At 43.6% G+C, this 494,646-nt stretch overlaps 1 protein-coding gene, 2 long non-coding RNA genes, 2 other non-coding genes and 1 pseudogene across 5 annotated transcripts; 5 read left to right on the top strand and 1 right to left on the bottom strand.

Moving 5' to 3' along the window:
- Nucleotides 1–1,721: 1,721 nt before the first annotated feature.
- LOC114491929 lies at nucleotides 1,722–3,115 on the bottom strand (annotated as a pseudogene).
- A 25,201-nt stretch (nucleotides 3,116–28,316) lies between these two features.
- CAMK1D (calcium/calmodulin dependent protein kinase ID) lies at nucleotides 28,317–428,037 on the top strand. The gene is made up of 11 exons (XM_028506742.2): nucleotides 28,317–28,828; nucleotides 183,026–183,157; nucleotides 271,835–271,909; nucleotides 367,805–367,943; nucleotides 374,684–374,810; nucleotides 392,367–392,442; nucleotides 410,773–410,885; nucleotides 412,151–412,229; nucleotides 418,491–418,578; nucleotides 419,511–419,628; nucleotides 421,852–428,037. The coding sequence occupies exons 1-11, from the start codon at nucleotides 28,737–28,739 to the stop codon at nucleotides 421,968–421,970; spliced, it is 1,158 nt and encodes a 385-aa protein (XP_028362543.1). The 5' UTR covers nucleotides 28,317–28,736; the 3' UTR covers nucleotides 421,971–428,037.
- Nucleotides 112,604–112,728, top strand: LOC114493732. The gene has a single exon (XR_003684333.1). It is a non-coding gene; the product is annotated as a U6atac minor spliceosomal RNA (small nuclear RNA).
- On the top strand, nucleotides 206,952–215,087 carry LOC118500244. The gene is made up of 3 exons (XR_004902797.1): nucleotides 206,952–211,548; nucleotides 213,913–213,916; nucleotides 215,077–215,087. It is a non-coding gene; the product is annotated as an uncharacterized LOC118500244 (long non-coding RNA).
- Nucleotides 313,700–319,552, top strand: LOC118500241. Its single transcript, XR_004902796.1, has 2 exons — nucleotides 313,700–319,099; nucleotides 319,305–319,552. It is a non-coding gene; the product is annotated as an uncharacterized LOC118500241 (long non-coding RNA).
- Nucleotides 428,038–465,902: 37,865 nt separating the features above from the next.
- Nucleotides 465,903–466,066, top strand: LOC114493752. The gene has a single exon (XR_003684350.1). It is a non-coding gene; the product is annotated as a U1 spliceosomal RNA (small nuclear RNA).
- The last annotated feature ends 28,580 nt before the right edge of the window (nucleotides 466,067–494,646 follow it).

Consider the following 494,646-nt stretch of genomic DNA (forward strand, 5'->3'; position numbering starts at 1 on the left):
GTCATGTGACTTGTGATGACAGCAGAGGCTGCACGTCAAGGTGATCTGCAATGTTTTATATGCAGCGGAAGAACCAAACCTCCTTAAATCCTTGATGATTTAAGGTGATTCCACACTGAGGATGCTGCATAGGTGGTAGGCATTACAGTCCCATGCTGGAGGAGAATTTGAGCCCTATGACACCAAGTTCAATATAAAGCCAGTGATTTGCTCATTATTTATTAAGATTAGAATATAGAATAAGTGAACTCACTTCTGCTTTTACAGATTCACCACTCACCACAAAAGGTTTCAGTTCAAGAATGTAAAGCTCCAAATATCATAACTTTCTATTTCTAGGTCTCAGCTTTGTTTATAGATTCAGGTTTCCTTGAGGTTAACACACATTGCCATAAAAAAAATTAAAGCAAGCTCATGTTAAGATTTCACTTCCATATAGTTTCTATTTCTTCCAATTCAATGGGTGGTCTGCTGTAATAACCAGACCACACTCTTATTTTTAATATTTTTCTCCAAAAATGGCACAAAAATCCCAGGGTCCTTTTTTAGGCTTAGTCCTGACAGCTTCCTCAGCACAGCTGTCTTTCCCATGACTGGCTGTCTTCTGTGTGAATGATAACTAGGAAAAAGGAGAGGAGAGAAATAGATTGTCTTTATTTTCACAGAGAATTACTTATTAAAGACATGCACAAAAGATCTCTGAAAACATGACAAGTTCTCATATGTGTCTTGTAAAATTTCAGCAGTAGAGGCATAAATAGTAAAACACAGATAAATAGAACCGAAAAGCCAGCCATGAAGCTGACCTCAGAACATACAACAAGGGTACCTGACAAAGGAACTTTACAAACCATTGCTGCAGGGATCAATTTATTCAGTGCATTGCTCGATGAATGAGGGTGGGAAAATAGGCTACCTGGGAGAAGTCTCATATTATATCTACTTTCACCATCAAAGGTAAATAAATACATGTCAAAATGAATTCCAGATAGATTAGGGGCAAATATAAAAATGAAACCATAAAAAATTCAAAAGAAAATATAAGGGATCTCAGAGTAGAAAAAACACAAAACACAAAACACTGTGATTTAAAAATAATCAGTGGAAGAAATTAAAAGGGAAAGATCGATACATTGGGTTATATAAAATATAAAGCATTTTTTGGTCAAAATATCACACAAAATTAAAACATTTAAAAAAGCAGTGGTAAAATATATTAAGAGCTTTTAAAATATATAATGATAAGTGCTTTGCATCAATAAAAGTGAGCAAAAGATAATTCATAGGAGTACACATTAATAAGAAATACATGTAAAAAATTACAAATACATAAGTGACAAAAATGATTATTTAAATGTGACTTCATTTTTTATCAAGTTAGTAAAGATTTAAAAAATAATAGTTAACTCTAGGGTACATCTGCAGAAAAACAAGCCCTTTCATGTACTCCTGAGTAATGTGTTAATTGGTAAAATCCTTTTTAAAAAATCAATTTGTCAGTATATATCAAGAGTCCTAAAAATACTCATACCCTTTGCTCTAATCATTTTTTATCTCAAAATAACTGAAGAGGCACAGACTGGTCTATATAGACTGGGATGTTCACTGCAGTATTATTTATAATAATGAAAATTGGAGGCAACTTAAATGTCCAACAGACAACAATCATTAATAACATTATGATACATCAAGTAAATGAAATATTATGCAGCCAGTGAACATTGTGTTTTCTTTTCCTTTTTTTTTTTTTTTGGTAAAGAAAAATGTAGGGATTAACATGCTCCTTTAATTTGTTTTAAAATATTTTTAAGGTTTAAAAGTGTTCGAAGTTTGTAATTCCTAGCAACAAAACATTTTCTGGATGAACACCATCCATTGGGTAATTTCAGCTGCTTTACCTTCAGCAAGGGCTTCATTTGTCAAAAGGGAACATGCCTGACCTCCAGATTTGGCTGACAATTTACTGGTGAGATTCATAACCTTTGGGTTGCTCTGATATTTTCACATTTTTTGTGGGATCTGGGCCACCTTCTGGAAGACTGCTGTAACTTCTGGATCCTGCATGGCTGTGACAACCTCTGGACCACCAAGAATTTCATTGAGCTCAGGCATTCCTGCCATTCCAGCGTTCCTGCCATTCTGGCGCGCCTGCCGTTCTGGCGTGCCTGTTCCATTCCAGGAATGCTCCCAGGAACGCCACCTGGAAACAAGACAAGCTCAGCCTCTGATTGTCTTCTGGCTTCTCCCTCCCTCTGGGTTTTCTCAGGTTCTTCCGGAGCCTGCTTAAGCCTCTCCATTCTTCAATCGCTCGATGCTCACATTTTTGCTTATATTTTCTCTGACATTCTGCAATTTTCTGAGCCTTTGGTTGAATTTCCTTCAGCGTTGCAGTAGCATCTTTATCATGATCCAGTTCACATGCAATGGCAAGACCATGGGCCGCTTCTTCATGGCCCAGAAATCTGTGAGCTTCCCCTCGCCACTTGTCAGGCCAAGCTGAGTCAGGATTTATTTCAACAGCTCTGTCACAGTCTCAGATGGCAGCATTTGGCTTCTATAATTTGATGAAGACACTGGCTGTCTTGTCATACAGAATGGCCAAGTGAGGATTTGGCTCCATGGCGTCTGTGAGCAAGTCAGGGGCTTTCTGCAGTTCGCCACCATTTAGGGCATCCACGGCCGCTGTTTTTTATCATTTGCCTGACCCATCATCTCCTCGGTTATCTCCCCAGGTTCCTCTCGCATTTCCTGAAGGGCACCAGTGTCTGATTTAAGCACACCCTCATTGTCAGTTTCTAGACGGCTTTCCTTCCATGATCATTTCCCTGTTATTTTCCTCCACCTTCCTACTATCTCTTTTTCTCTTCTTTGATATTTTCTTTGGATTCAGTTTTATGAGTAGCAGGTGGCATTTTACCCCCCACCCCTCCCCCTCACCCATGCTCTCCACCCACTCCCTCAGGAAGCACGTTTCCTCACGGTGCAGAGCATTCGGATCCTGCTGACACCCTTCCACGAAGGCCTGAAGCTCGCTCACTTTGCAGGGGCCTGGGGTCTGGTGGCAGAGGGCCTGGCTGGGGCTTAATTCCAGCCCAGGCACTAGGAGGAGGGAACATCATGTTTTCAAAGAATATTCCTTGACATGGGGAAAGTCTCATAATATGATTAGTAAAAATAGATGCACTTGCCATTTAAGAAAATTATGTTTAGAAATAAAACAGGAAGAAAACATACTAATATGTTAACAGTGGTTGTAGCTGGTTGATGACTTACAGCTTTTAGATTTTGCTATCTGTTAGGGAAAAGCCCCCAAGTCTAAATTCAGGATGTATTCTGAAGAACCCACACGTGGCCTTATTCAAATTCATAAGAGCTTTAATAAGAGAAATGTGCACACGCAGGCAAGGCAGCTGCTCCCAGTGGTGGTGGGGTAGGAAGAATCCACACCCCTCCCAGCACAGGGTCCCCTTTTAAAGGGGGCGAAGAGCTAGAGGTTAATAGCAAAACCAGACAGCAGGTAGTTGTGTTCTGAAAGGACAATATATCACTAAGTTAAAAGAAAAGTTAAAAGGTAACATTACCTTTTACTATACTCCATATATTCATTAACCTCCTCCCTGGGGGAAGGACATTCAACGTTGGGTGGCATTTCGGTTTTGGAGGTGGTCAGCCACGTGTGAGGTTACAGAGAGTTAAACAGCCACGGAGAGTCCAACGTCTCCCAGGTGCCGATGTGGCAGGAGCCATGTTGCGTCTCAGTGAGTTCCCTACACCGTCTTCCAGATTTCGTAGACTAAACCTGTCTTGTGTAATGCAGAGGACTGGGCTGGCCAAACAGTTTGGCTTTAAAGTAAAAATAAAAGACACATTTTTCATTTTCACCGATAACTTTAGTAAACAACATATTCACCATTTTGTTCCACTACCTTCTGCCATCTTTCAGGCAACTTCATAATTCCATCTTGCCAAAACGTTTTTATCTTGTGAGCAAAGAACTACTCCAGGTGCCTTTTGCAGTCTTCCAGGGAATTGAATTTTTTCCATTAAGAGAATTGTGTAAAGACCAAAATAAATGGAAATTTGAAGGTACAATGTCTGGTGAGTACGGCGGGTGAATCAGGACTTCCCAGTCAAGCTGTAACAATTTTTGCCTGGTCATCAGAGAAACATGTGGTCTCACATTATGCTGATGGAAGGTTATGCATTTTCTGTTGACTAATTCCAGACGCTTTTTGTTGGAGTGCTGCCTTCACTTGGTCTAACTGGGAGCAGTACTTGTTGGAGTTAATCATTTAGTTTTCTGGAAGGAGCTCATCATAGACCCTTCCTTCCGATCCCAGTACATGATGACACCACCTTCTTCAGATGAAGACCGGCCTTTGGTGTGGTTGGTGGTGGTTCATTTCACTTGCCCCATGGTCTCTTCCATTTCACATCATTGTAAAGTATCCACTTTTCATCACCTGTCACAATTTGTTCTAAAACGAATGTCTTCATTACATTTAAGTAAAGAATCACATGCAGAAATATGGTCAAGAAGGTTTTTTTCACTTAACATACAGGAACCCAAACATCAAAGTGATTAACATAACCAAGCTGATGCAAATAATTTGCAATGCTTGATTTGGATATTTTGAATATATTAGCTATCGCCACATGGTATAATGTTGATGGTTCTCAGTTAATGTCTCCATTTGGTCACTATCAACTCCAACTGGTCTATCCGACCATGGAGTGTTGACCAGTGAGAAATCTCCAGCATGAAACTTCGCAAACCACTTCTGACACATTTGATCAGTCATAGCACCTTCTCCATATACCGTACAAGTTTATTTTTGCATTTCAGTTACTTATTTACCTTTCATGATACAATAAAGCATAGTATTCTGAAAGTGTTGTGTATTTTCTTTCATTTTTAATATTAAAATGGCTGCATAAAAATTCACCAATTTTGATGAGTTTTTAAAAAATGCATGCTGATATGACAGCTGTCACAATACAACCTAACAAAATTGTTTTGAGTGAAGTTAAAGACAACTAAGCGCTACAAGAGCCATCATACAGAAAAAAAAATGTACTTGCTTTCTGGACAACCTAATACAAACAAGAATGAAATGGAACTGAGTTATAATGCTTACTTTCAGTAAGCTGAAAAGCACTGCCGACATGCATTTTTATTGTATTTTTGGTCCTCTATCACTGAGTCAGACAATCCAATAATGAGGATTCAATCAAGTTCCTTCCTGATGGGGTGCCCTGCCTACCTTCCTTTTTATTTCTCTTTGCTCACAGCTCCTCCTCGGGCCCTCCAGACTCACTCCACCGGGTCCCCCAAACCCTCCTGCCACCTGCAACCTCCTCAGGGCTGCTCCTGCACGTCCAGGGCCCCTGTGGTCACCTCTACTCCAGAAGCAGCTTCCCAATTTGGCTTCTGGGTTCCTACAAGGCTTTATGACATTTCCCTGTCATTGAACTGTCTTCCGTGGGTGCCTGTTTCTGAAACGAGGCCACAGGCACCCACAGAGTGCTGTCTGGTACAGTCCTGGGTGTACAGGAGGTAGTCTTAATATGCAGTAGATGCTCAATAAGTATTGATGATCATCTCATTTCTAATCTGACTGTGGCAATACAGTTTGCCACTATCTGAAAAACATTTTTTTACCATGTCTCCCTTCTACCCCACCCCGCAGAATAAAGCCATTGAGAGACCAGTGGACAATCAGTGAGCCAATGAGCATCCTGATGGAGTGGAGATCAGGCTGTGGATCTCAGGTTTCTGCCGTCCCTGCCACAGGCTTTTGGTGCAGTTCCTAGATCTCTGTGATGGCTAGAAGTTACTTTCCATATTAACTCTCAGTAGAGGCTTAAACTTTCCTCTCCTTTTAATCTGGCAGATGAGAGGGAATTGTGAAGCACAAAGACCTCTTTTCCACTACCTTTTAAAGTTAATGAAGTCACCCTTCATTTTAGTTACCAGAGTTCCAGGGAGGGTGGAGCCTGCCTCACAGGGCTGGTGCCCAGCTGTGTTTGTCCTGGAAGTCAGGGCTGGAATGAGGAGGCCTGGTGGCGGGAACTGTTGGCCGCCAGGTGTAGAAAAGAGGTCACAGACTCAGTTCTCAGCCTCCGCAGGCAGCACACACAGGTACTGGGCTGGGGGTGAAGCCAGAGGCGGGGGTGGGGGTCTGAGGTGGATTGACTGTGGAAGGTCATGGCAGATAAGCTTCGAGACCTTGGAGGAGTCCTGGCAACTTTATACTTACAATTTTGAGTTTTTTTCAAGAAGTCACCCCCAAGTTACATAAGCTTTAGGCTCCACAAAAACCTGGCTTCACGTCTCGTGGGACGCTGGTGATTGGAGTGCTCTGTCTCAGCAAGCAGGACTGTTCAGCTCCAAGCGCCAACAGCTCATCAGGAGTGTTGCTACAGCTTCTGATTTTTGAAGAGCAGCAAAGAATCCATATGTTTGCATGAAATCACCTACATTTTAAATGTTGGCAACTTAAAAATAATCACTGGCCAAGACAAATCTTATCTACAGGCTCAACTGAGGTCCATAGGGCTGCGAAACTGTGATTTCTGGTTATTTGAGCTTGTAGAAATTACAGAATTGCCAAATGCTAAGGACACCAGTATGGCTGGTACATCTGCCCTCCTTGTCTTCTGCACCTTAAGAACAGGTTTGGCCTGGTCTAAAACAGTGAGATTTGCTCTTTTCCGTGGCTACAGCCAACAGCCAGACATTCTCTAAGTGCCTGCCGCTGGCCGCAGGGCAGGGAGCTAACCAGGGACATAGATGAAGGGACAGTGATGGAGCAGCAATGTCACCTTGTGCACACCTGAGGACAATGAAGGTGGGCATTATTCTTCCCAGGCAGAGACTAGTCTGGGAGGTGGTTGTTTTGTGGCCCCCAGTAGGGCTGCAGCCAATGATTATAGGAAAGATTTATACAACTGCTTGAAGGAACAGCAGGTCTGTAATCCCTAAGCCATCCTGAGGCCATGCAATCCACCATTTCATACCTGAGGCTTCCCACACTATGAACACTCCCAAGAAACTATAAAGGGTCCCCAGAATGAAGGGGATTACTTCTGGGTACCATTTTATATGCAGAGTGTGAGCTCTCTAACAAAAGCTCCTGGTATAACAGGAGACATCAGGTGGGGCCACAGGCTGGAATCTGGGGCAGAACATGGCGGGAAGACCACGGGGAAGAGGGAGAGAGGGAGAGGCCAAGGGGAATGCAGGGTGGCCAGTGACACAGTCTTGTGGGTGTCCCTCTGCTGTCAGCTCAGACTGGTGATAAAGCTGCTTGGAGCAGCTGCATTTCGATTGATAATTAGCTTGTTCTGGGATCTGCTTTGTGGCTTTGGGGCTGAAGCTTGGCTTGCAACCCACCTGCTGTGGTGACTAAACGTGTCAAGCAGGAGGCCAGAGCCTGAGGGGCCTGTTGTCTAAACTCTACTTCTCAGGCTCTGACAGAGGCAGAAACAGAAGCAGGGGAGGGGGGAATATTGCAGGTGGAGGGGACAGTGCAGAACGTCTCCTTCTACTGGGACAGAGGGAGCCATCCCTGGTGCTCCAGCCGCTTCGGGATTGGACCTGCCAGAATTGCCTGGGGCTGTTTTGAACTGTGTGGCTCACCACCACCCAGAGATTTAGCAGAACAAGTCCACACCTCCCCCCAACCCTGCACAGCCCTGCACCCCTACCCATGGTCTGTTCCATTTTAATCTCTTTATCTTGCTGCTGAGGGCCTGGGGGAGTGAGTGCACCTCAAAAGGAGGCAAGGCTGAATCTGGACCATCTAGGTCAGAATCTCATATCCTGACTTCTGGTCCAGTGACCTTTCAACTTTGTCCTACCCTTCCCTGAGCAGGATGGTAGGGTTCCTATAAGTTAGGGACAAAGCCACAGACCCCAGGAGGGCTGTTTATGTGTAGAATGGGGGATGTGCCACAGCACTGTGACCATTTCAGGGTCATGGTCATCTTTTCTTTGCTCTGTAGAACTGGTGTTTAGTACCAAGCACAGGGTTTTAATTCTTGAAAGGACTCAATACACTGCAAATTCATCTAAGTCCATCTGCATCCTAAATTTAAATAATTTTTATATTGTTAGAACCTGTAGCAGATATATAAAATGGGAGATTCAAGAAGTGAGATGAAGTTTTTCTGAATTAAGACTGTCTGAAACCTTCCTGCTAGTCAATAGTCCCTTTTAAAAGTATATTTTATTGATTATGCTATTACAGTTGTCCCAATATTTTTCTCCCATTTAACCCTCTCCTCCCTGTACTGCCCCCTTCACCCTCCAGCTTTCCCTCCCAACAGTTCATGTCCCTGGGTCGTACATATAAGTTCTTTGGCTTCCCCATTTCCTATACTTTTCTTAACCTTCCCTTGTCTTTTTGTACCTACCATTTATGCTTCTTATTCTCTGTACCTTTTCCCCCCTTCTCCCCCCTTCACCTTCCCACTGATAACCCTCCATGTGATCTCCATTTCTGTGATTCTGTTCCTGTTCCAGTTGTTTGCTTAGATTTTTTTTTAAGGTTTGGTTGTTAATAGCTGTGAGTTTATTGTCATTTTACTGTTCATATTTTTTACCTTCTTTTTCTTAGGTAAGCCCCTTTAACACTTCATATAATAAAGGCTGGGTGATGATGAACTCCTTTAACTTGACCTTATCTGGGAAGCACTTTATCTGCTCTTTTATTATAAATGAAAGCTTTGCTGGATAGAGTAATCTTGGATGTAGGTCCTTGCCTTTCATGACTTGGAATACCTCTTTCCGGCCCTTTCTTGCCTATAAGGTTTCTTTTGAGAAATCAGAGGATAGTCTAATGGGAACCCCTTTGCAGGTAATTGTTTCCTTTTCTCTTGCTGCTTTTAAGATCCTCTCCTTATCTTTAATCTTGAGTAACTTAATTATGATGTGTCTTGGTGTATGCTTCCTTGGGTCCAATTTCTTTGGGTCTTTCTGGGATTCCTGGCCTTCCTGGAAGTTTATTTCCTTTGCCAGATTGGGGAAGTTTTCCTTCATCGTTTGTTCAAATAAGTTTTCAATTTCTTGCTCTTTCTCTTCTGTCACTCCCATGATTTGGATGTTGGAATGCTTAAAGTTGTCCCATAGATTTCTAAGCCACTCCTCATTTTTTTTTTTTTTTACAAATCATTGATTTGAGTCCCAGTTTCCTTCCCTTCACTGTTAGTTTCTTGTATATTTTCCTTTATTTTCCTTGTGTAGCAAAGTAAAATAATTTCATTTCCTCCTTCATTTTGCAACCCTACTCAACCATTTCTGTGAGCATCCTGATTACCAGTGTTTCGAACTCTGCATCTGATAGGTTGTCTATCTCCTCATTGCTTAGTTCTTTTTCCAGAGTTCTGATCAGTTCTTTCATTTGAGCCGTATTTCTTTGTCTTGGTGGGCCGTCTGAATGAATGTTTCTTTAACTCCTTGGTTGTTGGATTTCCATGCAAATGTTTTTCTGGCAGTTCTGGTTGTTCTTTGTTTTTAAATTGGTTGTTATCCCTCTTTTGGTTGTGTGAGGAAGTGGAGTGTTTCTGCCTATGCCCCCATCTTGGCTGGAACTGACCCAATATTCCTGACACGTGCTTGGCAGAATTACCTCATGATGTGAGAAATCAGTCACAAATTAATGTACGACTTACTGACACAGTTTGTATTGTCCTCACCTTATTTTCACCTGGCCCCTGCTGATTTGTTTGCTTTTATGTTTTAAAATTTTACTGTTCCTGGTCTGTTGGCTTCAATAGCATGTTTCATTCTTCTGATCACTATTAACTTGTTGTAGCATTTAGAAGTGTTCTAGAAACAAGCGGGTGTTTCTGCTTCCATAACAAGAGGGCCACCTGGAACTTGATGTAGGCTGTCACTCACCGAGGGAGAGTGGGGCAGGTGGAAAAGCAGGGAGCCCCAGGCTCAGGCCTTGAGGACGTGGGAAGAAAGCCAGACCCAGCTGCAGATGGCTCGGGCTGAAGACTGCATTTTGTTTTTCAGTGTTTATAGTTCCTCTGCACTGTGATTATGTGGAATTTTTCAAAAATTCATGTTTCTTGGAATTTATTGGGCTCTTAAAACTGTGAGTTGATGTCAGTCATCAGTTCTAGAAAATTCTTGGCTATTATCTCTTCAAATGTTGCCTTTGTTCCAATATATGTTTCTGCTCTGGATGCCAAGTTAAATGTACGTTAGATGTTTAAAATGTATCCTCTTTTTAATATTTTTCTTTTTTCCTCTTTTCAAGCTGAACTCTAGGTTTTTTTTCCTGACACATCTTCCAGTTCACTAATTCTCACTTTAGCTGCGATAATCTGCTGTTGACCCAGCCATTCGCTGGGCTCTTTAACTTCAATGATTGTATTTCCCAGTTTGAGAATTTCCATTTGGCCCTTAAAATTTTTGTGTGTGTCATTTTCTATAGTCTCCAGTTCCCTGTCAAGCTTACAAGTGTGACATTTATGTTTCTGAATATAGCAAGTAGAGTTGTTTTATAGTCATATCTAAGAATTCCCATTTCTAAAGTTTTTGTGGGCCTGTTGTCACTTTTGGCTGTTTCTGCTCTTCTTGCTCATAATGTCCTATTTTCTTGGGTGCTTCAATTCTCTTAGTAAGCATTAGACATTTAAGTATACACTTACATTCATATACTGCATGAAAATGTTTCAGTCAATGAGAGACCGACCACACATGTAGGGGAACCCAGAAAAACACCCCTGGAATTTATTTATAAAATTTTGTATGTATATTTTTACATGTTTAAGCTTCAGCCACCTTCCAAGTGCTCTCCACTTGATGCAATACATGTGTTGAGATGTTTTGCCACTGCTCAACACAGTGTTTGAAATCTTTGATTTTGATGCCTTTTAGTGTTTCTGCCATTTTTTGTTTCACCTCTTCCATGTTGGCAAAACATTTCCCTCTGAGGACTTTTTTCATACAGGGAAACAAAAAAAAGTTGCTTGGGGTGAGATTGGGTAAATAGGGAGGGTGGGGTACAGGGGTCATGCTGTTTTGGCCAAAAAATGCTGAACACTCAGCACGGTGTGGGAAGGTGTGCTTGTAAATTACCCCATTGTGAAATGGGCAAATGTGTTGGGTCTTCAAAAAAAATTCACTGAAGCCAAATGCAGCCTCTCACAATAACACCAGCTAGTACACTGGTACAGATGGGTTCCTAGAACACTCACCTAGTAGGAGAAGCCTGTACTACAAGAGGCCCACCCTCCAGAAGATAATCCCATCTTTTGGGGGTCCTCCTTCATATACATGACAGCAGGACAATGTGATTATAATGATGCTGAAATGTTCCTATTCTCTGGCAGTGGATTAGCCATTGTGCAACGCGCTGCTCACATGTTCGTGGTGATGCTGGGGTCAACGAACCTGCTGCCAGTTGTATGAAAGTATAGCACACACAATCATGTGCAGTACGTAATACTTGGTAATGCTATTAAACAACTATGCTACTAGTTTATGTATTTACTATACTATACTTTTTATCATTATTTTAGAGTGTGTTCTTTCTACTTACATATAGAAAAATTTGCCCTGGCTGGGTGGCTCAGTTGGTTGGAGTGTCATCTCACACCACACCACAAAATGTTGTGGGTTTGATTCTGGTTGGGACACATATGGGAGAAGAGTGATCGATGTATCTCTTTCACATTCATGCTTCTCTCTCTCCTTTCCCCTCTCTCTAAAATCAATAAAAACATATCCTCGGGTAAGCATTTAAAAAAAATTTGCTGTAAAACAGTATGCCGTGTTATGCTGTCAGCAGCCTCATAATTTTCCTTTTACTATGTCTCTTGATTGCATCATTTCCTCCTGTGCTTGGTTTAATCTCTTGTTTTTTGTACAGTAACACGCTGCACAGGCCTGTAGCCCAGGAGCCATAGGCTGAACCATACAGCCAGCCCACGTGTGCGGGAGGCTACACCATCCAGGTTTGCACAAGTGCACTCTGTGACGTTGATGCATTGATGAAATTGTCTAATGACACACTGCTTAGAGTGCATCCGCACTGTTAAGTGGTACAAGTGGTGCAAGACATACGTATATGTCATGTTTGTGTGTATGAACATATGACTAATGGTGGCATGTCCTTGTAGAGAGGCTTTCCACTCCCAGCTGCCAGGTGTTCAGGGCAGTTCCCATCTGGAGCCACCTTAATGCAAGTGTAAAACTTAAGATTCCCTGGACTCAGGGATGAAGTGGACCTGTCGGTAAGCCTAAGTGATACATATTTCCCTTCTCCCCGACCCTGGCCCTAAAATGGAGAGTGGTTTGTCTGAATCCTTAACTTTGGCAGGCTCTGAGCTTTGGCCTTCTTTGTGAGGTGATCAAAACAAGATCTTATTTTCAAAGTCTTTTCTCCCCAGGTTGACAAAGGCTTTGGAGAAGCGTTTTGTGGGCTGGCTAACCTCTCCTGGGTTTGTCCTCTTCTAGATCTGGCAGGTGTCTCTTCACTACCTTTGTGTTGCTTTGATGCTTTTGAGAAAATTGAACAAACACTTCGCATGGCTTTATCAGGTATCTTTGGTTGGAGGGTTGATCCGAATTACTCAGTCTGCCATCGCCAGAAATGGAAGTACCAGATGACCTAGTAATCCTACGTCTGTCACTTACTATTCAAGTTTGTTCCCTTATTTACCAGATGTGTTCGTTAAATCCTAGCTACCTGAAAGTGTGGCTGTAAAATTTAAATGTGACTTTTTTTTGTAAAGTGGTGCAGTAACATGTTTGTTTATTATCTTTGTCTCACACTAGAAGGTAAGTTCCATGAGGATGGCACATTTATTTTTTTCACTATTGCTTCCCCAACAATGCCTGGTGCATAGTAGATGCTCAATAAACATTGAATAGCAGAAAAAGTTACTTTCTAAAGACAACCAAAGACCCAATCCAAGTACAACATATTAGAAAAGTGTACTCTTGGGGATCAGGCTTGAATCTTTGTAACAGCTTCTATCATTTAGAAGATCCTATTCTCTTTCATTATTTTATAAACCTGGTTGTTAGATCCATATCATCATTGTTATTTTGTGTTAGTTCTCCGCTTGGTATTATTTTGACTAGAATCTTTGCCCTAAGTGAAAGTATCATATTTCATTGTTTTATGAAAACCTGGTCTAGGCCAGTTGGACGCTTGGGCTGGTCCCAGGTTGGGGCTGTTACAGATAATGCTGACTGCTTTGTTTGCTGAGGACAGTGAAAAGGATAAAAGGTGTTTACTGCCAATCCTCTTTTCAGGATTACTTCAGAAAGAACAGGTGTTTTTAAAATTTTATTTAAGATTTGATTTATTTATTTTTAGAGAGAGGGGAAGGGAGGGAGAAAGAGGGAGAGAAACATTGATCGGTTGCCTCTTGTATGCACCCCAACTGGGGCTGAACTTGCAACCCAGGTATGTGCCCCAACTGGGGATTTAATTCCGGTGACCTTGTGCTTTGTGAGATGCTGTCCAACCAACTCAACCAACTGAGCCACACTGGTCAGGGCTCTTTTTCTTTTTAAATTGATTTGAGAGTGAGAGAGGAAAGGAGGGACAGAGAGGGAGATGGGAGGGAGGGAGACTGGTTACTTGGCTGTTTCACCTATTTCTGCACTCACTGGTCGATTCTTGTACGTGCTCTGACAGGGCATCTCCTGACCTTGGTGCATCAGGACGATGCTGTAACCAGCTGAGCTCCCCAGCCAGGGCAGAAGTCTTTCAGTGCTTGAAGTCTGGCATTTTCTATAATATTAACAAAATCAACAAAAACTAATCCCTGAGAAAAGTCTCCCAGAGAAAAGCTCAAAGAAAGAGGTCATGTGATATGGAGTTCAGGGTCACTGTTAAATTCTAATCATTAACTTTTGTATTTCCTTGGACAAAAGTTATTTTAATAAATGTTCTGTCAGTCACTGTGGCCACAGATACTTATTTGTTCAAACCAAGGGGTGACTTAAAAATGATAATGTGATTTAACTTAAGCCATAGGAACTGGAGTGCTTGATGACCTCATACCACACTCTTCTGCAGCTTTTAATAGAAATACTTAAATAATTTTGTGATCAGAACAATTAAGTAACCCCAATATGCTTTTATTTAAAGATCGAATGGGTGAAAAGGTCACTACGACAGTAAGATCAACCATTTATTGACTGCCTTTGTGTTAGATGCTTTACAGTTACAGTTAAATTTTTTTGAAGAATCTAGCCAAATGAATAACATTGCACTTCCATTTTCCAGATGGAGGTGGAGACCGAGACAGGTTCTGTAGCTCTCCCACAGCTGGAGTGCGGCTGAGGCAAACCAGCGGTGCTGACCCCAGAGCCCAGGTGCTTTGCCCTGCTCATGCTCTCTGACTTCCCATTCCCACGGAAAGAAAAGACTTTTCCTATTGGCAGGAGCTCCTCGAGCTGCCTTGTTTGAGCGTCCTCCGGCCCAGGAGGCTTGGGTGTTCATTAAATTCCATGTGTTTCTTTAGGACCGAACACTAGTTGCCCCCGGGGCTGTGTGTTAGGTAACTTAAAAGGCACAAGAGATATGTGAAATGACATCTGCCTTCTGGTGCTCAATGAAGAGCTTAGACGTCTATGCAAATAGAAATAAGCCACTGGAGTGGCCAGTGGGGTAGCATGATCGATAATTACGATGGACACCCAGGGACAGAAGGGGTGGTCCTGCTGGCTGAGGGAGGGGAGCCCTGACCAGTCCCCCTCTCAGGAGGTCCTCTTGGGAGACTAGGATTTAAAAGCTCCATCTTACGGATATAAAAGCTGAGGTAAAGCCTCCCGGTCCGTGAGGATATCACTTTGAATTAGCATCCAAAGCCAAGTTTGTTGTAGTTAGTCTTTCCTGAGTGTACTGTGGTCGCATAAACCTGGGACTCAGGGCTGGAAAGTGAAAGATGGGAAACTCTCTTAGCTGGCACCCATGTGCCCCCTTCTCCCTCCCATTTGCCATTTATCATTTGCAGGGAAGGTTGGGCTGAGGAGGAGATGGCAGATGGAGGAGGAGAGCGCCCCCAAACCCTCCTTCCTCCTGGTTCACTTCTGACCTGAACTGGAGCTCCTGCTCTCTGCGAGTCTGTAACACGTGGATTTCTGGTGAAGAGGCTGCCTGCAGAGGGTCAGATCAAAATTTTGGGCTTTATGTGGACACAGCGACAAGGAACTTCCAGAGTCTTGTCCAAGGACACATGCCAAGCCAGGATTAGAAGTCGGATCTCTGGCCTGCCCATCTGGGCTGCCTCTCAGTGAACGTTCTGCGTGAGTCACAGATTCTTCCAGGACAGGGAGGTAACCAAGGGGCTCAGCATGTCTTCGTAGCCCTCAGTAGCTGGGTTGAGGTAAAGAGAAGTTTTTGTTCATGAGCTCATTCCAATCAGAATGTGTCCAGACGCCCAAATATTTGATTTGAGCCTGGTTGCTAAGAGACCTCCCACGGGGGACCCAGCTGCCTGCGGGCAGGAGGGCGGTATTGGCATGGCTTCAGCTTTCTGCCAATTTATTTTGAAACCAGAAAACCTGGAACCTCGGCCTCCTCAAGGCAGCCACAGGAAGAGGAGAGATCTGAGTCAGCCAAGCGCCAGAGAAAACCCCCACTGACCTTCTGCCAGGGATCTGTAGGAGGGTGTAGGATAGAATTCTTACACTGTGGTTGTTTACTGGGTGTGAAATATGCTGGTGTGGTAATGAAGAATAAACTGGAGGGATAGCGCTGGATTTCTGACTTACAACTGGGCATTGGAAAGGCTGCCTTGATTCAAAATCGGAGCCGTACACCCAGAGTCTTGGGATTTCATTGCCTGGTGATTTGAACCCCCTAAGGGAATGCCGTAAGCAAAAGTGTCCTTGATTAGTGTATGTGTGTGGGGGGGGGGCAGTTAGGGCATGGGGTGATAGTTGGGGAAACCCCAATTTCTCAACAGAAGGCAGGCAACTGAGCATGACAGGTTTACCACTGCTGTTGTTCCCAGTGGGTCGCTCTCACTGCTTCCCCAAGCTACAGCAGGATGGAATCCACCGTTGGGACCCCGGCCCAGGGCCATTCTCAGGACCAGAGAGTGCAGGCCTCACACTATTTTGTTTCTGAAATTTGGCTTCAGTACTTACATACAAATAAATGTTTTTTATGTGAGAAACATAGGTTTTGCTGTCAGGATATTTGGATAAGAATTGTAATTTGATGTGTAAAGGTCATGAACCCAAAGCCCTCATTTTTATTAATTATTTTCTCAGAAGAAGCACAGCCCATTAGGTTTTGCTCTCGGCTGGAACTGTACTGTGGGCTCCCTTTTCCTCTGTGCAGACTCATGCCCTTGGGGCAGTTCTGATGCCTCAGTTTCCTCAGCTGTCAAAAGTCATCCGGAAGGAAGTGCTTGTCAGGTGTGAGAAGAGCAGTCGGCAGTCATTTGGTGCCTGGGGGAAAACCAACTGGGAAGAGGGAGGAGCTTGAAATTAAATCTGGAAACAGCAGAGGGGTGAGATCAAGGCTGAGCGTGGTGTTAAGAACATGATAACCAATTTCTGAAGCCTTTCTGGATTTGCTCTGAGACACTGTGATCAAGTGTGCTTGACTAAAGAGAAAGATGAGAAAGGACGTATATGCCCAGTTCCATGAACTGAACAGAGGACTTGCACAAATAGTTTGAATTAATGTAGAAGATAACGGGGAGTTACAAATGCATCCCACAGCTGTGGCCCAGCCTGTGGTTCAAGAAGGCATCAAATCAGCAGGTGGTAGAAGTTCCATCTTACAGGCCAGGATAAAGATACACTTCAGAACTGATGTATACCTGAATCCAGAGATAAGACCCTTTAGCAAAGCAAGTTTTTGCTGTTAAGTCTGTCAGCTGAAGAAATTTGCAAGAGATATTAAATGTATCCCCCCTTCAACCCCAATGGCTAATTAAAGATACCACATCACTGGAGGCATCAATGATTTGTTTACATAAAAGAAGCTATGATGTCATAAGAGTTGCATTATGATGTCATCAAAGTATCCCTTAGGTGCTTCACCTAGAGAGACAGAACCTCTCCTTTTGGATACAAATATCCTTGCTAATGAGGAACACTGGCAGGGAGGAGAAGGCCAATCCAAAAAAGATAAATGCAGCAGACAGAGGGCAAAATCCTACATGGAGATCTTGAATATTCCACGAGGTATTCAGCCAAAAGCTGTCTCTTAGTTTTTCAGTAATAATAAATGTCAAAGCCTGGGGTAAAAATAAACCCACTTCCAGTGTGGTTTCTGGCGGGTTCAGCAGGAAATAGCATTGCTAACCGTGAGGGGCCTGCGGAGTTGGCTGAGTTTTGGAAGCTGGACTCTCCAGGGAGGAGAGCGACTGGGGGAGTCCGAGGAGCTCCACAGCCATGCAGACCCCAGGTCCTCAGGCCGCCCTTTGCTCAGTTCCTGTGTCAATTTAATTAGGAGAAAGGCTCTTCTTGAGGCTGGTAAACATCTTTCCTCATGGGTCAGCTTACAGCCAGAGTTCGCATTAGGTGGAGCACCTACATTTTGTCATGGGTGTCGTGAGTATTCCTGTTATCCCACAGAAGTCCGTTCATCTGGGTACAAAGCCCACAGACACCTCCATCTGTGGGCCCTGGAAAGAGCAGCTGGGGCAGGGATGCTGAGAAGCACTTGACTGAGTGTTCTGCCTGGTCACTTGTGAGCGGACACTTTTCCTGCACCCCGCCTCTGTTTTTGGAAACACTTGGAGAAACAGAAGAATCTCGGAGGCTTACAGGGACACGTTGTCAACTTGAAGGAGCATATTCTTTAAAAAAAAATTAAGCTACAAGCCATTTGCTTTTATAAAAATGTTAGTGTCCACTTGTGGGTCTATGACAAATATAAAAACTACGTGTTCCTGGTTACAGATCTTTAGTGTTGGTTGGGAAGAGGTAATGCTCTCAGTGCCGAGGCACTGCCGGGTGGGGTGGGAGGTCACGCATTAGCAGGATCTGGCTCATTGATAGGTTTCCTTCAGCCTGGGAACCCTTGCCAGGAACCCTGGGACCGTCCAAGATTATTTACATCTAATATAAAATGCAACAATCTAGAGGAAGTCTCATGGGTGGGTGTGTTTTGAGTAAGATTTTTTATTTTTATTTTTAAATCCTTCAATTTAGAATCCAAGCCAAAAACCAAAATGAAACAAACAACAAAAAAAGAGCCAGATGTGACAACTATTAAAAAAAAGAGGCATACTATTAATACCTTCTGTTATTGACTGCTTTTCTTCTGAGAAGTCCACAGTGCTTTGCGCATGATATCTCATTCATCCCCATTTATTATGCTCGTTTGAAGAAAGGACTGGGAAAGGCCTGAAGTCAGGGAGCACGTGAGACCTCAGATGAGATCTGGATTCTTCTGTATTGAACAGCACCTTGCTCTGGTTCCAGCACCCATACTGGGACACAGAGAGGTGACTTTCTCCCAAGGTGTGTTGTACAAAAACTCTCTCTTTCACCCACTTTCACTGTGGCCCTAAGGCAAAAACTTGGACATGCAAACAGCTCTCACCAGACCCCCCCTGACAAACCCAATTGCTTGTTGGCTTGTTTCCTGTGCCAGGCTGTTTGCCAAGTCACTTTTCCATGATGAACCCACCTACTGGCCAATACGTGATTCCAGGGCCACAGCTCTACTGGACGGGAGTTAATATTCAGGGAACTAACTGTCCCTGACGCGATCTGAGACTGACGCCTGCAGGATACCCCAGAGGCAGATGCATTTCAGAGTGCTGGTCAGCTGGTCGGCCCATGTCACATCCTTTGGACTTTGCCCCACTTCAAGATTCCTTACTGGCTAGAAATTGAAATCTCTTGCTAATTCAAAAGTAGAAATGTTGGGAGCGATACTGCAAGTCTCTCAGGAGCTCCTGGTCCGAATCCATTCACAGGTATAGACTGTTCTCCTGTGGTGAAGGCTGTGCTCCGCCAGCCTGAGAAAAGCAACCAGGAGCCTTACAATTTCTGTGGGGGACAGCCATTCGGATATTCTGGGGTGCAAGGGAAGTGCTGCAATGTTTTTAACCCTGATTTCACACTTCTTGAAGCACTTAAAATTTCTATTTTGGAGCTCAAAGGATGGACAGTCAAGGCCTTTCAAAAGCAGATCCCTCAAGGTCCGCCAGCCTGTCTGTGTTCCCCTCTTTGCTCACTGTGCTCTCACCCACATGCACAACACCACCTCTGGACATGCCGCCTTCTGTGGTGCCTCTGTGGTGGTCATTCGTGCTCTTTGCTAAATAGACATGGCTCCCTGCTTCTGCGTACATATGATTGCACTTCCTGCCCCCCTTGTGGCTGGGTCAGGCTGTCACTCGCTCTGGCCCATAACTTGTGAGTAGACGTAATGTGTGTTACGTCCAGGGCAGAATCATTAAGTGCATGTGCAACACCTGGCTGGTGTGCCCTCCCCAAAGTGACCAGCAAAGTTCAAGATGGCAGCTGCTCTGCCAGCAGGTGAGCATGAGAAATAAACCTTGGTTGTTATAAGCTACTGAGATCTGGGGCCTCCCACTTTGTGCTATTCCGATGGATGCTCCTTTCTTCAATATTGTTGTACCTGCACCCATGCTTTTCCTTCTTGAAACCTGTACCCTCCCTCTTTGCTTGGCGAATTCTTACAGGTCATTCCAAATCCAGTTCAAACATCCTCTTTTCTGTGAAGCCTCTTCTGACACCTCCAGGAAATTGGGCCCCCTCTGGCTTGTGTTTCCCCATCACCCTCCGCACAAAACTCCACTGCAGCCTTCATCGTCACATTTTATTCTTGCTATCTGTTCACACGCCTGTATTCATCTCTTAGACTTTGAACATTGTGAGAGCAGGCATTGCACTTTGCTCATTTTCCTGTCCAAAGTGTCCATTTCAAAGTAAGAGCTTGACAGAGATGCTCGGGCACTCAGGATGGTTGATGAACGTGATCACGGCCAGCCCACCGGTGTTAACGGTTCATCGTTGCAGTGGCCTCACGTATACCAAGACGACTAAGTTGACAAATACTGGGAGAAATTTCTTAAAATTGATTTCTCTCCTTGATTCAACATTATTTAAGTAGCTGTTATGTTTCAAAAATGTTTGTGGTTTAATTAGCTAAAAATGAAAAAAGCATTTTATAAGCAGGCTACTATCTTTTGATAATTATCCACCTTTACAGGAAAAGATTTTTTAAAGATATGGGATTTTGGAGAAAATAAGTCTTCATGGGCAATTTTTGAGGCCACTGTGGTTGGCTGCTTGGGCTTGGCTCTGCCTGTGTGATGTGACACAGGGTATTTTATTGACTCGGTGCCCTCAGTTTTTATGAATGCATTTATGGACATCATGAAATGTACCTCCCCCAGCTGTTTGAAATACACTGTTGAGTTAAAATATTGGTTAGATTCTATTTGAATGTCTGTTGTAGATCCTGTTCTGGGTAAACAAATCAAGGGAGATGCCATTTTGATTTAGGCCTAGTTCCCCATATAAAAGTCAGCATATTTACTTTCATGATTTTGGCATCCTTAATTTTATGAATGCACCTGTGCACCTTGCCAAATGCACTTCCTTGAGTCAAGAATAACCTCTTTAATTCTAACATGAACTGACAGAGTTGTGTTTCAATGTCAGTTGTAGAGGGAGCACAATCTGGGTCTGGGAGCATGTCCAGAAAGGCCGCACACATTTCAGGTCTATGGTAGAAAGATGAAGGCTAATGTCACTGGGTGATACACAATAAGGTGTGTTCACTTGAGGTTTGAAAAAAACAAAATTAACCTCCCTTCACCCCACCCCAAGATACACCTGTGGATTTAGCAGTCGTTTGATTCTCCTGTTTGGGTTTTGAACAACTGTCAGTTCTCTCTCTCTTTTTTTTATAGTTTTTTTTTTTAAGATTTTCATTTATTTATTTTTAGAGAGGGAGGGGAGGGAGATGAGAGAGAGAGAGAGAGAAACATCAATGTGCGGTTGCTGGGGGTCATGGCCTGCAACCCAGGCACGTGCCCTGACTGGGAATTGAACCTGTGACACTTTGGTTCCCAGCCCACACTCAATCCACTGAGCTATGCCAGACAGGGCTCTTTTTTTTTTTTTACTCACCTGCTCAGAATCTATTCCTCCTCCTTCTCATAACGGCTGCTCAGCATGTCTGTGATGACTTCCTCTGAGGACCACTCTGACAGAGGATTGCAGTGCAACATTCAGAGCAGGGCTCTGGAGCCAGGCTGTTTGGTTTCATTCACTCATGCTGTGTGACCAGGAGTGTGTAACTTAAGTTTTCCTCTATACAATGGGAATAATGATATTACCTACTTCTTAGAATTGATGTGCAGACTAATAAATAAATACACTAAAGCACTTAGAACAAGGCCTAGTGTTAGTTATTATTAAAAAAATTGATGACAATTTGATTTCCTTAGGGACTTTATAAACATATCTTCTCTCATTGTCTGTGGCTATAGAAACCTGTAACAGGCTGATCTATTTTTTGTCTCAATACAAGTGACTTGATTCTTTTTCTGAGAAAACCAAAGGATTCTTTCTTTCTTTTTAAAAATTTCATTTATGTATTTTAGATGGGGGAAGGGAGGAAGAAAGAGAGGGAGAGAAACATCAATGTGCGAGAGAAACATCGATTGGCTGCTTCTCAGTGCCTCTTGCGCCATCGCCCCTCAGGGGACCAAACCGGCAACCCAGGCATGTGCGCTGACTGGGAGTTGAGCTGGCGACCCTTCGCTTCGTGGGATGACACCCAGACAACATTGTCACACTGGTCAAGGCCAAAGGATTATTTCTTAGAAGATAAGTAGTTTTACCAGAACGTGTCTTGATAATGATTATCCATATATTTTCTGATATGTGATGTTACCCTTCAATTTGTAGATTAGTTTTTCTTCACTTCTGGAAAGCTTTCTTGATTAACTAACATCTTTCAGTATTTTTTGTTCCATTGTTTCAGTCTCTTCAGAGACTATAAATATATCGAACTCCCTTTGTGTTTCATATAATTTTATAGCTAATCTTTGTTTCCATTTTATTTCCCAGTACAGTTGTCCCTTGGTATATGTGGGGGATTAGTTCTAGGAACCCGCCAGTTACCAAGGTCTGAAGATGCTCAAGTCCCTCATATAAATCGGTACAGTATTTGCCTCTAACCTACGCACTTTCTCTCGTATCCTCTAAATCATCTCTAGATTACTTGCAATACCTAATACAATGTAAGTGCTATGTGAGTAGTTATACTGTATTGTTTAGGGAATTGTGACAGGAAAACTCTGTACATTATCGTACAGATGCAGCCATCAGGCCTGACTACATAGTAGATGTCAGCAACAAGGTAACTTAAAAAAAATATATTTTTTTAAAGATTTATTTATTTATTTTTAGAGAGGGAAAGGAGGGAGAAAGAGAGAGAGAGAGAGAAACATCAATGTGCGGTTGCTGGGGGCTGTGGCCTGTAACCCAGGCATGTGCCCTGGCTGGGAATGGAACCTGCGATACTTTGGTTCGCAGACTGCGCTCAATCCACTGAGCTATGCCAGCCAGGGCCAAAAAAAAAATAATTTTTGATACAAGGTTCATTGAATCTGAGCATGTGGAACCCATGGAAACAAAGTTCATTTTCTTGCTTTTGTCCTCTGTATCTCTTAACGAGTAGTCCTTAGACTTTTCCAGGTTCTTAGCGGTTCTCCGTGTGCTATTTCCAATGCAGTCTTGGTATCTGTGGATGTTTTGTTCCTGCTTGTTCTCTGAGCACCTCCAACTCATGCTTTAATTTCTTCTGTTGTCTTGCCCTATATTTCATGAGCAAATGCATCTATGCTTTAAGTTCTTGTTTTACACAAGTTATTTTTTTGGTAAATTATATATTTGAATATGAATTTTACCTGTTCTCTAGCATTTTTTTCTTGTGTTGGTTCTTCACTGCTATTTGTTTTTCCTAATTCTTCACAGTTTTTTTTGAATTGGAGGAATTTTGTAAAGATTTTGTTCTAGTCCTACCTCAGTTTTTCATCAGTGAACTAGATGGGTTCTTCTGGGAAGAGCTCTTTGTAAGAGGCTCACGTCAACAAAGGGGACATTGTCCAGGCTAGTCAGAACTCTGCTTGGATCAAGCTCAGGTTCTTTATGACCCAAGTGTGTGACTGAAGCTCTTCTAGTCTTCACTTCTTTGAGTGGAGATCTGAAACAGCCATGCTGCATTCCTCTTCTCTGCCTCGCTTCCTTGACAGCTTGCTTTTTGCAAAGGTAGCAGTTCTGTGTAATTCCTCATCCAGCCATGCTTTTCTTAGGCATCATTGTAGTGTACACTGTCAATGACTTACGTTAATCATTAGTATGTAGGACATATGCTCAAGTAACTCTCTTTTAACTATTTCTAAGAAATAGGTACACGATTTAAGATGCCAAAAATTTTGCAGCATTTGTGAGAAGAGGCCTCTAACATCAAAGTGTTGTCAAACACTCTGTTTGATGGGAAACTTTTAATAAGGGAATGTTCTCTAGGCAATAATTCTTGTTGAGATTTAAACATGTTTTTCATGTAGGGCACAGGTGGCAAACAGAAGGCCTATGTGCCGAATCCAGCCCTCCACCTTCTTTTATCCAGCCTTGTTTCTACCCAGCAGCAGCGCCAAGCTCTTGCTTAACAGTTAAGGAGTAGTTACATTTACACAGTCCTAAAATTACATTCGGGCCTTTGGAGGCAACCATGAGGCTGATGTGGCCCCTGGTGAAAATGAGTTTGACACCCCTGATGTAGGGTGTATCTATATGAAGCCATCTAATAAAATATTTTTGACCAATGTTTTTGGACCAAAGATTATAAAGTTTTCAAAGATTAATGATATTCTGGATAAGCTGTTCATCATGTTAAAAACAACACTGATTTACAAGTCCTAAAAATCACTGATTCTTAGGTAGGAAGCAAGGGGAGGAAGATGGCAGTGTAGGCAGACATAGCTCACCTCTTTGCACAACCACATCAAAATTACAACTAAAATATAGACTAACCATCACTCAGAAATGTCAGAAACCGAGTTGAATGGAAGTCTGACAACTATGGAATTGAAGAAACCACATCCACCCAGACTGGTAGGAGGGGTGCAGATGCGGAATGGGCTGGTAGCTCACCCATGTGTGGTGGGTGTAAATTCAGGAGGGATATCTTGGGACCAAGGAGTCCCAGCCCCACACCAGCCCCCAGAATCCAGGGTTCCAGGGGCAGGAGGACAAACCCCTACAATTTCTGGCTGCAAAAACCAGCAGGGACTGAGTCGGTGGAAGAAATTTCTGGAGCCCCAAGCAGTTCCTCTTAAAGAACCCACACTCGGACTCACCTACCCAGACTCATTCCCTCTGAGCTTCAGTGCCAGAGTGACAGCTTGAAGGGCACCAGCGGCATACTGGGAGAGGCTGAAGTGTCTGCCATCAGGGCAAGCAGGGGACATCCTTCTTTTTCTGAGCCCTCCTGCCACAGAGCTTTGGAGCTGGCAGGCTAGTGCCATATTTGAGACTCCATCAACCAGCAAACAGTTTGTGATCTGCCTTGGAGGTCCTCAGAGACTTTGCCCCACCCAACTTATGGGCCCACTCAAGCTGCTTTTCTATATGAATAACTGGTCTTGGCTCATGCTTCACAACTTCTTAAATCCCATCAAACAAGCTACTGCTGGTCTCAGTGCTCCCGGCACAGCACCAGCAGCAGCCAGATTAGTTTCACAGCTTGGCTTTGCCTGGGATCTCCAAGCCCAGCACAAGTAGCAGCCTTGTGCTGCTCAGGAAGGGTGGCCCCAGGGAAAACACAGGTGGGGGCCGACCATGGTCTGTACCACCTGAGAGACCCCAGGGCCAGTGGACAGCTACAGACCACTTTGGAGAGCCACCACCCTGCCCCCACACAGCTGAGAGCATGAAGGTTGATAGTGTGTGATCACAACCAGTCCTTACAGCTAAACGGCCTGGGTAAATCCCTCCCATTGATCTGCCAACAGCAACCAAGTCTCAACTATAAGAGGGGGGTGTACTCAGCCCACATGAAGGATATACCTTGAGTACCCACCTTGTGTGATAGGGGAGGCTGTGCCACTAGATCCTACAGGACACCTACTACATTAGGCCACACTAATGGAGGCCACACTACCAAGACACAGAATCAAAGTGGCTCTACCTAATACATAGAAACACACACAGAGAGGCTTCCAAAATGAGGAGAAAAAGAAACATGGCACAAATGAAAGAACAGATCAAAACTGCAGAAGGAGGTAAGCAATCTATCAGATGCAGAGTTCAAAACACTGGTTGTAACGATGCTCAAGGAACTTAGTGAGGACCTCAGCAGCATGAAAAAGACCCAGTCAGAAACAGAGGGTACATTAATTGAAATAAAGAACAATTTACAGGGAAACAACAGTGGAGTGGATGAAGCTGAGAATCAAATCCATGATTTGGAACATAAGGAAGCAAAAAACAACCAATCAGAACAACAAGAAGAAAAAAGAATTAAAAAAAAGAGAGTTGTATAAGCAGCCTCTAGGACAACTTCAAGAGTCCAACATTCACATTATAGGAATGCCAGAAGGGAAAAAGCAAGAAATTGGATATCTATTTTAAAAAATAATGAAAGAAAACTTCCCTAATTTGGTGAAGGAAATAGAAACCCAAGTCCAGGAAGCACAGAGAACCCATATCAAGTTGGACCCAAAGAGGACTACACACACCAAGGTACATCATAATTAAATCACCAAGGGTTAAAGATAAAGAGAGAATCTTAAAAGCAGAGAGTTACCTACAGAGGAGTTCCCATAAAACTGTCAGCTGATTTTTCAAAAGAAATCTTGCAGGCAAGAAGGGGCTGGCAAGAAGTATTGAAAGTGATGAAAAGCAAGGACCTACATCTGAGATTACTCTATCCAGTAAAGTTCTCATTTAGAATGCAAGGGCAGATAAAGTGCTTCCCAGATGAGGTAAAACTAAAGGAGTTCATCATCACCAAGCCATTATTACATGAAATGTTAAAGGAATTTATTTAAGGAAAAAGAAAATAAAAACTATGAACGTTAAAATGACAACACACACAACTATCAACAAGTGAATCTAAAAAATAAAAACAAAAACTAAGCAAACAACCAGACCAGGAACAGAATCATTGATATGTAGATCATTTGGAGGGTTATCAGCTAGGAGTGGAAGTGGGGAGGAAGGGAGAACTGGTGAAGGGATCAAGAAGCAAAACTGGTGGGAACAGAATAGACAGGGGGAGATTAAGAACAGTATAAGAAAGGGAGAAGCCAAAGAACTTACACACACGACACATGGACATGGACTAAGGGGGAATTGCTGGAGGGAAGGGGGGTACTGGGTGGAGGGAGCAAAGGGAAAAATATTGGGACAGTTGTAAAAGCATAATCAATAACATATATTTGAAACAAAAGAGGCAAAGGGGAAGTAAAGAGGAAAGAACTGAATAAGAAGGAAGAGAAGTGGGGGGAAGGGAAGGAGGAAAAAATACAAGATGCTTATGGGGGGGCATAGGCGGGTGCCACCTGGGACCTCAGTTATGCCTTGTTCCTACTCTTCACACCTAACCCCCAATGCAAATGAAAGATATTGTAGTTCTTCACATCTATTTCTTATCGAGGGAGGTGCTGTGAGCCTTGGATTTGGGTGATGTGTCCTAAGTTTGAGAGAGGTTCCTCAGTGTCGTCTGGGAAGTTGGATTTGCCAGTTCAGTCTGAGTTTCCAACAGTCAAGTAATCCCCTATTTGCTTTCCTCAGCCTGAAGAGCCTTAAGCTAACAGCCTCTGAAAGACAAACCAGCATGGAGGTGTGGGAGGATGGGGTGGCCAGGTTATCCTCTGACCTCCCTGGGGTCGGGGAAGGGGTTGGGGGACCGCTGCGGGCCCAGACTGCTTCCCGGAGAGCAGTTAGCCTGCAGGCAGCTTGTCAGAACGAGGCAGAAGGTGCTGGATGTAGTTTCCTTTTCAGGAAGTAGATTTCCCCCTCCCCCTTTTACAGCGAAATTGGAACAGTACTGGGAAAATGGGACAGGTGCCTACAATGAAGAGCCAGGGCTGTTTACCCAACCCAGCCTAGGGCCCTAAGGGAGTGACAGTCTTGTAAAAAGGAAAACTATAATTTCCCGAAACGGGAGGCAGTCCCTGCAGGTTGGGGCCAGGGGATCCACACGTGGGTGGCCTCTGACAGGTGGACAAGGGAGGAAGGTGGGCAAAGTGCACCTCTGAGGAGGAGGCCAGAGGGAACTCTGGGTTTGTTTCCCTAGACCGTAAGAAAGGATGTTTGCAGCTACATGTCCTGCCACCTGGGTACCCCACCAAGCCGGGTGGGGTTAAGGAGGGGGCGGACATTCGTTTCCACTAAGTCTGGGTTTGCGAGGCTACAGAGGAGAGAGGGAGAAACCGGGAGGGACCAAGCAGGAACGAGAGCCAGGGCAGTCCGAGAGGCCCACGAAGCCAGCGCCGGGCCCACACCGAATCCACCCGCCGCCCAGCAGCCAAATAATCCTGGGAGCTTTTCTCTCAAAGGGAAAATCAGGCAGCTCCCTGCACGTCCTGCGCGTCCCCGGTCCCGAGACTCCCACGCTTTGTCTTCGCCACCAGGGCCCCCTCCCCCGGCCACAATAGGACGCCGGAGCCGATTTTGGTGCAATGCGAATTAGCTCCAGTCGCCGAGCCGGGAGGGTCTGACGGGCTCTGAGAGCTGCAGTGGCGGCCGGCGCCACGGAGCCCAGTCAACGCCCACCTCCGCTCGCAGCCGGCAGCCACCTCGGTCCCCATAACAACCGGCCCTGGCCCCCCGGGTCGGCGCCGCTTTGGATCCGTGGGGCGGCTATCGCATCCGCCAGTGCTCGGGACGCAGAGAGGGAGTCTAGCATCCTGGCGGCCTCGCGCCGGGGTTCCCTCCTGGTTCGGCCCTGCTGCCCCGGAGCGCGACGCAGAGGCGCCCCCGTCCGCCGCTGGGGAGGAAAACCCTCGCGCCCCTGAGACTTGACTTTGCAGAATTAATAAAGCACCCCAGGGACTGGGCTCCTCCCGCACGCGCCCCGGCGCACGGCACCTGCTCGGGTCCCACACTTGTCCGCTCTCTCGCTCCGAGGCGCACGCGGCGGCCAGGAGGGTGGCGGCGCGGCTGAGGACAGTGCCTCGGCGCTCCGGGCTCAGGACATCCCCGAAGGCGGCAGCGCGCGGGAGGCGGGGAGGCGTGTGTGTGTGTGTGTGTGTGTGTGCGCGCGTGTGTGTGCGCGCGGCGGGGGGGTAGCCTGGGCAAACGGAGAGGCGGAGAGCCCGCAGGAGGAGGAGGAGGAGGAGGACGGAGCAGGCGGGTGGCGGGGAGGCGGAGAAGGGAGGCAAGAAAGTAGCAGAAAGTGAGGCTGGCAACCCGCGGCAAAGAAGCCGGGCGAGCGGCGGCGGCAGGAAGTCTGTGTCACAGGCGAGCAGAAATACGAGCCAGGGAGGGACCGCGGCGGCGGCGAGAGTGAAAGAGGAAACTGCAGAAGAGGAAGCTCTGCCGCTGCAGCTAGTCTCCTCCGGCTCCAGCGCCGAGCATCCCCGCGCCGCCGGCCCCGGCCCTCGGGGACACCCTGCGCCCGCGCCGCCGCCCCTGCGCCCCCGCCGCCCGGCGCCCCCTCCTCAGCGTGTCCGCCCCGGCCCCACGAGCCCGGCCGCGCCGCCTCGCCACTCGCCGTGCTCGCCGCCTCTCGTCTGCCATGGCCCGGGAGAATTGCGAGAGCAGCTCCTCCTGGAAGAAGCAAGCGGAGGACATCAAGAAAATTTTCGAGTTCAAGGAGACCCTCGGAACGTAAGTGGGGACCAGGGAAAAGAGGGTGGAGGGGGCCGCGGCCACTGGTGCTTAGGCGGCTCCGCTGTCACCAACGCCGCCGCCACCGCCGCAGGAACCGCTGGTCGACACGTTCTCATTGTGGTTCTCAGCTCTGCGGAGCACCCCGAGCGCCCAACGCGTGGGTCTGCGCCCCGGGCGCGGGTGGGCACGGGTCCTGGGACGGGGAGCTCTGGGCGTTGGGAGGACAGTCCCTGCTGGCAGGCGACTTAACACTTCCCCTGATACCACCACCCTCTCGACTTATTTCTACCCACGCGTGACTGTGACTGTGGGGTGTATTTTCTGTTTACTGGCTGTGCGTGTTTACTCACGGTGCATGTGTAGGGGCGCACCGTGTCAACCAGAGACGTGGTCATGAGAAAATCGGGCTTCAGTCATTCCCATTTCTGTCTTCCCATCATGTATTCTTAGAGAATTGACATCTGTACGTACTAGGTGTAGGCAAGACTTTGGATGGCCACGCGCTTGTGGAAGGGAAGCATTTTGCAGTGTCCAGGGTCACATGTGGGCAGCGTCTCACCTGAGCGTGTGTCCGTTTCACAGAGGCTCAGCTGCTCACTCCGGGGTGCACGTCTCCGAGGGAAGGTCTGTGAGTGTCGCTGTGCAGGCGGTTTCCTCCCAGGGCTGTATTTAGTCCGATGCTGGTGGCTGCGTCTCAAGAAAGGAATAATCGGAAGTCGATGGCATGAATGCAGCAAGCATGTGCCGCTCTGATCAGCTGCTGTTCCCTTTCTGCCCTGGAGTTGGTTTTTGTTTTGTTTTGAGGGCAGGAGGATAGTTGGGGAGGCTCATAGTGGAAGAAAATCAGGCACTGTTGGGTGAATCTGAAGTTCAAGTGTTTTCTCCCCTCATGTGATCAATGTCTGCTGCTGATCAGCATCTGTCAGTGTATATTCACACGCACATGCTATAGGAGCTGGACATTTTGCAGGGGTTCTGGGAGGTGTTGATTAGGCTGGAAAGAGAAGAAGGAGGTGTTTTGTAGGATAAATTAATCTGCTCTTCCATCTTTCCTTCCTTTTCCCCTTTTACTTGTCTTTTTTTGTTTGCTTTTCCAGAACCTATTTCCAAACCCAGTTTGTCTTCTGCCCCACACCCAAGGTCCACTGCAGTCGTTTGGTCATTTTCCCCACACCCCCACCCCATGTCTGCAGTGGGTCCCCCACAGCAAAGTTGTGCAGGTGGCCTTCTCGGCCATGCTTCTGATTCCTGGGAAGGCACACTGGCTGAGGTGGAGAATGGGGTCTCCTAGCATTCGTGCGTTTTTGCTTCAGGGAGGGCACCTGTGGGTCCACACGGTCATTTTTATTGCAGTGAAAACGGGGAAGACAGCCTGTTCACGTGCAGGGTCTGAGGCTGCCTCTCAGCATGGCCAGTTAAGGAGTCAATTTTGGAGAAAACTTTTAAAAATTACTGTTGAGGTTTATTTGGGTTTGGGGTCATGATTCTGAGATCTCAGGTTACTGAGAAACTAAAAGCATGCCCGTACTCGTGGTCCCTACACCCATTATGTGACAGTGGATCAGGGGACTGGAGAAAGGAGAGTCCCCTCATGTGAGAGTCCCCTGCATCCCTTTGCATGGTGTGTCCCCACCTGAGCCCCTCACACTGGTCCCTCTGCCTGTAGCCTCCAGGCAGACTGATACAGTGTCCCCTAAGTGACTGCTGCTCCCCAGAAAAGCCCTGAAGCTGCACCTCTGCAGTGGCAGGCTGCCGAGGCTCAGTGAGCTGTGGCTTCATTGAGTGGCTTCTGCTATTGCAGGAGCTGCTTGGGAATGACTGCGGTGGTTTCCACTGCTGGGAAGGATGGGATTTGTCTCCTGGAGCTGGAGAGACTGTAGCACTCTTGCAGAACAACTTCTTGGACTCGGGCCACGTTTCCCATGAACTTGGGTATGGGTCTCTGTTGGGGTCCCAAAGATTTGCCTTCTGCCTTAAAAGAATTCTTTGAAAAGGAGCTTCCCACTGAGGTCTTGTAGTGCTGGCAGAAGTTGTAGAAGAATGAAACTCACAATAAAAATGATAAAAATGTTTTTATTCAATGACATAATGATAATAGTAATTATGGGTGACTTTATTAAATGAATACTAAGTGGCAGGCGTCATTCTAAGTGCTTGCATGTATTAACTCATTTTACTCTCATATGAACCTTACAAGTATTTACTATCACCCCCAGTTGGCAGATGGGAAAACTAGGCAAGAGAAAGTGAGCTGCCAAACTGGGCTAGTTATTAAGTGGTGGAACTGACACTGGAATCTCAGCAGAACAAGTCACGATGATCCGTGTGGGATTGAGCCACTTTGTGGATTATGTAATGGCAAATGTTTGATAACAATGTGACTTAATTTTAGTCTTTGGAAAGCTAATCTTAATATTAATGTAAAGAAAACATGATTGTGTGGTAACCTGTTACCTAAATCTGTAACATGTCAAAGCTTTTGGGTTATCACCACTGTCTCCTCAGACCTTCTGGAAGTGGTCTGAAGTTCAGGATGCCTGTTTCACCCTGGGCCATGTCCTGAGTCTAAATAGAGAGGTCACTTCCAGTGCCATCAGTGTGGATATGGAGTAATGAAACCGGCATGACTCAGAGGCATCAACGATTGACAACTGGGGTTCATTTCCAAGGCACTCTGCCGGCCCAGTCACTTTTACACCTTCCCCATGTGCCTTTAACAAACTACAGAAATAATCCCTGAAAGTATAGCCTTACCATATGCCTTTAAGATTCAAAGGCAGGAAAGCCCTGCCAGGACCCAGACCATCAGCTTGCAATGTTGAAATGCTTTTCAAATAAAGCATCGTAAAGGCCTGGTGAGCACTCTGCCAAGCTTCGTCATTTGATATTGGCTGCCTGATCCAGGTACCTTTCCTTGCAGAGCAGAACACTTATTATTGAATCTTAAGGGTCTAGCTGTCTAGTCCGTGTGGTCAGAGGGGCCTTGCTGGAGGGTGGTGACAAATGGGAGTGAAGGCTGGCCCAAGAGGGAGGAAAAATAGGCAGAGGAAGCAAAGGACAGCAAGGGGGAAAGCCGTCTTTGTGATTTGGGCCTGGGTTAGCAGATACATCTCTGAGTCAGGTTCAGGACAAACCTCATACTTAACCTGTGGGCTGCAGTGTGGCTTCCTTTGAGAGGGAATCCTGGAACCTATCCTTATCTCTTAATAAGGTGGTAAGACTTAATTACTATTTATTAATCAGTGACATGTTGTTAGATCCTTGGCACACTGTGAAAGCAGATAAATACTGTGTAACAGCAAATTAGGAGTGGTAAACATTTCTGTTGGCCTATTTGCTGAGGCCCTTCAGGCCACCTGTACTGTGGGTATCTTTTAACACCTTCTGAATCAAACAAACAAAAACAAAAAAAGCGTTTTGGGGAAGTATACTGATAGGAAGAAAGGCTTGGTGTGGTGTCCAGGAAGTACTCCAGGCCCATGCAGGTCACTTCTGTAATTTCCACGCCTCGAGCGGCATCTGAGTAGAGAAGGCCTCCAGACTTGGCATGACACAGGATTCTCCCAGTAGACCTCGTTTCCCCCGGAGTATAGGAACTGGCAGGTCCTAGAAAACAGATCTTCATCTCTGCGGGGTCTGAATACATGCTTTTCTTATAGACAGAACATTTTACGTGGAAGTAATTGCTGTCTGTGGGGGCTGAAGCAGGCGTGGTGGAGGATGCGAGCCTTGGTTCCTGGTCTGGCTCAGCCACTAATGGGGCATGTGGCCTGTAGGTTGATGGGCCATTTGCCAAGCCTCCTCATCCCTAAAATCATGGGGGCAGGGAAGATGAGATGGCTTTAAAGTGCCCTGACAACCCTGAGATTTTAAGATTCACCTGTACAAGGAAGGCACTTGCTGCTGCTCTTCGGGAGCTTGCTATGCGTGGCCAGGTGCAGCTGATTCTGTTTGGAGAGAGAGTTTTCTGTGCAAGCTAGTGGCCAGGTGAGACAGCTTCGGAAGGGAAGTCTTATCCCACTTAATGTCAGTTACAGAGTATGTTCTCCTTTTCATTAAGTGAGAGCCTGCTGGGTGCTGCTTTAGGAATGGTATAAATAGAAGTTTCTGTGGGGCAAGCACTAGCTTTTTCCACTAGTATAATACTTTGACTCCTTATTCTGAAATTGCTCATTCAATACACCTGTTGAGCACACAGATGATTGATTTATTTGAAGGCCCAAATGGAAAATAGACTCAGCTGTTCTTTCTTGGGGTCTAGGTAGGGGGAGAGAGGGAGAATAAAAAGCTATTTGAGGTGGTTTGTATGTTTGCCTGATTTTTTAAAATAGTATTTACTTTGGGGTTACTCTGAATTTTAGAGTTTGGGAGAAGTATTTTAACCATATTGTCAAGAGGAAAATGGGTGGAAAGTCCCTAGATTTCTACCCAAGAGTATCCCAGCTGCAATATTTGTTAGAAGTTTGCATTTCTCAGTCGTCATTGCTTTTTTATCTTCTCTTTTCTCTCCTCTTCCTTCTCCCCTCCCCCTCCCCCTTCTTCTCCTTCTGCTTTTCCTTCTTCTTCTCTTCCTCCTCCTCCTCCTTATGGCATGATATCAGTTCAGCCTCTTACACATTTAGAAGTATCTATTGAACACCTGCTATATTCTAGGCACCGCGTGGGGGTATTTAGTAGTAAACAAACAGATGCCTGCTCTCCTGGAGCTTACATTCTGGTGAGGGAGTCTGAAAATAAAAAATATGAATAATTAAAACATGGAGTGTGTTATATACTATACATTTTAGGGAGAAAAATAAATCAGGGAAAGGGATTTTTTGGAATGGAGTTATTATACCTTGAGGAAGGATAACCAGGGATGGCCTTGGTGAGGAGCTGATATTTGAATAAGCAGCTGAAGGAGCCATGCGGATAGCCGAAGATAGAATATTCCAGTTGGAGGGAACAGCAAGGGCTGAGGGCCTGAGAGGGGAGTGTGCCTGTGTTTCTGAGGCCTGGTGTTCCTGGAGGCTGGTGTGGCTGGAACTGAGTGACTGGGAGGAGAGCGGGAGGGAGCTGAGGTGAGAGAGGCATGGCAGGGGTCGGTGGGTGCTCACTAAGGCCCTTATGGACCATAATAAAGATTATCTTTGTTCTAAAGAATTGGGAACTTTGGAGGGTTTTGAGCAGTAACTTGACGTGACTTAGGTGTGTCCCTCATGGCTGTGGTTGCTGTGTTGAGGAACTCGTTGTCTGAAGGGCAGAAGAGGGGAGACTAGCTGGTGGGCCATTGCAACGCTGCAGAGGAGAGATGGTGGGTTACAACTGGGGAATGGAGATAGAAGTGATGGGAAGTGGTTGGATTCTGGATCCATTGGAGTGGTTGGATGTGGGGCGTGAGATTCTCCACGGATTTTGCGTCGAAAGAGTGGTATTGTTGGTGACTTGGGTCAGTTTTTCCAAGAATTTCTGAGCACCTGTCCATGTTCTGAGAAGCTCTTGAGGACAGTTTAGAGCAGGGGTGTCCAACCTGTGGCCTGCACATGTGGCCCAGGATGGCTATGAATGTGGTCCAACACAAAATTGTAAATTTACTTAAAACACTACGAGGGTTTTTTTTTTTTGTGATTACATGCCACAATGTATTTAACGTGTGGCCCAGAGATGCCAAAAGGTTGGACACCCCTAGCTCAGAGGGTAAGCTCATTCCTTTAGAGTTCTGGACTCTCTTTGTGAAGGACTGCTACATTTTAAGGTGAATTTCCTTCCTTCTAAGAACTTGCATCTGGAAAGGGCTTTTGAAGTATCTCCTCTTCTGCCACAGAGGGAAAGCCAAGATAGGCTGGACATTTTAGCAGCTGGAAGAACTGCTTCATTTTCTGTGAAAATGCAGGATTTTGCCTCTGGAATTATCAATCTAGATCACTTTGATGGTGGGCCTAGAACCTGTAACTTCTCACTTGATTGAGGAATTTACAGCCCAGAGTTCGGTGAAAAATAAGCATGAGAACTCCAGCTGGTCTTTTCTTTGATAGGATGTATTACACTCTACTTGGAGAACACAAACCGAAGTTTTTCTTGATTGAAAAGAGATAAACTCTAGTGCCCTTATTGACGAGTAGGGTAGAGTTTGGGAAGTTGAATTTTTGGATAGGCTTGTCCCCAGAGGGGCTCATGAAGACTGTGTCTCAGGTAGGAATTTCTGGCTCAAATTTGTCAACTGAATGGACAATAATCAGGCTGGGCCAGTGGACATTAGTGTCCTCTCAGGGGAGGACTTGAGGGGTTAATTTGTTGAGTTTGTCTTTGGCTGGGTCTCTGTAAATCCCTTTAATCTTTCTTTTCTCCCAGGTAAATCTCCTGAAATCCCCTCCAATCTCTCTCCTCCTCTCTCCTCTGGGAGGGTGTAGGCATTGGTCCAGTAGGAGATTGTCGCATCACTGGTCAGCTGGCACTCAGAGCAGCAGACCTCAGGACCGCAAGCCTCCGATCCTTACCAGACTTCATGGGGTCAGCAGGGAGCCCACAGGCCGCTGGGGGGACACAGTCGTTGGGAAAGGAGCTGTTGATGGGTGGCCAGCATGAAGCCTGGTGCCATTGTCAGCTGACCCAAGGTTCTTTTCTGCCTCACGATGGCCCATCCAGTGTTTGTGTGGGTAAACAGGGGGACATGTGAACCCTGGGAGAGGTGCCATCCTGATCTTCTCTGTCAGTTCATGTTGGTTATGCCCCTTGGACTTTCTTTTTTTTAAACTGAATTCATTGGGGTTACATGGTTTAATAAAATTATATAGGTTTAGGGGGTACAATTCTATAGTACATCATCTGCATATTGTGTGTGCACCACCCCACGTCATGTCCCTTTTTGTCATCATTTATGCTCCCTTTACTCTCTGCTACCTCTCCTCCAACCCCATTTCTCTCTGGTAACAACCACACTGTTCTCTATGAGGGGTGTGTGTGCATGCACTTAATCCCTTCACTTTTCACCTAGCCCCACTACCCCTCTCCCCTGACAGCTGTCAGTTTCTTCTCTATATCTGTGAGTCTGTTTCTATTCTGTTTATTAGTTCCTTTTGTTCATTAGACTCCACATATAAGTGAAATCATATGGTATTTGTCATTCTCTGACTGGCTTATTTCACTTAGCATAATGTTCTCAGGTCCATCCATGCTGTCGCAAAGGGTAAGATTTCCTTCCCTTTTCTATGGCCGAGTGGTATTCTATTGTGTAAATGTACCACAGCTTTTTCTTTTCTATCTATTATTGGGCACTTGGGCTGCTTTCAAATCTTAGCTACTGTACAATAATTAATGCTGCAATGAACGTAGGGGCACATAGGGGTTCACTAATTCTTTTGAATTAGTATTTTGGGTTTCTTTGGATAAATTCCCAAAAGTGGAATCATTGGGTTGTAAGGCAGTTCCATTTTTAATTTTTTGAGGTATCTCCATACTGCTTTCCACAGTGGCTGTACCAGTCTGCCTTCCCACCAACAATGCACTAGAGATCCCTTTTCTCCACATCCTCGCCAGCACTTTTTGTTTGTTAATTTAGTGATGATGGCCATTCTGACAGGAGTGAGGTAATATCTCATTGTGGATTTTTTTCTTTATTTTATATCCTCACCTGAGGATATGTTCACTGATTTTACAGAAAGGTTGGGGAGGGAGAGAAAGAGAGAAGCACATTGATGTGAGAGAAACATTGATTGGTTGCTTCCCATACGTGCCCCAACAGGAGATCCAACTGGCAACCTAGGTATGTGCCCTGACTGGGGATTGACCCTGCAACCTTTTTGGCATACGGGATGATGCTCCAACCAAGCCACCCCTGTCAGGGCTCTCATTGTAGTTTTAATTTGTATTTCTTTAATGATTAGTGATCTTGAGAATCTTTTCATAGTCTATTGGCCATCTGTATGTTCCTGTTGTAGAAGTGTCTATGCAGGTCCTTTGTCCGTTTTTAATTGGATTGTTTGTGTTTTTTTTTTGGCGTTGAGTTTTATAAGTTCTTTATAAATTTTGGATATTAACCCCTTATCAGATATCATTGGCAAATATGTTGTCACATTCAGTGGTTTGTCTTTTCATTTTGTTGATGCTTTTCTTTTCTGTGCAAAACCTTTTTAGTTTGATGTAGTCCCATTTGTTTATTTTTTTTCTTTTGTTTCTCTTGCCTGGGGAGATATTTCAGAAAACATATTGCTATGAGAAGTGCCCAAGATTTTACTGCCTATGGTTTCTTCTACAATTTGTATGGTTTCCAGTCTAATTTTTAAGTCTTTAGTCCATTTTGAGTTTATTCTTGTGTGTAGTGTAAGAAGATGGTCTAGTTTCATTTTCTTGCATGTGTCTGTCCAATTTTCCCAACACCATTTGTTGAATAGATTGTCTTTACCCCATTGTATGTTCTTGTCTCTATTGTCAAATATTTATTGACCATGAAGTCGTGGGTTTATTTCTGGTCTCTCTATTCTCTTCCACTGATATGTCTGTTTTTATGGCAATACCATGCTGTTCTTTTTTTTTAATTTTTAATTTTCATTTGAGGACATGCGTATTGATTTTAGAGAGAAGGGAAAGGAGGGAGGGAGAGAGGGAGAAAAACATTGATTGGTTGCCTCTTTGTACATGCCCTGACTGGGGACTGAACCTGCAACCTAGGCATGTGCCCTGACTTGGAATCGAACCCATGACCTTTCTCTTTACAGGACAACACTCCAATCAACTGAACCACACTGGCCAGGGCTACCATGCTGTTTTGATTACTATGGTCTTGTGATACAGTTTGATATAAGGTAGCATGATTCCTCCAACTTTGTTCTTTCTGAAGATTGTTGTGGCTATTTGGCATCTTTTATAGTTGTGCATAAATTTTTGGAATATTTGTCCTACTCTTGTGAAATATGCCATGAGTATCTTGATAGGATGCCCCTTTGACTTTTTATGATGCGGGATATCACTTTCTCCTTGGGCTCATGTCCTATTAGACCCATCTCCATTTTTAAACATGTTTATTATGAATGTATGAATTACTCAGGCTCCAATGAGACCAATGGTAACCTTCAAATGAATGCCACAGACCAAGTTCCATGGCAGACCAAGTTTGTTCCATGTCTCCAGTGATCCACTGTCTGCCTTGTGTTGTTTTTCCCACTATTTCATCAGGACTCAGAACCAGAGGGATTCTGTGTCTTGGATAATCCAGTCTTGAGGGTAAGGCTTTAAGACAGCATGTTGGCTGAGGCCAGGTAGGGAGGCATCAGAAGGCAATGAATAAAAGTGATAGAAAGGTAATTGTAACACAGCCATTCATAGCTGTATGTATCTGGAGAGGCTCCTTGATCTTTCCCAATTAAGATGGGAAATGGAAGTTGCTGCCTTGTGGGGTTCTTATAAGGATCCAGTGAAGTTTAGAGTTGCCTAGGATATAGTTGGGATTGAGTAAACAGTAACTTTAGCTGCCTTCAGCAGCTGTGGTTGAGGCTGACTACCTGTGGATATTCAGGGCCAGTACTGTTGGAAGAACATGTCAGTATCTGTTGGAAATTGATTGTGGAAGCTCTTGTTGCAAGCATGTGGGATGGTGCATATTTAACCTCCCCCCAGGCGGAGGAGAGAAACTGTCACAGGTCATCAGGGAGCCAGGGAAGGATGGTTGCTGGTTATTCTCCAGAGCACAGAAGTGAGCAGCTAAGAGTGTAGACTCTGAGGTCACCAGGGCATGGATGCAAATCCTGGGTCCACTTCCTCCTAACTATAAGGTTTTGGGCCAATCATTTTGCCATTCTCAGCTTCATGTCCTCATCTGTAGAACAGGGTAAGACTAGCACTTAATCTAAGGGTGGAGTGAGGATTCAGTGAGGGTGCACGGGAACTATTTAGTACAGTGCAGTACATGGTCCATGACTGTGTCCTCAGTAAATGCTAGTTTCTCTCTCATTAGTCCCTGTGGTGCTGGAACACTGCTCCTCAGAGGCCATTTGCACGTATTTGGATGGCCCATTGAGCCATTCAACATTTGTTTCCCAAAGGAGAGTGATTAGCTCAATACGGTGCTAGCATTAACCAAGCACTTGGTCTGAAGCATCCTCGGAGCCAGCTTGTGTGGTGGAGTGACCTAGTTTGCCATATATCACAGGCTTGTTCTTTCCTCCAGTTACCTCACCAGTTTTATCTGTTTTGTCTCTCTGCACCTCTCCTGCACCCTGAACTGGCTTGCTTATGTGCATGTGTGTGTCTTAATCTGTCCCCATCTACCTCAGCCTGTGCTGGAGTCTTTTCTCACCACGTTGTCTTCTCACATGGGACAGAGGTCTCGGTGCAGCTGTGTCCCTTCTTTACTTTCACCACGCTTTTTGCTTAAACAGGCAGTTCGCTGAGAACTGCTTCAGTGTTTTTGCTTTGTTTCTTACTGAAAATAATGTTTTGATATGTTAAAAGGACTTAAGTAACTTCTTATTACATTACAGTGTCTTTACATCATGGAATTTTATAGTTTAAAATCTAGACATGCTGAATCTGTTTTAATATTAGAGCATTTAAAAATGGCAGCAAGTATATTCATATACCAACACGAACATACATAACAGTTTATTTAAAAATGTCCTTATAGGGGCCTGTTGGATGGGGGGTGGGGGAAGATCTCAGAAGAATTTCCCAGGTCCTAGGATGTAGACATGATGCTTGGGGAGCTAATGTCTGAACCGAGAGGTAGCCCTCATCTTGACCTGTCCACTTTCACCCTTGTGGTGGCCAAACAAGGCCTTTGGGTCACGGTTTATTAGGGCCTCCATGTGATGGGGTGAGCAGGGCAAGAAGAGGCTCCCAAACTGAAAGTAGCTGATGTTACTGCTTGTCGAGGGGACCTCTCTCTGTCTTTCATGACCACGACACACATCACTGAGACTGTTTACACCAAACTGGAGTTGGTGCTGGAAATGGATACCTAAAGGTATCATGGTCAACCACACCTCAACCTCAACAGTCCCCAACCCTCCTGCCCACCTCCTGCACAGCTCTGTCCCCTCCCTCCATGGCCCACAGTGTTGTGGGGAAAAAACCCAACAACAAAACAAACCCCTCCCTGCAAACCTTTGTAGCTTTAGAAAACTTGTGGGTGGAGGGAAGATGAGCTGCGCACAGTGGGAGGTCTGGTGGCCTGAGGCCCCAGACACCCAGGCAGGGCCAGTGCCCCCGGGCCCTGCGTATCTTCCCACATACAGGGAGGGGCAAAAGCAGGTTTGCAGTCGTGAGGATGTGAAACAGTTTATTCTTGTACAATTATGTATTAATTATGGTATTATTTTTCCACGTGAACAACTGTAAACCTCCTTTTGCCCCACCCAGTGTGGGCTGACGCTTCTTTAACCATGATAAAAATGACTGCTTGAAATTTGTCTTAAAACTTTGGAAGATACAAATACCTTCGGAGAGGTCAAGGGATCAGTCATGTATGATGCAAAGGATTTTAAACAAAGTACATTGTCTTCCACACTTAACCAGAGAGAATTAGTGTTTGAATGATAGACAGGAGGGAAACTAGATAATTCTGGTGTTGAGGCATTTTGGGGAGAGGAGGCCCACTGACCCCAACCATCACAACATGGGTCCGAGTCGGCCCTGGTCCTGTAAGGGCAGGTCCCCGTGGTGCTGCCTGTGTGTCCCCTCCTGCCTCCTTCACCTCCCCCAGCACAGGCCCTGCCCTGGGACCTGGCCCGGGCTGTTAACACTGCAATTCAGCCACAGCAGGAGGGACTCAAGGCTTCTCTGGGCCTCAGTAGGGTCCCAACTGCCATGAAATATTTCACTTCTCTACAAAAACATGGCTCGCACAACGGGCTCATGGTGAGCTTTGGAGCAGACCTTGTGTACATGTTGGGGACGGCCCGTTTCTGGCAGCGATGTGCAAACGTGGCACCGCTTCGATTCCTCCTACCTGTGTTAGCTTGGTCAGTGAAAGTGGAGTTTGTGGCCCTAGAAATGATTGAAAAACACTGTTAGCTTTTTTGCAGTACTTTTTCAGCTCCTTTGACAGTGGAATATAATATCAAGACCTCATATTTGTGCGCATGTTTGTTTTAAGTTATGGTAAAAAATGCCTAAGCTTCGTCATTGGAACCGTTTTTAGGTGCATACTGCAGCCTCATTAAGCACACTCACACTGTAGTGCGACCGACCGTGGCCACCGTCCATCTGCAGAACCTTGTCGTCTTCCCAAAGGGAGACTCTGACCCCACTCAGCACTCCCTCCCCGTGTCCGCTCCCCCTGCCCCTGGCAAAAGCCATGCTGCTTTCTTTGGCTGTGAATTTGACTACTCTGTGCACCTTATGTAAGTGGAATCATGCAGTATTTATCCTTTTGTATCTGACTTATTTTACTTAGCGTAATGTCCCCAAGGTTTATTCACATAATAACACATGTCAGCACTCCCTTCCTTTTTAAGGCAAAATAATATTCCATTTTGTGGACGGACCACACTGTGTTTGTCCATTCGTCTGTCTGTGGATGCTTGGAGTTGCTTCTCCCTTTTGGCTCTAGTGAATAATGCTTCTGTGCATGTGGGTGTGCGCGTATCTTGTTGAACCTCTATCTTCAATTCTTTGGGCATATACCCAGAAGTGGAATTGCTGGATCACATGGTAACTCTAGGCTTAAGTTTTGAGGTACTGCTGTACTGTTTTCCACAGCTGTGTGGTGTTATGCAGTTTGCAAGTGTTTTCACGGTACGTGCATGATTCCTCGTGTGTCTTAGAGCAACCCCGTGAGTGGGCAGCAGTCATTGCCCTCATTTTAGAGATAAGGAAATGGAGGTTCAGGGAAATTAAATGACTCAGATGAAAAGGTTGCTAAGCGGCAGGTGGAGATTGAAGAGGCTCTGACTCCTAATCCAGTGCTCTTTCTCCCATGTCATGCTGCTCCAATCTGGTTGGTGGAGCTGACAGGATCAGAGAACACCGATGGACTGAAAAACCACACCTCCCCCTTCTGTGGATGCGTCGTGGCACAATAGGAGACTACTGGAAATCAGTTGTGTGCCGGTAAACCAGCTCTGATTTGTAATTATTGCTGATTTCCGTGGTGTAAATGCTCTTGTTTGGAACAATTCCAAGCTACCCATGGTTTAAAAACCTGCTGCAAAATTCTTGAATTGGGTTCTTGTGAGAGGGTATGAGGTGACATGGACATACCTCTGAAGGAAGGAGAGCCAGGAGATCTGAGTTTAGTCCCCACTCTGTCACTGAGGATCTCTGAAATCCTGGTCTTCTCTACGTCTTGACTACCCTGTTTGTTGTATGGGGGTAATTGCACCTGAATTATACCTGCTTACATTACGGACCTGTTTTGAGTCCTGAACAAGATAAGTGTGTGTAGTAAGGCCTCATTCAAATAGAAAGTATTACTGTGTTATGAAGACTGTAGCTTTAACACTATTTCTTTCTTATAAATGTTAGTATCACTCACCCTTTGGAACCTGGCTGTCATCTCTGGAGCAGGGTTTCCCACAGAAGTTGGGTCATCGTCAGCTTTGAAAGCATCAGCACAAAACCCAGTGTTTCATAGTGTATATTTGCTGGCTGTATTCGTGTGTATGTTGTTTCCATTCTTGGTGTTTAAGTGATTAGTGCCTTAAGAAAAACTTGAAAAAATTATAAAAGCAACATGTCTTCCTAGTAGAGAAGCTGAAAAATGTGAATGAGCAGAAACCAGAAAGTAAATACTGATTAGTTGGCTGCAAGGGTGCTGGGTAACAGCCCCTCTAGGAGGCAGGGAGATCTTAGGACAGGCCTCAGAGGCCAGCTGCGGGAGGACCTAGGGGATTAGGATGGGCTGTAGTTATGTGCTCCTCAGTACGAAGAGTTTTTGCCAGCTTGTTTGATTAAATTGGTGTGCATGGATTGAATGTCAGCTCCGGATATAGGGCTGGTAGTCTTTGTTGAGTGCTGTGGGTGTCTGATTTTCTTCACGGTGTCAGCATTTTGCGTTAGCTTGGTGGTGGTGATGGTGTTGTTGGGATTCTTGTCATGATCTCTACCCTTGTTGCTACATCTACGTCTGCACAGTTGGCAGTGGGCAGAACCTGCTGCCAGCAGGAGACCCTGCTCAGCTGACTTTCAGTGGGCTGACAACACCTGTGGGGAGAAGGGGGTGAAACTTACTCATATCCAAGGGTGGCCAACTCTGCCAGACTGGGGCAGGGCAGAGAGCTGAACTTCTCACTTTGTTTTCTGTGGACTGAGTGTTTGTCTTCCTAGAATTCCTGTGTTGAAACCTAACCCCCAAGGCGATGATATTAGGAGGTGGGGCCTTTAGGACCTAATTAAGTTATGAGGTTGGAGCCTTCATGAATGAGATTAGTCCCTTATAAAAGAGACCCCACAGAGTTCCCTCACTCTTTCCACGCTGTGAGGACACAGTGAGAATGATGGTTCTCTGTGAAGCAGGAAGGGAGCCCTCACCAGACACCAAATCTGCCAGCACCTTGATCTTGGACTTTGCAGCTTCCAGAACTGTGAGAAATGTCTATTTTTTAAAAGCCACCCAGTCTGTGGTATTCTTTCATGGCAGCTTGAACAGACAACAAGACTTACAGGCACAGTCCTGCCTTCTGCCAAACTGCTCACACCAGAAACCTTCAAGCTAACTTATCTTTAGAACACTGTGTTTGCATTCAACTCATTCTTGGGATCAGAAGGTGAAGTCTTTCTAACTGAAATGAAGATCGTGTAGACCAACTCCTTTATCTTGTGGGCCATGAAACTGAGGCACTTTGAGGTTAAGTGGCCTGCCCGAGTCCCACAGTTACTTTTGGCCACATTCAGAACTCTGGTGCTTTGGCTGGGCTGCTTCTTGTTGTGTTTTTCCGACTGATGGCTGGAGCAAAGGTCTGAGTCATTGTTCCATCACCATTAGCATTGATGATGGTTTCCAGAGAAGGAACTGGGCCTGCTAGAGGTTTCCTGCTGTAGTCATTGTCTCTACATTCCTATATGCTCTGTGGGTGCTGTAAAATGAGCTCCCAAGGGTGCATTTGGTTCCACAGGGGATTTTTAACCATGAACAGGGGAGCCTTTGTTCCCTCTTTGTGTCCTGGCTTCCAGGCCATGTGTCCTGAAGTTGGTGAGAGGGAACCACAGTCAGAGACCTGAGGGCACAATGCAGGCTCCCATGATCTCTGCAGGGTCCCAGACCTGAGTGAGGAAGACCCGGGGCAAGGGCCTGCGTCCAGGCTCTCCCACATGCCAGTGGAGCAGGTCTCACACACAGGTGGTGCCTAGCTCATATGTAACACCTACGTGTCTCATCGTGTGTGTTGAGTAAATGAATGGGTAAGCGGAATAAAAGAAGGAGCACTGGCTTTGATTATAATACCCAAGTACAAATCCTAACCGTACCATTTCTGAGCTGTGAGGCCCTGAACAAATTATATAACTTTGAGTTTGTTTTCTTGTGTTGAAGTGGAGATAACAGTACCCACCTTTCCAGCTTGTTGTGAGGTTTTGCTTCAAAAACAATAAGAGATATAATGCATGCTACATATTATAGATGCTAAATAAAGGGGCATTGACTTGATGTTTGAAGCAAATAGGTGTTAGAACTCATGGTGCGATTTTTAGCTTCATTGAAAATCTACCTGATGCCTTGAGGAATAACATTAGAGAGTCATTCCTTTGGCTCACAACATTTTCTCAAGTGTAAGAAATTAAGCACTGATAGCCATTTATAGGTCAGTGTTAAAGAGTTTATATCTTATTTGAATGAGCTTAGAGAAAGAGATGGGAAAGAATTTTTGAAAACCGCAGGGGTTGGATTAGTATTAAGGAATGGTAGTAGTGTCCATTACGCAAGAGGAGGTCGGAGGCAGGAACGTCAGCCAGAGCCACAGCGTGCATATTCATGCATAGAATGCATATTCATGCATTCATTCAACAAAGAGTTTTTGAAATCTTACTATGTGAGGAATACTGTGAAGGCCTGGTATGTTCTATCTCTGGCCACTGATGACCATACTCACTGTGGTTCTGATGGTCCTTGTGGACCTTGTGGAGCCCCAATTAAGAAGAATGTGATTTTCCTTCTAGTTGGGGCATCATTCTTGCAGCTGCTCCTCTGCTGCTCAGATGGTTCAGGCAAGGGAGGGGCTATGCCTGCTGTCCGTGGGAGGTCCTTCCTTGGTTGGTTCAGTTCTTAAGCCCAGTCCTAATGGGGGCATGGGCGTGCAGCCTCTGAGTCTTCTCCCCAGTCCCAGGCTGTTCTTGGTGGCTGTCCTCTCTTGTAGAAATTCTTGTCCCCCAGGTGTAACCTCATCCTGGGATTGTAGGAAAGGATCATGAACATGCAGGGGCCTCCAGAAACCTCAGTTAACTTTTCGGTCCTATGATTTGGTCACTTACAGAAGCTCTCCAGGAAGTTGGAGTTTGGGGTTGCTGTGTATGCTCCCAGCATGGCTAGGAGGGAGGGTTTTATTCCAGACAGATCCTAACCTTGTGGAAAGCTCCTGGGTTTATTGAACACCAAGCAGATCAGGCCGCTCTTGACAAGCCCCATCTGCCCCATGGTAATGAGAGAAACTTGAACTTGTCCTGGTGCTAGAAATTTGAATGAGTTAGTCTGGTCAAAGCCATCTGGAGATGTGCCTTTGTTTATTCCCCTCAGGCAGACTTCAGCTAAGACTTGAGAATTGTGAACCTAAATCTAAGGATTTTTTTCTTAAAAAATAATTAGATGGATAGTATAGATTGAGAGTCTTCTCCAGGCCAGGCTCTAAGTAAGTGTTGGTTAAAAAACAAAGAAAAATAAAAAGAAAAAACTTCATTCCTGTCTCTAGGGAACTTTCTGGGCAGAGAGACAAATAAATGTGTAATTACAGTTCATTGTGATTGTGCTCCATGGGGGTGTATGATGTGGGAGCCGAGAAGAGGGCCCCTCGCCAGAATTGGGGCTCAGGTGAGCTGAGGTGGAACTTTCTCCTAGGAGAGTTCCAGAGGTCATAAGGGAAGAAGAGCTAGCATTCCTTAGTATTTAATGAGTTCCTGCTGTGGGCCAAAGAGAATGGTGGCTTCTCTTTGACAACAGAATATAGTTGTAGTGATAGTAATAATAATAATAACAAACATTCATTGAGCACCTACCAGGTTCTAGACCCTGTGCCAAGTACAATATTTTACATGCACTTTCACATTAAATCCACATGGCAGACCAATAAAATAGTGTTATCACTACTTTAGAGATAAGGAGACTAAGGCCCAGAGAGGTTAAGTAACTTGGTCAAGGTCACACAGAACTGGGATTTGAATCTGGGTTACCTGTCTGGAGCCAAAGTAAGCTCTCTTAACCATCCCCTTAAAGAATCATTTTTGTCCAGGTTGATAAATTTTGCCCTCTGAACTCTTAGACAAAATTGGATGTGTACCCGTGTACCACACAGTGATAAAGACATGGTGCCAAGTCTTTAGGGTTCTCAGGAAGGGGAATAATTTTTAAGAGATGTAATGAGATAAATCATAAGAGCTGGTAACTGAGATTTTTTCCCCAGTGTAGCTTCTCTAATGAACCACTTCCCAGTGGATGGTGATCCTGTATTCATTTAACACAGGGATTTTCTTCTTTTAAAAAACATTTAAAAATTTTTTATTTTCACCTGAGGACATGATTTTAGAGAGAGTAGGAGAGAGGAAGGGAGAGAACATTGATGTGAGAGAGAAACATGAATCGGTTGCCTCTTGTACCCCAGCCTGGGACCAAACCTGTACCCCAGGCATGGGCCTTGATGGGGAATCAAACCCATGACCTTTTGGTTTGTGGGACAATGCTCCAACCAACTGAGCCACACTAGCCAGGGCAATGCAGTGATTTTCAACCTTTTCATCTCATGGCCCACATAAACTAATTAATAAAATTCTGTGGCACACCAAAAAATAAGTTTACCAATCTGACCAAAAACCAAAAAGGTATAATTTTGATTCATTCACACCTGATAGCTGTTATTGTGTTGGCTGTTGTCATTTTTTATTTGACAATCTAAGGGAAAAGAGGCCAGTGCCCCTGAATGAATAGTCAGGTACTGTGTGTTTTAAAAATTCTTGTGGCACACTGGTCGAAAATCACTGATTTAATGAATGTTGTTATACTCTGAGGTATGGCTGATGCTGTAGCTGGGGCTTCAGTGGCAAATGAGAGATGGAGCCCCCGCACTGTGCCCTACAGTGGTGCTGGACTCCCATTCCATCCTCTGTGTCCTGCTCCTGCAGCATCTCCTGCTGCCATCACCTACCCAGCAGGCCCCAGGGCTCTGTTCACTCTGATCGCTCCCATCAGGTCTCCCCAGACCCACGTGGACCACTTAGGGCTTCTTGGCCTCTGCTCTTCCAGTCTTAGAATCACGCCGTTGAGGGTCCCTTGTTCCAAGCTTTTTCCTTTGTGACAGTGTATCTGATACAGCTGAAAGCTCCTTTAGAGTGGGAGGCACTGGTGCAGAGGCGGTTTCCCCTGTGTCTTACACAGTACCTTCCGTGCTCAGTAATAATAGGTGGAGAGTTTGTCTGGTTCAGTTACAAAAATCCTAGGCAATGAAATTGCCTCATGGTCTCTTAGGAAGCTTGTTTTTCTAAATGTTTTCAGAACTGACAAGCAGTTCAGAAAATGTTCCTCCTATATTGTCTTAGTCTGGATTTTGTCTAAGTCGTCACCACTTCTCCGTGTGTGGATTGCTCACTCCGTGGATTAGCTGGGCTGGATTTTTAACCTGTGGGGCTTCTCCGTGTTTCCCTCCTTAGCCTGTCAGCAGGCTCTTGCTCTTGCCCGCCACTGGGCCTGTGCTCAGAGAAAGCCAACTTGTTGTCAGGCTTTTAAAAAGGGTCCTCCTCAGCGGGATGGTCCAAAGCTAAATATAAACAATATTGGATTACCACGCCCTTCTATAAATTGGGTAGCCACGGTGCGCTCTGTCCTGTGGTATCCTGTGAAATATCATTATTTTCTATCATTTTTCCTTCTTGAATTTTCCCTCTCAAATGTGGCTTGTTGCAGTCTTGAGATTACTCATGGAAACAGTGTCTAGTTGGCTTTTTTCAGCTTTTCTCTTGCAAATCAGGTCTTTAGTGGTTTCATTAACTTTTTTCCTGCATGCCAATATATTTAAAGCCCAAGGGGGTCCCTAGGCTGTAGTTATCAACTGCATTATTTTTGCTTCAGGAGATGTGTTATCTGCACAACTGAAGACAGGATGAGAAATTCCTCAGCGTGTCCAGTAGCATTTCCTGATGTTCTTTCCCTCAGAATTTTACAAATTCTTTGTCTTGGTGTCCCAGATTCATTGACTCTGAGGTGAAAGTTTTCCTTGCTCTAAACTTCTGAGGGAAAAAATGTGCAGTTTCCCCTTTGTCAGCACCTATGTGCTGGATGTACTGGAATTTCCGAGGAGGTCGCCAGGGCTGGCGTTAGTGGGAAGGTGTGGAGGTCGTTCGACAAAGAATAACAGTGGGTACCCATATTTGGATATCTGCTTGTCGCTAGACACTTGACTGTGTGGTGGGTCATTTAATCCATTGATAACCTGTGAATTAAGTACTGCTTGACATTTGTGGAGTACTGACTGGTCCGAGGTCACATAAGTCACAGGACAGAAGTTTGAACCTAGATCTGTTTGAAGAAGATTCTGGAAGGCTGTGTGCAGCTCACAGCTGTGCTGTCTGAGGTGGAACTGGCTTTTCCGGCGTGTGCCCTGGGAATCCGCACCACTGGCCTGGTCCTGGGGGTGTCGGCAGAAAGATGTGTGTATGTGTGTGTTGTGACCGTTATTATTGAGTCTCCAGAACTCCATCCTGCCACCCTTCCCTTCAGGCAGCTCAGAGGGGTTGCCCTTGAACCTGAAGTTGCATTATACTCAATCCAACCGGGAGGATGCTGGTGCCTGGAGCCTGTGACCTGGCTCACCTCATCAGAAACCCCTGTGCCAAGAGAGGGATGGGCCTAATAACTGTTTTTGCAGGTCAGGGACACATTTTGCTATTTATCTAGTGGCAAAATGAAGGGAATAATTTTTAAAACAGCAAGAGAACCCTGAGATTTTGAATCAAACTGTTTGCAAAAACAAAAGGCAACAAAAAACTAGAGTACTCACCCCAGGGTTCGGGCAAACATAATGAAGTGTTTTCTGAAACTTAAAAAAATATGCATCATTTACAGCTTAGGTATCCATTAGTAAAAGGTCGTGGAGAATTCAGGAAGATATCTAGAAATTCAGACAAAGTCTGGTATATTTTCTCAAATGGCTAAAACAGGTACAAGAACATGATTTCTGCCCCTGTCCCTCCTGTACAAATGGGCCGAGCTGGTTATGGTGGCAGTTGAATGACTAGGGGACAGATAGTTTCTCATTCCCGTCTCAGTCCTCTTTACTCAAGTTTTTTTTTTAAATTTTTGAAAAAAATTTATTATTCTGTTCACACTAAAATGATTCTTTTTCTTGTTATAATGTATTGTGCTTTTCAAAAATTTATTGGATCAGATTTACTTTTTCTCAGGGCTTGTAATAAAAAACCATTATTAGGTGTGCAATAAAGGCCTCATTACATATTAGGTACCTCAAATGGTTTCTTTATATTTTCATTAATTAGAAAACACCAGGAGATAACCAGAAGGAATATTAAAAATTTTGAACACCTGCTCTATTGAGAAAGCTATACCAATTTGGTGTGTGGCAGTACTCATTGTTTCTCTTCAGGATATGTTTTGAAATCTGTTTCTTTAATGAGATCTATGCCAGATGACCTTTGCCTGCTGTCACAGGCAACTTCTTAGCATAAGAAGCAGTTAAAAGTGTATCTTGTATTGAGCTCACATTCAGAGGTATCAGGAACCAAGCTGTTTAACATTCCAGTTAGAGATTTCGATTTTGCATGTGGTTTAATCTGGAGAAAGCCTCCGACACCTGCAGCTGAGCTCACAAGCCATTTCACAGCCTGTTTTGTAAGCCTCTTTCCTAGAGTCCAGAGTGACCTTGGGGTCCTGGACACCAATCCTGTCTGTGGCCAGCTTCCTGAACTTGCACAGAGGCCTGTGTTCAGAGGCCCCCTTGCTTCAGGTAATATGTTTCTCTCTCTACCTGGAAATTCTTAATATGTTTTGAATAAGAAGCCACTCCCCCTGCCCCCCACCAATTTTCATTTCACTGGGTTTTGCAAGTTACATAGGTATCTGACACTTTTAATTATAAAACCTTCCTTTCTACTCCTTTGTATCTAATATCAAAGATGTGTTACTGATTAATTAACATTTTCATAGGGTTAGTGGTTAAAAAAGTTTGTTGACTTAGCACAATATTTTCCAGTTCCATCCATGCTGTCACAAAGGGTAGGAGAGTTCTTTCTTTCTGCTGTGTAGTATTCCTTTGTGTAAATGTACCATAGTTTTTTGATCCACTCATTTACTGATGGTGCTTAGGCTGTTTCCAACATTTGGCTGTTGTAAATTGTACTGCTATGAACATCGGGGTGCATAGGTTCTTTTGGATTGGTGTTTCAGGACTAAAGACAAATGCCATAGGATCTCACCTATAAGAGGAACCTAATGAACAAAACAAATGGGCAAAATAGAACCAGAGACGTGGAAACAAGGAACAGACTGACAGTGACCAGAGGGGCGGGGGGAAGAGGATAAGGGGAGAAAGAAGGGGGCGGGCCTAGTTAAGGAACATGTATGAATGACCCATGGGCATGGAAAAGAGGGTGGAGAATGACTGTGGGGGTGAGCAGGACAGGGGAGAACAACAGGGGAAAATTGGGACAACTGTAATAGAACAACAATAAAAAATATGTAAAGAAAAAGTGTGTTGACTACTAAGGTTTATTGTATGTTTGGAAAAGTCTTGTATTGTGATATCCTGGCTGGTAAATGCTACCCAGGTATGGGCATACACTTTTAAGTATATAAAAGAGAAATCTCTAAGGCTCTGTTTCATAAAAGTTTGAGGTGGTCCTAGAATGCTGTGGCCTGCAGGCTTTCTCAGCATTACATGGACCTTATAAGCAGGGGGTGGTCTGTGGGTGTGGAGCAGTCCCAGGCCTGAGTTCCAGTTTTCCAACTCACCAGTCATATGTCTGCATAATGCTGGCCTCTATTTATAATTCATAAAATAGGGATAGTAATGGTACACATGGTATAGGATTGCCGTGAGGTTTTGGTGAGATGAATCAGGTAAGTTATTATTATTAGTTTGCATAATGCATGGTATGATATTAAGTGCTCAATAAATGTTAGCTGAAATCATTTCATTTTGGGCCCGTTTTTGCCACTCTGATTCATGGCCAAATGTGATACCTCTAATGACCATCTAGATATCTTTAAAAAATGTGTCATATGGATGTGAGGATGATCTGGCTGTGACATCTGTCACCCCCTTGATGACCAGGGTTGATTCGGCTGATCTGGCTGGCTAGGGGGTGTCCCCTTCCTCCCTCACCCAGCCATGTGCATCCTTCCCGAAGCTGCGTGCTTGGTTGAATAGGATGACCTTCCCAACTAGAGGACAGGACCGTCTTCAGTCAAGGGTGTATGGGTAGCTGCACTCCCCTGCTAGAACCTCCAAACAAGCTCTCAAAAATGTGTCATAAAGTAGATAAATCAGTATAATGCTTTAGGAGAACTTTAGAGAAGGGGTATTATTTAGAAATGCTGCCCTTGCATATGAAGGGGTAGGCATTGCCAAGTATCCTGGTAACTGATGAATGAAAGGGTAGCCAGAGATAATATTTGGTGTGTCAGATTGGAAAGAGGGAAGGATGCAGCTCAATACACAGGCATACACACAGAGTGGTACTATGGCACAGGCCCTGTGGATACAAAAGTGAAAGTCACAACCACTTCTCTCCTCAAGGAGCTATCGGCTACATGTTGGGCAGAGCTGGGAATAGGCAGGCATTCGCTCATGTGTTTTCTTCTCCGATGTCACAGTTCCTGGGCTATGTATCCACTGTAAGGCTCTGGTTGCAAGGAATGATGGGAGAGGGGTATAAGTGAGAAGGAATATGTATTTGGCTTGGGTAATAATTGGGGACAGGATGGGAAGAACGTGAAGAGGAGGCAGCTCTGGTTTTGTATCCAGTGAAACCCTTTCTTCCTCAGGCCTGTCTCCAGCAGAGTGTATATTGTGATACTGTTTCAGCTTCCAAATACGAGATAAAGGTTGAGAATATTGCAAGGTTTCAGTCACACTTATAGTGTAGTTTATGTAATAACTCTTCAGTTTGACAACAGAAACCAGGCCCTCGAATCCTCTTTTTTATGAAGTAGATAGCATAATAGCATTCGGCTTTTCATGGGATTGCTGCCCTTATAAAATGGATGATTGATTTTTATCATGGTGCACTCAAATCAACATATTATTAAAGAGCACTTACCAACTAATTTAAGGCTCACATGTTTAGTAATGATATAATGGCTAGGTGGTCACTTATCCATCTCTGGGTTAAAATGAATGGTTTGAGGTTCAGATGGAAACGAAAGTATGTACCTGTGTGAAGTAGCTAATGCATTTTATGAATTTCTTCCCATTTTGATTTAGTCAAAAGCCTTCCTTTTTCCTTAGACTTAGAGAAATAAAAAGGAGATGGGAATGAAAAGAACTGGCTGTGTCTTCAAAGTGACTGTAAGAGAAGGCCAGTTTTGTACACATGTTGAGCACTAACAATGGGCCAGGTACCTTGCAAAGCTGCAGAATGAAAGTGACGCCCTTCCTGATGTGCTCACAGCTTGGCTTGGGCAAATGTGATGAAAATCTGAATCCTTCCAAGAGAGATCTTGAATGGGAGGGAGGAAGAACTAGAAAAACACAGCATTTTATTGTGAAACGTCTTCTATCACGTACCTCTGGTAACCAGGCCCAGCACAAGGCTGGTGTCATGCGGGCCTCATGTGACCTTGAGCAGATGTAGGGACCTGTTAGATCTCAGGCTTTAGAATGTTGACTCTGGAGAGGGGGCTTGTGAACATCTTGTTCTTTGCTCAGGTTGAGAAAACAGAGGCCACACAGCCAAAGGTAGCAGATTCAGTGCAAACTTCCAGAGCTTCGGTGTGCAGGGCTCTTTCCATTAGCGCATTGGGATTCCAGATGCCAATCTTCTTTGAAATGAGTAAAAACAACTTTGTCTTCCTTCTTCTTGTCCTACTCCTGATTCTTTATCAAAATCTCGGGATGGCTGAGGAGTGTAGTAGTTGGGAGCTCCTGTCTCAGGCTGTTGTGGCAATGAAATGAGCTAATTAACAGTCAGCTCTTGGAGTGGCCATTGCTTTTGGTGCTTTATTACTAGGTGGTCTTCGCCCCTCAGTGGCAGGAGCCTGGCTCTCTTGCCTGAGGGGATTGCTTTCATTCCAGAAGACCCTGTGTAGGAGGAGCCCCTCTCTGCCATATTATTGTGGGATTTTTTTTTCTGTTGTTGCTTGATGATTTTTAGTTGTCAATGAATGGTTTTCTGTGGCTGACATTGTTAATTATGAGACAGCCTGGTGTGTGTGTGTGTGTGTGTATGAGCCAGTTATATGTGATAGATATTTCATAACAGTTTAATTAAATTTTGTGTTGTGTTCTGGAAAGTTTGTGACTCAGCTAAGCCCCACACCTGGACCATGACCATGGAATGAGAGCAAGTTGTGGGTCCACGTTTCGTCCTCTTAGCGACTGCTGCAGAGTGCCCAGAGCCTGTTCCCTTGCTGTTTTCTGGCGCACCTTGAGGTGCTAACCCTTTTGAGACAGGAACTCTTGTCAGGTGTGTACAGTTTCCACAGCTATGAAAATAGTATTGTCTTGAGACTCATTCTCAAGCTTCCCTAAGTAGACGGGAGCAAGCCACTCAGAGTGGATTAGAATCACAGCTGGCATTTTGTGAAGGCCGTGGTGTACCCACAGCATAGAAGCAGCCTGAGCAGAGCCAGTCAGTCTTGATTAGTTTGCTAATCAGACAGTTTCAGATATGCTAATTAGCCTCTTCCAGGAGCATGCTCAAATAGGAGAAATGAGGAGTTCGGCAGTGCCATTGCTAATTGGTGTTCAGGGTGTAGACATGACCTTTCAGGAGGCACAGGGATATGAGGTCAGAATAAAATTTTCAGTTTACTGGCTTTTTCCCTATGGTACCCTTTTAAGGAAAGCAGGTAAACAACAATTGTATAAGCTTATGTTCAAAATGTATTAATGAAAACCATGTTTAGACTTTGTATCAAGTCACTCATTGTACAGCCTGCTCTATCTCCTGCACCTTCTCTCTCTGCAAGATTGTGTAATTATAATGCATGCAAAATCCTTATGGTGTGTATCATGTTCATTTATACTAGATTATAAACTACTTATGGATGAGCCTGGCTCACCTTTTGGTAGCTTACAAGGATCTTGCTGATGAAATACTTAGAAATGAAACAGAAGCTGTAACTGTCTATCATAATACAGAGACACAAAAAATACTTGGATTGTTTAGAAGGAGTTTCAGCCATAAAAGTCAGAAAACCAGAAATTATAATGGACCAGACTAATCTATTTCCTGAGTGGTTTAGTTAGGAAGTACTACTACTAGTAATAACAGCACCTACTGTGTTCCAGGCACTCCATGAGTAATGCGTCATGCAATCTTCACAGCTTCCCTGCAGGATAAGTCACTTGCTCAAGGATGCACAACTAGGATTGGGAAGATCAGGATTGGAAGGCAGGCTTTCTAAAGTCCAGATGGTTTCTTCTGTCCCTCCTCATGTGCATCCCAGCTAACCAAGATGTTGCTCTAATATAATTTTTGAGAGGGTCAAACTGGATAATCCAGGGTTCAGAGTGTACGTTTTGGTTTGCAGTATCTAGTATGATTAAATAATCAAATTAAGTAACTGTCAAATCTCTCTTTGTTCTAGAATTTACAGGTTTCAATACAATTAGAATAGATTTTGCCATTTGTTTTAGGCACCTTAAAGAGACTTAGAGTTGATTTGGGTGAGCAATGGGATAAGAACTTAGGGAACTGAAGCAGGAAAATCAACACAGAATTTCAGGACATGCTCAGAATAAAGTCTTCCTTTCAACAGTGAATTGAGAGGCTGAATTCAGTGAACTCAAGGAAATGTCAAATTAACTTTAACTTAATGCCCATTGTTCAGGCTTTATGTGAGCAGATGTTTATTTTTCCAGACATAGGGATTTGATTTCCTTAAATCTGTCCATTTCAAGTCTTCTTGGACTTCAGGATTACTTGAGATTTCCTTTAAACTGTCACTGTCCCTTTCTTACCTATTATAAGTGCAAAGAATGCTGAAATTCTGTTAGAGAATTAAATATTGTGGGAGTTGCACATTGGGAAATAGACATATTTAGGATTTCTTATGAATAGATATAACACTGATGCAACCTTTTTAACCCTCCCGCAACAAAAACATTTAAGAATTCCTCTCCCAGAGCTAACATCAAATTTAATGGTAAAAGAATAAATTCTTCCCCATGAGATCAGGAACAAGACAAAAATGTCTGCTTCTGTCCTTTCTACTCAGCATAGTATGGAGGCTCTAGCCAGGACAACTAGTCAAGAAAAAGAAATAAAAGGCATGCAGATTTTTGCATTGCCTTTTATTGTAAAGGAAAAAGTCAAACAATCTCCATTTGTAGAACTTGATTTTGTAGAGAAAAAAATCCTAAGCAATCCATTAAAAATTTATCAGAACTAATATGTGAGTTAGTTTATCAAGGCTGTAGATACATCAATGTACAAAGATCAGTTGTATTTCCAAAATGTTTTATGTTTCAAAGGATATCATTAAGACAGTGAAAAGATAACTCACAGGATGGGAACATTTCTTTGCAAATCTGATAAGGGACTTGTATTTAAAATAAAATGCTTACAACTCAGTAATTAAAAGATAACCCAATTAAAAATGAACAAGGGATCTGAATAGACATTTCTCTAAAGAAGATATACAAATGTAAGCACATGAAAAGGCGCTGAACATCATTAGCCATCAGAGTAATGCAAATCAAAACCACGATGAGATATTACTTCACACTTACTACATTAACCTAAATGTTCATCAACTGTGAACAGGTAAACAGAATGTAGTACATCCATACAATGGTGATTTGACCATAAAAAGTAATGAAGTGCTGATATATGCTGCCATATAGTTGAACCTCAGAAACAGTAGTCTAAATGAAAAACAGCCAGTCACACAGAACTGCACACTATATAATTCTGTTTATGTCAGATGTCTAGAATAGACATATTTATAGAGACAGAGAGCAGATTAATGGTTGCTGAGGACTAAAGGTAAAAGGGCTTGAGGAGAAATAATACCCCATAGAATGACCTATAAAGAGTATGAGGTTTTTTCTGAGTGTGATGAAAATGTTCTAAAATTGATTGTGATGATGACTGTACAATTCTATGAATATACTAAAAATATTTAATTGTCTGTTTTAAGTTGGTAAGTTATAGCTCAATAAAGATTTTATAAAAATACATTTATCTGTGCACTAGTGTTTCTGTACTAATTGACAGATGGAAGCAGCTCATTTAATAAAACAAGGTTGATAAACTGTGGCACATCGACAGAATGTGACACTCTGCAAACTTGAACTCATGATGAAGAATGTTATTTAAGGGCGTGAGTATGTTTAATATACTGTCTAATGTGAAAAATAAGTTATCAAATAACACAATCCCAGCTTCGTGGAAGAGCATTTGTAATTATAGGCATAGGGAGAGGGCTGGAAGTGTGTACATCAATTTTAGTGCTAGTGGTCATCTCTGGGCGCTAAAATGACAGATTGCTTTAATTTTCTCCTTCTTGCCTTGCTTTGTTTCTTAGATTTTCTATGCTAATTATGGACTCATTATTAGAAAAATAAATTTTACGTACAACTTACATATAATATACTGGTTTAATACTTTAATAAAATAGTAAGGAGCTAAGAAGATAACCTTACCTTCACATATTTCATTTTCCAACTATTACTGTTCTCAGAATAATCACACACACACACACACCATATGCATAATATAATAGCTAACATTTATTGAGAGTTGAAATGGGTGTAATATATAGAGACTGTAAGCTCTTACTAAATGTTGTGTGTATGTATTTTACCATGTCATAGCAACTGCTTAAAAAAATGCTAGTTCTGTCTATTGGAATCTAAGTTCTGGAATATTTTGTTCATTTAAAAAAAGAAAACCATCATTCCCTCACACCTGTTTCTCTGTCTTTTGCTTTCATGAGTGAGCGAGGAAATGGAGCCTCTTGTGGGAGAGGAAACCTCAGCAATTTCTTCCCCGAGCTCCCTCCTGTCTGGAGGCATCTGCCACTCAGCATCTCGTATGCGGCTGGTGTTTCCTGTGTGGCTCTCGGCTGTTCCTGGAGCCCGCATTCCCGGGAGATGTCCACACTTCAGTGATGTCTGTGTCAGTGGCTCCTTCTCTGATATTTTGGGAGACCCTTTGGGGGCACTGGGTTGTTTTTCTGTCTGCTTTGGGAGGAGGAGGCTTTGAGGTCCTTGTCATTGTAGAATTTTACCCGAGTTACCCTGGAACCTTGTGACTTTTCTCATGTTCAGCTTTGTCCCCCAGCCTCCAGCTACTATCTAGATCCTCTGTCTTCAAATAAATGGTGTCAAGTAAAGCTGGTTAAAAGCAGAAGAGAAGAGAGCCCTGAAATAATCTGGTGTGCCTTCTTTTTCCAGGAAATGTTTTTGTCATATCTCAGTGTTTGTGTCCCTGTTGTGTGCCTCCGTGTGGCACAGGAAGAGCTTCTGACCTGCTAATTGCAGGGGTTTAAATGCATCTCACCTAGTGTGCCTCTTGAATTAATAAATTGTGAAAAATCCACACTTGTGAGGCTTCGAAGGGCTCACAAGCAGCTCTTTGATTGCCTAGGTTCCAACATTTTAGAAAAACTCTGCCAATGTGAACGTTTGTCTGCTGTGGAAAGAAAAACATCATACTCTGAGACGTCATGAGCTGTGGCATTAATGGGTGTGAGCCTGCTTCCGAGTCACGTTAACGCTCTGCTCAAAGACTCTTGTTGGAGGAAAATGCTTTATGAGCCTTGGATCCAGACAAGGCTTGCAGTTTCCATTGTGAGGAGTATTATCATTCAACCTGTATGACTTACATCCCAGGGAGCTGCTGGAGACACAACCACACTTCATGGAAGGTGCTTCCAGTTCATGGGGTTTCATTCTGCAGAACCTGGAAGAGGAGGCAAGATCGCCTGGTTAGAGAAGGGCCTGATTATTCACTGTTTCAGCTCTGGTGGGAAGAACTGTGTCGAACAGTATGAGGTGGTGAAGTGAGCTGAGGGGTTTACGTGAGGGTCATTGGCTGTCAGGTGTATGTAGGTCGTGTGTGTATCTTTCATGTCATGCAAGCCCTGGGTGTGAACTTCGACCTAGGGCTATGTTCTGCCCATGACTCTTCAGGATATCAGCAAGCACCCTGCTCCCCTTGGAGTTATATGGCCAGAGGTGCCTTCCTCAGGCCTCACAGAGAGATGTTGATCAGAGAGCCAGACTAGGCTTTGCACAGTGCCTCCCCGATGCTGGCCTGGTGCAGCTGAGTGGCCCTATCCAGGCCGAAGCGGGAACATGACCTAATTATTGTGCCATTGGTTCAATTGCTAGACCTTCTTCCCTCCTCTCCTCACAGCAAGAAGAATTCTGCTGAGCCTCTCAGGGGCTGGAAGGCCAGTTTTAGTAACGTGCCCTTTCCTGGCTGGCCATCGTCCAGTTACTTCCAGTGAGTGTTAATGGCCATAAGTTTGAAAGTTTTATTTAAAAGAAAACTCTTGGTACCCTTGTCAACTGTTACCTGTCTGAAACTTCTTCAGGGAGAGGCTGACAAAGTGGTCATAAAATCTGTGGCTTTCGATTGCCACCTGTGATCTTTTAATTTTTTTTAAACCTTACCCAAGGATATATTTGTTGATTTGGGGGAGGGGAAGAGAGAGAGACATAGATGGGTTGTCTCCCATATGCACCCTGACCGGGGATTGAACCCACAAGCTTTTGGTGCACAAGACAATGCTCCAACCAAGTGAGCCAGCTGTCGAGGGAGATCTTCTGATGTTTTTGACACCTTCCATGTGGATTAAGGTCAAGGGAGGGTGTAAAATCAGCATACCCTCTTGTAGCACAGCTGTGGAAGCACAGTGAGAAGGCTACTCTTTTCATAGGTCATTTTAGGACTGACCATGGCATGCCCTACCTCGAGGCACAAGGTGACTTTAACTCTGAGAGATAGCATTTCAGTGTTTTGACCATAAAAAGTATAGGGGGAAGATTTAACTTCTGTTTTAAGTCAGACTTCTGCTTGGGTTCTTGTTATTCTCGATGCAAAATCAACTACTTTAATTTAGAGCCTGTTGGGGGCCCTGGGGACAAGCCGTAGGTGTACTCTCCCCTGGTTCAATCAGAACCACTAGGTAAATGAACTTCCCAGAGGATTGTCTCTGGGAATTCCTAAAGCAGCCTTAGGGTTGATATTGTGCATGAAGAAAACATCAAGCAGTCAATCTTAGAAGCTTATCTTTTATTCAGGGTTTGCTCACGAAGGAAATTTCACCCCAGCTGGGATCACCGGTTGCTTTGCACATTCTTAATTCTTTTGCCAATTTTCCAGATGCCTTTGGAAATTCATGCTGACCATTTTTTTTTTCATTCCATTTTGAGTACTGAATATTTTCCTGTCATTAGTTAAACTGGCATGAATAAAATATTCCTTTTCAGGATGATGATTTTCAAGTGTTTTTTAAGAGAAAAACAAAACACCCAGTTGGTTAAATTTATGAGGCCTGCTCAAAGCCGCTACAGTGCCAGTGGGCGACTGTGGGACTGGGAGCCTGTCTGGCCGTGGGCCACCCTGTGTCAGTCACAGTGGTTTCTGATAGTAGATGCGTGACGGAAATAAGTAGAAAGTAAATAAATTTGAATGGATAGGATCGAATCATTCAAGACTCAAAGTAGAATTTTTCCCTCAGAGCCATTTGGCTGTCTATACTAAATTTATGGGCTAGTGACTATCATTGACAGTAATATAGGTTACAATGAGGAATGATTAAAAATAATATAAGGACTAAGTGTAAGTTGTTCCATTTATTCATACATTTAATGAATTTTCTTTTAGCTCTTACTAAATGTAAGGCCTTGGCTAGGTTCTTAGAGAAAGACAAAAATCCTGCACTCACAAACTTGCAGTAACAGTAGGAAGAAAACATAAGCTTAAATAACTATGTTAAAGTTTGAGAAGTAATACATTCTACAAGAGAGGAAAGGTAAAGAGAAACTAAGCTGACCATTTTCCCATATATTATCCCCATGATCCTTATAACCTCAGTGAGACAGGTTCAGAGATTTTCATTTCTCACTGTGGGACATTCAGATAGCAAGTGGCAGAGCTGGGATTCAAATCAGGTCAAATCTGACAAGACACTTGCCTGCTTTCCCTAAGCAGAGATAAATGCCACATGAGTTCAGAAATGGACACATTAAGTCCATCTGTGAGAGACGTCGGGGGACTGTTAGAATGTGAGCCCAACATTGAAGCGTGGTCGGTTGGGTGTGGGGATGTCCAGCTGCGGTGATGGAGCACGGGCAGGATGAAGGAGCTGGGCTCGAAGCGCGCTGTGGGAGATGGTGGGGTTGGCACGAAGGGGGAGAGGTGGGCCAGTTAGCTGGGCATGGAGAACACCTGAAGAACCAGTAAGGTTAGAAAGGTAGGTAAGGGGTCAGATCACGATGAGTTTAGGTTCCAGGTTAAAATATTTATAATTTACCTGGTGATACAAACTAGTAGACTATCCAGATGATGAAACTATTAGAATGTAATGTTAGAGACTGACCTCAGTCTCTGGGGTAGGGGGTCCTGCAGAGAGAGTCGGAAGGCTGGCACAGTGGTCCCAGGGACGGGGGCCCGAACTGGCATGGCAGGGGGAGCACAGGAGAGGCGACAGGTGTGAGAGCTGCAGGATAGGCGTGAGGCCTTGCTGGGGCCTAATGTGGTTAGCCCAGGAGCTGGGAGGAGCAGGGCTGTGTATTGTTGTTGCCCCAGGTGAGCTCCCCGCTGTAGCATGGTGCCCCTCCAATTTGACTGGGGTGTAGTTGATTTGTAGTTGCTTTTGATGGAAAATGGAACAGTTATATACTTAAACATACAGTGCTTTGGGTCAGATTTTGTTCTAAGTGGGTCATTTGCTCTTCGTGACTACTCTGTGAGGTAGGCTGTTGTTATTCCCACGTTACAGATGAGAAAATGGAGGCCTGCTCTAGGATTTGTACTTTTTAACTGTTAAACCTAACCCTACCTTTGGTGTTAATAATGCATTTGAGATTCAAATTTTAGTGTGTTTTCCTGAATTCTGATTTCTGATTCCCTCCCGCCCCCACCTCGCACCTTTTTTTGATTCCAGAGAGAGAAAGGGGGAGAGCAAGAGAAACATCGATTGGTTGCCCCCAACTGGGGGCCAAACCTGCAACCTAGGCATGTGCCCTGACCAGGAATTGAACCTGTGACCTTTTGATTTATGGACACTGCTCCAACCAACTGAGCCACACAGGCCAGGGCTCTCTTACCTTCTTAAAGTAAAATGGCTGTAGTGCCCACTGGATACATAATGTTCATGGTGGAAATATCTAAAATGAGATTTATCATGGGGGTTTTATACAGAATTGGATTGAAGTTGCTGAACCAGGAGAATGAGGGAATATTGGAGTGAGAAGGACCGAAGAGATTGATTGCTAACTAACTTCAGTCCAGCCCCCTTGTACGCATCTGGGGAAGAGATGCCCCATAGCAGGTGGTTTACAAGGGCCATCAGGATAGGACTGGAGTTCAGGGCTTCTGATAACAAGCACAGTGAAGCATGTGCTGTTTAGTCAGGGGAAAATTTACTGAAAAAAAGTAGGTTTTCCAGTATTTGATAGCCCACGTCCAGGGCTCCTTAAACTGGATTCCGTAGTGGACTTGCGCTGGGGAGGGGATGTGTGGCCTGGGAGGGTGACCCTCTCCTCACACTGCTGCCGCCCTCTTGCCTCCCTCCATTCCTCTCGTGGAGTTAAGAGCTTTGGGAACTGTTGCCAAAATTGTTATTTTTCTGGTGAGTGCTATGGAGCATGTTTCAACTTAGGGCTTATGTCCAGTGACAATGTGTTCAAATTTTGGGTCTCTCAACCAGAATTTCCACATGGGTCTCCGGTTCAGTTTCCTCTTTGCTGCCCGTTGAAAGCCTGCAGCCCTCCATCAGAGAAAACTCGATTTCTTGGAGGCCTCCTGTGGAGAAGGGGCCGTCCTGACAGTGTTTTCTTTCTTATTATCTGTACTTCTGCTCTAGGCCTGAGCTGAGCAGATCCTTGAAATCGTCTTAAACAAGTTCTTAAAATCTTGTTGGAGTTGAGAGCAACAGTTGTGCTCCTTGCTGCCTTTGCTGGTTTCTCCGGGCTCAGTCTGTCCTTGTCCTCCTGCAGTTCAAGGCTACACAAGCGCCCTGCTGCACTGCCCACTGCCCACTGCAGGCTGTTCCTGAGGTTCAGGTTTTCACTCACCCCCCAGGAACTGAATCACGGGCCTAGGAAGAAGCAGGTTGTATGCAGCACCTCTGTGTGTGGCCTCCAGCTGTGTTTCTGTGATCTTAAAACAACGTGTCTCATCTCAACCATGTCCCATTGGCTGGCCCCCCACCCCCACCTCATCTGCAGCCGTTGGTAATCTCAGTTTTAATTAATCTTTCAAAGAAACAGATTAAGATGATTGCTTCCAAGCTGAGTTTTGCTGTACACCTTTCAGCTGCCTCCCAGAAGTGATTAAAAGAAGAATTTTTATAGAATTTTTAACTGGGCTTTTATGCCCAGTTAAGATTATTTTTGGATCTTGTCTCAATGGTTTATTTCTATCATGTGCCTGCATTTAACACAATAACTGAAAATGAGGAGCAGAGCTGGTTTTTGTCTCCCTGTGGGTGTTCTTTGCTTCTGAACGTCCTGCCATGGTCTTTGCTCCTGTCTCCCTAGTTGGCCCATCTGCCAAGGAGCCTCACTGGGGTAGCCATGCCAAGCCACCAAAATGGACATGACAGCTCGTCTTGGTTATCTAGGATGCTTCTGGTCCTGCCTTCTCTTCAATCCCCAGCCTTCACAAGTACAATAAAACCATTTATTCCCAACCCACCCAGGCCAAGGACCTGGGGCCACTGCACCCAGGATCTAACTCTAGCACTAAATTTAACAGATGATATTGCAAAAGGTTGTCTACTGGTCAGTGACACCCTGGCTGTCCTCCTTGAGGGCAGGGTTGTGTTTCTGTCATCTCTGTGTCACCAGAACACACCAGGAGGTGTTCGGTGAGGGTTCTCCTTAACAGTGTGTGGAAAACTTGACAGAGGGTGGTAAGTATTGCTCCGAGTCAAGGCAGGGAAAATGTTGGCTGGTATGTGTGTTTTATTTGGCTTGCATGCTGTTTAAAAATTTTTGAACCAGCGTATCAGAGAAAGGTAAATTGTACATAGAAAATCCAGATTTCTAGCTTTTGTAAAATGGTAAGGCCCTGACTATGCTGGAACTGAAAGGTGGGCTTCCCTTTGAGGGGCCTGCACTCTGCCTCTTGCTCACCTGACCCTAAGGTTTCTTAGAGCCATCTACCCTTCACACACATCGAGTTGATAGCTCAGATTTTTCATCATAATCTAAGTGCTGTGGAGTATGTGATTTCTAGCTTATTGTAAATATTGACATATTTAAATAAAGCTGTTACATTATTCTTTCTGATACAATCAATGTAATCTAAATATCACAGAGACCTGATATATACCATCTTCCATTAAAAAGAATTCAATAGACTCTCTTTCTCTCTGTTTTTTTTTAATATGTAGCTTCACTCTCGAGTAAGGCCCAGTTTTGTTAGATGTCAATAGCAAAAGGGCCTGGAGGCAGAAAAGAAAGACTGGCCTTCAAACTTAAATAACCGTTCTTTATACTTCTTTTCCATTACGTGTGTGACTAGAACTTGATTAATGCAGCTTCCCAATATGGCAACATGATTCTTTTTTTTTTAAATTGCATCTTTTGTATTTTTTCCATTACCATGTAGTCCCCTTATACCTCCCCCACACAGCGATCACCACACTTGTCCATGTCCATGAGTCCTTTTTCCTTTCTGCTCAATCCCTCCTCCCCCCAGTCTCCCACCCACCTCACTAGCTGTCACCTCTGTCCATCTATGAGTCCGTCTCTGTTTTGCTTGTTAGTTCAGTTTGTTCGTTAGATGCCATATTTGAGTGAAATCATATGGTTTGTCTTTCTCTGACTAACGTATTTCACTGTTGCAAAGGGTAGATTTTCTATTTTACAGCCAAGTAGTATTCTATTGTGTAAACATCCATAGTTGTTTTATCCACTCATCTACTGAAGGACACTTGGGCTGCTTCTATATCTTGGTGATTATAAATGATTCTGCAATGAATATAGGGTGCTTATGTTCTTTTGAGTTAGTGTTTTGGGTCCTTTGGATATATTTCCAGAAGTAGAATCACTGGGATAAGGCAGATCCATTTTAAACTTTTTGAGGTATCTCCATACTGCTTTCCACAGTGTCTGCACCAGTCGGCATTCCCACCAACAGTGCAAAAGGCTCCCCCTTTTTCCACATCCCTGCCAGCACTTGTTGTTTGTTGATTTATTGATGATGAATTTAATTTAATTCTATTCTAGAAAATGTTCCATGTGCACTGGAAAAGCATACATATTCTTTGCTTTGGGGTGAAATGCTCTGAAGATATCAATTCAATCCATTTGATCTAGTGTGTCCTTTAAGGCCACTGTTTCCTTGTTGATTTTCTTCCTGGAAGATCTCTCCATTGAAGTCAATGAGGTGTTAAAATCCGCAACTATAACTGTATTTCTGTCAGTCTCTTTGTTTATGTCCAAGATTTGCTTTACATATTTAAGTGCTCCTGTGTTGGGTGATAAATGTTACTAGGGTTATAGCCTCTTGTTGGATTGTTCCCTTTATCATTATGTAGTGTCCTTCATTGTCTCTTACTATAGCCTTGGTTTTAAAGTCTATTTTGTTGGATATAAGTACTATTAGCACAGTTTTTTTTTTCCCTTTCCATTCACATGAAATATCTTTTTCTATCTCTTTTACCTTTAGTCTGTGTATCTTCTGATATGAGATGGGTCTCTTGGAGGCAGCATATATGGGTTGTGCATTCTTATCCATTCAGCTGCTCTGTCTTTTGGTTGGAGCATTTAAGCCATTTTCATTGAAGGTGATTATTGACAGATTTGTATTTAGTGCCATTTTATTGGTAGACTGTTATCCTCCTTTTTTACTTCTTTCTCTTTTTCTTCTTCTTATAGCAAGCCCTTTAACTCCTGTTGCAGTACTGGTTTGGTGTTAACAAATTCCTTTAGCTTTTTCTTGTGTGGGAAGTTCCTTATTTCTCCTTTGATTTTAAATGATAGCCTTGCTGGGTAAAGTAACCTTGGTTGTGGGTCCTTGTTTTTCATCACTATGAATATTTCACACCACTCTTTTCTGGCCTGAAAGGATTCTGTTGAGTAATCAGATGACAGTCTAATGGGTGCTCCCTTGTAGGTAACTACCTGCTTTTCTCTCCCAGCTTTTAGGATTTTCTCTTTGTCTTTAAGCCTTGTCATTTTAAGTATGATGTGTCTTGGTGTAGGCCTTTTTGGGTCTGACTTGTTTGAGATTCTCTGAGCTTCCTGGACTTGTGTGTCTTTTTCCTTCAGCATATTAAGGAAGTTTTCAGTGATTATTTCTTCAAATATGTTGTCAGTCCTTTGCTTGCTCTCTTCTCCTTCTGATAGCCCCATGATGCAGATGTTGTTATGCTTTATTTTATCCCAAATGTTTCTTAAGCTCTCCTCTTTTTCTTTTAAAATTCTTTTTTCTTTTTGCTGCTTTGGCTGGTGTTTTTGTCTATCTTTTCTTCCAAAACACTGATTTGATCCTCTGTTTCATCTAACTTACTGTTTGTTCCTTCCAGTGTATTATTCATCTCAGATATTGCATTCTTTATTTCTGACTGGTCCTTTTTTATGGTTTCTATGTCTTTTTTCATGCTGTTGAGTGTCCTTATAATCATTACTCTAAACTCTGTATGTGATAAATTGCTTGCCTCCATTTCATCTAGCTCTTCTTCTGGAGAATTCTCTTATACTTTCATTTGGGGCCTGTTTCTTTGTCTTCCCATTTTGGCTGCTTCTTTGTATTTTCCATCTTAGCTGTTATACTAGTCAGCCATTTAAATTGATCAGTTTTTAATCTAATTAAGTACCACCTAGTGGGGCAGAGTAATTCCTTTGGGCAGGACTATTACTTCCCCTCAGGCTGATGCCTCTTGGAGAGGAGAGCTCTGCCTGAGAGAGATGGCCTCTGCAGAATGGGGGATGACTCAGCACAGGGATCTTGGTAACTCTTCCTTCATTTCTCTTCTCAGAGCCCCCAGCCCCAGGCTCTCCTCAAGCATCTCTATTCCACTCTGCCCTCCCTTTGCCAGAGCCCAGGGTAAATGGATGCAAATGAAATATTGTGTGTTGACCCTTTAGTAGGCTTTCTGTGTCTCCACCCATCTCTCCCTGGAAGACAGAAACCCTTCTGCTTTTCACAGCTGGATGTTATCTGGGTTCCTTTCTAGCTCTGGTGCTGTAGGCTGGGGAGCACAGGGGTTTAGATCTGACACTTCTCAGGGAAACCCACCTGGCCACTGAAATATCCCTTCAGAACTTCAGCTACTGCCGTTGGGGCCCAGCCAGCTCTCTCACATCTCCTCCACACTCCCTACCAGTCTTACTTTAGTGAAGTGGTTTCTTCTGTCTGTCTGTGGTTATAAAGCTTCTCTCAAGCTAGTGTTCAGTCGGTTATTCTGGATGATTTCTCTTCAGTTTAGTTGTAATTCCAGATTTGTCCTGGGAGGAGATTAGTGTAGCTTCCATGTACTCCTCTGCTCACAACATGATTCTTAATATAGTAGTGGATTTCATCATCACTTCTTCCCGTATTGAATGTACTTCCTAAGTAACATCTACAAAACAGCAAGTATTTTTAAGCACAACCATGAAAATTAACTAAAAAGTTGTGAACACACTTAGGGAGTGATGTTGGTGAGTCCATTTCTTTATGTAGTGAAACATAACCTTGGGCAGCATGTGCTGTTCAAGGGTAAGAAAAACTATGCTAAACTAAGCCACAGTTGTAGGTAATTGCAGGTACCCTTGGGAACAGTGGGTGTAGAGAGCTGCACATCTTAATTGATTTAGACTATAAAGACATGTGGTTATTGGACTTTCTAGTGAAATCTACCTCTGCTGTGGCTCCCAGTCTAGGGAACATGGCCAGGAACCCCCAAGGGCATTGCAAATGGCTGGGGTCCATGTGGTGCCCTTCTGTGCACCCCACTGAGACCCACCTTCTCAAAGCTCTGCAAATGTGCAAGCTGGTGTACCAGATGCCCAGCTGCTCTTCTTGAGTAGACTCTTCTTTAACCATTGGAATTCCTACCTCCTTCTCTTTTTTCCTCTGAATTTATTTATTTATTTTTAAAACATTTTATTTATTTATTTTCAGAGAGAAGGGAAGGGAGGGAGAAACATCGATGTGTGAGAGAAACATCAACTGGCTGCCTCTCACCTGCCACCAACCAGGGTCCAGGCCTGCAACTCAGGCACATGCCCTGATTAAGAATCAAACCAGTGACCTTTCTCTTTGTGGGATGATGCCCGACCAACTGAGTCATCCCAGTCAGGGCTGAATTTCTATTCTATTCTCACAGAATGTTATTCTAGGATAATATATTTGTCCTTACAAAAAATATGTCTATACATTTAAGTTAAACTTCCTGTGGCTTTAAGGATCTAAATATAAAAAGTTCCTGTATAATTGATTACTATTATACTGTGGAAGGAAACACAAATATATTACAAAGTTTGATAAATGTCTTAAAAGGAGAATGTAAAATTTACTTGGAAATACATTCCTTAATGAAATGCATGGAGCTCTGTTGTTTTGCAATTGTTTTCTGTGTCTGTGGATGGGTAGTACTCATTCCTGGGATAAGAAGGTTCAGCATTAGTCCATGCCTGTTTTTGTGTTTTAATAGTTGGAAGCTCAAAGAAACTGTATATGATTAACATAGAGGTACTAGGAGTTACATTATAATGGTACCATGTTTCTTTGAATGTTTTTCTGAGTTACATGCCAAGTTGTTTATCCAGCCTGCATCCATAGTTAGCTGCTACCATTAGTTTCTTCTTTCTCAGCAGGTTGTTCTTAAGCAAAGGGAGCTTGCCCCCTGGGTGGTGTTTTGGAACCACATGAGGGTGGGTGGGGGACTGTCCAACTATACATGTATGCCACTGAAGCTCAGCAGCAAGAGGGGGTGGGTATCTCCGAGTACACTGAGGAGGACAAAAGGTGAGAGTCAGTGCTGGACTGTAGCTCCCTCGGTTGGGGACCACATTGTGGCTTGGTTCTGTTGGACCCTCCCACAGCACCTAATCTCGTCTGAGTAATGTTGTAAATTGAACATAAACTAAAGTCAGCCCTCATTATTCATGGATTCTGTGTTTGCAAATTCACCTGCTTGTGAAAAAAAGTGTTTGTCATCCTCCTCTGATGGCACTCACGATGCTTTTGCAGTCATTCATGGACATGAGCAGAGCAGGGAAATATTTGAGTCTCTTCACTTGCAAGTTCACAGCTTAGGCTTGAACAAGGCTGAGCTCCACTGTCCTGTTTCAGCTCTCATGATGCAAACAAGTGGTCTGTTTAGTGCTGTATATTTTGCATTTCTTTTTTTCTCTTTGTTGATGATTTTGCTGTTTAAAACTGCCCTCAAGTATAGTGCTGAAGTGTTGTCCAGTGTTCCAAAGTGCACGAAGGCTGGGATGTGCCCTATGGAGAACATACCTGCTCTAGATATGCTTGTTTAGGGAGAAGTTATAGTGCTGTTCACTGTCAGTTCAATGTTCAGGAACCAGCAATATCGATTAAATGAGGCATCTTTGAAAAGAATCACACACAAGGCAAGGTTATGTATTGGTTGGTTGACAAGACGCTGGGACCAGAGGCTCTCAGGCACCTAACGCTGCCTTTCCCTTAGGAGCAGTGGTTAGTATTGGTGAGTTCAGTGTTCACAGCGACTTTACAGGACATGGCTTCTGTGAATGAGAATTGGCTGTATGTACATTGCACATGGATGTTGTGACTTTAGAAACTTAAGACAAAATTTCAGGGTAATGGACTGGGTAGGCAGGTTTTTCACTCAGAATATGAAGTATGTGGCAAGTATTTTATTTCTACAAGATAATCTTTTTTTTAATGTTTAAGTAAATGTGTATTCTTCAAGCATGTCACATTCTACAAGATGATCTTAATTTTTGTAATTTATTGATTTGAGAGAGAGAGAGAAAAACATTGATTTGTTGTTCTACTTGTTTATGGATTCATTGGTCAACTCTTGTACATGCGCTGGCTGGGGATCAAACCTGTAACCTTGGCCTATTGGGATGGCACTTTAACCAACTGAGCAACCTGGCCAGGGTTACAAGATAGTCTTTTAAAGTGGTTCCCTAACAGGTGTGGCTTTCATTAGTGAGTCTTTAGAGTGGGAAATGCCTTTGCTATTTAAACTTTTTAACTGTGAACTTAGTTCTTACTGCATACTCAAATTCCAAGAGTCAGAGGGAGGGCTGAGTGAGGAGAGCAGCATCTGTGTTGCTACTTTATCATCCACTACAGCTCCTGTCACTGGAAGATAAAACAGTGCAGAAAAGAAGCCCGGGGTTTGGAAACTGCACCAACCTCCTAATTTGCATTTGGAACCATTCTTTATTCTCTGATTTCACTTGGCTTAAACTACACATGACCCTGAACAACAGAGGTTTGAACTGCATGGGTCCACTTATTTCAATAAATACTATAAATGTGTTTTTTCTTATTTATGATTTTCTTAGTAACATTTTCTCTATTCTGGCCTACATTGTTGTAAGAATATAGTGTGTAGGACAAAGGACATACAAAATATATGTTAATCAACTATTTACATTACCTGTAAAGCTTTATTTTTTTAGGTCAATAATATTTTATTTTCTATCAATTTTTAGGTCAATAACAGTTAAGTTTTGGGGGAGTCAAAATTTACAAGTGGATTTTCACATGCGTGGGAGTTCAACACCCCAACCCCCATTTGTTCAAGGGTCAACTGTATTTTTTAAAATAGCCACTAGTCCTACAACCACTAATCCCTACTAAATTGTACATAAAATGCAATTGTTTTATGGTTTGAGACATTTATATTCTGAGGCACAGAGTATATTTTAGGATGTGACTTGATCCTTCTGGAATCCCCACTTGAGTGAGGGCTTGCGTTGTAGTGGGCAGGGCCTCACAGCCTGTGCCAAGCGTGTGACGTAGCCCTTTAGAAAGGAAGTACTTTTAACTTAATTCTCTCCTCCTTCTGGTATAAATCTCTGGTCCTAGAATAGCTTGTCTCTCCTTACCTCTTCCTTTACAGAATGTTCAATCAGCTCAAATCAGATTCCAAGTAAGGAATCTTCCCCCAGTAAGTTGTAAAGCCAATGGTTTTCTTTCCTTCCCGTGTATGTTGTCTTTATTCATATTTATTTAATCAGGAGACATTACTGAGCCCTGCTTGGTGCCGGGGCCAGTGGTAGACGGTGAGGGTGCAAGGACAGCCAGCCCCCAGCCCTAAGGGATGGAGCCCACTTTCTGCTGGGGAGAAGGAGCCATGTCACAGTGCAGGGAGGCTGGTAGGGGAGGGTCTCCAGGCAGGGCATCCAGGCAAATGGCTCTGCTCTGGTCCTAAGACCCAAAGGATGAAAGCAGGGGTCTTTGGGGGGGTGGTTCAGGCAAGAACAGGGGAGTGGTGAGAGAAGAAGCTGGAAAGGGTGTGAAGGGCTGTGGTCTCAGGGACTTTTTATGCCATGCTTAATAGTTGGAAATTTACCCTGCGGGTGGGGGAATGGAAGGGAAAACACGATCAGCCTTTCTGTGCAGTTGAGAGATCAGTTTGGAGTTATATTTGGGAAGTTCAAGACAGGTGTCCAGAAAACCAATTAAATTGCTTTGGATTCATGGAATTGGGTGTTGGGGAGGAGGTGAGTGCCCAACTGGTAGGGGCCTTGGAGAGATGGACAGATAGAAGATATGCTGAGGCAGTCAAGTCTAGTTCCTTGGGATGGTTTTGGATTTGAGAGAGAAGGGCTAAGAGGTTTCATGCTTGGACAGCTGGGTGAAAGATGATGCACTGTGCTTTGAACACACATAGGAGCAGGTGTATGGGAGAAGTAACATGTTCTGTATGCACAGAATTGTATGGACCCTTGTGACCTCAGAGTGGAGAGACCCTGTGCATAGATGAATAGATTCATCATTATGTCATAAATTCAGTTCCAGGTTATATCCTAGAGGCAAGTTTTTCTTTTCTTACTTTTTTTTTTGTCTTGATTGCTTGTTTTTGCCTGCATTATCTGCTTACATATTTTTTTGTTGGTCTGTTGGTTGATTGAATAAGAACATGGAGCAAAATGTGTGAAAGTAACTGGGAGGAAAAAAATCTGTAGTGATATGGTCTGAAGGTGAATGTAGGCACGTAAAACCAGGTGCAAGGAAAGGCTGTGGGCTGTTTTTCAAAAGTATCTTATGACAAGCTATCACCTGCTGGCCATCCTGTGTCCACATTTGCCTGGCAGAACTGCTTAGTGGCTAAGGACATGGGTTCTGGTTTGAGGTGGGTCAAGTCCATCCTTTGGTTGAGTTTCTGCTCTGTGCCTAGATATCTTTCTTATATCATAGTGATAACAGAACTCACTTTAGTTGTGAGGATTAAACCAGATAATTGATGGTGTTTCTTAGCCTCATTTCTGGCATAGCGAGCACTCAAAAAAATTGTATCTCAAAATAATTACATGAAAAGATCTTATGTAATGACTCTAAAATCACAACCAAATGTAAAGCTGGGATTCAGGATTGGTTTTCTAAGACAGATTTTTTTTTCATGCAGGAAAGGATGCATTATAGAATTCCTGCAGAAAACCTGCTTATTAGTGCAGTCATAAATATTTGATTTACAAAAATCCACATACTTTAGAATCACAGTCCATTATTAATAATCTCAATTGTAATGAACTGCATTAAATAATGCATTGAACTTCTAATGGTTTTTTACCCTTTGTCATCTGAACTGCTTCTCTATCATGGGCCTTGCAGTGGGCTGCCCTCGTGGCCCTGATCCTACTGATGAGAACAATGAGGCCAGGGAGCTCCAGACGTGTTCCTCAGCCCACAGCATTGAGGCTGGTTGAAACCTTTATGTTGCTTTTTGAAAGAAAAGGATCAAAGAAGAAAAATGAGCATCTAGTTACCTGAGCTTTTAAAAGAGTAAGAACTTGAGGAACAAACTGCTAATCGAGCAAATCCAGACCTTTCCTTAATAGCTTCAAAGAATATATAGTTGCATCTAATTATTTTTGGAACTATTGCACCCCTTATAAGCAGATATGCTCTTAATTAGTTGAAAAGATAGACACAAGTGTAGAGAAGCTAAGAGGGAAAGCTATTTGTTATTATTCCTTATGTATTAAGGCTACACTAAGAATGGGTTACTCTTGGTATGAATAATTTCCTGTGAAGATTAGAATCGGAATTGCAGAGAAGAAGCAATCTTAAAGATCAACTTTTAACCACAAGGAAGCTGAACCTTTGAAGACCTAATTCATTTGCCTTTTATTTTTATTAACAAAAGGACAGACCCAGCTGCCAGCAGGGCTTCTCCTCCCTCTTGTCCATGGTCAATGCACATTGAGTTGACATAGTTCTGGTTCAAAGCAAATACGTTTTAGCCCGTGCCATCATACTGTGAATACATGGTTTCTGCTGGGCCTTTTGAAGTATTGAAAATGGTCCTGGTGCTCCCCTTGGGGATAGCCACAGCTGTTTCCAGTTTAGTCAGTTCATTTTGCAGACCTTAAGAGTTTAAAGCACTTGCTCATGATCAGAATCATAGGGACTTTTTAAGGTCCCAGTGCAGATATGGTGCCAAGAAAACTTTGGGGCTAATGCCTGATGTTCTTTGTAGAAAACATGATGCTAGAGCTGTAATACACACCATTTCTATGTTTGGTAGAAAAGCAGGCAATGAATTGGCAAACCACCTCCACTGTTTGCTTAGTATGTCTGTGTATTGACTCACCTGCCCACAGTCCTAAGCAGCTATCTTAAAAAAATTAGTCACAATGTGTCAGATCAAAATTAACATCTGTAATTGTCTTGCTCTACAAGTACCACATGCCAAGTCCCCCAGTCAAAACTCACCTGTTGAGACCCCCATACATGTGGAATGCCAAGTGATGACCAACAGGGGTAAGCCAGAGTTTGAGCCATTATCTGTGAAAAAGGAGTTGAATTTGCTCAGCAAACGCTTGGTATCAACAAGAACGTAGGCATATTGTTTAAACACTTAGCTTTAGTATTTGCACATGTAGTTAAGTGTTTATTACAAGTGATTTTTACCAGGACCAACAAGACTCCTGTTTAGCAATACTTGATGAGCCCTTTAAAGTTGTTTATGAATTTCAAATCATTTAAATTGCATTTCTCTACGAATGTTTGAAGATCTGCGGTGAAAGGGCAAGTGATAGTGTATGACTTGTTTGCACCAGTGTCCACAAGAGTTCCTGGCACAGGGAGATGTTCAGTGCTTTTTGTTGCAAGTGCAATTGAACGTGTGAATAGAGACAAGGACACTGGGGTTGTGGGCTAACTAGCTGGAAAAAAAAGCATTGTGTTTCTCAGTGGGAACCTGTAGGCACTATGGCCAACATGGTTCTTCCTTGCTGTGCACCGCCCAGGCATATCTGGACCTTCAGGACCTGCAACCATCTGCTAAGCAGCAGTATTGCCCACCCCACTGTGACCAACCACAGACCCATTTGTTTCTAGATATCTTTGGGGGACCAGTGCCATCCCTAGTTAGGGGCTACCACTGCTCCCCAGACACCAAGGACTTGGAGCAGTTCACCAGACCCACCTGCTCCAAAGGTGTTTAAGGGAAAAGCCAGTTTCTTTGGAGCTTAATATTGTCCTTTTTTATTCTTTTTTTTTTAACCTGGGCATTGGCCTTGTAGGAAGCATGCATTTTTTAAAATTGTCACTCAAAGATGTGTTTATTTATTTTATTTTTTAAATTATATATTATTGATTATGCTATTACAGTTATCCCAGTTTTTCTCCCTTTGCCCCCTTCCACCTAAGCATCCCCCACTCCTTCAGGCAACCCCCACACCACTGTTCATGTCCATAGGTCATGCGTCTCAGTTTTAAGACAACTCTATTTCCTGTACTTTACACCCCCATGGCTAGTCTGTTACTACCTATTTGTACTTCTTAATCCCCTCACCTCTTCACCCTTTCGCCCACATCGCCCTCTCATCTGGTAACCATCAAAAAACTCTCTGTATCCATGATTCTGTCTCTGTTCTTCTTGTTCATTTAGTTTGTTTTTTTAGATTCAATTGCTGATAGCTATGCATTTATTGCCATTTAATTGTTTATAGTTTTGATCTTCTTTTTCTTAAATAAGTACCTTTAACATTTCATATAATAATGGTTTGGTGATGATGAACTCCTTCAAGTTTTTTCTTGTCTGGGAAGCTCTTTACTTGCCCTTTGATTCTAAGTGATATCTTTGCTGGGTAGAACAATCTTAACTGTAGATCTCCACTTTTCATGACTTTGAATATTTCTTGCTAATCTCTTGTAGCCTGCAGTTTCTTTTGAGAAATCAGCTGACAGTCTTATGGGAACTCCCCTGTAGGTAACTAACTGCTTTTTTTTTTTTGCTACTTTTAAGATTCTCTCTTTATCTTTAAACTTTGGCATTTTAATTATGCTGTGTCTTGGAGTGGGCCTCTTTGCATCCATCTTGTGTGGGACTCTCTGTGCTTCCTGGACTTGCATGTCTATGTCCTTCACCAAATTAGGCAACTTTTCTTTCTAAATTTTGTCAGTAGATTTCCAATTTCTTGCTCTTTCTCTTTTCCTTCCGCCACCCCGATGATGGAATGTTGGACCTCTTAAAATTATCCTAGAAGCTATTTATACTGTCCTCATTTTTTTGGATTCTTTTTTCTTCTTGTTCTGATTGTTGTTGTTTTTTTTTTGTTTCCTCAGGTTCCAAATCATTGATTTGATTCTCATCTTCATCTACTGTACTGTTGTTTCCCTGTAAATTGTTCTTTATTTTAGTGTGTCCTTCAATTCTGACTGGATCTTTTTCATGCTGCTGAGGTCCTCACTAAGTTCCTTGAACATCCTTATAACCAGTGTTTATAACTCTGCATCTGATAGATTGTTCCTGCATCTGATAGATTGCTCCTGTCTATTTTGTTTAGCTTTTTTTCTGGAGTTTTGATCTGTTCTTTCATTTGTGCCATGTTTCTTTGTCTCCTCATTTTGGAAGCTTCCTTGTGTTTGTTTCTGTGTATTAGGTAGAGCTGCTTTGACTCTGTGTCTTGGTAGAGTGACCTAATGTAGTAGGTGTCATGTAGGGTGCAGTGACACAGTCTCCTCTATCACTGAAGCTGGTACTCAAGTTACACCCTTCATGTGGGCTGAGTACACCCTCCTCTTGTAGTTGAGCCTTGGTTACTGTTGGTAGATCAATGGGAGGAATTTACCCAGGCCAGTTAGCTGTAAGGATTGGCTCTGACTACTGACCAACCTTTAATCTCTGTGGAGGATCAGCTGTGCAGGGGCAGGGTGATGGTGCTCCAGTGTGGTCTGTAGCTGTCTACTGGGTACATTGACCCTGGGATTTCTTGGGTGGTGCAGGCCAAGGTCAGCCCCCATCTGTGTTTGGCCTGGAGCCACCCTGCCTGAGCTATAAAACAATCTGAGAAGGCTGCTACTTGTGCTGTCATTTGCAGATTCCTAGAAGAAGCCAAGCTGTGAACCTAGGCTGGCTGCTGCTAGTGCTTGGCCTGGGGCTCACTGAGGCCAGCTGTTGCTTATTTGATAGGATTTAGGAAGTTGTGATGCATGAGCCAAGACAAGCAATTCATATGGAAAAGCAGCTTGGATGGGTCTCTAAGTTGGGTGGGGTGGATTCTCTGGGGATCTCGAAGATGGGTCAAATAGTGTCCAGGGTGATAGAGTCTCATATGACACCAGCCTGCTGGTTCTGTAGGGGAGGGTTCAGAAAAGGGACAATGGCCTCTGTTTGCTTTGATGCCAGACACCAGTTTCTCCCTCTATGCCACTGGTACCTTTCAAGCTGCTCCTCTGGTGCTGAAGCTCAGAGGGGGTAAGTCTGAGTAGGTGAGCCCATGCGTGTGTTCTGTAAGAACTGCTTGGGGCTCCAGGAATTTCTTCCACTAACTCAATCCTCACTGGTTTTTGCAGCCAGATATTGTGGGAACTTATCTTCCTGGTAGTGGAACCCTGGGCTGGGGCACCTGGTGTGGGGCTGGGGCACTTGGTATGGGGCCGGGACTACTCACTCCTGAGGTATCCCTCTCGAGTTTTAATTCACTACGCATAAGTGAAGGACCAGCCTGTTCTGCATCTGCACCTCTTTTACCTATATGGTTGGATGTAGTTTCTTTAATTCCATAGTTGTCAGATTTCCATTCAACTTGATTTCTGATGGTTCTGAGTGATGGTTGTTCTATATATTAGTTGTAATTTTGATGTGGTTGTGTGAAGAGGCAAGCCATGTCTGTTTATTGATTTTAGAGAGAAGGGAGAGAGAGAGAGGGAGAAAGAGAAACATTGATCAGTTGGCTCCCATATGTGCCACACTGGGGATTAAACATGCAACCTAGTAATGTGCCCTGATCAGGAATCGAACCCACACTCCTTTGGTGTACAGGATGACTCTCCAATCAACTCAGCCACCCAGCCAGCTCTGTTCTGATTTATTCTTTATGTTTGGTCAGAACAGACTGGTATGTGTTTTCTTGTAATAAATGTGTCTCGCAGGGCTGAAGATGCATAGAATGAAGGGCTTTTCTGCAGGGCTGCTCCCCAGGGAAAGTGAAATGATAAATCTTTTGTTGTTAGTTCCATACATCAAAGAGAACATATGCAGCACATCTGATATGATAAGGCAGTGGGACAAATATATAATGTACTTGGCAACAGATACTAGTTTTCTCTTAGCTGGAATGACACATGTTTAATAGGTGGCCAGAGGCAAAGCAATTCTAGGCCTTCAGGTCAGCCTGGGATCTAGCCTTTATTGAACCTGGGGCTTATCTTGTTAGTCTTTCCTCTGTCCTCATTTATTATTTTGAACTCATCTCTGGGAGATTTTGCTTTTCTTGGGTTTGTCCTAATTGCCAAAGACATCAGAATGTAATGATTTGCTATAGTGGCCACTGTGTCTGTGGCATTTCTGGAATGCTCATAGTGAGCCTATGCCATTCCCTTCCTCATAGACCTCATCTCACATTGAAATATGCTCTGAAATCCAGTGCACTCATTCATCTAGTAAGTTTTTAGCCCCCTTCCTGGGTTGCTTCCTTGACACCACTGCATTCAACATTGACTCATGGACTATTTACTTGGGCCAGTCTGGGTGCTGAGCAACCATCTTGCATGAGATGACTTCGGCTAGTTCTCTGTGTCTTGTTTTCTTATCTCATGGACATATCCACACCTTGGCAGATTTTTTATTTTGAGCGTAGGCACATGTGGGAAGAATGCTAAGAACCTGAGCTCAGAATTTTCTGACTTTAATTAAAAAAGAGATTTTTAAATTTTAATCATTGTTCAAGTACAGTTTTCTCCCTTTTACTCCCAATCCAGCCCACCCACCCACCCGACCCTCCCACTTCCTTCCCATTACCACCCTCCCCCTAGTTTTTGTCCATGTGTCCTTTAAATTTGTTCCTGTAAACCCTTCCCATTCTCCCCTGAAATTCCCTCTTCTCTCCCCTGTGGTTACTGTCAGCCTGTCCTCTATTTCAGCGTCTTTGGTTATATTTTGCTTGTTTCTTTGTTTTGTTGTTTAGGTTCCTGTTAAAGGTGATATCATATGGTATTTGTCTTTCACTGCCTGGCTTGTTTCACTTAGCATAATGTTTTCCAGCTCCATCCATGCTGTTGCAAAGGGTAGGAGCTCCTTCTTTCTTTCTGCTGCATAGAATTCCATTGTGTAAATGTACCATAGTTTTTTGATCCATTCATTTACTGATGGGCATCTAGGTTGCTTCCAGCACCTAGCTATTGTAAATTGTGCTGCTATGAACATTGGGGTGCATAGGTTCTTTTGGATTGGTGTTTTAGTGTTCTTAGGATACAATCCTAGCAATGGAATTGCTGGGTCAAAGGGCAGATCCATTGTTAGTTTTCTGAGGAAGTTCCATACTGCTTTCCATAGTGGTTGTACCAGTCTGCAGTCCCACCAACAGTGCACTAGGGACCCCTTTTCTCCACAACCTCTCTAACACTTGTTGTTTGTTGCTTTGTTTATGATGGCCATTCTGACTGGTGTGAAGTGGTATCTCATTGTGGTTTTAATTTGCATCTCTCTGATAGCTAGTGATATTGAACATCGTTTCATGTGTCTTTGGATTTTCTGTATGTCCTCCTTGGAGAAGTGTCTGTTCAAGTCCGTTGCCCATTTTCCTTGTCTTCTTAGAGTGTAGTTGTGTAAGTTCTTTATATATTTTGGAGATTAAATCCTTGTCTGAGGTATCATTGGCAAATGTTTTCCTATACAGTTGGTTCTGTTTTTATTTTGATACTGTTTTCTTTAGCTGTGCAGAAGCTTTTAATTTTGATGAGGTCCCATTTGTTTATTCTTTCCTTTATGTCCCTTGCTCTAGGGGACATGTCAGTAAAAAAGTTTCTGTGTGAAATATCTGATATTTTCCTACCTACGTTTTCCTCTAGGACTTTAATGGTGTCACGTTTTATATTTAAGTGTTTTATCCACCTTGAATTTATTTTTGTATACGGTGTAAGTTGGTGCTTGAGTTTCATTTTTTTGCATGTAGCTGTCCAGTTCTCCCAACACCATTTGTTGAAGAGGCTATTTTTACTCCATTTTATGTTGCTGCCTCCTTTGTCAAAGATTAATTGACCGTAGAGACTTGGGTTTATTTCTGGGCTCTCTGTTCTGTTCCATTGGTCTATGTGCCTGTTTTTATGCCAGTACCAGGCTGTTTTGATTACAGTGGCCTTGTAGTATAGTTTAATGTCAGGTATTGTGATCCCTCCTACTTTACTCTTCTTTCTCAAAATTGCAGCAGCTGTTTGGGGTCATTTATGATTCCATATAAATTTTTGAAGTGTTTGTTCTATGTCTGTAAAATAAGCCATTGGTACTTTAATAGGAATTGCATTGAATATGTAAATTGCTTTGGGTAGTATGGACATTTTGATGATACTAATTCTTCCAATCCATGAACACGGTATATGTTTCCATTTGTTTGTGCCTTCCTTGATTTCTATCCTGGGTGTTATGTAGTTTTCTAAATACAGGTCTTTTACCTCTTTGGTTAGGTTTATCCCTAGATATTTTATTTTTCTTTTTGCTATTTCAAATGGGATTTTTTTCTTGATTTCTGCTTCTGCTGTTTCATTGTTGGTGTACAGAAATGCCTTTGATTTCTGGATATTGACTTTGTATCCCGCTGTTTTGCCAAATTCATTTATTAGGTCAAGCGGTTTTTTGGTGGAGTCTATAGGATTTTCTATGTATACTATCATGTCATCTGCAAACAGTGACAGTTTTGTTTCCTCCTTTCCGATTTGGATGCCTTTTATTTCTTTTTCTTGTCTGATCGCTGTGGCTAAAACTTCCAGTACTATATTGAATAGAAGTGGTGAAAGTGGACAGCCTTGTCTTGTTCCTGATCTTAGTGGAAAAGATTTTAATTTTTGCCCATTGAGTATGATGTTGGCTGTAGGTCTCTCATATATGGCCTTTATTATGTTGAGGAATGCTCCCTCTATTCCCACTTTGCCAAGTGTTTTTATCATAAATGGGTGCTGTACCTTATCAAATGCTTTTTCTGCATCTATTGATATGGTCATGTGTTTTTCGTCTTTGCTTTTGTTTATGTGATGTATTACATTTACTGATTTGTGAATATTGTACCATCCTTGCATCCCTGAAATGAATCCCACTTGGTCATGGTGTATGATCTTCATAATGTATTGTTGGATGTGGCTTGCCAGTATTTTGTTGAGGATTTTAGCGTCAATGTTCATCAGTGATATTGGCCTGAAGTTTTCTTTCTTTGTTGTGTCTTTATCTGGTTTTGGAATTAGGATGATGTTGGCCTCATAAAAAGAGTTTGGGAAAAAATAATTTTAACTTTACCTTCAGACTTTGGGCTCTGCTTCCAAGATGTGAATTCATACTGAAATTCCCATCTTGTGCCATCTTGTAGAAGCAGCCACCTGGTCGCTGTGCAGGTTCCTGCAGCCAAGGCTGTCACAGGTGCTGCACCATGTGAGGCAAGGGGACATTGCTGCGGAGGTGCCCTTCCAACACTTTTAGGAGGTGCTGCCACACTCACCTTTCATTTGCCCTGCCCTTACACACTGAGGGTTTTTGAGTAGAAATATATGGTATGTGCATTTTGATTTACAGTGAAACTCTACCCAGCCTCTTAGACCCATTGTCGATAATAATTACAAAACCAGGAATCAAAATCATGACTCTAAAACAAATCCTAGAATATCTGTTGATGTCTTTTGATCAGTCTTGCTTGAGATTTGAGAGTCTCCAAGTGGGCTGGTATCTCATTTGGTGAGAGAAACAGAGTAGGAGTCTGCAGGCCAGGCCTCTAGTAATCCAGATAGGTCCCTTTCCCACCCATTTACAGCAAAAGGGGCTTTTCTTTTATGACCCTCACTTTCTGGTATTTGCTAGGACTCCATCTGTGGGGTGAGTTTGTGGCATTGGTGGTTCTGGGTGGGAAGCAGGCAATTGTCTGCTCCCCCCTCTGCCCCAGCCCCTTCCCCTGGCCAGCTGCTGCATGTTCATTGTTCTTCTTCATAGACACTGAAGAAAGAAAAGTGGAACTGGTGTCTATTAAAAATGAAACCAGTTGTAAGTTGTAGCAGATGCCTGGGTTGAATATAACAGGAACAGGAGGGGTAAATGGGGGTGTTCAGCATTGAATTTTCCAGTCAATTTGTTTTTCTTTTGGTCTTTTCCTTAGATGAATCACTTACTCATCTGTGTTTAGGCCTCCGGGGTTCCTTCTGTCCCTGGAAAGAGTTAACGAACATCTTCTTACCGTCTTTTTTGGTTTGACTCACAATGGGCCTTGCCTGATCTGGGCTGTGTCACACGGGTGGGTTCTGGGTGACTGCAGAGGTGGTGCTGAGCCATTCCCCTGAGTGCAGCTTCTGACACAGAAGTCAGGCCCCTTGCTGTTCTCTGAGGGGACACACTGTCTTGAGGCTCCATAAGTAATGCCTGCCTCTCTTGGTTGGTAGGGGGATTTATTCAAGGTTTGGGAGGAAGGGACTTCCGGCCAAGATGGAAGTATAGGTAGATACAATTTGCCTCCTCGCACAACCAAAAGGACAACAGCAAATTTAAAAACAAAAGATAGCCAGAACTGCCAGAAAAATCAAACTGTATGGAAGTCTGACAACCAAGGAGTTAAAGAAAAAACATTCATTTAGACTGGTAGGAGCGGTGGAGATAGGCAGCCAGGGCAGGGAGGCTGCATGGCAAGGCAGTGACTGGAGAACCAAGTAGGTGAGGTGGTGGTTGGTGGACCAGGTGGTCCCACATTTGCTTGTGGATGGCTGGGAAGAACAACTGGGGAGTGAGATAGACCGTACAACCCAGGGTTCCTGCAGGGGGAAATAAAGCCTCAAAACCTCTGGTGGTGAAAATCTGTGGGGTTGTGGCAGCGGGAGAAACTTCCAGCCTCACATGAGAGTTTGTTGGAGAGACCCACAGGGTCTTACAATGTACACAAGCCCACCTACCCGGGGAATCAGCACAAGAAGGGCATAATTTGCTTGGGTAGTGACTGGCAGAGAGCCTAGCAAATGGCATTGCTTCCTGTCTGACTCCTACTCCACATACAGCACCACAACCCAGCTGTGTGGGTTGCCCTGCCCTGGAGAATACCAAAGGTTCTGCCCCTTACAATGTAACTGGTGCACTGAGACCCCCCTGCAAAAAAAAAATGGCCCCAATGAAACAAAAGATCAAAGCTCCAAAAATAGAACTAAGCAATGAAGAGATAGCCAACCTATCAATGCAGAGTTCAAAACACTGGTAATCAGGATACTCACAGAAATGGTTGAGTATGGTCACAAAATGAAGGAAAAGGTGAAGGCTATGCAAAGTGAAATAAAGAGAAATGTACAGGGAACCAACAGTGAAGGGAAAGAACCTGGGACTCAATTCAAGGACTTGGACAAGAAGGAAGAAATAAACATTCAACCAGAACAGAATGAAGAAATAAGAATTCAGAAAAATGAGGAGAGGCTTTGGAACCTCTGGGACAACTTTAAGCATTCCAACATCCAAATCATAGGGGTGCCAGCAGGAGAAGAGGAAGAACAAGAAATGGAAAACTTATTTGAAAAAATAATGGAGAACTTCCTCAATCTGGCAAAGGAAATAGACTTTCAGGGAGTCCAAGAAGCTCAGAGAGTCCCAAGGAAGTTGGACCCAACGAGGAACACACCAAGGCACATCATAATTACATTACCCACATTTAAAGACAAAGAGAGAATCTTAAAAGTAGCAAGGGAAAAGGAGACAGTTACCTACAAAAGAGTTCCCATAAGACTATCAGCTGGTTTCTCAAAAGAAATCTTACAGGCAAGAAGGGGCTGGAAAGAGGTATTCAAAGTCATGAAAGGTTAAGGGCCTACATCTAAGATGGCTCTATCCAGCAAAGCTATCATTTAGAATGGAAGGGCAGATAAAGTGCTTCCCAGGTAAGGTCAAGTTAAAAGAGTTCACCACCAAGCCCTTATTATATGAAATGTTAAAGAGATTTATCTAAGAAAAAGAAGATGATAAAAACTATGAATAGTAAAAGGACAACAAACTCACAAATACCAACAACTGAACCTAATAAAAAACAAACAAACAGAAACTAAGCAAACAACTAGAACAGGAACAGAGTCACAGAAATGGAGACCACGTGGAGGGTTATCAGTGGGGAGAAGGAGGGGGGAGAATGGGGGAAAAGGTGCAGGAAATAAGAAGCATATACGCTAGGTAAAAATAGACGGGGGAAGGTTAAGAACAGTATAGGAAATGGAGAAGCCAGAAAACTTATATGCGTGACCCATGGACCTGAACTAAGGAGGGGTAATGCAGGTGGGAGTTGGGGTGCAGGGCAGAAGGGATTAAAGGGGGAAAATGGGACAACTGTAATAGCATAATCAATAAAATATATTTTAGAAAAGGAAACAAAATCTAAAAAAATAGGGTTGGGAGTAAGGGCCCATCTTCTTTGGTTGAGGTGAAGGCTGGCCTTACTGAGGTGCAGGGGAAACGAGGAAAATCCAAGGAAGCTCATGATGGTCCCCAGGGACCCTGAGGGTAGGTCCACAGGGGACAGACATTGGATTACCTGGTTGGAGGCTCTGAGTGGAGCTCACGGCCTACCTGTGTGGGCTGAGGCTGGGGTCGCTCAGGAGGCTTCTTGGGGAAGCACCAAGAATCCTGCAGTGTTTTGTGTGCTGTATATCATCACAACAGACTGTCAACCTGCTTGGGAAATTGTAAATCTGGGGATTGCACTGTGGGAAGGAATCTAATTGTGCCATATTCCAAGGGACAGAATTCACACCGCTACTTTAAATACAAAACCTTCTATTAAGAGCACATACACGATCAAGGTAGCTGCCCTTACCAAGCCTCAGACTCCACACCGTCCAAATGGGGTGAGAGTATCTGTTATGGCATCTACTTCCCAGGGTTGCTGAGTTGATAAAAATAAAAACAAAATCACTGAATTTGACAGTAATCTCAACATATCATGTGGTACAGTGTTTTATATGATGTGGTGGTAACGGTGATGGTGGTTGAGATGATGGTGGTGATGGTGGTGATGGTGGTGGTAATGGTAGTTGTGGTGATGGTGGTGGTGGTGATAGTAGTGGTGGTGGTGATGGTGGTGGTGGTGGTGGTGGTGGTGGTGAGTGAGTCCCAGTGCAGAAGGACGTAGAACTGTGTGCTGGAAGAAGTAAGCTGGTCATTGATTGGTATTTATGGGTCCTAAATTCCTAGATATGGGAGAGTGTTGATTGCAAATATTCTGTCCCATTTTCAGACCATGTATTTCATTGCAAAATTGTGCCATGGTTTCATGGGAAAAATATGTTATTTTCACAGAGTTTGCTGGTAGGGGACCTGGGCCTGCAGAATTGAATCAGGCTCTCTGAACTTGTTTCTCAATTCTTAAATCTGTGTGCTTTGTCCCAGTGACCTTCAAACTTCCGCCTGCGCCAGAATCACCTGGGGAACTGGTAAAACACAGATTCTAGGCTTTAGCCCAGAAGTTGCGAGGAACCTGAGAATTTAACTTTTTGACAAGTTTTCTGGTGATGCTGATGCTGTTAGTCTGAGGCCCCCACTTTGAGAAGCACTGTGCTCTACCCTCTGGACCACATTTTCTTGGTGTTGGTTCATGAGAAAGCTTTTATTGGTGTGTTAGAAAATGAGGAAAATAATTTTCCTACGGTTTTCAGAAATCCAAATGGATTAAAAGGAAAGGATTATCATTTTTTTCCCCTGAATTTTGTCTTTCCTATCTTCTGGTGATGAAATCCTATCTTTCATGGAATGATGGTAGTAATATCAGTAGTTTGGATGTACTGATTGACTTTCCTTGAAAAATTAAGCGTTGGCAACTCAAATCCAGTTCTTGATTTCTGGGAGAATTCTACAGCTCTCTGAAACTGGGAAGTCTGATAAGTATTACCTAATCAATATGTGGGTTAGTCCCTTAACTTTTAATTTTTTTTTTCTTTTTAAATGGATGGTAGGGGTAGGGAAGGTGGTGAAGTAAGAGGCATGTGTTCATTTGGCCAAGCCTGGCTGTTTTACTTTCTGATGACAATTGTGGTGAACATTTTCTGTTTTGCTAAAATCCTGTCTCTCATAGCAAACTCATTGTACAAGGCAGAAAGTGGTCTGTGTCGAGGAATGTGCATTGGTTATGACGTTTTGTGTCTTTGAAATCTTTTCCCTCTGTGGTTTTGGAAAGAGGTGAGGAGAGTGGTCAGCCACAGTATCTCATATTTGGTGGGCAATATTAAGTTTTGAACAAACATCTTGCATTTTTCAAACTTTTTTACAGCTTCCCCAAGCTTGGGTATTCAAATGTGTTTAACACTAATGCTCAGTTTGTAGGCCTCTTTCTGGAAGTGTTCTCATAAGGTGTCACCATTGTTTCGGAATATTCTAGGATAAGCATTGAAGAGCATTTTGCAATGATTCCTCATTAATTTGTATTTGGATAGTATCCTTGGAAAAAAGTCTTCTTTCTTAGTCACAGTGTCCCAGCTTTTTGCTTCATATTGTTGGGTGATTGATGGCCTTAATTCTCCACTTGGCTTTGCCTGTAGAGAACAGTCTTAGTTGAGGGTTTTCAGATTTTGCTTGATGGTCAAATTCAGTTCAAATTCAGGAAGTAATTTATGGAGTTTGTTTCTCTTCTGTGCTCAAAAGGTTTATTTAATGTTCACTTAATTTCTACTGAAAAAAATCTAGTTAACCCTCTTTGATTTCCCTGGTAAGTCAGTCTCATTCCCGTCTTTCATCGTTGTTACCTTCCCGTGTGCACGGGTTTCCTCTGCTGCGTTCCTGCCCCAGCTCACAGCCCGGCCACCCTTTGTAGCTCACTGACTTCCCCAGGTTTTCTGGTCTGTTCATATCATTGGAAATGCGTGTGGTTTTCTTTTAAAAAACACAGTGATGAAGTCACCTAGCCATTCCTTTCTATACCTTGGAGTGTGTGTTGGTGGTACATGTATTCTGTAAGTGTTTATATTTTTTAAAAATTATTTCTTCCAAGTGTCGTATGTACATGACTATTTCTCAGGGTCTTCTGCACACTGTGCTTCATTATTCCGAACTCGGTGCTAAAAAAATCACTTCTTTGGTTGTAACAGATTGAAATCAGTTATTTTGTCTTCTTTAAAAAAGATAGGCATTTGGCTGGGAGGCAAAGTATTTATAAATAGATGGTTGTGCAGCATAGCAGAGTAAAAGACAGTATTTACAGTTAAAAAATACTTTATTGTTTTTTTGTGTCTACATAATTTTTTCCTTAGGAAATATAGGATACTTCCTTTTAAAAAAAATCAGTGTTAAGTATGTTAGTGGAGAGATCTCTGCAAATATCACTTAAAATGGAAACATGTAGTTTGGATTTAACTTTTTATGGAATTATGCATGTAATTCCATTTGCATTTGCCGAGATTTTGTGTTATTAATAGGATAGACAAATCAGCATTTTGTTGGTGTGTGTAAGACTTTCTTGTTTTTCCTGTCTTGATTGCTGGTTGCACATAAAACTCAGAGAAGGAAAAAGAGTGTAGCACAGGGAGGAAGGGAGGTGGCAGAGTGACTCAACAGGTCCCAAGGCCCTGTTTCCTCTGCTGACAGCCCTCTGGCTGGAAGCCTTGATTTCTAAACTGCCCGATAGGGCGAGATAATCCCGATGCAGCACTCGGGGTGTCGGTGCTGAGTAATCTCGCAGATGGTGTGTTTGGGGAGATGCTGGAGGTGAAATGGCTCCCTTTGCAGAGTGGAGTTGCTGTGGGGCAGGGATTTCATTGGCCCCAGAGGGGAGGCTGACTAGCCAGCCCTTGGCAGTGGAGACAACCAGAAACCACTTGCCACACTGTGTGTCCCAGTTTTCCCGGGAGGAGTGAAATGCTGTCTGCCTGTGATTCTGCTGCCCTTGCAGTCCTGTTCCGTCCCTCTCTTCTTCCCTTATGTGTTCGGCCCACCCTGTGCCAGCGCCTCTCCACACTCCCAGCTGTCCGGGGTGCTCTGCCAGAGAGGAGACTCATTATGGGTGTGTCTGAGTGGCTTGTTGGTGGGCTCCCTAAAAACCTTCCAGATGCCAAAAGCTGCTGGGGCCGTGGTCTTCCTGTTGGTATAATGTTGGGTCTCTGGGGTCAGGCAGCTTGGGTCTGAGCCCAGTTTAGTCCTGAGACTTTGGACCAGTTGTGCAAACTCTTGAAGCTTCTGTTTCTTAATCTGTGAAATGGGGATGGAAACAGTATCTGTCTCATCAGACAGTTGTGGAAAGAATTTAGCCCAGTGCCTGGTATATTGTGTTTTCAAAAAATAGTAACTATTTTATTACCTAAACACAGGGTGATAGGCCATGACCTTCTGAGTTTTCTTCCATTGTGTGTGTGTATGTGTGTGTGAGAGAGAGAGAGAGAGAGAGAGAGAGAGAGAAATTGGAGTTACGTTATGGACTGTGGGAGATGTTTGAACAGAGTTTCAATGTCATGTCTTTGAAGAGAGCCAGGAATTCGGGGGTGCCACTGTGCCAGAGAAAACAGTTTCCAGAGAAAGAAAACAGAGACGAGACCCCTTGCAGAGCAGGAGGTGGCAACAGGTTGTTTGGGATGGTGTTCAGCCAGGGGGATTGCTGAGTGGTTCCACAGGAGGCAGTCCTGGGGTGAGGGAGCACAGGGAAGGAGGCAGATGCCTGGCTGTGGGCTGGGGAAGGTGGGCAGGGATGTTGGCCTGGGAACCCGGGTGAACTACAAGCCTCCTTTTGAAATGAGGTCTGGGCAGGCCTACAGCTGGCTGCTCCTGGTGTGTGAGTGACGGGTGTGGGGCACTCAGAGGTCTCTGATGTAGTGGCTCCACTCTAACATTGGAATCAAATGGACACTGGGTGTATTTTCTTTCAAAGAGAGCCTCTTGCTGTCAACTGAGCACTCCATGCTCACTGACAGATAGCCAGCTGAGCAAGAATGAATAACCTTCCCCAGGGTGTCAGAGTAGAGTAAATTGCTTGGTAACCAAAGTAATGTTTAGACCAGTCCTTGTCCAGAGGGAGCTGCCAGTTCAGGAGGTCAGATGAGGCAGATGTTGTGTCATCAGAAGAAACCTCTGATTACAGCGTTGGAATGCTGCAGGGAGGATGGAAGGTGGGCCAGCCGTTGACAGATTAGAGATGATGGACTTGCCTCATTACTGACTCATTGTAATTATTATCGTTTTCATTGGCGAAATTGCATTTCTCTAAGTTGGTGTCATAGTTACTGTATGTAACTTTGCATTGAGTTTTTTTCTCAACATTATGTCTAGAGTGACTTACCATGAATTAGATAATTGTTTGTAAAAATGCTTTTTAATGACATCCGAATATCTCACTGAAGGGGTATACCTTAATTTACTCACCCCCCTGTTGTTCAACATTGGGCTTATTTCCTTTTTTTAAAAACTATTATAAATAACATGTGCAAGGAACATTTTTGCGCATTAATCTCTATTCACAATCCTGATTATTTTCTTTATCCTCCTGGTTTTGATAGTTTTTCAGTTTTCTGAGGTATAAGTGGTAACATTTTCAGATAAAGTGTACATACACATTGTGGTGATTTGATATATGCATGCAGTATATTTCAGAAGGATTCCCTCCATCTAGTTAATGAACATGACCATCACCTCACATATTTATCTTCCTCTTTTTTTGGTGAGAACGTTCAAGTTTTACTGTTTTAGCAAATTTCAACTATACAATACAGTATTGTCAACTACTTACCAAGTTTTCATGAGACCCTCAGAACTTACTCATCTCATAGCTGAGAGTCTGTCCCCCTTCACCATCCTCTCCTCATTTCCCCAACCCCTGGAGACTGCTTTCCTACTGTTTCTGAGTTTGCCTCTTTTTAGATTCCACATCAGTGATACCATGCAGTATTTGTCATTTTCTGAGTTATTTCACTTAACATAAGGCCCTTAAGGTCTATCTGTGTTGTCGCAAATGGCAGGATTTCCTTCTTTCTTATGGCGGAATGATGTGACATTGTGTGTACATACATGTATGTATGTGTATGTTATATATATAGTGTGTGTGTACTATATATGTCACCTATATATGTGTGTATATATATGTATAGTATATGCACACTACACACACACACACACACACACACCACCTATTCTTTATCCTTTCATGTGTTGACGGACACTTAGGTTGTTCCCAGGTCTTGGCTGTTGTGAATAATAATGCTGCAGTGAACAAGGGTGGTGTGATAGAGTCTGAGAAGGGGAATTAAACTAAATAGAATATGTCGTTTTAAGGGCTTACCTTATGTTTTTTATAAAAGTAAGTGTGAGGCAAAATTGAGAAACCTAAGCACGGTAAGGTGAGGTTGCTAGCCTGGGGCCACTTGCTGGAGGTTCCAAAACAGACCAGGGTCTCCTGACGCCTGCTGACTTTGGGCAGGAACATTTTCCAAACTGCTATGAAAAACGGGAAACTCTCCTAGATAACCAGAGCCAAGTCCTGTTTCCTGACTTTTCCACAGCTTTTACTAACCACACACAGGGCACACATTAGAAATGAATCAGATCCCTGGTTTTCCTAAGGCATAAAGCACTCTGTGCGAGTAGCCGGCTCCCCGCTGGGCCTCAGCAGATTCTGCATGCAGCCAGAAAGTGATTCAGCCTTACCTTAAAAGTAAACTCACACACACACCTAAAAGCAAAAAGAGTTCCCATTATTTCCAGGTTGCAGAAAATAGTAATATTGAAAAGCTGCCTTTTCAGCTTTTTAGGGTTTCATTTTATGTACTGGATTTTTAAAAGGAAGGTTTTCTTTGGTAAACAAGCAGTTGCCACCAGCGTGCTTTCATTGGGAGCATGGCTCTGGGTAGATCCTGTTTTCATGGTGACGTCAGTAACTAAATTGAGTTTTAAAATTTTTTAATAAGCAACGAAGAATTGGATATCCCTTTTTTCCAGCTTTCATGAAAAATCACATCTACACAGCTTTTAAAACTATGACACTTTTGTGATAGAGGTAGTAGAAGCATGATATATTTTAAATATTTTACGTTGGTAGCCCATTTCAAATGAATAATTCTTTTTGTCATTTTAAGAATGATAACATTGGTTTTCGTAACTCCAACAAGGCTTTATGGGCAATGGGTTTTCTGGATCAGTATGATTTTGAGGTAACTGAGGCTTACTTATTTAATTAATCCTTAGTTTGTTTGGGACTTTTTGATGGAAATTTTAGTCAAATAGATTCCCTTCTTGAGTTGTCTAGGAAAATACAATGTCCCAGACTGCTTGGAGTTCATGGCTATTTCTAACAGCCTCTCTCTCACCAAGCGCTCGCATGTAACCTGAAAGACGGAAGGTAGGAGAAAACCAGTGCGTGACAGCAGGACTGTGACAACCAATGCCGAGTCACTGACCTGCCTGAGAGGGACTCTGCCGTCTTCCCGTAGAACACAGCGTCTGGTGCATTTTCCTCCCATTCCCATGGGGCTGTCATCTTTACCCTGGGCTCACGTTGGTGTCTGCAGCAACTGAGGAGTCCGGCTGCTCTGGATGTTGGACAAGAAGGAGGTGCAGACAGGCTCCTTAAACGTCACTGCAGTGTCTGCTCTATGAATTTGCCTCTTGCCGTCACCTGAAAAAAAGAAATATAGTGCTTTCCCTCAGGCCTAGAGAAGTTCCTCTTACTGGTTTGAACTGTCCACTCAGGGCCCTGTAGACTTTATTATAGAATCTCCAGCCTTGTACCTCTTAGGAGGCAGGAAGCCCTGAACAGCATTGCGGTTTCCCGTGGACCCAAGCCGGACTACCTGCCTTTCTGGGTAAGGAATTCTAGTAAGTCGAGGCAGGTGTGGGCTGTAGCTGTTTGTACCTGGTCTCCTTCCCACTTTCACATCCAAGTGTAGGAAGAACTTTCAAGCTTGAATCACCCTGGGCTTTGCTCTGTGAGCTTAGGGAGAGGAGTAAAATCCAATTAATAAAGCACCAAGTTTATACTACTCATTCTGAAGGTCAAAGCTTTGTGGGCAGAGCAGTGTCCACTGTACTTTTCATCAGGATCACAGGGAGCTTAAAACCTGGTGTTCCCGGCTCACAGTATAACCCAGTAGAATCAGTACGACCAAACCCTTGCCTTGGGTTTCAGTTTCATTTGTGTTGTGTTTCTCCGTCCATTGTTTACACTGGGCTACTTTGCCTGGGTTCTTTTTGATGGTTCCCAGTCATATCCTGGTGGTTTTATTTTATGCCCTTGAGACCAGCCATTCAGGAATGATTTTTCATGAATATTTGGTAGTTACACCATGTAGAAATTTTCTCCTTGGTTCACCTACTAACAGATACCAAGGGGCAAATAAATCTGTTGATGATGAATCTTTAGTCAGGATGTTTTAGTTGTGTATAAAAGGAGGAGAGGATGGAATCTTTTCTTTCTGTAGTTTTTCTTGATTTTCAGCATGTGCTGGTGATGACATAATTATACAATGATCAAAAATAACTCCCCAGCTCTTCTTGGAGGGGCCCCGCATCTACGAGCACTACCACATCATAACAGGTATGACGAGGAGATGCAATTGCCTGGATGAAAATAATTGCTGCCATTCAAGCTCCAGCATGCCATTGGAGCACTCAGCCTACATGGAAGAGAAGCTGAGAGCTTCCACCGCCCACCCACCAAACAAAAAACCTTACAGACAAATAGAAATCGAATATAGCATTCTGACATATTTTATCAATCTGAGCTTTCATTAGGAATATATGGGTAGTGATTTTTGTAGAAATGTTTACAATATTACTTTTTCTTTCAGGGGGTTGCTTATGTCCATGGAGCCCATTTTTATATCTAGAAAGCTAGGGTGCAGAGTGATGGAGGAAGGAGGGAGATATTTATCTTCCCTCCCTGTACTTCTAGACGCTTGAGAGCTTCCTCTTGGACTGTCCATGGACGTCATCCGGTGTTAACAGAGTGACCACTTTACTGTATCAGTAAGAGAGGGCCCTTCAGTCCTACTCTGTGACAAATAAATTCTGTTATCTCTGGCGACTGAGTGAAACACAGAGAAGTACCCCGTACAGGACACCTCTGTTTGTCTGGAAGTGTCGGTGGCAGAAATTCAGTCTTGCTCTATCCAGTCAGATGGAAGCCAGCTTGAAATGATGGCTGGGATGTCTCAGATTCCAATGCAAGAAATGTTTCCCTTCAGGTTTGTTCAGATGGCCAGGAATGTTTTATACTGGCTAACTTGGTTAATCTAGGGTTTGGTTTCTGTGGAACTAAAATCAATAAAAAGGCCCTGAATGGTGTGTATTTGAATTTAGGTAGGCCATTTGCTCATGCTTGTTATTACGATATATGCATCTGCTCAGGTGCATCCTGTACCTTCCTGCTCAAAGTCTCAATGAGCCTTGTTCAGTGTCCCCAGCCCCCATCAGAGAGCACCTGCCAAGGCCAAATGTCTCGCCTGATTTGTTTCTTTGTCCCCTCACTTCTCCACTCCCTGTAGCCTCTACACCTCATCCCTCCTTGGAGACTTCTTTCTCTCTTCAAGGTCACAGCCACCTGTTCCAAGGGCACTTTCATTATCACATGTGTGCTGCCAAGTCCTGAGTCCCCATTTCCAGGCCAGGCTTCCTTCCCAAGCTCCTATGTTCAGAAGTCCCTGGATGTCCTAACAATCAAGCCCAGTGAGTGAACTCTCCCTCACCACCCCCACCCCAACATGAGTCCTCCATCTACTTGCCTCTACTAGCCTCTTCTACTTGCCCATCCGGATGTTCAGTTAAGATCTGGGCTCCTTCCTCAATGTCTAATCTCTCCCCCACATCTGAAATTTTAATTTCAGTCTCTTGAATTTATCTGTGAACAGTTACCCCCCACTCCAATAACATGAGCCTGGGCTGTGTCTTTCCTAAATGTCCCTAACATCTTTTCTGCTCTCTCGTTCAGTTTTGACCTCTCTCCAGCTTTATTGTCTAGGAAGGGGCCAAGGTGACTGTCCTGAAACCCAGATCTGAGCATGTTACCACTCTGCTCAAACCCCAGCAGGGACTTCTCACTGCCCATGCCGTGTGAACTGGCTCACGTGTCAGATAAGTGGAGCGACATGTCTGGCATAGTCCCAGTTTATGTTTTTTTCCCAGTGCAAAGTGTCACTCTGAACATGTCCAGGTTTGGATGATAAACTGCGTGATTCCTTTACTTAAAAGGCCCTTCATGAGATGTCACCCACACCCCACCTCCTCCCCTCCACTGTCCCTGTCATGTGCTGCTTTTCTCAGGGCTGCGTTGTGTTTTCTCTGCCACCTCCAGGCTTTACACACGTGGGTCCCTCTGCCTTGCCTCTGACCCATTGTCTTGTCTCTTGGGCTGGCTCCTGCATGTCCCCTCAGCCTGTGCTTAGATTTCATTTCATCTGGGAAACCTTCTCTGCTCTCTCCTCTGCACTAGACAAGACTGCCCCTCCTGATGCTCCCCAGCACCTGCACCAAGTTCCGAGCCCCACCAACTGCCTTGGATGTAATTGCATGTGCTTATCTCACTTCTCAAAACTAGATTCTCATCTCTCGGGGGCAGGACTGTATCTTGGTGACTGCCCAGTACCTGTTAACATCAGCAAATATTGACCCACATATATTAAATAAATGAATAAATGAGCAATATAAAAGTAGAATTACTCCCAAGGAGGAAAAGATGTCAGTCATTTTAATTCATATATGATTACAGGAAGACTTTAAAGTTCTGCACTAGGAACACTTTTGAATGTGTTGTTGGAAGAATGGGGAATGGAGACTGAAAATCCTCACCCTGCTATTAAATAATTCAGGCTCACTGATTGTGCTGGAGAGTGGGCTGTGCCAGGTATATGTCACCTCACCTCTCTAGCTAACTTTAGCTGATCCTGGCATTATTTTACAATTTCCTCTTTAGCACACTGCTCATACTAAGCCATTATTTTGAGCACTGCAATGATTCCTCTTTAATGAGACTTCTTTGAGCTTTGGAATAGTCGGGCCAGATGTGGAGTCAGCCCTGTAATGCCAGGAAGGCACATCCTCCTGCCTGTTCGGCTGCTGTGTTTTTCCTGTAGAGGGTTTTGAAGGCAACTGGGTGTGTCAGGGCACCTATAGTGTTTCAGATGGGGTCCCAGCAGGAAAGGGAACTCATTGTAGATGGTTCTGATGAAGAGACTTTAATGAAGGGGCTCATGACAAAAGTATGTGTAGGGCAAATGGAATCAACAATAGCTATTAGGCAGCCCAAAGACTAATGCTGCTCCTTGGCAAAGAGACAATGGGAGGGGCCCCATGCTCCCTGGAGAATGGGTGCCAGCGTGAATGGTGATGGTGGGATACGGCCATTGCTGGAACCCTGAAATAAAGCATGGAGGGACAGGTTGCGCTCCTCTTGCCCTCTGTTCTTTTGGTGGTGCCCCTCCCCCCACCCTCACTGGCCGGCCTGAAGCCAGAGGGCCAGGGAGCTGGGTTGGCTTCCAGGAGAGAGAGCGGACACAGGAGGGTGGGAGATGGATCTGGGAGGGCAAGGAGTAAACAGTCCCTGGCCCGTCTTTCCCCTGGCCGTCTTGAGGCAGAAATGATGTTTCCCTTCATTTGGTTTCATGCATTTTACTCCAGGAAATGTCACAGGGCCAGACATGCTTTTCTAGCTTTACCAAACTTACTGTTTCTTGACAGAAAAGTGCTGATTGTCTCTGGCCTGCTCATCCTTGCTGGCTCCTTAAGCCTGCTCACCTAGGCTGTCAATTTGTGAATTAGACTGAGAGATCTTAGACGACTACATAGAAATGCTTGTTAAAGACTCCTACCTCCAATTCTTTCTCATCAGTTTCTTTTCTTATCCCACTTTCCAAACTCTGCCTCATCTCATTTCTCAAAGGTGTGCACTTCTCTCACACTCTGTTACCACCACCCTAGCCCAGGACCCCAGCTCCCTCTCCTGGGCAGGTACAGAAGCTTTCCAGTGTTTCCTCCTTTCATTTTGTCCTCCTTCAATTTAGCTGCTCAAGGGTGCCAGTGCAGTCATGGGAAGCAGTGGTCAGATCAAGGCATAGCCTGTTCCCATCATGTGCAGAACATAACCCAGTTTCCTTACCTTGGTGGAGAGGCCGGATATGGTGTGGCCTCTGTCTGCTTCTCCAAACTCACTCTCATCCTCGCAGTCCTGCGTCCTCACTGCCCCTTTAACCACACTGGCATCTGCTGGACTCTTCCAGCTCTCAAGCCCTGTCCCATCTCAGGGCCTTGTGCCTCTTCTTTTCTCTTTTCTGACTCTTCTTCCTCCTCCCCCTGTCCTTTGCCCTTTGCCTAACTGGCTTCTTCTCATACTTCAGCCCACACTTTGAATGTTGCCTCAGAGCATCCTTTCCTGCATGTCAGAGTTCCCAGCCCCATTGTCTCCCCCATGTCACCTGTGACTCTACATGTCTACCTTGCTGTGCCTTGCACTTAGCACAGGGGTTGGTAAACAGTCAGCAGAAAGCTCGGGTCTGAGGAGGGTGTGATGGAGACCACAGGTGCATCTAGAAGACAAGAGCAGAGGAACCTGCACCTGCAGCTGGGTTGCCCCTCAGGTGTCACTTTCAGCATGTCCCTGGACTGTGCACGCACGACTGTGTGCCTTCATGTCATTTCGTTTATTGGTTTTGTATCCAGTGGGTCATGTGGGCCCAGGGAACGCAGCTCTTAGAAAAACAGTTTACCTCCCCCAGTGTGGGGGGCACTTAGGTGGCCATCAGCCACCCATTCCTTTTATCTCCCACATTCTCTCCTGCTTGCATTCTCCCCTGCTTGCATTCTCCCTCATTTTTTTTCAGCCTTCTGACTTCCTTGCCTCATATTAATTGCCACACATAACGATGGAGACACACACACACCGCTGCTCTCTTGCTATTCTCTCCTGAACAGAAGCTAACAGCCAGGATAATCACCAAAAACCCTTATCACTTCAGATCCTGCTCTTTGGGCATTTGCAAGCATGTGGATGGGATTAAGTTGATGTTGACCTTTGTTCTTGCCGTGAAGAGAGGGATTGCTCAGCAAAGCTGTGTGATAAAGATGTACCTGAGGGAAGCCATTGGCTCTCTGAGAACAGACTGTTGGGGGCATGTACCCCTGTTCACAGGTGGGCCCATATCAGTGTTACAGTGAAAAGGGATCAATGTATTTGGGAATGTCTAGAACTTACACTTATGAAAGCTGCCTTTACCCGAAGTTCTTTGAATTAATTGCACGATTTTCTGCTTGTCCCACTGGGACCACTTGCTGCCTGTTATCCGAGCATGAGTCAGTACGTTGTTGATGTTGCAAATGAAGAAACCGAAGCCCAAGAGCTGCCCAGACTGTGAGGACCACATACCTCCTTAGGGGCGGAGCTGAGCCGGAATCCATGTGTCTTCAAGGTTGGATGCTCCGTTGCTTCTCTTTCAGTTTTGGAGCTTTTCTGCCTAAATGTGATTAAGAGTTTTTAAATGCTTTCATTGGGCTTTGAATGACAAATCAGGAGATTTGTCTCATTTTCTTATTTTTCAAAACTTATGCTTCTTCCACTTTGTTCTTACTGCCTTGTTATCATAGCAGAGAAAGGAAAACAAATCAAAACAATAAATCAAAAATGTTATAAGCAGTTTTGTGGGAAGGTTAATCATTAACATGCATCTCATCTCTATGTGTGCTGCTTGGAGCTGAGAGCTGTCTTTCCCTGGTTACTGAGGGTACAAGTGGAAGCCAGTTCTTAGTTTGTTCTTCCCAAAGGTGAAGCAGGGGTCAGTGGCTCCAGGGAGCCAGGACATGTGGCTATGTCTGGAAGAATCTGGGACTATGACCGTCTGGTCACTGAGATGAGAGGAGATAGAAATGGGGACCAAGAGATGGAATGGGGTGTGGGACCCTAAGGGAATTGGTTAATCACATACACATAGTCACATACCAAGAGGTGATAAATGACCCCCACTTTCCCAAGGAATACTTTGCTTAAAAGATTCACCAATCCTCAAGAAAAACCATTGTGATTCTTCAGAACACCAGCCTGAGTTAGGAGGCGGGTGGAATGAGTGTATCTGACTCCAGGGGCAGATGTGGCGGCACCTGCATGCTTCGTGGTCCTTTCACCTTGCCCATGCGACTGTGTCTGACTTTCCTCCTTTTCTATTTCCATGAAGAGATTACCTAGAAAAGCTGGGAGTGGTAGCTATTACCTATTCCTTCTATATTGCATTTTAGGTTTACAACTTCCTCCTTTCCACTGAGGATTTGAAGCAGTTCTATGCCACCTCTTTCTGTTCCTGATTTTTTTTTCTGACCTTAACCATGGTTTTCCTTTCAGCCATATGTTGGTGTCTTGAGAGTCAGGTCACACCCGGGAAGCCTCAGCTGCATCTTCTTGAGCAGAGCAAGCTATGTTGACTCTTATGGTCTGGCACTAGTCATCAGGAAGGAGAATTTGAGGTAAATCTGAGGGATGGTGGTTTCCAGATTCTGAAGGCTTTTGGGAATAGTGGGAAGTGCTTCTTCCAGAGACAGAGCAATTTTTCACTTTTGGTGATGGTGAGAGAGGGTGAGCAGGGGTTATGTGGCTCCCAGAGATGGACTGGAACTTGTCCATGTTGGTAGAGAGACAGCCCCAGGGAGTTTTCACAGTCCCATGAGGCTGTGACTCTGAAGTTCTCTTCCATCCACCCTCCCTGACTGCAGGCAGTTCTGTGGGTGAGTCCAGGCTCTGTCATCTGCTGTCTGTGTTTGTGCATCTCTAGCAGGTCCAACTAGGGGCTGCGATCAGGTCTGAAGCCTTTACTTTTCCTCCAAAATGGAAAGGAATGAATGAGTGAGTGAGTGAATGAATGAGTGAATGAACGAATGGGTGAATGGTTTCAGAACACCAGTACCATCTCTGCTGCTGGAGATATCAGAGTTGGTCACTCCCTGAGGCTCCCCATTGTCTATCTTCACGGCTTCCTTGTTTCTCATGTGCTGCTCTTGTTGGGGCCATGCTTAGCACCCGTTGAAGTCCAGATCTCAGCTGGCTGCTCCCGAGATAGAGACACCTTAGTGAGAGGAACTTCTGCACAGCAAGGGAAGACCCTTGGGGAGAGTCTTGTACAAAGTCCACAGAATTGACGTAACTACAAGTGTGCTATAGTGATGTCATTATACCTGAACTGTCTACCTAGGTACCTGAAAAGAACCAAGGCTGTGCCCAGATACATTCGGGGAATGGGGGCAAGTGGGACATGGGCTATGTTGTATTGCCGTGGAAAAACTGACAGACCACTCACCAGGTACCAGATCAGGTTTCATTTCAACCAGCCTCAGAATTACCCTTTTAATGCCACTCTTCTCTTAGAGACTAGAGGGCACAGAGATCCCTGGTCTCCAGCTGAACCATTTTCTTCAGCTCAGCTACTTTTGTGCCTCACACCTTCCTGGAGGTTTGTGGGTCATTCCTGTCACTGCCCAGTGCCCTCGTGCAGACCACAGGATTTAATTACTGGTGATTAATATTTTTCCTTCTGCCCTCATTTCCTGCTTAAGGTGCATGGTATTTTTTTTCCTTTTCCAGACTGAAGGGTTTGATTTTTTAAAAAAGATTTTTATTTATTTACTTTTAGAGAGAGGGGAAGGAAGGGAGATAGAGAAGGAGGGAAACATCAATGTGTGAGAGATACATTGATTCGTTGCCTCTCACATGCCCTCAGCTGGAGACCTAGCCCACAACCCAGGCATGTGCCCTAACTGGGAATCGAACCTGCAGCCTTTTGGTTTACAGGCTGGCGCTCAATCCACTGAGCCATACCAGCCAGGGCTGATTTTTTTTTAATATTTGCTTTTTCAAACAAAATAGTCTAGACTTTCTTACAGTCCTCTTCCCTCAGTTTTGCTTAGTCATTTAGTCAACAAAAGAAGGATGGACTAGGGCCAAGGAAGGCAAAACTTGACAGTTGCAATATATGGAATGCTTGTTTAGGATTCATTTGAATTGAATGGGACTGGGACCATACTGTTGGTATCTCCCCCAAATAGCTTACATGTGGTCATTGACAAAGCTGGCACTTGGTATATATTTGTTCAATGAAAAGAAGTAAAAAAAAAAAATACCAGAAAAGAAGGGAACATAAGGTCATGGGTTCACAGGACTTTTCTTTAAAGATTTTATTTATTTATTTTTAGAGATAGGGAGAGGGAACTAGAAAGAGAGGGAGAGAAACATCAGTGTGTGGTTGTCTCTCACATGTCCCCAACTGGGGACCTGGCCCACAACCCAGGCATGTGCCCTGACTGGTAATTGAACCAGTGACTGTTTGGTTCATAGGCTGGTACTCATCCACTGAGCCATATCAGCCAGGGCAGATTCAGAGGATTTTTATGTGTCAACATGGTTGGGCTACGAGGTGTCCAGATCACTGGTAAAATGTTATTTCTAGGTGCACCTGTGAGGGTGTTTCTGGAAGAGATTAGATTTGACTGGTAGACTGAGTAAAGCAGATTGTCCTCCCCAGTATTGGTGGACATCATGCAATCTGCTGAGGATCTGGGTAGAACAGAAAGCATAAGGAAGGTGGATTCATTATCTCTTGAGCGGGACATCCATCTTCTCCAGTCATCTGACATTGCAGATCCTGATTCTTGGGCCTTCAGATTCTTGGTCTTACATCATCAGCGCCCCAGGTTCCCAGGCCTTTGCACTGTGACAGAGTCACACTGTGGACTTTCCTGATTCCCCAGTTTGCAGACAGCAAATTGTGGGGCTTCTTTGCCTCCTTTAGCACATGAGCCAATTCCTATGACAAATCTCCTCTTATATATGTCTCTACATAGCTCCTGTTGGTTCTGCGTCTCTGGAGAGCCCAGAACACCTATGTGCTTGTAGCTCTCCTCCTTGACATTGTTCAGCTCCGTGTCTTTGGGATGCTATTACAGCGTAAATGGGAAAGGACTAACTGTGATATTAGGCAAGGATTTCAGGCTCTCATGCTGCCTCTTTTCCAAACTTAGTTGGCTCTATAAATGCCTCTTCTGAAGTGTAAATGGTCCCTCTGATTTTGAAGTGTCATCACTGACTTAGTCCAGTGGGATGAGAAAATTATACCATTCCTGGTCTATAAGGTGAAGGGTTGGCTCATGAGGATCTATGTATGCTATCATAGCTTAGATGGTCAGCCACAAAATAAGTATGAAACCTCCCTCCGTATGTATGAGAAATCCCCAAGAACACCAGCAGGTTCGATGATCTGCTAGGAAGACTCACAGGGCTGGCATATAGTCATACTCATGGCTAAAATTTATTACAGTGAGAGGGTACAGAGCAAAATCAGCAAAAGGAAGAGGTGCATGGGGCAAAGTCCAGGGGAGACCAGGCACAAGCTTCTAAGAGTTCTGCCCTGATGGAGTCACTTAATTCCCCCAGCAACAAGTTGAGATATGTGTGAAATGGTGTCTACCAGAAAAGCTTGTTAGACACTCAGCAGCCAGGGTTTTTATTGGGACTGACCATGTAGATACCCGCTGCTTGGCATGAACCAAAATTTAGGAAGGAGAGCAGAACCTTTTGCCCATTGTGGAAGCCTTCCTATGCATGGTATATTTTCCCCTCCTCAGCTCAAGCAGAACAAATGAAACACTTATGGTTGTCCACTACAGGGCAGCAGGCACCATGAATTTTAGTGACTTTCCTTAAGTCTTTGGGGTCTGACCTGGGCTTGGACCATTTTTCTCATGGTATACTTCCAAAGGCCTAGGGTAATATTGAGTGTTTTTGTATGTGCCAATAGAGAAAAGCTTTCGCACTTCTCTCTTGCTTTCTTTCCTTATATAACCAGTCCTGAAATTGTTTTCTTCCAAACACACACACACACACACACACACACACACCACAGAGTCTGCTGGAGTATTTCTCAATTTGTAGTTGTCTGTGTCATGCTCTACACTCTAGAGAGTATGGCATTTGGACTCAGACACACTTCTTGACTTCTGACTTCTGACAAATTGCACTACCTTTCTGAACCTCATCTGCAAAGCAGGAGTGTCCTTCAGGATTTGGGATTTTGTGATGATGTGTGCGAAGGGTCTGGCCCTGAGCCCAGGTTGAGAGTGCCCAGTGCGTGGCCACTGTGGTAATGATCAGGGGCTGGGGCAGGCTGGAACCAGTCAAGACTGTGATGTAGGCTGGAGTCCTGACTTACATATTCCAGGCTGTTCTTCTCATGAGTTGTGAGCCCCCCTTACTGGGACAACAGCATCTAATAGGTGATTACTTGAAAATTCCAAAAATTTATAGACCTACATGATCAAAATCTCCATCTATTATGGAAAAGTTTAAAAATTTCTTGTGATATTTTCAAACCTATAGTCAGGGTTCTCCAAAGAGACAAAATCAACTGCAAATAGATAGATAGATAGATAGATAGATAGATAGATAGACAGAGATTTATTATAAGGAACTGGCTCATGTCATTGTGGAGGCTGAGAAGTCCCATGATCTGCAGTCAGCAAGGTGGAGACTCAGGAGAGCCAGTGACATGATTCTCCAGTCTGAGGGCAGGAGAAGCTCATATCCCAGCACGGTAGTCAAGCAGAGAGGGCGGATTCTCCTTTATCTTGATTTTTGTTCTGTTTAGGCAGAAACTACATTGATTGCATAAACACTGAGCCACTCTTTTTCAGTTAGGTCGTGGGAACTCTCCCAAAATCCACACTGTCAGTTGCCAGCCAAGGGCCAGCCTTGTCAGCACGCCTTGGAAGGCTAGGAGTCAGGCCTGCTGTGATAGCTTTACTGCAGACCCTGCTCTGTGCCAAGCTTATCATAAAGTGATTCTGGGGCTGAAGTCATTCGCTCTTTACCCTGAGCATCTGTCTCCCTCCTCTTCATCTTGGACCAGTGATCACAGATGTGCCTTGGAAAAGAACCCTAATTCTGCATAGCTTTTGGGGTCTTTTGTCCACCTCTGTTACTCTCCTTCACATTAGGTAAATGACTTCGTTTGTCCTCTGCCTGATGGAATTATGTGCATGGCTGTCATCTTCTCTGAATTGGAAGGATGAAAAGGCACAGCTCCCAGGACACTAATGTCTTGGTTCTTTTTAAAAATTCTTATCTTCTAAGAAAACCCAGTTTTTAAGCATGGATTATTGTATCAGTCAAGGTTGCTGGACATGTCTTCTTTGAGTGGTCACCTTCCTGTCTGCAGAGACCCATTTTCTATTTGTTTCACTGTTTTGGACATTAAGCAGTGTAATAAAATTTGCTTACTACACCTGACCTCTCTCAGAGGGGTAGCGAGTCTACATTTTGGGTGTTGTGCTAGGGATCGTTAACTTTGAGATTGAAAATTCTCACCATAGCTTCTGAGGTTTGAGACATCGTGGTAGAGATGCGATAGGTTTGTTCTCTGCGGCATAGCAGGAGCCCACCTCGTTCCTTCCTGCTTTGTCCCAATGTACCACGCAGTTTTGACTTTAGTTAAAAAATAAAATAGGGAAATTTGCCATTGGACACTGAATGTGAACCACAACCTTGAACAGCACTGTATTACTTTCATTTTTTAGAAAGACATTTGGATTTTGATTTTCCATGGAATTTTCCCAAGAACTCAGCCTTCTGGTGCAGGATTCTTTCTCATATCTTTCTCTAGTTATTGAAATGGAGCCGTGCTTCGTTCATGTGTGAGAGACTGTGGTCTGCTCAGGACAGACGTCAGCCACTCTTGTCTGTGTCTATCATGGGCTATTGTGCCGTGTCCCAGTGCCTGGCTGTCTGGGGACTATTGTTCTGTATACCACAGGGGGGAATTATTTTTCTTCTCCACATCTCATTTTTGTAGTTATTATGACAGGTGCTTTCTGTGGGTAAAAAGACTGCATGTGTCTCAGACACCAGAACGGTTGTTTGTTGTGGTTTAATATTTATTGAAAGCACTCATCTCGGGGGGGACATTTATTGAATGGAGACCAGGCAGCGAGAACCACATGTTTTCAAAGTTATTCTGTGAATGTCCATCCCTTTAAATTTATAGCAAGTTTTATCACCATTCAGTGAGTTGAAGAGACTAAATTGATAAAGTTGAAATGGTGTGCATTTTGCTTGCCTGCATTTGAGGGCTTGGTTATGATGACAACTGTGGCTTTTCTCTAAATCTTCATCCCTCCCCTTCCATTACCGTCCCTGTGGTGAACATCTGTTACACGAACAGGCTGCACACCTGCACTACTGAATAGTTGACACTTGAACGTGAGGGCCCCAGAGTCCTGAGAGGGGTGAGGACTTCCTTGGTTGCCTCTGCTGTGTCTTTGATACCAGACAGGCTGAAGAGGTTTTTGTTTCTCTCAAGAAAATAAGAAAGCACTTGGTGGCCTGACTTGTCTTCCTATCTAGCAGAAACTTCTCTTTAAATATGGCGGAAACCAGAGACCAGGCACCCCTGGCCTGGGGTTCATTCCTCCCAACTGCTTATAAAAGAGGCTTTAAATTATGTAGTAATTATGAAATAGTAGATCTGTTGCTCATTTTTATTTTTCTGCCATTCTTGTTATATTTTAGTCCTCTGGATACATTTTTTTGTTGTTGTTTAATTTGCTGTAACAAAAGCCAAGCTCCTTTTTTGCCCCTCAGTCTAAACTTAACTTGTCTTTATGTATTTTACTCAAAGATGGCAACTAAATCCGCAACCCCCCCAACAAACCCAGGAAGCCCTTGATAATAGTCAGTTTCAGTAGAATCTCCAGAATATAGAATGATTGGAAATTGTATAAAATGAGTTTTCTTGCACAAAAAAGTGGAAAAAAAGGAAATTTGCAATTTATCTTTGAAGCTATAAAAGAGAATTGTTTGATGATAAAAAAAAAAAAGGCATCAGTAGCCCTGGCTGCTGTGGCTCGGTGGATTGAGTGCTGGCCTGGGAACCAAAGGGTTGCCAGTTCGATTCCTAGTCCAGGGCACATGCCTGGAGTGCATGCCAGGTCCTTGGTGGGGGATGTGCGAGAGGCAGCCACACACTGATGTTTCTCTCCCTTTCTTTCTCCCTCCCATCCCCTCTCTCTAAAAATAAATAAATAAAATCTTTTAAAAAATGCATCAGTAATAATTGTTCAGGTCTTTTTAATGAATTAGAATGCACAAAACTCAATAAAATTTAATCAAGCCTCAAAGAACTATTAAAGTAGTCTTTACTAGTACTTCGCTTTTCTTAAAACTTTGATTTCTCTTACAAAATGCTCTACAAAAATGGAATGTCATTCTACTAATGTCTTCTTTCAGATAGATCTGCAAAGCCCTTCCATTCACATTCAGTGTTTCCAGGTTCATCCCAAACCTTGAACATTTATCTTTGCAGTTCGCATAGGTCTAAAGTCTTCAGAATAGGGCTCTTTTAGTTGGTGAAAGGTTGTATGTGGCATGGCTTTCAGCCACCATAGAGCATTTTGGTAAAAGTGAAAACCTGCTTCCTCCATTTCATTTGTAAGGACGAGCACGTGAGCAGGGCCCACTCCTGGAAATGTCCGGTGGTGGCAGAGGCCAGGCAAGATTCCAGGACAGCAGGCATTTCTTGGCCTGCTTCCCATCTTATCTTTTCTTCTTATCTCCCTTGCTCTTTCTACTTCTCCTCCCTCGCTATTTCTTTCCTTTTCAGTATTTCCCTTAGGTTTTGGGCCTTTTTCTTTTACTCTCTTTATATATTAGCTCACAGCAGTTGAGAAAACAGTGACACCCCTCTCAGACAGGTCTGTTTTGTTAAGGGCTCTAGAAGACAGATCCAAAGAAATGAACCTTTAATAGTGAAAATTTTGGCTTGAGTAGGAAAGATGTTTATGAGCAGAAAGTGTTCTCAGAGACCGTCTGTTTCTGACACTTATAGAACAGAGATAGCAGATGCCCACTGTACATTGGACACTGTGGTCAAATGTACAAGTGGATACATGATGTCGCTTGCATTTCGGGGACACTTCCATGGCAGAGGAGGGGACAAACAAGCGTAGAAATTAGCAGTCACCATGTAATACTGTAGTTGCCTTCCTGAGGCCTGGACTGCTTGTTGTGCTCATGTGTCAGGCGTGAGAACAGCCAGGGAAGCCTCCATTCCTCTGGTCTCTAGGACTTTGAAGAGGAGAAAATGCTAATTGAGTTAATGTCAGAGTTCTGTGTGAAACCACCTTGGAACTGTTGAAATATTGCAAGCTAGAGTTTAGTTAGCCTTAGCTTTGGTTCTGCTGTGTTTGTTTTGGTGTCTTTGGCAGGAAGGATGTGTGTTGGACTCTTGTTACTTGCCTGGCTTCCATGTTAGCTTTGCCATTACTGACTATGAGATGTGTGGCACCAAAATATGGGCAAGAAAGGGAGGTCACGATTGGGTGGCAGAGCAAACAGACTTTCCTTTAGGTGTTCAAAATGTCATCATCTAGTAACGTTAACACATTTTTAGACAGGAGTCTGTCTCCTGGTCTTTTCAGGACTTGACTTTAGCCATTATAATCATTGCATGTGCACTGTTTGCAGTCATAAAAAAGGAAAAAAAAAGTCTTCACTTTTTAATGTAAAAGCCACAAACCATGCCTTTACAACTGCAGAAAATTATATCACTAATTTATTTTTGTTCTTAGTGTAACTTTTAATTGCCTGCCTTATTTTTGGCCTGACTATTGTTTTCTGGGACAAAGTTTTGAAAGGCAGTTCAGAGGTGAACGAATAATACAGTCATAATAGCAGATATAGGCATGTTGTTGGCATTTGGTGAATGTCAAATGCTAATTTTAACAATAATAAAATTTTAGGAGGAACGAGCAGTTCCCAGCTAGTAGAAGGAAGATATTCTGTGTGAGAGACTCCTATTCCTTATAGATTCCACTGTTAATTTCTGTTGAGCTAGAACGGGACATGCGGCCTCTTTGCTTTAATGATTATTGTCACCATTCAGCCTCCTAATATTTGAGAAAGCTCAGATTTTTCAAGTAGAAAAGCCATGATATATACCTTCTCTCTTGCAATCTAGGCCCTTTGTAGCCACCTCCATGCCAGTGATAACCGAACCCTTAGGGGTTAGAACTGGTTGTTCTAGTCGTTGATTTGATGTTAGTCTCCCCTTTCCCTTATGCCTTCAGATGCTGTATGTGCTGTACCTTGGCATGGCTTTGACTTCCTTTGAGAATTCTGTGACATCTTCTAAGATTACATGAGACATGGTTAACTTATTTGTGTTGGGAATAATTGGGCTCAGTGGAGGGAAGGGATTCTGGAACAGGATTGGAGATCATTCCAACAGGCAGTTTCCCCAATTTATCCTAAGATACTTCCTCACCTCTTTCAGGATCAGTTGTTTTGATCTAATCTTTTTGGTCTTAGATAGATCTTATTTTAGCATTGAAGGTACAACTTTAAAGAAGTAATTTAACGATAAAGGTTCATGCAAAGTCATCATCAGTATCGACGGAAGTATTGTGAGATTGGTTACATCCTCCTTTATTTCTCGTGTGTGTGTTTGTGTGTGTGAAGACTTCCCCTGTAGAAAGTTGACTTTCCTTAAGAGTCCTTAGAGGGAAAGGTTGGCAGCATTCCATCCCATCAGGACAAGAGGCTCAATGGGCAGCCTCTAGAGGAGGGTTTGCAGAACTGCCTGGACATCTCACCAGGTTTATTTAGAGAATAGCATTAAGCAGCACTTGAATGATTTGAATTTTTCATGCGAAAAACAAAGTGAAAGATTTTTCTGATGTCAGACATCTTGTTTTGGCCTATGGGACAGAAGTTATTTTCTCTTAACCTTATTTAAAAAAAATTTTTTTTCAATTACAGTTGATGCACAATATTATTAGTTTCAAGTGACTAGACACAGTGATTAGACATTTGTGTACCTTTACATCATTTATGTACACTCTAAGTCAAGGACCCATCTGACACCACACATAGTTATTACAATGTTATTGACTGTATTTCCTATGCTGCATTGTACATCCCCATGACTATTTGGGGATAACTGAAAACTTGTCCTTTTTAATTTCTTTCACCTTACTTTTTTTTTTGCACTGCTTTTAAAGAGAGCAATGAGAAGCAATTACTTCTAGAATATTTCTCCCAGTGAAAAACATTAGGTGTGACCATGTGGAAATGGGGTGTGGTCCTAAGGAGAACGAATGGCAGGATCATCCAAAATGCTGACTCTGTCCTGCAGGGCTCTGTGGTCCTGGCATGTTTCTTAAGCTCTCAGTGCCCTGGTTACTTCATCTATTTGATGGACACAATAATCTCACTGGATGTGTTGATGATTAATTGAGATCATTTTTGTGAAACATTGGAATAATCCCTAGTACATGGTAAGCAGTTCATGGTTATTATTGTATGATTCTGTTAAGTCATTTTATTATGTAATGAAAGATTCTAGTTTCTTAGTGCACTGATGAGGTCTTAGGAAATCTTAGGAACTTGGAACAAATGTCTACTCAGGCCATTGCTGAGTAAGTGTTTGGCCATTACTTGGTCATTTGGATTAGAGAAGAAGGGCTGTCTAGCAATCTGTTTTTTCATTAAAGTCCAGTTCGTCACACTCACTTGGAGCATGCAGAGCCCCTTTGATGCAGAGCAGACAGGGCCCAAATGGTCCTCCCATCACTAATCAGCTGTGTATGCCTTGGCCAGGCCTGCCATTCACTCATTCATTTACCTCTCTCTATTTGTAAAATAGTGTTAAAATATTTTAAAGTAAATTAGTGTTATTCACAATAGCCAAGATATGGAAACACCTAAGTGTCCATTAATAGATGAATGGATAAAGAAGATACAGTCTATATCCACAATGGAATCTTAGTCAACCATGGGAAAGAAGGAAGTCCTGCCATTTGTGACAATATGGGTGAACCTTGAGGGCATTATGCTAAGCAAGGTAAGTTAGTTTGAGAAAGACAAATACCGTATGATATCACTTATATGTAGAATCTAAAAACCCTAAACTTGTAGAAACAGAGAGTAGAATGGTGGTTCCCAAGAACTGGGGGAATTGGAGAGATGTTTCTCAAAGGGTACAAACTTCCAATGATAAGATGAATAAGTTCGGGGGATCTAATGCATAGTGTGGTAATTATAGTTAACAATACTGTATTAGATTCTTGAAAGTTGCTAAGAGAGTATATTTTATATGTTCTCATCACAAAAAAGAAGTGGTAATTTTGTGGTATGACGGAGGTATTAGCTAATACTATGGTAGTAATTATATAACTATTAACACATTGTACACCTTCAACTTAAATAAATGTTATATGTCAATTATTTCTTATTTTTAAAAAAGATTGGCATTCTACCCTTAATAGTACTTAGTATAGATATCTACTCCCCTTATCCCTCTAAGAAAGGAAAGAAAGAAGGAAAGGAAGAAAGAAGTTTCCCTATGTAACCATAATAACATTATCACAACTGACACAATTAATAATAAATTTTAATTTCCTCTAATACCCTGTTCATATTCAGGTTTCCAGGGACTGGCCAGGTCATGCACTGAACTTACTTTATGTTGCTGTAGTCGTTTCATATGCAGAAATAACTAAATGACCTCTGAGACTCATGGAAGCATGAAAGTTTTATGTCTACAACCTGTAGGAAGTGCTGCTCTGATTGTGTTCATTTATCTCTTGTTCTTGGAGAAAGAGAATTCAAAGGTTGTAGACATAAACTATGGCTCTATAGCAAGATGAAATGGAAATTCTTGCTTTGGTTCATGGAACCAATCCAGACAGGTTGGAGGTGCCTCCCAGTGGGCTTGTCTTGTGGTTGGTCAGCCCTGGCATCAGCACTGGTGAGATAAACCATATACTCTCTCCAGAGAGACAGAGACAGTGAATGAGTTTTAGGCCCAATGGGTTTTGGGCTCGCATTTCATATGCTCCACAAATTTCATAATATTAGTTAGAGTTAAACACAAGGACTTTGAGAGTCCATTTATTTATTTATTTATTTATTTCGTTAGTTAGTTGAGACTCTGTTTTTTTTTATTCAAAGATACTAAATGCTGGATCTCCAATTACCCATCTAAGAAAACTTCCATTGTTCCAGAATGAAGGAATGAAAAGGTTGTGCACTGACTGCTCAGTGCCCCCAGCACCAGAGGGCACGGTGACTGGCACATTCTCTGCATGAAGCAGGTGCCCCATGAAGTCTCTTGCCAGCTTCTCGGCTTCCCAACCTGTCACCTCATTGTGTGTGTGAAGAATGAGGCCCTTTCCCACCTGATCTCTGAACCAGTTGGGAAGCAGGGCTGAGGGTTCAGATAGGTGGAGACCAAAATATGAACTTTATTTCTGATAAAAGCTAAATCAGAGGACTCTGGTATTTGAGGGAGGCAAAGACTCAAGGATGGGGGTATGTAAGGGTTCCTGGAAGATTTATTACCTAGAGGAATTCCAGTTTCTCTGAAGGGGTGTTCATAACCTGAGGTTCCTGGAAGTCAGATCCTCTGGCTGACAGACCTTTTGCCCTGTGTCCTGGGAACCAGCGTAGAGATGCTGGGGACCTGAGGCAGTACTTGTTTTGGGAGCCTCCTTTTTTTCCCCCAAGTGGCCAATAATAGTTCCCTCATTGAAGGAGGAGAGGCTTGGAATGAGCCATCCAGGTCCCATAAAGAAGTTGGTGAGATAGGGAAGGAGGCACCTGAGGCTGGTAGAGCAGGTGGGTTGGGTAGGCAGTGTTTGCTGATCCCTTACAAAGTGTAGAAACCATACTTTGTTTTCAGGCATGGTCTCAAAGTAGAGCTTGGAGCAGAACAATGACTTTTGTTCAGATTAATAGAGCAGAAGATTGTATTACATTTTTTGACAGTTAAAATAATTGTAAAATATACATACCCAAATTTTCCAGTTTAGCTACTTTTAGGTGTACCTTCAATAGCATTAAGTACATTCACATTGCACCAGCACCCATTTCCCGGAACATTTTCACTTCCCCCAGTTGGAACTCTGTACCCATTAACTGCTCATGGTAACTAACCCCTGGTAACCACCATTCTGCTTTCTGTTTGTAAATTTTTACTAACTCTGGTTACCGCATATAAGTAGAATCATACAGTATTTGTCTTTTTGTGACTGGCTCATTTCACTTAACACAATGTCTTCAAAGTTCATCCACATTGTGGCATGTGTCAGAACTTCCTTCCTTTTTGACACTAAATAATATTCCATTGTATGGATATACCACATTTTTTGGAATCCATTTGTCTGTCACTGAGCATTTGGGTGGCGTCCACTTTTCCCTATTGTGAATAATACCAATATGAACATGGGTGTACGCATATCTGTTCATAGTACATCTTTTTAAAGTGACCTTTTAATTGAAGTACAATATATGCATTGCATTTTTAGTGAGCACAATACTTCACCTCATTGTGGTGACTCACATTGAATCTGAATTTATTACCTGAGTCCCCTGAAGTTTAAATGCAGCCACTGTAACACATTTTATTGTTGGCCTTAACTCTTTTGTCCTGAGTAGTTGCTTTGTGTGCACTGACTATACATTTAATTTTGCTAGATCCTGTCCACTAAACCAGCCTTATCAAGATATTTTGGAAATCTGAGTCTTTCATCTGCTTTAATTTTGGGTTGTCTACAAACATGATGATTTTATCCTGTCTATCTCTATGTAAGTCTCTAAGGCTCGCTTCCCCTGGTTGGCTTATTTCTTTGGGTCATTCACCTATCTATCCAACTTTTCTCACTTCTAGCCCCATTTTTCATTTCAGTCCAAAGGACATCATGTGGGAATTTGTCACCTTATGGTACATATGTCTACATATTTCCATGCTATGACAGTCTACAAACCTGTTTGGAACCAAACTAAGCCAGAGGAGTCATACACACTCTTAGTTTTTATGATCAGTAATGGTAGCCACTGAAAGGTTGTAGGTGAGTGAGGGTTAGCTATTCCCTCACAGCCTCACTCCCAGGTTAAGATGAGGACAGGCTGCAGAGAAAATTCAGCAGCTGAGTAATCAGGCAGAGTCCAGGCCTTGTTCTGTTCTGACACCTGAAGCCCCGGCTCTGTGCCTCTTTGGTGCTCTGACTACCACTTGGGATGAATGCTTTGCTCGAGGCAAATTTGCCAGTATTCCAAAAGCCGAATTCCATCAGCCTCATGATAGGCGTCAGACAGCCAGAACTGCAAACCAATAGCTGGATATTTTTCAGAATCCAGTCTCAGGTACAGGCCTTACTGGATGGGTTCTTAGACCCGTCTGTTCAAGGATAGGGAGTATCTAAAATGCTTTACCACATTCTTAACACTTGTCAGGCTAATTATTAACAAGTCCGTAATTTCACCAAGGGAGGGAAAACATTTCTGACAATCATTTCTGATAGTGGAGTATCTGGCATTACTCAAATATAGATAAACATATTTCTAGTTCCTACTGCTGACATAAGGACTTCTTGGTTAGGCTGCTAGCTGACCAGCTCAGGATGTTGAGATGTAACTTACATAGGGTAAAATTCATAGGGTAAAACTCAGCATTTTTTAACTCATGGAATGACTATGTAGATCAAGATGTGCAACCTTCCCAGTGCCCTAGAACAGCAGTCCCTAACCATTTTGGCACAGAAGACGGGGGTTGGGGGCAGTGGGCAGGAGGTGGTGCTTAGGCAAGCTTTGCTTGCAGCCCAGTTTCTAACGGGTCATGGACTGGTCTGGATCTGCAGCCCAGGGATTGGGGACCCCTGCCCTAGAAGGTTCCCTGCTACTCTTTCCTGGTCAAAACACTGCCTACCAAAGGTAATCACTATTCTGGCCTTACTAATGACCATAGATTAGTTGTCCTTGGTTTGAATTCAGTTAAATGCAATCATACATTTTGTGAGATTCTTTCATGTTATTGCATATAGAAGTTGTTCATTTTTTTCACATTGCTTTGTAGTATTTTTTATATGAAATTTAGATATCCATTCTATATGTGATGGACTTTTGATTGTTTCCAGTTTGGGGCTATTGTGAATGAAGCAGCTAGAAACATTCCTGTCCGAGGCTTTGGTGGATGGAGTATGTTACTCAGTAGGATAACTAACTGTTCCTAGAACCGAAGTTTGTGTTCCCCATCACATGGAGAATACCACACTGTCTGTGTGAAATGGTTTTTAAAGTAAGTTGAAGGTGTTACGTAAAACTATATTAAACAAAGGAATGAATTCAGTTTAGTTTGACTTATATTTAGCAAATCTGTGCTGGCACAAAGGCAGATTATTGCTTTTGTGCTACTTGACTATAATAAATATTCTAAGCCAGAGGGCCAATTTTCTGAAAGTGAAGATTCCCATGTGAAAGTATGTTTTTTCTTCATGCCTTCTCCAGAAGGGGTAGGAAAATAACGTTTTTATTAATTCTGAAAATAGACATCATTTTGTAATTTTGGATTCTCACTGTGAAAAAAGTCATGAATTAATAAAAGCTCTGAGAATATAAACTAGTTTTGTGGGAGGGGCCCCTTAATTAGAATGAGTAAGATTTTAAAATATTCATTTATATATTTCTTTCATGCTATTTTGGGGATTCTGACTAAAAAAATATATTTGCTGCTGATTTAGAATCCCTGAATACTCTTATAAAAATGTCATTCCACCCATATGAACCAGGCAGTCAGGGCTTTTTTCAAGGGCCTGTTTCCCTGTCACAGGCTGCTCCCAGGAAAATCGGTCAGCCACGAGCATTGATGGATAGAAGTAGATTAGGGAGGCTGAACTCTGACTGCCACTGGGGATGTTGTGTTGATGTAGATTTTAAAGAGTCTGTGTTTTATGAAAGTGAAGAATTAGGTTAGCACTGATCTTGACAAGAAGGGAAAGAATTCCAGTGACACCAGACACATACATTTAAGGTATCACCGCCTCTTTAGAGCACCTACCAGAACTTTTTAACAACCTTACAGGAGGGCAATCTGGCAGAGTGAAGCAACATTACAGGTTCAGCAGTCCTGCTCTGGGGGATTGTTCCTGCACATGTGGTGCGGTGACATTCGTTCGAAGTTATCACTGAAGCTTTGTGTGCAGCACCGGAACATCCAAGCCACCAAGTATCCCTCTGTTAGTGAGGGAGTTGCTGAATGGTGGTGTGTCCAGTGGGGTGCTGTGGCATGGTTAGCACAGAATGACAAAGATCTGTGTTCTGATAGGGAACGATGTCCATTGTCAAGTGAAAGAAGCAAGGTGGAGAATAGTGTATAGAGTATGTTACCCTTTGCATGGGAAAGGTGAGGATGTGAAAATATGTAGATGAACTTGCTATATTTGCATAAAGAAACACTTGAAGGGTAAACAAGAAACTGATAAAAGTGCATCTCTGTAGTGGGCAGAGGGGGATGGAGTGATTTCGGTGGATACCGGAATGACTACTCTGCATGTATTTTTTACTAGTGTTGACTTTTTGAATCATGCTGAAAAAAAAAAACAACCAAGAAAAGTGGATCTGTGTGGGCATGCTCTTTGACATTGAAGCAGACCAAGAGTAGTAGGTGGTGGAAAGTAAAGCTAGTCGAATGTATCATGAAAGAGTCAGGCCATCTACACCACCTCTTTTCTCAGGACCTAAGACAGTGTGTTCAGCCATTCAGTCGGCGAATGCTTATTGAGCTAGTGTGCCCCTCTGACGCATTGTCAGTGGGAGCCTGAAGGCCCAGGCTTTCTTGGAGCTTCTTGAAGGGGGAAACTGACAACAAACAGGTGGGGAGCGAGTGAGAGAAGGCTCATGCCATGGGACCATCACAGGAGGCGAGAAGAGACAGTGCTGAAGCCAGTGGGGGTAGGGATCAATTGCTGATTTATATTCCCGTGTATTAGTGGTGGGTTTGTGAGCAGTGCCATTGCACACAGGATTATACAGTGGAATAAATTGTCACCTTTAATTTTTTATTACACTTTTTATTACACTTTATTACACTCAGGATTTCATTTTACTATAATATTACTATTTCAGTTAAGTTTCAAATAAAGATAAAAGCACATTTTGGCAGGTTATTGTACCCCAATCCACTACTGTGTCAGCAGGAGACTAAAATTTAGTTGAATAAACAAGAAGTTGATTTGATCATCATCGATTTGTTTTTGCAACAGAGGGCTACATTGGGGATAATGTTAGCTATATGATTTGTGATTATAATCATAGTTGTTAAATGGACAAGAATTACTATGATAAATCTATTTTTTTCCATTCAGGGAGGGATTAAAGGTAAATCGTCCATTTAAGATGATATATTAGAAACTGGAAAAACACACATACACACACACCACAGAGCTCTCATGTGCTGTCTATCTTTATGATGGTCATTGTCTGAAAACGCTGTACTGGCATTTACACAGGAGGTAAGTATTTGAAACACGTTTCTCCTATATTTATTTTTTTTCTTAGTTTGGTCCTTCACTGGCAGATTTCTCTTTCATACTTTCTGAATCAATTGAAGGATGAATATGTTTTTTTTAAGTTGCTACAATTTAATGAGTTTTAAAGAGAGATTCTTCTCTGTTTCTTTGGGTTCCATTAAATTTGGGTGAAATTTAAGAAACATAGATCAGAGCCATAGGAAGATGTGGTGGTCAAAGTGGTTCATGCATCTCCAAGCCTAGAACACCTTTTTGTTTTAATTTAATCTTTATTGTACTTTTTTCCCATTACCACTTAGTCCCCTTATACCAATCCCAACTCTGGCCCCAGCAATCACCTTGTAACATCTTAAGTCTTGACTAGATAAGAAGGAATAACAATCCAGACTAGTACTGGACCAGGGAGTCTGGAATTTTCCTGGCAACCAAAGTCCAAAATATAGGTTTATATGGAGCCGGCATATTTGCAAGCAACCCTAAATTCGTGTTTTAGTTGAAAAAGCACCAAAGATTAGATTTTTTTTAAGGGTTAAAAAAGTGCATAATAATGCAGATCGTTATGTCTTAATCATAATAAGGTCCACTCTATAGAATAGTAAGGAAATGCCCAGGGGCTGCCAGAATCTATTGTCATCCTAGGAAATACACAGAAAGGTGATGAGGGACCCTTGCCATTGTATTGCCCTGTTCTCTGTTGCGTAAGAGTCGTGGGCTGTCTTTGAAGACCAGCTGTTATAGGAGTTTGTCCATCTGTTCTCTTGGAATCCCAGGTGAACTCAGGAGGATGTGCTGTTCACTTCCCAGTAGATGAAGGAAAGGGAAGGCTGTGACTGCATGAGCTCTCCCCCTCTGCCACCTGTGGTAGCCTTGCAGGGATGTTTGACCACATTGCTGGGCCTGGCCGGGAGTCACCTGTGCTAATCTGAGATGGTGTGACCGTCCCATTCTCCAGCGTTATTAACAGAGTGAGGCAATCTTGGAAAAGTGTTTGATGTGCATTAAGCAACTATGCTCAAGGGTAATATAAGGAATCTGGGAGCTATGAGATCATAAGGCCCCTGTTTTCTAAGCTGCATTTTCTTTCTTTTTTAAAAATATTTTTTAAAGATTTTATTTATTTATTTTTAGAGAGGGAAGGGAGGGAGAAAGAGAGAGAGAAACATCAATGTGTGGTTGCTGGGGGTCATGGCCTGCAACCCAGGCATGTACCCTGACTGGGAATCAAACCTGCGACACTTTGGTTCGCAGCCTGTGCTCAATCCACTGAGCTACGCCAGCCAGGGCTGCTAAACTGCATTTTCTTCCTGAATTTAATTTCCAGATAGGAAATAAGAACAACAGAGATATGAAGGGAAGAAAGGATATTGGAAAAATGCAGCAGAGGTGGACTGGTTCTCTAATGCCTTTTGCTGCTTGGGGGTAGCAGTTTAACAAGAGATGTTTTTAAAATAAGCGTACATCCATATGTTCATTGCAGCATTATGTACAATAGCCAAGGTATGGAAGCAACCTCAGTGTCCATCAATAGAGGAATGGATAAAGAAGAAGTAGTGCCTATGTACAATGGAATATGACTCAGCCATAAAAAAAGAATGAACTCTTTAGCATGGTCAGTATGTATTCACCTAAAATAAATTTTGTCATATTTCATATCCTTTGAAATTTGGCCAGTTATATATGATTCATCAGGCAATTAATTCTCTAAGTAGAAGATTAGATTAAATAGCACACTCATTCCCTTGCCATTCTGGATGTGAGGCAGGGAATAATCATCCCTAAACCCTGTAATTGCATATACCTGAGTAATGTGGAAATCTGGTGAAAATAGACCTATAAAGTCCTAGAGCTCTGTGGGCTTTAGTGACATGCAGAGCTTCTAATGGTAGGTTTGTAATTAAAGGATAACAGGGCAACTTTTCTTCACCAACTCAGATAAATGAAAATAAAAAAGAAATCCTCTTGCTCATCTGGACATTTCTTTAGCAGCCACTGAGTATGGATAATCTTCAATTGCCCATGAATTCACAAGTTTTTGCAGATAATGAAAATTCTCTGATAATTCCAAAATTTTACTTTGGTGGTGATTTCTTGTTTCTATTGAGCCAATATTATTTTAAAAACCACTTTTAACAACAGAGGTAACCTTCTGAGCAGCCACCACTAGTCCCATCTAGGTTGTGGCATTTAATCATCCCTTGGGCCCTGTGATGAGGGTGTGTTGCCCTCATGTTACAGAGGAAGAGACAGGCTCAGGGAGGTTACAAGGAAGGTCACCCATTGAGTCATGGGGTTGGGCTTCAACTTCACCTCTCCGATGAAGACCCATCCTTTCTCTCTCTCTCTGTCTCTCTGAAACGATTGCCTGCCCGCTGGTGCAGATGTGGTAAAATGTCCTGAAAGACAGGAGGAGGCCAGAAAAAGGCCAAACAAAAGGCTTGAATTCTCAATCCTTAGTCACCAACAATTGACAAATATTTGAGAGACTTAGCTTGAGTTTCTTCATGGAAAAGGATTGTAAGGAGCAAATGAGGTAATAGCTTACAAATACTTTGGTGAGTACAGTCAGCAATAAATGTGCCAGGAACACTGTCAGTCCTGTAACCCTCTGCCCCTTGAGAAGACTCCGAGCCTGGGACCAGGTCTTCAGAAGACCGTGTGTGCCGTTTGAGAGCTGCAACTGGTCTAGACAGGCGAAGGCTGACGAACAAAGCAGTGCGTTAAGTGAGGGTTGTTGTGGCCAGGAGCACATTTGATTAAGATCTCTAGAACTTTCTGGCTAAAAGGCACACAGGTTTGATAACTCATTTTGAAGCATACCAAGTATGTTCTGTCCCTCGGCTTCTTGCACATCTTGCTCCTGAGTAGGTGGAGAGCGGAAGAAATGGAAGGATGCTCCTGCATTTAAGCGTGTAATAACAGTAAGAGTTCATGGTTGGGAATCCACCCTTATGTTTTCTTGGTAGGTGGAAGTCTGGAAACTGATGAACTATTAATTGAGCAATGTCCTAACCTAAATAGTTCAAGTATTTAATGAATCTAAACAATTCCATCCCTGTTAAAAAAAAAAGTGAAAATGAGTGACGGGTGGGCTACCTCAGCTTTCCGCTCATCACTCACTGTTCATTTTCTGAGAACAGCCGCTGACACAGACTTTGTGGTGCCTGGCCTAGTAACTGAGGAATGACATACGTGTTTGTTGAGTAAAGGGACTCCAGAAGCATCCAGAGAAGCTGGGCTCTTTTGTAAGAAGGGTGATTTCTTGTTTGGTCTTTATTCACTTGGAGCTTATAAAATATGTTCTTTGTTTTTTTCTAATTGAAATTTTCATTGAGATAATTGTAGATTTACCTGAAGTTGTAAGAAATAATACAGAGAGATCCTGTGTACCCTCTGACCAGTGTTCCCCAATGGTAACATTTTAGAAAACTAGCAAAACACCACAGCCAGGATGTTGACGTTGATACAGTCCACCCATGTCATTTGTGTAATCTGCTGGTTTTATTTAAATATTTTTTTAAAGTGACTTTAAAATGGTGACATGTGATTGGGGAAAATAAAAGCCAGGTTGTAATCTCCCATGGCAGAGGTGGATCCAGGACTTTCTGAACATCTGTTGGGATGATGCTGGTTCCAGCTGCAGAGGAGAGCTGAGTGTGGGGTCACTTGGGGAAGTAGGGGGTCCCTGTGGGGGAGGGGAGGTTCCCCCCTGGAGTCAAGGGGCTGAGAACACTAAAGAACTGTATTGCAGCCCAAGAGGCAAGAAAGAGCATTACCCTGCATTTCCCAGGGCCCCCTGTTGGGTGCCCTTCCTGCTTGAGAACCCCCTAATCCCCCAGCCTCCAGCCCATGTGGCAGGAACATGTGCAGTGAGTAGTTTAGGCTTGCAAGGCCCCTAAATCTGGTCTACACCCAAATTCCAGACCACACCCTCCCCCTCCTGAACCAGAATTTCCAGAAGGTTTGAAAAGACTTAGCCGCTGTCTTTGTTCTCCTTTTCTTTCATGTGGTTGTTTTTCTTATTGAATTCAGGCAAGCAAATAATTAGACATTGGAGGGCTGAGGGTGTCTCTTTCTAATCATGATTTGGCAGCCTCTTTCCAGTCCCAAATCTCATCTGCCCTCAGCAGCGCACACAGCGTCACACCCCAGCAAGGTGGGTCATTAAAGCCCATGGAAATTAAGTCAACTCCTCCATCGGGAGAGATTCCTAGGGCATGCAAACCTGCAGCTCCCCTGATCCAAAGGAAATGGGGTGAGGAGAGGAGGGTAGTAGTGACTGTGGGCAAGAAGCTTTTCCCATTCCTGGGATCCCTGCAAGCCAGTGCCCCACTGAGCCTAGGGGGTTTCCTCAGCAGTGGGAACTTGGTCTCTTCCTACTTAGAGAGGGAAGAGCCGGCCAGTCCAGCATCATTACAGTCCTGGATTAAATCCAGCATTCCAGGTGAGGAGATAGAGGTTCCACCCACCCTCCCCTTTTCACGTGTAGACTTAGAAATGTCTGGATTTCAGCCTGTACCAGTGACTCAAGGGGTTAGCTCTTCCCTCTGAGCCAGGCCTTCCCTGTGGGATGTGAGGCAGCCAGCAGTACCTTTATTGCCTCATTTAGGCAAAGCCAGGAAAGGCACCGTTTACATATTACCCCTTACTTGATTTGCTACTCTCTGCCATAGATTTGGAAAAGAAGACACACCTCTCACAAGAATTACTAGCCCTTAAACAAGTAACTGCAAAACAATAGCCTCCTATCTGGGAATGCTGGTAACTTTTTCCTCAGGAAAAGTTAATATAATTAAATGCTTTAGCCAAGCACTTATAGTATAATATTGTTTAATAGGGGTTTAAGAATCTGGACTTTAAATTTGAAGCTTCTGGAGAAAATAATAATATATTTTACACAAAGAAATATGACTCAAGGGATTTGAAAACTCACGTTAAGTTATTCTTTCATTCTTTTTAATAAATCCTGACCTGTGGATATGTTTATTGATTTTAGAGCTTTGATTTTAGAGTGGTGGGAGGAGGGAGGGAGAGAAAGAAATAGCGACGTGGGAGAGAACTGTCGATTTGTTGCCTCCTTTTCAAGGCTAACTGGGGATGGAAGCCACAACCTAAGTATGTGCCCTGACCGGGATGGAACCTTTTGGGGTATGAGACGACACCCCAACTCACCCAGCCAGGGCAGATTGTTTTTCTGAGGCTTTGTGTGTAATTGTTTCTCAGATAAGCTGGTTGTTCCTGGCAGAATTTTTTCTTTGTCCTCACTTGGTTTTCTAGGCTATTTTTAAATATTGAACGTTTTCTTTAGGGCATAGCCTGATATTAAGTAAATGGATGGATATTGAAAAAAAAGATAGTGAATTTTCTGCTTGATTGCTTTGAATTTTTCTGTGATCTAAAGCTTTGTCTGCATGATTCCAATCAAATCTTCACATATTAGTAAGCAACCAGATAATTAGGTTTTTCAGATTGCTTCAAAATGTCCATTATTATATAAACACAGCAAGCCATGAGGGCTGCATTTGCCTCCCAGATTTCTTAATGATTTTCTCTGATGCTTTTAAAGACTTTGACTTCCTATGTTGTACATATAGGCTTGCTTTTGTAAATTAAGGAAAGTGTGTACCACATCACCCCCAATGTATAACGATTTAACAAAGAATATAAATGTTGGCTCTAATCTTGCCATTCAGAAATAACCAGTGTTAATTTTTAAATGCATTCTTAGGCTTTTTCTGTGCACAAATAGTTAAAGCAGTTACTTTCATATTCTATATTGTTTCTTCCATTTCTCATTAAATGATGTATCTTGGGCATTTTCTCATATTGTTAAGTCTTTCTTCCAAATACTCTATATACCTTTTGAATCCCAATAAACCCAAGCCTAGCTTGAAGTGGGCCTCATGGCCCAGTGTGCTGCCACCTCTATGTTAAACAGGGCCCCAGTGCGTGTGTGTGTGTGTGTGTGTGTGTGTGTGTTGGACTGTTAGTGTCTTCTCATCTTCCTCCTTTCTCCGCATGTATGCTTTTCTACATGTTTATTTCTAGTTCCACTTTATTGTTTGCCAGTGTCGACCAGAAGCTGGAGGCTGAGTGGCCACTCATTGCTCACCGGTTCTCTGCCCATGCACATGCCCGCCGCAGGCTGTGGGGAGCAGGCTCACTCCTCCTGGACAGTGGGCGTTAGCCCTGGTCTGCATCAGTGTATTCAGGTACAAATGGGGCCAGCTGTCTTTATGACTCTTTTTCATGTTTACTTTTGGGCGAGATTACATATTCTCTATGTTGACTTCTAACTGGAAAGAGTGTCTTGTTCAAAAGGGCAAACCCATTTTGTAGTGGCCAGTATGGGCCTGGCTTGGTCTAACACGTGACCATGTGAAATGGGTTTTGGGTCTTTGACTAGAGCTCAGCAACCCAAACCTGAGTGTTAAAGGTCAGGAGCTATCCTGGCTGTGAAGGTGCTGGCTGAGGGCCTTCAGCCCCTGTGAGTTCGTGAGAATCAAGGAGGGCAGGATTTGAGCAAAACCGGCCTTCCTTGCAACCTCCCTCCTGGGTTCTCCACCCATCCTTCCACCTGCTGAGTGGGTTTCAGATTTTTTCCTTATTAGTGCAATAATGAGAGACACATTGAACCAGTTGTTTCTGAGCTTGTCCCCGAGTCCCCATTTAATCTCCTGATTTAATCTAAGTGTAGACTGTCTCTACACTTCTTGTCCTGCTCTGTTGTTCATGCTCACTTTGCCAAAGTGTGAGGGCATTGGGAGAGACAGATGACATGCTATCCACGCAGTTCCCCACCACTTGTCTCTGTTTATTCATGTCTAAGTTACCGTAGGCTTTAATGGTTAAGGCCCTGGTGAGAACCACGAGCCTTCGAGGGTCTGTGTACCACATCACGGATTGCTCAGCCCAGTGTGGCCTTTCATTCTTTCCTTCCTGTGATGATAAACCTTGCTTCTCTTCCTCTTATGTGAGCACATCCTTTCTTTCTAGTTGGAGGTCTCATACAACTGTATTCCAGCCTGTCTCATTTTCCTCTCCCCACATTCCTGGTTTCAGTCTCACTCTTTTTATGTTCAGCATCCATCCATTCATTCTTTCTTTCATTCAGCTTTTATTGGCTATCTTGTATGTGGCAGGCCCTCTGATTGAGGCCAAGTGTAGAGTGTGCAGGGATGAGCAGCACAGTGTCTGCCTTCCAGGAGCCCACTCTTCCTTCCCCGGGGAACTAAGGGAGCAGCTGAATGTCCAAGGTGGGCAAAGGCCTAAGGAAACACAGACTTATGTGGGCATAAGTCTGTCCAGGGGTCAAGAAAGCCACCAGTGGTCAAGTGACACCCGCTTAAAGAGTTTTCTAGGCCAATGTGGGCAGAGGGAAGAGGGCAAGTATGAAGAAGGAGCAGCACATGCAGAATTGGAGGCATAAACAGTATGCTTGTTGATGAAGATCAGCTAGTAAGGTGATCTGTGCAGAAATCAAGGGCAGAAGTTACACTTGGAAAAAGTAGCTTGTGGCCACATGATGAAGATCCTTGTATACCAAAATGATGACAGCAGCTGACAGTTCTATGGTCCTTAATATGTATAAGACACCATCTGAGCATTTTATAGATGTTAATTCACTTAATTCTCATAATAATGCTAAGAGGTAGGAACTGTTAATGTCTCCATTTTACAGCTGCACCAACTGAGGCCAAAGGGGCTGTGATTTGCAAGAGGTCATTTGAACAGCAGGGGGTGGAGCCAGGGAGTTCCCTCTGGGTGACTAGATGGCCCAGAGTCAGCTCTCCTGAATGCCCAGCTTGCTGCCCCTCACACTGCAGAGTGATACGTTATAATGCTGGCTGGAGGAGCCCCGGGCAGGTGCTAAGCAGTGGGAAAAAGGTTCTGAAATCTTTACAAGAAATTCTTTACATTTAGAGACAGGAAGAATGATGCAGGAAGAATGCTTTGAAGTCCCTGTAGTTTTCATTCGGGAGTGTGGTGGAACAGAGTCGTAGATCACTTTCTTGGGATGATACACACTGATACATCAGTTTGTAACAAAACATGCCCTACTGCTTATGGAATTTAATGTTTGAATTAAATAAGAAATGTGTTTATGCGATTTGAAATATTTTGCTGTTAAGAAAAGAAATTGTTTTTTTTAAAGATACTTTTCTTAAATCCCTGAGACTTCTTCCACTTCTGAGTTGATGGAAGGCTGGCAGTTTCACTAGCAGAGCCTCGGGGGACTCCCTGGAAGAAAGGGAGGAGAGGGAAGCAGCCAGTCTGGACAGTGTCCCTAACTGGTACCTCTTCCATGGGGATTTGTTTGCCCTTTTTTAATTGTAATGAAATGTATACAATGTAACTGTTACCATTTTAACCAATTTTAAGTATACAGTCCTGTGGCCTTAAAAGTATATCACGTTGTCGTGCAACCACCACTATCTTCCATCCCCAGAACTCTTCATCTTACAAAACTGCAACTGCATTCCCCCATTAAACACTAACTCCCCATCTCCACTTCCTCAGCCTCTAAGCAACCATCATCCATCATTCTACTTTCTGTCACTGTGAATCTGATTACTGTGGGGACCTCATAGAAGTGGAATCACACAGTATTTGTGTTGTTGTGTCTGGTGTATTTCACTTACCATAATGTTCTCAAGGTATGTTCATGTTGTAGCACGTGACAGAATTTCATTCTTGTACAAGGCTGACTGATGTTCCACTGTGTGTAGACTGCATTTGGCTTATCTGTTCACCTCTCAGTGGGCACTTAGGTTGCCTTTATCTGTGGGCTTTTGTGAATAATGCTTCTGTGAACATATATTGACTATCTATCTGTTTAAGTCCTTGCTATTTTTAAATTTTATTTTATTGATTATGCTATTACAGTTGTCCCAGTTTTTCCCCCTTTGCCCTTGTCCACCCAGCACCCTCCACTCCCTCAAGCAATCCCCACACCATTGTTCATGTCCATGGGTCATGTGTAGGTTCTTTGGCTACTCCATTTCCTATACTGTACTTTATATCCCCACGACTCTTCTGTAACTACCTATTTGTACTTCTTAATCCCCTTACCTCCTCACCCATTCCCCCAGATCTCCTCCCATCTGGCAACCATCAAAATGCTCTCCATATCCATGATTCTGTCTCTTGTTTGCTTAGTTTGTTTTTTAAATTCAATTGTTGATAGATATGTATTTATTGCCATTTAATTGTTCATAGTTTTGATCTTCTTTTTCTTAGATAAGTCCCTTTTATATTTTATATAATAATGGTTTGTGATGATGAACTCCTTTAGCTTTACCTTGTCTGGGAAGCTCTACATCTGCCCTTTGATTCTAAATAATATCTTTGCTGGGTAGAACAATCTTGACTATAGGTCCCTGCTTTTCATGACTTTGAATATTTCTTGCTAATCTCTTCTAGCCTGCAAAATTTCTTTTGAGAAATCCACTGACAGTCTTATGGGAACTCCCCTGTAGGTAACTAACTTCTTTTCTCTTGCTGCTTTAAAGATGCTCTCTTTATGCTTAACCTTTGGCATGTAATTATGATGTGTCTTGGACTGGGCCTCTTTGCATTCCTCTTGTTTGGGACTCTGTGCTTCCTGGACTTGCATGTCTTCACCACATTACCAAGTTTTATTTCATTATTTCTCAAATAAATTTCCAGTTTCTTGCTCTTTCTCTTCTCCTTCCACCATCCCTATGATGTGAATGTTGGACCTCTTAAAATTATCCTAGAAGCTATTTATACTATCCTCATTTTTTGGATTCTTTTTTCTTCTTGTTTGTTCTGATTGTTGTGTTTTTGCTTCCTCAGGTTCCAAATCATTAATTTGATTCTCAGGTTCATCCACTCTACTGTTGTTTCCCTGTAAATTATTCTTTATTTCATTTAGTGTGTCCTTCGACTCTGGCTGGATCTTTTTTTATTCTGTGAGGTCCTCACTAAGTTGCTTGAGCATCCTTATAACCAGTGTTTTGAACTCTGCATCTGCTAGGTTGTTTATCTCCATTTTGTTTAGTTGTTTTTCTGGAGTTTTGATCTGTTCTTTCATTTGTGCCATGTTTCTTTGTCTCCTCATTTTGTCAGCTTCCCTGTGTTTGTTTCTATGTAGTAGGTAGAGCTGTTATGACTCCCTGTCTTGGTAGTGTAGCCTAATGTAATAGGTGTCCTGTGGGGTGCAGTGACACAGATCTCCCCTATCACCCAAGCTGGGTGCTTGAGCTGTGCCCTTCATTGGGCTGAGTCCACCCTCCTCTTGTAGTTGAGCCTTGGGTGGTGTTGGCAGGTCAATGGGAGGGATTTACCCAGGCTAGTCAGCTGTAGTGACTGGCTGTGATCACTGACCACCAGCCTCTGCCCTCCATGGAGTATTAACTGTGTAGGGGCAAGGTGGTGGTGCTCCAATGCGGTCTGTAGCTGTCCACTGGGTGCAAAGGCACTGGGGTTTCCCAGGTGATGCAGGCCAAGGTCAGCCCCCACCTGTGTTTTTCTAGGGGCTACCCTGCCTGAGCTATAAAGCAATCTGAGATGCCTGCTACTTGTGCTGGGCTTGGAGATTCCCAGGCAAAGCCAAGCTGTGAATCTAGGCTGGTTGCTGCTCGTGTCAGGCCTGAGGTCCCCTAGCAAGTCGTATGGGGGCTGGTGGCTCACTGAGGCTGTCTGTTGCTTGTTTGAGAGGATTTAGAAAGTTGTGAAGCATAAGCCAAGATCAGCCATTCACACAGAAAAACAGCTCGGGTGGGCCCATAAGTTGGGTATCTCTGGGGATCTCCTGGGTGGGACAAACAGTGTTAGTCAGGTTGATAGAATCTCAGATATGGCACCAGAGTACCAGCTCTGTGGCTATGTTGGGGAAGGGTTCAGAGAAGGGACAATGTCCTCTGCCTGACTTTCTGTCTGTAAAAAAGCTGTCCCCCATCTCTCACCTTGATGCTAGACTCTTCAGTTTCTTCCTACATGCCATTGGTACCTTTCAGGTTGCTACCTTAGTGCTGGAGCTCAGAGGGAGTGAGTCTGAGTAAGTCTGTGTGTGGGTTCTTTAAGAGGAACTGCTTGGGACTCCAGAAGTTTCTTCCACCACCTTAATCTCTGCTATTTTTTTTCAGCCAGAAGTTATAGGAACTTATTTCCTGGCACTGGTACCCTGGGCTGGGGGCCCCGGTGTGGGGCTGGGACTCCTCACTCCCAAGATATCCCTCCTGAATTTTTATTCACCACATGTGAATGTGGGACCAGCCTGTTTCACTTCTCTGCCCCTCCTTCCAGTCTGGATGGATGTGGTTTCTTTAATTCCATAGTTGTCAGACTTCCATTCAACTTGATTTTTGATGGTTCTGAGTGATTGTTGTTCTATATTTTAGTTGTCATTTTGATGTGGTTGTGCCAGAAGGCAAGCCATGTATACCTGTGCTGCCATCTTGTCTAGAAGTCCTGAAGTCTTTGCTTTTAGTTCTTTTGAGTATACCATGAGGTTTTAACACCTCCTAGATCCAGTTTGGGAAATATAATATATTTATGTTCATGGGCATGGAAGTCGCCTCCTCCTCTCTTCATTCCAACCATGTCAAAGGAATCATATTTAATATATTAGAGGTGAGTTTCAGAAGGAGTGTGTTTTTGAATGGGTGCTTCTCCCCACTTTTATGCAATAGGAAGCATAGTGGAAGCATTTACTGACAAATTCCAAGCAGGAGGTTCTCTGAGCTATGGAAGTGCCAGTGGGAGTAGGAGGGGGGCTTGAGGTAGGGGCAGGGACAGCAGTGGTCATTTGAGTACAGTCCAGAAAGTATAAATTATGATAATTCATTAGCGTGGACTTAATGGTAGTTAATGAAGAAGAGAGAAAAATCTAGAGTGAATCCCAGGTTTGTAGCTTGGGCAACTAGATGGGAGGTACCATTAGCATGACTGGCAAATGGGGAGGGTGTTGAGAGATCACAGAGGATGCATCTATTTTGGGCCTCTCCAAAGTAGGGGAAGAAGCTTCATGGGCCTGCCGAGGATGTGCAGGGCAGGGATAATTACAACGTGACTGTATAATGGAACTGGAAAATGAAATAAAGATACTGTATAATTAGTGTGAATTTAGGTTCTTATTCAGAGAAGATGGTTATATTTCTTTATAGAAATTTCTCATATTGTGTCAGGATTTTTATTTTGGGAATTTTCAGTGAAGGTTAATATTTTCTTGGTTTGTCTCAAAGGTGACAAATGAAACTGGGAGGACAATTTGATATTAAATGTTGTAAATATCTCCACTTAAATTTTTGTAGTCTACTTTGAACTTGAATTTTGGCTGAGTCACTCCTTTACTCTCACTAGCACCTGCATTGTCTGGCTCTGTAAATCCTTATCAGTAGGCCTGCCAGTCCTCATTCCTAGCAAACTCAGCTCTTTATTTTTCTGCTCCAAGTCTCATTGTTATGAAACTGGAATGAAGTATACAGTAAGAATAACAGATGTTATGGGGAGGATAATGGGTTCACTTTCAGATATCTTGATCTTGAGATTCAGGTGGAAGTAAATAGGTGGCTGATATAAAGGTCTAGTGCTTGGGGTTGACCTAAGGTTGGAGGCACCTATGAAAGTCATCCCAGTGCCCAGAGGGATGAGATTTCCAGAGAGAGAAAAACATACAAGAAGAGAAAAAGACTAAAGACAGAAGACTGTCTTTTCCTGTATTCCTTTTAGCTGACAGAGTAAGTGATAGGGCCAAAATTAAGAGACAGCACCTAACCTGGACCTTTGTCCCATTCCACTGTCTTCATATGCTTGGTGCAGACTCCAGAGCAAGAAGAATGGGATTTCAGTAGACAGGCTGGAGGAGACAGTCAGGGGAGAGGAGCCCTCAGATAACCCTGAGGAGGTCAGGGTGACACCAGGAGAGCACAGACAGGTGTTGTGAGTTGATGGTAGGAAGTTGAGGGAGGTAGGAGCTGTCTACTATCAGATGCCAGAGGGGACAAGATGATTGACAGGTGTCCACTGCATTTGACAGCCAGGAGGTCCTCATGACTTCTGCCAGAGTTGTTTCAGGTAATGGTGGCATGTAATCCAAGCTGGGGTTCTTCCAGTGTGCTCACTCCTCAGGTCTAGAATTCCAGCCACTGTCATTCTGGACATGATGCTTCTCATCACCATTCCTTACTGCAAACGCTCTTTAGAAATACGGGACATGTTCTGAGGCTTTTATTATGCATTTTAAGTACCAGTATTTGAACTCAGACACCTCTAGTTCTCTCTCTGTTGGTATCTTCTCAAAACTCATGTTACCCCTATTTTAACAATAAAATGGGGGACACTTTTATTTTCTGGATTCCCAACCCCTAAGATACTTGAGGAGCGAGAGTTTGTGAGAATCTCCATAGATCACAGTGGACTCTGTGATCCCGGGGGGACCTTAGGCAGGGTATAGCCTCACCTGCTAGTTCCACTTAGCTTTTCTCCTTGGACTGCGCTTTAAACTGCTCTTTTTGAAAATGAGGGCTGTAGCCCTGGCTGGTGTAGCTCAGTGGATTGAGCGTGGGCTGCGAACCAAAGTGTCACAGGTTCGATTCCCAGCCAGGGTACATGCCTGGGTTGTAGGCCATAACCCCCAGCAATCACACATTGATGTTTCTCTCTCTCTCTCAAAATAAATAAATAAAATCTTAAAAAAAAAAGAAAATGAGGGCTGTCATGGATTCCAAGCCTACTCTTGATTTGTCTGCTGTTTTGTGAAGCTCTTCCATTGACAGTGGTACAGTAGGTACAGTGTGTTGAGTGCTCACCCTGTACCAAATACTTGACTTTATTATCACATTTAATTCTTATGTTACAGCCTTATGAGGTGAGTGACATTAACTCCCTTTGCTGAATGGGGAAGCTATGACTCAGAAAAGTTTAAGTGACTTTCTTGGAGCTGGCAGTTCTCAAACTTGAGCGGGCATCAGAATCCCCTGGAGGGTTTGTGAAAACACAGATGGCCGGGCCCTACCCCCAGCGCTTCCAATGCAGTGGGCGACAGATGGGCCCAAGAACCTGCACTTCTGACAAGTTCCAGGTGCTGCTGCTGCTGCTGCAGGGACTGCACTTTGGGAACCATTGTTCTTAACCATTCAGCTCAGCTGCGAGTCAGGGATTCCCTCCTGGACCTAGCTGACAGGAGGCACCCTCCTTGCCTAATGGGAAGGACACTTCAGGAACACACAATGGACAAAAGGCAGCTCACTGCCCAGGATGGACTAAGGGCTTCCTCCTAGAAGATTTGGGTGAGTGGCTCTTTCTCTTTTAGGTGAGATCCTGGCATGCACGGGTGCACTGAGGCATAGGGAAGGGTTAGCAGCAGGTGCTAAGAGAAGGCATTGCCTATATAGAACTTAAAATAATAACATGGACTAAAAGTCAGTCTGCTTTATTATCACTATGTGCCAGCAATTCTAAACAATGTCTGTGATAAATATTCTTCTCCCCACTCTTTCTGCCACTGCCTGGCAGATAAAGAGAAGAATGCTTTAACACCTTCATTGTTGGAGCTCCAAGTTCAGGGGCTTCATCTTCTATTTCTTTGTTTTCCCTACATGGTAAGGGCTCAGTCACACCTAAATGATAGCTCTCTCCTCCTTCACTTCAATTTTAATGCTAAAATAACCAAATCTAAAATACTTAAGGAATAAATAAAGTAGATACCTGTGTATCAGACAGCGGTCTTACCACTGGACACAGATGAGCCCATTGAATCCGCAGAGCGATCTTGTGAGGTGAGTTCTGTTGTCACCGCTGTATTCCAAGTGAGGGCAGGGAGGTGCACTGAGGTGCAGTGACTTCCCAAGGTCAGACAGCTAGGTGAGTGGGCAGAGCCAGGATTGCCACCAGGCAGCCTTGCTCCAGTGCCTACGTACTGAACCACTATTCTGTACTGCCCCTCAGGCAGACAGTTGGTGCCTGATATGTGCACATTGGATGGGCGCATGGAAGTCGGTAGACATATTAGATGCTACTGCCCAGGGCCTCCTGTCCCAATTGGAGTGGGATGCTGTGTGGGTCACCCTACTCGGTCTTTCCTCTAGGCTCACGTGGGATAGCAGAAGCTCCCTTGTGATCATGCCTTTGTTGCAGGCTGCTGCAGCACTTACCTCCGCTGTAATGAAATGTGGTTTCCCAAGAGGGGGTGGTTATTGGTATTTATAGAGCATCTTATAGCTGAAGAGCTCCAGAAGCAACAATTACCTCTTTAATCCTCTTAGCATCTCTCTGAAGAGGGGAGTGAAGGGCTGTAGGCTGCTCCAGCTCCCTCTCCTTGCATCTCTGCCCCCGCCCCCTTACAGAATGCACACAGCAGCAAGGTGGGAGGAGGAGTAAGTCTTTTCTTACAAGTTACATTCAGAGCAAGGTGGGAGTATAGGGCCTCTTGTAGGGGGTTCAAGGTCACCCACCTGCATGCCACCTTATCCTACCTGGTAACTCAATGGAGAAATAACCTGATTCCTCCTAAAGAAATCTCACCAGCCACTTTCAACTGTTCTTATGCTCAAGGGATGAAAGTTTGAATCATAGATATTTTTTTTCTTCTCAAGCAATGAATTCTGTCTTGGCAGCTACAGTGTTCAAGACAAGCTATTTAGAGAACTAGAGAAAAGGGAAAGGGATGCAGTCTGGGAAACCTTGGTGTTGTTTTCCAAATGCGTATGTTACATACACATTTGCATCTGTGGAGCAGCCTACTGGGTGTGCATGATATACAGCCTGGGGCTGTGCGATCTTTTGTTATGTGGATGTAATTGAATTCAGTGATAGCACTTAAAGATATACTGCAAGGATACTAGGCTCATTTTGGTCACCTGAACTCACCAGTGGGATGCCGCGATGACGGTGCTGGAGGGTTCCTTGTTTACACTAATGCTTTCTGTTACTAAGAGTTGCAGAGAGCCTAGATAAATAAGACCTGCTATTGCTGGGATTCAGGACGTTTTCAGATGTTAGGAGCTCTTATTTCAGAGTTGTTAATAATAATTTCCCTGGCCATGTCACAGTGCTAGCTAAGTGTGCAAAAGAGGTAATGGAATTAGAGGAAAACTCTTAGATTCCTGTTCCCTTTTTTACCTTCATGATTCTTTTTTTTAAAATATATTTTATTGATTATGCTATTACAGTTGTCCCATTTTCCCCCCTTTACTCCCCTCCACCCTGTACACCCTCTCCCACCCATATCCCCCTCTTTAGTTCATGTCCATGTGTCACGCTTATGAGTTCTTTAGCTTCTACATTTCCCATACTATTCTTACCTCCCCCTATCTATTTTCAGCCTACATTCTATGCTACTTATTCTCTGTACCTTTTCCCCCTCTCTCCTCCTCCCACTCCCCTGTTGCTAACCCTCCATGTGATCTCCATTTCTGTGGATCTGTTCCTGTTCTAGTTGTTTGCTTAGTTTCTTTTGGTTTTGCTTTAGGTGTGGTTGTTAATAATTGTGAGTTTGCTGTCCTTTTACTATACATGTTTTTTCTTTATCTTCTTTTCTTAGATAAGTCCCTTTAACATTTCATAAAATAAGGGCTTGGTGGTGATGAACTCCTTTAACTTGACCTTATCTGAGAAGCACTTTATCTGCCCTTCCATTCTAAATGAGAGCTTTGCTGGATAGAGCAATCTGGGGTGTAGGTCCTTGTCTTTCATGACTTGGAATACTTCTTTCCAGCCCCTTCTTGCCTGTAAGGTCTCTTTGGAGAAATCAGCTGACAGTCTGATGGGAACTCCTTTGTAGGTTACTGTCCCCTTATCTCTTGCTGCTTTTAGGATTCTCTCCTTAATTTTTACCTTGGCTAATGTAATTATGATGTGCCTTGGTGTGTTTCTTCTTGGGTCCAACTTCTTTGGGGCTCTCTGAGCTTCCTGGATTTCTTGGAAGACTATTTCCTTTGCCAGATTGGGGAAGTTCTCCTTTATTATTTGTTCAAATATGTGCTCAATCTGTTGCTCTTCCTCTTCCCCCTTCTGGTACCCCTATAATTCAGATGTTGGAATGTTTAAAGATGTCCTTGAGGTTCCTAAGCTTCTCCTCATTTTCTTCATGCTTTCCTGCTTGGTTGTTTCTATCTTCCTTCTGGTTCACTGTATTGTTTTGAGATCCAGTTTCCTTTTTTTCACTATTGGCTCTCCTCCATATATCTTCCTTCATCTCTTTTATGGTAACCTGCATCTTTTCATCTAATTTGCACCTAAAATCAACCAATTCCATGAGCTTTCTGATCACCAGTGTTTTGAACTGTGCATCTGATAGATTGGCTATTTCTTGGTCGCTCAAAAGGATGAGTCCTGGGGGACTGATCTGTTCTTCTGTTGGAAACATATCTCTCCCTGTCTCTCCTTTTTTTTCCTTTTTTTTCTGGTCTGGTCGCTCTTGTTACGGTGAGGGGTGGAGCCTTAGGTGTTCACCTGGGCTGGGCACCCCAGTCGCTAGATTGTGACGTTGTATGTGGGGATGGGTGCGGGGGCTGGAGGGAACAATGGCAGTAGCTCCGTTCTCCTGGGAACACAGTCCCTTCTCTGGGATCCTGGGTTGCGTGCTTTGCCCTGGTCCACAATCGCTGCTTCACTGGGTCCGCCAGCCACCTCTTGTGCACTCACACGCTGCGATCTTGCATGCCCCGGATGGCCTACACTCCGAATTCGCGCCCAGTTCTCGCCGAGTTCTCCCTGATCACCTCGTGCACCGCTGCCTACCCGCGCCTGCCTGGCTCCGCCCTGCCTACCTGTCTGGGTGAACGGGCCTACTTCAACTTCTTGGCTGTCCGACTTCCATTCAGATAAATTCTCTGTCAGTTCTGGGTGTTATTCTGCCTCTAAATTGTTGTTGTTCTAATCTTGGTTGTGTGTGGAGGTACGGTGTGTCCACCTATGCCTCCATCTTGCCAGAAGTCTTACCTTCAGGATTCTTCATGAAAAGTTCTGGCTGGATTAACTTCCTTCTTTCTGACACTGACCACCTCTGCCTGGCCACTTCCCAATGGTGTGTTGTTTGCCAAGCCTTGAATTCCAGACTTTGGGAGACCCCAGTCTATCTTTGTTGAGAGACAATCATTTAGTCTCATGATTTTGTTTTAAGATTAAAACAAAAATGTTTTTAATGAGCTTGTGTCATACTGGGGAATCAAGTTCAGGCTGGTGCACTAGCTGAGGTCCGGAGATCTGAAAAAGACAGGGCAGGTAGGGTTGGCGTTCTGTCACCCATGAGCTTTGCAATTAGAAAGCACCAGTTGGGTTCTGAGCTCTGGCCTCCCCAGGCACCCGCTTTCTGTTCCAGTCCCAGCACTGAGGTCCCTTCTTCTCCACCCTCCCAGAGGGCCTTCTCCACAGCCAGCAACCCTATTCACCGTTTCCCTCCAGACAAAGGAAAATGTATTCAGTATGTGTTGGGAGAAAAGAAGGCCAATCAAGGTGATTGTGGGATAAAACAGGAAGAGGGAAGGCACAGATTTCTCTTCCAGGAAGGCAATGATCAGAGGAGAGCTGTCAGTATCCTCCACCTAATTATAGAAGAGAGCTGAAGTTCTTGGAAACGCCAGGAAAGTCAGGAAGCTCTTCCAAGACAGCCATGGAAAACCAGCAGGGACATTAGCTCTGGGGAAAATGAGCTTATAGGAAGGGACGCTGTGCAGTGGAAACAATGATTCCCAGCTGCAGACTTGGAAAACCGCTTCTAAGGGACGGCTCATGGACCTAAGCCAGGTCTGTGGCTTTTTTAGATGTTCTCCACGTTTCTGACATGTGTGGTGTAGCTGTAGTGGAGAGGCCATTCTGCAGCTTCTGTGGTGACAGTGACGCTGGGGGCTGAGGCCGGGCGTGTGCCGTGGAGGAGGGCAGGTGTGAGAAGAAGGAGGTGTGGAGTTCCACTGTGTGCCCAAGTAAATCTGTTTCCTGGTGGCTTTTTCTTTGTCCTCCAACCCCAGCCTTTTTCTTTTCTATCATCAAGTACCATCCAGTGTGGAAAGGTTTTATACACAAGCGCCACCCTGCAGGGAAGGGTTTGCTTTTCAGATATACCTGCTGAACACAGCAGTGAGGAACCTCCCTGAAAGAAATGATGTAACATTCTGCATATTTTCATTGCTGCCCATGTAGGTATTTCTATGTGTGAATGCAAACAGGCCTGGAATAGAATGTATTACTGCGTATTACAGAGAAGTGAATTTGTCACAAATATGGCTAAAGCAGATTATTGCGGTTAGTGAGTGAGCCAGGAGAAGGTGACAGAAGGGTGGAATGCTGAGGATGAGGGTTGTGGTGGCCTCTGGTTGTCCCCTGACCTGCAAGACTGGTGGAGGCTGAGAATGCCTGGGCTGGGGTGGCTCCCAGAAGACTGAAGGTTTCTTGAGGCAATTGCACTGGTTTTATAGCTCCTTGTGCTCCTGCTTCTGCATGTTGTGGAGGAAATCAGGAAAGACATGCAGTAGTGAACCCACCAGGTTCTGTGGAGAGGCTTCCCCACCTCAAACATAGCTGCCACCAGCCACCTCTCCTGGCAGATGCCAGGGGAAGCTGGGTCAGAGGGAGCTGTGTGAGCCCGAGGGCAGGCGGCGCTGTGAGCACTGCAGCAATCCTGGGAGGGAAGGATTCTTGAATCGTGATGGCCAGATTGTGGATCCTCGGCCACATCCTCCCAAACTCTCTACAATTCAGTTTATCTGTGGATAGAGTGTGAATACTTTCTCAGGGAGTCATAAGTCCAAACAAAGTCACAGATAAGGGAAGTTTGAAACTTTCAGGAGAAAATTACCCAAAATTCTAAGATGTAATATTATTCTTCCCCCCTGCAGATTAGCTAGGGTTTAACGCCTGGTGACAGTAGGAGTGTGTGACTGCCTCTTGTGCTATCACTGTGCACAGGGAAACAGAGTTCAACCCCAGGCAGGTTCTTCTGTTGTCAACCTGCAGCTCCGGCAAGCACGTGGCTCAGGGGGCCTGATGCTCTGGCAGTTCCCCATGTAGGGGTGCCCTAGCTGGGCTCCAGTATGGCAGTCTGGTCTCTGTGTTGGTCAAGTTAACACTGTGCTCCTCCGCTTCAGGTAGGTTCTAGATACCATATTCTTGCTTGCAGAAAAAGGTCATCATCATTGTAGTGGGTACTTTTCATGTCAACTTGACTGGAACATTGGGTGCCCAGACATTTGGTCAACCATTATTCTGGGTGCTTCTGTGAGGGTGTTTTTGGATGAGATTAACATTTAAATCAGTAGACTAAGTAAAACAGATTGTTTCCCCAAAAGTAGGTGGGCCTTATCCAATCAGGTGAAGGCCTGGATAGAACAAAAGGTTCACCCACCTCCCAAATAAGGGGGAATTCATGCCTCCTGATGGCCTTTGAACTGGGACATTGACTTTTTCCTGCCCTTTGATTCACTTTGAAACATGGGCTCTTCCTGGGTCTGGAGCCTGACGGCCTTCAGACTGGAACTTACTCCTGGGCCTCCAGCTTGCTGACTCACTCTGCAGATCTTGGGACTTGTCAGCCTCCGTAATCATTTGCACCAGTTCCTGGTAATAATTCTCTTTGATTTGTTGATTCTGTTTTTCTGGAGAACCCTTACTAATAATCATCTGCCAAGTAAAATCGCACTTTGTGGCCCACCCAAAATGCCCCTTTCTCTATTAACAGCATTTCACGAGAAGGCAGTGAGTGGGCAGAGCATAGAAGGTGGGTCTCTCATTGTCTAGTCCTTGCGTAATAGGCAGTGGGTCATAGACTTACAGCCACGGAGGCCTTGCTTTGAGAAAATTCCGTGCATAGAAATTTAAACCTATGTGAAAGGAGAAGTTAGGAGCTGATTTTTCACATTAAAATAGGATTCTTTACAAGGTTCTTTTAATTAACAAGTCCCTTTTTATGCAGACAATTTTAATTTACACTAACCCTTTCAGGATCACATGGATTACCTCAAATGAACTGCCCCTCTCCTACCAGCCTCTATGGCATGTAGAGCAATGTGATCGATCATCTCACGAGGCTGGTAATTTGAGGACCGATTTCACAGACTGTTCTCTGATAACTGCCATGGATCTGGGAGTTGCCCTGTGGCAGAGGGGGCTCTGGTTGATTTGTACCTTTTTTGTTTATTTGAGTTTGATTTTATTGGGTTGGCCCTGAGTCAATCCTCTAGTCCTTTTCTGATCATTCAGTGCCTATAGACAGCCTCAGCTCACGTTGTAACGACACATATCCCAGAAGGAGGTGCCAGGAAATGGGAATTATCTGTGATGGACCCTCTGAGGGATGCCTGCTGTCAGGAAGGGGGTGACAGGCTCAGAAGAGTTCTGAAGAGTCAACGAGACTGAGATTTTCTCTGACAGCAGAGCACCGTGCCCTACACAGACCCTTGGCAGTATTCATCAAAAGTCAATGCTATCTGAAAGGACAGTGTAAAATCATCTTTTAACATAGGCTTATTCAATACTAAGCAAAGCTTGTGGGTTCATGGTCCTTTCATTTTTGTTTTAATAATCTGGGCATTACAAAATCTCAAAAGGGTGACCTTTACTGATGGGCATAGCCTCGAAACACTCACTCCTTGGCCTCAGGAATGTCTTTCCCAAGCTCCCCTCCCTTCACAGACATCATCTGCTCGAATTCTCATGATGCCATTTGCTCTAAGGTAGAAGGGGCTGATGACCACTTAGTTTTATGCAGGAGTTGCAAGTCCGAGGTCAACTTTCCCATGTTAACTATTTAAAGGATGCAGATATTCCCCCCCCCCACCCCCCCGAGGATGGAGGCCTCCCAAGCTCCTTGAAATCACAGAGCTGGGTGCCCACATAACTTATGTGATGGTGGTTAAATACATCTGGTGATTCTTCCACATGCCCTGGTGAATGTACTGTGAGAAAGGTGACTTTATCTTTAGAGTCTTCCACTGAGCCCAAAATGAAGGGTTGGCTTGACTTGTCAGACTGCAGTAGAAGCGGTGACTCTATATCCTGTAAGGGCTGGAGTAGATTTTTTTAGTATAGACTGTCCACATGACCTAAATGAATAGAATGCTTTCCCATGCTTCCTTTCATGGTATTACTGGGGTGTCTGACTGCTCATGCTCTTTACACCCCTCTATTTAATCTCTACCACTCTCATTTCGGAGCCTTTATCTCAAGCTCACACGTACATTAGCCTGAGCTTGACCATCTGCATGGGCAGCTGTTCACACACTAAGGCTAGCTCTGCAGAGAGCCGTGTGCTGCCAGGAGCTCAGACACACTGGAAGCTGCATTCCAGCCTTCAGCACCAGGGGGACGTGCTGCTGGACATGACATTCCCCGCCCTGGATAGCATGGGATCGCTGTGAATGGGGCACCCACAGTTGCAAGGCCAGGCACTGAGGGTGTTGGTTACACCTAGCCAGGGCATGAGGGGGAGTAGGCCAGCGCCATGCTGGAGTGTCTCCAAGTTGTTCTGGGTGCAACCTTTCACAGCCCCTGTGTGAGCACTCCCCTTATACCACAGCCCTCGCCTTTGCTGTTAAGCCTTAATTGGGCCTGGGAAACCACTCAAGGGTTGTCCTAGTCCTGCCTAAGGACTCAAGAGACATTGTTCTGAAATTAATTATAGTGTGATAAGTATTGTGAAACAGCAACACTGCCCTTGGAACTGTCATCAAAGCCAGCTGCTGCAGGGCACTGGGACACTCTGACTTGCTAGATTCTTCCGCCACCCAGGCCGTTAGGTTTCCATGGTGTGGAGAGGGAACTTGGGGGTCTTCCCCAGCTTTATTGGAAGATAGGGAAGTGATAGGGGAGGAGGAAGAGATTTTAAGACAGAAGGATGAAACGGGAAAGATGTTGAAGAAAAATATCAGGATGTCAGCCCTGCTGTCCCTCAGTTGTTACTTTCTTAGTTCAAGGGAGTTAGCCAGGGTCACCTACTTTCTTCACTGTGTATTCAAAAGGAGAAAAGTGTTGTTCAGGCACTGGGGATTGGATAGCTTATTGGGTTGGACACATTTGGATTTCCACGGCCCATTTCCATGCCTGTCACAGAATCGTCCTATGCCACGTACATTTGGCTGTAACTCTGAGGTCAATGGAGGGTGTGTGTTTCTGTGTATTATCCACAGAGCATGCTCACGCCCCCCCAATTCATAGGTTGACACCTAACGCACAATGCAATGGCATTAGGAGGTGGGGCCTTTAGTAGATGATTACATCATGACGGTGGAGCTTTCATGAATGAGATTAGTGCCCTCACCCCTTCTGCCATGTGAGGACACCGTGAGAAGACACCTTTATGAACCAGGAAACAGGCTCTCACCAGTCACTGAGTCTGCTGGTGCCTTGATCCTGGACTTCCAGCCTCGAGAACTGTGAGAAACAACTATCTGTTGTTTATAAGACACCCAGCCTATGATATTCTGCTATGGCAGCCCAAACGGACTAAGAGAGTGAGCCAGCTATCTGAAGACAGAATCTCAAGTTTTGATCGAATGTGTCTGGGAACGGCTGGTCGGTGCTGTTCTGGTCTGTAACAGATGGCGGTTGCTTGAGCTCAGCAAGTTGGACAAAATAGTCATGAAACTAAGGGCAAGGGTTAAATCAGGCACTATAGCTTCTGTCAGGAACACTTTTATTTCTTTTATTAACTTGTGTTTTATTATAAAATGCATACAGCCTCATGGGAAAAGATTGCTTTAAATTTACTCTTTAAAGTGATGCAAAGATAAGGTGATGTATGTTTTTTTCTGTGTCTGGAGGGGAAGTTCTTTTGTCTAAAAGAAAATTCCACCATAGTCTGAGTAGCAGATGGGCCGTGACTCCTGAGTGAGGCCGTTCTGACTCTGAGCCACTCCTGCCACTCACTGGCCACGAGAACTGGGCAAGGCATGCTCGCTTTCTCGGCCACAGAGCACTGGGAGAGGCCTCCCTGAGATGACACATGACATGTCACACAGAGCCAGGACCAGAGAGGACACCCACTTGTCATTAACTGTTAAAAATCATTGAGAGCCCTGTGGCGTTGATTCTCAATCATCTTCTGTTTAGTACGTTTCTCATTGGAGGCTTTCTTTTTTAAAACGTGTCCTCTTTGGGGAGGATGTTTACAGACAACATTGACTTTGGATTTCATGCCTGCAGGCCCCGGGGCCATGTCCCCTGCTTGGGGGCTGGCCTCCAAGGGGGGAGGTTCATAGCCAACAGCCTAGACCACCATCATGGTGGGTGTCCCCTCTAGGAAACTGGAGTCAAAAAAGCATACATGTAGCTGCCATGTTTTACAACCATGACCGGTCATGCAAGGGCCACATGGAGAAAGGGCATCTTTCTGATGCAGGGAGCTGGCTGTCTCTGCCCCCACGGTCACTGTGGGCTCCTAGCCTACCCACCTGGCATATTGAGACTCTATTAGATACATTTCTTGTAAAAAGTGACAAGACAAATCTTTGGAATGTTGGAGGAAAGTCTTGATTTTACTGGAACACTTGGTGCATTTGATGAGCACCCACCTGAGCCAATACAACTTGCTTGAGGTTGGTTTGAGGGATGTAAACACATTTATTAGGTGGTTATGATTTACATGCTCAAGTCGGTGAAGTGGCCTAAAAGGTTCCCAGATGCAAATATTTATTTCTTCTAACTGGCATATGTACACATGACCTTACAATAATGCAGGGCATAGCAATGACAGTTTTAGTGACTGCTTAGAGTGAACTAAATATTAAACATCATCAAGGAATATTTCCAAGTAGTTTAAATAGTGATATGCCTTCTCCAATTATCCAAAGTATTTTTCTTTCCAGTTTTTAAAATTTATCTTAATTTTTAAAATCAAAGACTTTTTTTCTAGTTAAGGAAGTAAAATGTTTAGTTTGCCAACACATGAAGAATGCCAGAATGGTTCACTTGGGTTTATTGCTCATTTAAGGTTTGTGTACTTGGGAGAGTTAAGAAATATATATTTAGGCAACTTTGAAAGGATGAGAACACTCCAAAATGGTACACTAGTTGAAAGCAGAAAGAATGTACAGGATGATTTATTGTTGTCTGTGAAGGCCTTAATGGTGTGAGAGAATAAAAACCTGGAAATATATATTCACCTCCTGTAGTAAAAGCTTTTCTCTTGAAACAATGTTCTTTTACATGTATATGTTTTCTCACATGTTTCTTTGTTCTCCAAAGGATATGAACAAGTGTCTTAGTAAATTACCTTGGTTGTTAATGTCTTTATGGAGCTCATGTGCAGTTTGGAAACTTCAGACTCTTTAGTGACTGTACTAGTTAGGGTGCAGATTGACCGAAAGTCCTAGAAAACTACAGAGACTTAGTGAAACAGGGCGGGGGCTGACTGTATAGTCCCGGAGCTGGGAGGGCTGGTGAGGCTCTTGGGTGGTGGCAGGGACCCAGGCCCCTTCCTGCTTGCTTTCCTGCCTTGTGTGGCCTTGATTTCAGGGTGCAGAATGGGGGCATCCATGTCCCAGGCAAAGAAAAAGGGGCAAAGGGCACACGTGAACTGGCCGGAGCAGAGAACCAGGCCTCACTGCAGGGAGGATGGGAAGCAGTCTCCGTTCTAAGGTGTGCGGGCCCACTCGAAGTCAGGGGCTTTCTCCTCAGGGAAGAAAGAGCAAACAGCAAGCAGTGAACAGGCAGCAGTCTCTGCTGTCCTAACAGTCTTTAAATATAAATACAATAGAAAGAGTCCATTAATAACATGTAAAAAACAACTTGACTTTCTTTTTATGGTTGTTATGGACTTAAATTCTATTTGCTTTAAGATTTGGAAAGCCCTATGTACACATCCAGACCTGAAGTACACATTGTTTGATTAAAATTATGAAATGCAGTCATTCAAACTCTAATAAACTTTGTTTAAATTTTCATACCTATTCCCCAAATGACTGGGGTTGAAAAGTACATAGTAATTTCACAAAAGTCTGGTTTATGAAAACTGACTAAACCTAAGCCTAGGAAGTGGCAAGAAAGTACAAATTAGGTGGTTAGACTGGAAGGCACCTGGGCTGGAACAAGAGATGAAGGATGGTGCAGGAATATATTTATCTGAGGGGCGGGGAAGGGTAGGAGAAAAGGGGAAACAGGGATAAGGGAAGAATACGAGGGTGGTTACAAGTCAAAGCAATGGTGACCTTTGTGATGACTGGGAGCCCTAGATCTGAGTTCCAAAATTGTAACCGGAGCCAGACTGAAGGAACTGATTTGCCCTGTGGCCAAGGTCTTAGAGTGAACATGTGGTACCGACAGAACAGCGGAGAGCACAGCTTCCGCGTTATGCAGGGAGAGAAGGCCTTAGGCCGGGGTAGGTAAATGTTGGCAACAGACAGATACTTAGGAACTCTTTGGCTGAGATCAGCCTGAACTCCATATCCACAATGAGCCCAATTTCCAACGTGTGTAAAACCTGGACAGTGTTCATTCTCATTGCCGATGTCTTCAGAGAGAGGCTGGGAGGCAGCTGCTAGGTGGGTAGAGATGAAGCAGAATAGATCCGGGCTTCCGGACTGGAGATGGGTACTAGGGAGTGGTGGGGAGGATGAGCTCTGGGACTGAGAGGGGATGGGCATCTGCTCATCTTAAGATTCTAGACTGATCTTGGGCCCCAAGGAAACACCAAAGTCATCGTTGCCATTGACCACCACACTTGATTGCGTTAAAGTTCGTTGGGGTTCCGTTAAGGTCTCTGCAATGCAGTGATTAAAAAGTAGAAAAGAGAAACAGGAATCGTATTGCCTTGCTTTGTATGGTGGAATCTTTTCCTTCTGTGGGGTGTTATCTAAATTAAGGATTTCTGTCAATTTTCACAATAGAATTTATGTAGTCATGCACAATTTTATTGTTTTATCTTATCTTTTTTAGTTAAAATATAGTTCATATACAGTATTATTTCAGGCATATAAAATAGTTATTCAACATTTATATACCTAATGAAGTGATCACCATTATAAGTGTAGTAACCATCTGACACCGTACAATGTTATTATTGGGTTGGCCAAAAAGTTCATTTGTTTTTTTCCATAATATGCTCTAGTATGCTTAATTGTCTTTAACTTCACTTGGAACAACTATGTTAGATTGCATTGTGACAGCTGTCACATCAGCATGCCTTTGAAAAAAGCTCATCAAAATTGGTGAATTTTTGTGTAGCCATTCTAATACTGAAGATGGAAGAAAATAAGTAACATTTTTGGTACATTATGCTTTATTATTTCATGAAAGGTAAAAATGTAACTAAAACGCAAAAAAAAAAAAGATGTGTGCAGTTGCTGTGACTGAGCAAATGTGATGTGGCTAAAGTGGTTTGTGAAGTTTTGTGCTGGAGATTTCTCACTGGACAATGCTCCACAGTCGAGTGACAAGTTGAGGTTGATAGTGATCGAATCAAGACATTTATTGAGAACAATCAGAGTTATACCATGTGGGAGATAGCTGACATACTCAAAATTCAGATTAATAAAGTTATTGGTGAGAATGAAAAATGTGTTTTTTATTTTACGGAAAGAAAACTAAATAGTCTTTTTGGCCAGCCTAATACAATATTATTGTCATAACTGGAAATTGTACTTCTTAATCCCTTCACCTTTTTTTACCTCTCCTTCTGCTCCATTTCCCACCAGGAAATATCACTTTGTTCTCTATGTCTAGGAGTCTGTTTCTGTTTTGTTTGTTCTTTTGTTTTAGAGTTCACATTTAAGTGAGATCATGATACTTGTCATTTTCTGAGTTATTTTATTTGGAATAATACCCTTTATATCCATCCATGCTGTCACAGATGGCAAGATTTCATTCTTTTTTTATGGCCGAGCAATATTCCATTGTATATATGTACACGTGTTCTTTATCCATCCATGTGTCAATGCACGCTTAAGTTACTTCCATGCCTTGGCTATTGTCAGTAATGCTGCAGTGAGCAATGGGTTCAGGTATCTATTCAAGTTAGTGCTTTCATTTTCTTTGAGTAGATACCCAGCAGTGGAATTGCTGGGCCATCCCACACCATTCACAGTGGGTAAATGAAGACATCGTTTCTGAATAACTTGCCTTGGCTCATTCCTGAAATCTACTTTCTTGGCTTCTAGATTAGTGCCTTCATTTTTGCATTCACATGAGACATCGTGCTTTATTATCATTCATGTTATCTGTTGATTAATAGGCTAACTGCAAGAAAGATGGAAAGGGAATTGGATAAATAAAACCTTCTCAGGCAGCTGTCCCACATATTGTCTTTTTATCAATCTCAGTATTTAGAGCTGAACTGATTGAGGTCATTTAGGGTGACCAGTAATCTTGGCTAAGATGCAAATGGATGATTCTGGGCCTCACTTCACTGCCAGGAGCCTACATCTCTTTCCTCATTCTGATTAAAACAGTTCTGCTTTATCTTTGCCACCCACGATCCATACCTGCATGCATATTTCGTGATTTTCTTACCTTCCAGGTGCTTCTGGAAAAAAAAAGATGAAAAAAAGAAAGAAAAACATGTCCGAGCTAAAAGCAGGAACCACAGTTTCACATAGCTGGCTCTCAGGCATTAACATTGACACCCCACCCACCCTAAATCTCTCCCCAGGTGACTCTGTGCCGGTGGAGACACACATGGGGTTTATGGTAGGGTTTGGCTGGAACAACATGAAGGGCCATTTTCCCACTCTACACCAGATGGCTTTGAAATTGGGATTGGGGTGCACCTTGGAGCAGACTCGGGAGAGCCGAACACAGCCTCGTGGGCAGGCTGTCTGCCCATCAACTGTTGGGTTTGGAGGTCACTTGGGGGATGCTGGTGGGTGTTAGCAGCCCCATTACACAATAGGGTGTGTCTGTGAGACCTCGGGTACAGTTCCAGAACCCTTACCAGACACTCTGGGATAGACCGACACTGTCCATGGTCTACCTGAAGAGAAGGAATCACAGGAAGAAGAACCCTGTATGGGTCATTTAGTGAAACCATGGCAAAGCCAGGATTGCCCAGAGAGGGTGTGGTGTTGGCTGCATAGAGGGTCAAGATGGGGAGCAAAGCTGGGTAACTTCCTGCTTTCTCTCCTGGAGCAGAATCATTCACTGTGTGCACCTGCTGAGACTGGGCTAACCTGCTTTTCCATCTCACTGAGGACAGAATGGGAAGCTCAGAAGCCCAGGAGCACCCAGTATGAATCCACTTTGGTGGGGACAGGCCACCAGAAGCAGGAGCCTTATCCTTGTGGGATTGGAGGAGTCCTTGCTGTCACTGCTAGTACTAGTGACCTGCCTTTCTAGTGACTGACAGTATATTTAGTACATAGCAGAAAAGACAAGGCTTTGAGGAGTGGCAGCTGCTCTTTGCCTTGTGACTTTGGGCAAGTTACTTTACCTTCAGGACCTCCATATAGAGAGGCTTATCTATCATAGTGGCTTTGGATATTCTGTCAATTTGTCATCTAGCCAGTCTTTCCTTTAGAAGACACAAGGTAGGGATCTTTGTGAGTAACTTAGTGATGGAGTACAGTAGTTCCCTTTTATCCACAGGGGATACATTCCAAGACTCCTGGTGGATGCTGGGGCAGCATCAGGAGTAGACCAAGGCTTAGGGGAAGGGGTGAGTGCGGAGTCAGCAGGGTGGTGGGAGGACCAGCCAATGCAGAGCAGCGGCTTTGTGGGGAGTGTGGACCATCAGGTAAGGAGATGCAGGGTAGACTTTGGGGTAGAGTAATGCTGTGGTGGGCACAGGACTTTAGGAAGGTTGTTCTGACAGTGGTGGGAGAGACTGGTGGGAGAAAGTCTGGTCTGAAGTGAGGAGACTCTAAAACAGAGAAGGTGGGGGTGTGGCCACCAATGGAGAATAGAGGGAAACACATTGTAAAAGCTGGAGGGAGCTGTGGCGATCGCTGCCCTGGTCTCACTTTGCCCGTAAGAGAATTTGGGTGCAGGCTGTGTGGTGCTGTGTTCACTGGCTTAGTGAAGGTGGGGCACATCTGAGTAACAGAACCCAACCTTTACTGGGTGGGTCTTGTCCTCAGCAAACATGGGGGATTGCATGTTGTCCTCTTCGTACCTCTTCGTGCTGTCGTTGCTTGCATTTTACAGAGGAAGAAATGGAAACAGAAGTTTCTGCCCAAGGTCCCATCAAAGCACTGGCAGAGCAGGCTTTGATCTGAGCAGGTTGACATCAAGATGCTTGTTCTTCAGCGATGGACTTGGCCTTCCTCCCAGGCGATGGCAACTCATGTTCCATGAGGCTGTCCAGCTTGCCCCTGGTGCTGGCAGAAGGAACGGAGAGGGGTGATTTGGAGGGCAGCGTGAAGGAGGATGCAGAGGACTCGATGTCTGGCAGCCACCTGGAGATCTCGGTGTGCCTGAGGCCCTGTGAGGGCTGCTCATTTGCCATTTTCATCCTTTCCCCTTGGAGGCTGTCTGTACTGCAAGAGGGAATTGGCTTTGCTGGTTCAATGTGTTTTCACACTTCAGAGTGCAGAGAGTGGCATCTCTGCACTCTCCCCCTTGGCGCGGCTGCAGCAGGGCTGAGCTGTAACCCATTCAGTGTATTTGTATGTGTTTGTGCATGCATGCAAGTGTATATGTGCATGTGTAGGTATGTCTCTGTATAAGCGTGTATGTGTATATATATGCATGCATGTGTTTGTGCATATATGTATATATGTATGTGGCTGTGTACCTGTATATGTGTGCACAGATGCATATGTGTGGGTGCGCATGTAGGTATGTATGGGTCTGCACATGTGTGTATGAGTTGCATGTGTGTATATTTTTCTTAAAAATTTTAAATTGATTTAGAGAGAGAGAGAAAGAGGAAAGGAGTGAGAGGAAAGAGAGAGAGAGATCGAGATCGATTTGTTGTTCCATTTATTTATGCATTCATTGGTTGATTCTTGTATGTGCCCTTACTGGGAATTGAACCCACGACCTTGGTGTGCCAGGATGGTGCTCTAAGCAACTGAGGTACCTGGCCAGGGCTTGTGTGTATATATTCCTGTGTGTATGCATGTATGCATGTGTATGTGAGTGCACGTGTGTATGTGGAGTGGGTATGTGCATGCATGTGTGCTGCTGGGATTGAAGGCGGAGCACTTGCTGCCCTCCCTGCCCACTCAGCCAGGTGGCTGCACATAATGTATTTTAATACATTCAATGAGATGTGAGAACCACGAACAACTCCTGGGAGCCAGGCTCTAGCCAAGTACCAGGTCCTTCCTCAGTCCTGTGTCACGGCTGTCTGGCAGTCTGGGCTACTTTTAACAAGGAAAGGGGGCTAGGCAGAAGGGAGGGAAGGAGAGGAAGGGGGCATTCTCGAGTTTGAAAGAAAGAGAGAAAGAGCGGGCTGATGGGGAGAAGCAGGAATGTTTAGGAGTAGAGATCTTACCACAAGACAGAAAATTCAATTAGGCCCCACTTAGCTGAGCTGGTTCCACCCTGTGTTAGTAAATGCATTTGACAGAGGATTCACTGACAGTGGTGACTTAGCCTGGAATGTGTGTTTTGTGTTTCTTAACAAATTAGTCTTGTCTCCTTTTGTCTCTTGATGGGCCTGCCTTTCAGGGTTAGGGCTGTGGTGGAAGATCATATCAGAATGCTGTCTTTGGGCCTCCTGCTTTGCAGTGATGTTCAAGCCATAATGTTTAATTTTTTTTATCCTCACCTGAGGACATTTTTTCATTACTTTTAGAGACAGAGGGAGGGAGAGAAGAAGAGAGAGAGAGAAATGTCGATGTGAGAGAGAAGCATGGATTGGTTGCCTCCCATATGTGCCTAGACCAGGAATTGTATGCTGCCTAGACCAGGAATTGTATGCATCTGGACCGGGGACCATCATACATGTCCAGACCGGGGATCAAACCCGCAACCCAGGCATGTGCCCAATCCAGGAATCAAACTCACAACCTTTCGGCTACAGGACAGTGCTCCAACCAACTGAGCCACATTGGCCAGGTCTCAGGTCACAATGTTTAAAAGTCCAGATTCCTACACAGGCAATACTGGCCTTAGGATAGTGAGTATTTTTCAAGGAGACTTGGCGTTCCTGTGTGAGGACATCTGGCTGGCTTTGGCAAAACACCTGGCATGTGTCCTTGCTTTCCTGCATTAGCTGAAGTGTGTCTCTCTGGGAGAGGCATATTACTCAGTCAGAAGGGCTGGGTTTGTGATCCTCTGGGAACATGTCCTGTCAAAGACCCCGATGAGCACTTTGTCCCTTTCTCTTAACTCCTCTCGCCCCCTAGGAGGGAGCTGCTTGCCCAGGCATTGCACAGCCTTGAGTTACCTGGCCCCATGCTGTGGCACATGCCCTCTGACCTCTCCTGAGGGGTGGGCCCAAATCTTCTTTTGCTTCCAAGGGATGTCAGAGTAGTCATGGACCATTGTCACCTTGTTTCTTAGTTGTTTCTCCCCCCTAGATTGCTGTTTATTTTTGGTGTTTTGTGGTTATTATTGCTCCCATCATATCCTGATTTATACACAAGCAGTGAGAATGGGAGAAGTCTTAGTGAAAAGAGGTATGTGATGGTAGCGGAGTTAACGTGAAACTTGCCAGTGAATTGCCCACTGGCATGGCATCACTTTAGACAGGAGAGCAGATGAACTCTCAAGTCTTCAAGGACTGAACTCCTTGTGCCCTGGCTGGATAGCTCAGTTGGTCAGAGCATTGCCCCAGTATGGTAAGGCTGTAGGTTCAATCCCCAGTCAGGGCACATACAGGAATCACCGGATGACTGCATAAATATGTGAAACAAGAAATCAATGTCTCTCTCTCTTCCTTCTTCTCTCTCTTTAAAAATCAGTCAATAATTTTTTTTCAAAAGAAAAAAAAAGAACAAAACTGGTAAGCAAAGGACTGCTGCCCTCCTTTGTCTCACGGGGACTAAAGAAATGAACATTCTTCTGCACAACCAGTGTGGGAGAGGAATACGAAGATCATTATGTAGGCTCTATAATTTGAAAGACAGTAAAACTGTGGTGTTAAAAGCTTCTCCAAGGTGGATCAAAGGCTTCTAAATGTTGTAGTGTCAGGAAGACTGATCTCCACTTTCTGGAGGGAGCTTTTCCTGGGCAAGTGGTCCATCCAGCCAGTTTCCTGGCCCAGAGAAGGAGCTTAAGTTGTGCTCTTCATAAGCAGTATCTGTCCTTTGTTGCTTATTCAGCACTGTTGCCCAACAAAGAATAAAAATAGTGAAGCAAATGAGCCAGCACTAGTGTGTATTTTACGAGAATTTAATTACGCTTCTCATGGCAAAATTGGATCTCTTCTTTGTGTTGTGGCTTTAAAGCTGTTTGGTTTTCATTAAGGCCAGGACGGCATGTTCTGGCATGTACCAGAGACCAACAAAGTAGCGTGGAGATGGGCTGATTCGTTAGAACAAGTGACTTCAGGCAGTTGCCCTCCTCCTCTTCCCCTCTTCCCTCCCCTATCACATCACATGTGTATGAAAACCTACCATTTCCCCCAAAGAAGGGGTACCCCAGAATTTGTTCTTTTGTATAAGAGTTGTAGATGGGAGGAAAGGAGAACCTAGGTTGATTCCAAGCTCTACCACATGCTAAATGGGTGAGATCAGCAAGTCTCTTAACTTCTCAAGCCTTTATTTTCTAATCCATACAGTGGATGTATTTATGCCTGTCTAGCTTGCTTCCTGGGCTTGCTGTGAGGATCAGAAGAGACATGGATGAGCAAATGCCTGGGACATTTTAGGTTCTCTGCACACTGTGAAGGAATCGATGGAAGGAGCTGAGCCCTCTCTGTCCTGCTCACCCAGGGCTTGGTACCACTGGGCACTGGGTTGGGACCTTATGCCTACTTCAGGTCACATTGTATTCTTAGTTCCTTGTACAGTGCTTAATAAATGTTTGTGGAAGTAATGAAAGGGAACATGGGAACAGTCTTTTAATGTTCCCCTGTATAACTGCAGAGCTGAGAACATTTTGCAAAGTAACTGCACTAATTAATAGAGGAAATGATTTATTGGGTTGTCTGTTACAGTTCTGAGTGCTTCATTAAAAAGTTAAAGGATAGCAAAGGAATTGAAATCAGGATCTTGAAGAAATATCTGCACCCTTATGTTCATTGCAGTATTATTTACAATCACCATGATATGGAAACAATTCAAAGGTCCATCAACAGAATGTATAAAGAGAATGTGGTGTATTTATACAATGAAACATTATGTAAATGGAGCCTTAAAAAAGAAGGAAATTCTGCCACTTGCAATAACATGTATGAGCTACGAGGACATTATGTTAAGTGAAATATGCCAGTCACAGAAGAGGAAACACGGCATGGCTCCACTTACATGAGGTATCTGCAATAGTCAAACTAAGGGATGAGAGAATAGGATGGTGGTTGCCAGAGGCTGGGGATAGGGGACAGTGAGAAGTTGCTTTTCAATGGATATAAAGTTTTAGTCACATAAGGCAAGTTCTGGAGATCTGCTGTGTGACTTAGTGCCCTGGTTAACCTCATGGTGCTGTGCACTTTAAAATATATTAAGAGGGTAGATCTCATGGTAAGTCTGCTTACCAAAAGAATGAAAAGTAAGCAAACAACCCTCCAAAGACACAAGGGGGGAAAGAGTCTTTTTACCATATCAACCTGACTCAATAATGTAATACTAAATATACTGCTTGCATTATTTGTAAAAAAATTGTTTAAAAATAAACTTTTAAGGATAATTGATGAATTTGTGAGTGATTTTGAAAGCTGTACAGCTCCTGTTTGGATGTGCCTCAGTGTCTGCATTAAGGCATTACCTGAACTTTTCGTGTAGCTCTATTTCTCAATGACTCTTTGTTTGGATGACGGTGTGTACAGTTTCTCTTTCAAGTCAATAAGTGCAGTAGAGAAAAACCAAGAGGCTTAGATAACGTTGGAAGCCCTGGGCCAGGGGAAACTGAGTTTCCTGTGTCAATGAAGATGGTGTCTGCCTGCTTTTGAGGATTCTGTCTGTGGAGAAGAGGGACACCCAGCAATCACAGGGTGCGCTTTCTCTTTGTAATTTCTGTGAATCAGATGGGGGAAGGCTTAAACTCGCTGAGACGAAGCTCATTGTACCTAAAAGGGATTGCAACTCCTGATTTCTTAGGATAGAGTGATTTCCCACTAATATCAGAAAATCCTTTTGTTCCTTTTCCAGGAATGACGGGGGGAGTGGGTAGTGTGGGAGATTAAGCCCAGCAGCTGCTTTAATTTCTGTGCTTTGCTGTCCAGGGGTCACCCAGAGGAAGGAAGCATTTCTAGAATCACACAGAGGCACTGTGTGTATGGGCTGGTGGCACCTGAGATTGCAGTTTCCAGAAAACTGCCCGCTGGGTCCACCTTGACTCATGCTGTTTACCCTCAGCTGGGCCCTTGTTGCTATTTCTGATTCCTTCATTTATCTCTTGATTCCCTGCTGCATCTTCATATAACAAATTTAGCTTTCCTCTCTTCTCCAGTGGAGGCTAATTTTGCTTCTCAAGATTGTGTTCCAGAGATGCCCATCTTTTCTCTATGTGCAGTCTTCCTCATTCGCCTCTCCTGTGCTCCAAGCTTCACCCATCATGTGGAGGCCAAATTGTTCTCAGATATCAGAATCTCCTGTAGAGCATATAAAAGGCAGAGTCCTGGCTCCTTTTCCCAGCCTGTCTGGTTTATTAAAGCATGGAGTAGGATTGAGACAGTTGCAGTTTTAATAATCATCCCAACTTTGAGAAACAGTTTGTTGAACTTTAACAAAATGAGTTCATTAGGTAGCAGCAGAGAATTGTAGTTCAGGGCATGTGGTCTAATGGCCAACCTGCGTAGGTCCAGAAGCCAAGGAGAGGAAGGCTCTTTTGTGAACTCAGGAGGGGCTGTTGTAAGTGCAGATTCCTTTGGAGGAAACTGAGAGTTTGAAGTATAGAGGTTTCTCATTGGCTGAGACATGGTGGTCTCTCATTTGCTGAGCTGTTACTAGGCAAGGAGGAATCTTTTCTCTTTCCTGCTGAGGTGGTAGTGTCCCTTCTGGTTGGGGGTGCAGATATGGTCTTCTTGTTGGGGTCTCTGCCTGTTGGGGGTCAGAGGTGTGGGTTGAGTGACAGGCCTGTGTGACACTTCTCTCTTCTAGCTCCTGACTCCATTTTAAATGAGATTTCTGTTTATTAGTAATGCTCACAAGCTCTAGGATGATAATGTCCAAAACCCAGTTTCCAGTGTGCTGCCCGTCTGTGGTGAGAAATCCTCATTTCAGGCCCTGGGTGGACAGCTCAGTTGGTCAGAGTGTCCTCCCAATCCAGCGGTGTCCAACCCATGGCCCAGGATGGCTATGCATGGGGCCCAACACAAATTCATAAGTTTAGTTAAAATCTTTTCTTGGCTCATCAGTTTTCATTAGTGTTTGTGTATTTAACGTGTGGTCCAAGACAACTCTTCTTCAGTTGTGGCCCAGAGAAGCCAAAAGATTGGACACCTCTTCACCAAGTTTGCAAGTTTGATTCCCAGTCAGGGAACATACAAGAATAAACCAATAATGCATAACTAAGTGGAACAACAGATAGATTGTGCAAGTTCACACTCTCTCTCTCCTCTCCCCTTCCCTGCCTCCCTAAAAAATTAATAATAAAAAAAGAAATCCTCATTTCCCAACTTGGTGCTGTTTCACTTTATTTTTATGGTTCTGTACCCTTATATCATTACTTACAATAGTCATACGGTGGAAACCACCCGAATGTCCACTGACCCAGGGGAGGAGGAGGGGGAGCTAGTGTTTAGTGGGGGCAGAGTTACTTTTTGGGAGGATGAAAACAGTTCTGAGGATGGGTGGTGGCGATCGTAGCACACCAGGGTGAGTGCGCTGAGTTCCATTGAACTGTGAAGATGGTAAATTTTATGTTATAGGTATTTTACCATGAAGTTTAAAAAAGCATACACATTTATTTCCCTAACTGAACTTCTTCTCTTGACGTCCATATTTAGTTGAAATAACCCTTATAAAACTGGGAGGAACCCACTTAACTTAGTTTCTGCATTTAAGCCAAAGTAATAAAAAAAACCCTAATGTCCTTTGTCTTTAGACTCTCTAAAGCTATTAAAGGAAAGTGAGCTCATAAACAAAATGAACATTTCTGGAAAACTGCCCCCCTTCCCAACCTGGATGACTGGGCTGGCAATTCTGGTACTAAATCATCTTTGCGAGGGGGTGTGGGCGCAGAGGCTGTGACCATTCATATCTCATCACATGGTCTGAGAAGCAGGAAGGCATCTCAGCAGAGGAAGCTGCATGTGCCAAACTTCAGAGGCTGCAGAGAGCCTGCTCTTGGGTAATTGCTCTCATTTCCATCCAGCATCCAGAGCATCGCCTGCCTTGGGTGAGGGTGCTGATCGCTGTGCTGAGCCTGCATGCGACAGGGGCATTCCCTTACCTGGAACCCCGCTCTCGAAGGAAAACAGGTTACAGGCTAGCATTTGGCCAAACCAGTGTCATTTTATCACATGAGTGAGGAGGACTGTCAGCTTCCTTTTAGGTGTGAGTTTGCCCATCTTGACGTGGACGGGGTAACAGCACTGGCACTCTGTTCCTGCAGAACTTGGAGGTTTGGAACGTGCCTTCTGAGTGACCCCTGTCTGCAAACAGGCTCTGGCAAATCTCCACCACTGCACTCAGTCACGTTGCAGTTCTCCCGCCGTTTGCTCAGGGGCTTGGTTAGCCGCTGTGGTTCAGATGTTGGTCGCCCCAGGGAACCACGTGAATTCCCTGAAGCCCTGGGGTACACAGCCCATTCTCTCCTGGCTCCCTGGCCGGGATCGCGGAAAATAACAACTGCGTTGTCGCCTGTCTGCTTCCGTTACTGGAGGGAGGAAATGCCCTTAGACTCTCAAACAGAAATCACGTTGCGGATAAACAAAACCTGAGTGTGAACCCAAACTCTAGCCATCGCCGAGAGTGTGTCTTACAGAGCACCGCTGTTCAGTTCAAGATGGGTTGGGAAGCTGTGAGTGCTTTTTGAAGCCATCTCCACATTTGCCTCAAGATCTCATTTAATTATTTCCTATTATCCACCCCAAAAGTGCTTGCTTCTTCAGTAGAATGGAGTCTGTTTTCACTAAGGTGGCTACATAGGGGTGAAGCAGAATTGGACCACGTGCCAAGAGGAGTGTGGTCCTGGTTTTCACACCAGCTGCCATTGTGGCCTCAGGCACCGCCCCCTAATTCAGTCCTTTCTTGGAGTCACCAATGCCAGGAGATTGCACTCTGGCCACCCCTGAATGACTCAGAGGACTGCCTTCTGCAGGCTGCAGTGGGGACAGAAATGTACAAGCGTGGCATTTTCTGGATTCCTGTGCATCCGTTCTGCAGGGAAGACAGTGGAAATGAATGCAAATGAATGCAGACTGTAGTCCTTAAGCCCTGACATGCTGCGAGAAGCCTTAATTCAGCAGCGTGCACACAATTGATTTCTCATTCCTTAGAGGTGGTCCCTGCTCTCTGATAAGAAATGGAGACCAAAGGAGGGGAAGGATTTGGCAGTTAGGCTTTGCGAAAGCAGAATGGTTTCTGAAGTCGAATGGTTTGACCTTCACGTTTCAGCCCCTCAGCACTTACCGTTGTGCACACTTACAGTGAGTGTGAGTTTCATGTGCGGTCGGTGGTCCACTTTGTCATAAACATGCTCAAGTATTTCCTCATTGGTACAGTAGTCCCTCCGTATCTGCTGTTTCATTTTTTGCCTTTAGTTACCTGTAGTCATCCATGGTCTGAAAATATTACATGGAAAATTCCAGGAGTAAACAATAAATAATTATTAAATTGTGTGCTGTTCTGAGTATCATGATGAAACCTTATGCCATCATGCTCCATCCTGACATATACAAAAAAGGTCCAGCCATTGTTAATATAACGAGAATGGTTTGTGTGACATTGATGTAACCTGGCAGCCAAGGAGAGAGAACTGGAATGTGCATGTGTGAACAATGATGACTTCACTGTACTAGTCAGTGGGGGTGGTAGATCCTGTTGAGTGAGCATGTGTACTGTGTGGCCATCACATTCAAAATGACTGAGCGAGTAGAACGAATGAGTCTGCATCAAATTGTGTTAAGCTTGAACATTCATTTGCAGAAACTGTTCAGAAGATTTAGAAATCTGCAGCTATGGGCAGCTGGTGATTAGCAGCTGCATCATGACAACACACCTGCTCATGCATCACATCTTATGTAGAGTTTTTTTGTGAAACATCAAATCGCTGAGGTAACTCAGCCCCATTATAGCCCAGATTTGGTGCCCTGCGACTCCTGGCTTTTCCCAAAACCAAAATCACCTTTGAAAACGAAGAGATTTCAGACCATCAGTGAGATGCAAGAATATATGATGGGGCAGCTGATGGTGATTGGGAGAACTGTGTGAGGTCCCAAGGTGTTTACGTTGAAGGGGACTGAGGCATTACTGTCCTATATACATGGTTTCTTGTATCTTGTATCTTTTTCAATAAATGTCTATTTTTCATATTACATGGCTGGATACCTTCTGGACAAACCTTGTATATGGAACAATCCCTTTGTTCAGCATCTCCATGCTTTAGGAGTGCTCCACCCACTAATCCCTTAGTAGCCTCCTCAGATATCAGACATTGTGGGATTGCAGTATTTGTGTTCCAGTCATCCTTATTTTACTTACTAGTGACCCCAAAATGCAAGTGTAGTGATGCTGGCAATTCAGCCAAAAAGAAGTGTAAACTGCTTTTTTAGAGTGAAAAGTTATCTTATGTGTAGGAAAAAATATATATAGGATTTGATACTGTCTATGGTTCTAGGCATTCATTGGGTGTCTTGGGACATGCCCCTGTGGGTAAGGGGGGATGACTGTATTTGTCCATGGCAGTGAATCTCGGTTTTGGAACTGAACATCTCCCTTCCTCAGCCTTTATGGATTTTCACTCAAATGCTGTAGCTAGCTCAGATATTAATATGTGCTGGGGCCTAGTGGCTAGTTGCTTTCATTTGTGGCTGCAAATTAGAATCTCCTGGGGGAACTTTTAAAATTACATATACCTAGGCCTCATCCCAATTCAGTTGGATGAGAGTCTCTTGGTGGTGCCCAGACACTGGTATTTTTTTAAGTTAACTTCTTGGCTGATTCAAATGTGTAATAGTACAGAGAACCCTAGGGCTGCATGGAAGGGTCTACATCCCTGAATGGATGGGCACAGAGACTGGTTTCCACCACATGCATCATAAGAATGCGCTGTCTGTAATTTCTCACCAAGGCAGCAGCATCTCCAAGCAGTGGGGAGAGCACATCCAACCTGTAAGTGTGGAGATCCCAGATGCTGTGCTGTTAATAAGCTCCATGAGTTCACTCAAGGTGTGTGTTTTGTTCTCAGTTTCCTCCTCTGTGAAATAGTGACAATGGTACCTACCCCATGTTCCTCACTGGGCTGTTGGGTAGGAGCTAATGAACTCTTACCTGTGAGGAAAGCACACTGGAACATATAATGAAGTGCTGTCCTGAAGGAATATGTCGTTGTTTCCTGGTAGTGTCAGGTATAATAAAAAGCCCACTACATTGTAACTCTATCCAAAGCCTTAGTTGCTCGATACAGTCAGTATCAGAATGTGTTAACTCACCAAAATATTTATAAAGCCCTTTCCAAAAGAGGCATGCAGATGAATGAAGCTGATGTATTTGTGATTCAGTTGGAATGCACTGCCTTAAGCTGTCTCAGGTACCTTGAAGTTTCCACCATCTGCTACAGCAAAAACCCACTTTTTTGTCCTTGTCCATAGGGGCATTCAGCGTGTCCTTATTTTAGCAGGTTTCATTTTGGCTTCCAGGATTTAGACTCCTCGGTTGCCAGCTGTGTTGTTTTCTCATTTCCAGTTGCCCCTTGTAGCTAGCTGTCTTTGAGCCTGGAAATGGGAGTGATGCAGCAGACAGACCGCCTGTGTGTTTTGTTAAACCCAGGAGAAAGGCTGTACTCATAAAAGCTCAATGAAGCTCATAGGGACATTTGCTTATTTCCAAGGGAAAGAAGTGTCCTGGTTCAGGTGACTTAGGTGTGTTCAGAGAGCTCAAGGGGAAAAACAAGCAGACCGTGTGGGGCTCATGTTGACAGTTCCCGTGATAGGAAGAGCAGTGTGAACACTCTTTGTTTACCTTTGCTTTGGCTGTTTCCCTTCCCTGGACAGACCCGCAGCACAGATCTCAAAGAACAGTCAGGATGGTGTGTCATCCCATCATGGGTATCAGAGGTTTGAATTTATGCCCCAGATTATGCCCCCAAGGGGGAAGTTCTGATGGGAACTCATGGTTGTCAGTTCCCCAAGCAAGTGCTTCTGCCTAGTTGGGGGTTTTGCTGGCTTTATTACTGGCCTTTTATTTTCCTGGCTCTTGAAAGTCTTTTTATTGTGAATGCTCTTCACAAGAGGTGTTAGGACAGGGGGTAGAATAACTGGACTCAGCAGTTAATGGGAAGGTTATTGGGGAAGTCATCATGTCAGGCTTTTGAGTTCTTGGGATGGGACATCCCAAGATAAGAAGTCACGAGGGTGTCTGCAAAACGAGCCAAGGTTATTGTAAACGTGTGGGCATTCTGGCTTTCGGTGCTCACCTGCTAATTAATCAAGACACAGGATGTGTGTGAGCCACACAGGAAGTGTGTGAGCTTCCTGAGGCCAGGGCCCCTGACTGCTCCATAAAAAGTGCTTAACAAATGTTTGCTGAGCTGATGACGCATGTAGCCTCTCTTTAAAGTGGCACCTCAGAGTAGTGAAAGCCCAAGTGATGGATGTGGTCGTGTCTCCACGTTTGTCTTCAGTGTTTGAATAAAACACTTGCTCATCTCTCAGTCTGCCTGACTGCGGTGGTGGGCTGTGCTGGATGCTAAAAGCACGATAAACGACCCCTTCTCTGCACGGGCATTTGTCACTGGGCCGTCCTGGGGAGAACAGTTTCCCTGGGTTGTTATGATGAGATAATGACTTAATGGATCCAAAAGTGCTTTCCAGTTGGAGAGCAGTAGGGAAACATTAAGGTTTCATTAATGCTAATACTAATCATAATTAGTTATTTCATCAGCCTGTTGTCATTATAAGGCGAGGGGGCAATGTTACATATTGTGGATTATTAGCTCAGAGGCAACCCTCCACTCACATACTGCTTATTTTTAGCACACAGTCCATTATTATACAAATGTTTTATCAATTTAGGTCTACTTTGGGCCACCTCTGGAGTGTGTGCATTAATAAATAAAATTTTTCAGGATAAAAATAATCGTGTCTGTTCTAGTCTGTCATGTGCTAGATGCTGTGCTGTGGGCTCTTGTCGTCTGACTGACTCCCCACGCTGCACAGTGAGGTCTGCCTTACTCCCCACACCACAAGGTGAGGTCTGACTTACTCCCCACACCACACTGTGAGGTCTGACTTATTCCGCACACCGCACGGTGAGGTCTGACTGACTCCCCACACCACAAGGTGAGGTCTGACTGATTTCCCACACCGCACGGTGAGGTCTGACTTACCCCCCACACTGCACGGTGAGGTAGGAGTGGGGTTTCCTTTTCAGAAATAAGAATTGGAGATGCTTGTCTCAAGTCTTATAGGAAGTGTGTGGGGCAGGCAGGATTTAATCTCCTGGGCCTGCCTGGCTTGAAAGTCTATATTATTAATAATAATGTAATAATATAATTTAGTTCAGTTGGCTCCCTGGCATGGGTTTAACAAAGACCCTGGCTTCAACTTGAGAGGGAAATCTGTATTGTTCACTTTTCCCACTTAGTAAGAAGTGTGTAAATACAGTGCTTGGTACAGAGCTAGGGCCATTTATCCCCCTTTTAAAAAAAATGCTTTTAAGTTTATACACAGTAAAAACCACTTTTTTGGTGTGCGCTCTCTTGTGTGAGCTTTGACACATGCCTCGAGTCAGGCGAATGCCACCATCAGGACAGAGACATCCCCATCACCACTGCTTCAGAGTCAGCCCCTCCTCCAGCCCTGGCCCTCGGCACCCTTTCCCTACACGTCGCTTTCACAGTTTCCTTCTCCGAGCGCAGTGCAGGTGGGATCATACAATATGCAGCCTTCCGAGGTTGGCTCTGTCTCTCGCACGCATGGTGCCTTCGAGACACATCCGTGCTGCTGCCTGTGTCAGCGATTCACCCCTGATTGTTTCTGAGGGTTGTGCCATTACATGGTGTCCAGCAGTTTGAGCCTATCAGCAGTTGGAGGGCTTTGGGGTGTTTTCAGTTTGGGCAATTATAAAAAGAACATTATAAGCATTTGTGTATAAGTTTTTCATATAAACATGTATTTTCACTTATCTTGGGTAAATGCCTGGAAGTGGGATTGCTGGGTGCCGTGGTAAGTATATGTTTAACTTTATCAGATGCTGCTAAGTTGTTTTCCGAAGTGTCTGAACCAGTTTACACTCCCATCAGCCATGTTTAATGTTTTTAATTGCTCCACACTCTTGCTAACTCGTGGTATTGTCAGGTTAAAAAAATTTTTCAGCCATACTGATGTGACATGTAGATATGTCTCACTGTAGGTTTTTTAAAAGGTTTTATTTATTTTTTAAAGAGAAGGGAAGGGAGGGAGAAAGAGAGAGAGAAATGTCCATCAGTTGCCTCTCACGTGCCTCAAACTGGAGACCCAGCCTGCAGCCCAGGCATGGGCACTGACCTGGAACCAAACCGGCAACCCTTTGGTTTGGAGGCCGGCGCTCAGCCCACTGAGCCACACCAGCTGGGGCTCACTATAGTTTTAATTTGCTGCTCCCTAGTAACAAATGATTTTGAGCAACTTTCAGGTGTTTATTTGCTGTCTGTATATCTTTGGTGGAATGTTTGTTCATATTTTTTTATAGTATTTTATCACTTGAATACAATTTGAAAGGCTTACAACCAAATAGATTCCTTTACTGTCTCCTCTTTATATTATAGTTATATATGTATATATATAACATCTACATACTTTGAAAACCCCATTTAATTTTTGATTTCAGTAGTCATTCTAAAGAACTTAAGCAGACATAATCTGTCATATTTACACAGATATTTAGCACTTCTTTAGCTTTCTTTTTGTTCTTTAAGTTCCAAATTAGAACACATCTTCTGGTGATGAATTCTCTCTCTTTATTCTTTATTGAGAATGTCTTTATTTTTGCCTTTATTCCTAAATGGTATTTTACTGTATATAGACTTTTGCTGGATATGGAATTTAAAATTCTTTAAAGATTTTCCCCCCACCATCTTCCAGCTTCTATCATTTTATTGAGAAATTTGTATTCATTCTTATTGCTGTTTCCTCTACCTGTGTTGATTTTCTCTGGCTGCTTCCAAAATTTTTGCCTTATTTTTGGTTTTTAGCAATTTGTTTATTATCTGAATAGTCTTTGAATTTATTTTATTTGGGGTGTGGTGAACTTTTTGACTGTAAATTTATATCTTAAACCTTACTTAGTAAATCTTCAGCCATTTTTTCTTCAGACATGTTTTTGGTGAACTAATCTTTCGTTCCTTTTGCAATTGTAGTGACATGAATAGTATAGACCTTTTATTATTATCCCATAAGTTCCTAATTCTGGTTCATTTTTTTCCTCAACCTTTTTTTTCTGTAGTTTTTCAGATTCAGTAATTTTGATCACTCTTCTTTCATGTTTATTGACTCTTTGTCATCTATAATCTGGTATTTCATGCATCTAGTGAATGTTTGTAAAAAATGTATTTATTGTATCTTTCAAATCTAAAATTTCCTTCCAGTTCTTTTCAGTAATTTTTACTCTTCTCTGAGAACTTCTCTCTATTAATTTCAGCAGTGTTCACACTTACTCATGAAGCCTGGTTATGATGACTGCTTTAAAGATTTTGTCTGATCCATGGCTGGAATGGCTCAGTGGATTGCACATTGGCCTATGAACCAAAGGGTAGCTGGTTCGATTCCCAGTCAGGGCACATGCCTGGGTTTCGGCTCAGGTCCCCAGTAGGAGGCATGAAAGAGGCAACCACATGCTGATGTTTTTCTTTCCCTCTATCTCCAATTATTCCCCTTTCTCTAAAAATAAACAAATAAAATATATATACTTTTTTTAGCTTTTGTTTTCTTTTTTTTAAATCTTAAAATCCTTTTTTTCTTTTTTTTTTAAAGATTCTATTTATTTATTTTTTAGAGAGGGAAGGGAGGGAGGGGGAGAGAGAGAGAGAGAGAAACATTCAATGTGTGGTTGCTGGGGGTTCTGGCCTGCAACCCAGGAATGTACCCTGGCTGGGAATCGAACCTGGGACACTTTGGTTCCCAGCCCACGCTCAATCCACTGAGCTATGCCAGCCAGGGCTATATACTTTTTTAAAATAAAGATTTTTGTCTGATAATTTCAACATCTGAATCATCTTGAGGTTGGCATCTATTGATTATGTTTTTTCTTTGTTTTGGTATATACATCGAATAATTCTAGATTGTACCCTGAATATTTTGTATGTTAGACTGTGAGACTCTAGGTCCTATTAAAATCTGCAGGAGAATGATTTCTTCTTCCATGAAGGGAGTCAACCAGGTTAGGCTCATGGCACGTCTCTCTCACCTTTTGTGGGTGGTGATGACAGTGTCAGCTCAGTGTTCAAAGCCTTCGCTTTGCTGTTTGGCTCTGCCCCACATGTGTGCTAGAAGTTAGTCTCCTAGAAGTTAGTCTAGGATCTATGTGGTTCTTTAAGCCATAATTTACTTTAAAAAGCAATTGCTCCTTTGGTTGTGTTTTACACGTGTGTCTCATGGGTAGCCTGGAACCTGTGTTGATTGACACACAGAATTACAAGATCTTCTCCCTAACTTTTCCTCCTCTTAGATTTTTTCATACTCTTAAGGCCCCCTTTTCCCAGTTCTTCTTGTCAAAAAGGTGGGTTTGTCTCAGAGTATTGCCCTTCCATCCCACAAAGCAGCGAGAGAAAGGCAAGAGAACAAAAATAACCAGCATCTCTTTATGAGGGGGAATCCCCCAAACTGGAATTTATAAATAGGTGTTTATTTATTCTCACATGTTTAAACTTCAGTCTCTCTCAGAGTACTCTCCATTTGATGCAATACACCTATCAAGACATTTTTTCCACTGCTGAAAACAGTTTTTGAACTCATTGATTTTGATACCTTTTAGTGTTCCTGCCATTTTTATTTTCTTTTTTACCTTTTCTGCAACATTTCTCTCTGAGGACTTTTTTCATTGGGGAAATTAAAAACATCGCTCAGGGTGAGATCAACTAAATAGGAAGGGTGGGGTATGGGGGTCATGCTGTTTTTCGTCAAAAACTGCTGAACTCTCAACACAGTGTGGGCAGGTGTGCTTGTAAATCGCCCATTGTGAAATGCACAACGTGTTGAAAGAGTCTCCAAAAAATTCACTGAAGCCAAACGTAGCCTCTCACAATAACTTCAGCTGGTACAGAGGGGTTCCTAGAATACTCACCTAGTAGGGGAAGCCTATACTATCAGGGGCTTGCCTTCCAGAAGATAATTCCAAATTTTTTTTTGAGTCCCCACCCTTGTACAGTCTTCAGACATGGGATTCCCCCCTTCCCAGTTCCTTCGGGCAGACAGGCGGGTTTTGGGGGCAGTTGAGGTGCTCATGTTGGCCAGCAGCAGTGTAATGCCATGGTTACGGCTGACTTTACGTCAGGGTGGAGAGGGCAAAAGAGAAAAAATACCCCGGGTATCCCATCGCACTCTTCACTCTTCAGGAGCCCCATTTCTTAGTCATCTGGGCAGGAGGAGGAGATTTTTCCTTAAACTTTTTGTTATCCTCTCTCACTGTAGAGTTTGTTGATTTTACCCATCTTTAGATCAAAACCAGGAGTTAAAGGAGGAAAATATAACCTGAAAATTTACCAATGTATGTTTCTTCAACGTTTCAGTGTCCTTCCAATCTATCTAATACTGTTTGCTTTTCAGAGTCCTCAAAAAGTTGGATTTTGTATTCTGTGCAGAGATTTACTTTTAATCAGTGGGAGAGAAAAGCTTTTGTGGACTTACTCCTCAGAAATTCCTGCAAGTCTTATATCTTCTTTAAAAAAAAAACAACAAACAGTAGTGCACTATTTGTTTGACATTTGATTTTTTTTACTCAGTAATATATCTTGGAAATAATAGTAATGCTATTAATAGTGACAATAAAACCATAATTACTGAATGTTTTAAGTGCCAGGCACTATTCCTAAGTACCATAGCCATGTAATTCTTTCTGCAACCCTACTAGGTAGGTAGTATTGTTCACATTTACAGGGGATGGTACATCATTGGAGACATTAAGAAACTTGCCTAAGGTAACATAGCTAGTCAGTGGAGGAGCTACATATAACTACTATTACATAATCATGATAATGATAATAATACCCAACACAATCACATCCTAGCATATGCCAGCTAGAAAACTGCCCTCAGTTTTCTATACTCTTTGCATGAGTATAGATAAATGTACAAATCACCTTCAAAATGAAGCACTTTTTTTTCTAGCACATTTACATTCTAAGGTTACAAGAATATTCATTCTGCATGTAGGAAATCTGAGAGAAGTCAGGTGACTTGGCAGAGAGCGGCGATAGGGTTCTCTAGTACAGACCTGCGGTGAGGCTGTTGCTGTCTCCTCTGGAAGGTTTAGTACTTTTCCAGGCAGTGAATCGTGGGGGAATGATAGAATCGAAGGAGTTTAGAGCTGGAAGAGACTCACAAGGTCTAAGTTCACCCCGATTTTATAAACCACACATCATGTGTCAGAAAATGTCATGTAAAAGTTAAAATGGTGTAAGAATTGTCAGTTGTTGCAGATAATGAAGCAGTTCTAGAGAACTAAAGGGAAGAGATTCTCATCTTCATTGCCGTCATAGCTGCACTTGTAGGACATCGGTGTCACAGACTCTCTGCAGGACACACCTCTGGTGTTTTAGGTAACCTTGCAAAGTAGGTATTACAGTCCCCGTATTTTTCATATGAGGAAACAAATGCTCAGAGATGATAGGTCACTTGCCCAGCCAAGGTGACATAGGCTAAGATTCTTTCACACCTCCTTACCGAGTACTTTCTACCTATGAGTGCTTGCTGGATACCAATCAGGTGTGTCATTCCCATGTAATGTGTTGTTCCAACTGGGGCACTTTTTCTGGGTGAAAGGGGATATTAGCAGTAATTATACTGGGACTCTCCTGGACAGACTTGGACAAAGGGTCACCCTATCTCTGGGCCTTTATTCCCAGGTTACATAATTTATATTTGCCATAGTTTGTTTGATTTAGATGGTAGAAAAATGCTATAGAAGGCCAGTGTTCATGAGTGTGTATTAATGGATCTGGTAGTCGTTTTCCCAGGTCTTTATTGGCAAACCATACAGAGCTGGGTATTCTTTTTTTTTTTTTTTAAGATTTTATTTACTTTTAGAGAGAGGGGAAAGAAGGGAGAAAGAGAGGGAGAGGAATATGCAAGAGCAACATCCATTGGTTGCCTCTCACATGCCCCCAATTGGGGACCTGGCCCACAACCCAGGCATGTGCCCTGACTGGGGATCGAACTGGCAACCTTTTGGTTCATAGGCTGGCACTCAATCCACTAAACCACACCAGCCAGGGCAAGCTGGGTATTTTTTTAATGCAGTAGATAAAGTCACTTACAAATTTTGCTCACCATTTGGTCATTGAACAAGAAAGGCCACCCTTGAAGGAAGTACAATTTTGAAATGAGAGTGTTGTGGAAAGTCATGAACAGTGCCCTTAAGCCAGTCCGGTCATACCTCAGTACTCGTCAGCTTCAGAATTCGTCAAATCCTGTACTCATCACCTTTTGACAAGAACTCAGCACTAGGGGCTTGCCCAGGACTCTGCACTTGTCACAAGTTCTGGAACAAATTAACAAGTACCAGGGTACCACTGTATATATTTTAAAGATTTTTTTTCCTCTAGAGCTAGGTACTCATGAGCCTTTCAGGAGAAATGTGATTAAATATGGAAGAGAATGGATAAGCTCTCCATTGCCCTGTACAACACTGAGATTGAAGAAAGATCCATTGTGCTGTGTGTCATGGAGATAAGGCATTGGAAATAACGACAATGTAGATGGGAATTTTGTTATGTGCTGAAGAACAGGGTATTTAGCCAAGTGCTGATGATGTATCAAGATGGGTAATGTGCCTAAGATATAAAAAAATAATGCTTCTTCTAATTCAAAGGAAGGGAATCATATCTCTTCTGTGTATGGGGAAACTGAGGCTCGGGGAGGTTAAGTTACTGCCCCCTGCTTTCACAGGTGTAGGGACTTAGGTCAAGGTCTGGCTGGCTCCAGAGGCTGCATGCTCTTGAGCACTGCTGCATAGTGAATTGAGAGGCTGTTGGTATCAGCACAAGGAACAAGGTTAAGCTGTTCCCCTCATGAGCCAAGGTTAATATGAACATCTTGCTTGGAGAAAGCATTGGACTGAATTGTCATTCCTTTGTTGCACGTGTCTGGACCTTAGGCAAGTCAATCCACCTTTTTTGACCTTAGTTTCTGGGAAGTGAGGGGATTGAATTTGATGATATCTCTGGCTCTTCCGGGCCTGCCAGTTTATGGTTCAAAATGATTGGGGGCCTCATTCAGCATGGTAGATATTCTGGTGGGAAAATACTGCTCACTAATCTGCATGATTATTGTTTAGGTTTAACAAATGGAGAAGCACAAAAAATCCTATTGTGATTTTTTTTTTACAGGACCTGGGAAAGTTTGTTAGGAGTTCTTGGGGGCATTCTCATGTACTTTCTGCCGAGAACCATTCTTGGGCATTACTTTGTGGAACCCTTCCACCTTTCTGTGCTGCATTTCCATCATTAGTCTGGAGACTGAAGGGATCAGAAGTCTGAGATTGTCCAGGATAAAATAATTAGAGCACTAGCTGAAAGGCCTCTAAACGTGGGGCTTCCCCTGGGGCAAATAAAACAGGATGGAAACTACACGAAGTTCACATTAACATCAGCATTTCTGCTTTGGACATTAGTGGCAAGACCATCACAGTTTGATGAACTGCTGGATTTTCTTCAGGAGTATATAGTGTGTACTAGTTAGGGACCTAGACAGGCAAAAGCAGTCTCCCCCCAGCAACACATCCAGGGTGCATTCATTCTCCTTTCTGCCTTGTGCTGAAGTGAGATAACAGTTGCCGGGGATGCATGAAAATTACCAATATCAGAAGGTTCTTGTGCCTTGGCCCTTCCTCATCTGTATGCATCATGTTTGCTTAAACACAATGTCTGCGGGTGAAGTCCAATGATCTGGAACCAAGTTACTAATGATAAATATAATGACTACAATGTCTACCATTGTGAATTGCCATGGAGCAGGGGAGACTACAGGGAATTGTCAGAATTGAAAAACAACAAGGAAAAAATTAAACACATTTTACACAGAACAGCAGAGTGGGGCATTCTTTCAAGACTCATCTTCCATGTTCAAATGGTAAATTATGGAATGCAGAATAATTATAACTGAGAAACAAGGCTTAAAATTGCTGTCACCTGACATGCTTTCTGTTTCTTTGGCTCCTAGGAGTTCATTCTCATAATGGTCTATCTGGGTCAGTCATAAGCTGAAAAGTGACTTTTGCTGGCTGTCCTCCTAGGGTGGTTGGTGTGGCAAATAATTGCTAAATGATGAGTTTGGGTATAGAAACTGAGGCCAGGGAATTGATAGTAAAGGCAAGGAAGATTGCCTGACTCTAATTACAAGAATTTATAATGTAGGACTCAGGGAACTCATAGTTCATTTCTAACAGGTCCCTAATCCAGCTCTTTCCAATAAAGGATATTCCAAACACTATAGAGTGGGGAGCTTTGGCCAAGCTAGCTGATGATTTTCACTTGATAATGTCCTCCCTGATTAGGTTATTCAAAAATTAAATTATTCCTGGAATAAAAAAATGTAACTTTTTCATTTATAATTGGATTTCCTTTTTAAAAAATTTGATAGCACACCTTGCCCTTTTACTTCTTTGTTGTTAGACTTAAAAAAAATATATATATGTTGTCTTTATTCATTCAACAGACATATATTGATGATGTGCCCAAGAGCCACATTTAATTCTTTTTAAAAAATTTTCATTGTTGCCACTATTGCAGATGTGCCCATTTTCCCCTGCTTTGCCCCCTCCTCCCAGACCCTGCTGCTCCCTTCTCTCTGGCCATCACCACACTGTTCTCTGTGTCCATGGATTATACATGTATGTTCTTTGACTAATCCCTTCACCTTCTTTCATCCATCCTCCCTCCCCCACTCTCTCTGACAGCTGTCAGTGTGTTTCATGTTTCCATGCTTCTGTTTCTATTTTGTTCATCAGTTTATTTTGTTCATTAGACTCCGCATATGAGTGAAATCATATGGTATCTGTCTTTCTCTGGCTTATTTCATTTAGCACAATAGTCTCCAAGTCTATCCATGCTGTTGCAAAAGGTAAGATTTTTTTCTTTTTTATCGCTATAGTATTCCATTGTGTAAATGTACCACAGTTTTTTGATCCACTCATTTATTGATGGGCACTTAGGCTGTTTCCAACACTTGGCTATTATAAATAGTGCTGCTGTGAACATAGGGGTGCATAAGTTCTTTTGAATTGGTGTTTCAGGATTCTTAGTTATATTCCCAGAAGTAGAATCACTGGGTCCAAAGGCAGCTCCATTTTTTATTTTTTTGAGCAAACTCCATACTGTTTTCCACAGTGGCTGCGCCAGTCTGCATTCCCACCAACACCATGATCAAATGGGATTTCTTCCGGGAATGCAAAGTTGGCACAAAAGTGTTTCCCTTGAGATTGGGAACAAGACAGGGATGCCCACTTCCATCTCTCTTTTTCAGCATAGTACTGGAAGTCCTAGTCACAGTACTCAGTCAAGAATAAGAAATAACAGGCATCCAAATTGGGAAAGGAGGAAGTAAAACTGTCATGTTTAATTCTTTGTGTTTTATTTGTGAGACTGACCTTGGAACACATCACTGTTTATAGCTGGGGTTGGTGTTTCTTTGCCCTGAACCATCTCCCTCTTGTGTTGTCTGGTTGTGAGATTATATGAATGGAAGCAGTGTTTCATACACCGCTCCATCTCTCATCTCCTGGTCATTGTGTGTAATATGATGTAATGCTCCTTCATAGACACACCAATCATGAATTTATCCTTTTAAAGTCAGATTTTCATGCCATAAACTTCCAATTGGAAGTTTATGTATTGTATTTACTGTACAATCACAGAGCACTTTTTTGTACTCTACTGTTTAGATAAAATTTTCCATGCTTCTTCAGTCTTCATTGCCATGATTTTAATGGCTCTGTATTTTTGCCATAGTCCACTTCTCCTGCTACTACTCTTCAATATAATACAGACCCTCCACACTCATTGGGTAGTTCTATGGCCACTTTATTAGCAAAGAAGTGAACTGGCAGATGGCAACAGTTTCTACTAACTTGGTACAAACAGATTGTAGGTTTATTATCTCATGTGGAATAATGTAAAATATAGGGAATCCAGGGCTAGCATGGTGGCTCTATAAAGACACAAGGAATCTAGGTTCTTTGTATTTTTTTAATTCTATCATCATTAGTAAGAACTTCTATCCTCAAGATTACAAGTTGACTCCTGGAGATCTAGCCATCATGTCCTTATTCTAGAAGAAAAGGAAGGGCAAGGAACAGAAGAGTATGCCTCATGCCAATCAACACGCTTTAAAGAGTTCTTCTTTAAATGTAGAATCTACAGTGACTTGTTTTATTGTTCAGTGTTTTCTGGGCCTTGGTATTTGTGGATCTAGTTTCTCTAAACACACAAAAGCAGGGACTTTATTTTCTTTCATTATTAGTGGCTGACTGTCCTCATGAGAGTGGACAAGAAGTCCTCTGTGAAATCAATTCAAAGAAATAATAAGGCCAGGAAGAAAAATTAATATTTTTTGGCCAAATCCAGAGGTCATTCTGAGGGTCACCAGGCCTCTTTGGTTATATTATAACACTGTTGGTTGGTCACGTAGACTGAACCTGGTTAAAGCCCTCCCTTCCCGAGGTCCAAGTTTACTCTAGAAAATTCCCATTCCTCAAAGGTTACTCAAATACTTCTGCTTTGCAAAGATTCAGTGTTCAGTTTTGGCCAGGCAAATTTTGTTCTATTTCCTCTGAGTTCATGTAATGTTTTGTGACTGTTTTGTTTTATGGTCTATCACCTTATCAGAATAATTAACATTTACTGATCACATTAAGGAGTGAGTATATAGTTCCCATCTTTTCATTTAATCCTCACAACAACCCATGAGCTATGTGGTGTCACTGTCACCATTGTACTGAGGAGGACACAGGTTCTTAGATAGAATGCAAAGTGCTCCAGATGCTATTGGGAATGAAAGTTGGGCCTGTTAATAATTGTGCTGGATGCTGTGCATGAGCTGGGACTGTACTAGCGAAGTGGGCACCTAGGGCCTCTTTCCTCATGTGCCACCAACTCCTTTGGTTACATTAAAAAAATCGTTAAATGTTTCAACTTCATCAAAATAAACAAAAAAATATGTGAACAAGCTATCATGTGCACACCACCCAGATTGACCAAGTATTGATTTACATTCTGCCGTATTTGCTTCAGATTCCTCCAAAAAATGTTGTGGATACAGAATACAGTTATGGATGCACATCCCATTTCTTTTACCTTTCTGCAGTCAACCTGTGCCAGAAGTGCTGTGCATTTTGGGGAGGTGTCTTTAACCTTCTCTCCTTTCATGCATCTGGGGGGTGTCTATACTTTTACTGTATACATGTATACTACATGTCCCAACAATGTAGGGCTGCATGTTATTGGAGTGTATGTGTGTGTGTTTCATAGAGTGACACCCGTATTGAAATCAATACTGTAGATATTGTTTAGTAACCTGCTTTTTACCACACATTCTTACATTTTCAAGATTTATCTCTGTTAATAGATGGACACTCATCATTTAATTTACTTCAGAGTATTCCACTGAATGACTCTATCGGAGCCTACTTTTCTTGTTTGGGAGGTTTATTTTCCTCTAGATAAGCTGGAATATTACATCTTTCTAGATAAATACATATATCTCTAACTCATTCTTCTCAATAGCCATACAATAGCCCATAGGATAGCTGTACCATTCCACCATTACTAGAAATTCATGTTGTTTTCATTATTTTCCATTTTTATAGTACCACAATAAGTGTCTTTATACACATCACTGTTCTAAAATGAAATTTAACAGGGATAGCCAGATTTATTTCCAAAACTACTGTGGCAATTTATAGGCAGCCAGTTTCCCACATAAACTGACCTTTTCCCAACCTGATGAAAAGAGAGCTGTCCTGTTGTGGTTTTATTTTGAATTTTCTGGATGATCAGGATGGCGGAGTATCAGTTAATCTGTTCATCGGCCATTCAGTGAACTGTGTGTTTGTATCCTTGCCCACGCTGGTTTGCAGGACCGGAGCGCCTCCACTGGGCATGGTTTCTGTGAACAGAGCTCCTGGAGTTGGCCATGTGGCAGCCTTAAGGTGAAGTCCTCGGTGTCATAGGATGGTTGTAACTCTTCGTCTTATGTGTTGCAATCATTTCTCCATCCCCACCCCCCTTTTTTTATTTTTTTACTTTACTTACAGCATCTTTTACTATACTTATTTTATTTGTAAGACTTGAATATTTTCTTTTTTCAGATATGATCTTAGGGTTTTGTCTTTTAGGAAAGTTAATTTATGTATGCCTTCCAATTACTTTCTCCTAAATATTTCTAACACTTTTATTGTATTTCTCTTTAATCTGGAAATTTAAGCACACAGCTATCTGTTATTATAGCATGGCTAAGGCATTGGAACTTAATCACTAAATATGATTTGCTTGGATGCTGTATCAGATCGGATGCTCTGCTGACAAACAGTGATGTGACATATTTTCTCATCATTTTTTTTTAGATTTACACTTTGACCTTTTTTTTTCAAGTAAGATGATGCTTACAGAATAAAGAAGGCATGGCCAGCTAATGGCTGTTCACACTGGGGAGAGAGACCTGGACTAGTGTTTTTGTTTAAAAGTCAAGCAAAGAAGCAAGGTCATATAATTGTCCCTGATGTTTATCCTCAGGAAAGATGCCAGCATTGAAGCATCTCGGAGACTGATAGCTGATCTGCTTAGCTCTGCAGCGCTGTCATTTATGAGATGTGCTCCTGGGGGAGAAAGGGAGGCAGCAGTGATGAGAGGAAGGGAGCTCATTTGGCTGCTGCTTGTGAGGTAGATCTCATTTAGTGGTGAAAACGGTTTGTGGGTCCAGTTGCTATTTTTCAGCATACTTATCAGAAGCATCAACGTATGTGGCAAATGAAAAAAAAGTTAAATTATTTTAGTGTTACATTTCTGTGTGTATGTGATTTAGATAAATTTCTATAACCACCTTGGGTTGCTATGTGTCTTTGGGTTGAAATGACTTTTGCTATTACGCAGATGAAGTGCCAGCTCCAGGCTGGGTCTGAGGAGGTACAGACCAGTTGTGAGGTGGCCAGCAGATCTGTGATGCAATGCAGAATCGCACTCAGCCAGTGCTGTGCAGAAGACACACTGGCGACACAGTGTGGGAATTGGAGCTGGCTGATACTCGAATTCCAGTCTACCTTCACGGTGGGGTCTGAGAGCAGGCCTGGAGTGCTCACCTCTGCACCTTTTACCTGAGGCAGAAGCATCATCTCCATCTTGCAGGGGGCAAAGCTGAGGCAAGAAGAGGCAGAGTCTCAGCAGCTTCATGGGATCATTCAGGGGAGAATCAAAGGTCCTATTACTGCTTTTTGAGGAACTTGGACTAAATCAGCATCAGTTCTACTTTTCAGGGGTCATGAGAGGGATTAGTTAGCTAAAATGGTGGCTTTTGTGAAGCTAATGCTGGGCTGGAGTTTTAATGTTTATTATCTATCTATCTATCTATCTATCTATCTATCTATCTATCTATCTCACACAGAAGAAAAAAGTGTTCTTCAACTAGTGTATTCTCACATCTCTCAGCAACTGCCTCCCACCTTCACTTCAAACCCTTGCCATGGTCAAGGGGCATTGATGCTCTGTCTGGGTTTCCTGGACTTTGTTTTTTCCTTCCTTCACATAGTTCCAAGCACCCTGGCTATCTGTCCTTCTCTTACCAAGCCAGGGCCCTCACCAGCCCAGGGCCTTACACTTAGTGGTTTTTTCCGCCTGGAAAGTGTTCCTTGTAAAAGGGAGAAAACTGTACTTGAACAATGATTAAAATAAAACTTAAAAAAAAAAGAAATCTTTTGCTATCCTCTACTCCGATAGTTTCTCCAACAGTTTCTCAAACTTGCTTTTCTTCGGTTTTTGCATTTTTTAATTAAAAAAAGAAAGTGTTCCAGACTTGCTCAAGGCTTTCTTCCTTGTTCCATTCAATTCTGAGCAAAGAGGCCTGCCCTGACCACCCATCTGCAGATGTGCATGCTGTTTTTTTCTTTGCCTTTTCCTTGTTTCTTGCTCTTACCAACCCCTGACATGTGTATTTATTTACAGTCTTCCTTCTTCCTCACTGGCATGGGAGCTTCTGGGGACAGAAGGCTTGTTCCCTTGACCTCTATCCTCAGGGCCTCTATCCTCAGGGCCCGGCGTGTGAGAGTGCTCACTGCACCTCTGCTGACCAAGCAGCCAGAGTTCTTCCCCGCTGCCTGCTCACCGAGACAGCAGCAAGGCCGGGGGCAGGAAGCAGTTTGAAGTGAATGTGCCAGGGACAGGGGTTGGCAACAGCTGGTAGTTCAGGTTTCCTTGAAAGTGAAGTTCATCTTCACAGGGCAAGAGCTAACTGAGGTTTAAAATATGATAGTTTTCATTGTCATTAAGGACTTCCTGCTGAGCAGGTGTGCATGTCACCACGTGGCATGCTCCCGGGCAAGTCTTGGGTTTTAGAGGAGATGTCAGTAAGTCTGTCCCTTAACCCAAAGGAATGGCACAAGCACCGTAGTGGGATGGTTTGGGGAGATATCTCTGGGCAGTCAGGCCTTTTGGAGCTTCTCCATTCACCTGCCCTGGGAAATCCCGCTGTTTTGGGGTTGCCCATGCTTTACTTTTCACATATCTCAGCAGCCCATCCCTGAACGCTGCAGTGTCAGCCAGGGAGTGAGAACCGTGGAGTTCCTAATGATGCAGTCTGCCTTGCGTGGGGGGAAAAGGAGATGTGCTGCTGAGCCAACAGTGCCTTTCTCTGCCCTGATAGGAGAAGCCAAGAGCCTGTGCCCAGTGGCCTCTGTGGGGGCCAGAGCATCAGGTCACCACACCTGTCACTTGAGACTGGTGAGGCTGGTGGAGGCGGAGCAGCCCCTACATTCATTTCCATTGTCTCTGTGATGGAGCATAACTTTCATGTAATTGAAAGAAGCTCAGTGAACAATACCCCCTTGCTCCTGGCCTTCATTTTGCATGCAGTGGTATCTCAGGAAATAAGCTTTTGTGTTGGTGGGTAACCACTAGGCTGACTTATTGTTATTTTCTGCCAGAAATGCTGTAATCAGTACTTCCCAGCAAATTGATTAGTAGTTTGTGTGTGCATGATTTGAATGGTAAATAAAGCTTTATACCTTGTATCAAGGCACTAATGCCCAGGGACGTGTGAACTTTCCCTTTCTTTCAGCTGGGACAATGTCAATGTGATTATGTTGTAGGAAACGGGAGAACTTGTCAATTGTGCTGGAAGATTGTGTCACCTCTGTTAATCAGGAAATGAATAATGAGACATGTGGGCAGTTTAGAAAGAGAAGCAATTAACAGGTGGGGCAACAGAAGGGCCAATCTTCAGTCTACTGAGTTTTTGTGCTTTTGAAAAGAATGAAAGTTACTATGTGGAAAGTTAAGATATAAAGAAAATAATCAGAGTGCCTAATTGGATTGCTTGATAGGAGTGCCTTAGGAACACAGAGGTCCAAACTAAGAATTCTTCACTCCTGTAATGGAGGGTGTGGGTTCTTGAAGTAGGAGGGAAGAGAACCTTCAGCCCTCACCCTTGGGACTGTGTGCACGGACACGCTCAGAAACTCAGGAGCAAGCCCAGGCTATTGGGGCTCCGCGTGTGGGTTTTCTGGTAAAGAAAGTTTCCATGAATTTACCCATCATAGCCCAGATTGCTATTGGCACAGTGTGGGTGAGGATTTGGATATATTTTTTGGGTGGGAAATACAGTGAGAAAAACCCATGTACCTCACCCACTCTTACTTTTCTTGAATTATGGAATTAATTACACCTGGACAGGTGGCAGCATTTAAAAATGGAAAGACATGATTTTGGTATCAAGCTGGGGTTACAAGGTCAGTTTATTATCTTGTTATCAAAATTTTTAAACTTTTTGAACTTCAGTTTTCTCAGTTGTAAAATGGGAATAGTGTCATTATGTAGGGTTATTAGTAGAATTAGAAAATGGTTAGCAAATAGTTTAAAAATAGGCTTCTAATAAGGCTTTCCTAAGAGGTTTAGGTGATAATGGTGATGATTATTTAGGTTAGGGAAGCTTCATTCCTTGTCAGTACTCTGTCTTCCTGCGTATGGTTCTCTGTGCACACAAGGAAGCACGGAATCGCTGCGTGTCGGCCGACTTCTGTCTACAGCCTTGTGTGTGGAACTGTCCAGAACGCAGCCCAGTGAAGAAGAGATGTGCGGGGCATCCCAGCCTCTTAGTGTCGGAGACTCAGCCTGTTAAAAAGCAATCACTTATGTAAAAAGAAAGGAGGGAATTTTCAAGGTGAAAATATAGAAACTATCTTTTATATCACTCATAGGGAAACCATTTACCATAAGAGTTTTTGCATGGCAAAGCTGCATCGCTTTGCCTGGGAGCACACTTACCTGCTTCTGTCGAAGGTGATGTAGAACACAAAGAATCGCCTACTGTGCATTTGACTGCACCGAGAATCCCACATGGTAATCAGCTTTGCTCGTTTCCCTCGCTTGTTCAAAACCTATCCCTTCTCACTGCCTGCTGCACTGACGGTCTGCCACCTGATGCGTACAGTGGCCACAGGGCGAGCCTGGGCGACCTTCCCGGGGGCAGCGTTTCATCAATCCCTCACACCTGGGCTGGGATCCCAGCGCTTCCAGGCACTGGCTTTGAGATTTGGACAAGTTCTGGAACCTTGATGAGGTCAATTTCCTTATCTGAAAGATAGGGATCAATACTAATAATACAGATTTGTAATCTATATTAATTTCTTATTGCTGTGGTAACAAATGACCACACACTTGGTGGATTAAGACAGCACAAATTTATTATCTTACAGCTCCAGTCAGAAGTTCGGAAGTGGGTTGTACGGGGCTAAAGTCAAGAGGTTGGCAGGGCCATGCTCCTGCTGCAGGCTCCAGGGAAGAGCCCGTTCTTTGCCTTTGCAAGCTTCTAGAGGCTGCCCGCCTCCCTTAGCTTGTGGGCCCTTGTGCAGTGGCATCACTCTGCCTGCTGCTGGCCTCCCCTCTCCTTCTCTGCCTCCGGCCCTCCTGTCTCTTATAAGGCCCCTTATGATTACTTTGGGCCCACTTGAATAATCCAGGAAACTATTGCCATACTAAATCTCTTAACCTAGTCACAGCTTCTAGATATAAAGGCAATAAGGAACTAATTTTCACAGATTCCAAGGACTAAGACATGGGCATCTTCAGGGGGCCATTATTCTGTCTGCCATAGTATTCTGCAGTGTTGTGAATATAAATGATGTGTTTTACACACACACAGCATGTCCTTAGCATTGTGCTGTACACAGTAAACCAGTCCTCCCACACTCCTCTCATGCGTATAGATTCGGGCAGGGCCTGGCTCTGGAATGGGTTCTGTTTTTATCAAATTGCCTTTCTTGATACTTCCCGTTGTTTTCGTCTGTTGACAAATACTTATCCTTTCATTTCAAGCTCCCATTCTTGGTTGGAAACTTGAAATGAAAGTTTAGTGTTATTTTTGAATGATCTCTATGAAGAAAAGTTTTTCTTCAAAACTATTGAATTTCTTCTGTGGAGAAGGTGTCCAGGCTAATTGTGAGCCAAGCTGAGAGGGCTGGGTCGCCAGAGCACACCAGTCCTATTTAGGCAGGTATTCCGGACAGTGCACGCTGTGAACTTGGCTGTGTATAGGGGGGATGTTATTGACGTTTCATTAGTAGGGTATTAATCCAGCAAGAACATCTAGTACAAGGCTTAAATTAGCCAGAGAGTGATTTTGCATAGATGTTTATTGATTATTCTCTTTCTTTTTCCAAAAATTTCTGATGTCATTAAATAACTTTCAATGGAAAACAGCTCATGTACATAGTAAAGTGGGTAAAAATTAAGTCTCCCAACCAGCCTCCCCGCAGGCTTCCCCCTGGAGGCAGCAGTGTTCTTTGTGTGTGTTATGCAAGTGGGAAGATAATAGGCACTGCGCTCTGCACATTTATTTTTTCACTTAACAATGTATCTTGGGGATAATTCCATATTAGCAGACACTAATCTGCTTTATTATTTTAAATGGCTGTATAGTTCTTCAATGCAATTTTAGATTTTAATTTACTTAACCAGTTCCCTACTGATGGATATTTAGGATATTTTCAGTGTTTTGCTATTTCAAATTTTCATTGATTTTTTTTACCTGATTAGGATAGGCCTTCTGTTTTCTTTATGTAGATACAGCCAAATGTCCCTTTAATGTAGTAATTATTATGACAACAATGACTGCAGGGTTTTGTGAGGGTTTTTTGATGAGGGACTTGAAAGGCTAATTAGAGTACACCGATGTTGGCATAGAGCTCAAAAGCACTTTCTTTCAAGTCACCTGTTGATATACCTGCCCTGAACAACAGTTAGAGTAAGCTTTTAAAAAGTGCTTAAAATAAGGGCCTTTCAGAGGCTCCCAGCGAGTGGGCACGGCCACGTGAGGGGAGGGCAGCCGGGATTAATCATAAACATCCACCCAGCTTCACGACTGTGGTTCTATTCACCATGTGGCAGAGATGTCCTCCAGCCCCACCAAAGACTGTGCATCTGGTGTTAGGAGGTCATTGGACCTTCGTAGCCATCACAGGAGAAAGGGACACGAGGGTCTGATAGGTCTGGGTCCCTGCTATAAGGGATGGAATTGATAAAGGGGAGGGTCATTCTGAAGAGCCACCCATGTGGGGAGAATCCTTGTCAAACAGAAGATCTGTGGAGACCACAGTGAGAAGTACCACTGGGAGGTGTGCACAATTGGGGAAGAAGGCTGGAGAATACACCGCAGCTCCAGTTTCATCCCAGTCATTACACTGGTCATCTGTGTCAACTATACCCTTGCCCAATATATATACAACCCACACAGATGCTTTATGTGCCCTTTAGTGTATTAGCCTTTTAGTTGTGGCGACAAGGAGACCGCAATCCCAAGGGAACTGAATCTTTTATCCTGCCACCACCTCCCCAAACCAGGCGTTTATTAATGTTCCCTATTGGTGAGCTAAGAAAAAAATGACTGCCTCACTTGGGTTTCAGATCGGCCTTTCACAAGTGACTGCAGAAGAGCAGAGATAAAATACGGGGCCTTGTTAGAGAAGTGAAGGGGAAGATGCTGTGCTATTAAGTGAAGCATGTTCTTTAGAAGGCGGCAGTATGCATTCACTGGGAATTTATTTGCCTTCTGTGTTTGGATCATTGAAGCAATTAACAGGAACGATTCAGCACCACAGAAAAATCTTAAGGAACCAAAGATGCCAATGCAGTGACTGTGCTGGTGTTCTGAAGCCTTCCCCTGTGACATGCATTGTCACACCCAGATTTGCTCCAGTGGTTTCAGACATAGGGGTGTACGTGGCATGAGGGTTAATCTGGACAGAAAGTCAGGCTGATTGTGTGAATATTTAAAAATATCTCACCATGGTTTTTGAATCTTTTATACAAGGTTGCTAATCATTGTGGAATTTACCAGTTGAAGAGAAAGATGTAATTTTTGGAGTGAAAACAAAATAGCTGTTTTTAGTAGGACTCTCCCTATTCCAATGGATAACTTAAGTTGAGGATGTGTCTCTCATTTCAACTGGATGGTGAAACATGGGTCCAAATTAATAAAACCCTGAGTTAAAAGTTATTTTTAAGAAATGAAATTTTAATACTTTAACTGAACATATTGCTTACAATATAATTGTCAAGTAGTGGGTTTTAGAAGATGCACTGTAATGATTAGATGTTATATTTAGAAAGGGTACCAGTTTTCATGCACATATATTTGTTCTTGAAACATGTGAAGCAAAACTTTTTTGCTTTGTTTGCTGGGCAGAACATTATTTTTCAGATTAGGCGTGGCTTTCTTCCAGCCAAAGAGCTAAATGAGCACTACAGGATGTCATTAGTGGTATGTGAATTAGTGAAGATATTAAACTGAAGATTCTACCAGACAGAGTTGATGTCACTTCTAGAATTGCCTAGTTTCTGCCTGGAGAGTTGCTTAGCACTGAGACCATTCAACTCCATGCCTGTTGTTGTCACCTGTTTGCATTCTCGGGGTCAGTAAGACTATTGTTTGGGTTAGAAGACAGGCTCTCATATTTTAAGAACTGATTCCTCTCTGGAGCAATAGGTCTAAAAGGCACCTGTTCATCTCTTTATTATCTAAAACCAAATATCACCAACTTCATTTTTTAATTTAGGGTTTTTTTCCTAACTAGGCCTTAATATTGTTCTGGCATGACACTGAGGAAAATAGTATGCTTAGTGGAAAAGAACATTTTAATTTATGGTTCAAGAACAGGGAGTAATGTCTGTTGGCCCAGTTGCCCAGCACAGTAATGGTGATCTGCTAGAGGCAATGTCATTATTAAAGTTAATAACACGATCAATCTGATTTGTATGTAGAATGACTAAAAAGCTCAAAAAGGCAATGATCCAGTAATAGCTGACTCCAAGCTAATAGGGCAGATCATTTCAGCACCATCTGATTATTTCTTGGTCTAATTTGGGATGGATATAATTTTCTGAGTGATCAGTTACTACCGTGAATCAAAAAGACAGCTTTGGAATTCCTGATTCCTGTTGAAAATCAGGGGTATCTTTTTCAGTGAAATGGGATGGACATTTGTGGAGTGCCTAAAATGTGCTCATCACAGTGGGTTGTTAGAGGCTACATGTTTATGTGTCTGTGATTAAATTTCTATTGTATAAGAAAATAATTTACTTTTGAATTATGTGCACTTAGAGGCACCAGCCCATGTACTACTACTTTTAGGTGCTATCTGATATTTTTCTTAACTTCAGGTTAAAGATCATTAGAAACTGGGAAAGCAGAATCCATAGATTCTTGTTTCTGCTTTTTTTGTGATAATGATTGGTAGTGAGCAGGTGGTTAGCCAGCACATCTTTGGGCTTGGCTTAGCTCTGAGTTTTGATCTCAATATATAGCAGCAGATCTGGAGGTAAGGTACTCAGAATAGCTCTAGGATTTTTGAACAACTAGAAGGTAAATGTCTATCTTTAGTTCCAAAGCCTTTAAATGTCTGTTTTTAGCCAAGGCATCCTCAGGGCACATGGCTTTTGTGCTGCTTGCTCAAGGAACTTGGGAATATAAGGAATTCCCAGAGCACATTCCCACTTCTTTTCTTTGCCTCCCATTAGTCAGTGGGAGTGGAATCGGTTGACTCCTGGAGGACTCGGTTCATACCCCCAGGGCGGGCTTTGCACTGTGGACAGTCTACCATTGTTGTGCCAGGATTCCGTTCTTAAAACCAAATAGATAGAACAAAACAGAACAGCCTTTTTGTTTTTACAGCCATAGTGGATAAAGTTAAAGTAAAAAGTAGTTGTCTAGAATTCTTTAGTCAGCAAAGAAAATATGACCATTTTCCTTGAGACTTGAAAATTCAGCTCTCTAAAGATTGCTTATTTTGTCCTGACTGGTGTGGCTTAGTGGGCTGGGCATTGTTCTCCAAACTGAAAGGTTGCAGGTTTGATTCTTGTTCAGGGCACGTGCCTGGGTTGCAGGCCAGGTTACCGGTAGAAGGTGTGTGAGAGGTAGCCAATGGATGTTTCTCCCATATGTCAGTGTTTCTGTACCTCTCTTTCTCCCTCCCTTGCACCCTCTCTAAAAAATAAATAAAATCTTTAAAACAAAAGTTCTTTAAAAAAAGATTGTTTATTTCCTCCTGGGTACCTGGGGGAAGCTTCCTCAGAGTAAGCTGCCTCCAGGTGATGATTTGATTTTCTTGGAAATGTGGAAGAAAAAGGGGAAGGATTCAACTTTTGTTATTTGTACAGCTTATCTTTAGGAGTCAAAAATATGTATTTAGCATTTCAAGAATAGCTTTTTGTTTGACCTTTTCGGTAATTTGTCATAGAGATTTAATTTAGATGGAAACTTGGTGGGCGTTCTTCTTTTAAATAGAATAATATTTTTCTTTAGAAATCAAAGATTATGTCACAACTTGAAAAATGCAATTTTCAAAACACTGGAATTCTACTTTTCTCATGATTATGTATTTTCTAAAGTCTACATAAAAATCTGACCTCTCCTCTTCCCCCCAAAATTTTACTTACTTAACAAGGATGAAGGTTTATGAGGAGAAATGTCATATTATAAATTCACAAATTTAATACTTTTACCAGTCAAGACCAGTGGACAGTGGATAATTGAAACTGTGGAAAGCAAAACCGTGGGTAGGAGGGGATCACTGTATATCATTTCTCTTTCGGATCTGCAGCACAGGGGAAATATGGAGGGCTAGGTGGAGAATCAGAGGAGCCCCAAACAATGGTGATCGTCAAATCTGCCTTGGGTAGCAGGCGGTGCAGGTATCGTTGGGCATGGAGACACAGGAAGGAATGATTTAGGACTCGCACTCTCATGCAGGCAGGCTCAGAAAGGACCACGATGGGATGTGTACGTGGGTTCAGGTAGGTGTAAGCCAAGTGTGTGGGGCTCAGAATGAGGACCTTGTGCTGTCTGGTTGAGAAGTGGCTGAGCAAGCCTTCAAAGAGAAGGAAATGGACCAGCTGGGCCCTTTAAAATATAAATGGAATTTTGCCAAACAGAAAGAAATGGGAATAGTGTTCCAGGAAGGGGGAGGTAGGCAGGACTTGAATGAAGGCCAGTGGTACAAAAGGGCATGGGAGTGCTCGGGAACTGCCAGTTGACTGATGTGGTCAGGCGGAGGAGATGTGTGTATAGTGTGGTGGTGTGTTCGTGGTGGGGAAGATGGCCCCAGTGGTAGATGAGCTCACAGGTGTGGGGTCCATTTGGGAAGCACTTCGATTGCCATGGTAGCCTACAAAGGAGTTTAAACTTTATCCCCTGTAGATATGAAACCTCAAAGTTTTAAGATGGGTAGTAACATGATCAGATCTTTGTAGTCACAGGTCAGAGATAGCAGATGAGAGGTGGGCTTGCTGGGGGCAGAGGAGCTGGAAGAGAGCCGTGGAAGTAGCCCCAAGTGAAACAACTGGAACCACAGCCAGAACAGTGGTGTAAGGATGGAACAGACAGTGTTTGTCTGTTTGTTTGTCAGTGTTTGACAGATGGAAGTGTTTGAGAGTCTTTTTATGGAAGACCTGAGTATACTTGATGATGAAATGAGAGGACTGGAATAGGGTTCTAGGCTACGTTTACTGGATCAGTAGAAATGAGAAAGGATAGAGGAGAGAGAAGTTTTGATGTGAAGCCACTGTTGTTCTTTTATTTTGGTTATGGTGCTCTTGAGAGCCTAGTCAGGAGATTTATCCAGAAAGACCCAGTAGGCAGTTGGAAAGAAGAAATTTGCACATGAGAGAGATTAAAATTTCAATAAAGGTTAAGGGGCCTTGAGGAGATTGGCGGAAACTGGAAACAACAGACTCCCCAGGGGGAGAGTATAGAGTAGGATGAACGGAGGGCAGAGGGTGCAGCCTTGGAGATCATTGACGTCTGACGGGAGGAAGAGGTGCAGGTGAAGATGGAGAGACAATGGTGGAAGGTGAGAACTTTGCCTTAGAACCCAGAAGAAGAGAGAGTTTTACAAAGGAGGCTAAGACCCTCACAGGCCACACAAAGACCCATAGGATGAGCACAAGAAGAAGCCACTGGAATAAGCAGTTGGGAGACCCCACCCCCTAGGGGCCCGGATCTCCTGATTCTAGTCAGGCGGTGGAGAGGGGGGACGTCAGACTGCAGAGAGCAGGAGGCCTGGGTGCCGGGTGCGGGCTGGCCACCCACAGGCTGCCATTTCAAGATACAAGTGCAATTCAGTCTGGCTGGAAGGCTCTCGCATTCCATTTTAATACACATTGCTTGTACTTCACAGATGATAGAGTGAAACTTGCTTTGACCTCTCTGTATTTTAAAACTTTGTAATTCTCTGTCCCAGTTTATGTTCCTAGGGAATTTGTGTTTGTTTTTTTGGGGGGGGGGTTGTTTGATGGTTTTATGGGCTTTCAAGCAATCTTTCTTGCATGTCTTCCTTCATGCCACCAGCCTCCTCTCAGCCTACCCCTCGCAGAGACCCAGGGACACACACACCATTTTGCTGTGTAATTACATTGAAAGTGCCCAAACTCTTCATTCATGAGTTTCTGTTTCTGATGTTTTTAATTAGCTTTCCTGGAACAGGGAAGTGTCTTCAAGTGATTTCTATTTATTGCAAGAACAATAACAGTTTATGCTAATCTTATATCCCTTAAGAAGACCAGAGAGCTTTGTCTTTGGAAAGCTTGAAGAAGGTAAATGAACATTGTTTGGCTAAATGAGGAAGCAGGTGGATTTGCCCACTCAGTGAGGGTGGCACTCCCCAAATGCAGCCTGACCCTCCATTTCTGGCACCTTCCAGGCAATGAGGAAGCACTTCTCCTTTGTAGCTCCTGATAGCTACAGCTAAGCACAGGGCTCCTCTGCATTCACGTCCATCCTGAGGAGGCAGGAGCGCGGGTGGGTGCAGAGTGGGGTCTGACAGCAGTTTTCCGTCCGAGCTCTGGCAGCTTGGCTGCCACTGCTAAAGGGCTTCTCCACCTTCTGGAAAACTCATGTAGTAAATCCAACAGACTCAGGAGAGAAACCACTGTGGTGATGCCAGCCTCAGGGTCCTGAGTGGCAAATAGGGAACCTGAAAACGAATGCATGGGGTTCCTCAGCCATGGTGTTGGACTCGTGGTGTCTCCTCACTGATCTTCTCTCCAACATTGGTTTTGTTCCGCCTCCTGGAGGATAGCAAGAGGGACCACGTATGTAGTCATCCACAGTTTCTTCCATCTGAGAACCCTCCCTGGCTTTGGGATGAATCCATCTGGGTCTGTCCCTGAGACAGAAGCCAGGGGGAGGGACAACTCCTGGGTTGGGGGACTCCCTAACATTGTGTAAATTGGTCTTTTTGAGCAAAAGCCATTGGCAGTGACCAAGTGTTGCTGGGAATGCCCTATTCCACATATCACTCTGTGAGAAGTCCGCTGTGGGTTTTCATGTATTTGTATTTCAGAGTGGCTCTTCTGGCTGGTTCCACATGAGGCCTGAGGAACGGTGAGGGGAGAATCCTACTTGGCCGATCATTTGTGAATTTGAGCAGAATGTCTTAATTCTGGCATTTTCCATGTGGTTCTCTTGTGCCGTGCCCATCCTCTGTCCCCCAGGTTTATATAATTAGGTACAGACCTGGAAGACAGACGGGCTTCTCTCACGGGAGTCCGTGTTCCAGTAGGACCACTGTTCCAAACACACAGCTAATTGTACTGAGTGGGGTGAATTCCTCTCACTGGAAGGGATTTTAAAAATATCTGTTTGTCTTCCTTTGGTCCATGACAGATGCACAGCCCTTCAAATGGGAAAGGAGAGGGAGAGGAAGGTACATTCTCCCAGCTTTGGCATTTCTGTGGCATTGGCTGAAGAACAAAAGCCCCCGAGGCACTGGCATTGGGAGGACATTGGTCTTTCCAGTGGTTTCCTTTGATGCAGGGGGGGGCTGTCTCTCATCATAACTGTGCGGAAGCCATGCTTTGTGTCTCTCTGAGGACAGAAGAGAAAGTCTAGGGACAGAATGACTCAGTGGCTTGTGGTTTTCTTGGACTTGTGTGCACAGATCCAAGTTGCTGAGATCTGAAGTGGACAATGGAGGAGCCTGTTTTTGTTTCAGAGTCACTGGGGATGTGTTGCCCCCAATCTGAGTGTGGCTCCCAGGCCCTGCCTGCTGGCAAGTACAGGACATGGTGGTGGGGGGACCGAAGATGACCACTGAGGCCCTGGCTCCGGGGCTTACTGACCACAGGGGCCTTTCTGGAGAAATGGGCTATCTGGCCTCGAGTCCTGGTTACATTCTCAGCTTGTTGCCCTGCCCTTGCAGAGTTAAATTTCTGTTTCCAGGCAGGAGAGTCTCTCCCAGGCAGGGCTTCATTTGTGTCTTTGTTTGTTTGTTTTGTATAATGAAGAAGCAAGCCTAGTTATTGAACACTTGCATACCCTTCCCAACTGGTTAGTTAACCCCATGTCAATGTCACGTGTTGTGCTGATTCACGTTTTAGCTACATTCTTACATATCTGGGAGAATTAATTACATTTTGTGAAGCACTCTTAAATTTTCTTGGGTGAAAAGGCCTGTGAGGAATCTCGTCACTTTAGTATGAGTTCTGGCCTACTTGGAGTAGGGGCGCAGACCGCTCAGATGGGCACAGTCTTTCTTGTAGGAACCTTGCTGGGGGCGTCTCTGTTTGCTCCCACGTGACTGCAGCAGTATTGTCCTCCTGGGGGGCAGGCGGCACAGGGAGGCAGCCAGACCCACGTGGACGTCCGCGTGCCCCTCTGTGTGAGGGCACGTGTGTGGGCTTGTTTACTTAAAGGAGTTTGGTTGGGAGTGATGCTGGATAATAAAGTAACAGTAATGCTGGTGGTGTTGGTGTTGCTACTATCGCCCAAACCGTGGTAGTGGGACTAGAGGAGCCGCTCTGGAACCCCACACTTTTGAACCTAAACTTCTCTTTTTCTCCCTCTTTCTTCACAGCGGGGCATTTTCTGAAGTGGTCTTAGCCGAAGAGAAGGCAACTGGAAAGCTCTTTGCAGTGAAGTGCATTCCTAAGAAGGCGCTGAAGGGCAAAGAAAGCAGCATAGAGAATGAGATAGCCGTGCTCAGAAAGTAAGTGCCAGAGGCACCGCCTTCTTCCCCCATGGCCTTGGGGTTGTCGGTGATCCCTAATCCACAGGAGGGAGGAGGCTGTGGGTGCTGGCCTCCCAGGGTCCAACGAGGGTGATCAGAACACTGGCCAGCAGGGAGCAGGTGGGCTCTGTTAATGATGGCTGATGCTCATGAAGTGCATTCAGAGCGATTTTCAACTGTAGGTCTATGTCTTACAATGTTTGCAGCAGTGGTTTGAGGTAGTTATTTTTTTTCCTAACATCACAGCCCTCACATCACAGCCCTCACTTAGACTTGGGTTTGAACTAAGACCCTGACACTCACTCTAGCGAGTGACCTTGGGCCAGGTACTGAGCTCTGAGCCTCCTCTGTCAAATGACGTTAATCATATCTCTACATACAGTCTCAGGATTAAGGGAGGTGGTGCTCCACCAGTGTTTGCAAAGTGCTTTCAACAGCAGCTGCTACACAGTAAGTGCTCACTGAAGGGTGGCTGCCATCATCACGGCTACTAGTATCATTGTTGTTGTTGCTGTGTTTTATAATGAGGAGATGAAGCTCAGAGGGCAGAGTCACTTGTTCAATGCCTTGCAGAGCCTGGAATGCCAACCCCGCCAGTGTTATTTCCACACTCTGATGGGTCTTCCTTTCTGCCCCGCACGAGGTACCCAGAAGGTCCCATAGAGTTCAGATGTAAGTGCTTTACCTCTTCACTGAGCTTTATTTGTGTTCCCCATGTGGAATAGAATCAAATCCAAATCTCAGCCTTAGTATAATGGCACACACAGGACCGTTCCAGTGTGGCTGGACCCCCCTGGATGATGACCTCCCAATACTGTGCTGTCCATTGTGGTCAAGCCCTTCCTGGTGTCTCAGAGGGATTGGAGGAACAAACCCTTATATGGTACCTGCTTTTCCCTGTTTGGAGTTGTATCTGAGTATTGTGCTGTGAAATTTTTAAGAACTTCTATTAATAAAAGATGTTAGAAATATCCTTGAAATTTTTGGGATTTGGAACGAGCTTAGGGCAAGAATCCTGTCCAGATAAGCAACATGGAATGGGAACAAGCCTTGTAGGGCCTTAAAACAAAATGTCACGCCCATACATTCTTCCCGAGTAACCCAGCCACCCCCCATGTCTGTCTCAGGGACAAACAGTGCCCTGTGCACGCTGCTTTGCTGCCATTAGGACAAGCCCGGCACCACCAAGGTAGTCGGGAGGGAGAGTCCATCCTGTTCCGTATGCTATGCAATGTGTGTTCCCGAACAGATGGGCTAAACAGCTCTTCACTCATTTGTTTGAGTGAAGAATTGGGGTTTTCACTCATTTGTTCGATCATTTAGATGGTTTCTAGCTTTCCTGGATTGTCTCTTTGGGACGCAAAGAGTTTCAGATTGTCTGAGGATTGCATGGCATAATTCCATGGAAGAAAACTGGGGAAAACAAATTACATTAGCATCAAGCAGGAAAATGCTATGTTAATGAAGCATTTATTTAAAATTTCCAGTATGAAATCAACACTTGGAGAAACAGGTATTTGCTAGGTATTAAGTTGCTGCCATGTTGCAAGTATTTGACATTCTAGGTGGAATTCTAGATGCGGGCCCAAAGCCTTCCAGAGGCTCTGATTTGGTTGGGCACAGGGGCTGCCCACTGCTGGATCGAGGTGCGGCCCTTATTTTTATATGTCTCCTTCACTGGCTTAGGAGCCACAAATCCAGGGGAGCCAGTGTGATTTTTCATCTATGTGGGCAGGGGACGTGGAGGGAGACTTCATGAGTTATGCTGGTAATGCTGCAGCCATTCTGCTTTAATTAGTGTCTCCGCCCGTGTCTCCATCAAATAATCATCTTTGCCAGGGAGAGGGGTTTAAACGGTGAGGCCAAAGATTGTGAATAACTCATTTTGATAGTTTCACACTGTCAGCTTTTGACATATCTTGAAACATGATCCCTTCTTTTAGGAATACAGAACAAAGAAATGAGATAAGAAGGTGTTATATTTCCAAGACTGATGGTTTTTTTTTTTTTTTTGGTCCTTTACAAATAACTTAGAAGTTGAAAAAGAGGCGATTCCACATCATAAGTAGCCAAAAGCAAAGGATCTGAGGTGTAAAGAAATGGTTTGGGAACCACTGTTAGAATGCCATTATTGAAACATTCATTCATTTAACCAATATTTATTAAATTCCTGTGTATCAGCAGCCTTACTAGGCACAGAAGTTGGAAGGTAAAACACAATTCTTGTCCTCCAGGAGCTCATGGCTTTAGTCAGGAAGTCTGATGGTGTAGATGCTGTGAGAAAAGTTTGATGAGGGGCTCCAGGGCAGGGCCGCCCAGCTTTTTCTTTGGGCTGGGGATTGAGGAAAGGTTTTAAGGTGGGCCCAGAAAATGAGAATATTTTTCTGGGGTGGAAAGGCAGAGGGACATTCCACCAGAAGGAACAGCCCCGGTAAGGAGATGGGAGGCAGTCTGGGGTGCTGGGAACTCCAGGGGGCTCATCAGACTGGTGTGGGGGGTTCAGGGTGAGGCATGGGAGACGGGAGGTTGGAGAGATCGGACCGTGGGGGCTTATATGCCCCGCTTTGGGCATTAACTGTCATTCTGTAGACAGTAGGGAGCCAGGGAAAGGTTGTAATGAGATGGGTAATGTGATCAGGATTCTTTCATAAAGATCACTGTGGCAGAACATAGAAGGACAGATTGGAGGGGGCAGGAATCAGCACATGGAGAGCAGTTAGGAGGCCGCTTGAGGAGTCTGGGAAGCAGCACTTTTAAATAGGAGCTCGGGTTGGGATAGGAGAGACAAATATGAGTGTGTGCACAAAATAGGATCTCTAGGACTTAGGGATTTGGAAGGAGTGGGGAGACGGTTGAGGGGAGATGGGTTTCTAAAATACCTACCAGATTTCTGAGTGGGTATCTGGGTGGATAATGACCTTTTAAACTGAGTTAAAGCATACAGGAACAGGAGGGCTGGTGATGAGTTCTGATGTAGACATGCTGAGTCTGAGGCCTTCAAGATGCCGTGTGGAGATGACCAGTTGACTATGGAGGCCTGGAACTCAGCTGTGACCCAGGCTTGCTAGATGTTTAAATTTTCTGAAACAACATACAAAAAGTATTTGGTACTTTCCACAACTAAATCATTGTAGATAAAGTCCCAGAGACCTGCTTTGTTCCAAATTCTGCCATATACCCTGGTCATTTGTATATTTCCATGCTATTTTTCATCCAAGTAGACCCATCTGAGAGACTGCTTGCTGTTTTATGTGCTGAATTTATTGCACAGTGAGAGATTTATGAGTTTTATTGGATTAAAGTAATGTAGCTAATATATCCTTAAGGATGTCTTTATACATGTTCTGAAAATAGCTCCAAAATGAATCTTCATCTTGATCAGTAGATACTAAACCAAGCTCAGAGGGAGGAGAAAGTGGCAAGCATCGTGGAGGGCAGGTGCCGTGTGCCGGAGAGCTGCTGTCTGACCTGGGCACTCAAAGGGCAGGACGTGTGTGATTCAGCACAAGTGTCCCTCAGTGGGTTGGTCAGCTGTGGTCCCAGGGATGATGGGGTGTTTTGTGCATTAGGGACTGTCACGTTACCAGGGTATATACCCTGGTTAAATTATAGAGCTTAGAGTTTCTGTGCTATTATGTACTTACAGGGCAGACACTACCCAAATCTAATTTCAAGGAAACACATGCAGCATTTTTAGAGAACTAGAAAGGCAAATATGTAAATAGACTGTCTGCATTTAAGTGAGAGATGAAGAGAGAAAGAGATGCATGAAGCTGGAAAATGGAGGCTGAGAGAAGTAACACACATGGATCTAGAGTAGCCCTTTTCCTAACAGCTGGGGACGCTGAGGCTTGGACTGGTTGAAGAGACACTGTCTGCATGGAACATGGCACCAGAATTCGACACTGTTCTGACGGTTACCTTGTAAGTGAAGAGATTATCTCACCCAGGAAAGGGGCCTGAGTAGGAACTGCTCTTAAATGGTGTGTTCTCCTCCATCCAGGCACACAGGGCTCTCAGCAGATGGTCTCTGCCATTTTCTCTCTAAATCAGTGGTTCTCAGCCCTAGTTGCATATTTAAACCATCAGAGCATCCCAATGCCCAGGCCCCATCCTAAACCTGTTGAGGTAGAGTTGGAGGTTCTGGCGGGCATTGGAAATTTTACCAAGCAACCCCTCCCCCCGACAGTGATTCTAACATGTGGCCAAATCAGTGTTGCGATCAGCCATTCTGGGTTTCTTGCCTCCTAGTCTCACCCCCAGGGGGTAGAGTCTCTCTTCATGTGCCCAGGAATATGGAAAGATGGGAAAGATGCGCACACACACAAACACACCAGACTTGTTTTCTTTAGGTGAGAGGTTCCACTTAGAGGAGCTGGATTTCATTATCAGAGCGGGGATTGGCCTGCGTCCACCATCTAGTCAGAGTGGAGCAGATACCGCCACTGGCTGGGTTTAAGAGCTAGAACCTGACTCTTTGAGGCTGGTGTTGGGGTTGGTCAAGTCAGCATGACCAGGTGCTGAGCCCATGTCAGGAGGGGAGCAGAGCTGCTGAAAGTAGCTGACGCCAAGGCACAGGAGTCCCATTGGCTAGGGTCGGCAGGAAGTGTGGCGGGCTGGGCCTTCTGGAGGGAGAGTGAGCTGAACACCTTAACCAGGTAAGAGCAGGACTTCAGAGGCCTGGGTGTTCCTTGCAGTAGTGCCTTGGTTCTCTGGTTTTCTTAGACTAGACAGACATGCTTCTCTCCAGGCAGATGCACTAGAGCAGGGGTGTCAAACTCATTTTCACAGGGAGCCACATTGGCCTCACGGTTGCCTTCAAAGGGCTGAATGGAATTTCAGCTCCATAACAGTTAAGGAGTAGTTACATTTAGACAGTCCTAAAATTACATTTGGCCCTTTAAGGCAACTGCAAAGCTGATGCGGCCCCTGGTGAAAATGAGTTTGACACTCCTGAACTAGAGGGAAGGTAGCTTTAGGACCTAAAGGAGAAGACAGCTGGTTTTGTATTAAGTAACAGCCTTCAGAGAATGACTGCCGTGTAGATTAATTCATTTAAATCTGGCTTGCTTCTGCTCTCTCAGCTTTGTTCTGATGGTAAGCTGGCCCCGTTCTCTTGTCGAGATCACTGCCAAGTGCCAGTTTATTGTGTGTGTTAGAGAAACATAGGCTTCAATAGAAATTCATCAATTCAGGGTGAACAAAACCGCTTTTTCAATGACTGAAAATGGCTGAGCTGGTAAAGCTGAAGCGTGAGTTTCTCAGGCACCAATACAGCTTTTTAAGAATCTGTCTGATCTGCTTAGAAGATGGCATTCTGACTTAGGGGCCTTTTGTTTGGAAAGCTAGTTTTGGAATTAAGGACACAGGCAGGAAGTGTGAAAGATAATGGTTAGCCCTAGCTGGGTAGCTCAGTAGGTTGGAGCATCATCCCAATGCTCCAAGGTTACAGGTTTGATCCCTGGTCAGGGTAGGTGCAAGAATTAACCAACGAATGCATGAATAGGCGGAGCAACAAATCAATGCTTTTTTCCCCCTCCTCTCTCCCTCTCCCTTCTTCTCTCTGTCTAAAATCAATAAATGAAAATTTTTTTAAAAGAATAATGGTTAAATGCCACAAAATAACAAATAGGAAGGCGTGTATGTATTTTACAATCCCAGAACCCTTGTTGAAAGTTCCCTTCAGTTCTAGAAACAACTGTGTAATTCAAGTAAAACAGGGTTGAGAGATGCAGTAAATTACTTGATGGTGGTTATTGTTATCATGTTGTGTGTGTGATAGAAGTTACAACTGTGCCACGCTCGAGCATGCACGTATGGGTGTGTCTCCTGCAGGAACCCTGGCCTCCCGGAAGGTTGCCAACAACCTCTCCTGGACCTGTTCAAACCAGGCTCTAACTTGGAAGCCTCAAATTACAGAGTCTTGGCTGACACGCTCCTCTGCGGCTCTCCTGGTGACCTGGCCTCAGAATCTAGCCCTCTGGAGCCGTGCACCTTGGCCTCTCTGTGTTTGGGAGCCTATGGATCTGACTCCCAAGTAAGGAGCTTCTTTCTGCCAGGCAGACAGTAAACTCAACTTTGCTCAAGCACACCATTTGGTGGGACTGTTTATTTCATCCTAACAGTGTGTGGATACAAGAAGTAAAATTGGTCGGATGCCAGCACAGCTTTACAGCCAGAGAGGAGGCCTTCTTATAGTGCTCTGTCCATAGTGGATAATCCAGGAATATTTTTAATTTGATTTGAGATCCAGAATCACTGTATTTTTATTCATTCTATCCATTGCTTGGGCATTACTTACAGAATTCCAGGAATGGGAGGAAAATAGAATTGGTGGTATCCCTTCCTACGAAGTAGGGATGTTCAAATTAGCCTGAGTAGGCACGTGGGCGTGTGGGTGTATCTGCCTGGTGACCATGAACCCCTGGAGCCTCTTGTGTTGTGTGGAATGGTTTGGTTTGTCTCCCTGTCTTTAGTCCTTGTTCCCACAACATGGTAGCAATGAGAGTTTAAATCCTTGCCTGATGTTAACCCTCTAACCTTAATTGCAGAAAGTCACCTGCTTGAGGGAATCAGACTCCCCTGTAAATGAGTCCCTGCATTGTGATCTTGCTATCCAGTGTTTACCAGCCCACCCCCACCCCCCATGTTTCAGTTTCATCCCCCCGAAAGGAATAGATGATACCTGAGCAGGTGGTTTAGGCCTCTGTGTCTCCCACCCTCTCCTTCCTGGCTGAGCGGGCTAAGTTTCAGTTTGAGATGCCCCCTCCTTCAGGATTCCCCTTTGGTTGTCTCTGCCTGGGTGGGACCCCACAGCACCAAGTTTGCCTCTGTCCCTCCTGACTCAGCTGTGAGGTCTACTTCTTGAGACTGGATTTTCCAAATCCAGTGCAGACTGAACTAAAGGCATGACAGTGAGAATGGAGGCAAGAGGTGGGAGAAGATCGAATGAGGGCCAGGAGGTTAGAAGCACTGGGTTTGGGCAATGACTAGGCAAAGAGGTGTTAGGATAAAGGAGAAGTCTGTGCCGACTCCCAGTTCTCTCTGGCAGTGGTGACCCAGGGGATGGCGGGTCCATCAGCCAGCGTGGGGCATTCTGGAAGAGGAGGCATGTGTCAGGGGAAGATGATTCTGCTATGGCAACAGAGCGGGCTTAAATCTAGTCTGGCTGTTCCTACCACCTTTCCTGCTATATATATGTCTCTGTAGATATTTAGAGTAGTTGAAGAAACAGTGTGTTGTATCACACTTCTAGAAAGAGTGTCAGTTATTTGCATGCTTATTTCCGTGTGCTATCTCTCTGTCATCCACTCTGCTTGTGTGTTTGGGGAGTTCAGCCCTTGTGTGGATTAGTCAGTGGTTTAAATTCCTCTAATAATATATATATCTTGGCAAACATTTCCCCATTCTGTAAACTTACTTAGCTAATGGCTTATACAAATATCACTTAAATGATTCCAGCAGAAGTTTATATATGTCATAGCCTAGTATTCCTAAAAAGTCAGAAGAGCTTAGATCAGAGGACCATGCGTGAAAGACGGAGTGTGGGGAGTCCTCAGAGTGACCAAGCTGGCAAATGCAGGAGAGGAAGCAAGGTGCCCTGAGGGGTTCTGTGTCTTTTCTGTTAAACTTTAGGTTGTGTCATTCTCCTTTCTACACAGTGTTGGCATATTATATGGGTAGATAAATGATTTTAGTGAAGTTTTATTTATGACTCATTGTCTATATTAAACTATATCTAATTTGATGAATAAATTTTATTTTACAAACGTGACATTTAGGCTTATAATTTGGGTGGTTTAAAGCACCCAAATTTAAAAGTTATCATTTTAAGGCTGTGTATAACTGGCATGTTTCCTTCAAAGTCAGCTTAAAATTGTGACCAGAGTCTTAGGTGACTGGTCTGAAGTTTTTAGGAAATATACAATTAAAGGAGTCAGTTCTACACTAACAGTTGCATGAAATTTGATAAATGGGACCCATTTTTAGCCATTTGCATTTTTTCCATAAGTATTTTTAAAATAGTGTTGACTGTATGATTTTGACATGTGGTAGATATCACTGAGGAATGCAAACACATGTAAAGATATTTTTAAACAAATACAGTGGTGTGATAGATGTGTTTCTGGTCTTGTTGAAGGCTACAGAACTGATGTATTAAGAACACACACGTGCATATATTATACACATTGTGTGTACTATACAGATACACATATATGTACTTATACACCTATGTAGATATACATTTCAGTTTTCTTATATCCTTCCGCTGAAGAGTGAGGGATTTTTTTTGCTTAATTTACTAAACGTGTCCTCCTGGTTGTCAAAAATCTGCTAATTACTTAAATAAGATAACCAGGCATGTGAAACACCAGGGGTGTCCAGCTTTTGGTGTCTTTGGGACACACTGGAGGAAGAAGTGCCTTGGGCCACACACTAAATACACAAACACTCACAAAAACAAACAAAAGAAATCTCGTAATGTTTGAAGTACATTTACGATTTTGTGTTGGGCTGCATTCATAGCCATCTGGGGGCACACGCAACCCCCAGGCTGTGGGTTGGACACCCTGCAGCATGTTCAAGGGCTGGGGGCTGCACAGACATTAGGCATCACCACCGCTCTCATCGTACTCTCTCTGTGGGAGAGCTAAGAGCAGAAACTGGTCTCCATTTTATGGGAGGAGAAACTGAGGCACCTTCGGAGTGTGGGAGTGTGGGGTGGGGTGAGTGATGGAGCTGGGGAGAGCTTCGGCAGTCGGCTTCTCACTCGCAGTACTGCTCTCATCTTCAGGGTGCCCGGCCTTCCCTTCTGTTAGGAAACTGCTGTTGGAGCTCCGGACACTCTTGGAACAACCGGTGGGGATCCGAAGTTATGTGACTCCCAATGAATAGTGAGAAGGAGATGTCAGTACATTTCAATACATGTCAGTAGATAGAAATAGAATAATTGACATAGATGTCAATCAAGTAAATTAATAGACATAACTCTAAAATCAGAATTCAGTCCTTTGTCCCAACTAAGTCACCAGAAATCTACAGCAATTTTACCTATTCTTTGAGATTTTAAATATAGATATTCTTCCTTTGTCATAATTTAGAAATTATCTGGGACTTCTACGAGCATTGTTTTATGTAATTGTCACAATAAAGCTAAGAAGTGGATATTATTATCCACGTTTTGCAGATGAGGAACTGTGACTTATGTGAGAAAATTCAAGGGCCACGTATGTGGTAACAGGTAGAGCAGGAAGTCAGACCCAGGTCTATCTTTCCCATTGTGCTTTTTTCTCTCTGGTGTCTCCATGTTGTCCCTTTAAGACAGGGCCACATAGTTTTGATGTAGGCAACAGCTCACTGCATGTCGGAGTGCTCACTCATGGGGAAAGAGTAAATCTCCAATGGTCCATTTCTTAGTACTGTTAAAGAGGCAGTGCAGCACATGGGTGAAGACCTGAGTTTTCATCTGACCCCACCATGCAGAAGAAGCTCTGTGACCTTGGACAAATGATTTCAACTCTGTGCCTCCTTTGTCAGGAGGATGGGGGTGATATCAGTTCCTGCATCATGTGGTTGTTGTAGAGATTAAAGAATTAATGCATGACAGGCACTGGAATGGTGCCTGGTACATAGCATGCGCTCTCCAAATGTTTGCTGTTTACCTTATTATTACATGTACCAGGGACATCTCGTCAGACAATGGGAATAGGGCAAAGCTGCCTTCCCAGAAATCAGCCACACAAGTTTTGCCCCATGGTAGGGTGCCCTGTGGGGGCCCAGGGAAGCCCTACTGGCAGCGTGTGCAGATCCTGCAGCAGTGAGGTGGCTGGCACTCGTCCAGGGGACAGAGGATTGCCGTGATAATACCCAGTGTCCTGCAAGTTGTCAGAAATCTGTCAGCTTTACTGTTTTTCTTCCTGAAAAAAAACAAAACAAAACAAAACTGTGACAACTTCTGCTCTTCTCGTCTGTCTCACTGTCTGCATCCCCTAACATTAGAGTCACAGAGCACTGGAACAGGAGCTAAGGGATCTTGGTTCAGCTCTCTCGGCTTCCGGTTGAAGAAACAGAGGCAGAGGCTGAGACTGGCCCAAGGTCACAGACCTAACTCTGGCAATAGTTTCTGACCTCCTAATTTCAGACTCTTTGTGCATAACCATACTGTCTGTTGTACAGAATCCCTCAGGAGAAGGTGAGAAAACAACTCTTCCTTTTATTTACAAGGCCCTTTGGTATGTGTGGCAGAGAAAAAAGACTCTGCCCAGGTAGCTTGGCCAGATTCCAGGACAGGATATTGAATCTGGTTTCCAAAATTCCCCTGATGATTTCAATTAGATATGCTGTTCTTTCCTCCCCCTGTGTCCTGGGGATGCAGTGTTGCTGTGGGTTGTGATTGCTATCCAGTCTCCGGTTCTCTGAAATTCACCAGAAAGGAGCTCAAGAGGCCGGCCTCACTCAGAGCTTGTCTTAAAGATAAATAAAATATTGGGAATGTTTGATGATGCTGGTTCTTGTGCTAGTTTCTTTTTTTCTTTTCAAAGATTTTATTTATTTATTTTCTAGAAAGAGGGGAAGGGAGGGAAGAGAGAGTGGGAGAGAAACATCAGTATGTGGTTGCCTCTTGTGCGCCCCCTACTGGGGACCTGGCTTACAACCCAGGCATGTTCCCTGCCTGTAATCGAACCGGGGACCCTTTGGTTCACAGGCTGGCACTCAGTCCACTGAGCCACACAAGCCAGGGCCTTGTGCTAGTTTCTTGTCAATAGAAGGGAGATACCACTTCTTAGAGGTGCAGTAGGAAGAAGCCAGCTACAGACTGTGGAATAATTTGGAAAATATGGAAAGTCCTACTCGGCGGAAAGGTTATAATCCAGGAAGATATTTTCCACTCTCCACATGTGGCCAACAACCAGGGAGGTGTGCTGGACACCCAAGTACTGCTCCTTCCCTCCTTGGCTTTGTTTTATCCTCCATCTTCTCTGCAACTTTCTGGGATTGTCTAGAAACAAAGAGAAGGCTGCCTTCTCACATACTCTCAGGGACCTCAGAATGAGTTTGAGGGACATTGGGTGATCCTGAGGGTGACCAGGGTAGGGAAGCCACTGAGGAGAGACTGACGATGACCAGTGAGAGAGGTACCATTTGCAGAATAAACCCACGTGTTTGAGAAGCCACAGAATTGCCCTCAATGACTAATTTTTATACATGTATTATGTAACTTTTTCTGGGTATAAAAGTCAACTAACAGAAAGAAGTTTTCACTCAAGCATTGGATATTCTTTCTAGTGAGTCTCCTTGCTGGGGAACCAAGGGATAATGTAGCCATTTTTTAAAATTGAATGCTTCCCTGAGTCAAGTTAAGTCGGTTTGTTTGAATTGCATATCCACGAATCCAAACCCAGTTGCCCTAGCTGTGAAGCCTTGTGTGTTGTTGTGTTTGCTTGCTTATTTGTTGTTTGTTTAATCCTAGTAGAACTCCCTCCAGCACAAAGCAACTTGATACAGCCCCTGGGAGAGGGGCCCCTAAGGACGGCAGAGTGCAGATGTAGTGTAGTGCCTCAGGTCCTGGGCCCAATGTTAGTGATAGCTCACATCACATTAAAACTTGGGAGACAAATTCATTTGTGAGTGTATCCTTTTTTTAAAAAAAAAAAGATTTTATTTATTTTTAGGAAGGGGAAGGGAGGGAGAAAGAGGAACATCAATAAGTGGTTGCTTCTCGAGTACCCCGTACTGGGGAGCTGGCCCGCAACCCAGGCATGTGCCCTGACTGGGAATTGAACTGGTGACCCTTTGGCTCACAGGCCAGCACTCAATCCACTGAGCCACACCAGCCAGGGCTTACTCCGGTTTCCTTTAAAGGGGTCAGTAGAATGGTTGAAACTTTGACTGACTTGTTCTTGGTCCCAGAGTGAGGTTTTTTTCTTTTTCTTTTCTTGGAATACTTATTTCTTAAAATCTTGTAGAAGATTATAGGAATAATAAGTTACTGTCACAGAAAAAAAAGTTGCTCATTGATATAATTTCCTGGAGAAATATGGCAAGTAGGTTTTATTTTTATAAAACGTCATTTAATTAAGTGACACAGTATTTCATTATGCAGACATGGATGCTATAGCTCATTTAGGTAGTTTGGGGACAATCCTTATTTAGATATTTTGGTCTATTATTATTATTATTCAGTCAATGTAACTTTTCCACAAACATATCTCTCTTTAAAAAATAATTTTGAATGAGTGTTCTTTTATAATGACCAGTGTCAAGCAGTATAGTGCAAACTTCTGAATGAAACTTTGTTCTGAAGAAACTACTTACGCAAGAATTGTGCCTGAAATATTCACAGTATTGTTGCTGAGTCAGATGAACAGATGGCAGCGAGACTTTTCACAGTACATAGTATTTCATCCGCCTGTATTCTCTGTTTACAAGAGTTCATTTAGAGTGGACATGTAATTTCCTTTGGCAGCAATGAGCTGCATTCACTTACTTGCAAAAAGCATAATTTTTTAAATGAAGTTACCTGTAATATCAATATATCACTTAGATTTGTTCATTGTATCTTTTTTGAATGGCATCATCTACATTTATTATATAAAATCTTGCTACGGTCATACCTCAGTACTCATTGGTTTCAGAACTCGTTAAACTCTACTCGTAGAATTTTGACAAGAGAGCAATGTTCCAGCACTCTGCGCTTGCTCGGAACTCATTGCACTCGCTAGAACTTGTTTTGAGTCCCAATGCCGCCCCATAAGAGAAAATGCTTCACTGCTGTCGCTTGCTCCATACTCGTTGGTTTCGGCACTCATCATGCATTCCGGAATGAATTAACAAGTACCGAGATACCACTGTATTTTGAACTTGGTTTACTCAGGAACAGATCCAGTTGAAATTTATCTTTAATACTCTGAAAAATTGTTCAGGATGGAATAAAAAAACATAAAGGTATTCGGAAATCTGCCTAGGAAAATGAATATTTTAAAGTTCTTGAAACCAGTGTGCTAAATGTCAACAATAATTAGCTTTACATCTAAATAGATGGGCCAGTGATCCGAATAGCTGTAGGTTCAAGAGTCTAGAAGTGCTTGAAACAAGTCAACTCCCTTTAAAAATATTTTGTAGCTCAGACTCCTAAATAATTTAGATTTGTCTTTTGCTAATTACTGTGTATTGGAGAGCTCTTAAATCTACTTAATAGGGATGCATCATACTTCCAAGATTGTTGACATCCTCCTAGCCTTTAATTCTTTTTGCTCTCCCTCTTTGAGATGCCTGAGGAAAGGAGTGGTTGTGCTGTGGTCTCCCTCTGGCCGTGTTCACATGCTCTCCTGTGTCTGGAGTGTACTTCCTCTGCACTGGTGTGCTGTCTGTTGGGGGGTCCTTTGCTGTCTGAGTGTGGTCCTTAGACAGGAGCATCAACATCTCCAAGGAGCTTGCTAGAAATGCAGATTCTGGGGCCCCACCCTGCACCCTCTGAATTAGGATGTGCAGCCAGACCCCCAGACGATTCATGTGCACACTTACCCTTGGGAAGTACTGATTGAGGAAACTTCGGAAAGCAAGATGCTTCGACTGACCTTTCTGTGTGCTCCAGCATCTGGTATTTTTCTCCCTTTTGACACTTGTCACAATAGAGTTAATTGCTCAGTTCCTTGTCTGTCTTTCCCATTGTATTGAAAGGTCCTTGAAGGGAGGGATCCTATCTGAGCTCTAAATGTATGTCTAGTGCCTGGCAGAGTCCCTGCTACGTAGTAGGTGCTCCATATATCTTTGTTGAATTGAATCATACCAGTTTGACGAGAGGAAAGATTGAGGATTACAGTATGTCTTCCCTTCCCTCTTAAAAAAAAAAGTTAGAATACTTTATTTCTTGAGTGATTAGGAATCTTCAAGTATTTTCAAGGCATAAATATATGTATCCTAACAAAAATGTTTTGAGAGTGGCCAGTTTGTACTCATTTCAAAGATAGAAATTGGCATTAAAAAACTAGAAACTTAAAAAAAATAGTTTCAATATAATATGTTAAATCCCTATTGGAAATATCCCAGAATTTCCAGTTTTGTTGTCGGTTCCTCTTGGCTGGAACATGGAACACTCTTTAAAAATGTAGACTCCAGTAGGAAATGTGTGAATGGCATACCACAGACATGCCCCTATTGTTTAAAATAATCCTGGCTAAGGTTTGCCTCTCAGATGCAGCTTCTCCAGAATTTTAAATAAGAAAAGAGAATATTTATTTATGGCTCTAAAGTTTCAATGACTTAAACTGCCTTCTGGAAAGAAAGTGGTGGTATTTTGAGCTGAATTAATAGATTCATTTATTTCTTGAACCTTATTGATTACTGTATGCACACTTTCAAAATGAACTAGACCCCGTCCACACCTTGAGGTGCCAATCACTGGGACAGGGAATCCTCTCAGAATGCCCTGTAAGTGTGCCTAAAAGTGGCCTGCGCACCTTTAGGACAGTGCAAGTGCTTGGCAGAGGGGTTCAAAAGAGGAGTCAAACATTGCCACCTGGTGAGTCAGAAGAAGGTGACATTGGAGTGACCTTGAAGGATATAGGCTTTTCTGGGATGGAGGCAGGGGAAAGGGGAAATGTGTCTGTGGATGGAGCAGCTGGAATAATTATAGACAGAAAGAGATGACAAGTGGGGGCTGAGTTTGGCCATGGCTGGAGTGTTTGAGAAGATGCAAGTGTGAAGGAGCAGGAAAGATGGGCCAGAGCACAGGGTAAAGGGCTCGGACGTCCTCTGTGAGGCCTCCGGGTGACCGCTGAAGAACGTTATATGGAGGAGGGCTGGAAAGGAGTGTTGGGAAAATGGAGGATGACCTTTGGGGCAGGTGCAGGGGTGGAGTAGAGCCCTCTCCGAGTAGGGACTGAAAGACCACCTGTTGTGAAATTCCTAGCCAGAGGGCTGGGGTCCTAGGCAACCCTGTGGACCTTCCTTAAGACACTAAGGAAGAAGACTCAATGGAACTCTGCAAGTACTGGGAGGTAAGGAATGAAGGAAGTGGGAGCTCAAGTCTGAGGGACTGGGAGAGTTCTGGGGCTGTTAGCAGAAAGAGAGAAGTGAAGAACAGGGCAGGGTTCCATGCCATACATTTGGATATCTTTCTTTCCTTCCAATAGGACATCTAATGGGAGAATTAATTAATGTGGCCCCAGAGGCCTGAGGGAGATGAGGCTATGCCGGAAGGCAATCAGACCACTGGCTTGTAGCACTGCGATAGAAAATGGTACTTGTTTCAGTTAATAATGCCTGTGGGTGAGCCATGTGCTGTGGCTGCAATGTCAGGCAAGGGAGGAAAGAGGGGGGGATTATGGAAATGGGTAGTTTTCCCCATTGTGCAAGACTGATTTGCAGAGACACAGGCGAAGAGACTGAATGTTGTGATTGCGCATTGTGGTTAGCAGTGTCTAGATGCATTACCCTCATTAGGACAAAAATTCTGGCTTCTGAGGTAGGTCATAATGATAGCCTGGGTTTTTAAGATGAACTAAATAAAGCAAACACTTAATGTTATTGGGAGTACATAGTGGGAGGATTTGTCCTCTGAAGTTCCGACCTTTAGGACAGTGGTTTTCACGCTGTGGATTTTGATGATTTCGGAATGCCTGTGTCTTCTCCTTCCTTCTTTTTTCTCCCCTTCTTTTCTCCCTCTTGCCTTCTTTTGCTACTAAACTTCTTTAAGTAGTGTTTCTACATCTACTGCTCTACTTCCTCATCGACTCACTGATCACCCCTGTCCTACACAGCTCTGCCCAACCATGGTGCTGATGCTGTTTCCTCAAAGATCATCAATTAATTCTGAGTTGCCACAAACATTATAGCCTTTTCAAAGTATATATTCCCTTTGATGGCAAGAAAGATGGAATCTCCATCTGTCCAACTGTTCATCCATCTCTCCATTCATTGAACAAATCTTTTTTGGATGCTAATAACAGTATTCCTCTATACTGATTGGGGAATTCCTATGGCCAGTCCCTGTGTGTGCATTATCCTATATTCTCACAGCAGCTCTGAGTTAGTTACTGTGGGCACCCACAGTTAGCAGACAAGGGACCTAAACATCAAAGAGATTAGGCAACTTCCACATGACCACCCAGGTCATAAGTGGCAAAGACTAGATTTGAACCTGTTGGATCCAACTCTAAAAACCAGAATCCAAACCACCACACTCTAGTGGCAGTTATGTTTCTGTTATACATATGTGCTGTGTGCATCTGGGGGATACAAAAGCAAATGGGACATGAGACTTGCATTTGCAGTCTAGGGTGAGACCCAGAAGCATAAGCAGAAGACACCAGTTCTTTAATAAGTGCTGGGTGCTCCAAGAGCCCAGGAAGGGGGCACCCACCCATGGAAAGGGACTTTCGCTGAGGAGCTAGCTATCTTGTGAGCCAAGCCCTGAAGACCAAGCAGAAGTTGGCTAGTTGGGTGTGGCAGAGTAATGAGTTTTTGGAAGATGGAGAAACAGCCAGAGGGGCAGAAGAACATGATATGAGCAGGGCACAGCTTTGTGTCTGAAGTAAGATGAGAGAAGCTGAATCACTCCTCTCCTGGGTCCACCCCCTGGGTCCGTGGCTGTAAGGCCCTGCATAATGTCTCTTGTGTCTTTCTCTCCTGCACATTCCTATGCTGGGCACTCATCGCCTTACACCTGGGCAGTTGCAACAGCCTTCACTCTCCACATCTTCCACTCTTCCAGTGTCACTAAAGCCAACTAAGCTGTAGTGCCCTTTGATCAACCCACTCTCTCAATTAAGGGATGGCTCTCCACTGGTCAAACCATTTAGTCCACATTCAAGATCTGGACATTGGGCGTCTCCTGTTTCCTGTTGCGTCTCTCATGACACATCTACCTGTTTGCATTGGAACAAACAAGAACTCTTGTCTGCTCTCTCAGTACACTATGCTTCCACATCTCCCATCTCCTCATTTTGGTAGTTTTATAATCCTCTTCCCCTTTTCTCACTCTACTTATCAAAAACCTTATGCATCTTGACCAGTCCAGCCATAATCCCCTCTTCATTCTCTAAATTGCTGTTGTCATCACAGAGCACCCTGGGCTGCCTCACCTTTTGTTGTTGTTTATAGCCTGTAAGGCAGTGGCCGAGTTCCTGTTCCTCCGATCCATTCCCATAGCCCCAACTTTGTAAGTCAGCAGTGAAGGGAATGACTGAGTTTCAGAGGGGCCTAAAACCCTCCTTGTTGCCCTTGCTCTGGTGGAATTATTCCAAAGGTGTCTTCTTTGAGCTCTTCTCTGTGTCTCTTTGGGCATTTTTTCCCTGAGAAGAAAATCCAATGATTCCCATGTCTCCTGAGGAAGCAAAGATTACCCTGTGAAACCTCACAGGGTCTGTGGGCAGAGCCAGGATTCCCCAGCAAGGGGTGTACTGAAGGTTTGGTCATCTGAACTGGCCTGTGTGAGCCAGACCTCTCCTGTCCAGGCAATTCTTAAGGCTACTATTTGCTTGTCATCATGATCTGTGAGTAATTTGACTAACAGACATTTCCGAATTGAAAATCTAGGCTATACCAATGCAGTCCAACTAAAATATACATGAAACTATATGCATAACTTCAGTGAAAGACTGGACCCTGCTGTGGCGGGCAGCTGGTCTCCTAGGTCCCAGTAGTTGGTGTACACAGCCAGTGACTCTGAAAGTGTTGAATTAGCTACAGAGGAACTCTGAGAACACAGTTTCTTAGGAGAAGTGTTGGGTGACCGTGGGAGCTGTGCTTTGTGTGCAGAGGGCTTGCTGTTGGAACAGGGCTCCTTAACCAGTTCCAGTTTCATCTTGTCCTTGAGAACTGGAATGGAAGTCATAACTAAATGACTGCATCATTTAAGAACCACCAGAAAGCGAGTCACAGAATTCCGTGTCTTGTTGTTCAGGTACCAGCCTGAGGAAAATGCAAGAGTGGTTGAGGAAGTTTCCATGAGGAGCCACTGAATGGCCACAGGTTGGAAATCAGGTTCTGGAAGGAGAGCCAAAAGTGACTGGGATTATTTTACCTGGAGACATTTGACCAATGGAATTTGTTAATATATATGTGTTATTGCATTTGAGGGCCAGTATTTGGTGGGGGCACTGTGCCTTTTCAGTGCCTGAAGATGTAGAATTATAGCAAGTAGACATAATAATCAATCTTTTTTATTTTGTGTTGAAGGTAATGAGTCCCAGGGAAAGGAATCACAGCTTACCACTTGTCCTGGGCAGGGTGAGGGTCAGGACATGGGGCCCGAGAACACAGAAGTGGAGTGAGGCTAACTTTTGCATTTACCCTCTTAGGATTCTTTTGGGCTCGGCCTGAGAATTAAATTAACATAAGGCAGATCAACAGGAGATAAGCATACAGATTTAGTTAGTACAGGTTTTATGTGATATGGAAGGCTTCATACGGAATAAAGACCCAAATAAATGGTGAGATCTACTTGCTTTTGTGTTAGTTTGAAGGAGGCAGCAGATCTGTTTGTGTAGAATTCTCTCCATCTCACCTTCTTATCGTGATGATAAGAATGCTCCTTTCCTTCTAGCATAGGGAGGATATCTTTCACATGAGAATTTCATCTAATGCTTTTAAGAAAAAGAGAGGAGGTCAGAGTGTTTTCCTTGTCTTTGCTTTTTTTTCTTTTAATTCAGAACATTTAATATATCTTTAACTCAAAGTGGTCAATATGCTAGAGTGGCGTATTTTGGGGTGTCATGTCCTGAACTCCTGCAGAAGTCACAGGTAAAATTTAAGTAGGATAAAAACAATGTCTTGTCGGGAGAAGATGATCTGATATTGGAATGAGGGAAAGTAGTATCTCGCCTGGAGAGGTTAGAACATACGGCCCATACTGGGACAGGTGGAGCTCTACCTAGAATGGAAGGGCTGATTTTTCAATGGCTCCTTAATCTGATGTCTCCAAATACAATCTGATGTGTCCTTTGAATGTAGTATAAGAATAAATTGTTCTGACAAGCATATAGTTTGATAATTGTCATTGTTAAAATAGCTTGTCCCATTTCTAGTCAGGTATGTTTTAAAATAAATAGCAAAAAAGGTGCTATTCCCCTATTTTATCTGAACCCTTAGATTTTATCTGACACCACAGTGGAATGAATTAGAGCATCTCTGTGTTTCTGATACACTCCATGTTTCCATGGTTTGGGCTTTCTCATTCAGGGGGCATTTCCACTTTGAGTTTTTCTCATTTCAAGGACTGCGTGAATGTGATTGTACTAGCCATATTGAGAGTAATCAAAGCACTATGATGGCAAAGTGGTTGTCAGCACTTGGGCACAGTTTTCATGTGTCTTCAGGATAAACAGTTTCTGTGCTTGTTTCTCCCATGTGGTGATCAAGTGCAGAGCCTGCGTGAACCCTGAAGGCCAGCCTAGACCGCTGCGCTGGCCTTCGGTGACCTGCCACCTGGGTCATTCTGAAGCCTGCTGTAGGCTCCAGGACACCACCTCTGCCTGCCCCAAAGGGTGTTTCCTCCTCAGTGGGGGGAGTGTTCTGAGCCACACCTGCTGTGAGTTTTAATTGAGGGTCAGTTGTGGCAGGCGGACCACTAACATCATCAGCTTCTCTCAGCCTTTTGAAATGAGGGGTTCTGCCAGGTTCATTGCTCTGACAAGTGGTCACACAAATGTAGCACTTCAGAACGGGAACATTCCTGAGTATTCGTAGGCTCCAGCACTCATGGAAGGCCCCCTGGGGGCGAAGGACCCAGTGGCATTCTCCTGCCAAACCTATGTGAAGTTTTTCACAACATTTGGAGAAATATTTTAAATATCTTTTAAGTTGTTTCTACTCCAGTGTTGTAGGAGTAGCAGCCCAACACGACCTAGAGTATTTTCATATTAGCTAAAGAAACATCGACTTCAGTTAGCTTAAGCTAAAGATGTGTATTAGGAGAATACTGGTTTATCTTAGCTAATCAAAGGAAAAAATGAACAACCAAGATTGTAGAGGCAATCTTGTCTGTTCCTGGAATGTCATCTTAGGAATTCACGGTCCTTTCTGGGGTGTAACCATTAGTGTCACTCAACACTGTTTTCCCTGCTTCCCTGTCTGTCTGTCTGTCTGTCTGTCTTTCTCTCCCCCTCCCCTCACTCTCAAGTCTCACTTTTCTTATCTCTCTCTTCTCCCCTCCTGCCTTCCCTTCCTCCCTCCTTTTTCAGAGTTCAGATTCCTAGGACAGCATTCACCTGTGCTGGGTCAAGAGCTATTCTTGGATTAGGCAGATAAGGTCAGGCTCACATGGCATAACTGTGGCCCTGGGGGACCCATCTAGGTGTTTCAGGAGCTGTGCCCAGAAAAGGGAGTCTCCTTGTGAACTCAGCATCCCACTTACAGCTGTCTGCCATATGGGGTTCTCAAAGGTGTGTTCCCACTTCAGTGAAAATCAGGGAATTGAAAATGCATATTTTTATCTCTCTGAAGGAGAATGTTTCTGCTACCACAACAGAGGTGTATAGAATTTGTCCAGCTTAAAGCTTAAGTTGTCAACTCATGCTTACCCGGACAGGGTGACTCGTAAGGAGGAACTCAGCTCCCAGAGAGGTGCAGAGCATCCTGATGGTTGACTTGTAGCAAAAAAGATTTGCTTTTGTGTGTAACCATTTTAAATCCTTTGTGAAATGCTCATGTAGTTGTGAATCCAATGGCACTGACTACATATGAGAACATGTGACAGTCGCATGGCCTGTGTACTCTGGTGTCCACTCTTCCTTCTGAAGCCTGGTCCTACCCAGAAGTTGCCTGGGGTGGTGCTTGCCAGGGCTGCAGCAACGAGCCAGGGCTCCACACTGCCCTTCTGCCATAGAGTGGTCACTTTGCACCAGATGCTTAACTCCCTTAGAGCTGTTCTCAAAGGAGGGGCCTCCTTTAGGATAGAGACTGGTCTTTTTTTTTTAATTTTTTAGAGAGGGAAAGGGAAGGAGAAAGAAAGGGAGAGAAACATAAATAAATATAAATTCGTGGTTGTCTCTTGCATGCCCCAAACTGGAGACCTGGCCTGCAACCCAAGCATGTGCCCTGATTGGGAACTGAACCAGCAACCCTTTGGTTCACAGACCCGTGCTCAATCTGAGCTACGCCAACCAGGCCATGAGACTGGTCTCCTTTTGAGAAAGCCACCCTCTAGGTTCTTATGCTCTGTGGGATGGTGAATGTGGGACAGGGCCAGGGGAAGCTGGAGTCCCCTCAATGGGTGCCATCTTCAGAGACTCTAAGTGGTAGACAAAAGAGCCCAAGATGATGAAAGTAAGACCAGCTATATATTTGAAAATTTGAGATGTTTCTATAAAGCAGCAAGTAAAGTCTGCAAAAGAGGGCTGCAGTAACAGTTCACCTCACATGGTTAGGTGGTCTTACCCTTTTGTTAAGGACAACACCTGCTCTCCCAAGCTAGCTCCAGAGAGAGCCCATGAAAGACAGCGGACTTGACCCCAGCCTCCCCTGCAGCTCCAGAAGTAACCTGTGCTCAGTGTCTCCTGCTGAGGAACACGACCACCTCTGGTTACCTAAGGTGGTGAGAACACCAAAAGCTAAGATGTTACAAAGGAAGATCAAGATGTCCGTGTCCTTCAAGGGGTATATTTTGCTGTTGATAGCCCAGGGGTCTGTTCAGTGGGTCCCTCTGGCAACCCCATGCCCAGGGTGCTTCCACCATCTCTCACCTGCCATCTGCAAGGAGAATCCTCGGCCTACAGATTCCTCAACATCTAGGCCAAGAAAGGAAGGTCCAGTTTCCTCTCCAGCCTTCCCTTGTCCACATCCACGCTCTCACTGTCCTGTCTCTGGAGGGCCCCACCCCACATACTAGGTGATGGACACCACAAAATAACTTTGCTTTTCAGGCCAGATCTCGTCTTTTCCTCTGCCGTTTTCCTCCCAGTCTTCAGTAGATGTGCCAGCGTCAGGACACAGAAGGGGCACACCCATACACTGGGAAGAGTGTGTTTTCTCCTTCACTCACCTTCCTAACTGCCTGAGATTGAGTCATTGGTCCAACATAACCATTGAAATACAGAGTGGGGCAAAAGTAGGTTTACAGTGGTTCTTATGGAAAATACAAGAATTAAATTGTACAAGAATAAACTCTGTGTCTTGTGTACTCACAACTGTAAACCTACTTCTACCCCACCCTGTATACAGAGGATAAAGCAAAGGTATCACTCTTCTTTGAAGGACTAATTTGTCTCTGGTTGCCAAAGGGCATTATCTGTGCTCTTCCTGGTTAAAAAATGTACTTGGTGCCTCACACAAGGGCTTTCACAAGAGCTTTACAAGAGCTTTCAGTTGAGCTCAGGAATGTCCACTGAGCAGCTATTCTGTGTACACACATTTGAACCAACTAAATCTATTGTGAAAGTCAGTTCACACAAAACATAAACTTAACGTCATACAAAAGTACAGGAAAGATGGAATCTCAGAAAAGAACAGTCTTCCAGGCAAAAAATAAAAACACAGCCCCCGAACCCTCCCTTTCTTATAGTACTTATTTTTTCTGTTCCCACCCCTGGCAGGTGAGAACCTGCCAGGCGCTGTCCCCAGAGTGGCGTTGAGAACTGCTTGTCTAAGTCAGCTCTGTGGTTTTACTGATAAGGAACGTGAGTCACAGGCAGGCTGCTGGCTGGCCAGCTACCTACTAGCAGAGACTGGTCCTCACGTTATCTTACACGAAAATTTGGACCGGGAGTTTTCTTGGCTTCCTCGCCCTTGGAACATCTTATCTTTAGTGGTTTTCATTTCATTCACTCTTGTCTTCAGTTGCCTTTTCTGTGAATTGTCTAGTCGTCTCCTTTTAAAGGAAAACAGACTTCTCTGCAATGTTGAGAGAGGTTGTTATGGTAAATAACCTAAAATTAATAAGCAACAACTGAAGAGTAGCCAGCCCATAACCACTTTCCTAAAATACACTCTGACTTCTAAAATAAGCAGGAGCAAACAACAGTTTAGAGCCCCTCTAATAATATCCTGTACATAAAATTCTGGGAGATTTGGAGCTAGCAGCACATCGGCTTTCTGGCTGTCTGCACATATTCAGGGTTAGGTGATGGACGGCAGTGGTGTGTTGGCTTTGGTTGCAGCCTCTGGTCCTGGACTCTGGCTGCATGTTAGCACTGCCAGGGCCTGTCCTGGCCAGGTAGCTCAGTTGGTTAGAGTGTAGTCCTGGTATACCTAGGTTGTGGGTTCAATCTCTGGTCAGGGCCTATATGAGAAGGACCAATGAATGCATAAATAAGTGGAACAATAAATCGGTGTTTCTCTCTTTCTCTCTCCATCTCTCTCTCTCTCTAAAAAAATCAATAAATTAAAATGAAAAACAAACAAACAAACAGAAAACCCCACCAGGGTCTATTCCAGATCAATTAAATCAGAATCTCTTGGCCTGGGGTCTAGACATGAGTTGTTCTGTGCAGTTGTTTAAGTCAGGTGGCTCTGATGTGGGGCCAGATGTGAGAATCCCTGGACCAGACTCACACACAGGGGGAAGGAGAGAGCAGTAAGGGCCCCAGAGGAATGTGCCGGTGGAGTGCCTGGTGTGGGCTGCTGTGGAATTCAGTATCTTCTTGTAATATAGAAGTTCACCTTTGCATATTCTATTAGAAAAATATTTTCACCCTTCTTTTCTTACCTAATGCTGAAGAGAGAATATTTACGTTTACCTTAGCATCTCAGTAGATTTTTCCATATGACCCTGTTGTCCGTGCATCCAGGATAAGTGAGGAGCGGCCGTGCTGTGGATGTGTGCAGCTGAGCCTGACAGCACAGGGGTCGGGGCACTGACCTCCCTGCCACTGGAAATCCACATTCAACTTCTGGCTCCTCCAAAGGATCTCTGCTAGCAAGCCTGCTGTTGACCGGAAGCCTTACTGATAACATAAACAGTCCAATAATACATATTTTGTATGTTATATGTGCTATATACTGTATTCTTTCTACAGTATACTAAGCTAGGGCAAGGAAAATGTTATTAAGAAAATTTTAAGAGAAAATACATTTACAGTGTTTATTGAAAAGCAGCCATGTAAGTGGACTCACACAGTTCAAAACTCTCTTGTTCAAGGGTCAACTGTATTGTTATTGAAGATTTGCCTTCTGGCTCTTTTAAACAGTTACTCTCTTGGTTGTCTCTTACAAGGCTGTATTCATGTGGAACTTTGCAAGAGAACATGAGTATTAAGAAAAGGAGCTCTCATCTGAGTAATGCTGAAATGAGTTAGTTTATATCAACTTAGTATAAAATATGTGAATATTACAAGGAGAATGAAAAAAATATGGGTAGTTCAGTACTTATTGCAATTCTCAGGGCATTTGGGGACTGCAGCTGCCTTTTGTCCCTTTGTGTCTCATACACGGGTGACAGCTTGCAATGCACAGAACTCTGCCTGATGTGTACCATGGTAACTGGGGTGAGAGACTCCCGTAGCTGGCTTGGCCACCTGAAGATTCTGCATGTGTTAAGAATAATGATTAGACACCCTGACTACTACTTAGCATCATCCCCAAGGGCTTTTAGTCAGAGCAGTTAAATAGGGGACACACCCATGAGAGTTTGCAGAAAAATAAAGATAAACTCTCCTTTCAAAAAGTGCCTGCTAATTGCTTGGGGATTTACGATAATTAACAATAAATATTAGGTGGAACCTCCTAATCCTTCATTAGAGTCAGTACATAGAGTCAGTCTTTGGGTGCTTGGTTTTGGTAGTTGACAAACCAGGGGCCATTGATCTCCCATAACTTCCTGTTTCCTGCATGCAGGTCTGCCCCCTCCCCTTCCCTTGCACCTGCTCAACCCTTTCTCACCCTGGAGTAGAAGTACAGAGAAAGAAAGCATTTCCATTGAGCTGGGCACACCCAAGAAAGACAACCAGTTTGCCACTTTCAGCTGTTTATCAAGAAGTTACTTTATGCTCTGCATTAAACTTCAGAGACTTGTGTCAATTTAAAGGGTCTCTTTCTGCATTTGTCCCCCTCCCTTGGGGAACAGACTGTAAAATGTAAGCCAGGATTGTTTGGTCTTTAAAAGAGGCTGATTTGTGTAAGCAGGCACTGCATGTGCTTCATGGGCAAAACACACTTTGGCCTTGGCTTTGCGTGTTTCTCTGAAATTGGAGCAAATGCAGTCAGGTTCAAATGGCAGCCACAGAGCTGCAAACCTGAAACACAAGGCTTCTCAGCCAGGAAGGGGCAAGTGAAAAATCCCCCCTAACCCCGCTCTTGCAAGTGAAAATGTAAAGCATTCTCGTGTTATGAGACTGCATCTTTTAAAATCCGCCCCTCCAACACTGAGAGTAGCTTCAGATGGGGGTGAAGGGCAGCAGGAAACGGCAGTTTTCGGCATTTACCACTTCCTAGGAACAGGGACTTGAAAGAAAAGCAGCCTCATGGAACATTTGGGCCCGCCATTGAAGTTGTTGAGTCATTTCTGAGACTGGGTTTTCTCTGGCCAGAACGTCCTGTAGAATGAGGAGCTGCCAGTGTTCTGGCACGACTCTCCTTTTACATGCCCGTTGCAGTGGATGCCTGCTGAGTGTGCCTCTGTCGCACTGCACTCCAAAGCCAGGGGAAAGGGAGATGGGAGCCCATGAAACTTAAAGCAAATGGAAAGTTTTTGCAAATCGTGATGTGCTAAAAATACAATCACTAGCTGATCATTCTTTTGACAACCTTTAGCAAATCATTCAGAATACTCAAAATATTTGTCATTTTCTGTAACACTTTCTGTATCATTTTAAGTCATTGAATATTTTGTTTCTTGCTTGATTGTATGCATATTTCGTGCTTCTCAACTATAGTCCTTTAGCTCTGGGTCACTTTTCTCCTAGGAAAGAGTGCTTTATTCACAGTTACTGTTACGTAATTATTTTTATATGGATGTACTGCCACAAAACGTGGATGTGTTTGTTTTGTTTTTCAAATTCAGCTACTAGTGAATTAATATATCTAATTGGGCAAACGTAAAGCTGCCACATGGAGAATAAAAGACCAGAATCACAGAACCATAAAATTTTATAACCATAAAGGACCTGAGAGATTTCAATTTAACCTGTTTATTTTACAAATGAGCAATTATAGCTGATAGAGATCAAATAAATGACTTGCCCAAAGCCCCAGAGCTGGCGGAGGCGACTCAGCCATCCACCTCACTAATACATTGATTAGCCCATGTGAACTGACATTGCTGACAGTTGTTTTCACTACCTATTATAGTACATTTAAATTTCATCCATCTTTATGCCCCTGATTTTCCTTGGGGAGGATATTTAATTGATTATTAATTTTATTACCTCCATATTTGGGGCTAATTCATTGCTTAGTTTTCTCTACTTTCTAAAAGTTCTCCATGCCACTTTCAAGGCAACTGACCTGAACACCTGTTCTCCCATGGTGGACACAGAACGGTGCTGGGTAGGAGGCTGACTGTCCAGACGGACAGTGGCCTGGCCCTGTATTACACTAGAACTCTGACCCCTGATTTCAGCATCCAGTCCAGGGAGCCAAACAGTAACCCCTGTGGCAGTTGGCCCTAAATAGCCAGGATACGATCAATTACTGACACTTGGGTAATTTTTGTCTTTGTTTCCAACTTAGGGGCAGCCTGATAAAGCCCAATATGCTCCCCAAACCAACCACAGGAGTGCTAGCTTCTAGTAAGCATCACCTTCAGCTTTCCCTGTGCCAACCACCTCCCATCAGGGCATCCCTGAAGCCCCCCCTTTTTTACTACAGAGCTTTCCCACCCCTCTGCCTATCTTTGAGTCTCTGCCAAGTGCAGTTGTTGGTGGCTGGCTCTCTTGCCCTAGCAAGCTCTGAGTAAATAGCCTTTGCGCGTTTTCATTTGGGTGTGCTCCAGTCCCCCGGAGGGAGAGCCACAGAGACCAGCCCTGCCGACTTCCGTGAGTGTTCTCTCTGGTACGGCAGTGTGCAGGCAGCTACACAGCTGCACTGTGGCACTTTAAAAATTCCCATTGTCTCTCCCTTATCAAAAGGATATATGAAAAACTCTTGGTCGATATCCTGCTTGAACTTAACATACCCTATCAGTGCATTTTTCTGCCCTATCAACCTGGTAACCTGCCAGGAGAGGACAGGAGTGGCTCAGAGTCATCGTGTCAATGTTCTCTGATGTTCATAAAACTCCCACTTAATAATCTCTCTAGAATTTGGCAAGGAGGATAACGTGAGCTGTCATCTGTTCTTTTCTTTTCTGGAATCCATCCTTTTATCGTGTTGTGAACATCAGGATTTTCTTACTCTCCAGTGTTTCCCAGTATAGAATTAAGGTCTGAAATCACAAATAAGGTTCATAATTTACCAGCCAGGATGTATCTTTCTTTTGAATGTCAGTACGTAATTGACCTAACTAAAGGGGTGACATCACCTTGTTTTAGGAACCATCGTGGGTATGAGTTCCCTCTGCACAGTGGCATTGCCCAGGTGCCACCTTGATGGGTGAGCGGGCAGGGCTCTGGTCCTCGCAAGGGTCTGTCAGCCCAGCCCCACCCCCAGATTGTCTCATGGGACCACTGACATCTTCTCCACATTAAGTGAAGTGTTATGCAAATGTAGTGGCGAGCCCATCATTTCTAAACACACTGAATGCAGAAGGCCCTTTAAGGGACAAAGTGTTAATGTACGTAGTACTTACTTACTTAGAACATAGCCTGGCCCGCAGGTGTCACTCAGTGTCTACTGGCTGCTTCTGGCACTCCTGCAGCTACCACTACTGTATTGGTGGAAGTCCTGGAGCTGCTACTGTCTCTCCATCATGTTTGCTTCGCCCCTTACCATCACATGCCCAGCTCTTCCCACCTTTGCTGTGTGCCCACACAGTTCCTTCTGCTGGAGACCTCTCTCTTCTTTCTGCCTGGCTCACTTCTCCTCATCTTCCAGTTGCTTCTTAAACATCACTTCTGCCAGGAAACCTTCCAAAACTCCAGTCTAAATTAGGGCCCCCATTTTATTATCTTAGACCAGAAGTCAGTAAACATCTTTTCTGAAGTGCCCATTAGTAAAAGTTTTAGACGTTGCAGGCCACACAGGTGACTACTCCAGTCTGCCGTTGTAATACAAGGGTAGCTGGAGACATTGTGTAAGTGAGTTGGTGAGCACCATCCCAATAAAACTTTATTTGCAAAAACAAGTAGTGGACTTCTGGGGGCAGTTTACCAAACTCATTTTAGATTACTCTGTAGTTTTTCTACACTATATGATTATGTGATTATTTGTCTATTATCTGTCTCCCTTGGGACTGAAGCTTGTTAAGTACCAGGCCTGACTGGTGTCTGTTTCTGCATCTACAGGACAAGCATAGTACTAGGCACATAGCAGGCACTTAATAAACATTTATTGAATGAGTAGAAATGCAACAGGCATTGAATCTGCCTTCTGTCTTTTACCACTGCCCTTAGTCAGCTTGCTAAAACTTTTCCTCATCTTCTAGCTCTGAATATTTCTTTAAAATAAAATCCTCAGTGGTCTTTGAACTTTATCCCCTTCTCGCCCCAAATCTAGATTCTCCAGGATCTGCCTGTCTTCCCAAGCTTGGGCCACTTGGCCGGTAATGACTTTGGTCCGGCGGTTGTTGTGCTAGATGGGAATTTGCGATCTCTTCTCTGTAAAACATAGGCATGAAGTTTCGTGTGTGCTGTTATGAGAGGTGAACTCATGCTGTGAGCCTGATGGCGTTCATATTATAGGGAGGAGCCCTTGGCCGTGTCAAAATGTCATTAATGTGATTTGGGGGAAAGGGGACAGAAAAAAACAAAACAACGGCCACCACCTAGCAACTCTACCCCAAACATTTTAAGATGTAATGATTTTTTTTTATAACCAAACAAGTTTGTTTTGCTCAGCCATGCTTAAGTCTGTAGGTGTAATCCTTATTTTTATAGGCAACTAATTTTGAAGTGACACTTAGGGACATGCTAATCCCAGCTGTATTTTTTGTTTGTTTGTTTTTTTGCCTTATGACTGCCTTGCAGTTGAGGCTGCCAATCCTCCTCAGAGTCCACAGAGGCAGGAGCTGGAGGGGAAGCGGAACCACCCGCCAGTGGAGCCAGTGACGATGGACTCTGCGTTCTTTGTTCTTCTCGTTTTCAGGGAGTCACTGAACTCGGGCATTTCCCAAAGTCTCAGATATAGAAATGTTTCCCATGACCAGGAACTTTTAAAGGCTAATTAGGTTATAATCAGGTTGTCTACATGCTTTCCTGGTAAAAACCTTTCATTTCCAGGAGCCTGAGCCTGTGACTCTTGTCCTCACCCTCCTGCTGTGTTCAAGAGGCCCCAGGACAGAACCGACAGGCAGGGCAGCCACATTGCAGCCATATGCCCAGGGGCCCAGGACCGAGGGCTGTGGGAGGCAAATAGGGAAGAGCAGGCCCTTGAATAATGGTGTTTTGTTCAATGTTGTTTCCTTGTGATGTTGATGAGGAAAATAAATCGACTTCTGGTCAGGACCCCTTCTATGTGGAGTTGGCATGTTCTCCCCACGCCTGTGCGGGTTTTCTCTGAGGACTCCGGTTTCCTCCCACATCCCGAAGGTGTGCACCTAAGGTGAAACGGCGTGTCTCCAGGGTCTCTGTGTCAGTGGCTTTGCGATGGAAGGGCACCCCGTCCAGGGCGGGGTCCCGCCTTGCTCCCTGAGCTGCCAGGACCTGTAGGATAGTCTGTGACTACCTGTCACTGTGCACTGGAGTCAGCGTGTTGGAAAATCATTAGCTTACTTGTTTTTGTTCATCTTTCTTAAATGTACATGTAGCTCACAACTTAATGTTTAGTATTAGAAGTGTTTTGGTTATTTAGAAGTGTGTTGATATTTTGGTGACCTGAAATGTGCTGTAGGAATTTAATTTTTGTTTATATCAGCCTATGGTAAAATTGGTTTCATTATACTTTGTTTTGCATAAAGCTGCAGTTTCCAAGAACCCACTGACAACATTAAGTGAGGACTTTCTGTGTACTTGTCAGGATTCAACTGCAGAAAGCAGAAACTCCTGTTTAAGCACAAAGTGAGTAATGTAGGGTTTGTTAGTCAGTTGGGGTTGCTGTAGCAAATACCATAGACATTATTCCTCATGATTATGGAGGCTGGGAAGTCCAAGGTCAAGGTGCCAGCAGATTCAGCTTCTGGTGTCTAACTCTCTTCTTGGCTTGCAGATAGCAGTCTGCTCATTGTGTCCTCAACTGGTGGAGAGAGAGAGCTCTTGTCTCTTCCTCATCCTATAAAGGCCCTGATCTCCTCACGGGGCCCTATCCTCATGACCTTATCTAAAACTGTGCACCCCTCCATCCCCCGAAAGGCACTACCTCCAAATCTCCCCGCTTAATGATCAAGAGCATTTTAACTTTGTTTTGGACTCTGTGAATTATGTAGCCAGTCTTGGATAAATCTAGTACCTCTAATACCTCCACAACGGGTGCAGTCTCTCATCTGCCTGCCCTGTTCTCCCAAGGCTCAGCACCTCCTGAGGAGAATCAGGGGGAGTCTGGGAATGTGGTCTGTGTCAGGCTCTGTCCTCACACATGGGCATGAGACAGGTGCCCTGTGAAGGGCTGGAAGGGAGGAGCCCACAGTCCTAAGCGGGGAGATGACCTAGTAAGACCAAGGAAAAGGGGAACAGGGAGTGAGGAGAGTGTGGGGGAATTGAGGGGAAGGGCTGAATTTATTCCCAGAGCTCCTGGTTTGAGCTAGTCCTAGGTATAGCCTCCCTCTGGAGAGGAGTGTTGCTCAAACTTAGAAAGCAAGAGGGGAGCGAGTTTAAAAACGAAGATGTTTAGGTCCTCACCCTCAGAGATTCTGATGCTGAAGTCCTGTGGTGGTGTCCGAAGCTTACTCAGGGTTCAGGTGGATCCCATCCTCCATGACCCAAGGCCACCTGTCCCACCCACATGTTTTCAAACCTGGCAAGGTTTTTTTTTGGCATTTTTCTTGTGTCTCTTTTATCTGTCTCAATTAAATTCCTCATTGGTAGAGGAAAGCAGAGTATTTTCTTTCCTGTGAGTACTCCAGTAAACCTAGGATACTGAGGATAGATGCTCAGATGAGGCTCTGAAGTTGTTTGTGGAGTTTGAATGGATTTTTTTTCCGCAGTCATTGGGCCCCTACAATGGCCCTGTCAGCGGGGAGATTGGGTTATAAACACACAGCTTCTGCCCTGTAGCACTTCTCAGCCTCACAGGGAAGCTCAGCACTTCTCCCCTTGCTAGGTTCAAGCAGTGGGGAGAATAATGTCTGTTTGGGAAAAAAAAAGAAAAGAGGAAAAAACCACATATGCAGATCACACTTGGCTTCCGTGGCAACTGCTCTTAATTTCCTGAATGCAGGGTGCTGAGCTGAATCTGAAATGCCCTTCAAGGTTGCTGGAACGTTTGCCAACCCTCTGAGAACTGAACTCAGCTGTGACAATGTTCCGGCTCAGGAAGCTTCGCTTTGAACTTCCAGGAATTGAGGCCAGGGCATTCTCCAGGGGGTCCTACAGTTCACAGCTCTGCTAACTCATGGTCGTTGGCCTTCTGGGTTAAAAGACTCCTCCCACATGTGCGGTTTCCATCTGGAGGGAGCAGGACTTCCCTTTCTGGGAGGTATTTCAGTAAATGAGGGGGTGGCTCTGAAGCTGCCTCAGAAGGAGGAGATTTACGACCGGCACCTGGAGCAGAGGCAGGTGCCTTTCTTCTGACAGAGAAGCTCCTCCGAGTCCCAGGGGTTCTCCGGTTGATGGTGTGTGGAGAGAACAAGCTCCCTCCTATAAACTGTAGCCATTTCAGCATTATTGCCTCATTCATGTCATTGGTGAATTCTTCTGTATCACCTTGCTGGTTCTTCTGGGCTGCCAGAGGACTGTCTTCACTATTTGACATCAGCACTCACTCTCTATCCAAAGACGAAGGAAGTTTGTTATTTGCTGATGCAAGCTTGAGGGCTCTATCTGTGCTCTGACCCGATCTCTGGGAGGTGCATTCTACTCTCAACACACCTGGGACTGTTACCTGGACATGATGTCAGTGTTGGCATCATTCTCAAACAATGGCCCCCAAGTTTGCTAGCTATGAGTGCCTATGCTACTGTGCCAGGCGCAACAGAGGAGAAACCACGCTGGCACCCCAGTCATTGAAGAGTCTACCTTCAGACAAAAACAGACAATACTGTGAAACACACGAGTTTGTAAGTTACAGAACATGTTTCCATGCAAGCACTCCAGTCACTTCCTTTGGTGAAGGGTAATCACTTATTAGGTTCAGAAAGGCCTCATTCGTGCATTGATTCTCAGTGTCGCCACATGAAAGCAGTAGCTGAACAAGGTCCCTGCTGGGAAAATGAAAATACTTAAGGATATTTGATTGCTTTTCTATTATTCATGTGCATCAGTGGTAGGACATCATGGCAGAGCATCTGCCTAGAGCATGTGACTGTGTGTGGGCTCCTCCTTCAGCCTAAGAGAGTTTCATTTCCTACAGCTGCTCTCTGGTGTGATAAAACAAGAATGATGCACATATTTTGCCCATAAAGAGCTTTGTTGAAACAGGGGACCAAGGAGAACAAAGGACCTAGAGATCCAGAATAGTTTTAACTGATATTTCCTTAGTACCTACTATGCATTAGGAGGCCCTTTTACATATCTCGGGAAGCATACATGTCTTCAAAAAAAACAGTATGTTTTGGGCTTGTCTACCTCCTGAGAGTTAGGGCACCCTGCTGAGGAATCAAATCCCTGGGTGCTCTTTTTGAGTTTGCCATAAGTTCTGGTAAATGCTTATTGTCATCATGCAACTTGAAGGTACATGATCTCTATAATACCTCCTGGGCTGTAGGGATGAAGGCAAGATGGGAGATCTGAAAGGAGAGGGAAGATTCTGTACTGATGAACTCCTAAAACTGTCTTTGATTTAGGTTGTTGCTTGAACCTCTGCAGCCCAGAGCCTGCCCCAGCCTGGTTAGAAGCAGAATTAAACCAAGGCACATTAATCATTTAATGAGTGGCTTGTAAATGACATGCTGTCTGCTATATATGTGATGCCTGTATATAGCAAATCTATTTTCATTAGGTCTACAAGGACCAAACTATTTCAATGTGTGTAATGTGATATAATCTTTGTATTTGGGGTGGGAATTGAATAAGGAGAGGGTAGAGAGGGCAACTATTTTGGAATTAGCAAAATAGTTTAGTAATTCAAAAGGATGCACAGATATTCATAAAACTGAGAAGGGGATGCAGTCTCCCCATAAATTAGGGGAGGCGATAGGTGTGTCTGTGGACTGTTCGGGTCCACATGGTCATATGACTGATAGTGTTTTTCATCAGTGTGGAGCAAAAATGGTGACTTAGTATCTTTTTTTTTTAAATCCTCACCTGAGGATATATTTTTATTGATTTGAGGGCAGGGGAGAGAGAGAGAAAGAGAGAGAAACATCAGTGCAAGAGAGAAACATCATTGGTTGCCCCTTGTACACACCCCAACTGGGGATCGAACCCACAACCTTCTGGTGTACAGAAAGACACTCCAAGCAACTGGGCCACCTGGCCAAGGCTTTAGTATCTTTTTTACATTACTTGAACCAGTCATTCTGTTTTCTTGAGTTGTGAAATTATGGGTCAGATTTTGGGTTAGAGTGATAGAAATGGAAGGGCCTCCTACCCCTGCCCTATTTTGAGAGTTGATGGGAGAGACTCAGTCAACTCAGGCCCAGCGCTGCTGCCTCCAGGTTCTTGTTCAATGACCGTGGTCACTTGGAGCCTGCAGTGGCGCAGGGGTGGATGTAGAGAAGACGTAAGCAGTTACTTGCTGGATCCTGGGAGATTACATGACTTCACTGCACCCAGCTGGGAGTAGGGCTGGGAGTAGGTGATGCATTGCCTCAAAGATGAACTCATCTTTTTTTTTAAAGATTTTATTTATTTATTTTTAGAGAGGGAAGGGGGGGGGAGAGAGAGAGAGAGAGAGAGAGATCAATGTACGTTTGCTGGGGGTCGTGGCCTACAACCCAGGCATGTACCCTGACTGGGAATTGAACTGTGACCCTTTGGTTTGCAGCCCGTGCTCAATCCACTAAGCTACGCCAGCCAGGGCTAGATGAACTCATCTTGGCCAATGCATATACAAGACAAGAAGAAAAGGCCTACCATTTCTGCTCTCTGCCACTTCAGTGTTCTCTCCCTATGTGTCCCTTTCACAACAAGCCCGTTACATTGTAAAGACAGAAATGGGATCAGAAGAGGTGGGGAGCAAGCCTGCCACTTTGGCTTCGTCTCCAATTAAGAGATTGCAGAGTTTATGTGAGCACATGTAAGTGCCTGGTATTGGAGATCTAGTGCCCCTGCCCATAAGTGTTGATGCTGTTCCAGATGAGCTTTGGGGGAGGACTAGGGGCTCCCTCAGTGTGAGCACCTAGAGATGGGACCTATGCAGAATTGTAGCAATCCCTTTTTATCAACCAGAGGATGTGTGAACACACACATTAAGTTAAAAAAAAAGAGCCCGTTATAAACAAGTGGCCTTAATTTGTAAGAAAAAAATATAACAATGAAGACTACAAAAATACTCAATCTAGAAAAAAAGAGGGAGGAGAAATACCTTCTAAGTAGATTTGACTCCAGGTTCCTGCTGCTTAAGTGGGCAGCTGGGTAGGTGCTGCTAGTTCTGACTGAACATTCCCTTTGAGACTTCAGCTCAAGGGGATTTCAGAAATGATGGACCCTGCATTTGAACTCAAATACTTTATGTAACTCAAGGCAAAAATTAGAAAAAGTCCTCCCTGCCCCCTGCAATCCACTCACATTTTTTTCAAAAACAAAATATAGAGGGGTCAAGGAACCTATGTTTTGATTCCAAGGAAATTCCAAGCTCCTTTGTTTAACAAACACTGATCTGGTAAAATGCGGTTTTCTTTCCCTTTCAGCAACCAAAATGTCTGACTATGAAATAAGTTTCCCTCTAATTCACTTAACCATATAAGCTGTTTGCTCAGAGATCTTTAAATGCTCTATCAGTCATTGGTGGCATGAACTTCCACCCACAGACACGTTGTGTCTGTGAACAGCATGAGCGGGTTCTTCTCTTACGACACATTGTGTTCCCTCCAGCTCAGACTGTTTCTTATCTGAGCAGACATGGGGGTGACACGTGCTCTTGGCTTCCTGTGCATCCCTGACCCGGCAGGTGTGTGAAGTGACATGTCTTCTTACTGGGGAGTCTCCGCTTGGCCTTAGAGATGCAGGCTGACCACACAACTTCAGGTCATTGGGAGGGCTTTCTTCTTACCCACAGAATCCCCCGACCCCGACCTCGTGTACTCCCTGCCACTCCCCAGGTGCCCATCAGCTACCTGTGGACCGGGAGCTCAGCTCCTGGGAGAGAACAGGAAGAGGTCCCCCTCCCCGTGAGTCCTGCCCAGGGCGTGGGATCTCGCGGCAAGGGCCCTGTTCTGAGACCACTCGTAGGAAGTAGGGCTTCAGAATCTTCCAGAATTGGGAGAATGCCTATCTCATGACTGACCAAACTTCCCCTGATGTCCCTGTCTGCTTTCCCATACTCCTTTGCAGCAATTGTTTTTTTCTTTTTTTTAATAAGATCAATTCTTTATCCAATGCAAAGTCTGATTATAGTAAGACAGTTTACGGTAAATCATTAGAAGGTCATTTGTCACCTTCATCCACAATCTCTTATGTACTTCACTTTTACAGGAAGTTCACCAGTCATGGGAATCTCTTAAACCAGTTGCCTTTCCAGCCCAGGAAAGGTGTGGAAACAACCCCAATGAAAGAAAGGTTGCTGGGTAACAGAAACTCGTGATGTTGTGCAAGAGAAGACGATCTTCCAAATAGATTGCAGGGCGTGGGAACTCCGAGTTAGGAGATGAGTGTGGCAGCTGCCCCTCCTGGTCAGCAGGCCATTTCATGCTGTGAATTCCTGGACCACCAGAAATGTGTCTCTTGAACGCGCATTTTTCGAATACTTAGTGGGTATTCATGGGGTGCCTGCATCGTCCGTCTCAGGGTCTGTGTTGGCCCCGGGCCTGAGGACGGGTGGAGACTGCGAATGGGCACGTCCTGCCTGTCCGTGGGGGTTTGGGAGTTGAGGACATCAGTGCACGGACCAGCGTGGCCACTCTAGCCTGGCTCTCTCCTAGAAAACACACACATTCCCTGCTGCTTGCTTGGTATTTCCCAATAAATTTCCTGCAGTTACCTTAAGCTCAACATGTCCAGATTTCCTATCCCCCACCCAGACGGGCTTTTCCTGCGATGTCATCTCAGTTTACTGGGGACACCAGTGGTACAGTTGTTGAAGCCAGAAACCTAGGGATCTCATTTGATGCTTTCAAGAGAAAAAGTCATTCCCCTGCTTTCCACCCTACCAGTGCAACCCTTTACCTGAGCATTGGGTCATCTTGCTTCTGAAATGTATCTTTAGTTTGCCATCTAAGTCTCCATGTCCATCATCTCCTGCTTGATTGACTGAAATAGCTCCCCTAACTGCCCTTCTTGCCTCCCTTCTCCAATTTATCTTTCCCACTTTTACCTGCATGGAACTTTTTCCAGGAGCACCACTGGTGGATGGGTTAGCACCTGCCTGAGCTCATTCTCATGTCTCTTCCACCTGCTTCTTGTCTCAAACAGACCTGATCACGCCACTCCCTTCAACACAAGTCTTTGCTCGCTCTTCCTCTGCGTCCAGGATAAAGACCAAACTCCTTAACTTCACATGCCAACTGTGAGAATGTGGCCCAAAATGATCTCTTCGGGCTCATCTTTCACCACCTCCAGCCCTTGAACACACATTCTCCCTGTGATGTACCCCCACTTACCATTCCCCCCAAACACAAGGCACTTGGAGGTCCCTGGGACTGTGCAGGGCCCTCCTGTGCCTAGATGCTCTCACCCACCCGAAACACTCATTCCTGCTTCACAACCAGCCACAGGTGGCTGTTGGGTGCAGCTGGCCCCAAGTCTGTAGGCAGAGCCTGTCGGTCCTTCCCTGGACTCCCCCATGTGTTTGTAAGTGCCTTTATCATGGCAGACCTGATCCCTTTCCATCATAAATACTTACTTACCTATCTGTCTTCTCAGGTTGAAGGTTTACCTCCTAAGGCCTGGCATGATTTCTCAAGTATCTTTGAATTCTCAGCACCCAGCCAAGCCAGGTGTGTGTACAGACAGAATCTTTTTCAGGGTGAACAAATGTGGCAACACAGACAATGTGATGAGGTAGATTTTATGCAAACAATTCAGGTAAAAATCCTGATGCTGGTGGAAATTGGGTCCAGGAGGTTGTACACATGCCAGCATCTTTGAAGTTAACAGGCATTCATAACTAATGAGATGAAATATATAGCATAGTCAGTCTTTGGCTTGCAAGCCATGTTGGCACACAGGAAACTGAACTTCTGCCTCACCTGAGACATAATCAGCACACTTAGCTTCTCTGGGGAGCTTCCAGAAGCACTCATTTGATGCTACTCAAAGAGTCTTGAGAATTTGAGGGTCATCCTTTCTTACCTCCAGTTGGCTCATTTCTGAGAACAATTCATCACCTGTCACTTGCAAGTGATACTCTGTGCATTTCTAAGGATTACTTTCAATGTTTCAGGTTCCAGTGAACTGTTGGAATGTATATTGTTCATCTGTCATGTGTCCAGGGGTACAGACAAAGTGAGGGGTGTGATTCCAAGTTGCAGCCTGGATCTCCAAGATGGGGGAGGGGTGTGCCCATGCTAGTAATGCCAGACATTTTCAAACATAGCTGATCGCTCGATCTTTTTTCCCAAACATCGAACCATAAAAACATACTTTGGGAAATACTGATCCAGTGCAATATTTTTATTTTACGGAATAAACAACTGAGGGCTGGACAGATGAAGGACATAAGATCAGGCAGTGGTAGAGCTGGAACTAGAATCCAGGTCTCCTGACTCCCAGATCAGGGTCCTTCCCTGGGAGCCACATGGCTTCTCATGCAGGGGATAGGATGGGAAGAAGCTGGATGTGTGTCTGTCTGCCTTTCTGTGTGTGTGTGTGTGTGTGTGTGAGAGAGAGAGAGAGGCAGACAGGAACATACCCCTGGGCCAGAACTGGCCCTGGGCAGTAGTAGGTAGTGTTTGCATTAGTGTCTACTCACCCTGTCCACTTGTCAGTAGGGTTTAGCCCCCAGATCTCCTCCCCTTCCTAGCACCTGGTAATGTCGGGCCACTCAGGGGTCCTCTTGACCCTCAGTGGCTCTTCTCCATCCCCTATTCTCTGTGCCAGGCAGAATTTTTACACTATGGTCCTACTTCACTGCCTTGACAGCTGATTCAAAAGAGGGGAGCTCTCAGAAGTGAACCGGAGAAGGTGGGCGTGAAGGAGGGGAGGGTACAGCAGATGTGCCATGGCCAGCCCTCAGAGCAGGCAGCCCTGTGGCCCAGAGTTCTGCTCCACTCTGGGCTGTCCTTGGACTTGTCCGTTTGTGGCCACCTCCCTCCCTTTCCCTTTGGCAGGCAGCTCTTGGAAACAGAAGTTATGGGGAAACCAAAAGTAAACAGCCCAGCCTCTCCCCAGGGCCCAGGCCTGGGGAGCTGGTGCCAGCAGCTGTGCTCAGATGGTCTGTGGGGCTCTGGGCCAGAGCAGGGAGCTGGGGGCCACAGGGCAGAACTGGGCGTTACATATGTCATTGGTGTCCTGACTGCTGGGGCAGGCTGAGGTCGGAGAGGAGGGCAGACGAAAGTGTTCTGCCTCTGCCTGTGTCTCAGCCACCCAGCCTGGAGTGCAAAGCAACCAGAGTAGCTCTTTTCTTTGAGCCAAAGCAGGTGCTTTATCCTCATTTCACAGCTGAGCAGGGAGGTGGTGACCGACCAAGGTCCTTGAGGGGAGGGGGCCACTAGAACTCAGATCCAGGTCCTCCGCCCCACCCGCTGCTTTCTCTATACTCTGTGTCCCCTCACAGAACCACAGCCCCTCACAGAACCAGGGCCAGAGACAGAAACTTGAGGTCCCAGAGAGACCAGGACGCTGGGTAATTCACGAGAGCAGGCTCAGCTCTTTTCCACACTGTCCTAGCTGCCCTTGCCCCTCAACACGCTCGGCTGAGCTTGCACTGGGATTCCTAGGACAGAAAACTCAATCCATAAGGCCTTCAGCTGCAAGATCTGCCGGAGAGCTGTGGGAATCAGGGACCATCCTCATGGGGCAAGGCTGCGAATGCAAGGCAGGGGCTTCAGTTGGCAGCATCCTGATGATTTTTTCACAGCTTTATTGAGATAGTAACTGACATATGATGCTGTCTGAGTCAAAATTGTACAGTGTAATGATTTGATACTCATTGTTTGCAAAATGATTACCACAATAAGGTTATTTCATACACACTTGACCTCACATAGTTTTCAGTTTGTGGCGGTGGTGAGAACAATAATGATCTACTCTCTTAGCACCTTTCAGGTGTGTGACAATGTTGTCAGCTGCAGTCACCCTGCTGGACCTTGGAGGAAAGTCCATCTTCCATGCGGGGTTTGCACCTTGTGATCCACATCTTCCCTTTTAACCCACAGGCTGCTGGCGACCACTGTTCCAGTCTCTGTTTCTGTGATTTCAGCTTTTTTAGATTCCATATGTAAGTGGAATCACATACTTGTCTTCTTCTGACTGACTGACTGACTGACTCCATGTAGCATAATGGCCTGAAGGTTTACCCATGTTTTTGCAAATGACAGGATTTCCTTCATTTTTATGACTGAATAATATTCCATAGTCTTTATACACCACATTTTTCACAAGATTCTATTGATTTATTTACTTATTTATTTTTAGAGAGAGGGGAAGGGAGAGAGAGAAATATTGATGTGTGAGAGAGAAACATCCATCGGTTGCCTCTTGCAAACCCACAGCTGGGGACCTGGCCCACAGCCCAGGCATGTGCCCTGACTGGGAATCGAACTGGCTGCCTTTTGATTTGCCAGACAACAGCCAACCCACCGAGCTGCACTGGTCAGGGCCACTGCATCTTCTTTGTCCATTCCTCCATGACACTTGACTGTTTCCACGTCTTGGCTGTTGTGAATAATGCTGCAGTGAACGTGGGGGTGCAGATGTTTCTTCAAGATCCTGCTTCCAGTGCCTTTGGATAAACACCCAGAAGTGTAATTCCCGGGTCATGTAGTAGTTCTATTTTTAATTTTTGAGCAATCTGCATGCTGTTTTCCACAGTAGTGGTAACAGTTTTCATTCCAACCCACAGAGTATGAGGGCTCCCTTTCTTCACATCCTTATTGGCATTGTTATCTCTTATCATTTTGGTATAACCATCCTACCAGGTGTGAGGTGATGTGCTGCTGTGGTTCTGATTTGCATTTCCCTGTGACTACAGAGGTTGAACACCTTCTCATGCACCTGTTCGCTGGGCCAGTTCTTGATTTTCCAGCTGACCACTCATGAAGGGGAGAAGAAATATCTGAAACTCAGTAATAATGGAGAATCTTGCTCTTCCCTTTTGACTAGAGGAAGTGAATTTACATTTCACCTCTTCCCCTTTCCTGGAAGGAGAGTGGGAGGAAGCATTAAAGGAAGAGGTTTTCTTCCTCTTTAAAAGGCCGGTGAGGTGTCCACATTCAGTGGTCAGATGTTATGTAGTGGTGAGGGGGTGGGTCCGAGGCCTGCCGGGATGCACAGGCGAGCTTCAGGCAGTCACAGACTGAGCCATAAGATTAGCTCACATCTCCGTGCCTCAGTTGCTCCACCTGTGCAAAGAGGCTAATGCTAGTGCTTATCTTGTACGCTATGTCAGAATATATGAATCAGTACCCATAAAACAGCTGCAGCAGTCCTTGACTCAGGGTCCGTACTCAGTAAACGTTACCTGTTTGTATCAGTTGGTGTTTTCTGTGCATTTTTGTTTGCTTCTGCTTCCATGTTTTCACCATCAAATCTGTTTCCAAATAGTTCTGGTAAATCACTAGCTCTTCTGCTAACCTAACATGCCTCTGGGGCCAGTCACAGGAAAGCTTGTGAACTGATGATCTTAGGGAGGGCAGGGCGAGTGTCCAATGAGGAGTTTGAAGGCTCTCGTGTGGTTAGACCTCTTCCACTATGTTGTGGCCAAAATAACTCTGACCTCTGAGCTCTGTGGTATAGGATTTACCTCCAGGTCATATATAGCTGTTTGAAGTGGTTTCTGATGTCAGCAGAACCATTTTGCAAATGAAATCTTTAACGATACCATCAGATTTATTTTTCTCCTTGGATGATACAGGGTTAGGGAAATGATGCTATTTACTCTAAAGAAAAGATCTGTGTGATCAATGAGAAAATGCCACATGTAGTTTTTTCCTTCTCTTACCGACGTGCAGCAGTGTTTGGCCACATCATTCAATTGCTGCGGCCTCCATTTTGTTGTGGGGGCCATGTGGGCAGCTCAGGCTCAGGCGTCTCTCAGGGCGGTGCTAATGCTGCACCTGTTCTTGCCTGGGTGCCCTTGGACCATGGCCCTCGCCTGTCTCAACCTCACTTTCCTATCAGTAGTAAAGTGGGGATAAAAGTCCTATCTCACAGTGTTTGTGAGGATGACATGAGAAAATGTGTCTGAAATAGAACCACACCCCTTCCCCGTGGGAGAAGGAGTTGCCCCTTGATAGAAAGCCTGAAAGAAGGGCCTGAGCATAGTCCTGAGTGGGCCTCTTGCTTCCTCAGGGGCAGCTGCCTGCCCAGGAAGTACATTCTGAGCCTTCAGCAGTGGAGACCCACAGCTGTCCTCAGGGCCAGGGGTCGGGGGGCTGGGCTGCTGACTTCTGGTGTCAGGTCTAAAGCCAAGTTCTCCATTTGGCTTATCAGGAATGCAGCTCACATTTTCATTTCCATCCACAGTGTGTGTCTCTCTGACTCATTTTTCTGTTTCTAAACTCAGTAGAAGAAGAAAGGCACCTTGTGTATTATTGACTCCCTAAAACCCAGGAGGACTTAAGGAGCACCTGGAATGGAGAGATGAAGGGTTAGGTGGCGGTGGTGACAGAAGAGTGAACTTGGAATCAGAGAATCTGATTCTTAGATCTGTCATTCATACAAGACTCATCCTTGGTCATGTCACAAAGGTGACATCTGAGACTCGGTGGTCCTCATCTGCATAATGCAGGAACTAGAATAGCTTGTGAACTGGCTCTTCTTAATCAGCCGGCAGAATAGGCAAGCCTTGAATCTCAGTGAATGTGCAGTGAAGGAATTGACTTCACTGTAGTATAGTCGTACTGAATAAGAAAATGTGTGCGGTCACTGTCTCCTTAAAGAAGGCAGCATAGTCAAATTCCTGGTGAACCACGCCTTGGGGATCATTTTAGGGGCTTTGTTCCTAGCCTCTTACTGCAGAGCTGGTGCGGGAGGGTCTTCAGACTGGCAAAATAGATGTTTCCTGTATCGCTCCTCTTCCTCTCCCTTGCTTCTCTGCTTTCCCTCACCTGTCCCTCTCTACCCCACACCAAGCCAAGTACACATTTACCTCCTGTTTATCTTCTTACCTTATTAGTGAGGGTAATCCAGGGCTGGCTGTTAGAATTTTCTAATAAGTTATCCCACGGAATCACCATAAAGACTAAATACTCTGGTGAAGTGATAGGGCATTTTTAGTGAGAGGAATTCAGAAAACCACCTAGGCCATTTAGTGATATGTTAATTTTCCAGGAACATCTCCCCTGCGTATTCACATTCCCTCAACATCCCTGAACACACACAGCTTCCACCACAGATACAGAGCGTAAACCTCTAAGCAAATGCCTGGCACCCTTAATTACCCTGAAGATCCAAAGCAACTTTGCAGATTTCTCCATTGGATCATGGCATCTTCCTACTCAAACACAAGATACTTTGCTTTTAAAACTAGCAGGATCCATACAAGCTATGTCCATATCCAACAGACATATGAAAAGATGCTCAATACCACCAGTCATCAGAGAAATGCAAATTAAAACCACAATGAGATATCATCTCACACCTGTCAGAATGGCTGTCATCAATATAAAAAACAATGAGTGCTGGTGAGGATGTGGAGAAAGGGAACCCCTTTTTTTTGCCCTGTTGGCGGGAATGCAGATGGATGCAAACACTGTGGAAAGCAGTATGGAGATACCTCAGAAAATTAAAACTGGATCTGGCTTTTGACCCAGCTGTCCAACTTATGGGAATTTATTCAAAGGAACCTGAAACACTACTTTGAAAGAACAAAAGCACCCCTATGTTCATTGCAGCATTATTTACAATCACCAAGATTTGGAAGCAGCCCAAGTGTCCATCAGTAGGTGAGTGGATAAAACAACTATGGGACATTTACACAGTGGAATGCTTACTCGGCCATAAAAAGAAGAAAATTGTACCCTTTGGGAGGGTATGGATGAACCTGGAGAACATTATGCTAAGTGAAATAAGCCAGTCAGAAAAAGACAAATCCCATATGATTTCACTGATATGTGGAGTCTAATGAATAAACTGAACTAACAAGGAAAGTGGGGACAGACTCACAGATGAAGAATAGACTGATAGTTATTGGAGCAGGGAGGATGGGATGTGGAGAGATTGATCAAAAAGGGAAAAGGACTCACTGACGTGGACAACAGTGTTGGTGATTGTGGTGGGGGTGGTACAAGGGGACTCAATGGTAATGGAAAAAATACAATAAAAATAAATAAATAAATAAATAAATAAATAAATAAATCTAACAGGATCCCAAACTCAGAGGGCACTAATTTTTTTAATATAGCTTAGGAACGTGAGTTTCAATAACAAAATAAAACAGATTCTCTAGAGAAAATATATAGAGACCAATGGAACTCATAACAGATTGTTATGGTTTAAAGGGTTTTGCTGTTGGTGTGGAGAGATTTAGGATGGGCAAGTTCTGCGTAGCAGCTTTTCTTCCATACCACACCACTTTCATAAGACAGGGTCAGGAGGGAGCCACAGAGTATGTCTTATAATACAAAATCCAGCTCTACAGGCCTGAAAAATGGCACTTGCAAAGAACAACCACCATGAATCAGACTTTTTTTTTTATAATTTTCACCCAAGGACAGTTTTTTTCATTGCTTTCAGAAAGAGTGAAAGGGAGTGAGAGAAATGTCAATCGGTTGCCTCCCATATGTGCCTCAACCATGGATTGAACCTGCAACCTTGCAGTTTATGGTTGAGCTGAACTAAGCCACACTGGTCAGGAACAAATCAGAGAGATTTTTAAGAGTCAATTGGAGTTGGGAGCTATTTTGTTTATTCAACAAATATAATAAACAAAAACTTATATTGAGATTGAAGAACATCTACTCTTACAAGATCCCCCAGCTCTCCTCACCTCTCTTTTTTCCTCACATCTGTTGCATCAAAATCTCAGAGTACACCAACTAGAAAAGGCATCGTGGGGCCATGGTTAAGTACATTGGCTCAACGCTTGTCCTTCAGGGTCCATATTGGTCTGTGTATTCCTGGAGAGTTTTTCAACTCTGCAAGTATCAAGAGTCTCGTGAGAGAAGTCATAAGGTTGGTGTAAAGTGTAAATGGTGTAAAGTGTACATAAACTATGTAAAGCACTTGGGACAGTGCCTGGTAGAGCAAGAGCTAGTAACAACTGTTCCATTGTTTTTATTGTTGTTGCTGTAATTCCAAGTCCTTGACTTCTGGGTCCTTGCTGTCTAGCAGAGGCTCACACATGTAGATAGACATTCATCTGTCATGGAGATAAGGACAGGAGTGTTCTTGAAATAGGCATAAACCAGATTGGGTGGCTGAGGGTTGTCTTCCAGGAGGAAGCAATGACCTAGCTGTGTCTTAAAGCACATGTTGCAATGATCAAGGAGAGAACCATGGAGAACACCAATGTTTCAAGGCGTGGTGGGGGAAGGGAGGCTTGTAGAGCGTGAGAAAATGTGCTAGAAACAGAAGAGTCAGCAGAGAGGCCTACAAGCTAGAATGAGAAGGGCGTTCATTAGGGAGGAAATGACCAAATGTCAACACTCTAGAGAAGTGAAGAAAAATAAAGCCCAGACGGCCTCCACTGGAGTCCTTCTGTGTCTCTTAGAGTAGCCTTGGTTTCAAAGTGTATTTTTAATACATATCTACCCCAGCTTTCTTTTCCTTTGCATTTGCATGAAATATCTTTTCCTATCCCTTTAGTTTTAGTCTGTGTGTTTCATTCGATCTGAGGTGGATCTGGAGACAGCATATACATGGGTTTTGTTTTCTTATGCATTCAGCTACCCTATGTCTTTTGGTTGTAGCATTTAAGCCATTTACATTTAAGGTGGTTATTGATAGATATTTATTGCCATTGTTAAAAACTATTTTTTCTGATTTTGTTTTTCTTCTTAAAGTAGATCCTTTGACATTTGTTGCTGTACTGGTTTGGTATTAACAAACTCCTTTAGCTTTTTCTTGTCTGAGAAGCTCTTTATTTCTCCCTCATTTTAAAATAGATAGCCTTGCTGGGTAAAGTATCCATAGTTGTAGGTCCTTGCTTTTCATCACCTTAAATATTTCATGCCAATTTCTTCTAGACTAAAAAATTTCTCTTGAGAAATCAGATGACAGTCTAATTGGAGATGCCTTATAGGTAACTACCTGCTTTTCTCTTGCAGCTTTTAGGATGTTCTCCTTGTCTTTAAGCTTTGCCACTTTAATTATGAGCATCTTGGTGTAGGCCTCTTTGGGTCTGTCTTGTCTGTGACTCTCTGCACTTCTTGAAGTTGTGTGTCTTTTTCTTTCACCAGACTAGGGAGGTTTTCAGTCTTTATATCTTCAAATAGGGTTTCTATCCCTTGTACACTGTCTTCTCCTTCTGGTATTCCCATGATGCAGAGGTTGTTATGCTTCATGTTGTCCCAAAGGTTTCTTAAGCTCTCCTTATTCTTTTTAATTCCTTTTTCTTTTTACTGCTCTGCTTGGCTTCCAAATTGCTGATTCTATCCTCTGCTTCATCTAACATACTGTTTATTCCTTCCAGTGTATTATTTATTTCATTAATTGCATTCTTTATTTCTGACTGGTCCTTTTTTATCATTCGTATGTCTTTTTTTCATGCTGTTGAGTATCCTTATAATACTTACCCTAAACTCTATATCTGATAAATTGCTTGCCACCCTTTCATTTAGTTCTTCTGGAGGATTCTCTTTTTCTTTCATTTTGTGCTTATTTCTTACCATTTTTGCTGCATCTTTATGTTTGTTTCTATGTATTAGGTAGATCTGCAAAGACTCTGGTGCAGACCTTTGTCTGATGCTGTCTGTGACTGGCTCTGGGCAACCTGTTCAGAGCTATCAGCAATCCACAGCTTGTGGCTCCCTCTGCTTGCCTTGGTGTGTGCGGAAGGAACCAGGCTGCACACCATGGTTGGCTTTTACCAGCACTGGGCTGTGGGAGGGTCGGCTAAAATCTCAGAGCTCCCAGAGTTCTGCCTTAGTTGTTAAACTTAGTCACTGAAATCACCTCCAGCTGTACTCTTTAGAAGCCAGGCTTAAGCTCCACAGGATGGGGCAGAATAACTCCTGTGGGCAGGACTATTGCTTTGCCTCAGGCTAATGCCCTTGGAGAGGAGAGCTCTGTTTGAGGAAGGTGGGCTCTGCAGAATGGGGGATGATTTTGCACAGGGTCCCTGGCAGCTGTCCCGTCATTCTCTCCCAAGAGCCACCAGACCCACACTCTCTTTACACTGCTCTAATCCATTGTCCTCCCTCTGCCAGAGTCCAGGTTGTTTGCAAACAGAACTTTGTGCGTTGGCCCTTTAAGGCACTCTTTGCATCTCCAGCCATCTCTACCTAGCAGACAGAACCCCACTGCTTTTCATAGCCATATGTTATTTGCGTTCCTTTCCTGCCTCTGGTGCTGTAGACTGGGAGCTCAGGTTGGGGGTTAGACCCACACTTCTCAGGGGAAACCCCCTGGCCACTGAAATATGCCCCTGTCACTTCATCTGCCACCCACGTGATCCCTGCCAGCCTTCTCACACCTCTTCTGCATTCCCTACTAGTGTCATTGTGATGAAGTGGATTCTTCTGTCTGTCCTTGGTTATGAGGCTTCTTTCCAGGTAGTGTTCAGTTGCTTATTCAGGATGAGTTCTGTACTATTTAGTTGTAAATCTAGTTTTGTCCTGAGAGGAGGTTTGTGCAGCTTCCATTTACTCCTTCACCATCTTGGATCCTTCTGCTGAGTCATTCTTATAAGCCAAATGCTATGCTTAGGACCTAATGTATCACCTCATTTTATCTTTGCAAAAAATTTTCGAGGTAAGCAATGATATTCCTCTTTACAGAGAAGAAAACTGAGAGGTAACAAGGAGAATGTAACTTGCCTAGTTAAGTATGGGAACCTGACTCCAGAATCTGCTTGAATGCTGCTGGGCTTCCGATTTCTCCTGCTACCCCTGCACACCCACTCCCTTTGTCCTCCTCTTTCCCCGCAAATGTATGCCTTCTTCTGAATATAAGGCCCTCAGGAGATTCCTCCCTAGTCCATGAAGGACCTTGTGTAAGGGTGTTCATTATGATACTCTTCATGAAGGCAGGAGAGCAGATGGGACTCTCGGGTGTCTATTGCTGGGTGTATGGAGAGTGAAGTGGGGCGGGAGCAACTGAAACAGTGAACTAGAATGAAATATGGTAGCGTGGCCAGATGCTAGGAACAGTGTGGGCTGAACATGGCAAGACACAGAATAGAATCTAATGAAGAATACTTACAGTGTCTTTTCAAAATGGAACACAAACTAATGTTTTTTCAAACCATTAATTTTGTTGTGTAAGGTCAGTAATTGGATTAGAGCAGTTTGTGTTGAAATGACAGTTGGGACTTTTCTCTTTATTGCCTACCTCTCCAGCATGGTCTAGGGTGGACTTTCTGACCAGAGGAGATTTTATGTATCTCTTCGAATACAGGGGCATCCTCCTGAAGTTTGTCAGTGTGTGCATGTGTGTGAGTTTGTGTCTTTAATATATGTGAATGGCGTACATACGCTTAATCTCATTAAGTACTGCCAGATTAGGTAATTTTTAGTATTTATTGAGTGCTTTCTATGTACATCACGTTCTGCTTGGTGTTGAGAAGGACTGTTTAAAAATTTTTGTTTACTGACTGATTGTGGAGAGAGACAGAAACTTCAGTTTGTTGTTCCACTTCTTTATGCATTCATTGGTTGGTTCTTGAATGTGCCCTGACCAGGGATTGGACCTGCAACAATGCTCTAACCAATTGAGCTACCTGGCCAGGGCAAGAAGGATTTTTAAGGAAAACACAGAGGACTCTGTTTTCAAGAAGTGTAAAACAACATGTGAGAGAAAAGTAATCATAAAGAGGATACTTAGGTAATATTAAGAATAGTTATCATTTATTGATTATTGGCTCTGTGCCCAGCACTTACATGCATCATAATCCTGTGAGGGCATATTGTTCACTCTGTTGTACTCTTTTAAAAATAGCTCAGTTCAGAGTGGTTAAGTAAATTGCCTGAGGATCCACGCCAGGGATGATGACAGTGCTGGGGTTTAAATCCAGGTCTCTCTCTTAATGCAGTCTGTGCTCTCATTACTGTGTAATACCACCTCCCAGGATGAGGTTTTGATTTTTAAAGAAGCCATTGAGTCTTGGCATATAGCAGGTGCTCAATAAAAGCTTATGAATTATTGATTGAAATAATGATGACTGATGTTTTTTGAGCTAAGCTCTGTTTACATACTTAATGTCTAGTAAGCGCTTTAATCTCACCACAATGTATGAGGGTGGTGTTATTACTATTATCTCTATTTTGCTCCCAAGCAAAGTGAGACATAGATAGAATGAATAACTTGACCAAATTAACACAGAGCTAGATTTTTTTAAAAATTAAACATTTTATTTTGAGATAATTATAGATTCATATGCAATTGTAAGGAATAACACAGAGAAATCCAATGAACCTCTTGCTCAGTTTTCCCCGATAGTAATATCTTGCAAAACAGCAGTACGATATCACAACTAGGATGCTGACACAGATGCAGTTGAGGTATGGAAGGCTCCCACTGTAGCATGTACATTTCTCTCTGCCCCCACCCCCTCCTTAATCCCAGGCAACATGTAATCTGTTCTGCACTTTTATAGCTTTATCATGTCCAGAATGTTATATAAATTATACATGGAATTGAAATGTATTCATATATATAAATTAATACTATAATGTTATACATACATTGGTACCCTTTGGGGATTTTCTTTGTCACCCAGCATTCTCTGCAGGTTCTTCCAGGTTGTCACGGGCATCAGTAATTCATGTCATTTTATTCCATGCTATGGGTGGACCCCAGTTTTTTTTTAACCATTTACCAGTTGAAGGATCATCTGTTTTTTTTCCAGTTTTTAACTATTAAAAATAAAGCTGCTATAAACACTGTATACAGTTTTTGAGTGAACAGAAAATTTTATTTTTCTGTGATAAATGCCTAGGAATTCAGTTTCTGGGTTTATGGTGGTTCCATGTTTAGGGATTTTTTTGTCTGGTTTTGTTTTTACAAAACTCTCAAACTGGTTACCAGAGAAGCCGAACCATTTTACATTCCCACCAGCAGTGTGTGAGTGTCCTGTTTCTCTGCATCACTGTCAGCATTTGGTGGTGTCACTCTTTCTGATTTTAGCCATTCAGATAGGTATGTGGTGGTAACTTATTATAGTTTTAATTTGCATTTTCCTAATGAGCAAATATTGACCACTTCTTCGTGTGCCTATTTGGAAATGTTTCTTCATGCCCATGTTCTATTTGGGTTGGTTGTGCTTTTACTGTTGAGTGTTGAAAGTTCTTTATACAGTCCAAGTATACCGCCTGAGTATAGCTGTCCTTTGTTGGATATATGGTTTACAACTATTTTCTCACAGGATCTTTCACAAAGCAAAAATTTAAAATTTTGACTAAGTCTATTGTAGCTTTTTAAAAATTAATAGATCATGCTTTGGGGGTCAAGTGTAAGAACTCTTTGCCTACTCTTAGATCCTGAAGATGTTCTCCTTTTTTTCCCCTCTTATAGTTTTATAATTTTAACTTTCACATTTAACTCCATGATCCATTTTGAGGTAATTTTTGTATAAGGTTGTGACTTAGGGCAAGGTTTTGTTGTTGTTGTTGTTGCCTGTCGCTTCAGTTTTTGCCTTTTGCTCCAAGTGCTCTAGCACTGTGTTTGAAAGGCTACCTTTCTCCACGGACTCGCATTCGTGCTTCTGTCAGAAATCAGTTAGGCATAGATGTGTGGACTTACGTCTGCATTCTCCATCCTGTTCCATTGATGTGGGTGTCTATTGACTTGCCAGCACCTAGAAGCTGTTTTGATTACTATATCTGGTAGGTCTTAAAATCAAGTAGTATTATTCCTCCCAGTTTATTTTTTTCCAAAATTGTTTCAGCTAAATCCTAGTTCCTTTGCCACCTTATGTATAAATTTTAGAATAATCTTGTTTACTTCTACAAAAAAATCTTGTGATTTTGATAGGCCCTGTGTTAACTCGAATATCGGTTTGAGGGGAAGTGACATCATTACTGTGTTGAGTTTGCCAATCCATGAATGTGGTAAACTCCATCCCTTTAATCAGAATTGCGTAGTTGTTGTTAAATGAGTCCTACACATATTTTGTTAGATTTATACCAATTATTTCTTATTGTTTGAGGGATTTAAATGATATATTTTAAATATTAGTATCCATGTGTTTATTGCTAGTATACAGGACTGTAGCTGATATTTGCAAGTTTTTCTTGTGTACCGATTTCACTTATTCCAGAAGTTGTTTATTTCCCCCCACTGGACACTTTTACAATATCTAATGAGAGTCTGGATTTCACTTAAATCTATTTCAGATGGCTTTGCTAGCACTGCTGTAGCAGGAGAAGGGAGTGGGCGCTGCCTAAGTACTGCCAGGAGGAGGTAGAGGTTCTTGCCTCCATGAGGCTTGCATTGACCACTGGGGGTGACTGCACTGCCTGCCTGGTAGGGGGAGAAGGTCGTCTTCCTGTGTAGTCTCCACTGACATGCCATGGCAGGGAGTGTGTGTGTGTGTGTGTGTGTGTGTGTGTTGGGGCCTTCATACTAGCTAGCAGGGCCAAAGCCTCAACTTTCAACAGGGCTTTCTTTGACACCACTTGGTATCTGGACAACTTGGTACACCCTTGCAAGGGTGGAAGTCCAGGCTCCCCACTTGGCCTTTGCTGGTGTGGATGATGATAGACCACAATAATTTTCTGTGCTGTTTGGCTAGAGTCAAATCATTATTGTCTAAAAGTTTTGTCTTGCTAGCTTACCCTTTTCCTGGTTCTTTGGCTAGAGAGAAAACAGGCTATCGTTGAGGCTTTCTTATCTGCATTCATTTTTTTCCCCAGGTTGTTACCTTTTCCAGCTCCAAATCTAGGATATATGAGGCATAACCCCCCCACCCCCTGGGTTCTCACCACCATGTTATTCCTCAGATCCCAGGATGCCTAGCCAGCTGCCTTCTTCCTTGCACCTTGCAGCAGCATCTTATGTTTGCTTTATATCTACTGTCTGGGGTTTTCAGTTGTACTTAGTGGGAAAAACAGGGCAGAGTACACCTACCCCTTCTTATTACAAGAGGAGGTGGAGAGTGGATTTTAAACTGCAACAGTTTATCACCTGGGCCCTTGTACCAGTGTGCCCTAAGCCCTCTGGAAAGAGGGAGAAGGGGGAGAGAAGAGTGGCTGGAGTGGTCAGGGAGGCACTTGTAAAATCAGTCAAACTTAAGTTGGTCAGAAAACTTCAGTTTTGGAAAGCTAAGGAACAAGGCCATTTTCCTTCCTGAAATAGGCTGAGTAGAGAGGAGGAAGTGGGAGCAGGGTGTGTGTGAAAGATCAGGAAAGAGCCAAGCCCACAGCAGTTAGGGCTGTGTGGGCAACAAGAGCTCAGGGTACCTCTCCTGTCTGGAACATTCCTTGTTTCAGAGATGGGGAACTCAAAATGGGAGTGGTCTAAAGGTGCCCCCCTCCCTCCCTTCTCTGTACATGGGAGCCTATCTCATTGAAGAAACGGAATCTCTTCTCATCCAGGTGAGGCACACCCAGTGAATGTTAATGAATGAATTCTGCTGAGAGGAGAGAGTGACAGAGTTGCTTGCTTCCCATTTATCTTGAACCCCTGTAAGGCTTAATTTCCTCATCGTGCTCCTTTTAGGGTTGTTGTGAAAATTACGTGGCATACCAGGTTAAGTACCCGGGACCACGCTTGCTACACATGACTAGTTTCCTTGGCTGCCAGGACCCCCTTCCCTTACCCGCCCGTAGCCCTGTGTGCTCTCTCGTTCTCGTGCGTGCTCGTGTGCGCTCGGGCTTGACTCTCTGGTTCTCAGCTCATGGAAATCCGCGAAGGGCATGCTTTCTAAATGCTCGTATGTGGTCAGTCAAATTATAGTAGAATCCATATATGTCTTCACTTGAGGTTTTAGAAGATTTGCCAAGATTACTTGTGGGCATGTCTGGGATAGATGGCATGTTGTAGTAAATCACGGAATCCTGGATGTCTAGTTAGAGGTTAGGTAGGAGTCATGAGTTCATACGCTGTTTGACCTATAGGAGCCTTGGAGATCATCCTATTTAATTCTGTGTATTCAGTGTTTGCTGTTGTGTTTATTTTTAAATAGGAAAATTAATACACATTCATTATTTAACATGTCAAATGGTCCAGAAATTATATGGAAAATTAATCTATTATACTACCTCTATAATCTTTAATTCCTTCCCTGTGAGGTAGCTAATGTGAAATTTAGTTGTTTACCATTCTTTCTTTTCTTTGTACTCATAAATTCATATACACATGTCATTTTTATTGTTATTTTATTTTGAATGAAAGCTATGTCATACTCACATTACAACCAAATTAGCTTTTTGTACTTAACAGTACAACACAAGCATACTTTTGGGGTTTTATATTATTTTTAATGTAACTTTACTTTTTTCAATGCAAAATACTTATACATGGTTTTAATAATCAATTAGTAAGACTAGACCTAAACTGAGGAATAGCAGTCATTTGCTAGTTCCTACCTCCTGATTCTGTCCTCGAAGAGGTAGCCTTTGAAATCTTAAACTCTTTCTTCTGGTATTACCACCACATTTCCGAACATGTTTCTACTATTCTTTGATTCATCTGTTCTAGAACATTATCTGTTGGCGCCACAGGTAATCATCCTCATACTAAAAGAGGGTTTAGCTTCTCATCTAACCCCACAGACACACAGGTGTATGTTCTCCCTCACACTCCCACGCTCATGCACACACATACCATGGATATCTGATGGATTAAATCAAGGATCAGTGTACATCTTATATGACTATGTAAGTAACCTTCACAGCAAAATCATAAGGTATATAAGGATCGCATTTACTTTCTTGTACCTTTTTGGTTTTTTTTTAATTTAACAATTATCTTGTTTACCCTTTTAATATTAATTACCTCTGTTGGAGTTTTATATTTATATACAGCAAAATGCATCCATTCAAAGTATATGGTTCTGTGAGTTTTTGACTAACGTTACATCCAGATAATCACCAGACCAATCAAGATGTACAATATTCCCATGGCCTCAGAAAATTCCCAGTATCCCTCCCCAGTTAATTCCCTCCACCCTCTATCCCAGCCAGCCCTGATCTGATTTTTTTACTGTAAATTGTTTTTTACTGTAACTTACTCCAGAACTTCATGTAAATGGAATCTTACAGCATATACTCTTTTCGCTGGTATCTTTCATTCAACAAGTTCCTGAGCTCCGTTCGTGCTATTGTGTTTGTTCTTTTTCACCACAGGCTAGTGCTCCACCATGCAAATGCACCACAGGTGTTTATCCACTCTCCCATGGCCAAACTTTTAGGCTTTTCAATTTGGGGCTATTATGTTGAGGCTGTTATAAACATTATATTCAAATCTTCGTGTAGACACATGTTTTTTTTTCATTTCTCTTGGGTACGTATCTAGGAGGGACATCGCTGGGTGATTTGGTGGGTGGTATGACTGTTTTCCAAAGTGGCTGTACCATTTCATCCCCTCTAGTAATGTAAGGAATTCTGGTTGCTCATCAATATTTGGGATTGTCAGCATTTTTAAGTTTAGTCATAATAGTGCATAGGTAGTCATAGCTTATAATCATTGTTATCAACATACTTTATTTTAGCAGTTGTAGGTTTTCAGAGAAATTGAGTTTGATGTGTAGACAGTTCTCATAGACCCTTCCCCTCAGTTTCCCCATCATTAACACCTTGCATTAATGGGATAAACTTGTTATGGTTGATGAGCCTATATTGATACATTATTATTGGCTAAAGTTCATAGTTTTCATGAGGTTTTTCTGTTTGTGTTGCACATTTCATGGATTTTAATGAATGTGTAATGACATGTATCTACTATTATGGTATCATGCAGGATAGCTTCACTGCCCTAAAAATCCCCCGTGCTCCACCCCTCCATCTCCCCTTTCCTCCCTCACCCCTCTCCCCTGGGTGACCACCCATCGTTTTTTCACTGCTTCCATAGTTATGCCTTTTCTGGAATGCCGTATATTTGGGATCATTCAGCAGGTAGCCTTTTCAGGTCAGCTTCTTTCACTTAGCAATATGCAGTTAAGGTCCCTCTATATCTTTCTGTGGCTTATAGCTCATTTCTTATTACTGATGAATAATATTCCAGTGCCTGGATGTACTGCAGTTCATTTATCCATCCAGGCAGTTTGGCTGCCGGCTCCATGCCCTTCATTGCTGTGCTTTCCTGCTTGATATGAACCTCTGTAGAGTTAAAAATCTTTAGTAGCTACACACTTGTTAATTCCCATATATTTAGATCTCTTGTCCTAGCCTCCAGAGCTCCCAGAATTGCTCCCCAATTTACCTTTCCCTGCCTTATCTCCAGGAAAATAGCCTTGATTGCTGCCCTTTGAGCCCCTAGTCTGTATCCTCAACACCGATTTCAGAGTGTGGGGTCTGCAGACCATGTTTCTCTTCCATGTTTGATTCAGGGCAAGTGCACAGGATTTTTCAGGATATATTGAGGGCTCTTCTCATCACCTGCCCTTAAAGACCTACACTGAGGCACAAGCCCTGAGCAGCTTTTGTTGGAATCAATGAAACACAGTTTGGCTAGTGTGAGACCATCTAGACCCTCCTGGAAAGGCCCCATATGGTCCCAGTCTCCCTTGTTCTTTCTGAAAGTCTGGTCTGTTTCTTCCCCTTTGTAGTGAATTGATGGAGCTTTTCTATTCTGAAAAGAGAGCTTCACATACAAAAACCGATGCTAGTTTCTAGGAATATTAGAATGTTTTCATGTCTTACCTTTTCTCCATAGAGTGTATTAAAGGCTAAAATTTATAGTTGGAAAGTAATTACTTTGTCTTGAGGATCACTTCTCAACTGTAGGTGTCACTGAGCAAGATCAGTGGGTTCCCTTGCAGAGATTCTGACTCATTAAGCCTGAGGTGGGGTCTTGGAATTTCTGTTTGTAAAATCTTTCTCCTTGATTCTGAGGCATTCCCCCATTTGAGACCACTGGCGTCAGGCTGTGGCTCTGGAATGCAGGTAACCTTGGAGAGGGCAGCATGTCAGGCATCACACGCTCCTGGCCTCACAATGCCTCACATTCAGCGTGTTCTGTGAAGTGTCATGAGCCAACATAAAACAACGGAGCAAGAAAGGTCTGCGCTTAAAAGAAAGAGGGGCTTTTGTATTAGATGCTGAGTTCTTGTTTGAGAGCCTTTTAAAAAGCATACAACAAATATCACCTTTCCATCCAATTTACCAGGGGATTTCTTTTGTTGGGATTTCAAAAACTGTAACTTTATGCAGTAAATTTGGCACTTCACTTGATGTCATCAAGACATCTTGTTCCAAGGTGTTAAAACCCAAGATGAAAATAAATATATCTACATATAAATGCAAAGTAAAACTGCTGAAGAAATGGAGCTGGAGTTGGTCCTTTGTTCCAGGACTCTGGTGTGTCGTTCCCACATGGAAGTTGTCAGAACTCACGCAGAGCAGAGTTAGAGGTCTTCTGGGCTGCTGAGTGAGAGCTGTTGTGTGGGCAGAGCTTGATTATAGTCGTTACAGATGGAGACATGGTCTTTCCCTCTGGTGTTATTTCAACCTCCACCATATCTTGCAGAAAAGTGCCAAATGCTAACTCTTACAATATGCAAACTTTAAAAAAATATGAAGAGTTCCTGATTTTGTTATGATGTTCCATTTCTCTGTGCTTGAAGCAGTGTTGGCAGGATATGATCTAAAGTGTGGGCTCCAGGCGCAGAGAAAGGGGGGCATCCGTGGAGATGGTCATGAGCTCAGGGGCACGGATGGTAGCAGGAGGCAGACAGAGGCAGGGTGGCCAGCACCTAGAAGCTGTTTTGATTACTATATCTGGTAGGTCTTAAAATCAAGTAGTATTATTCCTCCCAGTTTATTTTTTTCCAAAATTGTTTCAGCTAAATCCTAGTTCCTTTGCCACCTTATGTATAAATTTTAGAATAATCTTGTTTACTTCTACAAAAAAATCTTGTGATTTTGATAGGCCCTGTGTTAACTCGAATATCGGTTTGAGGGGAAGTGACATCATTACTGTGTTGAGTTTGCCAATCCATGAATGTGGTAAACTCCATCCCTTTAATCAGAATTGCGTAGTTGTTGTTAAATGAGTCCTACACAAATGAGTCCTACAGGGTGGCATTGCTACTCTGATGACCTGCTCCTAAGACAGTGTGCTCGGGGGCCTCGGGGAAGAAGGGCATTCACATGCCCCACACGGGCTTTTATCTTGCTTTTGGGTATAACCTAGATCAGATGACCTTTGACGTTCTTTCCAACGTGTAAGTTATAGGATTCTAATAATTAACCCCAAATTCCTCACTTTGATATTTGAGGCCCTTTATCACCTGGTTACCTCTTACCTGACCATAAGATACCTTCTTCTTCCCAGCATCCTGTCCTCACTGGTGAGCTCATTTCTGTTTCTGGACTTTCTCTCTTGCTTTTTCTCAGGAAACCCCACCACCCCCTACCCACTATATACACCATCATGACCCTGTGCAGGACTCTTCTCTTCTCTTCTCTTCTCTTCTCTTCTCTTCTCTTCTCTTCTCTTCTCTTCTCTTCCTCACTCTGCCTAGTGGGATTAACGTTCTTCATTTTACCTGTGAGCTTTCACTGATGACCTGTGCCTCCCTCTGTGTTTTCCTTCTTTGAGACCCATTTCTTGCACAACACAGTACAACATTCTCTGTAAAGGCTATTATTAGGGTGAGAGGTGATGGAGTCTCCAGAGATTACACCTAAGGATTAGTGCATGGGGTGGGGGAACAAAGGAGATGCAACATGGGGTTGAAACAGGGTCTCCCCTCAGTCCCTCACCAAAGTAAAAATTCCTTAGGAGAAGAAACCTTATAATCCTCAGGTATCCTTCTCAGTACTTGATGATTCATTATCTTCAACATAAACAAATAAAACTAGGAGGGCGAACTGTTCTGAGTGTGTACTCAAGACTTTATTCTGACAGTGTGTCATGATTTAAGTCTCCAGAGGTCAGCACAGACCCTCTGAAGCTATGTACCAGTGTTTTCACAGTGATTATTGTGTGTGCACAATATTTGTCCTTACGTTTGGTGAAGGATCTGGGAGTAGGTCCTTGAAGGAGGGTGGAAAGTCTTAGTTAAAGGGGATTCAGTGTATTCGGTGTGGAGACATTGTTCATCATTGTTCAGGGGCCATCATTCAGAATCAGGAACAATTCAGATGTGGGCTATAAAGAAAATATTAATAAAACAGGATGACCAGGACAGAATGGCTGGGGGATGCACATTTGCCACTCTCTAAAAGTTTATCCAGGAGGATACAAACACCATAAGATTAGAAACTGTTTCAGTCTCTATCCCCATCCCAGCATGCAGGAGATGTTCCGTAAATATTTGTGTGATGAATGAGTAAATGAATAAAAACTCTGAAGCACTGTGCCAAGATTGGTTGTTGCCAGTCTAGCTGTACTGATCCTTCCCTGTTCCGGGTGAGGCTCTGACCTTCTGGCTGATGGACGGAGATCTCTCTATTTGGACAAAGCCACACCGAAGTCTTATTTCAGGCGTCTCTGTGGTTTGCAGAATTTGTAGCTAAGATTCACCTTCTTCCTGCCCCTAGTTTCTTTCCATTTTACATGTGACTATTTTAGAGGATCAGAGAATGTCATGTTTTTGAGGAGAAACAGGAAGTGTGAGGAGCCAGCCGTGCAGAATCTGGGGACGAGACTTCCAGGCAGGGGGGAGCAGGGATGTGAAAGCTCTAAGGAGGGAATAACCTAGATTGTTGGAGAAGAACAGTAAAACCCATGTGTCTGGGCCAGCATGGGTGGAGTGGCCAGAGAGGCTGGTAGGTGTCTTGCAGACCATCCTAAGGAGCCTGGGTTGCATACCAACTGTACAGGGGGCTGTTGAGGGCTAGTGTCTTCTTAGTGCCTCACTGTATATTCCGACCTCACAGCAATTTGCAGTAAGTCAGTCAGATATAGTTCTTCTCATTTTAGAGATGAAGGAAATGAAACTACAAGAGGTTCAGAGGCTGGAACCCAGACCTTTTGAGGGCTCATTGGGCTGTCTCATGCTTGGCTTAAAAGGTATAGTGTCTCCCAATTTGTGAGTCTCCCCTAGCAAGGCCCCAAGAGTCTGGCCCATAGACAGTCAGTTGTTCCCCGCTCTGATAGGTAAAAAGGCAGTGACGAATGTGTTAGGAGCTGAGCATGAGCCAAGAATTGTTTCCTTTCTGTGATTGGTTCAATACCTAGAGTGGCACATTCAGTTTTGGCTGCCACACTTTGGGAGAACTCGAGGGAGATTGGAGAGGTGCCGAAGAGGAGCAAGGAAATAGCTGAAAGAGTGCATTAGTGATCTTATGGGAGAAGGTTAATGGATTTGAAGGGTTTGTTATTTTTTCCCATGAGAAGCAGCATGAGAGGTAAGGCAACAATTGATCCTCAAATAACTGAGGTTTCTAGCTAGTGACTTCCATCTCCACAGGTTAACTGGGGAAGGCCAACCTCAAGTGTAGTGATACAGAATGATTGGCATAATGGGACCATGAACAATAAGCATCATTAAGTACCTCAGCAGAGCACTCAGGGCAACTGTAGAAACTTGGTCCCAAGGACTGTGTGAAAATCAGTGTTATTCTTCCGAAAAGGTTAGGCACAGGCTTTCATCAGGGGTGCTCTAATCTTTTACACTTGATTCTCTGAGCCCATGATCTGGGTAATTTGAAGTCTGCCAAGAAAGAGCATTTCTCAGGTTTGGCAAACCTGACCTCGGACAGAGGATTTCCTTCCTGGCCTCTCAGTGGTGCTGTGGGAACTGGGAGAGGCTGAAGCATGCTGGTGAAGGTGTCAGGTGGTCTGGTAGCCACTCAGGGGACTTTCGGTTTGTTTCTTGAAGAATAAATAAGTTTCAACCCCATCATGGTTGGAAACAGTTGCTTTCCATGTTGCTGGAACAATTCTGTGACAGGTCTTGTGCACTGGTGTCCCCCTTTATCACCTGCATCTTTTTCTCCTCAAGCTGCACAGCATAGAACGTGCAATGATTCGTTTGGAAAAGAAAAAATAAAACATAACCACAAAATCCATCTTTGTCAAACAGATGTCCTCCAGTGCCCTTCCTATAGCTCTTTCAGCCATAGACAGCCCCCAGTGACCACCCCACTGTCCCACCAGTTGTCCTTCAGGCCTTGGTTCTACAGGGATTGAACGTGGGATAGGAGATTTTGAGGCATATCACTTAGCTTAGTGTCGTGTGGACCAAGAAACTCTGGTCTCCTGTCCAGCTGTGCAGTATACCCCTATTCACCCATAGATTCTGTGCAGGAGACACTGCCAGCCTTCTGAACCACCCAATCAACTTTCCCCATTGAGAGTCACCGTAATTCTTGACTTGTTCGCACTACTGTTTCATGTCCTTACAACTAGTGTCTGGGGCAGTTGCTCCTCTGTCAGCACATTCCCTGTCACATTCCCTGACTCTGAGAGGCAATACTTCAGGGTTCTCGTGGGGCATCTCACCATAACATGAGCCAGCCATTTCAACTTCATGGTGGTGGCCAAGATCCTAGACACATACAGTGGGGCTTGCTTGGGTGACAGCATAAGCAAGAGATTAGGTTTTGTTTGTTCAAATGTCCCTTCCCTCCTTCCTTCCCTCCCTCCCTCCCTCCCAAATATGTAACATGCTGTGTTAGGAGATAGGATACAATAGTAACCAGGAAAGACAGTGTCCCCATTTTGATGGAGTTGACATTGGAGGGAGAGGGGTGAAGGAAGCAGGTAATAACTCAGATAATTTCAGAAGTTGATAGGTGCTATGAAGGATATGATAGGATAGGATAGGATGGTGTGAGGGTGAGCGGTGGAGAAGTTAGGTTTTGGGGGCTGGGGAGGCCTCTCTATGGATTGTATACTGAGGGCCCCCATGTCCCAGCTCCTGATCGCTCACACATGGCCTTATCGGCTGTGGGGACAGCGTCCCTGAGAACCAGGATCTCCTGTGGCATCCAGCACAGCTGAAGTGTTCGCTTTCCACTTTTCTTGGAAGCTCATAGCCCCTCCAAGTTGTTTGTTTTAGGAAATAAAATCAGTGAAACATCTGAGTTAGTACAATACTGTCCAGACTTCACTGTTTGGAGTGGATTGAAAATTATGTTGTATTCATTCACCAGTTGTTTGTTGAGTGCCCTCTGAGTCCATAGTTTCGTGCAGGAGCCTGGGGAGGAGGCCCTGCCCTCGGGAGCACCGGCCCGCGGGTGGGGGAAGGGAGATGTCCTCTGCTGAGGGAGAGGAGGCCCCGGGCCTACCCAGCATGGAAGAGGAATGTCTGTATGTCACATCTGTTGGTCTGTGGTCCTGCAAATATCCGTCATCAGTAGAAATGGGGCCCACATATTTCAGTGCAGTTAGCTGATTTTATTGATAAATTTTAAACCTAAGTTAAAAGCAGACAGTAGATCTAAGGCTTTTATCTTACAATGATTAATTCTTTTCTTTTGCTCTTCTAAGTGATGTGATTCCTGATAAAACCCAGTGTTTCATTTTATATTTAAATGATGCTACATGGAACATTTTATTAGTAACAATTCACCATAATAATCTACTAGCCTTGAAAGAAAATCAGTCTGTTTAAAATGGAAGAAATCCCCCTCTTGATTACTCTGAGCTTCTCCGTCCAGACATTTTAAACACTTTCCAAATATTGCTTGGAGTTCTTTTTTAAAATTGTGGTAAAAGATACATAACATGAAAACTTTCCATCATAACCATTTTTAAGTTCAGTGGCATTGAGTACATTACACTGTTGTGTGACCACAGCCACTATCCATCCCCAGAACTCTTTTCATTTTGGGAAAATACCTTGCAGGCTTTAGAGCTTCTCTGTTAATGGTGTATTTTATTTAGCCAAGGCATTGTACTAGGTATGTTACATATGCTATACATAACATTTCTAATGTATATTTGACATGCAATCAAATTTGTATTTGACTTAATTCTTACCATGATCTTATAAGGGGCGTATTATATACACTGTTTTTACCCGTGAGAAACCCAGCTGAGAAGGCTAAGTGTGTTGTTTAAAATTAAGCAGCCGTAGATGTTGGACCAAGAATTTGAACCCAGCCTCCTCAAACACCAAGGCTCTTTCTATTGTTCCAGTGATGTTGGTTCAAAATCTTCATACTGGCATCCTGCCTTCTGTCAGTCACCGCATTCAGCACCAATCAGAGCACAGACCACATTTTCTCAGGATACTGGGAGAGTTCCCTCTGTGCTCAAATTTTCTTAGTCAGTACATATGGGCACCAACCCAATAGGCATCTGAAAAGCAGCTAAATATCAAAACCTTACTTTATTTATAAAGAAGATTTGGAGACTTACATCCCTAAAATTCAACAACTGTCTATATAGCTCTATTTAAAATATTCTCCCCTTTACACTGTCACATGTTGGTTTTTAACTCTAAAAGGAGGAAATGAATCTCCTCATTGTTGTATGTCCCTTCTTGCCCATTAATGATGATGGCATTTTCATCTCTCTTTTCACAAAAACACCTGGACATAGGATGTCAGCTTCCTTCTTATTGTCAGCATTGGCCAGCCTGGGAGTAAAGTGAGGTAGTGGAGATGCCAACACTGTGGAAGGTCCAGCCAAGGTCCCAGTGTTGGTGCAACTGGACTTGCTGATACACGGCTGCCCTCACTTGGGGTGGGGGAAGGCAAGTCAGCTGCATAAAATTGTGCAAATGTTAGCAATATTTTTTTATTCTAGGCAGAAATGGTCTGTTAGAGAACATGGTTAGGAATTAGCAGTAAAGCATCCTCACTCCTTCCCCCTTCTGAGCTGTGGTGCTATATTAAGGCGTATCACTCAGATGGTAACACCAAACATATGGTAGAAGAGGGAAGGAAACATGTTCTTTCTCTAGTTTGGCATGCAAATTAGAGGGAAGACAATGTGAAGGCATGGGCTGGCTTCCAATATTAGAGGGTAGAGGAAGTCCACCCCAGGACCCAAGCCTGGTAGCCTCCTGATGTCCCCCACCTCTTCACTGCCACTCCTCCTCCTGGCCTGTTGCCCCAGTGACCAGAGGCAGTAGGCTGGTGGCAGGGGTGGGTGGGGTTCTGGAGGTTCTCAGGGTGAGAAGGGTCTCAGGGAAGGGAAGAGAGTGCTGGTGGGTTTGTAGGAGCCACCTCCTCCTCTCTCTATCTCTCCCTCTGCTTCCCATCTCTTTTCTCTTCCTAATGCCCCTTCAACATCTGCTACACCCACAGAGGGAGCCTCCCTCATTGATTGACTGGAAGTTCACTACAGAGGGGTAGGGGTTGATGAAGGCTAAGCTCCCAGCCAGTTCAGCTTTTCTCAGTCACAGATCCAAAGCTTTCATCACATGGCCCTCCTCAGACTTACTTGGAATGGCTCTGCCTTGCCATCTGGGTAGAGTCCAAATGCCTGGCCTGCTTGCGCTCCATGATCTAGCCCTTATTCTTGCCTTTATCCCTCCACATCCAGCCTTCCACTCCCCACTCCCAGCCCTTTATAATCTGACAGTGCTAAACCCATGCTGTACCCACTGCCCACTCTGTCACCTTGGGCCTTTTGCAAAGGCTCTTCTCTGCATGGAAAGCTTCTTTCACCTTGACCCCACCCTCACTCCACTTCACTTGTATAAATTTTACTTGTTCTTTGTCTGCTTCATACACTTCCTTCAAGAAATCTTCTCTGAGTTGCTAAACCTGGTCAGTCTCCCCTCCGATGTATCCCATAACCCCCGTGTTAACACATTATGCACAGCCACAGAATAACCTGGAGTCTCCTCAGACAGCCCGAGGGGCATGGTTATAGTTATATCCTCAGAGCTCAGTAAATGTCTGTCCAAGGAGAGGGTATAGTGCATCTAGCACTTGGCTGTGCAGCCCTTACTGCCTGGGCCTCATTTTGTATCATCAAATCAGTGAACATTGTGTTTCAGTGTCCATGTGTTTATTATTTGTGTAGGTACATTGATTTGCATACTGTTACATTCATTACCAGATCATTTAAGTCCTAAGGTATTTTTCATTACAGTATTTTCCAGAAAAGGATTATTACTTAACAATCAAAAAAATTCGTGGCTGTATATTCCTTATTTGGAGATTCTATCCAGATCCCTGGTGTTCAGTTGGAGACTTCTGTGCACTTTTGGTGGATGTATTGGAATAACTGATGATTTCTGATAGCATCGGTACCTCAAACTCTGTGACTTTAATGAGAGGGAAAAAACCCTGCAATATATGTTCTGCAAAACTCCTCTTCTGGATGATAGAAACCGACAGATGTCCTTATTATTCGGCAGAACAGCTCCTTCCTCTCACCAAGAGAATCTGTGTTCCTAGACCCAGCAGTTTCTGCTCCTAGAAAACTCTTCCTTTGCTTTGCTCCTGAGAATGCTTCTTCCAATTTGGGATTTTGTTTGCTGGCAGCTTGCCTCACCCCATTTAATTAGGCAAGGCTTTGTCTACATTACAGGTTTTGCCAGCAGGGTGGTAGAAAGTAACAGGATTTCAGAAGCAGGAAAACCCTAGCTCCTCGGCATTCGACGGTTGAGGAGCCTCCCTGTTCCCCTCACTGTGGAAGTGGAGCTGTACGCTCTGTCTCACGGCTGCCAGTGCAGAGCTTTGCCCGTAGTAGGTCCTCTGTAAATGTATGTGGTACCAATGGCATTGAGCTTCACTTGGGGATCTAACTATTTGCAAGCTTCTTGGACAAATCAGCTACGAAATTTCAGAAACAAATGGTATACTTTTATTTTCTCTGTGGAAACCATGAGGATTTGAGAGATTAGATTCAAATGTGTTTTTGTGTGTGAAGTGCAGTGAGACTATTGGCGTCTCTCTGTAATTGGTGAAAAGAACACTGAGCACATTTTCTGTGTGTTCTCAGAAAATGTGCTTGGCCACAGTTTTCCATGAGCTGTGCTTTGTCACACGTTGCAACTGAAGTGGCCGAAGGTGGTCTGTCAGTCTTCACTCTAGCACGCTCTGCAAATACGAGCGTGTTTCCATGTGCGGTGATGTGAACAAGAGTCGGAATCTGCTCTATACTACATATTCCAGATAAGTTTTTCAAATTGATATTAAGGAAAATTTTATCAGTCATCATAGATAGGCTTTGGTTTAAAAGAGTTTTTTCCCCTTCAAGATGTTGTACCATTTAAAACATTTTTTATTTTTCAATTACAGCTCACATTCAATATTATTCTGAATTAGTTTCAGGTGAACAGCACAGTACTTAGACAGTCCTATACTTTACAAAGTGGTCTTCCCAGTCTTTCAAGGACCTGCCTGGCACTGCACATACTTATCACATTATTGACTGTATTCTGCATGCTGTACTTTACATCCCTGGACAGTTTTGATATACACTTTTTACCTTTAAAAAATTGAGTGACAAAATAGTAGAAACATTTAAACTTGTGACTGTAACAAATCAGTTGATCCAGGGCAGATTCTAAAAAATGGAAGAGATGGGTTGGAACACATTAAGAGAAGGAAGCAGGAATCACTTCGAACCAGCAAAATTTTGACACGGAGGAAATTTCATGTGCTCGGAGATGCTGTACCTATCCCAGTGTGTTGTAATTATTTACCGGCCCATGATGGACTAGACTGTGATTTCCCTGAGGCCAGGGCTGAGAGTCATTTAGTTCAGCACTTGGAGGGTCTGGCACATAATAAGTGTTCAATAAATGGTTGTTGAATGAATGAACGAGTATCCTTGTAGGTGAGATGGAAAGGTATGACTCCATAATACCACACTTAAATGGTAGCCGACTGGCTGAGCGGCTATGACAGAGGGTGTTGATCACTAGATCAGGAGATCATATAAACCTCAAAGGCAATTTCTGTGGATTTCCCCCAGGGCAAGCTCAGAACATATTCTTTCCAGTAATGAAAAGGAAAAATAGCCTGAATAAAGACATAGAAGACATGCTTATTAAATTTAAAAATGGCAGTCCTGGCTGGCATAGCTCAGTGGATTGAGCGCGGGCTGGGAACCAAAGTGTGCTAGGTTCGATTCCCAGCCAGGGTACATTCCTGGGTTGCAGGCCAGAATCCCCAGCAACCGCACATTGATCTCTCTCTCTCTCTCTCTCTCTCTTTCTCCCTCTCTCCCTCCCTCCCTCCCTTCCCTCTCTAAAAATAAATAAATAAAATCTTTAAAAAAATTTAAATATGGCCAGAAGCTAGATTCAAAAATAATTCTACCAATAATAAAGGACACAATAAATTAAATGTACCCTAACACTGGTTTCTTTTTTTTTCCATGTTTCTTATGCCTTCAGTTTAATTTTAACTACCCACTGTCTTTAGCTTATGTTAGGGTTTCTAGTTATGATTGGATCTTGACAACACAGAAGAATGTTCTATGGTCATTTCCAGTGACTCTAGGGGAATATTCCTTGAAAAACCATAAGAGTATTTCCTAGTATATTTGAGGTAAGATTTTTTAAAAAATGAGGAGTCAAAAGTAGTCTTGGAAGAGTGAGTTTCATACCTTTTATTTCCTTTTTTCCACTGAGAAAACTAGAGATAACTTCCAGCCAGACTACATATTCTTCTTAGGCAGTCCGTGTGACCTTGGGTGTGACAGTGCCCTCTGGCCTCTTGCCTGTGGTCCTGTCCCCTAAAGCTGCCTGAGTGAAACAAACAGGGTGAGTTACCTCTTTGAATTTCCTGACAAAAATAAATGCCTCTTTTCCCATCAGTGCGAGTCAAAAAAATAAATACAAGCCAAACCTGAGGATTGTGCTGAGAGACTAAACCTTGACACCAAAATTCAATTTCTTTTATGTTTGTGACAAATCAGATAACTCAACATCTTAATGTGCCATCAAATTTAATATTTCCTTACCCAGAACTTTGCCCCATTACTGGAAATCTCTATGACCTTTCTCCTCCGAAGCTGGCTTGCCTTACTCCCCTTCTTGGAGGTGGCTCCCACCTCAGGGCTGGGTTTCCTTTACCTTTTCCTCAGAATTCCTAGCTCTCTTCAGCTGTCTGGGCTTTGTAGTGTCCCCTGGAATTTCAGTAACCTCAGCTGTGGAGGCTTTCCCTGATTCCGAAGGCACCCTAGGCCTTTGGTACTAAATTATACATTTTTGTTACTGGCAGTGCAAGCTCAGATTCTTCTCTTGTATAACTCCACAGAGAAATGGCTTCCTACATTATTTTGTCATAAGTCCTTACAAGCTAATGCTAATTTTGTGTTAACATTCCTATAAGGCTGAATTCAATGGGTGTTTGTATTTGAAGAAAGTAGACATTTGTGTCAAATGGCTTGCGTAGAAATTTTACGTTAGGATGAGATTTCCGATGTGCATAAATCCAAGTGGGATTGGTTGAAGTTTAGATAATCTTCACAAACAGTTTAAATCTATTCCTTTTCTTCCGCAAAGCTGTCCTTTTCTTAGCATCTGACCTTTACCACGTGTCTCAGGTCTCCCAGAATCATTTCGAAGTTCACACACTCCTCTGTCTCCCCTGATCTTTTCACATGTTAAGTGGTCGAACGTTTTCATGAAGTGTGTGAGGAGCAGTTAACATCTTCCCACACCTTCCGTTTGATAGGAGCAATCATCTATCACCTGTTATTTTTAGGATTAATAATAATGATATATTCACCATTGAGCTAGCACTATCATTTTCAAATTTATTTCTAACTCTAGGTAGGAAATATACTCCTATTTTTGTTTACACTTATGGAACAACTTAGCAATACATGAACTTCTTCACCTGTTGGACCATCTTTATCAATCAGGATGCATTTGATGGTAAGCAACAGAAAAAATTTAAATTGACTTAAACAATCAAGAGGGGAAACTTGTTTGTATGTCTTATCCTCCGAAGACAGGTGGCTTTACATTTGATTCAGCAAAACAACACTAAAATCAAGACCTTAGCTTCTGTTTTGCTCTCCACAGTTTCATTCTGTAATTAGTTCCTTCTTCTGATCACAAGATGACTGCCAGCACCTTCCCGAACAGTCGCTTCCTTGTTCGAGGCCTGAGCCTGACGCCCTGGTCTCAGTGCCAGGGGCAGAGTTAGCTTTCTTCAAAGTACAAACTGCGTGAGTGATGTGGACCGAGTGAACTAAGGAAGGAAGGGGTTTTCATGGCTGATGAGAGAAACCTTGTACCTACCACACCATCTGAGTGTGTAAAAAATAATTTGAGCACTTCATCTAAAAATGCTGCCTATGTTGTAAATGTAAGGATATATTAAAGTCAATTTGTCCTTTTTGTCATGAGGCTACCTGACTTTATTTAAACTATTTTTACACTATTTAAAAAATTTCTGTAATTTCTCACATACGCCTAATTTTTAAAGAGTAATTGAAACATTATAAATAACTTCTGTTCAGTATCTTCCACTAACAGAAAATAAATTTCTATGAGAAGAGTGATTTACTTTTTTGCTTATTCTGCCAATTATTTTTATCCAGAAACTGGACAAAGACTCGAGTTGTAGTTTGGGAGATGATTTCTGTAGTATAAAGCATTCTTGTAATTGACTTTATAAGATTTTTTCAAGGCTGTTAGGACAGTAATTTCCTGAAATATCAGTTAGAATTTTTAATATTATTCCATTTTAAGAGTTTATGGCTTCTCCCTGCCTGACTTGCACAGCTCTAAAAAACCATCTCTGGCCACAATTACAGGTAAAGTAGAAATCTGAAAAAATCTTATGTAACTAATTTTGTTACTATATTACATAAATAGAAAAAAAATTCTTATTCTCTGGAAAAATGTATTACTCTTAAAGAAATAGGAGAAATACAACCATGCTTTCATTTCAAAGACTAGTAGTAGAAAGAAGTGAGCTTATGAATGATGCAGTTGTGGGTTTGAAACCAGGAAGTGCCATGTAATAATTTTGGGTCAATTACCTAAGCTTCTTGAATCTCAGTTTCCTTTCTTGTAAAATAAGGATAGGAGGCCCCTCCATTAACATTTTTCAGTTATTCAAATAAGGTATTGAAGTTAAATGTGATTAGCCCCGTGGTTGGACATAGAAAGCTTTAGGTAAATGATAGTTATTACAAAATATGGGACTGATCAAGAAAAGAAATATCAAAATCCAATGAAATATGGGAAATTATTCTATTTAAAACTTTAGAAATTCTCCTTTGTCATGGTGAATTCTTGTACTTTAGAAACATATTATCTGTTTTCTTTAAAATTTTCTGTATGCCGATCGATATTTAGTAGAAAAGCTATCTCTGTAAAAATAGATGCACATATCTACACATACGAATATACATGGAGAGTGAAGGAGACTGACTTTCGGGCCGGCAGGATCTGTCTTCCACAAGAAGTTGCATTCTGCACCTGGGCACAAGGAGCCCCTGCTCACTGTATTCCATCAGTCTAGCCCCTTGCCCTTCTGTGCTGGGGGAGGTGTCCTCAGGGTCAAGGACATGTTCCCTCCATTGTGTGTTCCCTCCCTTTTGACCCCAGAAATTCTCTGTCACCACCTTGAGAGGAGTCTGAGAATTCAAATCTGATTAGGAGGTGGAACATATTTTATTTAAGTCTGTTGTTTTTATTTGTTGATATTTAAAAAATAGTCTATTTAATAGATATTCCTTCAGCAAAATGGGTTTATTCTGGAAGAACAAATAATTGCAATTAAGGGCGTGATGATCTAATGGCAAAACATGCACAAATCCAAGCAACAAAGGTGAGGAAGGCTCTTTTATGGATTCAGGAGGGGCTGTTGTAAACCCAGATTCCATTGGAGGAAACTGACAATTTGAAGTATAGGAGCTGCTCATTGGCTGAATCATGGCAGTCTCCCATTGGCTGAGCTGTTACTAGGCAAGGAGGAATCTTCTTCCAGCTGAGGAAGTAGTGTCACTTTCGGTTGGAGATGCAGGTTGGGGTCTCCTCCTGTTGGGGTCAGTAGTTTGCACTGAGTGACAGGTTGGTAGAGATAGCTCTTCTAGCCTCCCAGGTCTATTTTAAATAAGGTTTCCATAAATTAATTTTTACAGATTTATAACTTCATCTATACAAACTTGCTTTTTTATAGAATGTAAATAAATTGTATTCCACAACATACTGTTATTATAACCAGCCGAGAGTTTCTGGGTAGTCACTGAATTTTCCCATCTGCAAATGGAGGGCTGACTGGAACATTGGTTCCCAAATTTGTCTAATCATCAGAATTGCCAGAAACTTTAAAAAAATGTGTATGGTTCCCAGGTTCCGTTGGCCTAGTAATGGTGTTTTAGTAGAATTGGGGAAAAGCTGGCAACGTGTGTGCTTCACATATGACACGGGGGATCTTAACCATCAGTTGGCTTTCACTCCCTCTCCGCCAGATGGACTTTAGTGTTCTTCTCTTTATTTAATCTCCACTTCTAAGAGTCTTTCCCAATATATGTGGAGATGAGGAGCTAGTGTTTACTGGGAGACACTTTGTCTATCCAGTGTGTATTTAGATCTGTGCTTTGCTAAGTGTGAACTCACACTGACATGGAGAGGCAGCCGTGGAGCCCACTGCCTTGACTTCTATTGTGTGTTACTATTTGGTACTCAGTTTGAATGATAGTTAAGGAGAAAAGAGAGAGCAGATAGGTGTGTCTCTGAAAGGAAAGAGGGGCCAAACTGACAAATGGCCAGAGGCTGTGTGAGCAGCCCATGAAAACTTGGGTGGGTGTCTGCACTGACAGAAATTCCACCAAGTAGCAAGCACTTTATTTACTCAAAGTGCTTGTGGCTGATGAAAATGAAAACATCCTTCCAATATGTACAGTGTATTTTCTGAAGACAACAAGAAATATTCAATCAGTGAAACTCCAGTTCTGGAGGTATAGGAAAACCTACAAAATGAGAGATATTGTTTCCTTTCTCACGATTGCCTTTTCCTTTGGAGGGAATAAACTATTGGTGAAAAGAGTTAGGAACCTGACATCTTCCCATCAGTACCTATTAAGAGTTGTTGTATTAGTGCCCTGGCTGGTGCGTCTCAGAAGACTGAGTGCCAGCCTGCAAACCAAGAGTTGTTGCATTAGTCTTACTCCCCAAGGGAATCTAGGTATTTACACTATGGTCAAATTGACTTGTTCTACTTGTTAATGGTGTCAGGCAGTGATTTTCAACTGCTGTGCTGCAAGAATTTTTAAAACATGCAGTACCCAACTGTTTAGTCAGGGGCACTACCCTCTTTTTTCCTTAGATGGTCAAATAAAAAAAATGACAATGGCCAAGACAGTAATAGCTGTGCAGTGTGAATGAATCAAAATTATACCTATTTTTGTCAGATGAGCAAAAATATATGTGTTTTGGTGTGCTGCAGAATTTTACTAATTAGCTCATGTGTGCCATGAGATGAAAAAGGTTGAAAAATGCTGATGTAAGAGAAAAGTGCTTATGAACTTTACACTTGCAAAATTAAAAGAGGAATAAATGTGTAAAGTTACACCGTGAGTAGGAGAGAGAGAGAGTTAGGACCTGAAGCACAGTGTAAGGAACTACTTCACATCACTTAATTTAAATATCCCTGTAAAACAAAACACTAAATTTACTTTTTTTAGAGCTGGATTTTTACACTTGCATACTGCTCCTTACTTCCTTTAGCATAAAACCCACAGGTTTCTTTAGCATTGAACTTGACAACACAGCCTTTCATAATTTCCCAATTTACTCTCATTAATTTGTCTCCCATGAGCCTCATCCACTTGAGTATTCTGTGTCCCAACACAGCACACCTTACTCTTCTGTTTTTGCAAGTGCTCTTCCCTTTCTGTGGCTGACTCTTTTCCTTTCTTTACATTCCTGGCAAACTTGCCAACACCCAGAGTGTATGTCACCCCCAGGGTGCAGCCCCGCCCAAGTACCCGAGTACCCAAGTACTTGGGGCAGACTGTGCTCCCAGAGCCCGTGTCCTGCTCCCTGGCAGGATGGTGGTTGTGCTGTATCATGAGGTTTCCATACAGAGCTGTCTTCCCACACTGGCCAGGGAGTGCTTGGTTTCAGAGACTGTCTCGTACTTATCTTTGTATCCTGCTGCTTGGCCTCATGTCTGACACTCATAGGTACTCTCTTGATGTTTTATGAAGTGTAGATCTGTGCGTTTTATGCAATCTCCCTTCAAATAATGTACCATGATGCTTCTCCAAGGGCTCTTGTATGCAGTCAACTTCAAGAAAGTGCAACAGTGACTTAAGAGGCTGTGCTTCCCCTTCCCTGTGCCATTCTTCTGCCACCTGCTTCCATCTGCAGTGTAGTTGGCAGTGTTCTTGTGCAGTATTCCTTCATGACGTCTAATGGGCTGTCTTATTTAGCAGAACTGCTATGTGTTTGTTTCTCATCAAACCACATTAGACCTTAAGGTGCTGAGTGCACCACCAGCCCCATTCCTCACCTCTCAAGAAAAAAGGAGAGAGACAAAAAAGATGGACACGGGAAAACCACCAGATGGTTCACCTAATGCCACACCCTTACTGCAAGATCTAGAACTTGCAGTTTTCGTTCCCATATGAGAGTTTTCTTCCCCAAAAGGCTCCTGAATTTACCAGCACATGTCCACATAGGGGCCTCAGCTGCCTTCTGACTTTGCATCATGAGTCTGGGAAATAATCCTCGCTCAGTTTTGTGTGTGCTTTGACACCCTGCTTTGCTCCTTCCTCCACCCAATCCCTTATTCTCTCTGTTTCTTTACCTCTCAAATGTTCTTGGCATCCTTTCCCTGAGATAAATCATTCTGCCCACAGAATGTATACTGTGCTGGCTGCCCCAGCCTCTTGTGAAATAGCAGCTCTGACACCGGGGACCTGGCAACTGTGTGACTGTAGACTGGACTTAAGGAGAGTGGCCCCCAAATTGCAGATATGTAGACATGTATGGGTATATGCACACACACGTGTGTATGTATATATGTATGTGAATACTTACATGGATGTGTTTATGTGTGTATGTACAGGGTGAAACCGTTTATTCTTTTATTATTATTTATCAATCATTGTATTATTTTCCATATGAACAACTGTAAACCTATGTCTGCCCCACCCTGCATATATGTGTACACACATGTGAAGGCATGTGTAGGTAGATGTGTGCATGTACACACATGTGAGGGCATGTGCATGGGTGTGCACACACATGCATGCATGGGGTGTGTGCATGTAGGTATGCATGTGTGTTCAGTGAAGGTGTGTGGGGTGTGCCTGTGTGTGCATGTACATATATCTCCTCACCCCTGCCTGTCTCTGTTGTTGTGCTGTTGGCTTCTTCCTGACTGTAACGTAATTTAAAAAATAATTCTAAAGAGGCCATTGACTCAGGAAAAAGTGCTTAGCAACCCTGGGAGTAACTTTCTGAGGGCAGGTCTTCCTTTTGTATCTGAAAATATTTTAATAATACTAGTTTTCTGTAGGTGGAGTAGGGCAGAAACCTTTCTATTCTGAATTATTTTTGCACTGGCTTCTTTTTTCCCTGCCCCTCTTTTTCCTTTGTGTTTTTTTTCCTTCTTTTTAAAGTAGCAGAACCCTTTGGAAAACAAATTCTTAATAGAACACTAATACATAAACAGGTAGAAAAATGTAGTATTTTATCAGGGTGAATTTTTAAGTTCAATTTGGTAACTTCATTACCAATTCTGTCAGTGGAAATACCAGTGGACTTCTTGGCGGTGTCCACTGTGAGTTCACATTTGGTATCCCTTGCAGCTGTTTAGTGGTGTTTCATGGCAGTTTCTAAAACATTTATTGAGAACCGGAGGAACTGGGCAAAACCAGATTGAAAAGTTCTGGTCGAAAGTGACCTCCACAAAGTTCAGACGGTATGCTCAGATGCTGGGAGGAACAAACTCTCTGTGCCTTGCGGAGTCGGCTACAGTGCACCCGGTGGCCAGTGTATGCCCTCAGTCTGGCCGTGCCTCCCCTGAGTTGGCTGGCAGACCATGGCCACCTCCTGAGCACACTGGCTGTTTTGCTAGAGCATAGGAACAAAGCCACTGCCACCCTCCCTGCCCTGGCTACCCTGGGGTAATTGTCAGAGACCATCCATGTAGCGGAATTTCTTGTATCTTCTCACCCCTTATCCTTCACGACACAATTGCTCTCCTAATTTCCTTCTAAACTCTACAATAGAAAGCTGCATGGATAGCAACTAGTTTATTATGAACAGTCTTTTTGTAGTATCATTTCTGAGAATTTGGGGCTCATCCTGGGAAACTTCTTAAGAGTTGACATCCCTTGGGTTATCATAATCATATCATATTTGTTACCAGGGCATGATAAAGCTATAAATTCAGACCTGCCTCAGCATTTAACACCCATCTGCATAAAACTGCAGTTTGCAGAGGTAATGTGCATTATCACACACCTTTTAAAAAATCAACAAAGCAAAACATGCTGTTCTTCCTAATCATTACTATGATCTCAGTTATGAAGAAACTCCCCCTGGTGCTTTCTCAAGAAAGAATACAAGAGTTTCCTTTATTACTACACACAGATTCCCTATGTGTGTATGTATATATATAAACACACACACATATACACATGGAGGGAAATAAGTTTACAGTTGTGAGTACATGAAACACGGAGTTTATTCTTATATTGTTTATTAATTACTGTATTTCCATATGAACCACTGTAAACTTACTTTTGCCCCACCCTGTAAAATATATATTCAATATAACATATATATGGCACAAGGCCAACTACAAACACCCTAATGAATTCCCACCATGTAGACACTTGAAGACTATTTCCTTCTATCTGAATGTGCCTGGTTTTCTGAAACCTGGGTCTGACCTGAACAGACTGTGAAACAGCATTAATTACTGTTGTGCAAAAACTAAAGAACGCTCCATTCTACACCATTATCTCTGATGTGCTGTCCCTAGAATAGCAAGGAATGTTTTATAGCACAGGTTCAACCCTCTTAAGGCTGAAAACAAACTGATATTAGTGCTTCAAAGCAGATTTTCTTTCTTCTTGTTTTTCTTCTTACTCTTTTTTTTCATTCCATCTTCTTCTTTAGCCTCTGGCTTTATAAATAAATGGCCCAGAGTTCCAGCAGATATAGTGAGGCGCCCAGGATCATGCTCACCTGGCCACAGATGTTTCCTTGTCCAGAGAGAGCATGGACTCAGGCCTGTGCTTCTTCTTTCCTGCCAATGCCCTCAGTCTCTGTACCAGTGTGGAAGCCCTGTGTCAGGGCATGCAGCTGAGCCTGCCTTTTAGGGCACCTACTGACTTGGCATGATCCTGGGTTTGACTTGTGCAACACAGGGTGCTCGCTGTGGGTATCAGCATGGAGGAGCTTTCATAGTAGGAAAGAAAAGCAAATGATACTTTTCCCCAGATTCCTTCCAATGCATTGTTTTGGTCCCCTTTCCTTTATGTTCACCTACATGCAAGTGTTCAGAACTAGAAGCCTTTAAGATGCTTCCCAGATTCAAGCCCACTGTCTTCAGTCCAGGGATCCGAGTGTGGATGATGAGCTGCAGGATGCAGGCCAGGTGGTTGGCACCTGGTTGTGTGTCCTCAGCAGTGTTGCACACAGGCATGGCTTCTCACTTCACATTGTAATGATCTGCAGTGAACTGGGAACAAACTTTCTGAGATTTCCCTTCTAAGGTGGCTTTGGATTCTGTATTTTCAAAGCAATGGAGCTAGTAAGTCAAAGTTACAAGACTCATCTCCAGTCTGAGGCAGTTGAGTGAGTGCCTTTCTTCAAGACTAGGCATCTATTCTCATGTGAAAACATCCGGAGAAATATATATTACCCTTTGACAAAAAGCTACCCAGAAATTCAGATAATGAAATGACAACATCTTCTTAAATGTGTTAGTACTTCAAAGCCTGACTAAGGAATATTAGAAGCTACAATTATCCCATTGAAATTTGTTAATTTTTCATATTCTTTTCCTGAGAGGACTAATGTGTTGATCAAGTAGCCTTGAACCTTCAGGCTCAGGACACCCTGAACCTTACCTTTAAATCAGACCCATCATGAAGTAAATGTATTCATCCAAGATAAATTTAAAATGAAACTAAAACTATGGAGTTAATGATTCCATGAATCTTTTCTCAGCATCTAAGGATTTAATTAACTCAATCACTTAACAGGGATTCTTAAATTTTGTATTTGAATCAGTTGGGAGGATTTTATTTAATTAAATATTTTATCGTTGTTCTATTACAGTTGTGCTAATTCCCCACCCCACCCCACTCCCTTGCCCTACTCCTCCCACCCCCTGTCCCTGCCCCCACGGTCAATTCCCACACTGCTGTCCATGTCCATGGGTCCTTTATACATGTTCCTTGACTAGTCCCTTCTCCTTCTTTCCACCCCTATCCCCCTCCTCCCTCCCCCCTGGTCATTGTCAGTCTGTTCCTTGTTTCCATGCATCTGGTTCTATTTTGCTTGTTTGTTTGTCCTGTTCATTAGGTTCCTCTTATAGGTGAGATCATATGGTATTTGTCTTTCACTGCCTGGCTTATTTCACTTAACATAATATTCTCCAGTTCTATCCATGCTGTCACAAAAGGTAGGAGCTCCTTCTTTCTTTCTGCTGTGTAGTATTCCATTGTGTAAATGTATCACAATTTTTGATCCACTCATTTACTGATGGGCACTTAGGTTGTTTCCAGCACTTGGCTATTGTAAATAGTGCTGCTATGAACATTGGGGTGCATAGGTTTTTTTGAATTGGTGTTTCAGGATTCTTAGGATATAATCCCAGCAATGGAATTATCAGATCAAAAGGCAGTTCCATTTTTAGTTTTCTGAGGAAATTCCATACTGTTTTCCACAGTGGCTGCACCAGTCTGCATTCCTACCAATAATGTACTAGGATTCCCTTTTCTCCATATCCTGACCAGCACTTGTTTGTTGATTCATTAGTGATGACCATTTTGACTTGTGTGAGATGGTATATCATTGTGGTTTTAATATGCATCTCTCTGATGGCTAGTGATGTTGAGCATCCTTTCAGATGTCGATGGGCCCTCCGTATGTCTTCCTTGGAGAAGTGTCTGTTCTAGTCCTTTGCCCATATTTTAAGTGGATTGTTTGTCTTCCTGGTGTTGAGTAATATGAATTCTTTATATATTTTGGAGATCAAACCCTTGTCTGAGGTATCATTGGCAAATATGTTTCCCATATGGTTGGATGCCTTTTCATTTTGCTGATGTTTTCTTTAGCCATGTAGAAGCTTTTTAATCTCCCTTTATTTCCCTTGCCCTAGGAGACATATCGGGGAAAATATTGCTGCATGAGATATCTGAAATTTTACTCCCTGTGTTTTCCTCTAGGATTTTTATGGTGTCACAGCTTAATTTAAGTCTTTTATCCATCTTGAATTTATTCTGGTGTGTAGTGTAAATTGGTCTAGTTTCATTTTATTTTATTTTTTTTTGCATGTAGCTGTTCAGATTTCCCAACACCATTTATTGAAGAGGGTATTTTTACTCTATTTTATGCTCCTGCCCCCTTTGCCAAGTATTAATTGACCATAGAGACTTGGGTTTATTTCTGGGCTCTCTGTTCCAGTGATCTAAGTGTCTGTTCCTATGCCAGTACCAGATTGTTTTGATTATAGTGGACTTGTAGCATAGTTTGATATCAGGTATTGTGATCCCTCCCACTTTGCTCTTCTTTCTCAAGAACCCTGAGGCTATTTGGGGTCATTTTCGGTTCCATATGAATTTTTGAAATATTTGTTCTAGATCTGTGAAATATTCCATTGATATTTTAATAGGGATTGCATTGAATCTATAGATTGCTTTGGGTAGTAAGGATATTTTAGTGAAGTTAATTCTTCCAATTCATGAATACAGCCCATGCTTCCATTTATTTGTATCTTCCTTAATTTGTTTCTTTAGTGTTCTGTAGTTTTTTGAGTACAGGTCTTTTACCTCCTTGGTTAAGTTTATTCCTAGGTACTTTATTTTTCTTGTTGTTTTAGTAGATGGGATTCCCCCTGCCAGGTTCTATTTCTGCTATTTCATTGTAGTTGTACAAAAATGCCATCAATTTCTGAATACTGACTTTGTATCCCACTATTTTACCAAATCCATTTATCAGGTTAAGTAGTTTTTTGGTGGAGACTATAGAGTTTTCTATGCACACTATCATGTCATCTGCAAACAATGACAGTTTTACTTCCTCCTTTCTAATTTGGATGACTTTTATTTCTTTTTATTGTCTAATTGTTGTGGCTAGAACTTCCAGTATTATATTGAAAGAAAGTGGTGAAAGCAGACACCTTGTCTTGTTCCTGATATTAGGGGGAAAGCTTTTAGTTTTTGCCCATTGAGTATAATGTTAGCTGTAGGTTTCTCATACATGGCCTTTATTATGTTGAGGAATGCTCCCTCTACTCCCACTTTGCTGAGTGTTTTTATCATAAATAGGTGCTGGACTTTATCAAATGCTTTTTTTGCATCTATTGATATGATCAGTGATTTTTATCTTTCCTTTTGTTTATGTGATGTATTACATTTATTGATTTGCAAATATTGTATCATCCTTGCATCCCTGGGATGAATCCCACTTGATCATGGTGTATGATCTTTTTAATGTATTGCTGGATCCAGATTGCCAATATTTCGTTGAGAATTTTAGTGTCTGTCTTCATCAGTGATATTGGCCTATAGTTTTCTTTTTTTTGTTGTATCTTTACCTGGTTTTAGAATTAGGATTATACTGGCCTCGTAAAAAGAGTTTGGGGATCTTCCTTCTTCTTGAATTTTCTGGAATAGTCTGAGAAGGATATGAGTTTGCGCTTTTTTAAATCTTTGGTAAAATTCATCTGTGAAGCTATCCAGTTCAGGGCTTTTGTGTGCCAGGAGTTTTTTGATTACTGCTTCAATTTCACTAGTTGTTGTTTTGTTTTGTTTTTTAAATTCCCAATGCCTATGCTACATCCCAAGCCAGTTACATCATAACCTTCAAGGGTAGACCCAGGAACCAGTATATTTTAAAACTCTGGTAATCCTAATATACAGCTGCATTTGAGACCCACTGGTAACTTATTATGGGTGGTAACAGGAGTAGGAAAGAAATATACAGAGTCAAATATTCTAATCTTTTTTATTCAAGTATCCAGCTTCTGCTTGTCTTTGGTCTGTAAGTCTTTAGGAGGACCAGAATTAATTGTTTGTTTATTTATTCATGCTTCCACATTTTTAATGCTCTCTTGGACCTAACTTGTGACAGCCAATCCCCAGCTGGATCTTCTGCAGCTGTTCTGGACATGAGAAAATCACTTGGTCATTTATCTATTGGTCCAGGGCTAAAGGAATAGGGAAAGAATATCTTTTCTGTGTAAATGGCTTCTTGTCTCCAGAAAGTCTGTTCCATGTCTGACAAAGTTACCCATGCAGAAAGAGTTTGTTGAATCTGAGCGGTAATCGAGACTTCAGTGTAGCAAGCCCTGTGCTGGAGAATGCTGAATACTGGCTTAGAATCAAGCTTTGTGGGCCCGTATATACCTCTGTACCCTTTGCCTCATTAACGTTTTAGATTCATTGATTGACAGAGCTGGAAAGGACCTCAGAGAGTATCCTGTTTGACTAATTAATTTCTAGATGAGGAAATAGACCCTGGAAAGTGACATGACCAGCATATAGTCCCACAGAGACAGGGACAGCCTACTGGGTGACCCTCTCATGGTGTCATTACAGGGTCTAGCCTGGTCTCCCTTCTCACAAATGCTGGCCCAGGTCCCACCCTGTGCACCCACATTGTACAAAGATGCCTGAGATACATTTTTTGAAAATATGGTCAGCTGCAGAGGAGGGTTTTGCTTGATACCTGTTTGTTTTTTAAAGATTCAAAGCAAAGCAGTTCATAATGAAACTATCACATGAATTATTTAATGCTTTTAAAAAAACACACAACAAAACTGGCTTGCATACTTAACATGCAGTTGATTTGAATACCATGGTTGGCTCCTTAGTTGATTACAGCCCCATCTGCTGGCAGCAAAGAGAGATGATTTATATGTATACAAATAATGAGACCACATATTTTAATGTTCATTTAACAAATGAGAAATTGCAGTCAGAGAGCATTTAATGACTTGTCTGACATCTTGCAGTTAAATGCATCAGAGCTGAGACCCACCTAATCTCCCGATTGCTTGAGCAGTTAAATGAACCTGTATGTATTTCTGTGTCCAGCATTAAGGCTATCTTTTGTCGATCTAGGTGTTAATGATTTTGGTCAAGAACTTTTTAAAAAAAGTTTGGCAATGCAACAGCCTAGTAACCTTTCTCTAATTGGTTTCAATGAAAAAATCAAGTCCTAATGCCCTAAGGCATTGGCTGAATATGCTGAGTTAACTTTAGTACACAGCTAGAAATGGTGCATCCTTGGGAAAAAAAATGAGAAAAATAGCCACTTAAATGAGATTTCTCTCTTCTGTGGTTCAGATGAAGCACACTGCTTCAGAATAACTGGGGAAATGAAGAACACTGCTTCAGAATAACTGGGAAAATCTCCCACCCTAGCACTTCCTGAGGTAACCAGTTATCAGTTTGATATGTAACCATACCTACTGAAACCTGCATATGAAATCATTTAAATACATATACACATATGCATGCACACAGTACTTGGGATACAATGCAGTATGTACAACAATAGGCTGATAAAAGAAGTGGGGTGGCCCAGGAGAGGGGGGTTCAGCCCTGTGAGAGGTAAGGAATAGTTAAGGGTTCTCAGTAGTGGTGATACAGAATGAGTCTCAAGTGAGTAGTTTAATGAAAAGATATGAGAAGGATGAGCACACTTGTATGGCCAGAGAAGGTGTGCACAGGTGTGCGAGAGCTGCCCAGGCCCAGTAAAGTTTTGGTGTGGGGCAGTGGTAGAAGAGGAGATGGGATGGCAACAAGGGATCTAGTATGTCATGCTGAGTCGTTTGGTGTTTATTCTGGACTGTAGGGAGCGGTTGGAGGACTTCTAACTAAGACGTTCGATCAGTTCAATATCATGAAATGAAGGCTCAGGAGACGTGTGGAGAATAGTTAGCAAGAGAGCAACCCCAGAGGGAGATAAGGGAGAGCAATTACGTGAACATAAACTGGGAATGATCATCTATACAATGAGACTAATAATGCCTACTGTATAGACTTGTTAAGAGAATGAAATGAGATAACATTTGTGAATGCACCTGTTAGTTTGTAAAAAATGTATTATTTTTAATACCATCTGGAAAATATTTCAGCTGTTACTCTCTACTTTGTGACTGATAGTACCCTGACACTCTCAGCATTGTTTCTTATACTGCTTACAGTAGGAGAAAAAAATCTGACCCAAGAAAGGAGGAAGTGATTTTCTTTAATTTCAAAAAACACACAAAAAACATAACATTTACTTAGACAAACAGGAGCATTTGCTAAGAATGGTATTCAGATACTTTTAAGGCAATTTGCCATGTCAGAAAACCATTGTGTCATTTTTTTGTGAGTAAAATTAAAATTTTCTGGGCCATTTAGGCAAAAAGGGTGGTAAGTAGTGAAAGACCTCATCCTTGAAGATGTTGGCCTGAGAATGGTCTGCTTCTCCCCTGAGAGAGGCCTTTCCCTGGCTGCGTAGTTAACCCCGAGGTGCCTGAGGAGGACAGGGTTGCTTGCAGTAACTTGCGCCTCCCTGGGGAGATCTGTTCCTCCACCATCCTTGTTTTGCCATCACTAGTAATCACCTTGTCTCCTGTCTGTCCCTCCTGATTATATTTCCTTCCATCTCTTATCCTCCAGTGGCTTCTCTAATCTGAGTAGGTAAGTGACCATATCCAAAGAATGCCAACATGAAGGAAAGGTGTTCTGTTGCTTTTTCCTTCTGATCATTCGAAAAATTGCTGCCACGATTTTCCTGCCCCACGTCAGTGAACCGTGACTGGATGGCAAAAAGTAAAAATTGCTGAACTTTCCTTTCTTTCCTCTTCTCTAATGTGTTTTTTCTAACTTCTCTCTTTTTGCATGGAGTTCAAAAATTTTGAGTCCCTGAACTGCAGAGACTTAGACTGAGGGAGAAATGATGTAGCCATCATTTTTTAGAAGCGTGTGCATTCAGTGGAATGCCTGCCCTTTGGGCCCTGATGTTCCCTCCAGCTTGGGGTTTTGGAATGGGGCTCACTTGTGCACTTGGCACTGATTTTTTTTCTTCATGAATTGACTTTAGAATGATTTCTTGGCTTGTTCGGGGTTTTCTGACTTGGCTGTCAGTTATCGTGCAAGCAGGATTCCGCATGGATGCCCATATGCTATTTTTCTTTTTTTTTAAATTTTATTTTAATCATTGTTCAAATACAGTTTTCTCCTTTTTACTCCCAATCCAGCCCCCCCTCCCACCCCTCCCCACTTCCCTCTCATTACCACCCTCCCCTTAGTTTTTGACCACGTGTCCTTTAAGTTTGTTCTCGTAAACCCTTTCCACTGTCCCCTTAAATTCCCTCTACTCTCTTTTGTGGGCACTGTCAGCCTGACCTCTATTTCAGTGTCTTTGGCTATATTTTGCTTGTTTCTTTGTTTTGTTATTTAGGTTCCCGTTAAAGGTGAGATCATATGGCATTTGTCTTTCACTGCCTGGCTTGTTTCGCTAAGCATAATGTTTTCCAGCTCCATCCATGCCGTTGCAAAGGGTAGGAGCTCCTTCTTTCTTTCTGCTGCATAGAATTCCATTGTGTAAATGTACCATAGTTTTTTGATCCATTCATTTACTGATGGGCATCTAGGTTGCTTCCAGCACCTAGCTATTGTAAATTGTGCTGCTGTTTTTCCATTCACCTTTTTTCTCTCTTTCTCTGCCTGGGCCTACTTCCCTCCATCCACTTCTATATATTTTGAGAGATTATAGAGACTTTGGTGAAGATTGCCATATAAACCATTTACCCTCTGGACTTAGCTGTATCAGCTAATGTTTACTTTGGGCCTGGTAGATGATAAATGATTAAAATTAAGTGAAGTTTAGCCCTGGCTGGTGTGGTTCAGTGGATTGAGCACTGGCCTGAGAAACTAAAAGTCACTGGTTCAATTCCCAGTCAGGGTGCATGCCTGGGTTGCAGGCCAGGTCCCTAGTTGGGGGGGTGTGCGAGAGGCAATCAATCGATGTTTCTCTCAAACATTGATGTTTCTCTCCTCTTTCTCCCTCCCTTTCCCTCTCTCTAAAAATAAATAAATAAAATCTTTAAAAAACAAAGTTTATCACTTCAAGTTGCTTTTAGTGACATTATCCCTTTGAATTTTTGTACATTGCTTTTGGGGAGTGAATATTTCTCATGTATGAAAGTCCTCCTGACTGTGTTTTGGAGGACTGAACACTGATCTGTGGGGATTTAGCTATCAAGCTATGCAGGGTTAACAGACCCTTGGTTTTCATTTGCTTGTAGCTGACGTCCCTGCCTCTGTGTCCACTTTTTGATGACACCAGCAGGTCTGGGCTGATGAGGGTGCTTCCTAATGGTAATTTCTGGACTCCTAACTATTTCTTCCACTCCTGAATGTCTGTTCCTCTAGTTCACTTTGACAGTGGGATTTCGTCTGTCAGGATATTTACAACCAAACATCTTGAGAGCTTCCACTAAAATACAGGATGGTTCTACAAATCTCTGCACCCCCGAAGTGGATATTTTATTGTTAGTTATGAAATTTAATACCTTGACTTCAGGTGTTATAATTTTATACACATAACTCTGAATTTATGAGTTCTTCTACATTCTTATTATAACTTAGTTAATATGAAGTCACAGCATAAGTGTTGATGGCGGGCTTGGCTGTTAGAATCTCAACAATTCCAATCACTGGCCATACGACCTTGGAATATTTCACCTCTTCAGTCTCAGTTGTTCTCTTTTGAAAGTGAACAGAATGGTATATACTTTGCAGGACTGTTGTGTTAAATGAAATCATTAAAAATATTTAGTACAGTCTTGACACGTAGTTAACACTCAATAATGGTATACATAAAACAGCTATGTAAGTAGGGCCTAAGGAAAGTTATAAAATTAGCTCATCACTAGATTTAGATTTTTACATCCCGGGGACTGAGGAAATTGCGCTTATCATGAAAGAGTCACAGTGGAAACGTTTGAGAACACAATACCAGGGGGACCCCCCAAAACCGGAATTATCTTCTGGAGGGTGGGCCCCTGGTGGGACAGGCTTCCTAGGAACCCATCTGTGTCAGTGCACCAGGTGGCTTTGTCTTGCGAAGCTGCATTTGGCTTCAGTGAATTTTTATTGAAGACTCTTTCAGTGTGTTTGTGCATTTCATGATGGATGGCTTAAAATGTCCTCAAAGGGAAACATTTTGCTGATGTGGAAGAGGTGAAACAAGAAATGGCATAAGCACTAAAGGGCATCAAAATTGACGAGTTCAGAAACTGTTTTGAGTAGTGGAAAAAAACTTCTCAATAGGTGTATTGAATCAAATGGAGAATACTTTAAAGGTGACTGAAGTTTAAACATGTAAGAATAAATACACACATTTTTATAAATCAAGTCTGTTTTTTGGGGGGTCTCCCATCATGTAAGAGATGTTGGTAAAATTTCCAGATGTAAAAAAGGTTAAGAATATGAGATGTATGGACCAGGAAGTTTGACTTCAATGCACCATCAAATTCTGGAACAGTTAATCAAGCAGATGGTTTGTGATCATTTAGGGGAGACTATAGTGGTTGCTGGGAGCCACCATGGGTTTAACTAAGAACAAATCTTTCTGAACATCCACCTTCCCTTTAAGTAGTACCATGTGGTTTATAAAAACAAGGAATGCCCTTTTAGCAAAGGATCTAATTGTCTTCTTATAGATAGCGTGATAAAATACGGGCTAGAATTGATAGTATTGCTGGGTTAACATCTTGACAACAATTGAATCCAGCTGATTAGTGTCTTGGTTACATTGATGTGGGCCTCTGGCAGAACACTATGGAGCTCTGATGTAGACCCTTCCCACTTGAGACTTCAAGGATCTGGATAAAGGTATATGGATGGATGTGTACCTACCAACTATGCAGACGACCCTAAGTCGAGAGGGGTAATAAATATAATGCATGAGAGAATCAACATTCAGAATATTCCTGATCATGTGAACCATTGCATGGAACCTAATAAGATTGAATTTAATGATGCTAAAAGTGGAGACTTTAAGTTCAAAGGTCAAGTTTGAGTAAGAAAGGAGATCTTTGATAGAAATTCAGGGAAAAATGACCTGGTCATTTAATTGACCCTAAGCTGAATATTTTTTCATTTATTTACTCCATTCACTCATTTATTCATTCAACAAATATATATTGAAAATACTACCAACCATGCACTTTTCTTGGGCTTGGGGAGACAGTAGTAAACAAAATAGCAAAAAATCCCCACGTCTGTGGAGCTTATATTCTTTATGTGCCAACAGTTGTAAAAAAAAAAACAAAAGAGACTCTAATGTTAGGGTTTATTGCAAAAATATAATATCCACCTCATGATGGTTAATAGTTCTACTTCATTAATATCCTATTCTTGGTGCTGTATTTTCACTGGGATTATTACATAAATTCTGAATGCTATAGTCTGGACAAACAAGAGGGGTAATAACATGAGAGGCACATAAACCACATGTGAGGAGAATTGGCCAATCAGTGATGAGAAGACTAAGCAGAGATATTGTGTCTGTCAAACATTTGCAGGATATGTGAGAATAGGGTATAAGCTTGTTCTGTATCAGTCCCAGGAGTCACTGCGAATTAGAAGGAGGCTGCTTTTCCAGTAAATATAGCAAAGACCACCTGGGAAGTGTTCTAAGTGCAGCTGGATGCCCACCTGTGTGAACTTCCCAAGGCTGAGATGTCTCTCTTGTGATGCCTAGTTCCGTGCCTGGTACACGGTGGGCGTCCAAAGTCGTGTTCATGGATATTCACATGGTCTTTAGCGAAGAGAACCTACATACTGAACTAATGATTAATGTGAAGTGCGGTGTCTGTATATCTCAGGGAATCTGAGGATGGACCAAAGTATCTGAAAATAGCTGTGGGACGCCAGAATGTTTGCTTTTATCGTGTTCTAACATAAACAAGTTAGTTAAAATACTTTTCTTAACAGACATTTAAAAGGCCATTTTAGGATTTCTTTAATATTTCTGAAGTGTGCTTATTCAAACATTACTAATCCCAGCTCGACTCCCTTTGTTTTCTGGAGGCCTTCACTGTGATTCTGACCCAGACCCGGCCTTGCTTTCTCCGAGTTTAGCATCAGTTCTACAGTTTAGCATTTAATTCTTTCCTAATTGCTTCATGGATCTCTCTAGGTGATGGAGAGGTTTTTTGAGAGCAAAACCTTATTTTTTTTTTTGTATTCTCCCAGACACATGGTAGAAAGTCAGTAAATGGCAGTTGCTTGATTGCCTGATTCATTAGTTAAGAAGAATAGTTAGTAGAGTGAGAGGAATAGTTAGGATAGTTAGTAGAATAGGAATGGTCATTCCAGCCATTGTAAGAATCCGTTGTTAGACATGGCAGGGTAAATAGACTAAATTCTCCATTCCCTGAATCCAAAGAAGGGATTATATTCTTAATATACTGGAGTCTCCTGCTTTGGCTGGGCAAGCACTTTGTACATAGTTGATTCTTTGTATATATTTGAATCTGTATTAATAGCTGTAGTCTGAGGTTCAAACAGCCTCCTTGGCTCAGACTCCAAGGGCAGCCGTCACTATGGGGACAAATCTCTGGCCCACTGCAGAGTCTCATGGACTGTGATTCACGTTGAGTAGGATGGCCAGAGTCAGCACATGAAAATGTAGGGTGCCCAGTCATATTTGAATTTCAGATAAACAACAATGTAATATTTGGGACATACTTATACTAAAAAAGTATTCATTGTTTATTGAGAATTAAATGTAACTGGGTGCCCTGCATTTTAATCTGACAACTCTCCATATAAATCACATTCCTTTCACTTTCCCATAAGTCTAAGCTCTTAACCCCCAAATTAACTCAGCTGACGGGAAGAAAATATGTGTGCCCAAGTTACTGATTCCAATGGCAAATTTTAAAACATTAATGAAGGGGGAAATCCGAACGCTTATACTTTCTGCAGTAATGTTCCTTCAGTTTCAGTCAGTAATGACACTTCCGCAGACATCGAGGGTCTCGGCAGTCCCAGATCAACCTGTCTTGGTTTCCTTGGTGGCAGAGGTTACCTGGTTCATGTAACATATCGCTACTATTATTTTGCTCGGGTATCACAGTAACCACTGTTACAAATAATGAGGTTTACGAATTGGAATCAGGTGAAAGTGAATTTAGTATAACCTATCATCTCAGCTCCTATAAACAACTGCCTTGACTAACAAAAACTGGAGGAATGGAAGCATCTCCACTCTCAGTTAACTATTTTGTTTCTTTCTTTCACTTGCTTAAGGGCCACATGATATTCTGGTTTGTTTCACCTTGTAAACTACTTTTTGAGAGGCGGACATCTTACACTTAGGAATACTTACTACTTACACTCTGTTTTCCCAAACTAAAGAATGAGTTGGCTTTTTAATAGTAACAACCTTCAAATTCCATCCATTCAGGAAACATTTATTTAACAGATCAATACAGGTACAAGAGAAAAACAAAATAAGATGTAGTCCTTGCTTATAGGGTTTCACAAGCATCTGTTTGTTAAATGCTGGCTTTTAGGTGGTTCAGCAATCATTTCAGTAACAGCTTGTGGTAAGAGCTAATTAGCTCATGGAGTAAGGAAATGATTCTCCTTGCAAATGCTTTAAATAAATATCAGGCCTTACATTCTGAGCAGAACTGCTCTTAGTGGAGGGTTCTAGGGGCTAGCATAGGCTGTTCCCGTCTCTCTTTGATTCTGTAGTTAGGACTTTGCTGCCAGAGTGTGTGGTCTGCAGACCAGCAGTATCAGCATCTCCAGGAGCATGTTAGAGATGCAGACTCACAGGCCCTGCCACCCCCACCCCGGCAATCCCAGTCCTGCTCAATCAGGGTGTGTGGCCAGAACCCCAGGTGACTCCTGTGCGTACTTCCGTTGAGAAGCACCGGCCTAGTGCAGAATTTCTCTAGCTCAGCGTGGTGCATACGGATTATCTGAGGATTTTATTTAAACATTTCTGGGCCTGCCCTTACAGATTCTGATTCTGACAGAGGGAGGGCCTGAGAAATTTGCATTCTAACAGGCTCCTAGGAGATGCTAGTGCTACTCTTTGGCAACCACACTTTAAGCAGCATCTGTCTAGTTTGCTCGGGGTACCAAATCGATGTTGTTGGTGGTGGTGACTAGAGTCCCAATGGGAGGTCAGTTTGGTTTGCCTTTGCCTACACTGGAGTCATGAACTTGACAAGGAAACTGTCCCCTGAAACATCTTGCCTCTTACAGGGGTGGATTTGCAGACACTGAACTGTTTAGGCCAGCCTGTGAAGCCAGTGGGAGACTACAGAAGAGTGAGAATTAAGTTCTCCCTGCAAGTTAGTGGGATTTTGACAGGTTTGGCCCATTTTTGAGATTCATGTGGATAAACGCAAAGAGGCTGGGATGTGCATGAAGCAACAGTAGTTCATCCAGCGTTGCTGCCTCGGAGGGTATACAGTCTCTGGAAAGACTGAAGGGGAACAGAGAGTAGGGGAAGAATAATGGGAAACAGGTCTGGAAACAAGGTTGGGGACACTTAAATGTCATAGTAAGGAGTTTGGATTATGTTAAGTAATAGTTCAACTGAAAAAATGTAAAGGTCTAACTGGCTTTGTTGAACAATTCATGGATCAGGCACCATCTCATCAAGCAAATAGAAAGGAGCTCTGAGGAGCTACACAAAATGGAAGGATTTTGTAGGAAAAGGGGAAAACAATGGATTGTTTTGGGGTTAGGTCATCTATTTATGGCAGACAGAATGTAGCAGATTACCTCTTTCATGTCAACCAGAAAATTCCAGACTAACCAGTTAAGACTGCATTTCTGGGGCACTGTAATTGCAAGTAGATTAGGTATTAAGTCTTGATTTGCTGATGTGGGGCTTAGCACAAGAGACTCCATTTTGATCTTGTTGTTTCTTTTTTTAACATTTAAAACACTTTGCTATAATGACATCAATTTTGAAAAGTTTTCATGTGTCATACTTACTTTTTTGTGTGTTTCATTTTTTTTCTTTCAGGATTAAGCATGAAAACATTGTTGCCCTGGAAGACATCTATGAAAGCCCAAACCACTTATACTTGGTCATGCAGCTGTAAGTACCTTTTTTACACTGATGGGTGCGGACCAGGGCTTGCAAACTCAAATGCCTAAAGGGCCAGGTGGTAAAGTTAACTACTGTAGTGGGCCAGGTAAGACAGTAGGGAGTGGTGAGGACTATGGGACACTGGAGATGTGTGTTCCCAACTAAAGGCAGTTGGCTGAACACAGGAGGCTGCAGGCCTCACTTGGTCTAGCCTGTAGCTGCTGGATGAAGCTGAAAATCTGAAGTTTCCTCAGTGGGATTCGATGCTACCGTTGCAGGGTACACCTACCTTCAGGATGACTTTTGCTTTTTAATGTGTAAGATCCAAGTGTTGCTTCCTGAAAACGCTTCCGTGGGCCCACTGTAAAGTACACTCTGCTCTTATCTCCGGGAGGAATTCCCACCTTCGTCTTCATTTCTAGGGTGGCTGGGGGAGGCAGCAGCAGATGGCAGCTGTGCACTCTGTCCCTTCCCTCTACTCTTCTGCTGCCTGATAAACACACATGCGACTGAACTGGAGTTCATGCCAGAGTGAGAAAAGTGTAACCAGAGTTCCACCTTGACGTTATCAACCCCAGGAGGCTCTTTCTGCTTTCTAGTAACACTAGAGATTACCAGAAGAGGGAGGAAATAAAAAAGCTAAATGTTCAATTAGTGGCTGTACTTGAACATGTATTTTTTAAATGTGAGATGAAATCGGCCTCCCCCCTTACACACACAAATGCTTCACTCTGAGTGATATAATTCCTAGGAGTAGTCTGGGACTGGATTTATTAGAATTCAGTGATGGAAACTGTATAAGAGTGTTACCCTTTAATCATGATCTGGAAAAATAAATTCTGAAATACCATATTATTGAGCTGAGTGACTGAAGAGAACTTTTGTTGGTGGTCAGAATATATACTTACATTATTATACTTGTGATTGTCAGACTTTGCATTGCCAAAGCTATTCAGAAGGGTTAAGGATTGGCCTAAATTTTATTTTTTTAAATCTATGTCTTTTTTTCCCTATGAATGTTTAAACAGCACCTTAACAGGGGGTCATGTTAGGATGCAAATTAGTGCTCATTGAGGCATTGTATTCAGTCTTTCATTGTCTTTAAAATACTTTTAGTAGGTTGTAACATTTCTGTATAAACATTTAAAAGTATGCGGATTGGAAGTGTGCGGTGCGTGGCAGCCCAAGTGGGGCCCGCAGCTTTGTGGGTGTGTGTGTCACCCCAGCCTTGAGCCTGGCGGTTCAGCAGTTTTGACTACAGGCGCCTTTCCAACTGCCAGCTGCCTGGGGTCAGCCTCCCCTAGTTCCTGGCTATCCTGCTTGTTTCATAGTTTGCCACATTTCTGGTTCTTCCTAGAGGTGGCAGCTCTCCCCAGTCTGGGGACACTCCCTAGAAGCTCATGCGCCTTTGTTTTGTATAGAGTCTGTTCTTAAAGAAGCAGGTGAGTCAAATTTCCCACCAAATATTGACTGCCCGATAGGAAGAATGTGAAATTCTAGTAACAAGAGAAAGCCCCACAAAATGTCAGTGGTGTATTTAAATGTGTCCTTTTATTGGTGATGAAAAGAAAGGGTTAATACTTGAATTTAAAGCTATGTGTATTCACTTGCTTTAGTTCTCTGTTGGAACTGTTACTTAAATCAGTTAAAAAGTACCTCAAATATGTAAATCTCAGCCCTGCCTGTTACTAGCTACCTGAATTTGGGCAAATAAATGGACCTCTCTGAGTATCAGTTTCCTTAACTGGAAAAAAATGGGGATCGCCATAATATTTACATTAGCAGCTGTTGTGAGTATTGAATGAGAGAAATGTGTGGGAAATGGGCTGCCATAAATACTAGGTCTTCAATACAGACTGGCTTCTTTATGGACATCCGTATCATTTCATCAGTACGTCTCTGCCAATAAAGTTGTAAGTTGAACTGTTGTAGGTTGGGGACCATCTGTGTGCTCAGCAGCAGGAGTTGATGGAAAGATCAGTTGGCATGACAGCATAGAAGAGTTCGGAACACAACGAACCTTAGAACAAAGTTCGGATGTTGTACTGTCAGCACAGCTGTCCCCACCCCTCACTGAGCTTTTTCTATCATGCTTTCTGCTCTTTTGCAATTAAACTTAATGTAGACTACACTCATTCAGAATTTGTATTAATGCAGAGGGGAGTGCAGCTGGCATGAATTCTTAGGGGGTGCTGTGTGAGGTTTGTCAGGCAAATTAATCACAAAATCCAGACCTAGAGGCGATGTTTGAAGTACATAAGAAAAAAATTAAGTGCACTGTTAAACATTTCACAGGCACTATTTACCTAAATACTAGATATGCTAATTATACCATTAACTTATATGAATTCTTTTTTCATTGGTTCTCATTATTTTTAAAAAATCATCTTTATTGAAATATTATTTGCATACAATTAACTGCACCCATTTAAATTGAACAATTCAGTAATAAATATGAGAGAATCATACCCAGGAAGCCACCCCCACAATCAAGAACAGAAAATTTCCATCACTCTGAAAGATTCCTTGTCACCATTTGAAGTTCCTCCCACCCTTTCCTCTGATCCCAGTCAGCCAGTGGTTCACTGTCATTCAGTAGATATTCTTTCACTTAAAAAAAATTTTTTTATCTTCACCCAAGAACTTGTTTTTTCCTTGCTTTTAGAGATAGAGAAAGAGAGACAGACAGACATTGATGTGAGTGAAACATCAATTAGTTGCCTTCTTGTACGCACTCCAGCTGGGGACCAAACCTGCAACCTGGGTACACGCCCTGACTGAGAATTGAACTCACGAACTTATGGTCCACAGGGCGACACTCTAACCAACTGAGACACACTGGCCCAGGCTCCTTTGCATTTTTAAAAATATTATATAAATGAGATGATATAGCCTGACACTTTTGTGTCTGGCCTATTTCACTCATAATTACTGACATTCATCCCTGTGGATCGGTAGTTCATTCCTTCTTACTGCTGAGCAGTGGCCCTTGTTCTGGTCAGGGCTCAGTTTAGCCATTTACCTGCTGATAGGCAATTGTCTTATTCCCTGTTTGGGGGGCATTATGAATAAAGTTCGCTATGAGCATTCATGTACAAACCTGGGTGTGGGTGTATGTTTGGGTGAAGACCTTGAAGGACAATGAGTGGGCCATATAGGAAGTGTTATTTTGAACTTTTTAAGAAACTGCCAGTTTTCCAAAGTGGTTTTGCCATTTTACATTGTTTGCCTGCAGTGTATGTAAGTTCCTGTTCTCTACTTCTTGCCAACACTTGATGCTTCCATCTTTTTCAATTTTAGCCATTATAATGGGGATGCATAGTATCTCATGGTAATTTTAATTTGCATTTCCCTGATGATTCATGATGTCAGTCATCTCTTCATGTCCTTATGGGTCATTAGTGTGTCGGTAAAGTGTCCAATCACATCTTTTACTTCATTTGTTATTGGATTGTTATCATCATATCATGGGTTGGAAGTGTTCTTTGTAAAGTCTTCTCTTTGTCAGATGTGTGTAATATGAATATTTGCTTCCATTCTGTAGCGTGCTTTTTTTGTTTTCTTAATGGTGCCCTTTTAACAACAGCTTCATTGAGATACACCATACAATCTGACCATTTAAAATGTACAGTACACCTGGCTGGCGTAGCTCAGTGGATTGAGCGTGGGCTGGGAACCAAAGTGTCCCAGGTTCGATTCCCAGCCAGGGTACATTCCTGGGTTGCAGGCCATAACCCCCAGCAACTGCGCATTGACGTTTCTCTCTCTCTCTCTATCTCTCTCTTGCCCTCCCTCCCTCCCTTCCCTCTCTAATAAATAAATAAATAAATAAATAAATAAATAAAATCTTTAAAAGAAAATGTACAGTACAGTGGTTTTTATTAGTTACAGCGTTGTAAAATCATCACACAATCTAATTTTAGATCATTTTTGTCCCCCCAGCAGTCTCTCTAAACTCTTCCTTCCTCCAGCCCCTGGCAGCCAGATACTTTCTATCTCCATGGATTTGTCTATTCTAGATATTTCGTATAAATGGAATCATACAACATATATGCTTTTTTGTAATGAGCTTTTTTTACTTAGCATAATGTTTTCCAGGTTTATCCAGGTTGGAGCATCTATCTGTATTTCATTCCTTTTTGTTGCCTAGTAATATTTCATTATATGGATATATTACCTTTTATTTATCCATTTATCAGTTGATGAGCCTTTAGAGTATTTCTCCTTTCTGGCTACTATGAATAATGGTGTTAGCATATTTGTGTATAAATGTTTGTGTGGACATATGTTTCCATTTCCCTTGGGTGTATACCTACGCGTGAATTTCTGGGTCAAATGGCAACTGCATGTTTAACATTTTCAGGACCTTCCAAGCTCTTTATCAAAGTGACTGCACAGTTTTGCAATCCCAAGAGCAGTGCATGTGAATTCCAATGTCTCTGTATCCTCTGCAATACTTGTTTTATCTGCCTTTTTTGTGATAGCCATTCTTGGGTGTGAAGTGTCATCTCATTGTGGTTTGATTTGCATTTGCTTCATGGCTAATGATGTTGTGTATCTTGTCATGTGCTTATTGGAAAAATAGCTATTCAAATACCATATCTATTTTAATATTGGGGTACTAGACTTTTGTTTTTGCACCGTACAACTTCTTTATATATTCTGTATTCACGTTCCTTATTAGACATATGATTGACAAATATTTTTTTCCTCTTCTATGGGTTGTCCTTTCATTTTTTTGGGATATTTTATTATTTACCACTTTCTCGATGGTATTGTTTACATCACCTAAGTCTTTAATGTTGGTGTAGTACAGTTTATTTATTTTTGTTGCTTATGCTTTTCCTGTCATATCTCAGAAACCATCACCTAATTCTTAATGATGCCTTTAGAATAGGAAGTATTGTAATGGTAAATTCCAGCTTATCAGTTTGGTTTTTCTCCCAGTTTGTGTTTATTGTGTCTGCATGAGAAGTTTCTGCCTATCCCAAGTTTGCATTTTTTTCTTCTAGAAGTTTTATAGTTTTAGTGTTTCCATTTAGGTCTATTTGAAGGTCAGCTTTAAATGAATTTTTATGTATGGTGTGGGAGTAGGACGATATTTTGTTTGTTTGCACCATAGGAATGTTCAATTTCAGCATTGTTTGTTGGGAAAAACTTTTCTTTCTCCAATTAATTGCCTTGGCACCTTTGCCAAGAATCCTACATGGCTGGATTAACTTCCGAGCTCATTCTTTCATCCCGTCACTCTGCGTGTCTGTCCTCTGCCAATGCCACACTGACTCTTTCCCCTGAGCCTTGAAATCAGCTTGTGTAAGTCCTCTGACTTTGCCATTTCTTTCTTAAAATTTCTTTGGGTATTCTAGATTTTTTTGCATTTTCATATACATTTTAGAATCATTTCATCATTTTTTTTCAAAAATGCTTTTGGGGGGAATTTCATTTGGGATCGCATTGACTCTCTTTGGGAATCAATTTGGAAAAAGTTGAGCCTTCCAATCCATAAACATGACTAATATTTCCACTTAGTTAGATCTTTCATTTCTCGTAATGCTTTGTATTTTTCACTGTGTAGTCATTCATATATTTATTAAATTTATTCTGAAATAGTTTTCATCTTATTATATATTGGTTTTTATTTCATTTACCAGTGCCTTGTTGGTACTACATAAAAATGCAGTTGATTTTTGTGCATCTACCTATGACCTTGCTAAATTCATTTATTAGTTGTAGTAGTTGTTTTGTGGATTTCCTAGAATTTTTTATATAAATAGTCATGTCATCTGCAATTTACATTAATTCTGGTTGGTCCCCAAAGGAATTCTGTTTGGTGAAACTTTGATGATTTAGTTCTCGATATTAAGTGTATTTTGATGTCATATATTTCTTTAAAATGTTTCATGTCAGATATTCTGAAAATTCAAACTGGCCTTGGCTCTTATTCCTTCCTCTTTCTTGGTTTCTAATGCAGTGAGATACTTTAAAAGCAATGGCAAAGAAAGGAAAAAAATGACAGAAAACCCTGATGTATCAGAATGTAATACCGGGAAAGTATTTGGTTTGGTTGGAAGATTTTGTGGGCTTTATTGTTATTTTTGTTGTCCTGTTTTTATTTTTGTAGACAAGTCTTAATAGTGTTTGTTCCTGAGACCCCCATATCTCTCCTGTCTGGTCAGTGGAAAGTGGGTATGGGGTTTTTTGGAAGGGCTTAGAAATGCTTGATTTCCAAATACTTGGGAAAGATCTTGAACACAACATGGGAGGGACTGTATTTATAATATTTGTGTCTGGGAAATTTTTGGTTACCTAGGAAACATCACCTTGAGCACTGATACTCAAATATAATAGGGATGCTCAGCACCCTAATTTTATCTTAGCCAATTGTTTTGATTCTCAGTACTGTAGCTTTTTTTTTTCCTGTGCTGCTGCAGCAAAAGAGACCTGATTGCTTATAGGATTCTGTGTTTTGATTTTATTTGGGTTTTTGGACAAATGCATTTTTTTCAGAATGCTATTTGGGGGAACATTCTTCTTTAGATATTGTGAGGTCGGTATGACAGTGGAATAAGTTACAAATGAAAAACCAGTTTGTTTAGAGTTTATTTCTCATCTGACTGCTTGTGGAACATCAGCTTGCATAATTGCAGATCAAGGGACACATCAGGATTAATTTTTTAAAAGAAAGATTATGCTCCCTACAAAATCATATTATGTTTTCAGTAAGACTTAAATTCCTCTATGTGGTAAGTCCCAAATTTATAGCATCAGCCTGGACCACTCCCTCAAATCCAGGCTTTGTATCTGTCTGCTCAGTGGCTTCACTTGGCTGTGGAATAAGCATCATTCACTTACCAGATCCAAAGTAAGTTTTGATCTGAATTTTCCACAAAATCTACCTCTCCTGCTGCCTGTCTCACCTTAGCAAATAGCAACTCCATTCTTCCAGCTGCTCAGGCCAGAACCTCACAGTCATCCCATCTCATCTCATCCCTAACTCATCTTTTTCTCTTATGTCCCACAATCCCATCCGCTGGCAACTCCTGTGGTCACCAACTTGATACTGTCCAGTACTGTGGATCCAACTGTGTTCTCATCATCTGCACAGCTACCAGTCTGGTGCGGATATACGATATTATCATATATAAAACTTATCTTTCTTCCCCAGCCTTTCCCTGCAGCACATTCTCTCTCAGTATATTAGCCAGACCTTGTCATGTCTCTGGTGAAAACTCCCATTGGCTTTCCCTCTCAGAGTAAAAGACCAGGTCCTGACAGAGATCTCCAGGGCACCTGCTCTGACCTCATCCCCACTCCTCCCTCATTGTCTCTTTCAGCTGCAGGCGGACTGGCCTCCTTGCTGCTCCTCAGACACACACAGCTTACATCCACTGGGCCTTCGTTCCCGCTCACCTCTCTGCCTGGAACACTTTACTTAGCTATCTTAATGCTATCATGGAATGAAAGAAATGCTAGAATTTCTGCCAAATGTCACCTTTTCACTGAGCTATCCCCAAGTTCACCTGTATGAGATAGCAGCACTACCAAAACCTTCTACCACACATGTTCACTCCCTGTCCCCTTCCCCAACTTTGATTTTGTCTGCAATACCGGTCCCCATCATAAAATGTGTCTCTGCTTTGTTTTCTGCTAGAACAGTGTTTGCATATTACAACAGACAATAGATATTTATTCAGTTAATATGATTACATGTACAAGGAATACTAGTTAACATTCATGCACTCATTGAATTCTTACAACAAACCTAGGAGCTACTCTTATTTAAAGTTTATGTAAAGGATCCGAGCAGAATGATTGGATCATTTATCCAACCCAACAGGTGACCCACGGGTGCGCTCAACCAGCACAATGTAATACGCTCGTGACATTTTCTAGGAAAAATTTTTGTAGGGAATATTAATGTGAACGGTTTAGTTTACCTGGAAAACTGTATCACTTATGATTCAATCAGCATTTTAAAAGCAGAAACTAGAAAACGCATTGTAGTTTTTAGTGGTTTGTGAGGGGGGAAAAAACCCTAAATTATATCACAGAAAATCACTAAAGCAATCTCAGTTAATCACAGCAATGATTATGTCTTTTTCATAAATAATTTTTTCAGTTAATGGAAGAGCAGATGAATACAGATGAGTGTGTTTTTCCAGTAGTGTGGGTTGTTACATTGTGTGTCTTCCACATGAGATAAAAATGTTTTTGATATTCCTTTCATTCCCTGATAGCATTAAGGTATGTACAGCTAGTTACCCTCCACAATTGACACACTAATGACTAAACACACTTTCTTTAAAGAATATTTGACTTAGTAGTCCAAGATATGAAAATATGCACAGCTTCTGAGAGAAAATAGTTTATTTACTCCAATGCACAAAGCTGTTTGAACATTCCCCTGTTCTGTGAGAATTGCTTCATGTAGATATTTTATTCATAATTCATACAATGTGTTTCCAGAAACAGTTTTAATTAGAACAAATTATTACTCCCAATACAAAGTCTTTGGTAAGTAGCCAGGCATAATGAGGAAAAAAATGTGTCAGACTATGACACCTTAATAGATTTACATAGAAATTACCAAAATTTTATCTTTGCTCACAAGAGACACTAATGAGAGCCTGGAGGGCCTGTGACTTTTGTTTCAGTGTGGGTGGAAGGCATTTGAGGGACACATACAAGGCATGGTGAGTGCTCTCTGGTGGTGATGTCTTTGTGGAGGAACAGTCATGACCCATACCCACCGGGCCCCTCAAGGCTTGTGCAGGGAGCCGTGGGTCAGAGGGAGTGCCTGGGAAGGAGATGCCCTTGGGTGGAGGGTGATCAGCACTTAGCCAGGTGGATATGCTGGGCGGGATGTGAGGGGCTCAGCCTGTGAGGCCTTCAGTCTGTGAGGGTTCCAGTAGGTGGGGGCTCTAGCATGTGAAGATTCAGTCTGTGGGGGTCCAGTATGTGAGAGTTTCAGTTTCTGAGGTGTCTAGTCTGTGAGGGTTTCAGTCTTGGGAGATTCCATCTGCGAGGGGCCCAGTCTGTTGGGATCCATTTTGGGGGGTGTATGCATAGCGTTTTGTCCTCTGAAGACAGACCTGGCTGGGGCAGGGGGCTCAGTGACGTTGTGGTGGGAGATGTGGCTGGAGGTGCTGGCAGAGGTGAACTCAGTACTTCTGGCTGCATCTGCTGCTTCTTTGTCATCCTCCAGGCTAATTATTTAATATGCCTTTTTTTGCCCCTCCTGCCACTGCAAAACCTAATGAAGCTTTAGAAAGGGCTAAGAGAGTTAAGAAGGTAAAGAAAAAAGAAAAGCCAAGGTCCAGTATAGTTATGAACCAATATTACTTGGTTCAACCATATAAAATTGCGAAAATACAATCATATTTTTTGAAAACTTTCTTGTGTTTTAATGTAAGCTTTTACAACTGTATTTTTTCCTCTTAGCTATTTTTTTTGCTACATCCCAAGTGTTTTGGTATGTTTTGCTTTTATTTTCCTCTAGATATTTTCTTACTTACCTTGTGATTTCTTCTTTGACCCATTGGCTGTTTATGACTACGTTATTTAATCTATATAGTCGTGAATTTTCAAGTTTTTCCTATGTTGTTGATTTCTAGTTTCCTTCCATTAGGATTGGAAAAGTTACTTTGTGTGCTTCAGTCTTTTAAAATTTATTAAGCTTTGTTGCCTCATATGTGCTGGAGAATATTCCGTGTGAACTGGAGAAAAGTGTGTATTCTGCTGTTGTTGGATGACGTTCTGTGTGTGTCTGGTAGGTCTAATTTGTCTGTGGTGTTGAAGTCTCCCATCTCCATACTGATCTTGTGTGCCTATTCTGTGTATTATGGAAAACTGGGTCCTGAAGTGTCCTGCCATTTTTACAAAGCTGTCTGTTTCTCCCTTCAATTTTTCAACGTTTGCTTTATATACCCGTGAGCTCTGATGTTTGGTACATGTTTGGGGCATGTATCTTCTTGGTGAGTTGACCCTTTCATTAATGTATAATGTCCTTCTTTTGTAACAGTTTTGACTTTTTATAGCTAGGTTTTAATACAATTATTTTTTACTAAAAGGTTTTCATAATATTTTTCTAAACATCATCTTACCTGTTTTAAATTTTAAATGAGTTCTTTAAAGTATGCACAATTTTAAAATCCCACACATTATATGAACAATTATAAAATTTTTGATAAGTAACATCTGATCTAACTAATATTTAAATTTGAGAAACATAAAATACAGATAGATTGTAGTCATTCTTAGAATATGAAATGCCAATCTCAGAAATTTTTCATTTATTAACTTGCATGTTGTACAAATATTTGATTTAAGGATTCATGTAATACCCTAAAGTTAGCAAGCTGAGGATTGTAAAAAAAAAATTGAAACGATATCACCATTGACTTTGTTGCTTCTTGTTCCCTAATAGGTAAAAACCTAGGGCTTGTAAAAAGTGTGCCTGTGCCGTCTCACGTTTCTGACTGTTGGATTAGACATTCTGGTTTGAGATGCTCCTGAGCTGCAATTCCGTTTGATGACTTATTAAACGAAACAGGGTCTCTGCTTTAACCAAGCCAATTTCTCATGCCCTGTGAATAGGATGTGGACATTCCTGCCTCCGGTTTTCTCTCCTGTCTTCCCAGTTTCTTTAATGCTTTTCCTATTCTTGTCAGGCATCTAGACCTTCTCTTTGCTTTGAAGCACCAGATTAAACCCCTCACATCCCTCCCAGGCTCTTTGTTGCCTCTCTTTGTACCAGCCCTTCAGCCTGGAGCACAGCCCCACCCCACCCCACCCTACCCCATCCCATCCTATCCCATCCCATCCCCAGCACATGCATCTGGTTAAGTCCTACTCACATTCCACCCAAGGACATCTCCTCTGCCAGGACCTACTGTGTGACCCAGAGTTCCCTGCTCAAATCTCAAAGAAAGCAGCTGCTGTGGGTTATAGTTGCTCCTCTTGAAAATGTGAGCTGAAACCCTCTGTGATCCCATGGGCCCTAGCTCATGGAAAATTCACTCTTTTCTGAAATTCTCTGACATTCTCATCTGTATTGGTCATAATACATTGTGATAACCATTCATTCATTAACCCACCAAGTGCTGATGCAGCCCCTACCATGTGTTTGGGATTAGTTGCCAGTGGGAATATAGCAATGAATATAATGAATTTCCTTCCCCTATTGAGCTTACATTATAGCAGAAGAGAGACGAACAATGCACTTAATAGGCACGTAAGTGTGTATCAGGTAGTGATAGTCTACTGAGAAATATTCAAAGGAAGTGAGGAGGATGTAAAAGGCTGGGTGGTGGGTGGGCGAATTGCTGCTTTATACAAAATGATCGGGGGAGAACTCTCTGATTAGGAGATATTTGAGCAGAGACCTGGAAGTCATGAGGTAATAAGCAGCATGGCTGTGCCTGACTCCATGGGTGTGTGACCAGCGCGGGCACACAGAGCCCTGAGCTCACAAGGGATCCATGCTTGGAGTTTAATGCTTTACACTTGTCATCTTAAAATTCTTAGAATTCAAATTCGAATTTGTGTTTTGTGAGGCCCAAGGGGATTGGAGCCCCAGTTCACGGTTCACATCAGGTTCCACCTCCTGCCTCCTCCCACTCCCCCGTTTCCAGCTGGTGGGGGCCTGTGCATGAGGGTGGGGGTGTTGGGGTCAGATGCGTACACCAGCATTCCAGTGTGGGCTGGAGCCCCAGGTGCATGGGAATCTGCATTTGCCCCACAGGTACGCATCCCTGTGACTGAGGGAGCACAATATTCAGTACAGGTAAACACCACCATGGGAGGGTCAGTGGGAGACAGTAGACAGAAGGGAGGACATTTTTCCTGGTGTTTGAATGAGGAACATACATTTCTGTTTTGCACTGGGCCCAGCATGTGGCTTTTAGATAAAGGGGATCCTGGCAGCAGAGAAGCAGGTGTGGGACAAGCAGGAGCCCCTGTGGTGGAAGGAGATCAGGGGCTGGGAGGCAGGAGGACAGAGTGAGCAGGTGGGTGGGCAGCACGAGGGCTCCCAGGGGAGTGGGCAAGCTGCACCTAGTGTGGCCTGCATTTGGGAGGAAGAATGGGGGTCCAGGGAAGTGATCTGAGGGAGGAGCTCTAGAGCCGCTGAAGTGCACTTGTGTCCAGGTGCAGTTATTGTCAGTGACTGCATCCTGGCTCAGCAACTGAAGTCTCAGATTCTAGAGGGCAGGAGTCATCGAACCACAGGATGTGGCCCAAGGTGATCTTAGACATAATCTAATCCAACCTCAACTTCTGTCCTCTGGAGGGAATCACTGTCTCTTCATTGGAATCACAGGAATCCAAATGGTTTTTCAATGTATTTCATAGGGAATGTTGAGGCTCTTAGCCACCAAGTTCCTCCTGTTCCCATTTGGAGGGAGACATGGCAGAGTCCCACAGGACTTGTGTGAGAGATTCATTTTGGAATGCTGTAAGGTGGACAGAGCATTGGACAGGAGTCAGGAGTGAGAGTCCAGGCTCCTTCGGCCTCTGCTGAGCTCTGTGATAGCTCCAGGCCTGGCCTCTCTGTGTCTGTCTGCAACGTACACAGGTTCTTATTGTTGTTGCTGGTTTAGTTGTTTGAGGCAGGCCTGAGGTCTCAGGTCTAAAATTCCATGTTCCTGTGTCTTTTGCTGTCCCCCTTTTCTCAACCTCTGCGAAACCAGCACAGAGGTCAGAAATCCAGTTGCTGGGTTTTCTGTCATTGCTACCTCAGTCTCTCCATTTTCTGAGAAGGTATTTCCCAAACCATGTCTTATTTCTTTGAATCCAAGGGGCTTTCTGAATAAGGATGGTATTTTGGTAATGACAATGGCTTGGCAGCCCTGATGAATGTATGACATTTCATGTTTCACACAGGGACAGTAATGGCTGAGATTAGAGAGAAGTTCACTGGTTCCCATTTTGAAGACATTTACAATTCTGACAGATCCCCTGATGCCACATCTGGATGATTAATTTTACATCTTGAAGTAAAAATCCTTGCTTCGTAGCTCAGGCTCTCAAGCTTTTCTCCCGCACCCCACCCCTGTCTCCCTTGTTTCCGCCAGCTTCCTATCCTCTTTGTTCACTGAAGACTTTGGTGTCTGACTCGTAGATTTCCCCCCACCCCCAGTTCCTATGGCCAGGATGATCAACACAGTACCTTCAGGGTCCTGTTGACAACCCACATAATAACCTGCAATGTTCCTCAACCAGCTCCCACCCCATGTCTGTTCTCTAGAACGGTGCTCCCCAGAGCTCTGTAATCTTAATGCCCACCACTCCGTGTCTGTTTGCAGCCTAGCTCACAACAATCCCTCAGGGGTTTTTTTTTCTTGCCTGTTCTTTGGTGTTATTGAGAACCCCCAATGCCTTCCTCCTTGGGCTTTCCTATCCAGCCTGGCCCCTCGCATCCCTACCATCATTCCCCTGCCAGCATCTTTTCTGCTTTGCCTGCTGCATCTACCCTGCAGATGCAAAACTAAACCTCAGTGTATCCCTTCCCCTTGCCCAGGGCTGCTGGGTCCTGCTGGAGGATAGCACAGGGTCAGGCTGGGAGCTGCTGAGAGTTGAATGGTTTCCATTCTCAGCCCTGTCCCCACCCTGCTCAGCTCTCCTCTCATGTGACTTTGCTACCTCCTTTTTCCATTCTCATGCATTCTGCTTATTTCAGCATTGAAATAAGCACAGCAATCCTTCCTGTGCTACCTGCTCCGTCCACTGGACGTTAGAACTGTATGAAACTTTGGTGATACTTTGTAAAGCAGTATAAGTATACTAACATGACACTGGACTTCTTTGTAAACAAGTCCTCCATGTTTTGGTTGTATTGATTAAAAAAAACTGCTGGAAACTTTAATCAAAGTATTCAACAAGTTGAGTGCAAAAAACAGCAGCTTTTGAAGTTTTTAGAAAATTGCAATTATTGGGAACAAAACATGAAACACACCCTGCAAAAGAAAGAAAGAAACTGAACAAGTTAGGTGATGAGAACTCAAGTCAGGTGTAAGAGTGAGTTCTGAAATTCTGTGACAGTGCTTTGGGACAGCTCAGTCTGGGGGAAGTGTCTGGGCGGAGCTACTTTTTATTGGACACATTACATCTGTGCTGCATGGGATGGGATTGGGAAAGCTGATTATGTTGCAGCCTCCAAATTTAGAGAAACATTAAAAAAATCATTAATAGACACAATTTATTTGACAAGGTTTGTCTTTTACAAGTATTTATCCAAGAAAAGCAGTATTTGTCAATGAAAGGTGGCAAAATGGCAGCCCCTGTAAGAAAATGTTCAGGTTGAAATATATATATGTGTGTACACACACACACACACATACACACACACACACTTTCTTCATGTATTCATTGATCTAATTTTTTAGTATATTTTATTGATTATGCTATTTCAGTTGCCCCAATTTTCCCATTGTCCCTCCTCTGTCCCCTATACCTCCTTCCATCCAGCAATCCCCACTTAGTTCATGTCCAGCACTTGCCCCATTTCTAGTCACTTCATCTACTGCTGGTGTGCAATTGGCACCCTTCCAGCTGTTGTGTTGGTGCTGAATCCCAGAGTGGGTTGGTTTGTGTATGTACTAAGACTGTGCAGGTCCTTTAAGTGGAGTTCCCTAAAAATTCAGCCGTTTCTTCTGCTACCCCAGCCCCCCTGGTTTTTATAGCCAGAAGTTATGGGGATTTATCTTTCTGGTGCTGGAACTCTGGGCTGCATGGTCTGGCCATGGTCTGGCTTGGGCCTCACTCCCAAGGCAGCCCTCCCGATGTTTATCCCCACCTGTGAGTGTAGGATCACCTGCTGTTCTGCCACTGCTGCTGCCCCTTTGCTCCACACCACGTCTCCTTGCCTCTCTACCCATCTCCGTGTCTCTATCCCTCCTGCCCATCTGGACGAATGTGGCTTCTTTAAATCTTTGGTTGTCGGACTTCCATACAGTTCAATTTTCTGACAGTTCTGGGTGTTATTTGTTTTTAAGTTTAGTTGTAATTCTCTCTGTGGTTGTGCAAGGAGGCAAAGAGTATCTACCTATGCCTCCACGTTGACCGAAGTGAAATACACATACACTCTTTGATTAAACAATTACAGTTAGAATTTGCCTGTTTAACAGTATTTGTTCTGAAGTCATTAGGTATTGTGGCATGTAAAGAGGATATTTTCAAGTTAAAGATGTTATGGTCAATGAAGAATCAATTGAAGTTGTTGACAATTTCAAAATTAGTGATCGTAAAATGCAACATTGAAGAAGAGTATAAGCAATTTTATGAAAAAATGATAGTAAACAACATTGGAAAAAAGTAAGTTTTTAGACATGGATTTAGAGAAAGACATGCATAGAAATTGATTAAACTCTGTGAATATGTGCCGGGGTAATTATTCTGCCTATAGTGTTTTCTGATATTTAGGCAATCAACAGAAAGAAATTAAAAATTTTTAACATATTGATATATTATTTTAACTTTTAGAAACAATTTTATTTTAAAAACAGTTATTAAACAAAAAATTTCATAGGCCTACCAATGTGATAAACCACTCTGTCAGTCCATAAATGAAAGTTGCTCCTTTACCCTCAAAAATGGACTAGTTGGCTACTTATACTGTAGTATTATCTGTGAAACTCCTTCTAACCTGTCTCCTTTCTAGAAATGAAACCACTCCTTCCTGTCTCTATTCACTGTCCCATACATGTGTTTTGTCATGCTCTTTTTGATCTCACTTGCTCACTTGTCTGTCTCTTCAGTCAGCTACGTGAGAACAGGATGGTTGCATGCTCAATGTCTACCCCAATGCCTGGAACGTAATAGGTTTATAATGATTATTAGGTTAATCAATTTAGGAGTCTAGGTTTGTTTTTTTTAAGAACACCCTAATAAACTGACCTATTAGTAAACATGTGAATTCAACACCATACCCTTTTTCCACCACCCACCAAAAACCGTTTATTCAGACCCCTGGTGACTCAGCAAAAGAGAATGAAAATGTTTCTGGGCAGCTGGACGTGGCATTTCACTGATAGTGGATGCACGGGGGCTCTCTGAAAGGGATGAGGTTGCGCTGCATACAGATGTGGCATCTGATGCCTTTAAAACAAACAAATTAAGCCATAAGTGAAACAAAACAACCAGGGAGGAGAATTTTTTGTCTGGGAGTGTGATGTGCCTAGAAGTTGCTGTTAAACACATACCGGAGCCCATCTGCCAGTTTGTACAGCTTGTGACAAGTCACTGAGGCTGCTGTGCTGGGACGTGGTTATGGCAGGAAATGTTTTCTAACATCTTGGTATGTTTTTTTACTCTTTTTTTAATTTTAATTGTTGTTCAAGTACAGTTTTCTGCCTTTTACACCCATCCCAGCCCACCCCTCCAGTGCTCCCTACCTCCCTCCCATTTCCACCCCCCCTAGTTTTTGTCCATGTGTCCTTTATACTTTTTCCTGTAAACCCTTCCCCTTTTCCTCTGAAATTCCCTCCCCTCTCCCCTCTGGTCACTGTCAGCCTGTTCTCTATTTCAGTGACATCTTGGTGTTTTAAGAAGTAATCGTTATCCCTGGAAAAGTGGAGTTCCTTCAGTTGTCTGGGACTTTCAATGGATCAGTGACATCTGACTGCATCTCTGGAGGATCAGGTGGGGTGGGGGGAAGAGGAGAAACTGCTGGATCAGATGTGGGTGAAATAAATGAGTTCCTAAGACGCGGTCCCAACCAGGATATTTCTTCCTGATTTTATGCTAAGTTCTTTGTATGAAAGGACTCTAGCTATTTTAGGTAACAAGCCTTTCTTTGGAAAGGTCCTCAAAGGAAGTAGCTGAATTTTATTTTTCTTTTTAAATATTTTTATTTATTTATTTTTAGAGTGCAGGGAAGGAAGGGAGAAAGGATGTAAGAGAAACATTGGTGTGCAAGAGATACACCGATCGGATTGCTTGCCTCTTGCACACATCAACTGGGGACCTGACCTGCAGCCCAGGCAGGTGCCCTGACTGGGAATCGAACTGGCAACCTTTCAGTTCGAAGGCTGGGGCTCAATCCACTGAGCCACACCAGCCAGGGCAGTAGCTGAATTTTTAAAATACTCTCCTGAGTACAGTAAGAGATTATTGCTTCATGTGTCTAAATGCTAAAAACCATGCAAATAATGGTATTTTTCTAAAAAGAAGTTTAAATGACTGCTTATTTTAAAAATCCCATCACGGTATGTACTGAACAAGTTTCTGTCGCCACGGTGTGTAAAGGCAATGTGATCTGTCAGCCTCTTGTGTAAATATGTGTTATATATGCCTGTTGGTGATCCTTATGGCAAGAAAAACCAAAGAGAATATATTCAAAGATGTTGGGAGCTAAGCTGGGACCAATTCTTTCCAATCATTGTGCTTTTTAATTATTTATTTTCTCTTTTTGGTGTTAAGATCTCCAAACTCCGAAAATACAGTTCAGCCTGAATAAGTTACCCTTCCCTATATAAAATGAGCAAACATTTAGCTCAGGTGGTCAATCTGTAACACTCCAGAGAGAAATGGGAGCAAAGTAGCTGCCTCCTGAGATTCTGGCCAGGTCTGTGACTGAATAATGCTTTTCAAGAGCTCCTAAAGAGTTTAGCTTTGTCTTCCAGAGGTTATATAACAATGGTCATTACTAACTCCACCGTCCCAGAACTGTGACCTTTAGTGTAGGTGTGTGCTAGAACTGTTTAAAACCCTCAGGCACACTTGAGTTTTAGCATCTTTTACAGAGACTCAGCACTGAGGGGTCCTCTAATATTTGGAACAGCCACCTGAAATTAGTAATACCTAAAACATTAACCTCACGTAAATACTGCCTTCCCGAGAAGTGCCAGTTGCTAACGGATGGTAAGTTGACCCAGGCCCCTCCACAAAAGCCTGAGTTGTTGATCATCTGTTTCCAGGAATAGTTCTCCAGCCACTGAATTATGTATATTTCTATTCAGAAAGGTCACCCCAGGCCCCCTCAGCCGTGACTCACTATCTCCACTGGCCCTGTTCTCAGTCATCCGGGCTTGATAGAGGGAGAAGGAATGACATTTTTGAGTGACAGATTCCAAGTCCGGAAAGATTAAGGACTGGAGAGAGCACAGAGGTGGGTAGACTCTCACCTTGAAGACAGTGGAATTTTGGCCAATGACAAGGATTTTAGACTTTTCTGGAAAGTTTTGCAGGAGATTATGAGGGCTAAGTGGGATTATGTCTCGCCTGCTTCTGCCCTTCAGGTGCATCTGTTTAGTTCCATCTGTGTCTGTGGATGGCCCAGGGAGCTGATGTGGTCCCTGCGCAGAGAAAGAAACACGGTTTTGTGGGTTAGAGTAACAGTGGCAACGGTGACACCCAGGAAGCGGCAGCTGCAAGTTGGAACAACAGTAGTGCCAGAGGAGTAGTGTGTTTCTAAGGTTCTAGATGCCCAGTTCAGCCTATTTAGAAGTTAGTCCTGTTTACACATCGAAAGTTCTACCTATTACATCATATAGATGCACGGAAAATGGAAACATCATCCCCTGAATAAGTCTACTTTGCGCTGATAACGGGAATAAGCACCATACTTCATTAACACTGTGTAGTGTGTACTGTTATTTCTGTTTGTAAACAAGTTCCGTAGATGCTTATATGCTTTTCTGTGCAGGAAGCATCGGGAGGAATATTTAGAAAACTGATAGGGGTTGATTCTTGGAGGGAAGATTGAGTGCTTAGAGTAAGAAGAAAACTTATTTTTTTTACTATATATCCCTTTGTGCTATTTGAATTTCCTTTTTTACCATTATTTCTAAACATTTTTGAGAAGCTCAATTTGAGCTTATTCCCAAGTGCTTTCACTTACCAGGTCTTTAAGAACCTCTGGTTCCTTCAGCAGACTGACCAGTCTTTCACTATAATCTCCTGTCATGATTTTTTTCCTACCACCAACCAAATTCTCAGAGCAGGGAGCATCAGTTATCCGTGCAATGAAAAATTTCGTTTTGCAACCACATTCAGGGCCTCAGTCTGCCTTAGAAGATGCGATTTGAGAAAGGGAGGTCAGTTACTCTGCTGGGTGACATCAGCTTTGAAGTGGGAAGAGGTCTGATGTGGTGCATTTTCAGCACAGACTCATTTTTAATACCAGCCTTCATGCTGTGCCTATAATGATTTGGGTCTTTAACTTACTGAGCAGTTCATGTTGATTCAAGATCAGCTGTTCTCGTTGATTTATTGATCCTATGCTCAGGAGAAAAAAAATCACACAGTGTGTTTTGACAAAGAGTCTTTTAACACAAGAGCCTCCTGTGTTGTGCCCCCAACATTGTGGGCTAGGAGTTTTTATATCTGTCCTCTCCCTTCTGGGTTCTACATTTGGGGTAAAGATGCTGTTTAATTTCCATGATGGCTTCAATGTATGATTGTGGAGTCTTTGTGACTTTGTGAGCTTATTTGTATTTTGTTGTAATGTAAAATGGTCGATGGGGAAGTATGAATGGTGGCTAAATCCTAATAAAATTATACTTTTTGAGGATCAAGTCCTACAACCAAACCAAAGGCCCGTATGTGTGTGTGTGTGTGTGTGTGTGTGTGTGTGCACGCGAGTGTGCGTGCACGCACACAGCACAGGGGTGTCCAAACCAAAGCCACAGGCAACAGCAGGCTGGAGCAGGAAGAACACTGGCCACAGTGCAGCGAGAGAGCCCTTGATGGAAATAAAGACCACTTCTCTGAATTCTGGGATAAGTGAAAAAGAAGGGAACATTGATGTTAACAGCTGCTAAGGGCTCCAGTGGCAGGAAAGCTTCACTGTAACAAACTGTGCCTCTCCACCAATTATCCCCATGTTCTTTCCTTACGCCATCTCAGCGACTCTGTTTGTAAGCCTGGGGACAGTGTGTTTCCCTGTGTGAGGTTGACAGATTCTGAGCACCGCCATAAATACAATTGATTAATGACCTAGATGTGCAGGTCTCTAACTGATTCTAACTGTTAAAATTAGTTAAAAACGAATAACCCTTGCTTACCAGAAATGGACATGATAAGAAACAGCAGGGAATTAAGGTGCATGAAATATCATTTAAATTCAGGCTCTGCTCAGAGAGGGTGTTTCCATGATCTAATTTTGTTGTGTGTGGTTAGGAAACACCACCGAGACCCGTGTCCTCTCCTTGTCCAGACCAGCCCCTCAGGGGCTGTTTTGCTCCTCTCTGCCCACATCTGGCCTGCCCCCAGGTGAGCAGGGCCTGTGGCTGCCCTGTGCGAGGTGGCTGGCGAACCACCCTGTGGCAGGAATGACTTGATCACAATGACAACGCAGGTCTGCTTTTATCTTCAACAAAACTGCTGACCTAAACAAGAATACGTAGAAACCAAGCACTAATTGCTAACCTCTGTCTAGCTTCTCAACAAAGATGAACAGTGAAGAGAAAGATTTAAAGAATTAGAAACTGTTCACTAGAGTTTGCTGCCTTAACGCTACACTTTCATTTTGATATTGGCAGTTTCTCCCTGCCGTGTTTGGGCAGAAAGCTCAGCCCGAATCCTTTAGACCCAGAAGTCAGCGAGGCGGTGTGCGTCCTTCCATGGCCCAGAACTCCTTTAGTTTCTGGGACACTTACAGCGTTAACTGGTCCTCAGATGTCTCTGTAATGAGTCCCTCAGATTTTTTAGAAGGCTGCTAATGCTTCTGAGAAAGGAAGCATGAAGTTCCCTTCGCAGCAGTCCCAGAGTCTCTTTAGAAGAGGGAGACGGGCTTTCCACACCATTGCCTTCCTGCTTCATTCGACGTGGATTAAACTGAATGAAGAGCGATCATGACCTGGAGATGGGCAGCTGTATTTTTCACTTATGTAGGTTTCCCCTAGCAACCAGCCTGACCAACTCACTGAGTTCTCTCCTCCTCCCCACCCCTCCCCTTCCTAATGAAGCATAATCTCTAGTAATTGGTTGAGTATCTCATTAACTAAACAAAGTATACTCTTTCATAACCTAGTTCTCCTTTTGGCAGTTTAACAGCCTGCCTCGTGAAGTGGTTTTGTTCCTCTCTAACCCCTCATCCAGAGTTTAAAACACATTTGAACAGAAAATTCAGTTAAAAGCATATTTAAAGTGGTTTTCTCACAAGAGTGTAGGTATTCAAAATTGGTTTGAACTGAACCTATTTTTTACAACTTGAAACGTCTTTATAGTCAGTTTATTATCAAGTAGAAAACAAAACAAAACGAGGTTTACATTTGGTCAGTTCATTTTTATGGTTCACTCTGATTTGGGGTTCCCAGTTTCACCGCAGGGCTCATACAAAGCAAACAGGACTTGAGCACACAGAAAACTCTCCACTGTGCAGCAGAGACTGGGGGTGCCGACAGACTCTTAAATTATTTCACGACCTGGTCTTGACAGCGGCGCCATCCTGCAGCCTGAGCGCCGGTCCTGTGTGTCGAGGCTGGTTGGCTCTCTGTGATCTCCACATGGCCCTGTTAGCTTCACTCAAGCTTTGCAATGACCACATGTGACACATGACTGTAGACGTGGTGAGGCTTAGGGAGAACTGGCAGAATTATAGAAGAGCCATCATGCATTGAGCAGTTACTGAGCCAGCCACCCACTGTTCCAGGCACTGCTTATGTGTTGACCCTTTCAATATTTCAGTGTCTGGTGAAGTTAAGTCTTCCACCAACAACAGGTCAGCAGCATTGTTTCATAACGTAAGTGATCAAGCATGTATGGCTGAGCCACTGAGCTCTGAAACAACAGAAGAGGATCTGGAAAGTTTCCTTTCTTTCCCCAAGATTCTTAACAACTGCCTTGAAAGTGATGCTGGAAATAAGTGAGATAGGACTTCCAGGAACTGGGCTGATGCATGAAATTGAGCATTGAAGGCAGGGGAGCCAGACAAATAGGAAGGCAGTCTTGCAACAGTATGAGTGAGCACTTATGCAATGAGAAGCAAAGGTTATGAACAAAAGGCATTACCTGTCTAGCGTGGGGCTCAGTTTCTCTGTATTTCAGTGTGCAGTATATGTGGTCATCTATGCTGTGAATAAAATGAAGAGAAGTAGGGGGGGGTGCCTGCTGCAGCCAAACCAACACATGTAGCCTGTTCTCGTGAACTATTAGACAGATCGAACTTTTGTGCAGTCTTTCTGGAGGACAGTCTTTTTGCTCTGTTGCTTAGAATTTTAAATGCACATACTCTTTGACCCAACATTTCCAAGTCTAGACAGATATTCAACAAATAGGTTCATTAAATCACTATTTGTGATGGAAAAATAAAACAAACAAAAGTGGAAACAAACTATTATTAGGAGAAACTGGTTACATAAATTATAGTGCATTAGTACAGCGTGGCACTACATAAATAGATATGTGGTGATAAGGAAAATTGTCCAAGCTTATTACTCATTTGTAGTATTTATTTAAATATATATTTATTATTCATATGCGCATGCCTTTTGTAGAAGAAGACGTATTATGGGTGTTTGAGTTTTCATAATCATTTTCGGAATGGACACCGTAAACTTTAGAGCAGGCACATAAGAAACATCTTTGGTTAACTATAGGGAGTGGGGTGGGGGACAAAGGGAAACTGGCATTTTCCATTGTACTCCCTTCTATAAGGTTTGCATTTTGAAGCCACAAAAATGTATTGTTTTTACAGTTCACAAAATAGATCTCTCTTGGAACACCAATGAGGTACACACCTGTTAGAATGCCTGAAGTCCAAGAAACTAACAATTGCTGACAATGATGTGGAGCAATAGTAACTCTCATTCATCACTGTTGGGGATGTAATATGGTACATTTTGGAAGACACTTCAGCGGTTTCTTATAAAGCTAAACATAGGCTTATGGTATGATCTAGCAATGATGTTTCTAAGTCTTTACCAAATGGAATTGAAGACATTATGTCCACACAGAAACTTGCTCATGAATGTTTATAGCAGCTTAATTCATAATTGCTCAAAACTCAGGCAACAGGATATCCTGTGATGAGCAGGTGAGTAAACAGACTGTGGTACATCCTCACAATGGAATAGTATTTGGCTACAAAGTGGAATGAGTGCAAGCTATCGAAACACTGGAAAGTCTGAAATGTGTGTTGCTAATTCAAAGAAGCCAGCCCGAAAAGGCAACACATTGGATTCCTATTATATGGCGTTTTGGAAAGGCAAAACTGTGGGGGTGGTAAACAGATCCGCAGCGGTGAGGGATGTGGTTGAATAGGTGAAGCCTGATACTTCTCAGAGCCGTGAGGCTGTAATGCTGTGTGATGCTGTGATGTAGACACGTGAAAGAGAGTGCATTGCCTTGCTCTCTTGGCTGAGAGCCCCAAAGCAACAACGCCCCTGCAGTAATGAGCATACCTAATACCCAGATCCCTGTTTCTGATAACTTTCATCAACTAAAGGGACCAGGGCTTGGTGGACCTGTGGCCAATCAGAAGACTGCAGCAGGAATATATACGGTGAACCTGGAGTGTCTTCTAGTGCCAGAAAGTGCTGAAGGAACAAGAGCACGACACTGGGGTATATCAAAAGGACACAGGAGTCAACTGGAAAGGCTTCCAAAGGCCAAACTTGGAACAATTTGAACAACTAAATAAAGTCATGAAACCAGAGGGCAACCATGTCTGAGGCTCCTGCTGCCTTTTATGGCTCAGCCAAAAAACAGAGACAGGGACCGGATTATAATTGCACTTTTTATTAATATCAGAGGCCTGTGATCTGAGAAGGTGGTGGGTAAAAACTGTAACATGCACCTTCCCTGTGAGCTTTCAGAAGCAAGTTTACATAGGGAAACCTGGGAATTCTGGAAGGAAAACTCCTGGGGGGAATGCAGCTGTGCCCTTTCTTCTGTGAGTAAGGGGACAGAGAGCTGAAAGTTGGGTGCAGCTCCTTCCCAAGCTTGCCCCCTATGGATTAGCTATCTCTCCATTTGTATTAGCATTCCTCCCTTTCCTGGACACCTGTGGTGTAGTGCAGATGCAAGGGAAGTATCAAAGGAAGTTCCCAGACCAGGGCGACCGAAACTCTGGATTCTCTGGTTAGGAAGGAGAGGTATAAACCATTTGTTCACAAGTGTCCTTGGTCAGGGGAAAATAGGTCTTGCCATTCACCAGCTGGCTGTGAGTTGCTCAAACTGTTTGACCTTGTTTGATTTTCTTTTCTCAGTTCCCCCATTCCATTCGCCCAGGAATTTTCCTAACTTCTTACTATCCTGTTACAGTCATACTGAATTATAACTCAAAGTATAAAATCAAGCCCATGGGATCATACTGATACAAATAAATGAATGAATAAGTAAGTGGATAAATAAACAAAAATAGGCAAATCTCAGTGTAGAAGAATTCCAAATAATTTGTGTAGCTACTCCACCCTCGAGAAGGGGATGCTCATATCCCCACTCCTCAGGGGCTGCACATGTTTTCTAGTCTCTGAAGAGCAGTGGGGAGGAGGAAGAGTAGCTTTATAATGGGGGGAAGCTGACAGACATGGCCTCAACCAGATGGTCAATGTCAACACCAAAAGTGACAAGCCACGCTGATAGCACCTATCCTTTGTATTATGTGGTGGTGGCAGTGACGACGATGATGAGGAGGATGATGATAGTTATCATAAGAAACAACTTTACCTTTGTGGTCTTCCTCCCCCAGACCCGTAACCACAGTCTACTCAAGAGAAAAAGATCAGACAAGTCCCAGTCGAGGGACCTTCTGCAGAAATAACTGACCTGACCTCAGAACTGCCATGGTCATCACAGACCGGGCATGTTTGTTGAGAAGCTGCCTGAGCTGAGAGCAGCCCGAGGAGACAGGACCACTGAATGTAATATGCTAACCAAAACACAACCCGGGAACAGAAAAAGGACATTAGGTTAAAAAAGAAAAGGAAATATCAATGAAGCCTGGGCTTTACTTACTAATTTAATAATATTAGTTTATTAATCAGGACAAGTGTGCCATATTAATGTAAGATGTTAAAAATAGAGGAACTTGGGTATGGGGTATGTGGGAATTTGCTCTACTATTATTGCAGTTTTTCTGAAAATCTAAAATTCTTTTAAAATAAAAAATTTATTTAAAAAATAGATCTGCACCCCAAATTTTGAAAGTATATAAATTAAAGCATCAACACAGGTTATCTTATGATAGTGGGATAATAGGTGACTTATTTTCTTCTTTTACATATTTATCTATGTTTGCATGTAATCACCATGTGGTATTTAACTTTTAAACTATTTAAGTCTTTTTGAAGTATTGGGCTGGCTGAACTAAAGATGCTACTAGTGTGTTCCAGACTTTCCTCTCCCTGCTCCCTACCCCGAGTTTATTTGCCTTCTTTGAAATGCCAGAGGGCTAATGTTTTCTATTTGAAAAAGTGGGAGAGAAGTTCTGTCATGACTATGTATTCTTCATGACTTGCAACTCATACTAGCTTAGTGACACAGCCCACACTAGTGAGTACTAGTGACACAGCTCATGCTAGCTTCAGCAAAAAGTATTGCTTCAAAACCAGAAGTCAGCAGGGTAAAACTGGCTTCTTTCATGGTTGGATTCCAGTCTCAATCTGTCTCCATCTTTTAGTTCTGTGCCCTCTTGGGCATTTATTTTAGGCAGGTTTTCTGGCCGACACCCCCAGACTCCATTGCCTTGTGCACTGACAGACTCACAGGTTGTGGAGATGAGGACGCGGACACCTTCGGGAGCCGCTGGTTTGATACCCCGGCCCCTGTGTTCAGGGCCTGCCCTCACAGGCCCGGCTCCTTTCACTTCGGCCCTGCCCATTCCCAGCTCCCTCTCCTCTCCTTCACGGCCCTGTGACCACTTCACTGTGACAATGACACTGTTAATTATTTTAGGTAGAAGGGGAATTTTCACATCAGATGAAAAGGTTCACTGCCTTAATTACTGTGGAGTGCCTTAGCATGCAAAGGGCTCCAGACCCCTTGGTGGATGCTTTAGTCTGTTCCCGTTTACTTAGGTATGACACTTTGATTGCCTTCGCCCCCCCACCCCCCACCCCCTAGTGAGACAGTGAGGTCCTGCCCAGCCCTAAAATGTCATGGTTCTGTGACAACAAAGGAGTAGCTCATCTCTCTGGAAATCCTGCCATACTTCTGACTTATAAAAGTGTTATGTGCGGCTTGACTGTTTCCCAGTTTTTTTCCAACAATTGTCCTGGGGTTAAAAGCTTGAAAATTGCTTTAAAATTATCCCAGGAGTCTAAATGCCTGAAGAAATATCTATCTACTTGAGTTATATATTCATATTCACGTTCTACAATAATTGTCTTAATAGATGAAAATGTCATCCACTCAAAGCTGTCATTTACTGACTAAATTCTACTTGTAATTTTTGATGTTCTTCATTATATTTGGAAACATAAGAATTTTCTCCTCAGTAGAACAAGGAATTCCAGTAATAAGTTTCAAATTCTTGCTTTCATAGGAAAAAGAACTTTCGAAGAAAGTGGCTCATGAACCTGTCTCACTTTTAAGTTCAGGTTGAGGAATGGCTCCACCTTGGCTGACTGGGTTGATAATTCCAGGATGTTTATCTGCCTGGATCCTTTCAAAGTGGATCAGAGTTCTCAGATACCCAGCTTGTTTGCTGCCACACTAATGTTACTTTTCATTGAACTCAGGAAGAAAATAAATGACAGTGAATTCAATATAATTTACAGTAAAACACAGACTACCATGGGTGCAACATAAAGTATGACCCAAAACAGGAGTAATATACAGATTCACCCAGAACTGAGAGGAAATGATGGAATCAGATCTGGGTTAAATAGTCCTAAAATCTTTCAAAATGTTTCTACCTTTCATATGTTCAAAAACCAGAATTAGCACCAGAACTAGAATGTGGGATTCTCTAGGGACTGAAAAATGTTTCTACTTCTGACCTCCTGCCTTGCTGCTCTGTTGCTAAATGTAGAGCAGTGAAGATTAAGAATAGAAATCCGGGTTCAACTTCAGCAGTGTTGCTAAGTTTGTTGAGAATGCAATAGCAGTTTTAAAAATCAAGGTCAAGGGAAAGACCTTTGACACAGGCGTACTTCCTGCATTTCCACTGCCATTACTGAGCCTCTGGCCCCAGTCTGGATTTTGGCCAGGCATCACTGGAGGTTTAGTGTAGAGGCAGCGGGCTGTGTTCATTTCAGTACCCAAGTGGTGTGAAAGGTCAGCAGGCTTTGCTAGCAGTCCACAGGAAATGGCTCTGGTAGTTTCCCAAACTACTAACTCTCATGAAGTCCGTTCAGTTTATTTAGCAAGAATTGTCCATTTGACAGGAGAGCTTGAATGCCTTGGCCTGGCTGCTATTTACTGAAATAGTGACACCAGTTTTCTCAGGGTGGTGAAATGCTCCTCTATTGTCAGGCTTGATACAGGTTTAAGTATTTCTAATATGCAGAAATGTGTTTGTAAAAAAAGGTCAGCTTTATGTCTAATACATAATAGATGCTCCTGGAATTTATCTGCTGGGATTCTTAGATGTAGAAAGTGCCCAGGAACACTGAGTGAACAAGCACTGAGCCACTGCTCCTGGGGGAAACAGGGTCAGCTGCCTGCGAGCCTTTGGCCCCAACTTTTTCACCAGCCCATCAATACAGCACCTCGGTTTCTGTGTGTTTCTGTGTAAAGACACATCATTTAATATATATTATTGACTTCCTAACATTGAACTTATGGCCAACAGCACTATAACTTATACCTGAAGGAAACTTATCTGACACATGTACTTTCTCCATAAGGCCCATTCCAGCCTTCCTGTGCTTAGGAGCACTGGACAGCCCTTCAGCACTAGGTTTGGGGGCCTTTTTAAACAGCTCTGTCACCAACAATAGACACTAAATAGACAGCAAAAAGGGCACTTGTTTATGCTATGAGGACTGAAACAAGAAGGCAGAGCATCACCTTGTCACCTCGGTCACCCGTGTGAGTTGGGACTCAGATTTTCTCTGCTTCATTCACGTTCACCAGTGACCACAAAAGAGCTGTGGTATTGATTTTGGGATTACAAAGAAATTTTAGCAAGGAGGCGAATTTGCAAATATGGAATCCACCAGTATGAGAATTGGCTGTACTTGTGTGTTAATTTTTTTTGACTAAATATATTTTTCTATATATTTATTCAGTGAATAATGCACAACTATTAGGTATTTTCCCACCCGCACCCAGACCAGAGCCAGAGGCTCAGTAACTGGGAGGAGAAGCAGGAAGCGCACCTGTGTCAGGGGTCTGTCTGTCATTCTCGATTTGTAAACCTGCTGATGCATTCTCAGCAAACTTAACAGCACTGCTGAAGTTGAACCCAAATTCCTACTCTTTTTTTCTTTTTTAAAGTGTTGTTCAATTACAGTTGTCCCCCAAATTCCTATTCTTGATGTGCCTTGCTTTACATTCAGCAATAGAGCAGCAAGCCTGGAGTTAAAAGTAGAGAAAAATTTATGGTCCCTGAAGAATCCCACATTCTAGTTGTGGTTCTAGTATTAGATCTTGAACATATAAAAGATAGAGTCATTTTGAGAGATTTTAGGACCATTTAACTCAAATCTGATTCCATCATTTCCTCTCAATTCTGGGTAATTTTCATGTTATTCCTATTGCCATCTTTGGGCTTTACCTGCCATTGATCCTGAGGTAGCCTGTGTTTTACTGTAAATTATATTGAATTCAGTATCATTTTCTTCTTCCTCTTGGGTACGACTGAAAATGTACCGCTTTTTGCCCTGCCCAGGTAGCTCAATTGGTTGGAGCATCATTGTGTACCTGAAAAGGCTGTGGGTTCAATCCTCAGTCAGGGCACATACCTAGGTTGCAGGTTTGATTCCCAGTCAGGGCACATGTAAGAGGCAACCAGTTGATGTTTCTTTCACATCAGTGTTATTCAGTTTCTCTCTCCCTCCCTCCTTCCCTTCCTTCCTCTCCATATCCTCAGGTAAGAGTTAAAAAAAGTAAATTAAAAAAGAAAAGAAAATATAATCCTTTTTAATAGTTGACAATTCCACTTTTAGTTGCCTTTTAGTGTCCAGTGAATTTCCCCTTCCAGTGGTTTATTCACTGGAATTAAAATCTAAGGCAATTTGAAAAAAATAAAAAGGAATCCCAAACAAAAAAAAATCTTCATAAAGATTGCAAAGATTTTAATTACTCAATTAACTGCAATTCATTGTCATCCTCAGTGTTTTGAGGCACACCCTGAACAGAACTCAGACTCCCCCAGTCAGAGCCGGCCCGGGTGAGGAGGACGGAGGGCTGTGCCAGTTCTCTCTGGCTGGCCGAATGGCCTCATCGCTCAGTTCAGTTTTGTTTAAAGTAGTGTGGCTTCTGAAGTGACATCTCTGTGACAGACTATCCTATTCTTTTCACTGCAACACAGTTCCTGAATCTCTGTCTTCCCATGAACTTCAGGTCATTTGCCAGAATTCACTGTTGGAGCCTGGTGTAAATCAAGGCAGTTTTATTGTTCTCCAAACACATGATGCAATACTCACCTGCTCCTGGAAAGGAATTCTGGAGTGCTTGCCTGCTGGAGCAGATAAATCCCCGATCTTAGGGGCTTCATGTGAGAGGGGCTTCTTTCTCATTCGTGTGATATTCAGCTGGGAGCCTGGCTGGGAGCCGGGGTTCTCCTCCAGCCTCACTCAGACTCCCGCGCAGGCAGAGACAGCTGTAATCCACATGAAGGTGTAGATATCCAGCCAGCAAAAGGGGAAGAAAATGAGCAGAGAATCAGGCAGACAGGAAGTTTTGATGAGGACTTTAGCAGCAGTGTAATCACTTCCCTCGCATTCCTGGCTACAACTCACTTGTGTGGCTCCCTCTTAGATGCGGGCATGGAGGGCCAGAAATGTGTGCCCAGGCTGGGCAGCCCCCTCCCGGCGGGAGTACTCTATCCATGAAAGAGGAGCATGCATTATTCATGGACAGCCAGCTGTCCCTGGACACAGCTGAAGATGGTGTGGGATGCTGCCCTTCGTGCCACGTAGTAAAATGACATCAGAGCAGATATCAACATCAAGGAGGTGAGGTTGTAGGCAGTGCTTCTGTCAAGTAGCCCCCTGCGTTCAAGCTAAACTCCTGTTAGAAGCTTTGTTCCCTCCATTTAGGGTTTAGGCAAATACAGTGCAGGGTGTGAAAATCTGTTTTTGATGCTTATTGGAGCTACTTGGAGACAGGATCCAGCTGAGCCTTGTGCTGAGAAGACCCTCAATACATGCACATTGAACAAATGTAACAACAGCTCACTTTTACCATGTACTGTTGTGGGCTGGATCTATGCTGAGCACTTGACATCTGTTATGTCATTTTATCTCTAAATCACCATTACAAGGCAGGTTCAATTATTGTGATCTTAGTATTACAGCTATGAAGCACAAAGTCACAATACTTGCTTATAGCACATAGCTCCGGACCAGCATGACCAGGATTGGAGGCCCGGCCATCTGTGGGGGTGCAGGGGGGTGACTAAAGAACATGAATAGCACTGGGGTGCATGAGAGTGACACAGTGTCCCCCGTGGCGCTTTCTGAGGGTTTCACATGCTGTGCATCATAGTGATTGGAGGTCACCGAATTACATTATTTCAGATCCCTACCAGAGAGGCATCATTGTTCGTTTTAGGACATAATGCCAGAAACTAGGGCTAATGGGGGTGGTACAGCCATATAATCCCTACTTTACAGACAGAGAAACTGAAGCTCAGTAAGTAAATGCCTTCCTGAAGGTTACCAAGTAGGTCAGAGCTGTTTCCAAAGAGTTCATCTGATTTTTTGTGTGCCTTCCAAGCAATAGCTGGTTACCATTAAGAAGATAAGTAGTTGCCAAATATCCCTGAAATTTTCCTGACGTTTATTATTGTTATTATTTTTTTTTTACAAATCTGTCCCTTGTCAAATAGCTGCACTATAAGCAGTTTCAGTCAATATCAGTGCTCCATCTCTCCGGAATCGTAACACAGACGTAGTAACACCGACTAAGGCCGGTGAGAGACGCGGTGACTGCAGCTGCCCTTGAACAGGGATTGCAGATGGCACCAGGCCCAAAGGGCTCAGCACAGCTGGTGAGGACGCCACCTGGCCCGTGGCTGTGGGAGTCCAGTCCCATGGGTGTCTTGTCTCCTGGTGACGTAAGTCAACTGATGACACCAGAAGGAAGGCACTTCCAAAGCACCAGCTGAGAGATGATCCATATTTAACTGCCTTGTCAAACAGCAGCTTTTCAGATGCTGCCCAGATACTTTTTAAGATGGTTTGATTCAATAAAGAAGTGAAAGGCTGTCACAAAGTAAACACTCATATTTATTCAAAGGTATAAATTTCATAGATGAATCATCCAGGGTTTGATTCACACTTCTTGGCCAGCCATAAATAGACCAATATTGTTCTCTGAATTATTTCCTACCTTTTTTGAAATGTGTGTGTGCTTGTGTGCAGATGCTAAGTGATTCAACTGCCCTCCCATTAGTACTATTAGGTAACTCTTCTGCAGGGATGTCCACAGCTGTGCTATCTTCGTCCTCTGTTTTCCTCTTTTTCAGGCTTTTAAATATAATTTTAAGAATTAGCATTATTAGCAAGGTTAAAAAATAGAATATTATTTATGTACAACCACATGCTGTTATCAGTATTTCATATAAAGGCAGCTGATTGGAGTCAGCAGTCCCTTACCATTGCTAGAATATAAATGTAAATTCACCATAACAGTTACCTTATTACCTCAGTTTTCTGTAAAACATTGAGTGAGGTTGACCAGAGATGAACGAAAATGTGCGTACGGTGCTGTCCTCAGACCCTATAACCAGCCACTGGTGCTTTCAGTCGGGACCTCGTCTAGCATCACCAGTCCTCCAAGAGGATGTCACATTTCCAGGACTCTCTTATTTTCTGTATCTAAGGTGATAACACTCAAGAGAGATTTCTCCAAGAATGAGTCATCAAGTATTGAAACTCAGGTGAAGTGCACATTATGGATGATTGACACTTTGTGATGTGACAGCTGGGAATACAGTGGGTTCTGTAAAACTTTGTGGGTGGGGGTGGAGTAGGACATGGAGATCATCAGATTTGTGTAATTGCTTTAAATGTTTGATGGCATTTGTTTTGCACATCTCCCATGGAAAGTCTTTTTAGCGTATATTTATCAGTTAAATATCACACTTTTCTTCTTGTTCTAGTAAAGTATTCCCTTGTGGTGTTGTTAGTAACATTGGTTCTAACAACATGAAATAAGATCTGCTACATCTGGTCAAGATGGTGGCATAGGCAGACATGGCTCTCCTGTTCACACAACCACATAAAAATTACAACTAAAATATAGGACAAACATCACTCAGAACCATCAGAAATCAAGCCGAATGAAATTCTAACAACTGTGGAATTACAGAAACCACATCCATCCAAATGAGTAGGAGGGGCACAGACAAAGAATGTGCTGGTCCCTCACCCAAGCGAGGTGGACAAAAATTTGGGAGGGATATCTTGGGAGTGAGGAGTCCCAGGACACACCAGGACACACAGCCCAGGGTATAGTGCTAGGAAGGTAAGTCCCCACAAATTCTGGTTGCAAAAACTAGTGGGAATTGAGTCAGTGGAGAAAATTCTGGAGCCCTAAGCAGTTCCTCTTAAAGAACACACACGTGGACTCACCTACTCAGACTCACTCTTTCTGAACTCCAACACCAGAGTAGCAGTTTGAAAAGCACCAGTGGTATAAAGGGAGGAACTGAAGTGTCTGTCATCAATGTGAGCAGAGGCCATTGTCCCTTTCCTAAATTGTCCCCCCCACAAAGCCATGGAGCTGGTAGGCTGGTGTCATACCTGTGACTCCATTAACCTGGCCAACTCTCTTTGTGTGCCTTGGAGATCCATAGAGACTCAGTCCCACCCAACTTACAGGCACACCCAAGCTACTTTTCCACATGAATAGCTGGTCTTGGCTCATGCTTCACAACTTCCAAAATCCTCTCAAATAAGCAACAGCTGGCCTCAGTGGCTCCAGGCCCAGTACTAGCAGCAACCAGCCTAGATTCATAGCTTGGTTTCACCTGGGAATCTCCAATCCCAGCATAAATAGCAGCCATCTCAAAGTGCTTTATAGCTCAGGAAGGGCAACCCCAGGGAAAACACAGGGGCTGACCTTGTCCTGCACCACCTGGAAACCCCAGGAACAGCACACCCAGTGGACAGTTACAGACCACATAGGAGCACCACCTCCTGCCCCTGCACAGCTGATCTTCCACAGTGGGTGGAGGCTGGTGGTCAGTGTTCACAGCCAATCCTTGCAGCTGACTAGCCTGAGTAAGTCCCTCCCATTGATCTACCAACAGCAACGAAGGCTCAACTACAAGAGAAGGGTGTACCTAGTCCACATGAAGGGTGCACCTCAAGTACTTAGATGGAGTGATAGGTGAGGCTCTGCCACTGGACCCTACAGGACACTTACTACGTTAGGTTACACTACCAAGACACAGAGTCAAAGCAGCTATACCTAATATGTAGAAACAAATACAGGTGGCTGTCAAAATGAGGAGACAAAGAAACATGGCCCAGATGAAAAAATAGATCAAAGTTCCAGAAAAAGAGCCAAACAAAATGGAGATAAGCAATCTATCAGATGCAGAGTTCAAAATACTGGTTATAAGGGTGCCCAAGGAACTTAGCGAGGGCCTCAGCAACAAAAAAGATCCAGTCAGAAATGAAGTATACATTAATTGAAATAAAGAACAATCTACAGGGAAACAACAGTAGAGTAGATGAAGCCAAGGATCAGATCAACAGTTTGGAACATAAGAAAGCAAAACAACCATTCAGAACAACAAGAAGAAAAAGGAATCCAAAAAAAGGAGGTAAGTATAAGCAGCCTCTAGAATGACTTCAAGAGGTCTCACATTTGCATCATAGGGATGTCTGGAAGGAGAAGAGAAAGAGCAAGAAATTGGAAATCTACTTGAAAAAATAATGAACAAAAACTTCCTTAGTTTGGTGTAGAACATAGACATGCAAGTCCAGGAAGCACAGAGAGTCCCAATTAAGTTGGACCCAAACAGTACCATGTCAAGACACATCGTAATTAAAATGCCAAAGGTTAAAGATAAAGAGACAATTTTAAAAGCAGCAAGAGAAAAACAATTAGTTCCCTACAGGGGAATTCCCCTAAGACTGTCAGCTGATTTCTCAAAAGAAACTTTGCAGGCTTGAAGGGAATGGTAAGAAATATTCAAAGTTGTGAAAAGCAGAGACCTACAGCCAAGATTGCTCTATCCAGCAAAGATATTACTTAGAATTGACAGGAAGATAAAGAACTTCCAGATTAGAAAAAACTAAAGGAGTTCATCATCACCAAACCATTATTATATGAAATGTTAAAGGGAATTATTTAAGAAAAAGATCAAAACTAGGAACAATAAAATGGCAAGAATAGATTTCTGTCAACAATTGAATCTAAAAATCAAACCAAGCAAATGAGAACAGAGAAAGAATCATGGATACAGAGAGCATTCTGATGGTGAGGGAATTGAGAAGTACAAATAGGTAGTTGTGGAGTAGCCATGGGGATGTAAAGCACAGTATAGGAAATGGAGTAGCCAAAGAATTTATACTCATGGCGTATAGACGTGAACCATGGTAGGAGGATTGCCTGAGGAGGTGGGGAGTGCTGGGTGGAGGCAGCAAAGGGGAAACAATCAGGACAACTGTGATAGCATAATCAATAAAATATAGTTTTCTTAAAAGATCTGGTAAATGTTATTGGGCAGAATCAAAATATACAGGTCCTGGGTATGCTGCCTCTATTGACCATTATTTCTGATCAGTAGGGATCAGGGATAAATTTGGGTCAGCTGACTTATGCGTTACTTAATAGGTAGTTTTGGATTATAGATTTGGTTTTGGGATTTTTTTCATACTCACATCCTGACCTACCACCAGCTATTGCATCCATTTGGTGGATTGTGACTGGTTTAAAAAAGAGAGAATGCAATAGAAAATACTAGTGTACCATACTTGAAAGGGTAAGAAAATACTGTTTTATGCAACTTTTGTTTCACATACATGAACATGAGTGTGTAAAATTCACGCTGGTTTAGGAAGACCAGCCTGGCCTTTGGTTTTGAATATGACTGTTTCCATGTGGACAGCTGCCTCTACTCAGAGTAAACAAACAAAGGTCACTGTATATAACCAGTAACAGGGACTTAGGCTAGAATTTAGTTCTTCAGCTCTCTTGCCCAGGGTTGAGAGATATTTTCTGTCTGTCTCATCAAAATACGGTGTATGGTCTGTGCTACTCTAAGAATAGCAGATCTCCCTTAATTGGCATGCCTGCGGAACAGGAACGCTTTTGTCAATTGAACAGTCAGATTAACTAAAAGGAATGTTAATCAGAAACTCCTAGCTTTATTATTTCAGCAGTAGCGGAACATCTTTATGAGACGCATAGTAATACTTCAGCATCCTTATTTAGCACTTAGTTATATGCAAGTCATTTAATCATTCTCCATTTAGGAAATTACAGCATAATCATTCTGAAATGAAGATCCACAATGCAGCAATGTAGCTGTGGATATAGATGGTGGAAAGATCTATTTTTTACTTGTTTACTTATTTATTCTTTAATATAAGCATTTTATATATTATTCTATAACATGAGCGATTTTTTGACCATCTACTCTGTGCTGTGCTCTGGAGAAACAAAGATGGTGGCCTTGGTCCAGATAGGCAGTTACACAGTGACAGTGTAGGCTGGCAAATGCTCGATTAGGAAAAGATATTTATAAAGTTATCTGGGATTTGAAAGGAAGAACTAATTGTGCAGTTTGGGAAGACATTCTACTTCACCAGATCTTTGAAATAAAACTGGACAGGCAAATAAGAGTTTCCCAGCTGGAGAAAGATAGCAGTTAGTGGGTGGGGACATACCCTGGCTCCAGAGCACAGCCTGGGGTGTTGTGTTTAGTTAGCACTTGATGAGCCTTGAATACCAGACGCTTCTTTCTCTTAAACATTGTGTTCAGAAAAAAAGAATTCTAGTTATTCAGAGTACCAGTTAGTGGAGGTCTGGCCAATTAAGGTTGCACTATAACTTTACAATGGTGTATCAGAAAACAGTATTATAACAATATGTTTTTGTTCTAATTATATTGAGAGAGGTTTTGATGTTTGTTTTATTTGCTTTGGCTAGGATATGTATTTATCTGTGTAATATTGATTTTGCATTCTTCCTTAGATATCCATTTTGGCATCTCGTATCCTCTTCCCAACGAGAATATGAAGGGTTTATAGAGGGTCACATAAAGCGTGGGCAGCAGAGAGGGTGGCCAGAGCCAGCCGAAGAAGACAGGCAGTGTGTGCTGGCACACGGCCCTCGGTGGGAAGAAGGCAGGGCACAGTCAGACACTAGAAAGAGGATGAAGAGTGACTTGGCCAGCATGCGGAATACGATTTATTCAGCCTTACAGTCTCATGCCTCCAACCTCTCCCTGGGGAGTGGTGAGCACAGGGAGATGTGAGGAAGTAGGCATAGCACAAAGAGCAACGTTCCTGCTGACTGCCCTCAAAGCCTAGTTCTAGAACCTTGTTGAGCCTCCTTCCATAGCTGTAAAATCAGCCACAAAAAGACTCTCTTTGAGCCATTTTGTTGTGAGGATGCCTAAGGATTTACATCTGCACAGCACAAAGTCCAGCACATAGGAGAGGCTTAGTAAATGGTTTTCCTCTCCCTTCCCCTCTGACTCCACATAAAATCCTACATGAGTCTTTGACTAGGAATCAGCAAGGTGACATTGTCATGGCAATGCCTAGGGTGCCCGTGGTACTTCATTTATTCTTTTCTCTCTCAAATTCAGAATTTGATTCCACCACAGAGTACATTTCAGTGTAGCATAAATAGCGTGATCATTTTAGCTAAGGTCCTAATGGTCCATGTGTGTGCCCCCTGCATTCTGCTGTTTCTGACACCTGGTTGATATTCCAGGCTGACAGTGCACTCCCAGTGTAAGCCTGGAGGTTCTTAAAGTCCTGGAGGGTGCTGGGTTTCTTTACAAGCTCTATTGTTGGTGATAGGGACTTTGGGGCTGGAGGTGCCAAGGAGGTAGGAAGTAGGATGAAGCCATTTAACTCCATCTGGAAATCAGAAAAATATAGGAAGGATGACAAATATGAGCTATATGTTTACTTTCCTTCTTTTCTGCCTTATTTCTGATCCCACTTAGATGTCAACTTAAAATAAGAAAACGATGGTCAAATTGGTATATATGCAATTTGTTTTTTTTTTTTTTGTTAAACTAATATACCTTTGGTACTTATTTCTCTGAAACCCTTAGATGACCTCAGCAAAGAGTTGGTGATCTTTTCCTTTGTTTATTTCCATAATTTGAATGAATTTGCATGTCTCTGTATTCTTTAATAGCACCAATTTCCTCAAGTCATTTTACAGATACTAGGTTCCAAGACAGTGTTATCATAACAGCCCTGCAGACAGGTGGGCCGTTTACTTCTTTTCACCTTTGTTTTATAGTGAGTTTGCATATAATTTCACTAATCGAGTGAAATTACTAGGTATTTCACTAGATTACTAGGTATGAAATATGGATGGCTTGTCTGATGGACTAAAGCTTATTTTAAGTGACCTCAATTGTATGTCAGGGTCCCGAAGTTCTCAGGTCACAGGGTAGGAAGCTGAGCTGGGATGCACCGTCCACAATTCAGAGTGAATTTTCTCCAGTCCCTCTTCATTCCTGTGGGAGTTTCTTAGGCAGCATTAACCTGCCAAATATTTGATTTTGGAAATACTTGACATAGACAACTGCATTCTACGTACCACCACATAGGATGGACATTCTTTCCAAGGCCTGCGTTGTAAAGTTGAAGTGAGTTGGGTCTCAATGTCCAGTCAAGATGCTGATTGTGCGGAAGGCTTATGCCGTTGCACTGACTCCTGGCTCTAGGGTTCTTTGAAGTTCTTAGAGGGAATTCTGCTCTCCTCTTAAGTCTTGGAGCAAACAACATCTACAGGCAGATGGCTAGTAACAACTTGTGCCACATTAGTTTAAAATATTACTGTCACAAAAATCTTTGAAAGCCTGAGCTGGATGGGTCTCTAGGCCTCTTTTTGTGGCCTCACCCAGGCCATCTGGTGACTGCACACACAGGCCTTTCAGACCTCTGTGGCTAATCTGTGGTGTTTCCTCACTTCCACGTATGAGCATGGTGAGCTAATTAGAAAACCGAGGGGATGATTAATTTTGAAACTTACTTGCAATTTTGAAGGGATCATCAGAAACCCTAGACAGTGTGAAGTTTATACAGAACTTCAAGAGTCAACATCAGACCTTTACTTTTTAGTAGCTGTGACCTGGAACAAGTGACTCAGCTTCTGAGTGGAGGATTCCACTGCTGCTCTTGGGGCAGTGCCTGCCTGCCTTGCCTTGCTCAAGTGTCATAAGAATCACGAGAAATAACTGAAGTGCATGTGCTTCACAATGTAAAATTGAATACTTGTGCATTCAAGTCAGCAATCACTGCCAGTCTTTTGTATACCTGGCATAACAGAAGAACGGGATAAGATCAGGGAGGACTGGAGGCTGCAGATACTGAGCTGCTTTGGGGACTGGGATGAATTTCTTGTCAGCACCGCCTAACTCAGTGTTCTGTGGGAGTGATGGAGATCTGAACTGAACCAGGATTCAAATCCAGGTCTGCATGTCATTAAGAGATTTGAAAGCCAGGGAGAGCCTTACAGGAATAAAGCTCAGCCCAAGGGTTAAAGGGAGCTGTTGAAATGCTTACTGGCAGCCATCTGACCTTGGGTGTGAAATTGTGAGCTGTGGGACAGAGCTGGGGAGGAGGTGTCACTCTCAGAGCATCCCAGTTGGAAGCATTGCCAAGACAGCTGCCCTGACTCTCTGGGGACATGCAGTGTGACGAGAGAGGTGGAGGATCATGGCAGCCCAGCACAGGCCTTGCTCAGTGTCAGACCTTGCTCCTGGGGAGTCACCCTGCCTGGGGAGTGGGTGAGAGCCTGATGGTGGAGGCCCCAGGGAAGGCCCATGTGAAGCGGTAGCCTCCACAATTATATTAATAGAAGTTAAAAAAATAAAAAAGACAGGAAGGGTTTGTAAAGATGGAATACATTGTAGCTGAGAAAAGGTGGGGAGAGTGCTGAGACATTTGTTGGAGGGGCTTTTTGTGTTTTTCTTGGTAAAAGGAGACGGGGACAGGAAGCACCAATGGCCCACTTTGCAGTGTGGAAACAAAAAAGTTGAAAAGACAACTGTGTCATGCAATTCAGAGTCTGGGGAGGGAAAGTAAAGTATGAGGAATATAAAGAATTGAATGCATTAAGAACTGAATCTTAAGGGGACAAAAATATCTATAGAATGGAAGCTGTAGCCAAAGTGAAGAGTCTGCTAACTCAGAACAGCCAGAAGCATTTTCCTCTGTAGCTGCAGGACTGGGTGTTTTCTTTCTTCCCTGTAGCAGCATCTGTGAAAATGTCTATTTGCTTCGAGCCTTGGGAAGGCATTAGAAGAATTTTTGATTCAATCACTTTCAAAATATTCCTGCAGAGTGTTGTCACTTTGTTCTATGTAATTTAATTTGTTAGTAGCTGGCATGCAACTGAACAAACCAGGGCTCTGTCACGTGGTGCCATGACCCAACAATTAGTGTTAAAGGAAACTGGTTTTTATTTACAGGGTTCCAGCTTCAGGGTGGGGGTGGCTGAGAGCACTCCTGCTCAGAGCCCTGCTCTCCCACGACACCCAGCACTTCCCTGGCTCCCCACCAGGCTACAAGCCAAAACCATGCCCAGAAGTTCCCCATATCCTTATTTGCTCTTAAGCCAGCTGCACAAATGGATCTCCATCCTCTCTGGAATGTGCTCTTGTGGGTTCTAGAGTTGCCATCCTCTTGCAGCAGCTCTCTCCTTCAGGATCTGGGGTGCGCTGTTCTCAGATTCCATGTAATTGTTCAGGAAAACATGTGTTGTGTTACACTGGATCATGGTGGAGTCCAGAGAGGTACATGTCCCAAGGGAGTGGCTTCTCCCTACGTCCTTCAGAGAAGCAGAAGCTTACAACTCAGCATTCCCGGTCACAGTTCCGCCCCAAGCATCTCCCACAAACCTGTGCTTGATTAGGAAGGTCCTTGCAGCTCCATCAGCTCTGCCACCATCTGCTCCAGGCATGTTTCCCAGTGGGCTTCCTCTTTCTTACTCCAGACCTTATAGCAGACTAGACCCCGTTCTACACCTTTTCAGACTGCATGGCTACTTCTACCCCAAACTGCATAGCTTGCCCTTACTCCAAACCTCATGGCGGACTAGGCCCTTCTCTACGTCCTTTCCTCTGCATGCTTCCTTTCCTCCTCTCTCAGTCCACCCTTATTTTAAATGCTCAGCCCAAACTTCCCGTGTGACCTCATATATGGTCCCTCATATGATGTGCTACTTTTGCCTGTTTCCCCTGATCTTTTGCCTTCTTTTGGCTGCCATCTTTAATCAGGGCAAGAGTTCCCCTGACACAGAGGCATTGATGTGGGCATCTGCCTCCACAAGCTATGTCATGAGTCACTATATGCTCTCAAAGTCATGTGCCATGTACACCTCACCTTTTGCCCTGGGTGTCAGCCCTCTCCTTTCAAGAAAGGCACAGCTATTAACTTGCCACTGTTATATAAAATATACTAAACACAGTAGCATACACTTCCTCCTTCCCCCAATCAAAGGTTTGTGGGAAATATATGCTGCTATTTTCCAGGGACCCCCACTCTGCACCCCATTATAGGCAGACTGTAGGCATATTTAACAAGACATTTTGAAGGAAGGAATGATTACTTTTGATAGGAAGCCAGTAGGAAAGGAATTAAATAAAGTGGACTAGATGCCCAGATTTTTTTGTTGTAGGTTCTGGTGACCATATTTACATTTATTTTGGAATTTGTTTGTTTTAAAGCTTATCCTAGTTACATAGAGCCACTTAGGGCACTTCTAAAAAGTAAAAGCAAAGCAATGATAGCCTGTTGAAATAAGGGAAGCACCTCACACTGACTCGGGTGTCAGGTAAGAACTGGCTGACATCATGGTCTTTTCTGAATCTGCTCATTAATGAGTCACTTGGACACTGATGATTTCTTCTTGTTACCGCATGAAAAATAAATAAATAAATACTACTCCCATTATGGCTGGGATTTTCAGTGTTTTCTCGATCTGTTTATGTGATCACATGATCATTTATGAGGCTGCCAAACTGTCTTACTAATTTTTGTTGCTTTTGTTTCCCCATCTGTGAAACCGTCAGCTCTCATCCCAAATGCAAAAGCAGACACCTTTATTATCTGATTTAATAAAACTTGGAGCACCAAGATAGTGCACTTTGAAAATTGAAAAGGAAAACAACACAGTCCAAGTCTTCTAGATTTTGAATTGGCAGCAGTACTTTGCATTTGTAGATTCCTTTTATTTTCCCAAACAGCTGAGTTACCCCTAGTTATCCTGTAGCCTGTTTGCAGCCTCTCCCCTTCCTGGACTCCCCACCCCACCCCTCTCTGTGAAATAGACCAGGAAGTATCATCTTGTTTTAAAATGTAAATTATTAAGGCCTACAATTCTTTAGTTTTGTAGCAAAAAGAAGAATTCCAGTCCCTACACCTCTTGGTTCTTAATCAATGATTTATGCTAATAAACCCCGCCTAGGGGACCGTATGTCTGTCTGTAGGATTTGGGTTTCCCTTCATTTCATCAGTGGCTCAAGGGCAAGAGGACATCTCCTCATCTGATTTCAGTATCTTCTTGTGAAAACCCAACATGGCTTTTAAATTATTTCAGATTATATCACAAAAATGGCCTCTTTCCTCTTCCTCTTCCTTCATTTGTTCATTCTTCCCTTAGTTCCTTCCTTCCTTCCACAACTATTTGTTAAATGCTTATGCCAACCACCATGAAAGGTGCTGAAGATAAAAAATATATATGTATATGAGCATGATACTCTCATCATCCTTCTTATAATTCAAAAGGGTAAAAGATAGAAACAATTAGTGCAATGACTTTCTGTCTTCTGGAATTAAAATACATGCATCCTTTAAAAGATACATCCTTAAAGGTAGCTAACTCATTAAAAAGGTTTACAAAAAATTAGAATGCCTTTGTCAAATTTCTTTGCTGTCTTATATTGTCAATCACCCTATATCTAATTTTAGACATGGGCTAATTTGAGATCCTACTTCCTTCATCATTTGATTTGGTCAGTTGAAAAGGATGGGGAAGGGCAAAGACAGAATACCAGCCTCAGGATTTCTGTAGAGGTGGTGTGAAATCATCTGCTTTCTGCAGTGGAAGGTAGCACAGAAATTGGCAGCTGGTGGTTGGTTCCCAGGTTTGTGACTGTCTCTGAGCAAAGCCCCTGGAAGAGTCTAGTGTTAAAATGAAGGGTGATCCGGTTATAGAATCAGATAGATTTGCCCATCATTTTTCATTCAATGAGTATTTATCCTTAGAAAAGGGACTCCTCGGTGTCCTATAGTTGCTGTTAATTAGAAAAATACAGCTGTAGAGATAATCATGGAAATACTCCTAGGATAACCATCTGTCCATAGCTCTTTCCAGTAGCTGACATAGCTTCCCAACAGTCAAACTTGTCCCCCGCAGTCCTAAGGAATGCCAGGAGCCTGGGGTTGAGAGGGGAAGGAGAGAGGAGCCTGGTAGGGAAGCGCCTGTCCTCCGTCTCTACTTCTGATAGAATGGGTTCACCTTGTGGAGATTTCTGACACTATCAGCAGTTTTGCCTCTGTGCTGCCTCTCTTTTGTGGTCACAGTTCCATCAAGGATGGTATGAAGCACTGGTTACGTTCACTAAGATGACAATGTAGAAATGAAGTCAGTAATTGCTGGGGACAGCATCTTTATGCCAGCCCAGCCACAACTGATAGGCAGTTGAAGGAGATCAGCAGTGGCCTTGTGTGGAAGAAAACATATTAGAAATGAAGAAGCTCTAAGTTCTTGCTTTTTTATTGTGTATAAGCCCCTCATGAACCGCACTATCCTGTCTGGAGAGGGATGGTGAAAACCAGCGTTGATCTACTTACGTAAGATGAAGAACCTGAAAGTTCCAATGCCATGGTTCTCTCCCTTAAAAAAGTAGTAAATAAATTAAAAAAAAAAACACCTTGATGCACTGAAATAGAGTTTAAAATTCTTGTATTGATTGCATCTTCTATTAACACCAAGATTAGCTTTTGTGGCAGAGGCTGGCTAGCTATTTATCAATCCCATTTCCTTTTCTTCTGGGTGCTAAATCGTGTTTTGCAAGTTAATCCTGAAGCTAAATTCAGCCACATGGCTATGTTTTGGCCAATCAAAGGTGAGTGGAAGTGACAGGTGCCACTTCCAAGCCCTGCCCATGAAAATTTTTGGTGCAAAATCCATTGTGCTCTTTCTCCTTCCACTGGAGTGATGGAGATGTGCACCCTTCCTGTTGAAGGAGACGGGACAACTGGAAGGAAGGCTCTTGGGTCTAGGAGTAAGACCAATGATTGTGAACATGTGGACTTGTGTGGCCAAGAAATAAATTTCTACCACATTGGATCCATTGTACATTTTGGGGTTTGTGTGCCCCAATGAGACTTGTCATCATAATTTCACCTGAATTAGAGAATAGGAGCTCCAAGAAGCACTTGGAAGTTCCGAGAACAATACAAGTTCTGAACTGAAGGACTGGAAACTTTCCATGGTGGGTGACAGGGTGTGTGTAGGAGCATCATGGATCAGCTACTGATAAGGCCACATTAGCAAAGACCTTCCTCCTCCAACCCCTGCCTCCCAGAAGTTAGTTACTGGTATTAATGTGGGTGCTGCTTAAGGCTTTCCATTAAGAGGCTAGAAGACACCCACATGGCACAGGGAGGCAGGACAGTGATGATTCAGAGAAGCAGCTCTGAGTCAGACTGCATGGGTTTGCACCCTGACTCTGCAAGTTTCTGCATGACTTTTAACAGATCGTTCCTCTGTACTTCTGTTTCTTCTCTTTAAAAGATGTCCCTCATGGTCCTGATTTCACAGATTGTTGTGAGGGTTAAAGGACATACTATGTAAGTGCTTAGAACAGTATCTATCATATAATTTTTGAAAGAAATATTAACCGTTGTAATTTGTAATCAACCAATTTAAAGACCCTCATATTCTTTTTAGTTTCCCCAGTTAGAAACCAAGGTGTGCTTCTGCCAAATATGCCCAGGCACAATAGCTGGGTCCAGATGGGAAGACATCATTTACACTATAAATAGCAGTGTTATGCCACCTCCATCAGAATATTTTAGACAATCTATTGACAACTTTCTGTAATCAGACTATATCTCATCATTCATTCCATACATGTTTGTTGAGCACCTATTATCTACTAAGAACTACACTGGCTGTGGAAGGTACCCAGGTGAAAAGTATAGAGCTCACAGATTAGTGGGAGAGACAAAAACCACACAATGACTTCTTATACAGTGTGACAGCTCTTGTACACGAAGATCGTTAGTTCTCTGGAAAATGAGTGGGGGAACAAGGGACTCAGGTTTTTTAGGGCTCAGGCCCTGCCCATTTGTGGGGTGAAGGCTGGAACAGGGTGCAGCCAGCCACACTTGGACTAACCCACCTGCTACTGCCCAGTGAGAATGCCATGTTGTGTGGGAGTCAGGACCCTGGCAGTGGGAGACCTTGGAAATAACAACACTCCGTTCCACAAAGAGCAAGTAACAATCACACAGCACCGCCCCCAGTACAACAAAAAGACCCACCAAGACATCCATGCACACACCCAGCATACAGAAATTATACCAGTCCATGTTTTTGACATTTGAGCCATTATAGTGGAGTGTTCATCACTTTGTTCAGACTGTAACGTGGGCTCTTGTTTGGTGGACCATGCTTTTGTGTATATTATATACCTGACTCATCATGATATCAAAATCCATCTCCCACATAAACCTGTTGAATAGAACTCCCGATAGTGAAAGCCTGTTCTCTTTTATTTTTTACCTCTTTGTATTAATTTCAGCTTAGTAAAGTCTAATGGTCTTGTGATTCCAGGAACAGCAGGTTTCTGGCTAAAATCAAAACTGTATGCTTCAGTCACCTAAGGTAATGCGGCAAGTATTTGCTTCTGAGGAATCCAAGAACCATTTATAGCTGGGCAGTCAGAGGGCACTGGAACAGGGACGCCACCTGCAGGGCTGAAGGAGAAAAATACACAGTGAGAAAACACAAACCTTTCTTTACTAACTGGAAAGACAGGAAAAGAAAAGAGAGAAGAAAAGCAGTCCTTACCGAGATAGAGAGCAAAGAATTCAGCAGATCGCTTGTAGATACAAATGCAAGAAAATGCATTCTTGCCATAGTTCTGACAAATTCTCTTCATTCCTCCCTTTTGGAGTTTCAGAGAGGTTGTATTTTGTTTTATTTTTTTCTTTTTCAGAGTGTGGAGAGCCTAAGAATTTCCCCCAGAGCTCTTACTGCTTAATGCTGGTGCTACTGCTGGCTAATCCTTTAATAAAGAGCAATGCCATGTGAATTATTCTTTGCTTTGATAAGGGGAAGTGACTGTCACAGCAAACTGTTAATACAAGGCGGAGAAGGACATTCTGGGTTCAGCCCACAGTCTTCTTCCCATTTTAGTGTCTTCTTCTCTCTGGCAGACCTAAACATTGATTCCACCTGCACTCACCCACCTGTTTCTGCAGAAACAATAGAGCTTGTCTAGAATTACGGGAACATTGACAGGGAAAATTACCAAACGTTAGCTTCCCACATGCCATCAGAAATAAGTTGGTCCAGAATAAAGCTATAGCAGAATTCTTCTGTTTGAATGTATACTTCCTATAAAGGTAACACATTTTTCTTTGGATGGACCTGATTTCAATACTCTGTGTGCCATGTAATCTGATCATGTTTCCCACATGCTCGGCCATACCTGCACACAGGCTGTTCCTCTGTTAGATTTGTTTATTGTTGCTTTCAAGGGGCAAAGCCAGGTTTGGTTGCTATTTTATGCATGTTGTCCGTACCTACCTGTTAACTACCTGCCATTGCCAGGACCAGGGGACACAGCAGATATACATGTTACTTTTAAGGCTGTCACCAAGAAGTCCGGGAGCCGGAGTTCAGCTGCGTTCTAAGGAACACACCACTCCTACACCTACACACCCGAAGCTGTCCAGAGCCGATAGGAGCTGGTGTTTCTTGAAGCATCACAGTGTAGCAGTCATTGTGGCAGATTCAGGGATGTTAGATGTAGGTGTTTGTTTCTAGAGTGCCTGCCGTCAGGTGGGGGACAGGGGCTGAGAAAGAGGCACACACAAAAATATGATTCAGACCCAGCCTAAGAAATGAAATGAACAGAGGTCCATGAGGCAAAGGAGGGGAGAGTCAGCTGCGGAATTATTTGACCAAGAGAACTTGAGTCTAACATTTCCTCCCTACCCCAGTGCACGCACACACCTTCCCTGACGAGAAGGCTAGAGCAGAAAGGAGGACACAGAGCTCATGAGCAGCAGGCACCTTGTCAACCTGACACTTTGAAGAGCTTCAAAGGCCACTCTCTGTGAAAGGAACAAAGCCTAATCATGTGGAAAAATACATTTCCCTATGGAAAAAATCTTTTTGAAATTTCTGGAGGCATTGAACCTATTTCAGTTCTCCTTAGGGCATCTGTTAAGTGGGCACCTTCTTTAAGACATCCAACGGCAGGAGACTTGTGGGAGACACCACAGGTTTCTCGTGGATCGTGTTTTGGCCTTGAGGGGTTTCCATGAATTGCCTTGTATGCAGAGGTTGGTTGAAGTGTGGCATTAGGTTAACTTTGCTCTTAAGAATTCCACAGGTGCCCTTGCCAATAGCTTTTCACAGTAGTGACATTTAAGGGCCTGGTGTTCTGTATCAGCATAGCAGATATCCGTGTGCCTGGTGCTTGTTGTTTAAAGATAACAACCAGGGAGGGAATATAGACTGTGATCAACTTTTGTGGAAATCAGAGTAGAGAGAAAGGAAGAGAGGATAGTTGGGTGGGCCGTGCCCATGCCTGAAATTCATTCAGCCGCAGATTTCTTTCGGACTAGGGGAGACCCAGGGAAGGTCGGCACACACATAAGCAGTCAGTCCCCAGGGAATGGCACTGACCTGGGTGGATGAATGAATGCCCCACATTCCAGGGTCGAAACTTCAGTGATTTCTCAATGCATAAGAGTTGATCTTTCACCCTGGCTGGTATAGCTCAGTGGATTGAGCTTGGGCTGCAAACCAAAGTGTTGTAGGTTCGATTCCCAATCAGGGCACATGCCTGGGTTGCAGGCCATGACCCCCAGCAACCGCACATTGATGTTTCTCCCTCTCTCTATCTCCCTCCCTTCCCTCTCTAAAAATAAATAAATAAAATCTTTAAAAAAAAAAGAGTTGATCTTTCAGTTGGAACAGAATTCCATGAATCAGTGGATGGAGAATGCCTATTATATTCATTTCTAATGAAATGTGTAATTATCCAGTGGGCTTATGTTTGCTAAGCAGCGTATTCTTTTTTAGGCCACCGATTTTCACCCGGTGTGCCACAACACACTGTTGTGCTGCAAGGATTTTTAAGACATGCGATTCCTGACTATTTAGTCAGGGGCACTGACCTCTTTTCTCTTAGACTGTCAAATTTAAAAAATGACAGTGGCCAACCCAACAATAGCTGTCTACTGTGAATAAATCAAAACTATACCTATTTTTTGTCAGATTGGCAAAAAATATGTATTTTTTTGATGTGCCACAGAATTCTAGTAGTTTATGTGTGCCATGAGATGAAAAAAGTTGACAATCGCCACTTTAGGTAATCAGAAGATTACTGCTTTGGGTGTAGGGAATCAGAGCAAGAGGCAGAGGGGAATTATTTCAATGATTGCTACCATCAAACTGTGATACATAATCTGACACCTTCCCCTCCACTGCAGGTATGATTCCACCAGCATTCATGGTCATGGTCAATGGGCCAGGGTCTGCCTCCCCTGACGATTTTGGGAGGCAGGGCTGACCCTGGCAACCTGCAAGGGCCTTTCTAGCCCTCTTTTCCAGGCTTTCCTTGCTGATCAACTTCCATCCTCACTCCTTGATGTGTTCCCTTCATACATAGCATATTCCCCAAAACATAGCAGTTATGTGCAAAATTTAAACAATGCACGTACAAGTGTCTAAATCTAAACATAAAAGCAAAACTTCAGCCTTTGGGAGAAAATGTATTGAACAGAATGTCTTTGTAACTTCAGTGTAGAAAAGAACTTCTTAAACAAAACACAAAAAAGAAAAGATTGACATATTTTGCATCAAAATGGAAAACCCCTGTGCACTGTAAGACAGCATCAATAGACTTAAAAGATAAGCCACAGAGTAGGAGAAAGTATTCGTAGCATAATGTAGTCAACAACTAATCAGTGTACAAATTATATAAAGAAGTCCTAGAAAGGAAAGGACAAGTGATCCAAAATAAATGCAGGCAAAAGACATGAACAGGCAATTCACAGACTGAAAAAAAATGGTCAAATGATAAAAGAATGGATTAAAAATGAACATATTCAGACAATGGAACACTATACAAAATAAAAATAAATCAGTTCTAGATATGATCATGTGAACAGATCTCAAACTCTTGAACAAAAAAATGCAAGTTCAGGATAAAAAGCACTGGTGGGCTTCTAGTCAGGATGGCAGCATAGGTAAATGCAGTAGTCATATCATCCTACAACCACATTAAAAATACAACTAAACTACAGAACAGTCATCATTCAGAACGGCTTGAAATCTAGCTGAATGGAAGTCCTACAACTAAGGGAATGAAGAAGCCACATTGAGAGTGGTAGGAGAGGTGGAGACACAGAACAGGTTGGTCCCACACCCACATGTGGCAGATAAAAATCAGGAGGGATACTTTGGCTGCAGTGGTCCCCACTAAGGAGCAAGGGGTTCCAGCCTCAAACTAGGCCCTGAGTCCAGGGTCCCAATGCCCATAACTTCTGGCTGTGCAAACCAGCGGGGATTGTGGCTGAGTAAGACTGAGGGTTCCTGGAGTCCCAGGCAGTTCCTCTTAAAGGGTCTGACCACAGACTTACTCCAACTCCTTCCCTCTGAGCTCCTGTGCTGGGGCAGCAGCTGGAAGGCACCAGTGACATACAGGGAGCAATTGAATTGTCTGCCATCAGAGCAAGAGCTGGAGGGCAGCTTTCTTCCAGACAGAGTGCTGACAGAGGCCATTGTTCCTTTTCTGAGACTTCCCCACACAGAGTCTGCAGGTGGGTGCCAAATCTGAGTTTCCATCAACCTGACTATCTGTGTTCCTCCTGCCCTGGTGACTCCCTGAGACCTCACCACACCAACTTGTGGGCCCACTCACACTGTTTCTGGTGGCTTTTCCATACAAATGACCTGTCTTGGCTCATGCTCCAGACTTTCCTATAACCTCTCAAACAAGTAGCATCTGGCCTCAGCATGCCCATTACCTCTTGCTAAGTGGCCCCAGGCCTGGCACTAGCAGCAGCTGATCTAGCTCACAACTTGGGCTCTCCTAGGGACCTCCAGGCCTATCACAAGTAGCAGCCATCTACAGATTGCTTTGTAGCTCATGCTGGTGGCCCTGGGCAGAACACAGGTGGTAGCTGACATTGACTTGTACCACCTTGGAGGCCTCAGAGACAGTGCATCAAGTGGACAGCTTTAGACCACATTTATGTACCATCTAGCCACCTTCACAAGCAACACACTCAAGAGGCAGGCTCAAAGGGCACCAGCTCCACTGAAGTAAGTCCTGTTCTGTGGGGTGGGCCCCTGCACAGCTGATGCTCCATGGTGGTTGCAGGCAATCATTGTAGCCAATTGGCCTGGGGGTAAATCCCTCCCATTGACATGCCAACAGCAATCAAGGCTCAATTACAAGAGTTGGGTGTACATAGCCCACACAGGGGGACACACCAGGAGTGCCCAGCTCAGGTGAATGGAGAGGCTATGCCTCTGGACACTATAGGACACCTACTACATTAGGACACTCTACCAAGCCTGGGAAATATAGCAGCTCTGCCTAACACATAGAAATAAACATAGTGAAGCTGCCAAAATGAGGAGACAAAGAAATATATACCAAATGAAAGAAGAAAACAAAACTCCAGCAAAAGTACTAAATAAAATGGAGACAAGCATTCCACTAGATGCAGAGTCGAAAATGCTGGTTATCAGGATGCTCAATGAACTTAGGGCAAGAGTAGATAAACTTAGGGAGAACTTCAACAGCATAAACAAGGATGTGGAAACGATTAAAAAAAAGAACCAGCCAGAAATGAAGGGCCCTGGCTAGTGTGGCTCAGTGGATTGAGCACACTGGCCTGCAAACTACAGGATCGCCAGTTCAATTCCCAGTCAGGGCACATCCCTGGGTTGCAGACCAGGTCCCCACTAGGGGGCATGTGAAAGACAACCACACATTGATGTTTCTCTCCTCTTTCTCCCTCCTTTCCCCTCTGTCTAAAAATAAATATATAAAATCTTTTAAAAAAGAAAAGAAATGAAGGATGCACTCACTGAAGTGAATAATAATTTACAGGCAATCAACAGTAGAGTAGAAGTTAAGAATCAAAACTGATCTGAAGTATAAGGAAGAAAAATACACTCAGTTAAAACAGCAAAAAGAAAAAAAGAATCCAAAAAATTTAAGACAGTGTAAGGAGCCTCTGAGACAATTTCAAGTGTACCAACATTCACATCATGGGGGTGCCAGAAGAAGAGAACAAGGAATTGAAAACCTATTTTAAAAAATAACGATGGAAAACTTCCCTAACTTGGAGAAGGAAGTAGACATGTAAGTCCAAGAAGCACAGAGAGGCCTGCACCAAGACACATCATAATTAAAGTGCCAAATATTGCCCTGGCTGGCGTAGCTCAGTGGATTGAGCTCGGGCTGCAAACCAAAGCATCGCAGGTTCGATTCCCAGTCAGGGCACATGCCTGGGTTGTAGGCCACGACCCCCAGCAACCGCACATTGATGTTTCTCTCTCTCTCTCTCTCTCTCTCTCTCTCTCCCCCTCCCCCTCCCTTCCCTCTCTAAAAATAAATAAAATCTTTTAAAAAAAAAAAAAAGATGAGTTCATCTTTGAGGCAATGCATCACCTACTCCCAGCTGGGTGCAGTGAAGTCGTGGAATCTCCCAGGATCCAGCAAGTAACTGCTTACGTCTTCTCTACATCCACCCCCTGCCACTGCAGGCTCCAAGTGACCACAGTCATTGAACAAGAACCTGAAGGCAGCAGCACCAGGCCTGAGTTGACTGAATTGGGTTAGGGAGAATATGATAATTTAACACAGAAATAAAACATGAATTTAGTTCAAAGCTATAATACATCACATGCATTTCAAAGGCTCACCATGCAATTAAAATTGTACAACAAAACCCACAGAACTTATGGGAGAAATGGTGTTAGCCACACAACACTCAAAAAGGTCATCAGTGACATGTTTAAAGAGAAAAGATAGGAACCTAATAAAAACAGCACATCTTACTCGTGTTTAACATTTATATATCTTAAACACAAAAGATCAAGAAATAAACAAATTACCTTGAAAATTACCTGCGTTTTCCTTGTGGCGGTGGGTGCCTGAAGGAAGACTGTGTGAAATCAGATGGGAAGCTGTGAGCAGGTGTGGACTGTCAGGGCTCATAGCACAGGGCACTCTGAGGTGGCTGGTAGATGCTAGGAGGGTATGTGCGCATACATGCTGTGTATTCCTACCAGCCCAGCGCTCTCCACTCACCTACTGCAATGCCTCTCCCCTTGTCACCTGTGACATTTCGTGCTGGATAATTTTGTGTGGGGGGAAGGGCTGTCTTACCCATTGTAGGCTGCTTCTCAGCACCCTTAGCCTGTCCCGCTGGAAGCCAGTAGCAACTCCACCCCCTGCCCCCACCAAGTAAAGACAGAAGCATCTCTAGACACTGTTAAATGTCTTCTGGGGGACAAAATTGACCTGACTTAGAACTGACCTAGTGTTTCTCACAGATAAAATTGCATGTAAACAAATGGGAAATTCTGTGATATTTCATTCCCTAATGTATCAGTCATGTTGAAACAAGTTTGTTTTCAAAATAAGTGTTATAGCAAAAACGACTTTATTGCAATAAACTGAAAGTTTAATTTCTGACTTAAATGTGAGGGAATCATTTGAGTTTTAAACACTGAATATTAAATTTGATATTTAATAGAACAAAAAATGAATATATTTTAAATAGTTGAAACAAAATATAAATTTACCCATAATTTTAAACACTGAATTCTAAATTTGATATTTAATACAACCAAAAATGTATATATTTTAGAAAGTTGAAACAAAATATAAATTTACCCATAAATAATAAACATACATCACAATAACAATTGGATTTAAAACTGCCTTAAACAAAGCAATTGAATAAAAGTAGAACATGTACTTAATATAATTAGAGTATTTTAAACTAACAAATATATAACTTACATACTTGTAACTATGAACTCAGAAAGTGTTCAGTTTATCCAAGAAAAGCACAATAATGAATAAACAAAAATGTTAAGCAATTTTTAAATGACATTAATTTAGAAATAGTCCAGTGACAAGGCACATTTCATAGTCTTCTAATATTATATTTGGTTTAAACTATAGTCTAGGAGACATATCTTTTTTTTCTTAAGCAGTCTTTGGATTGGTTTTGTAATTTTTAAAGTTATTTTTTTATTTTCAACACTTATGGAAGCTTTCTGATACATTTTTACAGCCAGTTCATGTTTTAATAATGAATATATAGCCCTGGCTGTTGTGGCTCAGTGGATTGAGTGCCAGCCTGTAAACTGAAAGGTAGCAGGTTCGATTCCTGGTCAGGGTTAGGATTGTGATGCCTGGATTGCAGGCCAAGTCCCCAGTTGGGGGCATTTGAGAGGCAGCTGATCGTTGATCGATGTTTCTCTCCCTCTCTTTCCCCTCTCTAAAAATAAATTTTAAAAAATATTTTTAAAAATAATGAATATATAGGCAATGATGAGAAATGCTTAACTGCTCAAGTTTCCAGTGAAATCAATATAATCAGACATTCAGTAAGGAACTGGGTTTTTCTCATGAAAAAAGCAATAGTAATAAAAACTCCCAAAAGCTTATTTGGAGCTGGGCAAGTAATGGAAGCATTAGAAGAAAAGTTTATGAAGTGTAGTGTTACAGGAAAAACACCTCTTATACAAGCAGTTATCTGAGATTTTGAAGTGATCTCTTCTCCTTCCTAGTGAGACTAATACATATACATTTTAACATGAAAATATTACAGAGAAATATTTTCAATACTTGAAGAAAGAGACACTGCACTGAAACCATTAACAACTTCATTGTGACATTAAAGACCTGAAAGAAAGGGCCTATTACATTATGTTCATCAGTAATGCTCAGAATTTGAATTTCTAATTTTTCTGAGCAGGAACAGTATTTCCCCACTCAACTCTGCTGCTTCTGTTACAAAGTAAGAGGAAGATAGAAAGCTAATTGAACCTTATGCATCATTTGAGCAAGCCATTGACTCAATTTTTTAGTTTGGCTTCTAGTTTTGTAATTATTAAATTAATTGTCTTCTTATTCTATATGCAAAATGTAGTTGTAAAAAAGAAGTCAAAACACAATTTTTATTATTCTTACACATTCTTTTGCATCTTTGTAGAGCAGGTAGAGAAAATATTAGAATTACTCCTCGAGTCCCCTCACCCCATTTTGTTTGCTTGTGTCCAAATTGCACCATGTGGATTTTATGTAGCATAGCATGTGCTTTGTCAGCTCTGGTTTGCCTTGTGCCAGTTGCTCTGGTGACAGTGCCCGCAGGGCAGCAATTCTGTGACCAGGAGAAGGGTTTTAATTAGTAGGCACATGAGCCACCAGATGGCTCTCTTGGGTTTTTAAATCTCCATTTGGATAAATGGACTTTCCCTGAAAAAAATTACTTGCGTAAAGTTTGAATAATGCCCTAGAGCCACAATATGAGCAAGTCTTCATAGTTTCAAGTTAAATTTATAGGCTTGGAGCTGGCAGGGATTAGTACACAAGGTCCTCAAGACAACTTTACTACACGCACTGTGACTTTTCATGTTTGTGGGCTTTTTTCCCCATCGTTTCTTCATCAAAGTGGAAAGGCCTCATATCTTGTTTCTTTTTCTACTTTCTAGCTTTTCTTTACTGGCTCCTCCCTAGGAGTCTCATAACGGGCCTCACCCTCCCAAAGACTGTGTTAGGAGTGCACAGCCAGGGCAGGATGAAAAGTGATGTGTTCTCTGCCAGCCTTGCCTTGTTGTTGCCCACAGTCTCACTGTTGGGCACTTTCACATCTGCAAAGTCCTCCAGAGCTCTGTGCAATAGAGTCCTTAATCAAAAGAAACCAGAGGAAAGGGATTATGGGGTTGTTTTTTCATTGCGGTAAGAACACTTAACATGGGATCTACCCTCTTAACGAATTTTAAAGTGCACAGTAGTGAGTATTGCTAACTGAAGGCAGATCTTCAGCTGAATGAGGTCTAGCTTTATTGAAAATAGCCATCTGATAGGTATGAGATGATACATTATTTTGGTTTTGACTTGCATTTCTCTGGTGATTAGTCAGCTGAGCATCTTTTTATATACCTTGGCTATATACCTTGTATGTCTTCTCTGAAGAAATGTCTGTTCAAGTCCTTTGTTCACTTTTAATTTGGTTACTTTTTAGTCAGAGGAGTTCCTCATATATTTTGAATATTAACCCCTTATCAGACATATGGCTGCCAATACTTTCTCGCATCTGTAAGTTGCCTTTTCATTCTCTTGATGATTTCCTTTGTCATGCATATTTTTATTTTGATGCAGTCCCACTTGTTTATTTTTGCTTTTGTCATCTGAGCTTTCGGTGTCATATCCAAGAAATCATTGCTAAGACCAGTGTCAAGGAGCTTCCCTCTATGTTTTCTTCTAGGAGTTGTACAGCGTCAGGCTATAAATTTGCCTTTCATTCATTCTGAACTGATTTTTGTGTTTCTGCTACAATGACCGTGGCCACAGGGGATCAGTTTCCCTAACACCGTTTATTGAAGAGACTGTCCTTGCCCCATTGTGTGTTGTTGGTGCCCTTGTAGAAGGTCAGTTAACATGTATGTGTGGGTTCATTCCCAGCTCTTGGTTCTGTTTCATTGGTCTATATGTCTGTCTTTACACCGATACCATACTGTTAATTACTGTAGCTTTGTAAAATGTTTTGAAATCAGGAAATGTAGTGAGCTTTGTTCTTTTGTCTCAAGATTTCTTTTGCTAATTGGGATCTGTTGTGGTTTTGTGTTAATTTTAGGATTGTCTGTAATAAAATCTGCCTTTGAGATTTTTATGGGAATTACATTGAATCTATAGATGGCTTTGAGTATTTTAACAATATTGTCTTCCATTCATGAACACAGCAAATATTGAACCTCTGCCTCTTCTGTCAATCCTACTGTTTCTCCTTCAGCGAACAGTTTATCTACCTAGTAAGTCCCTTTCACAGTTATCTTAGGGGAAAACCTGTGTATAACTCTTCATCAGCAGTTGCAGGAGCCAGAAAGCAATTGTTCATCCCAGCCTATAGATTCTCATTCACTGAGAAGTGTGGCAACCAATCTACATGGACGAGAGCTTTAGAGCCGATCCCAAATTTTAGTTGCAGAAGAATCGTTGGAGAGCTTTTCATGGAAAGATTCTTGGGCCTCACCTTTAGACGTTCGGATTCGGTAGCTCTGGTTGGGAAAGGGGGCATGGATGTCCATTTCCATAAGCTTCTGGGTGATGCTGCTCCTGATGATGCAACGACTACTTATGAGTAGCGAGACCTTCCAGATGTGCTCCTAGTAGTTGTCACCTCTAGGGAGAAATGCCTTTGTAGGTGAACAACGAGTGATGCCATGTCATACATTCGCCATCTGAGTTACACATGGTTTTATGTGACCAGACACTTAGGACTTCAATTAGGGTATAAGATACCCAACTTGGTGCATTTCCCAAATTCCTAGCAAAGAGCGACTTTGGAGGTATTGACGAGAAAAGAAAAAAGGGCATTGGACACTGGAGACTGCTCCTATTGGTTTTATGTCTTTACTTATATCTAGAAGGAGATGACTGACACTTACCTCGAGACATCCTCCCATTAATAACACGGAACAGATCCCTGTTGTTGAACACGGAGTGATGTGATGAGTGATGAGAAACGTGGCAAGTCTGTGACCAGCCTTCTCCAACAAGTCCCCCTTCCAGGCATTCTCACTAATCTTTCAACTCAACCGATGCTGAAGGGCAATGGGACCCAGAGGTGACACCTTAAATAAGATGACTGCTGACAAATTCTCCAGTCTCAACTAAAGTGAACACAGACACATTGCCCCAAGTCAGGGGCCGACACAAAGCCCTGATTTACTTAATAGAGGCTTGAGATGGAAATAGGAGTCTTTCAAGTCTATTTGAGAATGAAACTACTACAGTGGAGAAAAAAATTATGTTCTCTTGAATTGCTCTGAAAAATCAACAAGGATTCATATCTAAGGCTTTTCAAATGCACAGGAAAGTGGTGGTTCTGGCAGGTTATGCTGGGGAACCCATGTGTGTGCTAGCATTCTTTGGTCTTTTCAGCCTTAGAATTAATTGCTGCCTAAGGACATATTGAACCGTGTGTGAGAGCTTCTCAGAAGCTAAGAATAGCACCCCGATCATCTGGAATGTATTAATTCATTCAACAGAAACCTTTGGTGAGACTATGTGAGATGATATAACAAAGGTCTGGACTCATGGGGCTCGCTGTGTTTGGGTGAGGTGTAGATGTGTGTTCGCAGAACATTACAGGCTGGTTAAATGATGCCACATGAGTAGCAGATGTTAATCCTTCCCCAGGATGCTTGGGAAGCATCAGTAATGGAGGGAGTGGTACTGCCAGAGGAGGTACAGATGGAGCACAGCTTGGAGGAGGGGGATGAACCTGCCAGGTATAACCTATCTGTCTTCAAGGCCAAAGGAACAGTGTCTGAAAGTACAGACATGTGAGTGGGGAATGGGGCCGTGTTGCATCTCATGCTGTCTTATTGCCTACCCCAGTTTCTAGCACATCTAATTCTCTCAATAAGTAATTTGAGGTTGATAAAAATACATTTTCTCACAATACATTTTCTTGTCCTTGATGAGAGTGAGCAGTTTGTCTGCTTTTGGCTCCTTCTACATCCAGGCTATGAAAACACCTTCTAGAATGTGATAGAGCACAGGTGGCAAACACAGAGCCCGCAGGCCGAATGCAGCCCTCCACCTTGTTTCTACCTGGTAGCAGCGCCAAGCTCTCACTTAACTGTCACGGAATAGTTACATTTACACAGTCCTAAAATTACATTTGGCCCTTTGAAGGCAACCACGGGGCTGATGTGGCCCTCGGTGAAAAGGAGTTTGACACCCCTGCCATACAGGAAAGAAAGGAATTTTGTCAGAAGAGATGTATTAGGGAGATCATTTATCACTCACTTTTGCACCGTTGGTGGCAAGTCAAAATCGGGAATCCCTGGCGCTGAATGGGTCAGAGCTTCAGAATTCAGTGCCCACTATTTGTCCATTCATTCCTCAAAAAAATATTTACTAAGCACCTACTTGGTAACAGGCCCTTTCTAGGCATCAGAAATACAGCAGTGAACAACACAGATAAGGACCCTGCACTCACAGAACTTGTTGTCTCGTAGAGAAGAAACCATGACAACAGGTAAACGCATCAGTGATCATGGTACTTCCAGAAAGCAATAAGCATTGTGAGGAGCTGATGGGAAATGACTGGTGGGGGATGGTAGGGTTGGGTGGGCCAGAGGCCTCCTTCTGCAGAAGGGCACTAGGTATGAACATAGCACTGGACTATGTCAGAATTACACGTGTAGAGCTGAAGTTCAGAACAGAAGCTTTTGTAGGAGTCCTTGAACCCCCTCACTGGAGGGACTTCTGCCTTACTGACCTCCAAGGCACCACAGGAAACGAGAGTGGGGCAGCAGTTGCAGGGTGAGCAAATGCTCTACGCAACAGGGAGTGAGAAATGGGAGAGATCTCGAAAAGAGAAACCTGCAGCCAGGCAAGCTGAGCGCAGTGGGAGCTGGAGAAAAGCTTAAACCTTTGGTTGGTAGCTCAGCTGGGGGAGGACTTTGGAGCAAGGCAGAGCTGTCTCGTGAGGATTTGCTTCTCTGTTGTCTGTGTAGACTGAGAAGTGAACTCCCTCCTCTGCGTTTCCTTAAAAAGCTCAGCTGAGTGTACATTGTTCAATCATGCTCTTCCATGGCTAGATTCTTTCTGGTCAATTCAACGAAGGGCAGAGTCCAGGCTGGAGTAGGGAATAAGAAAGTCTGATAAGAGGACACGGTAACTGGGGGGTCAGCAGGAGCAGTTGGCACCTGGGTTGCACTTTAAAACAACCACACAGAGTTTCGATATTAGCACAAACTGTAAAGTTATCTCCCAGAAGTAGTAGAAAGATGCCTTTCAGTATCCTCATCTGGAAAGTGGAGATTACTGCTCATATAGGTGTTGTGGGGAATGTGTAACTGAGTACTTGGCACATTGTGGACTGAAAGTCTGTGTCCTCCCAAAATTCATGTTCAAATCCCAACCCCTGACGTGATGGTGATAGGAGGTGGGCCCTTTCCAGGTTAATTAGCCATGAGGGTGGAGCCTCATCATGGGGTTGTCGTCCTTATAGAAAGAGACACATGAGCCCTTGACTCCTGTCTCTGCCCCACACCGTGTGAGGACACAGCAAGAAGACGGTTGTCTGCAAACCAGGAGACAGGTTCTAACTAGACACCAGAGATGCCAACATCATGATCTGGGACTTCTGGAACTATGAGAAATACGTGTGTTGTGTAAGCCAACCAGCCTATGGTATCTCGTTATAGCAGCAGGAACTAAGATAGTAGCCATTCTGTTAGACAAGTGTTGGTTTCCTCCCCCACTGCCGACCAAGGGATTGGGACCAGGAGAACTCTAAGGGTGTTATTGTTTAAAGTCAATGAAGCTATAAGATAAAAATCCCTGTTCTTACTGAGTTTCCAGAACCCTGGCAGAAGTAAAAGAAATGTCACTATTGAAATGAGTGCATTCTGTCAGGGACTACTTGAAACAAGAGTGAAAAATTTGAAAGCACAATAAACAGTTAACAAATATTAATAAATAAACAAGTGACAGAATATTGAAAGTCTTAATTAGGATTTCTCTAATGGCAATAAAATGGGGGTCCTTGAGGCAGGTGAGAAGCCGTGTGGCCGGGAACTTGAGTGGAGTGTGGATGGAGAAAAGGTAGAAGGAAGGGTGTCTGGGTCTGTGGTGGGAGGAAAGCAGCCCGAGCACAGGCATGGGGAGGAGAGTACGGTGTGTGGGGGGAGACCACAGCTTCCGCGGCCCCGCAGGGCGCACACATCCTAGGAAGCAGTCTCGCCCAGTCACCCTTCACTCATTTAGAGTTTGTGATTGTTTGGAAAGAGACAGCTTACAGTTTGGGAGAACACAGATATATTACCTGTTTAAACAGTCTAAGCAGGAAAACTGTAGAATCTCAGCCCCGAAAGGAAAAGGGGAGGTGCCAACAGCTCAGGGGGGTGAAGCAGCTTTCCTGACCTCACGCAGCCGGTCAGTGACAGACCCAGAGCTGATTCAAGTCCATGTTTCCCGGCATCGTTTTCAGAGACTCTCGTCTTACTTTAGACAAAAGGGGAAGGTTGTCTACTTAAGGAAACAAGCTGCTAAAAATAGCACGAAGTAGAACTGCATAGAAGCATGCCGCAACTGCAGCGTGGCACGGGTGAACTCGCAGCTTTGCCGTTCCTTTAAGGCTGTCGCTGATTAGCCACTAATGAAAGCAGGACCTCCAGAGGCAGTGCGGTTACTAAGCAAATTGAAAGTAAATCTTTTTATTAAAATACACCAAAATCACAATGTTTATGTCCTTGAAGTAGTTTTTTTGTTTTTTTTTCTCACTCATTTTTAAAGTATAATATACATAAAGTACAAAAAAATGCATAAATCCTCAGTGTGCAACTCAACGATTTTTTTAAGTAATGCCAGTGCCCCTGTAACCTCCACCCAGAATAAGTTAACTTTCCTATTACTTTATTTTGGAAATTTTCAAACCTATAGAAAAGTTGCAAGAATACTACTGTTCGTCTCTCAACAGTAGTTTCGATGTACATGCGCAGGTTTTTAAAACGTACTTCTGGGTTGGTATCTTTTGATCTTTGGTTGCCTTTTATCTTAAAAGCATAGGGGAAATGACATAAGTGTGTGTATACAGAGAAGGGACTGTGTGGTTCAGTGTTTGTGCTCTGGGGCCCAGCGCGTCCCCGAGAGGGTTCTCGAGTCACACAGGGTGGGAGTCCCTTCGCTCCCGGGACCTGCTGCTTCCTCTCAGTCATCTGCATTCAGGTGCAGTGTGCCTATAGCTCAGCATCTTCTGGCGTGAGAACAGGATGTGATTGCTGGATGAAAACAAACTATATAAAGGAAGCACTCGAATACATCCCCATTGTCATAGACACCTAGAGGTCCTTATGCTGAAAGGCTGCTGGGAGAAGTGTCAATATTTTAAAGAGCTTGACTCCAGGCACCCTGCTGCCTGGGATTTAAGTTGAGGAAATGCTGCGCTGCCCTGGAAGGAGCCCTAAGCCTGCCTGGCCTTCTTGCTCTGGCCCTCACTCGGGTCTCACCAGGTGACATAGTGTGCTCCTTCTGTGCCCCAGCTTCTGCCACCCAGATGCTCGATGTAACCTTGGAAGTACTAACGGCACATTTCCCTTTACCACAACTTTTTCAAACATGTACACGTCTCAAATAATAACTAAGCACATTTGTCTAGAGGTTTGTGGCAGGAGAGCGTCCCTGCCGTGTTGCCCTTCAGCTGTGTGTTTTGGGGGCAGGTGGGGGCCCCTGTGACCTGCCACCCTCTGTCTGTGAAATCGGTTGGCGGACCCCTGCCTGGCTCCTCACCAGGCTGCCATCAGCCTGGGGAAGACGGTGTCTGTGAAAGCACTTTATGGCCATGACAATGAAGATCCTTACCCCGTCAAGCATCCGTGTGCTCTTGTGTGTGAACGTATCTCCAAGCTCCCTTACATCCGAACTCAAAAGTAGGGTGTTTCCTTCCCAAAGAAAACGTAAAAGCAGGCCTTTTAAAGAGAAAGTAAAAAAATGTAACCTCAACTCATATATATTCATCCAAACATAATTTGCAAGTTGTTTTCAAATGATGTTTAGCCAGAGTAGTTAGTAATCGGTCAGCCTTTAACAGCACCCTTAAAAAGCCCCAGGTACCCACTGGCAACGTCAGCTGGTGCAGTTTCCTCAGCATTCGTCTTCTCTCGTCTTGGGCTCTGGCAGGCGGGATTCACGTCGTGAGATGTGCCCACGCTTGTTCCCAAGGGGGTGCCGTGGAAGGGATTCCGAAAAGGGCCATGTTTCTCTAGCACACTCGACACTGCTGCACAGTAAGGTGTTTGATCGGAGAGGCTATTTTCTCTTTTTAGGGAATGTTTGTAATTCACACACGTCCAAGGCCAAAACAGTTTTAATGTGTGTCTGAGAAATTTCAGTATCAGACATGTACTCAGAATAGTATTTGCTCTGGAGGATTGGCAGTTTTGTTCCACAGTCAAGGACCGTAGCAGAATAAAATTTTGGTATTGAGTGTTGCATATATTTAAATTGATGCCCCCCCCCACAAAGAACATTTGGTCATTTGTTTTTTCTTTCAATTCCATTGTTTACATAATAGATTTACAGGCAACACTGAAATTTTTCTGAATAAAATAAGTAATTTTCTACTCTTCCCACACATTGCAAACATACATTGAAGTCTCATGGCAGAACTTTTCATTATTTCATCCCTCTGCACATGCCATGTGCTTTTTCTAGCTCATAAATAGTTCATCAGGATTTTTACTCAGCCTATAAAGTAGAATTGATGACAGTCAGTGTTATAAAGGGAATACTGAAGTCAAATAGGAAACAGACTTGCATATTGTCAACTTTAATTAGATCCAGTTCTGTGGCAGAACTGAGGGTCGTGTCCTGGAAAACAATTTTAAAGAAGCCACAGTCAGCATGTGTTACTGTTATTATTAGTAACTACCTTAGACCTCCAATACGTAGAGCAAAGCTGTGTCAAACACTATATTATTCATTAAGTTCTTGCACCTGCTCTGTGATGGCTGAGGAAGCTGGGGCTTGGAGCAATAAGTGATTGCCTAAATGATAGAGGTTGAATCTCAGGTCTCCCAGTTCCTAAGCTTTACCTGCGACAACTGTGATTTTTGAACCTGGGACAGGTTTTGGGTCCACCAGAGTCGCTCTCTCCCTGTTTTAACACTTTGCACTTGCTTGTGCATCTGGGGAAAAGTTCATGGAAACCACGTTTCCTCTGTGCTGCACTCTGCACACCCAGGGCCATGGTGAGGAGTGGCTGTCTTAAATCCATGCCTCTGACAGCGTACTTGTGACCACATGCAGACCCACCTCCTGCCCAGCCCTCGGGCTACTCTGTTTAGGGGTTCTGTAGTGTGCACGGTGCTTGTGGGAAGTGGGACCCAAGAGCCAACATGTGGGGCTCTACTGTTTTGTAAAAACTCATTAGCCAAGTAAGGGAAGCAAAATTAAGGCTCACTGTGATTACAATAGGCTACAACTTAAAGCCTTCTGTGAACTTTCACAAACAACCCCTCAAACCCAGAAATATTAGAAAGGTTATGGCTCTAAAATATCAAGCCAGAATGTATTTGTGACCTGAGGTTAAATAATCATTGAGGACAATGCAGCTGTCCTAAGTCTGTGCTTGCATACAATATTTCTTAATATCTTACTTCAAGTAGCATTTTTACTGATAGAGCATGTCAATGCCTAAGTGATCAGTTTCGACACTTGTAATATGGTTGTACGCAATGCACACTGGCCCTTTACATTTTATAGAACAAGCATAATTGTTATGATAAATGAAAATTCAAAGGCATCAGTTACGCACACTGAAAGAGTTTCTTTGGGGCATGCTTTTCCCATACCATATGGTGACCCCCAAAATACATTAGGGCCTTAAAAACAACTCCCAACATCAAGGCAATGAGGCTTACTTTTTTTTATTATGTAAAAGATCAAATTATGGTATCACTATATCATAGGATGCAACTAAAAGCAACAGAAATTTTCAAATGTAGCATATCTCTAAGTAGATCACAGCCATTTCCCCTGGAAAATGTGCTCAAATGCCTGCTTATGTGTGAGGCAGAGAGAGCTGCTGCCTGCATAGCACTGAGCTGCATTTGCAGACTTGCAGTGTGCTTCGGGAGGGCTGATACAGTCATGGCATCACCTGTCTTAATAAGTGTGGCAGTTTCACAGCTTTTGAAATGAAATTAAAGATTTATAGAAATACTGCACATTTTTCTAGTGATGCACTTTGTGCTGGCATCTTTCAGGGATCGCCTCCTCAGCTCTATGATCCCCGTGGGCTGCTTGCACACATCCTCGGGCAGGACTGGTTCCACCTGTATAGCATTTGAGTAGAGTTATAATTTCCACACATTAGCAGAGCCCCCGTCTGAGGGCAGTAGCCTCTGCAAGGTGGAGACAGGTTGTGCTGTGAACTGGCACCAGAGCAGTTTTCATTGGGCTGACATTGACGTTATCCACTTTTAGGAAGTTTAGCTATGAATTACAGTGTATTGGAAAAAACACTCCAGTCATGCATTATTGGCATGGTAATAAGGCAGAGCCAGGGGCTTTGCTTCTAAAATCATTATGAGGAGATGCTATCTTTGTGCTCTTGATGGCTGCATGACAGGAGGCAGACTATATTCTTTCTCCACTCTTTGAACTCCACTCACTCACCTTTCCCCAGCTTTTTCATTACACAGCTGCATGCCTTGGCCACCAAAGTCAGTGATTGCTGAGAGGCTGCTGATGTTGTTTGGCATTTGGTGTGTGCTTGTGTCTATGTGTGTGTGTGTGTGTGTGTGTGTTTCTGGCTTTGTTCACTCTGCCTACAGGAAAGTGTAGCAGTATGGGAGATGGTCATTTGCAGTTATCTCTTCCCCAAATGAGCTATTGATTATAACCACTACAAATTCTGTAATAAGGGAAAAAGTTAATAGATACTCTGACACATAAAAAAAACAAAAAGCGATTGAAATAATCCTTACTTCATTACTGAAGTCATCAGAATTCTGACTGACTCCATCCTTTGTGCCTTCATATCATCATGGTTGGGGATAATGGAATTCCTAGAATAACAGAACTTTGGAATGTGGGACAGGTTGGTTCTGTGTATGTTTTTCACTCAACAGAGCTTGTATATTGAGTATACTAAGTGCCAGGGCTGGTAATAGGTTACAACACAGACAAACTTTCTGCCTCTGTAGAGGAGGGGAAATGGACAATACCAATGACAATAATAAGTAAAGAAGTATACTCTGTAATATGTTAGAAGGTGATGAGTACTTACTCTAGAAAAAAATTAAGTGATGAAAAATGACTGGGCTCCAAGAGGAGGACTGTCACGTGTCAACTTTATTGAGCAGGTGACATCTGAGCAAAGAGCTAAAGGAGCCAAGGAAGCAGACATAGTGACATTTAGGGGAAGAGCACAATACACAGAGAGAACAGTAAGTGAAAAGACCTGAGGCCAGAGTGTGCTGATGTGGCCCAGGAACAGCAGGGAGACTAGGGTGGCCAGTGCAGGGTGAGGTGGGGGGAGAAGAGATGGGGATAAGGTTTAAGGTGCAACAGGAGGACTCATCCTGTAGGGCTTTGTGGTCCTATGTGGATTTGTGGGACTTTGGGTTGACTTGGAGGAGACTGTAGGTCCACTGGGAGTATGTTTTCAAAGAACTACTCTGGCTGGTTTGCTATGTGGAGCGTAGACTATAGTGGGGGCAGTGGTAGATGCAGGGAGTCATTAGGAGACTACTGCAGCAACCCAATGAGCCAGTTAGGATGTGTTTCTGACCAGGATGATTTCTAGGGAGGTGTAATATGATTCTTGATATATTTTAAGGGTTAGTAATATTCCCTGGCAGGTTGGATGTGGACCAGTAAGAGAAAGAGAAGGGTCAAGCAAGAGTGATGCCAAGACTTTTGCCCTGAGCCACTGGAAGGATGGGGTTGCCATCCCCAGAGATGGGGAAGACTGGGGTTAGGAAGATTTGAGAGGGGAAATCAGGAGTTTATTTCTGAGTGTGGTGAATCTGAAATGTCTGAGACACATCCATGTGGAGAATTCGAGTAGGCAGTCTGACATGTTTCAGGTAGAGGTCTCAGGTGTAAATAGAAGTTGGGTAGTCATTGGCATTTCCATATGAATTTTCATCCGGCCAGCATGAGCTCACTGAGGTAGTTCAAGTAGACAGAGAGGAGGACCTCTGAGCCCTGGGGATCCTAACACAAACGGACTCAAATGTCCTCAGAGGTCAGGGTACAAAGGGGAGAGCCAGAAAAGGAGACCAAGACAGAGTGACTGGTGGGGTGGGCAGAAAATCAAGAGCTTTACCTTGGAAGGCAAGTTAAGTGTTTCAGGAAGCAAGGCATGGCCATCGGTGTCCAGTGTTGCTGGTGGGTCAAGTAAATGGAGGTCTGAGACTTGGCCACTGCATTTAGGAATGGAGACTCGCTCCACTGGTGATCTTGGTGAAAGCATTTTCAGTGAAGTGCTTGGGCAAAAGCCTGATGGGACACAAAGGGTTTAGAGAGAATTGTGGGGAAAAGTCTTAAATTTGAGTGTAGAGAATGCATTTGAGATGTTTTGCTACTGAAGGTAATAGAGAAATAGGCAGTAACTGGTGGGGGATGTGAGATCAAGTGAGGCTTTTGGTTGTTTTTTTTAATGAGAAAAAGCACAGTGTGTTTGTGTCCTATTGCAAAGGCCCCAGCAGAGGGAAGGAAAGTTGGCACTATGGGGGCAAGTAGAGAGAACTGTTCAAATGGGGTCCTAGAGTAATGTGGAAGGACTGAGACCTGGCATGTGAACAGAAGGATTTAGGGGTGTCCAACCTTTTGGTATCTCTGGGTCATACTGCAAGAAGAGTTGTCTAAGGCCACACACTAAATACACAAACACTAATAAAAACTGATGAACAACACCAAAAAAAGGTTTTAAGTAAGTTTACAATTTTGTATTGGGCTGCATTCATAGCCACTCTGGGCCACATGCGGCCTGCAGGCTGAGGGTTGGATGCCCCTCAGGCATAGTTGTCTGTGAAAGGGGAGGAAGGCAGAGTGACGGGCTGCAGATGCTCTAAGTGATGAGAGTCTGTGGAAATTCTCTTCTGATTGTTTCCATTTTCTCAGAGAGGGAGAAAACCAAACCATCTGCTGAACGTCCTGGAAAATAAAGATTGGAGGAGAGGAGAAGTTATGATATGGTTTTCTACTGGAAGGAGTCAGAAAGTGAATGGACTAGAAAAATAGAATATATTTACATGTTGCAAGACAACATGTAAAGGGGTCAGCATGGTCAGAAATTTAAAGGGGACCAGTCAGCAGACCTGAGTGTGTTTTCCACCACGGCATTACACTGCACGGGTGCAAGCACAGAGTAGATAGACAGTTGGCTGTAACCAGGGTAATGCCTTTGCCAAGTAAATATGCCAGGGAAGGAGCAAGGGCATATGGAAGGGATGACTCCAATGGATGGCTGTGGAATTTAGTCTAGTTAAAGGAGCAAGATAGAACATGTAGTTGTCCAGAGACAGTGAAAAGATGGTCAGTAGGAAACATAGACCGAAGGTTTCAATGGGGCTGAAGGATTATTGGAGTCTGAATATTAGAACTAGAAAGAGTGGGCTGGAAAGATTGTAGGTGGAAATCAGAAGTGGATGCCTGATGTTAAGATCATGGAGGGGATGCAGTATTGGTAATGACAAGGTCTTGGGTATGACCAGGAGTTTGAGTGGGTGATAAGGTAGGGTGGAGGGCTAAGTCACTGGAGGATCTGAGAGGACCTGCATTCAAAGACCTGAGTGGTTCAGTTGTGGGCAGGGTGATCTCCATATATGGTGAATATGACAGTAAGCAAGGAGCTCAAATCATTCATGAATAAGAGAGAAGTGATCTGGAATAAATAATTGACAGCAACAGTGAGAGATAGGCTGCTAGCATCTGGCAGGATCATCTATGTCTTTGGATTGACAGGTACCAAATGGACTTCATTTCCAGTCTTAGCTCTGCCATTTACTGTCTGGCAGGTACTAACACTTCTCATTCTCAAGTTCCTCATCTGTTGAATCGGGACAATAATAGTGTATTTCCCAAAGCCTGGGCAGTCATGAGGGTTAAATAAGGCAATGTATATAATATGTTAAGCATCATGCTTGGCATGTAGTTATTACTCCTAAAATGTCATTATGATTTCACTCCCCTGCTTTGAATCTTTGTGCAAGACTTTGTGTCTCCAGTTTGGAGCACAGTGATGGTTCAATATCTTTCTATTGTTGTGTAGCAGCAGCTGTTTGCCACATGAGGTTCATTTTCCTCTGTTCTTAGGCTTTCTCCATAGTAGTGTGGAGGGCCAGTGTGAGGACAATCAGCTGGGAAGGCTTGCAGCTAGAAAGCTGTGCTGGTGGTTGAGAGAGATGAAGAAGCTATTTCCTTCAGAAGGGCAGAGAGAGAGAGGAGAGGAGAGATTAGAAATACGTGAAGAGCAAAGATAGGCAGAATTTAAAACATGAATTAATGATGGGTGGAGAGTCATAGATGGCCCCCAGGTTTCTGGCTTTGGCGACCATGAAGATGAGAAGAAGAGCCAGCAAGGGAGCTTCTAGCTCTTCCTGGCAAATAGTTGCTTCGTTAATTGAGTAAATTCCCATCAGTCTTGGCAATTGTCAGGGGATGGGCCCATTTCCTCAATCCTCGGTACATTTAGAATTAACCATTCTTCACCATCTACAGTGATAGAAGAATTCTAACACAGCTAGTGTTATAGAAACATCAAAATGAAAATAGCAATGAGTTCCTCTTCACTCAGTACAATTCACTGTGTCTGCCATGAACCCCAATCCAGTTCATTTGCTTGTAATGATCTTATGTGTCAGTATTTCTTTGAGCCATTTGGCTCTAATTTTATTATGATTTCCAAAAGTATACACATCTATTATAAATACACTCATTGCATGCATGCTCAATTTTTAAATTATTTTAAAGATTTTGATAAGCTAGAGGTTCAAAGGTGAGCAGATAAAATCTCCAGCCTCTCTAAGACTCTGTGATTAAACTCCTGCAGTGGCTTCCATTCATTATCATCTCTACCTGTTGTGCATCACATGAGCATTGGACTCATGTTCAAGTGTAAAACAAACCTCTTGGACCTGGCTGTACAAAATCTTCAAGCCACATTGTGATCTGCTTCCAAATACAGAGGGCTTCATGGCTCTGCATGGTCGCCACTTCCCTCTCCCCGTCTTCGCTTTATTTTGTTTCTTAGCTTTACTTTCTTACTAATATTAAATAGGCTTTCTCCCTCTGGATTGCCTGCATCTTTTCAAGCCTGCTGTCTGGAAAAGGGCTGGGCGTAAGAAGTAGTTCCTTTTGATCGATTTGGGCATTTGGTCCCTCTGTACACCTAGCAGAGTGTCTGTGACAAAACATGCACTTGGTAAACATTTGTGAAATCAGGAAGAGTTTACTCAGTACCACCTGTGAAATGGAGATACGATCCCAAACATTTGCCTGGCTTGAGGTGCCTTAGAATAACTGTAAAAATTATAGTAATAATAATAATAATATTGGCTAGGATTTATAGAGTGCTTGTTCTGTGTCTAATTATTTTTCATAACATCTTACTTAACCTTCCTAATGATTGTGTGAGATAAGTGCAATTATTATTCCCATTGTACAGGTGTGAGTTTATAGAGAGGAAAGTATCTTATCTAAATTCAGAAAGCTAGAAGTAGAGGAGCAAGGATTCAACCTCCAGCATCTAGAATGTTTATCATCACCCTGCAATGTACCATGAACATGATAAAATGGCAGAAGCATGTCTCCTTAGAAGGAACTTGTGATATTGTAATTTATAATAGAAAGTATGAAATATATGAGGCCTGTCCAGAAAGTATCCAGCCACATACTATGAAAAATAGAGACACTTACTGAAGAAGGTACAAAATAAACGAAACATTGTACATGGGACAATGATACTTCAGTCCCCTTCAAAGCGGGCACCTTGGGACCTCACACAGTTTTCTCAATCACCATCAGTTGCCCATTCCTATTTTCCTGAATATCATTGATGGTCTGAAATCTCTTCCTTTTCAAAGGCGATTTTAGTTTAGGGAAAAGCCAGAGGTCACAGGGTGCTAAATCTGGGCTGTAGTAGGCACTGAGTCACCTGGGTGATTTGATGTTTCGCCAAAAACTCTGCACGAGATGTGATACTCGAATTGGCATGTTGTTGTGATGAAGCTGGGAATCACCAAGTACCCTTAGTTGTGGCCTTCTAAATCATCTGAATACTTTCTGTTCAAGCTTAATCCAAAATCTGATGCAGATTCGTTGCTCTACTCACTCAGTCATTTTGAATGCAATGGCCATACAGTACACATGCTCACTCAACTACCCACACCGACTAGTATAGTGAAGTCGTCATTGTTCACGCATGTGCATTCCAGTGCACTCTCCTTGGCTGCCAGATTACAGCAATGTCACAGAGAGTGCTCTCATTATATTAACAATAGCTGGACTTTTTCTGGACAGACCTTATATATTTGGTCTACATCCAGGTCCTGGCACAGTACTCCTAAAACCATTGGAATTTTCTAAGTGGTGAGAGCAGCCATAAAGGTGTTTTTGTTATGTTAATGAGTTTTGGAAAGCTCCTACTTGGCCTAAGAATGTGCCTGGTTCCCAGGGGAACCAACCAGAAGGATAGAGGGTTGGAACTTTCAGTCCTAACCCCTAGACCTCAGAGTCAGAGCTGGAGATTGAGTTCAATCACCAATGGCCAATGAATTCATGAAGGCTGAGTAATGAAGCCTCCATTAAAAGTTTAAAGGAAAAGGTTTGGAGAGCTTCTGGGTTGCTGAACATGTGAAGGTACTGGGAGGGTGTGCACCTGGAGAGGGCGCGGGGGCTCCGCGCCCTTTCCCCATGTCCTGCCCTGTGCGTCTCTTCTATCTGGATGATCTTGAGTTATATCCTTTCATAATAAACCAGGGATTTAGTAAGTAAAATGTTTCCAGAGTTTTATGAGCCACTCTAACAAAGTGGTTGAACCAAAGAGGGGGTTTGGGACCCTCTGATTTAGAGACATTTAATCAAAAGCACAGGTGACAACCTGGTCTTGCAGTTGGCATCTGAAATGGGGGAGGCAATCCTGTGGAACTGAGTCCTTAACCTGTGGGATCTGATGTTGTCTCCAGGTTGATAGTGTCGGAATTGAGTTAAACTTTAGGACGTCCAGCTGGTACCTAAGAACTGCTTGGTGTGTGGAAAAAACACATTGTAGAGCTGGCCACTCTCAAGCATCTGTGGTACCAGCTCTCTCAATGCACCCTTTGGTCCAGGTCAGCAAACCCCATGGTTGAATGCCCTGCTCTGACCTTGGAGCTGGGAGCAGCAGCTGAGATGTGAGGCCGGTAGCCTGGCAAGTTCTAATCCCAACAGAATTATGGAGTGGCACAATCAATTGATGTTTTGTTTTGTTTTGTTTTGTTTTGTTTTGTTTTAAACAAAGAGATGAAAAGGCTGTTCTTGCCATGAAAAGACGTGGAGGAAACTGAAATGCATATTTTAAGTGAAAGAAGCCAGTATGAAAAGGCTATATACTATATAATTCTAATGACAAGACATCTGGAAAAGGCAAAACTATGGATCAGTAAAAGGATCAGGGGTTGCTAGGAATTATGGAAAGAGAGGGATGCATATGAGTAGCACAGAGGGTTTTTAGGGCAGTGAAACACCTCTGTATGATACCCCAATGCTGGATACACACTCGTCCAAACCCATAGCATGCACAACACTAAGAGTGAGCCCTGATGTAAACCATGGACCTTGGTGATGATGTGTCAGTGTGGGCTCATCACTGTAACAGAGGCACTACTCTGGTAAGGACATGTCAATAATGAAGAAGGCTGTATACCTCTGGGGGCAGTGGGTCTGTGGGAAGTCTCCATACCTTCCACTCAATTTGGGAGTGAGCCTAAAACTGCTCTAAAAAATAAAGTGCATTGAAAAATAAGCAGCACTCCTGGACCCCTCCCTGACCTCCTTAGCCCGTGGCTGTGGGGTTGAGAGATGGCTGGCAGCACGCTCAGATTGCCAGGCAAAAAGAAGGATAAGCTGATTTTGATTGAAATTCCATTGTAGGCACGTTGAGGAATTTTAAGTAAGTGCTGAGCCAGTGAATGCTGTGGGCTCCTTTTGTTTAGATTTGGCACTGGCTGGAAGGCTTTGCTGCCAGAGGGAGCTAATGTGGAGCACAGCCAGATGTGCCCCGTGTCCTGAACCGTGCCCTTTTTTTCATCCAGAAGTTTCGATCCTGGAGCCAAATGCCAGGACTTCTGTGGAGCTCCCATTGCTTCAAGCCGCTCATGAGTTTCTTCCCTGACTAGGAGAGCCATGCTGTGACTTTCCCCCTCTCCTCCACCTCCTCACCTCTGTTGTAGCCCCAGCCCTGCCCCTGTGCCCCTTCTCGGGCCACTGTCTCCCCGTGTGTCCCCCTGGAGCAGTTACAACAAGAGCACATGCTGCGAGTGTCCCAGACCCAAGAGACCTGGGTCTCTCACTGTGAAATAGATAAATTCTGTGTTAACTGAGATCGTTCTATTTACTCTCTTGACTTCCAAATTCTTATAAATGTTATACTGACAATTTCTTGATTTTTTTTTCAAGCAGTTCATCTTTAGAAACACAAAGCAGCTTATATCATTAAAAGTTTTCTGGCAGTTCCTAAATAAGGATTTGTATTTTACCATTTTGAGAACTGTTTCAATATAAAACCCAACAAAAAACATATGAAAAATCAATAATAAAAGGCCAGTTCTATATGCTAATATAACTTAGTTATATCCACATGCTCTAATTTCAAGCTCTTTCTCTTCCCTACCTAGATATTTTCTCCCTCTTCTATTGCTCCTCTTGGTTAACGGAACCATCATCTCCCTGGCTGCCCATGCAAGAAGCAAGCATGACATTTATACTTAGTCAAGACCCCTACAGTTTCAAGTAAGAGCAACTCAGTGGAACTGAGCTCCAGAAACTGTGGGTTTTCACTTGCATTCATTCATTCTCTCTCCTGATCACCCAGGGATCTCTTCTCATTTTCTTTCTGTATCATGGTTCATTTTCTGCTGCCATGGAGGAGCTCTGCTCCTGCAGTGGGGCCATAACCACAGGTCATTCCACTGCAAGTCTGAATCATTCTAGCTTACTGACCCAAGGAACAATGACCATGCCTTGGCCAAATTCAGTAGATGAACTGGCAGGGAAAACTTGCATTGGCCTAGTGTAAGTCACATGGACAGACATGCATGCACACACTTAAATTTTCATTTCTCTCATGAATGTTTTAAATGCCTGTTAGCTACTTTGAATTCACCTTTGTGACTCTTTATATCCCCTGTTTCTAATTACGTGAGGTGACGGTGTCTTCTTGGCGGTGGAAAGAGTGCCAGACAGATACACACATCACCCTTTACAACATTCTCTCCATCCAGTTTCCTCCCCTCGGCCCAATATCCATCCAGCCGCCAGGTCCTGACCGTCCTCTTTCCCAATGCTCTCAGATTCTTTCCCTGCTTTTCCTCCCTCTTGCTCCATTGGGCAACGTCGCTCTGTCTGCCATCCTGTTGTGGTGGCCTTTGGATTGTGTCCATGTCCCCATTATTGCTCCCCCTGGTCTAGTCTTGGCACTGGGTGCGCACCCTAAAATGTAACCCCCAAGCGTGGAAGTTCTCTGCTCAGAATACTGTTTCTCAGCCACCAGTAGAATAAGGCCTCCAGTCTAGGCCTCCCTCCGTGGTCCATCTTCTCCGCTGTTCCAGCTTTATCTCCCCGCACCCTGGAGCTTCTTCACAATCTGGCCATCCAGGCTCGTCATTGTGCCCCAAACCTCTGCCTTATTTCTTTCATCTGAGCTTTGAACCTGCTGTTCTTTTAACTTTGCAGAGCCCTTGCCCATATTCCCCGGGTCTCAGCTAAAACCTCCCTTGGTCTTGCCTCTTACTTCTGGCTATTACCTTACCCACTTCTCCCTACTGTCACTCTCCCAGGTAATGCTTCTGTTGTCAGCACTTCTTGTTGTAAATGTTTATTTGTATTGTATAGTATTGAGTACCATGTATAATGTAATGTATTGGAAATGGTTAAATATACTGACTGGCTTCAGGCAAGAAGTGCCTTCTGTGAGCCATGCTAGGGATTAGGCTTTCTCAGACCTGTTCTGTGGACTTGCCTGCTCTATACTTCTTGCTCCCTCTTTGGAGGGGGAACTCTTTTTTTCTTTAATTTTAAGATTTACTTTTAGAGAGAGGGGAAGGGAAGGAGAAAGGGAGAGAAACATCTCCATGCAAGAAATACATCCATTAGTTGCCTTTCCCCAGTTGCGGCAACCTGGCCTGCAACCCAGGCGTGCCCTGACTGGGAACTGAACCGGATCCTTTGATTCACAGGCCATTACTCAATCCACTGTACCACAACAATAAGGGCCGGAGGGGGAATTCTTAAGATTGTGCCTCCTCTTAATCATGCAAAGTCGTGTCAGGTGCTGACACCTTCCCCTTAGTTTGCTTTCCCTAGGGCAGTGCTGAATCTCAAGTTTGTGTGCTGTCTTCCAGTCTTACAGAGTTGGGCCAGCTTTCTGCACATGCCCATTAGCTGTCTGCAGAGATATTCTCGCCTCCCCTGCAGGCTGCAGGCTGCAGGGTGGGGGTGTGTGGGTGAGGTGCATGGAGGGTTGGTGGAGCCAGTGGGTGAGTCGGGTGATCTGCAGGCAAAGTGTGGCTAGAAGCTCATGGGTGAGCTTTCTGATGGAGTCAGTGAAGCAGTTAGTAGGATCTGGGTCCCCTCAATGCCCTCAGAGAGCCCTGGCTATTATTCCTCCAGGATCTCCTTGTCCCCCAGTCCTGCAGCACACCACAGTTTGCTAGACAGAGTGAGAAAGAAGCAGAGCCCCTTGGTGGGGAGCTGAGCACTTAGTCACACACTCTCACTTTCCCCTTTGGGAGAAACCACAGGCTGGGAAGGTCTCTCCTGGCCCTCAGCTGTGTCACCACAGGGGAGGTCAACACAGGTAAAGTGAAACTGTTCCTTTTACCCTTTACAGTGGGTCCGATCTCAGATTTTGTTTTGCTCCTGCGGTGGGCCGGAACATCTTTGGACTCCTGGATTTCCACAAGGGCACTGTCATCGTGGGCAATTGTCAAATTCTGTGGTTTTTTGAGGGGAAGACTGTAGAGAACTCCTATATTGCCATTTTGATTATACAAATGCTTTTGAAAAATAAAAGATTGATAACAGATATGAATTGAAATGTGATATTATTTATGCCAGATGTTTTTCTTGCTGTGTAAAATTATTATATAATAGCACGGTAATGGAGCAGTGCTTTTGCCGTTTCCTCTCAGCGTTTGGGGTTGAACTCTCCTGACCTCCCACTGGGCCTTTTTCTGCCCGTGCCCACCAGCTCCCCGGTTCTCCCACTGTTTTCCATTTGGGCAGCGCTTCCTGACACATGCTCCCAGTTTGGGGCTGTGGGAAGGCAAGTGCAGAGGCCAGCCTATGGGGAAAACGCACAAGTAGGAGAGGACTTTGTGTTGAAGTGAACGATCCACTCGTGGAGGTACCGTGTCTCGGGGGAGAGACAGTATCAGAAGCAGGAGGTGGAACCAGTAAGGTTCCTAGGACAGACTGATGAAGATAGGTGGGTGCACAGCTGGAGAAGCTAAGACACTGAGCAGGCACAACAGGTAAACCAAGGCAGTTCTGGAGATAGTAGAAGAATTTGGAAAGGTAGTGCTGTCTTTGGATTTATTTTTTGCATAGCACAGCACTCTCCATAGTGTTAAGTACTGGTTGGACCTACCATAAAAAAAATCAATAAAGTACATCTCTTTGGTTGAGGACATTTAGTGTAGTTCCAGCATTTGTGTAATGGACCAGTGGGAGTTAATAATAGTAAGGTAACCAGAGGTTTCTAATAGAATTTGGGATGTTTTAAAGCAAAGCAATTTCAGATAATTGGTGGCTCCTGGAATCCCTTTTAAAGAGAGGGGATTTTCAGATCTTCCTTTCATAGAACAGACAGAATACATGGAAAGCCCTCTAAAATGCTACATTATCAGTGGCTCTAAATAATTTAATCACTGGAATCTTGTTATCTTCCTGCCTACAGGCTTTCTAGCAGAGGGGGCAATTATATTAAATGTAGGAAAGAAATGGACTTCGAATTCAAGTGTGGATACAGACTTTTCTGGTGACTCATTGCCTTCCTGAGGGTCTCATTACCCTCAGATTTCCTTGTCTTCCTTTCTTCATGCTTGGCAGGGACCACGCAGTCTTGAAACTACTGCAGACAGGGTGAGAAGAGGCCTGTTGAGTTCAACAGATCCATAAACAAGGCCCGTCAATGCACTTCAGAGTCCTTGCAGGAGAGCGAGGACAGACAGCACTGCGAGTGAGGAGGCAGATTGCTGACTTAGGATTCGTTGAACAACAAATTCAGCATTAGCTGCAGTCCATGGGACATCAGATAGAGTTTTCCTAGAGTATGTGGCACTTCAGTTTGGGGAATTTTTAGGTTTGGGTTTTTTTCCTTCTTATTATGAACAATTTTAAACATTTATAAACAGAGAGAGAACATACAGTGAGCCTCTGTCTTGGATCTGGTTCCCTGGAAACAGCCTCTGAAGACACAGTGTGGGTGCAGGGATTTTTCTGGGGAGAGCTGTGGGGATCAGAATCTGCGGGAGTGAAGGGAGCAGGCAGGGCTGAGGGAGGAGGTGAGCTGTCAGGCACTTGAACAAAAGCCTCAACAGATTACAGGAACTCAGGAGCTGGGGTGGTCCAGGATTTCTCTTGCCCCGGAACAAATGTGGGGAGGGTGGCCATTTCCATCCTCTCATTGTCTGGTCATTGATGGGGGCTGTCATCGTGGGGGGTGTGAGCCTGGATAAGGAACACTTGTGCAATGGGGAGAGCCTTAGAGGGCCCCAGCTGAGATCCTTCATCAGCCACCACTCCCTGCACCTAGGGTGGCCTGAGGGGCGTGCTGGGCACCCTACAGCCACACCCATCACATCTGCCCACCCCCATCTCCACTCTTGTCAACCTGAGGTCATCTTGGCTTTCTCTCTACCTCTGCCACCTTATCCCTCTTTTTGTTTTTTGACAACTTCATTGAAATGTAATTTATATACCATAAAATTCACTAATTTTAAGTACACAACAATTTTTTAGTAAATTTACCAAGTTATGCAACCATCACCCTATTTAAGTTTTAGAATATTTTCACCATCCTACTAGCACCCTCCCTTTTTAAAATTACTCCTGGTATATTTGAAAGCAAATCACGTTAGTGACATTTTAATGCAATTAAGTTCTTAGCTGAAGGGATCTATTGATAAGAACAAGAAAAGACTCACATTCATATGAGTGAGTGAGGTACCATTTAAGTTATTTGAGGTCACAAACTCTAAGACTTTGGGAGACATAACTAACTAAAGGCTTTTCCGGAGAAACTGACTCCAACTCCCTTTGTTAAGTGGTTTATTCCCAGAGCTCATCTAAGAATATCATATCCGACAAAGGCTCTGCACTTCATAGTTCTTCTACTTTATTCCTCAAGAGAAGAACCTGTGTTAGCACTGGGGGGTCTCTTTAAGTAGGGCCAGGTCTGTGCAAGACAGTCAAAGAGGGGGCTGTCCAAAAATGGAAACAGTAGCTCCAGTGAGAGACCGTCCTTGTTTGCCATCCAAAAGGAGAGAAAGAACAGACTTGGAGAAGATGGAGATGTGCTATCAATAGATCTCTTCAGCTAAGAAAAAACAAGATGAAGGGGGAAATTCCATTTGTTACATGGTCAAGGCAAAAATCTGGGCTATTTTTGGGGTTGATGTAAATGCCTTTTGCACACTTGTCATTCTTTTGACAAAATAAGGGGTCTAGAAAAAGAAAAGGGAATTTAAAAGATGAGATATAATTCACATACCATAAATTCACCCTTTTAAGTATACATATAATTCCGCAGTTTTTAGTATATTCACTGGATTATGCAGTCATCGCCACTACTTAATTCTGGAACACGCTCATCACCCCAGAAGTAAACTGTACCCGTTAGCAGTCACCCCCCAGTCCATCTCCCCCCAGCCTTTGGCAACCACTAGTCTGTTTTCCGTCTCTGTAGACGTGCCTATTTTGAACAGTTTATGTAAATGGAATCATGCAACATGTGGCCTTCTGTGTCTGCATCATGTTTTCGGTATGCGTACGTGTTGCGGGCTGTACCAGCGCCGAGTTCCTGTCTGTGGCTGAGTGACGCTCCGTGCGCGGAGTGTGTGGCGGCCCAGATGTTGTTTACCCGTTCCCCGGCCGATGGCCGTCGGAGTCGTTTCTGCCTTTGAAGTAGTATAAACAATGTTGCCGTGAGCATTTATATATCGGTTTTTATCTGAACATATGTTTTCGGTTCACCTAGGAATGGAATTGTCGGGTCATGTTGTAACTCTGGTTAATTTTTGAGGAACTGCTGAACTGTTTTCCCCGCAGCAGCTGCTCCAGTTTGCATTCCCACAGCAGCACAGGGGGCGGGGGTGGAGGTGGGGGGGGGGGGGGGTCGGGTCCCATTTCTCCACATTCTCATCAGCATTTGTTATTTCCGGGCTTTTTCGTTTTGTTCTGTTTGTTTTTAAAGCATAGCTCTCCTAGTGTGTGTGAAGCAGAAATGAAGGCAGTTTTTAAAAGACACTGGCAGCAAAGAAAGGTGAATATTAAAAACAAAAGGCAGTTCTCTGCTGGGGCTCTCAGTTCTGTGCCCACAAAGCTTCGTTCTTTGCGCTCAGTGAGTAGGCTTGGTGGCCATCGCTGCTGAGAACCTGTCCCTCACAGGGCCTGCTCTGTTTAGTCAGACCCAGATTGACCACAGCTCAGTGTTATTTTTAAGTAAACATAAGTGTGTGCGTGCACACACACAGCAAGGAAGAACACGAGAAACAACGTGCTGAAGAGATAAAGGAAAGTGAATAATTCTGGTGGCACTGAAGAAAGTGTGTCTCTGCCTAAGGTGATTTCTGTGAGTTTTTAAGTTGCTATATGAGGTCTGCCCAGAAGGTATCCAGCCATGTAATATGAAACATGAGGACATTTGTTTAAAAAGATAGAGTATACAAGAAACATTGTACATAGGACAATGACATCTCAGTCCCCTTCAAAGTAGGTACCTTGGGACCTTACACAGTTCTCTGAATCGCCATCAGCTTCCCCATCCTGTTTTCCTGAATATCATTGACAGTCTGAAATCTCTTCCCTTTCAAAAGTGATTTTAGTTTAGGAAAAGCCAGAAGTCGCAGGGCACCAAATTTGAGCTGTAGAGGGATTGAGTCACCTGGGTGATTTGCTGTTTCACCAAAAAACTCTACACGAGACATGATGCATGAACAACACTGTCATGATGAAGCTGGTCATCACCAGTTGCCCACAGCTGCAGCCTTCTAAATCATCTGAATACTTTCTGCAGAGGAATGTTTAAGCTTAATGCAAAATCTAATGCAGATTCGTTGTTCTACTCACTCAGTCGTTTTGAATGTGATGGCCACACAGTACACATACATGCTCACTCAATGGCATCTACCACCCCCGCTGACTAGTACAGTGAAGTTGTCATTTTGGTTCACACATGTGCATTCCAGTCCACTCTCCTTGGCTGCCAGGTTACATCCATGTCAGGCAAACCATTCTCATATTAACAATGGCTGGACTTTTTCTGGGCAGACCTTGTATATGGATTTTGTTTGTGTTTTTCTTTTCTTACATATAAGAAAGGATACTCTGAGAAAGAACTTTCTTCCAGAAAACTGTAAATCAAGAACAGCAACTTTGTTGAAAGTATGTCCCTCTAGCACTTACGTGGTATTTTAATCTTCTGATTGTCCTTGCAGTGTTTTGTCATGAATGAAATATTTGGTATTTGGCTGGATGCCTATTGATACCTATAAAGTTAAAAACACAAGTTACTGAATCTAAGATCTGTCCACTGGCAGCTCAAGTATCTTAGAAAAGCTTGCTGGAAATTGAGGAGGAAGTTGGAACAGTGCATGAATTGCTTATGAATGTGAATTTTCCACGCTGTTCCTTCCTACTCCTGTTCAGGAGAATATCTGAGGTCTCTGGTAGACAGCTCTGAAGATGCTCTCCTTCTTGTATTTCTCAGTGTGCGTCTTCTACTCTTCTCCACTTCCTATTCCTGTTCTACCTTGCTTTTATATACGGAGATTGTTGAATGTCATCTTTGAACGTGTTGCAGTGATCACATTCAGTGTCATGCTGTGTCCTATTTCCCTCTGTGCTCTTCGTGGAAGGTGAATGTGTGACTGCTAGAAAGGACAAAGCTGGAAATCCATCAGCAAGAATTACTTTTGCCCCATGTGGGGACCATCACAATAGGAATGTGTTCTAGAGGTTGCCTGACCATAGCCATGAGTAGAGGTTTTGTTATATCCTCACACTTGCAGCAATTTGAGCTGGGTGATAAAGAGCAGACACAGTGGCTACTTACCTGGAATGTCTGGTGCCTGGTCTGTTTTGTTATTTTTATTATAAGGGAACATATTGGTTAAAGGAGACATTTCACTGGTGAATGGATATTTGTGCAATGACAAGGGAATCCTTTAAAATTGTTGTTTATCAAAATACACAAATGACAACAAACAACCATGACCTGGCTGCTTTGGTCTGCAGACTGCTGTGGTCCACCCCACTTAGGCTGTGTGGCAGGAGCTGAGCCGTGTGTTGCCCGCAGCCACTGGTGCCCTGAGGATCAGTCTGTCTCAACACAGAGCTCTGTTTCACTCCATAACGCACCCATAGTGGGTCATCCTAAATGTTCTTGACATGATTTTTAAAATGGATGATTATATAAATACACTGAAGGTTTCTCTTATTTGGATGCTCTTAGGTATAACCTCCTATTGAGGGGAAGCTACAGGTATTGTGTGCTCAGGGTCCCTGGACGAAGCCAGGACCAGCCAGGTGGAGCAGCCATTTGCTAGGCTGGCCACAGGCCCTAGAACCTTCTTCAGAGTATACAGTGACTATTCCAGGCAATAAAGCAGAATAGGTCAAGGAGACATATGATTAGTGAGACAGATATAACATGCAAATCATTAGCAAGTTTGGGTAACTTGGAGAGTAGAAAATGGATGGATGGGTGGGTGGGTGTGTAGATGGATGGATGGACGATGGATGGATGGATGGAGTGATAAATGTAGTGAGGTGACAATAGAGAGAAAATTGACTCAGCTGCCAGTCTGCTAATCAGGGTGGGCTTCAGAACAATTCTGCTGTGTACTACCTGGCACATGCTTTGAGGATTTGCATGATAGCTTAAGGACGCCATATTCAGCTAGACCCAGACCCCGCTCACTATGTGTTTTTGTGCAGCATCTTTCTTTAATCAACACACATTGAATTAGCTTTTCCTCTGTGCCAGGTGCCATGCTAAACCCTGTGTAAACCAATCTCAGCAAAGAGACTGGCATTACCTCTGCCTTCCTGGATTTCACAGTCTGAAATAGGCAGAAGAGTAGGAGGACAAGCATTACAGAGACAGATATGCCAATATTCTAACTGGTGACTGCTGTGCAGGAACACAGGTGCAAAGAGAGAATTTAATGGGAGGAAGCTAATCAGGTCTGGAAGGTCAGGAAGGTTGGGAAGGGCTTCTCTGAGGTAGTGATGTCCAAGCTAGGATCTAAATGATGATTAGGAATTAGATGGGAGTGTTCAACAGGTACAAAAGTGGTGCAGAGCTGGGGAACCCTGCACTGGTCATCTGCCATCATGCATCTTTGTCAATGCTATTGATAGAAGATAAACCCAGCAACTCCACAAACTTAATCAACAGAGACATTGAGCATTTTGCAAGGCTGACAATAAACAGGCAATTTTTATTTTAGTTGTGACCTTCTGTTGAGGGGATACACATGCTCCCACACACATCTGCTATATGATTTTCAGTAGTGATCCCCTTGACTGAGAAACACTAGAACAAATGTAGATACATGTAATGAACTTCTGTGTAAGCACATCTAATGGACAAACAAAAAGGAATTCATAAAACTGGGGCCCTATCAAGTTGTCTTCAGATACTGAATCTCTGAGCATATGTGAAATTGCGTAATTGTCCTCGTTAGTTTTGAACATAGTCACTGATCCAACACAGATGAAGATGTGCTTACAGCCAGCTGGCAGTTCCCTGCAGGATTATTGATTTTGTGGCTTGTCTGTGACCAGGCTGTGTTCCTAGACCTATTCCAGAGCCATCTCCTAGTTCTTTAGGTTGTTACCTACTCAAAGAATGAAAAATTATTTTAATATTAGGAAAATTTTAATGGAAAAATGTGTTGCCAAGTAAATCTTACTAATTGAATCTAATTGTGGGAAGGCTGACATGTAATAGGAAAACACTTTATTACAGAATATTTCCAAAGATTATACTTAATCTTTGGAACAATGTTCTTAATCAAAGAACATTGGTTATTACTGAAGCTCGTGCTGTCTGTGTTCTATCATCAGGTCAGTCTTTGGAGTGAAGGCATCTTAGAAAACGTGCCATACTAGGTCAAGAGCATTCTGACCCCCACCTTGCAAGTCCTCATTTTATAAGGTTATATATAGGAAGATAGCTATTCGTTGCAGAAGTCATGACACTAAATTGTGCAATCATGTAATATGGCTGAAATTTTCACAAATTTCCATCCTGATTCATGGATAGCTTCACAAATCCCCAGCCTGCTGTGTCGAGCAGAGAGAAGAGCAGGGGCTATTCTGTCTAGAGAACCAGAAGCCATGTGTCAAACTGTGTCACCCTCCTCTCCTTCCAACTCCCTGTTCCTAGCAGCACCCTTACACCAACCCCTTGTCAATCAGTGGTTTACTCCTGCCTGTGAGTTTCCCTGCAGAAGAGGGAGAAGGGAGCTGACATTTATGAACCACTAAAGCATGCCAAGAAGTTCTCTAGGGATTTTCCTTTCGTTGCTTTCATTGTCTCATGTATTTCTTAAAGCAGGTATAATTTCCCCTTTCACAGATGAGAAAAATAGGCTCAGATACCTCAAGCACCGTTCTCTCCTCTGTTCAGAAGAGAACCTAGGCACCGTTCTCTTCTCTGTGCAGTCAGACATCTCTTATCCCAAGGTCTAAACGCCATCTCATATGCCAGTGACTCTCAGATCTCCGCCTCCAGCCCTGGCCTTCATCTTGGCAATGCGATGGACATTTCTCTGTCCCATATTATTTGGTCTCTCAGCAGCATTTGTTAGCATTCACCAAGACCTTTTCCCTGATGTCCATGGCACTGTACTCTCCTTCACCTCCCACCTCTCTCTGTCCAGTCCTGTGTGGGTCCTTCATTGCCTGAGCGTGTTGGCATTCCCAGCACTCAGATGCTTTCCTCATATCCAGCTGCACTCACTCACTGGTTGATCATGTGTAACCTCTTGGCTTTAAAGACCATATACATGCTGATGACTTACTCATTCTGAACTCTAGCCCTGATCTTCCCCCTGAACTTCCAGCTTATATATATGGCTACCTGCTTGATGCCTCCATCTAATAGGCATCCCAGACTTCACAAATTCTACCCAAGACTCCAGAGCTATGCTATCCAATGTGGCTGCTTACATTAATCCCAATTAAATACAATTTGAAAGCAGTTCTTCAGTTGTACTGGCTACATTTCAGGTGTACAATAGCACCCTGTGACTAGCAGCTACCACACAGGACATTGCAGATTCATGGATAGCTTCACAAATCCCCAGCAGATAAAGAGCATCTTCATCATTGCAGGAAGTTCTAGTGGTCACTGCTGGCCTGATTGTTCCAATCCCTCCAAACCTATTCTTTCTCCAGCCCCCCAGCCCCTTTCAAATAATGGCACCACCATCTCCCTCTTTCTCAAATTGAAAATCTAGGAGACAATCTTGATTCATCTCCCTCCCCTGTGCCCCTTACCAGCTTCATCTTGTCTACTGAATCTCCGAAACTCACCCCATCTCTCCCACTCCAGTACTCCCAGGCTGAGCCTCCATCCTCTGTCACCTGGATCAGCATCTCCTCAACAGTCTGCCTGCTTCCGTTCTTGCCTCTACAATGCTTCTTCCACACGCAGCAAGAGCGGTCTTTAAAGAATGTTCGAGCCCTGGCTGGCATAGCTTAGTGGATTGAGCATGGGCTGGGAACCAAAGTGTCCCAGGTTCGATTCCCAGCCAGGGTACATGCCTGGGTTGTAGGCCATAAGCCCCAGCAACCGCACATTGACATTTCTCTCTCTCTCTCTCCCTCCCTTCCCTCTCTAAAAATAAATAAATAAAATCTTTAAAAAAAAAAAAAAAAGAATGTTCGCCTGTCCTCTGGCTGAAAACCCTCCAATGAATTCTTATCAAATGTAGGATAAGCCTGCTCTGTTTGAGACTTAGTTTACATGACACAAAGTATTAATAACATAAATCAGGCTGCTTATAAACAACAGAAATTTACCTTTCGCAGTTCTGGAACCTGGAAGTCCTGGACCAGGGTGCAGGCATGGTTGGGTTCTGGTGAGCACTCTCTTCTAGGGTGTAGACTGCCAGCTTCTCACTGTGTCCTCATATGGCAGAGAGAGGGCAAGCTAGCTCTCTGGCTTCTTCTTATAAGGATACTAATCTCATTTATGAGCCCCCCCACCACGACCTAATTACTTACCTACCAAGCCCTGACCTTGAAATGCCATTTCAACATATGAATTTTGGGGAGGCACAAACATTCAGTCCACAGCACTCAGCCCTGCTTGATCTGGACCTTCCCTTCTGGCAACCATTCTCCCCATTGCCCAGCAAACTCCAGTCATTCAGACCTTTTTGGTCTCCAGATACCCTAGATTCTGTGCTGTGCTCAGGGTCTTAGCACATGCTCAGCCCTGTGCCCAAAAGCTCTTCCCTGTCATCCCAGGGGTCCCCCTGGAGCCCATTCAAAGTGGCTGCACCAGACACCTGTCTCAGGCTCAAGTTCTCTGCACGGCACTTAGAACTCCGGAGAGTTCCACACTCATCTGTTTGTTTGTCTCCCTCTCTTTCTCCCCCACTGGAATGTAAGTCATAAACATCGGGGATTCTCTATGAATAAGATATGTTTTGTCCTCTTGGAAAACAAAAAACTAAAAATGATTTGTAATTATTTTTTTAGACTGTGAGCAAGTGCTTTGAGTTGGAAGAAATTATCTATTTTTTCTTGAGATATTGATCATGTTAATCATTTCTTCACAAACTCTTCAGCCCTTTCCTCATGAGTAAAGCAAAAGTAAAATTCCCTTATCAGAGTCTCAGCAAGCAAGTTTCCCAAACAAAACCAAAGGCTTTATTTCTTTCTTATCCATCCCTTTGGCTATAAACACACTTTTCCTGGCTACTCTGGGGGGCCAGATGGCTGGGAACTGAAGGGGTACAGTTGGAAAGCGGACAGAGAAGAAAATGGTTTTCAGGAATCGTTGAAGCTGCACCAAAAGCAATGAATGTCGTTGCCTGGGTGGCGGGAATCCGTGCACACCACAGAGCTGGCCCACACGATTTTGTTGGAATGAATTTGCTTTTTGAGCACACCCAAGGGGTTTGGGAAGTCTGCAGGACTGAGAATATAAGAGCAGTGGGCCTCTAGAATGGCAACTGCAGACATTCACTGGAAGATGCATTGACACCATGGAAATGACCTTGTTCCTAGATGTCCCTCACCTGCCATCCACATACACCAATGGCAACACTCTCAGTAGCCTCTCTTTCAGAAATGGATTACCTTAGATACCAAATAGCTTAGAATTTACTACCATCTGATGCAGCCCATTCAGGCTCCACTGCTTGGTTTTCATAACCCTTCAGGATCTGACCTCACCAAGTTGCATTTTCCAGATACGTCCAGCCTCTTTGCCTACCTTGTCCATTTCTGCTTTCACCTCTTCTCCCTACCTGTCATGTTCTTCCTCTTAACTCCTATCTCACATCCGGCTTCCTTCAGGGCTCAGCTGACATTTTTCTGTAATCCAATGGGAACTGTGCGGGACACCAGAGACACAAAGGAAGTTAAGACACCTATTCAGGAAGCCTCCCCTCACCACTGTTTCTCCCTTCTCCCTGTGGTCAACCATCTGGGGTCCCAGTTTGGCAAGTCATTAGTCCCTCATGATCTTGATTGTCAACCCAAGCTTCTGTTGTGGCCCCCAAATGCAGACTAATGCTTCAGGCCAGGCAGTGGGCTTATAGAATGAAGGTGCTCCCTGATCTTCTTCATTGACTGCATGTCTCTGAAGAGAGTCAGTTCACCAAAAGCTCCTTTCATGATCATTCAGGTTACTAGACCTTTCTTGCCATTGGGCCTTTTCCCACTTGACTAAATACTGCTTTGCCTTTAAGATAGTTCATACCCATCTCCTCCTGCCCTGTCCCCTGGACCACCGCTAGTTGTCCTCCTGTGGTCTCCCCAGTCACCTCACTGCCCCACTCCCGATACTGGAGCTGAGCACTGTGTTTATTCTCAGTGTGTCTTAGGAAACCCTCCCCGCTCCTGGATGTGGGCCTCGTGGAACAGGGACACCAAATTGTCTGGCTTGACAGAAGATTATTGGATGATTTGAAAAATTAAAAAAGCATATACTGTGCACATAAAGTAGAAAAAAAAGTTTTCTCCCAATAAACCTCAACAAATACATAAGAAGAGAATGTATGTTCCAAGATATGCTGCGTGAATATGGGTGGTGGTCTGTGTTGCCCAGCATCGTTCTTTGCTAGGGCTTCTGCAACCAAATACCACACAGGGTGAGGCTAACAGGTATGTAGACTAACAATACAGGTGGGGAGCTGAAACAACAGGCATTTATTTTCTCACCATTCTGGCCGCTGGAAGGTTTCAGAAGGTTTGGTTTCTTTGTCACTATGTCTCACATGGTTTTTCTTCTGTGTTCGTGCATCCCTGTGTGTGCGTGTCTCTCTCATAAAGACACCAGTCACATTGGAGCCATATGACCTCATTGAACCTTAATTATCCCTTTAAAGGCTCTATCTCCAAATACAGTCACCTTATGAGGTGTCCTGGAGGGTTATGATTTCAACATATAAAACTGGGGAGGGGCACAATTCAGTCCCAAACACCACAGATACTGAGAAGGCAAAATCTCCAGGAGCAAGGCATGATGTAGCACAAAGAGTTAAATGATCTGGTCCACCACAGCGAGAGGCATGTGTTTGTATTTTGGAAATTTCTGAACAGATTGAGCCCTGGAAGATATTGTGAAACTGAGTTCTAAGAATAAAGATATTTTTATTATTAAAGTAGGGTTTATTAAAGGAGGAAAATATTGAAGACAGAGGTTGCATGAAATAAATGTTTAATCTTCCCACAGTGGATGGGGGGTCCCCCCAGAAGCAGGGAGTGCAAGGTGCCTGAGCCAAATGGAGTAGTGAGGATTAAGGGGGGGGGGGGGCAGGAGAGACAGGCAGGCGACTGGCCGCCCGTGTGGGAGGAGGCAGATCCCCGGGGCTGCCAAGCTGGACTTGCCTGAGGGAAAGACTGAGCAGATAGATTCTCTCTGGGCTGATTGGAAGAATGCACATATCATCTGGGCTTTGAAGTGTCACACTTGAAAAATGCTTTGTTTGTAACCCCTCTTAATCACAACCTGCATATTTATTTATTCTCCCGCTTGAGAGTAAATAAATGTAAACAGGGGAGATGTTTCTCAGCAAACACATTTATAACCAGTTAGCTCTGGGCCACATTAAGACCATATTGCCGGTGCTCATGTCACCAGCTCTGTTACTCTTCTGCTGCCAGTTATGTGACAGCCTTTGTGAATTTCAAGGCATATTTGCTGTAACACTACTTTTTTTATTCTCCCAGCCTCACTGCTAATAATTCTCAGATTATTCTGTGTGAAATTAACAGCATAGTGCTATACTGTTTGGCCTTGTAGGGGAGGGAAACATTTTCCTTGACCCTCTTAGGGTCCCTGGCTGGGTCTGAAAATTAAACTGACAAAGACAGATTAACAGGAAAAATGTATACACGATACTGAATTTTTACATGTGCCTGGGAGCCTTCGCAAGAGAACGAAGACCTGAGGCAGTGACTTGAGCAGGCTGCACCTTGTAGACTAACAATACAGGTGTGAAGAAGCGACAAGACAAAGGGATTTGGCATAAGGGCAGTTAAATGGTGAAGAAGTAACTCGGAAGATAAGGCTGAGTTCACAAGGTGTGTTTGACAGTTTCTCTGGGGTTGTCTCTGGGTTGATAAAAAGTCTGTCTCCAATAAGAAGGGAATTTGTTTTTTGCCTTTAGAGAGAAAAGGGGGAGCTTTTTATGCTCCTTAATTGCCTTCAGCTCAGAATAATTTTTATGTCAAAGAGGCATATTTTGGGTGACACATGGTAGTTTCCTTCAGCCTTCTTCATTTTATCTTATTGTAGCTAACTTCTAGAGAAACCGATTTTTTGGAGGCTAGTTTTCATCACTGGCACAAGGCCCATCTTTTGGTAAATGTGTGGATGATATTCGTATAAGACATAAAACTTTTTAAGTTATAATTGGCAGCACATTTTAAAATGAGAAGGTAATACCTACTGAAACTGGATGGGGACGTGCAAGTGCACGCCCAGACAGATGGTGTGCCCCCCACTAACAAGTGTGCACAGCGCACTGACAGAGTTGTGCGGCACTGCAGTGCACTGCATGGGGGTCAGAGCTTGCAGTTTACCAGATGCAGCAACGGTGAAACTGTTTCTCCACAACTATTCTTTAATTTGAAGTGACTTGAGTAACTTCAAAGTTTCCAAATAAAATGAAATTTTACTGAGATTATTACACGAAACTTTTAAATTGCATATTTCGAATTTACATACAATGTGATAGCAGTACACTGTAATAGGTAAGGATGATCAGAGACTGAGAAAACCCAAGTTCCATGCAAAGGCAGGTTGTTCCGAATCAATGTCAAAGTTTGAATTGAGAAGAGTAGAGAATGTTTGAGTCTTCTCCCTTCATCTTCGGTAGCTAGTTTATCTCTATATCTGCATCTCCCACAGCTGATCCCCTTTCCCAGTAGCTACGTTCACTCATTTGAATTCTTGATCTATTATTATGGTTCTACTTCTTTTTCCGAATCATCAGACCCCTGATCCTTTTAACTGTATTCTGATACTTTGCATTTTTTAAAATTTAATCTTTATTGTATTTTGTTCCATTACCATGTCATCCCCTTATACCTGCCCCACCCCCAAAAAATCACCAACCACACTGCTGTCCATGTCCATGAGTCCTTTTTCCTTGTTGCTCAATCCCTCTACTCCCTAATCTCCCCCACCCAGCCCATGCTAGCTGTCATCTGCTCTCCATCTATGAGTCTGTCTCTGTTTTACTTGTTAGTTCAGTTTGTTCATTAGATTCCACATATGAGTGAAATCATATGGTATTTGTCTTTCTCTGACTGGCTTATTTCACTTAGCATAATGTTCTCTAGGTCCATCCATGCTGTCACAAAGGGTGAAACTTTCTTCTTTTTTACAGCTGAGTAGAATTCCATTGTGGAAATGTCCCATAGTTGTTTTGTCCACTCATCTACTGATGGACACTTGGGTTGCTCCATATCTTGGCAATTGTAAATAATGCTGCAGTGAACATAGGGGTGCTTATATTCTTTCAAATTAGTGTTTTGGTTTCCTTTGGATATATTCCCAGAAGTGAGATCACTGGGTCAAAAGACAGATCCATTTTTTAATTCTTTGAGGTATCTCCATACTGCTTTCTACAGTGTCTACACCAGTCTGCATTCCTGCCAACAGTACAAAAGGGTCCCTCTTTCTCTACATCCTCACCAGCACTTGTTTGTTGAGTTATTGATGATGGCCATTCTGATAGGTGTGAGATGATATCATCATGGTTTTAATTTGCATTTCTATGATGATTAGTGACATTGAGCATCTTTTCATATGTCTATTGGCCATCTGTATGTCCCCTTTGGAGAAGTGTCCTCTCAGGTCCTTTGCTCATTTTTTAATTGGGTTGTTTGTTATTGTTGTTGTTGTTGTTATTTTGGTGCTGAGTTTTGTAAGTACTTTTTTTTTATTGTTTCTTTTTTTTAAGATTTTATTTATTTATTTTTAGAGAAGGGGGGGAGAGAGAGAGAGAGACATCAATGTGCGGTTGCTGGGGGTTATGGCTTGCAACCCAAGAATGTACCCTGGCTGGGAATCGAACCTGGGACACTTTGGTTCCCTTGTTTCTTTTTTTTAAGATTTTATTTATTTATTTTTAGAGAAGGGGGGGGAGAGAGAGAGAGAGAAATCAATGTGCGGTTGCTGGGGGTTATGGCTTGCAACCCAAGAATGTACCCTGGCTGGGAATCGAACCTGGGACACTTTGGTTCCCGAGTTTTGTAAGTACTTTATAAATTTTGGGTATTAACCTCTTATCAGATGTATGGGCAAATATATTTTCCCATTCTGTGGTTGTCTTTTTATTTTGTTGATGTTTTCCTTTGCTGTGCAAAAACTTTTTAGTTTGATATACTCATATTTGTTTATTTTTTCTTTTGTTTCCCTTGCCTGGGAAGATACATCTGATAACAAATTGCTATATGCAATGTCCAAGATTTTGCTGCTTATGTTTTCTTCTAGGATTTTTGTGCTTTCAGGTCTAACATTTAAGTCTTTGATACATTTTGAATTTTCTCTTGTGTGTGCTGTAAGAAGCTGGTCTAGTTTCATTTTTTGCATGCATCTGTCCAAATTTCCCAGCATCATTTATTGAATAAACTATCTTTAGCCCATTGTATGTGCTTGCTTCCTCTACCAAACGTTAATTGACTATAAAGGTGTGGGTTTATTTTTGGGCTCTCTACCATGTTCCATTGATCTGTGTGCTGTTTTTTTATGCCGGCACCATGCTATTTTGATTACTATGGCCGTATAGTGCAGTCTGATATTAGGTAGTGTGATCCTCCAACTTTGTTCTTTCTCAGGATCACTGTTGCTATGTGGGGCTTTTGGTAGTCCCATATAAATTTTTGAGACATTTGTTCTAGTTCTGTGAAATACATCATTGGAAAATTGATAGGAATTGCACTGAACTGATAGATTGCTTTTTGAACTGGAGAACTCTATGCGAATAGGAGGCTTGCAATAGGAGGATATTGACTAGCGAGCAAACTGTCAGATCAGCAGCCAACCAACCAACCTAGCCATGGTCTCCAAGCCTGAAAAGGAGACGTGGCCCTCGCCTCAGTTCTAAATTTACTTCCTCATTAGTGATTCTGGGATTCTGGTTGTTCACAAGTGGTTTTGAAATGAATGGTTGCCTAGTTAGCTGAGGCTGCCATAACATAATATCAGAGACTGGGTGCGTTAAACAATGGAAGTGGATTTCTCACAGTTCTGGAGTCTGGGAAGCCCAAGGTCAAAGTGCTGGCAGATTCAGTTCCTGTGAAAGGCCCTTCCAGGCTTGTGGACAACCACCTTCTCATGGAGTCTTCACAGAGTAGAGAGAGAGCACTGGCCTCTCTTCCTCTTCTTATAAGGTCACTTACTGACCCCATCCTGGGAGCCCCGCTCTGGTGACTTCTAAACCTAATCACCTCCCAAAGGCCCCCACCTCCGAATACCACCATTTTTGGAGTTAGGGCTTTAACTTATGAATGTAGAGGGATTTAAACATTCAGATCTTGGATATGTAGGCTTAAGGAGATTTTCAAAAGCATATAGTAATTTGCAAAATAAGGTATTTTTATTAGTATTATCACATTTTTTTAATTGGCAAGTTTTTAAACATTTCCCCTGTGCCTTGGTTTCTAAGGAAACCAAATTCTTTCTGAGCAGTGTTCAGAAAAATGAAGACCATACACAATTTGAAGTTAATAAGGGAAATACCAAATGTGCAGACAATTGGGACTCTGTGACAATACGTGCTACAACAGTATCTTACACTTCAGCTCTGAAGCTTTAATTCTTAACTACATCGCTGCCCTACTGCAGGGGAAATGTTATTATTATTCAATAGAATCTGTTAACATCTTATATATCACATAGCAGAAGAGGGGACTTTGAGAGAATGGGATGCAGGTAAGATCAGTTTTGAGGGAGGGGGAGGATCTGGGGGTGTGGGGCATGGAGTAGTACTAAGGCTAGGGGTTGGGGATGGGGAAAGTGTGAGCACTCTTCCCTGAGGTCCTCCAGCAGCCTCCAGAGCACAGGTGTGAGAAGCAGGCAGGCTGGTGGTAAGGAAGCCCTGGAATGCTAGCAGGCCAGGGCATTCATTATTGGAAGGTGGGCTGATGGTACAGAATGAGGAGGGCCGCGATTCAGAGTTTCCTCCTTCATAGCTAATGCCGCCTGATCAACATCAACTGTGCACAGTAGCTGGCAAAAAACAGGCCCCTATAAATGTTGAATGAAAGGCCAAATAAGTGATTGAGTGAAGCGAACATATCTGGTCACCCTGCTGCTGACAGCAGTACATCTCCTGTCCTGCTTCCTCCAGCCCTGCAGCCTCAGACATTGAAACTCATTGGAAGAAGCTTCTAAAAAAAAAGAAGACTGGTGAGAACTTGGTGTCAGTTGCTGAGAGGGGAAGCTTTGGGATTTGGTTTACCTAAAGAGGGATCATCAAAATGTGGTCATCAAAACGTGGTCTCTGTCCAGTTGTTCCAATTTCTTTTCACTCTTTGAGTTGCTTTTTATTTCTCCTAAGCATCTTCCCTTTGTCATCTAGATTGCTCAGTTTGCTTTGGAAACAAGACATTATCCAAGTGCAGTATTGCTTGGAATGACACGTAGCAACACATAGGTCTTTCACAGTGGCGACTGTGTTTTCTTTATCGGCTCTATGAAAAGAAATGATCACGTTTAGTTATTGTGTGCTAATTGCCATGACTTGCAGAAAACGAATCATAGCCTGTGTGTTTGTGAACGTGTGGGTGTTACTGCCAGAGCACACCTTTTACTCAGTTAAGGCTGTGAAAGTTTATGAAACTGTTTTATGTTTTTAATATTTTACTAAATCTCTTTTTCATTTTGTTTTTGGAAAATTTGTTTCTTTTTTGTAGAAAAAAATAGCATTAATATATCCCTTGAAGCTAATTTCCACAGCGGCTTAATTATTTGGAAGAAGCACTGTTTTCTTGGAGAAGTATATTCTAAGACTTGGAAACCTACCGTGCTAGTTCACTTGTGTCTACTCGGAATTGTACAGTTCTGTTACTCTGTTAAACTCAGAGGAGTACCAAATATCGAAATGAAAGGGCCTATGGAGACTGTTCACCAGACTTTCTGACCTTTTCCAAAAAGGTCTTTGTCCATGCCTCTTTTTGATACTTATGACAAAAAAATTAATGAAATTGGAAATTCAAAACAAATTAAAATTAAACATTGCCACCAAAACACAAACAATGCAATGTAATACAGTGGTGGTTTCTATGTTTCTTTTTTTAAGTGTATTTTATTGATTGTGCTATTACAGTTATCCTAGTTTTTCCCCCTTTGCCTCCCTCCACTCAATACCACCCTTCCCTACAACACTCCTCCCACCCCCTTAGTTCATGTCCATGGGTTGTACATGCAAGTTCTTTGGCTTCTCCATTTCCCATACTATTCTTAACCTCCCCCTGTCTATTTTGTACCTACCATTTATGCTTCTTATTCCCTGTACCTTTTCCCCCATTCTTCCCCTTCTTCCTTCCAGCTGATAACCCTCCTTGTGATCTCCATGTCTATGATTGTGTTCCTGTTCTAGCTGTTTGCTTAATTTATTTTTGTTTTTGTTTTTTAGATTTAATTGTTGATAGTTGTGAGTTTGTTGTCATTTTAATGTTTATAATTTTGGTCTTCTTTTTATCTTAAATAAGCCCCTTTAACATTTCATGTAATAATGGTTTGGTGATGGTGAATCCCTTTAACTTTACTTCATCTGGGAATCACTTTATCTGCCCTTCCATTCTAAATGAAAGCTTTGCTGGATAGAGTAATCTAGGTTGTAGATCCTTGCCTTTCATCACTTTGAATACTTCTTGCCAGTCCCTCCTTGCCTGCAAAGTTTCTTTCGAGAAATCAACTAACAGTCTTATGGGAATTACCCTGTAGGTAACGAACTTGTTTTCTCTTGCTGCTTTGAAGATTCTCTGTTTATCTTTAACCGTTGGCATTTTAATTATGATGTATTTTGGTGTGGTCTTCTTTGGGTCCAACTTGTTTGGGACTCTGTGCTTCCTGGACTTATATGTCTGTTTCCTTTGCCAAATTAGGAAAGTTTTCTTTATTGTTTTTTCAAATAAGTTTTCAATTTCTTGCTCTTCCCCCTGTCTTTCTGGCACCCCTATGAGTCAGATGTGGCACTTTTGTAGATGTCCCAGAGTTGTCTTCTACTCTCCTCATTTTTTTTGTTTTTAAATATTTTATTTATTTTTATAGACAGAGGGGAAGGGAGGGAGAAAGAGAGGGAGAGAAACATCAATGTGTGGTTGCCTCTCATGCACCCCCTACTGGGAGCCTGGCTGGCAACCCAGGCACGTGCCCTGACTGAGAATTGAACCAGCGACCTTTTGGTTTGCAGGCCTCTGCTCAATCCACTGAGCCACACCAGCCTGGGCTCCTTGTTTTTGTTTTTTTTGTTTTTTTTTTGTTTTTTTTTATTCTTGTTTCTTCACTCTGTTCTAGTAAAATGTCTATTTCTTCCTTATGTTCCAAATCATTGATCTGAATCCTGGCTTCCTTCCCTTTGCTGTTGGTTCCCTGCAGATTTGTCTTTGTTTTACTTAGTGTAGCCTTCATTCCTTCCCTTGTGGTTTTGCAGTACTCAGCTAGTTCTCTGAGCATCCTTATCACCAGTGTGTTGAATGCTGCATCTGATAAGTTGACTATCTCTCTTTTGCTTAGTTCCTTTTCTGGGATTTGGTTCCGTTCTTTTACTTGGAACATATTTCTTTGTCTTCCCAAGTTGGCAGCCTCCCTGTGTTTGTTAGAGCTGCTTTGACTATCTCTTTTACTGCACCAGTTAAGTTGTAAGGGAAAGAGCCTTAGGTATTCACCAGGGCAGGGCAACCCACTTCATTGCTTTGTGGTACCATGTGGGAGGAGGGGTCAGAGAGGGAACAGTGCTGCTGCCTGGCCTCTGGAAGCTTGCCTGGCACTCACGACATTTCCAGTCACTTTACCCACTTCCTGTATGCAAGAGGTGCCCCTCTTGTTGCTACCCTGGTGATGATTCCCAGGATGGGTAGGTTTGTGTATGTTCTAGGCACTTTAAACAGACTGTCCTGAGAAACCAGCAATTTCTTCTGTGGCCCCAACCCCCACTGGTTGTTACAGCCAGAAGCTGTGAGGCTATCTTCCTGGAGCTGGAAACCTGGGCTGCACAGTCTGGCCTAGGGCTGGGATTGCTCACCCCCAAGGCATCCCCCCCGCCCCCGCCCCATTTAGCCACCACACATGAATGTGGGAACTCCTGTTCCACCACCGCTGCCTCTCCTCCCCACACTGCATCCTCTCTCCCTGGCTCCCCGTCTCTGCCCCCACTACCCATCTGGATGAATGTGGCTTTTTTAGTTGTTGGAATTCCTTACAGTTCTATTTTCTGGCAGTTCTGGGTGTTTCTTGTTTTGAGGTTAGTTGTGATTCTTCCTGTGGTTGGGCGTGGAGGCAAATGTGTCTACCTATGCCTCCATCTTGACCGAAAATCCCCTTTATTTTTTTAAATTGCATGTAGCTTTCAGGTTCGGATGCCTCCAAGAACATCCCTCTAACCTCTGTGGGAAATCATTGACTAGATTACCATATTTTGCCATGTATAATGTGTACTTTTTGCCCACGTTTTTGAGGGGAAAATAAGATGCTCATCATACACGGGTAGTGCCTGAAATACCTTGTGTCTGTTCTTGTGTTTTGTAATTGTTTGTTACATAAATTTCTTGTACCATAGTATGTTCAGAAATAAATGCTAAAATTCCTTTATAATTGAAAAAAAACAAGTATCTAAATGTAAATGAATAAAAATTGGATTAAAAAATTAAAATGAAAGATATTTTCTGAAAGTTTGGGTCAAAAACATGGGTGTGCATAATACATAGCAAAGTACACAGCAAAATACACTAACCCCCTCGTTTCACAGATAAAAAGACGGAGGTTTAAAGACTCAAGGAATGCTCACACATCCGGCATTTTAGGAGCTTAACTCAGGCAAACCCCCAGACATCCTGCTGGCTGCTCAGTGCTGTGCCCACAGCACTCCCCACCCTAGGCCTTTTAGGATGCTCTCTTGTGCAGAGGAGACGTCTTAGCCGGCATCATGTCCCTACATCTGATGATGCTGACTTTACGCTGTCACAGAAGCAAGGAGGCAGAGGCCAGAAGACACTGGTCAAGCCTGGCTAGTCTCTGGGTCCAGGCTTATTTTTAGTTCCTTTGTTTTACCCCAGACACTTGTACCACCATGACATAGAAACACTTCCCTAGTAGAGCTTCTGGGGAATAGGTGGGGCAAAATCTAACTCTGAAAATGGATTGATTTTTGAAATAAAACTTTGGTCTTTTATCACATTGCAAGCCCCTATTGATGGTTTTCCCTAAACAATTCAACAGCTCCTCTCAAACTTCTAATTTGTTCTTCTTCTTCTTCTTTTTTTTTTAACAGTGTATCTGGTGGAGAGCTGTTTGATCGGATAGTGGAGAAGGGATTTTACACAGAGAAAGATGCCAGCACTCTGATCCGCCAAGTCTTGGATGCTGTCTACTATCTCCATAGAATGGGCATTGTGCACAGGGACCTCAAGGTGAGGCTGTCACTCAGCAGCATCCTCCAGCTGCTCCCCAACCCATAATGCACCTGTCACAGAGGACTGGCTCCAGAGGTGGGATGGAATTGCCTTGATGTAGACATGGGTGGAATGAATGCTGGGCATTTGTGTACTGTTAGTCGTCTGGGCCTTTGGGACTCTGCAGTAGCTTGAAAGAAGATGAAAATTAATGGGGCTGGCTGTTGTCTGGGAGATTTTATAATCATTATGCAGCCAAAGGGCCACCAAGAAGTAAGTTATATATTGATTCAAGCCTATATAAAAGGCAATTTTTTTTGAGACTACAAAAACCCTTTTTCCATTATGGTTCTTTGGTCTTCTCCTTATACCAGCTGTGTTTCAGCAAACCAGGCTGTATGAAAAAAAAAGGAGAGAAAGGGTAGGGTGCAGGAGGTGAAAGAGAAAGGCAATGGAAGGTTATCAGGAAAGATAGCTCAAATGAACGACAGTTACAGACTTCTACAGTGTCCTGTGATTCCTTACTTATCTTTTCTTTGTGAGGACTTGGCATCCTTGCCCTTCACTCAATAGCATTGAAGAGTCTGGGCCATATTTGGGCACCTTGGAAATGTATCTCTCCTCAGGTCTATGTTGATTCCAAAGGGTGGATATTGAACATATCAGTGTGAGGAGCAGTACAATTAGCATTGGTGACCCAAGGCTGTACTGTGGCTTCATTCTACAGCAGCCCCAGGTCCAACCCCTAGAGCTCACTGTATCAGTCAAGGTAGAAGTTCCACCCCAGCATGCCTGCCTACCATTCTTATCATAAACATGGGGATCATGCTGTATTGGAGCCATATACATGACTATGGAGCTCTAAACCAAATGAAAGAATAAATTCTAAAGGTGAATGGAAAGAGAGTTTTGGCCTCTCCCATTTTCTGGTACCAGGAGTCAAGGCATAAAATGGTACAGCTTTCCTTTCTTTTTTTTTTTTTTTAAGATTTTATTTATTTTATAGAGACAGAGGAAAGCGGGGAGAAAGAGAGGGAGAGAAACATCAGTGTGTGGTTGCCTCTCATGTGGTCCCCACTGGGGACCTGGCCTGCAACCCAGGCATGTGCCCTAGACTGGGAATCGAACCAGCGACCCTTTGATTTACAGCCCAAGCTCAATCCACTGAGCTACACCAGTCAGGGCCAGCTTTCCTTTCATAAGGACTCACTAAGAAGTTTTCTCTCTCCATGTGACCACTTCCCACTGACGAGGGCAGTGGCTCCCAAATGCTAGTCTACACCGGAATCCTCTGGAGGGCTTGGGAAAACAGATTGCTGGCCCCACCCCCTAAGTTCTGATTCTGCAGGTCTGCTGTGTGGCCTGAGGACTTGCACTTATAAGGGGGATTACAGGTGAGGCTGATGTTGGCTTGAGAAGGACCACTCTTGAAAAACTGCTGGATGAGGGTATTTGCGAATGTTGATTAAGTCCTTATGCTTCACCCTTTAGAGTTTTCTTGACAGGTGACATGGGCTGTGAGCACAATTAGCTAATTTTTATGACCTGAGACCCTTCAGAGGGCGAGGGAAGGGCTCAAGAGAGAGGATGACCTAGCTGGCACTTCTATGCCAGTCAGCAGCGCCTCCTCTGCTGTCTTAGGCCCCCCCCATCACCTGTGCTGTGCTTCCAGCACACAGCGGGCAGCCGTCTCTGGGCAAGTTAGTGTGGCGACTACAGAGATGAGGTGTGGTGGGCTGGTTGTCTGTGCCTGTTAGAAATAATTTCCAAGCATAGGTGGCATTTCCCAGAGCGGCAATGTTTACTTCCCCCGTAGAAAGGCAGAGTGGCTGCATGGGAGATATTATTTTTCACTCCCACGTAACACTTTTGGAGAAATGCTTGCAGCCTCCAGCCTGTGGAGCTTTACAGTCACCCACCAGGCTTATGATTGTGGGGAAAAAGCATTGCCATTTTAGTGATCTCTTTTCAAAGCACAAAGGAGGTTGGTCTATGTGAAGGAAATTGATGTTAAATGTTCGTAAACATCTGAAAAAATTAAAAGAAACTATATTATCTAGGCCAGAGCAATGGAGAAGATGATCAGGTTAATTTAAAACCAAGGCATGATCCTGGGGTACTGACCATCCTCACACTCAAATATCCATCCCTCTTCCTCCAGAAAGGTATTGTTGGGTCTTCCTGACCCAGGAAGCAACCAGATACAGTCAGTTGTTCTTTTTTCAAAACAAGGGACTGAGCCAGGAAATGTCCACCACTCCTCCTCAGATTAGAGTAGGGAGTCCCAGCCCCACACTAGCAACACGTGCTAGTGTGGACTGGACTGTTCCTTGTGGCGGGACTGTGCTGTGCACTGCAGGGTGTTTAGCAACACCCTTGGCCTCCGCCCAGTGCATTCCAGTGCCACTTCTGGAGTCGTGACAATTGAAAATGCCTCCAGGCATCGCCACCTGTCTGTCCCCTGGGGGGCGCTATCGTCCCAGTTGAGAATCATCATGTTAGATTAGGAGGATGAGTGATAATATATAACATTAACTTTACAGGAATTGTTGGTTCAGATCTTTTAAAACATTGTCATGTGAATATTAAAGGGTTGGGATTGACCTTCTAATTCAGGTATTGGCCACCAATTGTCCTGCAAAGGTGCCATAAAATACAGTAAGCTCATTTTTCAGGTGGGTCCTGAGTCTCCAAGGACCCCAGGCAGAATTATGAGATCTCCCCCTACCCCTACCCCTCCCACTGCCCTCCTCCTGCCCACCGGGGCTCCATCCAGATTATCCCTGAGCCTGTTCCCTCACCCACTTTCTTCCCTGTAACCCCCTTCCCCACAAAAAGCCTTGCTGTCTTTACTAGTCTTGAGCCAATTAAAGGTATTGATCTTAACTGTGAATGAGCAGTCCATTGAATCCTCCTTAGGGATAATTATGCTTCAAAAGAATGCTTTAGAGACCCAGATGACTCTTCTGTAGGAGGAATGTGTAAGAAGGGATCCGGGCCCTTCAGCAAGCTCTTGAACACTGACTGTGCAGCTGCAGAAGGTGCTGGGACAAGAAAGATTATAAATTAGGAGCTTGAAAAAAGAAAACTCTCTGCACCCATGATGGACCCTTACTGCTCACCAAAGGGTGACCCCTGAACATTCAGAGGAAACACAAACCACATGTATTTTTTGATTACCGTATTTTTTGAACCATAAGACGCACCTAGGTTTTAGAGGAGGAAAATAGGAAAAAAAGTTTGGAAGCAAAACAAAATGTGGTAAATATTTAATAACATAAGTAACATAACATTTCACCGATATAAATGTAAACAGAACTCAACAGCAGCATCAACAACCATTATTCCTCCTAAATTGGGGGGGGAGTGTCTTATAGTCCAAAAAATACGGTACCTCATTCCCCCCATTTGCTAAGCATTATTCTTATTTCAGTTACTGATCGGCCCATTTTACTTCTTTCAAATCTCATTGGAAGTGTACGTTGATTTTCTTCTGATGTCTTGCTTCATCCACAGAATTAATTTCACAGTGACTGTTAAATGCCATCTTTTCATGTGTTATTATTTGGGGCAAAGAATAAAGAAAAAATCATTCTGACCCTTGTTAAGTGGTGAGGAAGACTTTATTCAAGACTGCTGCAAGAGCCCCAGCCCACCCGGGGCTCAGTTGGTTGGAACATCGTCCTGGGCACCAAAAGTCTGCAGGTTCAATCCCTGGTCAGGGTGCAGACAGGAGGCAACCAATCAATGCCAATCAATGTTTCTCTCTCACATTAATTCTCTCTCTCTTCAACCCTCCCAAAATCAAAGAACATATCCTTGGGTGAGGATTTTTAAAAAGTAGACTGTTTGCAAGAAAGTATTACAGTGTCACAACAGGGAAAAGAATCCCACTGAACTCCTAATTCAGCAAGGGAGCCGGGATCCTCATAGCCCAGAGTGAACGGTCATGGATGGAAAGTTACTAAGAGGAGGCATCAAGGATAGGGGTATTCTTGCTAAAAGCAGGCAAACACTTAGGCAAAATCAGACAAAGGAGATTTTGACCAAACTTGAGTTGGGTACCCTGGAGCCTTCTCTTTGACTAGGACCCAACCTTGGTCTCCTCCTGAGTCCATTGGCCCTGCCCACTTAGTTCAGTCATAGGAAGAACCCTAGTGACTTAGCAACAATCCCCACCCTTGATATCTGATCAGATTCCTTGTTACCCACCCTCCATACCTAACCACCCTGGCCCGCCTCCAGCAAAGCTCCTGTCAAATGAGCGTAGCCAGAATCCCCTCATCCCTGATGTTCCCTCTTAGTCATTTTTTGTCCACTGACTCCCTACCCTGTTCCTTGGCTGTAAGTCTCTTCTTGTCCTTATTCAGAGTTCAGGCAAGTCTCTTTCCTCTACCGCAGCCCCCACTGCAGGATTCCCCCTTGAGTAAAGTCTTCCTGAGCATCATTAAAAAGTGTCTGAATTTTTCTTAAGTTAAAATATTTTTTATTTTTTAAAGTTTATTTATTTATTTTTATTTTTAGAGAGGGGGAGCCGGGGAGAAAGAGAGGAAGAGAAACATCAATGTGTGGTTGCCTCTCGTGCGCCCCCTACTGCAACCCAGACATGTGCCCTGACTGGGAATTGAACCAGCAGCTCTTTGGTTCTCAGGCCTGCGCTCAATCCACTGAGCCACACCAGCCAGGGCTGAATTTTTTTTTTTAACAACATTGAAGGTGAGGGATGAAGAACTTGACCAGACACCAAGAGTGAGGGATTCGCTCTAAGCTGACTCAGCATGATTCCTGCAGAGACTGGGCTGTGCAGGCCCAGCGAGGACAGGAGGGACACAGGCCAACGCCGCAGTCTGGTCAAGAAGAGGGCTCAGAGGAGCCTGACCAAGGTTTGGTCAAAAGAAGAAGAGTCTTGGTCAGTCCTCAACATTTCTCCACAGCAGTGGCTGCACTTCAGAATCCCCTCCCCATGCCCCCACCCCCCTGGAGTTCTAAAATCCAGAGGCCTGAGTCCACCCTCAAATCCACTGAAGAGCAGACTCTTCAGCCATTTAGCTCCCTCACAGCTGGTTCCGCTACACAACCAGGCTGAGAAGTCGCTCTGCCTAAGAATAGTTCCTGAAATGTAATACTTAGGGACCAAAGATTCACCACAAGCCACTCACTGCCCGGATGGGGAGGAGAGCCAGACATACAATGGTATGGGCAGATGAGGTCCCCAATTCAGATTCTTTTGTCACATTTCCCTTAAGGTTTAGTAAACGTGAGCGGCATGATTACTTTTCACTCGGTTCATCTTCAGAGTTTTCCTGGTGCAACTGGAAGACAGCAGAGGTGTCAGTCCTTCCCATTATCTCCCTCAGTGACAACATCAGTCATTGAGCAACTCCTCAAAAATAGACCCCCCCAAAAAAGGGAAAACATGAGTGCCCTGTGTTCAGGTTCCCAGCCTGGTAGTACAGGGAGAGCTCTGAGGCTGTGACAGCTCCCTCGGTCTCCCTAAGTCCTGCCTGTATTCTTTGCCAGGAGCCACAAGATTCCCTGATTTTACATAAAGCACTGTGCAGATGAGGCTTCACTGCCTCCCCCTGATTCCTGCACCCAGCCCCTTTGCCCCTCCTAGGCAGGGGCACTGCTGTGCAGAGCTCTCCTGGGGACAGGACTATGCTCTGACCTGGGCTGGGTGACAGGGGTGGTACAGCTGAGCTCTGCCCTGTCCTGTCCAGGGAAGCAAACGAGGAGCCGTCACAACTCATGTTTTATAGCACAGCTGGTGGAAGCTCAGGGTACTTCAGGACTCGTGGCTAGAACGTGCTGATCTTCCAGCTCCCATTCATTCCCCAATGACATCCCTCTGCTTCCCAAGGAGCAGAAGGAGCAGGTGTCAGCTGGCTCATCTGCCAGAACTAGAGAACCGGGTGTTGCTAAGGGCTGGGAGAGACCCTCGGGTTGTTAGAGAGAGGTTGCTGATGAAGGGTCTGATAAAAGAACAAAGTAGCACCTGCAAAAGTAATTTTATTTCTGTCTCTCCTTTCCCCTAACCCAGGAAATGAATCCATAAGTCAGAGGCATCAGCTTTCTAGTGTAAATTTAAAAATAAAAAGGCCTTTCAAAATGGGAGGCAACAAGTGTGTATATAGAGACCAACAAAATATGCAGCTGTCATTCATTCAAGCAGGAGCCCAATATGGTTCTGATTAGGGGACAAAGGCTGGGGGTGTCTGTGAGAAGGGGAGGGGAACCAGTAGGTCTATGGAAGGAGGGCGTCACTGTTGGTGTGAGTGACATGACATAGTGATGTTAATTCCAAACAGTGTGTTTAATTTTCAGTCCAGTAGTCATAATAACTGCTTTAGTGCCCTCTTTGCAAACGGTTCTTTGGAAACAACATTGCTCTAGGCCCAGCCCTTTTGGTAACATTCCGAGGTTTGAGGCTAAGTCGCTCCTCTGGGACGGCCCCTCCCAGCTCCATTTTAAAGTGGCTCCTTTTCTATTATTGTGTACACTGGGTTACCTCCAAACAGGGTTCTGAAGCAGGGAAAGTCCAAACGCGGGGACGGGGACTAACATTTATGGAGGAGCAGTAAGCGCCCTCCGCTGCCCGGGGCCCTCTGCAGCGCTGTATTGAAGACGGCTTTTCGTGCTGCGTGCGCTGTGTCTAAGGGTCAAGTCTGTTCTTGAGTAGTGAGTAGATCTGGTGCTTTGGTAAGTCCGCCACCGTTAACCAGCTCTAAACACAGTTTGTCATTTTTTATTTCTTTTAGCCTGAAAATCTGCTGTATTACAGTCAAGATGAGGAGTCCAAAATAATGATCAGTGACTTCGGACTGTCAAAAATGGAGGGCAAAGGGGACGTGATGTCCACGGCCTGCGGGACCCCCGGCTACGTGGGTAAGGGCAGTGCGTGTGTCCCTGCGGGTCCCCCTCTTCAGTCTTTTAGGCATGGAAGGCTGGCACGTGGTCACAGCTGCCTCCATTTCCCTTGAAGGAAGAATAAAAAGAGTGAGAGACACAGGAACGAACTACAAGGCAAGGGATTGATTCCCCTTGAAACCTTGTAAGAGTCAGGTAGAACTGCTGTTTCATTCGGGCGCGGGCCTGACTGGACGCCAGGAGTTGACTTGGATGAATTCCCAGGTTCTGATACCAGAAACATTGCACGTATACATGTTTTCAGATGATTTACAGTGAGACACTGAGATGACAATAAGGTGCAGACACAAATAAAGCATTTCAAGTGCTGAGATAGAAGCAGCTGGAAAGAAAATGTTGATAGGAGGACTCTGGCTCAAACCTTAATGGAGTCACTTTCTTGAATTAGCCAGCCTTGATCTGTGTGGGAGAAGCCAAGAATGAAAGTATTCCATAGAATCAGAAGCCCAGGTTTTTTTGTACTAAACACAGAGAATGCCACGAAGGCTACTGACAGATCTGAACACGTGGATCCCGAGATTCACCTTCTGTCTCCTGGGACCTGGAAAACGGCCACGGGAACTCTGTGAAGGTTTTGAGACTTGCATTTACATGCATATATGCATTCGTGCAGCACATGTATACAAAAGAGCCAGCAGTGCACCTCCCAGATGCTGTTCGAAGCCCTGGGCGACGGCGGTGAATAGGACAGACAGGGTGCCTGCCCTCACGGAGTTTGCATTTAAATTGGAGCAACAGACATTCGGCAAAGAAACAAATAAATGAACAGGGTCGTTTCAGGTCATGATGAGTTTGGCAAGTAAAAGAAAATGGGGGCATGTGATGGAGTAACAAGGGCTCAGAGGGGTGGGACTGGGCTAGGGGGACGGGGAGGAGACTGAGGCAGCCAGCCATGGAAATTTAGGGGACGGGATGTTCCAGGCAGAAGCGTCAGCTGCTGCAGAAGCATAAGTGGGGGAAAGCCCAGGGAGCGGGTACAGGCTAGGAATGTCTGAGAACAGGGTCAAAACTGAGGTTGGAAGAGACTTTTAGAAAACAGAGGTTAGGGCTGAATTTTCGTCATGCAAATCATGATGGTCTTTCTTAGCAAGGACAGGAAGCCTGCCCTGGAAGAGAGGAGGGAATGATACATGGCCAGTGTCAGTCCTGTTTGTCTTTGGGTAGAACCACGCCACCTTCCCGGGAAGGGGGAGGAAAGCAGGTCTCACACTAAATGGGCCTGGGGCCCCAGAGCATTGTGGGAGACTCCACAGCACCGCCTTACAAGTGTTTGCATAGCAATGACTGTTATGTCACAACTGCTGCACTTTTAAAGGAACTCCAAGGAGAGGAGAAAAGAGCAGGCTGAGGGAATAATGTGAGACGAGGAGGTTCAGAAGGAAGAGATAAAGATGGTAGAAACGCAGCAAGGGGCGAGAAGGTGTGCCCTGTGCTGCTCAGCCCTTGACTGTCTCAGGTGAGGGTTGTTGCCTGGCTTGTGTGTACGCACGGGACAGAGAAGAAGAGGTGGTTCTGATCCTGTTTAAGAGGCCAGCACAGGCTGTGATGGAAATAATGGCATGGTGAGCCACCTCTGCTCTAGGAGACTAAAATGATGCTTAGGCTTAGTCTTGGCCCCGTTGGGGACACTTAAAATTGTGGCTGCATCACCTGTGTCAGGGCACATGTGTGCCCGGGGTGGGAGGTGGGGGGCAGTGGACAGAAATGTGAGCCTGTGTGATGTGTGTGTGGGACTTCTCCAGTTGAGTCCAAGCTGTCAGGCAAACAGCAAATAAAAACGAATAGACAAGCTTCTTCTCTTTTCTCTTAAAAGATGGGGAGGGAGAAAGCCTGTTCCAACCACAGGCATCAGAAAATGGGAAGGTGTATGAGGTCATGGTGTCCGGGGCCCTGGCCAGGGTGCCCAGGCCACTCGGGGCCGAGAGGCTGCGGAAGGTGTGGTGGCTGCCCAGTGTCCCCTTTTGGGAAGTCGGCTCTGGAGCTGTAACTTAATGTTCTGACAAAGAATGCTCATATTTACATATGCATCACCCTATTCTCATATTTGGCTCTGATGTTGGAAAGCTCTAGCACTTTCCAAATTGATTTTTGCTTCTTTGCATCTTGGCAGAGCCCACAGACTGGCAGTTTCTCCGGGTTTCTAAGTGCCTGCCTTCATTTGGTCTGGTTCTGTTTAGATGTGAGACACTGATGGGTCTGGGAACTGGGAACAGTGTTTAGATGTGGCCCTTGTCCTCACTACCCTAAATGGAGGCAAGCGGAGCCATCCGGTATTCTCTCATCAGACATCAAGTTTACTGTGAGTGTGGAGAGGGAAGAGGGGATTGTTGGAATATAGCTGTTCTGTTTCTTCACGTTCAAGCCCTGAGACTCCGGGAAGACCTTTTAGGACAAGGAAGGGACCATGTTGGGATTTGGCGTCTGTGTGGTCACACCTCGGGCAGTCAGCTGTGTTTCCTCCCTTGCAGGCTACACGGAAAACTCCTATTCAGCCTTCAAAGCCCTGCTTACATGTTACCTGCTTTTGGGTGCTCTTCCAACATCCATCCTCTCCTTTATCATCCTACTTCTTTTCCTGACCCTTTTCTCGTTGTGGCTCTGATTTCATCGTCTCAGTGTCCATATTTATTTGTGTCTCTTCTCCACCTCTCTGTGGGTTTTCTAGAGCAGGCACTTTGTCTTATACATGATTGCACATCTGCTTGTTAATTGAATAAAAGCCCCAAGGTTCAGAAAGTTAGCAATTTTTTTCCTTCTCTCCTCCCCTTCTATTTGTTCAGCCTGCACTGACTGAATTCCTATTATGTGCCGTACACAGTGGTTTCATGTCAGGAATACAAATATGAGTAAGGTGGAGTCTCTGACCTCAAAATGCTCACAGTATTACTGTGGGAAACAGAGGGAAAACAGCTACATTGAATAACGTACGGTGAGTGCCAGGTTATCCACCCATTCAAGAATTATTCATTTAGTGCCCACCTGTTCTAGGCACAGGGGGCACATCAGTAGAAGGAAAACAAACAGGTAAAAGTCTCCACCCTCGTGGTGCTTGCATCTGAGTGGGAGGGAGACCGATGAAGAGAAACAACTATGTATGTTAATTAGTACCCTAGGTGCTGATGAGCGCTCTGGAAAAAGTAAAGCAGGCAAGAGATTCCAGAGTGCGGCTGTGCGTAGGTGGCAGTAGTTTTTAATGCGGTGATGGGGGCCGCCCTCACGAGGGACATGGTGATGCGATCAGGACTTGACAGCATGAGGGAGCTGGCTGCACTGCTGTTTGGGGGACACACACTCCGAGGATGGTGCACAGGCCCTGAGACAGGATGGGGTGAGCAGAGAGGGGCGTGAGGCAGGTGGAGTCAGAGAGGTGAGGGGCAGGGCGTGTGCGGACCAGGCCTACAGTTCGTTGTCAAAAGTGTCGCTTTCACTCAGGGTGGCAGGAAGCCATCAGAGGGTTCTCAGGTAAGGCATGCCATGAGCTGACTTGTGCTGGGATCCCTCTAAGGGACAGGCTGGCAGAGTGGAAGTGGTGAGAAGCTGTCAGATTCCAGACATAATCTGAAGGCAGTGTCAGCAAGATTTTCGGAAAACTTGAAAGAGAAATCCAAAGCCCTGGCTGGCGTAGCTCAGTGGATTGAGCACGGGCTGTGAAACAAAGTGTCGCAGGTTCGATTCCCAGTCAGGCTACATGCCCGGTTGCAGGCCATGACCCCCAGCAACCGCACATTGATGTTTCTCTCTCTCTTTCTCTCTCTCTCTCTCTCTCTCCCTCCCTTCCCTCTCTAAAAATAAATAAATAAAAATCTTAAAAATATATGTTAAAAAAAAAAGAGAAATCCAGGGTAATCCCAAGGATTTTGGGTGTGGGCACCCGGAATGGCACAGTCACCTTTCACTGAGATACCTGTGGGAGGAGCGAGTTGCAGAAATGTTGTCAGGGGGTTGGGTTCTGATTTGTGAGGTTTGAAAGGTCAAAGAGGCAGCTGGAATATGAGTCTGGAGTTCTGGAGAGAAACCTGTTCTGGAACGATGCACTCTGTTCTGGCCACACATGGTAGCCGTGTCCTGTGCAGCCACTGTGCACACTGACCACCGAGCCCCTGGGGGAAAGGCAGGGTTAGGTTCCTGACGGCCTCCGAGCACGGCACTTTCTGTAAATGATCCACACGTTACCTTGCTTTATGTGTGTTGCTGTCCAGCGACACCTTATTTAATTATGCCATCAGTTCATTAACATGGAGCTCGTGACCATCAGCACTGAGTCTCATGCCCAAACAAAACTTGGCGAACAGGTGTATTTTCTCCATAAGGCACATTCCCGCCTTCCTGTGCTTAGGGAGCCCAGACGGCACTTTAGCACTATACTTGGGGCCTTTTTAAAGCGTGAAATCAACAAAACACACAACAATGTGAAAAACGTGCTGCTAACTAGACCGTGAAGACAACACTTGCTCACACTATGGGAGCCGCAAGGAGAGGGCGGGGTGTTGCCGTGTCTGACCTCACCTGAGAGTGTGCACCATGGGCGACGCAGGGTTTCGGCCACTCCTCTCCTGTCCACAGGGAACCTCAGAAGCATCATGAGTGTGGATTTGGGAGCTACAGATAAATTTCAGTGAGTAGGCAGATTCAAAAATATGGAATCCATGAGCAATGAGATGGGCTATTGATGGCAGCCAATAGTCTCTGGATGCATTTCAAAGCCATGAACCTGGATAAAATCACCAGCTGAGTGGGTGGGGGTGGAGGAGAGGAAAGGCCTCCGGGCTGAGTCACGGGGTCTCAGGGGTCCAGGGAGTCAGCAGTATGTGAAGTAAGAAGACAACCTGGGGTCTGGAAGTGCTTCAAGTTGGAGAAAGTACAATACCATGAGTCAGTTGTTGCTCCTAGGTCAAGATGAAGACTGAGTGAGTATTGACCGTTGGTTTGGGGGACCTTGAATTATGGCTTAACTACAATTAATTAAGTCTTTGAGGGCCTGGCTGTCAGAGTAATGCCAGGAAGAGGGTGAAACAGGTCTCTGTAAGAAGACCCCAGCATGCTCTCAACCCCAAGGACAGACACAGCCAACTCCACCTGCCGCCAGCACTGGCTGCAAGGTCGGGACACTGGAGTCTTGGACAAAGAATCCATGGCCTCACTCCTGCTGGGCAGTTTCCCATTTGAACAGGATAGAGCCCCACCCTCTCTGCCCTGTGTGAGAGAGGACGGAGAGGGTGCTGCTCTCCCAGTCTGATTCAGAAGGCGCACCGTCCCACTAGCCCAAGCAGGAGCAGACGGCTGCTGGCTGCTTTTAGCATTAGTTGAGACTCCTTCTGGGTAGAAGCGTTGGTTTCAATTTATGAACACTGTTGTTCTATTGTTGTTATTACCTAAATAACTATTCGGCTGAATAATTCTACCAACATCAAGATTATCACTTCGATTTAAATGAGCTCCCTAATAATGAAGAAATAATGAAAAAGGGGCTGTTTATCCCAAATATCCCAATGCATGTGGTACCATTGAAGAAGGCAAAGGAATCCGAGCACTTGAACTTCACCCTTTACTTGTAGCAGCTGCCCAGATGTTACATGCCCTTTACAAGGTGCCATGGCCCTTGAAGATTTTCACATCACTGATAACAGGAGACGGCATCTCTCCATCCATCTGGGTTGCGTCCCTACCTCAGGCTGTGCAGAGGTCTCTTCCAGGGGAGTATGGCAGGCGGGCAACACAGATCCACATGAGCATGTGTCCAGTATCAAGTCACTGGCGTATTTCAGAAGCAACATCATAAATACAGCTGCGATAGAACAGCAAGGGCTGGAACAACCACGGAAAACCCGTGGAGGAGGCGGCATCTGAAGGAAGGCTATAAATCAGAGGAAGCCGAGGAGAGTTAACAGATGCATGCAAGCAGGAGAACAATAGCCCAGAGTCATGAACTGAATCTTATGTGGCCCGGGAGAAATGAGCAGACTCATTTGGCTTGGAGAGAGGGTGTGCATACATACTCAGAGGTAATTTAGGAGAACTGATGAGGCCATGTGGTGGCAGTCAGCTGGTCGGGATAACATGGTGACCGTCAGTTTGGTATTGACCTCGATTTTGATCCATTTAATTGAGTTGGGTAGAACATTCCCCTTGGCGTCACCAATAAGAGAGAGAGTCAGAGCTAAGAAGGTTAGGAAAATTATTTATGTGACCTGCTCTGCAAACATCAATTAAAACATCCGAACAGGATCATCTCCTGAATCACTGAATAGAAACAGTAGGTCCCAGAAAGCACCCATTTCAGTCATGTAATTGATGAGGACTAAAGATGACAGTGCTACTTAATAGAGGAAAGCCTGTTGTTTTATTTCTTGATATGCTGTTTGCACACTGGTGTGATTTCTCAGATTCTGTGGGTCTAGTTCTCCTGACTTCAGAAAGAAAATGAAACTATTTTGAAAGAACTTCAGCCTTTGCTTATAGAGTGAATGGCAGAGTGCCTCGCCCCAGGAAGGCAAGCATGTGCGCTCCCACTAGTGAGGAGGTTCGGGAATGCAGCTGCCCCCGGGAAAGGGCAAGAAGGCTGGGCTGGTAGAGGCCTTCACTGCTCTGTGATGTGTCTGAGTTACCTGGGACTTCCTTTTTTCATTGAGCCTCCTTGAGTGATGATCCATCCCTTTGCCATGTTTCATTATCACGCACACCAGCAGCCGCAGTTTCATTATTGAATGTTACTCAGAAATAGGAAGAAGACTTCTATCTGGTCCTTTGTGTTCATAAGCAGAACTGTGTCACAGTTCTGCAGATGGTGGCTAATCGTTATGCTCCTAAAACCATGGAGAAGGAGTCCTTCTAGCCTGCACAGACGTCACAGGAGTCCTTGGTCTAGCTCGGGCTTAACTTGTCTAAATAGTTTAAACAGATTAACAGAAATGGAGAACAGGAGGTCAATATACTCAGCCTTTTTTTTTTTTTTTGTACAGTTAGGGGAATGCTCTTAATTCGTGGGCTCGTTGCATTTTAGAGCTTGCCATGGGACCTGAGGTTATGGTGAAAGCTTGGAAACCAGTGGTTCCAGGTAGCACAGTGTTGGTAAAAGGAACTCCATTCTCAAAGCCACCCAGCCTGCAGTTGGTGGCATTCATAGCAGTGGGACTTGAATGCAAGTATTTCTGCCACTGGGTAATAGGAGGGAGGCCTGGGACTTTCATCTAAACTCTTGGGTTCTTGGCTTCTCATATGTAAAAAACGTGGGCTGGACTAACTGACCTCCACAGTCTTTCCTGCTTCTATCATTAGGTGTTTCTATAGCTGTGTGACTTAGTTTCCTTTAAGTATATAAGTATCCCTGTGTCAAGGATATTGCTTGTCATTATCCCATCTGTACTCAGAACAGACAAGAACCATTGGATTAAATTGACTGACATTCCCCATGTCTGTCCTCTTCAACAACCTAAGTCAAGGCCGTTTATGTCACTGTTTTTCATGATTCCTGTTCCCAACCCTTTGATCCTCACTCTTCTGTGTGGCCGTTTTCCCTGACAGAGCTTGATTTTTATTTGTTCACTTCAGTATCATTTTTTAGTACCCGGCTATAAGCATTACATCATTGTTCTCATTCTCTCAGGCTGTTAGCATTGAAACAGGATTTTATGTAACTGATAAATTGGCATAAGGGCACAAACAAGTGGGCAGAGGACTCAGATAAGAATTTTCTTTCCTTCTCTCTCAGCAGCTGCTCAGTGATAGCCAGCCAGGAGCATTTCACCACGGCAGGTGCTACCAGACCCCATTGGTTAGAGAGGACAGGGCTCCCTAAGTGGGGGGACCGGTAGAGCCCTCTCCTTTCATTACCCTCGACACCGTGAGCAGGGGTGGGGATGAGAGCGCACTATCACGGCGTGGTAGAGTTCACCCAGTCCTGCCTTACAGGAGTGCCCACTCCACTGTCCAGCCCCACTACCTCACTCCTAACACTTTTAAAACATTTATCCTCCTTCTAGAATCTCTTACTGCTCCTCTTGAAATCATTGACATTGGGATGGAGTTTCACAATTTCTGAACTGGTATCATTTTGTTATGATGAAGAAGAGAGAAGTCAGTATTCTTGGTAACTTACTCTTTTTTCTTTCTTTTAGTGATTAAACCTCAAAACCTTGGAATGACTCCACCTTTCTTCTTTGTTTTGAAGTGTAGCTTCTTATCAGATTTCAGAAGACAGGCCAGGCTCTAAGGCCTAGCAGCCCTCCCACCGGGGCCACGATGGCCGGCCACGGTGGAGGCTCTGTCTTGGGAAAACCTCTCACAGATGCGTCTCAGGGGTATTTGTTGTCACAGTGTCTTATTCAGAACATTCTCTTTGCTCATCCCGCTGAATTCCAGCTCTCCTACATTTAAAACACCAGGCGCCCTCCCTTTCTCCACTCCCTTCCCATTCCTTCACCTCACTGCCCCACCCTCCAGCCACAGGTGGGCTTTGGTAGCATTTGAATAGGAATCGAGCTCAGATCAGAGCGGTAATCACGAACCGGGATGGTGCTTTAGTGGGGACTTTTCGTGCCTGTGGTAAAACTCAAGAGGCTACCAGGAAAATCAGAGTGAGCTCTTCTTTTGCGATGCATTTTTAGAACATTACAACTCTAAGAAAAGGATATGAAAAAGAATGGAGCTGTCCCAAGAAACTTCTGCTCCTCTTAACTTTGGGTTCAACACAAACCACAGGCAAGGAACAACCCTGTATTTCAGCTGTAGTTTTGTTTGCTAATAGTCTAGTTATAGTGCCCTGAAGCTGGGTGAAAAGATGCCTTTTTAGGGTGCTCACAGCAAAGCCCCTCACTCATCTGTTTTTTCTTTTAACAACACTGCTGCTGAAAATTCTAGCATTGACGGGAAGCAGATCTGACGAAGCGCATTCAACATTGCCTCCTTGCTATTATGCAGTTCTCACTGGGGCCCAATTCTTCTCTAAAATATATGCATACATTTTATTTTCCTTGATCTTAAGAATTTTATTTACCTTCTCTGAACAGACTACGACTGGGTAGAGCTGTGTTCTTCCCCCCCCCCCCCCGCCCCGTGGCAGTTCCCTAGGGACAGGAAGGCTGCCTGGGATCCAAGTGTCCCGCCCTGGATGCGCATCCGGAGTGGCATTCCTGAAAATGAGGGGCCACACCCCTCTTCACACACAGCTCCTCAGTGGCTCAAGTTCTTTCCCACAGAGGCCTAACTCCCGGGCAAGGTGCAGGTGCCTTTCAACACGGGGCGCTGAGGCGGAGAAGGGTGATGAGTTCTCCAAAATACCGGCCCAGAGCCAGGCTGTAGTCCTGTCCTCTGAGTGAGTGCTGGGTGTGAGGCAACGGAGACGATGGTGCCGCCGTGTGTCAGTGTGCAGTCTCACCATTTCTAAAGCCCCGTCATGGGAGCTCAGGGCTCCCATTAGGCCGTCTGCTCCTCTGTCAGGCTCCTTCCTGAAAGGACCACATACCACGTTGCCCAGTCTGTCTGGCAGAGGAGAAATTGAATCGAGTCCCCCCCCAACCCCCGAGTTTTGTGATCTCCTTCCATTAGCCACTTGGGAAAAGCTGTGATATTAAAAGAAGTCTACCTCTGGCTGTGACTGACTCTCATCTCTTAGGCTCTTTTCCTGCCCCCTGTGACATACATGAAGTTCAAGTCAAATGCCTTTCTCCTTGGCCTTTTCAGGGAAGTGAGGAAGTGAGACCAGTCAGCAAGAAAAACAGGTGAACCTTAGACTAGGCTGTGGGCCAGCAGGTTGCCTGTGTGCTAGCCCCTTCCTGCTGGTGCCATAGGACACGTGGCAGACTGGACATTGTAACCCATCTGTGAGACAGACACTCATGCGAAGACAGGTAGAGCTGCTGCTGTTCATCTTGCTGTCTGGTCGTCTCTGTCTCAGCAGGTAGGGGAGACAGCAGGCATTTTACACACTCCAAAGACTTGGGGAAAAAATGAGAATATGCCCATTTTTATAAGTAGTCTTCTGGAACAATTTTTTCTAACCTCCCTTTAATAAAGACTAACTGGGGCCAAAAACTGGTTATTGGACTGGTTAGAGCTTGGCATTGTGTCCTTATAGCTACTTAAAGGATGGGAGGGAACCCCGGTGGTGGAGAGGGTAATCTTGATGCCACCTGGCCTGAGGGTAAGAGAGGGTGGGATGGGGGGTCGGGGTCCCAGGAGCGAGAGAGCGGCAGGAATGCAGTCTCTCTCTTCCCTCAGTAAATGCAGACCCACCAAGGCGGGGTGGTAAGCCCGAGCTCCTCAGCCATCACAGGAATCTCTAATATCAGGACAAATTGTTCTTGCTTCGTGGTGTTTTCTATCAGCAGTGATGAACAGGAAACTCCTGGGTTGCAGTGTCCAGATGGGTGCCTGAATAGGGTGCAGACTGTGTAAGTAGGTGGGTGACTAAGTGAGCAGGAGGACTAATACCTAAATGAACAAAGGGGCCAGCTGGGCGGGAGGCTTGTCTAGGGGGGTTAAGGCTCCTTCCAACGCTAAGGCTCAAGTTCTCGTGCTGTGCCCTTCCACCACACGTGGGCCCAGCTCGTCCCTGACTTCCAAAGGTTTTCATCCAAAGGGTGACCATCTCCACTTATGAATCATTTCCATTAGGTTAAGCTAGAATCAATAGAAAGTACCAAATGATACCAAGGATCTGTCCATCCTTATTTCTAGAAAATAATAAGACCTGAGTTCTGCTTTTGCTCTGGTGGTTTCCTCAACTTTTCTTCCTTACATAATCACTACCACTGATTATATCTGTAACTTGAGATGCGCTTATTATTTCCTGTGAGCCGCATAGCAATGCTCAAAGTTGTTCCCTGTTAATGTTCCCATTTTACAGAAGAGCAAAACGGAGGTTAGAGAGATTAAATGACTTGACCAGATTCGCACACATAGTGAGTATGGATTTTGGTTTCCTTCACTGAAAAGTCAATGTGCCTGGCTATTTAAAACCTCTGAAAGCCAGACAACTAAAGTTGTTTTAAGCTAACCTAAATCCAGACAACCATTTCACATCCCTACCTCTCATTTAATGCTAAAATGATCCTTTTTACCTCTCCTACTTCTTCATCTTTCCACCTGTTACTTGATTCTTAGAATACAACACGAGGCGTGTTCTTACAGCACCGCCAGCCACAGTGACATGTCCCCGCAACCCATAACTTTCCCATTGTTCCCATTTGCAGCATTTCCATGCAGCATTTGACTCTTAGAGGTAATAACTTCTTTCCCTGATACCTTCAGGATTTTATGTAGACAAGTTTAGTATTCTCAGAGCTTTATTTAGAGTGAATTAAACTTGAAAATCAGTAACACCTCTCCCACCTGCCACAGTCTGGTCACTGTCCTTGGAAGGCAGCCAAGGCTGCACCCCTCCTGTGGCTTGCACCTGCACACAGTGCCCAGAACGGAGTGCAGGGCACAGTCTGCCTCCCTCACCCTGTGCTCCCGGTGCGGTGCCTGAGATAGGACCCAGCCCTTTCGATGACTGTGCACAGGGAGAACCACCACCTCAATGCCACTGCTCTAGACCAGTGGTTTTCCTTTCTGCCACGGAGGCTGCTCCCCCAACCTTGGGCTGTCCCCTCCTAATTGTATCCCTGTCGTTTGTCCCCTGGATGTGGTTATCTCTGAAGTGCTGAGGAGTGGTACTCAGACATCCATAGGGGAGAACAAATTGCCTTGAACATGAGCTTGTGAGCTTGGTAATGGGGTGAGAGCCCAATTTCCTCACCTCTCTCAGCAGAAACTGCTCTTCAGTGACCTTGATGGCACCAGAAATGGGAAGTTTCTTCTTCTGCTCTCTCGGAGCCTGAGGAGTGGCTGCCGTGGCCCCCCTCCACCCGCAGACAGCCGGTCTTCCCCTCTCTGCCCCGCTCGATTACGCCTTTTCCTCTCTCTCGTTCAGGAAGGAAAATGGGCAATTTAATTGTTTTAAAAAGCAAGGTGAAAGGTTTCTGAAATTTTTATTTTCTTTTTGAAATCTCTGGAGTCCTTCCCTTTACCAGGAATCCTTCCTCTAAATCAATATGGTACAACTTGGTTTATAGCAGGCATTTCCTACCAAGTGGAATTTTCCACCACGGGTGGGTAGTGAGTTGTAGAGCAGTAAATTCAGCTATTTAAAATTTCAAACCTGCTGTTTCAATAGAGAGTGTGAGTTAAGCCTGGGGCTGAGGAGGACCACATCTGTCCGTGGGTATTTTCAGTAGCTTGCGGGATGCTCTTCTGAGGCTGCGTGGTTTCTGTGGACATCAACTTACATTGACTGATATAAACGAAAAAAGCGGATGGGATGCTCTTTCTATCAGGAATAGCCAAGGAATCTGAATTAGTGGCCCCCAAGATTTGACCAGGAAGGAGCTCTGAGAGATCATTTAATAGAATATCTTTTCTACCCTTTAACCTTAAAACTAGAAATTCTGAAATCTCTTTGAAAAGGTTTTAAAAGGAGAGTAGCATGAATGACAAACACGTCTGCACACAGAGAACTAGGTGGGGCTAGTCCTGCCTCTTTACCCCCAAAATCCACGTCAGAAACCAGTCGCTTAAGGACAGGGTATTGAGTGATTACTCTGGTACCTAATACACGTACTTCCCAATTGGTGATTGAATTCCAAAACTCATTTGTCCTCTCTGTATTCCTTTATTCTTTTTGTTCCTATACCTACTCACCAAAAATACTTGGGACAGCGATGTTTATTTGTAAATCACCAGTGTGGCATTGGGGAATGTTTTCTTATAGAAATAGCAGTGTGTGTGTGTGTAGAACAGGTTGGGTTCAGTTGTAACCATTTGTGGAACAGCTGGAATGTGCTAAAGCCTGATTTTCATGAGACTCACACAGCAGCGAGTGGATGCATGAAGCATAGTAGGAGCACACAGGAAGGCTAGTGTGTTGTAGGGCTTTGCTGAGTGGACCTAGGGACCCACCTGTCCCTAGGCATGCCCACACATGTCACCCAGGTAGAGCTGCTCTACCCCAGCCCTACTTCCTCCATCTCTAAAAGGCTGGTTTTGGGACAGTCAGAAGGTTGGACCTGCTACCTATCGTTCATGTGTCCTTGTCAACATCTCCAGGTGGGTTTCTCTACTGCCACCGATGACCACCGAGAGCCCCTGGGGGTTGTGCCTTGAAATGCACTCGAGGATTGTGTGTGTGCCCTCTGTACTGCAGTCTTTTCCTTTTCTCATGGATTTACCAGGAGACGAAATCCTTTCCTGCTCTGTCTGGGGGCTGATGGCTTCACAAACCAGCCACACTGCCTTTTAATGACTACTCTCTTTGTCAATAGCTCCAATTAAGTTATTTCAACTCAAAGTCTCCTTCTATTAGAAGGTGCGGGGGTGGTGAGAATCATTGCCAACCTCCCACTACACGGCAATTGCACTGGGTACAATTAGAAGAGAAAATGATTTCTCCTTGATTAAGAAGTTCCTCGACACCTGCAGGCAGTGTTGGGGCGGAGACGGATTTGTGGCATGGCTCAGAGGACACTTATCACTTCACAAGGCTCCAGATGCACTGTGCTCTGGGCCTTCTTGGCCTGGAAGCTTATTTGTCTTCTGAAAGTTTGTAAATTGGATGGACTTTTGAGAATTGCAGCAGAATTCTTGCCAATGGTATAAGATGGATAACGTAATACAAGGGAGTTTGGCTGGTTCTCAAAGTGGAAAGTGGTTTCTAAAAAGATCAGAATGAGAAGTGGACTCCCCCTGTACAGCATGCTGTGGAAGGGGATCGAGAAAGTGATAGGGGGTGGGCCAAAACCCTGGTACCTTAAACCTTTGGGGGAAACAACGGAACCAACTATAGAACACAGAGCAGGAGAGAAAATAGCCCAGCTGATCTCAGGGGTTCATTACAATTTGGTCACCATATCAGATTGTCAGAACAGTTTTGAATGTTGCCTGAGAATTTATTTTTTTCTACAGTTTCTATGAGATGAAAAGTAGCTATCTAAAGTGATGTAGGTAGGCTTATTCAATGTCCCAAAGAACATTTGGTTCCAGGAATCACAAGTGAAATTATAGTTAAAACCATTAGTGTATATGCTATTATGCAATTTGTAAAACATTTTAAGTTGGGGAGAATATTATTTCCAAATCAACTGGCTTTGTCTTTCTTGTCATTCTGTTATGCTTCCTGCTTCACCCTCTGCACTTCCAGTGCAATTAAGAACCTTACCAGAAAGCAAATGGAGCACCTGCCTCAAATTAGTTTGAAAATGTTGATATTTTATTGTTGAGATAACCCAGATAAGACACAACAGAAAAATAACAAGAGATGTTTGGCACATGCACACAGACTTCCATCCCCAGTACGTGACCCTGATACTTGTCAATCATTTAGGAGCTTTCCCCTCAAACCCTGAACTGAGCCTGGCAGCATTTTGTTAGCAGCCACTTTCCTCAGTTGCCATAATAGCATCTGAGAAAGATCCAGAAACCCTTTTCTTTAATTCACATACTTCATGTTATAAACTTACCATTTGAAGAAAATTTCATATTATAAAAATTATCTAAGTGTCATCTGTGGCTTCCAGTATCTTAACATCTCAAGTGACGTTCCAGTTCCACGTTACATAACAATCAGTTGCGTGATTTTCAGGCCCGTGCAGTGTCTGGCACAGTTCTCCGAAGTGGCGAGTTTGCCGAAGCAAGGGGGGATGCTTGATGTGCGCCCCCTGGGTCTGCATGCTTCTGGAAGGAATCCGTGTCCTCAGTTCTTTTGTTTCTGAACAAAAGATGGTGGTCACTGTGGTGGCTAGTACTTTCCTCTTTCTAACAGATGAAGACAGTGAGGAGGACGAGGAGGATGTTCCCTTAAAGAACTGTCCCTCCCACACCGCCAGAGCTGGGGACTGGGAAGATGGAGCACTTGGAGAACACAGAGTATTAGCTCCTCCCCTGAGCGGGACCTGGTTTGCAGGGGCCGTGTCTCTTTTCCCCTCTGCACATCATGGCTCAGGGGATGGCCGATCTTTGCTCATAACTGTGAAATCAGCTGTCAGGGGTGCGGACAGCTTCCTTCTCCATGTTCCTTTCCATGTGTCTGCTGCCTGTGGCACCTGGTGCATGACATGAGTTTGTGCTTTAAGCCCTGTGCAGAGTTCCCTGTGCCTCTGGGCCCTTCGACATCTGCTTCTGTGGAGTGTCTGGGCCAGGCTGCGGTCCTTCTTCCTGCCAAGCCCTGCAGACACTGTGGCACAGAGGCCAGGGCCTCTGCCCTCCAGCTTGGCTATGAGTTCATATCTGCCATCAGCTCTGCCAGGAGGTGAAGGCGGGTCAGATTCTGCTCTGTGAGCTTTCTCTGACTCTTTTGAACTTTCTATCAGTCCACGAAGAGATGCAGTCACCTCCCACCACTTGTGCCCATGTGGCCACTCAGACTAGAACATCAGCTCAGAGAGAGCATACCTCCTAAATCAGCAAGACACATACTGTGGTGAATGGCTCCCTCTCGTCAGTTGCCATAACAGACGCATCTGAGAAATATGCTCTTAACAGTTATGGCGAAAAGGAAGTATCGATGCAGCCAGCTCCCAATTATCTAAGGGCCACTTCTCCAGCTTGCGAGTTCCCGTGCTTTATAGTTCTGTCTCTCCTTTTGCTACTGTGTTCAGGGTGAACATCGAAAGGAAATAATGCACACATTTATTTATTTTGCTCTTGTTAAAAAAAATAGTCTGATCAGAAGTCTGGAGGAATTGGGGCTGAAACCTAAAATGAGATTTGGGATTACCTATGGGTTGTGTTTCTTGCTCTCATAACTAGAAACACTCCACAATAGCCTGTATACTCCCCTGTTCTTGCTCAGGAAGATTTATCTTCAGCAGAATGAAGAGGGGATTTTGCCGTTAGCTTTTCTGCACAGGGACTTTTCCTACAGGCTGCAGAAACTCTGGCCTTAACAACAGCACATTCTGGCAGAAAAAGCCAGGGCAAGGGCGAGACTGATTGGTTCACAGCTACTGTGTAACATGGGAAAATAAACTTCTCTGAGGCTCTTCTTTTTTTCTCTCTCTGTCTGGTGCAGATAAGTGTAACTGTCAGGGTTGTTGACCGGACCGCAGTGGGAAATGTTCACGCAGGACTAGCATGAGACCCAACCCGACAGGCACTTCATCTGGGTTAGGTCCCTCTGAGAGAAAGCCGGCACGCTGCCCATTTTCCTGCTGGGTGCTTGGGGCAAGGCATGGGCCTCTCAGTCCCTTTCTGCCCTCACTGGTAACTTGGGGATAACGATGGTAAGGATCATTTAGCTCTTCCCCCCAAGGACAGTGGGGGTAAGTGAGGTAGTGCACCCCAAGCCCAGAGAACACACAGCTCAGCCTATGATGAGTGCCTTGTAGGCAACAGCTATTTTTGGTTTCTCTAATCTCCTAATTTTTTGGAAAGTTTATACTAAAGACACCTCAATCAGATGTATTTAGGTAAAAAAGGAGATTTTGTTTGTGAAAAACATTTACTGTCCTGTATTTATTTACTGTTTGCACAAATATGTATGGCAGACACTGCTGGGTTCCAGACACTGGGTGGGTGTGCAACACTGGACCGTCGCCACCCGAACAGGAACAGGAAGTGTGGGAATAGTACAAAATAAGCCCAGCTCCTGGGGTGGATGACTCTTGGTGAACGAGGGCTTAGAGCCAAGGGAGCAAGATGACGTACCACCTTTCCCATTTCACGGATAAGGTGAAACGACAGCACTGACGATAACCCGTCCAAATCTTAGAGGATACACTGAGAGCAGGCCTAGTGCAGAATTCCCAAAGGCCAGATTGTAGGTCGAACCTTGACTGCACTGTAAGCTGCATAGAGGCAGAGGGAGGGGCTTCCCATTGGCATCCCCAGAGCACCTTGCAAGGCACTACGGCAGGCCAGAGGTGCGTCCTTGAATTGAAGTGATCTGAGGGGAAGTTGCATCCCAGGCCCCAAACAGAATGTACTGCTCTCTGACTCGGTTTGGTCTGAATGATAGTGCTTAGCACAACACTGACGTAAAATCGTCACCTATTAAGTATTTGTTGATTGATATACTGACTGCGTTTGACTGACTGATGGCATTTGATGGATAATCTCCAGTTACGCACACGTGCGTGGGCATGCACATGCCCCGTTCTCTTCCTGTTGGGAAAGGCAACAAATAAAACAGATCACACACAGGGTCCAGCACGAATAACACCTCTTTCTGATCACAAAATCTTTTATTGCAAAGTCATAAGCATGTAATTCTGTGACATAACAATATCACACTCCAGCACACTGTGTGACATTTTGGGTGAAATATCTACATTGCTGTCCATCTCGTGCAAAACACCCACGTACCCGACCAACCACACTCAAGCAGGCCTTGCTTCCAGTGGACCTTTATCTCTACTCAGTTTTTAGGACCACAGGTGGTTCAGCCCAAGTAGCAGACTGAAAAAGAAAAACAGACCTGAAGAATGCCTTCTGTATCAGACGTTTGCATCATCTGGCTTGTGTCTCCTCTTTATCATTTCACAGCTCCCGAGGTCCTCGCCCAGAAACCTTACAGCAAAGCTGTTGACTGCTGGTCCATCGGGGTGATCGCCTACATCTTGTAAGTATTGCTGCTACCTTGGCTGCCTTTTTTTCCTTTTTTAATACTGTGGTAAAATAGACATAACACTGTTTACTATTTTAACCACTTTTGAGAACACAGCTCAGTCGTGTTAAGCACATTCACGTTGTTGTGGGACCACCACCACTGTCTATTTCCTGAACCTTTTCATCTTCCCAGATGGAAACTCTGACCCCACTAAACAGTCCCTCCCCACGCCCCCTCCCCCAGCCCCTGGCAACAACGGTTCTGCGTTCTGTGTATGTATTGGATGCTCTAGGTTCCTCGTGTCAGTGCATCTCATAGTATCTGTCCTTTTGTGACTGGCTCATTTCACTTAGCATAATGTCCTCCAGGTTCATCCATGTTGTAGCCTGTGTCAGAATTTTTTTTCTGATGCTGAATAATATTCCATCTTGTATGTATGGCACATCTCGTTTATCCATTCACCCATCACTAGACACTTGGTTTCCACTTCTTGGCTGCTGTGAGGAAGTGGCTGTGAACGTCGGTGTACGGATGCCTGTGCGAGTCCTGCCCCCGGTGCTTTGGCTGTACGCCCAGAAATGGGAGTGCCAGGTCAGATGGGGACTCTCTGTTTAGCTTTCTGAGGGTCCTCCATGTGGTTTCCCACAGCAGCTGCACCACTTTGCATTCCCAACAGCAGTGCACACGGGCTCCAGTTTCTCCACGGCCTTGCCAGCACTTGTTATTTTCCACTTTCTGAGAGCAGCCTCCTCACAGGTGTGATGTGTCCTCTCATTGTGGGTTTGTTTGCATTTCTGCTTTGGCTCATGATGTGGAGCATCTTTTCATGTGCCCCAGTGAGGGAAAAAATGTGATGAAAACCCAGATTTAACCTTTGGATTTCTCATTTCTTCTCAGATGACTAATCGCCACTATCCAGGAAATGTAGCCCTAGGTCATAGGATTGTTGAAGTTATTTCAGGATGATCAATTTTGGTTTTTATTGTTATATTTTAATTTGCTTAAGTCCACTGTAAAGTTATTTTTAAGTTACAATATCTTTTTCCAACACTTATTATCAAACATACTTTTAGGGTGCATTTAGGTTAACCAGTTTCTATAAATGATAGATAATTGATTTTTCTTCCCCATTGCCCCCCAAAAAGAGAATGCTTCCTAGCAGACAGAACCACACAGTGAAAGGCTGTGATCAGTAGGGGGCTGTGATCAGAGCAGGTCTGACTGTATGTGGCATCCTCGGGGAACACTGGCCACACCCCCCACCACACACACACCCGTGTGTCTCATGACCTGAGAAGAAGATGGTCTTCTATGGCATACACTCAACTGGGCAGCTTTTGTAAGTGGCTAAGATAAAAAAATAGGGGGTGATGGAGGAACAGGTTTGGGGGAGAATATAAGATCAAGAATTTCATTTTGGGCATGCTAAACTTGAGACCCCTCTGAGGTATCCGTGGTGTGGTGTATGCACATGCGGAGGTCAGAGGTCCAGGGTGCAGATACTGGCATGGGGATCTGGGCCTGATTTGAACAGTACGATATCCAGTCCTTATCATCACAGTGTACAGTGCAACATGTGACTGCATTCAAGTATAGTATTAAGCAAAGAAATACTGTATTTTTTATTTCTATTTTATGTATAAACTTGATAGTTACCTGGTCATTACTAGCTTTGCTCCAGGACTTGGTATGTCAGGTCAATTTCATGACTGTGTGAGACTTCAAAATGTCGGCCCGGGCTTCTCTTTTCCTTGGTGCCTTCCAGAGCTCTGAGAGCCTCAGTCATGGAGGAATGGACTTTGGATACCTCAGTGGTGCCTTCCAAGATGTTCAGATCCTTGAGTGATAGGCCATATCCTGGAGATAATTTGCTACATAATACGACTGTGCTTGGAGGACCATCAGTTTCGAATTTATCATTATCGTGTCAACAGCTAGCATTTCTTGAGTACTTTCTCTATTCCAGGCACTGTGCTAGGTGCTAAAGATATCAAGGGGACAAAGATATGATGTTTCTCATCAGCATATTAACAAGGTATACGGGGCAGGGGACAAGAAATGTCATGAGTACATTAAGTGACATGCAGGGAGGCTTGTGTACTAGTGCAGAAGTTCCTGGGATGAAGCACCACTGAGGACAGGGGCATTCAGGAAGCAGGAGGCTTCCTGAGCCTCCAGAATGTCTGGAAGGTTGGAGGAAACTCACATAAGCAAAGAGGGGAGAAGAGAACATTCTGACCAGGGGAAAGATGCAGGCACTGGAACAGGGTGCGGAGGCATGGTCAAGGGCTGATGGAAGTACTCTGTGAAAGCCTGATGGCCTGGGCTGGTGTTCCTGGCGCAAAGCTGGCTCTGGGTTGAACAAGTGTTAGGAGTTAGAACTTGTGGACATCAGTCTCAGACTCTTGCTACTTCCCACTGACCCACTGTGCCTGGTCTCCCCATTCCCATCCTTCCTCTGAAGATGATGGGCGAGGCTGCCCAGGAGGCTGTGAACAGCACTCGGCACCCAGGGGAAGCCAGGCATCCCAAGGGGATCTGTGCAGGGCTCCACAGGGCTCCTCGATCTTCATATTACTTGTAGTGGAAGAGAGGTTAGCCTCTGCAAGTTGCTTGGAGTGCATTTTCACTTGACAGACTTGTCACGCTGATGTATGAGGTTGCAGCAAAGGTGGCTGTGACAGGTCACGGCACCACGTTTTCTCCTTTCCACATGCCATGAAAACATTCTTCCTTCTGCCGGTGCAGACACTTGATAAATTGGTTCTCTGTTGATCTCCGTTTCTATGTTATCCATCATTTGGAAGGAGAAATATTTTTTCCTATGAAGGCTACTCATTTTTAAAGCACATTTGATGGGTCCTTATCCTGCCAGGAATCTCCCTTTGGGGATCAGGACTTGCAAAAACATCTCTGCCTGCAGAGCCTAAACTGCTGGGAAGGACTGAGCATGGAATGTGCTAGCCAAGACAATAAGTTCCCAGGAAAGAAATTTCTCCATTCAAAATGCAATTGGCGTTTCGTTGACCAAACTTGATTTGGTGATTGCATGGGGACTGCCTGCCTTCTCACAACTTTAAGGACATAATTTAACAATCAGTTGCCTAAATTATGCTCAGGGATACAACATACTCTGGAGAAAGGCAGGGAATTTTTACCAATGCAGAAACTGAGGGAGGTCTGAAAGAGATCAGGCGTTACAGCGTTAGGGCAGGCCAGCTGGTTGGGGTGTGCTTGCCACGGACAGTGAGGGCATTCACCCGCACTGTGACTTCTGACCCTTTGCAGCTGGAAGAAAGTTCAGGCAAAATATTATGGTAATCCCTTTATTTTTTGACTAGCCTCCTATACTGTTCAATTTTTAAAAATATATATATATTTATTTACTTATTTATTTATTTTTAGAGGGGAGGGGAGGGAGAAAGATAGGGAGACAAACATCAGTGCAAGAAACATTGATCAGTTGCTCCTTATATATGCCCTGAACCCACAACCTAGGTGTGTGCCCTGACTGGGATTCGAACCAGGGACCCTTTGTTCTGCAGGACAGTGCCCAATTAACTGAGCCACACTGGTCAGGGCTATATTGTCCACTTTTTAGAACTAGGCCACATAAATATTGATTGGCTGGTACACAGAGAATAACTAGTTTTGTTAAGAACAGAACTAAGGATGCCCAATCTTCAAGCTATGTACATTTTCTGACACAAAGGATGACCTTCACCAGGGCAGTCGGCGTTGCTCTGCCACACTGACAGCCGCCTTTCTAGCATGTCCCAGGAGGAGAGCACAAACCCAGCTTCAATCGGACAAAATGTGGGTGATTACCGAGCCCCGTGAAATAACCAAGCCTCAGATGTGGTGGTGGTTCTTACTATCATCGATACGAGCCATGTTAACACTGATAAGAATAATTAACTGGCGTTGCCATCAGGCAGTAATCATCTTGTTATACTCCCAGCTTTGCGACATGGGACACATGGCCTCCTTCAAGTCGCCATGGGCCTGTGGTGCACACTTTGGCTTTGGAAGTTTAGAAACTAAATTAGAGGTTTATTCATCTTGCTCTGTCACTCCCCATGAATTGACTCATACTAGCCAGACTCAAAGGCAATTTGGGGGAAAAGAAAACAAAAAACAAAAAACTGGAGTGTCAATTCACTAAATCAAAATGAGATTTGAGTCCCGCAAGGTAATTGGAGATGCGTGTCATCGCCCTCGCATGTTCTCTGCCTGTAGGAAATGCTCTGTGAGAGAGCAAATTAAAGCCAGAAGTTTCCTTTAAACACAAGGAACCAGCGCAGGGGCGTTGGATGGCCTCGGCCGTCTTCATGAAGCCTGTGGTTGGCGCCCCGTCACCCTTCTCACCCAAAGGAACTGCAGTCAAGGGACCCGGCTATTCCAGCTGGCGGGTCGGAGGGGCCGCATGCTGATCAGTTCTTACACCTCCCGCTCCTTCCTCCTGCCTTATCGACCAGCCACTGCCCTGCTCTTTCCTTATTCTAGCCTCCTCGTTTTTATTTCAGCAGGCATTGATTGATGGATTGTGATAATTCTAGGTTTACTGGCTTTATTTCACTGACTGCACTTCAGTGTGGCTGCTTTCCGACAGCGTTCAGAAAGGTGCCTAATTTCCCCTCCACACTCGGTACTGAGTGGACCCCGTTGATGGCTGACTGCCTTTCCTTAGCTTTATTCTTGGACACAAGTACTACTTGACTAGATTTCAGCTTTGTTCGTGGGCCTGTGATCCTCTCCACTGCTTCAAGAGAAAGACTTTACTAGGCGTGTGTTCACAGCCGGTTCATCTCTAACCCCTTGGAAAATAGTCAAACATAAAATACTCTTTGGTTTCAAAAAGAGGGTGCAGAGGTATGCACAGTGGTGATGGAGAGAATTTTACAAGTGTGCCACTGAGATCCAAAAAATTCTGCATTTTAGATGACAGTAGGAGCAACTTCCTGCCAGTGACTTCAGGGAAGGTGGAATCCACCAATTTCCGTGACTTTGTCTTTGCAAAGACCCTTGGTGGAGAGGGTACCTGGAGGGAGAAGAGGCAAGGAAAATATCTCATCTACATCACTTTTATCCTCTGAATGGTGTGGCTTGAGGCTAGATAGAGAAACATTTCACCCCCTCTGCTCCCCTGTGTTCATCTCAGCATTGTCTCCTGGAAACTGTCATTCATATAGCAGCTAAATGCTGTAGAATATTTAGCCTGGAGAAGAGAAGGCAGGTGGGTAACAGTCACACCCTTAACTAACATTTATTGAGCCTAATGTGTGTCAGGCAGTATGATGAAGCAGCAGAGATGGATTCATTACCTCCCCAGCCTTGGAGCCACTTACTGTCTGCTGGAGGTGACAGGTAATAAATAGATAAGTTACGATCCAGCCTTGCTGGTTCTCACTGAGAGACAGGAGGGAGGGGCTGGGAGATCGCCCAGGGCAGAGCCGTGAACCCTGCCCAGCTTGGAGGAAGGCTGCGCATGAGGAGTGACCTCGACCTGAAGATTGAAGGACTGTCTTGCAAAGCTGTGCAGGGAGGTTGATGGTTTATCATTCAAGACTCAGTTGTCTGAGGAGCTGGTGTGCGTGCTGTGTTTGAAAAAAGACATACCAGTTCATTCAAAACATGATTTTAAAAATATGACTTGAAAGACAACCTAGCTTTGAACACTTGATATTCTAAAACCTTGTGATGGGAAAAATATAATTCTCTGAATTATCAGATTGTTAATTTACTAATGCCATACTGAGCCAATGCAAGATCAAAAGAGGCCTTATTATTTTTAAATGTTTATCATCTGGAATGTACCACAGCAGCACAGAGGCAGGAGGGAGGTAGAACATAGAGAGTGAAAAGACCCAAAAAGTGTACAGACAGGTGAATGGCCAGCTCACCAGAAAGTACATACAGTGGCAAAGTCATGAATTCAAACCACTTATTCTGGGCTAGGGCTGTGACTAAGAGGCACAGATATGGAGGTGGGAAGGGGAGAGTTCTGCTTCACACCAGCAATTCAGGAAACACTCATGGGGGTGGTGGGAAGACTTAGCCAGGGTGGACCAGAAGCACATGGCTCAGTGCCCGATGGCACGGGGGGGCACAATCCTGGGCTGGGTGGCACAAGAGACCACTTTCTGGCTTCCGATCTCCTGGCCATGCTCCAGAGGCCTGTCTTCTGGTCCTCAGGAGTACATTGTGAGACAGTGAACGGACCCAGGGCATAAGTGAAAAGTACAATTGAAGGCCAAGGCCAACAGGATGAGGTACCAAGGCATTTCCCAAATGCATATTAGTCTGCACAGACTCCAAACTGCTTACCAATCAATCAGATCACAGCAGACAGAGAAGAAAGGAAGGAAGCTTGGGGGGGGGGGGCGCGGCGGGAGGGAGAGAGGAAGAGCCCAACAACCAAGAAACCAATGTCTAGAAGCAAAAGTCAAATTGGAAGTCTGCCCGGTTCAGAATCATCAGTTAGCGCTCATGTTAATCACGTCCAGACTGGATATCGGTGCCCCTCGGGGCTTCAGCATGAAATACATCACTCGTGAGAACTAATTTTAGCTGCTGAAAGTCTGCTGTGTTTTTCCTAACACAACATTCCCGGTAGTTGGACGCTCTCCTCACTCCTCCCCCTCCTCCCCGCTGTGCCCTCTGTGCCACTGGTAGCGTGTGCAGCACTGAGAGTGGTCCTGTGTGACCTTCCTTCAGACGTGTTTCTCCCGCAGCAGGAGGCACGGCCCCTCTGCGCTCATCCCTCAGACTGCCCAGAGGTGCTGTCCGTTTGGCTAATGCAAGAACCAAAACATTATTCACTTGGAAGTGGGACCATGGATCCCACACAGCAGGTTTGGACGATGTATTGTCTAGTCTAGCCCTGTACTGTGTGAGAATCTGGTTTTCACTGTTTTACCCCAAGGTGGTATGCTGCTAACTTCTTGCACTTGGGCAAGTGTTTGGTCTTCTTCCACTCCCCAGCTCCCCAGCTCCCCTCTCCAGTTGTGTATAAACTTTCTGAGGAATGTGTTTCCTTTTCCTCCTCCAATATTCCTTTCCTTTCTCTCCTAGATCTTTTCTTGATCTGCTTACTCGTTCTCAGCTTTGAAGATATTGTCCACATCTCAGGGGCTGACACGGGGCACTTAGTCATTGCATGTTCACCAGCAGCACTTAGCTGACGTCTTCCTGCGCAGCATCCCTCAGGGAACCACTCCCTGGTTGCTTCGCAGCGTGCGAGGAGACAGCTGTGGCATACACCCAGTCGAATGCACGGTTGCTGATGTGACTGGCTGACACTTTTGTAATGACTCAGGTCACATTGGTCATTCTGGTCTATAAATCTGAAACCTGTTTTGCTCAATAAGTTGACCTTGCAACTGAGCACAAGAGACTTATCAGCTTTAAAGGCTTTGGTTTACTGTATTATTTTTTAAAAATAATCCAGAGTAAGAGGAATAAAACCCAGATTCCTTAGTACAGGCCCCGGACATTCATTAACTAAACAGTTGGCTACCTACCGAGTGTCAGGAAGGAAGGACAAACGGTGCTGCCGAAGGAAACACAGGACTAGAGCCATGGTGCGCAGACCAGACTCTGGTTCCCGAAGGAGGAACGCCCGGGCCTGACTGATCTCGTAAATGGTTCTCAGAGGCTCTGGTCCTGGTCTGGCCGTTGTGTGGTTTATCTAGTTTGCAGTGTACACAGAGGTTTGTCGTTTCAGTCCTTTTCATGGTACCCTAGTCTAATTGCATAAAAATCACTTCTTCGTCACAAATATGCCTTTGACTAAATGTTCTCAGGAAATCTTGAGCTATTCCTAGAAATGAGGGCTTCTAGGCTCAATGCTTGGAAACACTGGTACACAAAAATCAAAGCTTAAATGCAGATCTCTGGTGCACTCTGTCCTCACATTCATAACACAGTGCACAGAAAAAAGGGCCAGAGGCAGTGTTGCTCTTTCTCCCTTCTGTAACACGTTAGAAGTGTAGGTCAGGATGTATGCTCAGTATAGGTAAGTCTGAGACTTGGCACACAATTTGAAAATGATGCAGCCTCGTTCTCCCGTTTAGCGTATAGGAGATTGGACCGAATCCTCAGGGCTCATCTATCCATCTCTCCCCCCATTTTGTTCTTACTGGTGGGAAGCAGTATCCCATGTCAGGGTATTTTGGCTGAAGGATGCTAAAGAGGATTAGATGCAGTTGGTGGCCTGGCTAAAGGTGAGGGGGCTGGCATTTAGTGATTGCTGAGCGACAGGCACTTTCATTTGTTATGTCTGTTCTCTACCTATCTTTCCACCCATCTACCTATGCACATGTTTCATATACAATATGCATTATTAAACAGCATGTGTTGTACATACTATAATCTCTCTGTATAAGGTGGGCATCCTTTTCCTTATTTCACAAAAGAAGCAGACTAAGACTGGCTATATAGTTTCCCCAGGGTCATTCAGCTGGTGGTTGTTGGATCCAGGACTTGAATCTTTGTCTGTCCACAGCCCTGACTGAGGAGACCACACCGTGAAGCCTCCCTGAAAGCCAAGTCGGTGTCGGCCCTCAGAGAACAGACCTTTCCCTGAAAAATCACTGTCTTCTCCAGAGCCCTTCCACCCAATTAGATTAAAACTGCAAATTCTGGGTTGCCTCTTTTGACGATTATTCAATTGTCATTGTGAACTGTGGCATTCAAATCCTTATCATATAAAATAGTTAAAATAACTTTTGGCACTTAAGAAGCACATCACAGCTATTGAGAAAATTCGCTTACATAAATGACCTGATTACCCAATTACACTGGGTCAGTGGGGGGTGCCGGAGCTTCTGCCCATTCCCACAGAGGCCCACAAGATCGAGATCTTCTGTCCTTTACATCCCCTTGCAGCTCTGCGGGGGAGCTGTGTGCTGAACCAAGGCTCCTGGACAGACGCTCTCGCATTGGAATGTGGTTCAGCATGGGCCCGGGTTCATGTCTCTCCATCCCTCCCTCCCGCAGACAGGGCCGTGATGGTCCTGCCATGCTCCCCCATCTATCTTTCCAGAAGGCAGGCTGGGTGGAAGTTAGGTGTTGATCTTCTGACTTCAAGGACTCGGAGCTGTTCTTTATTTCTTCAGCAGCTCTTCCTATCCTTGTTTCTGGCTCTGTTTCCAAATTTATCATATACGAAAACATGACCTCCTGACTGCAGAGGCAGGTTCAGGAGAAGAGTGTGGGTGGGGTGGCCCCATCATTGCTGTGACATATCTGGCTGCAGAGCTCAAAGGTTAATAATGTGACTTGGCTCTGGAGTTGGATGAGGAAAGTTAAAATTTTGTCCCACCCCTTAGATAGGAGCAAGTTGCCTAATCTCTCATGCATGTCCTCATCTGGAAATGGGAGATTGAAATGTTTACCTCATAAGCACGCATTCAGTGAGACAATATGTGTAAGTTGTGTAGCCCCGTGCCTGGAACACAGTAAATGCTCAACAGATGGTGGCTCTTGTCATTAACTTTTATGGGACACGCACAGCGTAGTTAGTTTTTGTAGAGAAGTCAGTGTTCCACTTGTCCTGTTCAGGTCTTGCTGGACGCTGCAGGGTGAGAACAGAGACTGTCTGCACTTCTATGGGACCAGCGTTTGGCCTGACGTCTGTGCTCAGTAAAAATCTGTAGAATTGGATCGAAGTGGTGTTGGTTCTCTCAGTGAGAGCTCTGGGCAAGTAGATGCCCAGATCCGCTCAGCCGTCATCCTGAGGCCATCTCTTTCTCTCTCTGGGACTCATTTCCCAGTTTCTCACGTGAGGGGTTGGACCAGATGAGCACTTCTGGACCCCAGGATAAAATTCTGTGCTCACCCCGCTGCTATGCAAAGTCCTTTTTCAAATATACTTTTCAGCTTCTGGTCTGAAGGCTCAAGGGAGGATGGGGGTGCCATGTGAGGTGTGTCATCACATGGGCATCTGCTGGCTGGAGGGAGCCGGGGGTGGGGGGTCCCTGGAGGAACCCATCAGGGCACCGCACAGGTGTGAGCGCATAGCGCATAGAAGACGTGTTCTCGTTCCAGTTTGATTTGAAGGATGCCACTTACAGGCAATGCTGTTGGCAATTAGGAAGCTTCACTGCGAAAACTGTAACACCTGGGAGAGTTTAGCTGAATTATTTCCTTCAGCATAAATACCTGACTTCTTAAGTCAACTTTAGTATGCACTGTTGGGTGTGCATGTACACACATGTGCATAGCTGTTTCAAGTAGCTATTTAACATTAATAAGATAATAGTGAATCAACAAACATTTACAGAAAACTGTTGAGTGCTAATGAAAAATACAGAAGAAATACAGTGTGTGACATAGTCTTTTTCCTCCAGGAACTCAGAATCAAGGTGGGAAAATAAATGTAATAACCATGAAATAATCCTTTTTTGCATTTAAAAACTATTTTATTTATTTTTAGAGAGAGGGAAGGGGAGGGAGAGAAACATTGATGTAAGAGAGAAACATCAACTGGTTGTCTCTCGCATGCACCCCAACTATAGACAAACCCACAACCCAGGCATGCGCCATGACTGGGAGTCAAACCAGCAACATTTTGACTTGTGGGACGATGCCCAGCCAACTGAGCTGCACTGGTCAGGGCTTTGTCACATTTTGTAAGAGGACCCAAGAAAGAAATGGGATTGAGGTAGAGTGTAACCAGTGGGAAATTTTCAGGGAGGGGCTGGGCAGGTTGTGCGGCAGTCCTGAAGCACTGAAGCAGGAGCCAACTGACTCACTGTTGCTGAGTGTGCCCCGGGCTGAGCCCCAGGACGGCAGAGATGAGTGGGACACTGTCGCCTCCCTCAGGGAGCTCATAGCCTAACAGAGGAGATGATGGTTGCAGATATCAGCCGACGTGGGTGCCAGAGTGGTGGTGCCTGGGCAGCGGGGCGCACAGAGGAGGAGTGCCTGCCCAGCCAGGGTGGGGGCCAGGAAAGGCATCGCGGAACGAGGGCCACCCAGGTGGAGCTTTGGGAGTACTCTAGGCACAGGGAACAGTGTGTGGACAGGGGTTGCTGTCTGGTGAGGATGAAATGCAGTGGCTTCCCGAGACCAGCTCCACGTTATCTCTCCTGTCTGTTTCTATATTTCTTGTTTATTTTGAAGTTTCTTGTTGAGTATCGTCCCTTTCCCCAAGCAGAATGGCAGCACCACGAGAGTAGAACTCTGATGGTCTCATTCGGTGCCTGGGACACAGCCATGCCGGCTCAGTGTTGGGCACAGCCGGAGGACTGCCTGATAGATGTTTTCTTTTTGTCCTCTGTCTTCAGTGGGGACCCCAAGGGTCTGCTTGGGGAAGGCAGCTGTAGCCCAGGAGAGCCGGGGAGGCTGCAGCAGGCCTGTGCTCTCTTCTGGGTCGGAAAGCAGGAAAGGGCAGGCAGCTGATATTCGGTGGAAACCTAAAAATGAAAACATCAAGCACATGGCCCTTGAAGTGGGGTCATTTTTGTTCAGGCTGGGGTCTTTCTGGAACATGCAAAGAAAAAAACTAGCTGCTCATATACAGCCATCTAGTTGAAGCTAAACTTCCAGGTAATTTGAATTCTCATACCCCATACACATACATCCATGCTTTATATGCCAAGAAAGTTTCTGAAAAGCATTCACAGGAAATTAATAGCAGGAGTGGGAATGTGGGTCAGGAAGGAAATTTTCCCTATATTCTTCTACTCTTCTGTATTTGAACTTTTTAACCATGAGCATTAATTCCTGTGTAAATTTTTTTTAAAGAACAAAAGTAAAGATACTTGGGCTCTGCCCTTAGAGATTTGGATGTGCTCAGTTTGGGGAGGATGTGGGGCATCTTAAGGTTTTACCCGTTTCCCAGGTGACTGATAAGCACCAGGCTTGAATCATAGTCATAGCACAGGTCCTGCCTCCTCCTGGGAGCCTCCCCCGAGCACACACTCAGGCTTCGCACTCTCCCCTGAATTCCTGCAGCAGCTGGCATGGAGGAAATCACCCCCCCCCCCCATACACATACACACACCCTGGGCATCGAGGCCAGAAGAGCTTACTTCCTATGCAGCTCTTGCAGCCAGCAGCACCTAACACAATGCTGCAGCTCCACCTCACCTTAAAAGTTGCCTTCTCCAGACTGCCATTTGTGGCCCTTGACTCGATGTCACCAGCTTAGAGTATGGAGGGCCAGGAGGCAGGTGCTGTAAATGCATCTGGCTGGGCCTGAGTAATAGGGAGTAGTGGAGACTGCAGAGAACTGGCTGGATCAACACTGCCTATGGACATTCATTTTCAGTCACATTTGTTTTCAGTCGCTGCTGGCCACACAGAACACATCTGTGGGCCAGATTATGCCTGTGGAAGATCAGTCTTCATCTCCGGTGTCTATACATTCTTGCTGTGATCTTATCCACTTTCCCAGCCTTGATGCGAATGCTGATGGCTTTAACTCAGCATCCCTAGGCCAGAACAAGTCCTGGCTTCAGGCTCTTGTCCTCACTGCCTGCTGGCTGCCTTCACACACACCTGGTCTAGCTCACCACAGTCTGAATGGAATTGATCATCTTAGCCTCTGTGGGATGTTGGCTTTTTGAGTTGCAAGGAACAGATTCTTTCCAATTACCTTAAGGAAAAGGGATTTGTTACACAGCTTTGTGTGGACTGAGCAGAAGTCCCTGACACTGTTACAGCCCCAGGCACCAGACCTTCTCACAGCCTAACCCCTCAGCTGCTCTTTCCCTCCTGCCATCTCTGCTTCTCTCCGTGTCTGTGCTATCAGCTCCCACTCTTCCCAGCTTGTCTTAGTCTTCTACCCAAGCCGAGGCAAGCCCCAGTGTGGTTACTAGAGCTGATTACTGCTGATGTCAGACTGTCTCCTGGGTCCCCACACACTACTGCTCAGAGCTGCTTCCCTGAGCAGGGCCAGTGAAAGGAGAAGTTGGAACTCCCAGGTACTTGGTGACATACATGTTGGGGCCGGCCCTGGGCCCACTCTTCCCCCTGTGTTCTCCACCGAGGATGATGGCGGCTCCAGTCCTCCTCCCTGGATACCTGGCGTTTACCTGGCCTTCACGTCCCGCATTAGAAGACTCTGGAGGCCTCTGGTGCTCTCTCCCTGAACTTCTTTTGGAATCTTTCAAAAATGTTGGAATGTTTGGAATGTTCCCTGTGTCTAGCCGCCATCACCTGCAGCCACCTGTCCTTTTGCCTGGTACAGCTGCTCACTTGTCTTTGTCCCTCAAATCTACCCTCCCCTCAGCTGCAAAGCCATTTGCTCATGTACCTCCTCCATCTACACCTTCCTGTTACCCAGAGGATAAACTGCCTGCCTTTGTATGGGGAACACAGCCTCCCTGGTCTCACCCCTGTCCATTTCACCAGCCTCGTCTCTGCTACTCACTGATGTATCTTTTACACTATAGCAGCAGCTTAATGCTCTTAGATAATTGTTCTTAAATAAACTGTGCTCTTTTATGCCTCCATGCATGCCTTTATTCCCGGTTAATCACTCCCACCTGTGGCCCCCTCTGTTCTCCTATAAAACTCATCCTCTGAGACAAAGCAGAGACATCTGCTACTTTCGGCTTTCATAAAACTATTTCAGTCAATGTCCATGCTCTCTCTACTCATAACAACCTTTGCATACGTCTGTTATTGTTACTACCTCTGCCATTATCTATTTGGATCTCTCTCTCCCACTGGACTGAGCTTTTGAAGGCAGGAACTGTTTTTTATTTATCATCATATCTTCATTATACTTGTATATCAAACCCAGCACCTGGTAAATATAGATGCAAAATAAATATTTGTTGAACAAATGAATGCTGTGCATGAAGCACACATGGGACACTAAGTCTGGATATGCTGGTTGATTGAAAACGATGACCATGGAGTACTGTGAGATCCATGTGGAAATGCTTCGTCAAAGTCACTGCCCGATGACAGCCGTTCCGACAGGTGTACGGTGATATCTTCTTGTGGTTTTGATTTGCATTTCCCTGATGATTAGTGATGTTGAGCTTTTTTTTTCATATACCTGTTGGCCATTTGTATATCTTCTTTAGAGAGATAAAAAGAACAAAAGACAAAGAGTGCTGGAGAGGATGTGGAGAAACTGGAGCCCTTGCACCCTGTTGATGGGAATGAGAACTGGTGCAGCCACTAGGGAAAACAGTGTGGACGTGTCTCCAAAAATTAAAAATAGAACTACTGTATGATCTCTCAAACCCATGTCTGGGTGTGTTTCCAAAAGAACTGAAATCAGTATCTCAGAGAGATACTAGCACTCCCAAGTTTATTACAGTGTTACTCATAATACCCAAGGTGCAGAAGCAACCTCAGTGCCTGTCGACAGATGAATGGGTAAGGAAAATGTGGTATACACACGAAATAGAGTATTATTCACTTTTGTTAAAGAAGGGATCCTGAAATGTGTGACGATATGAACACAGCTTGAGGATATTATGCTAAGTGAAGTCAGTTACACAAAGAAAAATACTACACGATTCCACTTAAATGAGGTATCTAAAATAGTCAAACTCACAGAATCAAAGAGGTGAATGGTGGCTGCCAGGAGTGGGGGAGGGGGAGGAAATGAGGAATAATCAATGGGTGTGAAGTTTCAGGAGAATAATATGTAGACACACGCTCTACAACACCATGCCTGCAGTCAGCAATGCTGCATTACACACTGAAAAACTTGTTAAGAGGGAAAATCTCATGTTAAGTCTTCTTACCACAATCAAATTTTTTAAAAAAGTTATACTCCCTGCCCTGGCCGGGTGGCTCAGTGGGTTGGTGCATCATCCCAAATAATAAAAGGTTGCAGGTTCAATCCCTGGTCAGGGTGCATGCCTAGACTGTGGGTTCGATCCCCACTCAGGGTGCCTATGGGAAGCAGCCGATCAGTGTTTTTCTCTTTCTCCCCCTTCTCTTCTCTCTAAGATCAATAAACATATCCTCAGGTGAGGACTCAAAACTTAAAATACTTTTTTTAAGTTTAATATCATCCTGATATTAAACATGGCTGGTACTTTTTTTTACTACTTTTTTGCTTAATAAAAATTGTATATATTTAAAGTGTATGTGATGATTCGATGTGCATATATACAAGTGCAATGATTAGTTATAGTCAAGCTCATTATCATATTTTCTTCTTCCACTGTTACTATTTTTTTATTCTGTACTATTTATTTTGCATTCTGAAATCTACTCTCTTAGCAAATTTCCAGGATACAATACAGCATTAGTGACTGTAGTTCCTCCTCATGCTGCCCATCAGATCTCTAGACTTACTCATTCTACACAACTGCAGCTTAGTGCCCTTTGACCCCTGGTAACCACTGTTTAGCTCTCTGATTCTGTGTATTTGACTTTTTTAGGTTCTCCATGTAAGTGAGACCATGTGGTTTTTCTTCCTGTGTCTGGCATGTTTCACTTAGTGTAATGTCCTCCAGATTCTTCCATGTTGTTGCAAATGGCAGGATCTCCTTTTATAAGGATGGATAATATTACCATGTGTGTGTGTGTGTGTATAAATAATTGTGATATGTGCATACATATCACAATTTTTATCTATTTATCTGTCAATGGTCACTTAAATTATTTTCATTTCTTGGCTGTGAGTAATGCTGCAGTGAGCACAAGGGAGGCAGGGAGACAGAGACAGAGAGACACAGTGTGTGTGTTTCTGTGTGTCTTCGAGGTACGGACTTCACTTCCTTTGGACATATACCCAGAAGTGGGATTGCTGGACCATATATGCTATTTTTAATTTTCTGAGGAACCTCCAATAGTGTTTTCCATTGTAGCTGCACCATTTTTCCTTCCCACCAGCAGTGTGTAAGGGCTCCCTTTTTTCCATATCCTCACCAACACTTATCTTTTTTTATTTTGGTGATACCCATTTTTACATGGGTGGGATGATACCTCTTTGCCTACCACCACTGTGATATGAGCTCTCTCCCGGCCGTCCTGCATCTGCCTCTGGTACAAGAGCTCCAAGCACAGTTAGAACCGTAGGACGGAGTCGATGGATGAGCCCTGTGAGGGTGTGTGGCCCGTGTTGGGCATGGCTGTTGGTCCTGGGGCTGACAGGGTTTGATGTTATTCTGAACCATACTCTTAGGCTGGAACAACTGGGAATGGCTTTATTTGCTTTGAGTACTGATGGTGAGATAATTTGTAGATTATTTAAGCAGCTTGATATGTAAAATAATCCCCCAGAGGTTACACATGCAGATGGGTAGGGCCAGGGCCGCGGACATCAGTGCCCGGTGCACGGAGGCAGTGCAGAGCTGCCGCTTCTCCTGTCCGCGCCTGCTGCACTGACCTGCTGCCAGAGCGGCCCAGGGGGGGAGCCTGTGGTCCGCTGAGATCTGAGGAAGGTTTTACCACCTCTGTCTGCCCTTCTGTTCTTTTACAATCCTGATTTTGAAATCCTCTTTTTTTTTTAATTTACTTAGTCTCTAAGCTAGATCTATTTCCTTTTCTTCTATCCTCAGTACAGGCACATAAACACAGTATTTTATTACTCCCCCTCCCCAAGAAAAGAGCTAAAACCAGAAGAAATTAGGACATACATTAAGAAAATTGGCACAAGAAGAGCACGTCTTTCTTGGAATTTTCTTAAAGATTCTTTTGCTTGGAAAGAAATCCAAACTGTAAAGTAAAACATACTCCATTGTTAATAGACTAAAATTCAGTTATTTTCCAAGACACACTAACATTTTGCTCTGTCTGCTTTTCCTAATATGCACACTCCTTTTAGTCCAGGTCCTCATTGTGGGAAACATTTACATATCCATCTCCAGGCTCCAGGGTTTCCTGCGCAGTGAAATATGTGCTTAGTGGTTTCAGAAGCACTGGCTCTTAACTCATTTCACCAAGAGCAGCAAATCCTTAAAAATGAAATTTTCCAGGCACTTGGACCCTAAATCAACCTTGTGGGGACAGACGCATTAGAATCCTATCAGCCCGAGGCCTTATAGCCTTTAAAAATGTCATCAGCCAGTCCCCAGCGCAGCCTTGTGTGGCTGAAGAATGACTGTACCAAGGCTGTTTTAAACCTTTATTAAATTTCTCATTTGCCTGCAGCCTCATCCCTTACAGGCCTGGAGTCTGTTGGTTGCTGTTAATTTGTTCTCGTTAAGCTAGTCTCTAGGCTATAGCTGTGTTTTCAGTGAAGTTTGGCTCTGTGGGAAGATTTGGGCTTGTGTTGGGGCAGAACTCTCACTGTGGTTGCCACCCTCTGGCTTGTCAAGGTCAAGTTCTGTGCTCTCCAACTTTGCACCTGGCCGTCCAGAGTCTAGCCCAGCTTTCTGCTCCGTCTGTTACTTACAGCCCCAGCCTCAATCCTGCCCCTGCCCCGCTGTCCCACCCCTGCTGGGCCCGTCTCTGCCCCACGCTGACCTCCATCCAGCACATGCTAGATCTTCCCCAGGGCCTTGACCAGCCAAGCGAATTGGGACAGGGAGTCAGAGGACCACTGTGCCTTAAAACCAGAAAGAATATCGGGAATTTTCTAGTCTGTCCTCTCTATGTTCAGATGAGAAAATTTGGGTTCAGAAAACATGTCAGGGGCCTGTTAATGGTGAAGGGCCCATCAGAGGTGATAGCGGAACTGGAGTGAGAAACCATGACTTTATGGGATGAGTTGTATTTGGGGTATTTAATAAAAATGTCTCTTCCTGTTATGTTTGTCAGATGACTGTTGGTATCTCCAGAACTAGATGTTGCTTACAGCAGCATCCCAACGTCCAATTTAAAAATAATTTTGAAGGAGTTCAGCGGAAAAGGGTGACAGCATTCTAATTTATTCCGACTTCTGCTTGTGCTTATTGCATATTAATAGCAAAACTGTAACCTTTCAAATACCTCGGTTGGGCATGGTAGGATGACAACATGCAGTTTAGGGTGATTTTTATCACACTGATAAAATTTCCTTGTCTTCCTGTGATGATTTGTTAAACAAAATGGACCTGGAAGGGGCCCTAAAATGTACGGTACACTTCAACTGTGTTGGTTTTTCACTGACGCGTCATCTGTAGAGGGATAGCATTACACACGATGTGATCAGTGACATTTATACGTGGAAGGCTGTCTGGGAGGTTTTCAGAGTATAAGGGATTCTGCGTTGAATAATGTGCAAAGAGCTAAGGTGGACTTTTTGCTGTTTATTAGATCACAAATTAACTTCTGTGCCGGCAGAACGTGCGACTCCTTTGCTGAGACGGTCTCTGCAGTGCGCAGTGCAGGGCGTCTCTGCTGCATGAAAAGGGCCCTTCCTTCCAGCGGGCAGTCGGTCTCACCAGCACCCTGGAGCTGCCGCGTTTCAGACCCTTACTTCGTCTTCTCTTCCAGGCTCTGTGGCTACCCTCCTTTCTATGATGAAAATGACTCCAAGCTCTTTGAGCAGATCCTCAAGGCGGAGTACGAGTTCGACTCCCCCTACTGGGATGACATCTCGGACTCTGGTAAGTCTATGTGGCTCTAGCCCGCAGCCCAGGGGAGTCACATTCAGACCACCTGACCCTGGCAGGCCTGGGACGGGGGAGCGGGGTTCAGGATGCTCTGCCCTTGGGCTTGACTTAAAAAGTGAAGGTCAGACTTGGAACAAGGGGCCCAAATCAAGCCGTGGGACAGGGACTCACTCCACCACCGAATCCTAGCCTCGCCCTGGCCTGGGGGCCCCAGGAGTGCTCTCTATGGGCTGAGCACTGTAAGCCGTATAGGCATGCCACCTCACTCACTCCTCAGGACCACCCGTCTGATGGTGTTACTATTATTCCTGTTGGACAGATGAGGAAGCTGAGGCCCAGAAGGTGAAATAACTTGTCCCAAGTCACACAGGTGGTGAGTGGCAGAGTTGGGTCTCACACCCAAGCCCCGCTCCAGAGCCCGCATCTCAGCTACCGTGCCACACCACGTTCCCAGGGAAGTTCAGTGTTTCTTCCTCAGGGGTGAAGGTCAAAACCAAGGCCCCTGTAAACTGATGAGATTTCTCAGGCTGATAGGAAGTGGACAGTAGTGATCTTCCTTCCTATCAGTTCTCCAAGGCCCACAGGAAAGAGCCATGTGGGTAATATTTTACTTCTGACGTGGGAAGGGCACGGCTTTCCCTAGAAGCCCAGGCCTGTGGGCAGTGAGCTGCCTGACCCCGAGAGCCTGCAGATTGCCGGCCTGGTCCACGGCATCATCTCCTGATTCTGTGACCTGGTCTCACGTGTTCTCCGTGTCCTGCTGTGGGGTCACGCCCCATCCTGGGCCTCCAGACCCTCTGTACTTCGCACATGGGTACATCTCACTGCATCACCAGTCCAAGACCTGGCCAGGGGAGAAGATGCCCCGGAGGTTTTGCTGGCTCCGTGGCATCTAAAACACAGAGAGGACATCAGCAAAACAGCTCCCTGTGGCAGCAGTGAGCAGAATGAAAGGCTCCTGGTGACCAAGATGTTTCATCTCGGAACTGGAAGTGCCACCAGCTGCCAGAGGAAAGGAACTTCTGAGCTGGGAAGGCAGGGTCCCCGGCCTGGCATGGCTGCCTCTTCTTTGGCAGGTCCCCATTTGGAGTTCTAAACGTTGGCTTCCCTTTTCCCCAGATGTTGGTACCGTGTCCAAGGTACTGTCACATCTGTGGAGGGCCTGTCCCATAGTTTTTGTGCTACATACAACATTCAGAGTCCGCTGGTATCCATCTCAAGCACAGACCGATTCCTTCTCTTGTGCTCTTTCTGAACAGCGAAAGACTTCATTCGGAACCTGATGGAGAAAGATCCAAATAAAAGATACACATGTGAGCAGGCAGCTCGGCACCCGTGGTAAGAAAGCGCCTACGAGAGACCGTGTATCCACCGCCGTCCCAGGGTAGACCTCCTGTTGGCTGCCACTCACTGTGAAAGCCACAGCAATGGCTGCATTTCACTCTGGCCAGTGGCCTTAATCCTGTCCCCATGCCAACACCTGAAATCCTTTGTTCCCTCAAGCTCACTCTTCTAAATGGACAAGTTGCTAATGACAAGTTACGGGTGCAAAAGCTGGCTGTAGCTTTTTCACTTTACATGACTTTTGGGGGGATCATTTTTATTGAAAGTAATTGCCCAATGAGGCATTAGGATGGGGGTTTTATTCCTTGAGTTTATTACTCAGTAGATAAATGAACTGTTATATATTTTTTCCTTTTCAGGTGCATTTCATGTTAGTGTGTCTCCAGCTCCAGGGGGACTAGCTGGCAGTTTGTGGCATTCTGTGCACATTTTCAGCAGTGCCCTTGAGGCCACCTTGTTTTGTGCCACTTGCTAGATTTGATCCCACCTTCACTGTCCACTAGCTGGGACTTTGGGTTTATGCTTCTCAGAGCCCCATTTGCTCACCTTTCAGTTGAGAACACTGATACCTACGTTACAGGGGTGACAGAAGCAATAGTCAAGATAATGCACATAAAGGGTTTGTACAACGTCTGGCTTATAGTAAATGCTTCCTTACGGCATTATTTCTAAAGCACCACGTGCATCTATTTTGGAACAAAGGCCTGGGGTAGTAAAATATGCCACATGATGAAAATAAATTCTGCCTGGGAAACACCCTAGAAACCCATCCCCTTGTTTATCCCACCACCTGCCGTAGCCTGTCCTCCAGGGCCTCGGGTGCTGGGTAGCCCCCAGAGAGGACCTGCTCAGGGCAGTGCGGTGACCTGGCTCCACAGCACCTCATTTAGGGGGCACCTGTTATATTCTAGGCACTGTACTAATTGCATTAAAATAGCATCTCATTTTGTTTCTTTCTAATAATTCTGTAAGGTAGGCTTTATCTCCATGTCAGTAGTGTAAGCAAAGGGATTTCGAAAGGTAAAGTGACTGAACCAAGACAGTACAAGTAGACAGTGGCAAAACCAGAACTGTGGGATTCCAAAATGAATGCTCTTCGTCAGCAGGCAGATAGGCGGCCGGAAGGGGAAGGAAGGAATGGGCTGGAGGGGGAAATAAATACTTTTCTGAATGAGGAAGCGGTTTGATTATATACCATCTTGATTTTATTTATTTTTTTTTTGGACAATAGGTCAAAGTAGGTGATCATAAAGAGAGTAAAGTTTTCTTACTTTATAAACAATAGGCTTAAAGCTGTAGGACCTTTCCCCCTGGTTTTATTGAGATATAATTAAAATACAACACTAAGTTTAACGTGTACAGGGGAATACCTTGACATACGTATTTATTGTGATGTGATCACCACGGTAACTGAAGTTAACATCCATCACCTTATATGGTTACAAACATTGTTCTTCCCTTGCAATGAGAACCTTTAGAACATAGCACACAGTGCTGTTAACCATGGTCACCATGTCGCACATTACATCCCCAGCACTTGTTTATCTTATACGTGTGGGACTTTGGGGATTATCTAATAAAGGAGGACCATCACCTCAAAATAAGGGAGATGATTTGCTTTCAAACATTTGTTCGCTAATCCAGCCTCACTTTGTGGAAGGCAGGGAGGAGGCCAGTAAAATCCAGTTTCTCCTTCACCAGCCATTTTGAAAAACTGAAGAAAGGAGAGGTCTTTTTACTGAGGAGCCTGGCAAAGGGACAGGTGGGCTCAGCAGAATCAAGAAGGACTTCACAGAGGTGCTGAGCCTGGTGCTATGTGAACCGTTTCACCAGGTCAGCAGGATAGGGTGGGGCTTCCAGCCCAGGTGAGCGAGCGACCTGGCTCACACATGGGGCTTCCACTGAACATCCATCCCTCGTGCCAGCAAGAGCGACAAAGGGGCGACACAGGGGATGACACTAGGAAGGAAGCAGAACTCAGGTTCTGGCGTGAGCCCTGTGTAGCCTGCTTGAGTTCCAGTCCTGGCTTCACCACTATTACTGAGTGGTGGGCAGGCTTCTTAACACTTTGGACCTCCCCTGTAGAACTGAGATCATGAATAACAGCAGTAGATATTTTACAGGGCTTTTCTAGAGATTAAATAAGATAATACATACAAAAAAGAAGAGTACCTAGTGCCTAATAAACCTCCAGTCTATATGAGTTGCCATTATTTTAGTGTTGTACTATGGAATTTGTATTTTTCTCTTTGGACAGTGGGTGTCCCTGGCAGATCTTAAGCAGGGTGATCAGATTTGCATTTCAGAAAGCTCATCCTGGCTGCCCGATAGAGGACTTATGGAGATGGGGCTTGGGAGCATGGCAGAAAGGTGCAGATGGGAGGCAGAGGGAAGGCTGGCCCAGAGAAGCGTGCAGGTGGCCTGCCCAACGGCACAGGAATGGCAAAGACTACAAGAGACACCCCCACGGCCGGGAAACGATAGGTCCTAGGCAGAGCGCTGGAGGGCAGGGTGAAGCACAGGGAGGGTCTCCAGTGTAGGGGGCTGGGCGGAGGATTGTGCTAGGAGAGCCAGCAGGCTTGCGTGAAAGAGAATGAGGAAGGTGTGGGGTCCTCCAGATGGGGATTGCTGGCATGTGCTTTGCTGAACGAGTCTGGAGCTCTGGGAAAAGGTCGAGCAAGAGAGGAAGGCCTGAGTCACCAGCCTGTGGGTCACAGTAGGATGTGTTAGCATGTGAGCTGAACAAACAGATGCCTTCTTCAGAGGTGTTTCCCTCCAGTGTTTTATAATTTTTACTATTTGTTTCAAAATTTCCAAAAAATCAAACATTGGAAAATGATTTTTAAAACAAGAATGCATCTGACTCAGGCATCATTGAAATGCCCCACATGCCTGCCTGTATGATATACCTGTTGCCTTTACGTGAAAGTACTCGGGCGAAGGAGAATGCAGATTCAGCGAGAGCTGGCGGAGAGTGGAGCGGTCGTTCCAGTGGTGTGTAGCTCTGTCCACATCACCCTCCTGGAGTCCGTGGTCTCCGCACATCAGCTGTCTCCAGAGGGCAGCTTCTCTTATTCTGTGCTTGATTGTCCAGCTTAGTCAAGGCCACTGAGGGCCAGGAGAGGCCTCCAGAAGTCACAGAGGCCTTCTCTGAGCCTTAAAATAGGCCACTCCAGACAGGGGAGGGCTCCTCGTACAGGCAGTCAGCCCTTCTTCCAGCCCATCTTTCCTGAGCCCCTCACTTGCAGCCCTGCCTTTCTCCTGGTGGTGCACGGAAGGAACTAGCAGGTGGCTGGCTGATGGCCAGAGTGCAGGATATGGTGAGTGACATGTGGGAACCCACCTCTTGTTACAGGGAAGCACCTTGATGGGGTTCGCTCGTCCTGTTCAGATTGTTCTGAACTTCAGTCTCCAGTTTCAGTGACAAGGAAACCAAAGTGATGGTCCTGGGCATTGGTGCCCCAGGTGTCACAGCACCCCATGGCAATGGCATTGTGCCCACCTTTGGGACCTGGTGTGTTAGCCAGGCCAGGGTGGCACCTGCAGCCCTCTTCTCAGTATTCACAGAGACCCCTCCCATCATCTGTCTCCACCCAGCAAAGCTAGAATTAGGACACAGCCCAGGAGCCTGGGAAACCCCTGCCTGAGACACACACAGGCATTGCCAAGCCTGTCTTAAGCAAGTAGCTAGAAAAATGCAAAATTGGAACCGCAGAAGTAGGGCAGCCTCCATATAAAACACCAGAAAGTGAGGAGAGATGAGTTTGATTCTCCTTGTGTGGAAGAGGACACAGTGTGATTTATAACATATATAATATTTATAATAAATGCCATCTGCAGTGCCGGAATAGAGGTAAAAACTGAAAAGCCAGAGGGAGTAGGAGATCTGCATGAAATGTGACTGTCCATGTGTGTGTGCATGTGTGTGTGTGTGCTTGCAGTGTGTATGGATTTATAAGGAAATTCGCCTGTATTGGAGGTGTTGTGCATTCATAAGAAAATTGAGATGCCAACTAAGGCTCCTTCCAGTTCTAAGCTTCCATGTCTCCTATTGATGAATAGCACTGAAGCCAGTAGCACTGTGCATCAGGAGCATCACACGTTGTCATAGTAACCCCCCTGGCTTATGGTGAGCCGCAGCCTCTGTTCCATTGTGGTGCCCACAGGAGGAAGATCCTGTGCTGTCAGGCCCAGGGTGGCTGCACCCCCAGAATGACTGCCCACCAGGAGCCTGTAGACCACCATCGTCTGCCCTGCTTGATTCTTTCCTAGCACAGCATACCTGAGCACGGTGGGAAGTGAGCGAGGAACATTCCTAAAATAACTGGAAGTGTGCATTTTCCTTCCATCTGAGTCCATGCTCACCCACGGAGAAGGGAGTCTCCCGGCCTGCTCACCAGTCTGTTTGGTTTGGAGCGTGGGTCTGCCCTGCGGCCGTGCTCAGCCCCTTGAGTTCCATACTTCCTACTGCTTCTGTGCAGCTGTTTCCAAGAAAGAGCTGGCCACCAGCGAGTTGGAATGGCCTCCTTTTCTGAGGATGGAGCTTTTACAAAGAGTGTGGGAGGAAATACTCACACAAGCCCGCCAGGAGAAAGAGCCTAATGAAGATGTCTGCAGCCCCCTAGCCTCCTCGTCACTCTGGTTTTGGATGGACTACCCACTCAGATATCCTATTTCTACTCACTGCGTGTGTCTGGGGGCAGGGGGTGATTGACTGTTGTTGGGAGTAGAAATCTGGTTCATGACAGTTAGGTTCTGAGCATCCTCTTGCCCAAGTATCCCCAGCCCTGCTGGGAACAAGTCAGGAGTCTATTTGGGGAGCTGCTTTGGGGGGAACATCAGACTGTGTTCAAAACATCGGCCCAGCCTGACCCAAACTGAACGTCCAGTCCCTCAACCATGTTTTCCGTTCTACAGTGAAAGGCTGGTTATATGGGAACATATTTTTTATCCAGGGAGTATTTCTTGTCTGAATAAAGCATCTTCCTTTCACTTCCCAAAACATGTGGACTTAATAGTCTGCATCCAGGCTCTCTTGCGTCCAGGACCCTCGGGGTCTGGGAGACAACAGGTTTCCTCGCATACCTTCCAGCCAGAAAGGATAGCCCATGTCCCTTGCATCTGTCTGCCCTTTAACTTCTCCAAGATGGAAGGAATTATTTCTTAGGCATCAGGTGTCAGCCTAGAATGTCATGGTTTGCTGAAAAGGAAAGGGAAGATGGAAGGATGCAAGCCCAGAAGACTGAGCGTAAAAGACAGCTTCCTCTGAATCCGGGGGGAAGGCCAGTGGTTGAATGTGGAGGGAGGACGGTGTGAGGTCGAGAAGGGATGTGCGGGAGGAGAATGGGCCGTGAGTGCCCTCCAAGTGATGACCGAGACCAGAGAGGTTGTGAGCTGAGAGAGAAGAGGGAGAGAGGGAAGTGTAAGTGGGGTGGGGGTCAGAGGGAGGAAGTTATAGGATGGGGGGGGGGGACTCTAAGGACAGGAGGTAAGGAGGAAACCTACCTTCTTTTTTGTTAATGGGAGGCTAAAGAACAAGCAGGAGTTACTGCCTAGTAACAGCAAGGACCCAGTTGAGCGTAAAGTGCATGTGGCCACGTATGAGAGCTCATCTGGGAAGTTCAGAAGCAGATGTGCTGGGCAGGGCTGAGCCAAGGCTGGGAACCCTCTCGCTGAGCACAGAGGAGGCGGGGTGTGGAGGAGGTGAGTGGAATCCTGCAGAGCTTAGTTCAGCTTGGATGGAACCATAAGGGAGCTGTGGGCCCACGGGTGTGAGCTGGTCCACGGAAAGGAGGGCCCAAAGACAGCAGAGAGAGAGGAGCCTCCGGCAGGAGGAAGCTGGGAAGAAGGCCCTGGGACAGTTCTGGTGGGCAGACCGGGCAGGGAACACATTCAAGACAGTGGAGGTGAAGCGCTGCAGGTAGAAAGCTGGTGTGGAAGGAGGAGGGAGAAGGTTGTGCTGTCATTGTGGATGTTGCAGGAATGGGGGTCAAACAAGGAGAAGTGAGAGCCAGGCAGAGGTCAGCCGGGAAGGTGCTGGCCCATCCCGGAGCGGCTGCAGTGTGTAGAGCTGGGACCTTGAGTGCGGTGGAGGGGATGTGTGGTCAGACCAGAGCCATGCCGGGGGAGGGCAGCGAATGCCAGCCTCTCTGCCAGCCTCGGGGAGGGGTGAGGACAAGGCTCCCCTGGGAAAGCATGGCCAACGTCAGAGCCCCAAGAAACCCTTTTGAAAAAGCACCTCCGCTTGCGTTTCAGGATCGCGGGTGACACAGCCCTCAGCAAAAACATCCACGAGTCTGTCAGCGCCCAGATCCGGAAGAATTTTGCCAAGAGCAAGTGGAGAGTAAGTCTTGCATTGATCAACCCTCCCCCCACCCCCGCAAGTTGAACCACTCCTGGGGTCACTTGAGTACCTTTTATTCGAAGGGTTACTGTCACCCGTGTTGCATGAAACCCTAGAACCTCATCCAAACAATTTTGCTAATTTTAACCAATAATGATGAAGGCCTGCAGTATCACGGTGTGAGACGGATGAAGGCGGTGATTTAACATTGCCCCTCTGTAAGTCAAAAATGGCAATAGTGCCAACTCTGACTCATTTGCTGCATCTTAGCGTAACCCCATTTTTCTCCTTTGCTGGAACTTTGACTGGCTGACTTGTAATAAAGTGACATGAGGGGAGACAGACAAGAAATCTGAGCTGCAGTCCTCAGTATTTTCTGGTAAAGACGTGATGGGTGTAAGCTATTGAGGTTTTGTGACCATCAGCTGGCTGCCTAAAGCCTGTGTTCTACTCAGCACGGGGAGGTAAGCGCCAGCAGTGCGCAACCATACAGAGACTATTAAATTAATTCCACCAAACTCCTTTGTTTAGAGGAAATGCTATTATATAGAGCAAAATCACCAGTGATAGGAAAATTAAAATTATTTTAAAATGTCATTATTTCAAGGTATGTATTATTATAATATGCCTTTTATTGTAAAAGTCCCTTCTCTTAGGGTATAGAGAATTGGTTTGCATTTATTCTGTATATGTATTATATAGGAAGAAAACTCTTTTTTTGTCTCCACAATATATTTTGATTGGGAAAGGGCCAAATACATTAGTGTATTTTTGAAAGAAGGGACAGTATACATTTTCTTTCTAGAGTATCATGAGAACGTTTTCAGAAGTTCAAAATACTTAGGATAACAGGAAAAATAATATGAGACAGTCTGCATCTTTTTCACTAACTGGAATTATTCTGTCTGCTTTTTTCCATTCTTAAATTGCAGCAAGCATTCAATGCCACAGCCGTCGTCAGACATATGAGAAAACTCCACCTTGGCAGCAGCCTGGACAGTTCAAACACCAGTGTCTCAAGCAGCCTCAGTCTGGCCAGCCAAAAAGATTGTGCGTATCTAGCAAGAACAGGGTTTTGCCACTGACGTTCACGACAGGTCTGGGATAGAGAGGAGGGCACTGTCGTTTGCAGAGTCCCTGCTGTATGGCAGGCACTCTCAACCATTTACCCCATTTAATACTCCTAACAACCCTAGGGCATGATTTGATTTGTTAAATATTTTCCTTTTTATCAGATTTATTGGGGTAATGTTGGTTAATAGCATACAAGCTTCAGGTGTACATATTTATAATACGGTGTCTTCACACTTGACTGTGTGCCCACCACCCGAAGCCTGGGCTCCTTCTTGCACCTCGTATTTGACCCCCTTTACCCCTCCTTGTCCTTCCCTCGTCTCCCCTTCCTCTGGAAAATGCTGTTATCTTTGTCTAATAGTTTTCTGTGTGATTTGTTTGTTGCTGTCTGTTTTATGTCCCACATGTGAGTGAAGTCATAAGGTCCATGTCCTTTTCCTTCTGATTTCTTTCACTTAGCATAACACTTTCAAGATCTGTCCACGTTGTCACAAATGGCAGTATTCTGTTCTTTCTGTGGCTGAGTAGCATCCCATGGCACACATGGCCCACATCTTCTTTATCCTCTCATCCATCAGAGGACACTCAGGTTGTTCCCGTGTCTCGGCTGCTGTGAATAGAGCTGCAGCCAACATGGGAGGATGTAGATGGATAAGCGCTTTCAGTTTTTTCAGGTAGACACCCAGGAGAGGTATTACTGGGTCATATGTGCTCTATTTTTATCTTTTTGAGGAACCTCCATACTGTTTTCTATAGTGGCTACACCAATTTACATTCCAAAAATTAATTATTGTATATCCACACAAACCTAGGCATGGGTATTTCCGCTCATAGCTGAAGGGTCTGCTCCAGGTCCCTGTCTATCCTGACAAAAGCCCCGGCACCTTCTGATCCATCTCCCTGCCCTCTGACTTCCTTGTCATTGTGAGTCACCTTTAAGGGTTGAGGAGCGGACAGCAGAGGCTTGTGACAGTCTGATCTCGGGAACTTTTCATACAGATTTTTTATGAGAATGATCGTTGGAGCTGATTTATATAAAATGCATTGGCTTTGCAATCAAAGTAATTGTAATACTATCTCATTGTCCTTCACCTCAGCATGGAATGCTGGGTCACTGAGCCTGCACTTACACTCTCCTTATATCTCCTTCACTCCTCCCCCCTCCCCATATCTTTACCTTAATCTCCTCTCAGGCCGTGCAGCGCTCCCCTCTGCTTTGTAGCAGCTGCCTCGATCTTCTCCATCAGCCCTCAGCACCCTAGCCATTGAGCACCCATCAGCTTGGCCTCATTCTGGGCATTATGCTTTTTCCTATTTCCCCTAGAAAAAGGTTTCCTTCATCACTAAATAACCCTTCCACCTCATTCAGGAGTGTCCAGCCCTGCCATTTTTCCAAGACTCTCCCCGAGCATCCCTGACCCAATTGCACACCACTGTACATTCACAGTTCAGCCCCGATCCTCTCCACCCTCTGCTGAAAGGGCACCCGCGGTCGATCCTTTCTTGAAGGTTCATACAATGGCTGTGGCAGTGAAGCCACCATAAGCACTTATTTAATGGGTCATCCAAGCCTGCAAATTCATAAGGGGGTGGGGGCCACACTACTGGAGCTGAGCAGCAGTGGGTTTACACACATCCAGACCTTCGACGCCAGCATGCCTGCTCGGGGAGCTCTGTACTGCAGTTCATAAGGAATCTTTTCAGGCCGGGGGCTGCTGTGTCCACACAGGAATCGGCAAACAGCCCCATTTCAATGTGCTCTGGTCACAAATGCTTCTTAGCCAAGAGTACAGATCACACGCCAAGCAGGCATCATAAGGGGGTATATCCCATTCTTTACTCATTCTTCAAATAACGACTTCATGAGGCTGTTGTAAAAAATAAACAGTTCTCATGGCAGTGGATATTTAATACCTCACCAATGCCTAGTACATAGTATGTGCACAGCAAAGGGAACCTATCATATTGTGGTGACTAAACCATGTCATAGTCAAATGCAAAGCAGTTATAATGAAAAAAAGGAGGGAAGAGTTGAGTCTAAGAAGAAAGCATTCTGGTCATACTGTCCGTGTTTTCCTATGGGAAAGTAAGACCTAGCATCCAGCATGGGGAAGTTTGGCCTCTGCACAAACCCTTGCCATCGGAGCAGGGAGTATTTCCTTCTGAAGTTGTGAATCCTTGTGTCCACTGTCCCTGCAGGTCTGGCACCCTCCACGCTCTGTAGTTTCATTTCCTCTTCGTCAGGGGTCTCAGGAGTAGGAGCGGAGAGGAGACCGAGGCCCACCACTGTGACGACAGTGCACTCTGGAAGCAAGTGACCGGCTCTGGAGGTGGGGCCCAGGGGCGGGGCCTCGGGCAGAGCCAGAGAAGGGAGTCCCCAGGGGCCACCAGTGCCACCAGCCACTCCAGAGTGACCCCACCTTGCATGGTGCACCTTCCTGCACAGGACTGGAAGACAGAAGTTTTTTTATGGCCATATTTTATACTGCAATTCTGAAGTGTTCATTTCTCATAGACTGTACTGACTCAAGGGAGCTGATTTAATAGGATCTGGTGCTGTACATATGAATCTCGCAAAGCTCTAATGGAATGAACTTTCTTTGTCCTCTCCCCGGCTTCTGTCACTTCTGCTCTTCTCAGTATAGGCAACCGTCTATGTTGTATTTTTTCGTTAATGACAAAAAGAGGTTTCAACTGGATTATTTAAGTATTGGTAAATATTGTGCATTAGGGTTTTTTTTTCCTTTTAAGATATGTGTCCTTGCAATCCGTACTTCTTGGTTACATGACCTGTATCTTTCGCTTGTTGGTAGTAGAGTTTTATGTTAACCGTTAAGAGATTTTGTTTCCTCCCAGTCAAATTTCAAGGTATTGGATATTTTTTGAGTTTCTAACATGAGGATTGAGAATCTGTGTCCAAGGTGAAGAGAGCACTTTACTCCTATCCCTTCTGTCTCTGCCCCACCCTGGGAGGGGCAGTGCTCTAAGAAGACACCTGGGCGCTTCTGCGGGCCTGTCTTCTCTCTGGGCGCTTTAGGAGGGAACCTGCCGAAACCCTTCCTGGCAGCTCCTCCAACACCTCCCCCACCAACCAGAGAAATCGAGGGGCCTCTCATCATCAGCGTTGAGAAGTTAAGAAGCCTGCTCCCCCAAGACTGAAGGTTGAAGACGTGCTGTGAAGGGGACACCCGCCCAGCAGATGTGTAAGGACCTTCCTCACAAAAGGAACGAGGCACCGTTCCGTTCAAAGGGAACTTTCCACGCTGCTTATTTCTCATGAGGGGGTAACCCATGAAAGCTCTGCTCTCAGCTATGCAGTTTTCAAAGTAATCTCTCTTTCTCTCTGTTTTTTAAAAATGCATTTCTAATCTCTCACTTAAAATGACCTCCAAGTCATGTAAGTTGTTTCTGCATATTTTTACTCTGTTCTTGTACGAATATTATCTGGAAGAGGAGAGGGAAATGGCGTTGGAAAAGAATCCATTTATCTGGGGTGGTGAAGAGAGTTGACTTGCCAAGCAAGCAGGACACGGGCTACAGTGATGGCCAGAGACTGTCTCAGCCAGGCTCAGCTGGCGCTTAAAGCTGTCCCTCTGACCAGGGCTATCAGAAAACCAAAGACCTGTGATGGGGGCGTCACCAAAGGTCCCAGTCTGCCGGGGACTGAAGGGTTTCCCAGGGTGTAGGACTCACAGTGCTCAAACTGGCAATGGCCTGGGCAAGCCAGGCCACATTGTTCACCCATGTGGTGGATAGATGTGCAAGATGAGCAAGCACAGTGTGAGATCCAGAGCAAACCACTTTTCAAGGGGAATAAAAGCATGCTGTCTCATAGAGGCAGGCAGGTGTCTCCAGAAGCCAACTTTGCAAAAGCTCTCTGTCGACAGCCATGCAGTGCCAGGAGCCTGCATTCCGCACGGTCCCTGTAGGTCTGTGTGTCCCTGTGGGTCCACTGTTGTCCTCACGCCCTGCTCCTGCAGTTGGCCAGATTTGGCAGGTCCTATGGGCCAAACAAAGGTGGGCCAAGTGTTTGTCACTTGCACATCTTTGCCTGTGTCCAGGCCACGTGTTTAGAGGTAGCTTCCCCAACACGCGCACACGCAGTGTCAGCAGGTTCAGTGCTCCCTTCCGCCTCCTGTGGGATGGCGGTGCAGGTCACATCGGAGCAGCTCGGAAGGCAGGCAGCGGGTCTCTCCTGTTCCCACACACGTCACAGGCACTCAGCCCCTGGGCAGGAATCCCACTTGGCATCTGCCACACATGCAGCCAGAGTAAAACCAGGCTATCGCTCTTTGAAATCTGTATAAAGCCTGGAAAACTCTAAGATGACAACAGACCCAGTTAAGAAACAAGCATCAACTGAGTTGGATATGCATCAAACCCACCCCTCAGCCTTCATGCAATAAAAGCATGAATCTTGTACATGCAAAGAGAATCTGAGGAAAGGTAGGCATCTCTCCAGGAGTTTTAGTAGGATGTTGCTCATTAACGAGTATAATGGGACATTTAAGTTTCTACAGCATAAGAAAACAAGGAATTAGATGTTATCAGGGGGTGAACATTTGCCTGAATTTGGTACCTACAACGTGGGCCGTGTAGTCTTCAGTTCTTGGTTCTGTGTGTGATACGCAGGCGGTTAGTCGCATTGGAAAGGCAACATTTGAAGCCAAATTCTATTACTGGTGACTATTGTTTTCTGGAGCTGTTATGTGGTGTGCATGTTATATTCACTTCGTCTGAAAGTCTGTCTTACCTGGAAAGTGCAGAACAGCCGAAAGGTGGGCACAGTGGCCAGTGCCCTCTGTGGTTGGGGTCGGCTCCTGGTGGCCGTGCTTGGCCTGTGACATGTCAGGACTCGGTCTCATAGTGCCGTGCCCGGGGATGGGGACGGGTTTCATCCCAAAGGTTGAACTTGACATCAGGCAAGTCCATAGCATCTCAATGCCACCAGATTTAGATCATTTCCTATTGTTTTATGAAGAGGAGAAAATAATTACCGTATGGGAGAACTTTTGACCTTTAGGGAGAACATGAGAGGTATAAGGCTAGAGGTTCTGTTTCAGGTGTGTTTGGTATTACTTATGTCTCATAACCACAAGGGAAGAGAGCCCAGAATGTGCCTTTTGTTAAGACCTGCAGGGTGAGTGGCAGAGTCCCAAGACCCTCGCTGAAGTCTAATTCCACCAACAGGAGCTGAGCACCTCATAGGTGCTCCAGCTTATACCCGCCCTTGAGCCACTGTGTGGCTGAGGCTAAGGGTGGACCTCTGGCCCCCACCACAGGCTTCCTCTCCACCCAAGCCCCCCATTTGGTCTCTTTCACCTTCTCAGAGCAAGTGGATTTTTTCCTCACTTGAATATTACATTCAAAACAGTGTCCTCGAATGGCCTCCTCAGCTGCCTGTCTGTGCCTCCCTAGCTCCCTGACCTCCATCTCGCCATGAAAGCCATAAGTGAAGCTAGCACTTGTCTGGAACAGTGAGCATGTGCCCACGTGCAGGCCCCAGACTGACCGGCAGCACGCCGCTAGCCAGGGCCCGGGAGCCTAGACTGCTCACTGCCGTCCCTCAGAGAGCATGCTGGGCTTTGGGGTGTCAGGCTGGGGTCAGGTAGCAGGAGCTGGAGCTGAGAGGGGCAGTGTCTGCCCATGTGAAGTGCCCATGACCATGGACACCCTCAAGAAAAGATGCCCAGAGGAACTGACAGCCACGCCAGGCTGCTCCCTGCACTTTCACCACCTCCTACTGCCCCTGGCTCCCAGGAGAACAGAGGGGATATGTCCTCTTCACATTCCCTTTTCAAAGAAAATTGCAGAAAGCAGGCCCCCCAAAACCACTCATGGCTCTGCATTCTTGACTATGGCGGTGATGCCAGTCACTTCTAAAATTCTACCACCAGAATGGAGCAGCTCCCCCTGGCACGGGAGCCTGGCCTGCGAGAGGGACCCACTCTTCAGCTAGCTCTTAGCATAGTGTCCTAGGAACTTGGCAGTCAGCTTGGGACTAAAGAAGACACCCTTGGCTAAACAGGCCAGGCACTGGCACTGCAGAAGCACGAGCCATCTGGTGAAAGGGATTAGGCACGTGACCCTAAGACTCAGTTTACCTGCTCAGCACTAATCTCATCCTGTTCATTGCCTACCTTGGTGCCCAGCGTGTCCTGGATGGATTGTGGGTGGGAGAGGGAGACTCAACTTTAGAATGAAAGGCAAGGACAGCAGAGATGAAGGGAGCCCAAGGGACCCCTCCTGAAAGGGGACTGACCCTCTCCCTCAAGGAGCAACAGCTTAATCTGACTAACCCGCTGGGGTTTGACAGTTCAGGAGCAGGTTCAGGCAGAAAGAAAAGACTGTATCCCAGGGGAGATAACTAGGTGTTGTTAAGGCTGTGGCCCTGTGGCCCCATGGCCCCTTGGCCCACCCGGAGCCTGGGCTGCTGTCACTCTCACACTGGAGAGGCCACACCGAACCGTCATCGCTCCAGGGCTGGAGACTGGAGGGCTGGGCCATCGCCTCTGTGCTCCTGCAGGCAATGCCCCCTACTCTGTGTGATCGTCACAGCACACTGTGGGGTTTCCTTTGGAATTGAGAAGGGGAAGCAAGGACTGGCAAAGGGCAGCTCCCCTCCCCACCCCGCTTCCACAGACAGAAATGAGATGCACTCTCCCAGGGTCCCACATTGCTTCTGGCCAGCGAAATGAAGGTCATTTTGACTCAACCAGCGCACGAAGCCTTTGCATGTTCTCCCGAAACGATGCCACTTGTTCTGTCTACTCACACTCGGCAGTTTGCCTTTTCCTTAACACATTCCAGACCAAAACACTGTTTAGTTTGTCTCCAAAACAAATGTATAACTGTACGAATCCACCATTCTTTGCGGGGGAGGGGGGCGTTGCTCCTGGTTCTAGTTGGGGACTTCAAGTGTACCTGGCAGTTGCAAAACAAAGTATTCCTCCAGTACTTTGGCTTTCAGAATCAAAAATGTTCGGATAGTAAAGGCAAATTGGGGAAACAGATCCTAAAAGGAGAGAGACACTTCCTGAAGATTCGAGAAAACTGGTCTGCAGGTGAGCCAGCTACTGTGGACAGCCCACGAGGAGGAGAAAGAGGAAGACAGAGGCCCACACCCTCCTCAGCCCAAACCTCCATTGTGGTCCCCGTGCCCTGCGACCTGCCACCCAGGTGTGGGCGCAGCAGCTGGCCCCACTGCGAAGATGGCCCTGTATGCTGGCCGGGGCCTGGCCCGAGGCAGGTGGGCAGAGCGGCGCCCCAGCCTCCCCGGTACCTGCAGCAGGAGCAGCCCCACTTGTGGCCCCGGGGCCCCACGTCTACAAACCCAGAGGCTGTGCATTTGGCAGCCAAACCCACAGCATGTGGCTGCCAGGTCTGGTTTTGTGGACAAAGCGAAGTGTGGAATGGCTTCTCTGTATCTTTCTACACCAAAGGGACAAACTGTTGCATTCACCCTTTGTACTAAAGCGCTTCTGCATTCACCACACTCATTTTTAACCTTTTGGTCTCCAGGGAACTTCTATGATGATTATGTCTTCTGATTATTTACTGAATTATTTTACTCAGAGGTGATTTTATTTTCTTATTGACAGGAAAAAAAGAAAACAAGAGGAGTGTTTGAGGCATTAGCTGTAGCGATAAAATGTCACCAGGGACTCAAAAGCCCCAAACACTAGATACATTACTTCTCAGAGGGAAACCTTAATCTGGACAAGCTGAGGTTCCTAGGACTTTGGAGAAGGCCTGCACTTTGGGGAGCAGGGTGCAGCCAGCACTGGCAGCGGGCTGGGAGGGGAGGGGAGGGGAGGGAAGGGAAAGGGAGCTGTCTGTGCCCTTCTCCCCAGGACACTTGGCCTTCAGAGTGGTGGGAGACGCTGTCCAAATGGCAACAGAAATGCTTGGTTTTCAAAGAGAGCGTTTATCTTAGTCCCACGCTCATGTTGGAAGACATAAAAGATACATTCCATCCAGAATCAAATTTGGGGCAATTTCTCAATTGGCTTTGGTCACTACACACAGTGTCATCGCCCCTCTTGCAGCTGTCCCAGCACTAAGCATGTTTCCCAAAAGCTTCCGATGTCAAACCCAGGAATGTCCCCGTGTCTGTTATTACCGGGCTTGCAATTGGTTCCACTTTTCCATGAAAACATGCTCGTCCAAAAGAAGGGAAACTGTGCATTTAGTCCATGCATGTAACAAACTCTGCAAGAAGTTTAGCCCTCATAGGTTTGCGGCTCTGCAAAAAATGTGAATGGGCTACGTAGCAGATGATTCTCTGCCTTGACAATCATGTACACATACCAAGGTTTCTATCATAATGGCAACGAGACCGATGACTTCTTGTTTTCCTCCAATAAAGACGATTAATCACCTTTAGATGCGTGTGGTTTGTTCCCTCCCTCACCTTGAGGTGCACGTGGGGCAGGAGGCGGGTGTTCCAGCAGCTCTCTTCCTTCTTTCTGAACTTGGACCTGAAGGAAGGGGTTTGAATTGAGCCCCCAGAAACACCTGAGGTCCCCTAAATATCTCCTGTCACTAGTCCAATGAGCAAGAAGCACCAAGGGGGGAGACAGTGGGCACAGCTCGGCTTCGGGGTGTGTGGAGGGTGCCCAGGTTGAGCACCCTGCGAGACGGGAAAGCTCCCCTTTTCCTTGCTGCTCCAGAAGGTGCTAGAGATGAGCCCAGAGAAGCTCAAACCACACTAACTGGACAGTGACCGTTTGGAGGAAAAGCCAAGGCATTAAAACGCCGGGAAGCCCTCTCTGAGGATGGTGGAGAGGGCTCACACACCCGTCAGTGTTTTCAGCACAGCCCTGAGTTCTCGATGTCCAAAGGAAGGTTCTTTTCTAAGCAGAAGGCTGGCTGCTGTCTTTTTCTTTTGGGGGAAGGGGTTTGTGGGGGACTTAAAGCTAGTTCATAGGTCATTATATATTTGAGGGAGATTGGTTCTGACAGTTAGTCAATTCCGTCAATCAAAATAGTAAGTGACTGTATAGGGGAAAAATGGATTGCCATGTGTTGTAGAAATGGGGAATGAACTCCGTCCCACACAGCCAGCCTCAAGTGACCACCGCATGGGCCCCAAAGAAATGCAGGCACCCCTCATTTTATTGCATTTCACAGATACTGCATTTTTTCCAAGACTCTCCACCTGCAAAAAGATCATGACTCACCAATGGTTATCATTTTTTAGCAATAAGATATTAAATTAGAACATGTGCACTGTTTTTTAGACATAATACTATGGCACATGTAATAGGGTACAGCATAACATACTCTATTGCCTCACTGTACTGTGACACTCACTTTGTTGCAGGGGCTGGAACTGAACCCATGATACCGCCAAGGTGTGCCTGTTCAGTATACACCATCTGATGTCTAGTCCTCTAGTTGATTATACTTTCTCTTGGCTGAGACCCTAATTACGAGGTATGCCAACACAAAGAGGCCATTCAGTGGGTTCATAGGTGACATTACTAATGTGGATTTTATGGGAAGAAAAAGGTCTTTGGTAACTTAGGACTAATTAAAGAGAGGGCTCACCAGCCATGACTGAAAATTTGGCCACAGCAAATGCACATTTGCATTGTAGAGTATAAAGCTGATTCTGATAGAAAGCAGGTGTTTTTTCGGTCCTTGGAGTTGAAATGTGTGAGGTCAAACTTACTTTTTGCCCGGCTGCAGGCACACGGACCAGGCCAGCACACCTGTCCCTCCAGCATTCACCCAGCCTCCCTATTGCTCAAGCCTCCCTGTGGCACTAAGACTCACCCCAAATTTTCTGTATCTCCAGGTAAAAGTTGGTCCCACACATTCTCACGCATATTTGCCACTGACCACAATGCGTTTAGAGGCTGACAGTCTGAGAAGGAAAGGAAAACCTTTGGGTGTAGTTACAGGATTGTCCCCCCAGGAGAGAGCCAGGCCAGACCACAGCAGGCAGGAGCTCAGTGGCTGAAATGGGTGCCTGCCATGTGCACCCAAACCCTACTGGCCCTCTGTGCCCCCAAGGAGGACGATGACAACTCTATTTCGTAGAGAAAGGTTCTGAGATCAGAATATCTTTGAGTCACGTGCAGGCCAGGCCATGCAGCCAGACTAGTTGTGTTCTCCAGGGCGTGTGTGTACTTGGCAGCCCCAGCGCTCTTCTGTTTGAGAATGACCAGGAAGAAGAGCTGTGCTGAGATACATTTTTTAAATGTATTGAGTTGCAAAACTTGTGTTCAGCTCCTAGAAACTATAATCTCCAAAAGAGTACCCCTATTACATTATCTCTTTGTAAGCAAGAGAGAGAGGCTACACGTGTGTGTGCGTGCACACACACGGATGTGCCACACCAAGGCTTCCAGCTGAGGGGACTCGCAGTGGGACCTGCTGCCCCTCTAGGCCATGCCCTCCAGGGCCCCAGCACAGGGGAAGGGTGTTGATGCAAAGCTGCCATGCAGGGACCCGCTGGTTTGTGTGTGCCCAGTGGACCTTGCAGTTTTAGACTGTGACTTGTGAGACAACTGGAATTTTTATCGGGTTTTCAAGGCTGGAGAAAGCTGCTAAGTGAGAGGTCAGGATCAAGACCCAGGCTCCACAGGGAGTTCACTGGGCCTGTTTTGTTCAAGGATGTGAGAGGAGCTTTGGCCTGTAAGAGGCTACCTCTAAGGGTTGATGCATATAAAAGTACTTTACAGACCACACTTGGTAGAAAAACGTGTTGGCTTTCTTGTCACACACAAGAAGTCCAAAGAGAATTTCCCTTTGTTTCGGGTCAATTGGCAGCAGAGAAATTACAGCTCAAGGCCCGCAGAACCCATAAACCCTCCTGGTCTGTTCCCCTGCCAGTTCCCACCGATGCCTTCCAGGTAAACCCTGTCACTAGCTTGTTTTCGTTTATTCATTCAACAATTTTTGAGCACCTACCATATCAACAATTCTCATTCGTGCTAAGAAAACCAAGGTAGGTCTGACCTGCACCCTCCCCTGAAAGGCTGTGTGAAAGAGGGAGCCCTGTAGGTGAGCCTGGGGGGAAGAGCAGAATCTGGACAGGAGGGATTTGTAAGAGCAGCGTGAGAGAGCACGGAGGTCGGACACACGTATGTGGATGGAGTTAGACATAGTTCCTTGGGCAGGAGAGTAGGGTGCAGGTAAGCCCCAGAGGGAGAGAGAGAGGCAGTTTGGAGGAGCTTTGTTGTTATCAACAATGAGTAATAATAGTAATGCCACATATGGGCCACGTACTGTGTCCTACATACTGTGCTGAGTGCATCTCATTCAGTATCTCATCCAACCATTAGCCCAACGAGGCAGCTGCCCTTGTTATCCAAATAGGTCCAGAAAGGTTCAGTGATTTACTTGAGGTCAGCAGACTTCCAAACTCAACCTGGACCGACACCAAAAGCCATTCTGCCGTATCACCTCACATGATTTGGTGTAGGTCACTGAATTCTAAACTGTGAGATCTGGACTTCATTTATTTAGGAGGTAGCCAGGGACCACTGACAATTACCTTGACCAGTGACACAATACAATCAAATCAGTTAACATTTTGGAACATCAGCCTTACTAGGGTTCATTCCACACCTCTGAGAGAAAGTCCTCTTCTTTGAGAGCGCAGGCCAGACTACTCAGTCCAACAACCAGGAACCTCGGAGAGCATGGGCCTTTCTGTGTAAGCAGCTGTGTTTTCTGCTCCTTTGTTCTAGTTCTCAGGAGAAAAAAATGTCCCAGAAGCTGGATTTGATCTAGAATCGGAGATGCAGAAAACAATTACGTGACTTCTGGGGATTTGTTTGCTTGTTTATTGTGCAGCTAGTCTGTCCTCCTGTTCTGATTAATACCGTCTCTGGCGAGTTCTGTTCATGCACACGGAGTTTCGTCCCGGACATGCAGGCTTCTCGTCGTTTGCTAGTCTCCTCCAGACCGGCTTCAAAGCTGATTTATTTTCAAGAAAGTGCCTCAGATCTCTTGTTTTCATCCGGCCTCCCCCGGGAGGAACTGTATTCAGCATGAGCTCATCTCCCTAATATGTTTCTACCAGGAAGCTCGGACTCTTTCCCAAAAGGCACAGTCAGCCAGGAAAACGCAGTTCTCAGTCAACTCATTAACTCTTTTCTTCTGCCTACATCTTTGCCCGTCTCTTCCCCTCCCTATAACATTTGTTTAGCTTGAAATTACATTTTCTTGAGCATGTCAACATCTCTTTCCGTGGATCTTGCTAGGACAGGCTGTGTATACGAACTCACAGAGAGAGGCTCACTGGGATGCTGAGTCAGGAGCCCGGCCCGGCCGTCCTCACACTGAAGAGCATGCGGACCGGGCCAGACTGTGAGGGCCAGTGTTCTCCAGCACAGACAAGGAGGCAGCGGGCTTTCACACTCGCTGAGTCCAAGTCCGAGGTGCTGGCCACCTCGGGGGGAGAAGAGAAAGCTTACTCAGGAGTACGTCCTTAAGATTAATTTTCTTGTATCTGGACAGTAATCCTTACCACGGGGGTGTCAAATTCATTTTCACCAGGGGCCAGTCAGCTTCCTGGTTGCCTTCAGAGGGCTGAATGTAACTTTAGGACTGTATAAATGTAATTACTCCTTAACAGTTAAATGAGAGCTCAGTACTGCTACCAGGTAGAAACAAGGTGCTGGGACAGATACAACAAGGTGGAGGACCGGACTCAGCCCATGGGCCCTGTGTTTGCCGCCTGTGCCCCACAGTGAATGGGTGTCTCAGGAGCCAGCCCGGGAAGGACTTCACATGGGCTCTGGTTTAGTTTCCCACACTGCCCGGCAGCACAGACCCCCTCCCCACTGTGCTCCTGGCAGAAGACCCCCAAGCTGCCACTGTTCAAATGGCTGCAGCCCAGGGCTTCCCACCTCCTCCCAGCAGTCTTGCTAAATGCAGATGCTGATGCAGCAGGTGGTGCCCATGCTGTGGACCACCCTTGGGTAGCAAGGGTCCCAAAGACATGCCTCGCTGATTCTCCTTCCCACCTGCACATTCATATCACCTTGGGAACAGTTCCAAAATGCTATGGCCCAGGCCAATGATATCAGGATCTCTGGTGAAAAGATGCCCTCGGTGATTCTCAAGTGCTGAGCCCCAGCAGCCTAGCCATCACACCCACTCAAGCTGAGCAACTCCATGGCTTCTAAAAGGACAAATCTGCTCAGTAACTGTGATTACCCGCTGTCTTCTTCTAAGAGACTGTGGTGCCTCTTCTCATCTGACTGATCTTCTATCCTTTGAAGCCCCCTAAACCCTCCCACTGTGTTTTTAGGAGTTCATTGACTCTCACCAGCAACCCCCCATAGTCTGCATGTGGGTGGAGAGGAAGAGAGCCATTCCCAAGGGCAGGGAGGGCCTGTAGCCCTGGCCACTGAAGGACTCACTGTAGACCAGACAGTCCCGCCCAGCTGGTGTCAACCACCACGTTAGAGCCGCAGCGGGCAGGCGTATTATCAGAGATTGATTTACTCATTTCCCACCCACAGCATCAGGTGACTGCTGCTGTTTTACACTCAGAATATTAAGTCCTTTGATCCTTTTAACACTCCTATTACATAGATACCGCTATACCTCAATTTTATAAATAAAGAAAATGAGACTCTGAGATGTTAAATGACTTCTTCCAGCCATCCCACTGTAAGTGGTTGTTATGGGTTGAATGATATCCCACTCCCAAATTGTTGAAGTACCTCAAAATGTGACTTTTTTGGAAATAGCTTTTTTAGGGTAGGCCCTAATCCAATATGACTGGGATGCTTTTTTAAGGAGGAAGGAAGGAAGGAAGGAAGGAAGGAAGGAAGGAAGGAAGGAAGGAAGGAAGGAAGGAAGGAAGGAAGGAAGGAAGAGGGAGGGAGGGAAAGAGAGAGAGAAAGAGAGAGAGAGAAAGAGAGAGAGAGAGAGAGAGAGAGAGAGGGAGGAAGGAAAAGATTTGAACACAGACAGACACACAGCCACGTGATGATGCAGACAGACACCTACGTGGCAAGGGTGCCCGAGATCACCAGAAAACCCCCAGAAGCTGGGGGAGAGGCGTGGAACACATGCTCGACCTCCAGCCCCCCGCAGGGCCCAAGCCTGCCAACACCTTAATCTCACACTTCTTACCTCTAGAACTGGGGTGCAATGAGTTTCTGTTGTTGAAGCGCCAAGTGCGGTGCTCCATTACAGCACCCAAGGAGACTGACGCAGTGACAGAGGCGGGATTCCAACCCAGGCCGTCTGGGGCCAGAGCCCAGGATCCCACTGCTCCACTGTGGTGGGCGTTGGGGCATCTGTCCTGCTCAGACGTGCCCAGTCTTCATCTCTTCCTTCACTCCGTTCCCCTCCCCTCATTTATTCTCTCCAACCCTACTGTTTCCACTTGTTCTAGTCTCTTTCCATTATGTTAGTTATCTGTTGGCTGCGTAACAAAATACTTAAAACTAAGATTTCAAACAACAAACATTGACCATCTCACAGTTTCTGTGGGTCAGGAATCTGGGCGTGGCCTCATTTGGGTGCCTCTGGCTCCTGGTTGCTCAGGAGGTTGTGCCCCCACAGTTGTCTGCTGGGGCTGGGGCATCTCAGGACTAGGCTGAGACTAAAGGGTCTGCTGTCAACTGACTCAGGTGGTCACTGGCAGGCTGAGCTGCTTATGGACGGTTGGATAGAGAGCTTCATTCCTAGCCATATATGTTGGCCCCTTCTTATGGCAGCGCACAGTGAGAGAGAGAAGTCAGGATGGGAGGTACAGTTTTTTTATAATCCCGTCTTGCAAATGACACTGCACGGCTTCTGCCACATTGTTTGCTAGAAGTGAGGATTATCCAAGGGTGTGGATATCAGGAAGCAGGCATCATGGGGGGCCCTCTAGGAGGCTGCTACTACACCATCCTCTCTGCCAGTGTGCTCGTGACCACTCAGCCACCCTTGCTGCTCGGGGAGCAGGGGTGGAACCTGGGCTGTAATTCGTGGTCCCAGTACAGGTGGTGAGGGAGAGGCAGTGTGGGCACCGACCCACTGATGCTGGAACAAACTGAGCTGTTCCCAAAACTCCGTATACTCAGTTAACCTCCTTAAAATCTTTTATTTGCTGTAAGAATGTAGCACAAAATACCAAAGCATGAGCAAACTGCCCTGAGGAAGCCTTAAGCTTCAAGACACAGCACTTCTGTGTCCTGAGAAGGAGGTTTTAACTCCTCAGAGAAAAAATAAGTTTTGGCCAAATGCCTCAAATCCACAGGTGCACTCTGTTTACCAAACGGTGTCAGTGCATTTGTTTTTAACTCACCGGAGTTCAGACACTGCAGGTGTCTGATGGGAAGTGAAATCAGGCCCTGAAGCGTCTGGTCCAGTAACTCAGATTAAACATGTACACACAGACTGGCTTAAAAAGCTTTGCTCCTGCACGAGTCGTAATGCATCCTCTCTGCCTGAAGATTAATAGGAATAAGCTCACAGGCAACACCTACCATGGGATTGAGTAGTTGTGGCCCCTACTTGCCAACGTGCATGTGCAGAGGGGTTTACTGTATGCAGCACATTACTGTGAATTGTCCTTTAGTCCTCCCAGCAGCTCACAAGGTAAGTGGGAACGACACACATCATTTATGCCTTGTGCATGAGGAAACTGAGTTCCAGAGAAAATAAGTGACTTGTTTGAGGGCCAGTCATACATGAGCAGGCCTGCACTGCAGACCCCTCTCCCCTGAGCCCGGTGCAGTCTCTCCCTCCCACTGCCAAGCACATCAGGGAGGGGCAGCCGTCACCCGGCTACGTGAAGGGTAATAGGTGGACTCAGTTCAGAGCTTGGAAGAAAAATACAAGTTTGCACTGAGGCCTCATGGGGCAGCAGTGAGTATAACACAACCCACAAGCTGGTGAGAGCAGACGGGGGTGGCTGGGATGTCTCTCGGGTCCTTCCTGACCCACTCTGTTGGTTGGACTTTCAGCTGTTAGCTCTGTAGCTCCTCACAAGCTCAGTGTGATCAGGGCTGAAAACTTCATCCTCTTCCGCCTTCTCAGGTGAGGTCTTTTCATTCAACAAAAATCTTCTGAATGCCTCCTATGTACCACGTGCTATTCTAGGCACCAAATACATGGCTGTGAGCGACACTCATCTCTACCCTCGCTGAGGTTCTATCTACCCCCTCCGAGCATCTCTGGTGTCCTCAGCCCTTCCGTGTGTGCTGGTGCTGCAGGCATGATTGGGAGAGCTGGAGCTGAGGGCTCCTCATCCAGGGTTGAAGAAGCAGCAAGCTTCCTACTCTCCAGAGCAGGGCTGTGCTAAGCAGCCTGTCCCAGACTGGGGGGAATGCCTGATCCCCTGGTGATGGACCCTGCACAGATGCGCCGAGCCAGCATGCGTTTGAACATTTCTGTTAAAACGCTGGCTGGGATCACTGAGCACCAGACATTATCTGTCCTTGTCTCATCATAAGCCAACAATTCCCCATGTCCCTCTGTCTCACATCAGCCCCGAGGGAACATCAGAGTCTGGGAGCCCACATGGAGTCCACAGACTTGGCCGTGGTCTCAGATGTGCCACAATGAGCTGTTTCATCCTGAGTGAATCATTTTGCTCTTTGGCCTTCGGTGTCCTCATTGATACAGTGAGGCAGGTTTGACAAGAAGATCCCTGAGGGACTCTGGCACTCATCCAGAACCGAATCCCGTATCAGCATTGCCGGGTTCCAGTGCCTCTCTGAGCGTTTTGCTCTTTGCCTGGAGAAGGGTGCTGCCATGTCTAGTGTACCCTATTTGCCTTCTGAGAAACAAGGAGAAGAGTATCAGCTGAACCTGAGATTTTCAGGCTTTTCCAGACACGAATCCCAGAGAAGAGGCAAGGAAGAGCATGAGGTAGAGTTGGGAAGTGGTTCTGAAACCCACATTTCCTGTTGTTTCTTTCCAAGTCTGGTGTTAAATTAACAAGCTCAAATGTGAATGTTAACAAGGATGACTCAGGCATAGAGAATGTGGTAGCATGTTGCTGGCTTTAAATAACGGCAATAAAAGAACTTTTCTGATCCATTTGTTGACAAAAGACAGCAAGAGGTCATTAATCTAGTTCAGTAATCTCTAAACAGTTTTCATTATGCACCCTTATAATAAAATGTTTTTGAACATGTGAGCACCCTTCATATATGAATATTTAAATGTTTGGAAATTACAGGCATGTCATGCTATACTTACCTATGAACATATAAAACATACACAAAGGAAGAAAATTTAAAGGACGAGATCAAAACAAAGCTTTCATCTTTGTAACGTGAATGTGATTTAGTACGTTATTTTTTTTAGTATAGTGGTTTGAATGCCTGGCTCCAAGTCTAGTTTACCTAAATTCTTGGTTTCTAAGCACTGTTGCAACTGAAATAGTTGCAATGCAAAAAATATGTAGGTCTAAATGGAAACAATCTCTTGTGGGGTGCTTGTAACTGGGACTGACTGAATGCACTTTGGAGACGGAAGGCAGCGACTTTGCAGGCTGTTTTCTTTTGCCCTTCCAGCCAAGGATCGTCACCATGCTTCACAGACAGGCCACTATAATCCAGGGACAAACAGGTCTCCATTGGCCGTATTTCTCTGTAAAACAATAGGTCAACATTTATTTTAACTCTTAATAACACTTAACTCTTTTGAAAGCTCACAACTGAATGGAAATATGTCAAATGTCCTTTTGGGGTAAAAAACTCGAGAGAGAGCTTAGAGCTCACGCCACTAAAGCAATGACCTCAAACTCTTGAAGAGTGTGGCCTCTTTGCACCAAGGAGAATAAGAAATGACACAGCACAAAAAGCTTTTAAAAATTAATTTGTAAAGAAAATGTGATATAGACATTCAATGAAATATTATTCAGTTTAAAAAAAAGGAAGGAAATCCTGCCATTGGTGACAACGTGGATGAACCAGGAGAACAGTACGCTAAGCAAAAAAGCCTGATTCCACTGACACGAGGTATCTGAAATCAAACTCATAGATGCAGACAATATGACGGTGGTTGTCAGGGGCTTGGGGTGGGGAAAGTTGAGAGTTGTTATTCAATGAATATGAAGTTTTGGTTATGCTTGATGAATAATTTCTAGAGATCTGCTGTAGAACATAGTGCCTATACAGTATTAACAATACGATCTTATGCACTTTAAAACGTGTTAAGAGGGTAGATTTCATGTTAAGTGTTCTTATTTTAAAAAGATAAAACAAAACAAACAAACAAACAAACCCCAAAGGGACACAGGGAAATTTGAGAGGTGTCCATATGTCCCTTACTTGATTGTGGTGATGGTAGCACCTGTGTTTGCATATGTTCAAATTCATCAAACTGTACCCATTAAAAATGTGTGTTTCTATTTCTTCATGACCCATGAACACAAACAATGACATGGGGTTTGACTTAGGGAGAGGAGAGGATGGGGAAAGGGAGAAAAAGAAGGAACAGCTGTGATTGAATAAACAATAAAAAATTTCTTATTTTAAAAAAGTGTGGTTCTTTATATATCAATTACACCTCAATAAAGCTGTAAAAATGATTTGTATTACTCGAAGAGGCATCTATGTCTATTGAGCACCATAGTAAATACATGTAGAAGGCATGCTTCATTGATCTACAGGCAAGACTTGGAACTCTTAGGAATTAGGAAACTCTTGCAACGAGTCTGCAGTCCTTGACCATAAACTCGAAGACACAGGGAGAGTAGATAGAAATAAATATCCAGACCTCTAGTGATTGTCTAGAAAACCCAAACCTATTACACTGTGACTAACTTATACTAACCAAAGGGCTCATGGTACAGCAGGCATCGTAAGGCCTTTTCTAGTTCCGTGTGTGCTGATTGACACTTGTGACCTTGTGGAGCAAAAAGTAAAACAAAGAGTGAAAATGGAGAGGCATGCAGATAGAATGCTTGCACAGAATGGGAACCACCTGAGGCATAATTGAGATGCAAGGACGTCAGCTGGCGCAGTGCTTCTTAGACTCAGTCATGTGAAACACCTGGGCATCTTGTTAAACTGCAGGTTACGATTCAATAAATCTGGGATGGGATGAGATTCTGCGGGTCTAACGAGCTCCCCAGAGACGCAAGTGCTGCTAGTCCAAGACCATACGCTGAATAATAAGGCCCTAGCATTTATGTCTTCAACAAGGGAGACCAGTCTTTCTTGAGCTTATTTCAGTTTGCAGGCAGGAGCCAACAGGAATGGAATCCGGTCAAGGAAGGCATTGGTAAGCTCCATACAGAGCACAGAAGCTACAGGTAGTAACTATTAGCTGCTTGGGTGCCCATATAACTAACAACTCCTCACTATTACTTCCAACCAAATTGGATGGTACCCTTGAGTTAAACTTTTCATTGAACTCCCATCCCTTCCAAGGGGTGGACGGAGCAGGCAAGCTCTGGAGTGGTGCTGGTGGGCACCACAGCGCCCCCTGCTTTCTGGGGGTCTTCCAACAGGGGGCAAGACGCTTTTGCAGGAAGAGGCAGCAGCTGGGTGGTGAAGATGAGGGCTGAAGGTAGATGAAGTAGCATCATGCCTCTGTGCTAGGCGCTTAGCACAAATCTTTCTGCTGGAGCTCTTGGCGTCCCTCCGGGACCCGAACCACCAGTGTTAAAGCTCTGGCAGGAGTAAGCGGCTCTGGAGTGCTGGTCGGGTCGGCTCCACTGCCCGCCCCCAGAAGGTAAGAACCTATGACCAAAGGGACAGCCTTTTCTGTCTCGGGGGACAACCGTAGCTCTGCCCCCACGCCGCCTTTTCTGAGCGAGGCCACCTCTGTGATTTCAAGGTGACACCTGGCCCACACATTGTGACCCAGGGCAACTTCTGTGGTCTTCAAAAAGACAGGAGACCAGAGGGAAGAGGAGAGGAAATTTCAGGGGAAAAGGGGAAGGGTTTACAAGAACAAGTATAAAGGACACATGGACAAAAAATAGGGGAGGGAGTGAAAATGGGAGGGAGGTGGGGAGGACTGGGAGAGGTGGGCTGGGATGGGAGTAAAAGGCAGAAAACTGTACTTGAACAACAATTAAAGTAAAACTTTTTTTAAAAAAGAGAGAAAAGCTGTTAGACTTGGTCACAGCCGAACCAGGCTCCCTATCCCCCACCCCCAAAGCAAAGGTGTGCAATCCTGTTCTTCCAAGAGGAAATGAAATGTTTTTGAAAAGTTTCCTAAAGTGATTGTGAATTCGTTTGTGATGTGCTTAAAAACATCCACCCACAGCTTCCCACTTTGAGCAGATTTGCTGGTGAATCACATTAGGAGGCTAGTGGGTGGATCAGCCTGCTTAGGAAGAGCTGCAGCGGCAGCCTCTCCGCCCCCCCCCCCCCCCCCCCGCCGGAGTTTTTGTTACAGGCTGACATAGTAGAGGGTGGGTATGAATGACAAGAGGGCAAGCGCCGCGACGATTTGCCCCTACTATCCCCGAGCACGAGTCAAGCACCAAATGGCTATTTGTTGGATGAATTAATGAACTGCCAAATTATACTGGGTCAGTAATGGAACAGCTGCGGTGGCTCTTGGCTGGTGGGCCCCTCCGCCTGGACAAGTAGTACACGTGATTGCTTCATGCCGCTCACTGTGGGGCGCTTTTCCCCAGCAGCACGTTTGGGCCCAGCTGGCTCAGCTGTGGGGGTTCACCTCCCCTTGCCCAGGCTCTGCCCTCCCTGCCATTCCTTAGTCTGCGTGACTTCGGGCCTCTTAGGAACAGCCTGGGCCCTGGCTGTGCTTCCCTTATTACAGAGGACTGGTAGGAAGAGCCTTGTCCTGGAGCCCTCAGCCAGCACTGTCACCGGCCACACTGTGTCTTCATTAAGGCTGGTGGGCAACAGACAGGCGGGGTTCCCAGCAGACAGGGCTTTGCCACACTTAACTGGAAGCCCAACTGGAATAGAGTTCAAAACCCTCCCTCTACTGACTTACCTCCTTTGCTTGTCTTTCCTCTGATGTGCAGGCAGAGGGGCTTTTAAACTTGCAAAGGTGTTGGTTCAGAACTGAGCATCCCTGCCTAGTGTGTAAGGGCAGCAGTGGGAAATGGCCAGAGCCCACATGGCACCACAAGGGACACGAGTCCACCAGCCTGGCCTGGACCCCACCATAGTGTCCGCTTAGTGTCATCCCACCACTAGGATGGATGTTCACCCAGTCTTCAGGGTTTTCCCAGGTTTTTTTTTTTTTTTTTGAGATATAACTGATACACAGCACTGTATGAGTTTCAGGTGAATGGCATAGAGGTTTGACTTGGGGATACTATGAAATGATTTAACCAGTGGTATTCATAACAGCTGGAAGGTGCAGTGTTCCAAGTCCATTTAACCAGAGACAGTTCCAGGTGCCTTCTTTCAGTTGGCTGACTGTGCGTATCTGATGCATTCAGGATGCCTAGGAGAGAGCACCAGGAGCTTTGGAGACGTAATCAAGAACACACATGGTTAGACAGTGGTTGCTAGGGGTTTGAGGGGAGGGGGAATAAATAGTGGAGCATGGGATTTTGGGGGGCAGTGAAACTACTCTGTATGATACTGTAATAGTGGGTACATGTTATTATACATTTGAGAAGACCCACAGTATGCACAACACCAAGAGTGAACCCTAATGTAAACCACAAACTTTGGGTGATGATGTGTCCTGTAGGTTCACGACTTGTAATAAATGGCCCACGCTAGTGGGGGATATTGATGGGCAGGGAGGCTATGCGAGTGTGGTAGGGGCAGGAGGGTATATGGGAAATTGCTATACCTTCCTCTCAGTTTTGCTGTGAACCTAAAACTAAGCAATAGACATGGTTTTCTTCCTCAGGGTCCAGGGGTGTGCTGGGTCAGGGATTGTGTTGGCAGGGAGGATGGGTGAGGCCGATTGGGTGGGGGCGGGGGTAGGAAATCCAAGGTTGCCTTGTTGGTGATTTTGAGGCTCTGAGGAAGGTCTGCTGCTCTGGGAATGAGATCCAGGAGTAGAAAGCCATGATAGGACCCTAAGCTGGCAGGGATTCTGGCAGATCTAGACCCAAGTGTTGGGCTGTCTGCACAGTGAGAGTAGGAAGAAAAGTCATTCTTGGTTATCACAGAAACTCATCTAGTGCACCTTCCCTCGCCCTGCCTCCCCCAACCCTCCCCACCCCCTCAGCTCACTAATGGGATTTATCTTGGCTCAGGCAATGTACAGGCATGAATCACTCATTCTCTCTGCCAGACACTTTGTTTATTCTGGACTACGAGCAAGGATGGGCCTCCCTGTCCCCCTCCCTGAGGCCCAGACACCCGCCTGCCACATGGCCAAGCATGGGCAAGCCTGAGACGCAGGCCCGGCATCACCGTGTCCCAGCAGTCAGCTGTGGCGGGCTGACTCCCATCTGGGGCTGATTTACTCTGCTGGTAGCTGCTCAGAGGGTGGGTGAGTGCCTGGGGATGACCTTTCTCACTCCTTGTTTGAACTCCTACAGTTTGGCTCCCATCTTCAGGGCCTTCTAGCTCAATGGCTCTCAGCTACGGCTGTACCTTGAACTCACCCGTGGGAGTCTTTGCTGGTTGTGATACAATTGGTCTGTGCACTGGAATTCTTAAAGCTTCCTCAGATGATCCTAGTGTATGAGGAATGTGGGACTCAAGGCCTAGCCTGAAGCATTTCTAGATCTGATGAGGAAGAAATAGGCTGGCCCTTGAGCTCCTTACCACCTTCTTGTACAAAGCAGAAATGACTTAGAAAAGAAAGGTTCTATTAGGATGCTTCTGTCTGTTGCTTTGGCAGAAATGTTCCTCATCTTCTCTCCATATTCTTTAACACCTGTAGGGTCTTTAACATCTGTAGGGTCTTTAACATCTGTAGGGCGCTCCCTATTCTGCTTTGCATTGTGAATTTCCTGTTCATGTGTCTCACATTGGAGTTCCCGACTGCTCCACTGTGAGCATCCAGCAAATCACCAGGTCACTCATCTCTTCCCAGTGGAGCAAAGATTTAAAAACACTTTTGACACATTATATGTCACAGAGAGAGTTGACAGATCAAATACAGAAGGCCCAGTTAAATCTGAATTTTAGAAAACAATGAATTTTTTAGTATAATATTTGGAATATACTTATACTGACATTATTCAAGTTTACCTGGGCATCTGTATTTTTATTTGATAAATCTGGTGATTATAATAGACATATTAATCAGAACTCTTGGTTATGGATGACAATATCCAAATCGGAACTAATTCAGCAACAACAACAAAAGGGGAATTAATGGGTTTACATGACTGAGTGGCCCGTGTATTGGGGCTGTATTTAGATGTGTTCAGGGTTCTCTGTCTATAGTTCTTGGCTCTTCTTTTCCCCATCCAGGGCGTTCTACAGAGAGAAAGAGGCCTTCAGTGGCTCCGGCTTCACACAGTCCTAATAGCTTATGATCCCAGTGGGAGAAAGAAAGTCTCTCTTGGGCACTCCAAGAAACAGGGAAGGATGGTTTTTCTGGCTTGAGCTGCCAAGGAACTTGAATACTAGGATACTAGGTTTGCTCTTGTGTTTCTCCATGCCCACCCCTGGGGCCAGGAGGCTGGTCACTCCCCACCCAAGTCACAAGGATGCATCGGTATTGCAGTAGATTGGGTTGTGGGTAGTTTTCCCAGGGAAAGGATTTTAAGCAAATGCGCGCCTATTCCATCCAAAGAGGAGAAGTGTTTCTTGCTCATCCCAAATGTGTGCATATACTGCCTAAGGAAGGGAGACTCCAAATTAGTTAGGAGGACTGTGCGGTCAGAAATAGTGGAGGACTCCCTGAAGGTCTCTAAATGAACCACATGGTTGCTCAGCAGTTCTAACAAAACAGTACACACTCCTTACCTAGCCCACTGCCTGGGGCTTCTGCCTGTAGAAGGTGAAGGTTTTCAGTGTGTCATTTGGGGAGAGGGGGCTAGAGGGCCAGTGCTGCCCTCTCGGGGGCATCCTTCTTCCAGAGCTGGGCACCTCACTGGCTGTGAAAGTGGGAACCCTGTGGATGAAGACACTCACTTCCGATGCCCAAATGACTCATCCACGACACCCTTGACGCTCTGCCCTGGTAACCTCACCAACATGATACCTGGAAACACCCTGGGCCCTGGCCGGCGGCTCAGCAGATTGGAGTGTCGTACTATACACCAAAAGTTGCAGTTCAATCCCCAGTCACAGTGCATATGGGAGGCAACCTATCAAAGTTTCCGTCTCCCTTCCTCTCTCTCTCTCTAAAAATCAATAAACATATCCTCAGGTGAGGATTCAAAAAACTTCTCTGGCCCCAGGGTACATGCCTAATTATGCTCCTGAGGAGTAGATCTATCACAGCCGCCCTATTCTGATTTATGTTGTGAATTTTCTAAACAGTCTCATGTTTGAGTTCTCAACTGTTAAACCAGAGCAAAAGCTCCTTGGAGGCAGTGATTCTCTGTGTTTTCATAGGGTCCTACATGGGGCTTTGCTGGGTGATGTAACCAGAAGGATGGCAACAAGGCTCCATAATTCTTTGGTCCCCAGCCTTGTGAACCAGGGTATTCTATATGCCTCTCTCCACCAGGGAGTGGTTATCAGAGTCACGTTTCTAAAACAAAATTACTCTCTCCCATGCTTCAAGAAGTCTGATTGAGAATATTGGGATGCAGGATTGGATTGAAATGTGTATTTTGGTTTTTGATGAGCTCTACCAATAATTCTGAAAAATGACTCTTTTACCCCACAAACCACCTTTAATTGAAAAATAGTTCTGAAGTAATTCTGTTTTATTGCTTGGAATACCAGAAATAAGTGTGGAGCAACAATGCCTGTGGTTTGATTTCAACACATGCTCACACTTTGGTATACCATAATTGTGTTGGAAATAATTTAATAGATTGTCAGCTGACCTAGAGTTACGTGCTGCTAACCACTTCTAGTCTTCTATTTAGAAGTACTTTCATGCACGCATAAAAAGGAGATCTCTAGAAAAGGAGGTTCCTTAATTACAGCAGGTGGATCCTCTTCTTATGATGGCTTAGCTGTAGTTCTGACAGCGCCTGGGAGTGGCACTCAGTCCTTTCTCCTCTGGCTCCTGGAAAACATGTTGTGACAGCAGTCCCGTAATATCTTGGGGTAGAACCGCCACCAGCAACACAGGTATTAAATGCGGTGATGACTGAATGCTCTGTTTGTTTTGCCTTATGTTACAATGAATCAGAATCAAATCCTGTCCAGTACTGTCAAAACCAACTGGGAGCTGGGAAGCATGTGGCCAAGAATAGCAGTGAGAGGGACCACTGTGGGATTACCAGGCTAGTGGAATGGGATGGGAAAGTGGTGGGTGAGAGCTTGGAGGAAAGACCCACCACCTGAGGCTCTGACTCATCTGTAATGTAGATGCCACCTGTGGACTCTGAATTTATTCCAGTGTCCCAGTTATCTGTAACTATAGAGCTTCCCCATATGGGAAATCCCTGCCACCCCCAGCCACCCACATCTCATTCAACTCAAGGTAAACCACTCTTCTCAAGAACCAGTGAGAAATAACAAAATCCTTGATGTCCCAGTACATAGACCCTAAATGAAAACAAATGAGTTAAAAGCATCCAAGGATGGACCTCTCCTACTCCAGCTCCTGCCCCAAATGAAAGCAATATTTTTCAGTCAAGCTAAGTTGCCACATTGTAGGTATATATATGTGAATGTTAACATCTAACCAAATCCATTATTTTCAGATTCATATTTTAACTGAAATAATACCTTTTTATTCTCACTGGAGGACATGCTTGTTGATCTCTAGAGAAAGGGGAAGGGAGGGAGAGAGGGAGAGAGACATCAATCGGTTACCTTCTCATATGTGTCCCCAACCAAGGACCAAACCTGCAACCTAGGCATGTGTCCTGACTGAGAACCATACCCGTGACCTTTCAGTTTACAGGACGATGCTTCAATCAACAGAGCCACACTGGCCAGCACTGAAATGATAATACTTTATAATCAAATTTTTCCCATTGGGTTTCTTCTCCAAGAGTAGATACCTTTCTACTGAAATATGACTTCTGCAACCCCTCTCCAGAATCTGAGATCATTGTCTAAAGAGGTCACTCACAAGCCCAACATTTCTCTGCAGACTTATGATTTACCTTGAAAACTACTGAAATTTTTCTTATTCCAGATCATAATAGGTTTGGGCTTATTTTAATGTAAAATAAGAGTTTTAAATTATTTACTATCAGGAAAGCTAAAATGAAAGTGCTGTCATATGAGCCTATATTAGAGTCATAAAATTTTAAGTATATAGATTCATGAATATGCAGGTAAAGATAACAGTGTTCTTTTTTCTTTTTTTTTCACTGCTTTATAAGTTATGACTGTTAATTACTAAGGAAAGCTGGGAATATTGCCAGAGAAGTATGTAGTATAACAATTTGGGACACTTTTGGTGTAAATTTACTGAGACAGTGAAGTTTAATGGTGGGCTGGAAATGTTTCAGTCCACTCTTTTACTGTCATACAAAATATTCACCAAAAACGTTTTCTATAAGGAAAGATAAAGAGTCCTTAGATAGGGCCCTTCATTTTACCATTAGTGTAGTAATTTTTATTACATACCAAGTAATTAAGAGTCCCAGACATTTTATAGTTCTCTCAGCCCATTCTCTTCACCTAACTCTCAAGCCTTCTTTCATTGCCCAGACCTTGCCATGTTAGTTTTTCTTTTTCTTTTTCTTTTTTTTAATGTAGTTTGCTTTGAAATTGTTGGGTGTATTCAATCTTGCAAAAAACATCTGCCTAAATAAGCCAACTTTGAGGTCATATTTTTTAAAAAATGTATTATTATATTCAACCAGAGGTGTGCTGTTAAACCAGCTCTCCAGAAAAAGAGAAAATCCTGACTTGTGGTGTTGGACAATTACAGTGGTGTAAGCATTCCCACCTCGGCTGATTTCAAGCTGCCAACCTGTCACTGACTGGAGTTGGAAAGAGAGAGCACAGCCGGCTCTCCTGCTGGCATGAGCAGGGCCAGCAGGCTCCAGCACAGCACTGACAGTAGCTTATGCACACAAAGATGCACACAACCTGTATGTGTAATTCAACAAATACTTGCAAAGAGAATACCCATATACCTCCACTAAGGTCAGGAAATAGAACATTCCCAGCACCCCAGAAGTTCATCACATGTTCTTTCCCCCTTACAATCTTTTTCCCAGTAAAGTTACCAATATCCTCACTTTTGTGGTGACGTCTCCCTGGCTAGTTAAACTTTTACCACCTACGTATGCATCCACACACACTCTGAGTTAACTTGGCCCATTTTGAACTTTATATCAATGGAATCATTCTCTATGTATTCTTCTGTGATTTATTTTGGTCAACATTACATTTGGGAGACATATCCATGTTGGTGTGTGTTGCTATGGTTCATTCATTTTTGTTGCTGTGTAGTATTCCAAGGTAGGAATCAACTCAGTGATATGCGGGGACCAGTTTGTATAGACTCAGAAAAGCTGATGGTTAAATTTTGTAGAATTTTGCAAGCTGGTTGATATGTTGGTAGCCAGAAATTGGCCATAGTGAGAGTATTTACATCATGGAAATTGGCAAATGCTACAGATCAGGGCTTCCACCCACCCTGTTGCTACACATCTGCCAGCATGCCACTGAAGGTTATAATTTATCCACTCTGCAGGAAATGGGTATTTGGTTTGTGTCTGGTGTTTGCCTATGAAATTCTCTTATATGTCCACTGGTGGCTATGCACTCACATTTCTGAAGGTTAGAATACCCCCCAGGAGGGAAATTGCTACATCATAGGGTATACACATATTCAGATTTAGCTAATAATGTCAAATAATGTTCCAAAGTGTTTGTACCAATGCACATGGAACCCCAGTGGCTTTGAGAATTCCTGTTACTTAATATCCTTGCCATCTCTTGCTAGTGTGAGACTTTTAAACTTTTGCCAAAATAGTGGTTGTATATTTATACAACATTATGGTTTTGAGTTGCACTGTTCTGAGTTGCACTGTTCTGATTACTCATGGGGTGAGTCTCAGCTTTCTTCACGTTATTTGACCCATTTGAATGTTTTCCTCTCAAAGTACTTGTTCAAGTCTTTTGTCTGTTTTGTTTACTGTCTTTTTGTTATTGGTTTTTCTGATTTATTTATATATTCTGGATATTCTGCCACAAGCAACTAATGCTACAAATTTCCCTCTTTTTATTTCTTCTCTGAAAGTTTGTTATTATAGTTGCTATGCCATTAACATAAATATCTTGTTTATGGTTAACATGGGCAAATTTCTACTGACTTTCTATTTATTATGAAGTGTGCATGAATTTTGTTTGACGTTCTTTAACCTTCACTGGAATCACTTCATTTCTCTTCAGTCTCAGCTGTAATTTTAAGGTGAAGTATAAAGATTGGTGTCATTTCTCTGAGGCTCAAAGAGGCAGTGAGAAGACAGGAAATTCTACTTGGGTTGTGCATAGGGTCCTGTGTTCTACTCTCCTGTTTCTGATACTTTTAAATGTCCTAGGTCCACTCTGTCTAGTTAGTGTATTTTGTCGTCTTGGATTCTGTAAACTTCCTGCAACCCAGCACAGTGTCCTGGAAGATGGTAAGTCTCAAAAGCCTTTCTGCGTGTTCATCTTCTGAGGTTCCATTGAATGCTAATAGTAAATGGAAAACGTAAGCAAAAGGATATCATATTATCAAGACGCATGTCCTAGTCTGTTCAAGATGCTATAACAAACTACAGGCTTGGTGGCTTATAGATAAAAAGCACTTATTTCTCACAATTCTGGAGGCTGGAAAGTCCAGGATCAAGGCACCAGCAGTTTCAATGTCTGGTGAGGGCCCACTTCATAGACAGCTATCTTCTTGCTATGTCCTCATGTTTCAAGAGAAACTCCCAGAAACTTGATTCTTCTTGCTGATGCAGTAAAGAATTACAAATCAGCAAGTCTATTAGCATGCAAGCAGGGTTTATTGGTGATCTGTTCTCATGAAAGAGAACAGGCCTACTTAAGGTGGGAGTGGGAAGATGAAAGGCATAGGTTTGGGGCAAAGCAGGGTGAGGGCGGAGAAAGTAAGGGCAGCCAAAGGGCAAGGTGGCAAATGCAGAGGTGGGGTGGCCAGTGAGCCAAGAGCACCAAGCTGAAAAGTTCTTTGTTCTGAGAACTTATATAGTTGGCAGGATGGGGTGAAAAAGTTACATAGTAACATGTAAAGGTGATGCCAGCTTTTGGTGGGGGGGTGGTGAATACCCAAAGGTGTTAATGGGCTTCTTCCTTTGGGCACTGTGGACCCTCTCCTGCATTTCAGGCCTTGGGATGAAAGCATGGTTTCAAGGCCTTCTTTACCAGATAGTGGAAACAATACATAGAATTTCAAGAACTGCCCTCCTCCCCTGTTAGCATAGTGTTTCTTGTGATGTTGGAGCACCTGTCAGTATTACTGAACCAGGCTCAGGACTGCTGAGCAGGGGGCAAGCCATGTCTCCCTCCTCCTCCCTGGCTTGGTTTGCTATCTATCCTATCTAACACTCACATGGCAGAAGAAGCAAGAGAGTTCTCTAGGGTCTCTTTTATAAGGGTACCAATCCTGCTAACATTTTCTTTACCTGCATGGTCAGGAAGAGATCAACACCGCCACCCCTAGCCAATGAGAAGAGAAGAGACAAAGTGGAAGCACACAGCTTCCATGTAAGTGCCCAGGCAGAACTGTGTACATCACTTGCACTCATCCTATTGGACAGAACTTAGACATGTTTCTACCTAGTTGCAGGGAAGGCTGGGAATTATAGTCTTTAGCTGAAGAGTTAAAATTTGAGTTGCAGTAATCAAAGGAAGAAGGGGAGAAGAGTCTGCTGGGAGTCAAGTAACAATCTCTTCCCCAGGTCCTCAGTCAGGCCACCTGGTGACAATATTCAAAGATCACCAAGGAAGTGATGTCCTCCTGCCTCTGTCTCTGATCTCACTTTCCCCATAAGTTTTCTTCTTCCCTTTCTGCACCTGCTCTTCTCTCCTGAGGTTCTGCTATGCCTTTGAGCTTTCAGGTTTTCAGAAGTAGCTTACTTACCTTCTTTCAGATCCCTCAGGTTTCTATAAAATACAAGCCAGTGAAAACGTAGGAACCTTCTTGAGGCAGGTTTCACCCATTGTGTGTCATAGCCTTAGTCCTTTGGTTGTATCATGAGCAATCAGAACTTTCACTTTCATTTTCTTGCCATTTGAATTTGGCCTAGGAATATGAAGCTGCTTGGGAGAAGGCAAGAGAGACAAGATGATGGGGCTAACCTACTTACAAGAGAAGGTGTAGAATACTGGTTGGTTCTCCACCAACATTACAATCACCCAGGGAGCTTCAAGGTACCACCAGGGCTGAGACCCACTGGTGTGGATAATAAACAGAACACAACCAGGTTTTGCAAATTTGACTACATAACCCAGTAGGCAGGGATGACAAGGTCACTGTGCTCCACCATAGTGACCCATCACTGTATCTCAACTCTGGCAGCTCAGATGTAAATCACCTCACCAAAGAAGCCTTATGTAAATGTTTGTGCACCCTAAAAGACCATTTAGGATATGAGACAGAAACCAGAATCCTGTGAGATAATGCAGCCTCCTGGGAATAAAAAGCACACTGGTGAGTCTGATTCCAATTTCAGTTGCCACATTTGTCACAGCATCCCTCTGCTCTCTCTTCTGGACAGCCTTTCTCATCCCCAGGACCATATCTAATACCCTAATATTGTTGCCAACAGGAAGAGACAGGACAGATGAAGAATTGGGAGCTGGTTTACTAAAGAACTTGGAAGCACCCTGGGAGTGGTTCCCATTACTAAATCATCTCTCTCGTGTGCCTGTCTGGCTGCTTCAGGTGTCCCTCATTTTACAAAATAAACAGGCAGAAGGGCAGAGTTGTGTTTTGAAGTCCTGCTAGAAGTCAGAGCTGGTTGCTGAATCCCCATCAGGAAGAGGATGGGCTGGTCATGGGACACACAAGGAGTTCAGAGGACAGTACCAGGCACCCCATTACTAGCCCCTTTCAGGTCACTTTCCATATGCACAGTGTCCTCTTGAATGGACCCCAGGAAACCATTTCTTCTTTGTGGTGTCCCTCTCATTCTCCTTCTTTTGACCCTTCTCTCCTGACCTGATCCCTGCCCCAGTCTTTCTCTGTTCCTCTGCCTGGGCCCCCCAACCCTGCCACTATGCCTGCCTCCATCTTACAGGGGCTTTGTCCAGACCTCTGTCAAGAACACCTTCAAGACCCAAACTTCCCACCTACCAAGGTGCTATGTGATTTCTTCACATAGAATAATGCTGGGTGTGACTGTGCTGAAAGACCCCCTACCGCGACGGACAGGGGTGAGATCCATGGAGGGACACGGAGAAGGGCTGCACAGAGGAGAGAGGAAGTAAAGGGAGCAGAGAACCCCATCCTGCCCCACACCCTTCCTTGTGTGACAAAGGCGGGGGCTCTGGGTTGACAGGGGTGACAGAAGCCACAGAGTTGACACCATCTGCACGAGCGTTACTGAGCTGCCCTGGGACCTTAAAGTAAAGCAAAAGGTGAGAGTGATTCACACAGCATAATCTTCCTTGGGAATTCTTGGAAAAATGGGTGCCATTTCAAGGATTTTCACAGAATTTTCCAACTTTGGGAGTTTTATGAGGGGAAATATATAATTTTATTTCATTGAATAATGTCTTTAGATGACTTAGAGGTATTCAAATTATAGATATATTCCTGGATAGAATAAAGCCACATTATAAAAAATAGAGTGGTCAAACAAATCTTTAAGGGGATCACTTCATAAAGTAGTGAGTCATGTGTCAAGGCATCTTTTGGGAGTGATAAGCATCTTTTGAAGAGGGAGACCTCCATAGACCCCCACCTTCACTGAATACCTGTTCTCCCAACATGTAGCTTTTTTGCCTTGACATTTTGAAATTTTTCATTTTTTCCTTCCATGCCAACTTTATATCTTATTTGACTAGTGTGACCAAACAAATCATCTCAATTTTTGGCTTCTGTGACTTTATTCTTATTTATCCTTCTGCCATTCTGAAAGCAACATATCTGCCTCTTTATAGTCACTTCAATCCCAAGAGCCAGGGCTCAGCTCACCTCTCATGGCCCTTCTTCCAGTTATATAATCTCCACTAGAGGAGATTTTTCATATCCATCAGTCTCTCTGTTCTTCTTGCTTGCTTGGTTTGTCTTTTAGATTCAATTGTTGATAGATATGTATTTATTCCCATTTTATTGTTTATAGTTTTTATCTTCTTTTTCTTAAATAAGCCCCTTTAAAATTTCATACAATAATGGAAAAAGAAAATGCCATAATAAATAAAAATTCAATAAAGAAATATAAGCAAAAAAAAAATTTCATACAATAATGGTTTGGTGATCATGAATTCATTTAATTTTTTCTTGTCTGGGAAGCTCTTTATCTGCCCTTCAATTCTAAAGGATAGCTTTACAGCAATCTTGGCTGTAGGTCCCTGCTTTTCATGACTTTGAATATTTTTTTGCTAATCCCTGTGCCTGCAAAATTTCTTTTGAGAAATCAGCTGACAGTCTTATGGCAACTGCCCTGTAGGTAAATTATTTTCTCTTGCTGCCCTTAAGATTTTATCTTTAACCTTTGGCATTTTACTTTTGATGTGTCTTGGAGGGGGCCTCTTTGCATCTGTCTTGTTTGGGACTGTCTGTTCTTCCTGGACTTGCATGTCTATTTCCTTCACCAAATTAGGGATGCCAGATGGGAGGGAGTGTTGGGGAATGGGTGAAGAACTGAGGGGATTAAGAAGTACAAATAGGTAAGTTACAGAATAGCCATGGGGATGTAAAGCATAGCATAGGAAATAGAGAAGCCAAAGAACTTAGATACATGACTCATGACATGACCAATGGTGTGGGGATTGCCTGAGGGAGTGAGGGGTGCTGAGTGGATGGGGGCAAAGGAGGGAAAATTGGGATAACTGTAATAGCATAATCAATAAAATATAATTGTAAAAAGATTTTGGCCCTCCTTTGCATAATAACGACCCTCAAATTTTTCTGCATAGCCTTCCACACTACTGAAAGAGTGATCTGTAACCAGAGAAAACTATAGAAAATAACTGTAGTTATCTAGAAAGTTTCTAGCCAGTTGATATTGCTATAACGCCCAAGCATGGTATTTTGAACTTTATGTGCTATTCTCAGTTGCCAGCCCCCCTCCAGTTGTTAAAGGGGGCCCTGGAGTTGTTAGAGCAGTATGGGGAGGAGGATGACCCATGCCACAGGTGGGTTCTTACTGCATTATAGTTGCAACACACAGGCCATAGTGTGACCTATGTATGTCTTGGTTGGCCCTGGACAGTCCCAGGCGGTAACTCTTGTCCCAGCATAAGTATGTCACGTGAGTGCCCTTTTCACCTCAGAAGTGTCCTCCTGCTTGGACAGTAATTTATACCGTCAGCCTACCTGACCCCCATCCACACTGCATGGCCTTGTCTATGTTCCCCCTACACTCATCACCCCAAATCTTGTAATAAGTTGCCACAGTGATTTCAGGGGAGGCTCATGAAACTTTCATTCAAATTTAAAGATGTTTTTTACCTCAGGGATCTAATCTGTTGACTTTTTTTCCTGGTAAGCTCTAGGTGCCTTGTAAGGTATGTACCAGTTATCACTGAGAAATTCCTGCAATAGGAGTAAAGCGTCTGTCTTTTGCTCCTGCAGTGAGACTTCATATGGAACCATGCTTTCTCTTCACTCTGAGCCGACTAGTGTTCTTTGTAAATGGTGAATGCGTTTGTCCCAGCCTGTAGTTACTGCCTATGTAGTCCCATTGGGAAGGCATTTGAAGTCCACCTTCTCTACAAATATATCTGCCCCTTAAACTGTTACTGTGTCTTAAATTCTTACTTTCAGGGCTATTCTTTCTGTTAAACTGGCAAGCAAATCTGTTAAAATACTCAGTAAGAGAGCTAAACCCCCAGGCCCCAGAGCACTGGAGGATGGGACACAGACATTTTAAGATGGACACAAGACAGGGCAATAGGACACTGGCTGAGGTAGAAAAGACCTGGGCGCACACTGACACGGTGATGGCACAGGGGGAGGCCGTTAGACACTGGGAGAGAAAAGATGAGAAGGCATCGTCCCTGCTCCATAATTTGGCTCACCATTGGCCTGAGATCACTGTGTATAACGGGACGCTGAGGTGGGACTTCCCTCTCAGAAGTTCAGCTGAGGTCCAAAGATAAAACAAAAGAGGCTCTGAGTGCATGCCCCCACCTTGGATAGAAAACTACCAAGGAGAGCTTCCAACAGTCGAGCCTTGGATGCAAAAGACCACTCCAGCCCTTCTCCTGTAGCTCGTCACCGTCAAAAGAGAAATGAAAAGGGAAGGAATGGAAACTGTGGTTAGCTTGGGGAGAGTGCCAGCATGGTAGCAGCCTGCACATAGGGGTGAAAAGGGAGGCCTGCCTTCCTCAGAGGCCTCGTGGCAAAGATCTGGGTGCCAGCAAGCAGGGGAGATGAGCCTTTCTTTTTTCCATTTGGGCTTCAGTGTGGGCACCTGCCCATTGGGCGCACGGTCCCAGGCAGCCTAGCTGCCCGTGCGGGGGAGCACTGATCCCAATTGTGGTGCCAAACTATGGCCGGCTCTCGTCAGCATGAGGGCACCTGGCACAGCTTTCTGGTTTTCCTTCCTGATTCGGCCTTTAACTGAAAAGTCTCCATCATCATTTCCTGACAGTGATTCTTCCCCACCCCCTAAACTGCCACTGGTTTCTAGTAACTGCAGTGGGAATCGAGGCTTCTCCACTTCAGCAGTCTGAGGGAAGCAGGGCCTCAAATGACCTGGAAGCTCATCCCAAGGGCTGACACGGGTGATGTCCTGTCTCCAACCAGGACAGCCAGGGGCAAGGTGGGCACAGGGCTTAGAGCAAGGAAGACAGCTGAGTCAGTGAGCTCAGGTGCAGGGCAGGAGCGGCTGAGTGCCTGGTGGGCTGGGGGAATAGAGCTGTTTCATGGCCAGCTTGGAGCTGAGGACACAGAGAAGGACCCTGAGACTGTGATGTCTGCTGAACGCGGTCAGTGCTCAGGGTGGCTGGCAGGCCCAGACGGAAATCTTCACCCAGAGGAACAAAGCATGAGATAAGTGTTGTGGTGGAAGAAAGCTATAATTTTCAGTGCAGATTTTGCAATTAGAGGGAGACACAAAGCTGATCTGATGGAACTTGGGGCTGGTGAAGCCCTGGCAAATCTGAGGCAGAAATTTGGGTCTAAACCTTGTATAGTTTATAGAGAAGTGATCCCCAGGGAAAGCAAATTATGGCCAGGGTTTTAGAGAAATCAGGGTTGACTCAGATTTAGGCCACAGACCTAAACATTGGGTATTCTTTCCATTCCCTGCCACCACCACCCACTTTTTTCTTCTGGATTTTATTTAAATAAACTGTGTTTAGTAGAAGGAGACTTACAACTAGGCAAATTCTTGCTTTTTTAAACTTAGCCATATTGCTTTCACCAGGAGATGAGGATGACTATGAAGTGAGCATTGCAGTTTTTATGAATGTGTTACCTGGGGTTCTCCAGAGAAACAGAACCAATAGGATGGATGGATGGATGCATGGATGGATGGATGAAGAGATAGAGCTATACCTATGTATCTAAAGAGATTTATTGTAAGGTGTTGGTTCATTCGATTATGGAGTCAGGGAAATCCCACAACCTGCCGTCTGCAGGCTGGAGACCCAAGAAGCCAGTGGTGTAGTTTGAAGGCCAGAGAGCTAATGGTGTGGATGCGGATCCAAGATGGAAGGCCCGAGAACCAGGAGTGCTGAGAGTCAGGAGAATATCCATGCCCTGGCTCAACAGTCAGGCCGAGGGCACAGTCAGCCTCCTTCCACCTTTGTGATCTATTTGGGCCCTGGGGGGGCGAGGGTGTTAGGTGATGCCCTCCTGCGCTGGGAAGGGTCATCTGCACCAACCAGTTCAAATGCTGATCTCTTACAGAACCGCCCCCACAGACACACCAGGATATAGTGTTTAAGCGGCTTCCCAGTCACCTATGTCCCAGTCAGGTTGACTCATAACATTAACCAGAACAATGAACATTGTATTGGGAGACATTGTGTTGTGGTAAAGCAGCTCTCTGAGGGAAAAGGATAAGCCCTCGTGTCATTTGCTGATTTCTGGGGTGTGACTGCTCCTACTGTGACAAATTTTAAACTACAACATGAAATCGCTGAGCTGAGAACAGGCTCATGAGAGGCGCTCACAAGTCTGTATGATCTGGATCCAATGTTTGACAGGCGGGGAGCGAACATCGGAGACCAAATAAAGGCTCTCGGGCCGGTTGTACATTCACTGCTCTCCTAGACTGCGGTGGGAGGACTAATTCTGGGGGCCTGTGTTTTTGTGGTAGATGTTTTGGAATATTTTGTGAAACTACATCACCCTTCCTGGTTCTAATGCTAATGTCTGTGGATTTCGGGAATTCAATCCCACCTCTCATTCAAAAATTTACATCAAATCAAACACTCCTCAAATTGGAGAAGATCCAACCCTTTCACTTCAAGATCAGGAAACTGAGGCTCAAGATGAAGTGACTTGTCTGGGATCCCAGGGTGTGTTCTGGAGGAAACCGAAACTAGAGGCTAGTTCTGCTTTATAGTGTGTGTGTGTGTGTGTGTGTGTGTGTGTGTGTGTGTGTCTAAGGGTACACAAGAAACCGATCATCTTGTTTGGTTCCGGAAAGGAAACAAAAATGGCTAAGAGATCCAGGTAGGACTTTTCAGTGTATGTACTTCACTACCTTTTGGGATCGTGTGAACGTTTTACTTTAAAATTAAAGTTCTCAGTTTTTGTTTACCATACTTTGAGCTGGGTTTTCTATACTTTGCAACCAAGGAATCCTGACTGAGATATCTTTTCTGCTGTGTACAGGTATGGGCAGAAGTAAATTCACAGCTGCGAGTAGGTGAAACACAGTGTTTATTCTTGTTTTGTTACATATTTGTTCATTGTATTATTTTATATTATTATATTAACCTATTTTTGCCCACCCCTGTATAGTTAGTTTCTATTAATGAGGCAAGTATCTGATTCTCACATATGAAATTCTAACTGTTATTTCTTTTCACTTCCCTAACTCCCCTGTGCTTCCACCTGCTCCCTGGGGTCCTCTATTGAAGGGTTTGGGGAATTAAGTGGGGAACCCTAGTTATGTGCGAAATGTGACTTTCCTCGCTGTCCAAGAGGAAAGTAGTTAGTTAGGGAGGCCTTCCCAGGGGATGCCCCTCAATGGCATATTCCACTCAATGGCAATGCCCACTTCCCAAAGTGTTTCATTTCTACAGTTTTCCCACAGGTGGGCATCTCCTCCCACCCAAAATGTGCCTCAAAGTACCTTAGCACCTGCTGAGGGCCCCCAGAATACAAGCCCTCCATAGTGCACCTGCTCTGCAGTTAGCTTGGTGGCTGAGAGAATCCCAGGGAGTCAGAAGCTCCAAGTTCACAAGTCTAGCTCCATCCCTTACTGGCTGTGTGAGGGGGAAGAAGTTAGCCTTTCTGGCCTTATTTTGTTCATCTGTAAAATGGACTCCATATTATAGTTGTAAAATCCTTACTCCAAGACGGTTGAATGGATTCAGTGTGATAACATAGGAAAAGCACTTAACCCAGAGCCTGCTGCAGAGTAAGTGACAGCCCAGCACCTCACATGGTGAGGCCTCTGCATGTGGACCACAGGTGCTTAGACATGGTTCTGTCTTCATGCAACAGTTGCCTGCCAATCAAAGCACAGCTCTTCAATGGTGCTGAACATCTCTTTAATAACATGTTGTGCTTAATCTAGGCTTCACTTTCTCAGTCTCACAATACCCTTTTCAGGAAAGAACTAATTGGCCAGCCTCTGTAAATTAAGATGTTCAACATTTAATTTAGTTCTACATTATAAAGGACTAAATGTTTCCCACGAGCTCTCTGATATCTGGAGAAGTATTTTTCTTTGGAAAGTGCACCACTTTGTTCCCTGAATACCCTGAGGTTGCCTATTCATGAAGCGTTTCATTTTTTGATTCAATAATTAAAATCTAAGTTCTATTTCAAAGATGAAAAAGGAGCTTTCTATACCTTTTTAAATCTGAGATACAATTAACATATAATACTGTATTAGTTTTAGGTGTATAACATAATTATTTGAATGATTACCACAGTAAGTTAACACTCCAACTGCACATAGATACAAGTTTTTTATATTGTGATGAGCATTATTGAGATCTACTCTTTTAGCTGCTTCTGAATACATATACCAATATAATAGTGTTAACAATAGTCACCATGCTGCATATTACATTCCCAGGTCTTATTTATCTTATAACTGGGAGTTTGTTCCTTTTAACCACCTTCACCCATCTTTGCCTACCCATCACCTGCCTCTGGTTACCACCAATCTGTCCTGGGTATCTATAAGTTCAGGGTTGTTTTTAGAATGCACACATAAGTGAGATCTTATAGTATGCTTATGCATTGCTTAATGAGAGGCACATCTTCTAAGAAATGTGTCATTAGATAGTTTTGTCATTGTGCAAACATCATAGAGTGTACTTACACAAACCTAGATGGTACAGCCACCACACTGCCAGGCTACATGGCATAGCCTATGTCTCCTAGGCTACAAATCTGCACAGCATATTACTGTAGATCATTGTAATGAATTGCACTATGATGCTAAAATGGCTTTGGCATCTCTATACCGTAGGAATTTTACAGCTCCCTTATAATCTTACAGGACCACCATTGTATGTATATGAGGTCAGTTGTTGACTGAAATGTTATGTGGTACATAACTGTATTTCTCTTTTCCTGATTTATTTTACTGAGTATAGTGCCCTCAAAGTCCACTCATATTGTTGCAAAATGGCAGAATTTCCTACTTTTTATGGTGGAATAATATTCCATTGTGTGTGTGTGTGTGTGTGTGTGTGGCATTTATTTTCTATTTGTTTGTTAATTGGTGGACACTTAGGTAATTTCCATGTAATGGCCATTGTAAATAATGCTGCAATGAACATGGTGGTGCAGGTACCCTTTGGAGATAGTGATTTGGTTTCCTTTGGATGAATACCCACAAGTGGAAGTGCTGAATCATATGGTAATTCTATTTTTAATTCTTTTGAGGAACCTCCATACTGTTTTCCTTAGGTAATCTACTGAGTTCTTTATATAGTTTGGATATTAAATTGTTATCAAATATATAATTTGCAAATATTTTTCCCATTCAGTAGATTGCCTTTTTACTTTGTTGATGGTTTCCTTTTCTGTACCTTGGCATTTTAGTTTGATGTAATCCCACTGGTTTATATTTGGTTTTGTTCCCTTTGCTTTTGGTGTCACACCCCCCACCTCCAGAAAAAAAAAAATCATTGCCAAGACTAATGTCAAGGAGCTTACTTCCCATGTTTTTTTGGGGGAGTTTTGTGATTTCAGGTTTTATGTTGAAGTCTTTGATTTTATTTTGAGTTGGTTTTACGTATGGTGTGAGATAGTGGTCCAGTTTCATTCTTTTGCATTTGGCTGTTTAGTTTTCCCAAAGCCATTTATTGAAGAGACTATCCTTTAACCATTGTATATAAAATACTTGGCTCCTTTGTTGTAAATTAACTGGCTGTGTATGAGTGGGTGTATGTCTGAGATTTCCATTCTGTCCTGTGTATCTCTGTGTCTGTCTTTATGCCAATACCAAACTGTTTTGATTACTATAACTCTACACTTTACTTTGAAATCAGGAAGTGTGATGCCTCCAACTTCGTTCTTTTCTTTTTTTCTCCCTTGATTTCCAGGGCCATGATACTGCTTGAGCACTAAGTGAAAACTGACCGAGGCATAAGAAGCCTCTGAGCCCTAATTTTTGTCTCTGTGATTCCTCCAGAAGTAAAATCCCCCAAATCAGGAGCCCTAAGGGTTTATCTTTCTATGCTAGCTTTGTCTGCTGGTGCCCGTACAGCACCATTCATTCAACTCAATCTATTTTATTTTTAAATTTCAATTAACTTTATTTTTTTGTACATTAACATTTTTTTCTCTTAAATTTTTTTATTTCTATCCTCCACCTCTGCCCCTTGGGCAACTATTAGCTTGTTCTCTGTATCTATGCATCTGTTTCCATTTTGTTTTGTTTATCCATTTGTTTTGTTTTGTTTTCTTTTGATTTCATATGCAAGTGAAATAATATGGTATTTGTGGTATTTATATTTCTTTAACTGATTTTAGTTAGCATAATACCCTCTGGGTCCCTTTATTCTGTCACAAGTGGCAAGATTTCATCCCTTTTTATTGTTGAATAATATTCCATTGTGTGTGTGTGTGTATCTATAGACAGATAGAGATGGAAATCTAAGTTGTTTTTATATTTTAGCTATTACTAGTAATACTACAGTGACCATAAAGGTGCATATATCTTTTCAAATTATTGATTTTGTTTTCTTTGGATAAATACCCAGAATTGGAATTGCTAGAGCATATGGCAGCTCTATTTTAAATTTTTTCAGGAAACGCTATACTGTTTTCCATAGTGGCTACACTAATTTACAATCCTTCCAACAGTTCAAGAGAGTTCTCTTTTCTCCACATCCCTGCCAGCACTTGTTATTTGTTGATTTACTGATGATAAATATTCTAACAGATGGTTTCAATTTGCATTTCTCTGATGATCAGTGATGTTGAGCATCTTTTCATGTCTGTTGGCCATCTGTATGTCCTCTTTGAAGAAACATCTATTCAGGTTCTCTGCCCACTTTTTAATTAGATTTTTTTCTTTTTAGTGTTAAGTTGTATGTGTTCCTTATATATTTTGGATGTTAACTCCTTATGGGATGTATCATTGGCAAATATCTTCCTGCATTCATAGACTGTCTTTTCACTTTTTTGATATTTTCCTTTGCTATACAAAAACTTTTTAGTTTGATGTAGTTAATTTGTTTTTTTTTCTTGTTTCCCTTGCCTGAGGATACATATCCAAAAATATACTGTATTGCTAAGAGTGATTTCAAATAATTCAGCACCTATGCTTTCTTCTAGGAGTTTTATGGTTTCAGGTCTTACATTCAAGTCTATAATCCAGTTTTAGGTTAGTTTTGTATATGGCTTAAGAAGGTTGCCCAATTACATTTTTTTGCATGTATCTGTCCAGCTTTGCCAACACACTTATTAAAGAGACTATTTTTACCCCATTGTATATCTTTGCCTCTTTTGTTGTAGATTTATTGACCATATAAGTGAGAATTTATTTTGGGGCTTTCCATTCTATTCCACTGATCTACATATTTGTTTTTATACCAATACCATACTGTTTTGATTATTGTAGCTTATAGTATAATTTGATATCAGAGAGTATAATACCTCCCACTTTGTTCTTCCCAAACTTTCTCTCACTATTCAGGGTCTTTGTGGTTTCATATAAATTTTAGGATTAGTTCCAATTCTGAGAAGAATGATATTAGTATTTTAATTAAGATTGCATTGAATCTGTGTATTGCATTAGGTAATAAGGATATTTTAACAATATTATTCCAATCCATGAGCAAGAGATATGCTTCCATTTATTTTTATCTTGTTCAATTTCTTTCTTCAGTGACCTATAGTTTTCAGACTACTAGTCTTTTTATCTCTTTGATTAAATTATTCTTAGATTTTTTTTAATTTTAGTGCAATTTAAAATGAGATTGTTTTTTGAAATTCTCCTTTTGATTGTTATTGGTGTATGGAAATGCAACAGGTTTCTATATATCAGTTCTGGATCCTGCAATTTTACTGAATTCATTTTTTAATTCTATTAGTTTTTGGCAGAGTCCTTAGGATTTTCTTTTCTTTTTAAGTATATTTTATTGATTACGCTATTATAGTTGTCCCATTTTTTTCTCCCCTTTATCCTGCTCCACTCTATACTCCTCTCTTTCCATCAGCATTCCCCTGCCCCTTAGTTCAATGTCCATGGGTCATACATATAAGTTCTTTGACTTCTCCACTTCCTATACTATTCTTAACCTCCTCCTGGCTATTTTGTACCTACCATTTATGCTTCTTATTCCCTGTCCCTTTTCCCCCATTCTCCCCCACCCTCTATCCACTAATCACCCTCCATATGATCTCCATTTCTGTGATTCTGTTCCTGTTCTAGTTGTTTGCTTAGTTTCTTTTTGTTTTTGCTTTTTTGGTTCAGTTGTTGATAACTGTATGATTTTGTTGTCATTTTACTGTTTGTGGTTTTGATCTTTTTCTTAGTAAGTCCCTTTAACATTTCATATAATAAGGACTTGGTGATAATAAACTCCTTTAATTTGACCTCATCTGGGAAACATTTTATCTCACTTCCATTCTAAATGACAGTTTTGCTGTATAGAGTAATCTGGGATGTAGGTCCTTACCTTGCATGACTTTCAATGCTTCTTTCCAGCCCCTTCTTTGTCTGTAAGTTATTTTTTGTTTTTTTTGTAGGGTTTTTTTTTTTTTTGAGAAATCAGCTGATAGTCTTATAGGAACTTCTCTGTAGGTAACTGTCTCCTTTTTTCTTGCTGCTTTGAAGATTCTCCCCTTATCTTTAATCTTGGGTAATGTAATTATGATTACATTATGCCAAGGTGTGTGCTTCCTTGGGTCCAACTTCTTTGGGATTCTCTGGCCTTCCTGGACTTCCTAGAGCCTATTTCCTTTACCAGGTTGGGAAAATTCTCCTTCATTATTTTTTCAAATAAGTTTTCAATTCCCTGCTCTTCCTCTTCTCCTTCTGGCACCCCTATGATTCAGATTTTGGAATTTTTAAAGTTGTCCCAGAGGTTCCTAAGCCTCTCCTCATTTTTTGGAATTCTTGTTTCTTCATTCTGTTGTGGTTGAATGTTTATTTCTTCCTTCTGTTCCAAATTGTTGATTTGAGTCCCAGTTTCCTTCCCTTCCCTCTATATTTTTCTTTATTAAGTTTGCATAGCCTTCACTTTTTCCTCTATTTTGCAACCATACTCAACCATTTTCTTTGAGCATCCTGCTTACCAGTGTTTTGAACTCTGCATCTGATAGGTTGGCTATCTCTTCATCACTTAGTTCTGTTTTTGGAGCTTTGATATGTTCTTTCATTTGGGCCATATTTTTTTTTCTGGGCAGGCCTGTTATGTAGTAAGGGGCAGAATCTGAGGTATTTGCCAGGTCAGGACAACCCTCTTCACTGTGTTTTGGTGCTATATGTGGGGGAGAGGTCAGAGAGGGAACAATGCCACTTGCTTGGCTCTCTGCCAGCTTTCAGTCACTTCCTCTGCTAACCTCAAGCAAATTGGGCTCTTCTGATGCTGATTCCCAGATGGGTGATTGATCCTTTTATAACTAGGTGTCCTTTGTCTTTTTTTCTTTTATTTACTTTGTTTTAAAGTATATTTGTCTGATACAGTATTGCTACCCCAGCTTTTTTAAAATTTCTATTTGCATAGAATATCTTTTCCATTTCATTACTTTTAGTCTGTATTTGTCTTTCAATTTTAAGTGAATCTCTTGTAAGCATTATATAGATGGATCATGTTTTATAATCCATTCAGCCACCCTGTGTATTTTTATTGGAGTATTTAATGATTTATATTTAATTATTGATAAGAATGTACTTATTGCCATTTTGTTCATTTTTTTCTTGTTGTTTTTATAGTTCTCCTGTTTCTTTTTCTCTTGATCTTTTCCCTTGGAGTTTGCTGGTTTTCCTTAGTGTTTTGTTTGTGTTATTTCCTCTTTATTCTTTGTATATATTTTGTAGGTTTTTGGTTTGTTGTTACCATAAGATTTATGTATATCATTCTATAACCATAGCAGTCTATTTTAAGTTGAAATTTTTTAAATCAAATATATTCTATACAGATGACATTTTTACTCCCTGCTGCCTGCTTTGTTATTGATGATATATTTTAGATATTTTTTGTTGTGTATCTCCTAACTTCTTATAGTTTCAGTTGAGATTGATACTTTTTTTCTTTTGACCTTGTAGTAATTTTTTTAAATGTGTGATTTGCTGTATTTATTATATATTTGGCTTTACCTGTGAGATTTTTTTCCTTTCTGTTTTCTTATTTCTGGTTATGTTCTTAACTTTTCTGTTTAAAGACCCTTTAACAGTTCATTTAAAACTGGTTTAATGATGTTAAACTACTTTAGTGTTTGCTTGTCTAGGAAACTGTCTCCTTTAATTCTGAACGATACCCTTGCTTGGTAAATTACTCTAGGTTGTCAGTTCTTTTATTTCAGCATTTTTAAGTACCTTCTGGTCTGTAAAGTTGGCACTAAGAAATCATGTTCTTCTTTCTTAAGATTGCTTTTGTGATTCAGGGTTTTTTGTAGTTGCATACAAATTTTATGATTATTTTTATTACCATGGAGAATGCCACTGAAATTTTGATAGGCTTTGTACTGAAACCTTAGATTGCTTTGGGTAGTATGGGTATTTTAACAATACTGATTCTTCCAATACATAAGCATGAGATATATTTCTATTTGGGGTTTTTCAATTTCTTATTATTTCAATGTCTTACAGTGTTCTGTGTAGAGGTCTTTCACCTCCTTGGTTAAATTTATTTTTAAATATTTTAAAATTGTTGATGCTATTATGAATGGGATTTTTAAAAAATTTTTTTCAGATAGTCTGTGTTTGTGTATAGAAATAAAACTGATTTTTAATATTGATTTTGTATCTTGCACAAATTTATTGAATTCATTAAGAGTTCTAACAGTTTTTGTGGAGCCTTTAGGGTTTTCTATATATAAGATTATGTCATCTCCAAACAGACTATTTTACTTCATCATTTCCTGCTTGGATGCCTTTTATATTTTCCTGCTTAATGCCTAGGACTTCCAGTACCATGGTGAATAGAGGTGATGAGCCCAGGCAGCCTGTCTCATTTCTGATCTTAGAGGGAAAACTTTCAGCTTTTCATCATTGAGAGTAATGTTAGTTTTGGACTTGTCAAAAATGGCCTTTATTATGTTAAGGTACATTCCCTCTATACTCACATTGTTGGGAGTTTTTATTGTGAATAAATATTAAATTTTGTCAAATGATTTTTCCATATCTTGAGATGATTATATGATTTTTATCCTTTCATTTTGTGAATATGGTGTGTCACGTTGATAAATTTGCAGATGTTGTACCATCCTTACATCTTTGGAATAAGTCCCGCTGATTGTGCTGAATGATTTTTTTAAATGTATCATTGAATACATTAAAACCATGGGCTGAGCACCTACTGAAAACAGGCATGAAAGCTCTGGCTGGCTAGCTTAGTTGGTTAGAGTGTTGTCCTGATCCACAAAGGTTGTGAGTTTGATCCCCAGTCAGGGCATGCACAAGAAACAACCAGTGAATGCATAAATAAGTAAAACAACAAAGTGTTGTGCTCATGCTCTCTCTCTCTCTCTCATCAATAAATAAAAATCATTTTTTAAAAAAAGGCAGGCATGTGGGAGTTTCTTTACCTACATGACCTTGATGCACTGCTATGGGCAGCTATCATTATCTCTATTTCATAGATATTGTTCCAGGGTGTGTCTGACCTCAAAGTTTTACCTCTTCTACTACTATAGTCTGCCTCCCCCCGGAACTGAGATGAGACAGACACCATGCAGAGATAGGAGGAAAGTCACCATTTCTGGAAGGAAAGATCATACATCTTCCCATCAACCCTAGTAATATTCCAATAGCTTTAGTAAAAAGGGGAGGAAGACTGGAGTAATAGAATAAGAAAGCTCCTAGGGGCCCTTAGGGGCATTTCTTACCTCTGAAATTCTCTAGCTGTAGAACTTCATGAAAATAATAGCTGCAATGGGCTGAATTTTGCCCCCCATAACTCATATGTTGAAGCTCTAATCCCCAATGTGATGGTATTTGGAGATGAGGTCTTTGTGTACCTTGATCTTGGACTTGTAATGTCCAGAACTATGAGAAAATAAATTTCTGCTGTTAAGCACCCAGTCTGTGATACTTTGTCATGATAACCAAGCTGACCAATATGGATTTTGGTACTGAGAAGTGGGGTGCTGCTGTAACATAAACCCAACAATGTAAAAGTAGCTTTGGAACTGGGTAATTAGTAGAAACTTGATTTCTTTGAAGAAACCATTGATAGAAAAATGAACATTAAAGGTGATTCTGGTGAGGTCTCAGATGGAAGTTAAGAACATGGCATTAAAAACTGGAAGAAAGATGAGTCTTGTGATAAGGTGGCAAAAATTGGACTGAATTATGTTCTATGGTTTTATGGAAGGCAGAACTTGAGAGTAAAGAATTTGAATATTTTATACTTACCTGGCAGGGGAGATACCATGATCATGAAGGTGGTTTTTCCAGGGTGAGGTTCAACCATTGCATTCCGGGTGTGCTGACCCCTGTGATTTTCCCAAATGTGGGAAACTCAACGGCATAATTTGTGGTAGTGGGGGACTGTGTTTGTGCTCTTCCCTAACAACAAAAAAAAAAAAGAAAGAAAGAAATAGGATATTTAGCTAAGGCAATTTTCTTTGTAATGTCAGTTTTACTGAGGTATAACCACAATAGGTGAGAAGAGTCTTAAGCAAAGTGTTGAAGTGGCTTAGTCTTTCCTTATCCCTTATTAGAAAATGTGAGAGAGAAGAGATAAATTGAAGGAATTGTTAAGCAATAACGACTCAGAACTTCAAGATATGGAAAATCAGCATATTCAGAGACAGAGAGAGAGAATGAGGGCGAGCACGAGCATCCTATGAAGAGAACACCAAGGATATGGGTGTAAAGTCACTTGGTAAAGTGATTATGGATGTGAATCATGGATTTAATCAGCCATCTCAGCAGAAGACAAGCAGAACCCAGGAACAGAGATGGGGTTATACCAGCAGAGACACTGCCGATTTGGACCAAAGGAAACATAACAGGACAATAGAGCTATTAAGCTATGAACATATTTTATCTTTCAAGAAAGGGAAGAATGATCCCAAAGGTGATCCAGAGATCACCAAGGCTGCCATTCCCACCACAAGCCTAGTGTACAAGGCTATTTCCTCCTTCGTCTTATAGGTTTCCAAGAGCAGCACCCCCCGCCTCTGTTGCCCCTGCCCACCCCATCAGGGGCAAGGCCACCACAAAGAGCTGGGGGAGAGGGGCTGATGCCTAGGGCCACAGGGTTGACATTGCACCCCAGTAGGCCTAGAGAGCAGAACATCCAGTAACAGTGAATCATTCTTGAGCCGTGAGGTCTAATGGAATTTGTCTTGCTAAATTCTGGACTTGCTTGGAACCTGTCACCCCTTACTTCTTCCAATTTCTCCCTTTTAGAATAGAAATGTCTATCTTATGCCTCCCCCACCATTGCATTCTGGAAGCATATAACCTGTTTAGTCTTACAGGTTCATAACTAGAGAGGAATTTTGCCTCAGGATGAAACTTAACCTCTAATTTCCTCTGTAGCTGATTTAGACATTTAGATGAGACTTTGGACTTGGAGTTGATGCTGGAATGAGTGAAGACTTTGGGGGCTGTTAGGATGGAATGAATATATTTTGCATGTGATAAGGACATGAATTTTGAGGGCCAATGGGAGGGAATATAGTGAATTGTGTTTCCCTAAAGTCACATATTAAAGCCCTGACTCCCAATGTAATCCCCACATAGGGCTTTTGGGAAGCGTTTAGGGTCAGATGAGTTCATAAGGATGGGGACTTGATCCAACAGGATTGGTGTCCTCACGTGAAAAGGGGGAGACACAAGAGAGCTCTCTTGCTCTCTATACCTGCACAGAGGAAAGGCCATGTGAGGACAAAGTGAGAAGGCAGCCATCTGCATCAGAAAATGAATCCTTTGGCACCTTGATATGGAACTTGCGGCTTCCTGAACTGTGAGAAAATAAATTTCTGTTGTATTAGTCACCCAGTCTATGTTATTTTATGTCAGCCCAAGCAAAAAATGCAATAACTAAGATGATTATAAGTGCTTTATACAGGGTCTGGCAGAAGTAACGCCTTGAGTGTGGTCAGTAGGATAATAATATGGGTGTAATACTTTATAGTTTTAATTTGAACATTTCACTAAAGTGTCATATGGTGTGCTTGAGTGTGATATTGTTATGTTACAGAATTACATGCTTATGATTTTGTGATAAAAGATTTTGTAATAAAAAAGGGGCATTATTTGTGCTGGACCCTGTATATATCAACTATTCTAATGTATACACCTATGAGGAAGATGTTACATTATCCTCATCTACATATAATATAGGGGAGAAGCCTGAAGCTTGGAAAGTCATATATTGTAGTAGTGAAAAGTAGTTCAGGCATCAAAAATAAATACAGACACCAACAGAAAGAAGATTGGTAGTTGTCTAATGCCAGGACAATGGGATTTGACTAAAAATGGGAACAGGGAAACTTGGGGGAAACGATAGAGTTAATTCCATATTTTGTTCCATAGTGTGGTTCCATGAGCATACAAGGTCTATCCAGGAAGTATCCAGCCACATACTATGAAATGGAGACATTTATTGGAGAAGATACAAGATACAAGGAACATTCTACACAGGACCATCATGCCTCAGTCCCCTTCAAATTAGGCACCTTGAGACTTCACACAGTTCTCCCAATCACCATCAGCTGCCCTGTCATAATTTCCTGAATTTCATCAATGGTCTCAAATCGCTTACCTTTCAAAGGTGATTTTAGTTTTGGGAAAAGCCAGAAGTCACAGGGTGCCAAATCTGGGCTGTAGGGGGGCTTACTCACCTGGATGATTTGATGCTTCACAAAGAAACTCTGCACAAGATGTGATGCATGAGCAGGTTCATTGTCATGATGAAGCTGCTAATCAACAGTTGCGCATAGCTGTGGCCTTCTGAATCATGCAAATAGTTTCCACGGAGGAATGTTCAAACTTAATGCAAAATTTGATGCAGATTCATTGCTCTACTCAGTTGTTTTAAATGTGACGGCCACACAGTACACATGCTCACTCAGTGGCGCCTACCACCCCCACTGACTTGTACAATGAAGCCATCATTGTTCACACATGCTCACTCCAGTCCACTCTCCTTGGCTGCCAGGTTATATCAATGTCATGCAAACCATTCTCATATTAATAATGTCTGGACTTTTTCTGGACACATCTCATATATATTTGTCAAAACTTAATGAACAATATACTTAAAATTTATTATATACTACATTTATTATATGTAATTTGTGACTCAATAAAGATAATTAAAATTTTTAAAGAAAAATAAAACATTCTTGCTGTTACAAAGAAATATATATATCTGCAGTCACACCACTGGGTCTGAATCCCGGCTTCATTGCAAATTAACTATGTGATTTTAATCAAGGTACTTAATCTTTCTAGGGTCTCTCAATCTCCAGTTCCTCATCTGTAAAGTGGGAACAAGAAGGTTTTCTTAATATATATTTTAAGACTGTCATGAAAGTATTTTATACTAGATTTTGTTCATTTATGCATTCACCCAGTAAACATGTAATGAATACCTACTGTGTGTCAACCACCATCCTGGGTAGGAAGGATGGACAGTGTAGCAGTAAACAGGACAGGTCACCATGGAGCTAATTTTCTAATGGAGGTGGAGGATACCACAGGCTAAAAATAAAACAAAGATAATTGCAAATGGAAATATATGCCATAGATGAGATTAAACAAAGTAATGCAGTTACCCAGAGAATATATTAGTATGCTGTGGGAAAGACCTCCTGAGGGGGTAACTGAATCAGATTTTAAAGGAGGAGATGGTGCAAAGATCTAAAGGATGAAGGCTCTAGGGGGAAAGAATAATATGTGCAAAGACCCTGAGGCTGGGACGACTTTTGACAGTCAAGGAATAAAAGCCCAGTATGACTGGAGAGTAGTGAGTACAGTTGAGAGGCAGGAGCAAGGAGTATGGTCTGAGATAGGCTTGGGTGGTGGGAGTGCATTGATCAGTGGCTTTTGGGGGATCATGAAGGCAAGGAAAAGCCCTTGGAAGTTTACAAAGGGATCAACAAGATCTGATTTTGTTACAACAATCACTCTGGCTATGCTGTGAAAAATTATTTGTAGGGGAGACAATTATAGAAGCCAGGAAGCTTGTAGGAGGCTGTTGCAGCCTTACAGAGATGGGGGGCTTGGACCACGGTGGTAGCCTTGCAGAGGGAGAGAAGGAGGTGGATTCTGGATCTATTTTGCTGATAGAGACAGTAGGTCATGCTGATGTATTGCATGCATGGATGAGAACAAAGAAAAGAATCAAGAATGACTGTGGATGTCTTTGGCTTGCGTAACTGGGGTACATGTCAGTGCCATTTGCTGAGGTAAGGGAGTCTCAGACAGAAAATCAGAGTTCTGTTTTAGACCGGATAACTTGGAGATGTGTGTTAGGCAACCATATGGAGATGTCATGTATGCAACTGGATATGACAGTCTGGAGCTCAGGGGCAAGATCAAGACTAAAGATTTAAGGAGATGTCCATAGCAGTGTGAAGTCACTGCTGTCATTACTGCTCCTTGCAGTTGCAGGGGTGCCACTCCTCCCATCTGTCTGTGAGGGATAGTTCAGTCTCCCTAGATGCCTACTGGGAACAGGAGCAAGGGGGGAGGAAGGGGACACTAGATTAGAGGTTGTTCTCAGCAGATACTGATAACCAATCACCTCACGCCAAAAACACTTCCCTTTCCTAAGGGACCATGTATATTTGCAGACTGCTTCTAACTCCTCATGTTTCCGGTCTCATGTTGAAGATCACCTTCTCTAACCATCTGTCTAAAACAGGTCTTTTGATTTCCACCCCCACTGCAGCTTGACCTCATTCAACATACTCGATTTCACTCAAATCATTTGTATAGACTTATTAGTTTATATTTTTTAGTTTCTTCTGTTGGAAAGAGAATGAGACTACCTGGTTGAATCCTGCCTGTCTTGGTCAGCCAGAACTAGCACAGTGCCTGGCATACAGTAGGTCTGCAATAAATATTTTGTTGAAGAGGTGGATGAGCTGCCCCTACCTGAGATATCATTGGCACTCTCTACACATGGGCTGGAGTAGCCTTATTCCAGATCACCACGCTCTCAGCTCAAGACAGGAATGGGTTTTGTTTTGCTTGTTGTAGTAAAAATATTTAGCAGGGGAATCTACCCTCTTAAGAAAATGGTCAAAGTCATAGAAACAGAGAGTAGAATGGTAGTTGTCAGGGGCAGAGTAAGGGGAAAATGGGGAGTTGCTATTCAATGAGTATAAACTTTCAGTTATGCAAGACAAATAAGGTCTAAGGAAATGGGTTTTAAAGACTGCACAGGGAATAATCATCAGGGAACATAAACAACATGGCAGATTTCCAAGAGCCGCAGGCATGGCCACCCTTTGCATCCTTCACTGCACACCGTGGCACCTGCCCCCTTGTTAGAAGCAGGATCACGGCCCAGAGATGGATGGGTCCACTCCAACTCCCTGCTAAGCTCCTGAAGCAAAAAGTTTTTGTAAGCTTTTTGAGTTGTTCTCATGAGATGTCAGGGCCAGCAAACTGAAAAAACTGGGTGGCTCTTTGCCAACTGCCTGGTTGAAAATCTAGTCTCTTCCATGGAAAAAGAAATTGAGAAAGTATTTTAAGATTTCTAATCAGGATATTGTCCTCTGCAGGAGGGAACACTATTTTTATATTCCATCCCAACACACTGGAGAGTTCTGGGAATAACGCACATATCCAACTTCTCTGAGACTAAAATGAGAAGCTAAGTGGTAGCTCTGCTCCAGAGGAGAAAGCTGCAAATACCACAGGGGTCTCTGTTTCTCAGCAAGGACTATCCGCCAGCTCTACTGAGAGGGAGAAAGGGGCACAGTGGGTCAAGCTAAGGAAGTAGACAGTAAGCAGAAAAGGTATAAAGAAGGGTTGAAATGATGCAGACTTTAGTTAACCTGAACTATGGTTCTCATACTGTTCTCAAGAGTATTAATTTATGCATGTGAATTAGCCAATAGGGAGGCATAAAGGCCAAGGGAAAACCTGGCAAAATTTCCACTATTCTACAGCAAGGTCAGAGTTCATGAGGTGAGAGAAATATGACATATGCAGGGAGATGATAGAATTTTTCTTTTGAAATATTGTTTATATATGTTTTTAGTCTGATGAAAAAGAGCTGTCTCTTCCTCACTAAACAGTGTGATAAAGTTCTGGAAACATCTGTCTCTATCAATCACAGTACTTGGGAAGGGACGGGGAGGGCTTATCTTTACTGGCCGAGTTGCCAGGAAAGAGGTGCTGGTGACCCTCCCAGCCAAAACCTTGCTGACATCTGAGGGCCAGAGAGTGGGAAGCGCTTGATATAGCCAACCTGTTGGCTTGTTGGCACTTGCTGTCTGATACCAACATGGTGAACATTCTTTTTTTAAAGATTTTATTTATTTATTTTCAGGCAGGGGTGGGGGGAGGAGAGAAAGAGAGGGAGAGAAAGGTGGATGTGCAGTTGCCTCTCGCACTCCCCCAGCCGGAGACCCAGCCCACAACTCAAGCATTTGCTCCGACCAGGAACTGAACTTGCGACCCTCTGGTTGGCAGGCCGGTACTCAATCCACATTGAGCCAAACCAGCCAGGGCAAAATGGCAAACATTCTCATATCCTCAGCTATATAAGAATAGCTCTTTGCGAAACACTATATAGTTAACTTTTTTGTGCATTCTGCTTTGTGGGTTATACAGTAATACTCATTTCTACCATCACCATTCTCCAAAAATTACAGAACCAGAATCCACTCCTTGAGAATCCCAGTGCAAAAGTAAAATGAACAAGTGACCAATGGCATGGATTAAAAATGTGTGGCCCTGGCCGGCATGTGGTTTTTGAAGCAGAAACAGTTTCTGTGGGATGGGGTTGGGCGGTGCAGCAGTCCTCCCATTCTTTCCTGCTCTTCCAGAGCTGAAGGCCAGCAGCAGCTTCCCCATCCACGATGCTTCCGCCCCCAGCGTGACCTGTGGCATGCCCTGGTGTGCCACCCTCGAGGTGCACAGATGAGGGGGACAGCCTCACACCACCTGCTGAAGTGAATGATGGTGGGACCAAAACTCTGTAGTGGTGGTGAGACAAAAGTCTACTCATCATCACTGATGCTCATAATCAAAACAAGAAAAGAAATTATGGAAATTTTAAAAAATGTCTCTCAAATGATTGTATTTCTTTCATCTCTGAAGTCCCCAGGGTGTGTAGTTCCTGGCAAGCAGGCAGACTGGGTGGATCTGCAAGGCTTGCCCTCTGGTGCATGGACAGGGGCTACCTAGGGCAGAGCAGTAGAAGGGCTGGGCAGGCCCCTCCCTGCAGCAGATGCTTAGGAAAAGTTTCCACTTGGCCCTGGATTGGGTAACCCAGAGATATGCAACAGCCTCTTTCTTCCAAACAAAACATTTGGGTCTGAGCTATTAACTCCAAGTAAACAGACTGCCTTGAGGAATCCAAAGCAAAATCTGACTGAACAAAGAAAATGAGTTTTAGACATTGCCTGCAGATAGCAAGTGGGCTGGAGGTAAAGCTGCTCTTTGCAAAAGATCCAGGCACTTGAGCAACTGTAAAAAAAATAATAATAATAAATAAATAAAAATCAGTCCTTTTGATTTTTAGGAAGATAAGGAAGTCAATTCTGTTTAATTCTGTTTTCAGGGGCTATGTTGGAAAGCAAATATAGATGTAAAGATGATTATTGATAAGTGTATTGATTGACTTTAAATCTACTGATGTGAAGCTAGTACAGAGAAGCTAAATCATCTCTGCATCACAGAGAACACACATCCAAGGAACAAGAGTAAAACTCAGCACTGAGTGTTGGCCTCTGACAATGATGGCCTTCCCCTTGGGAACCATTCTCCATCGTGGGAAGTTTTCCCATGGGTCCTTGAGCCTTGTGAGAGACGGTGCTACAGCTTGAATGTTTGTATCCCCCCCAGAATTCATAGGTTGTAACTCCAGTCCCCAGTGTGATGGTTTCGGAGGTGAGGCCTTTGGGAGGTGATTAGGCCATGAGGGTGGAGCCCTCAAGAATGGAATGGTGCCTTCAGAAGAGAGACACAGCTTGCTTCCTCTCTGCTCTCCTTCCTGGGAGGAAGGACACAGGGAGAAGACAGCCATCTCTAACCGAGAAAGGGCTCTCATGGACACCAGATCTGCTGACTCCTTGTTCTTGGACTTCCCAGCTTCCAGATCCATGAAATATAGATGTTTGTTGTTCGAGCCACCCAGTCTGTGACATTGTGCTGTAGTAACTAAGAGAGCTAACAGAAGTTATCTGAGCCTGGGTCAAAGTTGGCCTGCAGAATCCTCAGGGTCCCTTCCACCCTGGATTTCTATATGCTTTTAATCGACTCTCATAAACTCTTTGTTAGGTGTTGCAGCAGGAGACAATAGGTAACTTACCATTGCTTCTGTGATTTTCAGCTACCTCCAGGGTCACCTATTATCTCTCCTTCCTAAAAATACCCAGCCTTGGAAATGGTAGACAGTGATGAAGATGTGTCTGTTATCTCACGGTTTTACTAAGTTATTAGTCATCACACAGTTATTACTAAATTTGTGGTCATCTGTTACACAGTAATAGAGAACTAACACATCAGCCTAGTGTTTGCATTTGGATCCATTTACCAATGTTCAGAGCTATTGCTAGTACCTTGGTTTATATCTTCTTATTGAGGCGGGTTCCCAAAGTAATTTCTCCCAGAATACATGTTTATTCTGAAGATAAATGACCTGTTTTGCCTCAGATCAGTGATTTCTTCGTTCTGGCTACTGGTTAGCATCATGGAAGGGGGTTTGTTTTGTGTTTAATGCTGATGCAGAAGCCCCTTGCAGGTCGGAGGGGGCATCTTATTTCCAGCCCCCTCTCCTTCCTGAGGGGCAGCCAGGGGCGACGCCCACAAGGTCAGAGTCACGTTGTGTAACCATCTAGCACTTTCAGAATGGCAGTTTTGTCCCTCTTTCTACCATTCAAAGGTACAGACATATTGAAGTTCACTTTCAGAGAATCCAGCTACACAATTAAGAACTGTTTTTAATAAAAGAAAAGGACATTTTGGTGTCTGGTTTGAATTTTCCTGTTTTATTGGACAGGAAGGAATGAAATGCCAGGCCATCCAGTTCATGCCAGCCATCTGGCAAATGTAGATTCATCTCCTATGACTCTTTAATGGGGAACAGGATTAATTGCAAAAACATGGATAATCAAAAAGTTTCACTCACTTCCTTTTTCGGCCTCCTCCCTGAGCCTTTAGGAAAAGTTGAAGAAAGCAGCCGACAAACTCATTGGAGTTTACCCTTTGCTCTGTCCACAGCCTCTAGTGCCAAAGCCAGCAAGTCCTGTAGACAGCAGGGGTGGCCTCAGGGGTGGGGAGGGAGGAGTGAAGCAAGGGGATTTTTAGTCACTTCCTGTGGGGAATAGTGTCTGGATAACCAAAAAGTGATTTTGCCACATATTTTCTTTGTTCGTAGTAAAGATGGCAAGCAGATGGCATTTTTCAAGATTGTGGTCCTATAGTCCAGGAAAGTTGGAAGGTAAAAAGAACTTGAATCTTTATAAACAGAGCAGATATCTTTGGATAAGGGCACCTCAGCTGCTGTAGAGCATGAGCCACAGAAGACTGTTCTGGAGGAAGGACTTTCCTCAAGGCCAGGAGCCAACAGGACACTGGGACCTACTGAGCAGTACCCCTGGCTCCTGTTCTTGGCCAAGGATGAGGCAAGGTGATAAATCAGGATGTAGAGGAAGAGGAAGAAATGTGTGTGATTCTTTGCCTTTCCCTGTATATGTCTCCAAGTCTTACATGACACTACTGCCTTCTTTACCCCTTCCTTCCTTCCTCAACGAGCATTTAGTTAGTATCACATTGTGCTGGCCAGAGAATTGAGAGATGAATTAGCCTCAAACCTGGCCATCAGGGAGCTCACAAATTAGTGATGGGGACAAACACAAAAACTAATCAGAGGACTTCCGGCAAGATGGAGGAATAGGTGGACGCACCATACCTCCTCGCACAACCAAGAACAGAACAACAATAATTTACAACAATTATTTGCAGTCATAATATCAGAACTGTCAGAGGATTTATCTAAATGGAAATCGGACAGCCAAGAAGTTGAAGTAGACCCGTACATCCAGACTGGTAGGGGACGACGAGCCGAGCGGGTGCGGGGCTGGCGCGGGTCGCAGGTGCGCATAGGTCAGGGGAAATTTGGCGCAAAATCGGCGCGACAGCAATCCAGGGCGCAGGAGTGCAGTGGTGCAGCAGTGATCCCTGAGTACACAAGCAGCGGCTGGGGGAATCAGTGGGGCAGCGATTGTGGACCAGGGCAGAGCTCACGGCCCAGAAGCCCAGGGAAGTGTCTGACTCCAGGAGAACGGAAAGGTCGCCATTGATCCCTCCTGTCCCCGCTCCCGCCCCAGCTCCCACATATAACGTCACAATCTAGCAACTGGGGTGCCCAGCCCTGGTGAACACCTAAGGCTCCGCCCCCCACCGTAACAAGAGCAACCAGACCGGAGAAAAAATAAATAAATAAATAAAATAATAGGAGAGATAGGGAAAGACATAAGACATGTTTCCAGCAGAACAGATCAGTCCCCCAGGACTCATCCTTTTGAGTGACCAAGAAATAGCCAATCTATCAGATGCACAGTTCAAAACACTGGTGATCAGGAAGCTCACAGAACTGGTTGATTTTGGATGCAAATTACATGAAAAAATGCAGATTACCATAAAAGAGATGCAGGAAGATATACAGAGGAGAGCCAATAGTGAAAGGAAGGAATCTGAGTCTCAAAACAACACAGTGGACCAGAAGGAAGATAGAATCAACCAAGCAGGAAAGCATGATGAAATAAGAATTCAAAAAATCGAAGAAAAGCTTAAGACCATCGAGGACACCTTTAAACGTTCCAACATCCGAATTATAGGGGTACCAGAGGGGAGGACCAACAAGTGGAAAAGTTATTTGAACAAATAATAAAGGAGAACTTCCCCAAACTGGCAAAGGGAACAGTCTTCCAAGAAATCCAAGGAGCGCAGAGAGCCCCAAAGAAGTTGGACCCAAGGAGGAACACACCAAGGCACATCATAATTACATTAGCCAAGGTAAAAACGAAGGAGAGAATCCTAGAAGCAGCAAGAGATAAGGGGACAGTCACCTACAAAGGAGTTCCCATCAGACTGTCAGCTGATTTCTCAAAAGATACCTTACAGGCAAGAAGGGGCTGGAAAGAAATATTCCAAGTCATGAAAGACAAGGACCTACATCCCAGATTGCTCTGTCCAGCAAAGCTCTCATTTAGAATGGAAGAGAAGATAAAGTGCTTTTCAGATAAGGTCAAATTAAAGGAGTTCATCATCACCAAGCCCTTACTTTATGAAATGCTAAAGGGACTTATCTAAGAAAAGAAGACAAAGAAAAGACATGTATAGTAAAAGGACAGCAAACTCACAAATATTAACAACCACACCTAAAGCAAAACCAAAAGAAACTAAGTAAACAACTAGAACAGGAACAGAACCACAGAAATGGAGGTCACATGGAGGGCTAGCAGCAGGGGGGTGGGAGGAGGAGAGAGGGGGAAAAGGTATAGAGAATAAGTAGCATAGAATGTAGGTTGAAAATAGACAGGGGGAGGGCAAGAATAGTACGGGAAATGTAGAAGCTAAAGAACTCATAAGTATGACACATGGGCATGGACTAAAGAGGGGGAACGTGGGTGGGAGAGGGGATAGAGGGTGGAGGGGAGTGAAGGGGGAAATGGGACAACTGTAATAGCATAATCAATAAAATATATTAAAAAATAAATAAATAAATAAATAATAAATAAATAAATAAAACTAATCAGAAAGAAATGTGATCAATGGCTAGAATGGGAGGGTGCCCAAAATGCTATAAGATCATGGAAGAAGGAGTAATTGATTCCAGTTAGAGAAAGTTTCACAAATCAGGGTATAATTGAACCTAGTTGTTGCACAGTATAAATATACCTTACACTACTGAGATACACACTTAAAAATGACTAAGATAGTAAATTTTATAATATTTGATTTTCACCAAACTTTAAAAAAAGTTCTTCATAAAACTCTGCAGTTGAGATTAGTCTGGATAACCCAAGGCTTTTCGATAGCTACCTAGTTTCCAGACTATAAAACTTGGAAGAATTACAACAGTTGTGGAGAATGAGAATCATGGTAGACTTTGAGCAGATTTTAAAACTTGAATAAGATTTTCTGAGACAGAGGGACAAAGACCAAAGCAAAAGGCAGGGGAATGGTAGAAGCAAAGACATTTGGTGCTGAGTGAATTGCATCCATTGTGGTCAGGAGGTGTAATGAGAGAGGAAAACCAGGAGGAACTGAGATAATTATTTTTTATTGATATGAAGTTTGTCTAACAAAAACTCATTATTTAACCATTATAAGGTACACAATTAAATGGTTTTCAGTATATTCACAATGGTGTGCAAACATCACCAGTATCTAATTCCAGAACATTTTATCACCCTACTCCCCTATTCATCCCCTGAACCTGGGAGCCATTCATCTACTTTCTGCCCCTTTCTTTTCCTCTCCTCCTTCTGGAAGCCCCATTAAGCATATGCTGGTTGGTGTGTGGAGTCCTGTAGGACTGCTCTGCTCATGTCTGTTCAGTCTTCATTATTTCTATTTCTCAGACTGGAGAATCTCAGTTGACCTATCTTTAAGTCCACTGATTGTGTATTCTGCCTGTTCATATCTGCTGTTGACCCCTTCTAGTGATTTTTTTTTTCATTTCAATTACTGTACTTTTCAATTCCAGAATTCTCATTTTGTTCCTTTTTGTAATTTCTATCTTTTATTAATATTTGGCAAGATGCTGTTCTCATGGATTCCATTTTGCGTACTATTTATACACTTAAACATTACTAAAGAGGAGAAACTTCAGGGTTTTCTCTTGATCTTCCTGCCATGAGAGCCTTAATGCTAAGGTTTAGGGATCCAGTGCAGGTTTAGGGATGCCAAAAGTGTTTATCCCAACTACATGTTCAGGAGCTGTGGAAGTAATACAGAATGGTCTCACAGACCATGAGACTTACCGTGACATGGACTTGGCCCAAACACCCTTTGCTCTCAGACCCCATTAGCATCCCCTCTGACTGTTGGCTCAGGGACAGCCCAGCACCATTATGCAATCCCAGAAAGATTTTAGAATTTCCCTTTCTCTGGTGCACATTTAAAGTGGTGGACACCTACAGGTTCTTGGTAGACAATTAGGAAGATGAATAGTATTATGTAATGTCACCACAAAGTTTTTCTCAAGGGTCCCTGATCTCTCCTTAAATCAAGGAGCTCTATGAACTGTGTCAGGTTGAGGGGCTATGACTTTCCCATAAGTAGGGGCTCAAGCCAGGCCCTTTGTGTGTGTCTGTGTGTGCATACGATCCATCTAGAAGGTTTCCAGCCATGTAATATGAAAAACAGACACTTAAGGACATACAAGATACAAGAAACATTGTACAAAGGACAATGACACCTCAGTCCCCTTTAAAGTAGGCACCTTGGAACCTCACACAGTTCTCCCAATCACCATCAGCTGGCCCATTGTGTTTTCCTGAATCTCATTGACAGTCTGAAATCTCTTCCCTTTCAATGATGATTTTAGTTTTAGGAAAAGCCAGAAGTCACAGGGCACCAAATCTGGGCTGTAGGGGGTCTGAGTCACCTGGATGATTTGATGTTTTCCCAAAAAACTCTGCATGAGACATGATGCATGAGCAGGCATATTGTGGTGATGAAGCTGCCAATCACCAGTTGCCCATAGCTGCAGACTTCTGAATCATCCAAATAGTTTCTGTGAAGGAATGTTTAAGCTTAATACAAAATTTGATGCAGATTCATTGCTGTACTTGCTCAGTCATTTTGAATACAATAACCACACAGTACACATGCATACACAATGGCGTCTACCAAGCCCACTGACTAGTACAGTGAAGTTGTCATTGTTCATGCATTATAATCTGCTGTCCTTGGCTACCAGACTATATTAATGCTGTGCAATCCATTCTTGTTATATTAACAATGGCTATACTTTTTCCAGGCAGACCTCGTGTGTGTGTATTTATATATAAATGTATGTTATTTATAAATATATATTTGTATGTAATATATATTCATAAATATATATTATTTATGTATCTATACATATAAATAATAAATTTATATATTATAAATTTATATAAGTTTATAAGTTTATATTTATAAGTTTATATTTATAAGTAAATATATAGCTATCTATATTTATTTAAATATAAAGCTATATAGATAGTTATATATTTATATTCTTACATATAAATATATACATTCCAGCAGAATTAATACCTGTTTGCATATAGTTGGTAGGGTAATAATATGGATATAATAATTTAAAGTGTTAATTTGAACATTTAACCTAAAATGACATGGTGTGCTTGAGTGTAATAGTGTTATATTACAGAATTACATACTTATGATTTTGCAATAAAAGATTTTGTAATAAAAAGTGGCGTTATTTGTGCCAGACCCTGTATATATGAGTATATACACTTGTATGTATATATGTATACATGTATAGGAAGTCCATCACTTTTGATCCATCATTTGGATGGCCTCCTTGGGCATATTTTCTGTTAATTAAAGACGCACTTGATCCCTGGAAGGTGAGCACTGCTGTGTTGATCTTTGGACCTCAGGTCTGCCTCCCACGGTGAAGTCAGGAACGCATTTCAGTGGCAGTATCCTCCACGTTCATCTCCGACCTGCAGAGGAAGCCCACCTCCACTGTCAAGGATGGTGACACTCCATGCCTTTTTTTATTTTTTCACAGTTTTATTGAGATGTAATGGACATATAATATTATATAAGATGTACAATGTGTTGATTTCATACACTTACATGTTACAAAGCAATTATCACTATAGTGTGGCTAACACTTCCATCAGCTCACATGAATACCATTACTTTTTGTGGTGAGGACATGAAGATTTACTCTCATAACTGCTTTCACATATATAATATAATGTTATTAACTACAATCACCACGCTGCACATCAGACCCCCAAAGCTCATTCATCTTGTAACTGGAAGTTTGTAAGCTTTGACCAGCATCTCCCTATCTGTCCACTCTCCAGCCCCCGACAACCACCATCCTAGACTCTGTTTCTGTAAGCTTGACATTTTTAGATGCCACATGTAAATAATATCATACAGTATCTCTTTCTCTATCTGAATTATTTCATTTAGCATAATGGCCTCAGTGTTAATCCATGTTGTCCCAAGTGGCAGGAGTTACTTCTTTTTTATGGTTGAATGACATTACATTTTTTATTCATATTTTCATTCTTTTTTTAAATTTTATTTTAATCATTGTTCAAATACAGTTTTCTCCTTTTTACTCCCAGTCCAGCCCCCCTCCCACCCCTCCCCACTTCTCTCCCATTACCACCCTCCCCCTAGTTTTTGATCATGTGTCCTTTAAGTTTCTTCCCCTGAACCCTTCCCAATGTCCCCTGAAATTCCCTCTACTCTCCCCTGTGGTCACTGTCAGCCTGTCCTCTATTTCAGTGTCCTTGGTTATATTTTGCTTGTTTTTTTGTTTTGTTGTTTAGGTTCCTGTTAAGGGTGAGATCATATGGTATTTGTCTTTCACTGCCTGGCTTGTTTCGCTTAGCATAATGTTTTCCAGCTCCATCCACGCTGTTGCAAAGGGTAGGAGCTCCTTCTTTCTTTCTGCTGAATAGAATTCTACTGTGTAAATGTACCATAGTTTTTTGATCCACTCATTTGCTGATGGGCATCTTGGTTGCTTCCAGCATCTAGCTATTGTAAATTGTGCTGCTATGAACATTGGGATACATAGGTTCTTTTGGATTGGTGTTTCAGTGTTCTTAGGATAGAGTCCCAGCAGTGGAATTGCTGGGTCAAAAGGCAGATCCATTTTTAGTTTTCTGAGGAAGTTTCATACTGCTTTCCATAGTGGTTGTACCAGTCTGCAGTCCCACCAACAGTGCACTAGGGACCCCTTTTCTCCACAACCTCTCCAACACTTGTTGTTTGTTGCTTTGTTTATGATGGCCATTCTGACTGGTGTGAAGTGGTATCTCATTGTGGTTTTAATTTGCATCTCTCTGATAGCTAGCGATATTGAACATTGTTTCATGTGTCTTTGGATTTTCTGTATGTCCTCCTTGGAGAAGTGTCTGTTCAAGTCCTTTGCCCACTTTTTAACTGGATTCCTTGTCTTCTTAGAGTGTAGTCATGTAAGTTCTTTATATATTTTGGAGATTAAACCCTTGTCTGAGGTATCATTGGCAAATATGTTTTCCCATACAGTTGGTTCTCTTTTAATTTTGATACTGTTTTCTTTAGCTGTGCAGAAGCTTTTAATTTTGATGAGGTCCCATTTGTTTATTCTTTCCTTTATGTCCCTTGCTCTAGGGGACAAGTCAGTAAAAAAGTTTCTTCGTGAAATATCTGAGATTTTCTTACCTACATTCTCCTCTAGGACTTTAATGGTGTCACGTTTTATATTTAAGTGTTTTATCCACCTTGAATTTATTTTTGTATATGGCGTAAGTTGGTGTTCAAGTTTCATTTTTTGCACGTGGCTGTCCAGTTCTCCCAACACCATTTGTTGAAAAGGCTATTTTTACTCCATTTTATGTTGCTGCCTCCTTTGTCAAATATTAATTGACCATAGAGACTTGGGTTTATTTCTGGGCTCTCTGTTCTGTTCCATTGGTCTATGTGCCTGTTTTTATGCCAGTACCAGGCTGTTTTGATTACAGTGGCCTTGTAGTATAGTTTAGTGTCGGGTATTGTGGTCCCTCCTACTTTGCTCTTCTTTCTCAAAATTGCAGCAGCTATTCGGGGTCATTTATGATTCCATATAAATTTTTGAAGTGTTTGTTCTATGTCTGTGAAATATGCCATTGGTACTTTAATAGGAATTGCATTGAATGTGTAAATTGCTTTGGGTAGTATGGACATTTCGATGATATTAATTCTTCCAATCCATGAACATGGTATATGTTTCCATTTGTTTGTGTCTTCCTTGATTTCTTTCCTGAGTGTTATGTAGTTTTCTGAATACAGGTCTTTTACCTCTTTGGTTAAGTTTATTCCTAGGTATTTTATTTTTCTTTTTGCTATTTCAAATGGGATTTTTTCTTTGATCTCTGCTTCTGCTGTTTCATTGTTGGTGTACAGAAATACCTTTGATTTCTGGATATTGACTTTGTATCCCGCTGTTTTGCCAAATTCATTTATTAGGTCAAGCAGTTTTTTGGTGGAGTCTATAGGATTTTCTATGTACACTATCATGTCATCTGCAAACAGTGACAGTTTTGTTTCCTCCTTTCCGATTTGGATGCCTTTTATTTCTTTTTCTTGTCTGATTGCTGTGGCTAAAACTTCAGTACTATATTGAATAGAAGTGGTGAAAGTGGACAACCTTGTCTTGTTCCTGATCTTAGTAGAAAAGATTTTAATTTTTGCCCATTGACTATGATGTTGGCTGTAGGTGTCCCATATATGGCCTTTATTATGTTGAGGAATGCTCCCTCTATTCCCACTTTGCCGAGTGTTTTTATCATGAATGGGTGCTGTACCTTATCAAATGCTTTTTCTGCATCAATTGATATGATCATGTGGTTTTTGTCTTTGCTTTTGTTTATGTGATGTATTATATTTACTGATTTGCAAATATTGAACCATCCTTGCATCCCTGGAATGAATCCCACTTGGTCATGGCGTATGATCTTTTTAATGTATTGTTGGATGCAGTTTGCCAGTATTTTGGTGAGGATTTTAGCGTCAATGTTCATCAGCGATATTGGCCTGAAGTTGTCTTTCTTTGTTGTGTCTTTATCTGGTTTTGGAATTAGGATGATATTGGCCTCACAAAAAGAGTTTGGGAGACTCCCATCTTTTTGGATTTTTTGGAATAGCCTGTGAAGGATAGGGGTTAGCTCTTCCTTAAATGCTTTGTAGAATTCTCCTGTGAAACCATCTGGTCCAGGGCTTTTGTGTGTTGGGAGTTTTTTGATTACTGCTTCAATTTCTTTTGTTGTTATTGATCTGTTCAGGCTTTCTGCTTCTTTTTCATTGAGTTTTGGAAGATTATATTTTTCTAGAAAGTTGTCCATTTCACCTAGGTTTTCAAATTTCTTGGCATACAGTTCTTTGTAGTAATTTCTTACAATCCTTTGTATTTCTGTGGTATCTGTTGTAATCTCTCCTCTTTCATTTCTGATTGTGTTTATTTGGGTCTTCTCTCTTTTTTTCTTGATGAGTCTGTGTAAAGGCTTGTCGATTTTGTTTATCTTTTCAAAGAACCAGCTCTTGGATTCATTGGTCCTTAGAATTGTGCTTTTAGTCTCTATGTCATTTAATTCTGCTCTGATCTTGGTTAATTCCTTCCTTCTGCTTGCTCTGGGCTGTCTTTGTTATTGTTTCTCGAGTTCTTGTAGACGTAGGGTTAGGTTGTTTGTTTGGAATGTTTCTAACCTTTTTAGGTGGGCCTGTATTGCTATGAACTTCCCTCTCAGGACTGCCTTGGCTGTGTCCCATAAGTTTTGGGCTGTTGTGAGTTCGTTTTCATTTGTTTCCAGAAACCTTTTGATTTCTTCCCTAATGTCATTCTTGACCCATTCATTGTTTAATAGCATGCTATTTAATCTCCATGATTTTGAGTGTTTTGGGTTTTTTTCCTTGGGGTTGGTTTCTAGCTTCAGTCCCTTGTGGTCTGAGAAAATGCTTGGTATGATTTCAATTTTCTTGAAATTCTTGGGGCTTGTTTTGTGTCCTATCATGTGGTCTATCTTTGAAAATGTTCCGTGTACATTTGAAAAGAATGTATATTTAGCTTCTTTTAGATGGAGGGCTCTGTATATATCAGTAAAGTCCATTTCATCATGGGTATTGCTCAATGCCACAATATCTTTGTTGATATTTTGTTTGGAAGATCTGTCCATTTTTGATAGTGGGGTGTTAAAATCCCCCACTATAATTGTGTTGCTTTCCATATCTTTCTTGAAGTCCTCGAATATTTTCTTTATGTATTTGGGTGCTCCTATGTTGGGTGCATATATATTTACAATATTTATGTCTTCTTGGTGGATTCTTCCCTTGAGTATTATGAAGTGACCTTCTGGGTCTCTCTTTATGGACCTTTTTTGGAAGTCTATTTTGTCTGATATGAGTATTGCTACCCCAGCTTTTTTTTCCTGTCCATTTGCTCGGAAGATTTGTTTCCAGCCCTTCACTTTCAGCCTGTGTAGGTCTTTTATCCTGAGGTGGGTCTCTTGTAGACAGCAAATATGTGGGTCATTTTTTCTTATCCATTCAGCTATTCTATGTCTTTTGATTGGAGCATTTAATCCATTTACGCTTAAGGTTATTATTGATAGGTACTTATTCATTGTCTTTTATGTACGTGTGTTCCTCTCTCTCTCTCTTTTCCTTCCCTTTCTTAAAGCAGTCCCTTTAGAATCTCTTGCAGAGCTGGCTTGGTGGAGGTGTATTCTTTTAGACTTCTTTTGTCTGGGAAGCTTCTTATTTGGCCTTCTATCTTCATTGAGAGCCTTGCTGGATAAAGTAGCCTTGGTTGCAGACCTCTGGAGTATTACCTGGAGTATTTCTTGCCATTGTCTTCTGGCTTGAAGTGTTTCCATTGAGATGTCAGCTGTTAGCCTTATTGGGGCTCCCTTGTATGTTACTTCCTGTTTCTTCCTTGCTGCCTTTAAGATTCTCTCTTTGTCTTGAAATTTTGCCATTTTAATTATGATGTGTCTTGAGGTGGGCCTCTTTGGGTTCCTCTTGATTGGGACTCTCTGTGTTTCCTGGATTTGTGTGACTTTTTCTCTCATCAAATTAGGGAAGTTCTCCTTCATTACTTGTTCAACTAGGTTTTCGATCCCTTGCTGTTCTTCTCCTTCTGGTATCACTATTATACAGATATTATTATGTTTCATATTGTCTTGCATTTCTCTTAATCCCTCTTCATTCTTTCTGAGCCTCTTTTCCTTTTCTTGCTCTTTCTGGATGTTGTCTTTCTACTTTGTCCTCTAGCTCACTAATCCGATCTTCTGCTTCATCGATCCTGGTTTTCATTCCTTCTACTGTGTTCTTCGGTTCAGAAATTGTATTCTTCATTTCCTCTTGGCCTTTGTTGAGAGTTTCTATTTCCTTTTTCATGTTTATATAGTTTGCAGTGAGATTGTTGTAGTTTCCCTCTAATTTCTGAAAGCTTATTGTGAGTTCATTGAACTTCCTGATAATCACTGTTTTGAACTCACTATCTGATAGTTGAGTTGCCTCTATTTCATTTAGCATTTTTCCTCAGGCTTCCTCATTTCCCTTCAATTGGGGGCTGTTTCTTTGTTTTCTCATTGTTCGTGGGTTTCTTCTTGTTAGCCTCTGTTTCTTAAATTGATCTGTTCTGGTTCCCTGTAATTATGGTGTGAACTTCTGTGGTAGAATACTTGTGAGATTCAGTGGTGCAATCTCCTTCGTGTATCCTGGTGTTCACAGCTTCCCCCTACTCTTTTTTTGTGATCAGTTGGAGGAGTAAGGCGAAATGGTTTAAGACAGCAAGACAGTGTACTATGATATTTATATTAGCAGCCAGTAGAGAAGAGATAGGTTATCCTTTGGCTCCTTATAGTGTTAACCGTGATCCTCCACCCCACTATCCACGTTTTAGAAAGGATGGAAAAAGGGTAAGACTCTTATTGGGGATGAGAGGATTGTTAGTTGGATCTAGAAAGCTGTGAGGCTGTGGGAGGTCAGATTCTAAGGTAGGGTTGGATTAAAGATTAGTATATAGGAGTAGTGTGTAAAAGAATAGAGACAACCCCCACAATAGTACAGTTCAGGAAATTGCAAAGTGGGCTGAGATCAGGTAGGGGTATTGAGTAGTATTTACAATGTATGGACTAGGTCTTATTAACAGTAACAGTAAAGTGACAGTCTTATGGCAGAATCCATGAGATCTAGATAACAAGAATAAAGAGTATAGAACCTTGGGAGGTGTATTAATGGAACACAGATGAAGGATAGTAAATTATCAACACACTGTGACTGAGATACCAGGGGGAACCTATCAAATGACAGTATAACCAGCCAAGCAAAGAAGATTATACAGAAAGAAAAAGAACACCAAAATATTATTAAAATAAAAAATGTCAGAAAAGTGAGAAAAAGAAATATGTAAAATTTGTAAAATACAAATTTACAGTAACTTGCAAGATTAAAAAAAAGGAAAGAAAAGCAGAAGATGGAGTGCAGGAGAGATAAATTTGGAGTGGAAAGAATAATATTAGGATGAATGGAAGAGAAACATAAGGGATTGTGAGATATAAAAATAATAAGAACTGAAAAATAAAATGTCACTTAAAACACAAGATAAAATCAATCAACCAAAAACAGCCACAAAAACCAAACCAAACCAAACAAAATAAAGAAAACCTCTTGTTGGTTTCTAACTGGCCAGACCAGTTTTTCTGATCTTGCTGGCTTCATCTGGCTGAGGGACCTTTGAAATGCTTCTCTCTCTTCTCAGCCAGATCTCAGCAAGTCTCTCAGGTACCCTGGGCACTCCTGAGCACACTCGCTCTCTGGAGCTTACTGCCACATTCTTCCGGACTCTGGGGTCCCTGCAGGGTTCCAGCTCTATGATCTCAGGAGGCACCCACAATGTTTTGGGATGCACTGTGTCCTCGCTGGGAATCGTAAAAGGGTGTGCCCCTCCACCAAACTTTTGAGATTTGGGCTCTAGGAATGCCCTAAGTGCCGTGACCCTTCCGGGTTCATAGCGTGCGAGTCAGGATTCCCAATGGGGCGTGCACTTCCCCAGATAAGAACTGCAGGCTCCCAAGACCTGAGAATGCCCGAGTCCTTCCCGGCTCTGGGTTTTCCACCGATCCACACTCCCACCAGGCTAGGGGTATGGGCGCTCTTCCAGGCCACCCCTGGTTGTGCTGGCTGGAGGCCCTCACTTCTCCCAGGTCTCTGGCGGGGGGGGGGGGGTGTTCATAGTCCCTGGGCGATTTTTTCCCAGTCCAACTGGCCAATCTGTGCCTTCAAGCAACAATTTCTCCCCTGGAGTTTCTCAACCCCCATATTTGGGGGAGGGAGCAGCAACTCCCCTCTCCTGGGAGCCCTGAGGCAGCACCGGGCCTGGGGTCTGCACACCCCTGGTCCCCAAGCTGATCCCTGGGCCCCTTTTGTCCTGAAGCAGCCTCCTTACCATCTGGTTTTTCAATGGTCACAATAATTTTTGATGTCTTGCTTTCAAAAGTGATTTGGTAGCCTAGTCCACTTGCTCTGTTTCTCCACCGATCCTCGAGTTTCCCTACTCTTCACAGAAGCCGAGAAACACGCTGCCTAGAGTAAATCTGCCATCTTGACTCCAACATTACATTTTTATATTTATTTATATATTTCTATACACACACACATACACATATCCATTCATCTTTTTTAAGGTTTATTTTATTCTCATTCAAGAGAGAAGGAAGGACAGAGAGAAAAACATTGATATGAGAAACATTGATCTGTTGCCTCCCACACCTCAAATGGGGAATCAAACCCACAACCTGGGCATGTGCCCTGACTGGGAATCAAACCAGAGGCCTTGCAGGTATGGGGCAATGCTCCAACTGAGCCCCACTGGCCAGGGGTCTGTTCATCTTCTTTGTCCATTCGTCTGTGAGTGAACACTTAGGTAGTTTCTATGTCATGGCTACTGTAAATAATGTTCAGTGAACATGGGTGTGCATTTATCTTTTTGAGATAGTGATTTTATTTCCTTTGTCTAATACCCAGGAGTGGAATTGCTGGATCATAGGGTATTTTGATTTTTAACATTTTGAGGAACCTGCATACTATTTTCCATTGTGACTGCACCAAACTACCTTCCTACCAACAGTGCATAATTTCCCATTTCTTCATATTCTTGTTGTCACTTATTATTCCTTCTTTTTGAGAATAGACATTTTAACAGGTGTGAGGTCTTGATTTGCATTTCATGACAATTAGTGATATTGAGCATCTTTTCATATACCTGTTGGCCATCTGTTTTCTTTGAAAAGAGTCTATTCAGAATTGTTTAGGTTTTGTTTGTTTTTTTGTTTTTTGGCTATTGAGTTATATGAGTTCTTTATGTATTTTGGATCTTAACACCTAATCAGACCTATGGTTTGCAAATATTTTCTCCCATTCCATAGGTAGGCTTTTCGTTTTGTTGATGGTGTCCTTGGTTGTACAGAAGATTTTATTTGACTTAGTACCACTTGTTTACTTTTGCTTTTACTGTCAAATTTAAAAAAAAATAATTGCCAAGACCAATGTTAAGGAGCTCCCCTTATATTTTTTTTCCTAGGAGTTTCATGATTTCAGATCTTCCATTCAAGTCTTTAACCCATTTTCAGTTGATTTTGGGTATGGTGTAAGATAGTGGTTAATTTTTTTTTTTTTTTTGCATATGGTTGTCCAGTTTTTCCACCATTTATTGGAAAGACTGTATTTTCTCCATTGTATATTGTTGGCTCCTTTCTGATAAATTATTTGACCTTAAATGTGTGGGTTTATCTCTCAGCTTTTTATTCTGTTCCATTGATCTGTGTGTCTGCTTTTATGTCAGTATACCATACTGTTTTGATTACTATAGCTTTGAAATATAGTCTCATTTGTTTAACAATCTGTAGATTGTTTTGGGTAGTATGGACATTAAATCAATATTAATTCTTCTAATCCATGAGCACAAAATATCCTTCCATTTATGTTTGTTTTCATCAATGTCTTAAATTTTTCAGCATATAGATCTTTCACCTCCCTGGTTAAACTTATTCCTAGGTATTTTATGCATATAGTACATAATAGGATTATAATTGTATGTAATAAATAGGATTATTTTCTTAATTTCTATTTCTGATAGTTCATTATTATTAATACAAACACAATCAATTTTTGCATATTGATTTTGTATCCTGCAACTTTACTGAATTTGTTTGTCCTAATGTTTTGGGGGGAGAGTCTTTAGTTAGTGTTTTCTGTATATAATAATATGTTACCTCCAAATAGAGAAAATTTCACATCTTTCTTACCAATTTGGATGCCTTTGGTTTCTTCTTATGGCCTAATCGCTATGGCCAGGACTGCCAGTACTCTGTTGAACAGGAACGGTGACAGTGTGTACCTTTGTCTCTTTTCTCATCTTAAAGGAAAAGCTTTTGGTTTTTCATCATTGAGTATGGTATTAGCTGTGGGCTGGTCACATATGGCCTTTATTATGTTGAAGTACTTCCCTCTATATCCACCTTGTTTGGAATTTTATCACGAATAGATGCTGAGTTTCATCAAATGCTTTTCTACATCCATTGAGACAATTATATGATTTTTTCCCTTCATTTTGTTAATGCAGTGTATCATGTTGATTTGTGGATGTTGAACCATCCTTGCATCTTTGGAACAAATTCCACTTGATCATGGTAAATAATCCTTTTAATGTGTTGTTGAATACAGTTTGTTTTTAATATAATATTTGGTTTTAATATAACCAGTTTTAATATTTCATTGAAGATTTTTGCATGTTTTTATGAAGACTATTAGCTTATAATTTTCTTACAGTTTTCTGATTTTATCAGAGTAATGCTGGACTCATAAAATGAGTTTAAAGTGTTCCCTCTTCTTTTATTTTTTAAAGAGTTTGAGAACAAATAGGATTAATTCTATTTTGAATGTTTGGTAGACATTTACCAGTGAAGCCATCTGGTCCTGAACTTGTGTGTGTTGGGAGGTATTTTGATTCAGTCCCCTTGTATAATTGGTGTGTTCGGATTCTCTATTTCTTCATGCATCAGTCTTTATAGTTTTTATATCTAGGAATTTATTTCTTCTAGGTTGTCCAATTTGCTGGCATATAATTGTTCATAGTAGTCTCTTATGATCCTCTGTATTTCTGTGGTATCAACTGTAATTTCCCCTTTCATTTCTGATCCATTCCCCAACCCCGTCATCTAGCTAAACATCTATTTTGCTCATCTTTTCAAAAAACTAGCTCTTAGTTTCATTGATCTTTTCTAGTGTATTCTTAATCTCTATTTTATTTATTTAAGCTTTGATCTTTTTTATTTTTTCCCTCATGCTAAATTTGGGCTTTGTTCTTCTTTTTCTAGTTCCTTAAAATGTAAAGTTAGGTTGTTTGAGATCTTTCTTGTTTCTTAATGTAGGTTATTTATCACTATGAACTTCTCTGTTAGAACCGCTCTTGCTGAATCCCCTTAGTTTTAGTATGCTGCATTTCTATTTTCATTTGTCTCAAGATTTTTTTTTATTTTTCTTAATCTTACTTGACCCATTGATTTTTCAGTAAGATGTTTAATCTCTATGTGGTTGTGAATTTTCCAATTTTCTTCTTGTAATTGATTTCTAGTTTATAACATGTGGTCAGAAAGATGCTTGACATAATTGGTCTTCTTAAATTTACTAAGACTTGTTTTGTGGCCTAGCACATGATGCATCCTGGAGAATGTTCCCTTTGCCTTTGAGAAGAGTGTGTATTCTGCTGCTGTGGATGGAATGTTTGGTGAATGCATGTTAAGTATATCTGGTCTCGTGTTATTTAAGTCCAAAGTTTCCTTGTTGATTTTCTCTCTGGAGATGTATTCATTGATGAAAGTTGGGTAGTAAAGTCTGCTACTATTATTGTATTGCTATTTCTCCCTTTAGGTCTATTAACATTTGTTTTATAGAATTAGGTCCTTCTCTGTAGGGTACATATATATTTACAAATGTCATATCCTATCATTGGATTGACCCCTTTCTTATTACATAATGACATTCTTTGACTCTTACTACAGTTTTTGTCTTAAAGTCTGTTGTGTCTGATAGAAGTATTGCTGCCAGGCTCTGTCTTGGTTTCCACTCAATGGAACATCTTTGTCTGTCCCTCCACTTCTAATCTGTGTGTGTCCTTGAAGCCGAAGTGAATTTCTTACAGGCAGGATATAAATGAATCTTGTTTTCTAATCCACTCAGCCACCCTATGTCTTTTTATTGGAGAATTTAGTCCATTTATAATTAAAGTCAGTATTGATAGGTATGGACTAATTGACATTTTGTTCATTGTTTTTTGGCTGTTTTGTAATTCCTGTTTCTTTCTTCATGTCTTACTCTCTTCTTTTTTGGTTTGATGATTTTCTGAAGTGGTATGCTTAGATTTATTACTCTTTACCTTTTGTGTATCCACTATAGGATTTTGCTTTGTGATTACCATGAGGTTTACATAAAACCTCTTAGAGCTCTAACAGTTTATTTTAAGTTGTTAACAAATTAAGTTTGAACACACTCTGAAGCTGTAAATTTTTACTCTCCTGCCCTACATTTTATGTTTTTGATGTCACGATATACATCTTTTTATCCTTTGTGTCCATTACCAAATTATTGTAGTTAGTTATTTTCACTACTTTGGTCTTTTAACCTTCATACTACCTTTAAAATTGATTAACCCACCACCATTACAACATTAGATTACTCTAATTTTATCTATATAGTTACCTTCATCATTGAGATTTCTACTTTAATATGTTTTCCTTGTATTTATTGGGAACTTTTTTTTACAAATTAAGTCTCTTTAACATTTCTTGTAAGACTGGTATAGTAGTGCTGAAATATGTTTACTTTTGCTTGACTGGAAAATTCTTTCTTCTATAGTTCTGAAGGATAACTTAAGTGGAACTGATTTCCGTATGTTGATTTTGTATCCTGCAATGTTACTGAATTTACTTCTTCTGTGTTTTTTTTGGGGGGGGGGTGACATCTTTATGGTTTTCTATATTTAATATCTTGTTCTCCTTCAATTCTGAAGCACATATTTGCTGAGTAGAGTATTTTTGATTGATAGTTTTGTTCTTTTAGCACACTAAATACATCATCCCAGTCTCTTCTGGCCTTCAAAGTTTCTATTTTTAAAAAATCGAACAATCTGCCTTAGCAGGTGTGGCTCAGTGGCTTGAATGCTGGCCCGCAAATCAAAAGGTCACTGGTTTGATTCCCAGTCAGGGCACATGCCTGAGTTGTGGGCCAGGTCCCCAGTTGGGGGTGTGCAAGAGACAGCCAATCTATGTATCTCTCGCACATCAATATTTCTCTCCCTTCCCATCTTTCTAAAATTAAATAAAATCTTTTAAAAAAATCTAACAATCACTGATAATCTTATGGTGGTTCCCTGTATGAAACAAGTTGGTTTTCTCTTGCTGCTTTTCACATGTTCTTCTTGTTTTTAATTTTGACAATTTAATTATAATGTATCTCACTATGGGTCTCTTTACATTCATCTTTTTTGGGAATCTAAGCTTCCCCCAGGTTAGAGGAGATTTCAAACATCTCTTTGAGTCAGCTTTCTCTCTCTTCCCCTTCTGAACTCCTTTAAATGTGTGTTTTGGTAACTTTCATGGTGTCTCACATGTCCCTTAAGCTGTCCTCAGTCTTTTGTCTTTTGTTTGGCTGGATGGTTCTACTACCTTATTGAGTTTACTGATTTTTTTTCTGTGATTGATCTAATCTGATGTTGAACCTCTGTGTTGCATTTTTTACTTCAGTTATTGTATTTTCGAGCCCTGTGACCTGTTTGGTACTTTTTTACACTTTCTAGCTCTGTGTTGAAATTCTTACTTTGTTCATGCAGGCTCTCCATCTTTATATCCATTATTCTGAACTCACGATCAGGTAACTCATATCTGTTTCATTAAGATCTGTTTCTGGAGTTTCATCTTGTACTTTGGTTAGAACATATTTTTGTTCATTTTCCTTGACTCTCTGCTGGTTTCTGTGCACTAAATAAAACAGCTGCCTCTTCCGATCCGACAGGTTGGTGTGGTGAAGAAGGTAAGTGTCACCATCTACGAGCCTGGCTTGTACTCCTGGTTGTGTCTCTGACCTTCGTGGCTGTTCCTGGTGGCTCCCAGTAGTTTGGTGTGCCAAGACCTGTCAGTATCCCAAAGGGGAGGAGCTCAGTCAGCAGCTACAGGCAGGCCTGTTGGAAGCTTCATCTTAAGGCACCAGCTGGGAAAGGAAGTATTGGGTTGGCCAAAAAGTTCATTTGGTTTTTTTTGTAAGATGGCTCCAGTAGTGCTTAGTTGTTTTTAACTTCACTCAGAGCAATTTTGTTAGGTTGTATGGTGACAGCTGTCATATCAGTGTGCATTTTTTTAAAAAAACTTATCAAAAATTGGTCAATTTTTGTGTAGTCATTTTATGTATTCATCTTTAATTTTTTTAACTGTTGGAAGAGAAGGGATGGAGACAGAACAAAACATGGATGTGTGAGAGAAACAATCTATCAGTTGCCTGTCACATGTCCCCAACCAGGTGCCTGGCCCACAACCCAAACACTTGTCCTGACTGGGAACTGAACCAGTGACCTTTTGGTTTGTAACTTGGCATTCAACCCACAAAGCTACACCAGCCAGGGCTTGTGTAACCTATTTAATATTGAAGATGGAAAAGAATAAGCAACATTTTTGGTGTATTATGCTTTATTATTTTAAGAAAGGTAAAAACACAAGTGAAATGCAAAAAAGTTTTGTGCAATGTATGGAGAAGGTGCTATGAATGATCAAACATGTCAGAAGTGGTTTACAAAGTTTTGTGCTGAAGATTTCTCATTGAATGATGCTCCACAGTCAGGTAGACCAGTTGGAGTTGATAGTGATCAAATCGAGACATTGATTGAGATCAACATTATACCACATGGGAGATAGCTGACATACTCAAAACATCCAAATCAATAAAGTTATTGGTGAAAATGAAAAATGTATCTTTTATGGAAAAAAACTAAACAGACTTTTTGGCCAACCCAATAGTTCGGCATCTCTGGGGAGAAACTGGGAGGTGGGAATTTTGCCTGCTCCCCTCTGTGCTGGGCCTTGGTATGAAGTTGCAAATGGTGTTCCTGAGCCTGCTAAGAACTGTTTCTTTGTCTGCTGCAGTCCTGTGGGACTCATGAATGCAAGCTTCATTAA

Source organism: Phyllostomus discolor, chromosome 1 (assembly GCF_004126475.2).
Source record: "Phyllostomus discolor isolate MPI-MPIP mPhyDis1 chromosome 1, mPhyDis1.pri.v3, whole genome shotgun sequence".
Classification (NCBI taxonomy): Eukaryota; Metazoa; Chordata; class Mammalia; order Chiroptera; family Phyllostomidae; genus Phyllostomus; species Phyllostomus discolor.

What these genes read in the sequence shown, in the direction of transcription:
- CAMK1D (XM_028506742.2), top strand. Translation starts at nt 28,737, where the DNA reads ATGGCCCGGGAGAATTGCGAGAGCAGCTCCTCCTGGAAGAAGCAAGCG. An exon ending in GAGATAGCCGTGCTCAGAAA is followed by an intron (nt 183,158 to 271,834) that starts GTAAGTGCCAGA and finishes TTTTTCTTTCAG; the next exon opens with GATTAAGCATGAAAACATTG. An exon ending in TTGTGCACAGGGACCTCAAG is followed by an intron (nt 367,944 to 374,683) that starts GTGAGGCTGTCA and finishes TATTTCTTTTAG; the next exon opens with CCTGAAAATCTGCTGTATTA.